Raw genomic sequence first — 576,716 nt, 5'->3', positions numbered from 1 at the left:
ACTTCATCATATTTTCTAACCTTACAGGTCATTTCCTGCACGGGTTATTAAAAAATTTCATGTCGATCCAGGCTGTAAAGTGCTCCAACTCTCAATCACTAAACAATAACTGTGTTCATCCACCTGTTTTTATGAAAAGTTTCAATTTCAATTTGTGAATAAAAAAAATGCCACTTGGCTGACGTAGCAGTGTTGGTTCACTGATAAAAACAAAATGTGACAAAGGTCACAGGAAGCTGATTGAATAAATGATGATGCTCATGAATCACTTCAGTTACTTCCAGTGAAGAGCTGAAAACATCGTCTCTGTGTGCAGCGATGAGGAGACTTCCTCACATTCATACAGGAAACGAACAGAAATGTTTGATCTGCATCATGTTGCATCTTGGATCTCTGACCGCAGCTCCTTTAATAACGTAATCTTGTCGCGTCCGTCTTGTTCTGCAGCGGTTTAATGACACTGACTGGAGAATGAGCTCCACCTGCTGTTTATCTTTTTGTTTTAATGATCGTGTGAAGCCAAAATATGTTTGGAGTGAGAATGTGAGAACCAGGCAACATCTCCCCCTGTTGGCCATTTAAAATCACCTAATGGAACAAAGTAAGGTTATCAATATTTATTTTATTGTCAATAAAAAAGCCAAAAACACACAATTTTTATGGCAGCCATATTGGTATGAAATATTAGTGTGAACACAGGTGTTACTAATGATACTAATTAAGGTCCCATTCCATTTAGTGTAGCAGTGAACCAACATGCACAACAGCAGCACCCTGACTCTGCTTGACCTGAGTGGAATGTGACCTTCATTAGTGTCACTGATAACACAAGTGATTACAGTATGAAATGTCAAAATGGCCGCTGGGAAAAAGATCTATGGATTGATCCAAGGATTGTGTGTGTTCCTCATGTGCCTGAGCTCTAAAATACATCAATGAGCCACACTGTTGCAGTGGGTGAAACATGTATTGCTCCGCCACTGAAAATAGTCCCCAACAGACGAACGGTTTTCTTCTGTTTTAGTAAAGTTTGTTAAAAACTGCAGTGACCAGCTGCTTTTGGAAATAACTGAGCCTTTTTTTTTTTAATAAAAATGAAACTATTTATTTTAGAGGTTTTTCATAATTTTTGAGCCATGAAGTCAGACAGACACATTCTTGGCTTTGGTCTTTTCATGAGATGTGTTGGTAATATAAAGAATGTGCCATAAACACAATAGATTGAGTTAAAGACTCGGCCTCGTCTTGTGGTTTTACTTTGATTTGCTTGTGATGAGAACCACAGCTTATTCTGTGAGTCTAATGTAATCACATCAGTGGAGAATTCCTGAATGTAAAATCACCGAATCAAGTGTCTGCATCACTAATGCTGCAGAGATGCTGCTTGATAAAGAGCCTCTTTCTGCCAGAGTTTCCTTCATGTCATCAGCTTTTCCCGAGAGAGACGTGAATATTTCAGCAGTGATGGAGAGGAAACACAGTTTGCTCATCTGCACTGTAAACCTCAGAGGAATCTATTTTCAGATCAGAGAGCAGAAGAGCGCGGTCATGTTGGTGTGTTTGAACAAGCGTGTGTGCGTTTGTAGACATCTCTGACATCAGACAGTACGGAGACATGAAGAGCAGGATCATAATCTGAGGCCCGGAGCATGTTGCTGCTGATCTGCCAAAACAAAAAATACACAAGGCAATCATGTCCATTCTCTGTTTGGAGCTAAATAATATATTTTAGACATCTAAAAAGCCAAATGTCTCTCCAAACCAACCAAACTCCATTCGCAAAAATGGTAATTTTACCTCACAGAACACAGGAGTAGCTGTTGTAACGCTGTCTCGATCAGTTAGTTTGTTCGTGTTACTGTGTTTTAAAAGGTTAGTTCAGAATCACTAAAGTGACACAGTAACCCAAATGAACAAACAGATCGAGGCAGTGGTAGACCAGCAGCTCCCATGTTCTCTGAGATTAAATTACTGTTTTTGCCAATGGAGTCTGGTTGAGCAAGAGAGAGCAATATTTGGCTTCTATTACAGTGTTTTTCTGTTGGAAAACCCTGTGTGACGGCAAAGTGACGCAGGCAAAATATTCTAAATATAGTGCACACTTGATTTAATAGTTGTCTAAAATAAACTGTCAACAGCAGTGCATCACTAAGCTTCCCACATCGGTTCTCCTGCTGCTTCTCCAAACTGAGGAGCGGCAACCACCACCTACTGTACGTGATACACTGATTATGGATAAATACCTCACACAACCCCACTTCAAAAAATCTGAACTGTCCCTTTAAGTAAAGTTCATAAGTATTAAAAGTTGTGTTTAAAATGTATGTTAGTATGCTGACAAATACATACAGTGGAGTTCGAGTATAAAGTAGCATAAAATGGAAGTATGCAAGTAAGATTTCAAGTGCCACAAATGTATTTAAGTGCAGTAATTGAGTAAATATTGAGTCCAAACGTCCAACCTGCCATCCAGCCATTAAAACTCAACAAATTAAGTAACTGTTGCTGCAACTTAAATTGATTTCTTAACCCTGATAACACAGTCTTAGTAATTTTCATTTTCAGGTTGTGTCTTAAAATTCAAGAAATCTCAGAAATTTCCCAGCAGAAGTGTGTGAAGTGAGTGGAGAGGGTGAAACTTTTATTTCCACAGTCAAGATCAAACTTTTTCAATCATTTCTGGTGCCTCCTGTGAATTTCATTCAGTCTTGACCATTGCCTAATCCAGACAACATTTATTAATTTCCTTTTTTTTTTTGCTATGATCTCTGTTTCTCTATTATTTGTAATCAGACTTAGTTGAGTGACTCACGTATGAACTGTGAGCGATCCTGAAAAATGTGTTTCATTCCACAAATAAGTGGTGCAACAGCAGCATAATAACTGAGAGTCTGACTGTACAAAGCCTCAGTGTTCCCAGACAGGATTTAGGTATTTTGAATGATTGTTTATTCCAACGTGTGCAGATCCAGATGGAGATTGAAAGTTCAGAACATTGTCTGTTTAACACATTCAGAGGATTGTCTAGTCTTGGCAGAGTCGCATTATCTCTGATTGTTTTCTAGTGTTTTTCATGTGCAGATTAATTTGTTCATCCTTTACCAGTTTGCGTATTTCGATCAGGACGTCCACAGCTCGTCCCTGACGGAGGGATGACCGTGACTGCTGTGTAATAGTCCTGTTGTCTCTTCTTCTGTGGTGCAGGAGGCGGTCTGGCGGAGATCACGCTGACCTTTGACAACGCCAGGGTGATGTATGGCTTCTGCAGCCTGAAGGAGCCCACCTCCGCTCTGCCACGATACATCCTCATCAACTGGGTGAGTCGCCGGGTCAGGGAGGAGACGAGAGGGGGAGGGGCGGTGCGTGACGCAACACCTAACACCCCGGGCAGTACGCGCACACACACATACACACACACACACACACACAGAACTGTCCTCAAAAGCATCACCAGGGAATATCAGAGTCATTAAGGGTCAGAGCACATTTTTAATCGAGCAGTTTGTTTAACGAGGACGCACCGTGTCGGGGACGTGCAGGACCTGAAACCAGGTTTTGTCATCCAATCACTAAGCCGCTGCATCAGCAAGAAAAGTAACATCAGCAGCAGTTTAGAGCTGCAGGTATACACTCAGTGGTCACTTTATTAGATACACCTGTACAATCTAATGCAATTCAAAGCACCTGTTCTGTTAAATTCAGGTTATATTGTAAGGTTTTAATTCAGTTACATGTTGTAGACATGTAGTACAGCACAAAACCTAAGGATCCCTCCTCTGTTTCTCTTCAACTCTTTTGGTCTTTATAAATTAAACTGACTTGATTTATGATGGGAAACTAGTTTAATATGAACTGTTGTTCTGGCAAAACAAAAGACAGAGTGTGACGGTTCATTTTGTGAGGGGACAAGTTTTCTGAAGCGTTATTTCCTGGGAGAGGTTTTGTTTTTATTAGTTTGACATGATCAATGAGAGAACATGTATGAGAACATTTAATTTAAAAAAAAAAAAAGAGCTTTAAACCGGACTTTTTTTTCCCCAAAGTGTGACTTGTATTATCTCTGTGCTCTGTTGAAAATGTTCCTCAATGTTCCTGCCAGAAAAGAAAAAGTCAGCTTCTTCTGACAGCCGGAAAACAAACTTTCAGATGAGGCATGCAGTCGTCCCTTTGCCTAAAACTGAAACCAGTTGGCTGCAACAACACAAACATTTAAGTGTCCACTTCAACCACTCCTTCTCTTTGTAACACACTTTAACAGCAGTTTATGAAATGTGATCGATCGATGTGTATCTGCATGTGACTAGGATGTGTGTCACATAATAATAATCCCTTTATTAATATAGTGTTACAAAGCGCTTTACATAAGATTATTTCGTGAAATAAAGGGGGCGATAGGAGCAGTTAATAGCATATAATTATAAATAATAAAACAATAAAACTTGACAGTAACATCAATAAAAATCAAGTCTAAAATTGTGAGTTTTTAAAAGTAAAAAAAAGACGACGTTTCTCTGATCTGCTCCAGCAGGTCGTACCACAAGTGAGGGGTCTGAACAGCAAAAGGCTCGGTCACCTTTAGTTTTAAGGTCTGAGAGAGAAATTTCCAGGAATGACCGACTGGAGGATCTCGGGTTGGGCTCGTAGGGGGTCAGGAGGTCAGATATATGTTCTGGAACTAACTAATCTGTTCTGAGGTGGACTGGGAGCTGATAAAGTGATTTTAAAATTGATGTAATGTGATCTGAACCACAAAAAGCGTGACTGAACAGCAGAGTTGAGGCTGATCGAAACTGAGGTGGAACTGAGATCTGTCCTAAAACCAGACGAGGTGGAATCAAACACTGTAAAGCAGAATAAGTTAGCAGTACTCAAAATAACTGAGGCAATCACTTTCCACAATCAGAAACTCAAGTTTACCAGAGTTTAAATATTTGGAGTTACGGTTACATGTCATCTTTGATTACAGCTGAGTTCAAATAATTAATTAAGACAACTCAGTATAGTAATAAATAAACTATTTTATAATTTATTAAAATATTTGTGTTTTAATGACCTTTTTAGGGACCTTATTCCATCAAAAGTTATGAGTTTAATAAACACTAAAGAAAGAAAATTCTTAAGTTATTTTCACTACCTACAAATAACTCATTGGAGCATTCAGTTTTAAATTTAAAAATTACGCTCTTTAAAACCTCCAAGTGACCTAAGCAAAAAGATAGTTAACTGTTATAAGAGTTATTAACAATTCATAAACTTCCAGAATTGAGTAGACACAACTAGCTGATCCCAAAGTCGAGTAAATTCAGATACTTTTATTTTTATATTTCTGTTCAGCTATTGTGATTTTACAGTCCACAGTTCCAGACTTGTAATTTTTAATGAAAGGCCTGGTTTTAGCCATCTTTTTACAGGAGGTATAGAAACAGGAAAGTTTGCAGACTGAACTGTTTACTACAAGACTGGGAATAACAATGAATATATTGCGGCTTAATGGGAATTATCAGTAATTTTGAAGTCGATCCAAGTGGTGCTTTTATGTCAAAAAGAACAGAGCAGCGCCGTCTGGCTCAGAAAGGCAGGGAGTCCAAAACGATGAATAAACAGCAACATTTTGGGTCAGAAAATCATTGTCAGCTGTTTCCGCGAAGACTGTGTCTTTGTAGTGTTTTATGTGGTGGTTTTTAAAAAGACAGCAGATGTACCCTGACGCTGTAATGACGGTTAAACTTGTGACCTTCCACTTACGGGCCAAACAGAGAGAAGAAGAGGAGTCGAGTCACCACACATGCAGCAGAGTCAGAGGAATTTGTCCACCATTTAACTCACGAGGAAAAAGGAAATGTAACAGGAAGAAATTAATAATTTGTGAGGCTGGAGCTCATTTTATCACAGCGAGAGTTGCTGTTAAGAGCATTTAAACACAGTCTGAGTACGTCTGAGAGCCTCAAGATGAATGTTTTACTTTCTGAACTTGACATCAGCAGCGAGTGCATCTACATAATGACAGAGTGCAGAGGAGAGAGGACAGCGAGGAGGAGAGGAGGTGAAAAGACGAGGAGGGAGGAAGAATTAAACAACCTCAGCGTCTACAGTTTAAGTTTTTGTGCTGATAATTTTGTTTTTACAAATTAGTTTTTAGGAAAATTTAATCTCTGCCGCGATAATGTTTTTAAAGTATCCTAGAAATTACATATGTGAAAGTTTAATTTGACAGGAATGTGAATTATTGTTTTTTCTGTCACATTTTATTTGACGGGATGTGCAGAAGACTGACATGACAGTGTCATAACCATGTCATGACATATGAAGGAGGCTCTCTGAACGTTTATGAAGTGTCTTTCAATCAGTGATGCCATTTTTAATGCAAAGTTGACGTTGTTTGAGATGTATTTGTTTTGGCAACTTGACCTTAACAAAGACAACAATGTCTCTGTTATGACAGCTTGACACTAACCAAGACAACATCATTTTGTTATGACAACTTGACATTAACCAAAGCTTTGTTATGGTTAATGTCAGGTTGTCATAACAAACACATCTTAAACAGTTTCAACTTTGCTTTAAAAAAGGCATAATTACCTCAATGACACTTGAAAACAACATTCATAATATTTAATGTTTATGACAGGGTTATGTCATAGTTATGACAGTGCTATGTAAGTCTTATGCACAGCCCTTCAATTAAAATGTTACCATGTCATCAACATAGTGAAAAAAAATGCTGTTAAAATACTGTAAATAAATATACTTGCTGATGTTGTTTTGTAATAAAATTTGAATTTGTCCTGACATTTAAAGCTCCATGCAGGTTGGATTAATTTTCTTAGGACAGGTGATTTTAACGTTACCTGCCTGGTCAGTGACCTTTTCAGTAAACCAAGACCTTTACGTTTCCTTTACCAAGTGTTGTGAGTTTCCTAAACCTAAAAACTAAAAACAGTAATCATGTTCAGCATCTATGAGCAGATATTATACACTGCAGCAGGACAGGTGAAGTGTGTGACTGAACTAATTGCAGATACATTCAGTTTGAACTTTTTGCAACTTGTCACATATGTTCATTAAAAATGTGTTTGCTGTTGCAAATTAGCTTTATATAAACTGAATTTCTGGGAGACAGAGTTGAATGAAAAAGGGGACATAAAGCGACAGAAAGACCCGGTAATTGCAGTGAATGGAGACTGAGAGAGAGAAAGGACGAGACATTTGGTGTTTAAATGAGACCGGGAGCAGAGCCAGAGGACTCCTTCATAATGTAACACAGCAACGCTAACAGCCAAACAGGCACCAGACCGAAGCAAACCGGGCCAAACCAGGCTGAACTGCGCCAGAACAGGGTCAAAGACGATCAGAGTGTGCAAAAATGTGTTAAAATAATACATTAGTACACCTAACTGTGACAAAATGTACCACAAACTCTTAAAAATCCCCAAAACATCCAAACTCTTTCTTCTCCTTCAGGCTGTCTGAGAGATAAAGTGGTTACATTTTGTCACTGAGGGATAAATTGCAGTGAATTCAGATGAGATGGAGCCGATTTCCTCTGTCTCTTTCTCTCTGTAATTGCTGCTTACTGCGTTTTTATTGTGCTGGTTTGAATGAGCTGTGATTACTGAATCACATGATACGACTGTTTCAATAACCGAACGTGACCACAGCGAAACAAAAGCACTAATGAGACCAAAATGAGGGGAAAACTCTCCTTGTGCATCTGAGCACTCAGAAGAAGAAAATTGGGAAAAAATTCTGGGTAAACTTTAACAGAAAACAGCAAAGAAACATCAGCGATGTTGCTACTTCTTTCTCTAACTTTCAGTTTGTACCTCTCGCTCTCTGCCTCAGGTCGGAGAAGACGTGCCGGATGCCAGGAAGTGTGCCTGTGCCAGCCACGTCGCCACCATCGCTGACTTCTTCCAGGTCAGACCCACCACAGCGCTTCTACATATCCCTAAATAAATGCTCTAACAGGCATACAAGTCATCTTTTTATTTATTTTATTTTTATTCTATTGCTAGTTTGTGCTGTAGCTTCTGAGGACCATATGGACTTTTGTAATTTGCTTGTAGAAATTAAAAAATATATATATTGGAAAACATATATATCTTTCATCTAAGCACCACTAGGTGTCATAATATCTGAGGTAGGGATGTTCCTGTCAATTCATTTCCCTGTCAGCTGAATGGAAATTTTAATTTAGACTAGTGAACAAGTCAGAAAAAAAAAGAAAACAATTAGAAAACAGTCAAAACTGAGCACAGCTTGCAAAGGTTAAACATCATCCCAAAACATATTGCATCCATTTAAGATCTAAGAAGGAGTTTCGTATTTTCTGGTTTTCTTTCTGACGTCCTGCAGCCGCTCAACTCTCTGTGATTTACAGAGTTTCTGATGTACAGGTAACTTTACCTGTTGCTAAAGTAGCTAACTGCTACAGCTAGTTAGCCGTGCACTCCCCAGGTGTCCAAGCATAGTCAGCTGCATGTAGGCTAACTGAGCTAGCCGTCAGTTAGCAGGTAAAGTAAAGCTTTGTCCAACAGGAAACACTGTAAATCACCAAAAATCGAGACAGAGCAGCCGGAGGACATCAGAGGGAAAATAGTCTCTCCATATAATATGATCCAGTTTTTACCAAAATCAGTGACTGCTGTTATAAAGTTCTGCACTTTTGTGCAGTAATCAGTCCCCAGAAACACGCTTCTGCCTTCATTGTTTTACAAAACTAAATTATTGTTTAATTTGTGGTTTGATGAACGATAAATTCATTAATTCAGTGCCCCATATTGCTATTTTCCATGCAAAGGCAGTGCTCAGTAGTAATGAGCGCTGAAGTCTTGCATAACTGGTCCTATCTCTGAGCTAACTAGCCAACTAATGGCTAAGGTAGCAAAGCAAAACAAGTAAAACTGTCTGTCCATCTCTGTAAATAGTCAAAAGTTGAGGCAGAACAGCCGGAGGAAGTCACAGGAAAGACCAGAAAATATTTTCTCTGTTCCAGTTTCACCAAAATCAGACGTTAATCTGACGTTAAAGGACATTAAGTTCAATCAAAGGACAGGTTTTTGTGTGTCATTTTCAACTTCTTATGGTTAAAATCATTTGTCTTGTGAGATTTTATGAGGACGACACCACTGTAAGTGTAAAACTCGTGTAAATGTGTTTTAGACTCCATAAAGAAGGAAATGACTGAAGTGTTTGTTTCATAATCTGCTTCAGTTTTGTGTCACATGCAGAATGTTTTCAACCAACTCTCTGTGGAACAAGAAGCTACAGCAAATTAAACCTGTAGGAGGATCAAAGAGGAGGAACAGGAGTGTGTGTGTGTGTGTGTGTGTGTGTGTGTGTGTGTGTGTGTGTGTGTGTGTGTGTGTGTGTGTGTGTGTGTGTGTGCTACAGTGCATGACTAATGCCATCTCTTTTTAAAGTAATCTCTCAGAGCTGAATGACAATCCTCTCACCCACCGAGCGTGTGTGTGTGTGTGTGTGTGTGTGTGTGTGTCGGTGTGTGTCACACACAGCAGTGTATTCATACCTGTATTCCTGGCTCAGTGTGAATTTTATTTTTGGATTGGTAGAGTAGATAAAAAGATCAAGATTAAAGCAGAGGTGACTTTTTATTTATATATATATATGTGTGTGTGTGTGTGTGTGTGTGTGTGTGTGTGTGTTGAAGTGTCATTATTCTAAGTGGCAGTTCTCTCTCCCACACAACCTCAACTTCATCACACTGACGGTGCATTCAATTACCATCTTTGGGATAGAACACACACACATAGACACACATGAATAATCTATTATACATGATACACAAGACATTAGATCATATTACAAACACTGATTCCAACGTTGGGATGTTGTGTAAAACAATAAAAACAGAATGCATTGATTTGCACAAACTCATTGACCTCTATTCAATTGAACACAACACAAGGACAAGATATTTAATGTTCAATGCTTGTGATTGATTGAACCTTTCAAGGTTGAACAATAACATTTATCAATCTGATCATTAAATATCCGTGTCTTTGTACTGTTTTCAGTTGAATACAGGTCAAAAATTATTTGCAAATCATTGCATTCAGTTTTTATTGGATCCCACCTTTTTGGGATTTGTGGTTGTAATAACTTTAATGTATTTGTAATAATATTGAGATGTGACTGCTGAGTGTTGGTTGGACAAAACAAACATGAAGGCGTCACTTTGGGGTCGAGGTCGTTGTGATCCATAATAATAATCCTCAGATGGAGTCACACAGATTATTTGAGCTCCATCTCAACCAGTTACAACAATAAAATCCTGTTTTTACATTAATGCATGAGTCATAATAATCTAATGAGATCATAGATAATAAAAATAGATAATTTAACTTTTATACTTTAAATACATTTTCCTGATTATACTTCTATAATTCTTTTACTTGAGTAACATTTTCAATGCAGGATTTTTACGACTTAACAGATACTCACTCTCATCACCGTCTTTCTCTCCAGGGGGTGGAGGTCATCGTCAACGCCAGCAGTCTGGAGGACATCGACCCCTCAGCCATTGGACAGCGGCTGACCAATGGGACGGCAGTGGTGGCGAGTCCGGTCCTGAGCCGCCTGAGAACCCGAGACGAAGAACACGGAGACGTGGTACGAAGAAAGAGTTCAAGTTCAAGTCCTTTAACTGTAAACTGACCTGTTCAATGAACGCCGCTCTTTTAGCGTGTTCGTGCACAACACTGGAAGTAACTGTATGTGACAGTGAGCGCCGCACTGATCTTTTCCACAAAGAATTAAATAAGTTAGTAATGTATGACATTTACTGAATTTAAAAGGAGGCTAAAATAATTATGAAGTTGTCATAGACAACAAAGTTTCACAAAGTTTTGTGAAGTTCCTCCTGGATCAGTAACTTTCTTAGGGAGTCTGTGGATATTACAGTTACTAGTTCAGTGGTCAGATCAGTTGAAACAGGCAGTGTGCTCACTAACATCTGCCCATGTTTTTTTTTATTATCTTAACAATCAATCATGTCATACGTTATTTCTCAGAATTGTGGTGTTACTCAGAAAATCATTCAGCTTTAACTCCCTTGTATTGTGTATCTTAATAAAGACAAACATGGACACATTATTGTCATTAACACACACTGTCCGCCCGGCTGTTCTCAGATGTCTCTCCCCTGTTTCTCTCCTGATGCAGGGCACAGTGTACGAGAAGACCAACGCAGAGGTGGAGATGAAGAAAATCAATAGAGAGGAGTTTTGGGAGCAGGCCAAGGTGGGTGTGGAACAGGAAAGAAGGAAGGAGGGAGGGAGTGGAGGAAAATTAAGACGGATGAAGGAAAGAAGCATTTTAATCCTGCGTTATAAGTCAGAAAATAAAAGTGAAAGAATAATCGTGATCTATCACCACTTTAAACGTAGCTATGTAGTTTTCAGTTGTGGTAACACTGTACTCACTACCACTTTATTTGGATGTATGAAATGTTGGTAATAATCCCTCATTGCAAAGGAAAACTTTTTGCAGACAACTACAGAAAGTGCAGCAGTACAGCAAAGTCGGTAAACTGGTGGATGTTTATACCAGAAAGTTTGAGTCAGGCTTATTTTTAGTGACGGCGTTGTGTTGCTGGAGCTCGGCCATAAACGTGTTGTTTTACCCAGGAAGTTAGATGAGAAGATCGATACCGCTCTCCTTTCTGTTGATTAAAGCCACAGCAAGCAGCTGGTTAGCTTAGCTTAGCACAATGACTGAAAACAAATGGAAACAGTTAGCCTGGCTCTGTCAAAAGACAACAAAAATGTACCTATCAGCACCTCTGAAGCTCACTGATGAACGTGTTATATCTTGTTTGTTGGCGGAGTATTTTTTGGCCTGAGCAGTTGCCAGGCAACCAGTGGAGAAGCTGGTTCAAACTCACATACTATGCACTACAAAATGTGTACAATTGGTCAACATACTTTACACACCACTCCGCGCGTATCACGTCACTTCCTGACAGCCTCCGTGCAGGTTGGTGTATAACCACGGTAACCTGTGCCACCAATTAAATTCATTTAAAAAGTATATTTCACCTAGCAAAGTGAAACTTTAATTACATTTAAATTTAGGCATTTGAAGTTGTCGTTGTCACTACTGCGTTGCATTGCATCGCAAACTGAGACAACACAAAATTTTTTGAGTTTTTAAGCCAACTCATACATAAGTTGTGAAATTAACTTTCTGTTTTTACTGTGTTGTGGGATATTTTTGCTGGTGTAGTATCACATGTATAATATTTTCACAGAAACAGTATGCACCTCACATACTATTGTATCCATACTATGGTTTAAGATTCTCATGTACTGTTTTTCCATAAATGCCAGAAATGCCAGACTCCAAAAGTTAGCTCACCTGGCTGAGAAATAGTCCTTCATATAAACCCCATCACAAAGCAACATGTCATTTTCACTAATCTTAATTCTCTGCCAGAAAGCAATAAACGTCTTTCCCAAAATGTTGGACTTTTCCTCTTAATCTGATTCTTGTTGAATAAATGCAATTAAAGTTGTGTTTGGAGTCGAGTGGAAGTGAAGAACAAAGTCAGACGTCGAAGTCCTGTGGCCTTGTTGCCCTCAGCTCTTTTAAACAAAATGCAAAATGACAGCAGAGCTTCATGGAGCTGCAGGGTGTCAACTGGGTCTGTCCTTCACAGCCTCAGACACTCTGAAACTGCAGATTTGAAGTTGAACAGTGAGGTTCAGCATCAGAACTGAACTGAGTAATCGACAGACAGATAATTCTTCAATTCAGTACTTTTAATAAACCAAAATGACAGTTATTCTGTGTTTCCAACTTCAAAATTTGCTTTTCTGTGTTTTGTAACATTGTAAACTGTAGATCTTTGAGATTCACCGTGGACATTTCAGATGACTTAAGTCTCGTTTTTCTATGTTTTTTTTTTCCTCTCTCCAGCGTGAGGAGGAGTTGAGGAAGGAGGAGGAGAAGAAGAAGGCGGCAGAAGAGCGGCAGCGCTATGAGGAGGAGCGAATGGAGCTGGAGAGGAAAGAGCAGGAGAACCGAGAGAAGAGGTACCGCGAGAGGGAGCAGCAGATCGAGGAGCACAGGTGAGGAACAGGAACACTTTAACATTTCTGCAAAACTTGGGGCAAAACTGGGCATGTTTCATCGGTAGGTTAGAACCCTATAAATTTTTGATATAGAATCCCCAGAAAGGGTTCTTGGTAGAGCCATTGAACCATAGAATAGTTCCCCTTTAGAACCTAAGTAAAATGTTTCACAGATATCTCTGAAAGGATGGAACCATTATTAACAGTTCTACCAGGAACCGAAAAGTTTTTTTTATGGCTGCAAGTCAAAATATGGTGTCACCTTGATTTCTAAGTGTGTACATATATCCGTAAATTTTGCATGTTTTGCAACACTGTGTACTCTGCTGTGTGTAAAGGTCTCCGGTGTGTTCAGTGTCATCCAGTGTGTGTGTTTATGTGTGTGAAAACAGGAAGAAATTGCAGGAGGAGGAGGAAGCCAGAGAGAGGTTGCGGAACCAGACAACCATCGTAAGTTTCTGTGTTTTGTGTGTTCTTCGTAATAAGATCGGAACAAGACAATGAGACATAGTTGGCCATCCAGAGTCCAAAATTAGCATCTGCCACTCACCAAATGCAGGTAAAAAATCTATGTTGGCAAATAAAATAAGTGAGGTCACTGTCCACCATCTTTACTTTTTGTTGCGAGCTACATAAAGTCTGCAAGTATGAGGTGAAACACTGCTGTACTTATTTGAAACACGTCACTCCTGGATACTCTCTGTGTCAGAAGGTTTCTTGAACGTGTTTTTTAGTTGATTTAGTTAGTTTCTGCTCCCTCTGCCCATCAACCACATCTCAAGTCACACCTCCTCCCAAACAAACATGAAGACGTCGCCTGCACGCCTCAGTCTGGTTTGTGTGCCAGAGTCTCGCTGCGTCACAGAAATAAAATCAATTTCTGTGTCAGTGGGATTTGTTTTTGAAGAGGCCGATTATATGCTGTGTGTGCTTTACACAAACTTCAAACCTGGCAGTGTGTGCGTGTGTGTGTGTGTGTGTGTGTGTGTGTGTGTGTGTGTGTGTGTATGTGAGAGAGTTTTATTTTCACAAGCAGACATAAAACTATTACAACATCTTGCAATCAGCTGCCCGCTGCGTTGTAGCACAGCTGTGATATTTCAGTTAATCTCCTAAACGTCTTAAACTCTGTCCTGCTGGTGCGTTCAGGCACAGCAGTTATATTGCATCACTCGACGCACTTCAGGCGTCGTTTGTTCCTGATGGAGGTGGAGAAGGAAGCAGCAGGTTGTCAAAGACTGGGTCGATCCACCAAATAGTAACACCCAGAGGAGCCGCAATCTTTTTCTATAGGCACTGTAACAAGAGCAGAGTGTCTGATATTATACACATTTATATACTTACTGTATATCTATTAAATACACATTTATACACCTTTACACACTTACTATACACCTTTATACAACTACTACAAACCTTTATAGTTAATACACCTTTATACACCTATTAGTCACCCTTTCGTATTATACATCCTTACACACCTATTATACACCTTTATCTATTTTACATTCTCATACACTGATTATACACCTTTGCACTCGTACTACATACATTTATATTGAATACACCTTTATACACCTATTATACATCTTCTCACACATATCTTACACTTTTATACACCTATTAGACACCTCAATGCAAAATACCTGCCAGAAAATGTTTTAGATACTGTCCAAACAAGCTTTGTTTTTATATTGTAATCTGTGGTGTTGATCTTTGCTCGTATACGTGATGCTTAGTGACTGAAACAGGTCTCTATCGCCCCCCGCTGGTGACATCGTGTTATAGTGCTGATTTTTTTTTTTTTTTTGGCATCATTTTTGTTCTTCTTCTCTGCAGGCGACAGAGCCGAGCATCGAGGACCTCAACCTGGACAAGAAGGAGTCTGAGGTTGAGGTGAGTTTGACACAGGAACAGCAATAAGAGAAACTTTATTATCCCTCCTTGTGCTGTTTCTTGTTCATCAATGTACTTCAGACTGCAGTATGGTCTATATTTATGTTTCTGTGTGTGTGTGTGTGTGTGTGTGTGTGGGTGTGTGTCCAGGAGGCGAAGGCCATCATTGCTCAGCGGTCAGGAAACCCACGAGAGTTTTTCAAGCAGAAGGAGAGAGCCATGACCATCAGTGTCGACACCTCACCCGTCTCCGTCCACAGGACCGGTAAACTCTTTCAGACTCACCTGACAGTTCATTACATCTGAATCATTGTTTGCCCACATGACATTAATCATGTTCAACATCTCCTCAGCTGCTGCTTCCTCAGAACCAGAACTTAAGTGTTTCATTTTCAGAGATTCATTCAAAAGGTTTTAGAAAAAGAATTAATTCCCAGGAGGAAGGAGTTCACATCTTTTCTCACTGGAATCACAACATGAAGGAGTCGACACTGTAAGACTGTTGGATGGTTGCTGTTGAGCCTCAGTGTTTTATGTGATTTTGATTTTAATTTTCATATTCTATTGCTGTACGTTGTTGATATTCTCAGTAACAAGGGCGTAATTTCCTCTGGGGACAGATGCAACATGTTCCCTTTATACATTTTGTCATTTTTTAAGTCAGTTATGATGATTTTCTCAGTAAAAGCAAACAATGTCCAACTGTCTAACTCCAGATATGCGTTCATTATGAGCAGGAGTAAGAACTATGCAGTCTTTGTTTTGACCTCTTCAGACTTTTTTCATTTCTTAATGCACCTTTGAAGTAAATTAAGTTGTGCCAAAACATAAACATATAAGCTTACAGTTATCAGTTAATATAAAAATAAGGATATTGAACTTAATTAAGTTTCCTGATTGACTGATAGCATTTCTTGTTGCTAAAGTAACCGCCAACTGCTGCTAACTGTAGCTACCATTTGCTAGTTAGTTCAGTTAGCCATGCAGTTAGCAGCCTTAGCTTAACTAAAGCTTTAGATAGATAGATAGATAGATAGATAGATAGATAGATAGATAGATAGATAGATAGATAGATAGATAGATAGATCAAAGCGCCTGTGCTAGCGGTGTAAACACCAGTGCTCCAAGCTCCCAGTCTGAGCAGAATTAGCTTGCAGTAATAGCTGCACAGCTAACTGAGCTAGCAAGCTAATGGCAGCTACAGTTATCAGTTGCTTCAGCAAAAATTAAAGCTAGCTTGTGTCTATTGTTGGTGTCTGTTGTTGCACCTTCCTCTTGTTGTTTCACACTTTAATATAATGCAGTTGGGGTGCTAATATGTTTTTTCTGCAAATGCAGAGGATGCCAATTGAGTTAGTGGTCCTTCAGTCTGGCCCAGGACACGTTCGTGTCTTGGGTACATTGACACCTGTCCTTAGAGCTGAACTTTTAGCCTAGAACTTTTGATTGGATCACCCAGGACAATTCTTAATATCAGGTGTAAACAGGGTCAATAAGATTTTTTTGTTGGACCACCTGTATTTTGTAAAACAACTTCATCATCATGTGTCATTTGCTAACAAGGATTCATGCCGTTCAAACACCACCATATTTATTTAATTTTAAAAGACTCAAAATAATGTTTTTCTTTTCTGGGATTCTTTCTTCAGAAACTGGTTCAAAGCAACAGAAATCTGAGGATTAGAAAAAAAAAAAAAATCAAACTCCGTCAGCATTTCATTTCTGCCTAACTGTCAGTCAGTCAGTGTGTTTCAAGCCACACTAACCACTTTTTCTTTCTTTCTCTCTTCTCTCTTCTCTTTTTTCTTTCTTTCTTTTTTCCTTTCCTTCTGTCACCTCTGCTCACTAATTTGACTCAACATTTTGTGTTCACCATCCTCATTCCTTCTTTCATTTATTTATTCACCCTCTCCTCCACTCTGCCATCTCTGATTTCTTCATTTTGTAATGTTTTGTGGAAACGACTTCTTTCATCACCTCCTCCAACTGTCTCTTTCTTCTTCATGGGTTTCCATGGGACTCTCTGCCCTTCCCACAATCCTCTCTGCTTCAAACTTTTTTCCTTTGGGGCTGAACTTCTTGTGTCTTGACTGTCTTCCTGACTGTCTTCCTTTTGCTCTCCCTCCCTCTCTTGCTTTTTGTCTGTCTTGTCTCCCCAACATCTCTCTTGTCCTGGTGCGTCGGCTCCTCGTGTCTTTTGTTACATGTTTGTGTTTTTGAATCTTCGTGCTCTGCTGTGTGTGGCTGTGTGTCGTCCCCGACCGCCAGGCCGTTTGGACAGCCCGTTCTTGAGGCAGCAGCACAGTCCCAGCAGTCCAACTCCCCCACACCGGGGCGCGTCGCCCCTCCGCACCCCACCACACGCACGGACGCAGCCCGCCGCTGCAGCCGGTAGGTACAGCACATAACCGATAAACAGCAGAAGAAGAAGAAGATCGATGGACACTAGCAGCTTGGTCGAACATCTCCCCCCAGCCACGAAACCTCTCCACAAATATGACAGTGACAGAGGATGAAACTGCATGTGAATTTAAAACATGACGATTAAATAGTCTCTGTGGACAAACCACACTAATATCCCAGTTTTGAGTTTTATTCTGGTTTTTATCATGTTCAGGACTTTACGGTGGCAAGAAACATAAGTTATCTTGTTGTTCATCTTCTTTTGTACAAGCAAAAAAGTATCCTACACAAACCAAGACACACATTTAACAGAATTTTGATGAACTGATGAACATGTATACGAGGAAATAAGGTCTAATCCAAGTTTACTAAACCATGATATAATGTTTGCACACACAAATGCAACCAGACAGCATTTTGCTAGCATTAGCTAACTTAAGATGTCACTGATACAGTCCTATAGGTAGCTTTTACAGGTTCCCATAGTAACATCTTTTAACCATCTTCAAAAATGTGTTTTCCTAGTCCATAGAATATAATTCAGGAAACAGGAAATGACAAAGTTGAGGTTACACTGGGTACCAAGCTTGGTCGACTGTTATTGGAGTAAACAGATTTATCTGTGTGAAGGTGTATTTGTACCTGGAAACGTAACAGCAAGACTTCTCCACATTTCAACCACTGAAGAAAACAGAAACAGATGTGAAATTTGATGCTGCTAGTTCAGATCAGATTATTCAGACTGAAATATTTTGTTTCCAGTATAAATTAACAGAATAAAACATGAAACATGAATTCAGTAATGGAGGTCGGTTTATTTGGAAATCGCTGAACCGTCTGTCTCAGGTGCCATGCCTTTGTTCCGATGGCCCGTTATTCCGAAACCCCACAAAAAGCCAATGGTTGAGAAGTAAAAAGCAAATGTTAGGCGATATAAGACCTAAATCACGGTCACATGACTTCATGTCATCACTAAGTGACTAGTGCTTGACGTTTAATGTCCTCAGAATCCTCTGTAGTCTCATTTAGCCACTTGAGCATCAAAATCCACAAGTAGAGTATTTCTTTCATCGAACAAAACATGAAAATCTCTTAAACTTGTGAACTGCTAACATGCTAACTCATTTCCAGGTTTTGGGTCCCGTACGGGTTCCCGTAGCCCTCTAAATTTCTTCGACAGCCCATTATCCTGAAAAAAAAGGCCCATTGCTCCAAAAATACAGACTCTCCCTGCTGTTCTAACAACTGGTGTAAAGAGGGCCCACACCAACTGTGGTTTGCCGCAGTGAAAACATTTGGTACAAAATCCCTGCCGACTCAGTAGAATGGGCATTTTGGTCCAGTGGGTCGTTTTTTGCACTGATTTTGGAAAATAATCGGCCATCGGAACAATGGGCAGTCCCACTGTTTCAAGAGACAGTAATCAATAAATCTGACGGTGTCAACCGATGAAACGACAGCAGTGATTAGATCACGCCTCTCAGCAGTTTTTCAGTACACATGCATTTTCATCCTCTCAGTTTCAGCACTTCATTTTCATAATCCACTGCACTTAGCACTTTCACAAACCGCACACCTGCGCACCAACCCTCTGTATCACCTCACCACCTCCTACCGAATTTACCCCACCCCCACTCACAACCCCGCCCTCCGTTCCCGACAACTTTCATCTCCCACTCAAATTTGGCAAATTTGAAATTCTCAAAGTCTGGTGATACTTTATAATTTCCTTCTTGTTGACAAATAAAATAATACCAGGATTAGCATTTTAGTGCAGAGATCAACTCAAAATTTCAACAGTTGAAGCTTTTAGCGGTAGCTTTCAACTTTATCTAATATTAAAAACTAAATAGCTGCAAGAACACTTAAATATCCACTCAGAAAAAAGGCCAAAATCTGGCCTTTGTTTTGTGTTTTTAACAAAAAGACCTTTGCATGTAGTTTTAGCACAGATGCTAGCTGTGTCTGAACTGTGTTCTTCCTACAGGACAATAAAAACACATTTTTGTTTTTAATCAAAGTACTTCAGATCAAACCTTTCTCACGTCTCACTTACCTTTTAGCTAGCGCACTGGCAGTCTTCCATGCTAATAAGCTAACTGGCTAACATGCACACAAGCACTTCACTAACTCATAGTAGATAACAGAACATCCTTTATGGCTGTAAACCATAAAGCTGTTTGTCGGTTTGTGTGATAGATGTCGAGTCTGTCGTCTCCTCAGTCTTCATCCTTTAGATGTCGTCCAGTCAGCTGCTGATGTTCAATTATTTTTCTAAATGTGTCTGGGGTTTCTTTTCTGATGTTTTTTTCTGATTTTGATTTAGCAACAAGCTAACTTTTTCTTCTCTTAAGGATAATCAAGATGTTACTTTTACTACACAATCTCACCGGTTCTTCTTTCACCTCCCTCCTCTGCCGATCCTCGACCTCTTTCCTCCGATCCTGGACTGCATCACGTCCCTGCACACAAACACTCAAATACACACTCCTCCTCTTCATCCTCCTCCCCCTCCTGCTGCTTTTAATCCTGACCGACTGGCCGACCTGTGAGTGTTTGTGTATGAAAGTGTGTGTATGTGACGTCGTCGAGCCGTCCGTCACTCGACCACTGCTGTTTGTTGGCCTTTGACTGAATATGGACATTTGCCTCTTATCTTGTGTGGAGTTGATTGAATTCTGTTTAAAGACCATAATGGTGATTTTGTATGTTTCAGTCAATTAAAAACAGTCAAACACCTGTCATCACTGCAGACCAACTTCCAGAGAACAACATGTTTTTAAGTTTGACTTACTTTCCATCAAAGGAGCTCAGCTAATCTTGACGATTGAGCCAAATGATGTCGTACCAAAAAAAAAAAAAAAACTAAATATATGTTCATAAGGATTCATAAAATGAGTTTACATCAACAAAAAAAGTGTGGTACACCTAATGTGTGTCCTTTGTGTTCTAAACAATATTTTATGTTGTTTATCACATAGACAAATTGTAACTGGGCAACATTAACATGGTATTTGTAGATTTTTTATCTTTTGTCCAAATATCAAAAGGAGAAAGTGCACAGGAGTCCAATATATCAATATTTCAATATGTCTATGACATCAAGGCCGTAGTTTGGATTGTTGTGCAAATAGTTTTGGTTGTATTATTTTTGTCACTACGCTAATACAATGGAAATTAATAATGTATTTTCTCCATTTTTCCCAACCTAAGCACAGCAGCTGGTTCAGGAGAAAGATGGTTGATCGTTGAGTCTCATTCTCAGGCTTTAAAATGCAGATGCTTTGGGTTGGTCATCCGAGTGACAATTGATGTTGCTGCTGTTGAATTTAATAACAGACCATTCTATCAATCATGTGAGCACCACAAACCACAATCCACTCACCTCCGTTGTTTGGCTGTGGGGACAGAAATCAAATATCTCAACAGATGAACAAAAGAACAAACTATCGGCATGGCTAGACACCACGTAAGTTAAGGAAGAAAATGAGCTGTTTTGAGGTAAATCAAGACTTTAAAAACATAACAAAATGCTTTGGAAAATGGTCAGCAATAATTTGATTACAGGACAAAACCATGCAAACCACCTTTATGATCTGCAGTGTGTGTTAATGCATGTCTGTAGATGCAGTAAAGGCAGATTTTATGCTGGGTGGGCAAACAACCAGTTCACCCCTGTCCCAAGTGACAGCTGACAACAAAGACAGTTTGCTCTAAATTCGATTCTTCTTTTACTATCAAAGTGTGTTGACAATTTTCTGAAATGGTTTCCATTATCAGAGGTTTTTGACCACCAGGTGAATTGGGGAACCCACCCACACAAGACCTCGCTGAGCTGGATGTGATTTGTCATCTAAAACAGCTCGGTCGCACATCTCAGTCGGCCGTTTCGTTCCCAGTCAAAGTGACTCTGTTGTTCTTCGTCTGTGGTTTATTGTGTTCGTGTCCCCCGGGGAAATCTTGTCCTGCTCTCTGAACAGGACGTCTGACTCCAACAAGCATGAAATCATCCAACATCTGAGAAACAGTGACGTTCTCATCGTGGAAGTGATCCTCTTGACACAGTGTTGATGTTTTCCTGGATGTGACTGTGACTCACCCACAGTGTGACCATATACATTGACGGCATCATGATGAATGTGCAGAGGAAATCTGATTTCATCCGTTTCATGATAGTGATTGTGTCCTGGTTTTGGTGACAAGTTGCCTGGGATCCTTGTTGGAATGCCGCTGTACCATAAACCAGAATTAATTTTCCTCAGCTCTCCTGGTTACTACTTCCTCTGTCTGTGCGATGTGTCCGATGTGTGCTACAGTGTCACATGTCAGAGGCAGGGTTGCCAAGTCTCACATGTTTGTGACGAGACATTTGCTTCCAGGCACTGTCTCATCATATTCAAACAAATTTCAGTCAAAACCAGATAAGACAAAGCAACAAAGCCGAGCCATGCTAGCAGCTTTGTGTCAAATGCTAACACGCTGAGGTATAATATCAGCATGTGTACACTTGGAATGTCTGTACCAAAATCTGTTATTATTCAGCTTTAGATATCAAAATACTTTACTGGATATTTAAAAAAAAATGTCCTGGTGGGACTAGATGATCACAAAAGTCACTGATCCTCTGGGCACCTAGCTTAGCATCACCAGGCAAATTCACAAACATGAATTAGTCTGGAACCTCTAAGTTCATTTTCAGTTTCCAGCAGGCGTTGTAAACATGCGCAGACAACGCTATTGAGTAGACCTGCAACCAGTCCAATGAAACGAACCAAGGAAACATGACCTGCAATCAATCAAAGCGACAAAACGTGAGGTAGCCGTCCTTGGTCTGTTTCCAAGTGGGGCACAAAAAGCTGGCCGCCTGCTTACAACTTTTCTCGTATTACAGCAAGACAGTACACAGAAATATATGAATCTGAAACATTTTTGGCAACAAATGATGCAGTAACAAAATCTTTCTGGAGTCTGAGATGTTGCACTCGAGGGACCTGCTGACTGGATGCAATTGGATAGACTTACAACCAATCAGAGCAGTGACACTGCTCCATATCGCATAAACGGTTGTGATTGGCTGTTAGAATTCTGGCTGAATAGCAGGAGGCCCAGACGTTCTGCCAGGGCAAATGCAAACGTGAACTCAGCAGATTCGTCTGGTTCTCAGGCTACTGGGGAGCATGAACGTCTGAACCGCATTTCATGGTAATCCATCTGATGGTTTCTGAGATATTTCAGACCAATCTGCTCTGCAGTCTGCTGCCTGACACGTTGTCATCCATATCGCCAAGCTGCTAGCATGGCTAATAATGAAGCTATAACATTGAATAGTCCACCTCTGCACACAGGACAACATCTGGACATCAAACCTCCATATTTTTGCGCCAAGATTGAGCGCCTCTTTCCCTTCACTGCTCTACACTTCCTCATCTACTACAGATTAAATGTCCATCAAAATAATACTTCCATGTGATTAAGGCGTCCGTCTGAAACAGCCTGGTTCTGTCACCAGCTTTAGTCCCATGGACAGGACCTTGGATCTGCTCGACGGTATTTGAGATGTGGAGGTTCAGAGGTCTGGAGACAGGCTCTGTGTGTTTGCTGGTTCGCTGACAGCAGAAGTGATGTGATTGCTGTGATTTTTTTGTGCTGTCGTGTTGAATTAACACGGGGTGTGACTGTGGAGGTTTGAAAATCAGACACTGAAGCTTCCCATCAGCATCGTCTGGGACACAACCACAGAAGGAAACCCAGTTCACTTCGAAAAACAGATTGATGCCCAGTATTCTCAATATTTTGACACATTTTAACAAAACAAATGGTGTGGCAAAAAAAAAAAAAACACCAGTTGTGACATTTCAGTTAAGCAGCAGTACTTTGTGTTAATTCAACACTTCTCATTTCTAAGTGTAATTTTGTTGCTTTAGGACGTTTTTGCTCTGTACCTTTTCGACGTTGTTGTCCCGTTCTGTCCCTGTAGGGGACGATGATGACGATGAAGGGAGGACAGAGCGCAACATGGCCGCCGTGTCACCCATTCCTAAAATAGTCACCACGCCCATCAAAGAGGACTTCAACAGGGAGGACGAGGACTGCAGAGACGAGTGGGGTGAGAGTCAAGGTGGGTTTTTTTTTTAGCTTTTTCAAAATGCACTAAATTGGAGATGGAGACACTTTTTCAGAGCTCACATGGCTGATCAGCTGTTTCAGTGTCTGTAAAAAAGTAAAGTTTAAAACACGCAGAACAAGCAGAAACTGAAATTTCAATCAATCATTGTAAGTTACACTGTTAAAGATGACATCTAGTGTTCAAACTAGGATGTGTAATGTACATGTATACAGTGTTATTTATTATTAATATGCTCAAACCACATTCTAGTTCATTTTTAAAAAAATCACCAACCTCAAACAGTGAAAAAATGTAGAAAACAGGATGGAAATCTGCCTCCACACACAATCATTCTACTACAGGGGAAAAAAACACTAGCATGTTGATGTCTTTGTGCCAATCTCAGTCCTCTAACACTGATTTTATTGCAGAATAACTGTTTAAAAAAACTATAAATTTACTATTGTTTGACCCGTAGCTCCTTATATTTTTCTGTATATGACCCACAATCAAAAAAGTTTGGCTGCTTCTGAAGAATTGCTGATGTTGATGAACCAACTCCTAATATCTGCGTAACAGTCGTGGGTGGAAACAAGCGTTCATTCAAATTTTCTGTTGCCGATTCACTCAAAGGTTTTGCTAAACACACTGAAGTGATGTTGACTTAAAGATTAGATGTAATCTTTAACCAGATTCAGTCCAGTTAACACAGATGTTTATGCAGCTTTTGAGCTACAAATCATCAACTCAGCTGCTGATAGCCTGAATTAAGACAAATTATTCTGAGTTTTTATTATTAAACTGGTGTTCTGCTTGTTCTCTATAAAAGATTCGGTGCCAAAGCAGCAGCAGAAACCGCCAGTCCAAGAGTCGACACCAACCAAGCCCGTGCAGAGCGTCGCCCCGCAGGCCCGCGACCCCTCCGGCTTCTCCGTGTGGGAGTCCGGGACAGACAGCCTGGTCGAGCTGTGGGACAGCAGCCCTGCCCCTCCCGGCGACCCCTCCCAGTCCTCCGATCTGGTAGACCTGATGGGCGACAACGGCCCCCCCAGCACCGCCACCGCCAGCGGCAAGCCTCAGCCCCTCCTCAGCTTCGACGAGATGATGGACGGGACCCTCTGCTCGGGCGCCGAGGACGACCCCACCAGTCTGGTGGACGTGACGGCCTCGGACCAGATGACCCTCAGCTACCAGCATGCACTGGAGCACGCGTCCGGCGAGAGGCAGGATCTGGATGACGGACAGCTGCTGATGACCAACGGGGAGACGCTGCTGAAAGAAGGAACTCAGGTCAGACAGGTTGATGATGCTGCAGCTGCAGATTCACAAACAGGTTTTATGTCTTTTTGTTGGTTAATAGTCGTCTTCTCTGTCTTCGTTCTTACAGGCGAGTGAGGGCTACTTCAGCCAATCACAGGAGGAAGAATTTGGCCAATCAGAGGAGTCCTCAGCTAAACCTGCACCGGTCTTTTATAACAAGCCACCAGGTGAGATACGTTTCTGAGAAATGAATAAAAATGAATGAATGAATGAATAAAAGAATTTTATTTGGAACATATTCATTCATTATTTTCCCCTGGTTTCCTAGTTTATGCAAAATCACCACTTCCTCCTTTACGTCGTGACGGCCGTTATTCCATAATTACAATAGTCTGAAATGTATCCCATTGGACCAAAAGCCTATTATCCTGGAAACAAACATCCCTTGGTGTGAAAATACACGCTCTCCCTGCAGCTGTTAGGATTGGGGATTTAGGTTAGTGTGTTACTGCACTGAAAGTGTGTAATTTCAGAGAAATGGGTCAGTTTTGGACTGCTGGGGTTTCAGAGTAATGGGCCATCAGAACAACGGCATGGCACCGGTCACCTAATTCCACCTGTCATGTCGGACTCACCTCTCTACTGTTCTTACTTTCTCTTCTCGAACATTCACTGATTAGTCACCCCTTTTTGCTTTTAAGCTACCATCAATTGTACTCAACACTTCCTGCACAAATGTTTCAAATTAAAAGTCTGAGCAGCTCAATGGCCGGGGCAGCCCTGTCTGGTAGGCTTTTATTGTGCAAAATATACAACAAGTATCTTGTTTTATTGGTAGTATCTTCTAGCTTTGGTAAAGTACTGTGGAAGTGTTTTTGTTTAATGCAAACAACAACATCTACCTACATATAAGTACTTACTTGCGTGCTTGTGCAATCATTGCTGGTATATAAATATAAATATATTTCCCTTTAAGCTATACTGAGCTACTGTATTGTAACTTAGAAGTATAGATTACATTGTATACTTTAGTAACTAATACTCATGGAAGTTACAAGTACCTTAACAAAGCACTTAATTACAGTAATTCAGTAAAGTAATCTGTGTGTTTATGTGTGTGTTCAGAGATTGACATCACGTGCTGGGACACGGACCCCGTGGTCGATGATGACGACGACTAACCGGCCAATCAGACACCACCACCGGACCAAGACGAAGTAGGAAGTGCGCTTCATGAAGAAACAAGATTTTTTTTTCTAAAAAACAAAACAAAAACACAAACAAACAAAAAAAAAGTAATAATAATAACAAACCTTGCATCAAAACTACTTCTGTATTATCTTTTAGAAGAAACGAAAACAGTAGCCACCGAATAAAGGGTTTGAGTTATCGTTAAAGATGGTTTGAAGGCTCAGTTATGGGTTTTTTTTCTGTGTGTTTGTTATTTTATTTATTTGTTTTTTTCTTCTTTTTTTTTTGCTATGCAGATGTAATAGCTGGGAGCGGGGGACTTTGTTTGTGTAAATGATTTATTACACATTAACGTAGCGCACTGCTGCATATTAGAGACAATGAAGCCCAGTGTGTGGCAGACACCTAGTCTGTAGTGCTTTAATAACACCCTATAAAACTAATACAGTGGATCATTACAGCTGCCATATATATCTTCACTCTCTGTTTCTTTTCTTACCTCTTTTTCACCTCCCTCCTTCCTTCTGCCTTCCTCCCAAAATATTCACCTCTGCAAGTCAGTTAATCTTGTATTTAGCCGTCACTTTACCGGGAAAAGGTGGAACATTTTATTTATTCTGGTGTATCTGAACTTCTTTCTGACGACATCCTGAAGAAATCAAATCTGCTCTCAACATGAAAGTCAAATTGTGGCTCCTTTTTGACCTTTTTCACTCCTTTTGTATGATTTTAAGACTGAATTCAAGATTAAATGGCTTGTAAATCTGGTTTGCTTTTCTTTTCGGTGCACTTTTATTTCTTCCTCTGCCTCCTTGTGGACGAGCTGCAGCCCTCCTCTCTGGTTCCATCAATTTCATCATTTCTACCCAACATATATATTTACACAAGCTAGATGAATATACTGTAGATATTTTTGCAAGTGTTAACAGTTTTTTAGAAGAGTTTGGCTTTATGCTAACAAACATGAAGTCTCCTTCAGCTTGTGCACACTAGAAAAAACAAAAAAAACAATCCTTTGTATGATTCTTATTCCTCTGAAATTTCTCCTGAGGCTAAAAATGGCAAGTTCCCACCAGGTCCTTCATTTTTTTTTGGGCAGTAGTTTTAATTTGCATAATAATTTGAATGTTTATTTCTGGCCGTTACCGTCCCGACAGAGGCTGTAGATGTTAGATCAGGGATGAGTGAAGGGATGAAACCTCTGGAAGTTGGGAGTTTTTTTTGTCTTTGTTTTAATCTGCACGGAGAACCAGATGTTTTATTTATCACATGACTGTGGATTTGATTCATTTTGTCAAATCATTGTAATCATTTAATGAATGATTCATTATAACTCCAGGGCAACAGGAACTAATTTTTTGCAGCAATGAACCACCTAACTATATTTAAAAATCAGAAGAAAAGGTTTTGTTTATCAGGCAAGAACAGTCCAACAAAATACACTACTGATTTGCATTATGGGAAGTGTAGGATCCAGTGTTTTTTGTAGCTTGACTGTTGGGACCAGTTGTTGAATATGTATTTCATTTAATTCATGAAAATAAATGTCTGTTTATGCCCCTGTAAGTAACTTTCATATTTTGGACGCCCCTGTGGACAAAAGCAGCAGCAATAACCACAAAATATGACGTCAAATGTAAAATTATCTAAATAAAAAACTCCTCCTGCTTCTTCTTAACTGGCTAACGTACAACTCACCGTAACTTTGCCTGGAAAAATGTAAACATGCTTGTTTCATCTGATCTGAGAGATGAGAATCCGACCCAAGGACAACTATACAAAAATATATGATTTAAAAATTAAAAATAAGCCAAATAGAGGCATTGATAATAATTTGAGGCTATTTTATAACCAGCTAAAACTCCTTGTAGTAGCTTTAAGTCACTATCTGTTGTAGATTGAGGACACACAATGGTATGAAGTATTGCAATAAAAAAAATATGCTGTGTAGCAGGTTGTAAAACAAATTAACACACAAATCCGTCACAATCTCTGGTCCTCTGAGATTTGAGACGTATCAAATATTCACTGTCAGTATGGTGATGATGACGGAGAGCTACAGGAACGCTACAGCGCAGCAGCGTCGGACCGTCTTCTCTGAATAAATCTCAGCCTAACTTAGATCAACAGTTGTCTTTTAACAGGTTGGTTATTTACAGACAACATGAAGCCTGGTGGTTCAATATTAACGAGGTCTGACCACTTTGATCCACTCGGACAGGAGAAGACTGAAGGAGAGTGACGGCTGACTGATTAACCTTAATTTATTAAGATACCGGTTCAGACGAGCTCACAAAATAATTGAACCATGTCTATAAAACAAAGGTTTGTTTAGCTCAACTTAAATTCATACAAACTTGTCAAAGTTTTCACCCAAAAACACGTCAAATTGCATCATCATCTGTAGAAATGATTGTTTTCTGTCTACTAAAAGGGGGCGTGGTCATGACGTTTTGGCGACATACCCGGTCTGATAGGGTCCAGTGGTGGAAAACAACAACAGTGACACAAACCCGGGCTGTGAAACTCACAAAAAAATGGGGAAAGTCTGTATCTAAAGCCAGTGTTTCTCCACTCTGGGTGACTGTAGATACAAGGTGGTGCATCATGATGGTATCAGAGGAAGAAGATCTGAACCCTCTGTAGATATAAATGCCTCATTCTAAGGTAATGAAAACACAACAAGTCTTATTCTGAGGTGATTATGCACAGATGAAAACATATTTGTGAGTCTTATATACCATTTCTGCCACATTGTGCCAATAATTCCCTGTAAATCTGTTTTAAATCTGTTTTAAAACTACCCTCACAAGTTCAGCTCAGTCTGAAATTCATCCTCAGACAAAATTACAAAATTTCTTGATGTGTTCATTTTCCTCAGCCATGCAAACACAGCATTTTTATTGTATTTATTTAAAAAAGTTTGAAATCAGTACGTAGAAGCACAAGCAGGGAACTTTCCTGACACACCTGTGCAGGATCCTGCTGTTTAATCAGTGTGTTGATGAGCGACACCTGTCAGGTGGATGTTATCTTGGCAAAGGAGAAATGCTCACTGACACAGATTGTGGACAAAATTTCAGAGAAATAAACCCGTTGTGTGCACACAGGAACGCTTAGATCTCATGAAAAGCAAAAGTGTTTCTTTATATTTTTACTGAGCCTGTTTGAAAGTTGCAAATCAAGCAGAAACTGAGGTCTGAGGTGGTTGAATCAGCCCTGTGGAGACAAAAGACTCAGAAACAAACATCTGTACATGCAGGACAGACAAGACGACGAAAACCAGAACATTAGAACATTTCCAGCATTCTGGTTCTCCACGCAGCTCAAAACAAAAACTGAACGTGATTCTTAAATCCTCTCTGACCCTCGTCTGCTGCCCCACTGCTTTTGTTCTGTGCCAATGCAAAAAAAAAAAAGCACCGTATGTATTTCTTTCTTTTTCTTTCTTTTCTTTACTTTTTTTTTTTGTTTGTTTTGTTTTATTTTTTACTGATGTGATATTTAGTTGCCCTGGATACTGGAGTGAGAGGTGGGGCGAGCTGAGACGGGAGGAGTGTGTGTGTGTTTTTAATACCTGTCAAAAAGTGTGCTAGAATTGATTTTCAGGACCTTTTTGAATATTAGCAACAACAGTGTTAGTCTTTTTTTGCTGTAAATTCCTGTAGAAAATAAAAACTCCTAGGCAATAACAACACTCGTGTGTGTGTGTGTGTGTGTGTGTGTGTGTGTGTGTGTGTGTGTGTGTGTGCGTGTGTGTGTGTGTGTGTGTGTGCGTGTGTGTGTGTGTGCATGTGTGCACGCGTGTTCACCTAACAGCAGCTTCTCTAAAGCTTTGTTCATTCACTGACTGACAGCTGGGAACCAGTTTGGTTCAGACCTCTTGATGGGACAAAAATAGGACGTACTCACGTCCAGCGTTCACCAAATTATATTAAAGTCTGTCAAATGAGGCTCAGTTAGTGAATAAATATGCAACTCTTCGTTTTATTTTGCCATTTTGTCTCATCATTCATGTCATTCATGTGTCGACCATCTGGTGATTTGCAGATTAAAAGAAATCTTGATTGTTTCCGAACAAGTTTGTCAGTTAGTTTCCTCGTAGTGTTGAGTCCATATGTTCATCTGACGGCAGGATGCCCACGTCTTTTCCAGATGTTTCCTCTGCAGTCGTTTGTTTGTTGAAGTGTTAAAGTTTTAGTAAACTCGCTGAACAAAACCAGCTGTTGATATGTCAGGCTAATGGAAAGTTATGCTAACATTAGCACTGATATTTAACTGCTACACTAAGGATACTATTAAAAACTACTTTCTCCTGAAACCTTAATTAATAGGTTGTCATGGAGCAGTTTTTTATTTTTGGGTAAAATAAATAGTTGAGTTGGAAAATTGGCAACAGCCTTAAAGGGATAGTTCACCCAAAAATGAAAATTCAGTCGTTATCTGCTCACCCTCATGCCAATTTAAGGTTGGGCTTAGTTCTTTACTCCGCAAAACAGTTCTGGAGTTTCACAGGAAAACAGTGTTGCAGAATCTCCCGAACAATGGAAGAGAATGGTGACCAGTTTTCAAATGTCTCCTAAGCCTTGTCAGTTAGTCAACTTGTCATGTTAGGACTTTAGGAGACTTGGATTACACCAGACGAGCAGCATGGAGGCATTTTATGTTTTTATTGTTGTTTTTTTACATTTGAAAACTGGTCACCATTCTCTTCCATTGTTCGGGAGATTCTGCAGCGCTCCAGCAGTTGCAGCATTGGGATGTTCACAGTTACAGTCGGTGTTATAAATAACTATATTTACAGTGCCTATATACTGAACTATAAGTACTCATTTCATGTTTTATTGATACAGACTGCATCAGCTTCTCCTCCAGGATTTCTCTGTTTTTAGCTGCATCAGTTTTACCCTCAGAAGTCCTCCAGACCTGCTGCAGAGAAGCAACATAATGTACGATGTCCAGGTAGAAAAAAGCTCCATTTTCATCTCATCTGATTATAGAAGCTTCTTCCAGCTGACTTCAGAGAATATCTGTCGATACTGGGGTTTGAAAATAAGAGATACTTTCACAGACTTGTGCCCTTTTCTGCAGATATCCTCTCAACTTCATCCATCATTGCATCCATGCACTTCTTCCTCTTCCTCTTGAACCTTCTTGATGTTAGAACGAGACGTAATGTTTAAAAGGGAGGACAGTGGGGGAGAAGGGAATCCTGAAAAAACGGGGGGTTGACAGGTTTGTTTCAGAGTCTGTAGCCCAGATGTCATGTGAGATTATTTTGGCTGAAATGCAGCAAAACAGGGGTCAGCTTCACTAAAGAAAAGTCAGCTGAGCAAGGACCCTGAAGGACCATCATGAACGCAGGAGCAGGTCAGGTGGTTTTCTTACAGAGCCACAAAATCCACAGAAGTAGTCAATTATTTCTGTTCATTTAAGCAACATGGGTTCTTTTAACCATGAAGACGAAGGTTTCTAAACCTACAGATGGTGCAGTTTGTCACTGAATTTGCAGGACTTCTTCTTTGGATGTTCTCAGCTGACAGACACTCATTTTCAAACATCATCATCATCATCTCCAAGAAGAAATCTGGCTGCACCGTCAGAGTAAAAATTGTAGTTAATATTCAAAACGTTTTATCATCGCTCAAAAAAGGAGATCTTTGTCAGTTAACACCCAGTGGAACGACGCTCATGACTCCAACATGTTCACTGCACGACCAAAATGAAGCCGTTTAGATCAGAGGTATAAATCAAACCTCAACATGAAATGATCAGACTCTCTCTTGTAGTTCACACTTCCACCACTAGGTGACCCCACAGCACTTCCTTTTCACTGCTGGACTTCCTCTGATCTCTGTCCTCCTACCAAAGATGTTTCACTTTATGTCACGTGTGATCATCTGTGCAGCATTTTTCCTTCTGCTGTCGTCAGTCTCCCAAGCAAGACTTCAGACTGTCTGTTGTTTTTCTGTCTTTACCTGCCAGAAAGGTCAAAGTCCAGTCAGACAGAGTGGAGGAAACCGTCTGCAGAATATTTTCATGCAGCTTGTAGCTGCAGCACTAATGTCTCACACCCGTTCGGACTGGGTTCCCCCTCCTCTCATTTGTTTATAACCAAGGTGACAGCAACCTTGTGGTCTATTAAATCTGATAAACCTAATTAATTTTAATCGCTTGTTCATCACCACATGATTGACGGTTTCAAGAGCCACTTGATTCAGAGCTTTAAAGGTCTCATAATAATGTTTTTGAACCTGCCACAGTTCAGATGTGATCATCTTTATTAAATTCAGTGTTTTAAGATGTTATCTGCAAACATCTTGGCCCTCATTGACTGGCAGGTGCTCTCATTTAAAGGTACAGAAACCATAAAGTACCAAAAAAGTATAATTTTTATTGCATAATATATAGATTTCATGTGTACATCTTCTGCACAGTGCACAGTTAAAACCAAGTTTCTCTGCACAGTGAAGCTCCTCCCACCCTTCATGCTGTTTAAGCAAAGAAATTCAAGGTACAAATATGAAAAATATAAAATACAGGAATACAAATGAAGTATCTGAAGAATTTTATGTACAATATACAGATATCAGATAAATAGATTTCATGTAAAGCAGCAAAGACACTTCATCACAGGAAAATGTTTCTGTTCTAACAAAATCCTTTTTATGATATAAGAGGATATTTTTTTTTCATGTTATTATGAGGTATTTTATATGTTATGATAAATCACTCCATTTTAACAAAAAACAAACAAAAAAAAATATTTGGTGACTTGTTTTCCAGGTCAGAACCTCCAAACTGTCCTGATTGGAAGATTTTTGGGAGCCAATCAGAATCAAGTCAAGCTGCGATGCACCTGAAACCACCTGCAGAAACAATCAGCACTCAGTTTTTCAACCCTAATTACCTCCATCAACAAGGTTATGTGTTTTTTTTCAGCAGCATTGTGGAAAAACTGCTGATCAGCTTTTCATGAAACTTGGTGGAAAAGTGGAGCGCTGGTCGAGGAAGAAGAGTTCCCTTTAAATCAGGTTTAAAGCTTTCTTATAATTTTATTATTTTTCTCTGGATATTTCACATTTTTCCTCGGAGTTCTCACCATAAAATATGTTTGATTTTAAACTGGGATGTGAATAATTGATAAACTTATGGATAAAATTAATACAATTATGTTTTTATTTTCCAGTGGTATTCTTTCATATTCATTAGCTTGTCTGTGTTAGCATAAGAATAATATCTTTTTCAGCAGAACCAACTACTTTTTACAGGCGGGTCGACACCTAAAGGTCCAGTTCCTGAATCAAAGCACTGCCAGGATGATGCATACATTTTCAGTTTTCCAGCTGGTCTGGTTTGCATTTATGAAGACGTAACATAACATAACATAACATAAGTCCCAGGTACCACGCACAGGCCGATCCAATGACTGCAAGTCTAGATTCACACCAGAAACAAACTGCTCCAAAGTTCCCTTGACAGCGGTTTGAGATCACCCCGTCGAGGCGAACCAGAGAACCAACTGAGAGGGTAAACGCTCCACGGTTCAGTTCACATGACATGTCAAAGGTGCCCTAAAAGTACACAGCAGATTTTGGCAAGAATTTCTAGGAATTTCTGGCCCTGTCATGTATGTCTCTGGAGAAATGCTTAATTCCTAGAATACTTTAATATTTCAGGCCTGAGTTGAGTTGAACTGATGCAGTTATTTCAAATTCTTGCATTTTTAAAAAGTTTGTTGAAGTTCAGATTTATCCATTTTTTCAGGTTTTTCGTCCCTTTGACACAACATGCAAAGTGATTTTCGAGAGGACAGAAGTGTTTTTCCGGGCTATTTTGTTGCAGGGATGTGCTGGTTGAGAGGAAAGGCGGGCGGGTTAACTGTAATTAGGCTGACAGATGGGAATACTCCAAAGGCTGTCCAATCAATTGGTTCGGTCACTTGGTGAGCAGCCTCCTCTAATCACTCATTAATCAGTGGAAATGAGCTCTGATTAAACTCTGTGACAGTGACTCTGAACCGAGGCCCGAGAGGCTGCAGGTTTTTTTCCACCTCATTTCACTCAGTTTGCCTTCAGAGAAACAAGCTGCTGCGGCGTCTGACAGGAAAAACATGATGGGATGCAACTTTCTTGTATGATCTGAATATTTCATGCTGAAAGTAGATTTTTCTGCAAACCTGCTGCTGTCCAGCATCTGAGACTCACCTGATAATCATCTTTAACAGTGACTGAGCACCTCTGAACCCTCCTTATGCCTTTAAACTGCATCTGATGATGTCCAATAATCTTTTTAATAAGTACTGCACTACAAGGAGGAATACAACTCTACTGTTACAGCTGCAACAAGTACAACTTCCACCCGTCGTACCACCAAACAAGGCCAACTTTCTCCTGTTCACCCCCTAAAACAAGAACAACTTCTCCCTGTCACTCCTCAAACATGGCTGACCTCTCCATCACCCCATTAAAAAAACAGTACAACTTTGTGTTGCCCCTAAAATACAGCCAACTATTTGATAAACAAGGGAAACTTTTCCCTTTAACCCCTGAAAACAAAAGCAATGTTTCCCCATCAGCCCCTAAAACATGGACAGCTCTTTGATGCCACACTAAAACAAATTAATTTCTCCCCAGGTCATCCTTTAAAATAATGTCAACTTTTCCTTGTCACCCCCTAAACTAAGGCAAACTTTGCCATTAACCCCTAAAAGATGGCAAATTTTTCTCTAACATCCTCCAAAAGAAGGGGATGAATCTATTTCAGAATCTCCTGAAATAAATTAATTTCTCAGGTCAATTTTAATCTCGTCCCTTTCTGATGAAAAACTTACATCTCGTGTTTTTGGTGGTTTGTTGGATTAGAGGAACTTTCCCCCAAACAGTAAACTGTAAAACTGTACAATGTACATTGGAAACAACTATTTATGTTATTAAGAGGTTTTAGTCTCAGAATAAAGGGCAGGACAGCCTTTATAATGGTAGAAGGTCACAGCAAAATCAATTCAAGTGGAGAAAAGAGAAGCAGACAAACACCAGAATAAGTTATTTCTCTTGTTTCCAAGGTTTCCTTCAGAGGCTTTGAGAGAAAATCAGCAGCTCCACTGACTTCAGTGTTGTCGAATCAAGAATGTGAAACTTTTAGACACTTCAGATCTCAGAGGCAACAAACATCTCGAAAGACAGACTCGACAGACTTTCCCTTTTCCCTCAACTTCATGAGCGTGAAAAGGTTAAAGGTATAATCTGCAAAATAAACAATGAATAGACTCATTTAAACAGGTGGTTTTTCTCATTGTTGTGCTGCAGGACGTTTAGTCGACCTAAAACGTTAGAATTTGATGTCCTGATGTATTTAAACACAGCGCAGACAAAAACTTCTGACTCTACCCTTAAAGAAAAAATTTAAAAATATGATTATATGATGATTAAAACTAATATTTGCATTAAGTCATTTTCAATTTGATTGACTTCATCAAAGGTTAAATTAAGTTTGAAATGATAGTTGCTTTTTTGTGCAAAAATAAGTAGCTAAAACAAGCCTGTGCATGAGCTAAGGAACAAATAAAGTTTGTAATGATCAAGATTCAAAATTTTATGAATTCTGGCGGTGATGTTCTTTCATAGGTCTGCAGGGTGGCATCGCTGACCCATCAGGAAACATCGTTATGAACCGGAAACTCTCAGAGTTCATGTTTCACTGTGACTGCAAATATTTTCACATTGTATTAAAAACACCACTTAATCAACTTTTCCAGAGATTATAAAACTTTGCTTTTATGTAGCAGGAGTTTAGCTGTAAAGAAACAAAACAAAAACTGTTTCTTCCTCACTGCTCACACTGACATGTTTGGAGCGAATAGTTGGACAACTTTGTTAAAACACTCAAATGCTGCATTTTGGTGAAAAAAGAGCCTGAGGTGTTTAGAGACTGACTTGTGAAATGAACCTCTCATCTGAAAAGAGGAATAATGTCAGAACAGAACGTGCACAGCGCTGAATGCATCGTGAGGAGTGCTGGATGTTATTATCTGTGGAAGAGACTGAACCTTCAGAGGTGTTTCTCTGCTGCTGAATGCAGGACACATGACCTGCTGCCAGATGCAACCAGCAGAGATCTGCAGAGCTCCTCCGACATTAACACGACCTCCACACACGACGTCCCGAGCCGCAGCAGCTGGAGAAGAGAAGTTTTGTTGCACCCAACTGACATGGACTTCTTATGACTGGTTTGTGGAATCAGTTGTGCAATTTTTGTAATAAATCTCCAAGCACAAACACTGTAAAAAATGTTTGCATAAATAAATACTTTTTTATATGTGTACTATAATGTGCATGAGACCCTAAATTACATAATTAGAAGACTAAAGTGGATTTGGGTTTACAGAGGTTTAAATTTGTCGTGTGTGTTGATCAGAGTTGTGATTACAGGTTCAGATGAGCTGCAGAACTTTCAGATTTCAAAAAATGGGCCATGGTTTTCTTTTGCGGTCGTCGTGACTGTGGGAAGATCACCTCCAGCTGTGACGCTGTGATGCAACAGTGGGCGGGGTCAGCCGGACAACGCGGTCGCCAGCAGAGTCCCTCATCAGAGGACAGCAGCAGGGGAGGCGGCCGATGCTCAGCCGTTGCCGTGGCGATGTGGCAGAGCGTTGGAAGGGTGGGCTGATGTTCTCTCTTTTACTACGTGTAAACAAGGCCGAGCAGGTTGCCAGGCAACACACACTCTCACAGATGCCATCCTGGACTCAGTGTTACGTGGTGAGTCAGGTTTCACGGAGGAGAAAAATCTCAGCGGTGTGTCGTCGTTTGTTTTATTCTGTTCTGTGTTTGGATGTAAAAAAAAAAAAATCTCATCCAGTGCCCGCAGGAGTCACGCTGGGTGTCAAACTGTCGGATTGTTGCCAAGGAGACTTTATAATTTTGCCATCAATGTCATGACCTTTTGAATAAACAAACACCCTCTGTCAGCTCCAAGACTTCACAACTCAATCTTTTGCCTCCCAGAGACGTGAAGAGAAATATTTAAAGAAATGCAAAACAATTAAAGTATATTCATGTCATGTACACTGTGAGCTCAGTACAGAAGGTAAATTATTCTATCACCCTGCTTCAAATCAGTATTCAGTTCACTCCTACTGCTGTCAGGACAAACTCTGCTGACAGAAATGACTGATTTAAAAGTAAAATGTGTTAAAAAAAAAAAAAAAAAAAAAAAAAAATGGAATGCAGATGCAGCAAATGTGAGCATCAGATGTGTTTTTTCCGTCCGACCGTGAACCATTTTACCTTCAGTCGGTCATGCAGACAATAACCTCTGTGAAAATATGAGCTGTATGCAAACAATTCTACATGCAATAAGCAAAACTGTAATATATAAGTTGTTTGTTCCAAGTTATGGGCAGATGGTAGACAGCAGACAGACGAAACCTTCTGGACCAAACAGTCTGACTGAACAGCAGAGCAGCAAAATGAAACACACTCGATGGAGACTGGAATAAAATCTATTAAATACAATTATTAGTATTACCTTCAGTAGATGATGATCAGCGTGGTCCCAGTAACACTGTAATAAGTTGCTTTAAAAATTTCAGCTAAATTCTAACAGTATTTGTACCTTTAGTCCTAAATACAGGGAAAACTTTTGATGAGTTTTGATTTTGGAGCCAGAAATTAGAAGACGCATTAACAGTCGGCTACTGTAAGATTTTACAGCACAGAAAGTGTCGTCACATCCCAGTGGGAAGTTCAAAACTATGCAGGGAGGAAAAAGTTAGCAAGAGCAGACGGAGCAGACTAAGACGTGGAACAACTAGAAATATTTAAAGTTGATGCACTTGCACCTGAAACCAAGAAGTCCTGAGGACAGCAGACAATAAAAGTGACTGGCTGATTCCTCTGGATGGCTGCAAGCTCCACCAGCAGCATTTCAGCAGCAGAGCATTTTGTTCTTCTACCATGGATAAGCAGGCTACTATGGTTAAAAAGTTTCTTTTCTGTCTGTCTTCATGATCGTGAGTCTGCAAGGAGTCTTTTATTTTGAAAATTAACCGGATTCTCCCTGCCTTTTCTGTGTCTTACTTACCTGCCCATTCAATCTGCTCTGTGCTAACTGACGCGACATCCGTCAAAAATAGACTCGGCTGGTGGAATCACAAGCATTAGTAGGATGGCTGCGATCAGCTCAGGCTGACATGGTGCAGCCGTAACGCAATGCAGCCGTGCCTGGTGGAATTTAGCCGTGACAGAGGCGATGCAAGGACCTGTGTGCTGTGACGCTTTTTACAAATTTTTAGTGAGTGCACTGTTAGCTAAGTTAAGCTAACATGTTGATCTTCTATGGTGCAATACTGTGAAAAGAATTACTGCAATACACTGTGAAAGTAAATTACAGTAGAGAGTGAAACTTTTGAAATAACAAAGTAATAATGGCAAACCTGCTCACTGTAATCTCACAGAGGAATTTCCCCGGACACTGGAGCTTAGCATTGTACTGTTGCAGATGGGGTCGGCAGAGAAACATTTTTTACCACATTAATGAAGGCCAACCTAAAAAAAAAATCAATATATGTTTAAGTGTGTGCTATGGCTGTGAAATCTGAATTATTTGTTGCTGCCCTTTTCAAAAATAACAAAATGCTCGACCAAGAAAAACCCACAACAAAATGAACACTGAAAACAAATGAATATGTCACTGTGGTTACTGAAGAACATCGAGGAATCTGTCTCTCTCTCTCTCCACAGATCTTTTATTACTTGAGAGCACATTTGCTGTTGTGGAAACAGTATTGAATGGCCTTTCTCTCCCTCTCTCTCCCTCTCTCTCTTTATGTAACCTCGCAGGCTGAATCATCATCAAGGTGTTTGCCTCCGTGCTGAAATGCACGTCTCAATGCTGCGATGCTCCTTTTCAGTTTTGCAGTCTGTCTCTCAGATTTCCAGGAAATATTTTTGAACATGTTTGATCATCAGTGAATCATTAGCCTGAAGCCGCTGCTGTAACCATCAGATACAAAACACAATGATGACTGACATGACGGACAGCGTCTTGTATTTTATATATATTAGAGCAGATGGTTCCTCCCCCTAAAGTCTGAGGACACAACTCAACCTGAACTCGGTCTCTGTAATCCCACATAAAAGTGTGATTAACCACAACAGGACACACAAACTGTCCAACATTGTGTCTGGTGTGTGTGTTGTGCTGCAGCTCAGAGGAGGCTGTGATGTGCATTTTGCAGCCAAAGGTCCAGTTGCACCGGCAGAACTTGCATCTGGTAATACGACCTGATAATAACATCATTTGCACCATCAGGCCTAAGTCTTCTTTTCACTAAGGGGCTGGTTGCGCCAATGGGACATACACCTGGTCTTAAGCTAAGCTGGTCTTAACTTGGCTTTCGAAGTCCAATCTAATAGTTATGACAGTTGCACCATCAGTCAGAAGCAGGTGTAAAGTCAGAGTCTAGCCTGATTAATATACAGCCTCTACTCACAGATACCTTCTATTCTGGGCTGTGAACGCTCAAAGAGACAAGTTACTCAACAGAACTGTGAAGAAAATAATAAAGGGAAGCAATACAAAAATTAATGATGATACAATCAGACATAACAGCAGATATAAGAATTAAATATAGTTTGCAGAATTTAAAAGAAGGCTCAAATAATTAAGAACTTATCACTGTAAGGTTATTAAATTTCTTTTCACTCAACAACTCTCAAAACTGCATGATTTTTAAGGGAGTCTGGGGATACTGTCATCACAGTCTGCATTCAGCTCCTCTGCTTCCCAGTAGTTTTCCACCCACCCTGCCTCTGCCTCACTCCACCTGCCAGCCACTCCCACCTGACACTCTCACCCGACCCCACTCACCTGGTCTCACAGCTGCAGCTCATCACCAATCAACCCGGTACATAAGTCTCTCCAGTTCACTCACTCGTTGCCAGATTGTTCTTTGTTTCCATGCAAGACTTTCCAGTGTCTGTTTCTGCCTTTTGACCTGCCTGCTTTGTCTGTCTCCCACTAAACACATGCCACATGTTCCTGTGTGAGCATCCTTCGGCCCATCGATCTCTCGCCTGGCCTCGACCTTCCTCCTGCTCGCCCATCATCAGCTTGTCTGCTTTGTCTGACTGCTTATCTGGTTCCGGACCTTCCACCTCATCGACCTCGTCCCCAGTCTGCTCCCTGCTGGTACCATCACTTGCTACTGAACAGAACTAATGGGGTCTGTGGGCTCACGCCATCGCTCATGGTCTCACTTCTCGATTTGGCTCGGTTTGTCCCTCATTAATCTAACAATCGCTTCTTGAACTATACTGTACCCTGTAATATGCACATTTAGGAAGTGAGAACTGTTCTAAAGTTGATGTAAAATTAGTTTTTGAACTTTCTTCCATTTTGCACAATCTTCTTTGCAGAATCAATCTAGTGTTGGAGTTTGTTTTAGTTTGTGTTTGCAGAAATTTCTCATTTGTGGTGTATTTTTCAGAGTTAACCAGCTCCAGGGAATCTCATTATACCAGTAATGAGTGTTAGCTCCAGGCGGTGGAGGACAGGGAACATTTGACATTACCATCATCGAGGAATTCAGTGCCATGCCATTGTTCTGACAGCTCTGGAGCCCCAATAATACAAAAGTGTCCCATTGGACCAAAATCTCATTTTTTCCAACAGCCTACTCTCACTCAGCCAGACCTTACCTGCCCATGGAGTGGTGCACTCTGGCACTGAAGTAGTTAAATCACCACAAAAGAACAGGTTGCAGGAAAGGGGGTGATGCAGTAAAGGGCTGCAGGTGGTAGTTGAACCGGCGACCGCTACAGAAGACCAACAGTCGCAGCTCACAGGGCGCATGCTCCGACTTTTCAACATGTTGGTTGCTAGCTTTGAGGTCGTTATTTCCCATAGCAGCAAGAAACTTTGAAAACGCATGTAGTGGATATGCTGAATGCCACCTGAAACAGATGTCAAATGGCAGACTGCAGTCAACGCCTGGTGAGTCAGACTGCAAACACGTTTTAAAACAAGAACCCTGTGAAAGTGTACATGTAAAGTTAGCTAACAGCTGTGTACATGTTATAACGTTAATGCTAACAGACTGAGACTAAAGCTAGCTTACATCTCAGCAAACATTGGTCGGATGGTGAAATACAGTAGGTATCTACATGATACGTGACAGAAATACACTCATTTATGTGGAAAAGGGAAGCGTAGGGACTCAATTAGTGCAGCCGACCTTGAGACGGGTCATCCAGCCAGACCAGCCGGACTGTGGTTGAGGATGCTAACCCGTCTGAAACCCGAGACAGCAAGTCAGAGAGATGCATCGTCATCGACTCACTTCGATTCTGCAACAGCCCTCATCCTCCTCCTCAAACCCCCAAAGAGCAAATGCAGATGGATGCAGATGGAGAAATGTAAAGCTTGACAGTTCCTAAACTATGATTGGACAGTTGCTGTTTGGAGGTGGGGCTTAGCAAAGGGTCAACTGCAGGGAGAGTGTGTATTTTCAGAGCAATGGGTATGTGTGTTGAAGATAACAGGCTGGTGGACAAATGGCCTTTTAGTCCAGTGGAACATTTTCCAAACTATTGGGAGTTTTCGGAATAATGGGTCGTTGAAACGATCGGCAGTCCCCAGAAATTCTCGGTTGCAAATGAAGCTACCAAGACCCCTTTTTGGAGAGTGGGAGATTCTCTCTGAGAGCTTTTGAGTCTCCACTTTAGGCACCATCTTTGAAAATGAATTCATAGTCGAAGAGATGGACCCAGGATCAAACCCTGTAGTTTTAAAACAAGAGTAGAACAAAAAGGTAGAGGGAAGTGTGCAAAACAACAAAAGCCTGAGAAACTGTCAGGTCTTTGTGCAACAGTAGATTATGCTTTTAACGAAGTGCCAATCTTGACCCTCCTCCCCTTCGACTTTATGATAATAATTGGCTGCAACATTATTATTAAGGCTTTCCACCTTGATGAAAGCCAGAGCTGGAAACGATTATAATAATTTAAGACCATTATTACCATCATATTGTGGCAGCAGGGAATGAGAAGGGCTGAGAAGATGTGACATTTAAACAAATTGCTGCAGTCGTCGCTCTCTGGCTGAGGCTGTGATGTCAAACATGACTTTGTAGTTAATGATGTGAAGCAGGTTATTTAACTTTTCACAGCTGGTTGTGACATTACTGATTGTTCTCTGAAACACTTCAAACCACTTAATCCTTATGCAAGGTCATAGTGAGAGTTCAGAGCTACACGAATATCCACAGTCTCCATGGATTCGACTGATGAAGCAGTCCTGGAACCGCTGAATCCCTCATACAGAACATGAAGCTACAGAAACCAAAGACAAAAACACAAAGTTAAATGAAAAACTTAAAAAAACTAATTATCGCATAAAATCTAGTCTGTGAAATATTGCACAGATGTAGTCAATGAAACTGTAGTAAGAGGTGTCCTGCTGCTGATATGATACTGATACGACCGTCAACATGTGTGTTCTTGTCGAGAACAAAAAAAAAATAGACAAGCCTTTGACTCTCTAAAAGAAGCGTGGCTGCAGCTGTGCCTGACACACACGCGGGCTGCGTGGACGCTCTGACCTGATAATGTGGGCGCCGAACATAAAAACCGGCAGGTGATGCCCCGCGCACACGCTGCTCAAGCGTGACCATGTTCTGGAGCAGGCCTAATGTCGGGGTTCGCTCAGTTGAGAATCTGCTAGTGTGAAAGCTTTCTCAACTTGGGGCACCATTATTATTAAAGAGTGAAAAGCCCTTACGAGTGCCTCGCATGGCGGTTCCCCCGCCATCGATGTGCGGATGTGAATGAGAAACAATATTGTAAAGTGTTATGTAAATGCAGCCAATTTATTAAACAATTTAGTCAAGTGCATCAACTGACAATGTGTAATTTTGTTTTCTGTGTTGGTGCTTTCATGTTCCTTTTTATTTCATGCCGACTATACAAAAGTCAAATTACCAATATGCCTACGAGCAGCAGGGACGTGTCAAGCATTTGATTTTTCACTAAACATTAACTGCAGGGTTGCTTTGTAAAGCACCGCTGCAAGAATCCCCCACCGTGACTCACTTTCATGAAATGTAATCAAATACTTAGCCGTGTTAGGAGGACAGAAAATCTCATATGTTTCAAATATTGTTTTGAAAACTGAAATCTTTTGAAGTGAAGGACACTTTTGTTTTCTTTTTCGTGTCGCAGTTTGTTTTGGCGCCTAATACTAACATACGCTGCCACCAGAGGCACCGACGCAATAATCCTCGCAGAATCTGAGGTCTTAAAAATATCTGGGCTCGATTCCTCTTCATTTCCATCACCTCGAGTGCTTCTGGTAATCCTGTCTCCTCTGCTGCAGAGTGACAGGCTCAGATGAAGGAGAATTAGCGACTCGTTTTGCGGCAGAGAAAAGCGTTTTAAAACCTCGACGATGGCGGGAGTGGCAGCTGTGATAGCTTTGCCCAAGTGGCAGATCCCATTTCCTCGTCACTCATCGCAGCATCTTACAGCAGTGAAGCACCAGAATAACAGCTTGTTATGGGCAAAGAGGTCGGGGCACATGGAGGAAGGAGAAAGTTCATGGATAGATGAAGAAGAGAGAATCAAACAAGACAGAAAAGAGACGGTGAGGATGCAGAGGACAGAATCAAGGGAGGAGGAACTAACAGAGGGTTGCAGTGACTCAGAGGCTGAACTGAGGGAGTCAGAGACAAACTGAAATCCACAACTTACATTAAAGATTTTTCTGATCGGCACATGCAGATGTGACGAATCAATTTATAGCTGAGAGAAGCAGAGAAACAGAGATAATCTGATGAATGTTTTATGTGAAAACATCAGGTTTGTGCAGGTCAGAAGAATAAGTTCACACGAGCAGGAGAACATCTCCTTCATCCTGATCATGAAGGTAGCAGCGCTGCATCATACAGATCATAAAGAAAACCAGAGATAGGATTCAGATGAAGATGCAGTGATTTTAAACTTAAATTTTTAAATCCCCAAACCAATCCAAGCCCTTATTTTTTATTTGTTTGTTTGAATAATCGGTGTGTCTGGTCCTTAGGGGCCGATCGAGCACATCCTGTGCAAACAAGCAAATGATTTTAATTCTCAAAAATTATACCTGCTAGAATTTATTTTCTACTGATACACATTCCTCCTAAACTTCATTTTAGTTTGTATTTACTGGTCCCTGAATAATGCTTCAGACTGAGTGAAAGTCTCTCTCGCAATGCAGTGTTTTAAGCGTAGATCTCTCAAAATTGTTGACGGCATTGTTTTATATTTCAGAGTTGATTGGCTGGCTGGCTGTTGGCGCCAAAACGTGGATTTAAAGTCAGTAAGAAAAGGGGAGACTTTCTTAACTAACACTGGATAACCTGAGAGGATGGGTGAAGAAGATTTTAGTACTCCAGCAAAGGTTTGAAACCTTTAATTTGAAGGAGAAATTGGAATTTAAGCACTTTGGTGTCCACCAGCCAGGGGATACTGCCACCACTCACCTCAAACTTAACCATAAAAACTAACAGTAGGTTTAACATGGAGTGGTTCTAGAAGGAACATTGATTGGCTGTTAAGATAAAACAGGAAAACATGCGTGCTTCATCAAATCATAACGTGTGCGGAAAATATGAAACACAAAACTGTGAGACCGTGACAAGAGAGCGGACTCTGAATCGGGATTGTTCTGATTGGTGCTTGAGACTGTGTGTGAGGACATTTCAAGGCATCAGCAGCTGCATGACTTCATCGAGAAGTTTGCCCAGAGGAAAACCGCCATGCCGCCTCTCTCTTCTCCCAAGTGAGCCCTCAGCTGTGGTGAGTCAAAGCATATTTTATCATCCTGCCTCGGTGGTGCTGGTCTGTGAATTGGCCGTATTGTTGTGCTTTAATCAGTTGGTACAGATGAGGACAAGTGTCAGCGTCCCTTACATGGGTGTCCATGCATGAGTCAAGGTTCTTTAAGACCTGCACTGTTACAAGAACCAATCCACACTGCCTGACCGAAAATGCAAAAATATGTGTTAACAAATGACCCGAACCCAACCCGCAAATCACAAACTTTATGTATTATAGTAGCACAATTGTCAGGATCGTGTTGGTGTGCACTCTAGACTGATCCTGTCGCTCAGAGCAGCTGTCAGAGAATCTTTAGTCGGGAGCTGCCCCGGTAAATATAGGTCAAAATAAGATGCTTGTACAGGCGACCTGTTCAGTCGTTCTTCTGGTGGGGACGGACTGTATTACACATATTACAATTTGGACCCAGTCTAGTCTGACTCACTGCATGCACACTGCAGGTATAAGGCCTGCTATTGGTTGCTTGCTTCAAGCAGCATCGCAGTGTCCACTGTCAAAGTTTTCAACGTCCCCAGGAGACAAAAACAACCTCCGAGCTGAAACCTACATGCTGAAAATGCCAAATTAGCACCTGGGACGCTAACAGTACGAACATGAATGGCTGTTTTGCAGTGATGTAGTCATTTTAATGCCAGAGCTCGCCTTCCAAAGTGCAAATCTTCCACCAAAACAAGCTCCCCCTCGACACTGTTCTGCAGCAGCGCCGTCGTTGCTTCTTAGGCTTAATGCCACGCAGGACGTTTGTGATTGGTTTAAAGAAATGAAAACAAGACAGGGCGTTTTTCCTCTATAGCAGAATGTGTATGCATGGAGACGTCTGGCTGTGCAAGACTAGAACCATTCTGACTCGGGTCCAGGGTCAAGTCTCAGTTCCTAGGAACCGAATGAACCCGTCTACTGCTCAGAACTATCTCTACTTCAATAATAATTAAAAACATTAAGTAGACAAGAAGAAACAAGCGAGAATAACACAAACAGGTAAAAGACAATTCTAAATATAAAATACTGTATAAATAATCTAAATATTAAATTAAAAAAAGGTTGAAGAAAAAAATGAAAGGTGATTGCAATTAAATCCTCACGACTTGTTGTCAAGTTTATGGCTTTATTTTTGACATTCAATGGTTTATTGCAGTGAGCATAAAAACACTCTGGTCCCATTTTGGCCTTTTTTTTTAAACTCCATAAATTATTGGAAGAAGCCCAGCGGGTGAAGATGTTTTTATTTCACAAGAAAAAAAGGCATTTGTCACAAAGCTTAAAAGAATGATAATAAATTTATACATTTAAAAAGAAAGGTTTTTCCACATAAATGACCCAGCTGAGCCGACAGTTTGTAGTAAAAACACTGAAAACAACAAAGCAGCGTGTTACAAAATGAAATCCATGTACACGTGGTTTTCTGGCTAGCTTGTTGCACTCTAACTTTGTTTTGCTTTCACAGGGAAAACTGGCCTCTGGGCTCTGATGTCACGCACACAGTGACGGCGAAGGTCACCACGTGTTCTTTTGTGAGCATTAATACTCACAGTCCTCGAGAGGAGACAAGCTGTGAACACAGTCTTGGAAAATCAGAGTGGATAAAAGAGGAGAGGTCGTCGTGGGCAACAGACAGTTCCCGGGAGCCATGGCAACGGCAGACTGGTACAATAGGTTGCTCAGTCACAGAGGAGAGGAGAGCAGAGGACGACACGAAAAGGGCAGGTATGGAGATAACGGCAGAGGGAGTCTGATCAAAGCTAGATGAACAGCTGTGCTTGTTGCTCTTGTCTTTACCTTGTTAGTGCTGAGTTTATCTCCGCCTCTGCTGTTCAAACGAACCTTGACTCAATTAGCTTCAATATGACACCAGGATGCCTCTGTGACTCAACAACGCCGGTTTGAAACAGCATGCAATTTCCTCCTTCATCCACACAGAGATCTGAAACGGTCCCAGCAGAGTAAGTGGCGGCCTTCGCCCACAGAGCTGCACAGGGAATTGAACTTCTGACGCCTCTGCAGCACTTTAACCCTCTTTTAGCTCTTTAGGGAATTATATCTCTACTACTGGCATTGTTAGTGTTGTAAACACTGAGCTGAAAAGGAGACATACAGACAGAAAGTCTGTCTTAGATCTCCTGCTCTTCAGCGATGGACCAACTAATCCTCCAGTTAACGTCCAGGTCTAGACAGCGGTGCTCCGACCCAGCAGTGGGAAGGCTGTTGGCAGGCCACAGTTTGGCTCCAGTCCCCTCAAGCCATGAACCCCCTGTAACCCTCCTTGGAACCCCTGTATCCCCCCTTGAAATCCTGGAATTCCTCCTCGAAGTCCTTGTATGCTTCCTTGGAGTCCCTCTATGCCTCCTTGAAGTCCTTGTATTCCACTTCGGAGTCCATCATGATGAGTCCTGGGCTCCCGGCGAGGCATGGTTGCCATAGCGGCGGCAGCCTGGATGGAGCGGGCCCCCGGCGGCGTGAGGTTGTTGTGGTTCAGGTCCATGTTGGAAAGGAGATGACCCAGCGAGTCCCAGCGCTGGGACGAAGGCAGGCGGATGAGGGAGGAGTAACCTCGCTCAGGGAACACAGTCGTCACGGGAGGCTTGCTGGTCTCAGATGTGAAGACCGGTGCAGGATTCTGGTATTCCCTGGCAGATGGAGGTGGCGGCGGTGCGGCTCGGAGCGGGGCGGGCTTCAGGTAGGTGCCCCCCCGTGGGTCGGCCAAGACCTCGCTGTAGGGCGGAGGAGGGTCCTCCATCAGAACTGCCTCCTCGTAGCAGGGCGGCTTCCCAAATATATCTGTGTCTGAAACAAAAGAGGAGACTGGGATTAACCACCACAAACACAGTAATATAACTGTGGACAGGTCAGTTATTACTCCTCTCATATTTTAGTATTTGCAAAACTTTCAGAGAGTTTCGAAAACCACACATTTTCTCCACTGGAATGGAATCCAAGGATGCACTTTACCATGTTTTGTCCAATGCATCCTATTCACTCCTATACACACTGCCTGTAGACACCTACATCCTGTCAGACTCGATGCTTCATGGCACATACTTGTGTTGTTCTCTCCTCACTAGATCCTTGCTTGTGTTGTCAGCTCTCAGATATACGTCGCTTTTGGATAAAAGCTTTTGCTAAATTAAACTGTAACTTCACTGAAATGGAACCCTAGAGCACACTTTTCCATGTTTTCATCTTTGGAAGGGTACCCCAGAGGGCACTTTACCACATTTTCTACATCTCATCATGAATTCCTCAACAAAGAGGGCAGTTTAATATGTTTTCTCTACTGGAAAGGCACCCTAGAGCACACTTTACTATCCTTTCTCCACTGAAAGAGAACCCTAGAGGGCAATTTACCACATTCTCTCCACTGGAACTGAACTCTAGCATCCACTTTGACATGCTTTGTTCACTGGAAGGGAACCTTAAACCACACATTAGCACATTTCATATTTCATTTCATTCAGGGGCAAAGTCTCCTGACTTTACTGCGTTTTTTCCTCCGGAAGAGGAGACCACCCTACCATGTTTTTCCACTGGCAAAGCACCCTACAGTGCACTTTATCATGTTTTGTCCATTGGACGGGAACCCTGGAGTGCACATTAGCACATTTTTTTCACTTAAAGGGCACCCTAGACTGCACTTTATTATGTTTTCTCCATTGAAAGGGCACCCTGGAGCACCCTGGAGAACCCTTTAGCACATTCTGCACGATGCATCATGTTGTACTTTCATTTTCAGGTTACAACTCAAACGATTGTAATAAACACAATCCTACTGTGATACATGTGACAGTGTGTTCAGCTGTTCAAACAAAAACAGTCACAGCACATTTGTTCTGAACTCTCTGTTTCTCTCTCTTTCATTAAATATCTCTCTCACACACTCACACTCGCTCCTATTTCAGGCACACTCGTTTTCCATCTTTCTGCCTCTGACGACTTCATCATTTAGGAGCTGCAATGCAGCACGTTGTGCAACACGATACACACTCACATTAAATACACTTTAATCATCTTTTATACATTCCTGTTTATTCAGATCAGTAAACGAAGAGAAACACCTCATTTTTTGTCAAGTAACTGAGTGAGTTTGTCATCGTGTCCATAGCGCGCTAAATACTTTTGGCAAACAAATCCATAATCAAATGCATTTTATATATGAGAAAATTAAAGTCATGCGAGTCAAAATGATGGTGACTCATGAGTGTCTTAAATGTCCTTTTACTTCTCACAGTAGAATAAACTCAGTAGCGTCTATTATGTAAGGATGAAGGAGTGATTACAGAGACAGTGCTGGTGTGGATTGTGGCCTTGTGGTTTGACATTATCAGGAAAATACTTTCCACTGAAATATACCCAGATTTATCTTTAACAGCTACACAATCTGTTTGCTATAGAAAAATGCTACTTCCACTTCCACGTTACCAACGCTGCTCCCCGTTTTGGTATTTCTCCGCTGTGGAACCTGTAGCAGTGGTACTTTGACTTCTAGCCATGTTTGTTGTTGCAACGGTCAAAAACTACAACTGAAACTGTTTCAGCTGCTCTCGTAATATCAAAAGGAATCCAAGTGGGAGAAAGAACTAAAAATCAGTGATACCACAATTTCCAGTTGACCAGAAGCTGTGTTTTACATGTTTTACAGAACGTGCAAAAGGAAATTCTTAACTTTTCGATATATAAGCGGGTGAAAATGTTGATGTAGATTTTTGTTGATTAGTGCCAATTTGTCACAAATATTTTGAAAGTAATATAAAAGTGCTATCTTTGGTGATATCTAAATAATTTTGCTTTAAATTTGGCAACATTTATACGAATAAGTGCCGACTTGCTGCCTCGAATACAAGTGTAATAATTTAGTGATGATTTAAATCATTATTTTAGGAAGCAAAAAAGTCGTACCAGGGAAACACCACTTTTACCTCTTTTGGCTTTATCAAGGAAACCTTTGTGGGTAATAAACATTTGTCAGACTTTCTGACAGCTCAGTGAGAATGTGAAAATCTCTCAAGTTTCTAACTAATACTTGTATTTTGTAGAATTTGTGTTGAACAGCCATCTTTCTGCACAGTGTGTTCTGTTTATATTTCACAAATCAGGAGAGAAATCTGATAAATAAGTCATTAAAAGCCTTGATGAGATTCTCTGTCTGCTTTGAATATTTTGTACACAAGTAGTTTGCAGATTTCTTGCTTGTTCTGCACTAATTGGAACATTCAAGCCTGTTGCTAATTAACTGAAAGCCTGGCCAGCAGAGCTCTGAGCAAAACTGAAGCTTATGCTGAAGTTTATATTTGCAACTAATTAAAAATCCGTTCAGTGAAACGTTCAGACTGATGCAGATGTTCGGCACAAACACCCGAACAGGTTTTTCAGCTGTTACGGGGCTTTTAGCGAACGCTGACACATCAATCATAGTCAGACTCCCCGTCTTAAGTAAAGGGATGTTTTCTTTCTACATTAATGCACAATTTACCATCTTTGTGACTGAACAAAGAACCAAAGCAATAAATTGTTAAACTTAGCGACACGTCTGTTGCATGAGACAAATTAGTTTGACATTTTCTTCTGGGTGACATTAAAGTAAAAAATGTTGGTTTTATACAAGAGAGCGAAAGTACAAAAATAAGATCTACCTTGCAAAACACAAGTTCACCCCTGCAACATTTCTAAAATACCTCTGAGCCAACAGGGAGCCTGTGGGCATGTTGTAAGACGCTGGAGTCTATATTCCAATGTATTGGCAGAAGAAAACAGCCCCGGGCAACAAACATCAAGCTTTCAGTTGTGTGTTGTTGTTTTTTTTGTTTGTTTGTTTGTTTGTTTGTTTTTGTGAACAACTGAAGACAGTTTCTATTTCCAGGCTGATAAATCTGCACAGATTCTGATCAATATCTGTCGAAATGTTCCACAAACTCTCCTCCTGCCTTCAAAGACCTTACTTGACCTGAAACACAAACCCAGTTCCAAAAAAGTTGGGAAGTTGTGTGAAACATAAATAAAATCAGAATATTTTATGACCTAGAATACAGTACAAAGACAAGATGAACTTTGTCTTTTTGTAAATATACACTTATTCTAAATTTGATGCCCCTTACATGCAGAGATTTTTCTGAATTCTCTGAATCTTTTAAAGATATTCTGGATTATTGGTGGTGAAATCCCTAAATTCCTTAAAGTTTTGTGTTGAGAAAGATTGTCCTTAAGAGAAAAGAAAAGTTTGCTGCCATATCCAAAGAATCCCACATACAAACATCAGAGTTCATTTAATAATAACAGGTTCTCTACAAAATAGTTTAAAGTTTTTGAAATGTTCTAATGTTCTTTGGTTGGTGGGCAAGTAGGACTTCAGTGTTTCTCAAACTTTCTCAGCCTGAAAACTCGGGCTGTGTAAATACAAAACTCTTTAAATTGCTCATTTGAGCAACAGGAGTTTGCACAGGTATTAATTAATCATATGTACAAGAAATGTGAGTTCATAGTGAATTTTAGAAGCGGCTCAATGACACAGAGTCAAAGAAGTGAACACATGCAGTAAGATGAATGCATAAAAGGGGACGTCCCTGATCTCAGTAATATTTGGTATCTGCCAACACTGAGTCTGAGCTGATATTTACCCAAAACTTAATCAAATATTACATCTATAATGCCTCGTTTTTAATGAGCTACTTGATCCAAATACTGAAGGTGCTGGTTCAAAACTATACAGTTGGAGGTTCAGGACTAGACTCCACTCTTGCAAACCCAGTCACCTGCATCTCGCTAATTCAACCACCTGTGCTTCTCACAAACCCTAAACCACCTGTGTCTTGTTAGTTAACCGTCTGTGCTTCTCTGTGTCAGTCACCTGTGAAGGCCTATATAAGCACATGTAACCCTCTCCTGTTTGTCTCAGTTCTCACACCCCTCGTCTCCAGAACCCCGTTCTTCTCCTCTCTCAGCGACCAAGTTCACCCTCAGCCGACCCGGGTTTCCTCTGTGGGGCGTTCACTTGTCCTCCCTGTGTTTGCATGGGTCTAATCCAGTTTCCTCCCATCAAAGACATGCATATTAGGATTAATACTTCTATAAGAAAGTCTCCTTTAGGAGACACGGGGGGTGAAGCACCAAAGCTAATGGAGACATGTCCTCACCCTGAGCCTTGACCGCCCCCTTCCAGGTTCATAGCCGCCCAACTAAACCACAAACCTGCCCCCCTTCATCTCTCTGTACACAACCCTCATCCCACCCCTCCTTTATCCTGTCGCCAATCTGAATAAACTAGCTTTTTAAACTAGACATATGACAGTCCCTCCAGGATTTCATGGGCCTTTTTTTGGAATCGTCGTGGCCTAAAATGCCTGATTTCACAGCAGCTTTTCTAAACAAAAAAAAAGAAAGAGAAAAAAAAATGCAATGAATGTTGCAATGCTTTTAGGCATTTTAGTGAAAATTGCAAAAGAAAGCTGTGATTTCTTTTTCTCTTTTTGTATAATACATTCCTAATAATTCCTAACCTTTCCAAAAAGGGGCAGAATTACAAAAAATATAAAAATCAGCCTTAATTAAATGAAGTGCACCAGCGGGGGACAAAATAAAAACACTAGTGAATAATAAAACAAAACGTTGAGTCGGTTCATACGTGTGTGTGTTGGATCCTGATGTCCCAGTTAAAATCATGTTTTCCTTGTTTCCAGTTTTCTGTCAGTTTTTCCTGTTTTATTTTGATACTCGCCTTTGTCTCTCGTGTCAGATACTTTACTTCCCGTCCTTGTGATTACCTGCCCCGCCCTAACTGGTTTCACCTGTCCCATGTTACCCCTCCCCTGTTGTGTATATGGTCCTTGTGCTGCCCTCAGTTGCTGGACTGTTGAGCTCTGGACGTCATTCCTCGTGTTTTCTTTTGGATTTGACTTGATTTTTGTGGACTTGACTCTGCTTCAGCCTGCTGCTTGTCGTAGTCATTTTATGATTCATTACAGTAAATATATTACAGTTTTCTCCTTTAAGTTTTGAAATAAACTAAACAAAGTTTTGTATAATCTTTTCTTGAGACACTTCATGTTTCTTTTTTAAATAAACTTGAACTGCATGAATGGAATAAATCTTTTAGTTTTAGAAACACCCAATGAACTGTCTCAAACAGCTGTGAAGCTGATTTGTCATTTACTTTTTTTGGGGGGGTTCTAAAACTCAGAGATTGAAGTTTATCCAAAGAAGAAAAACAAAACATGAGTTGGTGAGACTCGAAACTTAATCTGAGTTGGGCTCAAAGCTTAAGTTGCCATGAAATTTTGAATTTTCTAAACTTGTTAATTATAAAAGTGAATAAATTGTCTGCAAAAACACTGAAGAGGTATAAATAAGCTTCAGGACTTTGAGTCTGCTGTCTGTTGTAGCGTCTCCGACAATTAAAAACCCACATCTCATTCCTCTGCCTGAACCTGTTAACTGCCACAACAACAAATATCAGAGTGGTGTGAATCAACAGCTGTTTGTTGAACTGTTACCATGGAGCTTCATGTATTTATAGATGTAAATGTGTGTGTGTGTGTGTGTGTGTGTATACCTGGCTAAAATCCATCCCTCCTCCAGCATGCCTCACAGATACCTCCAGGATCAGACTCTCATTGTTTCTCAGCTCTGTCGATCTCTGCACTGTAAACCATCGTACCAGCTGCCACGACGGCTTTAAATAAACATCACACCGAAACAATGTCGGCAGCAGAGGCTCATGGGACTGATGTTTCCACTGGGAGGATCAGGAGGGCTTCGTTTGAAGCAGCAGCAGCAGCCACCTCTCTGAGGATAACGTGTGTGTGTGTGTGTGTGTGTGTGTGTGTGTGTGTGATACAGTGATTTCAGTACAAATGTGATGCTAACTGGGATCTGTGACAGCTACTGTATAAAACACAGTGATCATATTAGTCACGCTGAGTTACAGAATTACACAACACCATTAAAGGGAAACTGTATGTGTGGTTGGATCCTTTTTACTCATTCAGCTGACAACGAGGCGCACCAGTTTTATTTCAGTGATGTGTGTGGGTCAGGACTCGGGTACAAAAGCCTGTCAGAGCGAGACACGTCGGGGGTGTGGGATGATGGCTGAGCGATGCACGAAATCTGCATCTGTACGCTGTTTTTTTTGTTTTTAACGTCTCCTGTCACACTTTCAGATGTTTGAAAGCATATTTTCTTTGCAGTAAGTGTCCAGGAAAATACTGGACTGAATCACGTCTCTGGCGCTGCCCGCTAATTAATCAATCTGGGTATGAAAACAAGAAATGAAAGCAGCTGAAGCTGACTTCGAGCTTTAATTTGAGGCTGTCCACATCAGATGAACAATGCAGGAGTGGACCCACGCTGGCAGCTGGGCTGGAGGGAAGTGATGTCAGCTGGTTCAGACCAGGGAGCTCGGCTCCGCTGAGAAGGACATGAGCTCCTAACATGATGGTCCTAATAGTGAAAATATGCTAATATTGTGTGTTTATTCGCACATTATATTATAATTTCCGAACATGTATCTTCACTAATTAACACAATGTTGTGTGCGCCACCCTGACCACTGCGCTGTCTGTGGTTCTGACACGGAGCAGAGACAAACAGATCATGTTACTTACTTTGGTTCCTGTTTGCTTTCCGTTTTTGAAAATTGAACTTTCAGCCCTAATTCCACTTTCTCCCGGTTCTAACAGTCCACAGACAGAAGGGAAACAACGCAGCAAAACAGCTGGTTCTCCCTGCCTGTGACACAAATGTGAGTTCATTTTGATTTAAAAGAACATGCACTGAAATCATCTTTACCTGCGTCAAACTGCCGCTCCGAATTTGTTTCGATGTTGCAGCGTCAAATGAGGACCAGAGCTTTTTTTTCTGCACCCACACTACATGTTTGGGGGAGAGTTAAATCTAACTCTATCTGTAATATTAAGTGGAACCTGCTTTTCACAGACACCCTGAAATTGTCCATGCTGACACGCACTTCCATGCATGTGTGTGCACGTGGTGCGTTTTAGAAGCAGAAAATAGGGCTCCCCCGAAAGCCAGTGTGTAATTTGAACCCTGGTTCAGACTGAAATATCCTGACAAATTAAATTTCTATCAAACTCAGTCCTTTGATGTTTCCCTCAGGATAATAACTTTGGTGATCCCTTGGTCAGATTTTACGATTTGTCTGTTTACGACCAAATACCTGCAGAACAAATGACCTTCCCATGAGCCTCAGCTAGGCTTTACTATGATGACTGCCTTCAGTTGGCCAATTTACATCCAACTTCTTTTTTTTCTTTACAGTTGTTTGATTTCCACTAACGTCCGACTCTTTGGCTGCTAGATTTACAGTCCTATTAGCTGAGTGGTCTGATCTGCCCAAGACATGTGAACTGCAGACAGAGTATGAATCAAATCAGTCAACATCTCCACATCCCTCTCTCCGCTCTGGAATATACGACTGAAGCAGCTCCTGGCTCCTCTCTCTGCTCTCTGCTGTGCTCAGCTGGTCGGCACCTGCTTCTCTTTTCGCTCTGCTGCTGCCTGGATACTGAACCTCTTCATCAGTCTGCTTTGTGACCGAGGCTCCGGCAACCTTTTGTCTTATTCTTTACTGTCTGTCTGCGCTCATTAACCAGCTTTGACAGCAGCTGATGCTCTTTTTACTCGCTTCAGCTTTCACTCTTCAAAAATCCCTCTTTACCTCATCCTTCTTCTTTCCGAGCACAAATATGCAGATTTTTGAAGGTTTGTGCTGTTCCTCCTCCATTTTTGCTGTCTTCTCTTAGTTGATTTATGTTTTTTTTCTCTGTAGATAATTCAGGATTTCTTCTTTCTCTCCACTTTTTTTTATGTCCTCATGCAATCCTGTACAACATCTGCATAAACTGGAGACAGACTTGAGACACTTTTCAACAAAAAATGTACATTTTAAGCTTTTTAAAGTTGGATTTTGAGGAAATGCTGTTGCAAATAGCAAACCTGCTCTACGTGTTAATGCTCTCATGTCACTCAGACTTTGTAGGATTTTCTTTGGGTCTTTCACTGCTGTATGTGAGTCGCATGTGCTGCTACTTAATGCTAATGCTGCTCACTGCTGACAATAATTTTCACTGCAGTCAGACCTTTTTTTCATTTCAGGCGTCTTCACTATTCAACTGGCTTTTGAAAGACCTTCTCTATCTTTCTAGGCTGAAGCTTGAATTCCTGAAAAGTAAAGTTGCCTTGTGTTTATTCCTGCCAGGAGGGTGAAACAGAATGTGCACAAAATGAATTTCCATTAAAATTGTAGCACACACCGGCCCTGGGCTGAGCAGCAACAAGAAACAGCGAGTTTTGCGTGAGAAAAAGGAAAGCTGAGGGCTGCAAAGCCGTGCAATGCTGCACAGGAAAATCTTCATTATTTTGCAGAGTTAAGGCACCCTTGAGCAAGACACTTAACTGCCAGAGAGAGGAGGAGCTCAGCGACCTGAGGCGTCTGAATCATCACCCAAAAGCTGTTGAAGGATTCAGAGTTGTGGTGTTGCTCTAACTCACCAGATCAGTCAATAACTGAACCAATCAACGGCTTTACAGATGGTAAAGGTGACAGAATGTGTCGTCAAAGTGCACTGAAACAGTTTCTTTAAAAGAAACATGTTTGTCTGCTCTTTCGTGGGTTTTCATACAGTGCTTATGAAGGTTTTTAGCCAGATTAGCAGCATGGTTCTATGACCAGACTGAAATATTATGATAATTATGGGATGAATTTTTTAACAGACATTTATGGTCCTGAGATGATGAATCCCGCTAACTTTACTGAACCACCATCAGCTCAAAATGTCTCTACAACTCGTAATCACTTCGGTGATCCTCAGACTTTTTCATTTAGCGCCATCATCAGCAGTCCAGTACTTTGATTTAGGGATGTTAATGATTAATCATTACTTTAAAAACATACTGAACAATAATGTGTGTTTTGTGAATCACTTTTTCAGAGGTCACAGGTTTTTTCACTGTCCTGTTTGGTCTCTTTTTAGTCTAGACATGACTAATGTACCCATTTGACATTTGTTGAATAAGGACAGGCGGCCAGAAACCCTACTGTTTTATTAATCTACTCGTTTACATGGTTTGTGCCTCATAAATTTATGTTTCACATCAGTACTGTATTGCTAGAATTGTTTAAATTTATACTTTGGTTTATGATTTTGCTTGGGCTTCATACCTTCCTGACATTTTACCGAGGTACATGGCATTACGACAACTCGACTACACTTCGCTGTACTGCAGTACCACCTTAACGTGGGCAGAGCGGCTCATCATGGCGACGCCATTCACTCAGATGGGAAACACCACACATTAACTACAGCTTTTATTCACTGACAAACTCAAACCAACACTGTACATTTACTGCCAGACGGACAGCTTCACTGCTCATCCTTTCCTCTGCTCAGCACACATTCACCATCACTGCCACATTACTGTCAAAGTAAGCAGTGCCGATCAAATATGGCTCAAGATTGTGTTACTGCATCACTTGTCTCTCGCCTAAAATGTTTTCAGAAAAATATATTTGTCCTAATATGGCAAAGTTATTCACCAGGACACCATGTTGAAAACGGACGCAGGGAAGACTGAGCGGTACGTGCATGGTTGAACATGCACACTCAGCCGTCTGAGCTTCAAAGAGAGGCTTAGAGTACAACTTCATCCCCTGCTCAGGACGCCATTACTCCAGTATATCTTTACATACAACAACAGTTTACTGACATGTTGTATTTAGCACCTTTTAAAGTAAAATTTAAGTCAAAATAAACAATACTAGATAATAACTCTTATTGTGTACAAGTGGGACAAATCCAAACCTGCTCATTAAAATACAGATCTGAGGGGAAAAAAAGCCTCCCTCTGTCACCCAGTTGTGCTCCTGCTGACTCCACACTCCGACTGTCTCTTTCTTCTCACATTTCTGTTTCTTTTTCAATTTATCCCGGCCGCCGTGTTGCTCGCTCTGTCACCGCTCGGCCTCCACAGTCACCACCCACGCCTCAGCGGCAGCTGTCACCATGACGCCCCGCGGGGGAACGCTGCCCGGCAGGCAGGGAGGTGGAGGCTGGGAACCGAAGAGTCTATAAAAAAATCTGACAGTGCATAATGCATTCCTCCTCCTGTCCTCGACTTTTCTGTCTGCATCTGAATCACTTGTGTGAATGTTGTGAATTCATTTACTTTTCTTGTTTTTGTTGATATAACAAATGATGACTCTTATGAATAAAATATGCATTTGGCTCGTAAATAAAGAGCAAATAAGATATGACAGGTTTGGTATTTGTCAGTAATTTTACACTTTGCAGCAGAGCAGTGATTAATCCTCTGCTTGAGAGAAGAGTTTGGTGTTGAGAGAAGAGAAACACTTTGCTGTGTGGTGATTACTGATTGTTTCATCCACTATTCTTGAAGTCAAAGCTGGATTTGCTGGTGGGCGGTTTCAAACAATACATTTTTGGAAATAATTTAAAAGGAATGAGCATGTTATAGAGTCAATGACAAGTGTTTTTCTTCAGCTTAAAAGGGACCTATTATGCTTTTCCTTACTTTCTGACATGTATAGATAATGTTACAATACTGGATGTTTTTGTTAAATATGGCCAAAGTGTGAAATAACGGGGTAAACTTATGTAGAAATAATTCCTATGAGCAAAACACTCAGATTTTAGAGCAGACTGCTCTAAAAGCAACACTCCTACAGAGTTTCAGATGGACAGGTACCTTTATGTGTTGCTAATGTAGCTAACTGCTACTGCTAGTTAGCTGCACGCTCCCAGTCCAGGCAGAGTCAGTTGCATGGAGCTAACTAGCAGTTAGCAACTAAAGTAGCTAACCACCAGCGACAATTAAAGGAAAGTCCATAAGAAAGACAGACGAGGCAGAGCAACCGGAGGACATCAGATGGAAAATCAGTTTGACCCAAACCAGTAAATTTAGTTGTAAATTTGTGTGGATACGTACACTCCAGAGGCCTCTGTTCTTTTCCACCTAATTGTTTTTTTAATTTCTTGTCTGAAACAGTAAACAAATCATTTTCATTGCCCCACATCATTAATTTCCATGCTAAGATGGTGCTCAAAAAGCACACAGGGTGCCGTAGTCTCACCTAACCACCTGTATCTGTGAGCTATTAGCCAACTACCAGCTGAAGTAGCTACTAACAACATGTAAAACTTGTCTGGTAATCAGAAAACTCTGTGCCATAAATCACCAAAAGTTGAGACAGAGCAGCCGGAGGACATCACGAGGGAGACCAAAAATATTTTCTCCATAAAATATAATCCAGTTTCACCACACAGCTGCCAACACTGCTCCACGGTTTGTCTCTCCGGTGCTCACATGGCACACAAGAAGAGGGTTGTACCCCTCAGCAGTCTTTTTTGGGAAGCTGGCCAATCAGAAAAAGTGAGCGTCTTAGGGAGGGAGGCCTTAAAGAAACGAGCTAAAACAGCTTGTTTCAGTCAGAGGGTGAAGCAAGGGGCTGCGTAAAGGGAAAGTGTAGAATAAATAAGGATGTTTTTGAACTGTGCATCATGCAAAGCTACTCTAGTGAAGTCCCAGAATGAAAACAAACAACAAATTTCTCCCGAGACTTTGTTATGCACCAGTTCTGTACTGCTACAAACTGCTTCCAGGAATTAGCCACAGCCTCACACTCGGTGACAAAACTTCTCGCCTTCTACCGCCTACTCGGCTTTTACTGCCAGAGACTGAAACGGACACACTCCCGTTAAAAACTCACAGCCCTCGACACCGCTCATGCCAACATGCAGCTGGCATACTGAAGAGACTGACTGGGGAATCGGCGCTCGCCAGATTTGTTCATGTACCAAAGTCAGACAGTACTCCCAGTGCTGGCGAGTCTGCAGATCCTACTCCTGCAGAGTTTGCAGAGACCCGCTGCGGCAGTTTGTTTCATAGTTAGACTTTTCATAGTTGTTTAGATTTGTAGTTATAAAGTCTCTAACTTTTCACATTCTGACTTCTTGAATCTTCAATTAAATTCAAATTCTATGACGACAAAACGTGCAACCTCAACAGGTTTTCGATTCCAACTTGTCAAATACAGCAGCTTGGTCAGTGTTTCAAACTATGACTGTGTTGCAGTTTTGCAAGTGTAGGGCTCCCCGGTTAGAGATAATAAATATGCACCATGTGGGTACAGTTTCAAAATAAAAGCACAAAAAATACTGGTCTAGGTTTATGAAAAGATCATGGTTTGGGTTAAAATGAGTAACCTTTTTTTTAGTTCATAAGTTACGTTACATACTTGAATCTTAGTAGATTTTCGCTCTTTATACCATGTCACCTGACTTAAAACATAACACTGAGGGAGGACACCTTCAGAAATGATGCTGGAATGGTCATAGTTTAAAGCATAATGGCTGGTTCCCCACTACATGCTGGAGCAGCATTTGTGTGTGGCGTCGCCTGTTGGTTTTCATTTCGGTGCCCATATTAACCAGTTAGAGCATCAACACAGACCACTTGAGCAGCACGACTCGTGTGTGACAGGCGCTGCTCTCATCATGCTGCTAGAGACTTGGAGGATCACCTTTTTTTTCTGCATGATCAGATTAAAACTGATCACCTGACAGTCATATCGACATATGAGCAACAGGACGCCTCTCACTATAGTTTCAGTCTCTACATCTGTGCAGTATGTCACAGACATGAAAAAAAATCAGGTGCAGTGTAGTGTTTTTCTCTCTTTTTCTCTTCCCCCTCCATCCATTCATCACTCCCTCCCTCTCTCTCCGAACGATGGGGAAAATCGCTGATTGCATTCAGAAAACAGCAATTATCTTCTCTTCAAACTTTCTTGCAAACTCTGTGTAGAAAGACAGAACTTTCAGCAGCTGCCTCGCAGCAGAAATGCAGCCTGTGTGGACGCCACAGCGTGTGCACGCCACATCACTCCAGCGACGGTGCCGTCATGTACTGCTCCAGCGTGTAGTGTGAACCAGCCATAAGGGCTCTGACTGTTTTTCACATGTTGGGAGCGAGAACAACATACAAGTTGTTGAATGGAGGCAGAAAAATCTATAATAAGAAATGTAATACCCAGTTTTCAACATAATGATCACCTGTAACAATTAAGAGCTGTATGTTCCTTATAACTGAACCGACTGGATGGTGAAATGTAACGGATATAAACGTCTTATGATTATATTCTAAAAGAGGTTACTTCTTGAGTTTTGGTGAGGATGGCTGAGTGTGAGAAACAATAGACGAATACAATCTGCCCAGCAACCCCCGATTTAAAAACTAGTGTATGGAAGCATTTTGGCTTCTACAAAAAGGGACCTGGACAAGAATCACCCTGTATGCAAGTTGTCTGTAACTACACTAATTATGGATTATTACAAGTACCCTTTTTTAAAAAAGAGAAAAGAAAAGTGGCAAATACTCACACTGTGACAAAAAATAAATGATGAACTCAAAATTTTTGATGCATCAAGTCCTTTGAATCAAATCGAGATCCCCATCCCATTAAAAACTGTGGTGATCCACAAAGCTGAATCCAGAGAAACCATCTAAAACCTCACTGCAGCCTGCAGTCTTACCTCCTGTTGTTCTCTGGAAGAAGGAAAATCGAGAGAATGACGCACAGAACAAAACAACAAACAACCAAACAACAATGCCTTCACGTTACCTGGCATGCTGACCCAGTTTGCTTGCGGCAGGGGGTGAGGAACCGGCAGAGGAAGAGTCGGTGACAGTGTTTGAGGGGGGCAGAACTGCGGCGGCTCCCTGGGCAGCTGTGGAGGCGGCGGCGGTGGAGGTGGAGGAGGAGGAGGAAGAGTGGGGTATCCCGCCGGGTGACAGTTGAGGGGCTCCATCTCCACCGTGCGCAGACACTGCTCCCTCAACCTCTCCTCGTGGCGGCGCTTCAGCCGGCGCTGCAGGAAGCTGCAGAAGCAGCAGAGCATGACGATGATGGCCCAGACCAACCAGAAGCCGGCGAAACAGGCCAGGAAGGTGTAGGTGCCCTGCGACATCACCATGGCAGTGACGGGACGGACTGAGAGTTCCCCCCAGGGCAGGAAGAGGAGATTTCACGACGACGAGCAGACAGGAAGTATGTGTCCTCTGAACGTCGTCAAGCGTGGTGGGCAGGTGATTTGTTTCTCCAGGGTCAATAAGACAAAAAAAAAAAAAACTGCCAATCAAAGTGTTGACAGTGCTAAGCTGTACACTGTAATCCAACGTGGGAACAGTAAGTCATTTAAAGCAACAACATCCTTCAAAATTATCACAAAAATCTCAATCCGGAAAAACTGTGCTCAGTGGAAGGTGTGTTTCAAGATGGCAACATTATTTCACAATTTAATTTAAACAGACACAAAAATGGCTTCTGCTTTCTTTCTGAAAGTGAAAGAAAAAAGGTATCCAAGATGCTTATAATGTCCTGAAGAAGTTAGAAATGCCAATAATTTCAATTAAAACTGTCCACACAGGTAGTTGTTCAGGAAATCCAGTAAAATTCAGTAGAATGTGCATCTCTTCTGGGAGAATAACTGTCACATGTCAGATCTTTTTCTAGTCTGCAGTCACAGTCTTGATTGTCCTCATGAAGGTCTGTCCGTCACATCCTCAATAAAATGTGGAATCACGTATGTTAACATTCTTATGAATAAAGAAATGTAATTAAAATATTTTTCCTTGAAGAAGATGCACGATGGTCCTGAATACAATGATGAGGTTATCGCCTTGGAAACAGCAGCAGCGGCTCATTAGTCTCACCATAACAGATTCTGTCCACTTAGTTTAGAGATAATTGAATGTAAATCACATGATGTTGCACATTTAAGGCACAACAACAGAAACTCAGCAGGGGATTTTTGTCTAAATCGCATGTTTGGAAATATGAAACACCACTAAATTCACTAAAACATCAACAAAGTCTTGTGCTTTTTTGTAAAACTTTGAAGGTAAAATCATTTAAATAAAAAAAGAGAGTCTATATATACTTAAAATTTACTTAAAAAATATGTTAATTGGATCAGAAAACTCAAGTTAAGCTGCAGGGAATCTAATCTTATCTGTTCACAAATATCTGTCCAGATGTTTTAGAGATCAGCTTCTCTGCAGCGCTCCTCATTTACATGGAAATGTGTGTGAATCTCAGGATAAACACACACTGACAGACACACACTGCTACTCCACAAGACTACAGATGAACTCTGCACCTTCGCAGGTGTTTCAGCAGCAGAAAACATCGATTTAAATTCACCAAAAGGCTCCACCAGACTCCTTAAAATAATCCACCCACTCAGTTTTCTTGAAATGCTGTCACAGATGAAAAATTCTCCATCTTTTCTGATGGAAAATGAAGTTGCAAGAGCGTCTGTGCCATTTTTGAGGCAGAATCTCAAGTATAATTGGGAAGAGGGAAGAAAAAGGCATGCAAGTCAGAAAAACTGAGGAGACGTCCGATCATAAGCGTCAAAAACCACAGAGGTGGCTGTGTGAATCCCTGTCAGACGGTTTGTCCACGTGAAGTCAAGCTGGTCCCTTCAGGCCTGCGGGGGACAAGAGTCGGGGGGGCCGTCTGCACCGCCGGGACGCCGAATTCCTCCCTCTCAGATCCCTGCGGGACTCCTCGGCCTCACGCTGCTCTACAAAGACACACGGGAGGGGGAGGGACGAGACCGTCATCAGCGATTATCAGAGGACAAATTCAGACAATATTTTCAACACAGTGAGAACTCAGGGCAGTAAAAACAGAGCAGAGGCCGTGTGCTTCTAAATCTCAGCTGTTCAGGCAGGATTATGACGCCGACCTCGGGGGGTGAGTATCAGTTTCACACTTCAGAGAGCAGCTCACAGAGAAAATATTCACAGTGATGTAGTGAAAGAGACTGAAAATGTCCCTGGAAACATTAAAACAGGCCGCATGATTCCTCATTTTTGTTAAAACTAATGATTTACTTTAACATTGTGTACTACTCAAGTTAATGATGGGTCATAGTCCAGACAAACAGACGGCAGCACATCACCGGAGTAACCGCCAACTAAGGCTCCCAGTGAACACGGCTGGGATCGATGGGGAGGCCACTGGATTCAGGTGTAGAGAACGAAGCAGAGAGAAGAAAGACAAAAGGAAGTGTTTCTAAACTGCAGTATTACTCCTTTCAGTTAAGTAAATGAAGTGCAGACCTCGTCCACCGGTGCATTTTTGGCTCCAACTGTTCTTTAACACTAATACATCAAATAATGACTGATGCTGTTTCATTTCTACAGCGTCTGATAAATGTGTGTGTGTGTTTTCCTAAAAAGCTTTAACTGGATAAATGGAAACAGTATGTGGCCTCCAAATGGTGGAAAAACAGAATACATGAATAATACTGTGTTAAAACCCCAGCAGAATAATCACACAAAAACAGCCTTTTCCTTAATTTGCTCCAATCTGTGCAGGATCTCTGCATCTCAATTAGCAGCTGATGCCTGCAAAAATTTTAGCTCGACCAAAACTGAGTTTGCAAAAAAATGATTGTGTTAATTCTTCACTGCAGCGACAAGAACAAGGAAACATGTCATTTCATATGATGGTGCAGACACTCCTCTGGACATTAGGATGTTTTGTTGCTTTGAAGTTCCAGTAAAATCAGACCGGAACCAACGCTAGAGGACAAAAGGTCCTGCAGGTCCTCATGTCAACGACCCCAAACAGACGGGCATTAATTAGACTGAGACCTCCATCTGGTGATCTGACACCCAGAGTCTTCTGCTGGCAGATAATTACAGACTGAATTGTATAACTGTCTGTCTGATGGTGGAGATGTTAACAATAGAAAGACTCAGTGTAGAAATATTTACACTGATGCACCAAATTTCATGAAAAAGTTCAAATTTAGTTTGAACAAACCTGAAGAGCGGCTCTGTGAGGCTGTCCAGAGGTGCTTTCAGCTAAATTCTAATTAATGCTAATCTACTGATGTTAAAAGATATACGTTCATTAATGATGCTGGAAGACACTTTTTTGTTTTAAGGATCATATTTCTACAAAAGAACTGCTGAAGTTTAACTTACTGTAGTTAAATTAAATATAAAACATAAATTCACATTATAAATAAAATTATTATTATTTATATTTTTGTATTTAAATAAACTTTAAATGCTTGGGCGGCCGTTAATATATGCCCAAGTGAAATCTGTGCGTGGGAAATGCACAAACAATGCAATCGATTTACTTCACACACAGACAAGCAGCTCTGTCTCTCTCAAACACACACACATTATAAAGGTGATCATTTCAGTCATCACACAGCCCTGCTCCTTCCATAACGTAGCTCAGAACTGCACTGCACAAATTAAATTCTTTGCACGCTGTCGTGGGCCACATGAAATGAGATTCAGCCCGCGGGCCTCGAGTTTGACACATGTGGCTTAAATGAATAACTGAATTTATCATGAATACACTTGTACTGTATTCATACTTTTTTATTTTTAAGTCTGTAACTCTACTAGAGGTCGTTGCTGGCGTGGTGTTGGGCGTGCAGCACTTGAATTCTCACTCTTTATCCAGTTCATTTAAACCCTGTTAAGCCAATTATCTATTGCCAATTTGCACAGCTGGTCTAAGTTGACCACGTCGTTCGGCTCATGTCTTCGTCCACTTTCTGATGGACACACAGGCATGTTGAAAAGTTAGTCTGTTTGCACAGTTAAAGGTGTGTTCAAGTCTCTTTGGTTCCTTGAAAACTTTGTTCGTGTTACCATTCTAAAGGGATAGTTCACCCAAACATGAAAATTTGGTCATTATCTACTCACCCCCATGCTGATGATCGGGGTTATTTTGTTAGTCCACAAAACACTGCTGGAGTGTCACAGGAAAACAGTGTTGCAGAATCTCCCAAACACACTGTAAATATAGTGACTGAATTTTCATTTTTGGGTAAAATATCCCTTTAATAACCCCGTGTCTGTTGATCATGTGCTCACCCCTGCATCACCTTTGGGAATCATCCTCAGTAAGTCTTTGTAACCAGTCAAGGCTCTCTTTTCTTCAGCGCCAGCAAAATGACAATAGAAGGAATTGTGTTTTTTAGAAAACGGTGATGAGATTATGAATGTAATATATCTTCCCCTCCGTCTGAACAGCTCCTGAGGGAATCACTGTCACTTTGAAATGCTCTTAACAGTCGTGACTCATCCCATCGGCTGAAACATCTCGCGCTGTCACCACTGAAAACACTTCCAGTAGTTCTGAAATATCTGTCCGTTGAGAGAGGCGGCACCTGCTTTGTCTTAGGACCGAAACACACCAACAGACGACTTATGAGGACTGTGTTTTTCTTCTTAATTGGGTACAGTATCGTATTTATAGCACGAGCGGAGCCTCGGCTTTCACGTCATGCTTTTCATCCTCCACCTCCACGTCACCTTTGGGAATCTCAACCCCGTGTCTGTTGTAATTTGAAATTGTTCAGCAGAGGTGATTCATGAGCGTCGGTCCTTCAAGAGGTCGCGCGGCCGCTGATATTTCAATCTGTGAGCGCCGACGTGGAACGGAGCCTTTGTTTACCCCCCACGCTTCCTGCCTGTCCGATCCAGTCATCACAGAGGACCGTTCAGCGATACTCAGACCTCAACCTCAACACCCACACGTGTTCAGTACACACTCGCACTATTTATATCCCTGCTTTGTCTTTTATCTCTCGCTCATATGAGCCACAATCTCAAAATATAAAAGCAGTAATAGTGGAGAACGTTAACATGAGTAAACTGTTAAAGGGACAGTTCACCTCCAAATCAAGAATGCATATTCTCTTCATGTCCTCTGGCCTGCAGTGCTGTTTATCCATCTAGATTTTTTTGGTTTGAGTTGCAGAGTTTTGGAGATATCATCTGTGGTGATGACTGCTTTCTCTCCAATCATGTCCCGGTTCCTAGCAGAAAAGAAAGTAGTTCTGGTAGATTCAAAAGTAGTTCCAATAGATTATATTGCAGAAAGAAAGTAGATCCTACACGAGACGGCTCACAACAAAGTGTGTGGATGAGTGCGTTGTTCAGTTTTGGAGTTATAAAAGGCACTCGGCTTGTGGTGCTTCTTCTCCACTCTTTTAAGGGCAAAAAATAAATGAATGAAAGAAAACTGATAAATAGAAGCTTGTGCCAAAAGATTCATGCAAGTTCATGCCAGAGGCACAAATTATTCTGTATTTCCTGAGGATTAAAAGAAGTAAAATTACTAAAATATTAAGCACACTGCAACAGCATTTTTATGTTCAATACTTTTATTGAATTTTACCTATTTAGTGAATTCTTTGAGTCTCTGAAACTCAGATTGTTTGTTTGAGGTCTCAAGGTTTGCGAGTATGACCATGCATCCTGTATGTAAGCATGACAGGAGAGCAGGAGAGGATATGAGAGGAAAGGGGAAGAGGGAGTGGAAGTCATGCAGCAAAGGGCCGCAGGAGGGAGTCAAACCCCGGATTCTCCCCGCCTTTTCTGTGTCTGTCTTCCTGGCCGTTCGATCTGCTCTGTGCTATTTGACCCCTTATCCATCAAAAATAGACTCAGCACATATTTTAAGTGGAGCGGAGCAGAGAGCACGCTTCTGGGACACGGCAAGGCGCTGCTGGTGGAATCACAAGTATTGTGTAGAAAGGCTGCGATCAGCTCCGGCTGACGTGGCGCAGCTGTGACACGATGCAGCCGCGATTGTTGGAATTTGGCCTCAGGGCCTGGGGTGTACGCTCTGCCAAATGAGCTACCTGGCTGTCATTATGGTGCATTTTATCGATTGGACCCTTTGGCACTGGCATTTAGTATGTTTGACAGCCCAGGTCTAGACTTTTGGTGTGAGTTGCTGATTTTCTGAGATATCAGCTGTAGAGATGTCTGCCTTCTCTAAAATATAATAAACTGGATGGCACTCAGCTTGTGGTGCTAAAAGAGCCAAAAAACTACAATTGAAAAACTGAACAGCAGTGTCTCCTTCCAAAAATCATGACCCGGTTACTGAAGATAATCCACAGACCTCGCTGTGAGCAGTTTTCATGTAGGAACTACTTTCTCTCTACCAGACAACACCCGCCAACCTTTTTTTTTTATAAGTGCACCACCTTTTCCTCTTCAGCCAAGTGTAAAAAACACTTTTTTATGCACAAATTGAAAATCGAAAAGGCTGGAAACACTCCTACAGTCTTGCAAAACAGCACAAAAGACCATTATAAAAATGTTCCATTGAGTGTGTTTCCACCTCTAAGTTGGATTAAAGGGGCGGCTGTGAAGTTTTCTTGGAAACAAACAAAAGTTTTGTTTATATTTCACTTTAACCCACAGCTGGATGCAAGTCTCTCTATAAAGAGCACAGAGACCTGCTGTTCAAGCCACTAATGTTGCTTTCAAACCAAAGATGTTTGGTGCATTTAATCAATCAAGCTTTGGTGAGGACAACTGGATAGAGACCAGACAGAAGACCCCCTTCTAGGTGGTCTTCTGATTACCCTTTTTTGACCAAGGTGATTCCAGGGCTGGTTCAGAGCCAGAGCTTCATTTTGAACCAGGTCTTTGTGTTCTGACAGCCAACAAACCTGCTCTCGGCCCTGAAAACCGGTTCCAGAGTGGCACCAACCCTTTGCTAGGCCAACAGTAAAAAACACTACATCAGCGCTACATCAGTGCTCCAGCAAAAGAGTAGCCCACCCCATATTTTGTCAGTTTATTCAAATAATGTCTGCTTGGAAAGTTTGCTGCAACGTCTTGTGGAGATGCGAGGGGCTGCAGGTTGGTATTCCATTGTAAAGAGGAGGGGTAGTTAGCCACCAGATCCTGCAACCCGCAACGTTTGAGGAAGTAGATTATCGCAGCCCAATCTGAGTACATCATCCAGCACTGCTGGTCACATAATCTAATCGGTTACCAAACCGAACACCAGGTAATAACGCAGCAGTCAGTCATGATACAGTCATGTCTCGCTTGAGTACACTTCAGTGTGATCAATCTGCAGGTAATGTTCCTTTAGTTGGAAGTAGTTAGTGGTAGTTTAAAGTAGCTGTGCAGTTGTTGTGCTTCTTTTGCTTCCTTTTTAAAAAGAGAGTGACACAGTAGGTGGCAGCAATGTGCCGTAACGCTGATCGGCCAAGTGTGACGCACTTGAAGTTAGTGTTGTTAGGAAACCACAGGAGTGTACAGTTACGTAACGACTTGGCCATCTAGTGTGTGGAAAAGCAAGCCTGTTCTTAGATGGTTCACAAGTTGAACCAGCTGTGAACCGACACTAGCACCAAACTAGCACTAGGTTCTCCTTGGTAAAAAGAGGTATAAGTGAACTCTACTGCAGTTTGTTTAGGTTGGTGTGAAAGCAAAACAGACCAGCCAGAATTTCATGATTGTAGGTACTGGATTTTAACAGATACTTGAAAAAAAATAAGCTGCTTAAATCTCTCTGCTGATTGAGAAGTGTCGAGGAAGTTATCTGTATAAATCATCAGAATAAGCATCATATAGGGTGTGGGATCCCACAGGGCTCCATCTTTGGTCCTCTTTGGTTTAACCTGTATATGTTTCCCCTTAGTTACATTATCTATCACCAAAACTATGCCAGTGACACCCAGCTTCTTATCTCAGTATCCAATGACGACTTCTAACCCACACATTTCATAGACGGTTGCTTAGAAGACTTAAATGGCTGGATGGCAGTGAATTTCCAACATTTTAACAGGGAAAAAAACTGAGATTTTGCTTGTGGGTGCTAACGCCCAGAGACAGCTGGACTGTCTGGAATGATAGTACCTCAAGTCCAGATCACTAAAGACATGTGACCAGATTGAAAACACAGGAGCGACCACGGACAGCATCACCAAAGTCGCCTTTTTTCCAGCTGAGAAACGTTTCCAGAATCAGAGGCCTTCACTCTGTCTGACTCAGAGAAACTCAGTTTATAACCCTGGTAGATCTCTGCAGTCACAAGGTAGAAACCTCCTCCATGTGACTAGAGCACACTCAACGTCTTTTCTTTCTCTCCTTTTCACTAGAGCTTTGTCTGCCTGTATGTGTATTTGTATGGATGTCTCCATTTTCAAATGTTGCTGTTGGATGCTGTTTTTGGATGATATTGCGCTTTACAAATACATTTTGAACTGAATGTATTTATCAAAAAAAAAATCATTTGGTAGCCATGGTAACATATTTGGCTGTTCAATATGAACATTTTACTGTTTGTTCCTCTTTTCATACAGATCAAGCAATGCTGTATTGTCAAGCTATGTCTGTATGTATTGGAGACATTCAGAATAACAGCAACTTAATACAGCAAACATCAGCTGTATACCCTAACAACAACAGCTGTATACCCTAACAACAGAGGGGAAAAACGCAACAATTCTGTCTACGTATCCCTGGTGTCCGGTGCTGTCCGCATACGCATCTGTTTGGAGTATAATCCAAGCTTGGAGTACACTGGGTCTGGCCAGGTCACAAACCAGGTACCCATCACAAAGGTCAGATGGAAAGACATGACATAATGGAGAGCGGCAGAAAATGAGGAGCGCTCACTCTGCAGCTTTTTCTGGGAACCGAAATGTTCACAGCAGTATACTGCACTCTGTCTGACAAAAAAAAAAAAAGATTCTCCGGCCACTTCTTCTCCCAAGGGTGTTAACAAGAACCCACCAAAGCAGTTCTACTGAGAACTTTTTATATCCCAGGGGTTTTCTCAAGAACCCACCCAATGAGGACCCTAAAGGACCCTTTACATTATGAGGGTCTTATCTAGAACCTTCTACTAAGGTTCTACTGAGATCCCATTAACATTATGGGACAGACAACCTGCATGAGTTCTCCTTGAAGAGTTCTCCTCAATGGAACCCATAGTTTTACAAAAAAAAAATAAAATCTTAAAAAAAAGGTTCTTCAGAAGCAAATTTGTTTCTCTGCCCTTGAGGAAGAATCCTTCTGGACCCTTTATTTCTAAGAGTGTAGAACTTATACAAACTGTTCAGGACTCAATGTACCATTTCCAAAAAATATATTATGATTTGTAATCAAATCAATAAACTGCAACTTGAAATATCCAGTAAAAAATGAAGATTTTGTCCTCAAACATGCTTTGACAGGGATATAAAGACTGTCTAGCTTCAGGCTGATGTCTTTCTCCAGCAGATGATCATGTGAATATTCAGTGTTTTGCTTCAAGGACTCTCTGCAGGCCACAGCAGGTCACTGCATCTCCTCTGAGGTTTCAGAAAGCAGCACGTCTGTCACCACATTTCACTCAAAGCAAAAAAAAAAACACCCACATGATCACTGGACTCGCGTGAGCTCGGTGTCGGATGGAAATCTTTAGATCAAACTTTCAGGAAATGAGTTCTGACTTTTTCTACGTGTGTCCTTGAAACTCATGTTTCATAAAGTTCGCTGAGCTTTCACACAATGAAGGAGAAGAACTCAGTGATTATAAAGCTAAAGTTTTTGAAAACTTTTAAGCAACAGGATTTGACAGGATTTTTTTTACATAATACTTCACTTCCAGTTTTAGAACAATGCAGCAGCACATTTTGGCTTCATTAATGAAACATTTGTTTGCACAGATTTGAGCTTGATCACTCCTCAAAAACATTTTATAAAATGCTTTGGTAACACTTTATTTGATGCATAAGACTGCCATTACACTGTCATAACCATGAAGGAGAATTTATGAAAGTTTATGACAGTTATAGTGTTATTTGGTCAATTATGTCACTTTTATTGCAGGGTTAACATTTTGAAATGTCTTTGTTATGACACCTTGACATTATCATACTTAAAGAAACGCTTGTCTGTTGTCATATGTGGCTGGTTATGACACTGGCGGTGATGAAAACATTATAAGGTTGTCTTTAGGATTGCTGCAGCCTAAAATGTCTGATTTCACAGCAGCTTTGCAACATGCATTGCAATTTATTTCTTTTTAAGTTTTTAGGCTTTTTATGCAATTGAATTGCGGGAGCAAGTGAAAATTGCAAAAGAAAGTTTCAATTGTTTTTATCTTTTATACAATTCATTAAAAAAGTTCATTAAAAGTAACCACACCAAGAACCCTCATGATTACAAAAAATGCTAAATCTTTTTGGAGCTCAAACTTAAAACAACAAGCAAAGTTTACTAGTTGCTGCTGTTAGCTAGTTAGCTTTCTTAGCCATGGAGCTAGCCACCTAATTAGCTGACTGAGCCCCAGTGGTGCCAAGAGCCAAACCCAGCAAGAAAATCACCACGTCGTTTTACTAATGCTGCTCCATTTCAGTCTGTTCTCAATCCAAACACGTCGAATACAGCAGCTTGGTCAGTGCTCAAACACTGACGCTGTAAGTATTCTTGTAGTGTCATGTTTTCATGTGCTGTCAAAGTCACGTGACGTAGGCCTGGTTTAACAGCGACATAAGTTCACATATGGAGGAGGTGAGTGGATGGATAGATCAGACAAAACTCACCTGTTAGAGTAGAATTCATACAGCTTGAAACCAAAAGTCAATGATGACTTCTTTTAAAGCTACATAATGTCCATAAGTAAGTACGTGAACTGCAGGTTAGGCTAACAAGGCTAACACATGCTCAAGGGCTGAAGCATCACCTGGTCAGGTAAACTTCCTTCTGTAGCTTTTGAATCTGCAGCATGTTGTCCTGCAAACAACATGATCCAAACAAAGAACTGGTAAAAATATATGGTAAAACATTAATATCCTTTTGTGATAAAAGTATAAATAAATGACACGAATATTAAAATAATACTTAATTTAAAAAATATTATTTGAAAATACTAACAATGAAAATAAATGAATCAATTAAGAAATGAGCCGAAGCCTCAGTTGTTGGGAAAATACTAAATGCACCATTTTACATGTCAACTTTAATAATATTTTGGTGTATTTAAATCAATAAACGTATTAGTCTAAGACACAAAATAAAGTTAATTTATATCAGTGGTGGAAGAACTAGAAATACATAGTCTAAAAAATATTACTATTACAATGACAGCCCAGGTTTAACATATTACTTAAGTAAAAGTATGTAAGTATCACTACCAACAAAATACACTACTAAAACTTAAAGTACTATTTCCCACAGTGTTATGTCATAGAATATTTTTGCAGCTCATCGACGTCGACCAATTTTAGTTACTTTGCAGATTTCTGAACAGACTAATATTACAGTACTGCATCATATTTTAAATATATTTTTGAGATGTAATGGAGTAGACGCATAAAATGGAAATGCTCAAGTAACGTACGTACGTATGTCAAAATGATTAATTACTCGAGTAAATGTACTTAGTTACATTGCCTGTTAAGTATATTCATCCACCTCAGCAGTTCAGCTGTAAGTTATCTTCATGGGGGCTTCTTCAGGGACCCCTGGGTGTTTGGGGCCCCTGCATGTTCCCTGTATTTGTGGGTGATGCCACAGAGAGTTCAACTGTTCACAGCTGCCAACAAAACCGCAAAGTCTTTTTTAGATCTTCACTGTTACAAGTACAGCGTGTTTCTGCAGCTCAGTGTCTGTGAATCAAACTGAATCATGTCTGAAATCATCCAAAACATACTAATCGATTCCTACATTACGCAACCGCTCAGACGCACTGCTGTTTAAAAATAAATTATTTTAATTTCCTCCACGAGAGAGACAGGAGGGTTATTTTTTTTTTAAATCCTGACACTGACCAGAAAGACGCCAATAAACACACAAAAACAGCCAATAAAATGATGTCTGAAGTGTCACGGAGGAGGAGAGGATGAGATGAGGTGACAGCGCAGGTAATAAAAGACCTTCAACAACAACAACGTCGTTGTGAACTAAACGCACCACAGGTCCCTGTTTGAATGTCATATTTTGGAAAACTCACCTTTAATTCCTCTGCCGTCTCCGACCAGATGACGCACTCTGCTCGCTCCGTGCCTCAAGTTTTATGTCCACGATTTTAACACACGAGGAATAAAAACACACTTTTCCGTGTCCGTGTGTGTGTGTGTGTGTGTGTGCTGTCCACCGGCTCCTGTCAGACTATCACCGGTTAGAGGATGTGGCTCCTCCGCTCCCTCCTCTCCTCTCCTCTCTCCTCTCCTCTCTCCTCTCCTCCCTGCGCGGAGCTGTGCGTCGTGTTTTGGACGTCAGAGGTAATAAAAAGAGGTTTATCGGTTCACCTTGACAGGATGGCTCCTCCCTCCCTCCTTCTCCCGTCTCTCCTCTCTCCTCTCCTTCTTTCAGTCCCTCCCTTCTTCCTCTCTCATCGCTGGAGCAGCAGAAGGAGCGTTTCGTGACGCTGTCTGTCTGTCTTGTCCGTCCGTCCGTCTGTCTGGATGATGAGAATACAAATCAACCGGGGTTTTCCAAGGACGCACGACTTGGCAAAGGAAGACAGACTCCTAGGTGTGAAATATTAGGTTATATGAGGCCATCAACACTCGTATACAGACTATAAACATGACAGTTATCATAATTAAGCAACATCACAGGAGAGAAAGTGCTGTAATCTTTAAACAAACTGCAGTTTGTTGAGTTTGGTTTATCAGGTTTACTTAAACTGCATCTGGGGTATTTTATTTTTGAAAAAAATGTATTGTATCAAAATATTATTCTTTCATTTTTACATTTCTTGTTACCTGCAGCCAATGACCGAAGCAAAGCCGTGCTGATATTCAGTACAACAGAATGACCTTGAGTGTAAACCCTTACCAGGGTTGCCAGGTCTGTGTGACAAAAGCAGCAAAATAGCCACTCAAAAGTAGGGATGTGCACGATTAGTTGACTACACCCTAGATTCTCAAACTGTGGTTCGTGAGCTCCCTCTAGTGGTATGTTAAGGAATGTCAGAAATGTATATTTTTTAAAAAATTAAATAAATTAATTAAAAAGCTATGCAAATACCACAGCATTAATAACTGAAACACAAAGTATCAGATCACTGAAATGTTTCAATATTAGCCTGCTCCATTGTTATGAGCATGCACGTAGCGTGCACGTAAGCCATTCATCTGGAAATTACAAGCTAAACTGCATTGGCAAGATAGTAAGTGCAGGTAAAATGAAGAGAATAGTTCCCATCTGGAGGCACAATTGCAATGTTTTCAAAGAGAAGTGCACATTAGGAGGACAATATTTCAAGCAGCCATGTTGAAAATGAAATGGACGACAGTGAACAGAATACCAGCGCTGAAAGCTGCTTAAAAAATGCCAGTGAAGCAGTTTGGCAACGTTTTAATCTAGAAGGTGAAAATAAGGTTGAATGTAGGCTGTGACAGAATAAACTGATCTATAACCACTCGACTGGATCAATGATTAACCACATTCAGCACAGAGATGGACGTTAACCTGCTAACAGAGCAGCCGCTGCTGCTGCTAGCACTGACTGGTTTGTCACAGTGATTTCAGGATGTTCTAAAAGTCTGCATTTAAATTTTAAATTTATTTAGCCATTAGTTAAAAGGAACTGTTGGAAAAACCCATTTAAACTCAGTGACGGCCTTATCTTTCTGGTCGAGATGGTAAGTCAGCTTTATCAGGGAGGTCGACCGTCAGAGTGTCAGAGTCTGTACAGACACACAATCAGCTGTGTGAGGTTAAGATAAGATAAATTAATCCTTTATTGATCCTCAGAGGAGAAATTCAGGTTGCAGCTCAAGGACAGGGGCCAGTACAGAATCAGATAAAGGAAAAGTTAAAAAAATAAAAAAGTGATTAAAATGAGAATAGAAATAAAGATGCCAGCTGTATTCACTTAAACATTACTTAAACTAATAATCTACTGCAGTACTGTCTCAAGTGAAGTAAACTGTGTGAGCAAAGTACTGAGCATGTAAGAGTAATATGATCCCATCTACTATAACAGCAGAATGAATCAAATGATACTTTTTGTCTTTTTAAATATTTTAATATTTAAATGTGGTGCATCATGTAATAAAGTAGAAAAACATACTAACATAACAATAAAGTATGGAATTTATTTATTTATTTATTTATTTTTTACTTTTTCTTCCAAAAACAAACAAAGAAGCATGGAAGTGTCCTCACAATTGCCAGGTTTACACAGAGACCAACCACTAATGTTAGCTACACAGACCAACCGCTAACTCCAGCTACACAGGCAAACTGGTAACGTTATCCATGCAAACCAACCGGTAACGTTAGCTACACAGACCAGTGCTAATGTTAGCTAAATAGACCAACCAGTAACATGAGCTACACAGACAAGTGCTCATGTTAGCCACAGAGACCAACCAGTAACGTTAGCTACACAGAACAACCGCTAACATTAGCTACAGGGACCAACTGATCATTTTAGCTACACAGACTAAACAACCTAAACCATAAAAATAAAACATTATCATTCTAAAACTTTTTTAACAGGTAATTAGTAACTATGAAAATACATTTTCAAGGTAACCCTCCCGACCCTGATGCTAACATTAGCAATCAGCTCAACCTTTGTACAGCTAAATCTGATAAAGCCAATCTCAGAGCTAAGCCTGACAAGCTGACTCTAAAATGTCCTAAAATGGCCACCGTACGGAGACGGTGACAGAGGAGACGGAGACAGCACGACCTCTCCTCTGACACCACCCTCAAGACAAAGCATGGCTCGATTTTTAATTTCTTTAACAAACACATTAAAGAGGTTTTCGGAGGCGTCTCGCTGATCACTTCAGCTGATGAATACAAAGAACAGACGTGTGTCTGGTGGATTCTGTGCTCTGCTTCAGTCCTCAGGGCCCTGCAGCTTTTTCTGCTTTATCACCTGCTATAATCAGAGTTATTAGAATTCTCATGGAGTCAGATGTGTAAAATAATCCCTGAGTAGATGGAGAGAATGAGAACCAGCAGGGCTCAGAGTCCCGTTAAAACCAGCCGCTTCACGTGGACAAAACCTGGAGTAGGATTGTGGATCAGTCAGAGGTTATTACAGGATGTTTGAAAGCCTGGATTTCGGTATGTGATCACTGAAGTGGCGCCTGCTGTACAGGAAGAACTTGAAATGATGCACCAGAGCATGTTGATTCAATCACTACCGATCAAACATCAATATCACACTCAATCAGGTTTATTAACTGGAGAAGCTCAATCTACAGCGAATTAACAAATTCCTCAAATCTGTTTGCGTTTGCTCACTTTTATTAAATAAATTTACTCTGGGCCTTTAAAACTTTACTAAACTTTAGAACGATACACTGTAAAAACAAAAAAGTTGAGCAAACTCAAACATTTCAAGGCAACAGTTTTTGAGTTTTGAGCTCAACTCAAACTCTTAAGATCTGAACAAGTTTTATCAACTACCGATCTTTTGTTGAGATAATTTACTAACTTAAAACTTCGAATTTTAAAAACTCAAAACGTATTTAAAAAAACAAAGTCACTGAAGTGAAAGTAAAAGTAAAAATATTTCAGGCACAAATTAGGTTTGATTTTTTTTTTTAACTTCTAAAACTCACAGATTCAAGTTTATCTAAAGAACAAAGTAAATTATCTCAACTAAACATTATAGGTCAGTAAAACTTTTTAAAACTTATTTCAAAACTTTCCAAAGGGTTTGAGTCAGGCTCAGAACTCAAAAATCTGCAAATGAACAACAATATTGTTAAGGTGGTTAAAGGGTAATGTTTTAATTATTTTTAAACATTATTTTAGATTAAACTATAATACATTTTAATTTAATGTCATTTCATATATCATCAGCATTTATATTTGGTCCACGTCCCTCCATCCAGATTAATTTTTGGCCCTCCATACTCCAGAGAGGCGCTCGAATTTGAAAGTACTGAGTCTTTTTTTCTTTCATGAATACTAGTTTTAGTGCAATCAGTACCATAAAAATTAAAATTTTTCATGTTAAAGCATCTTTGGACATGTGTTCCCTTTGCATCTCTGCTGCGATTGTTTGCAGGGATCGTCTCAGATCATTCACACAATAAACATTTTATTTATGTCCCTTTAAAACGGTTATGTTTGGTAATGAAAATGTTTTTAGATGTAGAAATTTCAGCTGAAATCTGAGAATTTAGACTTTTTTCTTGAAAAAATTATTCAAACTGTTTAATCAATTATCAAAATCGTTGGCAATAGATTTCATAATCAATTGATAAGTTAATATTTGCAGCTCTAGAATTGACCTTCTATTGATAATAAAGCATCACCAGTATTACTGATCCTCTTCTTGGTGTTAACTTTGTAAACATAAATAGTCACACGGCCTTTTTTTTTAAAGCGTAGTACAACTATAAATATCCAGACTGCCTCTCAGTCAGAATAATTAAAAGTCAGTTTTTTTTTCTCCTGCAACAGTGAAGAACAGATGCAGCTTTTAATCAGCGACACCAGGTTACAAACAGGTGAGTTGATATCAGATGACCAGCAGTTTACAACACCTGCAGCTCGTGCTTATTAAATATTCATATCCCTGTAACAGCAATGGCACCACACACACACACACACACACACACACACACACACACACACACACCTTTTGAAATGTAAAGAACTGTTGCTAAACAAAGGTCGACATCTCAGTGTTCAAAACTTTACATACATGTGAGGCAGGTGTCATCGAGAGCCATGAAGATGAGGAGTCACATGAGATGAAACAGCTGATTCCAGGTTATAATCCGGTTTATCACCTTGAATTAGAGAAGAAAATGTTGAATGTTGTTCCAGCTGTGATTGAAGTTAACGTGCCTCTGCGTCAGTCATGAGAGAGCTGCTGGTTTCCTCAGAGATCAGGGGCCGAGCCTGCAGCTGATTTGACTGTCAAACAGACCGGATTCAAATCAGCGTGAGCAGCTGACGTCTGGAAACAGAACCGATGTCTCTGCTGTGTGTCCAGACAACATCACCATTATTATGTAGCCTAAGTGTAGCACAAACTTTAATTTATTTTCTGGCAAATTTGCAAAAGGAAATTCAAATTACTGTGGCACATCAGGATGAAAGACGTTTTAAAATGTACTTGGACAAGCTGCACTTATGTGAGATCCACACGCTGCAGCCAAAGAAATTAAAGTTTTATTTTTACAAGAGAAAAGATGAAGCCAATAGTCTCACAGCAGGACCAGTCTAATAAAGTGGTTCTTATCTACTTTCTCCTGGTGGTTGTGGCGCAGGAACAAACACCACAGTTATGAACTGGGATGAATGTTGTCATGTAAATCTATCTGGTGCAGTGATTTTGGGATTCAACTTTCTCCAGGCAGACTGAAGGGAATTTACTGAACAGCTGCAGAAATAATAAGTAAGTTATGGCACATGTCAACAGGTTCTCGCTCCCAACTCATCGAACACAGCAGCAAAGATGAGGCTTATTCAGTCCAACAGCAACTCCTCGCCTGGTACATAAACCAAAGTTAACATCCTTAATGTAGCCTAACTTATAAGTAAGCCTAATGTACGTTACGCAAGCTGAAAAGAACTTTGTGTCTTTGACGCTGCATCACAACATAAAGCTAGAGAAGCCGCCTGTGCTGTGAAGACGTAGGTTGAATAAAGTACATCAGTGCTCCATATGGTTTCTGCTGAGACGTCCATTATTAATTCAAAATGAAACTTAAGCCTGTTGCTCTGCTGTAAAACATAAAACCAGGTTTTTATTTACATCACACACTTCTACTGCTTCAAATGAAAAAATCAGCACAAAGCAAACAAAAGAAGCTGATTAATGTTCACTGCGAGTCATGTTCTGGTCCGGCGTGTGTCGAAAAGTGTCGCTGTGTGAAATCAGCCTATTGGCACTGACGTCATCCTCCTCCAATCAGTGATGAAACCTGCAGCGACGACGACGATGATGATGATGATGATGATGATGATGATGATGAAGCATCTTGTGACTGATGGAAAGTGAGTCTGTAGGTTTAGTTGTTTGACTTCAGACAGAAGAGTCTGTCCTCCAGCCGGTCGTTTCCACGTCCTGTTGAGATGAACACTGAGTCTGTTGTCTTCATCGACTCTTCGGTCATAAAGATCAGTCTGTTCGTCGCACACACATGCACACAAACACACACACACACACAAACACACACAAATGTGGCCTTTTGTCCCATTTCTTCCTCTCTAGAGGCAAAAAAAGTAAAATCTCCCGACTTCTCCAGGCCTGGGGGATTTCTGGAATTTGGACATGAAGTAAGTTGGTGTCAATAAGCTAAATAACTCAAAATAAATAAATTTGTCACTAGTTGCTTTTTAGAAGTTAAGTGACTAAGAGGGTCTTAAAATTGCTAAATGTGCACGAGCGCTGCTTGAATGAGTACACAGACAGTAAAGACAGGATAAAATGATAAAAAAATAAAATAAATAAATAAATAAATAAGAATAGTAATAGTAATAATTTCAGTACAGTCAGTGGAAATTTCTTCAGAGTACATCTAAGCAGGCTGGGTGTCACGACTTAGTCTGTGACCCCTGTTGTTTTCCTGTACTCTCTCTGTTTCCCCTGTGTGTGTATGTGTGTGTGTGTGTGTGTGTGTGTGTGTGTGTGTGTGTGTGTGTGTAGGTGTATTGTGGGCGCAGCATCATCATCATCATCATCAGGCACCTGGTGGACCTCGACAGCTGTGTGCAATTGCCTCATCTGCTCTCCCCTTAAGAAGCCGGCTCTCCAGCCACGCAGAACCAGATTGTTCAGCCAGCTCTGTGGTTCCTCGAGATTCCAGCGTTTTCCCCCCCTGTGCTTCCCAATCTATCAGCTCATTCCTCCACGCGTCCTCCCAGCTCATCTGCCTTATCCAGTGCCCCCCCACCCTTGGTTTTCCCCAATAAATCCCCTTACCTTGTGCAACTACCTGTGGTGTCTGTGTCCAAAACAACTGCCTTAACACTAAGTGGATGGTCAGAGATCCACAAGAGATTCCCCCCTTATTTTGTAAGTGTAAGTGTGTTGTTCCATTTGCTTTGATTGTTCAGTGTTTGTTTGAAGACATTAAATGCTGGGAGTCTTTGCTGGTTCCAGTTGAGCAAAACGCACTTCTTTGCTATATATATTATGCCAATCCCCTTTGCAGACATGGGGTCTAGCATCCTGTCCAGTTCTGTCCCTCTATTTTCAGGGTGGTAGGAAAGAAAACAGGAAAAAAAAAAAGACAGTTATACAAAATGCTTTTGAATCTGCACTAAACAAAAGTTTAATGTTTTATTGCACAGAATTTAAAAATGAATATTAAACACTGGAGCAGATATAAGAAGCAACAGTCTGAAGATTCACAGTGTGCATCAAAGCAACACAAGCTGTGCTGCTTTGGACTCATAAATCATTTTAATCGTAATTCCTGTGAGCCGTGAAGGAAGCAATAACACACTATTAGTATGTCACCGGTTGGGTGTCGGCATGCAACACGAACTCTGCTGCTGTGATACAGAGCTGTGATACCAGGTGGAACGTTAACATAGAACAGCATCAACATCAGTGCAGAAGTTTGAAATTCTGAAGAAATGTCAGATGCAAAAAACAGTGGAGACTTTTTTTTTTCATTGTGTGTGTCTGGTGTCTCGTTTCTTAAATGTTAACCACAATGAAGCGTCCGCGTGTGTGTACAGACACCTATTGTTACTGTGAGTGGGTATTGATTAGACAAAGGATCGGAGACGTTTTGGGTGTGATTTCGTTTTGTTTCTTCGTCCCGTCTCATTTTCGTCGCCGGCTCCGCGGTCCTCAGTGGGAGCTCAGAAGTTTGATGAGCCACTAACTGGCATCCTCCCGCAACATGACGGCAATAAAACAACACAGCGACGAGCCGCAGACAATCACATCGCTATGACAACAGCTCGCTGTGGGAGCGAGGGACGAACAAAAGCTATTACATAAAAAGCCGTGAACTCTGCTGGGGTTTTTTTTGCAGAGAACAGTTTAATACCCTCATATTAAAATCCTTTCTACAGTGTTATTAACTGACAATACCCTGTGAATGTGTGCATGTTGTGTGGCAAACTGCCACTTGAATAATTGTGCTAATGTTTAAAATTAAAGCCTCTGTATACACCTGTTTCTATAAATGCAGAACTATTACCATCCAGTCTGTGGTCCACATGCTCTTCTATTTAGCTCTAAAGAATAAAACCGCTCCTGCAAACTGACAATCCGGTACAAACCAGTTCTAAGAGAGATGCCGTGTGGTCAGAACCAGCAGCAGCTCAAGGACTCTCATTGAGGAAGAAGCTCTCTGTCGCTGTGCTCCAGCAACCTGCAGCGACAGAGACTGGAGCCTTAAAACAACACGCTACAACTCCTTGTCTTCACGGCTGCAGTGAAAGCAGAGACTATCCTCCTGTTTAGAACGACAGCATCGCTCATTTCAGCAACTCCAATAAAACTGTCACTCATAAATTAAAAATTAAAATGACAATTCAAAGAAATGTAGACTAATATCTACATTATGTGAACACCTAATGTAGAAAAGAGGAAATACAAAACTGAAAGAACTGGGTGTGAATATAGCTGAAGATGAATGGTCGCATGTTTGGAGAACAATCTACTACATCAGTCATTCCCAAACACTGGGTCGTGACCCACAGATGGGTCACAGGACCTTTGATTTGGGTCGCCAAATGAACAAAAGATTACAGAAGAAACTGTGCAAACTTAAAGATTTATATCTGCAGTTCACTTTTAATGAAGTGATTAAAGTGAGTATATGTATGTACTTATTTTGTCTCATTTATAAAGCATGCTAAAAAATATCCTATTGGATTCTTCCAATTATTAATCACCAACTATTTTGATGATCGATTAAGTGGTCTGAGTAAACTTTTAGGAAAAAAAAAATCTAAATTCTCTGATTTCAGCTTCTTAACTGTGAATATTTTCTGGTTTCTTTACTCCTCTCTGACAGTAATGAAACATTTGAAGACTTCCGTTAGACTTTGATCATCATATTTAAACATTTTACACACCAGAGAAACTAATTAGTGAAAACATTATTGCCAAATTGATCCTTAGTTGAAAAATAGGTCTTTGCGTTAGCGTGTTAAGCAGCTGTTGTGGCTCTGTGCTTCTGCTCTGTGATCTGAGTTGCCGCGGCGTGTGTTTGTGTTGTTGCTGTATGTAAATGATAGACATCCCCTGGAGATAACAAGATAGTTACATTTGAAAAAGAAATGGTCAAACTGCAGGAAATTAATTTGCAGCATTGTGCAACTGTGACCGCCACCCAGCAGTTAGCATGTACTGACCATCAAGTAGAGGAAATATGGGATCCACAGATGATGTCACACTCAGTGGTACTGCAGCAAATTACTTACATCTTTCATAATTTAAGTGTTAAGTGCATTTGGTTTACTCTCATCTCAAACGAGGGGATACAGATTACGCAGGCTACCTGAATCATCTGGCCCACTCTGCCCTCCTCCATCTCCAACTTTGCTCCTCTCAGGTTTGGATTCCCTGATCAGTCAGTTACTCATCAAAAGAGTGAGGTGTCTTTCTGCAACCCGTGGCACAAACACACACACTCACACGGCCCGTGACTCTGCACTTCCTGGCTTTTACTTTTCTGTCGGACCACTTCACTCAGTGAGTGTCCAGTTTGTGAGGCAGCAGCATTTATATCATCCGCCAAACGCTGCCACTCTGTAATGTCCACCAAACAACATATTTTCCTCGTCTCAAACTCTGCAACAAAGACATTGACTTCACTCTGTGTGACCTTTTTTTCTCTCTGTTTGCCATGATTGTCCTCATGCAGTTAGTGTGAATGAATATTAAATTTGGGGCGTTTCTCTGATCATTTATAGGCAATTACAGGCGGTGCATGATGTCCACAAAGGGTGCGCCACATTTCAAGTTGATTGTGATTTATAAAGGAAAAGCGACGTTGGACGCGCCTACGCCCTGTCATATAAATCTGAACATTTTATGTGTAAGCACTTTCTGTGTTTCGTCCATACGCCATCTTTAAAGGTGACTCCTACTCACAGTTTTATAAACGAGAACCCCGGGTCGGGTGTTTACAACTTCATAGCAATTTGTTGGCTGCAGTAAGGTCGGCAATTCTATTTTTTTTTTCTGATTCAGAGGACAAAGCAGCTGAAATAAAATGTTCATGAGTGATGAGAAAGGAAAAGTAAATTTATTGCACATTTCCAGAATAAAGTTGATATTTGGAGAATGAACTCTGTCGTCTATCGAGAAAAAACCTACAGGAGATCCACCAAGCTGTCTGACAGTAAGGTCGATTCTATGAGCGCAGTTCAGGTGGACTTCACAAAACCAAATCAAAATCAAAACCAGGTCCCAATTCTGGGACATCTTTTCTCCAGAGCTAATCTAAATGAAGGACTCGAGTAGAGAAGTATAAAAAGCAGAGATAAATCCCCTCGAAGTTCCCCTATCAGTGATGAATTTGTGAAATTCACCCCACAAGTCCTGACACTTGCAAATAAAAGAAGAAAGCAGTTCCTGTGAGGTCACGATGCTCCCTTTTTCTGATTTATTCCTGTTTCTAGAAAGTTGACATTTTACAGATAGGACAGGCTCATTGGCATGCTGATGAGATGCCAAAGTGCTGATTGCTTGTTTTTGCTGTTTCCTGCCCTCAGCGGGGAAACCTGACTGCTCCGCATTCAGACATTAAGTGGCTCGCAGGCAGCGCGTCTGGGAAAAGGAAGCATTTCAGGGTCACAAGTCTCCTTCAAGTTCTTCTTTCAACTCTCAAACAAAAACTTGATTCTTCTCTGTCTGCACAGCTTTTAGTAAAAAGGATAAGTGGGTGTATCAAAGCTGTAAAAAAGGCCTTTTGCTGGTACTGGGGTTTAAAGTCTTAAGAAGAGTGTGCTGATGTCAGTTTGAAATAAACCGTGTGGTTTTCTCTTCGGTGTGATGGATTAACACTATAACTAACATTATCACGAGTCATGACTGCAGAACAGAAGGCTTCAAATCAAAGTCATCAACAAGAAACGAACTGACAGAAATACAGGATCCTGAATGTACAAGAGTCTAAACAGGCAATATTAACCTTTCTCCAAATGACCAGTGTTAAAATTGTACAACTGCACATACCATCACACCTGCCAACATTTCTGTTTTCACAGGTTTCTCCCGTATTTCATGGCCGTCTCCCATCACCTTTTCATTTTGTTGTTTCTCCCGGAAAACTCTCAACAGATCCGTAAGTGCCGAGCGCAGGCTGTGCATCGTCATGCGCACCTCTGAAACGGTCAAACATGGCGAAGACAGCTCTGGAAAAGGAAAGGTTTGCCTCAGGAAATGTGCAACACGTCTGGACCCTAAAATACTATTAAGAATTCCTGGGAATACCTACAAAATGACTTTTTTTGTTGTTGTTACTGGCACATAGACAAATCCGGTGAAGTACTGGAAGCTAACAAGCTGCCATTGCTGCGGTGGAAGTCAGAAAGAACCTGCATAGTTCAGCTGCTCTAATTTCAACTTGAACACAAAATACACAAACTTTTACTTGATGAAAAGTGACTCGACGGCGAATCTCGGACTGAACTGTCCGTGAGATGCATTGTGGGTAAGGCAGGCAAGAGAAGGATGTATGGAGCAAAAGAAGAAGATATCTCTGGTTCTGCTGCATCAATGTTAGTGTTTGTGATAAAGATTTAATTTGACAACAGAAAATAAGAAAAAAAAAGCTGCAGCCACTTCCCTTACCAGTACAAAGTTAAATTAAGCTGAGTCATTGTATAAACACATTAAAAACAATTATAAACATTTCTGAAATATTAACTTTGGATGTGAGTTAGCAACAGTTTGCCCACGGTGTACTGAAAATAATTTTTAAGAATTCCCCGGAGATATTTTCATTAATCCTGCCTGTCAAAATAATGAGTCATGTTTCTCGGCTGGGTGATCAGGACCGACGGGCTTTTCCCAGTTCCCATGAGGCTTTGCTGCAGCTGCTGAGGAGGGTGGGGGCGGTGGGTCAATATTAGAGCTGGTACCAGGGGACTGCATGTATTAAACAAATATCTCTTTTAAAAAAACACAAACATATACAGTTCATCTCATCAGTAACATTTTTATATTCAGTACTTTTTTTGGACGTGACTCAACAGTTTTTAAACTTAATGTCTCTTTCTTGTCTCTCAAGTCGATTGGTGTTTATATGGTTTGTAATGAATAATGTAATGAATGAAAAAGTACAGATACTTGTGTAAAAACAGACTCTAGTAAAAGTAGAAGTTTTGTATTTAACTCGCTCACTTCAGCAAAAGTGAAAAAGTACAGGCTGTGAAACGTTGAGCCGACACACCAGATGGTTTGTTACTCAGAACCATCTCAGATGCCGTCCAGAGAAACTGTTTGGAAAAGGGCAGGCACTTTCGAGAAAAACTTCAACCAATCAGATCAACTCACCTTCAGTGTCGCTGCTGTTTGGTCGAGACGAGTCGTTTCCATGGATGCACCTGAACCCACGCCCTTAGCTTCCAGTAGTCCCTCCGAGGATGCTGATTGGCCGGCACCACCTCTGGTAGGGACACCAACGGATAGATCAGAGACAGCATTTTATATGGCTGTACGATGAATGAAGTGTGTGTGTGTGAGACATGGCACTTGTTTGTGTGTGAGGTGAATCAATGCGAGTTTCCAACACTTGGGCAGCCGTCCAGGAATTCACAGCCATCCTAGATATATGTGGGGACCAATTTTAGCATTTTTATTTCTTTTATCTCTCCGACAGAATGACGCCACCACGATCGATTAACCAGTGGGCAGTCTCCCCTCACTTCCTCTCCCTCAGCGCTCTGCTGCAAGAATTACAACAAGCCTCCTTCACACGCGGTTTATCTGCTGCTGTGATAACGGACTCACCAGTGGAGAAAAACGCGAGTTGCATTTTCTTTTTCTAAAACAACCTGCTGATGAAGAAAGTCAACGGATCAGATACAGACTGTAGAGATGGAGAGAGACGCAGAGAGAGGCAAGGCATCATGGTGTGTGTGCTGTTAAAGACCCGTCGAGATCTGTGCCCGAACCCGGCGGGACCTGCTGGGACCTGATGGGTTCGGGTCGGGTCGGGTCGGGTCAGGCCTTATTTCCCACATATTTCAAGGGCTCACATCGGGTTTGGGCTGAACTGTATTTATGTATTTGTTTTCCTGTATTTCCTTGTATTGTCCCTGTCACTGAAACCTCCCACTGTTTGCAGCATAGAGGGAAGCTTGTTAAGAAAAATGTCGAGCTGAAATCGGGTTCAGGCTGAAAAATGCTAATGAGGGTCGGGTTCGGGTCGGTTTCGGACAGAATTTTGTCAGCATCGGGCCTCGACAGGTTCAACTTTTCAGGCTTTCAGGTTTGAGACTGAACAGCATAATAAGGTGGAGAATGAAGCAGAATTAAGGTGTCAAAATAAGAAATAACCTATTAAAAACCAGGGTAGTGTATTCTGTCAAATAATGTATGAATGTGTTGCATCACACAACAAAAATCTTTTGAAATTTAGTTTTTAGATGTCACACCACTTCCCGTTTGTTTGTGTAAATCACTGATAAAAGAACAAAATTATGATTTAAATTGCATAATCAAATATTGTAAGTATTGTATGTAATACAAAAAATAGCCTGTTTTATTTATGATGAATTTGTGCAATGCTCATTAGAATCATAATATAGGTATTTTGCGTAACGAGAGATGTTCGTGCAATTTGCCATCGTGATCAAATAAAGACAATATTTGTAATGTCCTTTGTCACAGGTCTGTTAAAATGATGAGCTACTTTTGGTGGTTTTTAGAGATGCTGAGACACAAATTTATACTTGTGCTACATCTTTTATGGTCTTGCACAGCCCTGAGATTGGTATCCATAAACTACAAGTCCCAGAATGCTGATGCGGCCCTGGATGAAATTAAAATTTGACACCCCTGACTTAACGTAATTAGCTGATGATTTATTATTGCCAGTCCGAGTTTTGGCTCTTGATTTCTCGGCGGGTTGTTTCTCCTCCAACTGAGGTGAGAAACGACGTAGTAACAGTTCCCTTTCGGGCCGACGGCGGATCTAAAAATGGAGTCGTTACTGAGCTGTTTATGCGTCCCAGCAGGTGTAGAGAAGTGGAAACTCCCACAGCTGACGTGGTTTCCACCCACACCGAGCGCGAGAGTGTGTCTGAGTTGTGGATTGTGATGAGATGAGACTGCAGGTATCACATTGCAAACTCACTCCAATCATGTGCAAGTTTGTTTCTGCCTGAACAAATGAGTTTCACATCCTTCTTAGAGGGAAAATTGTTTTGTTATGATTAGTTTAGCTTTCCTTCGTCCAGCACTTTGGTCCAGACGTGGGCGAAGACTTGGGTTGAATGTTGGGAGGGCAAAAAATGTCAGCAAATGTAATGTTAGACGGTGTGATAAAAATAAATAAATAAGATGGTAGAGCCATAAGTTAGTGTAGTGACAGCAGTCACAGTCAGAAACATTCATGAATACAGCTAAAATGAAAGAATAATAACAAATAACTGGGTTTGTTTCCAGTTTGACCTCCACTTCTTCTCTGTTTTATTGAAGGTAGAGTGTGTGACTCTAATTCAGTATACTTTTTGTCAAATTTTACTAATTCTGATCAGCAACAGGTTGCATAGAAGGACAGTAAATCCTCTGGAGGGAGGATCTGTTTAGCTGTTGAGTTCAAATATCAACAATCTTTCTCCAGAATCGTACACGCTATTTTTAACGTAGCCTGCACCGCCAACTTCTGAGTTTTTTCACTCCAAACCAGCTGACGGGACTGCAGCTGGAAACAGGACCACACTGACTCCGCTCTGTCCTGTAGTAACCCGTCCCACCGCTCCCCGTCACTTGACCTCCACCCCGCCCACCTGCACACTTGTTTCCACTTTCCTCATCAGTGCTGCAGTGTGTATACTGCACCCTGTTCCCATTTACCCTCTGCCAGACAGTCTATTGTGTCCACGCCTTAGCTTTCAAACCTTCTGCCCCTCCGCCTGACCCCTTTGGATAAATTCTCCTCTTTTATCTGCCTGCCTGATCTTCGAGTATGAGTAAATGTCAACTTTTCACCTACCTGCCTGTCTCTGAGTCGTGGATCTGAGTTCTTATCTCCGCCAATCCATTACAGAAGTCTCCTGACAGCTCTTGTAAGGACTGCCATAACATTAGGTACAGATGTAAATGCTGCCTCGGGGAATTAATCTGCAGAGTCTACAAAGCCATGCCAGCGCTGATGTGAACCTGTGCCAGCAATGTTAACATGATCAAAGTATTTAATTAGCATTTTGCAGTAATGCATTAGAAAAGGCTGATGGTTCTACATAATGGTAGCAAATGGAAACAAGTATTCATTTATATTGTCATTAGCCACTTTTCTCAAAATTCTGTTAAAGTTTGCCATATACACTGCCTGGCTAAAAAAAAAAAGTCCCACCAGATTTAACTAATCACACAGGTCAGATCCTTTCATTGGATAATTACTGCAGTGATTAATAGTTTAGTTTCAGCTGGTAACAAATCATTGAACTCTAACTGATGCAGTGAGCAGCTTCTCATTTCTTAAACAACCATGTCAGAAGATATATCCTGTGGTCGAGGAAAAGATGTTACTGTTCCAGAAGAGTCAAATTTTTTACCTGCATCAAGCAAAGAAAACAACTAAGGAGATTGATGAACAAAAATAAAACTGGGTTAAGAACTGTCCAACACATTATTAAAAGCTGTGTAGCCTTAAGAAAACCACCTATCAGTGAGACTGATCAGAAAAAAAGGCTTCAGTTTGCTAGGAAGCATAAAGATTGGACTCGGATGGATGGATCAGTCTTCTGAAAAACTGTTTGTAATCACAGATGACGCATCATGCACTGGGGTCATTCACTAAATTTGTGTCCAATGAAATGCTTTCTCACTCATATATCAGTGTAAATAGACACTGGATTATGTTGTCAGTCAGCAGTGCACTGCAGAATAAATATGGAATAATTTAAGGGTGAATGATTTCCTGTGGTACATCATGGTGGGATGAGTCTCGCTGAAAGTACCCTTGTGCCTGAAAAGCACATCGTGGAGTGGGTGTGAGACATTGTCCAAGATAGGCTGTGGTTTAAACAGCATACGCCTCTCTGACACCAGCGTCAGAGAGTTAAACTCCACTGTCCTACATCACTATGGACTACTGTGACAAATTCCCCCCTGACTGACCCTGTCTGTTTTACAGGAAGCACGTAAACAGTGAGCACTCTGCTGGCCGTATCATTGGAACTTTAAACCATAAAAAAACTAAAATTCGCCCTGTGATGATTAGTCAGGATTTGAGCGTTTTTCGAGTCATCCAGTCAGATGTGAGTGACTCAGAGAAACATGAAGAAAATAAATGAACAATTCGACAACAACGATCAGCGAGAGTTGGAGCCGAGCGTGGGATCTGACCCAGAGGAAGAGATGGCGTAACAGAGAGAGAGAGAAAAAACAGTGAAATGAAAAGAGAAAACGACGATCTGAGTGGGTTCGGGGTGACGCCACAACTACAAGTCAACCTCTGAGTGTGTGCGTGTGTTTGATTCCAGTGACACACAACAGTGACAAATGTGTGAGCGTGGGCCAAAGAAAGTGTGACTGCATGACGTCTGATCCAGAAGTGACACAGCACCACACACACACACACACACACACACACACACACACACACACACACACACACACACAGACTGTACACACAGAAGAGGTCTTTGTCCAGTTAATGTCTCTCAGCCCAAGTTGTATAAAACAAATAATGGGCAGGAAAAATGGGTTTAAGAGAATTAAATAATCCATCTAAAGTCACCTGTCCACTCCAGGGAACCAAGGTTTGATCACCTGATCCACTCAGGACAGGATCTCTCCTGAGGGGTCTGGTGGTTGTTCACAGTAAGGGTTTTACATCTCGCTAACTTGTGATGAACGAGGCAAAGCTAATGCTAACACCACATCAACTGATAGATGAGTTTACATGTGTCAGAAATTAGCATTCACACTGGTTCTAGATGTCAGATGAAGAGGACATCAGCAGTGTCTCAGCAAGCCCAGATTCAAATCCTGTTGTTTTACCTGGTCAGACGGCCTCAACATCTGAGCTGTCCCCTGATCCTAAGGGTCCTACCAAAATTGTGTTGCATTCACTACACCTGTAATGTTAGCTACACAGACCAACTGCTAACATTAGTTACACAGACCAACTGCTAATGTTAGCTACACAGACCTACCGCTAACGTTGCCTACACAAACCATCTGCTAACGTTAGCAACACAGATCTCATGCTAATGTTTGCTACACAGACCAACTACTAATGTTAGCGACACAGACCTACCGCTAACCTTGCCTACACAAACCATCTGCTAATGTTAGCTGCACAGACCACATACTAATTTTAGCTGCACAAACCAACCGCTAATGCTAGTTACACAAACCATCTGCTAAGGTTAGTTACAGACCAACTGCTAACATTAGGTTCATAAAACCAACCACTAACAGTTGTTATGTAAACCAACTGCTAACATTAGCTACACAGACCAAATGCTAATGCTAGCTACACAGATCAACCGCTAGCGTTAGTTACACATTCCAACTGCTAACTGGGTGGGTCAGTTACACAGACCCACTGCTAATGTTAGGTCCACAGACCAAATGCTAACGTTAGCTACACAAAACAACCACTAACCATTAGTTCCACAGAAATTCGGTTATCTGGCTAACCTGTCAATACTACTGAGATGCACATTCACACATAACAAGGGAAGGGATGTCTAGACAAGTATGGAGGTAAACCAAAAATAGCGAAAAGTAATCAAGTTACATTACTTTAATATTGTAATATTTGGATTAGGTTACATTTTAACAGGTAGTTAGTGATTGTATCAGAATATATTTCCAAAATAACCGGCAAGTTTAGTTCAGTGTGTCCAAAGGGCTACACTGCTGTGGTAATGTTACAACCCATCTCTCTATGTAATAGTGTTAAAAATAAAAATAAAGTCATTACTATAAATCCTCTTTACTGTTTCAGTATATTTTAATGTCTGGACTGTTAAATGATGATGTTAGATGTGTTTCAGGACTCTTTGTACAGCTCCCGTCCTGATTGCTGAGAGGCCGCAGAGCCTCTTCAGCCAGTCTCCTTCTCTTCAGCTGTATCCGGATTTACTGGAAGAAGTGGATGTAATCAGGTAATCAGCGAGCGATTACCTGCATCCTCACCTGTTTTCTGCTGATGATTCGTCCTCTGAGCACAACAGCACAGCAAGGACTCATCACAATATCAATAAAAAGCACCGAATACAAGCCCTGGAATATGTAGACTACTTGTGAGTGTTTGCGTGGGTGAGAGGGGAGCACACGTGTGGGTGTTTCTCTACTTACAGTATAATCACCTCATTTAAATCTGGGTTGCCGTGGTAACGCAGGCGAAGATGGAGGATGGATGGGGACACTTGTTCCTGCAGTAATTGACCTTATTATTTCATTTTTTTTTTAAGCCTTTACTCTTTCCTGACTGACCTTAACCTCTCTGTTTTCAACCGTTGAAGCTAAAAGATAACTGATGAAATTCTCTCTCAAGTTGTGAATATTACTTTTCTCTAAAGACCAGAATTGAACATGTGTTAAACAATGATTGTCCCTTCATAGTTTAGCATCCGCCATACCAAAAGTTTACAGGATGATGGTTATTTATCCTCTTTAAAGCCAAAACCGTGAGCAAGAGTCTAAAGAAAATTGATTAAATATTATGTCAATGTACTCTAACATAATCTGCTAATGTAAGTAGGCCTATGCCCAGCTAACTAGCTTAATACCTACCGTAGCCTGGCATTAATTTAGTAGGCCTAGAGTTAGCATATCATCAAAAAAAATGTAACAAAAAAAGAGAATTACTATTATAATTGTGTTTGATTAAGTTTGATTTTCTTGTTAGCATAGTGTACTATATAGCTAACTAGGACTGCCTTTTATTTTCATTTCATCTCATAAACTGGGCTCAGTCTGCAGGAGTGTCGGGACGATTCACTTCAAATTAGCCCGTCCCGAGAATCAAAGAAGGAATTAGGTCTGTGACCTCGGTCGGTACTGATGTTCAGCCAAGATTATCTGGTAATGTGAGAGGTTTACAGATCCGATCTTAACCTTTCTGTCAACAAATCAGGGCTATCGTGTAATATTCACCAAAGTGATTAAGAAGCCTAACCGTAATCAGTAAATAAGTTGATGAATATAAAAAGGGCTTTTCACACTGCATTTAGCCCCAGGCTAAGGGAGCTGTTAGCCTCGCCTAAAAGAGCTTTCACAGTGGCATGTTCTAAAGTGAATTAACTGTGACTTTAGCCAGAGCAGGGTTAGCCCCGAGTTTGCAAAAGAAGACAAATGAGCAGAAAACAACAGACTCTGTTGAATGCATAGATGAGGTACAGGTACAGAAGCTAGAGAAATTTTTCAAAAAGCTATTAAGAGATCAGAGAGACGGACAAAGAAGGAGATTTTACACAAAAAAGATGTATCTATGAAAGCAGTATCTTGGACTCTTCATTTGAACTCACACTGAAATAAAAAACTTTAAGTTGAATTTTAATTCACACGTTCACACATCCTCAGTCAGTGCAGAGTAACCCATGCATGAGTCTTCCTTATTCTCTATCTTATCAACTAATTACTGATAATTTAATTCATCTGATGTGTCATGTCTCTGATCAGACACGCAGCAGGACTCCTTCCTGACTGGAAATCCACGGCTGCAGCTCTTCAACGTTTCACAGTCATTATTTCCAAAGGACAAGATGTTCATATTTGATCTAGTTCAAGGGCTGCTGGGCAGAGATCAGTATGTTTTGTAATGCAGTATGGACGTCATAGGAGCTAAATCACATGTATGAATCATGAGCTTAGGTGGCTGCTGGTTGATGCTGTCTTGTTATTGACTTCTGACACCAAGAAAATCAGCAGAAATTACACACTTTTGGTCCAAACTTTTAAGACTATAATAAAGGCATTTTTCCAGTTTTCTCCAATCCAACAAGTCTTCAAAGTTAAACTACAATGTTGGGAGGTATTGTTTGTTCATGTCTTTCTGATCTGTCTGATCTGTCTGCACTTTTCCAAACTGGCTAAAAATTATTTTCTGATCTTACACATCTGGTCAGGGAAACAAAATTAGCACCAGACACCAGTCAAATGTGGGCAAAATATGACTAAAGACTAAATGTCAGCATTCAATGTCATTACAACAAATATTAGTAAAGTTACTCGTTAGACCATGTTGATGGTTCATTCAATCAACTGCCAAAGCGCCTGCCCTTTTCCAAACAGTTTTTATGGACGGCTTCCCAGATGGTTCTGTGGTCACCCCCGCCATGACCTTTCGAGGATAAGTTGTTACGGACAACGTGGATGTGTGGCATACAGTCCATTTCCGAAAACTTGATGACATGAGCAAAACAAATTCACCAAAAATCAAGCTTTCTCAGGGAGATGATTATTACATTAAGCAAGAAACTTTGAGGAATATTGGGGATATGAAGAAAACGGCAAAGGATAAAAATATGTCTGGAACCACTTCACACCAGCAGTTAATATGAACATTACAGTCATGGCTGTTTTGACAAGCACAGTGATACCATGGAGGTTAGATAAAAGAGCTGGTTATTTTGGTGAAAAGAACATTTTTTGGATCAAACTGAACTATAAAAATATGGTTATGTCGCTCTCAACTTAAATTGAAGGCTGTCTGAAAAAATATCCAGCAGCAGAGGACAGAGGCCGTGTCACATCTGATGAAACCGACAATCCAAACTACATTTCAGACTGATGCGTTCAAGTACCAGTGCCATTAAAGTGCCATTTTGTTTTTGATTGGTGCTTCTCTGCCTGACCAGCCGCACAGGATGAACCTCTGTTGCATTTCTTTTTGTACAGCACGGCCCTGAACACATGAAAGAAATACTCAAAAAATACTTTAAGCTGCACCTGTAAATATTTTTTTAACAGCGGATCCAGTGACTAAAGTAAAAGATGTTTGTCACTGAGAAGGATTTCACGACTCTGAACAGAAATGCGAGCATGACTGCAGACTCTTCCTAACATACAGCATGCAAGCTAACTAGCATGGAGTGTGAATAATTGTCCAGATACACTATGAGGGATGTCAGTGCAAGAGAGGAAGACATTTCTTTTTTTTTTTAACCCTTTTTATGCACTTGTGTTTGCATGTGTTACCAAAATGTGTGCGCAGGTTTTTGATGACATCAGCCCTAAAAGGGTCCATCGGGGGAAACGGAAACATCGATGCGTCACTGTCAGTTTTGAACAAAGGTAATATGTTGTAAAACAAATGCGCAAAACTTCGCGAAAGTAGAACAAAGACGAGCGATTTCTTCAAACGAGCAACACATCAGTTCACCTGTTCGCTGATGCACAGGTCAGATCAGGGCACCGTCACTGGGATGAACTGACACAGTCTTCCTGTTACTAAGCAGCGTTGGACCTGTTGACCTTTTGTTTTCTGTTATCAAACTCCTCTGTAGCTGCAGAATATCTCAAAGTGACATAAATCCAATTAACATCTCCTTTCATAAAAGCATTGCAGGCTATCAGGGTGGATGTTTCCATGAAAACAGCTTTCATAAGCAATCTGAGAAAATAATAAATCTGTGAATGTCATGAAAGTGGCAGAAGCAGTTCACACTTTGAATTAAGTGGACTGGAAATGAATGAAAGCAGTCTGTTTATTAATAGAGGCTGTTTCCTCAGTGTAAGGCTCTCAGGATTAATGAATGGTCTATTAACAAGAGCGAATAAAAACAGAGTTAAACAAACACATTCAGAGCTGAACTCCCTGAACCTTTGAAACACATCATGAACAAATACAAGCAGACGTGAAAAAAGAAAAAAAACATTTTCAGTTCAACACAACACTAAAAGCATTTTCATCTGTTCATGTAGATCATTTAAACCCTTTAATTCAGAGTGATTCCAGCGACGGATGAACCAAAAACCAACAGATTACATTTGTTCTCGTTACATCGGTCACAGACAATATTTTCCTTAAGGTGTTATTTCACTTTGTTTGACAATGTTTTCATTCAGACACATCTGCAGAAAACCCAGTTTGAGTGAGATCGAATCAAATGTTTGAGCTTCTATAAACGATGAACTTCATTTTTCTGTATTTATGGGACCACAGAATTTATGAATCATCATTAAAATGTCGTGAAAAATGTTTTCATTTCGTTCTTCTCAGGTGTTTGAAACCATAAATCTCAACTTTTTGAAATATGAAGCATTTCTGCTGCAGGATCACTCAGACGGAAATCAATACGAGGCAGTGAAGCGGTGGTTATGTAACATACATGCACACACGTTTGTATGTCTATATTTATGAGGACCCTCCCCGTTATGACCCTGACCATAAAAAAGTCTCAGTATGGATCTTATTCTCTTATTTTTCACCATTATTAGTCATGCTAACTGGTTAGCAGAGCCCAACTGAAAAATGAGTTGGCTGATATACACCTGATATGGACCAACAGATATTTTTTTTTTTCCAGAACATATAAGGCAGAAAACATCAAATGTTTGAGGTGATTTAGAGTTTGTACTTTTTGGGGAACTTTTATGAGGACAAGACGAGGTATAAATGCTGAGAAGCTGCTTCCTGTTTTACAGTCTGCCTCTAATCGATACCGAACGGTACTGATGTGTTCCTGTCGGCGTTCCTTTCTACAGTTGGAAGGCGATTATTCAAAAATGCTTAAGAATATTTAGAATATTTAATAAAGTTATTTGAACACAACCTTCTGAGTGCTTTTTATAAAGGCAAATTGGCACGAAATGGATGGACAATCCACGTTGAAAAAAAACTTAAGTAACCTAAAACTTTAAATTCAGTTGTATGTTGATCGACATGATGCCACATGGCTTCACGCCACAACTGGATTGTTATAAAAGTGGAGCTCTTTTCCTGCCTGATTTTGTTGAGTTGGTTATTTTTCCTTAATGTTTCTTTTTTGTCTGTTTTCATGATGAGTCTGCATTGGGAGTCCTTTATTTTTGAAAACTGACCATATTCTCAACTCGATCTGCTCTGTGCAGATTGACGCGGCCATCGTCAAAAATAGACTTTGCGCATATTTTCTGTCGAGCAAACGTCAAGCCGCTTCTAGGACGCGCTGTGGCGTTTTGTTCCCATTTCTTAACATACAGCAAGTGACAAAACTCAAGCAGCTATAGGTCAAAAAATTGTCTTTGGCTCTTCGCTGACGCACAGATAAGGTGAGGACATCTTTACTGGGAAAACCCAAAACTGTCCGCTCATTCGAATCGCTTCCAGTTAGAAAGTGGAAACTGGAACGCAACACAGCCTGGTGGAATCAAGCCGCAAGATTATTTCCCTTATTGAAATTTTGTGAGTTTATTATGTTAACTAAGAAAGCAAAGCGAGCTCGCCGCTCACATACAGCTCCCAGCTGGAGCTCAGGGGCTTGAATTACTGAAACTAAACAGTCGTTCATGAGTCGGTTTGCTAGTAGCAGGTGAACGAAACAAACCGACTTACTTAAAAAAAAAGAGAAGAAAAAAAAAAGGAACAGTCTTCCAACCAAACAGAGAAACAACCAAACAGACCTTTGAAGGTGGGATTAAGGATGGAAACGTCCTCGCTGTCCAAACATGTCCTCTAAACCGGTCCTCACAAAGATAAAAGTACAAAATCACAAAGCTTCAAGAAGTTGGTTTATGGTACAAAACAGGAGTCTTTTCCCTCTGTTCTCACACACACACACACACACACACACAGCTCTAAGCTCTCAGCATCTATAAAACATTATTGCTAAACTAAAAAAAACAATTAATAAAAACAGTGTTTCTTTACATCATAAAGGAAACAGAGTGATGATTCACCAACACAACTTTTTCTCTTGGTTTCACTGATATTCAAGTGATCAGGTGACACTGAATCAGAACTTTACGATCAGTTTGGAACATTTCTCGCAAAAAAAACAAACAAACAAAAACATATTTCAGTGAACACGTCTGTTACAGACATTCAGAACAGAAACAAAAAGCCTGTTTGCTTCAATTTTAGCACATTTGTTTCTATTCTAATTTCTAACTTTTTATCTAAAGCAGTTTTCACTTTAAAGGATAATTCTGATTTGTTACAACTGATCATTTTTATCAGTAATAATAACACTGTACGCACCAAATTATGTGGCTGAGATCTGAACGTGGTGACATTAATAAAAGGAAACGAGAGCAGGCTAGAAACAAACTTTTTAACGAATGTTGGTGTTCCCATTGAAATGTCAAACTTCCAGCTTCTGTCACAACAACTTGTGCCCTGAACAGCCAATTTAATGAAAACAAGTGATAGAAATATGTTACTGGTTATTAATCATTGTGTATTTCATAATGTTTTCACATTTTTTGTAATTTTTCATGGTTTTGCAAATAACCTTTGCGCCCAGAGGTCGACATTCACAGATTGTTTACTGTAACTGATAACACTGTCGACATATTTTGACATCAAGACCAGGTTTTACTTCATTAGTTCATATTTACGAGTTGGGACTCTGACTTTGAGTGGCGTTTTATTTTATTTATTTTTCTAGTGAGAGTTTCCTGGAAAGCAGCGACTCTGCACACTACGCTCACTGATTTATTGTTCTTCCAACCAGGAAACTCAGATTTGATTTCTCTGAAACTTTATCACCGCAGCGTTTTGCCTTCAGGTCCAGTCTTCCTTTTCTCTCTGGTCTGAGTATCGAGTCTAAAACTCACTACATCAAAGTTGGAGCATGAAGTCGGTCGATATCTATAAATACAGCTCCTGAAAATGTGGTTTTAAATATTCCTCTATGACATTAAATATTAATACATAGAAAAAAGTATCCTTAGATCTGAATTATGAAAAGTTAAAAGGTACCCTGGGCTGCAGGAAGACTTTTTTTTTTAGTTTAGTTTTGTTTTGTTTTGTAAAACTTACGTTAACCTTAACACTTCCTTGTACCTGAACGATAGAACAGGTCATTTTCCAAACACCTATAATCAGCAGGTGTACTGGACATGCTCAGGTTTAGGCACCAATATGGAAAAGATCATGGTTTGGTTTGAAATAAGTATGTTAATTACTTATGTTCAGTGTGTTACATAAGTCAGTGAAGACAGACTTTTGGTTTTTCATGGGATACGAAAGTCTGGTAGGGTTTTTCCACTTTTGGCCGCACTGATTTGGGGTCATTGTGGACTATTTTTCTTCTCCTGCCATAATTACTGCAGCTACTAGAGGTCACCACCTCACAATAAACATAAATCTGGGTTTAAATATGTTTTTCTGGTGAGAGCAGGCTGGATTACATTGTATGAATGAATACTTGTGGCCTAAAAAAAAAAAAAAAAAACATGTTAAATAAACTTCCGTCCTCATAAAACATTTGCAGAGACAAACTTTTGGAAACTTTCATTGTTTACTTCCTGTTAAAGGCCTCCTGATGGTGAGAAACTCCACAGGTTCAAAAACTCAGGTCATCTCCTTCATGAAGAGCGTGTGGGCTTGTTTTGATCGGATTTGATTGACAGTGGCCAAACAAAGTGAGTAGTCATCCTCGTAAATGTCATCACATTTAGATTTTTTTCTTTTCTAATTTCCATTTTCGCCCTCTTTGCCATCAGAGGCACGTCGCCTTCACACCAGTGAGAAGAACAATGTTAAAAAACACAAAATATACAAAAATGTATCATGTGAAATAAGCAAAATTGATCTCACTTTGGACAAAAATGTTTTCATGGCCTTTAAAAACTGGTGTTTCTTGACCCGTTTGACTTCTTTTTGCCGAGAACGGCGGCTAACTCAAGATCACAAGTTAATTATCTCGTCATCTCCAGATAACAAAGCTTGTTTTCTTGTGAGAAGGGGGTTAATTTTTCTCTTTATTTCAAGAAAACAAATCAACCTGTTATCACAATCAAACAAGCTTTATTATCTCAAGATAACAATAATTAACTTGTGATCTCAAGAAAACAAGAGTTTTCTCAGGATAAATTATTATTTTGTTAACTTGAGATGACTACAGTTGTTCTTCTTGTGATAACAGGTTAATTTTTCTCCTTATCTTGAGAAAACAAAGCAGAGATTTCTTGAGATGATGAGATATTTTATAAGAAAAAAAATGACTCTTGTTTTCTTAAGATCACAAGTTTATTATTTCATCTTGAGAAAACAAAGCTTGTTTTCTCGTGATCACAGGTTGATTTCTTTCTTTATCTTGATAAAACAAAAGGCAGATTTCTTGAGATAACAAGATAATTTATCACAAGAAAACTACTCGTTTTCTCAATATTTCAATAAATGTTAATTATCCTGTTATCTCGAGAAAACAAAGCTTGTTGAGATCACGAGTTAATTATTTTGTAATGTGGAGATAATCTTGATTATGGGTTAATTTATTTCTTCATCTCAAGGAAACAAAAGACTGACTTCTTGAGATAATGAAATAATTTAACACAAGAAAATAAGTTTTGTTTTCTCAAGATCACAAGTTTTATTTTGTTATACTGAGATAACAACATTAGTTTTTCTCATGATAACATCTTCATTTATCTCTTCATCTCAAGAAAACAGGCTGATTTCTCAAGATAACTAAATAATTTATCTCAAGAAAAGAACCTTCACAAAAAACACAGAAATCTATCATGTGAAATAAGGACAACTGATCTCACTTTGGAAGGATGTTGCTGTGTTTCCAGATTTTAGTCATTAACTTGGTGAATACAATGTTAATATTGCTGATAAGAATGAAAAACGAGACCACAGTTGTAATAAACTGGAATTATCCTTTAAGGCTGAATAGAGTGTCGGTGTGTCCTTCACACAAACACAAACAGACAAGAGTTTATCTGACAGCAGAGAGACACGGCACAGCATTAAGTCCTGATTTTAACGTCAGTGGAGAAAGTTAGCGAGCTCCTCTGACTCGCCAGGTTCCCGTTTGACCTCACAGTCTTTATAAAAATCACTGCAGAGTTCAGAGTTCAGAGGTCGGCGGCGGGAGAGTCGACAGCAGTCTTTTTAAGTGCAGGGATTCTTTCAGTCTCTTCGTCCTCCGTTTTCACAAAGGGAGTCCAGAGCGACGGTTTTGACGACGAACACACAAAGGTACCACAGACAGGAAGTGGAGTGAAGCTGACGCAGCAGCAGGCTTCGCACGAGCACATGTACAGACACACACAGTATGTATAAAAAGAGGCGACTACAGGCTGGAGGAGTACCTTCAAACACCAAAAGGCACCTTGGATGGGGAGGACTTCATCATCTTTGATCCTCTGTAGATAACTGGTTTGGTTTAACTGGCTAAGTGCTTTGATTAAAACTAAAAAACAAGCCGAGAGTTCTGTCGTTGACAAAAAGCAGAGAACAGGAAGCAAAAAAGACAAAAGGCTTTTTTTCTGATTTATACAAAGGAACCTAAACAATGAATCCATCTGTGCACAATGCTCATCAAAAGGCCCTTTTTGACACCAGAATTCATATAAAAAAACAAAAAAACAAATCAGTTCTGATGTTTGGAAGTCAAGAACGTCACTGCTGACAATATTTTCCTCTAAATGCTCTAATCTCAAGATCACAAGATAATACGTTGTTTTCAGATAGAAAAAGCTTATTTTTCTTGTGATAACGGGTAAAATTATTTCTTTATCTTGAGAAAACAAAAGGCAGATATCTTGAGATAACAAGATAATTTATCACGAGAAAACTACTCTTGTTTTCTCGATATCACATGTTAATTGTTATCTCAAGATAACATTTTTTTTTCTTGAGATAACGTTCATTTGTCTCTTGATAGTAGGTTAATTTATCTCTTCATCTAAAGGAAACAAGTGGACAATTTTTTTTAAATAATGAGATAATTTATCACCAGCAAAGCTTTTGCTTTCTCAAGATCACAAGTTAATTATTTCATTATTTCAACATAACAAAGCTATTTTTCTCATAATAATGTGTTCACATTTGTCTTAATCTTAATTTCTTGGGATAACAAGATAATTATCACGGGAAAACAACTTCTTGTTTTTCTGAGACAACGGGATAGTGATGGAGAACCTGGTTCACTGGATTAGACCCCATTTTAAGGTCACTTTCACTTCATCAAATCTGTTCTTGGCTTCCGTCGTTTTCCAACAGACTGCAACTATTTTCATAGTCGATAAATTGTTTTCATAGTTCTGTAAGCAAACGTTTGTTGGTTCCATTCTCTCATAAATTAAGAATTTGATGGGCTTTTTTTCGTCATACATGGAAGAAAACTTAATATCTTTGGCTTTTGGACTCTTTCTGGGACAAAACAAGACATTTGTGGATTCTTTAGACAAAATAATTAAGAGCAGATTAATCGATAATGAAAATCGTTAGTCGCAGTCCAAATCTGTATTAAAGGGTAAATTCACTCAAATTACACCAAAACATACTTTTCTGTCTGCCTTTACACTTATCCAGCCATGCAGATAGTTTTGGTTAGATTTGGCAAGTTTGGGAACAATTTCAGTTGATAAAAATGAATACTGGGATACGAAACCAACCAATACTGACTGGAAATGCCTCCAATACAGCCTACAATGCTGGATCAGGCATCGGCACGATCTGCTGTTTCCCAGCAGGGTTAGAAATATGAGGTTGTTAAAAACAACAACAACAACAACAATAATAATAATAATAATAATAATAATAATAATAATAATAATACATTGTTAAAAATATGCATATATTTTTAATGCACTGCACTGTCAGATATACAAAGTTCAGGTATCAAGGAAGGAATAAATGCTCATATGGTGAGTCAATACGGTCAATAGTCAGCTCCAAAATCCTCCAGGATAAATCGACAGATCAAGAAGAATTGTCACACTTCAACCAACCTGAGCTATTAACAAAAAAACATCTGCATGGCTGTTAGATACCAGAGAGGCAAATAAGGAAATATGTTCCGTAAACTGTGTGAACTGACCCTTTAAAATGTTGTTAGACATCATTTATGATACACAGCACTCAGCTATAAAACATGTAGCTGGAGCAAAATTAAAACACTAAATGTCCAAACCTGACAGAGGGATGTTGACATTTGAACACTGTGGGACAGTTAAAGGGTGATTTCATAGTTGTTGTTTTTTTTTATGTCCAGGCGTGTTTCAGTATCGTTTAACAGCAGGAAAGAAACTTGGTTTCTGTTATCTGTCTTCTACAGAAATAACATGACAGCCGTTTGTACATTCAGAGGTATTTCATTTTAATAGCTTAAAATCAAGAGGCCATATTCTTTGAGGAAGCCACTGACTGCAACAGTACCAGCTGAGGCATTTCACCGCAGTGATGAACAGACCAGCTTCAGTCTGACGAACGATTTCACCCAAAAGCTTCAGTTACTCTTGTCGTCGCTTTAATGTGACTTTAACCGTCGGATCGGGACGCTGCGTGCGACAGATCTGGATGGACAAAACTTTGATATTTTTGTTTTTTGCGTTGCGGCTTTGCCACACATGACATGACGCGGTGTACTGGCAAATGTAAAAGCTGCACAGGTTGGAAATCATCATCCGACCATCATCTGCTCACAAGCAAAGTAAAAAAAACAGGGGAAGAGTCGGGAGTAAATTCTACAGAAACCCTGAGAGACAAACCTCTGTGATTCATCTGTAAAACTGTATTCAGATACTTAGTTATTTTCTGATCAGATATTGACACATTTAATTGAACCTTCACTGACTCATAGAGAGAAGGCTGGCAGGTCGATACCAGACCTTTGTATCAAAGCGGTTGCAGTTTGGTCAGGTTTTGGCAAAACATTTACATGGTCAAGTATCTGAAAAGATCTTGGTTTGGGTTCAAATAACCACATTACTTACATTTGTCATGTATGTTAGTAACCTACATGTTTAGTACGTTACACAAGTCATTGTTGACTTTTGGTTTCACATGGGACACAAACAGCAGTCTCCTGGGTTAAAATAAGTGCATTACGTTAAATTTACAACAACAAGTTTCCAATGAGGATTTTTTGTTAGTTGTTTTTAGGGTTGGGTACCTTTGATTTACATTTACATCAGTACTGCCGTGTACTGATTCACGTTAAATTACTTTGTAGAAAATGTTGGTACATGAGCGAGAGAGCGAGGACAACAAGCCGAAAGCAAAACTTGACAGACAGACAACACTCACTGCTATAGTTACACACCGTCTGTAACCAAGATTTAAGTTTAACCCTCCATGGACAACGAAACTTTAGGTTAGGCATCGACATATTCAAGTGAATATTTAGCTTGTCAGCTACATTTTTCACCATCTTGGTTAACTGAGTGAATAGCTTAGCATTTCACTCACATTAGCCGCTGGCTGCATCCTGAATTCCTTACCAACATGACATTTAGAGGGTTAAACAGTATATAGATTTTGTACATGATGTTTTTGTTTTTACTGCTTCAGTAAAGCGCCACTGGGCACCTCTACCAAACTCCAGGTAACACTACCAGTATCTGTTCAAATTTGAACGGTTCCCAACCCCAGTTATTTCAATAAAATTCATCTAAAAGCCAACAATTTGCCTACTGGTCAACTAAATAAACTAAACAAAAGAAACTGCCCTTGATGTTTGTTGAAATTATGGACCAGTTCCTGTAATTCTCGCTGAAGGTGTGTGCTTTGCAGGCTGCTGGTTCAGGGTACTGGCACTTATTTTTATTCCACAGCAGCATTAAAATGTTAATTAATATATGAGTTCTTATTTGCGGACCAAAGATTAAAAAAATAATAATGATTATAATAATCAGCATGATGAAAAAACAAAGGACAAACAGAAAGGCACGAGCATGTTAGTAGAAACAACTTGTATAATCACAGAATTCATTGAACTCTCAGAGTTTCTGTCAGATTTGTCACCAGTTTCATCTCAGATGACACAGTTTTAACAGTCACATCATTACAAGAGTAACTGGAGCCGCACTGACACGACGAGTCGATTGTCTCAAGAAATCCAGAACTGAAAAATTAAAAAAAAAAATAATACTATTGATATAAAAAAAATATCTGCAGATGTAGACAACTTCATGGCTCTGGCATCACCAGTTCAAAACCGTAAGATCCAAGCAAAAATCAACATCACACTTTTGACAGAATTATATGAAAAACAGAGGTTGGTCACAGCAGGATGGAGGGCAGAAGAAGAAGAAGAAGAAGAAGAAGAAGAGTGGTCACAGTTCATGAGCTGAAAGTCACTGGTTTGATTCCCTGGACAAAGTGTGTGTGTGGGGGGGGGGGGTGTAGAGAGATCAAGGAATGCTCAGTCCTCCCTTAGTGACCACTGTCACTGTGCCCTCCAGCAAGGCACTTTTACAGCAGGCTTTGATTGTTCCAGTGGAGCTGCTCAGCGGCCAGCAGCAGCTCACACAGCAGTAACATGGACATGATGACGTGTGAGAGGATGAACGTGAAAGCAAAGCCTTCCCTGGACATAAAATAAACAAACTAAAACAAACAAAAGCAAAAAAAAAAAAAAAAAAAGAACAAAATCAAACAAACAAAACATCTGTTCATGTCGTTCAGAAAGCGCCGACAGCCGATATTTCACACGTCGTTTTAAATAACATTAAACATTATGGCTATGCTGAAAATATACATTCTGACATTTAGAGATAGTACTATCTTAAAAATACAAATGTGCAAAAACTGTAAACAAATGAGATCCTGTGTGTGTGTGTGTGTGTGTGTGTGTGTGTGTGTGTGTGTGTGTGTGTGTGTGTGTGTGTGTGTCACAGCCTGGTGGGCTCCTCGTCACTGTCGCTGCAGTTACCACAGCAGTCCTGCAGAGGGAGAGAGAGAGCAGAGTCACTTATTTGAACTGAACAGCCTGATCTGTAGCCTAATATTTAGGGATGCGTGTCTGTGTCCGAAAACAGACGGCAGTGTTGCTATTTGCAGCGATTGCACAGCGTTGGTCGTGAGAGGAGGAGCCAAAATGCGTTCCTTCAACGCTACAAATTTAACTGACCATCTTAAAAGCTGTCATCCTGATCACAGAGCGGAATTTGTCTTGTCTTGCTGTTTTGACTGAGAAGCGGGAGGCGACGCTGTGACGCATCATCTGACAAAAAAATGTCACTTGAAGAAGAAGGGAACTGCTGGAATTGTATAGCAGAAGAAGAAGATGGTGTCATGTAGCATGAAAGAAGTAGAGGTTGCTAATTGGAAACAAAGCCAGCTGTGCGCCAACTGCCAAGAAACCTAGAAGAAGAAGAAGAAGAAGAAGAAGAAGAAGAAGAAGAAGAAGAAGAAGAACCAGTCATCATGGCCACCTACCAGAAAAAAATGGAGAGAGGTATTCAGGAAAATTTTCAAGTGATCCCTTGCAAAACCCCTCCATCAAACAACAACTGTCCGATCGTAGCTTAGCAACCGTAACTAAGCACCACAGAGCCTCCTGCACACATGTAGATAAATGCAAAGCTTGACAGGCCTAAGACCAGCGATACTCTGTGTTTCATGAGTTTGGAGGCTGGAGAAAACTTATCTTTTGTCTGCTCTAACGTAAGATGCGACCATTAGCATGTCTGGCTAACTAGCTTTCTACCTACATTAAAATTACAGTGTGAAGGCATGGCAACAGTAACTAAGGAGGGTGGGGTTTAGCAAAGGGTTAGTTTATTAAGTTTTTATTTTTCTGTCATGGGACAGTTGATGCCGACAGTGGAAACCGTTTCTTATTCATATTCGTTCAGTGTGTTAAATGTTTCTGAAGAAGGCAAAAATCACCTCGAGTGAGTGTAAAAACTTTCTTTCTTTCACCATTTCTAATGCAATACTACAAAATGCACATAAAAATCCGTTCATGAAAACCTGATTACTGTCCACTGTTACGCACACAGACGCTGGAACAAAAGGACAATGCTGTCCCTGAGTCGAGGTGAGTTCACTGACCTGTCGGCCAAACAGCCGCTGCAGGAGTCCCTGTTTGGGTGGAGGAGACGGCTGTCCTCTCCAGTCCAGGTCAGGAGGAACCGTCCCGTCCTGGTGGAACACATTCAGCTCCGCGAAACACTCCGTCTCGATCATCTGCAGGACAACAGACCAAGCATCATCCTCTGCGTCACAGGGCACAGACAGACATTCTGCAGAACGTCTTCGTATGTTTGTGCGTGTTGTTTATGTCTCTCACCTCATTCTGCCAAGGAATGGAGACAGATCCTGTGGACACTTTGCTGTAGAAAGACTCATCTTTGGGCTCCAGCTCCACTCCTTTGACCGTGGAGAACTGCTCGATGTCCAGCACGTCTTTACAGTAGATGGCCTGCGGCTGTGACACACAAACATCCACTTCAGCACATTTAGATTTCTGACTGTAACTGAATCGACGTCAAGTTTCCTGAGCTGCAGGATCCCCTCAAACTAACTGAGATCTCTTTGTTTCAACAGAGAATCCTTCTCGTTCTGTCAGACAGAGACTGTACAGGTTAATTAAACATCCTCCATATAATGAGCCTCAGTGTCATTCTTATTCATCACATTAAGTAACTCCATCGCTGCAGAGAAGATGAATTTCCACCGCTGTTTAAAGGAAATATGAAATATGCTTGTTTGCTTTCTCACTGGAAGATGAATGAAGAGTTTTAGTGCTATCACTGCTGTTATTAGTGACACCTACATTAAGATATCCTCAGTAATACCTGTGCTACCATGTTATCTGTCCCACCGGCACTGTCAGTGCTTTTAGGCGAACATTTGTCATTTTAATTGATACTATCGTCGTATTTAAAAAAAATCAGTTTAAAAGTTTAAAATCTAATAAAATCTAATTAAAAAAAAGTTTTTGCAAGATTGAGCCTAAGTTTTGGAGGCTTGCATGATGTTTCACACAGGATATATCAGCATGGTTCTCATGGTCGTCCCTGAGCAGTACCTGGATCAGACACAGGCCTGGGTACCACAGCTCCATACTCTGAAGTGCTTCAATACCAAGTATTAAAAAATGTCATTAATGTATAATGTAATTTTCAATTTGTTACAACAGATTTTATAAAATTAGTATTGAAAAAGTTCAGGAACTGGTACAGAAGTCAAGGTACAGGTGTAGAAAAATGCTTGAATGAAACCCAGACCAGTATTTGAAGTTAAAGTAACTTCAGATCGTTAATGATGTTAAATTTTAACCTACTGCAGATTTGATTCGATGTAAATGTCTGTCTGCCAATCATGTCATGTCAATCAAAGGTGAAGAAGTCGTGGTGTCATTCTTCCCTGATGTGTCTTCATGTCTTCACTTCACTGTCCTTGTTCGTTTCCACCTGGTCCTGATCACCTCCCGGTGTATTCAGCCTTGTGTTTGTTTCCGGTTTGTCTTCGTCTGTTCGTGTGCACCTTTTTGTTTGTAGCTTGTCACCTGATGACTTCTGGATTTGTACATTTTGGACTTTTTCTTCTGCTCTTTTCTTTCCTCTGTTCTTGCTGTATCTTGCTGTGACCTTTTGTTTTGACTTTTGTGTTTAATAAATACTGTTGAGCAGCTACAGCTACATTTTTTGGGTCTGCTGCGAACAGAGCTGCGAATCAACGCTGCCAGACATCACGTGACTCACAAGCTCGCAAATGTGTGGGCCGACCTCTGAAAGGTGGGGGTGAGTAGGTGAAAAAGTTTTCAGATCACCATTTACAAGGTTTCAAAAATGGACAACAAACTAATTCAGAGTGAGAGAAATTAAAAATTTGAAACTTTGCCAAACTATCCAAACATTACATCAAACATTACGACATCTTTTAAAACATGTTTCCAGTGAACTTCAAACCTTTAAAGCCTTTTTTTGAATTTCTAAATCTGACATGGTATTCATCCCGTCGGCGGGTTTCCTTTACTAATCACGGCTTCACTACCCTCTTTATCATGATGATGTCATAACGGAGTCTAACCGCCAAAGACTCTTTTTTTCTGTACCACTTTCTTGGCCGCTCTCGCTGAGATTCCAGTTTCTGCGGCAAAAAAGCCTCTGCGATGTTCTGTGAGCTTGATATCTGAGGTGACACCATATATTGTGACTTACATCTGGAATGAAGGGCGCCTGCAGCATGCCGGCCTCGAGGCGTTTGAAGTTGATGGAGCGGAAGATGGGATGGGCTTTAACCTCAGAGGCTCCGCCTCCCAGGCAGCCCAGCCTCTCTGTGGGATCTTTGGCCAGAAGCTGAGGGATTAAAGAAAAAAAAACGGTCTTAAAATTTATGGACCTTGTTGACTTTAAAATTTGCAAATAATGTATAGAGAAAAAGAGCAAAGGTTTTACACAAGAATTGTTTTAAATCAGAGAGAAAAGGTATCTATTAAAGGGAAATGATATATTTGAAAAAAAAAAAAAAAAATGAAGGTAAGGTAAATGTGAAAAACACTGAGGTGTACTGTTATGATACAGTCAAATATGGAGCAGATGGGAGCAAATGAAAGACGAGTGTATTCTGTCTCTCGAACATCCACCCACCATTTTACAGAGGGACTTGGCGTCCTCGGAGAACTTGCTGGAATATTCCTCCTCCACCTCCCTCACCAGCCGCTCCACTTCCTCCCTCTTGATCTTCTTCTTCCTCTGCTGGAACGGCGACTGGCCCTCGATCATCTCGTACAGCAGGCAGCCCAGCGCCCACCAGTCGGGGCCGAACGTGTAGCGCTCGTTTTTCACCACCTCCGGAGCTGCGGGAGGGACGGGAAGCGGCAGGGTGAACACGGGATCTAAATCCTTTCCGCTACGACGTTTCTCCTGCTGATCTAGATTTAAAATACGGTTTACTCCTGTTTTTCAGTTTGTATCGGTCACTGAAGGGTGAGAGGTGACTTACACATGTATCCCACTGTTCCCACCCGTCCCTTGATGGTCTGTCCCTCTGGTACATGAACCGCTAAACCCAGATCTGATATCCTGATGTGACCTGAAACACACAAACACATGCACACAAAAATCTATAAGAGTATTTCAGTTGAGTATCAGCTTGTTTTGATCACATCTGATTCTTGTTCTTTTCACCACCAGCTGTATTTTCAGTAGATTCAGGCTGTTTTAAATGAGACGATATTTTCTGATTCTCTCTGGTAAAAAAAAACAACCCAAAACTTTGAAAGCGGGTTTGAAATTTTTATTAGAGTTCAAATTAATGCTGAATGTTCACCAAATGAGTGTCTGTTTATGAGTGGTAAGAAATCTTTTAGAAGGAGAAAATGTTCATAACAGTTAAACTGAGAAATTGCTTACAGGATAACAGGCTTAACTTTACATCACAGACAATAAACAGTTAGGACTCATCCTCAGTTTACAGTGTTGTGCTTGTCTTGCGCTCCTGCAGCCTGCCTGAGCTTCCCCAAGTCTGTGGAGGAGAGGGCAGGGGAACACAACTTACTGTATTTAATATATGATCTATGGCTCCAACTCGCTATTTGGACTGCAGAACTCATTTTTCCTGCGCACTTGCGACATATTGCTCCCTTGAATAATACTATGTAGATTAATTTTACAGCCTGGTCTCACCAAATGCTGTACAAATAACACACTAACGTCTTAAGTCATTTTGCATGCTATCATAACACCTGTTTTGCTTACGGCGTGTCATTTCACACTATTCAGTCTGTACTGAATTACACAGAGAATGACATAAACGTCAGAGAGAAAAAACACATCAAGTGACATAGTTTAAAGAGCGACGAAGGATATCACGGTGGATGGACGGGTAAAACGACACAGGAGACTGCAGTTCATGTACACGAGAAACCAAAAGTCAACGCTGACTTATTTTAACTTCAGTATGCACATATTTTAACTCAAACTAAACAAGTACTTTTGGTGCCCAAACCTAACCAAGTTTCATAACGTTAACCACAACAGAGATCTCCACGATGACAAATGAGAGCACAAGACTAATGTTTCCACATCCAAAAACTCAAAATGCACTGGACTAAACTGCATTAAATCACATGAGAAAAGTTTAAAATGCATAGATACAACATGCAAAATGTCCATAAAACCAGCGTGCTGTTCATGCACCATCCTATGAGACAACATTAGAGTTGAAAGATAAGGTAAAGAGTAAAGTAAAGATGTTCTTTTTTGCATGACAAAATCAGAAAAAAAAAACTCAACAGAAATTATTCATAAAATTCCTTTTGTAGTTCTGACTTTTCAGTTTCTTTCAGGGAATAAAGCACAAACACAAACTATCACTGGGTTTCCCTGGAGCTCACTTATCAGTGAGTTTTTCATGCTGCTCTGTGTAAAGCTGCAGAGAAGTTATGTTGGATCTTTTATTTATGAAAAAAGTCACCGTGGCCTCGTCACAAGCTCTAGGTTTGTTTCCATGACACGTAAAAACAAAGAGCAGATCTGTCGGCCACATTATCTGAAGAAATGATCAGTTTTAAAGTTTGTTAGTCGCAGCTGCAGTGCCTCTACTTCCTGAATGTTTAATCTATCAAAAAATGCTGAAATCATTTTGATTCAAGCGCAGGTCTTTACTAAACAACCCAACGTTTTTTCTTTACCTTTTATCTTCTCACACCTGCTCTAAGGAGTCACTGCACTCCTGCATCTTTCTGGGGTTTTAATTGTTTTTTGGTTTGGTCCACCCGTCTTGTGTGACTGAACTCTTTTCTTTTGAAGCTTTTGGAGTCAGAGCGCCCTCTGGTGACTCACAGCAGGAAATGATTTTACAAACTGCTCCCACAGAAACACGGCCAAGAACAATCTCACAGTTCTGAATTAAACAGAGAAACAGCTTTAAAGGATTAATAATAGTCTTCCATTAAGGACATTAATATGTGCAGAATAATTTTCTTATCTTAAAATCCTAAATAATACAAAGTTTGAGCATCAAGATACACTCTAAAGTTCTGAAACAACAGAGAGGAAGTGAACACTGAGTTGAGATTGTGTCATAAAACTTTTAGTCTATATTTGTTAACGTTTATGGTGGTTTACACACAATGGAAATCAGAGATAATGGCATCCATAGAAAGCGTAAGTCACACTGAATCTAAAACGATGTGCGTCATGTTTGTGCGTTCAAATTTGACTGCAAAGTTGAGCGTTTTCCTCACCGTGGTCGTCTAGCAGGATGTTCTCTGGTTTAAGATCTCTGTGTGAGAAAGACAAGAAAGAGGACAGCCAATGAGACCAGGGGACGGAGGAAAAGACGCCGACACGACTGTCCGTGTGGTTTCGAGGACGCTGACCTGTAGACGATGCGTTCTCGGTGCAGGTCCTCCAGCCCGCAGCAGATCTCCGCAGAGTAGAAGACGGCTCTCGTCTCTTCGAAACCCGCCTCGCCCATGTGATAGATGTGAAACTTCAGGTCTCCTCCGTTCATGAGGGTCAACACAAGGCACAGAGCGTCCTTCGTCTCGTAGGCGTACGCTAAACTCACCTGGAGATAAGAAATAATAATAAGAAGAAAGCTGCATGTTTGTTTGCATGTTGTTAAGGTATATTAAGGGTTTAATTTTCCTTTAAAGTGAGACTTTAAAAGGATAGTTCACCGAAAAATGGCAATTTAGTCATTATCTACCCCAGACGAGCAGTATGACAGGATTTTATGTTTTTTTTCCATTTTTTTTTAAACTGGTCACCATTCACTTCCATTGTTTGGGAGATTCTGCAACACTGTTTTCCTGTGAAACTCCAGCAGTGTTTTGTGAACCAAAAAACCTAAACCTGACCTTTAATCGCTGTGAGGGTGACTAGATAATGACTGAATTTTCATTTTTAGGTGAACTATCCCTCACAGGAGGCTGATGACACCGCTGCCTTCACGTCCCTCACAACTAAAAACTCAGCCGCCTGCCAATATTTCTAGAAAACTAATTTCTGCTAAATAAAGCTTTCTGACAGTGTTTTGACCCTGGAGTCACACTGAACCCTGAGGGACTCCTCGGGCCTGATGGGAGTCCAGACGAGACGACTGACTGGAGTCCAAATCCAATAAGCTGAACGAAGGTCATCTGGCAGAGAATCAAACCAAACCAGAGACAGAACAAACCTCCGTGTTGTCTTTTAATTACTGCAGTTGTTAATGTTGCAGACATCACGTCTGATCGACGCGCAAACAGAGAGCAAAGTCAGGAGGAAGCATTTCCCTTTTGCTGAAGGCAGAGAAGGCCACCTGATGGTTACAGTTAAAACTAAAATGTTAATGTTAAAGGGCCAGTCTGGTGATATTCTGTAGTTTTCTGCTAAACGATTAAGGCCGAACACTGTCCTGTTGTCACAAAAACTCTTTTCCACAATTTACTTTTGTCTGAGTAATACTTGATCAAAACTACAGTGAGCCGCTGATTTGGGAAATTATTCAACCATTTTTAAACACAAAACTACATATCTGTGAGGTGTTTTTGAAGATTTTCTGTCGTACCAACCTGTGGACAAACACATTATTGGTTTTGGTCTTTTCAATGAGAATGAACGGTAAGAAAAATATAAAATAAAGCCAGTCTGATCCTTTAATCTGACCTTTACTCCTTTGTGACTTGAACTAACTCACAAACAAAATCTCTGTTTAGATATTAGAGAAACCAATCGATCTGATCATTATCAAACAATGCATAATAACCAATGTCACAATTTGTTATTTACTAGACTGAAATCTAACTGAAAAGAAAAGAGCCTCTGTCTGTCTGTTGCTCAGGACCCAAGGGAGAGTCGAATTTGGTGTAATTTGGCGAGACAGTGGCGCTTTGTTTTGGCCTTTTAAACTGCAAGTCTCAGAAACAAAAAAACAAAAATTCTTTTTTTCCTGGTTCAAGATAAATTTCAGCCATGACTTTTGCCCAAATCAATTTCTTCCTCTTTTACTTTTTCTTCCTTTCTTCCTCTACAGTTTTGCTGTAGCTGTAGTTTGAAATATGATGCTCATATGTTTGAAAAGGCAGCACTCAAAAGGCCATGAAAAATACTAGAAATGAAAAATTCTAGATTCTATATTTTTTGGGGAAAAAAGTGTCAGGAAGCACAAATATTTTCCATAACCTGTATCCCCTTTTCAAGACTTATATAGACCTAGATTACTCAAATCAAGCCTTTATTTTGTAAGTGGAGTGGAATCTATTTTCAGTGTGGAAATACAAAATATGTAAATATGTATAAAACAAGTGAATGTAAAACTGTAGTTAAGATGTGATTCTTACTACAAATCTGCTGTTGACTTTCTCCAGGATCTGTTTCTCATTGAGCGCCATGGACTCTCCTTTCCTCTTTTTTATCCTCTTCTTCTCCAGTTTCTTACAGGCGTACATTTTCCCTGTGGCCCGTACCTGACACGCACACACCTGCGGGCGTAAGGGAGGAAAAAATTAGGAAGGTTAACGCAGGACAGGACAGCAGCTCGGGAGGATGTGATGGAAACAAACATTTCTGCTTGACTTCGGCTGCATTCGGGTACGAAAGTTAGCTTGTTCAAAGTCCAGAGCAAATGGACTGACAGATATTTGTTTATTTTGCAGGATGCAACAAGTAATAAGTGTTCATTGTGCAGCAAAAGCATCGCTGTGATCAAAGAAAACAACATGAAGAGGCACTAAAACTCAAATCATCATGTTTTCCTGAGGCCTCAATGAAATTTTTATCTTCTATTTTATGTTTTTTTTTTATTTTTTATGACTCAGTCAATCAGTGGAGTGGACAGGTGTGCTGGAGTCAGAGCAGAGCCACACCAGCTGCATCTCATCTCAGTAATTCAGCCTCTTCAAATATTCAGCTCTGACACTTCCACTCTGCCACATCGTGACTCTGATATCAGGCAGTGTTCTCTGAGTTTGGAGGGATTATTTTCCAGGTTTTGCCATTTCTTTGCATTGAGTTCTTGTTGTTAGTTCTCCACCTCCCTTGCAGACCGGCCTGTTCTTCCTCCAGTCTCTGTCTCTTCAGCCTCCTCCTGCTGCTCCACTCTGGATCCCTGCTCAATTCCCCTAGACCTGCTTTCTTACCCCCCCAACTGCCTTTTCCCCCTCAAAACCAACAGTCACAAATAATAGCCTAAAATACATGTAACAGTTTGTACGTTCAGGCTTTTATCTCCTCATCTGATCAACTTCCTTCAACATCCTTTTATTAGTAAGGACTAAAAACTTCTTTCTGCCTGTTCTGTCTGTCTCTTATTTCTCTGTCCAGTGTGTGGTGCTATAAACTCAACAAACCACCAGGCTGTCCTCACACTTAAAGGTCAGGATTCAGTCTCTAAGTGGTCAAAATGAGTCTAATTTGGACTAAACTGCAGGATGATGCAACTGGTTACTAACAGGTCCAGAGGCGCCTGCATCATTAACCGAGGATGAAACCTTTACTGATTCCTCTTTTATACTTCAATCCTGTCGACGTGCCTCAAATAAAAGATTAAAGCACTTTCATTTGAACAGCATCCATTAAAAAAACTTCATTATCCTCAGAAACACAGAGTGAGAAAACATGTGAAGTGCCATGTGAACTAGAAAAACTATATATTCAAGATTTACAGTGTCCTGAAAATGAACCCTGTAACAACAGTTTGGATAAAATGTGTGAGGAAACATTTAAAACTGGACAGACTTTAACAGAAAGCTTTTTTGTTAAAAATAAAACTCAGAATTTCATTTAATAACTTGACGAAGTGGTCAAATAGAATTTAAATTGACTTTAGTGAGAACTTAGCACCTTTATTCTCCTGGCTAAAACATCTGATATTTTTTTCTATTCTTCAATAATTTATCAATAATTAATCTTTTTTTTATTACTGTTTAATTTTAACGTGCATAAATTGGTTTCCACTGTGTCTAAATCATAGATAAAAACATCAGAATGGTTTATTTGTTGAGTATTATTTATAATTCATGTTGGCCTGTTTTTATAAGTAAAGGTGTCTTGTGATCCTGCACATTATTTGTGCATGACACAATCATGAATATCAAATCCATTTTGTCAGTAAGATCATTTCCTGTGTTTCTGCTGTATGTTGAGTTGATGCATTTCAAAGTTTTTCAAACAGTTGGATGTACTCACCTCTCCAAAGCCTCCTTTCCCTAAAACTCTGTACTGTCGGAATGTGTTTTTCGTCACCGGCTGCCTGTCGGACACAAAATAAACACACACTAAACACATGAGAAGGTCCAACTAAGAACAAGTTGTTAAGTCGTTGTCTTAAGGTCTGAATATACTCCCAAACAGAAAGCTGCAGACACCACAAACACGTAACAGTTCTGTTTAAGACGAAATTATACTTTCTGCATCCATGAGTACGCAAAGAGGGGTTTCAATTATTTTCTGGAGTCTTTTTGTATCATAGTGGCCCCGAGGCGGAGCCGCAGACAAGCTGCTGACGAGTCTGAGCGGCCGTGACAAATGAAGGATACAGGGATGTCCACACAGACACGTGACATGAATCATCGCGTAACTGTGGACACGGAAAGTATAACTGCAGCTTTACCTTGGTACTGATATACCGGACAGATAGAAGAAAGATTGTCATGCGAGACAGCAGTTGAAAACTTTCAGCTCTTGACAGTTTTCAGCTGTTCGCTATTCATTTAGTTTTTGTTGACTTGTGTCCACACATCTGTCACGTCTGTGACTGACTGGAGTCACAGAGAGTAAACTTGTATTTGCAGTGCGATGGACAAGTATCCTGAGTAGGACGTCCACTTCACAACTGCGCTGGTTGGGCGATTGGTCCTGAGTTTTGTGTATGATTTGTCTGAAACTGTATTTAGGAAAATAAGGCTGATTTTGAACAGAGTTTAAGTCATTCACAAAGATGACTGAGATCTATGAGAGCCTATTTCTGCCAATGTTAATGTCATTTTAATGACAAACGTTCTCTAAATTGACTTTAAACCTTAAAATAATGTCAAGTACCTCAGTAGTTTCTTATTATTTTGAGACATGAAGTCATTTAAGTTGTCTTGTTTATCCCTGTAGGTCACACTCAGTGAGTCTGACTGAGATAAAATCAGCACAGAAATGAAGTTGCTAACGTAATCTTCCAACACATCCTGCTGTAATCCTGCTGCGTTGTCTTTTGGATCCTGTGTTTCCCTGCTCTGGCCTGCAGGGGGCTCTATCTCTGCCCGCACTGTCTGCCTTTTCATCAGCCATTACCCGCCCTGTTCAATCAGCCCATTAGTCTGTGGTTATATACAGTAAGTCCATTCAGCTGGTCAGTCGATGCTACCGAGCCTCCTGCCTCAGTATTTGTGTTTCAGTCACCGTCAGCTGAGTGTTTTTGCTGTTTTGTTTTGTTCCTGTCTGCTTGAAGCTCAGCAAAGTGTTTGTCTTCATCCTCCGCTCGCATCACCTGAAACTTAAAGGGTTTATTTTGGTCCACATGTATGATTAAAGGACACTCATGAACTTTGTTTTGTCTCCTCAGTCTCTCTACTCCACAATGTCTGACTTCCCAAAACGCAGCTACGGTTTCCTCATAACTGTATTCAAAATAATGACCTGGTATTTTGGAAACTACAGGTGTTCGTCATGAACAGCTTGCAGGCGTGGTGTGTCAAAAAGGCGCAGACGTCTATTAACTGGAATACAGCTTCTCTGTAAACCACCAGTTTGGCCTGAGACCAGGGGCAGGACAGGGCACAGTTCCTCTGTAAGCTGCTGTCATTCCCACTGTAATGTTCCAGGTAAGATCCTGATGATATTTAACATTCTTTATTTTACATTTAGCCACATATATCATCTCTGTCGGTTAATCACAAATCTGATTTCAGTACGTCTCAGGTTTCCAAGCTGTATGCGAATCAGGGTCAGTCCTAGGTTTCTGTGGTATTATGGTATACCGAGGTGTTGAGAAATCCCAGAGGCAGACGCTCCTCTCCTAATTAAACTGTTGTTTTGACATGATGTTTTGTAGTGCACCCAGTCAATGCCGTAACCCCCTCCACTTCTCCCGCAGTTGGGGAACAAAACACACACACACACACACACACACACACACACACACACACACACACACACACACACACACACACACAGACAGACAGGAGCTTTAGTTGAACCTGCAGTCTTCAGTCACTGACAAACTGAAACCTTCACTGTACATTTACTGCTAAACTGACAACCTTTTTTATCAGAATTGCTGCGGTTAGTGGAAGGAAGGGGCAGCTGTGGCTCAGGTGGTACAGCGGGTTGGGTCTCCACCTCCCCAGGGCCACATGTTGAAGTGTCTGTGCGCGAGGCTCTGTACCCCGGTTTGTTCTTCAGCCACCTGGGGATGCACAGGCTGGTGCATTCCCAAATGGCCACTCCCAAGCCTGGATAATTGGGGAAGGGTTACATCAGGAAGAGCATTCAACATAAAAAGCCAAATGTCAAATCAAGTATGCAGATCCATGTCAGGTTGGACAGTGTCTGGTCTGCTGCTGTAGTGACCCCTAATAGCTTTTGTTGTTGGCCCTGTCTGCAGCAGATCACTCTGCTGTGACTTTCTGGACTGTCCGCGAGGCTTGTGCACTTCAATTTATGCACAAATTAAGCAAACAAGATTTTACATTTAGCAAACTTTAGAGGAGCTGAGGGATTTAAGTTTTGTTTCTGCTTTCTGTCTTTACGCCAAGATGAGCTAAGCTAACCAAAAATCTATTAGCAGTGGTGTGAGTAAAAAAAAAAGTTAAATTTTTCTGGTGTGTGTGTGTGTGTGTGTGTGTGTGTGTGTGTGTGTGTGTGTGTGTGTGTGTGTGTGTGTGTGTGTGTGTGTGCTGAGCCCCGCCTCCAAACAGCAACTATCTAATCGTAACTTAGCATCTGTAACTAGTGCTGTCAAGTTTTCCATTTCTCTACATGTTGAAGGTGTACAGGAGGCTCTGAGAAGAGCGATACTTGGGTTTTCATGAGTCTGGATGGTGGCGTCTTTTTTGTCATCTCTCAAAAACATGAAACCCAGGAGCACACGTGTGATGAATGGATTGAACTCTGTCTTCACCTGCTCTAACATAAGCAGCAAACATTAGCATGTCTGGCTAACTAACACTAGCTTACTGGCTGCAGTAACTTTACCTCCAGACAAACTTGTTAGATCCTGCTGCATCTGCATTTGTTCTGCTGACATGTAAGCTAACGACACACGTTTTGGACTCTGAGCAACCAGAGACATATTGAAGGACAGCTGGAGAATCAGCTGTTATCGTGGCTTCTGTCCACTAAGGAAAAGAGACAATCTGACTTATTAATTTGTTGTTTTATTTATTTTATTTATGATATCATAAGCAGCTCCCTGCTCCACTCTGCAGTCATTTCCTCAGTGTCCCGACATAACTTGCTGCGGCAAGAAAACATTTTTACTCCAATTATGGAGTTGTTTTTTTTCTGTTTTCCCTGAAGTTTAAGGATTAGAAATTCTCCTGCTTGGAGGGAATTCAGTGACTCTGTGGTTCATGAAAACTGCTCTAAACCCCACTGGATGAACAGAAAAATCCAAGGTCATTGACCTTACATGGTTCCTGGAAGGCTGACACGGCAGACGTACTGGGTTTTTATCTGTTGAGCAGCTTGTGGGGCTGGAGGAGACAGGCCTCATTCTGCTGTAAATAATGAGGGGACGCTGTCAAAGGTTCCTGGTGGGCTCCCAGGCGCGCCATCTGTCTCCACCTTCTCTCATCCTTTTGTTTTGCCTCATCCATTTCTGTCTTCTTCCTCTCTCAATCTTCCACTCTCCTTCCATCGCTCCGTCCTGTGTTTCTCTGTCATCATCTGGAGGATTCAGGCCTGATCTTTTGTATCTACGTCACTAAACACGGACGGATTAGCAGAACACCAGTTTAACCATCAAACCTAAACAGCAGGATAGACCGTGTGTTTACAGCATCACTGAGGTTTTCACAGTGAAGTCTGGGAACCATCAGAGGTCCCTGATGGGACACGCAATCAGATAAACTTTTTTTTGTCTGTAAACAAACCTGATCAAACTCATAACAACTATTATTCTTATGATAGATGTATGTCTCCAGCAGGACATTAACACTTCTGTGACTCTGTGCTGAACTACTCACTCAGTCAGTGTGACTCCAGCTCAGTAGCAGGAAATGAGATCCCAGTTTTTTCCTGAGAATTCTACTCAACCTGGTCCCTTTTTCCAAGAACACTACTTTTTATTTTTAGCTTCTGTGTGTATGTTTGCTGGTGATATGACCGGATCATCTTCTGCTACTACAGCAGTTCATCAGTTGATTCTCATGTTACACTGGCAGTTGAACTGTGTGCAGTTTGTTTAAAGTCCATGATTGGTTGGTTAGGCGGCTTCCTCCATCGGTGGTGTGAGGGTGAGCACATCCAAGCAATCCTCTGACTTTCTCTTTGATTACCTCTTCGATTCCTCATTGATAGACTTGTTTCTGACTATGGACATTCCTTTAGGTTCACTGATAAACTACAATAACTATGATAAACTTTGGCTAGGCAACAGGCTGAGTGCTGTGCTAAATATTTTTCAACTTTTTGGATTTTGACTCTAATAACTAGGGATGTCACGGGAACCTATACTTACCAAGTCAATGCCAAAATTTGTGAATGTGTATGGAATAAATATGAAAAAACTTATTCTTATTTTTAAAAGTATGCAAGTTGATCAGCTGTTTATAACTGTCAATTGTCTGTTGATGTCTGAGTTTGGCACTGCCTGTCTCACTGCCTGCCAGACTCCATTAACATTTTACTCACTTTAACCGTTACAGACATCTACTCCTTCTAAAAGATTACTACTAAATTCTTATGACTCATATACAGACACTTACTCATTCCACGCAAACTTCTGCATTAATCTGAACACAAATTAACGTGAAATGTGAAACGCTTCACACCAGAAGAGAAATGCGGTAGCATTATTTTCGAAGAAGCCAGTATTTCAACCTAGCATGCTTCTTTAATCTGTGATGACACAGCATGGTCATTTTATGACTTCATACAGTAAATATATTACAAATTTCTCCTTTGTCTCATTACTGAAAAGGAGACTCACTGTGTTAAAGTTCATTCATTCATAAGAAGCGGCGGTCACTGTGAGGAGAAAACTGATCTTATGATGTGTGAAAGTAAGCACCAGGCTGAACAGCTCCTCTGTGTTCCCTGACGCCGCTTCTGTTACAAACGCGGCGTCTATGTAAATTTATTCAAAATATAAACAGCTTCGCTCTTTGTTCTCGGGACTGATTTTCATTGAGGAAAGTCTGCGCCAAAACGATAATAAAAGAGCTTTTATATGTGCCGTTCCCTCTGCCTGGAAACTTAAAAAAAGTAACTTCAAATCACTGTAAAAGCTGCTGTTTTTGAGATGATTTTAAAGTGAAAATAATTCTGATTTTGTGACGTTGTTTGTCTCTAACTCAGTTTTAAAATTTGTTTGATCTCAATGAGGATTTCAAGGTTAAACAAATAAAAAAAATGTACATAACTTAAGGAGTAAGTTTATACCTTAATGAGTGTTCTTTGCTGTGATTATGACACCTCGGCAGACACCAGAACTACCCTTAATTAGAACAAACAAAACCTCCTCAGGTTTTATCTGTAACACAGCAGGATCACTTGTGTCTAAACTTGTGTCTGAAATTCAACTGAAGAACTTTGTTGAGCAACTTCCAGCTTGTCTCTTGAAATATGTGACAGTGATATCAGAGTGAAGTTCATGGATTGCGTTGGTTCTCCGCCCCCCCATCACCCCGAGGAGATGAGGACACCGGGGAGAGGAAGGAATGAGGCAACTCTCCCTGAGCATGTTGTTACTGGTACTGTGGTGGAGTGTAAGGCTAATGCAGCCTCTAAATGAGCCTGAGTGAGCTTTTAAGTGCTGTGTGTGTTTGTGTGTAAAGACATTATGCTGATGCACATAAAAGAGAGAAAATAGAAGGAAGACAGAGAGAGAGATGAGACAAAACTTTTACCTCTCCAGCCACTTCCACTGGAGGAACCTGTTGTAGTACATGCTGTCGAGGTAGTCTGCGAAGGGCGCCACGCTCAGGTAGTCGTGGATCAGTCTGAAAAAGAAAAACACAACAGCTGTTGGTCAGTTTCAGTCTACACACCCCCGCTGCAGAAACTTAATGTCAGAGCAGTGTGGCCAAAAACACCTTACAAATCAGTTTTGTCAATTGATTCATCACTTCACAAAAGATTAACAACAATTTTGATAATTGATTAAACGATTAAAAGTTATAAATCAAGAAAGAATGCCAAATATTCTCTGGTTCCAGCTTCTCTGATATGAACAATTTCTGCTTTTCTGTTTCATGTCATTGTGCAATGTAGAAGTCAGCTCGGGCTCTGGGAAACAATCGATCTCTATCAGTTTGTCTTTGCAGCCGGTGATGACTCAACGTGCAGCCAACAGGCCAAATTTGGCCCCCGAAAGAGTGCCGAGCGGCCCGCTGACCGTTTTCTAATTCATACTGAAAATAAACTCACACACTGTTTCCCAGGAAGGAGGGACAGACGCCAGTTTTGTGTGACGTGGGGATGAATAAGGCTGGCAGGGACGGAGAAAAGGCTGACCTTTGTGCGACGGCATTTCAGCCTGCGCAAAGTGCAGGAGGATCAGAGGAAGACGACCGTTAGATGAAGAGGAACAAAAGTTAAGCAGAAATTATTATTATTATTATGTTGTTCAGTCTGTCCCCAGTATGAGCAGTTTGTGTATAAATCGCTCATTCTTACACAGAAAGATGAGATATGGGCCTTTCAATGTTTATTTAATCTGATAAATAAAGTTAACTATTAACAATTTGCAAAAGTGGCCCCAAGTTGAGTATTCCTGGTAAATCATTTAATCATCAAAGAAAACAATTACACGGGTTTCTTCACTTAACATTGTTACGTGGTCTATGTTAACCATTGGCAACCACTCAGAAAATGGCTGACAGGGTCATTAGAACAGAAATCTGCAAAGGCCCAATATCCAGACGCCAATATGATGCTGAATATGTGCCAAATCTGGGACTTTATCACAAAATGCATGTCAGGTCAGCTATACTGCCCCACTAATACATTTCAGTCAGAGAAATCATGTTTAAGAATGTTTACTGCAGTTTTTTGCTCGGCTCCGACCTCGTCACTCCTCGCAGATTATGTTTACGTAGAGATACTGAGGAGTGATGAACAGATATCTTGGACCTGCTGTCGGAGCCTGAAGGTGGATGCTGCGGTGGTGGTGGGGCTGAATGAGCAGGCAGTGACGCTAAGCAGCAACAGCACTGACAGGCACAGGGAGAGATGGGAGGTTTAAGCGGTTTAAAAGGACCACCAGACTGGAAGGGTGCGTTTGGTTTGTACTACGGACGTCACGTGGGATTGCGGTGCAGCTCGAATTCACTGCCTGAACTAGCTCGCAGGCGTCGGTACATTTACGGGTATGTTACCTATGTGTTTCTGTGCTTTTCTAAATGAAACTAGAATCACGCCTGGTTGAACGCCAACCAGTCAAGTTGCAGTTTACCTCCATCTTTGTCCAGACTCATATAATGAATGCAGTGAAGACTCTGAAGGAATTTAGTAAAAGGTATTAAATGTATTTTTGGCTAAAATGGAAGTTATGACTCCACTGACATAAATGATCCCAGTGAGAAACATGCTGTCTTCACACACTAATTTTTACAGAGGACTGATAAAGAGCTGAACAATATTATGTCACAGTGAAGTTGACCTTTGACCTTGTGGATATAAAAAGTCACCTCGTCTAAATTCTATCAACACATGTGTCCGATTGTTGTGACATGTTGAGCGATGCTGCCTCATTGGTTTTATCTGTCTTCTTGTTCCCCATCCCCCGTCCTCTCTCTGTCTCTCTGCTCACCTGACCGTCACACCTGTCTGCTATCAAACCATCATCTCTTCACTACAAATACTCTGCACCAACAGCCAGTCCCCTGGAGATCATTGTGCCAGACGCACGTTGTCTAGCGTCTCGCTCCTGGCTCAGATGAAGTCTAGTTTAACAGTCTGTTCAGATGAGATATTTTACACCTGTCTCCCTGTCTTAAGGATCACCTTTCTGCCAGGCACACTTGCCAACTCTGAGTCCTCAAAAACAGGGAAGATTTGTCGCTGTAGTGCCAGAAACATGTTGTGATAATGAAAAATTCAAAACTTTTCAGATTTCCGGAGAAATTCCAAGCCTGCCAGGTCGCTTTCCCAGAATACCCTCAGCCAAACCTTCAACCCTGGACTCACTTCCCCTCACCTCAGCCATAACTTTGCCAGCTTTCATGGATCAGAGCAACCCACCCGGGTACTTTGCCTCTGCGTTTATGATTCCACCCCTTTTTGAGTGAAAACAACAACTCTAATTTGACTGGTGATCAATACAAATCATGAGGTCTTTGCCAGTTGAAATGCATAAAATAAGAACTGTTGAGCTACTAGAAGCCCAAATTAGAAATGCACCGATTCCTATTTTCTTGGCCGATTGCAATTTTTTTTAAGGGTCTGACCTGCCGTTTCCAAAAGAGCAAGAGCTAATATGGCACAGAATAGCATATGTGATGCTACGGCCCTGACCGGTGACCGGCCGGTCACCCTGAAAACCAGCAGGTTCTGGTCTCTGGACGGCCGATCGGTGCATCCCTGGCCCTGATTCTCTGGTCAGTCAGACGAGCCATCATGCTATGTCTTTGCTGACCAACAATCTGCGTCTTAACATAGAAAAAATTAAAGAGATGGGGGCTGATGAGTGTCTGCCTCCATCAAAGTGGATCAGATATGATCAATCCTGACATATACACTATTTTGCTGTTTTAGTCGTCCGTCCACTGTGTTGTTATGATAAACTACTTACATTAACATGCATGAAAATGACTCTAGTCTTCTGTATTTGGTGTTGGCATTTTAACAGCTTTTGTTCTCACCCAAAATGCAACATGGTTGAGGGAAGTGACGTATGGCTGCTCTGATTCATCTCACCCACCTTGCAAATCTTTGGGTTCTGCCTGAACAGTTCAGTGAGGTGTTACGCAGAAAGGACAAGAAACCCAACATCCCAATTTCAAACGAATCTGAATGAATTTCACATTTAATCATCTTCTGACAAAAGGAGCTTAACTCAGGCAATATGCTGCATTTAGGACCTGCTGCAGTGAGTCAGTACAGGAAGGATTTACTCTGTTTTTAGTTCACTGATATATGAAACTGTCTTGATTAAGGTCACTGTCTGACTGAAACAGCTGCCAGAAGTGAGAAGGAATATGCAATGGATAGAAATCAAAGAAATGTAAAACAATTGCTGTTATTAGGAAAATAACTGCAACTGTCATTAATCTGTTTGATTATTTTCACAATTAATTGATCAATAATTTAGTCTAAGAAATTCAAAATTGTGAAAAATGCTCATCAAGTGATGTCTTCAAGTCACATGTCTTATCCAAAACCCAAAGATGTTTCATTTACCACCACAAATAACAAACAAAAGCAGCAAATTCTCACATTTAAGAAGTCAGAACCAGCAACTGTTTGACATTTTTGATTCAGTGGTTAACCACTTATGTAAATACTTAATTGAGCAATCATTGTGGCTTTAATCAGAAATATATTACTAACAGGAACAATGTGAAGAACCCTTAAATGAAAAGTCATATTTCTGCAGAATGTCACCAGGCTTATTTTTAACGCTCTCCACAGACAAATAAGGAAACAAGCTGCCAGAGTTTGCAGTTTGTAGCATTAATACTGTCTGCAGCAGTGTAGTAAATTTCTCATGTCTTGTACTTGATGTGGCTTGAAATATAAACTGGCCTCTGAGCTGCTGCACGCCTACGCAACAAGCATGAACAGAGCCGTTAGAGGATGTTGCTCAACGTGTGAGTGAGTGGAATGAACAATGAACTGTTCCTCACCAAACAACATGAAATTAAATAATACACTTCTTTCCATCCTTCATAGCCTTAGGTTTTATTTTCTTATTCTGTGTTCTTCTTAATCCCGACGAGTCGTTTAAATGTCTTCTTAATTATAAGTCACTGCAGTTCTGTTCTCACAAAAATATTTTCCCGCCACGATAAACGGCCGACATGGTCAGAGACTGCAAGCTGCTCTCAACGGCTGTAAACTGAACTTCCTCATTAACTGGAGAGCAGTTAATGTCACAGGCCTGAAGCTGCTATCTGAAACGATAAAAGAAACAAACATGGGTCTAAAAAGTGAAGGGGACACGCTGCCTCTAGTTGATAGACTAATGCATGCTGGGATATGTGTCTATGTTACGCTTTCCTTTATTTTCTGTCATGTAATCGTGACGGCTTTTCAACATTAAAAGATGTGAGCACTGAATGGGTGGTCGGCCTCAATGTCATTTTAAAAATCAGATTGGTTCATGCAATGCACTCAAAAATGCTAATGCAGTTATTTTTGTTGCAAAAGTAACTGCTAACTGTAACCTAGCTGCGTTAGCAGACTCTCCACACAGGGTCCCTCTGTCCTGGACCTGAAAACCTCCTCCTCCCAGAGGTCCAAAGCTCCTGCTGGACACCAACGTTGCTCCGTAAGCAGCTGATAGAATCGCTAAATGCATGGCTAACTCAACTAACTAGCTAACAGCAGCAACATTTAGCAGCAGTTAGCAACAAGTAAAGCTATCTGTCCATCGGGAAACTCCATAATTTTCTCCACAAAATATAATCCAGTTTCACCAAAATCAGTGACTAAAGATATAAAGTTGTGTTTTTGTCAGTGCTACCCCTCTGCAGGTCCTGTCAAGAAGGGAACCCTAGATTTATGTGATCTGTGAAATGAGATTCGTACGTGTTGTGTCTTCATTGTGTTCACCTTTCCTCAGGCTGAAGGTGCTGCCAAAGTCTCTTAATGCATTTATATAATTTGTGTTTTGTGAACTACATAAAAGGGCTACAACTAGCATCTTTTTATGAACCCTATGTTAAAAAATGATAAATGAACATTGAACCTGGTAAAACAGTAAAAAGTAGCTACAACGGGACGATTTGTCACGTTAGGATTTCCCTGCGAATCCTTTCAATGGTGGGGTGCGTTGATTTCTGATGTGTATTTAAATCTTTTAAGTCTTTTATTTAATTCTTTTATTTTGAAGATTTACAAGGTGGATTAGGTGAGGTGGATCAGACCTCGACCACATTGCATTCTGGGTGAAAACAAACAAGATAAATATGGGTTTTTGGGGGATTTTTTGTGAGTCACGCATAGCTGCTCCAGTGAAGTCCCAAAATAAAAATAAAGAAAATTGAATAATGGCTTCCCTTTAAAGTCTATGGAGAGGGAACATTTCCAGGCATTTGGACATTTCTTGGCTCGATGCAGACATCTGACTTGGGATAAGAGTTGGACTGAAACTGATGACAGTCAGAACACGAGTACAGACAAGAACTCAGACTGAACATGTTGCCTCCTCAGCTGATGCGCTCCGCCTCTGGACCAATCAGAATCCAGCACGTGGAGACTCGAGTCATTTACTGACATTAGACTCATCAATAAATAACAAAGAAGTGCAAGTTGGTTAACACCAATAACTCATCACATGAGGTCACAGCGACTCGTGACTCGACTTGAACTCGACTCTGGCAGGACGTGGAGCAGAGACAGAGCCGACATTCAAATCAGTGCGTTCGGGAGTCGTCTTTCTGCGGGGCATTTTGTTTTGATGTGGTTTTTCAATGCGTGTTTGTAGCATTAACCACAGGATGTGAGAGTCCAGAGAACAGAAAGCTCACAGAGAGAGAAATGACCGTGTGGAGGTTTAAGTGTGAGATCTAACACTGACACTGTACCTTTTAGTTCTCCTTTTATCTGATAGGAAATTGATTAAATCTGGTCTGTTTCCACATTTGTTGGTCAGGGTAATCTACAGTTCATTCGCAGCTAATCTCTGTGTTTACAGTTTGAGGTGTGAAAGTGGTCTTTATAAAGGCTGATCAGTAAAACCAATCATTTGGCGACGCAGCAGGGTCTGAAATTAACACACCAAGCCCCAAATGAGGGGAGATTTTCCGTTTGGTGAGTAAATATCAGAAGGCTATCCGTCACACGGGTACAGGGACTTCATGGTGCATTCAGGGGCACCTTGTAAACAGAAAAATCTGAAATTTATTCAAATGGTCACAAAGGCTGTTTAAAACTCTTATGTTAAATCAGAACAGTATCCCCCTTTTGATTCTACTTAAGCTGATTTGAAAATTCTATTAAAAAACTGAACTATATTCATGTACAGCAGGTCTTTAAGTACCTCTGTGATAATGTTCAGGTTGTTTAGACCCGGTGATTGATGTTTGTATCGACCAAAGCTGATTCGGCCCCAAGAATCCTGATCGAAGCATCCTTACTGCCAGACATGTAATTCCAGTGGGAAATACGAACGTTTTGCCAAAAAATATATTACTTCCAAAAAATGTTTGTTTGCAAGGATTTGCAAGAACCTGTCAACCTATATTCAATTGAAAATGGTACAATGACAAGATATTTAGTGTTCAAACCGATTAACTTTCTTGTTTCCTTTTGCCTGAAGCACGTTCCAAAACACTTGGGGCAGGAGGATGTTTACCTCTGTGATACACCAGCTTTTCTTTAAACAACACTCAGTCAGTGTTTGGGAACTGAGGACACTAACTGTTGAAATCTTGAAATTGAAATTCTCTCCCATTCTTGCTTGATATACAACTTCAGGTGCTTAACAGCTGTTGTCAAATTCTGTGCTTCATAATGCACCACACATTTTCAATGGGAGACAGGTCTGGACTGCAGGCAGGTCAGTCTAGTACTTGAACTCTTTTACTACGAAGACACGCTGTTGGAACACGTCCACAGTGTCCTTTTACACAATGTCCTGACTTTTTCAGAGTGGAGTTGTAAGTTATTCTAATGTTAAAATACCATAAATGAGCCCTAAAAATGTGTAATCATAGAATATAAATGCTATTTTGTTTTATTAAAACTGCCCAACTTAAGTGGGACCCCTGTGGTCTTACTTGGTACAGTCCTTGAAGAGCTCTTTGCAGGCCTCCTGCTGCAGCCTCTCGGTGCACTGAGCCATCATGGCCTCCTCCACCTCAGGCACGTGGTCCTCCGACTGCAGCGCCAAAAGAAAAGAGAAAAAAAAAAAAGCAAAACATGGAGTCCAGGTAAACACGGTGAGTCAACTCTGACAGTGGAGTCACAGAGGAAAGAGCCGGATGAACTGGGTTTAAGAAGACGATGCCGGAAGACGATTGTTCTCAATGCTCTGCGTGTTCAGACATGTATGTACATGTGAGACTGAAGAACACAGCGAGACACAGTTAACAGAAAGAACAGAGGGAACCGTCCTCCTCCTCCTGGTCTTGCATACATGTTGTCTGATGTGTGCCTACATGTCATTTTGACAATAAAGTTTACTGTTAAACTGTAAAATATCCTGCCTCGATTATATATCTTTGTCACAAGTGTTAATCTTTGGGGTCATTGCAAAAAATGTGAATTTATGTATATAGTCTGTATTTACTCTATTCTGTATAAAGAATATTGGCCGATCAGCGCCAAAAATGCAGCACCTGCAGCGTCCTAATCAGTAAAAATTAAGCTGGCACGCTGACATAGATTATCTATCTCATGCAAGAGTTCAAACTTATTTACTTTGCACATATTTATAAAGGGCAAAATCATTTTCTGTAGGCCTACAAGTCAAAGTGAGCAGATTTGTTCTGATTCTTGGATGGATGCCAGCAGCAGGCCAGGAGTTTCAACATCAATCTAAAAACTGATGTGTCAGCAGTGATTTCAAAAATCTATGATGTCAGCACAGGAGCCTGTTTACACCTGGTATTAACATGCGTCTTGGATGATCGGCTGTGTCACAACATCATTTTTCCAACCTAATTCTTGTCTCATTTGTAGTCTGATGAACAGTAAATTCACCACATCCAGGTTGAAAACAACGCCACATTTTATTTTTGCAAATAGAAATTATGCACATGATCATCTGCACATTGAGCTGAGAGGTGAGATTTCATCACAGGTGGTCACTGGACACTCATGTGGTGATGCTTTCAAATGCCAGTTGAGAACTTACGTACTAACCAGGTGTAAACAGGCTGAAATCAGCCATGTGAAATCATGTGAAATTAGTAAATGTCTTTAACTGAAGTAATTTTCTCTGCAGGGAAACATAGAAAGTAACAGAGGTCCATGAAGGCAGCGGCTACCTTTGGGTTGAAGTATTTCTCGATGAGTTCCTGACCGCAGTCCTTCCTCTTCTCATCTGGAGTCACCTCGTACTCCGCCTGCAAAGAAACACATCGAGACTAAAATGAGCTGGAGGCGACCATCAGTCACCCAAATGTCCCCGTTTCAGAATCACCTTTGGGTGCAGTTTACTGGGGTCCAAGTGCAGAACCAACATGAACCTACAAAAACCATCCATACGCCCCGGGCGCAGGAACTATAAATACTCAGGCCACATATCATTAAATTATTAAACAGTCATTGGGGAAAAATGTCATCGTGAGATAAAACAGACTTCGGACAAAGGCTGCACTTAAAACAAAACTGCTGGAATGGTTATATATTTTGTCTGAATTTATTCATTGAATGTCATATTTACTTTACAGTGAATACTTTGGTTCTACATACAGTAACATAACATAGAAGTATATATCAAAACGGTTTATTGAGACTGAACATAAATGTAAAAGCAAATTACAGGTAAAGCTTTTTTTGAGTCAAACCCTAATATATTTAACCCTTTCACACCTAAGTTTTGTGCCTTTTTTCCTCCTACCTAAGTAAAACAGTGTTCCACAAACATCCTAATTTTTTCACACCTTTTAGTTCAACATTCAACAAAAACAGTGAACAATAATCTTTGCTGTCTAGCTACCGGTATGTCGGGGCTTGCAGAAGAACCAGAAACACAAAACCACCTTTGTGTGCTTCTGAAAAAATGAAATGGCAACAAAGATTTAGGAAACAAGAGTTAAAGTAGCTCAAATATGACACATTTATGGTCAAACTCACTTGTCATCTGAAACAATAATGTCAGGAAAATCCATCACCGTTCATGGGAAACGTGGACAAGACAAGTCTAACAGTTAAGGAAGGCTGTGTTAAGTTGCCTTTTCTGAATGTTTTTACTTAATTTTACATTTGGGCCACCAAAAGTGTACTTTGGCCAGCAAGCGCTTCACTGGGCCACTTGCATCTGTTAAATAAACATCTGTTTATTTTTGTCAATCAAGACACAATAAGTTTACAACAGCAGAGGCATCAGTGCTAAAAAAAAAAAAAAAAGTTTAAATCAAAAAGTTGAATCAAATGGTGACCTGGAAATTGAAAGTGAAACGAATCGTGGACTTGGAGAATGATGACACCCCTCATAATGGCTGTACTGAAGGTCAGTGATCAATAACACCGAACGACTGCTCAGCTGCACCACCGGCTCTCTGCGTGTCCATTGAAACCTCTCAAGGCCCCGACTTCAGAAAACCCAATTTAAGACTTAATTGAGGAGTTCGGGGAGGCCTGCTCCACACCCTGCAGCACATGGACTGATTGTATCTACTCCCCCTCACATCAACCATCCCTCTGAATGACTTGCAGTAAACTGAGCCTGACTGGAAAACTCCAAAGTGCTTCCTCTGCCCTCTCACAGCGAGAGCCTGTAAACTAATGCTAAGTGACAGCGGAGACGGTTCAAATCTCATTTCGCTGCTCCATCTCGTCCTCTCGCAGAGTTCTCAGAGAAGAGACGGGAAGTGGTCGCGGGGTGAAAGAGTGCATAATTGCTTCGCATGCGAGTTGTATCCGCTGGATGACTGAAAGCTGTAAAGCTGAGCTGGTCAGTCAGACTGGAGCCAGACTGAGGTCCTCATCAGCCTCCGCCCAGCACACCTGACAAACTGATCACTGAACTTAACTGAACTGATCACTGATCCACTGAGTGACCGATGAACATATGTGACATCATTTCACACGTCAGAGACAGTAAGGCAAACGTAACGCTTGATACCAGAGGTGTGGACTCAAATTTCACAAATGTGATCACTTGAGGCTTGACAAAATCAAAAAAGACTTCGACTTGACTTGGACTTCAACACCAATGACTTGTGACTTCACTTGGACTTGAGCCTTTTGACTAGGGATGTGTGCGATTAAATTGACTACACAATTAAACGTCGCCGCCCTCATTAACTGGCACCAGAAATGCCAGTTGGTTAAACTATTTCTCAATATTTCATTCATGCACAATGTCATTTATCTGTTGCCTCTAAGATGTTATGCAGCCGCCCGCCACTAGCCGGGGCAGCAGCCCCATCAGACAGCAGCCCGTCTCGCCGTACGCCGTAAGGGCACGTGACCCGGTGGCCCAGGCAACCCCGGATGTTTATATCAGCCAAGTCAGACAGATGACAGCTCGTAAAACCAGCGCAGTTTGTCAGTGTTTTAATCTAGAAAGGAAGTTCTGGGTGAAATCTTTCACAGATGGTTCTACATATAACCCTTTATGTTGGGTTCTAGGTAGAACTTTTTATAAAAGTTCCCTTGGAGCCCTTTAAAAGAGTTCTAACAAGTACCAAAAATGGTTCTCCTACGGGGACAAGCTGAAGAACCCTATATAGTTCTAGTTAGCACCTTTATTTCTAAGGGTGTGTGTAACGCTGTCAGAGAACATGGAACATGTTGCTGCAGAAATAAAACTTTGATCGAGGCATTGTTTGGTAAATGCAACATTTTTAAGATTTGAATTGATCGTTAATTTTACCAATGATCAAGTAGCAAATAATTTGTGATCCTACTCACAAGTGATGATTGAGAGAGATGCTGTTTATAGTCTATGCATTATTTTTTAGGAAAATGTTGCATATTATGCCTCTAACCTTGATGTTTGTTGAGGTGTAGCTGAGCAATGTTTCACATCTGTGTGTATGTGTGTGTGTGTGTGTGTGTGTGTGTGTGTGTGTGTGTGTGTGTGTGTGTGTGTTTGTGTGTGAGTGTGAGAGAGAGAGAGAGCAAAGGAGGAAACCACAGTTTATCATTTATTAACTGTGCACCCAAAAGAAGCTAAACAAACACACACACACACACACACACACACACACACACACACTCTCTCTCTCTCTCTCTCTCTCTCTCTCTCTCTCTCTCTCTCTCTCTCTCTCTCTCTCTCTCTCTCTCTCTCTCTCTAGTACGAATAAAAAAAAGAGTGAGACTGAAACATTCCTCAAGTGAGCAGAGCGAGCAGCGAGCCGTTCACTGTGACAGATGAGGTGTGTGTGTCCCTGTGTGTATCTGTGTGCGCGTGTGTCTCCTGGATGCAACACGGGAGGTAGATGAGGGTGACACACTGACGCACTTTTCTCCCCTTTGCTCCCAAAAGTCAAGAGTTCCTGTATTTCATTAAATAGATATTAAACTCCACTTCCTCCTCCTCCTCCTCCTCGTCCTCCTCCTCCTCCTCCTCCCTTCAAGTGTTTGATGCAGGAAGTTTAATTATCCTGAAATGCCTCCAAGACCCTACATAAGAAGCTGCTCACCAACTTACTTCCACCAGCTAAAATAACTTTAAACACAGTTATTACACTTTTTAAATACTTGATTCTGATTGGTCAGTTACAGCATTCTCAGATCTGTTGTTTCTGTATAGCAGACCATCGTCATCAAGAACAGACTCCTGCTATGGGGAAATAAATCATTTTTAAATCAATATTTTGTGACAAATTATTAGGGTTCTTTGTATGTAACCATGCAATAAGGTTAAAATGTACAGCAGTGATGCTCAACCTGCAGCCCACGGGCCAAATCTGGACCACAATAAAGTGCCAGGTGGCTCACTGACCATTTTGTAATTCACACAGATGTATATTGGAAACAAGGGCCAGATATGACAGTGTTGTGTGATGGGTTGTGTAATGGCTGTGCAAAGTGCAGTAGGATCAGATGAGGAGATAAACAGGAGAAGACCACTATCAAGTGAAAAGAAGCAAAAGTTATGTAGAACTGAGGACAATTCAGATCCCAGTAATGTGCATTTTATTTTGAAAGAGTTTAAATATGCTGCTCATTTTGTCCCTGGTAGGAGCAGGTCAGTGTTGTGCATGATCGCACAAAAAGAACGTCATTCATTGAACTCATTTTTTTTGCGAAAGGTGAACTAATGAACGCGAGTGACTCCTTTGAGAGATAACAGCGCTCACACCGTCAGCTGATACACAATAGTGTGATTGCAGCAGAGAGAGAGACGGAGCGTGCGAGTATGGACAGAAACATCGGTGTGGTATAAAAACTTAAGTTGATCGTGCAGCATGAAGTATATGAACTGCAGTGCAGACTGGAGACAGCAAGAATAAATCAGCTCATCTCCCTCTTCATCTCCCTGCAGCTCTCATGTGTTATGGGGCGTTCACTTGCACTGGGAAGTCGGGATTTCGAGCTCCCAGTTGGAAATTTCAACAGTATGTTCAACTTTGCTACTAATAACTAAAGATATGAGTAAGTACACCACTTAGAACGACATTTTAAAGATACCAAAACAAAGAACGGAAGAACGTGAAGTTTGTTTTTGGAACTGTGAACTCTGAACGTGACCTAGTTAATTTTAATCTGTGTGAACTAAAGTCTGAGCTCCCTCTTTTTAAATGTGAACTTACACAACACTGGAGCAGTTTATGTCTATGAATCACTGCATCATCACATTGATTGCATGAGCTGCCGTTATTAAATGCAGTAAAATATCTGATTTGTCTGTCAGTCTTAACACCGAGATAATTTGGTTAATAAGTTAGTTATTTTGAGATGAATTATGGGCCTTTGTGTTTTCTGATTAATTATGTTATTATTAATGTTTGACTGTTAACTGGCCTCCTGTCATTTTGCAAAAGTGGCCTGCAGGCAAAGCAAGTTGAGTGTCTCTGATCTGCAGCCGACATGTCATCTGTCTGTCCACTGTTGTTTCTTTACATTTATAAAACTTGCAACCTGGAACACAGCAGCACAACATCTGGGCTTCCCACCCTGACTGTGACGTCACAGAATCATGTGACTATGTTGAATAAACTAAACCTGTTTTCTATCATGAAATGATCCTTTAAGCATTTAACTGTTTTAATTCTCTTTTTAACCCACTATAATACATTCTCTTCACGCTGACCTTTGTCTCTACCAAGTTTTTCTGTCTAGAAGTTTTCTGACTTTTTTCAGAATTATTCAGGAAACTCATCCTTCGCTGCATTTTCATTCATCGTCACCCTCCTCTTCATCAGACCTCTGTTTTTATTTTATCTCCTTCTTTCTCACCACAGCATGAGCTCAGGATGATTTTGAGGTGGGAACAAACACATTTCTCTCTTCTTACACACACACAAACACACACACACACACACACACACACACACACACACACACACACACACACACACACACACACACATCCCTCTCTCCCTTCTATAACAGGAACTAAGGAGCATTTCGAGGAAGAAAGAAACACAAGTCCTTGAGACCCCCACCTCCCCCCCTTTCCCACACACACACATTTTGTTCCTTTTGACTTTCCACACCAGTAGTCATGGAAAAGGGCATTCGGGACAAAACTCTCAAACTATCCAACCCAAACACACACACTTCCAGGAACAAGACAAACACACACACACTTCTCTCTCTCTTCCTCTCTCTCTTCTTACCACAGCGTCCAGGAACTTGACGCAGCGTCTCAGTTCAGGTCGAGTCTCACAGAACTGTCTGAACAGTAACCGTCCGATGGGCTGCCGCTCACAGAGGCTGCTGTAGTCCTGTTCTGTGAACACAAAGAGACAACGTTGTTTAATAAACTGTAACACTTAAAGGCAGAATCAGCGGGATTTGTCTGAGCTGTTCGTAAATGCATCAGAAAGACGCCAGAATGTCAAATACCAGTACTCTGATTTGGTCTTGAGTGTCCCGAGCCCAGCAAAATATTGAAAAAATAAGGAAATACTTGCAGAGGACAGGGTCTCTGCAGACAGAGACACCACCACATGCTTCTAGTGGGTGATGCTATATGAGTATGCATATTTTTTTTAGGAAACTGTTGCACATTATGCATGTAAATTTAGTTTAAATTAAAATGTGTCAGTTTCAGCAAAATAAAACATCTTTCTATCCATTACCTTAGTCTCTAAGGGGGCTTTCACACCTAACCTCTTTGGTTCGATGGACCCTGGTCTGTTTTCCCGCTCAGTGTGGTTCGTTTAGGCTGGAATGAAAGCTGTCAATCAAACCCTGGTGCAGACCAGGTCTCTGTCTGCTTCCAAGCAGACTGGTGCAGTTCATTTGTGGTGTGAGAGCAAACAAATCAACCACAGGGATTTTATGTCACAAGATCTGTGATTTTTAGCATGATTTCAAAAGCTAAACCTCTGATAAAACCACCTGCTGACTGTGAAATCTGTTCTGGAAGAGATATTATATTAAAAGTCATGTTTCCGCTATTTCTCTACCTGTTAGACATTATTCAGAGCTATCAGTCTATTTGCAATGTAATAATACTTCTAATTAATCACAGAGAACATAAATATACACATCAGAAGAATGAATGTGCTTTATAAACATCTGTCAGTAACCAGTTTAATTTCACCGCGTGGGTCCTGGTGATGCAGGGTGTCAAACAACAAAACTGTCCAATCAGCGAGTTACCTGTCAGTCACAACTTTTGGTTTGTTTGTAAAAACTCAGTGTGAACAGGAACTGGATCAGAACTAAAATGCAACAATGTATCATTTTTTCTTTTGGTTCTTTTGATGTGACAGCACCCTAAAATAAATAAAGAACAAGCAGTGTTACATATTTATGATGATGTAAAAGGTCACGAATTAGAGGTTGACTGATTAATTGAATTGGCCACTTCATGCTCTTTAAAAAAAACAATCATTATTATATTGACCTTTACAAATCCACTACTGGTCGACCTCTACATTCAACATCCTTTCAATGAATGAATAATAAAAAATAAATGAAAAAAATGATCAAAATAGTCACCAGTTAATTTCCTGTTGATCGGTTAAAAGATAAATCAACTAATAGTTTCAGCTTTTTAATTTTCTTAATATTTTCCTTCCTGTTTGTGTGACGAATTGTCTCTGACGTTCTCATGTCCTCCAGCTGATCCCAGTTCCCTCTGAACATTTTCTACCACATGCTGATCAGAGTGAACATGTTGGTAACACATTTGTTTGACTAATCAGGATCAACAGAAATAAATAAAATAACCTGGAACTGGACCTCAGCGTGACCTCCTCATATTTCTCCATAAAAAAATAAAAGAAGAACTTGTTACTATGGCTGGATGTTATGCTACAATAAGTTCAACCAAGTTCCTGTACTGGAAATGTGTCACCAGAAATGATCTGCCATTCATGTGTTTTTAACCTTTAAAGATCACTGAGGATGTCTGTAGTTCAGATTCTGTTTAATACCTGAACCTTTTAGCAACAAACGTACAAGTTTTCAACATTATGATGCAGCTGAAACCTGAGTGTTACAGAAAACAACAGTTAACGACGCATTCAATAATCAAATATCAGCACACACACAGCTGCTGCTGATAACACACACTTTATGATCACATTTGCATAGATCTGCAGTCTCATTCACTGGAAAACTGTCATTAACGCTGCAGACTTTGTTTAGGAGTTAAAAAAAAAAAAAAAGTCACGAGACTGAAAAAAGTAAGAACTGAAAGAGGTCAGAGGTCAGTAGAGTGCAGATCCTCGCCAGGCAACAGATGGTGAAGCACCTACTGCAATGCTACCACAACTACCAGACACAAGCAGCAGAAGTTCCCTCAAAGTTAACATGACCTTCACATACATTGTCCCGAGCTGAAACAAGATTTCAAGGAGTTATTGATCACTTCACAAGGAATTTAATATAGAACTTACCACTACAGTGACCCGCTACTTTGAAAGAATTTAATTAAAGGTGTCAAGTGTATTTTTTTGTTAAATCAAAGTTGGAACTATACATGTGTAATTTCCAGTGATTTCTACTTATAGACTACTTTTTCAGAGGAGGACAGAGGACTGATAGAGAGGTGAACATTATGATGTCCTAAAGCTGACCTTTGACCTTTTTGGACAAAAAATGTCATCAACTCATCATTTTCTATATATTTATATAATAAAACAGCCTTAATATTATCCTCAATATTTAGTAGATTTTAGTACATCCTTTAAATTTGGGATTTTTTTTCTCATCATCATCATCAGTTGCGACCATTTGTTGGAAACGTAGGAACAATGTGGAGCAGAGAGCACTGGCATTAATCATTCATCTCCCAACAATACTTCCTCAACACAAATACCCTACAAACAAATTCATTAATAAATAACTGGTAAGGTGCTTGAAGATATTCTGAATTTTACAAGCAGAGTCTGAATTCGGTGTAGGCCGCAATAAACACCAGACCAGAAAGTCAGAAATTATTGCTGCAGCTACAAATCCATTATTTATGTTGGAACTCTAATAATCATTAAAAACTGACATTTTATCTTAAAATGTTCACATTTGGGCACCTTGATAGAGTGTGCACCCATGTCCTGGGACTGAGGGCAGGTGTTGACAGACTGCATGTTGTCCCCTCTCTGTCCCTAACAAAAAAACGTAAAAGCTCCCCCTCCACAAAAAAACCCCTCTAAAAATTTAACTAAAACTCTAAAGTGTGAATATTTTCTGTTTTTCTTACTCTTTTGTGTTAGTTTATGGCGTTACCTTGGATGCACTAAACTTGTATTTGGCATTTTTAACTGTTGACTGACATTTTGCACAGAATTAATTGATTAATCGAGCATTATTTATTAAAAAATAACCCACAGTTGCAGTCTTTAAATATTTGTCATGATGCATATTGCTTAAAGAAATGCTGCAGTTGAAGTGCAAGAAAAGGAAAAAAGAAATCACTCTGAATTTGTTTGAACAGACTTCTAATACTGTTGAAACGATGGTTATTTGTAGCCCTGACATCCAAATCTCTAAACCACAAATGCTGCAGGTTTCACAGGTTTCAGATATACAGTATGTACATCTGAGGTTGTTTGAGCTCATCTTTCCAGCTGTGTGTCGGGACAAATAAAAAAAAAAAAAAACACGGAGGAAATGTTGATTTGCATCTGTGTCTCATGTGGATGCAAAGCAGCTCAGGAAGCTTCACACGCAAGCAAATGTGATTCATGGAGGAGCAGAGAGGTCGGCGTGATCAGAAGACAAGATCTGCAAAATCTTTAAATCAGGCCGGTCAGGCTCACCACAAGTCCAACAGTTTTAATCTGTAAAATTCAATATCACACAGAATCTCTGCAGGAGTCACAGGCAACGATTCAGGACAGGTTTGAACTCGAAGAAAACGAGAAAAACTCCCCAACGCGACAAAATAACAAACCCCTATGCTGCCGCTTTCTGTGCCTCCATCAACTGCTGATAGCACTGGAGCTAACTACATGTTAACAGACTGGTTTGGTCTGGTCTGTGCAGCAAGGGTCATTTCTATTTCAAAACCTCTCAGAACCATATTTAAGGTATCTGTGGAGGCTTCACACTGAAACACTGTATTTTAGTCTTCAGGCCTAACGAATGTGTTCATTCTGTTCCTCGGAAAACATTTGCAACATGCACATTTGCATTTGCATCGCAGTGTTTTGCATATTTTGGAACATGAAATGTTTTGGAGCCACTGACCAAACAGCAGCCTTCTTCCACACCAAGACATCACCGAGTGCTGGGTTTATGAAGGCAAAAGTTTTCTTCTTTCTTATGTGTTAAAATACTATCAACTGATCAAAGTGATGCTTTAGTTTTAAAGTTGGAGACTCGACTCGGTTCTGCTTTGGCGTTTTGGTTTTCCATTGTCAAAAGTTGCAGATTAAGGCGTAGATAAATTCCTATAACGGCCAATATTCATAGACATAAACACACACGATCCCTCAAATGTGGTTATCACACAATTGTGGTATTTTACAGATGATAAACTTGTCCAACATGGTATGAAAGCACTGAAACTCCTCCTGTATCATGAATATGTTCTGTTTTCTAATTGTGTATGTATACTACAGTGTTTTTTTTTAGATGTTATTCTCTGGTATTCTTTGGTACAGCTAAAAAGCTGTGAATTGTTCCTGTTGCAGAAAAAAACATGAAATGAAATAAAATAAAATAGGTGTGAAAGGGCAATATTGCCCAATATTGTTGTCTGGCTCTAAAACCCAAACATATTGCAGCCATTTCACAACTTTAACCGCGTCTTTAACGTCATGTGATTTACACAACATGACTTGCATCATGTAGGCTGTCCAGCACGCCTGTCACTGGTACTCTCCAGCAGTCATATGTGGCGATTGGTCTATTGTGTCATGTGGAAAGGAGAGGAAATCATCCACTGCTCCTGTGTGTTTGTGTCGTGTTGAAGATCGTGTCACGCCACTTTCACCCGGCGTCGCTACTCGCGCCTACGCCAAGTGGCTACCAGCTGCAGTGGAAAACAAAATTGAGAAAAGAGCCGAAAGTGCTGAGTCAAGTTAAGCCACTCTGTACCACTCAGTGGAAACACTGCTTCCTACATTTCCCATAATGCAACCAGCAGCATCTTTTCATCAGACCCTCCCTGCCTGCTGCAGTAAATGAGCACGACCCGGGTGGAGTGCCCCTTTAATTGTCTGAAGATGAATGTTTTCTCATCACTTTGCTGAGTCATTTCCTATTGATGACATAGTGACTGATGGTATCAGGTTCTGCTCTCTTTTATCGAACTTTATGAGTTTTTTTAATGCTCCACTTATCTCTCTTCTGTTCTGCTCTGCTACGCCCTCTTTGTTCTCCTCCGTTCTCCTCTAATGGTCCCTGTCCTCTGCTCCTGCACACGTCCAACATCCTGCTGCAGCGTGAACAGAGCGGGGCAAAGTGGAAACCAAACGAGAGCCGAAGGCAAAAAGAACAATGAAGGAAACTGAAGAGAGGACGGAAGCTGGACGGAGTGGGACATCTGGACGGCAACAATAAGAAAATCATCAGGTTGTTTCACGGCTTTAAGCCTAACGTGACTCTAATTAACGTCTGTTTACATTGAATCCAAGCCCATTATTCTCCTCTGAAAAACGCCCAGAATTAGCTTCATTACAGTTCATGGAGTGACTTGTTTGATCCCACAGTGGCTACTCGTGCACGAAATCTAACATCCTCCAGGTCTGGGAACTTTTTCATTATGTGGTTGTGGATCAGTGGACTCTCTCAATACATCACTGGAGGTGTGATGTACATGAAAGGAGCTCTGGGACTGTAGAGAACATGCTGTACATCATCACACAGAGGATCTACACAAAGAGGCCTCTGTCCGGCCTCCTGCTGGCTCCGCAGGCCTCAGGGTCCCTACAGTAAAATTATTATGCCACGGGTTTGAAGCCGATTCAAGGCCCCAGCACTTCTGACTGCCTCTGTCTCTTTATAGAATAATCAGGGGACATAAACAAGCCGGCATTATGTTGTGGGTTCTCACTTAAAGCGCTGTGCGGTAACACCAGCGTATGTAAAGGTTTTCTTTGTTTTGAGACATGCTGGCAGCGACGCCGCAGGGATGTACATGTAGGTCGTCCACTGCTTTGGTCCAGACGGAAATAGCTCAAAGACTATTGGATGAATTACCATGAAAATCTGTACAGACATGCATGATCCTTTGAGGATGAACCCTACTGACTTTTGTGATCTCTTAGCATTTCATCTTGTGCCGTCATCAGGTCAAAACTTCAACATATCAGGATTCAATGTTGATGTGTTTTTTCACTTGACCAAAGTCAAAAGTTTTGCTCCTGTACAAACTGTTTTATGTATTAGTGGTTGTCAAATAATAACAAAGACTAAAGTTAATGTTAAAGTTAATTATAAAGTTAATAAAGTTAATTTTGTGAGAGAACAACAAGAAATCTCTGCATTTGAGAAGCTGAAAACAGCATGTTCTGCCATTTTTGCATGAAAAATTAATTTAATCATTAATTCTTTTTTACCTGCCAGATCCACTCGCCCACCATTGCATTTTACTTGCCCCGGGCAAACTTTATTGTTCAGCCCTGCATGTAGAGAACTAATGACATTTTCATCGGGCTCAGCTCAAACATTTTGCACGCTAACAACCAAACTAATATGAAAAACATGGTCACCTTCTAACATCATACCATATGGACTAATAAACCTCCTAATTAACCCCTAAGAAGAACTGATGTGTCACCAGGAAGTGCAAAGGTGTCGCCAAATCTGCCCTACTGAACCTTTTGAGCTCACAGCTAAAACAACAGACAGATGAAAGTGGAGCTTTTAGCAGCTAAAGAGTAAGATATCATTTTCAGGAGTTGGTAGAGACCAAATCAGAGCTAAAAGGAGAATGAATATTGGTTGTACATTTGTCATTACATTATTATCAAACTCTTAGTCGATAAAATGTCATAAAATAGTGATGCATGCCTGTTACAGGTTCCTAAAGGCCACGCCAACATATTCAAGCAACTTGTTTTATTTAATTAACTGTATAAAAGCCAAAGGATAATGACATTTACTATTATTCAAGTATAACTATGTAGTTGTGTCAGCTCTAGTAGATGCAAACATGACTCTGATGCCATGACAATGCTGCTCTGTAATTACTGGATGTGTAAAAAGGCTGCTGTTTACCTCAAGTTCTTCATGAGGTGATAATATGTTCCTCTGCCACCAAGTGTCCAAAAAATCTATTGATTATTTTAGCATGAAAAATACTACACTTCTACACCACCCATTCATATCAATCCACCACAGGTCAGACTAAAAGTTGGGGTTTCATATACAAAAGATGTGTCTGTTTACATTTATAGACCACCTTTACCCTTCAGCAGGGATTATTGCTGACCAGGATAAATTTAAAATACTCAGGCTTCATTTTGACGCATCATTAAAGACTGCAGTGATCAGATTAGTCAGGTTTCCTTCATCACTAAGTTGCTCAATACTGTTGAGACATGCAGAAACAGATCTCTATGGAGATGCATGTAAACATTCTTGTCTTAACTGAACTTTAAGGCTGGTGTGGACCAGGTTTGCTTTAGGTCGAGTCTCTGTAACAGTCTATAGAGGAAGGCTCAGAGCATCGAGGAGGAGGAGGAGAGGAACCAGCATCTATCAAGACTCAAGATGCTTTCATTTGCCATTTGTTGAGAAAAGGAGCACATGTGCACTGAATTTCCTGCACGTGTTTGTGAGAAAGGACAGAGACGGCAGCAGCAAACCACGAGGGGAGAAAATTCAGAACAGCAACAGACACTAAAAGATGACAGATAACAGAAATAACAGCAACATGTTGGACAACATACACTTTCTCTCAGTCACCAAAACTCCGTTTCCACTTTTTTCACTATTTAAAAGATTTTTAATTGCAGCTGTGTTCTGAAAGATTTTTTTTAATAAGTATTAAGTATTTCTGGTGCTCTGTTTACTACATATCTGTGGTATCACATCCATCAGACCACATCACACCTTCTGTGTTATTCTTCCTGAACACACCTCAGATAAAATCACTTGTGTAACAAATGTAACCTCACCATAGGTCGAACTTTCACAGAGGACTGTTGACGTGGTCGGTTGGAAAGTTGTCTCTCCAAAGACTTCCTCATCTCCCATTCACACACACACCCCTCCTTCACATATGATTGTCCCGTTTGTTTCCATTTCAACTGGCAAACACCAGCTGACTGATCTGCTGTGTCCCTTTTCATGTGACTTCAATACTGAGTGTTGCACCTCTGCATGTTTTCACACAGAGAGTCAGAGAGTCGACACCACAGAAACACAAGACTGGTACAAACTCAATTTATGAATGGCCCGAAATATTATTTTCATTGTTGATTAATGTTTTGATGATTTTCTTGATTAATCATTTGTTGTTTGGTCCATAACACGTGAGAAAATGGTGAGAAATTACCCCCACAGCCCAAAGATATTCAGTTTACTGTCATAAAGGAGTACAGCTAAAATCAGATTAGTTTTTTCTTCAAAAATAACTTGTTAATCGTTGCATTTTACACAGGAGTTATGTGAAGTTAGTCTTTCAATAATCCTTTAATTACTCTGAAGTAGGGCTGCACAATTAATCCAAATTTTTATCAACATTGCAATATGGCTTTCTGCACTTTTTAAATTAGAGGAGGTGTAATATTTGTTAAAGGCAAAATATGTCCAAAAACTTTTAAATTAATGAACGTTCTGAGGCCGAGACGTCCTGTCCTACACATCAGATTCTACTTTAAAAAATCTTCATTTGGTTCAGATTCCTGCAAAAAAAATCACACCATAGTCATTTTAATCAAAATAAGAATAATGATGTAAAAATGATCATTGCCTCCAATATCGCAAATTATAACACAACTGCAACGTCAGTCAAAATAATTGCAATTAGATATTTTTTCAAAACTTGTTCAGCCCCACTTTGAAGCAATTTTGAAAATCCTGTTTGACTCTTTAGTTTATTTTTTGAAGCCATTTTCATTTTAAACCATTTCTTGTTGCAAAGATTGCAAACACCTCATCTCACTCTCGACTTCCAACCTGGCACAAAACTTACAAATAAATAAATAAATAAATTGCCCGCATGAACGTGATGTGCACAGGTGACGTTCACCATGTTTATGCGGGTATGTGAAGTTAAGTGAAGACTTGTGAATGGTGAATTTTTTTTCTTTTGGCTGGTGGGTGAAACAAATCTACCTGCCACTCACCTATTTTACCAGCATTTTGCTGATGGTGGCTTCTAATTCTGTGTCCTAAAGAGAAAGTTGAGATAAGAATTTGAAAATGTTCTTGCATGAAGCCCGATGTGAGCAGATGACTCAGGAAAATGTTTGTTTGCACTTGTTCTGCAAACTTTTATGCTAGAGTTACTGAAAAAATTACAAACAAAGGGTGAAAAACTGTCAGATCACAGTGGTGAGACAGCGTTGTGCATGATAGAAGTTACTGCATACTGTCTGCAAGGTATGTGCGATGTAAATGTGCAGAGAGAAGAGGAGAAAAGAAGGACATAATAGAAAAAGAAACAGAAAAGAAGAGAAGAGAAGAGAACAACCTGTTTCAAACGAGGAAGTTGACAGTTTCCTGAATGTGTTTCTCAAGACTCCCTCCCACTCACCTCTTTCTTCTGGTTTCATAAAAACTGTCAACAATCAAATTCACAAAGACGCTCAGAGCTGAATCATTACCCTGCTCCTCTCCTCTCCTTTTATATCTCATCAATTGTCTTATTTACATTTTTTTATTCTCAAACTTTATAATCCTCATGTTTCACTTCTCATCACATTTATCAGTTTTTTATCTTCCTACCCTCCCCGGGACGTCAGCTATTCAAACATACATGTGGTTTTGTGCAGCTACATGTTGAACTTCCTGCCTGCATGTGTCACAGCGTCTGTGAGACAGCATGTGCAACTGAACTCATTCAAATCAAAGCTTATTTGCATTGCACCTTTTCAGGAAAGAAGCAGCTCTATTGTGAAGGTTTCCTGATGAAAAAAAAAAAAAGAAAAAACATCTGCGCTGTTGATCACATAAGGACCCTCTGCTTCAACCAAACTTCATTTAACATACAGAATATTTTCTGACTGAAGAACCCAAGAGTTCAATCAGGAACTGAATCACAATGTAAAAGTCACTTTTCCATAATTTCCAAATTTACGGGAGCATAAAAATTAAATTTTATCTTAAGCTGTTGAAAAATTTTCAGCCTGGACCACAGATGTGGCGTGACTGACAGATAATAATAATGATAATTATAATCTTATTTAGCCTATATCGCCTTTTTTAAGCTTGAGCACGACATGCTTTCCAAGTTAAAGGATCTACAGAACAAAAATTAAAAATCAGAAACCCATGGAAGCTTCCCCAAAAATTTAGGAACATTAGAGAACATAATTAAGCAGCCCTGAGCCCACACATGGTCCAAGTGCAAAATCAAAGATATGAGTTTATATATCAGTAAGTAAAATTTAAATAAGTTCATTAAAGGAGATAACCACATACAGTATATACACAGAAAACTGTATGATGATCTCATTTAGGACAGACAATTAAAATATGTAATACTATAAAGTATGAAACAGAATAAAATCGTGATGTATGACATAATAATGGAAAGTCAGGTTATATAAGTGAGTCAAATCAGGAACTGAATCAGGATGTAAAAGTCACCTCTTCATGGTTTTATCTGCATTGTCGCCACATCTGAAAACTGCTGGAGATGAGATCCGCCAACGGAGAATGAAAACTTCACACCTGAGTATCTGCTGAGGGCATTTAGCTTTAGCACATTATCGCTGGCTCTCGTCCTCATTACACTCTCATTTTATCTCTTTTCTTAAGTTGGCTGCATAAATTTGTTGCTAATGACATTAGAAGGAGTTCCAGTGAGTGTCTGCCAGTTCTTACTTACAGTGTCAGTAATGCTGCACAAATAATGTATAATGTGGTGGTTTGTGTGGCAGCCGGGGTCAGGGCCAGGTCCGGCCTGCGACACTGTTAATTTGCTGCAAATTTACCTTTTCCCAATTTAACTTTTTCCCCATTTTAAGGCCACAGCGCACCAATCAAACATTCTCCACCAAGCACAGAACAACACAGCCTGAAAAGAAGATATACTGTATGTCAGGTACGATGTATATGTTTACCGCTTTGCACCGATATGAAAATTTTCAAAACAGAAGATATAATGCAGAAAACGACCAGGACAATTCATGACAGGGAGAAAAGGAGCTCCATGGTGGGTGTAAAATGCTGCAAAGCTGCTTCTTGTTTTTATAACCTGCCCCCAAATGACTGACAGTATTAAAATATTAAAATATTCTTAAATGAAGTAATTCGGGGTCCTTTTGCGTGGTCATATCACTGCAATATTGGTGCACAATCCACATTTCACTATATCGGCCACCATATCTGCAATCTGTGAATTTTTCCCACTAAATCTGGTGTTGGTATCAAAAATCCCATGTCAGTCAGACTCTTGCCATGGCCGTCTGTCCTCGTTTGCCCGTGTCTGATGTCATTTTCTCTGCTTTTACATGGACAATCCCCCCCGATGCTTCACATACGGTACGCACATTCAGCTCACACATGCCCACTGCCACTTTCAAACACAATAGTACAAGGAGTGTCTCTAAATCACAGTTGAGATCTTCACTCTCCAGTCTCAGGTAATTATTTAAGTCGATTGACCTGTTAGGTTAACTGGTTTGTTTGGATTTGTTCCAGGCTTTAGAGGATAATTTCTTTTTCTAGGAAGGCTGCGAAACTGGAGCATAAAAATTACTGTTTTATTTCACATTTAAAATTATGGATGCTGCGCCAACACAAACAATTTAGTGCTTTGATTTTTTGATTTAACTCTCAAATATTGACATTGGTAGCTGTTCTAAAAGGGTGAAGGAGTCACGCTGTACTCATTATTCACAAATAACCCTTTTCAGAGGGTTATATGACTCCACAGTGTTAATAGATAATTTTTAATGATGCATAAAAATGCAACCAGTGTTTTAGTGTTTCAGCTGGTTGAGTTCAGGCTAAAAACTTGCCATGTCGGGGTTTTAGGAGACTTGGATTAGACCAGACGAGCAGTGTGGAGGCAAATCTCTTGAGGGTGTAACAAATTTATTTAAACATATTTCATATGTTAAACTTATTTCTTTTAAGGAACTACAGACTATAAGACTGAGGAGATGGAATTTGACTCTAGAGAAGTGGTTTTTCACAATGAATCCCATGTTGGACCCATGCTGGAAGTCTGCTACAGACCGCAACAACAGACGTATTTTTGAAGTAGAATTATTGTCTATGGAGTCAACCTCTCTAAGAGTCTAAGATATGGGATAACAGCCTGCTGTGGTAATGTGTATGGTAACTCTAAATTAACTCTGTTCAGTTGAAATCACAGATGTGATATGAGTGTGTTACACGTTTTGATCTCTATGTGTAATTTGTTGTGAGAAGCTGTGCGTCATCGAGATGCTGACATCTTCATTATGCAGTGTGGATGATTTTATCTTCTGAACAGATTCAGATTCAAAATTTCGCCCCCAGGGACATTTAAGTCGATCTTATCTCATCTTATAACTGTCAAATAAATGTAATGGAGTAAAATACGCCTCAGAATCTACCGCCGTGCTCTGAGGCTGTACTTTGGCACTGCGCTGCTTTGAGCTAAATGCTAACATCAACATGTGCACAGAGACATGCTGATGTTTAGCAGATTTAATGTTTATCATTTTAGTTTAGTATTTCAGCGTTTGCATATGAGCATCAAATACAAAGTAGAGATGAGGTTGATGGAGATCTTGAGTTTTATTTGAAATCTGTATGTCTTATCTCTTTTGATATCACGATAAAAAGAAAAGAAAAAAGTTACAGGTGCACAAAATAAACAAAGTAATTTCTTCCTTTTTTTAAAATCAATAACCTGAACACGGTCTGGATTTATGCTACAAGCCAAATTTTAGGCAGGAATATAAAGACTGAACTGAACTGAGGTACTTTTACAGCTCAAGTACTTTCAACATTATAATTACACTATTATACTTTAATATAATCATGCTGTTTTAAACACATGGTACTGAAGTCTTATTTATAAAAATGAGATCAGGACACTGAAACATTTTTAATAATTGCACCCCTTCCCCATTAATAGAGCAAAATATATATTTACATTAAACCTCAATTAAGAAATTAAATTAGTACTTATCATACATACTGATACCAATACAGACCGACAGCCAATAGCTGTTCAGATATTTTCAGTCTGGACCAAAGATGTGCGTCCAGACAGATGAGTGAAGTAACAAAATAAATAAATGCATGTGTGCTTTCTACCTCCTCCACCTCTCCAGGCACAGAAAAAAAAACAGGAGAAAAAGTTCCTTTGTTCCTGCAGTGTAAAGGGGGATTTCTCGTCCCTGCTTTATGTCCTCTACTTATTTTCAGGGACTAATTAAAGCCCAAACAAACAGAAACTGCACAGACCGTGTCGCAGACAGACAGACCTCCTAGTTTTTTATCCTAACCAGGCCGCCTGTCGGCGCACCGGACCTCGAGGCAGTATAAGGTTTATCGCAGGTCGCGATCAGCTGGGCCTCGCGGCTTCTTCTTCTTTAATGGATGTCTTCCTAACAATGTGTCCTGTGTGTTTACTCTTGGCGGCCTGGTGCCATGTATGGACGTATAGCACGAACAGCGACAGTGCCTCCATACACAAACAGACCTCCAGCAGATGGGAACACTGGTGTAAACATCAGGAGAGTGGTACTATTTCACATCACACTGACATCACATGTTGCCACAGTTAACCTTCAACGGAGGTCAAACCACTTGATTGGTTCATAACAGAATACACACACACACACACACACACAAACAGGGCGCTGAAAGATATGAGAAAGTTGAAAGTTGAAAAATAGCAAAGTTTTCCGTTCAGAAATTGGGAACGTTTGCTCCCCTCAAATCTGCAGGTGCTCCTTTGCTCCACTGCTCAGACACCTGTGGCTGTTTAAACCCAAACCACCATCTTTTCCTGAACTTAACCAAGTAGTTTTGATGCCTAAACTAAACTCTGACCTTCGTGTAAACTGTTTCTCAGCCGTCTTTATTTTGAAAGTGTTAGCAGACGTTGCATTTTTATAATCTTGTTGAATCTAGGCCTGCTACTAACAATTTTCATAATCGATTAATCTGTTGATTATTCTCTCGATTAGAAGATTTGTTATTTTATCCATAACGTGTGAGAAAATGGTGAAAAATGTTAATCAATGTTTCCTAAAGTCCAAGACAACGTCCTTAAATGTCATTTTTTTTGTCCACAACACAAAGATACCCAGGTGCCCTGTCACAGAGGACTAAATTTTGACATTTTTTGTTAAAAAGTGACTCAAAACAATTAATCGATTATCAAAATAGTTGGCAATTAATTTAATAGTTGGTTATTAATAGCTATATTTGAATCATAACATTAATCAGTTGAATTATATTTATTTATTATAATGACAAACTGCTAGTGAGTCAACTCGAACAGTGTAACTTCATATCTGACTGAAGAGCCAGAACAATGTTGCAGTTAGCTGCATGAGCTAACGTTAGCATCACCGACTGACAGGACACACTGCTTCACACGCCTGAAAGTTTAACAAAAGGATATGATGTGGCAATATTCTACATTTTTCTTGTTGTAAAAAATCAAAGAAAAGACCAAAAGCAACAGCGAATGTATCTATGAGCAAATACTGTGTGTGGATCAGTGATACATCCTCTTTCTCTGCATCATAGACCTCCATTGTTGTCCAAAAATATAAGAAATCCATTAGAGCACCACATGTGGATTAATCCACCACTGAAAATAGTCCCCAACAAATGTATTATTTCCTCCTGTTTGTTTGATTAAAAAAACTACAGTGGAGCATTGAGATAGGAACTTACTGAGCCTTTGTGAACCGTTTATGTGGATATTTATTTCCTCAGGGGGAACCAGAAGACCTGGGGATATAAACATGGCTCATCGCTCACACACAAACCTACGGTTGACACATCCGCTAGATAATAAACATCTGACTGTAACCAAAAATGAGAAACAAAAGAGCTGTTGTGTGCAGTTCTCAGGGTCATCACCAGGGCTGCTCTCAGCGCTCTGAGCAAAGTAAGAGATTTTGGATAACTGTGAATCTTCCCGCAGCGAAGCAAACAGAAACAGTGTCTGCCTGCCTGTCCTTTGAGTTTCTCGACAACCGTTCTTGTTATTGACTTCGCACTGAGCGGAAAAATGGCTAAAAATGAAATTCGATTATTTTTAAATTTTACTAATTTTTCTGAGTGAGAATTCTGGGCTGTAACGGTATGGATTTTTTCTTACTGTGGTCACAAATCAACACACTCCTGCGGGACGGTAGCTCATCGCGACGGCCTTAATAGTTACGCTCGGAGTCGTGCGTGGGTTTGTGCAGCGTGCAGCAGATTGAGTGCTGCTCATCGTGGAATAGAAACAAACTCTGCAGTGAGCTGTCAGTCTGGCAGTAAATGTAAAATTCAGGTTACAATGTGTGCTGCAGCTCAAGACCAAGAAAAGTCTCATCTGTGGTTTCCATTTTGCTGTGTTGAAAACAGCTGCTGCTGTTGTTATTGTTAGCATGTTGTTAGTCACCCAGCGGCAATCCCAAAATGCCTTGGGTTGAGTCTGTTGACCAATCAGAGGCCGTGTTCCTGACTTGTATGTGACAGCGCAGATCCAGAGATTTATTAATAGATCCATGTGCTGATCTCAACATGAGATTGACCAATCAAAATAAAATGTGATGCCTGCAGTAGGCATCACATGACCGCACTGATGTAGCTATCGTCCCAGTCCTATGAGGAGACACTGTCTCTCTGAGCAAATGAATCATTTTTAATATTTGTAACGGACATACAACGATTATTTTCACTGTCGGTTAATCTGTCCATTATTTTCTCGTTTAATTAATTTGTTGTTTGATCTAAAAAATTTGACAAAATGGTGAAAAATGTTGATGAGTGTTTCTTAAAGCCCAAGACTTCGTCCTCAAATGTCTTGTTTTGCTAACAACCCAAAGATATTCTGGTTACTGTCAGAAAGGAGAAAAGAAAACAGAAAATGTTCACATTTAAGAACCTGAAAATTGAACTTAAAAAAATGACAGATAAATCGATTATCAAAATAGCTGGCGTTTAATTTGATAATCCATTCATAATCAATGAATCACTCAGAGTGTAAGTCATTATTACTACACAGCAGTTGTTGAATCATTTGCTCCTTCAGTTTGATCTAAAGCAACGTTACGTGACCTCTATCATGCAGCGTCCCAGCCAAGAATTCACGAGCCAACCACACTAGTGCTGCTTTTACTTTCACAATCAAATATTAATTTTCTCAATCAAACACCTATTTTTTTTTTTCTCTGCTCTGACCGAAATCTGACTCTGACTCAGGGAACGATGAAGACACTTTGTGTCCCTAAAATACTCATTCATTTAATTAATTATGAACAAACATGTTATTTTTCATGTCGTGCCTACTTATTGGAAATATGTGTAGACACTGAGGGGATGCTGAAACTCACAGACTGCCTCCAGAATACATTTATAACCTTGTTGTGTCTTTGAGTTCCTCCACCCAAAAGATAATAATATCATAAATAGGGCTGCAGCCTTCGATTATTTTTTATAGTTGATAATTTTCCCTGCAAATCGATTAATATTTGTTTGTTTTAAAATATCAGAAAAAGGTGAAAAATGCCACTTCGTGTTTCCAAAAGCCTCAGATGATATCCTCAAATGTCATGTTACTCACAACTCAAAAATATTCAGTTCACTGTTCAGTTTATTCACACTTCAGAAGCCAAAATCTGAGAGTTTTAATTTTTTTTCATAAAAAATTACTCAAAGTGATTAATCGCTTACCAAAATAGTTGGCAATTCATTTAATAATCAATTAGTATTCAATTAAACATTGCAGCTCTAATTATAAATGTGCGACGACTAGTCAACTAGTAAAATCTTTAGTTGGAGGCAGCCCTACCATGTGCAAAAAAGCTGAATGCAGCCCAAATTCAAACCCCCTCCAAGGACGTCTTGACGCTCACATCATTCATGCAGCTCTAAACTCCGCATCTCATTGACTCCGGTTGGACGTCGCTCTTGGAAAGTCCCAAACCGATTGGCACCTGTTTGGGGGTTGGGGGGTCGTCCACAAACATCTCCACAATCATTTCATCATGCTTGTTTCTCTGCCTCCGCTGCTCTGAAGCGTCTTATTCACTGCCTGGCTGTGGTGAGGCTAATCAGAAGTGGTGCAACCCACACTGCAGCGTTATCAGTGCTTGACATTATCACAGGCATATGTTGTAGTCTACAACACTGTGGCTGCACAAAGAAAACAACACAGAGCAAAGACGAAAGACAACTTGAGGTACATTGTGGGTGTACTCAATTTCAAAATCAACACATAAGACCTTCAAGACAGCAGAAATAGCTGAATAAAACCTGTGATAAATGTCATTTTTATCCAGTAAAAAACAAATCTGGACTCAGGAAACCCCAAACCAAAACCTGCACTTGTGTTGCCAAGTTCGTCAATTAATCTGATGATTTATTTTGTCATTTTTAAAGGCGGTTGGTTGTAGTTTTGATTTCAGGTGCAGTATTTACTCATAATGAGCTTCTTTTATCACTGATTAATCGAGGTGGATGATAAATGTTAAGAGTCTGTAGGATTTGTAACAGTGTCCACTGCTTCAAGCGTGGGTCAAACTTTTACTTTTCACTTTTTCTTTTTCTCTCCGTCTGACTCAAAGATATTCTCAGGACCCTCAGCTGCTTCATCATGTTACAAACTGCTGATCAGATAAAAACGGACACTTACACGCTACCTTCAAAGGCGAGCTGCAAAATCTGTCCTGACTTGACTCTGCTCATACCAAGCGGATCATTCATCCAGTTTAGTAAAGTCAAGCGCATGATAACTGAATGCATGCAGGCTGGATTAAAAAAAAACAAAACACTGATCTTGCTCAAGTGGTACCACAGAGGAAACTGTGGCCAGTGCAGAAAGAGGAAGCAGACCGGTGTTTTTGCTGTTTCAACCAGCAGTATGGTTAGTTTCATTTTGAGAGCTCAGAGTTTATGATACAGAAGAATTCAGACATACAGTCAGGAGAGGGCGGTGGAGTGAAAGTGTGGGGACAAGACGAGGAAAAAAAAAAGAGCGTTCGGAAGGGGAGGGTGAGGTGAAAGACAAAGAAGAGGAGTCAAAAGTTTGCATGGCAACTCTGGAGGAAGCTTTAATGCAAAAAGCGGAGGCAGCACTGTTTTTTTGTGCAGCCATTAAATACATCGTAACTTCTTTGTCATTTCCTGCGGTCGTGTCTGGCTTGGCCTACTGGCTACACTGCTCCCACGACTACCTGTCAGGGTGGGAGGAAAAAATGATCCTCCTAAGTACTGTGATTCTTTTTTTCATGATTCCTGAATCAATTTTTCTGCGTAGCGTTTAGTACGTTAGCGCAGCACAGTGGTTAGCACTGTCGCCTCACAACAAGAGGGTCCGGGGCGGGCTGGGGAGTTTGTGGCTGGGGCAGGGCCTTTCTGTGCAGAGTTTGCATGTTCTCCTCGTGTCCATGTGGGTTCTCTCCGGGTTCTCCGGCTCCCTCCCGCAGTCCAAAGACATGTAGCATAATAGGTTAATTGATAACTCTAAATTGCCCGTTGGTGTGAATGTGAGCGTGAGCAGTTATCTGTCTCTTTTTTTGCTAAATCAGGCCCTAACCCTAATTGCCATAGTTATCAAACAGTTAAGATAAGATCTGCAGGTTAGTAGATTTCTGTAATCTGGCCCCTAAGTCAATGCTGAGAGCATGGATGTGTAGCATATGGATGAATGGATGTCTATTTTTGTAGAGTATTATTAGACCACCACTGCTACACAGAGGAAATGAAAAATCAACATTGATCATATAAACTAAGTGAAAGATTATACATCTATAAATACTGCAATATTACATTACGATTCGATCATGTTTCAGTATATCCAAAAATAGCCAACTAATCTGCCTTGAGTGCTTAAGTACACGGTGTGTTGTGTACGTGTTTTGTTTTCTGAAGTGTTTTGAGCCTCAGGCCCCGCCGTACCAACATCCCACAGATCAAATCACGACCTTCACTGCTGATTTGCTCTTTAAATAAGAGCCACACAGAGTCGTCCTGTGTAGTAAACTATACACTCCTCCTACAGATAAGAAGATGAGTCAGCTGCTGCCACTTAAAGGGAAAATCCACCTTAAAATATAATTCACATGTCATTCCGATAACACTGCACAGCTCAGTTTACATTAGTGAATTCCACGCTGGTCTCTTCAAAAAGTGGGACGACACTTTACTGATGATCTGGTCACATTCGAGGGGAAAAGTGAAGACAGTAACAATATTGTTCTTGTATATTAAATCTATTCAACATATACGCTGAAGAGCACGGAGCGCAAAACACCTGTGTTCCAGTGAATTTTTGCTTTTACTCGGTGGTGGAAAGAGAACTGAACATCTGTACTCAAGCACAAGTACTGTTACGCTGCTAAAATATTACTCAATTACAAGTAAAAGTACTGGTGTTAGAAATATACTCAACAGTACAAAGTATTCATCCCAAAAAGTACTCACAGTATTAGTTATCCGTCAGACAAAACTAGTTCAGATGAGGCGCAAATTACTGCCATGACTATTAATTACATATTAAATAAATTGATTAAATTCTTGACGGCAATTAATTGATTAATCATTAATCATTAAACACCCTCACCGCAAAGCTGTGCTGCTGCAGCATTTCTTTTGTTTTACCTTTGTATGTCCTTGTTTTCATCGGTCCGTTTGTGATCAGATCACCTGATTGGCTACTAAAATGCAGACGAAAGGTTTGTATATCGATTCAAATTGTACTCAACACTCAACTATGATTTTAAAAATAGATTACGTCTTGTAATGCATACTTACGTATGAGTAAAAGCAACGACTTGGAAATCTACTCATCAAAGTACAAGTACCCCGAAAAAACGACTTAATTACAGTAATAGAGTATTTGTAATTAGTTTCTTCCACCTCTGCTTTTAATTTAGCCAAAGAAAAAATGTTAATCTGTGGTATGTGACAGCCAACAGTTATTTACACACACTACGCAGTGTGTTAGTCAGACTGAAATATCTCTTAGCATGACTGCAGACTCTTCAGCCTCTTTTATACAGCCTGTTCAAGGCAGGAATGTTGCGCTGTTATTCTGTCTCGCTGCTCACTGTAAAACAAATATGCAGCGGCAGAGCAGTGCTGTTCCGCTTTTATGAGGTAATAACAGAGCCGAATCGACGTCTGAGCAAAACGGGGGTGTAGCATTTTGATGAAATGCAGCTAGCAGAAGTTAGCAGCTAACTCAGAGGAGACCAAAACTTAGGAGACGAGGTCCAGCAGCTCTTTAGGATGAGTTGAACTGCTATATAACAGGGACGGTAAAGGCCAGTGCTGTCACTGACAACTGAGGAAGGGGAGTTTCTTATGAAAATACTGAGATTCTTTTCTTTTTACTGATTTACTACGGATAAATAAAAAAGCTGTGGAGGAATCTATCTCTTCCAACCACAAAACAGCCGGCATGCCATTTCCAGAGGGCCATTTTGCAACTCACAGCCAAAAAAGGACTGTCACAGGATTTCAGAGGGACCTGCTTTTTTCCTCCTGCGGACCTTAACATGAAGATCTTGATGATATGGAGGTCTGGTGATGGCCATAAGATTTACTTAGCTGTGGGTGTTTCAAAGGCCTCAGACTCACTCAACACATAACAGACTGTAAGCGAGCCCTCTCCTGCAGGACCGGGAAAAAGACGGCTGACGTTATCTTACCTGTGGTCTGTCGCAGCTCTTCACACAAACTTATGTGGGGGAACTGCAGCAGCTGCTTCCATTTCTTGCTTTTTCCTTTTCTGTTCCCGCCGCCTCCTGTAAAACAAACAGTTTGGGTTTAAAACTCAAGTCCAAGGAGGATGTTTGCTTTGGTGACAAAAACACAGCTCTCTGAAAAGATGTCTGGTGGTTCGAGCTGCAACTCCACAACACCACAGTTAAACTGATGGACAACAAGCTGGTCTTTAGTCCAGGAGGTGAAGCTTGCTGACCAACAACACAACCGTGGAAAGATCACAAAATCCTCTGTGTGGCTTTTGTTCTGTCACTTGGTTGGCATTCGTGTTATTAATTGATAAAATCACCTACTTTGATAATTGAATAATTGGGTTGGGTAACTTTTTAAGAGAATAATAAAAATCGCCCGACACAAGCTCATTAAATGGGAATATTTTCTGGTTTCTTTACTTCTCTGTGACAGTGAACTGAAAGTCTTTGGGTTGTGGGCAAAACAAGACATTTGCGGACATTGTCTTGGGCTTCGTGAAACACTAATCGCTGTTTATCAACATTTTCTGGCATTTTATAGACCAACAATTAATTGAGAAAATAAGCAACAGATTCACTGATGATGGAAATCATTTGTTAGATGCGTCCCTCGTAGAGATGCTGACCTCATGTGCTGACCTCAATACATCATGTCAATAAAGTATCAGTTAAATAGAAAGAGGAGCATCTATATTTGTATCTGTGTCCGTGGTGTACTGTAATACCTTTATATAAGCCTAATGTTGGCTAAAGTTATGATGGGAGTGTGCCTTTTTCACCAGCCGGTCTGTCAGACAATGTAGAGCCACCATAGTTTAGAAGTGGCAAGCAGCTAGTGCTAGTAGCCATGCTCTTTAGCTATTAACCATTTTAAAAAGCACCGAAATGAAACACCAAATAAGTGTAACTTAATACAAGGTCTCTGAGCGACACTGTATAAAGTGTTCAAATTAATAGTAATATATATAATATATATTAATATTTCGTGTCACATAAATGTGTGCCATATATATACATACATACATACATTGTGAAATAAACCCCTTCAGGATGATTCTGCATCATTAAGATTTATTTCACAATAACAACCTGCTCACTGTACATTTCCCTCACATATTTTCCTATGGATTATACAGGAGTAGAAGAATAAAACAGCATAAAATGGAAATACTCAAGTAAAGTACCTCAGACTTGTACTTCAGTACAGTACTTGAGTACTTAGTTACTTGGGGACAACAACCTGTTCACACACTCACACACATTAGGAGGACTCAGCAACAATCTGGGGACAATGAGGTCCCCACAAGGTTAAATATCAGCTTTAGGGCAAAGACTTAATTTAAAGTCGCGGTGTGCCTCCAGGCAATCAACAAAACGTCCTCACAAGTATAGCAGCATGTTCGTGTGTTTGGGTGCAGCCGTACACAGATTCTTGAGAAACTGAACACAAAGAGCGAACGTCACTCGAGCAATCAGAACAAAGCACAAAGAGAAATCAGAGGAAGTTCCTGTCCTCTCTGCGTTAGCACTTCAGCTGCTTTCAAAAGCTCGTACAGCCGGTGATACACTCCACAGTGATGCAGCCTCCTTCACCACACCGCAGCAACGAGAACAAGAGCCAACACGATGCTCACTCCTCTATCACACTAAAATCACATGCAAGTTACAAGTCCCTGCAAGTAGATCCTCACCTTGTGAAATAAAAAGACATCATTAGGTGCCTGAACATTTTTCATAACCCAGTAATTAGTTGCGTCATTCATTAAGCAGAAATGTTGAATATTTTCAGGTTTCAGCATCTCAAATGTGCTGATTTGCTGATTTTCTCTTGTTTTCTGATACTGTGAACTGAATATCTTTGGGTTTGGGGTTGTTGGTCTGACAAATCAAAACATTTGGAGACATCAGGAGGGACTTGGGTGACATCTTTTACCATCTTCTGACATTTTGTAGACACACGCCAACAAGAACACAAATAAATGGCGTGGAATAGCGTACGTTTGTTCACATCAAGCGTGACACGATTTTGCAAAAATAATTATTAAGCTTCTAAAAATAAAGCACACCGTGGGAAAAAAAGAGTGAAGGTGACCTGACACCCTGAAGCTCACTGTCTATTCGTCTTCACACGCTGTCTTTGAAATCTCTGCAGTTTTTCCTCCCTTGTTATCATATAAAAAGTTCAATGAAACGTGTAAAACAAGCAGCTCGCCATGTTGGATGTTTTGGATGCGAGGTTTTCAACTTCATGCAGTTTGATTGGTCAGACGTGCTCATTGTTGGAAGTTGAACTTCAAAACAATCCAAGAATTAAAGCTGCAATATCATTCAGCAAAATTCAGCCACGCATGAGAAAGCTTGCATTCGATACATACAGGTTCAAAAATATTAAAAATACAGTGCAGCCTATCACTGTCATTTAAGGGTGCAAACAGGCCTCAACTTCAAGTTTTAGTCTGCATTGGGCAACTCAACCCCCCCGATTGGGCAAGTGACAATAAAGCTAAGGAATGAACTGTTTCGTCTCAGTCGATCAGGCACTCAGCAGGTCAGGCCAAAGCACACCAAGTTCACGAAAAACGTGGCTGGAGTGCTGGCAACCCCTCCTCTGAGTCCTCGCCAGCACTTGTACAAAACATGAACTCTGAGGCAAGTCAGGTAATTGCAAAACTGATTACCACAGCGCTGTTTAAAAAAAAAAAACGTGCAGCCGTACACTGCAAGCTTCAGTGCAATTCCTCTTTGACCAAAGGGGATTACCAACACTGACATGGATTGTTGAAGCAGTTATTTGATAATCACTACGAAATTAAAAAAAAGTAAGAATTGGCATACCTATGCCTATACCTATGGCGACCTATTTGCTTGCGAAGCAGCAAGCGAAAAAATTGGTTTCAGATGTCGCGGGGACGCAATAAAGTAAGAAAATCTGAATTAATTTATAAAAAGCAACTACAAAATAATAAATTCTAACCACTTAGAAATTCTATCAGTTTTTGTACTTGAAATCTCAACATTCTATTTTTCTCTTCTCAATCAATCTTTAAAATGTGAGAAAATAGTGAAAACAGCTAATCACAATTTCCCTGACATCTGTAAATATCTTGTTTTTTCCAGCCTACAGTTCAAAACCCAAATATATTCAGTTTACAGTGACACAAAAGCAGCAAATCCTCACATTAGCAAATGTTTGGCCTCGATAAATGACTTCAGCGATTCATCAATTCAGCACCTACGCTCCGATCGGCCACTTGTTTCTCTGACTGGGGAAAACAGCCGTCAATGAGCTCGGCTCACTCAGAGTCACTGACCAGATCTGAGATGTGGGCTGCGATTCAGCGATCTGGAGTGAGACTGGATGTGGTTTTTGCTTCTCAGGCTTCAAAGAGCCATGTGCTTCTTGTAAAGGCTGATAGCTGAGAGCACACGCATTAATGACCTGGATGAGCATATCAACATTTTTATCAACTCAGAGCTTCTTTCATCTGGATCTGAGCAGACAGTCACAGTTAAGACAGGTTTCAGAAAGTGACAGGAGCGTCACAATTTCAATATTACATTGAAAGCCAATCAAAATGAGCTTTTAATTTCAACAATCAAAATCAAAGGCAAAGTCACGATTCTCACAGTATTTCACTCTTAAAAAGAAAGTTGAGAAAACAAGCTGTCTTCATTAAATTTTTAAGTTTTATGTCAAACAACTAAAACAAGTTTTGCTGATCTATAACCTTTCATTGAGACGGTTTACTTCTTCTCCTAAACCAAATCTTTTAATGTTAAAAACCCAAAAACATCTGTACTTCAATAATTGTTCACAGTGAGCTGTATAACTGAAACTGCAACTAAAAATAAATTATTAGCCGGTATTCACTTTCACTTTAAAGGGACAGTTCACCGCAAAATCAAAAAGGTTTGGAGAAGTTTTGGAGACGCTGGTCGTGGACATGTCTGCCGTCTCTCCAATATGCTGCACTCAGCCTGTGATGCTCAAAACACCAAAATACACAAACTTTGTTATGAGCAGTTTCATGCAGGAACTACTTTGTTTCTAGTAGAAAATAAAGTAGCTTCAGTAGATTCTAAAGTAGTTTTGGTAGATTTTGCTGCAGTAAGAAAGTATTTCTTACATGACAGAACAAGGTCTGTGGATTAACTACAGTAGTAAAAATGTGTATTTTGGATTTTGGGGTGAACTGTCCCTTCAACAACTTTTGAAATACATTTGATTTTGTTTCTAAAACTTTTGTAAGTTTATTTCAAAACTTAAGTTTGAATTTGACACAAAAATGACAGTGTTTTTTTCTCTCCACTCCTGCCTACTTGCGGCATCCTGTGCATTTTTACAAATCAAGACTCGATAGTCTAAAAGTACTGTCAGTGATAAAAGATTCCATTGAAAAATCAAATTGAATCAGAAAAGTCCATTTGAATCGTGGATTTGGAGGATAGTGACGCCCCCGGTGCGTAAATTAAACTAGAGGTGTTGTTGTTATCATTATTATTTTTATATTTTACCTTTTATCATTCAATACACACACACTATTGAAGACCCCCTCAAAAAATGACAGTGTCAATATCTTTTGCACATCATTATTTTTGATTTGTTTATTAATTTATACATGTTTTCACTAACGTTTTGTTTCTTTTTTGTTTTTGTCTGTCCTTGTGTATTTTGTCTCAGTCATTGTTGTATCTGTAAAATCACTGTTGTATTGTTTTTGTACCAATTTAAAAAAAATAAAGTGAAAAATAAACTGGAAGTCTAAAAGTTTTTAAAGTTGCTGTCTGTAAACATCTCACTGTGTGTCCATCAGATCTCATCCAGAGGCAGGACACTTCTCAAAGATTCAACGTGAACGTGCTTTATAGTTTCTGGTGTGTGATTGGCCTCAGTGATGCTCCAGGATCAAACTATGCGTCAGAGCAGAGCTGATGTATTTACTGATAACAGAGTTGTTGTGAATACAGCCGCAGACTGCGCCGGCTGACGGGGAGAAAGTCGATGCCACGCGTCAGGATTTGCTATTCAAATACGACCAGGCAGCTGCTACTCAGACAAGCCCGAGTAAAAAAAAAAATGGATTATTGTCCTGGATACAATGCAAACAAGATGTTTTGTTTGTGTCCGGGAAACAGATGATAACATCAGCCACAGAATTACCAATAAGCTGATTGATAACAGAGAAAACGAGATCCCTGATGTCCGTTCTGTGCATTAGTGGAAATGTGAATCAAGACAAACAGCATGAGAACAGTACGGGCTGTCAGTGAGGCAGGAAGGCACTGAAACACTGATTCTCCACAAAATGATAATAAACACATAATTAGACAGAAAGCAGCTCAATTAGCTTTTAGTCAAGGAGGAAGAAACCATCCCACATGTTTCATCGCAGGAGGAAAGCTTTGTTACAGTGACGCTGAGGATTTAACCAACAGTCTGTGACATGATCTCCGAGACACTGAAGTTCAGTCTGACATGAGATAACAGAACAACACCTTTTTTGTCTTTAACATGTCCTCTTTTATAAGTGTGTCTCTTCATGTCTATCAATACTTAAAGATGCCCTGTGGCGTTTTCTTGTAAACAAACAAAGTTATGTGTTCATTCAGTGTTACCCAATAAAGCACGTGGCGTGTTTCCTTGAGCCCCGTTGAACCAAAGCAAACAACTATTTCCATTATCAAGAAATCTGCCAATTATCTTCTAGGCCAAAGCTACTTGAGGAGCTTTAAAGTGGTTAAGGTCTCATCTTATTACTGATGAAGCTATAAGACCTTCATAAGTTAACAAGAAGATCTGTGAGACGACTGTTTCTGTACAGTTATTCTTAATGGTTGCCACCAGGCTGGATTCTCATTGAAAGGCAGAGTTCCAGTGAGTCGTATGTGGGCCAGTTAAAAAGAGGCAGGAGATTTGTATCTGGACTTATTTAGTTCTATTGCCCGCTTGCCCGGGGCAAGATAGCAAATCTAGCAACTCGCTTGCCCAACCCAGCAAGAACTGACCTATTAAACTACTTTGAAAAGAAAAAAAAAATGCTGCTTTCAGCCTATTAACTATGAAAGTTTCCTGCTTTTCTTAATTAATTTACATATTAAATTGAATATCTTCAGGTTTTGGACATTTAAAGATATAAACTTGGACTATGAGAAACTATTTAGAGGCATTTTATAGATGTTGCACCTCTAGATTAAACATCAGGGATGCAACGATTCACCAGCCAGAGTTTTTCTGCGTGTCCGTCCCTGAGAGGTGAACAGACAGTCAGCATCACATATCCGATTCTGTGCCGGTCATATTCGCACACATGCTCTGACCGTAACGTCACCAACCGTAAACGCCAAACAGCCGTAAACTTTCTAGCTCTTCAAGCTAATGTTAGCCAACAGCAGACTGACAGTTAAAATCTCACCTACTGTTCTGACCGATGGACAAACAACATTTTCTCATCCAGACTCTGCATCTGTTTTTCTTACAGCAAAGTTTTACTGCAGCGATCGGCTGCACAACATCAGTGTCTGGTTTGTTTACATCTGCTTCCACACGAGATCACGTGAAATCGCATCCTGCAAAATCCTGTGAGATCTCACAAAAACTCGCAAGATTGTCTTCTCTCTAGTGTATAATATTAATATGATATTATATTAATATTATAATATTATAATAAAGTAATACAGACTGGCTTGGAGCACTTTTGGAGAAAATATTTAAGTTATTTAATAGTCATAGTTCATAATAGTGTTATTATGAACATCCAATTTCATTTTACAGGAAAAGTTGCAGAAATATTTGTGAATGCTGTCAATTATAATTAATAGAAAGACTGAAAATCGGAATCGGCCATGATTGGATTCGGCAGATCAGACCATTAAAAAAATCAGATATCAAAATATTGGAATCGCTGCATCTCTATTAAACATGACAAATAACGTTGATATTTGTTGTGATTTTATAACCACTAATAAATGAAATTCGTTGTAAAGGACTGAGCAAAAATTGGCTTCAGGCAAGCAGATTTCTGACCCACCTCCCCAAGTGGAATATCATTTAGAAACAGGAGCTGCAGGATGTCCTGACCAGTGCCGCCAAATTAGCAACACTAATGAGCTGTGACTGTATACGTAACAACCAATCACTGATCACCATTGTTTGTTGAGATTTATCTTCACAATTTAAGTCGTATTTTATACACGGACGGTGATTTTGTTCCAGGGCCTGGATGATGACACAGATGTTACATGTGAATGAGATGAAAGCAACTTGAAAAATGATATTATCTGGTCAGTTGAACTTGACTTTTTAAAATCTTGCATGCGTGTTAAACGTTACGTAATCGTGTCCAGTTCTGCTCTAAAGCCTGTGACATGTAAATGTGACATGACTGCGGTTCAAACCCAGTCTGGATGATCTACAGGATCACATGTCCCCTTTTATTTTTTCCTGAAAACCTTCAGTAAGCAGAGACAGAAAAATTAAATGCTCTATAAATAGTATTTTCCTATCCTGAGGCTTAATAAAATGCATCAGCTGATATACAAATGTTAGAGCGTGAAAAACAGTCAGGCAGAAGCTTATGATCTTCACTATTTATGTTACATCGCGAAGTCATACGTTCCCACAGCCCAAAGCGACATCTTCAACAGCAGAGAAAATTGTTTACCTTTAAAATGATATGAAAAAGAGACAGAAAATCGTTAGACTGCAGCTATGATGATCAGTGTTTCCCAAAGCCGAAAGTTACGTCCCCAACCCAAAGATATTCACTTTACTGAAAGAAACCAGAAAATAATCACATCTGAGAAGCTGAAAATCAAATATTTTTTTTCAAAACACGTGAATAAACAATAAAGAAATTATAAATAGTTGGTGATTAATTTAATAGTCGACAACTAAGCAATTGATCAACTAATTGCTGCAGCTCTAGAAATAACTTTTTATTATTTAATTTTCTGTTTAACCAATTGTGACAAGCGCTACATCCCACCACAACAAAATATATAATAAACTAATATATTTCTTCACAACAAAATTTCATGTAACATCTGAACATTTGTCAAAGCATTTGATTTGATTTATTTAAAATTATTTTTAAGGTTTCTTTATTTCATTGCAGAGATATCTAGTGAAGTTAGCACGCTAACCAGCCAGCCCCAGCCCGTCCTGTCTCGGAAGACCACTTTGTACCTCCAAAGGCGAGTCGCTGCACCATCTGCTCTGCTCTCAGTCCAGCATGACATGATAAATTCAAAGTTGCATTTAATTAACAGCAAAATGAGTCACTAAGAACATCGCCAATCAAAAACTGTAAAGTGACAAAAGTCTGCATTGAGTGGCTGGTCAGATTTATTATCTTATTTACATTTTCTCTGATCAGAATGTAACTAAAATCACAGTTTCTCATTTTAAACTATTTAATTTAGGCCATGCTTTTGTACAGTTATGTGCGTTTGGACAAAAGCTTAAAGGATTAATAACACATTCTTCCTCTTACAAATTAAAGGTTTAATGCATGAATTTTAAGAGTTCAATTCAATATACTGGATCTTTGTGCAGCCAGTGACTAACATTATTCTGTCAGATGCAACCAACCCTCTCAACAAGACTACACTCACTAAAACTGACTAATCTGATCAGATCTAATAAAAACATACGAACTGCTTGACTGTTATCAGCTAGTTCACAATGCTGCTTGTCCTGAGCTTCCAAAGACCAGTGTTGCATCTACACGGGAGGGGAACCCTCATCAGGCCCCAAAGGATTTTTTTATCTTGTGTGGAAAAATAACGCTAAATATTCATTAATTCTGAAATCAATCATTTGCATTTGTCGGAGCTCGAGTAAAGTTAGCATGAACATCACAAATCTGTCTGAGACGCAGCTGAAGATGGTTGAAAAGATCAAGTTTGCAATTTCAAATCAACAGATATTAGTTTGTTTCCACAGAGCAGAGGAAATATGGAAATACATGTCTGGATGTATGAACACACATGTTCCTTTATGTTAAGCATGAGAAGTAAAATGGATCCCTAAGATAATATTACAGCAATAATTATGCTAATTTCCATTAGCGTGTCAAAGGGAATTGCCATTATGTGTTAGCATTGAGCTACTGGACTAAGAGTTAGAACTGTAAAAAAGATCAATTTTGTTATTTCAATACCAGCAAATTATATCAATATGTAATATCACACGTTTTTAAAACAAATGCACCATCTACACATCAACCACCCCATGCATCTTGTCTGTTTTTGCAGTATGCACCACCAGGCCTGACAAAAAACTTCTAGGAAAAACACTGAAGACTCTTGAAAACTCCGCCAAACAGTTTATGAATCTTTGGAGGGCCGTCGCCCTGCGAGAAATAAGAAACACTGCAAACCGAATCAGCTCTAACCGATTCAGCAGTTCCACATTCACTCACACAAACAGAATTGGTCAAGGTGAAAAGATCCAAGTAAAAGTGCAGGTGACCTGGGTTCAACTTCCACCGATCAGTTGGCCTGTTGTGTCACGCATGTTTAAAACAAACGGGCAAAAGAAATGCGTCAAGAGAAAATTACACACTGGTGGATTTAACGCTTGGTATATATAGCGTAGATCGTTATGAAACTGTTTATTTTCTGCCTGTGGTGACGTCAGCCACATTCCCTTAAATGTACCAAACCTAAAACAGCTCACAGTAATTGTATGAACCGACAGCTGGTATTTTAATACACAGATTATCATTTAAAGGGCACATGAAGTGTCCTGATGTCAGGCAAGGAGAAGAACCTTGAAAATGTTTGAACACTGTATTTAAAATCACATTTAGTTTTCATTAAATGTCCTTAAACTCTATGATAATCATTATACTTATATCTTTACTAAGGACTCTCATTTGCTGCCATCAATTTGACCATCTTGTCAGGAGAATACTGACAGTAAATAAAAATATATATTAATCTTTTGGGAGATTTTTTTCTTCTCATGCTGCACAAGTGCTTTATCCCAGCACCTTCACTGTGCTTTTTTCTACAACAGATGAATGATTTACTCATGTAATGTGATGAATCACTTTATTCAAATTGAAGTTTTTGTTTGAGAATTTTTTTTTACATCAATGCATAAACATTCAAATGTAAGAACTTATATATAAAATATATATACATTTAATTCTTTATATTCAGAATCTACATGGAGTAGAAAAAAATGTTTTGCTAAACGTTCCACTCTTGCACTGCATTTATGTAGTTTACAGTGATGATTTTGGCAGATTTAACATCGAAACTGGGGGTACTTGTTGAAACACAAGGTCTCTAAAATCCTTAGAGACGTAAACAAAAGCAGCTTCTCAGTTCTAGCGGATGAACGGTGGATTTCGTCGGCTAAAATAATGACCGACAAGCAGATTTTATAAGTGTAGCTGGATGAAGTACGCTAATGCTAACTCCTTGAGTTGGGCGAAAAATCCATCTCCAGCTGACATTTCAATGTTTCTGACACATTTTAAAACAAGAACTCTGTGAAAGTGTAAATGTAAAGTTAGCTAACAGCATGATGATATATAACATGATATAATATTAATGCTAACTGACTGAGGCTAAAGCTAGCTTACATCTCAGCAAACATTGGTCAGATGGTGAAACACAGCAGAGACAACAAAAAAAATAGGCGTTGCTGTCCAGACTCATGAAACGGAGAGCATCGCTCTTCTCAGTCTCCTGCTCACCTTCAGAAAGCTTGACAGCTGTAGTTACGATTGCTAAACTATGATTGGACAGTGGCTATAAGCGAAGGGTCAATTGCAAAGTCTGCCTTTCAATTCAATTCTTGAAACTGAAAGCTTGTTTCGATAAATTTTCTATTTAATTTTGAAATTGCGACAAACATATCAGTCTCTACGTGGCCTGACAGGCAAAAAACGGGGCAAAAATGTCCAAAATTCACAAGCAGCTGCTCATGCAGCTTAACTGCTGTGAGCAAACTGTAATAACTGAAAGACAAACATGTTGATCAGCTCAGTTTCAGTGTGATTTCTTTATTAAACTCCACAGAGAAAGATGGATTCTCCAAACTTAAACCTGCTGTCTCTCTGGTGTCACCCTACATGATTTTCTAAAGTTCAAACTGTTTCCTCTCCTCCTGCCATTTGCAGCCATCACCATGGGAAGTTGCTTAATGTTGCCTGATGTAAAGGAAAACTCCACCCAAAAACATCATTGAGTGTAAAGTTAATGTAAGTTTTTGGTGTCAGGACTTCAGTTTAAAAACAAATACTTTCACCAGAAAATTAACAATCAGAGGGTGAGATCCATCAAAGAAGAGACAGAGAGAGACCTCTGACTTGTGATGAATCATACTGTGACCTTTCTTCACCTTCTCACTGCACACTGAAGATGGCTTTTAAGCAACTTCTAGACTTCTGCAATTAGATTTCAATGAGCTGGAACGGAAATCAGCACTTTGGAAAACAGTCTGTGGTAATGTAAAATAAAGTACACGATTAAGAATTGAACCAGGCATTTAAAAATGTGATGATTTTCAACGCTGCTGTGTTTCAGTCGCTCTACTCTTTGCTAGCCTCTGTTCCACCAGCTCCTGTCTCTCTGTGATTTTTCTAATACGGGGCTTTTTAATGACTCCTTCTGAAAAGACAAAACTGTGAAGAGAGATGAATATCCATGACAGAGGTCAAATTAAATTTAAATAAAGTAACGGCTGATCAGTAGCAAAGGCAGATAAAACTTTTCTGTTAAAAACTTTTAAATATTTAAGCTAATATTGTTCCCATGGTGGATCGGCTGTGGGTCCATCTTGAAAGGCAGCCGTGCTTCTTGGTTTACTGGAGAACAAGAAGCCAGAATCTTCTTTTCTGTTATATAATATATAGAGAGAGCAGCCGGAACTAAAGTGCACATGTCAAAAAAGTTATATTCTGAGTCATGCTTTGGGGTATGTAAACACGTATGTTTTATGGGATCACTTTATTAAACAGTTTTGTTGGAATTTCTTATCAGAATTATTTTAATCTGACTGAAGAAATATTGACCGTTAGATCATTAATTAACTGAATTAGTTAATCACCAACTATTGTGATAATCAATTAAATCGGTTAGAGTAATTTTCTAAGAAAATTAAGTCAAAATTCTCTGTAGCTTTTTACACATGAATATTTACTGGTTTCTTTTCTCCTTTATAACAGTAAAATGAATATCTTTCAGTTGTGCGTGAAACAAGACATTTGAAATTTTTCATCTTGGGCATCTGGGCGCCGATCGACAAGTCTCCAGCTGATGTTTTAATGTTTTCATTTGACACGTTTTAAAACAAAAACCCTGGCAATGTGTTTGTGTAAAGCTAGCTATCAGCTGTATACATGATATAATGTTAAGACGTATAAGACTGAGGCTAAAGCTAGATTATATCTCAGCAAATATTGGACGGATGGTGAAATATGGAAGGTATATCTATATGATAGACAACAGAAATAAGATCATTAATGTGGGAAAAGGAAGCGCAGGGACATCATTAGTGCAGCGAACTTTGAGACGGGTCACCTGGCTAAAGAGCTAAGCTAACTCAGCTTAGACCTGAGACAACGAGCCAGAGAGAGAGATGCATCGTCATCGGCCCACTTTGTTTCTGCATCAGCCCACATCCTCCTCCTCAAACCCCCACAGAACAGTGGGATCTAACAAGTTTGTCTGGAGGTAAAGTAAGCTAGCTAGTAAGCTAGTCTTAGTTAGCCAGACATGCTAACGTTTGCAGCTTATGTTAGAGCAGGTGAAGATGTGCTCTTGTGTTTCACGTTTTTGAGAGACGACAGAAAAGACGCCACTGTCCAGACTCATGAAACGCAGAGTGTAGCTGTTCTTAGAGCCTCCTGCACACCTTCAACATGTAGGGAAACGGAAAGCTTGTCAGCGCTAATTATGGTTGCTAAGCTGTGATTGGCCAGTTGCTGTTTGGAGGTGGGGCTTAGTGAAGGGTCAGTAGTCTGTAGATTGTGGTGTGTTTACACCTGATGAACATTTCCTGGCATCATCAGGCTGCATGAACCTCTTTGCATTAACTTCCATCAAACTTACAAAAAAAAAAACACATTTACATATTCACAAATGTGTCTTTTTATAGAGTCAAACACGGTCTAGTCAGTCTGTCCAACAGGCTGAGGTTGAAATAATGATGACATAACACTTTGTTCCCAGATGATAAAAGAACATCTTGTCTTGTCTCCAGTGAGCTCAGAGGTCAAGGCCAGCCTGCCGCTGAGAGATCCGCTGCCTTGCTCAAGGGCTTTTGAGCTGGGCAGATGGGTGTCAACACTGAGGCTTGAGTCCTGGTCCTCTGTGAGCACAGCAGCAGCAGCAGATAAGCTGAATTGAGCAGATAAGCTCACAGTGAGGGATCATGACACTCATCTTCTCGTGTCCCTCTGCAGATGGCATTAGGATTATGTTGGCAACGAGTCGCCACAACCTTTGTCTCCTGTTTAGAATAACAATAACAGAAGGCTCTGGTGACATTTCCATTGTTCACGAGAAGATGTCTGTATACTGTATATACTGTAAGTAGGGCTTACTCTTATATTGATATTAGAGCTGCACAGTTATTATCAAAAACAAAATATAATTATATGTAATATCCAACTTCAGAAGCTGCATTTTTTGATAAAGATGTTAAAGGGAAAAATGTGTGACAAAACAGCATCATAATGAAGTACTGTAGTGATACAAATCTTGTTCTCCATATGTAAGTAAACATATTTGTTTCGTACAGACCACGGTTTTTCTGCTGTGAAATTGAAAACTGCAGTACAAAAATGAATGAATAACCATGTGTCAAAATAATCACAGCTGATTTTAAAAGAAGACTAGGTATCATTTTAGACTCTGGATATCAATTTTAATGCTTTTTTGACCAAAAACCAAAGATATTCAGTTTCATATTATAATAAACAAAGAAAAGCATGAAATCTCCATATTTGAGACACTGAAACATGCATTTTATACTATTTTGCATGAAAAACCTATGCAGTGTAACAATTAATCAATTGTCAAAGTCATTTAATTCTTCATCACTTGCTGATTGGGCGTGAGTTGCCTGATCCCGAAATGGCGTTTAACTGTCTCCAGCAAGCGGGCTATCCTTAAAGTTGAGCCCCGGATATGCCATAAGTGTTGTCTTTTCCTGGTTTTAAAGGCTGCATTTACAGTAAAGACGGAATTTTCTTAACTTACCAGACTATTTGTTGCTTTTACCCGCATAGTAATTATATCCTTACTACCACTGATTATTTACCAAATATCTCATTGTGTTAATATTTTGTGAAAGCACCAAAAGTCATCCCTTTCAACAGTGTTGTAATATCAACATTGAAGTGTTTGGTCCAAAATATTATGATATTTTATTCTGTCCATATCACCCAGATCACACTGTTTGGTAGTTTAATTTACAGCAATGCATCTATTCTTTAAGATCATCACTGTAGGTTGTTTTCCACCAAGTTAGCTCTGGTTCTCGAACCGGTTCCGTTTAAGATTCTTGGAACATTGGTGCTAGTTTTGTGAAGCACCCAACATTTCCACCAGTTTTGAATGGAACCATAGAAATGTATTAATATAAAATAGCAATGTAATGCCAAATATGTCACTTTGGTTTCCAAGTAGTCACAATACCAGAAATTTAAACTTTGATACAATACAATGGCTAAATAATAATTAAACGCTAACTCTTTCAATACAACAGCAAAATATTTTTTTAATCTTAGACACACAAAATAGAATAACTTTTCCTTTCATTTAAATTCACAGTAAAGTATGTAAGACGTCACTGAACACTGTTTGGTTTTGGTATGCTGCAAGCCAAATTTCAGGGAGGAAAATAAAGACTAAACTGAACTGAGGTCTTTAATGAGCATTTACGATTTTTCCTTTTAAGTCCTGGTACTTTCAACACCATCAAATCTTAGTATTGTACTGTTTAAAATATGTGGTATTGAAAAAGTATTGAAGTATCATCATTTTTGACAACTTTATTCCCATGGGGAACCTGGTGTTTCTTTTTTTTTGGTTCCAGTTAAGAACCACAGCCTAAAATTATTGATATTAATTATAAGTCACATGGCCCAGTCCTAATTGTAAGTATGTAATTAATCATGCACAGGAGGCATGGGTACAAGTGTTTGCATTATGCTCTGATTCATTTGTATTTTAAACATTTGGCTGACCTGGAGGGACTTATCTCGATCTTAGGAACCTACAGGTGGAGCTCACAGGTATCAAAACATAAGTTCCGGAGTCTAAACTGCCCTACATGTAACAGCCATTTTAACAAGAAGGCTAAAACACTAAAATCATGAATTAGAAGTCAACGCACACAAAGCCAAAACCCCGGCCAGTATGGCACAGCTGCTATGCCTCAACATCCTGTTTCGCAAACGTCAGGACGATGCTGCAACATCAGCAAGGGAAACCCGATGTGTCGCTGCAGTCACATTTCACAGTTGCAACCCCTTCCGGACCTCTCAACTCTGCGTGCTCAGAGCCATGCCAAACTTCTGTTAAGAATCTTACAATTTAAGGATCCCTTTTGTTACAACCGTGTGGGTTCATTTTAAACAATAAGAAACAATGTTTAACAAGTGTCTGGGACCCACTCTTCAATTCGGCGCACATTAATAAGCAGTGTTTCGATACATATTAAACTATATCTGCCTAGATTGTCATCCCCACTGTCTTCTTTTACCGAGCCTCACTGTGGAGGTGGTTATCGTGTCACGGCAGTGTTATTGACCATTTACAGCGAGCATCGTCAACAAGGAAGGCAGAGATTTCATCTGAATAAAACTCTTTACACAAACAGTTTCCACGCCGAATTGGCCACTATTTGCTAAAGAGTTGGCCACCATTTTCAAATAAGTCATACTGCGCATGTATGATCACAGATAAGCCAGAAAACTTTAAATTGCTAAAGTTAGAAATGGAGTTTGGTTCGTGGTTCTCGCCACTCGAGAGAACGGCGCGTATTTTAGGTAATATCCTGTTCGTATTGAACCGCATCATCAAACGATTTGATAAGCGGCCAAGAGGAAGTGCAGTAACAGTTTATATCGCCCATGTCTGGGGCATCCCTCCAACCGTTGGACCGCTGCTGTGCGGGTAAGGTACCGGGAGAGAGGAGCTGTCAAACCGCCATCTCCATCCTTACCTTCCCGTGCTTTGAGCAGCACCGTGTTGGCTACGATGTTCTCCAGCTCCATGTTGATGCTGTGTAGGGTTACAGCAGCAGCAGCAGTCGGAGCTCCTGGTCCCCCACGGCGGCTTCAATTACAGTTTATCCTCCTTAAACACCGTCCACCACCTCCTCCCACCGCCCAGCCAAGGAGGAAAAATTCAACCCTCCGTTTCTGCTTTCTGCTCACACAGTCCTGTCCGGTAACGAGTCCGCACCCCTTCCCTCCTCTTTCTCCTCCTCTTTCTCCTCCTCCTCCTCGTCCTCCTCCCCCCTCCTCCCTCCGTCTCTCCGCCCTGAAGCTGCTGTCAGAGAGGAGGAAGAAACACAGACTTCTCACTCTGTTTTAAAATTGTCGTTAAATAAAACGCAGAACATGAGACAGATATCATAGACAGACCTCTCACTCTGCTCATACATGGTTTTTAAGCTAGCTAGCTACACTAGCTAAAACATTAGGCTACATCTGTTTTTTTTCTGATGACTTTCTAAGTTAAATCTCATCTTCCAGGATAAACAATTTTAATGAAAAACAATAAATACTAAGATAATAATCACAAGGCAAGTTTCTCAAATGTAGTAACCAGTTAGCTTAGCATACCAACAGAAACCTCTGGTGTGGTTAATTGTGAAAGTTCATCTTTGAAATTGGAAATAGTAGTTGCATGAAATGGACACCTTTGTTTTAACTTATCATTATGAAGTAAATGAAAATGAATGAATAGTGAAAATCTGAGGGGACGTGTGGCCATATTACATATTTCATATTTAAAACAACATATTTGATAGCCCATTAGCTGCCGTGAGACACCAGCCAGCCCTCTCACTCTGCTCATCATATTAATAAAAGAAGAGAATCTGATAAATCATTATTATTTCATTAATTTCTGATTGATCAGCAAGTGAACAGACAATGTATAGTGGAAAATCTGAGGGGACATTGAGCCATGTTTCACATTTAAAACATATCTGATAACTATTAGCTACCGTGAGACAACGGCTAACATTATGATTCAACTACTTCCTAGTTAACGTTATCATTTGAAAGAACTTTATATGATAGGAAGGTGTAAATTAATTCTGAAATATCAACACATATGTAACATATTAGTTAGTTAACCAGAATGTTTCTGAGGTTGGGTGAAATGACAGCCAGACATTTAACTTTAACGTTAGCCTACATTGCCAACTCGATTACATCCACTGTTTTACTTCCAGGTTTAACATTAAATAAATGTGCTCAAGATGTGTGTTGATATTTCAGAATGAATTTGTGCCTTTCTTATCATATCATGTATCACTATCGAACTGTAATGTTAGCTAGGAAGTGGCCAAATGCTAACGTTAGCTGGAGTCTCACACTTAGTGGGTTATCAAATGTTGTTTTATCTTGAAATATGGGTCGATGTCCCTCCATATTTTCTCTATCCATCATGTGTCAGAATTTTTAAAGAGATTTCAAACATTACTAATATGATGGATTATGATTCCTGTGAATCTGTATATCCAGAAAACTAATTTAATATTTGTGTTTATCAATTAGCCTATATTATTTTATTTTATGTTTGAAGAATTCCCAAGGTGTTTCACAGTTTTGAGGTTAGCAGTAAACATCTAGCAGGGTTGAATCTACGTACTATGACTTCCATCTTTATTTGATTTACTACTTTTCTATACCTTATTGATCAGGTACTAATTATTTAGCCAATACAAACATTTCCAGCCACTTCATTTGTATTCATAATGACAGTCACAATACATGAATCAATGAAATCCGGTTTCTCCTCAGGACCAAAACTGCTTTGGTATCCCTGGATGTATCAATCAGAATTGATATACAAATCCAGAAATCAATACATTTCTGACTCCAGAGCTGCTGGTGCTGCTGCTCTTTGTGGCTCATCTCTCATTCTGCAGAGAGTGGATTTCCCTGCACCGATCAATGAAAGCACCACGGTGCATTAAAGGTGCATTAAGAAAGACCATGTCTATTGTGTTGCTGTGCAGAATGACGGCAGCGGCTCATATCAGGCACAGGGTTGATAGAGTTATTAATCAGCTTCTGTCATTCGGTGATAGCTTCTCCTGGAAACTCACTAACTCCCTGAACCAAACTTCCAGTTGGAGACAGTCCTCATCCTGTCTCAGAGTCTTCATTAATGAAGAGAACAGTGTGACCTGAACTGACCTAAAGTGAGTAATTAATCATTTATTTATTTATTTTATTGTTAAACTGTTTGTCTGTGGTTTTATCGTTTTGTAAATGCCATTTCCCAAAATGTACAATATGTTGGCTTAAATCCACTTTCAAACCCAAGACCAGGAGTAGTGTAAGTTTCATCAGGATAGAAATAGTTAGCAATAATGTTACAAACTTGATAACAACAATATATGTACTTAGCAGTCCCTCCAGGAAGTTGCGATGTTGCGATTGCAACAATTTGTGCAAATTCAACCAATCCCCATGAATTCAGAGACCTGTCCAAACGCCACGACTTTTCTGAAAATTTGACCAATCATCGTCACGGTCCCCTGTTCAAACATCATACATGTACACCTCAATGAACTGATTCAGTATTTTGTTTTATTATTCATCATTATTTTTTAGAGTTTAGAGTGCCTGGAGAATTTAAGTAAGTACTTTTACATTACAAAAATATTACTCAATCACAAGAAAAAGTACTGGTGTTAGAAAAATCTGTTTTCTTTTGTCATTTTTTAAGAGTTTAAGATTCCTTGTTCAACAAATGGCTCCACCAGAAAAAAGACAATGTTAACTGACATGCAATTTCTACTATTTTGAGACTCATTAAATATTGATCAGTACATTCTTAACTGGTTACATTTTTAATGGCTATCAATTGATTAATGATTGATCATTAAAATCCTTACTCCAGACAAGTGCTGCTGCAATGTTTTGTTTTTCATCTGGATTGAAAATGCAGATGAAAGGTTTTGATATAAATTCAAGCAGTACTCAGTACTCAACTATGATTTTAAAAGTAACTTGGTAGATTACATAGTGTAATGCATACTTAAGTACAAGTACAGACTTGAAAATCTCATAAAATTACTAGTACCCCACAAAAAACTACTTAATAACAATAATTTGTGTAATTGTAATGAGTTAATTCCACCCCTGGAAAATATGAATGATTTTAGTCGTAGTGGTGCACATGAGCCTCTTGTGGCCAAAATTAGTAATACAACAGCAAACAGTTTAAAAATACTGGTAAAACTTTTTTTTTTTCACCTGCCAAAACTTTTTTCTCATCTGCTTCACAGATGAAAATGTAATGATTGTTAAAAGAGTACACTGTGACGTTCTGTCAGCCTGATATCAGACTGCATTTTTGATCATTTCTATATTCCAGAGAAACAGCCAACTCAGTGGAGTGGGCAGGTTGGAAAGCTGTTATTCTGCAGTCAGTCAGTTAAATGTTCAAAATGTCAAATTCAGGTTTGTGAAAACTCCCAGTTTCTCATAAAACAAGACCCGTGATTTTCTACAAAGTTCAAGGAGAGGTTTTTGGTGTTCATTTTGCAGATGTTAATCATCATTATTACACCGCATTGTTAAAAACTCTATTTGGATTGTTCAGTTACCGAAATACAGACCTTAGAATGTCTGTTATTCCTGTATAACAGACTGTTGCTATGAAGAACAGACCATTGCTATAGATGCAGTTCTGATCATAGACTCTGGAGGACCAATAAAATCATTTTAAATCAACAAATTCATTTTTAAATTAATATTTCGTTTAAAATTATTGATTTTTGGCAGGTACATAACCATGTAATGAGCAGGATAATGTATTTTATTCCAAAATAAACTCCAACAGGGCGGTGCAGGAGGTGAATCATCATTGATCATTACACAGGAAGTTTTCTTTTAGTTCCGAGTTCATCACATTCTGTTCACGACTTCTGCGTCGTAATTACAAGTTCACAAGTTTGGATGCAGTAATCATTACACGCTTTGTTAAATACTTGGTCTGTTATTTCTGTATATCAGACCACAGATCAGGTCGTTGCTATGGAGCAATTCTGATCATAGACTCTGGAGGAGCAATATAATAATTTTTAGATCAACAAAATCCTTCTTAAAATTAATATTTTGTGTTGATTAATTGATTTATTTTGGTAAGTAACACTGCAATAAGTTTCTCTTCATTTCTAAAATGTGTGTTATATATATGTGTTATCTAGTTTGTAGTCCTATGATGCTGAGACCTGTAATAAATTATCATTTGTTTGAGTCTAAATTGAAAGCACTCATTTAGCTTAGTACATTTCTTATATATGTTTTTATTTGTTAAACCACTAACAGTGAACTCAAGTGAAGGGTTAAAGTACAAAATCTTCACTTGTACACATTTTTGTGTGATAAAGTCTCTGGTATTGATTTTAGGCATGTCTGACGTGACCAGCATGAATCTTTATATTTTGTCCCAGTCTGACCTCTAGAGGACAAAAGCAGAAGCTGCAGGTGTTTCCAACCGTTGGCTCAGCACCTCCTCAGGAGTCATCTGAACCACACGGAGGGTCAAAGTTCTCATTCAGACTCATATTGATGAAGCAATCCTTGGGATTTTTGCTGTTTCCTATGTTTCTGTGTTTTCATCATTGTTTTTAATTTGTTCAGCTGTAGCTTTCTTTAGCATTAGCATTTTACATCTTATCCTTGGCTTGTTTAAAACAAAAGTCGTTGCTAATTTAGTAATATGTTTTCAGCTGTTCAGACTTGAATGATAGTTACCTTTTCATTGCTTCTTTAACAGCTTATTAATTCATGATTAATTATATAATTATATGTATATATAATTAACTGTGAACATTGTTTTATTTTATTTTTACTTTATTTTATTCTATCCTGATTTACATATTTGTACACATGTTCCATGTGTCAGTTGTTGTTGTTGTTGTTGTTGAATTTATTATAAATTATTCTTAAAATTCTTTTTCCATATTGAATTAAGCATGTTGTTATTCTACAGAAGAGTACCTGCCTCTGTCTCTTTTAGTCAGTTGAAATGGTGATTCAACTTTATTCATCTTCTGATTTATTTTCTTCTTATATCTGACACTAACTCTGAAGGAAAATTCTAATTTTCTAACCCCATACTGTGCCCTAATAATCTTCTATATATGTATATATATTAAAATATTTGTATTTATGTATTTTGTCACCCATATAAAATGACTGCTGTAGCTTACATTTAGCATATTTGACACTCTGAAAAAAACAATTAAAAATAACAGCTTTAAAATAAAAAAAAACATTATTCTATTCTAATCTCTTCTATTTTTCTAAATAGATTTATCACCTCTAGTGTTAAAAATATATTTTGTGTCTTTTTTCCCTTCTTACTCGAAACTGAAAGGTCAAAGGTGAAATAGAAGGCGTGGTCTCTGGTCACATGACCGGAACAAAACAAACGCGTACTTCCTGTCGTTTCCACACGTGCCTCTTCCTCTGCAGCACGAACCCTCCTCTGTTCTGTGAAAACAGAGAGACAAACAAACCGCAAACATGCCGAAAGCCAAGAAGTCCGCGAGGAGACAGAAGTTCGACTACAACAAGAACCGAAAGAAGCTGAAGAAGAAGTTCATAAAGAAATACAACCCGAGGATAGAGAAGTAGGTGTGAGACAGGACGGTACGTTAGCATGTAAGCTAACGTTAGCTAACTGTGGACATGTTGATACCATGTGAGAAGATCTGTGGGTTTATCTCAGAGCTGTTTGATTGTAATTTATCTTCAGTATCAGCGATGAAAGAAGTACTCAGATACTCAAGTAAAAGCAGAAATACCATAGTCTGAAAATACTCTATTACAAGTAAAATCCCTGATTACATGTAAAGGTCCTCAACTTTAACAGCGTTATATTATTATACAATATTATGTTTATACACTAATTATTGCATATTAGGGCGTTTTAAGTATATCTACTTCTCCAATTTCAGAATTTAAAAGTAAGATGAGTTATGGACATTCTAATACGTATTCATTTTATCTGATGCTGATCATAATGTTGTGATTAATGTTTGTTATTAACTGGCCCCCAGCCTCCTGCTGCTTTGCAAAAGTGGTCCCAGGACAAAGCATGTTCAGTAAAACCCGCCGTTAAAGTTGTCAACATCATTGACTCGTCAATATTTTTTCAATACCGCATGTTTTAGAACAAAGGAACACTTCGTGCATCTATTAGATGAGAGAGGCGAGTAGAACAGAAAGTTGCAAAAGGACTCATTAAAGGTATATTGCAAGTTAGACGGTGTGAGAGTCCTTTTGTGACAATACCACGTTTAAAATAACAAAATACTAATACTTGATATTTTCAAAGTAATGAGAAAAAGAAAGATCCTGCCTGAAATTTGTCTTAATGCTGGAGCTGCAACAATTAGTTGTCAACTATTAAATTAATCACCAACTATTTTGATTTTCAGTTCATCGTTTTGGGTCATTTGTTAAAGAAGACATTTTTCAAAAGAATTTTCTGTTTTCAACTTTTGAATTGTGAATATTTTCTGGTTTACTGTCCTCCATGACGATAAACTGAATGTGTTTGAGGTGTGGACAAAAGACATTTGAGGACGTCAGCTTGGGGTTTGGGAAACAGAAAAACATTTTTCAATGTTTTCTTTTTTTCAATGGATCAAACATTAACAACATTTTACACCCTAAAAAGGAGGTTTAATTTTATTATATATGGATTTGTGTGGGACGTCATGATGATGATGATGATTTTAACTGTAAAAAAAAGTAATGACCTGAATATCGCTTAACCTTCTCAGTCTGCTCTCACATTAATGATGAAGGGCTTTAATAATGTAATTTAAGGCTTATTTTAGCAGCTCTCTGTCCCATAACTCATACGAACTTTAGCCATTATTAAATTTAGAGATTTAAAGGAGACTGAGTAACTGAGTGAAGAGTGTGTGTGTAGAATACATCGGGTCATAAAGACATTAAAGAAATATTTGTACTCCAGTGATTGTGACTGTTTTTTGCTCAGTTACCACCTTATACAACAGTCTCACCACTAATAGTTTTTATAGTAGATCTGTTTCATTATGTAACATATTCCCACAGTTTAAATACAGTTCTGAGAAAGTTTATTGTTCTTTATAACAAAGTCAAACTATATATATATATTTATATGCAATTATAAAAGTTATTTGAATGGTTTTCACTAGAAAAGATGAAGACAGTCAATACGTCGTATTTGCCCTGGTTAGGAGATGAACCAGAGAAAAATGTTGACACCAGTGGATTCAGATGAAAAACTACAGAATGTATGAAAGTTAATATTCCTGTAATATTCATATTTAGATGCATTGATTTTTTGATGGTTTTTTTCAACTGGTGGCAGACTTGTTTTACTGAATGAAAACAGCCTCCATCTTTCATACGTTTAACCACCTTCTTGAAGAGTTCAACATTGCGATGTTTGTGCATATCCAAGAATGTGTTTGTCAAATGTAAAAAATAATGTTTAAAAGTTGGTGTGTGCATCTCTACCCCAGCCCTGCAAACTGTTGGCTAGTTGGTTTGTTTACAGCACAGAGTAGTAGGAGGTTGTGTGCTGCAAAATGCTGCAAAAACCCCAACTGAGACACATATTCTGGATTTGTTGGTTACATGTCCAAAGAACGCCCCTAAAACCAGATTAATACCAGCGTATCCCACGTGTCTTAGGATATCCAACTCTGAAATATACTCTTTACATGACCTGTATCAAATACAGAATATTAGTGGAAAACTAATGTGCATGTAAACATAAGAACTGTGTGTCTCACCTGTCCTCCTCCTCAGTCCACAGATTCGAAATGCCTGGGACGACAAGAAGTCCATGGCCAGGAACCTGCAGGAGATGGGTCTGTCGTTTGATCCGAACCGCAGTCTGCCGATAAAGAAGCAGAGTGTAAGTAACTGCTGCGGTTCTGAGGTTTCCTGTAGATTAACTTATCTGTGAAGGTTTTCCTCTTCTTAGCACAGTCAGACCTGCTGACATTTTAACTTTAACCTCAATAACAGTTAATGAAATGACATTTTATAAAATACAGCTGTGCACAACATTATTTCTTCAGTCCTTACAGTGGGGGTCAAAAACAGCAGCAGTAACTGTAGACAATTTAACCACTCAGAGATAAAATATTTTAACTTTTTTCCATCCTCTGCAACAGATTTCAGTTATTCCTGTACCTTTCTTGATGTATGATTCACACTGCCATTCTTCTCGCTCTGGGTTAAAGCTTCTGTACACTAATCTTTTATCCCTGGGTATAGTCGATTTCCAGGGTATAACCTCGCAAACTCAGGACTGACTCCGCTCTGGAGCAGAGCCAGCTACCCCTGGACTAAAGTCGTGGTTAGTCCACTTTGGAATGTGCCAGTGTAAAAGCTCTTCTTGCCCTCGTCTTACCGCTCTCTTAGCCTGGGGCTAAATGCAGTGTGAAAAGCCCCGCAGAGGAATTTATTGTTTGAACTGATTACATCTGCCATCAACACTGACTGGACATGCGCATGAAAAGCGCTGAATTTCCCTTTAACTCTCTTGTCTAAAAGTAATTTTATTATAATCAGATTAAAGTAACACGTTCATAGTTTCAGATGTTTTAGTGAATAATGTGACATTATTTTACCATCACAGTCTGAAACGACCAGACGAGACTCCTTTACTTCATTTCTCTGTTTTGACAGTATTTACAATTAACTTTTAGTTATTCTTTGCAACCTGTCGGCTGAAACCAAAGTGTGAAAACACATCGACATGGCGTCTTCTTCTGTGCTTCTTCTCATCTGCAGCATTAATTACATCCCTTAAAGCTGTTCTGTGGAACAATGCCGGCCCCATTTACTCTGCAGGCAGCCTGTGTGAAGGAATTCATTCATCAAACACATTGACGTGACTGAAATGAGGTCAATTAGAGAGTCATAATGGAGGTTTCAGTAAATTTTGGATGAATTGCTCAGCCGCACTCCGCACACATCTAATATTTACTGTGAGCAGTGTAGTCACGCCTTTTTCTTCTACACACGTCCCGGACTGACATTTTTTCTTTTGTCGTTGTGTAAACTCTGAAATCTGAGAGTCAACAACAGCTCTGCTGCGTTCACAGATTAAATTCTTTATAGCGAAGTTGTTTTTTTTAATATGATTGTACATGAATACACCAGTTCAGAGGAGCGCTTTGATCCGTCTGCAACAGATAAAAGATCTTTATCATGTTCAGCTACCAAATGAATTATATATGTGAGAAGCACTGATGTTAGATAAGATCAGTTGGAACTTTGTTTATCCAGAGAGAAATCATTGTTGCAGGAAAAAGTAGAAAAGGGTGCAAATATAAAATATCAATAAAGGTGCATGTAGAAAAATAACAATAAACCAGAAGATCTCAGAATAGGGTTGTAAATCACAAGTTTCATAAAGATATGATATTATATCAATTCTTTGGACAACTACACTGTATGTCCTGTTATCATAAAGTCTCGACATGGTTTTGATTCGATTTGGGTCTGTGGTTGACATGAGACCATATTATATGCATATTTATCACAGTCAGTAACAGAAGTTAACCCTAACTAACAGAAGAAGCTGCTGACCCTTTCTTTTCTGCTTTTGGCGCTAATAGGAAAAAAACAACAGCACATAAATAATTGTTAATAACTGTAACCAGGTAGGGCTGAGTATCAGCATTCAATAGGTATCGAATGCAATAGTCCAGTATTAACTAGTATCAAAGACTTCTCCAGTCGAACAAGACCTGCAGTCAATTCTTTTTGTACCCAGACCTAGAAAAAAAACTATTTATACAGTTTTGCTCATCGCCACAAGAATTCTTCACAAAGCAGAGAAAGTATTCAATCAACTACTCACTAACCAGTTAAGTGCAGTAACATTTACTCCACTAACACAGATAAAACATGGATTAACAACAAGAACATTAAACAAAGTCTAAAATTCACCTTAAGTAATAACTGTTGAGGTTCATAGACAGATGTGCCATGAGGATTTCAAAATAAAAGCGCATCTTGATGATATGAATCAATGTTTTCACTTTGCATTTATGATATTGGATCACTGATCAATGAATCGTTATATTGGTCCAGATCGATGGATCGTGTCACCACTACCTCAGAATTTATTTGGTATGACTTCATATATTTATTTAGAAGGGTTTAAAAAATGTAGAAAGTGAAACATACAAAAATACAATAAATAAAGCACAGACATTGAATGAGGAATATAATATCCAAAACGTCAAGTCAAGTTTATTCATAAAGCCAAAGTGGTGTACAATAAAATAACGACGGTTAAGAAATAAAACATTGTAAACAGGAGGACAGCAGCAGAGAGAACATAAAAATACCATCTCATCCAACCAAGACAGAGCAGGAAGAAGCAACATGCTCGTCTGGTCCTACCCCACTGTTGACCATCAGTCAAATCCGTGTGGTTGTTTTCACCTAAAAAGGGGCGGAGCCATAATGCGAGGGCAAAGTACGCAGATGGGCTGCTCGTACAGCAAGATCTCATACAGTCCTGCTTCAAAAAATCCAAACTATTCCTTTAATGTTAACAGTTAATAGTGAAGTTGCTCATATCTCAAGTTGTTCATTTGTGTTTGGATCATCCTGAGGTGACTGTTCATGTCCTGTAGTTTTTATTTCTGCCAGAAGGGGGCAACAGAGTGTTGATTATGATGATGATGTGAAACCAGAAGAACCTTTGTACAACTTGTTCCCCAGTTGTATTTTCTAACCCATGACCCTTTGCATTGCAGATTTGAGAGTTTTCCACCGGCCTAAGACAAAGAGTTTGATTTTATTAACTTGAGACAGTGAGCGATCCATAATAAGTGATTCATTTGTTCCTCCTCTGAGCTCAGCAGCATGGTCACTTCAAACTAAATGTTATCTTGAAATGACATCACTCATGGAAAATGCCCCACATTTCATTCCTGTCACGCCACATTTTAGGAGAAGATGGACGATCTGGGGAAAAAAAATGTTTGTCATCCTCCGTCCTGATCACTTATCTCAGAATCCAAACACCACTGGCTCACATGACCTCCACTTGTTCTTCATGATATGTTTTTGTTCCCTTTAAAGCTCCTCGGTGACGACAGAGGGACTAAAGCTCCTGCCAACATCGTGACCAAGCCCTACGTCCTCAACCGTGAGTAGTTCCCTTTGAAAACCTCATCATGTAAAGTACTGTGGACTTTGACTTTGATCATTTGTTTTGTTGTGGAGGTCTGCAGCCAGGCCAGACCGGGCTGGAGCCTGATTGAATTGGGCAGAGTCGGGCTAAGTGCCTGATCGTTCTTGCTATGCTGCACAGTAGATGCTGCTGGAAGTAGGGCTGGGTACCATTCTCATTTTCAGATGCTAACACTAGTAGAAATGCTAAGCCAATGTCTGGCCCAGTTATCTCCAACAGCAATTTATCAATGCTTCATTTAAAATTTCGTCATCTTTTGAGGGTTGATTATGTTTGCCTTCGGCTGCTCCTGATGACTAATTTCCCTTTGGAATAAACGCAGATTTTAAAGTAAACTAGTCGACTATGCTAACAGCAACACAACACTCAAAGCAGTTAAAATTGACCACAATTTATTAATCGATAATGTCAAGCTTTGTGTGGAAAAAATGCTGCATGTATTAAGAGCTATTTGAAGCCGTTAGTCACATTCTACAGTCGCTAAATCTTGGCATCTTGCGCCGTGCATTATAGGCTTGAACAATTAATTGAAATACTATCAAAGTTGCAATGTGGCCCACTGCAACTTTCAAATCGCAGGAGGCACAGAATGTGTTCAATACCAAATGTGTGTCAGACTACCTTTCTAAATTCAATATTGTGCTGCAGAAATGTTCCACATTATACTTCAAAATATGACAGCAACTCATTTAATGCTTCAACTTTTCAGACCAAACAGGATCACAGCGTCCGCTGGTAAATTGGCCCTTTTCCTATTGCCAGAAGACAAGTTTGCGTTTCTGTTTTTTTGTTGTTGTTTTTTTTGTTTTGTTTGTTTGTTTGTTTTTCCTTAACAAAGTCTCACTGTGGACATCATCATATGCCAGTTTGGTAGACATTGCCCAATCAGGGCTGCAACTGGTTATTTTTGTTGTTAATTTATCTACACATCCATCTGTCTTAAACTGCATATCCAAAGTTGGGTAGTGGAGGTAGCGGTTCCAGCAGGGGACCCCAGACTCCCCTTCCCTTGGCCACGTTAACCAGCTCTGACTGGGGGATCCCGAGGTCTTCCCAGGCTAGCGTGGAGATGTATGGGGCTTTTATACTGGCAACTTTTATCAGGCCGAGCTGCACCCAAAGTAGACTTAGTCTGGAGCGGAGCCTAAGTGAGCCAGACCCGCCTTCAAGTGGGCTGCCAACCCGTGATGACCCTCCTTTCTCCCCCTTGAACAAGCGAGTGTTGTGACACTCAGCTTATGTATGTGACGTTTCTAAAAGTGTTCAGCTCTCAGCACTTTTGTAGCTTCTAACTGAATCTCTGAGTTTTGAAACTTAGTTTCTCTCCCATGTCACTGTTTGTACTTTCAGGTATCTGCATTATTTTACTGTTTCATATTCGCTTTCAGCTGTGTCGGAGTTGTGCTTATGAAGCCCCCTGAATGGAAACAGTTCCTGTTTGTGCTGCTTCATAATAAAAGCATTTAAATAATGAAACAACAAGGGACTTTTATTGTGAAGAATTTAAGGAAACAGGGTGACAGCCTCTTGGCAGCCACTCGACTCGAGCCTCCTCAAGCTCATCTTCGGTTAAAATACACACCTTCATGTGGGTATCCCTGTTATAATGGAAATGCAAAGCCCTGATGTGCAAACTGAGTGAAGCCAGGCCAGGTCTGTGCGTGGAAAAGGGCCAGTCCACCTAGTCCTTGGTCTGGCCTCCTCCTCCTCTCAGCTGGACACCTCCCAAGGGAGGCAGCGTCTTTACGAGATGCCTGAACCACCTCAACTTGCTCTTTTCTATGCAAAGGAGCAGCAGCTCTACTCGAGTGGAGTCTGTCACGGATGATTGAGCTTCTCACCTTATCCCTAAGGGAGATGCCATCCAACCTCCTGAGAAATCCCATTTCGGCCGCTTGTATCCGTGATCTCATTTTCTTGGTCATGACCCACCCTTCATGATAATAGGTGAGAGTTAGAACGAAGATTGACTGGTAGATCTGGAGCTTTGCCTTCTGGCTAAGCTCTCTTTTCGTCACAGTGGTGCGGTAAAGCTGCTGCGATCCTCCGGCCCATATCACGCTCCATTGTCCCCTCACTTGATCAGTTAATCAGTTTGGTCTATAAAATGTCAGAACAAGGTGAAAAATGTTGATCAGTGTTTCTCAAAGCCTAAGATGACGTCCCCACATGCTGTGTTTTTGTCCATAACCCAAAGATATTCAGTTTACTGTCATAAAAGAGTAAAGAACAGAAAACATTCATATCTAATAAGCTGGAATCAGAGAATTTAGGGTTTGTTTTCTTGAAAAATTACATGTCGTGAGCAGCTTCAGGCAACCCAAGAGGGTCGATTTGAGTAAACCATGTTTAGACACGTTTTCACCCAAAGTACCCAGAACTTTCAGTCCCAGGAACTACTTTTAGAGGAACTAAAAGCCCATTGTTGTCCAAGGACCCGTGACAATTAGACAAATCAGTTCACTGACAAGAGGTCATCAAGTTGAAGTCTGTAAAAAAAAAACTCTGTGACCTTTTGATGAATTGTTTTCAGTCGTTGTTGTAAATGCAGTTTTTTAATGATGTGCTTTCCTTTGTTTTCCCTCAGTGTCACAACTCTTTTTGTTGCGTTTTGGTGAAGGCTGTTTCCCACCACTCTTAAAGATGTTTTTGGTTTATTTTCTGAATGTGATTGCAGTCTAATTAAACCAGTTTGAATGAAAGCAGAGCTTCACTTTTATGCACATTTTCACAGAAGCTCAGAGGAGTCGGCCTTCAGCACTGAATGACTCTCATTCCTCCAGTAGTACCAGAAGTAGTTTTAATATTGTGTTGATTTTTTCATATTACAAAGACTGACTGTGATGGTTTGCATATTTTCTCTCGGTTCCCTTATCTTGATGCCCTTGCCTTCTCATGTAGCGAGATGAAAAAATAAAATGAATATTTGTCTCTTGTGGGAGCCTCTGAGATGTGTTTTTACATCCCGATTTGTTTTTGTGTGGTTTTGAACAGAGCTGGAGGAGGAGGCCAGCCGACCAGAGAAAGACTGCAAGACATTATCTTCCGACCTGATCGAGTACGTTCAGCACATGATCCGAGAACACAACGACAACTACAAGGTGAGAGCAGGAACCAAACTCTGAACAATGTTACCACGGTAACAGAGCTGGGAGATTAAAATACCATGCTGGTGGGTTTTTCGTGATTTCTCACAGCTTTGTAGCGAGCAAACCAAAGATTCTGTGTGGAACTTTTGACCCAGGTTGTGTCCCGAAGGGAACCATCTTGCAAGAGTGATCTGTTTCCTGAACACTTACTAGTTATTTTATGTCCCTAAATCTACCCAGCGTTTAACCACAGTGTTGTCACCATAGACAGTAGAAGTAGAAACTGACAGAGCTTCCAGGTTTGAAAAGAGGAGCCAATGTAGAAGTGTCTTAAACACGCAGTCTTTCTAATGTCCAGCAGGGGGCATCTCCGCTGGCTGCAAGAAAAAGTCTGTTCATATCGAATCAAATAAAATTCTCAATAATTCTCACTTGATTTACAGCCTTCACAACACTTTGCTAATGACTATATGGTCTCAATCTTTAGTTTAAAGTCCTCTTTACAGCATGATGTTCATTTTTTAAATTATGGTCCTATTTAGGATAAAATATAAGATAAAACGCGTGAAGCTGTCAAGTTGTTTTTTTTTTTTTTAATGAATCCATAACAATTATAGTAGAGGCAAATAATAAAAAGGATCCAATTTAATTAGCATGACAGCTAAGCTAGCTAGGAATTTGTCCCTGTTAGCAAGCAAGCTAACATTAGCTAATATTATCCAGTTAAGACCACAATATCGAAATGTATTTCAAATGCTTTGCAGCTATGTTGGCTTTAATGTTGGACTCTGTTATGTGGAAGGTGCTGGTCGTTTGTTGACATCACTGGACGCCATTTCTCAGCTAATGTAGCTAATTTTAGTCACTGATAGAGAGGCATAGCACTTGGAAGCATGCATAAACGTCACATCTTTAGGATTTTCCTGAGTCCTTTACTTAGAAATCAGTTCACAGACAACCAAGAAAGTAGGTAAATGTCTTATTTTTTTTAATTAAGTTGCAGTCTGTTCACACATCAGCAATTCAAAGCAATAAACACATGTAAATTGCCTCAGATTGTTAAATATTACACCTTTTAACCATCTGATATTTTCCAAAGTGTAAAGGAACTTTTATATTTTGTTGATTTTGGCGACCCCTGTGGACAAAAGCGGTAGTGTTTACACCATAATAACCACAAAAATGTAATGCCAGAAATAAAATTCTCAATAATGATCTCCTCCTTTTTCTTTTTAACTGTCTAACGTCAAACTCGCTGCAACTTTGGCTGGCTGGCGCCTCGTTTCATCTGACATGGTGGCTGCCATTAAGAATAACTATACAGAAATAGCCGATCTTCTCCCAGAAGGTCTTGTTGATTTATGTAAGTCATTTAGTGCTGTGCTTGCTTGTAGTAGTTCCTACATATATTCTGACACTCAACCTACAGAAACGTAAAGTTAAAAACAGTCTTCCTTCTGAACAAGATGCATAACTGAGCTTTTCTGTGCTGCAGTTTCTTATGTCTTATGGACATATAAAGAAACTGATACATTGTATCTGTAACAGCGTAAAATTGGGTGTTAATATGTAATGAATGAAGCTGTTGTTAAGGCCGTTATCTAGCAACTAAATTTATCACAGAGGACAAAAAGCTGTTCAGACTGTAAAGGCTGCATTATGCTTCAAATGAACTAATTTGCACGTTGCATTATCCAGCCACTGCTAAAGGTAACACCATTAAATCTGTCACAGCCTCCCGGCTGCATCCACCTGCCTCCCCAATCCGTCTGCAAGCATTCCTCGTCTCTTAGAGATAAGGGTACAAACGTTGGGACAGTTTCTCCTCAGACATTCATAATGTTGCAAAAGCTGTGTGAGGAATAAGAAAGAGAGCCTGACAGAGGAGCTCAAATCCTGTCAACCTTTCACACCTCCACACAGCTGAACTGAAACGGTCGGATGCAGTCAGCCTCAGTGTTCCACCTTCAAAGAGAGATTTTATGTGCTGTTAAATTATCTGAAAGACACTTTTTTCTGAAGCACACATGCCTTTAGAGGAATAATTCATCATTAGTTTATTCGCTCTATACCGAGAGTTAGATGAGCTCAATTTCACTTTCATGTCCATAGATTAAATATTAAATATAAGATATAGCCAGCAGCAGATGATCTTATCTTACATGTACAGAGAGAGTGAGCACTCTATGTATAGCTGGACCCTTGAGTATAAGCGCCATGACCAGACCGCACCTGTGATTTAAGATAGAGATCTGATTTGTGCAGTGCAACCTCAGTTTAAAAATTCATATCAAACTTCATGCGACTTTTGCGTCACTCACTCGCCTGAAGCATCTTATGACTCTTATGAAGACAGCTCTGACAGATGATGTTAGAATCCCTTGACATCCTGGAATTTTGGATGAAATCTGTTTCTGTGAAGCCGATTCACGTCACAGTCCCACCGCTCCGGGGTCTAACTCCACATCTGCTCACACTCCTGTGCAGAGGAAGCAGTCATTGCTCCACAAAAAGCCATAATTAAAAATTTGGCTCTCTTTCTTCTCCTCGTCCTGGTTATCATCTGCTCACAAATTCACTGGTTTCCACTGCACATCAGCGTAGAAATGAAACTGTAAACACTGTCTTCAGTGGCCTCCATGTTTACTTGAGTACGACAGGTGGTGTCCTTACGAGAAGCCCGAAACACCTCAACCAGCTCCTTTCTACGAAAAGGAGCAGCGGCTCTACTCTGAGTCCCTTATGAAGGACTGAGTTTCTCACCCTATATCCCTGAGGGAGATGCCCACCACCCTACTGAGAAAACCCATTTCGGCCCTGTGTATCCACAATCTTGTTCTTTTGGTCATAACCCACCGTTCATGACAGTAGATGAAAGTAGGAACAAAGATTGACTGGTAGATGGAGAGTTTTGCCTTCTGGCTAAGCTCTCTTTTTGTCACAACGGTGTGGTAAAGCCAACACAATATTGCTCCTGCTGCTCCGATTCTCCGGCCCATCTCACGCTCCATCAAGAACAAGACCCCGAAATACTTGCACTCAGTCACTTGGGGTACGGACTCATTCCCTACTTGGAATAGACAACACACCGGCTTCCTGCTGAGAACCATGGCCTCAGACGTAGAGGTGCTGATCCCAGCCACTTCACAACCGGTCCAGCAAGTGCTGGAGGTCACAGACCGATGATGCCATCAGAACCATATCATCTGCAAAAAGCAGCTTTGCAATCCTCGGGCCTACACCTTGAGATCCTGTCCAGGAATGTCACAAGCAGGATTGGTGATAAGGCGCTGCCCTGGTGGTGGCCAGCCCTCACCGGGAAAGAGTCTGACTTACTACAGAGAGCCGGGACACAGCTCCTGCTTTCGGCGTACAGAGATCGAATGGCTCTGAGCAGTGACTGCCTCACCCCGTAGTCCTGCAGCACCTCCCACAATGTTGCCCGAGGAACCTGGTCATCCACAAACACCTTCTACACACAGATGTACTCTGTGCAGGCGTGTACGTGTGGTCATGCAGGTGTCTGTAGAGGACCAATGTGTACAACCCTTGATGATGGACTTTACACATGGAAAATCAGAGAATCCTTTTATGGAGCCAGATGGGATCAGTGACTCACAATCAGCTGAGGACATACAGGAGTCACTACGAGGATAAAGTCTGAAGCTCAGTCAGACCTGTATGTCTTAAATGAGACATCAAGCTTTAATATTCACTGGCTTGACTTCAACTTTATGTCTGAGAGCTGTTTGGGAAACTTTCCCTGATGGTGCGTTCAAGGGCGCTCTGACGTCTGAGATATGAGGGCTGACTGCCAAGGTCTGAGTCTGTTTCTTTGTACCATCCTGGACGTGCTCAGTCGCTGCAGAAGAAAACTTAATTTGTCAGCTGAATATTTTTATCTTTTGTGCTCTCGATGATAACGGCGTCCTTCCTCTGTGTGGCTGAGAAAAGTTTCAAACGAAGCTGCACAGCTGAAGGACAAATAAGGCTTCAGCTCCATGATATTCTTCTTTCACAGCTGCTGTTTTTCTCCTGACTTCAGACTGAAGGGACACGCTGGTGCACATTACGGACGGCGCCGAGAGCTTAGTGTGTTTTTCAGTTTTTATTGCTCAGAGCGGCGAGTGGCAGAAGTTTAAATTACTTCAGCGTTTATCAGTAAAGTGCCTCATTCAAATGGATTTTCAACAGTTGCTTTAAATGGGACTGAGTCATCAGTGGGAGCACAGCCAGGTCTGAACCAGTCAATAACAGACGATATTGTGTGAGAGTTTCTGCAATAAAATATTTTTCAATAGAAAATATTCAGTCTTTTACTTTAAATTCCGAAAGGCTGAGTCAGTCACCTTTATGTGACCGCAGCAGTTAATTATACAGCCGCCCTCTAAAAATGTATTTTGGTGTGTTTCATGATCAATATTAAATCACACAGACAAAATCCATGAACCCTCCAGAAGTTTTTTTTAATACTGACGTTCAGACCTCAAAATGAACCTAACAGCAGAACGGGGACCTCAGGCTGTCTGGACACTTCGGTCCCGAGTGAAGTATCTCATCTTTTGGCAGATGTCATTAAATTTTTGCACAGACACAGACAGACAATCGTGATTTAAAGGAGATGAATCCTAAATCTCTGATGGGCGTCTGACTTTTAATCATCTACACCAAAGAGAAAAAACCTCTAAAACTAATGACCAAAGTCCAGCTGTACTTTGTTATTAACGCTAAATTGACAAGGTACTATGTCATGAATTTAACCCATTCAAAATTCATTAATCAATAATTAATCAGTAGTATAAAAATGGTTGTAATTGTGCCTCATTTGTCATTGCTTTTTTTTTGGGAGAGCTATTTGTTGAATTAAAAAAACTCAAACTTCTGGTTTCAAGACTTATTGCTACCAGCGGTTACGGTGGTTTGAGGAGGATATTGGCCGATGACAACACATCTCTCCCTGCCTCACTCTCTCGGGTTTAATCTGGGTTAGCTTTGCTTTTATCCCAACTCCTGGAGAGTTGCTGAAGTGAGTTGTGGTCATGTTCTGTAGGTTAATGTGTAATGTTCATAATGCACGGTGCAAAGTGCAACACATTTGAGCGGCATTTAAAACACAATTTGGTGATTGTAGACTCTGATTAATGGCTTCAAATGATTCCTAGTCTGTGCTGTTGAACTAAGGTTTTGCTGTTTGGTCCACGACAGGTTTCCCACCTACAAATCTGGGTTCAGATCAAACTGAAAAGTCTGAAAGTCCAGACCAAACCAGGCGTGAAACCGTCCAAAACAAAGGAATATTACTCTAGTTTTGACCAAACTCACCATCCTGTTCTTCGTTGTCCTTGCAGGCGATGGCCAGAGATGAGAAGAACTATTACCAGGACACACCCAAACAGATCAAGAGGAAAATCAACGAGTACAAGCGCTGCCACCCGCAGCACTACGACTCCTTCATCAAATCGCTGGCCGCTCCAGAGGCGATGGACCAGTAGAGGAGTCGCCGAGCCCGTTCTGGATTTTATGTCGTCCTCTGTATCAGGACGAGATGGACGTCGTTCAGACAGAGCTGTGAGGACAGCGGCTGTGACAGGAAGCAGAGCTGTCCCGGACCACTGAGGGACAAGCACTACTTCTGTGTCTCGTTAAGGACCTTTCAGGAGTTTCCTCCTGTGATTGTCCTCCCTCTGAAGACTGTTTATTTCTCCCATTTTCTTTCAGAAATAATGTCCTGATCTCAACTGTGTGTTCTGAGATGTATTTTTAAATATATGTATCATTTAAGCACCCAAAGCTGTGTTTTTCTTTCTCCACGATGAAAAGTATCCTCGCACACATACACTGGAGACTCCTCTGACGTGTTTTAGATCTTCATTTGAAGCATCAGATGTTGATGATGTTTACATCTGGGAGGAATCTCACTGCAGCATCATGTTTTGAACTTCAGTGTGAAAACATGTTTCCTGCTTCTTTAAAAGTCACAGAGAAGTCCATTCATAACACAGTTAATCAGTTGACTCGGTTTGTGTCAATGAATTCTTAACAGTCAGGTCAGAATAACAAGGTCTTATTTATTCTGCAAGCCAGAAACCTTAAAAATGATGGTTTTCAGTTTATTTTAACATGTCATTAAAGCATGGAATCATTGTGCTGACACTTTCTAAAGAGCAGCAATGTGAACGACACAAAACAACCACAGACAACAAACTCGATAAATAAAAGTTAAAAGGTACAAATAGTCAAAAGAAAAGGAACAGTGATTACTCCTGAGATAAATAAAGTAAAGGAACAGTGAAAGCTTTACTGAGAATATAAGCAAGATGAGAAAACAAAACAAGTTTAAATAAGGGAAGTGACACAGAATGAATGTTTGCAGGTAAATTATTCCACTCAGAAGGAGCCCAAAATATAAAAGCTTTTTAATCATCTTCCTTAGATACAAAGGGGACCATAAAAAGGATACAAGCGGAGCTTCTTAATGAATAATTTGATGTATGAGGAACATTAAACACGGACAATAACTCAGGACTTTGCAGGGAAACTCGTCGGTCCTCTCGCCGCAGCAAACAAACGAGCGTCTCTCCTCACCTTGGGTCCCACACCTGCTCCCCATCGTCTCATTTCATTACTCTGACAGGCCCCTTCCCGACTAACGCCCCCTCTGTGACCAGCTAAGACCACTGCGAGTCTGCCAGGACATGCAGCACACTACGAGACCGATCAGCAACAGGATGTCACATTATTACTTCTGTATTTTTTATACTTCTTTTTTTATGCCTCTGTGCCGGCGACAGCTGCGGCCAGAGGCGTGTTTTCAGGTTGTGCGTCCGTTCGTCCTGCCCATTCTTGTGAACTTGGTATCTTAAGAACACTTTGGTACAAATGTCCAGTTGGACTAGTGGTTGAACTGATTAGATTTTGGTGCACGGCTCCCTGTCCCGTCCCCGACACGGCTGGATATTAAACCTTCTTGATAACCTCTCAGGTGTCTGTGAGGCATCGGCGAGCTTTCAGATTGCATCACACAAAACAGTAATAAATAAATTGGCGCAAATTTAACCGCCAGTGTGGTGGACAGCCCTCTTTAGATTTACTCTGTGCTTATAGAGACCACCAATCATAAAGAGGCTGAGTCATAATGGCGTGTTTATGTAAAAATTTGCTCAGATGGGATATTTTTGAACAACAGTTTTCAGAGATAAAACAAACAGGTTCAGAGTCTCTCAGAGGATCAAAAAGAGTCATAATGAAGGTCAATTCAATCAGCGGAGACTGAAGTGAAGATAAGCAGGACGATCCTGGGAGAAAAAATTGACCCTGAACACGTCGTGAGAAACGCTGAAGAAAACATTGAGTCGACAGCTGAGTGTTTAAGAAAATAACAACTTGTCACCATAATCTCATCTGAAGTAAACACGAGATTCTCTGAAGGGATGATGTGGAGACAGATTTGTCTCTGCCTCCGGGAAAGGACGTGGAGGTTTACAGGATCAGTGTGGTGGGTTTTTTTTCAGTATTTTTCACAAATCCCACGAAAGCACCAAAGCCAGAGACTTGTTAGTCCATCTCTCAATACTTTCTGTGTTACTGTCTGTGGCTCTGAGACCATCAGTTCCTACTGAAAATGTATTTTAATTTTATCTAAGTCAAAACAAACATTTTCAGCAGCAGATTGATACACATTTGCTGCTCTAGTATAGTTGTTTTTTGGCTTAAGACTCATGTGAAGCTGGTGCCTTTCTGGTAAATAAAGTTATTATTAATGCTTGTTTATTAACTGGCCCCTAAAATATGAAAATAAAAGATTTACAAGTGAAAAAGAATAATAAATAATAAAGTAATACAACTGAATGATAAAGAAATAAAGGAGAATAAAATATTACTAAAATTCAAAAAATGTATAAGAAACTCACGTGATATCTGATGTTTCCTTTATTAAATTATTTTATTTATTTTCAGTTAATGAGTTCAAGAAATTTCTATGAATTATAAACATTTTCTTATCCAGTTGTCTTTTCTTGTCATTTCTTCATAATGTTTCTGTAAAGTTGCTGATATTGAGTTTGACATGTGAATCAAAGGTCTTTTTAATCAGCGTCCACATTTCAATGTGACCTGTCTCTGATTTCTTTCATTCATTTACTTCTTTCTTTATTTTCAGATTGATTTTAGGTTTCCAACTTTACATCTGTGCAATAAAATCTCGCCTTTTGGTTAATTCTGGTATATTTATAGTAATGTTTAATCATATGTTCTGTCCCAGGAAAATTAATTAATGTTAATAAATGAAGGCCACACCCCTCTGTCACCTGTCCATCCTGACAACCAATCACTGACCGTTTTTCGAGCAGTCGGCCGCGTCTCTTCCTTTGTAACGGAAGTCAAATGGAAGTGATGGTTTCTGAAAGACAGCGTGGGAAAAACGCCACGTGAGTCTCCGAAAAGATCGAATATCTCCGGAACCAGCCGATCAATAATCTCCCTTCTCTGCAGGTGAGTTGGTGAACTCCAGGTCTTCATTTCTCATTTTTTCCGTTTATTTTCTTCTTTCACAAACTTTTTCTGTTTGATTTTCTGTTTGATCATGAAGCAAACAGCTGACACCTGACCACTGATCTCTGATTAACTTTGTTGGCGAGTTGATTTAATCTTTTTACTCTTTAATAAACCGAACCGCTAAAACTTTCCCAAAGATCCTCGTTTGGTTTGTTTCGGTGAAGAGGGTTTACTCGGGCCAAATTTTGAGACCCTGAACTGAACAAACTGAGTTCTTTTTGCTGTTTATTGCTGCAGATCTGAAAAGTTGTGTTTTTATGTTTCAGGGAATATTTATTTTGGACTTGAATGAAAATGACTTTCTCTTCTGTCTCTCTGATTAAATGTTTTTTAATTTTTCTATCAATTCACTGATTTATACTGAACTGACTTGTTATTTGTGTGCTGTTGTTCTGATGGTTAATTCTGATGAAAAGTGTGTTCATGACAGAGTGTATTCATGCATCTGTGTGAAATATTTTGCTGACAATCGGTGCATCAAAGTGATTTTTGCAAATTGTTGAGCAGAGGGAAGAAATGAATGAACTCAAACTACCATCATCTAAACCTCTTTCATAGATTAGGCCTCATTCAACAGAGTTTCTCCCACAGTTTTAAATGTAGTTAAACCACATACATGTTTTCTTAACATTCCAGTTGACTGACTGACATTTTCTCATCTTTCAGATGATCTGTGGTGCAGACTGTCGTCTTGAACGGCTAAAAATATCTTCACCAAAAGCCTCTGGTTTACTTTATTTTTATTTGTACAGCGATCTGAAAACTGAAAAGGCTGTATCTAACTTTAAAAATGGCGGACCTCGCAGTGAGTGACAGGCACCTCGCATGTGAAAGAGGTCGGGTGACTCCAGTCACTGCAGAGTAAATTCAACAATAAAATGTTTGTTGCGTGGTTGTATGAAAGAAGATTAGCTGGGATTACATAAATACATATTGTTAAGGAAAGTAAGTATTGTGCACTCATAATAAACAGGTTTGTCCAAGACACACAAATTTGTATGAAAGCCGATTTTTATCCATGTTAAAATGAAAAAATAAAGACAAAATGTTAAGAAACTTTCCCTAATTACTTTCTATCTCAAAATAATGAGAAGATCACATTGTTTAGTTGGTATTTTCCAAATCATGAGGTCTTCAGGTAATACTAGTCTCGTGTGAATAGGATTTAACTCTTTAATTTTGAGTGTTTCTCATTAGATTGATTTATTACTATTATTATTATGACTTACAGGATCTTACAGGATTACCTAAAACTATAGTGGAAGAAACACAACATCCTTGAGCCTCTGCACAATTAAATATTTATGTATTTTAATGTCTCCTTGAAATTGTCATGCTCCATCACACTACAACATATCCCATGATCCCGAGGTAATGATATGAATGCAAATTAAGTCAAAAGGTCTTCTTTTTATTAAAGTAAAATATGTTCCAGCCCCAGATCAGGAACACATTATCCACGATTAATTCAGCGAAGCCTTGGAGAACTGGAAATTAATTTGACATTTGCAGCAACGCAAATGCATCGTCATCGTAATCTGGAAAAAATGTGGTTGCGTTGATGGCTCGGCGGGAGGGAAGAAAACGGCGGGGAAATAAACAACAGAGGCGAGTTTGACAGGTGGATAGAAACATACATCTCTACTAGAGGAGCGGCCAATTAAATGTGAGTAATAAAGCCTGAGAGTGATGGAAGCACTGCGTACAGTTTCTCTGTTATTCTGTACAGTTGGATCTTTAAAAATACATCAACACTGACGTCTATAGAACACGTCTGCAGCTCTGTAGGTTTAATCATGACTGTGACTCATATAAACTGTTCTTTTTACCCTGCTGAGTTTGTTCATGGCTGCAAAGGATCAATAAAGAAAAACAAAGCAGATAAAGGCCGAAATAACTGAGGTGAATAAAACTTTTATAAGTGTTTCTTCTCTATTCTTTCAGTAAAAGTGACATGTTTTCCTCGGGGATATTTTATTCTGATAGAATATTTTATTTCAGTTGAAATCACTGAAACGTAGAAGCACAGCTGGGACCAAAACACTGTGACTAATAAAAGCCCAACAGAGAAACTGACAGATTGGGACTCAAATGAGTCACAGAACCGTTTTCATTGGGTCACGAATATACAGAGTTAGGAGCATTACTTTAAAATGCATTCCAGTACAATAACAGTTACTTGTTGAAAATGTAGTCAGTCATTTCTTAAAGTAATGTAACTGGAATACTTTTGGATTACCTCAGTATAAAATGTGGTGACATTGTCAAACCTAATATAGTGTTTTTAAGGCTGCAACAAACCATTATTTTCATTAATCAATTAATAATCACAGGAAAACAGTGTTGCAGAATCTCACAAACAATGGAAGTGATGTTTTAGAGATTCTGTTTTCCTGCGAAATTCCAGCAGTGTTTTGCAGACTAACAAAATCAACCCGACCCTCATTCGGCATGAGGGTGACTAGATAACAACTGAATTTTCATTTTTGGGTGAACTATCCCTTTAACAGCCTTCTCAGTCCAGGGCATGATGGGAATGTTTAAGTCTGAAGCCTTGTTTTGATCCACTCCTGTCTGACCTGTTAAAATTTACTGCATTTTGCTGTTAGAATACAAATTTTGTAACACTTCCTGTATCCATTTCAAATTAAAAGCCCTCCAGTGTTTCAGGTGACAGTGTATATTTATTATGAGGTGGTGGGAAACTTAAAATTACACACAGCATATTTGATTACTGGTGATTATGACATTTAAGTAAAACTTTTATTATAAATTAAGCACATTTCATTTGCATTTTAAATGCATGTTTTGCTGTGTTAACCAGTTTATGAATGTAGATGTTAAGCTAATTTATGATGTGTTTTTGTAAGATGGGTAAGAGGGAGACACCAAATTATTTTTTGGGTCTCAAGCTACAAAAGTTTGGGAATCGCTGGTCCAGAATCAAACCAGCGGTCCTGTCATGTGTACCGGTTTACACAAAGTTTAAGAAATAGCTGGTTAAACACGTGCAGTATTTTCTCCCCCTACTCGTTTCATGTGAATCTGGAGCCCATCATCTTTACTATCTCCTGTTGTTGTTTTACAGATTATCTGCTGCAGGTTGACAGCGAAACAATAACTTGACCCACATCTGCTGCGTTGACCTTTGTTAGACTCGTCAATCATTTACCTCCCCATTCCACTGAAATGCTCCCACGTTCCTGCAGAGTCACGTGTTGGACGGTTGAGAAAACATCCTCGGCACGTTCAGGAGGGAGGAGGCGTCACCTGACTGCAGGTATGTCAGGTATGACCGGCACCGACTGGCACCTCCTGACCTGACTGGTCCAGTCTGGTCTGCTGTGTGCTGGCAGCTGCAGTCTCAAAAAATCTGATCACATTTCACCAACCTCAGCTTCACTTCTTTGGCTTTATCTTTGTGTCACATCAGACTTTAAGGAGCCTCTGATGATTTACAAAATTGTAACCGGGGAGTGGCTCCGTCCAATTTTTCTGATCTAATTAAAACTTATTAGAGCTGCACAATTAATTTACCTAAAATACAAAAACTTCTCATTAATATTTAAATATTTTATTCAATAATAATCCTGAAAAATACACATGAATTATATTAGAATAATGATAATAGTGGCATATTTTAAAACTTCTCTAATTTCCAACTTATCAGATGCCTGATCAGAAAAATACTACATCACAGGATGTGCAGGTAAGATGATCACTGGCAGTGTATTTTTGAGCCAAAGAAAATATTTTTAGTGACTTTCTGCTGACTGAAATGCATTACAGACGGTCTTTACGGTTAGTTTTGTCGCATGCGAGGATGAAAGTATTAAACGACAGAAGAAACATCTATCTTAATTGACTTCTTCTAACAGAAACATGTTCCACGTGTTGATAATCCTCATTTATCGTGTTTGGATGCTGACAGGAAGTAACTGGGGAAATGCTGCTGCAGGAGGAGGGGGAGGAGGGGGAGGAGGAGGACAGGTCGCTCGGTGCTTCACGTCCAGCACTCATTTGAAGCAGTTTTGCTGAGATAAGTCACGTCCAGTTTGTGGAGCTAAAAAACTGTTGTGTCTCCTACAGTTTAGATGATCACAGTGAAGCGAGGCTTTCTGCAGCTTTTTCTCCATGCTCTTACCAGGCGACACGTCAATGCACAATATGCAAATCAGCTTAATCAATGGCGCAATCAATGGTGACGAGCAGTCTGAACCCATCCTGTGCTCCTCTGTGTCACCCAGAGTCAAACAGACGTCAGGTGGCAGCAGGGCCTTTTCTTACCATGCCCCCTTCGAACGTCTTATCTTCATCACTTACAGGCTGTTTTTGTTCCACCAGTGAGAATAAAAGTCTATCTTCTCTAACAGCTGCTGCATCTTTCTAACCCTCTGTTTTGTCTCTGCTCCCACATGCCTCCAAGCTGTTTCTCTCTTTGCTCGTCTGTGTGGCCTGTCCTCCTCCGGGTCTCCGTGGTGGACAGGAGGTCATAAGGCTCAGGCCCCTCTGGTATCTTTTGTTGAAAGTTGAGCCAAGTCTGAGAGTGCAGAGAGTCTGACAAGCTGAGTCTGAAATGGCCACCACAACAATGTTTGTCTTTCCTCTGGTGCCAGGACAAACTTCACCCTGCTAGTGGTAATGATCCATCCAGCGATTTTTATTTTCTTATGTGTGTTGAGCGTTACAGGATTAGGAGGCTGCCAGCCTGGCAACAGACTTTTTGTTTTAGAAGTAATCCGTATTTCCATGTCCTTTTGTGTGGCAGTAATATCCATACACTCTATAATAAATATCAAAGTACAGAGCCAGACATCATGCTGTATCAAGAAAGACTTGAAACTAACGGTTGAGACCATAAACTCATTAGGAAATTGTTTACTGAGGTCATAAAACATGTGAAAAGAAGGTTCATTTCCTCATAGACTTCTCAAGAACCAATCACAATCTTTGTTTGCAATAACTGCTGGGCAGGGAATCCCTGCTGCAGTTTAATGGCAGAAACATGTTGAATGTTTGAACTGTTGAAGCTGTGAAAACGAAACTCTACCAACAGTCCGGGGTCTCTGTTGTCGTGTCTTGCGCTTCATAATGCACCACACATTTTCAGTGGGAGACGGGTCTGGACTGCTGGCCGGTCAGTCTAGAACCTGAACTCTTCTGTAACACGTGCAGAATGTGTCTTAGCATTGTCTTGCTGAAACAAGCAATGGTGTCCCTGAAAAAGACATCTAGATGGCAGCATGTGTTGCTCCAAACCTGTATATACCTTTCAGCGTTAATGGGGCCTTCACAGATGTGACAGTTACCCATGATGCCATGGGCACTAACACACCCCCATACCATCACAGATGCTGGTAACAATATGGATCCTGTTCCTCTTTAGCCCGGAGGACACGACGTCCATGATTTGTGAAAACAATCTGAAATGTGGACTCGTCAGACCACAGCAGACTTTTCCACTTTGCGTCAGTCCGTCTCAGATGAGCTCAGGTCCAGAGAAGTCTGCAGTGTTTCTGGATGTTGTTGATATATGTCTTTCTCTTTGCATGGTAGAGTCCTAACTTGCATTTGTAGACGCAGAGACAAACTGTGTTGCGTTTTCTGAAGTGTTCATGAGCCCATGTAGTATCCATTATACAGTGATGTGGATTTTGCCCCCTTTGTGCAGAGATTTCATGATATTATGGATTGTAGATGATGAAATCTCTCAATTCCTTCAGTTTTGTGTTGAAAAACTTTGTTCTTAAACTCTTGGACTGTTTGTCCATGTAGTTTTTCACACAGTGGTGAGCCTCACCTCATCCATGCTTGTGAACGATTGCGCCTTTCGAGGACGCCTCTTTAGTACCACATCATGATACTGTCTGTTACCAGTTCACCTGTTTACCTGTCGCATGTTCCAAACAGGTTCTTTTTGAGCGTTCCACAACTTTCCCAGTCTTTTGTTGCTCCTGTCCCAGGTTTTTTTGAAAGTTGTTGGTTTTTTTGAAAGTTGTTGCAGGCATCAAATTCAGAATGAGTGTATATTAACAAAAAACAAGGTTTATCAACATCATTTGAACATTAAATATTTGTCTTTTATTGTATTCAGTTGAATATTAATCAAAGTTTTTGCAAATCATTGCATTCTGTTTTTATTCACGTTTTACACAACTTCTCACCTTTTTTAGAATTTAGGTTGTAAAATGCGTGTCTGTGTGCAGGAATTAAAAAAATATAAAGCACGCTGACAGCAGGTTTTCCATCAGTGAAATGCTTCTCAGATCTTCAGTCTGAACACATACAGCACATAAAGGCTGCAGACGCCCTGGAGTGTTGCAGTTATGACCCTTAAAACACCACAATGTAAGATTAATATTGTTATTGTGGCACAAAGGCCTTGTATCGCCAAAATAAATTCAGGTCTGAGCAGTGGTATTATATTCTCAACCCACAGAAGAACATGTAACCCGTAACCTGGTAGAACATTATGATAAGACAAAAACTTTAATTGGTTTCACTTCACATCATGTACGTCACCACATCATGAATCATTTACTTAATTCTGGTTCTGATTGGACGTCCCACAGCTTTACAGCATGACAAGCCCTCAGCTACAAGCTGTGTGTGGTCATGCAGGCTGAGTCATGCTGCCTCGTGGTCATAGTAACCTGCAGAAGTGACAGCACGCCGTGTAAACGCTGAAACTCTGAGCCAGAGTGACGTCTCAGCGAAAACAGCCTCCTGTTCGACCGGTTGTGGAACTTTGCCTGACAAAATAAGCTCAGGCGGATTTGGAGGCCTTTAGGTTATCTGTGTTTATGTTTGTGTTTGCATCGACACGCTCCGTCAGCAGAGACGGAGGGAAACCTCCACGTCTGTGCTCCTTTATACATTTGTTTGCAGATGCCGTATAAACTGTAGATCTATCCATATTGTTTTTAACGCAGTGAGACAGTCCAACTTGTTTGAGAAGATTTTGTGCGCACAGGTTGTTTACTGGCATGTTTCTAGTTGTACTTCCAAGGTCTCCAGTCAAAACAGATCTGAATCTCAACAGGAATACTAGATAAAATACATTTTTTTTAAAATTAGTATTTAGTGCGCACTAATTTTCCACTGTTATTCCAAATATGACAATATTCACTATTTGTAAACAGCATATTCAGGTTAGTTATTCCTAATTAGACTTTAGACTGCATACAGCACATTCAGAGTATGCAGGTTTTTATCACAGCTGAGTGATATGAGTATCTGGTACGGATAATGTACATTTTATGAGTATGAGGAAAATGTCAGTGTGATGAGGCAACATCCTTGTTGGGTAGCTAATACTGCATGTGTTGCTTGTAAAGCCATATCATTTTCAGGTTTAAATGAACAACTTCTGGTTATTCCTTCCCACTTACGGTTTAGCACCACCCAAATCCAGTTTAAAGCCTGCCCGTTCCAAGTACAGATAGAAATAATTTATTTGGTCAAACAGGTAACAGGTAATGGTGTACTCGCTCATGCCTACAAACCAGCTAGCCAGCAGTTTTGCAAGGCTGTGTCAAAATGCATACACAAAGAAAAGTCCACATTTCCTTGTTGTAAGGAGAAACACTTTTAAACATTATGAAAGACTGTAATATCAACAGGTTTTTGCACGTGCTTTTGTCTGCTATGGATATAATATATAAGATGTAGGACGTACATCATTACTTTACAGGAATATTACTGGAATATTCATCTTCATTTGCCATGTAAACAGCTAAACTGTTAGCTTTGGTCTTTTTTTGGAAAATGGGCAAAACCCAGAAGAGACTTTACATATTAGGTTTTTTTGGCATTGTTTTAAAAGAAACATACTAAAGAGCACGCCATTGCTTTAGCATTTCACTCCTGCAACACTGTCAGTCTCACGATGAAAAGAAAAAAAAAAGACATCAAAAGTCAAAATTGATGCAGCGGAACCAGAGACATCATCATTTTTATTCCATGCATTCTTCTTCCTTGTCAAAACATGGTACCTACATTACCCACAATGCAGCGTGTGCTTTGCTTCATGTGGTAGCAGCTAATGTAGCCTCGAGCTGCTATCCTGCAGCAGACATGAGGAGCAGCTACAGAGGTCACTTCTTTCCACACCAACAGATTTTTTCATTTTGCCACAGCCGATGAGAGCCATGCCACTGTTACGATCGCCCATTATTCCAAAACCCCAAAAAAACAATTTCTCCAAAAGTCTGTTATCCTGAAAACAAACCCCCATTGCTCCCGAGGGCCCTTTGCTCTGAACCTACGCAACCTAACTGACTAACATACTTATTTTAACCCAATACTTGATCTTTTACCAAACCAACCAACTACTTTTGGTACCTAATAATATAAACTCCGGGGAGAGTGTGTATTTTTGAAGCAGCAGACCTTTTTGGGATAAACTTGCGCTCCAATGGGACATTTTCAGACTATTGGGGTTTTTGGAATAATGGGCTGTTAGAATAAAGGGCAGTCCCCTTTACAGAACTTTTTAATAATATGCAGTAGTACTCCCCAAGACCTGCAAACAGACTTTAATGTGTAAGATCGGTGGACCTCCCCTTTAAGACTCAATAACCCAATGGACACTTGGCGTTTCAGAAACTAGCTGACACATTAATGACGTCTTCAAAGAGAACAACAAAACAAACACATGCATGAATTCATCAGTTCCATTCACAGAACACATAAAGACAAGAATGACAGGCAGTCATTGCTTATAAAAACAGAACATTACATACAACGGACCACTAAACTCTCGGTTACTGTGAAAACAACATTTCTGCAGTATTACTGTACATCAGCGGGAATAAAACTTCACATTCATTAGAAAAAATTGTGCGTCATAAGCAAACATTGTTACACACCAGTCAGAATCTAGCTAATTCCAGTTTATCTGTACATGTAGTATCACAGTCAAATACTTCACATCTGCAGTTTATACATTCAAGGATGAGTGTTTTACCGGATTTTAGTCCTGGTCTAAGCGTCTTCTACACATCGATGTAACTGTGAAGCAAACTGGATTGGGAGTGTGTGGGCTTAAAAACACTGAAAGCATTGAGCTCCCAAACCTTAAATGAACCTTAAAGGAACAGAGATGGAGTGATGAGTGCAACTGAAATCAGATCCTATTTTCACAAAGTACTCCGTCTCCTTTCTTGGTTTCCCTGAGGGACGGTTTCTTGTTTATGAACATTCTGACCTTGTCTGATTTGTGTCTTTATATAAGTACAATTTGTACAATTTCATCTGATATAGAAATTCTAGATTTACTGTATTTGGCTGCTACTGGGAAAACACAAAAGCCCTTTTTGCACAGGACTAGTATTACCTGGGGACTTTTCGTAATTCATTGTTTTGTGTGTGTGTGTGTGTGTGTGTGTGTGTGTGTATGCACTTTTATCAGACTTGTGCTTTGTTTTGGCCGATATGCAAAGTTCAGGCATCAGAATCTGTATCGAGACAGAAAAACTGGCACTTAAACATCTCCAGTGGAGGTCTAATGTGTGGAGGCCATTAATATATTGTCAATCGAGAGGTAAAATATCTAATAAACTTACACGTCTCTACTGTCCAAATCTATGAACAGTATGTTAATACTCATATTTTCAGCAAAATATAGGCTATGCTTTCAGTTTTAGCTTGTGCAGCTACATTAGCTAGTCATGCTATATTAAACACAATATGTGTATTGAGCCACGCTTCAACAAATTTTGGTTAAAATATGTTTACGTAATGCTTCTGCTTGTCACTAGTGCCTTAGTCTCACATGACAAACACAGACAACTAACTAAGGTAGCAACAAATCAAATGTGGCAAAAATATGAATTTTCAGTGACCGTTGTTTGAGTGTTGAGTGTGTTTGAGTTGTTGCGCTAGCAATGAATGGAAGTTGTGCATATTGCCATAGTTTGCTGTATTTTGACCGAAGTATAGTTGGTTAGGATTATAGTTAGGATTCAAGCTGCCAACGGTGGAAACAAGCCACGACTTTGGGAGCCTTTAAAACAACGTACAAGCTGTGATTGTTAGATTGTCATATTCCTATCAGCTCTGTATCCGACTCAGAATCCAACTGAGTGTTCTAAAGTTGTTTTTTTCGCAGAGAAATTATTCTGTTTCCTGCACAGGGAATACAGATGAAAATTAGCTTATAGCTACAGTAACTCTGGTATGGCTAAATAGCTGTGCACTGTCCCTGCTAAATAAATAAACACATAAATAAAGTTTCAAAGGATTGTGAGATGCATGTGTGGCAGTCTGCAGTCAGGAGCATTTTTCTGTCTGTTAATAGACATACATATAAAAGACATTACATATAAAATGGTAGTAAGACGTCTGTAAATTCGGGTAAAATACAGGCTTTGCTTTTCCTGTGCGAATGTGCCTCTCGACAGATGTGGGGGTTATTTTCTAATCCAGGTGATACTAGTCCTGTGCGAATAGGAATAATAGTTGTGTGATATGGTAGTCAGCTGTAATTTGTATTGTATTGTCTGGACTGAAAACATAACCAAAGGGGAATTGGTTTCAAATGAAAAAACTTGAAATGCTCTCAAGCTGTTGTGAGGAAACTCACTGAAACGTGTGAAAAGTTTCTCGCACAACCTGACAGGAGTCGTGACAAGAACAATAACACGCCGCTTTCAAACTGTCAGGGGATCCCTTTAAAGTCCCTTGCAGGATCTCAGAAAAGCCTCGGTGTAGGAGTCGGCGCGTATCTTCCAAACGCCCGGTCGATGAATTCACAGAGCTGCTGCAGCTTCAGTCCCCGGGGGGCTCCAACCTGGCAACCCTGAATATTACCTGTGCTGCTCTGCTGACTTCTCCAGTCAAACGCGAGAGATTTTCAGAAAACAGCAAACCAGACGAAATCTGTATATGCATCTACAAACATGACATGTTTCATTTTATATACAATCTACATGCTTAAATAAACCTGTCACAGGTTGACATTAAGACTAGTCCAAAGTCTGAGTCACTGGCAGGAGGTGAATATTGTGGTTCTGAGTCACAAGTCCATGAACAAACCTTCATCCTTCTGTCCCACCTTCTGTCCTCATCCTCCTCGTTCTGCACCTCCTCTTCTCCGGTGAGCAAGATGAGAAAGAGCAGTGTGACACGAGATGAGCTGCACGCCTTCGAAAGCTTGCTCTTTCTAAAAACCAACTGTGAACTGACGCAGTTTGAAAAGGGGCGAGGAGGAAGATGAGAAGGTACCACATGGCTTTGTGCACCATATTGGCTTGCATTCTTCTCAGTCCCCTCTGATTCAGTCATGTCTCTGCCTCAGTTCCTGCAGTCTTCATCAACTCCTCCTCCTCTGCCTCAAATAACCCAGAGCTTTTAACGAGGAGGAGGAAGAGGAGGAGGAAGAAGATTGCTTTAAGCCGTCCCTTTGTTTTTCGTCCCACCGTCTTCAACTATTCTGCTCTGCAGGGACGAGCTGAGATCAGACGAGCTGGAGCAGGAGGTCCTGGAAGGTGTCCAGGCCCCGGCAGGAGTTCCTCAGGGCTCCATCAGAGCCCAGCTGGGCAGCCAAGAGGAACAGCTTTCTGTCCTCGGTCAGGGAGCCCAGAGACAAGGCTTCATGCAGCTCCGACACGCTCACAGCGTTGGGCTTATCCTGTGAGGACAGTAAAACCAGTTAAATTCACTTTGACAAGAAATGACTGTCTCCTTGTTTCAAGGACAATATACAATACACATAAACTATTACAGCATTAAGTTGTTTGTGTTGTTTGTTGTAGCTAGCTATTTCCTGTCTATCTCAGCTGTTCTTCCAAGTGAAGACTAAAAAGGCTCAAAAAGACAAAAGCAAACAGAATCTGTTGGTTAAAATACATCCATGTTATTCTTCTGTTTGTCACTAGTGCGTTAGTCTCATGTGGCAAATGCAAACAGCTAACTAAGCTAGCAACAAAACAAATGTGGAGAAAATATGAGTTTTTCCCCCACAACTCTTTGACATTAGCATAGTTGTTTGTGTTGCATTGCATGCCAAAATATGGTTACATATATTCATGCTTTCATTAGTCACTAGCACGGTTAGCTACGTACTTTGTGCTACAAATCCAAACAGTTAACTGAGCTAAATGAGTTTTTGTCAGCAGCTCTTTGTTGACTCTTTGCAGAGTTTGTTTGCTTTTGCTATTCAAGACTAATCTGAGTGAACTTAGTTATGAGACAAACACAAAAAGCTAACAATGCTAGCAACAAACAAGCTGCGCATTTTTTGGCTAAAATATGGTTACGCAGCATTCATTTGTCTTTAGCAGATTTAGCTACATACTTTTGTGCTACAAATGCCACCTCTTTAATTGTCAACTCTGTTGTTAGCATAGTTTGTTTGCTATTGCCATTTAAGACTAACCATGAGTAAACTTAGTTAGGGGACAAACGTGAAAAGCTAACAGTGATAGCAACAAACAGAAACTGTACATTTGCCATATTTTGGAAGCTTTCATTTCTTGTCAGCACGTTAGCTAGGTAATGTTGTGCAACAAATGCAAACTGTTAATTGAGCCAGCAATAAACCAAAATGAGTTTTTGCCAACAGCTCTCTGTTGTTAGCCGTTTGTTTGCATTAGCTAGTTACATTTTGTGCAACATACAAACTTCACTACCAGAAAACAGAAAATGTAGGCCTACGTTTAGACCTATCTTAGAAAAAAAAATAGCTGTACACAAATTGGGTTGCTGTTAGCACTTGCAACTGTTGTGAATTCCAGATGAGAGTCCACTGTGCACAGAAAGCTATGACTTTGAGAGCCTTTCAAGCCTAAAAGCAGTGAATGTTGGATATTTGTATTCCTATAACCGCTTGAACTTTAATTTTTACCTTTTCATGTAAATCCCAAAGAAAAAAACTGTACAGTCACTGTTTAATAAAAAGTCAATATGTATTCTACCTCAAAAAGCTGACTTGACTTCCCAAGAATGAATAAAATCACCATGAATGTACATAATATATCATTAGAAGTAACTACATGGCATTATTTAAAAATGTGTGCATGTGAAGACAGTGAATATAACGCCACCCTCCTACACAAACCACTCAGCCCAGGCTACAGTCTATAGATGTCCGCCTCGTTTCTTTGCACCACCACATCGTTTCCAGCAGGCAGGTTCTGCTGGAAACATCCTTTGTACTGTTTAAACGGAGCGAGTGTGCCGAGGCAGAGAACAATGCAATGGTGGGTGAGAGCCGGTATCACTGTCAAAAAGAGCTCCTCCTGCTGAAGACATGATTTCTGTTATTTCACCTGCGTCATGTGCGCAGCTTGACAAAGGTTGAGGCTGCAGTCGTGTTTAAAAAAAGGCTTGGAAGTACGTAGGCACTTTGATATTAGAATCCATTCCAAAGCAAACCACTGTATTATTTAAACTGGATGAAGATGTTTTCCTATTATGCACTTCCATCCATTTCAGTGTAGAAATAAGTCAAGAGAATTAAAAGTATATACACATACATGCCAGCAAACCCTGCTTTGAAAACTACCTGATTGTGTGTTGAAGTGGTTCATTAATACACAAACTCTGAGAAACAAAAATTACAATAAGGAAAGACCTCCAACTAAATTATTTTTTCATGCACAGACATTAGGAGCAGATGTCCAAATTGGAGTGCTGTCCTTTCCTTATTATCTTCTATTTGTGCTCGTGTGAATTCAGCTCCCATCGACACATAACAGACTTGAGTGCAGTGATTTTTTTATTATTATATGCTTAAAGTATCCCTGCAGAAAAATATCTTTCTCCACTGTCTACCTGCATGATCAGCGTGTTCTCAATACTCAATATACAGCTTCCATCTGTAGCTACAAATTGCTGTTACATCTTTCATGCAGCGACATTAGCTTAGTTAGTTAGTTAGTGTCTCCACAAGCAACCGGCCATGATATAAGAAATCTGAGACCTAAAAAATGTTGAACGAAAATGGTGTAATAGAGAAGTTTGAGGTTGTGTAGAACAGAAATTACATTTTTGTTTTTGCAGAGAGTAAAGTGCTAAAAAAAAAAAGGGTACTGTTGTGTACTGTTACTGAATTCCATGTACCATACTGATTCAATGTGAATGGTACCCAACCCAACCAAGGCGACAGTGGTGATAAACACAAAATTGCTCAAAGCCAACTACTGAGAGGTTACAGTCGAGTCAGAGGAAGTTTCAGGTGTGTGAAGTGTGCAGGCATTAGGACGGCCTGACAAGTTTCCACTGCTGGTGATTTTCAGCTTTCATGTAGGATTCAAAGACTTTCACCACCATAGTGTCTAACATTACGGTGTTTTGGCAACTTGCTTCAGCCACGGCTAACAATAACTTAAAGATGACATGCAGCCAGATGTTAACATCTGTAGCTAGCTAGCATAACTTAAAACTTGGTGGATTCTCTCATTGTCTAATGCTAAGTTGAGTTAATCAAATAAATACATGCCATTGGACGTTTTATAGTAGGCTACTGTGGCCTTGAATGCACCACCTGCAAATTTATTTTATTTAAAGGTTTTTTAAGACGTTAAGGAGCTGCAGGAGCCCTGCACAAAAAACTGCACAAAACCAAACTAAATTTGGTTGAGAAGTGAATTTTTTAGAAATGTCTGGTTTATAGAAGTTTTTCAACATTATTAAATTACTGTATTTTAATGGGAAGCACATTGAACAACATGTTAAAACATTCATTTAATCGCTGTCAAAACAATGGTTATGTAACACAGACGTGCATTGAACGAAAATTCAGCCCACTTTGAACCGAGACGCCTGCACGTCTTCTGAATTGCAAATCAGCAAAGATATGCTTAGTGGGAAATATTGCACTTCTGTTGAACATTTTGATGTGCAACATCAAAGCTTACCTGTGTAAACTGAAAGAGAGTCTTGATACTTTCACATCATTAGTCAAAAGGTTTAAAAAGGGCACAAGCCTCTCTCTCTCATTTAGTAGGTATTCTGTTTGATCTTACAAGTTTCCTTATTCATTTTGAAGATGAAAGAAGGGAAAGAGGCGTTGAAAATGCCTCCTGTTCGGGATGTTTTGACCATTATATGCTGCAGCTAACTGGACTGCACCTGATCTGTAAAGACCGTTTTGGAATTAAGCTTATCTGAAATGACTTAACAATGAGAGCACCGAGTTTGATCTCAGACTGCTCTCTTGGTAATATTGCGAGTGGCGCATAGCGCTGAGAGGATAAAAGCTGCAGCGCTCTGACATTAGATGTGACAAATATTCCTGCTCCCCTCGAAGGGTCATGTATAATTCCACAAGTGCCGTGCAGGGTGAAGAAATATGAGCTGAGGAGGAAATGTAGAAATGTTTATTTCAGGAGCGTGATGGATCATCAGTGCTGGATAAATGAAGAGGAAACGGCGTGTACCTGCTCCGCTCGCTCCAACACATCAGCTCTTTTTTGGGCACTTTTTAACCCTAGGTGATATTATTTTTTAAGTACTTAGCTTCAGTATAATTTTGACTGGAGGCTTTTTACCACAATCAGTCCACCAGAGTGTGACGGCTTTAAGGTGAATAATAAATTTGAAGAATAAGTGTCTAATAAGGTTTATTTTCACCAATATTTTGCTTCTAACACATTCACAGGACCATAACGGTATTTTTGGAAAGTTTTATGTCCTTAATGAGAATCTACTGTACAGATCTTTTTTTTTTTTCTTGATACGTGATGCACCATTTTAGATTTTTGGATATTTATTTTTACTGTTCCAGGCAGCCATTGGTTTCTATTAAAGGTCCAGTGTGTAAGATTTGGGGCAGAGGTTTGCAGTCTTTACCCTCAAAAGAGTCAATTTGGGCCCAAAAACCCCCCAAAAGAATCTGTCTGGAGACTTTTCTGTTTTCGGATTTGGCATCAATGCCAAGTCGAGGAACAATCCAAGACTAGCCAACAGCAAAATTTAGAGGAAAAGGCGCCAACCCACAGGCGTAGGCTAGGACGCACATTTTAGTTGGCAAAACTTTTTTTAAATTCAGGTTTGAAAAAAGACAAAAACAAATAGAAAAACATTATTATGCATTTACCACTGTCCCTTAAATATCTCTTCAATATAAATGTAAATTGGCAAACAAGTCTGCTGACTGTTTTATCATGGAGCAGTCTTTAAAATCAACCTGGTACTCATGATCTGACAAGAGTAAACAACCTTCCTAATAAAGCTCATTTTCTCAAGATAATGAAATAATTAAATTGATTATGAGATATTATAATCACAAGCATGACAATAACAGCAAAATGGTTAATCAGGGGTTCTATTTTGGGCTTGATGAGCTGATCCATGCAGAAAACACTGGTATGGTCCTTTAAGAAGAGACAGACAGGACGTCATGTTTACCTGCTTGTTTCCAAGGACGACCACGGGCAGCTGGGGCTCCACCCTCAGCAGGCGGTGCAGTTCAGCCTTGGCCAAAGGGAAGCGGCTCCTGTCGGACGAGTCCACCACATACACCAGAACGTGAGTCCTTCTCAGGTAGTCCGACCAGTACCGCCGAAGGTCCTCCCCCCCACCGACTGCAGCAGAGAAAACACACACACAGTCGTACTTTCAGGCTCTTCTACTTGGCTCTTCCCGCCAAGGTTTAGCTTTCAGTCAGAACATTTGTATGGAGAAAAATAAGCCTCAGTACTTGTGAAAAATGTGTGTCCCATCATACACACATTTTCAATTTTATGCGGAAATTTCGTCCAAAAATTGTCCCTTTCGACCAAAATTTGCTCGCCCATTGCTCCGAAGGCCCATTGCTTCAAAGTACCCACTGTCCTGGCACTAACCCTGACATCTGCAGTCAGAGTTTCTACTTTCTGAGAAATCTGTATTTGTTTTTGAGTTAACAGGCTGTCAGACAAATTTTGGTCTAATGGGACATTTTTGGGGTTTTGGAATAACGGACTGTTGGAACACTGGGCAGTCCCCTTATTCCACATATACTGTATATTTCTAACTTGGGAGTCCATTGATGCCTGATGCATCAATACAAATTAATGAAAACTTTTATTATGTTTGCTTATTTAATTTACAAATAGTGTGTGTACGTAGGTGTGTGTTTGTGTTCTGGGAGCGGTCTATTGCAAAAATGTGTGGAACTTCTGAGTGGATTACCAAATCATGGCCAAACTAATGAACCATTTATTGCAGACTCCTGTTGGAGGCATCATTGTACTTAGCAGAGCTTCTTTTTTATGCCCCACACCCTACACTTTAGCCACGCCCCCTTCCATAATTTATGAACCGTTTGTTGTAGAGCCTTGCAGCAGGTGTCATTGGGTTTGGCAGAGAGTTCCTTTTTTCAGTAGTGTCTGTTGGTTATGTGTGTCAATAAATGTACGTGTCGATGGATGTGGAAATAACTGGTCACAGCGATTGCAAATTTGTGCTTGATTTTATAACAAACGTATTCCATTGATCAAGAATGAATCTGTGCATAAGTTTGGATTGTAGTTTCACAGAAATGTTCCTGCATGAATATCTTCACTTTGTTTTTCCCCCAAAGATTTATGTTTAAATACAAATATATAAAATAATTTTTTAAAAAAGCAGCTCTTAAATCTGATTTCTACAGCTGTTGCTCTGTTGCTGCAAAATGTACAACTTGAATGATAATATGACAAGCCTTATTAGCCTGTTATGACGCATTTGAACAGCGGAGGATCCAGCCTCTCAACTGTGACACAGCTCTTCTCAGTTTGCATAATTAAATGAATAGTTACCCAAAATATGTAAGTGTGAACTTTGAGAAACACTGGTGCATTCAGAGGTAACCGGATTCTGACATGATGTTTCTTTGCTGATGTATAAAAAGAATCTAGTCAGTGAAAGAAAAGCAGCCACACGGCCCTGACTCGCCGCCTTGCTCAGGGGCATTTTGGTGTGGCAGATGTTTTCTGTCAGTTTCCTTTGTGCTACAGTAAAAAGGAGACGGCTTTCAAATAAATCCAACATTTAAATAAATAAATGGACAGATCAATTTGTAGAATTAGATAAGCTGTTGGGATTCCTCTTTTAAACAAATTGGCTACAGATTAATTTCAGATGTGCACCAGACCGAGCAAAATCACTAATCTAGTTTTCACTGAGGGATGAAATAGGCAAAGACGGCACTTAGCCATTATTTATGTCCACGTTTCCCTGCTGGGGAAATTGGTCTGATTCATTTTTTCCATCTTGTTGCCTCCAGACATGATATGTCAGTGAAGTTCTGAGAAAAATATATCTGTGCAATTTTTTTTCTTTGTGGGGATTTATTTTTTATATACTTTAGTCTGTTTTTTTCTTGCATCTTTAGAAGTTTTTTCCCGTTTTTATTTCCTCTTCTTTATTGTTTGCTCTTCTCTTTGCACTCTGAGGCATTATTCTTAGTTTTTTGAGGGAAATGTTTCAGTACTAAAGGTGTGTTTGACTCCCCTCCTTATAAGTGAAACATATCTCATTTCAGCCTTTATGAAAATGTGTCTTGCATGATTGCTGTGCAGCATCTCTCTCGTCATGCTTTAAAGCAAAATCAAAAATACATATTTTTCCCCTGGCAGGTAGTGCTGTTTATCCATCTAGATTTTTTTTTGGTGTGAGTTGCCGAGTTTTGGAGATATTGGCTGTAGAGATGTCTGTTTTCTGTTCACAGTAATCAGACTAAATTGTTAGTCTTACCTGCATTTTTATTTCAATATCAGCCTACTAGGTAGTCACGATCATGCAAGTAGCGTGCACAGGTCATCTGTGATTAGTTGCGAGCTAAACTGTGATGGCAAGATAGTCGGCAGAGGTAAAATAAAGAGTCAGAAAATGAACGGTTCAGAAACACTGCAACAGTGGCTCCAACTGGGAATGATCAGAGAGAGAGGAGCAGATCAGGAGGAGCGGAATTTGAGCAATTGTGTTTAAAAATGCATTGAAGAAAGCACAACTGCTAGTGGCTACTAAAGACGCGGCGCAGCTCCTGCTTTCCCCAGCACAACACAAAACAGTCAGGTGGTAGTTGGAGAGCTTCATATTTTCTGAGGTGGTACACGGTGTAAAAAAGTTTGAGAAAGACTGATCTAGACAGATAAATAGCTCTACAGGCTAGATATTGATTTTGGGTTGAACTGTTCCTTTAAACATGGAGAGGTCAGACCTGAGAGCTGGTGGGTGTTGGAGGACCTTGTGGCTTGTTTACACAGATTATTATCTGCACTGCTCTGTGGGATAATGGTTGACTGAGTCAATTGACTTACTGATTACTGAAAGTTTCAGTTTTACATGAGAGAATAACAACATACAGTCCAGTGTAACCCAGTCCAGCTAATCAAAGCTTTCTGCAACACTTCACTTCCAACACAGTTTGAACCCCACACAGTCACAGGACACATTTATTACCAGCTTCAGTGGTGAGGAAAGTTTCATCGTAACCGAAGGCTTTAATTTCCCACAATCCTGCTGTGCAGAGGAACTGACCTGCAGCTATAATGACCGACTGCACACGGCGACCAAACGAATCACTGCTCACACAGCAGTGGGCCATGACTTCAGGTCGTCGACGCTTCCCAATTCAGCCCAGCACAGCACAGCAAGAATTCATTAGTGCTGGACTTAATGGAGAATGTTGCTAGGAAACTGGGTAGTGATGTACCTTCAGCTGATGTGATGTGGCAGCAATAAATACCTGTTTACCTGATGTGGTACAGGCGGTGGACCTGACGCTTGGCGCGGCGGGCAGCTTGTGTTTTATAGTCCGAAGGAGCTCAGCGGGACGCTCGTCCTGCCGCTCCGCAGGCCAGCTTATTAGACACACACCCACATGTTCACACACAGCAGACGCTGAGTCATCTGGGTGTGAATGATGTGTGTATATATTGATCTGAGTTGTAGTCCTGAGGGCAAAAGTATCTCTGCAATATTTTCAATAGAGATAGTGGCTCTGAGCAGCTACACAAGCCATTTTACAACACGCTGGACTGTTATTACGACAAGTTTTGCGGCCAACTAAATTTAACTTTGACCCCTGTAGACTCACAAATCAGTCTTTAATTGCTTCACTCACAGAGCAGTAAGTAGTCCTGCAATACCAGACAATCAGATCTCTCACTGTCTGGGGATTTCTAAATGTAGCTGTGCTCGAACGGTCGCTAACAAACCTACACCCCTTTACATTTTTTCAAGAACACGCCTTACCTGAAAGGAAGCTTTCCTCTCATCCTCCTCATTAGTAAAGACATGATGTCACTCCCTAAATATGAACTACCGCCCTAAATACTTTGGATTGTTTCTGTTTTTTTTAACTCTCTAAATGTTTCCACCCAGTTTTAGGGCTGTTTATTGTTAAAAAACAAACAAACTAAGATATCAATACCAACACCAGTACCCTTAAAGTGATACAGATGAGGTATGTTATTAAATATCTTTTGTTTAAGGTCCTTCTTTATGAAGAATGCTTGCTGTGATTGGTTGCAAACAAATAGTATTTTTTTTCTACATCTGGATACAAAACTGATTGAATGCAGGTTTAATTTGACTGGAGAAGTTTCGATACTACTTGTTAGCCCTATGCCCTTGTATAAGGATGTAACAATATATTGAATGTCACGATATTGCAATTTAAAAAATGCCTAAATACACTATCAAACTGTAAAACTACTTGGTTAAGCTGAGGAAAAGATTGTGGCTTGTGTTTATAGACGTACATTAGTTAGGCTACAGTAGGTAAGGGGCTACCTGGCTACGAAAGTTCGGAGCAATGGGCATTTGTTTACAGGAAAACAAGCAAACAGTGGAGCATTCAACGAGGCCATGTTTGCTGTTTGTAAATGCACCAGAAAAATGATTAATTGCTGAGTCTCATTCTCAGTATGTCAAAATACAGACGTTTTGGGTTGGTTAAGTGTCCAGACCACAGGAAAATAATGAGAAAATGAGAGGGTTCGGGTGGAGGGTGGGGTCTCTGCAGATGGTGGGTAGCGGGTGATGATTGAGGGGGTTTATTTTTGTATTGATGTCTTGGAGAATCCTGCGTAGTTTGTCTTTAAAGGCGCCCGTGCTCTGTGTCAGTTTGCGAGCCTGAGATGAGGGAGTTCCTCAAATCAAAATGAAAGCAGACGAGTACATACTGTACTAACACGAGGATGTTTATTAAAGAGGGAAGCTGAGGAAACAGGCCCCCCTTCTTCCTGATGCTGTTTTTCACTTCCCTTTAGCACAAACTCAAATCTCAGCCGCTCAAAGCCTAAAACTACTTCTGATCTGCGTCTTTCCATTTAGAGTTTAAAGGCTTTTAGCTTGATTTCCCCAGCGGACCTCATAAAGAGAACTCGTCAGTGCCTGTGCACCGTACTGCTCCTGATGTGCACCAAGTGTGCTCTGAGCTGTCAACATGCCTCTGCATCAATGTCACCGAGACAAAGACTTCGACATTAACTGCACCGGGCCATTGAAGTATTCTGACTGAGTGGGCGGTGACATGTGTTCCTCTTACTTTCAGAGATGAGAAAAGGATTCAAGGCTCCCACCGATGTCTGTGTTCAGATCATGAATAAATCAGCCACTGTGCGTGACACATTCGTCCCAATACATCCACAGAAACTCATCCTGAGGCTGACTGCAGCTGAGCATCTCACACACAGACTAGTGTGAATGAAGAGTGAAGTCATTTAGTTTATTTTTAGTGCAGCGCAGCAGCTTTCAGTGAATGCTAATTAGCAGAATTTATTTATTTGTCTGTAAATACAATCTAACTGGAACCATCTGCCTCTCCCTTTTGGACCGGCATAATTTGATCTCCGCCATGTTCACTGGAGTGAAATGTCAGTTTCTACGGTTCTCTGTAGGTTTACGTGTTAACGTCAATGAATCCCAGATACTAAAAACAGAAGTATTCCTCAGCCACTGAACAAATAAGGACAATATAGCAAGTGCCAGAGATTGCCTCTGTGTTGGCAGTGATGGATGCAGCCAGCTTTTAGGGAAGAGATTGGAGGTAAACAACTGAAATTTGGATCAAGTCCTGAACAACAGCCAGGCTCGGATGCAAACTTACCACAGCTTATGTAAGTACCAACAGTTAGAGCTGCTATAATCAATATTTTGTTAATAATAATGTCTTTGTGTTTGGTGTCTAATATTTGAATCTGCAGCCAATCGGCTTTAAAGAGCTTTATAGCGACTTTCGGCTCATTGGTCATCCGTCTGGCCACAACCTTTTCTCTGATCTGCAGGGTAAGTATTTTTACTTACTACTTATTTCCTCACTGGAGTGATATGCAGTAAATATAATCACTAACAAATGTGTTTTTGCATCAGTGTGGGCCAAGGAAAATAATAACAACAGTCTGTAATGTTAGTTTAAGCCATTTACTCACTCATATGTGGTTATTAAAGCAGCAACTGCATTTGCAAAAATGAGTTCAGCAGTCTAAATAGTGAGGTGGAGCCATATGCTGTATATTAAATAGGTTGAAATCCTATTTATCATGCAGTCTATGGTTGAAGCGACCCGTTTCCCCACGCCTCCTCCTCCTCCTCCTCAGACTCGGGGAAGCTCAGGCAGGCTGAAGGAACACTTGCTTGAGCGCAAGATGAATGCAACATTGTAAATTGACAATAACAAATGAGGACGAGTCCCACACTGTAAGTTGATCAGCTGTTTATTACTGTCAGTTGTCTGTCAATGTAAAGTTAAGCCTGTTATCACGAAAACAAAAGCCCACTGCTCTGAAAATACACACTCTGAGTTCAGTGACTGTCTGTCTCACTGCCCACCAAACTCCATTAACATATTGCTCGATTTAACCGTTAAAATTCTAATTAATGTGAAACAGGCAAACAAAAACACTTATTCTAGCCTGGAATACAAATTTCAAAGGGCTCCGCGGCTGCAGCATTGTTGTCGGACAAGCAAGCATTTCAGCTTACGACATGTCATGGTCCTTTTATGATTTATCACAGTAAATATATTACACTTTTTTCCTTTTAAGTAAACAGAAAATATAAAAGGGCCAAGTAACATTGTGACACGGATGGCGTAACATTTTGTTACCATAACAGCAGTGGTGCAGAAATTACTTTTATCATGGGGGTGATGAAGAAACATGCTTTCACTTCAAGTGTTGGTGCACAGCAGTTGTACTGCTGTGATAAGCGATTTCCAATTTGCAAAGCTCACAGAGCACCAGATTGTTGGGTCTCTGTCTGACATACGTCAGATGACTGTGGGTGAGATTCTCGCTGCAGTTTGTTCTCTGGAGGAATCATGCTTTTACCAGCTGTTGCAATGTGGCGACAGAAATTATGCAAATTGATGCATTTCCGTAACTGATGACCGTGATGAGCCACGCCAGCCCTCGTAGTGACCTGAACTACTTCTTTCAAAACAATCAGTACAGGTTACTGCCATCAAAATGACACAACACTGAAAGATACGGGTCATGCCAGGACCTGGAGAGCAGCTCAAGGCCAGAGTATGATGGAACTTCAAACACCACATCATCTGATGGCAAAGTGTTGATACCTGTTCTGAAATGCTACGATTTGAAGGTGGGATGAAAAGCCTGTTGTCACAGAGAGAGGTGAGACGTGATCGTGGCTCAAAGGGGGATAACGGCGTACACTTTTTGGCAATCTTTCCTCAAAGACATGGTGTTGCACACTAAAAATGATAAGTCACTGTCTAAAGCAGATGTGATAATCAGATTATTTCAGTTTCTGAGAGTCATAATAGCCCTTTTTACACAGAGATTCCACAATATTGCTGCAACGAAGGCTCGTCATTTTGCTGGCTTTGTTTTTGAACACTGAACCAAACAATGCCGCTATAGATGCTGTCCCAGTGTCTGATTTTAGATTTTCAACACAATGCCTGAGTTAAACAGCAGATTCTGCTCTTTTTTTAATCACTCTTAAGAGCTGATAACCTTATGAATTTTTAACTTCAATATTTTTATGTGTTCCAGGATATACGGGGACTTGCTTCTTCTGCAACAGTGAATTTAAAATGACTGGCTTGTGAGATTATCTGTGGGGAAGGACAGGGATTTCTCTCCTTCCTGTGTGTGTGTGTGTGTGTGTGTGTGTGTGTGTGTGTCTGCTTAGTGCACAGCCAGCCCCATCCCCTCAGCGCTGTGTCAGCGCTGGAGAACGTGGCTGCTTGTCTTTCTCACTCTGTTTAGAGACACAACTGACAAATAGGCCTAGGTGGAATGAGAGAATAAAACACAATCACAGACAGCAGTGACGCAACAGCGTCGTGTCTCTGGCTAGGTGTTGGCACTCAGTACCTTTAGGTTATTGACCAAAATAACCCAAGCAGTATCGAAACTTCTTCCATCAAACGATGCCTGCATTCGATCCTTTTTGCACCCAGATCTAGAAAAGAAATGGCCATTTGTATGGTTTTGTCCATAGCCAATCACCACAAATGTTGATTGATTTAAGTGAGGGATTGGTCCACTACCACAGCTAGCAGCTACTGGCTACAGTCTGTGGTAGACGTCACCAAAGATGCCACCAAAACGAAAGCAAAGGCTTTGTCTTTAAGGGTACTGGCACTGGTATTGATATCGTAATTCACCTCCCTCGCTGGCTTGGAGGCGGAACAGCAACACCCCTATTTGCGAGGCAGAATAATGTTGCTTGTCCTGCCTTGAACAAGCTCTGCAAAAGCAGCTAATAATTATCGGATGCAGCTCACCCAGCCCACCCCACTCCTGAGAAGGTGTTGGAGGAGGCGAAGGTTTCAAATGCTGTTTGATAGTGACAATATAAGCTAATGTATGAGGAATATACATGTGACTGTAACCTTGAACACCAAAATACTGTTGAAATTCTCAACTGGCAAGCTGAAATTCTGACTTTTCAGTTCAAATTGAACATATAATGGCACCAGGTGTGGCTGCATCGTGTAACAGCAGCGCCACGTCAGCCGGAGCTGATCGCAGCCATTCTACACAATGCTTGTGATTCCACCATCAGCGCCTCGTGCGTCCGCTCCACTTCAAATACGCGCAGAGTCTATTTAGATAGATGAAATAGATGCTGCGTCAGTTAGCACAGGGCAGATCAAACGGGCAGGAAGTCAGACACAGAAAAGGCAGGGAGAATCCGGTTAATTTTCAAAATAAAGGACCCTGTGCAGATTCGTGATCATTGAGACAGACGGAAAAGAAACTATTTAACCACGTAGCCTGTTTATCCACGGTAAAAGCACAAAGAGCAAGGAAAGAGGATCTAATCAACAAAAGCTGAGCAAGTAAACATAATCAGGCAGGAAAAACATTTAACTGCAGAAATGCCTCTGAAACGCTGCTGGTGGGGTTTGCAGAAGACAGACCAGAACTGTGGCGTAGTCGTGTCGTGCTTGGTGGAATCAAATGGTGATAATGCACAAGAACTGCAGGGAGATGAAGAGACAAGTCAGAGGAAACGAGCGAATATGATGTGGATCTATCTGTTCTTTTCTCATTGTAACGGAAACTCCAGTCTGCAGTGTAGTTCACACACTTCACGTTACATGATAAACCAAAGTTCACCTCAAAGTCTCACGCTCTCTGCTGCAATCACGCTTCTGTTTTTATCAGCTGACGATGTGAGTGCACGTTCACTGATTGCAGACTGATCCATTCAGTTTACCATTAAAATAAAATGAAATACTGTACATGTAACGTCAATATGAACTGAAACACACTCATTCAAAGTTCAATGGCACCGTTTGTATCCTGGATATAACCAATGGTACAGTATAAACAGTGTTCACACTATTTAAGCAAATCACTCAAACACGATCAAATCACAATCAAACATTCACAACAACCTGCTCCTCATTTTTTCAGCCTTATCTTGAATAAGAATGAGGTTTTCCAAACTTTTCCAGGCGTCTTTGTGGAGATCTTTGGTGAAAAGCGAACAAATGGCCAACTGTACTGAACAGGGGGATCAAAGCTCTTTCCAATTCTCCACTTAATGCTATTTTGCGAAGCATGAAAGCCTTCCAGACTCCACACACACTCGGCCCTCTTCACTTAATTTTGAGGAATAAAAGGAGTCTTACTCTCCAGGAAGTCGAGCTGACAGGCGGGCGCATTGAGGCTCATGAAGTTGAAGCCGCGGGTGGGCCGGCAGCGGCCTCTCTTAGCCGCTGACTCCCCGGGGGTCAAACCCTGCAGCATGCTGCTCTTCCCGGCCCCATCCAGACCGAGGACCAGGACCTGACGTTTCCCACGCTCCTCTTCCTCCTGTGCACAGAGAACAAAGACGATCACAGTCCAGAAATGTTCAGAAATGTAGACTGGAGGCAAAAATTAAACACACTTGATTTATTCAACACTGTTGAATGAAGCTGTTTGAAGGGAGGCTATGGAAGAATATTAATAGTGTAAATAATTTGACACAAGGTGTTCACATCAGAACACAGCTGAATCTGAACACTGAACACACCCCAAAAGGGTTCTTCCTGAAGGGCTGAGGAACCATTTACATCTGAGGAATCGTTTTTTAAACAAAGGGTCCATCAAGTGTTCTTTGTAAGACTAAGGACTGTGTTAAGAACCTTTTTTCATCCAAAGAACCCTTTTTTGGAAGAAAGAGTTCCTCAAATACAGGAAAAAATTCAGTAAAGTTAATGTAAAAAACTAAAACAAAAATAGCCCTAACCCTTGGAATATAAAAGTTTTTTTCAGTAGAACCCACTGAGTGTGTTTTTGATAAAACTGTTGAAATAGCTTCTCAGACAGCTTCTCATTAGCACCTTTAGAAGGTGGCACAGTTCTGGACAGAACCTTTATACCATAAAGAGCTCTCTATAGAACCTCCCATAGGGGGTTCTGGGTGGAACCTTTCACAGATGATTCTAGGTATAACCCTTTATGATGGGTTCTTGTTAGGCGGTTTCAAGTGGAACCTTTATTAAATGTCCTACCAGCACCCAAAAAGGGTCCTTCTCTGGGGACAAGATGAAGAACCCTTTATGGTTCTAGTTTGCACTTGGATTTCTAAGTGTGTATTGGCTTTATAAAGACAGAGATCATCAAGGGTTCTTTGTAAGAGTAAGAGTCGCATTTAGACCCCTTTTTATCCATAGAACCTTTTTTGGAAGAAAGAGTTCTTCAGGCACAGGTAAGAATTTGTTCTTAGTGACTTACCTGGTTAAATAAAGGTGAAATAAAACACTAAAATAAAAATAAAATTCTTGGAATATGATCAGGTTCTCCGTAGAACCCACCGAGAGTGTGTGACAATCTTGGTTCTAGTTAGTGCTTGTGTTTCTAAGAGTGTACAGGCTCATACGATGCAGACCGTCCACAGACAGTTTTCAGGTCTTTGGCCTCCATAATGTGGGTCCTCAGAACCTCTAATACATTTGACATAACCTGAAACAACGTAGATCTACACGACAGAACATTTTCAGATCCACTTCACGGCCAAAAGAATGGAAAATTACAGCCATGCGTGTTTGCTGAATAAGTGATTATATGAGTTAGTATGGGAATTAATCTTCAGCTGTAACAGCCTCTGCTTTTCTGGTTTCAGGGTTTCCACCAGATGCTGGAATCATCATCATTCCCATCAGCCTCAGCTGCACTTAATTACTAATTAACAAATGTTAGCACACTAAACTAATAATGATGAATATGATAAACATTACAGCTACTAAACATTAGCATGCCACCATTGTCACTGTGAGCATGTTAGCATGCTAACCTCATAGCATCTTTACTCAGGATATTTTTTTAACCTAACTGTGGCCTCTGGAACATCGTGACGGCAAGTTGTGCTGTTCAACGTTTTATAGATAATGATCATTATTTGCAGCCCTGATTGTATAAAACCAAATGCTCGCACTTTTCACAGATTACCAAGCACCAATTATCTATAAGCTTCATGAATGGATCATAATGACGTTTATCCTGCCATTTTCTTCCACTTATCCAGGATCGGGTCACGGTGGCAGCAGGCAAAGCAAAGTTGGCCAGACGTCCCTCTCGTCTCGTGTTTTTCAGCTCCTCCTGGGGGATTCTGGGGTGTTTCCTGGCAAAATTGGACAGATAATCCCTCTGGTGAGGTCTGGGTCTACCTCTGGGTCTTCTACCGGTTGGATGTACCGGGAAAACCTCCAATGGGAAGCGCCCAAGCTACCTCAACTGGCTCATTTTCATGTGAATGAGCAGCAGCTCTACTCTGAGCTCCCACCGGATGTCTGAGCTCCTCACTCTACTTCAAAAGGCTTGCATACGCTCCCAAATGGACGCATACCCAGACAGCTGCAGACAGCACGAATACATAGCGCTTTTGTTTGTACTATTTTCTGGAGTCCGCTTGGAGGACGAGTTCTACTCATGTGCAGATGTTAGTCTACAGCTTGTTTTAGCGTGGTGGCCTCGCAGAATCCACACAATTGGGACAAATTGGACATATGCAGAGGTCCACAAAGAAACTAGAGATTAGTTCAGTGTTTCTCAAACTTTTTGCACTGTGTACCACGTCAGAAAAAATTAAGTCCAGTATCCCCTTAATGTTCTGCACTGTGTGGTGCCAGCAGTTGTTGTGGACACGTCACTGGTGCTTCTTAAGTTGCCGCCAGTAGTTGTGCTCAGTTTACTGTAATCCGCTTCATTTTTAAAATGATTTTTGGTGAGTTTTTGTTTTCCTGTTTAGTTTTACAAGGAGTTAACAAGCCTATTAAGCTTGTCTTAGCTTGGTAAAAGAGAGAAACTTGAATCGAGAAGGTGTATGGTTGTATTTCTCTCTCTTGAGTACTCGCACCACAATTTGAAAATCTTCCATCTTCTTGAATGTGTGGATTTAATGCTTTTGTTTCTCATTTATGACAGTAAGTGAAGAGTTTTTGGGTTTTGGACTGTTTGTTGGACAAAACAAGCAACTTGAAGATGTCACTTTGTGTTCTGGGTGATTGTGATGAACATTTTTTTTCCCAAACATTTTAAAGATTTGACGATTAATTGATCGGCACAGTCACACAAATGCAGTGGAGTGGCCATCGTCTGCTGAGGTGAGCAGCACTTTGCATGTGTGACCGCGGCATAATAATGAAAATAATCAGTAGTTGCAGCCCTACTCGTAAACAAGAGCCGAAGACACTTGAACTCCTTTGCTGGGCAGAAACTCATTCCCAACCCAGAGGGAGCAATCCACAGTTTTCTGGCAATCCACCATTTTCATTATCATCATCAAACTGAATGCTTTGGACAGTTGGGACTTTGGCCTTCAGCGTGCAAAAGACACTTAATAATGTTCAGGAAAATGAATCAGCTTCTGCAATCCTCCAGAGGTAAAACCCCGATATTATACTTTAATAAAAGACGGAGCGGCATCATGGTAACCCTGCTCTTTATTACGGCTTATTTGGGTCAGATTCAAGAGTGCACACAGAGACGGAGAGCACTCGTCTTCCACTGAGCCGCCCGTATCTGTGGAGAGACACTCGGTAAAGGTTAGCGGCCGGATTTAAACCTCTACGCTCGCTTTTCACCTGAGACACCGCAGTCCCTCAGAGATCCCGCGCACGTCAGTCATCTCTTTTTAAAAGTCACACAAGGTTAGTCTTTATTCATGCCGTGTGCTGATGTGCGACTGCCGTTCTGTGGAGGTCAATTAGCAATTCATATCAGCCCTTTTAGAGCTGAGATGCATCAGTTTTAGCTTTCTTATGAAAAATATCACACTCAGCGGTGATGATGATTGAGGCCTTAAGAGATTTTTAGATCATTTTCAAAAGTGTACCCTCAAAATCAGCTTTAATTAGATTCTTTAACACATACAACTGCACCACAACCGGACTTGTGAGGTTGGATGAAGAATTTAAGATGTTTTGGTGATTAATTAAATTTTGCCTCTGGCTGCAATCACTGACTGGTGTTGCCAGGCAAACGTAGCATCAGATAAACAGGGTTGCTTTGACAGGTCTGCCTCCTGTATTCTGACTTATGCTGCCCACTGGGAGACAAACCTCAAACCCTGACAGCGTCAAGCAGCTCTGAAGCTGCTGAGGCTGCAGAGCTTCTACCGCTTTTCTTCCTTTTGCCGCATGATCAGCACAGACTTTGTGCAAAGCGATCAATTCTTGCATACTTGCTCTCTTTAGTCATCTGATTGGATCTCCAAGATTATCCAGTAGATGTTTTTCTAAAGCTTCTGACCTAACAAAACATTGCTTTTTTTCTTTTTCATAAATTGTGGACATTTGTTTGGTTCTTAAATTGATCTGACATTTTCCGAATCAAGGAAGGGCAAGTTCCATTTATCTCCTGCTCCCTTTGTCAGTTCAAATACTTCTTCTTTTCAAACTCAGTCCTGCCTGTTTGGACATTTCTCATAAAAAGGCAGTGATACAGTATTGATTTCTATTGTTTTTCTGCTCCACGGAGAGGTAAAAAGGCCGGCTAAACTGCACATCAGCTGGATCTGACAGGGATTTAACGTCTTGCTCAAGAACACTCCAACAGAGCAGCAGACAGTCTGAAATACAGTGGCCTTCTACCAAGGAAGCACTAAAGCCAGCTTGCCTGCAGCACTGAATAGCAAAAGCAGAGCTGTATTTACAGAGGAGGGCAGTGATGGATACTATGATCCTCTGATGCTGTCACTTACCATCAGTCCAGGAGCTCCTCTGTGATTAAATGTTGGCATTTTTTTTCTACTTTGTTTCTACTCCAGCTAATGAATTACTACATCACCCTGAATAAATTTGGATTGTTGTTACCTTAAAATTAGCCTTTTATATTTACAGAGTGTGTGGGTCGTCTTCCGTGGAGGCTGACATGTTGCACTGCCATGTTTCTATAGTAGCCCAGAACTGACAAACCAAACACTGAGTTTCACAGCCACTGTGGGTTCTCCTTCATGCTTGGATGGGAGGGTGAGGCGAGGTGTTCGCAAGCTGAAAGCTCACCACTAGGGCCCGAACGATACTGGATTTTTGAGGCCAGTGCTGATATTAGTGAGTAAATAAAATCCAATATTGATAAATTAACTGATATTCTTTATACAGAATATAGAATATATTAGAGCTGCAACTAATGATTATTTTTATGGTAATTTAATCTGTTGATTACTTGCTCAATTAATCGATTAGTTGTATGGTCTATAAAATGTGTTTCCTGAAGCCCAAGATGACGTCCTCAAATGTCTTGTTTTGTCCAAAACCCAAAGATATTCATTTTACTGTTAGAGAGGAGTAAAAGAAACCAAAAAACTATTCACATTTAAGAAGCTGAAATCAGAGAATTTTGACTTTTTAATCTCATATAGGTGCATGTCGGACAACATATATGCTGATACTGATACAGACGAATATAGCTGTGATAACTATATCCTGCTCTAGTCGTTAAGATTCAGCGCCCTCACCATCGTGGCCCGAGGTCAGTTCCTGAAGCCCCAGATCGAGCCTGCTTTGTTCAATTAGTTTTAAGAATTTCCTTCAGGATTAATAAAGCTCTGTCTTATCTTATTGCTCAGTAGCAGGCTGATATATCAATCGAGCTCTACTCAACACTAAATGTCACTAAATCCTGCACACTGGTTCTTAAATAGATCACTGCCAAAACAACAGCCAGTCTATAATATATGTGCCTTTGGCTGAGTTAAGTATCACCTCTGCTCTCTTTCCCTGAATATTAATGTTTTATTTCATAAAAAGGTGTATTAATCTTTAATGATGTTAGTGGAGGGGGGCTTTGTTTCCTGCTATATGAAACGGTTATCCAAAGACACTGATTGCTAAAAAAAAAAAAAAAAAAAAAAAGAAAAACCCAAAATGTGGTTTGCAATTATGCAAATCTGAAGATAAGTTCAAAGTCTACTGAAGCTGCTCTTTAAGTCTCTGTATCAGGGGTCAGAACCGGCCCAGCAGTGGTTCCAATCTGACCCACTGGATGACTTTGCAGAGTATCCACTGCTATTCCTGATTTATATTGTTGATATGGCACTTATTTTTCTGAAGACATCTCAGACTGTTCGCCGTCTGTTTCGTAAACTGAGTGAATGCTTTAACTCGGAGGTGTTGTTATTTATAGGTTAATGATTTTACTGGTCTGGCCCACATGGGATAAACTTGTGCTGTGTGTGGTCCATGAACTAAAACCAGTTTGACACCTCTGCTGTTTGTGCCTGCAGAAATAACAAAGCGACACAAAACAATCTAAATGGATCCAGACATTGTAGATACATCCATACAGTTTGCCTGTGGCTGCTTGTACAGTTTAACCAGCAGCTGCGTCTTTTTCTGCTGTTTCAGTGTGTTTGTCACTGTGTAAATGAGTATGTGCAGCCCTCCCACCTGCCGAAACTCCCCGGGGTGAGAGACACGCTGTTAGTCAACTCCCCTGTTTTCTGAAAGCCAGAGACGTGATGACAATACAATCTTGGTAGACTTTGGCTCCGGGGATGGAAACATTTATGTGTCCCCTCTGCAGCGAGCCGCTGGCAGGCACTGACAACATTATTCTCTAAAGACGGGCTGAGCCAGATAACGCAGCCTAAGCCTATTACAAGCTGCCGCTGATTGAATCGAGGAAACAAGATTAGAGACATGCAAATAGATTTTATTAAGAGATTCGGGCTGCAGCTGTAGTCCTCCATTGAAGAATCATTCATCAAGAGTCCTCAGTCAGCCGGCTGCTTCGGTTCTGTCTGTTTCTGCCCGTCTCCCTCAAACACATGGCGTGAAACTAAAACACACATCTGTTGTATCACATCCACATAATTCTTCTTGTCCACATCTTTCACATCATCATCTTCATTTTCTCCTGGTCCAACATCATCCAACTGCTCACATCTTCATCGTCGTCAGTAATAGAAGCATCTTCATTTAGGCCACCGCCACACCATCTCCTTTGTCATTGTCATCCTCACTATTAATATCTTCGTCTTTATCGTGTAACAGTCCCCATAATCAAATCCGTCCTCTTCATCATTCGTGCCATCAGTACCATCATCATCATCTGATGATTATTCTCTTGATTAATCCATTAATAGTTGTTTGCTTTAAAATGTCATAAAACAGTGAAAAATGTTGATCATTGTTTCCCAGAGCCCAAAATGACGTCCTCAAATGTCATGTTTTACTCACAACCCACAGATATTCAGTTTAATCTCTCTCTCTCTATATATATATATATATATATACATATATATATATACAGTATATATATATATATATATATATATATATATATATATATTTATATCAGCACAGCCCGAACCCAAGCCCATAAAATACGTGAGAAATAAGACCCGACCCGAACCCGTCGACCCAACCGTCGGGTCAGGACCTGACAGTAAAATTTATCTCTTTTTTTAACTTAACAGAATGTTCTAGCTGTTCTACTGTTTGTCTTTACTGACTTAGTCACTATATCAACTTGACTTATGATTATTTATCAAAAAATCTCATTGGGTTAATATTTTGTAAAAGCACCAATCGTCATCCCTTCAATATTATCGCAATATCAGTATTGAGGTATTTAGTAAAAAATATTAGAGGGCGATTAATTGACTACATGATTATTTATCAATTATTAAATGAATTGCCAATTATTTTGATATTGGCTGAGAACATCTTAAATGTGATTTTTTTTTTCCTTTATGACAGTAAACTGAATATCTTTAAGTTGTGGGTAAAATAAGACGTGTGAGGACGTCGTGTTGGACTTTGGGAAACACTGATCAATATTTTCTGATATTTTATGGACTAAACAACTAATCAATTAGTGGAGAAAATGATCGATCACCAATGATCAGTCATCATCAGTATCATCTCTACTGTGGTTTTAAATCTTCCTTTCTGTCAGGTATCATCGTCATCCTCATTTCCACACAATCAAAGCCATGACCTTCATCATTGCCATCGACACGTCAAGCAGCTTCCTCCTCCTCCTCCTCCTCCTCTTCATCAGCATCATCGTCACGGTTCACATCCTCTTGTTTTAAATGTCAACACCATGACAATCTTCATCTTCACCACTGACATCAAAACCATCATCATCACCTGGACTACAGTCATTATCATCATCTTCATCATCATCATCATCTCCACAAAATAGAACCCATCATCTTCATCAACACCATTAACATGTCAATTAGTCATCAAGCAGCATCATCCTTTTCCTCGTCTTCATCATCATCATCATCATCCTCACCATTCACATCTTGTTTTTAAATGTCATGAAAATCTTCATCATCTTTACTACTGACATCAATACCATCTTCATCATCGCAATCATTCATCATCATCATCATCATCATCATCATCATCATCATCATCTCCACATACTAATATCCATCATCTTCATCATCACCATTAACATGTCAATTATTCATATAGCAGCAGCATCCTCCTCTTCATCATTCTCACCATTCACATCTTATTGTTTTTAAATATTAACATCATCATCATCTCCATTTGATCAAAGTCATCATCTTCATCATCACTGACATCTAAGCAATCTTCATCATGAGCTCCTACAGTCAATCATTCATTATTATCATCATTGTCTTCTTCATCATTATTCTCACTACTTACATCTTTTTGATCAGTGTTACCACCATCCTCTTCCTCCTCTTCCTCGTCTCATCATCATCATCATCATCATCATCATCTCCACATGATAAAATTCATCACCTTCATCACTACCATTAGCGTGTCTGTTATTCATTTAGAAGCATCCTCTTAAATATTAACGCCATCATCATCATCATCATCATCATCATTACTACATAATAAAACCCACCATCTTCATCATCACCATTAACACGTCAATTATTCATTAAGTTGCATTCTCCTCATCTTCATCTTCATCATTCTCACCTGTCACATCTTACTGCTCTCAAATATTAACACCATCATCATCTTCATCATCTCCACATAATCAAAGCCCTCATCTTCATCTTCGTCTCCACTACAACTATTGATTATCATCTCCATTTTCACTGATGATGCTGTTCACATCTTTTTGATCAGTGTTACCATCATCATCATCAGCAGCATCATCAGCATCGTCTCCACATAATAATCTTCATCATCAACATCACCTTCATCATCACCATTAAAGTGTCAGTCATTCATTAAGCAGCATCCTCCTCTTCACCATCATTCTCACCATTCACGCCTTATTATTTTTTAAAATTAATACCATAAAAAGAATGACCGTCATCTTCATCTTCATCTCTACCACTCTCATACATCAAGAAAGCATTATCACATCTTCATCATCATCATCTCAACTATATTCATCATTATTCTGCAGTGATTTCTTCAGTCAGTCAGATTTAATGTCAGTAAAATATGTAATGTGTGATTTCAGTCTCTTCCAGTCAAGTTAGATAGTTGAGAAAGAAATAAAATAACGTGTCTTTATGTATTTCTTGATATAAAATAATAATTAATCTTGAGTCTCACCTCTTTGATGGTGCAGTACTCCGCCTGTGGAGACCATATTCGCCTCTTGTAGAAGAAGTTCAAGGCGATGAAGAGCGCGGAGCCCAGGGCAGCCACGGCGGCGGTCAGGGCGATAGAGATGTGCCGGAGGAGAACCATAGGCGGTGTGGAGCGCACCGGCCGGAGAACCTGGAGGAAGAAGAGGAGGATGAGGAGGAGGAGGAGGAGGGTAACTGCTGCCTGGACACCGACACCGATCAGACTGACTGCCGCTTCCTTTTCTTCTCCTCCTTGTTGTCCTGCTGCTCGCTCAGCTCTACATGTGACCGAGCTGTCTCCGCTTGTTTTTGTTTCGAGACGCGCAAGAGGGAGGAAAAAAAAGTGCTGCGTTCAAGTCCTGGTTGTAAATTCCGCTTCTCGTCTGGAAATGCGACTTTCAGCACTTTCAAATTAAACTTTCCTCTGTACGTTTTTAAGCAGTCCCAGAAATGTGGAACTATCTTAAATTAAAATAACTAACTAAATAAACAAATAAATAGATTCCATCCAGACGAAAAAATTGTCAGGAGACGTCAGGAAGCTGCGGGCTTCTACAATGGACCTCAGACAAACAACAACAACAACAACAACAACAATAACTAAGCTAACATGATTTCAGGAAAGTACAACAAAAAAGACACTGAGCAGAAAAACGATCAACGATCCAATAAAAACAAATACATAAGTAACAATATGTGAAAAAGGGAAGAACAAAAATACAGTATGTACATATCAAAAAATAATTAGACACCGTGATTTAAATATGATGGATTTCCTTCAAAATGATGTTCAACAAACCTCAGCGATGATGTAAAGACAAATGCAAAACAAAATCTCTATCTATAAACACACATATCTGATGAATATTTATGTCACATACTAGAATATTCATTTTTCTAAACAGGGAGAATTTGAAAGAGTTTCCAGTCTTACAAGTCACTTTTGCAGGAAATAAAGATTCTGAAGATTGGAGGCTTTGTATTTTACCAAACCACAAATTACCACAAATCAGATAATTTATTATGGAATAATTGCCTGTAAAGTTACTAAACAAGAGACAACGTGAAATGAACAACGTGAAAAGTTTATTATTAGCCTCCAACAAGATATTGTCACGTTATTAAACACTTACTATACTATACTATTTATCTTTCTGTCACGTTTCATATTATAAAGTGAAAACATATCATAAAAGTTATAAAGTCAAGTCTAATAATCTAATCTAATCTAGTCTGGGCTGAATATAGATCCGTATTGTACTTCAATTATGTTACCCAACCTTGGTTATCACGTTATAACGGATAGTCTGCAACTTTTTGAGTTTATGCGCGCTGAAGGAGCTAATCACTGAAATTTTCAACAGGACTTGAAGGCATCACAGCACCCCGCCCAGCCGCACCGGTGTGCCGGTGAGTGCGGGACGCCAAAGACTCAACAGCTGGAATTTAACGTAAATATTCATTTATGTGAAACTCAGGAGCTGCATCAGTTTATCTTTCAGACAGAATAATAATCATCTGGTAGATAAAACAGTGTTGAACCGCGCTGAGATGTCAGATCACTGGGATGAAGGTGGTTTGTGTTCGGAGTCTCTCCAGGAGGATGAAGTGCTCCATCTACAGTCAACTCGCAGTTTTATAGGCTCTATTTCTCTTTCCCTAATTGGCTCTACAAGCTGTGTGTTTCTGACTCAGACCATTAAAACTCCACAAAGAGAAAAAAAAAACTTTCTGAAAAGGTTAGACTTTTCCCTAATGAGCTGATCTCTCACATATTTTTATAACAAAAATAAAACTTTTTTTATTCTCATACAGACATACCACACATCTGAAATAAGAATTATTCAGATTCAGTGAAAGTAGCAAAACCACGGTGTAAAAATACTCTTGTAATAAGTATAGTACTATCAGCAAAGTGCACTTTTTCAATATTATATTTTACTTATTATATTAAAATTAAGTTTATTTTTGTCTGTAAAATATTAACATACAAAGTAACTGTATGATATAAATATAGTCTAGTGGTTTGAAAGTATACAGTATAATCAAATGTAACTAAGTACTTTTACGTGTTTCCATTTTATATTGCTTTATTCTTCTACTCCACAATATTTGGATGTAAGTATTTTATTCCACCACACTCATTTGATAGCCTCGATTACTTTATATTAATCCAAAAAAATAAACTAATAAATGATAATGTGTTAATATAGATTTAACAGCACAGTACTAAGCTGCAGCATTAAAGTGATGAACACTAACGCATCACTAAATATTATATATTATACAACAGGTAGTGATTTGATTGGACAACAGGCATCCACTGAGTGCTGATATAGAGCACAGCATCACTGGGACTTTTAACTACATGTATCAATCCGCCAACAGGTGCTCTAATAACGGTTACATGAAGGTTAGTGACCAACGGGAAGCGACCGCACAGGATGAAAATAATGTGTCTTGTGGCTACGAAATTATTTGCATAAATATAGTCTATACATGGTTTAAACTGATAATATAAGATCGTTCCCTGAACAGTTTTTTTTTGCTTCTTAAATCAGTCATGTCATGTTTTTCTGAGGGAGCAGTTTGAGAACACAGAGAAGAAGAAAGGAGCCTCTGGTTACATTATTAACTCACAGGACATTTACATGAGTGAACTCTGGTCTTATAATCATGCAAAGTGTGGTTACATACCTGATAGCAACCAGAGCGTATAGAGCAATCGCTCATGTCCAGAAGGTTAGTGGACGATTACAGAGCTCCATCTTACTTTGTCCAAACCAGATCAACTGTGTCTGTAAATTACTCTGAGTTTAACATTCAAACTTTTTTCTGTGTCCTTCGAAGCCCAAGATGGCTCAAGAGACTCAATATGTCAATCAGTCCAATATATATCACTACAAAGAGACACAAAATGACCACAAGAGATGCAAAATGACCACAAAGAGACACAAAACAACTACACAGAGACACAAAATTACCACAAAACAACTACAGGGAGACAGAAAAGCATGACAAAGAGACACAACGCTGCTACAAACACAGCTGTCACAGTGTCTCTTTCAGTCCAGGTTTGCTCCTATAAACCAGGGGTGGGGTGTGTACATGCACAAGCCTCCACCTTGTACATGTCTGTCTAAAACTGGCCTGGGGTCAGTCTTCTTCATCTCTCAGCATGTAGCACTTCAGCGTGTTGACCACCAGAGGGCGCTGTGGGCTTAGAAAGTTTGTTAACACAGAAACATGTGAAGCAAAGTGGGCTGATGACTACAAAACTCAACATTTATATGAAAATAAATGTCTGGAACTACCACAGCCATAAAATAAATGTGATTAGAATAAATAATAAAAGAATAAAAAGTTAAATGAAAAATGAAAAATGGACAAAACTTACACATGTCTCGGGGCAGGCTGTGGGAGAGGGATGAAGATGATGACCTTTGACCTCAGTGGTCAACAGGCTCAAAAGTCAGTTTGTTGATAATGTAATTGTTAAAAAAAAGTTCAGCAGAATACTGATGCCACAGATAGTAAACAAAAGTATCACAAATAATGTAAACTTTAGTCTACTTTAATCTAATCTAAACTTTAACACATTAATTGGCTTAATATCAGCAGTAATCTAAGCAAAGAGCTCATCTGGGTGACTCTGTGTTTGTGTTGTTGTTATGAAAATGGTTACAGCCTGAACTGACTGTATTACAATACTTTACTTAAATGATGTAGAAATTGACCTTTTTCCTAAAGCTCAAAATAACTAGATTTCGGTCATAATGAGCCATATGGATACAATAATTTAGGTTATTTTATATTTTTTTCAGAGTGTAAATTCTGGACTAATTCCACTTTTAGACTGTTTGTTCCCAACATATCCTAATCTACTTTTTTCTCATTTTTCTTTCTATTATTATTATTTTTCTATTATTATTTTCTATTATGTGTTTGTTGTTTGTTTCTTTTTGCTTTGTACTTTTTCTTTTCATTTCTTCTTTTAACAGCAAAAATGGAGAGTAATTTTCCATCTTTGTTATTAATGTACTCATGCAAGGATTCTTTGCACACTAGTGTCAATCAACTAATAGACAAAACTTTAACCCCATTACACACTTTGAATGACAGTAACCTTATTTGTATAATGAGGCAGAAATTCAAAAAGAAATGTAAAAGAAAATAGAGAAATAAATACATTTGGGGAATTAAAGAGATGGAGAAATGCAAGGACAAATAATACCTAAATAAATAAATTTAAAACTGAATAACAATACATGAAGTGGAAAATTGCGAAAGCAAATCAACAGGGGGAATAAAATTAATGTAAATTAAGAGAGAAATATCAATTTATGTCTCATTTTATGAATTAATTAATCCCTGCATTTATTTTAATAATATTTTGGTGCATTTAATGGCATATTTATTTATTGAATTAAAAAAAAAAATATTTTGGCAGTTTTGGTCCTCGATAGTCATGATCAGGAAGGTCTATGTTGTAAAAACTGACTGATTTTTTTCAGTGAAACAACTCAGTGTAAAAAAAAAAAAAAGAACCTTATGATATTCTGAATTTGAAAACTGTAACCGGAAGTCTTATTTTGATGGCTGGATTTTGTCGGCAGATGTTTTATTTTGAAATCACAGCCGACCGGAAGCCGCGTTGATTTTTTTTGACTTGACAACGGTCGACCGGCCGAAGTCATCGGGACTGAAGAGAGACTTTACCGCCGCTGCTGCTGCCGCTTCCCTCTCGTCCAGTTTCTTTTCAAAAGGATAATTAAACAGAATAACACAGAAGTTTGTGTCGGATTCAGCGGGGTTTTAACGTCCGTGGATTCGGTCGTTACTTTCTTGTCTCTGCGGTGTTCAGACTGCTCGTTCCCCCCGCGGCTGGCGGCTAGCATCGGCGACTGCTGCTAAACATGGTGGCCTGTAGGCAAGAAGAAGAAGAAGAAACGAGCCCAGCAGTTTGGGGATTTTAGAGGATTTTTAACGCCGCTCGCACGGTTGAACCGGTGAAACACGGCTGCTGTGGACACATTACTACCCTCATCTTCGGTTTTATTCGGCGGTTTGTGGACTTGGACGTCGGGCTGTCTTTCTGTTTACGTTGAGGCAGCGGTGCTCTGTGGACCGTGGATAATTGTAGTTTACTTCAAAAGTTGTCACCAGGCCGCCTCAAAGTTACCCTCAAAGTTATAAAACATGCGCTCACGTGTGGAAAAACCCGTCAAATAGCAGCACGGGTTTGTTTTATGACATTCACATAGAAATGAATTGGTGCACAAGTGCAGCTAACTGGAACTATTTTATCCTCTGAGGTAGTTTCTGTCTCCCTTTGAGGTTTGATTCATTGTTAATCTCTGGATTATTATGGATTATTATTATTATGGCCTAATCCAAGCCGCGCCAGACCGGGACTTTTGGGAATAACTGCTGATACTATTGATGATGATGGTGATGGTGATGATGATGACAGAGAAAAGCGATGGTTTCCCTTCGTTATGATTTTGAGTAGAGAGGAGTTAATTACATGGAGACTCGTCTGACATGCCAAGGAAGGAGTTGCCACTACCTGAGGGTTGGGAGGAAGCCAGAGACTTTGATGGCAAAGTCTATTACATTGACCACATTAACCAGTGCACCAGCTGGATCGACCCCAGAGACAGGTAGGACTGTGTGTGTGTGAGATGTTCAGGTACTAATGGAGAGGATGGATGACCTTTGACCTTGTGCAAGTGATCAAAAAACTTAGTTATCCTCTTAAAATAATAGAAATGTGTCTAGATGGGACACTGATAGGCAGTTACTATGCATGTGGATTTGCAAATACGGAGAATATTTATTTCAGGTTACAAATAACACATCACAAATCAGCAATTCAGTGATAATTCATCATCATAACACACACATTGGTTGCTTTTTATATTATAAATCATAACATCAACAAACAGTGAATATATGTTGTGTTTATAACTTCACTAATCCCCGTTTTTTATCCAAAAAAACACAACTGAAATACTTTTAAAAGGGCTTGCTTTTTGCATGTGTACATTGAATGTGCATTACTTAATGCAAAAAATAAATATTGCAATTATTTTGACAGATATTGCGTTTTTGATATGCGTCTATGCATGCACAATAACTATCAGGGCTTATAGATTATTGACTGATAATGGGAAATTTGCAGTGTGGTATCTTTTTGTTCTGATAATAAAGTTACAAATACATACCAGTTATAATAATATCTGATTTGACAGATTATGTCGAAGCCTAATTTGAATTCTTATGGGGAAAAAAAACTTGATAAAAGCTGTGACATATTGTAACTTTATCCAAAAATTGCAGCTCCTGAGTTTTGGATATTGTGCTTGATTTTGATAATGTTTCGTTTGATTGTTCAGCTCAAATTTGGTCTAACTGAAGATGTTAAGTCATCAGCCCCTCATTGCAATTAGCAGCAGGTCCATAGATTACAATTAGAAAAGGCTGCATGAGAGCAAGGCAGAGTCAAACACTACTTAATGTCCAAAAGACATCAAATGATTTCTAAATGGCAGTAATTGGAACTTACTCTGTTTAATAATTCAGAATAATACAAAAATTGCACGGCAGGTATCAGCGGACAGATGTTTTTTTCTCTATTTCTATCAGTGTCGTCTTTACTCACAAACTTTTTTTCAGCAAATTTGAATCTACACAGACTCTGAGTGGTACTGCACATTTGGATAATTACTCTTTTTGTCATCAAACTCACCTCTGAGTGTCTGGAACCAACGACAAAAACTGGAACGATAACTAGATCGTAACAATAGCTGGTTCAAGTAGGTCAAAATCACTCCATCCTCTATCGTCAGGCCACTGGTTCAGACAAGGAAAAACCCCAAACACCAAGTGACGCAACATTGATGACAGATGAAGATATTTAACATACCGGTTTCGTGCCAGACCCACGTTCGGCTCGTGTATCTCACCACAAACACTGAAACCAGTATGACTGTCTGTCACCACCCCTGATGACCCATCACATCCCTGGGTTGACCTGTACACACAAGCTGGACGTCAGGCAGTAAATAAGTCACAAACATATTTGCACCATTCAAAGTATTTTAACGCATATAGTTTTTCAGTGTTATCTCTCTAATTTCTTAAAATCTTGTTTTATTTTTGTTTATTTCGTTCAAGTTTATCTGTTCTTAGTTGGCCTCTTTATGGCTGTATGTAAACATGCCATGGATCAGTGAAGTCTTATCGTAATGAGAGTCTTGTTTACATCACACCTTCATCTTCAGACCATGTCTCTTGTTCTTCTAATAGTTATTTTCTTTTTCAGAATATTGTCAATTTCTGTCTCTTTTTTGTCTGTATGACAGGTGATAGAAAAGAATCAAAGGATTAGTTGATGGACAGAATTAATCAGGAATAAAAAAAAGACTAAATGTTTAAGTCGGTTTTCAACCTAAAACGCCAGTTATTTGATGATTCCAGTTTCTCAAATTTGAAAATTTGCTGCCTAAATTTGTTTACATTACATCCCTGGTTTTTGGACCGTTGTTCCAACATGTTAATGTCAAGACTTATGGTCTTTTAGCCTATTAGACAGCAAAGTTGGGGATGCATGAAAAAAAATTGGGGCTGATTATTGTCTGATAATGGAAAAATTATATTGTTATTTATTATTCTGATAATTTCATTATAGTGGATAAATATTGGCTATAATAATAACCGATTAAGTCATTCATCTTTGTTCACTACACCTTAGCCTTTCTTGCCCTCAGGTGTGCCTAAGCTACAGATTATATAAACTTATTTTTGAAATACAAACAATGTGAAATTATCTGTTATCTTATCTGTATGGGCCATGAGAAGCAGGTGATTAAAACTAAGAGACTGAAACATAAACACGGAGTTCCTGGTGATGACAAGCAGTATGTACTGTCAGCTGGCTAATCACTTGACCCTTTTCCACTAAGCAGCCCATAAAACATGCAGGATTGACCCTGATCTTCAGGTGGGTCACTCACAGGGATCACTGCAACGGCCTTTGTACATGGACACTGGGATGGAGACTTCATCCCCATAATTAGGGCTGTTTCATTATCAGTTTATCTAAATATTATTTTAATTTTGTCTATAAAATATCCGTGGCTGTTATGATTTCTACAAGCCAATGTGACAAGCCAAAATATTCAGTTTACTATCATGTATAACAAAGCAAGGCTGGAATGAGCAAATGTTCAGCGTTTTTGTTAAAAAAAAAAAGCAAAACAAAACAAAAATGATCATTTGATCCACTCATTTTTTTTTGTCAATTAACTGATTGATTAATTATTGCAGCTCTACCCTCAGCTGAGGCAACCTGCAGACATTTTCAGTGAGAAATAAAGACGAGACATTTGCACAAGATTTTGTGTTATTTCAGGTACAATTTTGTTGAATGTGGGAATAGTAGCCTGGACTAGAAAGTGAGAGGGATGAACAGCAGAATGATGATGAGAGGAAATCTTAATGAGAACTTGACTCGCCTGCAGATATGATGTCTGTTTTCAGAACCACAGTCTCTTCTTGTTTGAAATAGAAATTCGACCTTGAAGCTGGGAGTTCTCCTCCCCGTGCAACCTTTAATGTAAACTGAATGCATCAAGAAGAAGAAGAACAAGGTGTTCCTCCCCGCTCACAGTGTGCTCTGTTCATAAGTGATGTCTCATTAGCCTGGGGAGGGCAGACAGGGAATAAACAGAGGGCAGGACCTCCTCGCTCCTGCTCAAATCATCAGAGACAGAACATGGAAGAATTCACAGGAATAATTCTCAAGAGTGACTGAGTACCCTTAAGAAATTTCAGATATTACACTCGCTTAGAAAAAATAGTAATGGATTCAGTGTGGTTGTGTTCTATATTTTGCATGATTTTATACTTTGATTTGTTTCTCTGCCAGCTGAATTTTGTATTTCCTGTAGAGCTGCACAGAGAAGTTGTCAACTATTAAATTAATCACAATCTAATCATCACATAAAAAGACAATTCTCTGATCCCAGCTCCTTAAATGTGAATATTTTGTGGTGTCTTTATTCCTGTATGACAGTTAACAGATTATCTTTGACTTTGGGAAGTATTTATTGACATTTTTTACAATTGTTTGACATGTTATAGACCAAACAAGTAATTGGTTAATTGAGAAAATAACTGGCAGGTTAATGGACAATGAATATAACAGCTAGTTTCAGCCCTAATGACCTGTATTAATTTTGAGAAGAAGACATTGAGACTACAAATGAACTACAAATCATGTTAACATCATCAGAGCATAGCATCAGTTTTTGGTTTCTTGCTTTCCACTTGTTTTAGTGCAGTGTGATATAAAAATTAACAGTGACTTCGAACTTGAAAAGGTTAATCTCATATAGTGAACATCTTATAGTTTTTTTTGTCAGTTTTACAATATAATATATAACACGTGAGCCAGGACCACTTTAATACTTGTTTTGTTTGTGCATTCACGGATGCTTTAAGGATGCTACATTTCTGAGCTATGTTGGAAATATAACCAAGAAACAAACAGTGTTGCTGGAAAATTTAAAATTTGTGGTTTTGGAACATGCTAGTTTTACTAAATGATCACAATGCAAGTTGAACAAAAATTAGAACAGTTACTTACAGCATCTCAAACAAGTTTCAAGTCTTTGTAAGTTGTTTTTCTTACCATAAATGCAATGGAAGCCAGCAGTTCTCAGAGATTTGAAGGTCCTTCGAAATGAATGTAAGACAATGGTTGTTTTATAGTCAAACACAATAATGCAATAGAGAGATGCTGTCTGTTTCCTGGAACCTTGAAAACCATAGTGAAATGAAAGCCAGTGGCTGCCTGGCAGGTCAACACCACAGTGAAATGGATTAGAGCCAATGGCCGCCTGTATGGTCAAACCTAATAGTAAAATGAATGGAAGCCAATTGCTGGTTGGAAGGTCAGACCACCATAGTGAGATGGATTGAAGCCAATGGCTGCCTGGAGGGTTGAACACCACAGTGAAATAAATGAGAGCCAGTGGCTTCTTGCATGGTCAAACCTCATAGTGAATTAAATGCAAGCCAATTGCTGCTGGAAGGGTTGAATGCCATAGTGAAATGAATAGAAGCCAGTGGCTGCCTGGAAGATTGAACACTATAGTGTAATAAATGGAAGGAAGTCATTGCCCCAGAAGGTCAAACATCATAGTGAAATGGATGGAAGCCAGTGACTTCCTGTAAGATTAAACACCACAGTGATATGGATTAAAGCCAATACCTGCCTGTATGCTCACACCTCACAGTAAAATGAATGGAAGCCAATGGCTGCCTGGAACATTGAACACTACAGTGAAATCAGTGAAAGCCAATGGCTGCCTGCATGGCCAAACCGCTAAGTAAAGTGAGTGGAAGTCAGTTGCTGCTGGAAAGCTGAACACTATAGTAAAATGGATGGAAGCAAATGGAAAGTCTAACCTCATTTAAAATGAATCGTGGTCGGGAAGTCCCATGGAGACCCCCCCCCCAAAAAAAAAATAAATAAAAAAAAATAAAAAATTCTGCCTGTAATGTTGAACACCATAATTAAATTGATGGAAGTCAATGGCTGGCTGGAAAGTTGAACTTCAGTGAAATAAATGGAAGCCAATGGTTATAAATTATACATAATTAGGAGACGGTGCAACTAAAATGCCATTGTTACATTCAGTTACAGCTTTAGTGACTTTTTGGTCATTTTATACATTGTTCATCCTTTCAGTCTGCTTTCAGACAGTCTGGAGGTGGACAGAAGAATCTCACCTGTCCTGTTTAGTAGCTTTTTTTGGAGCTTTTCATCATATCACATGATATTCACTCAAAAGACTTGAAGGAAATTTTGGATTTTGCTGTCTGGTTCCCTCAGCTTAGAAACAAGCTGGTTGAGGAGCTTAGGCTGACAAAATCCCTGGGATAAATGGATAAAGTTGGACACTGCATTGTGCTGTGAATAGATATCATATCACTTCGCAAGATGGTGGTTTTAATAGTTTTTTTTTTATTAAGTTAAAGAATTAGAAAACTCTTGGTTGGTAGCATAGTTTTTTTATTGAGCATAACAGCATTTCAGTTTGTTTTATTACAAAATGAGGTCTTGAATTTATAATTGCCACTAGGCAAGGTATTGTGTAGTACTGAATAATTGATTGATTGAGGTAAAGATTTCTTTAAAATGTTCCAGATATTTTAAAATATAGAATGCTTAATTTGTTAGACAAATTCATCGAAGTCCCAAACCAGAAAAAATTATTTGCCAGGGAAAAAAAAGAAAAAAGCTGACTACCAGAGTTATTTTCTTCTTTGCTGTTTTTCTCCGAGGGTACATCCTGCTCATTTACATTCCTGTAATTAGAAATCAGGTCTGGAGGTGTGAGTTACCTTTTTTTCTCCCTCTCTTATAGAAATCCATCAGTGTAATAGGCTTAGAGTGCCAAGCATGCAGCGCTACATGACACAGTCCTGCTTGTCCAAAACCACAGTGTGGAGGGGAGGGCAAGATTTTTCATGGGGGCTCGTTTTTCATCTTTACCAGTTACTTAAGACCCCTCGGACTTTGACACCAAATCCTTTTAATGGCTTATGTCTGGAATTCTGGAGGCTTAAAGGTTGTTTTTTTTCTTTCCTGTGTGACCATTTGGTGTGAGAGAACACAGATTATTTTCTTACTGCCTTCGGTCTACTTTGTGTTTTACATGTTTTATTTGTGCCGTTGATGCTGTTATCTAGATGGACATTGAATCAACTGTATATCACCACCACAAGCAAACAACCAATAGATGGGAAGAGCCACAGCCATTAGCTTACAAACAATCCCTCTGACCTTAGTTGCATTGTCATGTTAAATCATCTTTAGAGCCGTTAACTCTAGTTTTATATATGTGACAAAAATAAAATCCCATAAAAACTGATCTGCCATATTCTTCACTGACTATGAATTTATTGTTTTTCAAATTCGCCACCACACTGATTTAGTTAGTTTTGGGTTTAGTCTTTTGGCGTTGCAGACAGTGATTATTTTCATTTTGCCGTTGGATTTTACAATAGATTGCAAACTCTTTATTATCAATTAATCATTTAGTGTATAAAATGTCAAAACATTTTGAAGAATGTTACTTAGAGTTCCTGAGAGCCTGAAGTTATCTTCAGAGTCTTCAAATTGCCTCTTTTATCCAACCAGCAGTGCAAGACTCTTTGTTTACTATGATAAATGACAAAGAAAAGGAACAAATTGTAACATTTAGGAAGCTTGAACCAGCAAATCTTTAATATTTTTGCTTGAAGAATGAAACAATCAATCATCAAAATAGTTTTAGTCATTTTCTTTAAATCGACTTATCGCTCCAGCTCTAAATCTTAGGTGAGGTGTCACGATGCCAGAGTTTTCTAATGTCTGTTTGTTCCATCCTGCTACCATGATGTTGGACTGTCTTAGATGAATCCTGTTGCTCTGTCTGCAATGGGGTTGGCTTACATGACGATTAGAGATGAGCAATGTGGAGTTTTTCCAGCCGATAACTGATAATTACTTGTGTCCCATGGCTGATACCGATAAGAAAACTGATAATTTGCCGTTTTTTTGTACAGAGAATAAGAAAGGCTTAGATGCAATGAGCCAAGATGGATTATTTAATATTCTATAGATGAGACCTGACAAAGTATAACATTGCTAACAGATATTATTATAGCCGACAGTTATCGCCTAGAATTTCATTAGTGGAATAATAATACCGGCCGATAATTTATTGGGCTTGATATTTATGGTGATTTCCTAATGATGGTATGTAGACCCTGAGCAGTTTCAAATATTGTTGTAATGTAATGTACTGAAAACCTTTGGTTGCGTCAGGGTTTTGCAGGTAATGCTGCAAAAATGATGATCAGAACAGCTTTATGGCAGTGTTTAATTTATAGGATTTTTGTTCTGATTTTTATTCATAACTCTCTAAGTTGAATTTCCAGAAAATGTACTGTATAACACACAAAATTAACACCAGCCGCCAAAATATGGAAGCGGCTGGCAGATTTGCTTCGCTTAGCAGCCAAAAAACCAATGGTAATCTATTAAGTGGCTGGCAGAATTTGAACATTCAATGACCATTTGGCTGCTGGACAAAAAAGTTAATTTTGCACCCTGATCAGGAACTCGTATCGTCCATTCATAGTTTGCGCAGTGGATTACCTGATGTGGTAGGTAGACCCATGATTCTACTGACCTGATGTTTAGTCATTCTCATGTGCAGCTGTGATAATTGGCTCTTTTGTTATCCTTCAGTCGAGCCAGCGAGTGATGTTCAGGTGTCACCCACCTGTGCTGTCCACCAAAGGGACATCCAAGTCAGGTCACTGTGTTTTGGATGACAGCTACCCTAGTTTATATTTCAGGCTGTGTACGCCCTCGGTTATTGTGCCACAAATCATCACCAGTGGCACACAGAGCAGTGTTGCGTGAAGATATGACAGAACAACAGCAAGCAAGCAAAGTGAAGTTAATAAAAAAAAACAGATGACACAGTTGTCATTGCAGTTACAGTCTAAAAGGTGGCGGGTGGTATAAGACTTTTTTTCTTTTAAGGAATCTTGTCTGGTTGTTTTACATCTGGACACTTAGAGGCAGCGAGACCTTCCCAAACAAAGTCCTTAAAAAACACACACATTCCTGAAACACACGACGTGAAGGACCGAGCACTGCGCAGACTCGCCAACCAAAGGCCTGATTCATCTGAAATCCCTTTCACTGCCTGCCAAGGTGCACGGGGTCAAAGTGCAGCGTGAGGCCCCGCAAACTGTTAACCAGGATCTGAACAGAGGCTGGCTCGCTCACCGCTGCAGTGTAGTTTTTTTAATACATAACCGACCACCTTATAACTTATTTACGTGTGGCATCTAACAACAACAGCATTAATACAGAGGTGAAAGTGGTTTCCTGACTGCAGAGTTAGACAGTAGACATCTGCACAACAACAGCAGTTTATAGTATGTTTCTTTTCTTGTGGTCAAAAATAAAAATCTTTTCTGCAGATGCAAATTCTTCAACTTTTCTCTTATTCAGGGCCGCTCTGCAAGAGCTGCATCGCTAAAATTCGTTAATTAAATCCATTATTAAGTTGTCCTTGAGTTGTGGACAGAAGAAGATGTCTGAGAACATCATCTTGGGCTTTGGGAAACACTTATTGACATTTTCGACCATTTTCTGACGTTTTATAGACCAAACAACTAATTGAGTAAGCAAGAAAATAATTGACAATGGAAATAATCATTAGTTGCAGCTCTAGTCGCATTTTATTTTGAGAAATTTAAAATAGTGTGTAGTTATACATCAGCTTAATAATGAAAATGTGACACAAAAGGATATTTAAAAGCTTTATTCCAGTGACCGTGGTCCTGGAAGGAGCGCTACCTTAACTAGTGACCTTGATGAGTCACGTTGAGGTCTGTGATGCAGAGGCTCTGCAATCTGATTTTCTGTCCAGCTCAAAGGTGCCTGAATACTTTACCTCTCAAGACTTCATTTTTCTTTTTCATTCAGGTTCATCTGGTTCTTTGTCAGTTGAATCAATTTGCACGTTTGTTTGTGTTAAGGGGTGAGAACTTTTCAACGCCACGGTCAAACAAGTTAATAAGCGCCGCCATTGTCTCTAAAACAGAGGCTTGTGTGTACACGAGTAAATGCACCAAGGCACTGTCTGTTTTATTGAGCAATTAAATTTCACATACATTCCATTTGTGCATTCAAGGCTCATTTTGATGACCGTTACAATTGTACATATGACAATGAAGTCATCATGAAATTAAATAATTTAATAGGCACAAAGGTAATATTAACTAAGGTAATAAGAAACAAGTTGCAAAACATCTAATTCAAAAAAGGTTTAACGAATAAAATGAACAATAATAATTAAAATAAAAAATAAAACCAAAAATGAACAACAGAACAGAAACAATGAGTTGACCAGGACCCCCCTTACAGCAGTATTTAAGTATCACTAATGCCATTAATATTACATTGCACATTTTGCTGTTTATGTGTGTTAAAAAGTGGTTGCCAATCTGTCAAAACGGTTGTAGATGGTCGAGCTCTGATTTTATACACCCATTTTCCACTATTTCTTTTCTAAGAAATAGAAAATTAAAAGAAAATTAAATCTAATTTAATTTAATTTTGTTTTTTTTGCACCTCAAAAGTGTTTCAGCTTTGGAGAATTTTTCCCACCCGACTATGTTTACTCCCTCAGATTTTGTTAGCTTGGTACTTTTTCTTAAGGATAAGTAGGTCACATAGTTAAATAGTGTATTTTCTGTCTGTCGTCATGATTGTGTGTCTGTGTGAGGTCTTTTATTTTGAAAAAATTGGATTAGAAATTTAATAAAAAAAATAATACTGTAATAAAAATAATCATAACTGATAACCAGTTTCTGTACTAGATAAGTACAAACTTTTGTGCAACTTGTTTCAGGTTGCAAATCACATTAAACAATTTCCATGCAAATTGACAGTTACATGAAGCAATTAAAAAGTAATCAAAAATCTCACGCAACACAAATTAACAAGTAATTTAACTAAAATTAGCCAACTAGTTTTTAGAATTTTTGGAAAACAATGACTTTTTTCTCACTGGATTATATGAAGAGGGAAGTGTTACTGTAACTACATTGTAGTTAATACTGGTAGTTCTTAGTCAACAACTAAATAAGTGAGTAATTTATTAAATGTATCAAATAAAAATACCAAATATTTGTTGGTTCCAGCTTCTCTAATGTGGGACTTCTGTCTCTTTTGTCGTGATTATAATCTGACTTTTAACTTTTAATTGTTGTTCTAACATCAAGCTGTTAGCTGCCACCAAATGAACATAGCTGTTTTTTTTTCTGTCTCCTTTGCTGAGATTTTGTCAAATAGACATTTCAGTCCCTGCACAGGGAACATGAGGCAGGTAGTTAAGATTGCTCAAATATTTCCTGCCATCAAATCTTAGTTGCACTTATTTTGCCAACTCGTTTGACCAGTTATTATCCACGGGAGTATGAAAAATATTCCAAACAGAGATGTAAGGAATCTGTACTTGTTATCTTTCCCACTGCATTTTTCCTCTAAAATTGTTAGTTCTAGGTTGTTCATCAGAGTTTTCACTTTCTCTCTTGCTGGCATTTCAGGTGACTGATGAGTATTGACACCTCCTGTTTGCTTTACAGTGTCAGCAAAACCTTTTCTGCCTCTTCAGCCTCAGAGACATTTATAATTTTGGTATTTACATAAAGCGTTTAGAGACTGCATTACAAGGACTGCAAATAACCAGCTGAAATGAGTCTGAGAGACGTTATTCTCTAATGATATTTCTGTGAAGTTTGAAATGATCTTTGATGAGAAGAGAGAGAAAGAAACAGAACCACAGGAGCAGTTGGTATCAAATTTACTGCTGCAGCCAAGTGTAAATATTCCCATTATAGTTAAGGAATGAAGAAAGACAGCAAGCCTCATTTTGACACAGACAGCGTTGTGTGTGTCCTCCTGCCCTCAGAGGAAGAGTCACACATATCTGTTGCTCTATATTTGACTATCTAATGTCTGCAGGTGTATGCAACTCCCAGATTGTAGTGCTGATTCCATGTGTTACAGTCTTCTCTTCTGGTCTGTTTTCTTGCCACCTGTTAGTTTGTGTGTCAAACCCTTGCTGGTATGGTTTAAAGAAGTAAACAACCAGGTTCAATGCAAATAATGTAGCTATGTTTTAGAAACAAAAGGGAGAAAAGTGGGAAAAGACTCATTGATGCAGTATCTGTCCAAAAAGCACAGCTGCAGGTTACATATGAGGAGAAGTTTTTATAGTTTTAAGTGCTGTATGAAATCTCTTAACCATAAATTATAACTGTGGACAGGGATTTTCAAGTTCAGGAGAGTTTTCATACATGCTAATAACATTATAAAGGTTACAATCATGTTATTAGCTCCTCTAAAAAGACTATCCTCACTAGGGCTTGGTACTGAACAACAAAAAATGCCCTGTCATCCGGTACCAAATTTAGATTCCTATGGAGTAAATCTGATCAGTGTCAGTGAGTTGTTAAGCATGCAGTGTGCTCGTACCAAGATCTAATAATGCTTCTGATTGATACAATGTTAATCTAATGCTCACAGATTGTTTTGGGTTTTTTTTTTCTCAGCATAGTAACATTAAGTGAACTTTGTGCAGCTCGTTAGCTAGCCAGTGCAGCTAACCTGCTAGCTTGTCGGTGAATCCATTCACCACGTCGTCCACCGGGGTGGAAGCCCCGGCGCATCCTCTACCGTCTGCTGACATATGCTAACATGGTGTTGCTCACAGACAGTAGAAGTAGAAGTAGAGAAATGCACAAGGAGACGCGGTGGATGGTTGTCAGATCAGGGCTCAGTGAAAGTAAGAGGTCTCACTCTGCCACCGTTTTCCAGTACCACAAACATAATTTACATCGTTATTTCTATCTTCTTCTTTGGATTAGGTTAGGCTCGATAAACAGTTGTTTGTTTTAAAACGTCAGGAGGATGTCCTAAAATGTCTTGTTTTATTCAAAGATCAAAGATGTTTTATTGACAGAGAGGAGTAAAGAAACCAGAAATTATTCACATTTAAGACGCTGAAATCAGAGAATTTTGACTTTTTTCATAAAAAATTACTCAAATCAATTAATCGATTATAAAAATAGTTGCCACTCAAATGGATAAATCGTCTACCAGCATAGTTGCTGATTAATTTAATAATAAATTGATTAATCGATGCAGCTCGTGATTGGGCTACTGACTGCTGCTGATGGGAGGCAGCAGTTTGTTCTTAATGTTCCTTCCTTTTCCTTGTTCTAAAAAATGGATTTGATAAAATAGGTATAGTAAAAGGTATTATTCAGGAACTGGTAATGAAGTCAAGGTATCTGTACTGGTACCCAGCTCTTATCCTCTCCCAGGATGCCAAATATGGCAATGCAAGGCTCAAGTTCAATCATCTGTCCAAAAAACATCTGATAGAGTTCCGAAAATAGATCCCTAGTAGTTTGATAATTTAGGACTGAGCCCTTCTGAGCTCTTCAGATGTACACAGCATGTTAAAGTTTCTGCAGATCTGCAAGAGGACTCAAATCAAGAAAAAGTAAAACATAAAGGGGAACAAAAGAAGGAGGTGAAAAGAAAATCTTGGGAAAAAATGCATCAACCAAACTCCCTATGCAGCTCTCATAAAGTGCAGTAATCATCTATCCACCCTTGCAGTGACGCATTGAATGCATGTCGTCAGGTTAAAGGAATGTTATCGGTCAGATAACACACCGTTACTGGTATGAGCAGGGTAATGTGCAGAGGGACTGAGGCAGATCTCTGCTGTCATTTGTCATTTTTATGATGGGCTGTTATTTATCTTAAAAAGAAACATCAATTTATTTGTTTGCTTTGTCAGTCAAGCACACTAGATTCTCCTCTGTGGGTGACAGGAGAGAAGGGATGTGTGTGTGCGTGTGTGTGTGATTGTTTTACTATTGGACCTTGAGCGGCTGTGAAATGTAGTTGGAAGCCTCATAACTCGACTTGAGGAATTTATACGCCGCTCTGAATGAACATTTCTCTGACTCACCGCTCAGATATGCAGCCCGCCTCCCTGTGTGTTTGCACTCTGCCGCACGCTTTGTCAGTTTGCATTAGAGCACCGGGGCCCAGCCTGGCTGTTTACCTTGGTATGCGAAACCTGCGGGAGTGTGTGTGTACTCGGCTTTGGCTGATATCGGGTCATAAAGGCAGATGTAGAACCGGTATTGATATGCTGCAAATTAATTTTTGACAACTTTGATGCTGAAAACAGTAGAAGAATTCAGGGTTTTCCTCCCAGAGTTTTTGGTAAGCTTCTTAAAAAACATGCAGACCATCATGTGACGCTCTCCGCTGTTAATTGGTGGGTTTAGCTGTTGTATAACGCAGGGTTACTCACTCTGGACATAAGTGGGGGGATAAAGATCAACATGACGTCTGTTTAAAATCAGTAATTGCCTTGTAAATGTGGCTGTAAAAAAGAAAACAAAAATTAAAATGAGAGAGAAAGGAAAAAAAAACTTAACTCCGGGTGTTTTTATTTTATTTACCCTACTCCCCACAGGTGTAAATGTAGTGTGTGTGTTTAACATTGACTAACCTGCTATAAAAAACTAAAAAAATATGAGTGACGTTACAGCATGCAAGCAGCATGCTGTCAGTCCACATGGATGACTGGCAGCGCTACAAGTGATCTGTGAGACAAGAAGCTGTTTCATCTGATACCAATCTAGTGTCAAAGATACCAGCAGCTTCAAATGAGTCAGTGATTGAAGCCATCAGACAAACACATGCCATGTATTTTTATATTCAGCAGCATTTTGATGGAGTTAGGATCATTTTGTGAAGGTTTAATAACTTGAATAACTTTGTCCGATCAGCGGAGGATAAACAGTTGTCTGTTGTTGACTTCTCTGTTAAATTTGTCAGAGCAGCATGTGTCGACTCACCAGGGGCACAAACAAAATGTCAAGTGAAGAGAATTTATTGAAACTGGCCAAAATCACAAAGTATCTTAAAAGGCCTTTTCCATTGACAAACAATATTGGTAGTTGTTGGTTCTGACAGTTTGGGCAATGACAATATAATTTATGTGCAATGTCAAAGTATTTAGCCTAAAAGACTGGCTTTTACAGGGGGCCACAATTAGGAAACTTTCCCACCAGTTAATAAACTTGTGTTACAGATTATAACGTACATCTTACAAGAAAAGATGTTTGTCAGTGATATTAGACATTGGAATCTCTCCCTTACTTTGAACAAAGCAAATGCTTAGAGGGGTTCAAAGTTTAGAGTTGCCAGGTCCATCAAACATCCCCCACACTGATCCCAACAACTGTAGCAAACTTTATTGTCACATACGCAGTTATACAGAGTACATCATACAGTGAGATTCAGTCTCTGCATTTAACCAATCGTATTATCAGGAGCAGTGGGCAGCAGGTGTGCAGCTCCTGGGGACAAGCTGCAGTTTCAAACCAGCACCTTGGTCAGGGCTACTGACTGGAGAATCGACCTAGCATACATGTTTTTGTTGGTGAATAACTCACAGAAACCCACACAAGTATCTGGAGAACATACATCAACTCCATGCAACCTCATGTCAGGCTGACTCCTGCTAGTCTTAGCTGCGACTTTGCCACTGCTGCTGTACGAAGCGGAGCGCATGCTCTGTTTATGAGGCAACTGTCAAAGTAAATATTGCAAAAATTTAGAACATGCTTAGGATTTTGCAAATGAATCCCACTGATATGGGAAAATTAACTAAGTGGGTTTAATTTCTATTTTAAAAAAGCATGTGTGGGCGGTGGGCAAGTAGTGTAATCAGTGTATATCTGAACACTTGTGTAACACCGCAAACACCTGCTACTGCGCCAAGGCTCCACTCATCAACAAGTAACATATTTTCATCAAATATCTGGATTCAACTTAACATGGACGTGGATGAGACGGTGGAACAGGCTGTTGTTTGATCAGACAGGTCAACACCCTGCATGGCATCCAGGAACGTGTGTGTGAGTGAATGAGAAGCACAGCGTAAAGTGCTTTGGTATAAAAGTAATAATGCTTCATATGTAGGTCTAGAAGTGGTATTAGGTGATGAAGTGTGCTTGGCGCAGGTTCAGTGTTCCCACACTCTTGAATAAAAGTGCATCACGTTCACTGGACTGGATCATGGCTGCATGTTAGCTTCTTCTTGTTGTCTTCAGTGGTCTTGTAGCCGTCATATCGGACAACAGAAACTAACTGCTGAGGTATAAAAATACACAGATCACTCCTGTTTACAGGCCAATGATAATAAAGTTATTTCTTGGTGAATACTGCCATGCAGGGCACAAAATTAGCACCAGCCAAATGCTGGTGAAAAGTGCAAGTGGCTGGTAAAATTTGAACATTCACTTACCATTTCGGCAGTGGCCAAAAAAGTTGACTTAACTAAAAAGTTAACTTTGCACCCTATTGCCAAGATAGAAATTGAAATTGCACCTTTATAGGTGCTTGAAATGTGCTTGAATTTGACTTGAGAAAAGGTGTAGGAACCCTGATATTTGTGCTTTGGGTGAACAAAACAAATACTTTCACATTTTCATATTTCATATACTAAAAGATTACTTGAAAGATAATTAGCAAACAAAGTGCTTCCCTGTTGAAAACTAATAATATAAAAGTGCTAAAACAAACAGTATATGAGGCGTATTGTTGTGGAATTTTCAAGGTATTTGTTAATTATTACCATGACAGTAGTTTTTGTCCATATCACCACATCAGCCATGGCAGGCAGTGTGGGCACTAAAAGCAGTGAAGCATGTGAGAAGCACTACAAGTGGCTATTGAATGACTGACAGTGAAATGGAGGCTGGGCCGCTGCTGCCAGCTGGTCCTCCGCTCTGAGGGAAACTGTGACGGAGAGCGACGAGTTTAGGTCAGCGACTCCCCTCGGCCCGGCGATTAGAGGATAGGATTTAGTGGGTGAGAGGAGAGAGGAATCAAATAATGGGATGTGTATACCCAGCCAGCCAACCAGCCGGCTTTTTTCTGGGATCAGCGGTTGGCAGAAGCCTCCCTGTCTTCCTGAGCTAAATTTAGAGCGGAGCTGAGGGGGTCTTCTCCGGGCCCCTTTCATTATTCATCGGCTGAAAAAGGACCCAGTTCAGTTTCTCCCCTCAGCAGTGAGCCGCTGCTCTGTGTTTGTGTTTATCTGCAGTCACGTAACACAAGAGGCAGAGCAGGAGAAAAGCCAAAGACAAGAGTCTCGCTCTTTACTCTGCTGGTTGTTGTCTCTCATGGTCAAATCAATGAGAGGTGCTTTCCTTGCATTTGTCTGTTTGTTCATCCTGTCTGGTATTCCAGATACTGTTGATGTGGATTAGGACAACCCTTATGGAAAATTATTACTTTTAATTTGGGGGGGGCATGCAGCAAAGGGTTCTAAGTGGGAGTCAAACCCTTCGCCACTGCTGTGGACTGATAGCCTTGTAGATGGGGGCACATGCTCTACCAACTGAGTAGTCTGACTCACTGGATGCACTGCTGGTATCCTGCCGTCAGTTGCTTGCTCCAAGTGGCATCGTAGCATCTGTGTCCACCTTTTCAAATTCCTTGGGAACCAAGAAAAAACCTCTGAGCTGCAACCTACACGCCGAAAACAGTAGATTAGTATGAACATAAACAAATATATAGCTGTTTACCAGTGATGTAGTCATTTTAATGCCAGAGCTCGCCTCCCGTCATGCAAATGTTCCACCACAACAAGTTCCCTCTCGACACTTTTTTGTAGCGGCGCCGTTGTTGCATCCTGGTGTTGGCGCCACCCAAGACAAATGCAAACTTGGCAGGGCGTTTTTTCCCCTTATAGCAGAAGGTGTATGCCAGACCTTTCTCCAGCGCTAAATGCTGTGGAAAGAGGTCTGGCTATGCGAGACTACCAGCTGAGTTACTGAGGCACCCAGTTGACGCCCATTTAAAACATAAAGTGGCCCCTAACCACTGCAACCTCTTTGCGCCCAACTGACCCCTATGAAAACAAAGGCAGGATCAATGCTGTTAGCAGACTTCTCATTTTCAGATCATATAAATTGGCGGGGATAGTAAAACTGCAAAATTGAAGTCAAAGGTTCCTGCAGCCTGTTTACACCACAGTGTAAAGACCTGCAACAATTAGGCACATCTTCTGACATTTGAAAAAGAGATGGATGTTTTAAATGTCATTTTTGTGCACAACTATAGAACAACAATGACGCCAGATCATTGTTTCCTATTTGTGCTGGATTTCATCTTCAGCATAAATGCTCAGTGAGGCCTGGACTTTGTCATCTGTCCGTCTTGTGTGCTCTGTTTGTAACTCCATGTTGATGTCTTGAAGCACAATGAACAAAAACAGACTGGTTTGTGGCTACAGATGTTTAAAGATGGTAGCTAAAATCGAATCCAATGATTTCAGAAAAATGCCTCTCTGTATCTGTGCTGTTTTGATATTTCAGAAGTTAGTGAGAAAGCTAATGCTGTCTGGACATTTATAGCTGAGCAGCGGCTTGTCTTGTAGGTCTGTGAAATTATTATGCTAGCTAATGTAAAATTAGCTCAGCAGCTTAAGTGCGGCCAGGGAGTCATCAGGATTGGAGTATTCGTGGTTTTTAAAATAGGGTCCGTGGACCAACAGGGTTCCATAAGTTGGATTTTGGGGAGTCTTCAGCAAAAGGTGGAATATTTTAACTTTCATCACATATTTTGGAAGTTGGAACAACAAGAGAAGGAACAGAACAAATGAATAGGAAGAAATTTATCATCTTCAAATGTAGAAATATCAACATTACTCTTCCATAAGACAAAATCCTCTCAAACTGGGGGCATGTGGTACAATGTGCATCTACTGTAGGGCTCCTTGATGAAAGAGTAGGGGAACCCCGGCTGTCGATCATATCCGGTATCCACAACTTTAATTATCAGATGTGACTTAACAGCAGTTTGTCATGTTACCATAAATTGACAACTACACCACAGTCACCACCGAACATGATTTCACCTTTGAATGCAATGATTAAAATAATAAAAATGCAGCTATTATCACTACATGTGAGCTAAAATAAATTGGTTTAATTTTCTATGAACTTCAAGCAAAAATACTCCCCGTTTCACTTCAGCCTGGTGAAACAGAGGGATCATATGATGTTATAATTACCTAAAACTCTCCTACCACCCTTTCAAGAAGTACTAATAGACTCATCCATATTTGATATTTTGTTTTGAATAGTATAAATAAAACCAGCAGCTAAGCAGCACAGTATGAATGGAGTTTATAATAATCTAATCTGATCTGTGTGAGGAGAGAAACAAAGGATGTGATGGGGATCATATTTTTTGCAGCACACTGTTACAGTCCTCATGAATCTTAATTACCAATAAATGTGAAAACAGAACTTCAACAGAGTTTTGGGGTAAAATTGGGACATGTAAGGAATATTTTATCCAAGTTTTAGCGCTTTTTTCTTTCATTATATGGTGATTTTCACTGCTGTTGCAGTAGAAACTAAACAAAAACATCATTAACAGGTAGGATTAACATCTTTGTCTGATTGAAACACTCAGTTATGTCAAAACAAAATGTGGCTGCGGTGAAGTCGGCGTAAGGCCGCTGTAAGGCCGAGGGTTGCCCCAGAAACCTCCAGGCGATGTGTCAGCGCTGCTTGTGGAATGCCACGGGCCGGTTTCCTCCTATTGTGGCCGACTACAGGGACGTCCCCCCCTTTCTCCTTTTCCCCCATCAGAGGTGAATAGAGGACTCAGTGAAACACCAGACTACTCACCCCCACCCCCCTACACTCACACTCACACTCAGCCTGCCTCCTCCTCCTGAAACTGCTTTCAGACAAACTCAGTGAGCTGCTGGGATAAATCCATGTCTTAGATGTTATAGAAGGATGATCACAGGTTTCTGTAACAACTGTAGCATCACTTTAGGATCAGTACAGAATATATTATGTATTACCTTTAAAAACATAAAGTTTGCTATCACAGAAGACAAATAAAACCAGTAAATCTTCACATTTGAGAAAATGGATCCAGTTAATTTTTTTTGTTTAAATAAAAGTCTGAAATGAGCAATCACTTCTAAAGATTGTTGCGATTAATTTTCCGTTGGATGATTAATCCATTATTGAACTAATTGCTCTGCTCTGGAACAATTTCAGATATCATAACTCAGCAAGAGTCATTTCAGTGTAAACACTCCATTGATCAATTTTAATGAACTGAAAGTCAGTAAGATAAGATAAAACGGCTCAAGCTCAAGGAAAGAATCAGCAACAAAATCATGAATAAAAATGGAATAAACTATGAAATAGAAAAATTATATTCACAAACTGTATGCACAATATACACCTTTCACTTGTTTACTAAGAGAAAAAATATAGATAAAATTGCTTTGTAGATAAGCAGTTGCACAGAGATTTGGTTGCACAGAATACAATCAAGAACAATTTTACAGTGTGGTTTCACAGTACGAAAAGATATTACATGGAATGATTGCCCAGTATAAATATAAAGTATACTGCACAGTAGAGCTGCAACAGTTAATCGAGTAATTAATTATTAATGGATTAATAAATTAATCGGCAACTATTTTGATAATTGATTAATCGCATTGAGCCTTTTTTTTTTAAGGACAAGAAAAGTCAAAGTTCTTCTGATTTCAGCTTCTTAAATGTGAATATTTTCTGGTTTCCTTACTCCTTTTTGATTGTAAACTAAATATCTCAGGGTGGGTGACAAAAAAGACATTTGAGGACCTCAGTGTAAGTTTTGGAAAACAGTGATCAACATTTTTCACCATTCTCCAACATTTTATAGACTAAACAACTAAACAATCGATTAATTGAGAAAATAATTTCCAGCTTAATCGACACTGAAAATAAGTGTTAGCTGCAGCCCTGTTTGCACAGGATATGAGATATGAAGGTATATTTCACAGGATAATTGATATTTGCATTCTTGCATATTGATTTGTACAAGGTTTGGTTTATTTCTGTTCTTTGAAGGAGGGTGTCTGCCTGAAATATCTGTGCATTAATAACTCATATAATTGTTTTGCTGTCCTGATGATGACTGTTGTTGTGCATTTGTCACTCGGCCGTACACACTGGAGCCGAGTGTGTCGATTCATTATAATAATTCTATAGTTCAGCTGTGATGCCACAACCAGTCATTATAGTTTTTACTTTGTTCATCTGCTTAATCAATTTAATGGTTAGTAAAAAATGTGAAAATAGTGATACATACCATTCCTCTCAGAGATGAACGCATCTTAAACTGGTTGTGTAATCTGTAAAAGAAGTAAACGTAAAATTTTACACATTTGAGAAGCTGAACCCAGCTAATACTTGTTTAGATAACTATATAGACATGTATTGATTCTTCTCGCTGACTTAAAGCATTTATTTATCATCCACATTGCCAGTGACTGGTTGTTGTTTGAGTTTTGTGCAGTCAGAGATCAATCTGTGGCAGCAGTTTGGTATGAAGTGGTTTAACATGTTCATTAGTTATCACAGGTCATACTTTAGACATTACACACTCACTACTACATGCTCCCTGTGATGCCTCTTCTGTATGTTAAGTTAGGACAGCTACACTTCATTGCTGTAAGATTAGGTCTGATTATTATGACATGGTCTCTGGTGTCTCATGCTGTCACACACACACACACACACACACACACACACACACACACACACACACACACACACACACACACACACACACACACACACACACGCACACACCACAAATACTGTCAGCAGTTTGGACACATTTTAATATATCCATAGTTGGAAATATGCAAAACTTAAAACAGTTGTATTATTATAAACCGACCATTGGATGCTGTTAAAGTTTTATGTGTTCTTGTACATGTGCATCCGAGTTCTCAGTAAACATTATGTACACATACAGGGGACGTGGTCCACCAGAGAACTGACGTGAACTGAACTGGAAATATAATTTTGTTTGGGGGATTTATTAAAGTGGAAAACACTGACTGGATTTTGAGGTTTTCTGAGAGGAACTTTTTCTGTTGTTTTTTGTTGCCTGCGCTTGAACATTGATACCTAAATATTTTATTTGCTTTGTTTTCTTGTTTGTTGGCCTGAAGTATCTGTTTTGGTTTTGGATGTTCATGAGGGTGCAAGACACGGTTTTTGGGTTTTAGCGTCTTCGTTTCTTGAGTCATGTGTGTCGCTGACTAACTTAAAAATATTGACTGTATATAACTAACTGTAAATATTGACCTGTGGAGGATATTTTTAGGTGCTGACCTAACCAGTCATACGGTTACAGGACGTGCAACTAAGCATTGTGATTATAACCGAGATGATGTTTGTGTCTCTCAGACTGACGAGGTCTGTGACGTTTGTTGATCGCAGCAGAGACGATTCTGTTTCTGAATCTATTTTCTGATTCTGTTTCCTTCAGGCAGACGAAGCCTCTGACGTTCGCTGACTGTATTGGGGATGAGCTGCCGGTCGGCTGGGAGGAGGCGTACGACCCCGTCGTCGGAGCGTACTATGTCGACCACAACACCAGTGAGTTTATCGTCTCTTATTAATACTGCTTTTCTGTTTATCTGACTTTCTGTTTAACTCAGTTCCATCTTTATTCTCATCTTTTACTCCTTATCATGTTTTTTGTTTACTCTTAAGTGTTTCTCTGTTAACCTAACTACACCTAACTGTATTTCACCAGTTACTGTATGTCCTTCTTCTTTGTTTTTGTGTGCCAGACCCGTGAAGATAATATTACTTTCTAAAATTTTAGTAATTAATTGAGCAGACATGAAATTAACACCGGATGCTGTGTTATTCTTAGTATGCAGGGCTCAATAAAGATAAAGAACACAAACCAAAACCAAACCTGACCAGTTTTTGGCTAAATCCTCCTCCTCCACTCATCATCTCCTTCCTCTTCGCCTTCTTTCTGTCCAGAGAGCACCCAGCTGGAGGACCCGCGGGCCCAGTGGCAGCGGGAGCAGGAGTCCATGCTGCGGGACTACCTGGCCGTGGCCCGCGATGCGCTCAGCGCCCAGAAGGAGATCTACCAGGTGAAGGAGCAGAGGCTCCGCCTGGCGCAGCAGGAGTACCGGCAGCTCAACGACGCATGGAGGGACAAGTCCACGTCACAGACCAGCTGTGAGTAGCTCCACTTATTTTATTATTGAGGGATTATTTTAGAAGTGAGACTTGGAAGTGGAGTCAGGAAATAGAAAAACGCTGGAGGAAGTTTCACTTGGATCTGACGGTAACACGGTGAAGAAGTTGCTCCTCATGAATGGTTGGAGATGATTAAAAACTAGAGCAAACAATGTCAGCTGCACACCAGTTCACTTCAGACAACCAGACATACAGCCAAATTAAAGGGACAGTCCACCTCAGAAATCAGAAATACATATTTTTGCTGTGAGTTGCAGAGTTTTGGAGATATTGGCCGTAGAGATGTCTGCTTGCCTCCACTATAATGGGATGAAATTGTACTTGGCTCCTACCTTCTTTCAACTAAAAAAGAAAGTAGTTCCTACATGAAACTGTTTACAACAAGGTGTGTGGATTATCTTGAGTAACCAGGTCATGATTGACTGTGTTAATAATAATAGCAATGAAAATACTGCTACATACATATAGACTTAAAAAAATAGGTTTCAATGTTAGGAATATGCTCAAATTTGAACGCTTCATTTTCAACCTAATCTTGGTTCATCCGCACAATCCCTCATGTAAACCAAAAAATCTTAATATAATATCTTAAGTGATGATAAAGGCTTTGAGACTGAAGATTTTTGGTTTAGGTGTCTTAAAAATGCTTGACAGGTACTTGCATTTTACTGTTTAAAAGCTCTATAATAAAAGTAAATAAACTAACACAAACTGAAAATAAATTAATTAAATTAAATTGGAAAATAAAACTTAGATCGAATTAAATCTAATGAAGAATTAAAAAAGAACAAAAAGAAAAAGATAAAGGTTTTATTGACTCTAACAAAGCAGTGTGTCTTAGTTTTTCAAATCTAGCACAACTTTTGTGACCGTCCGATGTAATGCTGCACGAGGAGGAGGAAGCATCAGGGGCATTAGATGATTGGTAGCAGCAGTGTTGTGTCACTGTCAGTGGATTCACTCTGGGAGGCAAAGTGAAAACTGCGTTCAAGTTTGGTGGAATTTGAATCACAATTTTGTGCCGTTTACTGAATGGAAATGTGACAGTGCTGTTGACCTTTGAGGGAGTGGAAAGAGAGGAAGGTGAGGAGGGAGGAATTTTCTTTTCTGAGATACATCCAGCAGCAACTGAATTTCAAAAATGTACGAAAGAAGGTAAAAAATCTTGAGTGAGAGTTGAAAGTTGAGAAAGTTGAAAGTTTATTTGTGATGCTGTACTTTTTCTTTTAAGTCTTGACCTAAAAAAAACGAGTTGACTTTTCTCATGTCTTTAGTTTCACAGGCATATTCATATTTACCCACAGTGTATTTAGCTCTCAGAGGTCTCCCTCTCTGAGCTCCCCATGGTGTAACACAAAAACCAAAGGAGAAAAGGATATAAATTCTTTAACACCTTTTTTTTCTCCTCATATCTTTCCTGCAGTGAATTCCAGATCATCCTCGTCCAGCAAGTACGACCCAGACATCCTAAAAGCAGAAATAGCCACAGCCAAAAGTCGGGTAAGAGCCTCTGCTTCCTGTTTCAACAACATGACGTGATATCATGCTTGGATCACTTAACGTCGGGCGGATACCTGACAGACGAAACATAAACGTCTCTTATTAAAACCACAACTAACCAAAACTTTATGATTATTCACTGATTAATGCTTTATATAAACGCCCAACTATTCAAAGACTGGAGAGGCTGGAAGCTACGACTGCATATTAACATCTTTGTAGTTTAAAAAAAAGAGAATAAATAAATTACAGAGGATGGGGTGGGGGATATTATTCTAAGAAAAAACTTAAAGCTGGAAAATTATGAGGAAAAAACCCTGGATATTCTCTGATTTTAAAGGGTATGTTTACAAGGAAAAAAAACCTCACAAATTTACAAGAAAAATTTTTTATGGCATCATAAATTTGTGAGAAGAATCTCAGAAAAAATGTTATTTTCCCCCCCGTAAATTTACCACTTTAATTTTTTCTTGCCATTATACAAATTAAATCACCTTTTATTATTTATTTTTACCAACAATGACCCTAATGCGCAGCGATAGGAACCAGATGACGTTGATGATTTTGATAACGGTTAATTAACATTGATGCCGATTTTTTTCAGCATCATTTCATTTCATATATACGAATAAAGAACTGAATTATTCTCTGAGATTAATGAAGTCATACATTTGTGAGAAAAAAACTCACAATTTACCTGAGATTAAAGTCACATTTTTTTGTCTTGTGAACTTGCCACTTTAATTTTTTCTTGCCAATTTACAAATTAAAACTTTTTAGTTTTTTCTCATAATATTATCCCCTCCTCCAGACACAGTCAATAAATCAGCGACATTTCTGTTTTTTTCACAACTACAGCTGAAATAATTAGTTGATAAATGTATTTATTGATCATTATTATTGGACTCGTTGACATTTTTCACTATTTTCAGACATGTCATAGATCCAACTGATTAACCAAGAAAACAATTAGCAGATTAATTGTTACTGAAAATAATAGTTACAGTAGTTGAAGCCCTTATATTCCTGTTCTTCATCTTGAACCTAACAAAGGGCCTGTTGTGGTGAATTTACAGCATATCTGTAGTGAACATTAACATTTTAACATTTCATGAACAGCGCTGACAGAAATGTGAACAAACAGGAAACCAGTCTGTACGTTCACTCCTCCTGGCTGTGGATCAAATATGTAGTGGAGTCACCTGCACCCGACACCAGTCACACTCCCAAGTTCAGCAGTTTAATTGGTCGAGAAACACATGACTGCATACTACATTAATTCTCGCTGCACGTCACTTAACTAGTACTACTACTACTAACAAATACTGTTTGTGTATCAGAGCCTGATTTATCTTCTTCGTCTGTGGTACAGAGCTCTAAGAAGTAAATGATTTGAGATGTCTTTGTTATGATAACTTGACATTATCAGAAATAAAGAAGCTCTTTAGCTTTATATTTAAACGTTACATTATACCTATGGTTTCCCCCTTTCAGAGGCCAAAAAAGTTCATGTTCCCCCAACCCAACAATTATCATCAATCTTTTAAGGTATAATCTGCAACATTTTCCTACAGAAAACAGTGTATAGACTCATCACTTATGATCCACTAGTGGTGTGTGGCGGCGGCTGTATCTGCACCATCTGCTCATTGTTTTGTTGTGCTCGGGGCGTTTCACAAACCCAGAATGTTGGTGCTTGACATCCTGATGTGTTTATGAACATCTTGTCTGTAGCTGGCATTAGCTGGTTAGCTTGGTTAGCAGTGGAGCTAGCCACACAGTTAGCTGACTCAGCTCCACGGTCTCAGGAGCTGAAGTCAACAAGAAAACCACCTCGGTACGGTACTTCCTGTTGTCAAAGTGTCCGCTGTCGGTCTCTGAGGTTGTGTTTGGTCCCAATCTGGTCGGGATCTCCAGTCCAGTCCAGCCAGACTCAGTTAGACACTGACAACATTAGCATGGCGCAGGAACGTGTAGATCGCTACTGTGCATGAGGAACTCTGAACAGAGATGAGAAGGAAACAGGATTGTTCACTCCTTAGTTTCTTTCATCATCAGCTCCCAAAAAATGAGGAGTTTAATTCAGAATGTTGTTGATTAACACACCAACACAAAGACACTGACAAGCTATTTTGTCTTCATGAACATCAAATTGTCATAAGACAGATACGTCAAACAATGTCAACCTTGCACTTAATGACAACAATTATGACATAAAGATGTATTTGTGACTCATTTTTAAAGATTTATAAGAGCTGACATGCCACAGATATGGTACTTCAGTCAGAAAGTATAGAAAGACAGACTAACACGTTGTTGGCTTTGGGTTTTTCATCGGGTTTATCAGGAAACAATACTATGAATTCGTCCTTATTCTTTAGATACTTCAAATGTTTAGAGTTTTTCCCATCTCTGTGTCTCAGGTGAACAAGCTGAAGCGGGACCTGGCCTGTATGAAGCAGGAGCTGCAGTACAAAGAACAAGGCTTCGAGACCCTCAAAGAGTGAGTGTTGCATTCACAAACTGGCGTACTGTACCTTTAACCTCTCTTTGTCCAGGGGGTGGTTGTGCTTCATGAGTGCTCTCGAATTCACTTCTGGAAGCTTTCCCGTCTTCCCTCCTACACCTCGAATCCTTTCTAAAGGGCGCGCTGACAGGTAAATTTGTTGACAGCCGATTCTGGGATTTGATCCTCACGCTTTCCGCTGCCACCAGCCCTCCTAATTTAATTTGACGAGCAAAGCGAGACAGTTGGAATCTGACTTGAATAGCAAGTGTATGTGTGACCTTCGCTCAGTCTTTACCTTCTGCCTGCAAAACACTGTCGACTCACATTTACAGCTGAAACCCTGTGTTTAAGTATTTGATAAAGACGTAATATGTCAGGACAACCCACAGCCATCTTCTAAAGGTTAATGTAATATAAATTTCTTCGAAGGGAATCCGCTTTTTAAAGTCCTGGTAAAAGCATCCGGCTGAGAAGGTTACAACTAGTACAATTACAATCAGTACAATTAATTATTATTTAGATTCTTTCAGTTGTTTAGTTGAAAATAACCATTGGAACTTACAAGATTGCCAAGGTGAAATCTTCACCTGGTTTTGTCCGACCAAAAGTCCAAAGCTGAAGGTGATTCAGTTTACAATGATTTGAAAAAGAGAAAAGAAGCAAATATTCACATTTGCAAAGCTTGAACCAGAGACTGTGTGGTATTTTTAGACAATAATGTACAACCTTGTGTTAAAAAAAAAAGTTGGGGCATTTTGTAAAATGAATAAAAATAGCATGCATTAAGATATTTAATGTTCAAACTTTATTGTTTTTTGTAAATATTTACTCATTCTGTCTGATTTCTGCAACACATTTCAAACAAGTTGGGACAGGAGCAACAAAAGACCAGGGAAGTTATGTAATGCTCAAAAAAACAAAGCACCAACAGGTAAACAGGTTAATATCATGATGTGGTATTAAAGTGGCATCTCCTGAAGTCTCAGTCATTCTCAAGCATGGATGAGGTGAGGTTCACCACTTTGTGGAAAACTGCGATGGCAAATAGTCCAACAGTTTAAGACCAATGTTTCTCAACACAGAGCTGCAGGAGTTTAGGAATTTTATTTATTTCAAGAATGGGGGAAAAAAATCACTTTCAGAATGTCAACAATTGGTGTCCTCACCTCCCAAACACTGTTAAAAAAAAACCCGGATGTATCACAGAGGCAAACATGCTCCTGTCCCAAGTTTTTTGGAACATGTTGCAGGCGTCAGATTCAGTGTATATTTACCAAAAGTTTTTTGAAAAATTGCTGCCCCCATCAGCCCTTTCTAATGCAGCTCTTCAAAATGTGCATAAAATATGTCAATGGAAACGTGGATAGTGGACATTTACTGACTCATGTTTAATGTGCTGTTCTTCAAACACCTGAGCCACGTCTCTGCTGAGCTCTTATCTTTAATTTGTCTTATCTGTGACACAATCACTCAGGCATCGCAGGAATATAGTTGTACAGTGGAGATGAAGGAGTCAGTCCTTTCTTGAAATGTTGCACTTGTTGGAATTTGCCCCGTTAAACAGCTTGTCAACAGTAAATGTGAATGTGCGGCTCAAACTGATGCAGGTTAGTGAGAAACCTCAGCGTGGTGGACGTGCTTATCAGCCCAGTTATTGCCTCAGCAGCATTATCACACATTCCATCCGATCATTAAACACTAACACCTCTATAAATGCACCAGTGGAACAACAAAGGAAGACTGAGGATTTGAAAGGAAACAGCCCGTCTCTCTGACCTACTTCTCCACCTCAGAATATGAAGCGAGTCCTTTAGAAAGTGCAAGGTGTAGCAGCGAGGCCATTAGTCAGGAATGTTGATTTAAAAGGGATCCTTTCTTCCACTGGTTCTTTCATCTGTCTGTGATTTTGTTTTCTGAAAATTTCACCACGTTGGAGAGCCGACATGCCGATCCGCTGGCTGTTGCTCGATGCTGAATTGAGCAGGAATGTCCGGCCTGTTTGTCTTGCCTCACGCAGCACAGTGAGAGTGTCAGGAGGATTAAAGAGTAGCTGAGGCAGAGTGGTTGGACGGCATTCCTCCGTGACTTTCCTCTCCTGTTACAGTCATCAGACGCCGTTCAACAACCAATCGCTGTTTGCAGAAATACGAATAGGCTTAGACTGGAATGCTGCCCAACACTCAGCTCCTGATAAGATTTCACAAAATACTGCTGCAAGGGAGCGTTTTTATAGTGTTTTCTGATCTGTAGTGAGAAAAGTATGTGGACATCCTGTTCATTTAAGGTTTTCTTGGTTTGGGCTGTGTCCCTTAGTTCCAGTGAAGAGAAGTATTAATGTTACAGTATGTCAAGAGGTTGACAGATGTTTTCACAGTTGGGGTTAAAAGGATCACTCTCACAAGCTCCTCTGCATGTCTGGGGTTCCCTCCTAGACTCAACCTGTATTTTTGTCACAGATGCTATTTTATTGGTTGTGCTTTGAAAAGACGGCAGCAGCTGAGGTCAAAGTTGAAATAATTTAAACTTTGAGCGCATCACTCGATTGCAAAACTTGAATTATCCTGAAATGAATCACTGCACATTTTTCTGTACATAATCAGTCAGTATATCAATTCTCCAGTGCTGATACTGGTATTGGCCTCAAAAATCCTTTAGAAGTAGGGCTTTATTGTCCGTATACTTTTGGCCATATGTAATGCACGGTATGAGGCATCATTCAGCAGTGTCCTGCCTCTACATCCCAAGATTATTGCCAAAGGTGTGAGTTTTGGAGAGTGTTTGCATTTTGAGGTCAGAGATCACGCAGCACCCACACAGGGAGGAGTTCAGTGTTTTGGATAAAGACTCGTCTGGGAGCTCTGGTTGTCATGGTGAAGGACATCAAGACGGTACCTGTCAGTCCCACAGAGACACTGTTTTTACTCATTTAGAATGTAAAATCTACTGTGGAGACTTTAAATTGTGTGACAGAAGTTAGTTAAATGTTTGAGCTCAGTGAGCAGCTGCTGAATGTCTCTTTTCTCTCTGTGTTTTCGTTAAGTGGTCATTGTGATTTTAATTATAAAAAGGTTCATAACGACGTTTTCACTCCATGTTTGAGAAGGACTTAGAGAGGATTACTTGTTCTCTCTGCCTGTTACAGACAAGTGCCTCTCTCCCTCACTTCCTCATTCTCTCTGTACCTTGTTTTCTCCCTCTCTCTTTCTCTCTCTCTCTCTCCCTGTCTGAACGTCCCTCCCCCTCTCTTCCCTCTCTGAAGAATGTGGAAGGACCTGTTATTCAGATGCATGCATGACTTGCTGATGACAGGGTTTACATAGCTGCTGCTGCCTCTGATGGCTGTTTCCTGCAGCGTCTCCTCAGCAGCAGCAGCAGCAGCAGCAGCAGGGTCGTCCCAGTTTGCCCACGGCCCAAAACAGGATCTCATGTCTGTTACCTGGAACTTAGAAGTTAAGCAAACATTTGATTTAATCAGACTGTTCAGGGTGTCCTCACCTGCCCGGCTGTATGTGCAAACGTGTTACACCTGTGAGACGATCAACGTTTACCTTAGCTAGCTTTTTCAGGTTGTTTTTCCACACTGAAACCCACGCTTAAACAGTAACGTGTCGATTTCAGTTAAATGTGATTATTTTCTGGTTTCTTTACTACAATAAACTGAATATCTTTGGTTTGTGGCATAACAAGACACTTGAGGACACCAACTTGGGCTTTTCACAATTTTCTGACACTTAATAGACCAACTAATCCAGTAATTGAGAAAATAATCGACAGATTGATCGATAATGAAAACAGTTGTTAGTTGCAGCCCTAATCTGGTGTGTATAGTCTAGATCATCTCCTCTTGCTCTATGTGCTCTATGTATGCACTGTTTAACTAGCAGAAGTTTAATTGATCATGCCAAGAACTCTGGAAAAGTTTGGAAGTTTAAAATGGAAAATGTATTTGAACCCTGTAATATGTGTAAGGAAAATGACTGAGTTATTCTGCTCCACCATCTGCTGTTTGCTGTTTTTGATTGTTGAGTGACTGCTAGTTAAAAGGCTGTTGTTACACTGGGAAGCTTCCACTTAACATAATTGTATGAAAATGAGTCAGAGTGTTGCTGTAATGTGAGTACACTCAGCTGACCCCGTTCTCTGTGTAAACATTTAAAAAAAACAGCTAATTGAAAGTCATTAGACCTTTGAAACAGATGATTTTTCACAGGTTTGTCCGGAGCAGCTGACCGTGAAAGAGGTGATGCGGGGACATTTTTGACAGGATGATTGGCTGTTGTTTAAAGCCCTCCTGCTGCTAACATTTTTCTAAATCATCATCCAAACTGACCTTCATCTGTCTCTGTCTCTTCCCCCGCCCTGTCTACCCCACCCTCCTCCTCCCTGACCTCCAGGATTGACCAGAAGGTGTCCAACAGCCCGTATGGCTACAAGCTGCAGGAGGCGCAGGCCATCCTCAGCGAGGTCCGCTCCATCAGAGACGCCATCAGCTCTGGAGAGAAGGAGAAACAGGAACTCATGCAGGTAAAAGGACGTTTATAATCAAATCGCTTCAAAACAAAAAAAAGGATGACTCTGTTGGGACTCCTTGAGCTCAGTTTGGCAGCACAACTCTAGTTTGGTGAAATAAACAGAGTAACAGTCTACATTGATTGCTGTGGGTATAGTAAGTAGTAGAGTTTGTCATTGTGATGATAAGGGCTACAACGGTCTGGAAAGTTTTGGTTTAGGTGCCTTGAAAGTGCTTGAATTTTCCTCCTAAAAAGCTCTGCGAACCCTAAATTTAGACATAGTTACAATCAGTAAAATGTAGCACTGGTTGCATCGATGTTTTGAAAGATGTGCAGTCCAGTGCATCAAACTGTTACTGAAGAAGTACCTTCATTGACTGAAATTTAGCTAAAAAGCACCCCTCAGAAATGAACTCAAACACAATAGGACTAACGTTAAGTAAAATATCTGTAAAAGCTTAGCATTGTTTAAAGGCTACTGAAGACAGGACGGTGTTGTCTCGATCAGCTCCAGTATCGACTCTTTGACGAACAAAAGGAGGAGGAAAGATGAGACGGATAATTTAAATACGGACATCTGATACCGAGAGCCACGTGGATCATGTCAGAAATCACAGCAAGGGCATCTTATGATGTGCATCTTTCCACGCAAATAAAAGGATTTTAAGGGCTGGACCGTTATTTATTCTTTTTTCCCCAAAATCTTCTAAAGAATGTTTTTACACATGACCTGATGTAGGTTTCTGCAGGATGACTTTGCTTTGTATAAGCCTTGTAGGTTTAGGGAGGAAGAGGGTATCAGTGCTCTAACTTATGGCACCGCGGCATTTCCATTTGAAAAACCTGGAAAAGAATGTAGATGGAGGCGTCTTTTAATATGGCTATAGTTGGGACATTCACATTCAAGCGCAGTGAAGTTTTATTTTCTAAAGCACAAGCTGTAGTCTTTATTGTTCTTTTTTGGCAGGCACTGCTTTGTGCAGAAGCATTTCAGCCTGGTGTGCACTTGCAACCAGTTCTTGAACAACTTCCTTGAGCCACCGGGTCTCTTTTCTTTTCTGCTCTGTTTGGAGAGGGTTGCAGTTTGGGGTTGTGGGGTTAAATGAGTTGAGTTAGAAGGTCCACACATCACACCAGTTGACCCTGAAAAATGGTTTATTTTATTCTTTAGAGGAAAGCTTGTTCTGTTCCCGAGCTACTTTCATTTATTCCTGCGACTGGGCAAATGTGTGTATTTTTCCTTCTAAGAGGTGTTTAACTGCATTCAGCTCAGTATGAAACTGTCCCTAAATAGACAGAATAAAATGTGCCAAGGACAAGAATTGAAAAGCTCTGGCTTATTTCCCCCCAGATGGGCTCTGCAGCGAGCTTCAGTCTAAAACTCCCCTGTGATGGGAGGTGATTTGTGATGAAGAGACAGAATAGAAAATGAACAGTATAAGGAGATGAAGTCGGTCTATAAACGAGGGAATGAGGTGAGTAAAAGAAGGCAGACTGTGAGCGGAGGAGATGAGGGCATCAGATGACTCTCGGGAGAGTCTGTTCGCGTGTTAAAACACTTCATATTATATTGCTGCTGTGAGAAAGAGCCCAGATGTACTAAAAGAGATTTAGTGGCTCAGAGGAGCCGAGGCTGCAGGAGGCAGGTGGTGTTTTAGTGTCGTCGTGGTGACGCCTGTCGAGCTCAGTCAGGAGAAGATGAGGGCTGCGTCCGTGACGATCCGTTTGAGATGAGTTTTCTGGAATGTGAGAACATTTTTGCTGATGGCAGCATTTTTCTGCTGTGGGGGTTTTATTCCCTTTGTAGCTCCCATGGTTTCAACTCTGAGTGGGTGAGTTATGAGTGTCTGTTGTCTGTCTGTCTGTATCTCATGTCAGTGTTGATGTTTCAGTTGACAACACTAAATGTCTCACACAACTCTAGCTTGAGTTTAGAAAAGAACTGAGCTGCAGCTCAGTATTTTCTCAATATTTTTTGTTAGTATTTTGTTTATAAAATGACCATAAATAGTAAAAAATTCCTCCCCAACCAAGAGACCAAGGAGACATCTTCAGATGCTTTGTTTTGTTTGACCAACAATCCAAAATCTAAAGAAATTCAATTACCAATAGTACAATGGTGAGATAAATAGTAAATCCCTCTTTGCAAAACTGCTAAAGTCATTTCAGATTTCATGAGGTTCATGATAGGGCTGTTCCGTTTCTCCAAATTATTATTATCCTTCAAAATGGAAGCAATAAGGTTCCAAATGAGGTTCCAAATAATTTCAAGAGTTACAGGTTTAAAGGTTAATGGGTGCAAATAAATACCAGCCTGGTTGGGATGTAAATCAGCATTAACTGTCACTGTCACTTTATTTGAGAGCATTGTAAGCAGTCCTGCTGCCCAGAACATGTTACATTACATGGCAGCTGGATTTGTGAGATCACACAGTATCATGTGAGAATATCTCCCACGGTTGAAACAGTCTTGACAAATCTCTACCAGTGAAGACATTGTGACGTGGTATGTACTGTCATATTGTCCAACACTATGGACAGATGGTGTGATCATTGATTCACACATAAAGGAACCGATTTCTGCAATATTGATCCACTCCGGCCCACAGCGACGTTTAAACTGGCCGCTCCTGTGAGATTTGGGTCGGGTCTCGTAAGTGTGTTCACATTTCCCAACGCAGTCCTCTAATGTGTATCTTTGGCTTTATGCTCGGGCTCTTGGGTCTTGCTGGAAAACAAATCTTCTCCCCAGTTGCAGGTTTCTTGCAGACTGCGTTGGCTGTTCCTCCAGGGTTTGAGAAGCATCCCTACAGCAGGATGCTGCCGCCACTGCGCGTCACAAAAGAGATGTTTGTAATGATGTGCCGTGTTTGGTTCACATCAAACATGGCGTTTGTTTTGATGGACAAAAAGCTGCGTTTTGCTCTTATCAGACTTTAGAAGCTCCTTCCAGCTGACTTCAGAGTCTGTAGCCAAGATGTCATGTGGGGTGTTTTTTTTTTTATGAGTGGCTCTCTCTTTGTGCCTCTCCCAAATAGCTGTGACTGATGAAGCACCCGGCCAACTGTTGTAGTATGAACAGTTTAGAAGAACACTAGAGTTGTCACAAGTCTCTTGAAACCTGTTTGCACGTTTTAAAACATGTATTTGGTGATGCATATCTTCTCTCCCCCATTTCCCATCTGTCCAAAGCTGTCATAGCAAATAAATGGAAAAAAAAACCCAAAAATAAAACAAGTGCACAGAGCTAAATGCAAGTGTAAATGACCACCAAAACACATCATGATCTGATCACAAAAACCACTTGTCGAGGTGGTTTGAGACACATTTCACCACATAATTTTTGTAAATGAAGGTTAGTGCATCTGAATTAGGATGCAACAGGAAAATTCATCATCAGTGCAGGAAGTGGTGGTTGCATTTGGTGGTTACATGACTTTTTCCTACCAATCTCAACAGCTGGAACAGCCCGTAGCTGTATATTAGTTCTTCAGACATTTTTGTTTTCTTTGCTAGCTCATGCAAAACAAAACTGGCGCTGGTCTGGTGACAGACTGACATAACAAATGTGGCCCTTTCTCCCTCTAGCATAAGTGATGTACGAGTCTCGCACGAGTAGTCAGCTGGACACCTTGAAGACGCATGAATGACATGGTGATGTGTTGTGACTGCTCAACAAACAGCGCTTTTTTAAACTGTATTTGTCATTTTGAACACACATGATAACATACAGCACATACAAACATCTGCACCTATAAATGCACACTTATATACAGACAAAGTACAATTACAATAATAAGGTACACTGGATAAATAATAATAAAATGACATAATTTCCAGTGTCTTTGACCTCTATTATTTTGTTTGTAGTTGACTATTTCTTGTAGTAGCATGAGGTCTCTAAAGTGTACTTTCAAAATAGATTTTAGAAAAGGCATTACTAACTTTACAAGTGTGTAATATTTGAGATCACTCACTCACTCCCTTTTCTTTATTTCCAAAAAGCATTTTAAACCCAGTGTAAACATGGTCTTGGAATCCTCCCTCATGAATCTCCTTCTTGCACAATCATTCAGTGTTTGAGCACGACCTGCTCCAGGCACCTTAATGATTGATTTAACTGTTTTTTCCTCTCTTTCTCTCTCAAGTGCATGTTCTAATGTGCATCATTTGCACGAATGGCAATCTCTGTCTCCTCCTCAGCTTTCCCACCATCCTTCACAGTGTGTGACAGCATCGCAGTGTTAACTCATACATATTTCCTCCTTGGCTGCAGTGTGTATAAAAGTTGCATGACAGGACTTGGAGTTCACAGGCTGCAGTTGTACGAGTCTGTGGGGACGATGAACATGAAGTCTGTTTGATTTACATTTTTTGAACAACTGTCAAAAAATAATTTATTTCTAGTTTGCTGATGAACCATCGAGAAATCCCCTGGGCTCAATTTAGGAACCATTTTTATGTTCCTTTCCTAACAGTGCAGATGTTCTTTGATGCACATCAACAGGTCTGCATCGAATATAAAACAGCAGAAAATGTAGAACAGCTATTACCATCGTGAGCATTTTTAGCGTCCAGTTCTGAATAGAAACGCCTCCGTGTCGACAGTATTCCAGCATACATCCCCAGACCCACATATAGATTTAAAATATCAGGCCTTATCAGGAAAGTCTGGCTGTAGATTGGTTTGGAGGTAGAGGGAGGAGAGTGTGTTCAATAATACATAATCTACTCTGTGGACTCCCTTACTCTTCCATCTCTCCCCCTCCCTCCCCCTCACCATCTGCAGCTGACAGCTCAGTCTGTGAGGCTCTGCAGCTCTGTATGTTTATATGGCTGTGAGGGTGTGTACAGTATGCTCCTGTATGTCTGCATGTAAACACGTTATTTGCACTTCTTAATGCGTGAGAGGTGCAGCATATCCTTGCTGACAGACCTCACTGAGAGCACAGTTTATAGCTGAAACTATCAGGCAATTAACTGATCAGTTTATTTGATTATTTGCGGTTCCCAGCCTTTTTTACTTAAAGCTCCCCTACCAGCACACACACATACCATATGATTAATTACAAAGCTTCATTCAACCACAGCAACCCAACAATGTAGCTTATACACACTCATCCTTAGCAAAATAATCATAATAATTCATTATTGCAGAGCTTGAGAGCTCACAGAATCTTGTTTTTGAGTGAAGACAAAAGATGCATCTTTTTAAAAAGTTTTGTATACAGTTTTTTCTGTAAATTGTGGGACCTTGACCCCAGGTTAGGAAACAGTAGTCTAAGTCAGTTTCAAGCAAAAACACCAACGTTTCTTTGTCCTACGTGATAATAATCTGAATATATTTTAGGGTTGGGAGACATTTGAAGATGTCACCTTGGGCTCTGTGAAGGCATTTTCATATTTCTCAACATTTTATATAGTAAACATAGTAAATGATTTTTCCTTTGCATATTTTTATTGCAAGTTAATGTTCAAAACAGTCTCTGCTGGTGCATAAAAGCGGCCTTATTTTTCAGCTTTTCTTTCAATGAAAATATAATAGCAGTGTAAAAGAATGTATAATTATAGTTATTTGGCAGATTTTATCCACATCAGTGGGCGAGGAAGATAAAAAGCAAGACTCATGTTAGAAAATAAACATTCAAACCAGGAGAGTAAAATAAGGGGGAAAAGTCTAAAAAACAAAATAAAGCTGTATTTCCATGACATGGTTCAACTCAACTGTACTCGCCTCTGGTGCCTCTACTTTGTTCAGATATAGTTTCGTTATAGCAATGCTATTCCAGCAGTTGGGAGACATCACACATGTATGAGTGCTTTGGTCGTGACAAGCTGCAGCCTATATTCACTGACAAGCTGAAACCTAAACTGTACATTTACTGCCCGGTGGACAACTTCACTGCTAATTTTTTCCTCTGCTGCTCTCACACTCACTGCCGCTCTCTCCCTCAACCACACACTCACTAGGCGCACTAGGAGCTACACTACTGTTGTAACAGAGGATATGATGGGAAGGCGTTCTTTACTCGTCCACACTTAGTCAGTTGACCATGGTGTGGTTTTCCTGGCTGCCATTTTTGAGTGAATTAAAAGAAAAGCAGGACGTCCTGTGTCATGCAGCCAATCAGTGGTCTGCAGTTTCTTCACGTCACCTTACAGTATTGGCTTCACTCCCTTGGAACCTTGACTAAAATGATATAAAAAAAAATATCAGGTACGATGTTCAGATAATTATTTCCAGATAACTTCCATTTCATTAAGGACAAATCTGATGAAATATGTTCCTCAATGACCTTTCTTTCCATGGCCAAGATGAGATGATGATAAGACGACACCGACATCATTGAACACTAACTGTGACTGTATTATCATGCAATATTATTAATGACAAAAGTTGAGGCTAAAATGTAGTTTAAAAAAATATAAACCTTACCACTTACTTCAACTGTTTTATAGAAAGCAAGTTAAGGTTAACAGTGACTACAACAGGACTTGGGAGAAAGAAATGAGATGATATTTGGGCCCTTCTCCATTACTATGACCGTCACTCAAAACAAATGCATTTCTTTATCAGACAGAAAGCAATGTGGCAATGTTACCACACAAATATGTAACACTTGTCTAGATTACATAATGACATGCTGCAGCAAACAGGAGGACCGTCTCTTAAATTAGATTGCGTGGAGTCACCATGTTTGCTCAAATTAAATAAACTGTGAGTGCTGACTGGTGGGGAATCTTGTTGGCTTCTCATCTCCTCTTGCAGTGATAAATAAAGTGTGCAAAAGTGCAAAAACTCACTCAGCTGAACATGTGCTGCTATTTTTCTTCACCAGAGCCCCAAGAGGAAATGTAGGTGTGATGACTACACAGTACACAGCAACTGGATAATTTTTGGGTGATGAAATCTTTCACATACGAGTGGACGGTATGAATGGTAAAGAAAGTGCACCTGCGAAAATTTTCACTACGGTGTGAACTTTGTCTTTACTGTTATATGATGCTGACCAGTAAAACCCTCACTTTGCATGACCAAAAAAAATGCAAATTATGTCGGACAACAGTGGTTAAAAAGGGTGATAATACCTGATACACTTGAGAAAAGCTATTGTGTTTTTTTTCTATTTATTATTCCAGTTTTGCACAGTAAATGTTTTAAAATATCTCTGTACTGTGAAAGTATGTCCAAGTGATAAGAGTACAGATGTAGCAGCCCTGCAGTTTCCATACCAGTGTTTTACCACCTCAGAAGCACTTTTATTGAAATTTTAAGAAACATGAATATACGGTGATATATACCGTTACCAAATTTTAGGCCACACCGCGCAGCCCTACTTTCACATGCAGCCATGTGTAGCTCCATGTTGACATGTTGCTGAATTGAGGCTCAGACGGAGAGTCTGAAAGTGAGAATCAGTTGAGACGCTGCATTATCAAACTAAATCATATAAACACTGCCGTTATCATAGAGGTGGTATGTTATTTTTCCACTCCATCTGAAGAGCAAAGATAAAGTGCATTCCACAGCAGGCTTCAAAATGAACCGCACAGTCATATAAGATATTCATCACGACTGTAAAGATGAAAGGATCGCTTTCATCTTTACAGCCGCCACTGCTGCCGCGTCACTGTAACTCATGGGAAGCATGCAGCAAACGCAGAGGAGGTCGTCTTTTACATTTTACAGTTTTGTCTCCGCACAGATGCACGTTGATGACTTCGTGCAGTCAGACAAACTTCCCAGCTCCAGTTTCTAGGTGATGAAATAAAAGAGGACAAAATGTTTTGTTCAGGGACAATAAGTCATTTAAGGTGCTGTTAATAAAAGCTCCTGCTTCACTGTATTTAATCTCTTTCTTGTTAAAATGTAACAAAAGTATTTTCTAGGGAAATTATTTTCACATAGTGTTTTTAAGGTTTGAAAATGTGCTTGAAACTATAATTGCATTATTTTTACAATAAATTACTGCCTGACTGAATAGTTTGCTTTTTAATTAATTTATTTTTATTTTTAGTTTTTTTAAAATAGGATTTTGGCTAGCAGAAATCAATAAAATAAAATAAAAAATAAAATCAATAGAATTTCGATTAATTGTGCAGCCATAGTTTAGATATGTAATTTTCTATAGCTGTAATTTATTCGTGGTAATGATGCATTTCCTGCTCTTTCCTATAACTCTTGAGAAAATGCCAGAGGTGGAAGTAATTAATTACAAATACTCAAACTAAAGTAATTAAGTAGTTTTTTTGAGTACTTGTACTTTTATGAGTATATTTTATGGCATGATGTACTCAGTTACTTTTAAGATCATAATTGATTACTGAGTACAATTTCAATTAATATCCAAACCTTTCATCTTAAGTTTTCTAGCCTCTGAAAACCAGAACATTCGGATGAAAAACTTCCGAAAATACTGCAGCAGGGACGTGTTTTTTAACATGTTTATACTGACAGTTAGTCTCCGCCCCTCAGCGTCTGATATCGAAGCACAAGATTCCCTTAAGCGGCTGTAACTGACGCAGCCAGAAAACCTTTATAATACGTGAAATGGTCGCAGTTTGATTCAATTTAGGCACAAAAGGAAGGTATTCATCAGAAATAGTGGTTTATTAAGAATGAAGCCTGTGACTCTTATGATGCCACTCTACTTCACGATGACTTTTGATATTGATTAAATGGGAGAGAGACGCCTAGTGGCAGAATGTAATTCAAGAATAAACCAGACTTCTGCTCGTCTTTGCTGTTTTCAGGCTGTAAAAAATCTAGCCTGTGACAGGAGACTTTGGCCAATCACAGATCAGTAAGACAGTTGATTGTTGAGTCTCATTCTCAACCTGAGACTCAACAATCAACCATCTTAGAGCGACCAGTACAAAGCGTTGATAATTTGACGTCCTGGGAATGAGACTGAACAATCAACTATCTTTCTCCAGGACTTTAATACAGTGTTTTATTGTTGCTTTATCTAATGATTTTTCCTCTGTCCTTAATTACATCCTATTTTTATTCTCAGTGTAGTTTCCTGCTGCAGTGTCCCAGTTTTCTCCCCGCGGATCATGTTTTCATTCATATAATCTCTAACCACCCTGTCTGTCTCTTCTGTTTGTGCAGAAACTGGCCGTGTTGAAGGACGGCTTCCAGCTGGACTCGGGATCCCAGCAGGAGCTGTGGGGCAGCAGCCCCTCGCTCGCCAACTCCGAACTGTCCATCCCTCGGCTTTACTCCGACGCTGGCTCCCAGACTGACATCCCCGCTGAGGTGAGTCCACGGCAGGACCTCAGTTTCTCTTCGCCATGAAGAGAAGATCGGTTTAAAGACTGGCATCCGTCTGATGTCGGCGTGTTGTCACTTCATTTACCCTCTCCTTCATCCTCTTGGGGAAAAAAAGTTGACAAGTGCTGGAGTTTTCGTGAGTTTCTCCAGCTGACTCTTTATAAAATCGTTGAACTAAATGTCAGTTAAAGGTCTCCTCCTCTTCACATTGGCGACCTTGGCTCATTTTGTTTTGTTGTGTTGTTTTTGTGGTGCAAAACATCCAGAAAAATGTTTTCACACTAGGAACATATGCTGGAAAAAAGCCGACTTGTTCACCACTGTAGTCACCACAGCTTCCCGCTGTTGCTCTAACGGCAACGCTCAGCTGTCTCACTCAGCTGAGGAAACTCTGCCTCCCGTCATCAGCAAAGGGAGCAGGCAGATCAATTCTTCCATCCCTGCCAGGCGAGTGTCCAACATGCATCCCAGCGCCGCGTTTAGAAGGGTCTTTTAAAGACTTTTAAATCACAATGTTGTGATGGTAGACGGCTCAGTGGTTGAAGACAGATTGTCCATCTGCCCAAGTAGTTCAAACTGCCTCCACCTGGAGCAGCTTTAACAGTAAAATGCGGCTCTAATATTGATGCATCAGGAAGACAAATCCAATAATATCACAAAAAAACAGTCATTTTAATGCACAACCAGTATGTTCACTACTGATGCTTTGACTACGTGAAGATGGTAATACTTCTGTACTTTTACCTCTGCAGGATTTTAAATGTTTTTTTTTGTTTTCCATTGCTGTTGGTATTTTTACATGGTGTGAAGGATCTGACCGGTGGTCAATGAATTGATGTGTGTAAATGTGTCCAACATGTCATTGTGTTGATGTTCTGTTTGTCTTCAGTTCATGACGAGCACAAACAAACTGGCAGAGAAGGTTCGTCTGAGTCTGAAGTACGAGGAGGCCAAGAGAAGGTACACATGACTTTACGTGTGTTTTTGTGCTTACATGTGGAGTCATGCATTTTACTGTTTACTGTATATGAGCAAGTTTTATGTTTGCTGTTGTTTTGATAAGATTTTATTGCACCAGCTGACTAACCTGCTGCCACACATGAATGAAAACATCTGGAAATAGAATGATTAATACTCTGATGTTACTGAGGAAATCTCCATGATGCTCAAACATCAACCATAATTCTGTCATGCACCTGCACATTTATCAACTGAGCGTGCTGTTCTCAGGCTCGAGAACACTTTAAAGGGAGGAGGATATGTAGCACAGGGATGTTCGATTTTGGGAAGTCGTTTATTTGTCATGGTGGCATTTTTATTTGCAAAATTGTCATCATCTCTGTACAAAAGAAAGGTGTGTGCACAGGAGAGGAAAGATTGAAGTTTTCTTGGCCAGAGAGATAATTGATAGCTTGAAACTTGGCAGAGTTTATCAGGTCGATCGATTGTTGAGAGACGTGATGGAGTTACAGTCATTTTTCCTTCTTCTCTCTCTCTTTACTCCTCTTCATTCTTCATCTCTGTCCTGTGCATCCTCCTCCTCCTGCCCCTCTCAGGATCGCCACCATCGAGGTCCAGATCGCCAAACTGGACAGCGAGGCGTGGCCGGGGCTGCTGGACCCGGAGCGGGACCGCCTCATCCTCATCAACGAGAAGGAAGAGCTGCTGAAGGAGCTTCAGTACGTCAGTCCCCGCCAACGCCTGGAGCCCAACGACGCCGAGAAGCTGGAGTCTGAGAAGAAACGTTTGGAGAGAGACCTGCAGGCTGCCAGAGACAACCAGAGCAAGGCTCTCACTGAGAGGTGGGAATATCAGACAGAAAATACCTGAGATGATTTCACAGTTCAGAGAAATCCAAATCCCAGAGCGCTTTATTTCAATCTCAGAACAAAGCACATAATTCCTGACACATCATGACTCAAGTCTAAAACTTCTTTAATACTTGCAAGTGTGAATGTGGTTTGAAGACACTTTATCCTGTTCAAATCCAGCACTGAATCCTTTTTTTCAAATCTGGTGAAGTTTAACTTTCAGCATTTACAACTCAGATGACTTTAATCACAGAAACACGGCAGTTCTGCTGAATAAATGTTTACAATCTGTAGCTGCAACCTGAAAATGAGACGGGCAGCTGAATATATGATTAATAAATTATCTGATGCATTCAGGGAGCAGCTGTTATCTTTTTCAGCTACTTCCAATACTGAAGCTCCTCATTCAAAACTACAACGTTGATCAGATTAAATTACATCAGATTCTTCAGCTGATGTGAGGTGATCAAAGCTCTTAATTATTTCGCCCTTTGTCCTTCTTTGTCCCTTCTTAAGTTTATATAAATACTGTCCATAATGTCATAAATAGACAGTAGATTTGTTTCCAGTGAGTTTATATAGTGACTTTGCAGTTCTGCCGTTGCTGCTTTAATAACAACATTTAGTTAGTTAGTATTTGAAATAGTCAGTTCTAATCCTGTTCTGAATTTATTTTTATAAATATTGTATTATTTTAAAAAGCAGTTATTTAGTAATGAAAAAGAACATGCTGTTTTTTAAGTGGCAGCAGAATCCAAAGTGTGTTAAAGCCTTTTCCACGCCGTATGAATATAAGCATTGTAATAAAATAATCTCCTATATTCAAGTGGTAATAAAAAGTCCTAAATTAAACTTGAAGAACCCTGGAGGTACCCAACACGAACAGTCTTTGGCTTCAGAGAACAGACGAACTTTTCTTTCATGACAGATGATCTGACCTCAAAATGAGAAGCTGCCAACTGAATGTGTTCCAGTTGCACCAGCTGTTTGTAAATTCATCAAGTTTGTCAGTGAACTCCCTCCTCAGTTGTTGGTGATTGAGTAACTACATTCGATCTAGTGATTTATTAGATGAAATTGCACCACAGCGTCACATTATTTGGTAAGTTCGTCTAAATCCGGGATGCCCAAACTTTTTTTTTCCCCTTGGAGAGCCAAAACTGACCCTTCATTGTGCACCAAAAGCAAACATCTGTTTTATTGTATTATTAAGGAGCAAAATAGTGCTGATCTCAGATTAAGAAAAATAAATAATGACTAGGAATTCAGAATATTTAAAAAACTTTTTATCTCACAAAAAAACAACATAAACAGCAGTTTCTATTATTGTTATATATATATAAATATATCAATATACACTACTACTTATGGTGTTATTATCCACACAGCATTGAGTAATTGGAGAGGTACTTGATGACATGATTTAATGGTATTCAAAGAAATCTGGCCTTTATGCATATTTAGTTAAAATATGAGATGATATTGATTAATTGAGGTTCTCAATGTTGACACTTGTAGTCGTAGTTTAATGAGTTGATCCTGTTCTCCAGTTCACAAATGTTGTAGGAGCCACTTTTTTGTTTTTCTGAAGAACTACAAGGTGTCACAGTTTCCTTGTAAATGATGCAATCACAGTGGTTCAGGTGTGTCGCACCACGACAAAAATGTGTGACGAGAGGATGCCAAGAAGACGACGTTTCTCAACCGTTTGCTCGCTCTGAAGAATAACTTGTTTTTTGTGTGCTGATTTTTGATGTAGAGACAAAGTTGTTTTTGAGTACCGTGGATCCACATTAGCTGACAGTAAAAAGCAGCAGCAGCTGGATCAGTCCCTCTCTGTTCTTATTATGGTCTGACTTCATGATGTGTGAAGGAGAACTGAAGAACAGTGTCATGGAGAAGGTCAGAACAGGTGATGACAGCGGTGTTATGAGTGTAACTGAGCTCATTATTGCCTCATCTGCTGATCAAACCACTGACCTTCTACTTCTCTGGCCTTTAGAGACGTCAGAGCTCCCTGATAATTATTAAGAGTTTAAAGATGAACATGACAGTCCTCTCCTCTCCTCTCCTCTCCTCTCCTCTCCTCTCCTCTCCTCTCCTCTCCTCTCCTCTCCTCTCCTCTCCTCTCCTCTCCTCTCCTCTTTTGTAAAACTTTCTCCTTTCTTAAATGGCAGCAAACCAGAACCACCATGATCCTGTCCCCTCCTCCTCCTCCTCCTCCTCCTCTCTCCTCCTCTCCTCCTCCCTCCCTCTCCTCCTCTAACAGGACTCTTGTTGTTCGGCGTTCAGGTCAGACTCTACCTGAGCTCAGTCTCTCTTTGTGTCTCGTCTCCTGTTCCTGAAACCTGAGAGGCTGCAGAGCCTGCTCACAAAAGGAACCCCTTGTAGTCCACCTGCGCACCCGTACACACACTCACACCAGAAATATGCTCACGCTCATGTGTTCATTGTCTGAAGACGTTTAATTCATTCAATCAGGATCCTTGAGTGCAGCAGTCATTCAGAACGCCCACATACATGTTATCAGGTGGTTTAATCTCCACTCCATTAAAACTGTATATTGTGTTCATTATGTTCATTATGAACACGTCAAACGTGTAAATTGTCTTTCTCTAAAAAATGGAGCAGAAGTAAATTCAGGACATACAGTCCTGAAAAAACTCTGATCAGGTAAAATGAGCAAAAACCTTTCTGTGGTTGTGTAGAGCCTTTCTTGATGCATATTTTTCTTTTTCAAATTAACAGTTTTTTGTATTGTTTCTTAAACAAAATACAAAATAATATACATCACAAAATATACAAACAAAGCCCCCATCCTAAATCCCACAACTCAGTATCGCCATATATATAACTGGCTTTATATTAATGCTTAATGCTCCATCATATGCAGCAGACAGATTGTAATAAAATTATATAATATCTGTTCATTTTAATACCAAAAGTACCAAAGCTATAAAATAAAATGTTCATTCAAGACCTCAGTTCAGTCTTTATTGTCCTGACTAAAATTTTATCTTTGTGTAGCAGAATGGTGTGCAGGTTGTTAATTAAAAAAATATTGACTATTTATTACTATTTTGTGTGTCTGGGACAGTATAATCCATGTCAGACAGAGGTTTCCATTAAGAACCCTTTTTGTCCAAACAACCCTTTTTAGAGGAAAGAGTTCTTCAAGGATTATCAAGGGTTCCTTGTACCATAAAGTAAAATGGTTCTCAGTAGAATTTCAGATTCTGGATAGAGCCTCCAGAGAGGGTGTATGGGGAACTCATTGCACTGTAAAAGGGTTCTCTGTAGAACCTTTAAAATGGGTTTTTAGGTGAAACCTTTCACAGGTGGCTCTTGGTTTAACCCTTTATGTTGGACTCTAGGTAGAACTCTTTGAAAGGGTTCCAAGAGAACTTTTAGAAGAAGTTTTAATAAGAATCAAAAATGGTTCTCCTGTGGGGACAAGCTGAAGAACCCTATATGGTTCTAGTTAGCAACTTTATTTCTAAGGGTTTGTGTAACGCTGTCAGAGAACATGGAACATGTTGCTGTGGATATAAAATTTTGATTGAGGTGTTGTTTGGTAAATGCAACATTTTAAAGATTTTCTAAGTATGATTAATCGTTAATTTTACCAATGATCGATTAAAGGAAGAGTTTACAAAAGGCAACCTGGTCCAACTCAGGTCGGCTCTCAGTTAATATGAACACAGTGGACTCTGGGACGTCCTCCAGTCACCACCAGTGCTGCAAGTCATTTTATTTCTTTTGTTTTAAGTGCTAATATGAGTTTCAGTACCCCAAATTATACCTTTTCTTTTTATCAAACTTGGCAGATTTTTATTGTTTAATTTAACAAAAGAGATCAAAGTTCTCAAAACTAAATGTTGATTGATAAAAATACAACAAAATACAGTCTAAATCTGGTAAATTTTTATTCAAATCAGGAACTAGAACAGTTTAGTTGTAGTTGTTGTAGTTATACACTTAAGGCTGTAACTACGGATTATTTAAATTATTAATTAATCTGCCAAATATTTTCTTGATTAATCACTTCAGTGTTATAATGTAATAATAGTGTAAAAATAGTGAAAAATGGACATCCCAATTTCTCTGAGTCTAAAGTGATGCACTTAAATGTCTTTTTTCTGTCCCAGACACACAGATATTCAGCATTTTCTGCCATTTATGAATGAAAAATTACTTTCACGATTGAGTTTACAAAATAGTTGATTATTTTCCTGTCGACCAACTAATTGATAATAATTGATTAATCACTGTGGCTTTGCAAACACTTTTCTTTCTCCTGCACCTTATAGAAGAATTAAAAACCAGACAGGAAACACAGTTATGTTATCTTGAACACACACGCACACACACACACACACACACACACACACACACACACACACACACACACACACACACCAGCAGCTGTGTGTAACCTGATCAAAGGCCTCGTCTCTTTTGGCCTGTCTCCATTCAAACAAACGATGGATCACAGTAACAGCTGTTAATGGACTGGTTTCCTCCTCATACAAACAAATGACACCACTGTCACCTGAACACAAAGCAGCTGCTCACAATACACCGACACATCGCCGCTGTCATGTCATATTTGTTCCATTTTTTTCTTTCTCAAGTGCTCACACCTCCAGCATCAGCAGAGAGGGAGGATTATGTTCGGTGTTTGATTTTATTTCCTAAATGTGAAGCTGACTCACGTTCGGCCCTGAAGCAGAGTTGAAATTATTCGATTAAGAAATCACTTTACACCTGTGGGTCTGATTGCACTGACTGATAACAACTTTTGTTTATTTGTTTACCAAATAAAGTTGTTGTTTTTTTCAGGCTGCGACTTCACTGCAAGAGGAACAAGCTGGTCAGAGAGCTGGAGGAGATGGTCCGACTGGCCACATCACTACATACTCAACTCAAGAGGTTTGTTCATCTCATGTCCACTTTATTACGACCTGACCATTATGTTTGTTTCTGTGAGTAAAGATAATTTTATACTAACCATTAGCCTGTTTATACCTGGCATTAACACAAGTCCTTGATGACCTCATCACAAGTGGACGACCTCACTTCCTCGCTCTATGTGAAAATAAACACACTGCTACATCATTTCTGTTTGCAAAGACCAAATGTGCTGCTGTTTTTATCCAGCGGTCCAACAGTATTATCCAGCTCACTCAGGATGCAATGTTTTTTTTTACATAAAGAAAGAAATTACATAAAGGGATAGTTCACCCAAAAATGAAAATTCAGCCATTATCTACTCACACTCACGCCGATTGAAGGTCAGGTTTAGTTATTTAGTCCACAAAACACAGCTGGAGTTTCACAGGAAAACAGTGTTGCAGAATCTCCCAAACAATGGAAGTGGATGGTGACCAGTTTTCAACTGTAACTGTAAACAAAATATTAATTCCAGGCGTAAACAGGGTTAATTGCTAAGATCTTTGAACACACTGAGAACACTGCATTTTAATTATTAATAATGTTTATCATCCATTTGGTTAAATACACTGATGTGCGTTTAATATATTTTTAACACAGTCATTTGTTTCATCTATTATTTAGGTCAATAGATTTCTTAAAAGGTTGTTGACTGTCAGACGCTTCACTGAAAAAGGATCATGTCGTTTTTGGATTCAAAGCAGCGAGAAGTATTTAACCTTTAGTGACCAAACATTTGCGTGAGATGAAAGCCATTTTGTTCGTCCGCGTCTTCTTGATTTCGGTCATGATCTCACCACAAATCAAATTTTCCAGCCCGGCCCAGAACATCCCGGGGAATGAGATTTTTATGAGGTGACGCAAGGCTGCTGTAAGAGCCGCACATGTCTCAGAATCGTTTAATATTTAACAGTCCCGCTTTTTAAGTTCAACGCTGATAATCTGAGAGGTTGAAAGTGAAATGAACGGTGTCAGTCTCTGCCTCCTCCTCGGGCGATTTCCTCTCTCCGTTTCTGCTCTCGGCTCAGAGCTCGTTCATCCTGTCTGTCCTCCTGGTCTGATGGACATCAGAAGTGTCCCCGGCGGACAGGAACTCCTTTCTGTCTGCGCTAATGAGCCCTCCTGCTTTAATTAGAGAGTGGATCATATTCAGGAGTCAGGAGGGTGTGAGGAGGTAGCTACAGGAGGACTGAGAGTGGGGAAGAGGACAGACAGAGAGGAGGAAGAAAATGACTCCACTTCCCTCCTGAAAGTCGTCCCTCAGCTCTGATATTAAATGTGTGTTTTAGATTCTTAGTCTGGTTTGGAACTTTTAAATGGTGGTGAACGTCTCGCCTGCTGGGCTCTATCCCTCCCCCAATAACCAAAAAATCTTTTAAAGAGTGTGCAGCTACTGACGACAATTTTGCAATGCATGTTTATTTATAAAGCACATTTCATACATAGAGGCTGTTCAATAGGCTGCACAAAATATGTCAAATAAAAGAAATGTACTAATGAGGCTGCTGCAGGTGTTTGGTCTGGACAAATGAAAAAACTCAAACTCTTGGTGTTTCTGTCTCCTCCGTCGCTCCTACAGCCTGTCGGCCAGCACTCTGTCCTGTTCGTCCGGCAGCAGTCGAGGTTCTCTAACATCCAGTCGCGGATCGCTGGCCACCACCTCCAGCCTGGGCTCCACCTCCTCGCTCAGCTTCACCGACCTCTACCTGGAGCAGCCCGAGCTGGCCGACCCGGACTTCCAGAACAAGCTGGACAGCCTCCTGCAGGAGGGCGGCCAGGGAGGCTACCGGCCCTCCAGCTCCATCACCACCATCCACGAACACGAGGTGGTGACGGGCAGCGGGGGGAGGGACTCTGGGAGGCCTGAGGGCAAAGCAGGCGGGGTGGGAGGAGACACTGGGTGTTCTGCAGGAGGGGGCGCAGGAGGAGGCGTCGGAGTGGAGTCGGGGTCATCGAGGATCCAGGCGCTCAGACTGTCAGAAACCCCTCGCTCCATGAGCTCTTTGTCTCCGCGGTCGTCCCTTTCCTCGCTGTCTCCGCCGTGCTCGCCGCTGGTTACGGACACTAGTTTCCTGTCTGGAGAGACGTTTGCAGGCCAGACAGGGCCCAGCGGGCTGAGTCTGGACCTGGAGCTCCACAGCAGGCTGGCAGAACTGGAACTCAATCTGGACTCTCAGGAGCAGCTGCAGGAGGAGCACGGGGGTTCCAGGAGGCTGGAGGAGAAGCAGAACCACAAGAACACGCTGGGAGAGGAGGTCAAAGGTAAACTGAAACCTTTTGTTTCTTTATTCTTTTTCTTGCAAAATATTCACACACTACAACTCAGAATCTTCACACCAGAAACACAGTTCATTAAGTAGAAAAACAGTGAGGAGAGTCAGGAAAAGTGGAGAGAGAGGTTCCCTGGAACAAAGTTTATAAGTCAAGAATCCAGCAGGTAAAGTTGACGTTCCACAAAGAAGGCAAAAGATTCCCTAGCATCACAGTTTGTCATTTTAAAACCATGGATATGAATCTGCTGCTTCTGGTTTCCACCAGGATTTGGGACCTGGCTGCTGGGATTTCCTCTCAGTCAGCCAGAAGATTGAGTCGAGTTGAGAGTGGAGTTCAGGTTCACATTAAATGATTTGCATAAATAATTTATGGCTTATACAGATCAGTTATACGATTACTTCCTGAACAGACATCATGCTACTATCACATACCTGCTATCATCGGTCGTTTGCCCTCATACCACAAATGAACCAGACAGAGTCCCACCTTTTCAAGCGGTCTCGGTCCAGTTGTTTCATCTGGGGTTGGGCGTCTGAGGTAGGCAGGAGCTGTTTTAGTTGCTGTTTGTATGCAAGTGTCAGGGTTTTGCATTAACCAGCCAAAGACTCCAGACTCCATTTAAACTGATCCAGACAAGTTAGGTGTGACCGCAACCTAAATGAGGTTGAGGTCAGGACTCAGTGCAGGCCACTCAAGTTCTTCCACACCAAACTGAGAAAACTATTTCTTTATTGAGCTGAGTTTTTGCACAAGGGCCTGTATTTTGTAAGTTCCCTTCACTGGATCCAAATGGCCGAGCCCAGACCATCATAAAGTCCTAAACCACAAGTACACAAAAAATGTGCTGAGAGGCTGCAGAGTTTTTCAACCAAATCCAGAAATTCATAAGAGAATTTCAGTTTATGAAGTGTTTCAGCCCACAGTGTTGTGAAATGTATTTTACAGCAACAAAACGACGTATAAGAGCAGATGTACAAGTAATCTTAATGAAAAAAAATAGAGTGCTAGATAGTAAAACACAAGATCAGACAAGCATCCAGCATCTTTAAGTCCCAGTCAAAAGATTTATGATGCTCAGTACTGAACAAAATAAAACAACATGATCTGACTCCTCATTAAAGCTGTGAGTGACTCGCAGTCTCTTATCCTCACAGCAATCATGTTGCATCTCGACAGCAATAATAATAATGTTAATAATGTTTTCATAATCACTCAGCAGGGCTGCAGGTTAACGACTCAAATGATAATCCCAGGTAATAACATGACAACGTTAATCGTGATGAATTATCTGCAATTAAATGAGCAGCAATAAGAGAGAGAGACAGGGAGAGATGCTGGTGATGTAACACCTCTATCTCAGTTACACCAGACGTCACAGAAAACACACCGACCTTATTGGAAAGCAGGAATCCTCCTCCTGCTCGCTGTGTGTGTGATGGGAAATTTAATGCTGTGTGTGAAACCTGACTGCTGGTGGGAGCAGAGAGGAGAGGGGAGGTGAAGGTGAGGACGGTGTCGGATTACAGCTGCTGGGTCACGTGTGTGTGTGTGTGTGTGTGTGTGTGTGTGTGTGTGTGTGTGTGTGTGTTGATTGAAATGTAGGTCTGGGGGATTTTACTTTTATTTCAAATTTTATTTTTTAAAAAGCAACAGAAAGAAGAGGTCAAAGGATCATTGCTGTAAATGTGCCGTACATTAATCCTACATATTTTAATACTTGGCACATGAAGTAGTAGTAGTTGTCAACAGGACAAAAAAATAGAGGCATTCTGGGGGATTTTACATTATAATATTAGCTGAGTGAATGTTCAGTAAGTTCGACCAAACAGTCTCCATTTGGTTTGGTGAGTTCAAAGTTGTGAAAATTGGAAACTTTTGACTTCCTAACTTAAAGGTTTATAATGTTTTTGGAGTAAAATTTCCTGGAATATTATTTTTACTCATAATTGTTATTTCTAACACAATACAGCCTGTCACTCAAAAATACAATACAGTACAATACAGGCAACCAGATAAATAAATCGAGGCATTCTGGGGGATTTTACATTATAATATTAAATTGCTATGAATGAAATTAGTAGATTGATGGAAAATTAATTGTTTTTCAAATAATTGAGTCAGTTGCCAAGCATAAACATCTTCTGGTTCCACTTTTGTACAATAAGATAAGATAATTTGTTGTGGCAGCAAAGGGGGTAGCAAAATAGAAAGAAGCACCAATTAAAAACAATCAATAAATAGTAAAGTTTTTTTTAAAGCAAGGTATAAAGAAGAGGGAATGAAAACAGTAAAACCAACGTAAAAATATAAACAAGAAACACTCAACAGTTGAAATTTTATGTCACTGCACATAGAAAGATTTGGAATGGAACAGCTGAATGATGTTAAATCTTGATATTTCACAGTAAATAAAACAGAATATGTTTGAGGATTTTAATTGGACTAAGAAAGACATTAACAGTGTGCTAGATTAGCTGTTAGCAGCTCCTGTTTGCAGTGTATCCATGGATGTACAGACAACTCTCATTGTTTACTTTGACAGTGAAGAAAAACTAACAGCAAGGACGTTCTGCAGTTACAAGGAGAGGTTTTTTTCTAGAAGTGGTTTTACAGATATTTACTTGCATGAGGGATCTGAAATGATGTGTTTAACGATAAAGTGAGAAAATGTAAGCGCGCAATGAATCCCTAAAATCATATGTATCACATCTGTGTGTTCAGTCAGACTGACTGAGTTATGACTCCGAGAAAATAAATGTTCAGCATAATTACCTCCATGAGTCACTGCTGCTGCTGCTGCTAACCAAACTACAATAACTAACTTCCTGAAAGTGACATGATTATTTGTTGCAGCTCTAAAATGAATTGAAGCAGACTTAAAGTGACGGTCGTTTGAAGTTTGATCACGGCCCGCTGCAGCTGAACGTGACTCAGGTTCATGTTGCAGCATCAGGTGAAAGGTGGACGTGGTGTCTGGTTTCCTGTTCACTCTCCATCCCTGTTGCCAGGTTTAAAATGCTACTAGGCTCCATCTCTGTACAGGAGGGCGGCCTCCCTACAGTACAATAAAGCTGTTTAGAGATCAGCATTAACACTATATCAAAAAAAAGCCGCCTCCTTTTACTTGGTAGCCCTTTTTACAAAGAGATCCCTGTCATTATGTCGGCTTTACTTTGTCACACTGAACCAAACAACACCAGAAAATTCTAGATTGCATGCTCGCGTGAGAGGAGCAAAAGAAGCGTGATGTGTAACAGCGTTTGAGTCCAGTGTGACCTATACCATACGTGTCAGGCAGTGACATTGCCTTCTGTTATATATGTTGGTTGATCTCCTCCTTTGCTTGAGGGTAAGGAGCTCCCAGTCCTCACTCTCTCCCAGATTTGCAGACAGTTTCAGGTGCACTGTTGCCTCACAGCAATAAGGTTGCCAGTTTGGACAGGAACTTTCTGTGTGGAGTTTGCGTGTTCTCCCTGCACCTCTCCTTTGTTTTATACACATTGCACATTGCAAACAATACCAAATGCACTTTTTTCTCCCCAATCCAAGCTTTATTTCCACAGAAACATATTGCATATTCTCTGACAGCGTTACAGCCTTCGAAACATATAAAGATGTTAAGAAGTCCATTAATTGGGAACTATTTCCCGAGTTTTTGGGGCAGCAGGACTAATCAATTAAAAAAGAACATCAGCAGAAAAAATCCCTTGTAAATGAAGCCGTGTCTTCACCTCGTTCTCTTCCTCAGACTCAGCTCCGCAGCTGCGAGGGACGGGGGCGGGGCCAAAAAAGATGGGCGTGACCTCGGCTGTGTCGGACGAGTCGGTGGCTGGCGACAGCGGCGTGTACGAGCCTTCAGAGCGAAGGTAAGAAGCCTGATTACCTGCAATACACTTTGTAACATCCAGGATGGTGAACTTTCTAGACATTCAACACACTTTTCACAGCACAGTACATTAAATTTTATTTTTTTAATATACTTATAATTAATTACCTTGGATTCTTATCCTATGTATCTTTATTTTCTAAACCTTATTTTTCACCTAAGTCATTTCACTTTTAATCATTGCACTTGAATATTTTTCCCCATAAATTTGGTGATAGATATTTCCTTTTCTTTTCCTCTAGGCCGGGCCTCCCTGCGGACCTCCTCCTGGGCTCTTACGAGGAGCGGCTGGTGCTGGGCTGCTCTCAGGTGCAGCTCGGCTTCCGCTACGAGTCCAGAGACCAGCGCTTCACCATCTACGTCATGCAGCTGTCAAACTGCAGCGCTCTCTGTCTGCCGGCTGACCAGAAAATGTATGTCCTCTTACTTCTGGTTGATAACACTTGTTTAATGACTAATTCAGGTGTAAATGTATATTTTTTAGGGAAAAAAGACAAAATTCTATGATACCAGCTTCTGAAACACAAATATTTTCTGGTCTCTTAACTCCTGTATGACAGTTAGCTGAATATCTCAAGATCTGGGAAACATTAATCAACTTTCTTCACTCTTTTCTGACATTTTATAGACCAGACAACTAGTTGATTAGTTGAGGAAATAGTCAACAAGGAAAATAATCGTTACTTTCAGCCCTAAATGTTTCATTTAATTCATACAAAAACAAGAGAAAAAGAAGACAAAGCAGGTTAGGAGGAAGAAACAAAACACTTTTTATCAACAAGCACTTTATATATTCAAATTAAACACAAGACGAGACACAGTTACATCAAATATTTAGACTGTGTAGAGAGTCATCACTGTGTGCATGTGTGAGTAAGACGGAGACGGGTGGAGTAAAGAGTTTAAAGTGTTTACTTATGCAGATGTAGGTCTGAGAGGGCTTTATTGACTTTTTCTGTCCATGTTTACATTGGGAGAAGTGGTGCAGGTAACTAATAATTGGATCAGCAAATCATCACGACCAGTGTTTCACACAAAAATCAATTATTTAGTATCACTTCCGTCTCGTTAAAAATCAGATTTGATCCTTTTTGTGGCCAAACATCGTCTTAGTGACTCACCTGTGTGCGCTGCAGATACATGCGTTCGGCGGTGCTGCCCTGCGTGGAGGCCACCCGCTGCCTCTTCCGAACACGCGGCTCCCTGCCTCAGGACGTCGTGGAGGTCAACGAGGTGTTCGGCATGCAGATATCCCACAGTGCACTGCGGCAGAAGACTCTCAGGGTCGACGTCTGCAACACCAGCAAGTCGGGCCATGAGGAGTGTCTGGTTGGTAGAAGTCAAGATTTAATCATGTTCATGAATTTTTGTGTGTTGGTCTGTGAATGAAACACTATGCGGTCCTGACCAGTCTGATGACTTTATTACAAACACTCACATTTTAATGAGCTGCAGTGTCATTCCTTTAACATCCCTCTGTCTTGCCTCTCTTCCTCTCCTCCCCCTCCTCCTCCTCTCTCCAGGCGGGGGCCCAGATCAGCCTGGCTGACGTCAGCTGTTCGGAGGAGAGATGCACAAAGTGGTACAACCTGCTGAGCCGTGCCTACATGCCCGAAATCAACAACAAGGACAAAGAGAGCAGAGCAGCCGGCAGCTCTGACAGGGTACACACACACACACACACACACAGACACACACACACACACACACACACAAACACACACACAGTCACCCAGTGGATGTATGAGCTGACTTTCAGAGTGACATCCAGAAGCAGAAGTTGGCATTTCATACAGCTCAGAAACTTTCATTTTCTAACTGTGAAATAGTCAGGAAGGTGTACAGTAATCCTGCTGCTGTTTAGTGAGTCCTGTTACTCATTTATTAAACTGCAACTTTTATCTGCTTGTGCAAATATTTGTCTGACAGAAAATATTTAGTTAATTTAAACAAAAGTTGAGCCCCAAAAAAAGTAAAATCAGCAATAATTCACTTGCTCCGCTTTGTTTTAATACGCTAGAATACAAATATACTCCTTGAAAAATGCTTGTCTTCATCCACACGATCATGTGAACCAAATGAAATGAAGTGATCCTGTCATTATGTTTGTTTGTTGTCTCCGAATGTCTCACACCAGATGCAGGGTGTAGTGGAAGTAGATTGACTGACATGTGCGCTGAAATGAAAGGAGTCTTTTTCAGTTCATTTTGAATTTTTGTTGCTCTGTGTAGCATCACAATTTGGATGTGATGAAAAAGATTTCCAGAGTCAGAGAAAATGTTTGGTTTAGGTACCTTGACAGTGCTTGAGAAGTGCTCTTAGTGTAACACTACATGTAGTTATGCCTCCTTTAGTGAAGCTAGTGAAGTAAACTGCACTCTACAGTCGACAGAATCAACCAAAGTGTAACTAAAACAAAAGTTTTCTTCTTTGACTGTTAGATAAATGCATGATCAGTCAGATAACAACACATTTAAATGAGGTTAGTAAACAAGCAGAGCTCAGTCTGTTTGGTTCTAATGTGTGTTCTGTATTTCAGACTCCGGTGATTTCCAGTGTTTCCAGAGTCAGAGCTCCTGAGGACGATGAGTGGTGAGTGTTTTTCCTTTTCATCATCCATTTTTTTTCTTTCTTTTTTTAAAAAATAATTTTATGTTTAGTGATCCAATGTCCTCTCCCTTTAACTCTCTTTTTTTACTTTTACTCTCCCATTTTAGCAATGTTTTTTTAACCATCAGTTTGTAGATCTTCATTTTTTTGTGATTAATAGTTTTTTTTTTTATTATATGCAGGAGAGACAATGATGCATTCAGAGGTTTCATTGAAATATCGCCCCAAAAATGTTGAATTATGCAGTATTTCATTAGAAAACAAAGAAAAATAAAAACAAACAAAGCAGAAATCTTTTTCTTCTTTCTTCTTTGGTTCTCTCTATCTGGGCACCCTTAGGTTGAGAACCACAGCAGGACAAACATAATATAAAGTTGTTAAACTCGCTCCACCTCTACGAAGTAAAATGTGACTTACACACTGATGCATCAACATTAACAATCTAATAATGACTTATATAATAATATTTCAAGTACTTATGGTCAACTGATAATAAGTCTGTAGTTTTACTGAAGTAAGACTCTAAATGCAGGTTTTTTACTTGTAACAGAGCATTTACTTTGTTGTATTGGTAAAAATACTGAAGTAAAGTATCTCAGTACATCCTCAACACTTCCTGCACGTTCTTTTAAAGGACTTAAATATCCTTTCAGTAAACCTCATATTTTCACACTGATCTGTATTGTGTCACTATAGCAGTCAGCTGCTGTTATTGTGGAGACAAACACACTGTGAGAGAGACAGACAGAATGTTACCTGGCAGGTTCACACTGTAAATAAAGCTGCTTAAATTTCACATAACCTCCCCCCTCTCCACCTTTTCCTCCTCCCTCTGTTCCATGACAATCACCAGGTGTACTGCAGTCATGGTGCCCTCAAAAAACCCTCACAGGAGAGGACACCTGTCATTTTACTACTGAAAAAGTATAAAATGGCTGTGTATTATATTATTTTTAATGGGAATAATGTACTGTTCTTGCATAATTGAATGTCTTAAAACAAAGTGTGAAAAAAGAGGAAAAAGTATAAAATTCGCAGACATGGAACAAAGTTCATCTTCCTCTCTCTCATTTTCTAACTGCGTGTCTGTTCATCGTCAGGCATGGCGACCATTTGGAGGCAGATATGTCCGATGATGAAGAAGGAGCTGGCGTGGAGGGGGTGGGGCCTCTGGAGGAAGAGGATGAGTTTTATCCCGAAACTAGCCAATGGGAAGCGGAGGAGGAAGGAGAGGAGGAGGAGAAGGTGACCAAACCTCTTCCGACAGTAGCAGCAGCAGCAGCCATCACAGAAAAGGTGAGTGCCGGAAATGTCAAAAAAGTCTAAAAACTTTCTTTTTCACTTAAATTGAGGCATTAAATGTTAAAATGTTTACATCTAAATTTAGTTTTAGAAATTTTAAAATGTTCTGTCTTCTCATTGGTTGATAAAACTTTAGCTTTCAGATGGTTGAAGTTGATCATTTTTCATTCTAGACATTAAACAGGACATTTAAAACGTTGTTGTGTATCGTCTGTCCAGGTCAACAAGGAGACGAGCATGGACAGCTTGTTGCCGTCTCATCACGGTTCGGTGGTTCGACCGAAGGAGCGTCGTCCGGACGTCCACCAGCAGAACCCGTTCATGAGGGGGAACACCATCATCCGCTCCAAAACCTTCTCGCCCGGACCTCAGAGCCAGTACATCTGCAGGGTAACTGAACCTCACTGGAAGCTGCAGAAAAATCACAATACGATGAAACAAAAGAGACAAAAACAGAGTTGTAATTGCGATGATTTGACAGACAGACTCACAGTGAGGTTTTTGAATTGATGTTTCCTCTCTGCTCTCTTTGTGCTTCCAGATAAACCGCAGCGACAGCGACAGCTCCACCCTCTCCAAGAAGTCTCCGTTTGTCAGGAATGCCTCTGAGAGACGCAGCATGCGCATGAAGAAGGTAGAAACTTCACTCCTGCCTCCCGCAGGGTTCAGGGGCTGGTTACACCAACAAGGCTTAGTCCTGGTCTTAATCCAAGTCAGTGCTAACTTGCTAACTATCAAGGCTTAAGCCCTCTTCTCGCTGAGACTGGGTGTAAATCTTGTGCCCATGACGGAAACATTTTTCTTTGCCAGCGACTTTTTCTGCACATCATTTCCTGAATGAAGGCCTGTTGGCTTCTTGTGAGTGAGAACCGAATAGTCTAGCAATAGTATGGCTGTAAAAATTAATTAAATCAAATCATGACCTTATAATTGAAAGTCAAATCAAATGGACATTAGGAGAATTGTGCCGTCCCTCGTTAGCTGTTATTACTTTGGGCTGCTTGGCAGCTCTTTTAATTTTCTTATCTCAGCGTTTGTGGAATCGCCTTTTGTTTTTCTTCTGTCCTCCAGAACGTTGCTGCAAATTAGAAATGACATTCACATTGCTAACACTGGGTTTAGCTAAAACAAGGATTAGTTTGGTTGGTGCAGTCGACCTGTAGTCCATTCTAAAGACTGGTCTTAACAGAAACTGACTTGACTTACTGCAGTAACTGGTCTTAAGTTCAAGTCAGGTATAAAAAGTCTGGTCATTTTATTTGAGCACTTGTCTGTGTCTCTTTGAGTAGCATTTTATTTGTGTGTATTTATTTATTGTTTCAGTCTCAGATATTTTATTGCACTCAGTTTTTTTTTTCATGCTTTCTATTTTTAGCATGATGTTTCTACAGCAAACTGTATTTTTTAGTTGGAATGACAACAACAACAACAGGAACTTGAACTGTATTTGTGGCTGTTTGGTGGAGTGAAACATGAAGAGGAGTTGTGACACTAAAGCTTCAGCAGTGTTTCTCAGCGTGCTTCACTCCAGCAGGCTGACTGTCTTCCAGCCTCAGTGATTTGATGTCTCTCCCTCTGCTGTTTATCTGCTGTCACCTTCCTGCTGCTTGACACTTTAACGGTGAATTCAAACCTTTAGGTTTACCGACCACATTAACTGTCATCTCTGTTCTCCAGAGGGAGAGATGGAGAGCCTATTTGCATTTTTTGAGTCGACCACTCGCAGTGAAGTGACTCTTAATATTTAATTACTATCTGAATGTTTAATGCAGCTCTGACATTTGCCAGCTTCTATTAATTTAGACGCAGGCAGCGAAATTTCTCCAGTGTCCCTCCTGGGGCTCAACAGCAGCGGGAAATTCACATGTAAACATCACATGTTGGATTACAGTATTTGAGGATAATTGTTACCGTACACTCAGCTGACTTTTAGGCCTGGTTACACCTGGTATTAACATGTGTCCAATAAAATAATTGTTGCCGTCTTGTGTGTTCGTGTCTTTAGCAGCTAACAATGTCCTTCCCTGTCCTTTCTTTAGCCTCCCATGCAGGTTAAAGGTCTGGATGGTCTTCTGCGGACGTCCCTGGACCTGGAGTTGGACCTGCAGGTGTCTCGGACACGGCAGGCCCGGCTGGCACAGGAGCTTCGGGTGCTGCGGGAGCTGAAGACGCAGCTGGAGAAGGCGAGGCAGCAGGGCCAGAGGGAGCTGCCGGCCTGGGTCCAAGAAGACGAACGCTTCCGGCTGCTCCTCAAACAGGCCGAGAAACAGGTGAGGGACCGTTCTACCGTCAGAACCCAAGACCGCTGAGGCGCTCGGGTCTGTAAATGCATCCAGTTGTTCATCATAGTCCAGTCATAGTGCAGTTCAGTATCTGAACACCTCCGTGCGCCTCCCCGTTCAGACTCGAGAGGAGCAGCTGCAGGAGAAGCGGGTGGAGAAGATGATGAGGGCAGCAGCCAAGGACGTCCACAAGATCAGGGGCCAGAGCCGCAAAGAGGTCCCCGAGGTCCAGACCTTCAGGTGGGATCAGGTTTTATCTGAAATTTGAGACTCAACGTACTGTCAATACATTCTCAATTCTTTTCTTCTTCATTCTTTTCTTTTTCTTCACGCGATTCTCAAATGAAATTAGAGGTTCAGTATGAACAGAACTTCAGTTATTTGTTAGGAGGCTTTTTTCCTTTCAGAAATACAAATAATTGAAGATGATCGCTCCTCTACAAGCTATCAATGTAACAACAAAAATCAACTTTTTCACAATAACATGACTGAAAAATCTGAAGAGAAAGTGCGTTTTTCTTTTTTTTTGTTGGATTGCAGACGGCAGTGAGAATTGTTACTCAGAGAAGGGAAACAAAACATGGACCGGACATGGAAAAAAACAACAACACAGCAGTGAACATTTTGGATGTTTGTTTTTGACCTTTCACATCACGTTATCTCCTGTTTCCCGTGTGATTTCAGAGAGAAGATGGCCTTCTTCACACGAGCAAAGACGAGCATCCCCGACCTGCCGGCTGACGACGTGTAGAGAAGCATTTCAAAGTATTTCCCCTCCTGAGTCTTAACCTGCTGTTCCCGACACAAATGAAGCAAACGTTTGGCGGTGTTATGAAGAATTTTAAATAATAATGACAATAATAATAATAATATGTTTAGTAGAAAAACAAAAAAAGAAACACTCAAAACCGTGAAGAAACACATTTTAAAGAGCTCAGTTCTCATTTCTAATGTGGATAGTCTTTGTTTGTAAATTAGTGATAGCACTGCTAGAGCTTTTTTTTTTATTATTATTATTTCACTCTCTTCCATTCTGTTTATGGCGTTGTGTTTCTGTTACTAACCGGCTGTTTATAGGCTCTTAGGTGTTAAAAATCATTCCAGCACAAAGTCGCACAGTGTGAATACAAAGAGTTTTGTACTAAAAATGATACATTTGGACAGAAAATACATGTGTATACTGATAGCACAGAGAAGTACAGACAAAAGAAAGGTACTAAAGCGAAATAAGCAACAAAATAAATATCTAAATTTAAGAGATATTTAATATCAGCCTTCATGTGTTTTTTAGAGCATTTTGAAAACTTTATACGCAAACAAACGCGCCCATCTGAAGCTTGTCTGCTGTGTACAGTGTTGACAGCACAGATGGTTGTACATAAGTATCATCGGCATGCCTTCTGCTTCAGCTCCACGCGCAATACAAGATCACGAGAGGAAAACTGGAGCGTGTCTTTGCTTTACAAACATCGCTAAATGAACTGGATCCGATTATTCAAGAGCGGTTTTTAATCAGAGAGTCAGAGGTGAGATTCTTCTCGTTTTTAGGTCTGAAGTAAAAAGTCGTCTCTCACCGGTTACACACACACACACACGGACACTCAGAAAAGTGTAGAAAAAGCACTAACTCTCACTAACACTCAGGTAGTTGATCGGATAGTCTGCACTTTAAGAAACTTGAGGTAAAAGTTAAAAAAAAAAAAAAAAAAAGAAAGAAACTTGATGTGGGTTTTTGGAAAGTAAAAAAAAAAATCCATAAACCTTTGCCTCGCGCTGGAATGATTGTTGATTGTTGAGGCACACGAAGATTGTCGAAACACACACAGGACGTGAAGATCAAATGTATTTTTGATGACTGTGAACTTCTTATTGATTGTATGACTAAAAGGAAGTGACTAAACACCCCAATCCCCACCCTCCTACCAACTGATGAGAAAAACTGACCAGCAGCTGCCAGCCAATAGGAAGGCAGGAGTCCTACTCATCTTCTCAAGGCTCCTGATCTTCGCTCTTATTGGTTGGTTAAAATATTTTCTGCCCTGATGACATCAGAACACTAAGGAAGCAAAGAATGGACGTGTTTTGCAATCAGTTCCTTACTGCTGTAATCTCAGGAGCAGGAGTTACTTATTTCCTTATCTTGAAATGATCCCCGGTATCACAAGAAAGCAAAAGGTCATTTCCTCTTTGACCTTTTGTTTTCTTGAGATAAAAAGATAAATTAACCTGTTATCACAAGAAACTGAGCTTTGTTATGTCAATATAACAAAATAATTAAGCCATTTTCACAAAAAAAACAAAAGATCATTTCCTGTTTTCTTGAGATAATGAGATAAATTTATCTGTTACCCCAAGAAATAGAGCTTTGTTATCTCAAGATAACAAAATAATTAATCTGTTATCACAGGAAAGGAAAAGATCATTTCCTCTTTGTCCTTTGTTTTCTCGAGACAAGGACTCATTATCACGAGAAAACAAAATGTTCTTTCCTCGTCAGCCTTTTATTTTCCCAAGATAACAGGATGAATCAAACCATCATCACGAGAAATCGAGCTTTGTTGTCTAGAGATAATAAGATAATCGACCTGTTATCACAAGAAAACAAAAGGTTCTTACCTCTTATTACTGTTTCTGTGATAAATTGACCCCTTATCACAAGAAAACGGGGCTTTATTATAACAAACTTGTGATTTGGAGATTACAGCATTAAAAAAATAATTGCAAGCACAGATATTCCCGTCTTCGTACTACACTACATGTTGTCAGTCTTTATAGATTCTCTTCCGTCTGTTTCCACTGTGTAACTGGATATTTTGGATACATATCAGAGTCGCTCTCATGTCTGTCAGAACTGGATGTTAGCATGGTGCCCCAGCAACACTGAACATATCACCTTTGTTTGATCTTATCGAGTTCATTCTTATTATGCTGACTTTTATCTTAATGTGGAAGGGGTCTCTCATGGTGCTGAACCCACAGGCAGTTATCATGCAACTCTGCTCTAACCCTTTCAGCTTATTGTTTTGGTTTTGCAGCCTACAAAACATAGTGTCATCTTAGGCCAAAACAGGCAGCAGAACAGCTATGAAAGCCTGACTGTGAACTACCTGCTCAGCTCCAAACAGCAGACCGGTACCGGTCACAAGGACGTGAAGGAAAGAAAATGGCAACCTCATCTGGTTTTTGGCAGGACAACGAGAAAACTTAAAAAGAATAGGACCAGGGACGAGGAACGCACGTACGGTTAGTTAATACATTCATGCAAGGGAAGAGAAATATTGACAAGTAGAAGCGACCACAAAGGGATCCACACGGACCCTCGCGGACATGAACGGATGATGACATATACGTCATGCTAGTCTCGTGATACCAGACAATCAGAGATGTTGCTGCTTACTGATCCTCTGGGGATCTCAGGTGCAAGGTAGAACCGTGAACACAGAGGAGCATTTACCTGCTAAAGAGCCATATATTCCCTTCAGGAGTTGGTGGAGACCAAAAACACAGCTAAAATAGAGCAAATATTGGGCTTAAATTCACCAGGTGACACAAACAGGACTCCAAATGAATGATCCTGTTGCTCTGTAACTGCTGGATGTAGAAATAAACTGTTGGCAACAATAGCAAAAAGGAATATCCTCACTGAGGATAATTTGTTGTCCTTTGCAGGTGATTCTGTCTAAAGGACCAACAAAGTATTTTTGATCATTAGACCTTTGCAGTGAACGTGGAGAATGTGCAGACTGCTGTTAAATTATTTTTAAGCATATTCTGTCACGTTTTGCAACGTATGTTCAGTTTTAAAATCAGCACATTGGCCAAAAAGATGAGTGTAATCTATATACGTTAAATGTTAATGTTCATGTAGTTTTTCATGGTACATGCAGTCCTTGAAAATTCTGCAGAGCTCTGCTGTCCTCTGAGTGCAGTAAGGTTAAAGAAATGTTCTGAAATAAGTGGATTTAGAGACTCAATGTGAAGGGAAATCAAATTATTTGTTTAAAAAAATCTGAAAAGATCAAAAAGTCATTCCAATCATGTTCTCCAGATGTCATCAATTTATCAACTTTTGAATGTGTGGGTTTTTCTTTTTATTGCCGTGTATGTGCAGAGTCAGAAGTCAGTTAACCGTTTGTGCTCCTGTGGTGTGATTTACATTCAGCTCAGTGAGGACTTACTGACGTCTGATGTTGTTTCCACGGCAACAGGGCTTATGTCTCAGCAGCAGACCTCGACTCTGGCACATCTCTTGTTTACTGGGTCTTTTGTGTTTGTACCTGGATGTTGAGTAGCTGTTGGAGAAGTTGTCCTTGATGCTTTTTTTTTTTGAGCATTTCACCTGCGTTAAAGCAAAAACTTCTCCCCAAAAACTCTTTGCTGTTCAGGTTCACCCCTCGCAGCAGCAGGAACCACAATGCATTGCAACAACAGCCGAGGTTTAGCGCTCAATAATAGCTGGAAAAGCTTTCGCATCACTCTGCCTGCTACCTTTGACCAGTTTCTTATTGTACTCCTTCTATAGAAAGACTGGTAGTCGTGACTACAGTACAAAGAAGCTTTTATTCACAGAGGGGCCTTTGTCTGCATTTCGCCAAAAAAATAAATAAATCAGCTACAAAAATAATTAACTCACAATAATGAGCAGCATACAAGAGGGATCGTGACTTTAAACAGCAGTATTTTCTGCCTGAAGTCATTCTGAAAATTACCAAAAGAAGATACACAAATATAATAAATAAATAAATAAAATAAATAGGCCTATATTAGGGATGCTCATTAAATTGCCTTGTCCATGGTATCAGCTGATAAAAGCTTAAAAATGAAATATCTGATCAGCCTGTGTTTTTGAAGTGTCCAAAACAGACAGCAAAGTTTCTATTTGCAATTTTTGGTCAGCATCAGTCATGCGAGGAGGCACCAAATAGCATTTCTTCAATTCTGAAAAAAAAGGTCAATATCTACTATTGTGCATCGCTAAAATAAATAGATACGACTAAACCCTAAAAATGGAATATAAAGAAAACTTTGTGACTGAGTGCAACAAGTTGTTAAAAGGCATTCTGGGAAATATAGTGAAGGCAGGCTGCAGAAATTAAACTTACATCATTTCACTCACTGGACACAAAATAATTAAAAAGGAAGTGACTAAATGAGAACAACAAAACGACGATGACAAAATGAAGGAAGAACTCAAAAGTAAAAAGAAGGAGTGCAGTCAGAGAAGAGTAAACTCTTACAGAGTGAACAGTGAACAAAAAACAGGATTTTTACTTGTATGAAGTTCACAAAATCTTATGCTTTTCATGAATTAAAAAGCCAGCTTGAGATTAGTGACGCTCCTAATGACTAAATTCCACGTTGTTTAAACAGAAAGTAAAATTTAGAATAGTCGACTAGTCTTAATGTTAAAAATTATTGTCATGTTGATTTGCTGAGTGTTGATGATGTGATCAGTGGAGCGTCAGCAGCCTGCTCTCCTTGCAGGTTAACGTCCGCACCTCGCTGGTTGAAATCTGTGTAACATCTGAGACCCAGCAGTTAGCCACTGATGTACATTAATAAAATATTAATAACTAGTTTAACAGACTAGTATTTCTGGTGCCGTCAATTTTAATTGACTTAATTCCACAAGCCGGACAGAAAATAATTGAATGTTTTCGACATGACAGAATGTAAATGGGTCTGACACTGACACAGGAAATGAAACGAAGGAAAAGCTGCCTGACCAAAATACAAAAGGCAGGAAAAATTAGAAAGATCGGAGAAGAATGGAAGCAAAAAGGAAAGATAACGTGGCAGAGCAACAGATTAGAACATGAGAAATAAATTAAAAGGAACAAAAACAGATTTTAATTTGTGTAAAAGTAACAAAATCCCCAACCGTTCCTCTCTTATGGTATAGTTAAGCTTTTACAGAACGTCCCGCTGAGCTCGCTTTCATACTGATGAATAAACTTCACTCTGCTTTACTGGGAAATAAAAACTGAGACCGTCTGAGACGTCAAGAACTGGTCGTCTCTGTGGCGTCGCGCTGTCACCGTCAGCGGTTCCTCTTCTTGCTGGGTCACCATGCTAAGCATGTATTTTGGGTCTGTTAGGTGGATGAAAGCGTCCACCGCGTGGCACAAACCCTTCATATCATCATCTTTCCATTCCTGGAGTAAACACGAATGTAGCTGACACAAACCTAACTGCTGCTGTCATTCCAGATGCTTCTCTGTTTTACTGTTTGTAGATAAACAGCAGCTCATGAGAAATGCTTGAACTGTAGATCAGATCCAGCGGAGAGTCGACCTACAACCTGTTTTTGTAGTTTATGTGTTGCCTTTTATGTATAAGACCAACAGAGGAAGTTGATTTTGACCTATTTTCCTTTTTAGATCTCTTCAGTCCTTTAGCGATCTCCAAAAACTCCCCAAAACTTAAAATCAGCCTTGTTTTCTGATAATGAAATACTGTAAATGTTTTAAATCCACAGAAATAAAGAAAGATAGTCACAGCACATTCAGGTAGACGTAGGAATATTTTGCACAAGTGTCTATAAGAATAATAAATATCCCACAAATACATAATAATCAAACAACACTGCAGCTCTTCATCCTTTGTATGGAAAAAGAAAAAAGTGAAACTTGATAGAAACTGAATAAAACGCTGTGAGGACGTTCACACTGAGGCTGCGTTCACACTGCAGGAACTAAATGTTTGAATCTGGACCTTATATGAGATCCACGGAAGAGACCGGCCGTGGTTGCAATTATTTTTTTAATCACGAGGACTTCTTAGGATAATGAGATAATTTATCATAAAAAATTTGCAAGCACGGCTGCTCTCGCCTTCTGTGGCTAACCACCACAACAGTCACGTCTGAAGTAATGCTGCATTTCGTTTTACGGATGTTGGAAGTCAGAGCTGGGAACGACCTCACAAACAGGTCCACTGCGTTCCAGGACAAGAAACGAACGTCTCCGTGAAAACCTTGCGCTGCACTTGATAGCAACGCGGTATTTTGTGCGTGCAAACGCCACAGCAACATGTCCACAGATAGAAGTTGGACAGTAGTGTGTGCACGACTAAGAAGCAGCACATTACCACAGCTTTCATTACCGTTGATGCGTGAAGCAGCCATCTTGGATTTAGAGGTCAGGGTCGGTGAGGTTCCTCTGACTTTCCGACTTGGAAATGCAATTTAAGGGGGCGTTCCATTTGGGAACTAAGAAATTCAGTCTTCCTAGTTTAACTGGAACACACCACAAACAATGTAAATTACTACCAAAGATTTAACACCTGAAGTAAACAAACAGAAACAGTCCAAAAAATACTTCATTCTGTCGCGGTAGTCCTGGAACTTCTGTCAACTGTCTCCTGTCCTGTTTCCTGTAGATATCAGATTTTGAAGATGGTTAAAGACGTTGCTGGGGGACCTTTAAAAGAGACATAGTCACATTTTAAGTTATCTAATGCTAGCAAAACGCTAGCTAACTCGCCAGCTAATCAACATTAGTCGTTAGCAAGCTAGTTAGCTGGTGTTTTGTGAACTTTAGCGCACTTATGTTGCTTTTACAGGTCCCTTAGCAACATCTTTTAGCCATCTTACTACAGATTGTATATCACGTAAGGGTATATATCACGATACAGTAATTGTAACCATACTTCATCACATTTGAGTATTTTGTTCTTTTGTTTGGAACAAAAACAACCCTCTAACATGAGACAAAGGATCTGGAGAGAGTAGTTCACAGTGGAAACCATATTGCTGAATCTCTACCGGTTGACACATTTCTGCTGTTGCATGGAATATATCATCATATGGACCTGCAGTAGTTAGAAGTATACAGCTGTTAAATAATAATAATATATATTTTTAACGCACTGGTATCGGGTTGGTACTCTGTATCACCCGATACAGAAAGTTCAGGTGTTGGAATGAGTATTATTCTACTTGCACAAATCCATCTTTTTTCCTCAATTCGCATCTTCAAGCATCACTTCTTCCGCTCTAAATCGCTCTGTTGTCGTGATAAACTGGAGCAAATTCTGTTCAAACAGCTGCTCAGACTGAGCGGACCACGTGTCAAAGTCCCGATTGTCCGTCTTTATCATTTTAAACTACAGGACATAAAAATATCTTGTAGTCGTGTGACGGAAGCAGCCAGATGTGTCTTCCACGTCGTCGTCCTGCAGTGTGAACGCGGCGGTGTACTCTGACAGGGCTGAGGGTTTTACTGTAGCAGGAACACTGTGAAATTAATGAAAGCCTTTGGAGTTACGTGAGAGAGTGTGCCTTTGGAGAGCAACGTGTAAATTATTATTATTATACTTTGTTTTTCTTTCTTTTCTTTTCGTTGTCTTAAATGTCCAAACCTGCCCGCCATCGTCCGATCTGAGAGAAGCTGGAAACATAGAGAAACGTTCGCATTAATTTTCCTAATGCGAACAGTTTTCGTTCACCGTAGAGCGAGTAGTTCAGAGGAGTAGGACTCCGTGTAGTCTGAGGAACAGTACTGTCTGTTTTAAAGTCTTCGTCGTGATCGACCGAATGTTGTTTAACCTCTAAATCAAGAAGACTGGTTTATATATTACAACATCTGGATGAAGGAATGTAGGTTTTTACTACAATCAATCACGATCATTCAGAGAAAAAAACAAATGCTGTTAGTCACAAATAATTATTGTTTTTCATCATGTAGGTTGTGATGTAATTCTTGTTTGTTTTCTGAAGTTCAAGTGCATTTTTTTCTTCATTTGATTATTGTTTTTTTTTTTTCTTTTTCTAATGAATCTGTTTGTATTACGACTGGCGATGAACCTGGTAATGTGTACGGAGGCGGCTATGAGAAACATACAGCATGTATTTATTGCACTTTGTGATTTGGGTGTGCTTTTCCTGTTTTTTTTTTTTGTTTTGTTTTTTTCTTTTTATTGCGAAAGTCCCGAAAAGCTGTGAATTTTATTCTCAGACACTGTACTGTCGACCAGAGTTGTAAATATTTCACCAGCACAAAAAAACAAACAAAAAAAACAAACAAACAAATAATATGTTTTGTAGTTTCACAACAAATAAAAAAAGTTCTTCTCTTCTATTTTGGCGTGTTTTGTTGGACATTTGGTACAGTTGTGTCATGTCAGAAGGATTAAAATAGAATAATTTAACATAATATGTGATTGATATTATGAAGGTTACAGATTCTGATGATAATATGATGGTAAGAACAGTGTCCTGGCACATGTGACAGTCATTTTTGACATCTTTTCAGCAGCTAAGATTGTCATTAAACTGTGGGAGCTCACAAACACATTTTTTTTTAGATATTTTACACAAACATACAGGACATTTTTATTGACTGAAAGCAGAAATCATAGCCTGCATAATTGGTTTGAAGCCCTGAAACAGGAACCTTCCCAGCACCATCTCATATATCCTATATTTATCATGCATGCATTTATATCTGTATTTTTTAACGCCCTGGTATCCTCATGTACGGGAACATCTGTAGTTTCTGTTTCTGTTCCTGAAATTGCATTTTGCACATCTTAACTCAGCGGTTATGTTGCACGTTTCTGTTTTTAGAGTAACTGTTTGACAGTGATCAGACATTTTATATAAATAGCTGCAATCATGATTTTTAATGAATTATATGAATTGTATTGTACACATCATTTTTATGAAGGACTTTTTGGTGGTACAGGTGAGGGTCTTACTGTTTTCATCAAATTTAATTTAACCTTTGATTCTGAGGTTTATCATAAGCTAAGTTTTAATAATTGTATTAAAAAGATGGGTCACAAAAGTGTGATATCCTAATGCAGAAAACAGCAATAATTATAAGCATTTTCATTTAGATTTACTTTTATGTATACATTTATTTCTGTATATATATTTATTTTTAATGAATATTATTTATTGCATATAAATTAGTCTATTTTTACAGTATATATATGTTTTTTTTCTACAATAATATTTGTTTATTCTAATTTTTAATTCAATGAATAGCAAGAACAATAAGGGAATGAATAGGGAAACTTAAAAGGATAGCATTAAAAATAAATGACTTAAAAAACATAAAATACAATACTACATTATATTCAGAAATAAATTTAAAAAAATAAATGCTTTTATTCTTTTATATTTTCTTTGGCTTTATATTTCCAAATTTATTTTCTTCTTCTTTTTCTTTTCTTTTTTTTTATGGCACTGCCATGCCTCCATAACTGTAACCCCACTTGAATGTCATAGTTTTCTGTAGTTCAGTGTTCATCACGTTCATCTAACAATAAATGCTCAGACGATGTAAAGGCATGTTTCTACATACATACAGCAGGTGGCGGTATCCACCTTTTACGACGGTTTACGATCCGCTAGTAAACCAACGAAGAAGAAGATGATGACGTTTGCAATACTGGAAGTGTACTGTGTGAAAGTTGTGGACTCCTTCCTCCTCTCTCAGTTTGTTTCATCAGCCACGAGACTCCACATCCAGCTGACAGAAGAGTTTCTCTCCGGTGTTTCACAGAGATGGGAGACCCTGTATCCGAGTACACAGCCCGACTGCAGCAGCAGGTGAGCGGCCTGTCTGTGACGGATGTGGCGTTAGCTAGCAGGCTAAATGTGTGTGAGACCACCGGTGGTTCAGATAGCTGTACACCGGACTGCTGAAGCGGGCACGGCGCCAAACTTAATTTAACAAAGCTCTAATTTAAAGTGGTTTCGGTCGTTAGTACCAATCACAACGTAATCGAGTAAAATATACAGTATATTTCGAATACATAACTATCAATCTCAAATTCGGCTAACAACATGTACTCGAAACCCACTCATTTTTGCTAAAAATTTAACTTTGACATTTGGTTTTCCTGTCATTCATAGCTGCCTGACAAAGCTACACATCGGTCCTCAGAAGCAGACGCAGCACCAAACTTCAATTAAACAGTTTGGATTTCATGCCGCTGTGCTTGTCAGTACAAATAAATACAAGGCAGAACAAAAACAAAGAATGTCTGTCGAGTAGATGGTCACCAGTGTCAAATTCGGCCAACAACACTTAAACCATAACCTACTTATTTTAGTAAGGCTTTAAACTTTGACATTTGGTCATCCAGCTGTGATGTGAGCGGTCTTCAGCAGCAGACACAGCACCAAACTTCAATGAACAAACTTTCGATTTAATGCGGTTCTGCTTGTCAGTAGAAATAACTACATGACCGAACAAAATAAAGAATGACTGTTGATTAGGTGGCCACCAGTCTCATATTCGGCTACCAACACTTAACAAGATACCCACTTATTATCCTAAAAAAAACCGTCACCAAACTTCATTCAAAAGACTTAAAATTTTAAGTGGCTCTACTTGTTAGTACAAATAACTACATGAGAGAATAACTTAAATACTGTCTGCGGATAAGGTTGTCACAATATCAAATTCGGCTAACACTTATTGCACCAAACCCCATTTAATTTAGGAAAAGATTGAAGTTTGGACTTCAGTTTTTCCCGGGGGTAGCTGTCAAGAGGGTTTTTACTTTATTTTACCAAGCGTTGTGTTATTGGACGTCTGATTTCCGGTGGCGAATCGAATAGAAGAACCTAATGAATGTGTGGTTCAGAAAATAATCAAGCAAATATTAAATGAGCAGAAATTTAAATGAAGCGTTGTGCGAGTTCATTCATCTCCATAGACAACGGTTTGTACTACAGTTAAGTCACATATCAAATAGTACCAATCTCATTAATCAGGTTCAACAAGCTATCCTTTACATGATGTCAAGTTTAACTTTATTAAACTGTCGTTTAGGGCCCTCTAGTGGTCTTTAAGAGGATCCTGAGGCTGTTACTCTCATACACAAAAATAAGTTGATGAAATATATTTAAACCAACACAATCAAACAAAGTCTGGACATGAATGTCAGGGAGTCTTAGAAGTTAGTTTGTAGTTTATTAGGTTTTTTTTTTTTTTTTTTTGTGCAGATGAGAGATTCATCATTCCAGAGTTAAAATCAGTGATAAAGATCCAAAGAACATAAAAACAAAATACATGAAAACAAGTGTCATCATCGTCAAAAAATAGTCTAAAACTTTAAGAACTTCCAAGAATGTGAACTGAATGTTTGCTGCATCATGTGACAACAGTCAGGAAGCTTTTGGTTTCATTCTGACTCTGGAAACTTAACGGTATGATGAAACTCTTGGTGGCCTTATTTATTATCAGAGTTCCTCCTGACGGAAACACAGATCACCAGTTGTGGAGGATTAATGTTTGACTCACAGAAGTTATAGTCAGATCACAGAAAGTCACATGAAAATAAAGTCTGCTCAAAGACAAAAAATACAACATGATTATTTTCTCCTCCCTCAAAACTAAGGATGGATTTTTGTCAGTTTTTGTTATATAATACTTCTACAGTTAATAGTAATATTTAATAACTTGCTGATTCTGACATAAAACACTGATGTCACTGTCAAAATTTTCTTGAAATTTCTCTCCCACTGCAGTTTTCCAATCGCAGAAATCGCAGGCACAATATTTGAAGAAACGCTGACAAATAATGAGAAAATATCTTTGTCAGACCAGACAAAGCCATAAGAAAGCAAACAGTAATTGAATAATTTCAGCAAGAAAAACAGCAGTGCACAAGCAGACAGACAGACCACGGCTCAGTTCAGTGTTCAAAAAGGTGTTTTCACAAAAACAAATGAAGCTGCAAAACGGTATGAATGTTTGAGTTTCCCTCAGTCTCAGTTCAGTCCTTTCTTTTCCAAAACACAACTGAACATAGTCTTGGTTTAATACAAGAGTTTAGAGTTTATCTGGGATTCAGGGGCTCTAAATGTTTGCAATCTGAGTGTTTATTGCATCATTTACCAGCAGTGAGGCAGCTTTTAGTTTCATTTTGACTATCTGAACTCCTGATAGCCTCATTTGTGAAAAGTCAAAGTCACACCAGCTCTTTTCTCCTTCAGGAGACAGAGATCCAGAGTCTCTCTGCGGAGATCGAGAATCTCAAAAACCCACAGAACCTGAACGCATCGGCACGCCTGGAGCAGCTGCGGGAGGAAAACACCAAGTTGAAATATCGACTCAACATCCTGAAGAGGGTGAGTGACAGAGCAGCTGGCAGGGAACACAATGCCAGAAACAGTTTAGTTGTAATTGTAGGAGCCATAATATAAGTTACAGAATAATTATTTTAATGGATGGTCTCAGTTAACACTGTCTTCTGTAAATAGGAAGCAATTTTTGTGTGGTCAGGTGTTCTGCCTGGGAGGTAAACTGTTTTTTACCCCTGAGGCAGCGTGTTGCTGCAGTAGTAACTCGGGAAACCGGATGTTATGGTTTGTTATTACTGGAAATATGTTTGAGTTTATTAAACACTCAGAAAAATAAATGGACCGAGTGTTTTGATTCATCAGAAGTGCAGCACCTCACTGGTTTAAAGCTCTGGCTTCACCTCTACAAGCATACAGACATGTTTCCTGTTCTGGTTGGTGTTGTATTGTGCTGTACACTGGATTAGTGCAGTATTAGTGAATTTTGTTGAATGCATGAGCAACTTATATCCTCCTGAGAACCAAGGGAAAAAAGTGTCTTACAATTTCTGTTTTTTTGTGATTTCCTATATATTTGGGCCTAAAAAAACACCTTACAATTTTAATTTTTTTGAATATATTTTTTATTTTAATTTCACAGCATGTCCACTGTAGAGGACAACAGGACGATATCCGTGTGAAAATAGAACTGAATTTAGAAAATTAGAAAAAATGAGCAGATTATATCTTTAGAGTGATATTCACCCAAGAACACATTTCATTTGAACAAATACAATAAATTTCTGTATCACTCTTCTGTTACTGCTTGCAAGGACAAAATGTATGTAATAATTCATTACAATGTAATGTAAAACATGTATTCAGTTCAACAGTGTTGCTGACCCTGTCCACAGCAGTTCATTACTTAGTTCCCGCTGCTAACCAGTGGTGGACAGTAGTGAAGTACATTTACTTGAGTACTGTACTAAAGTACATTTTTTGAGTATCTGTACTTTACTTGAGTATTTGTTTTTTTGGAAACTTCTGACTTTCACTCCACTACATTTCAAAGACAAATATTGTACTTTTGACTCCACTACATTTGTAGGAAGGCTGTTGTTACTTTTCGCCTGAGCTTTGAAGTCAGCTGTTGCTGTTTTTTCTTTTTTAAAATGCAGTTGGTCACATGCTGTGTTCCTCACAGAAAGAAACCAATCACAGAGCTCCTCTCAAATGGGATTGATGTAAAAGTGGAAATACGTCCAGGTGCTCTCTGTAACAAGAACAAGCAAGCTCTCCCTCTTTCATTCAAACAAAAAGCGGTAATGGTGACGGCAGGAGAAAGACAAAATTAAATCTCAAGATGTTATTATAATTATTCATTATTCCAGGTAGCTTTTAAAGTTGGATTGTTTTTATCGGGGTGAAAAATACCACATAATTCATGTATATATACTGCCTCTGAAGACAGAAAGAAATCTCAGTTATTTAACAGACTTGGAGAACTCCTTATAGTTATCTTCAATCTGCTTTTATGATATGATTTTTAATACAGTTGCATCAGAAAATGACAATAGCTGTTCTTTTTGGTTTTGATTGTATTTCTATGCTGAAGTTTTTAGAGGTGTTTCTATAGGCTTTGTGTAGCAGAGTGGTTCTACAAGCATCAGTGCTTCATTAGATGGTTTCAGAGAGTTACAAGCTTCTGTAAATGCATCATGAAAACAATACAGCGTGTATTGATATTAGAAAATGTACTTTGTAATTTGTACTTTTGAATACTTAAGTATTATTAAAAAACATGTACTTCTGAATACTTAAGTATTTTTAAAACCGAGTACTCTTGTACTTTAACTCAAGTAAAATTTTGGCTGAGCAACTTTCACTTGTAGTTGAGTAATATTTGACCAGGAGTATCTATACTTTGACTCAAGTACTGGGGTTGAGTACTTTGTCCACCACTGCTGCTAACGGCTCAGATTTCTCAGGCTGTTTTTATTTCCAAAACATTTTGACTCTTGATTTCTTGGGCAGTAGTATTCAGTGACACTCCTGTAGTTTGGAGCTGTCTTTGATTTGTAAAAGCTGCCAGATCTTCAAAGATTTTGTCATCTATGTACTGTGAAAAGTACTGGATTGGATTCCAGTATTCACGGATTTTGGGGTCATCTTGATTGGCAGGAAGCCCAGGTAGCACAGGTGTGAATCTGTTATGATGGATGGAAAAAAACACAAATAAATAAAAGTTAATAAAAGGAGTAGCAGTTAATTTGTTTCACATCCATTTGGATTAATGCAGTAATTTCAGTGTCATGGATGTGATATGACTCCCTATTGACCATCTTTATAAGCATATTTTTAGATAACTTGCATATTTTAACAGCATTTACACATAGCACAATACAATAATCTAACATGATAGTAAAATTTAATACATTAGCCTGAAACTAAATAAAACATTAGTAGTTAAAGTTATTCCTGGTCCACAGAGCACGACGACTTTCCTGCTCCTTCTCTGCCTCTGACTCTGTCTCAGATTCTCCTGCATCTTCTTCCTCTCCTTCTCCATCATCATCTTCTCCTATCACAGGCTGATACTCATCCTCCTCATCCTTTTCCTCATCTGAAAGCTCCAAATCTGAATCTCCCTCTACTATCCAGTATAGAATCCTCTCTGCTTCACTTCTTTCTCCTACAACAATGTGCAGTCATTAAATACATTAAAATGGTCCTGGTGTCCACTACAGTTGACATTCATTAAATGACTGTTATTTCAAAACAGAAATAATGAAACTGTTTTCAGATGTAAAAATATTGTTATTAACATGTTTATGAACAAGAATATATATAATTATCATGGTAAAAATAGCAATAAATAAAGAATATTTGACTTACCTCTCCTCTTTCCATAAAATGTGCTTGTTGGTATGGCGGCCATCTTCATAGAGGAAGAAAGTAAAGTTCCCAGCATGCAATCCCACAACATGACACATCACTGGAAAGCCCAGGATGTCCTCTACAGAACACTATAGGGGTTGGTAGGGTAACTTCAAATAGTTAAGGAAGATGCAGGTGAACAGAATGTCCATTATAAAGGACATAAATGAATGGGCCGGGTCTCAGGAGGATATAACAGAGCCGGACTGCTATAAAACAATACCTCATTAAAATGTCAAATATTTACAAAACAACCCCAGAAGTTTAAAGAAAAACAAATCTAATTTTTTTTATAAAAATGCCGACCAGATATAGATGGTTTGGAGAAAAGTAGTTAAGATAAAACAATATCACAAAACGTGTTAAAATGCAGCCGTTTCCCCTCCCAGAAAAAAACAAAACAAGACCAGACAGACGGAGGCATCTAAACAAAGACATGTCCAGGTTATCCTGAAAACAAAAAGCCCACTGCTCTGAAAATACACACTCTGTACGATGAGTTCAATGACTGCCTGCCAAACTTTATTAACATTTAGCTCCATTTAACTGTTACAGACATCTAGTCCCTCTACAAGGTTATTAACTAATGGTTACAACTAACAGACACTTACTGATTCAGCCTCTGCAGCACTGCAGTACCTCATCATAATTTTTTTCCAAATTCAAAAAATTGCGATTTGGCTGTGGTTATGCAGTTTGGATATTGAAGTTGGCCTCATCACGATTTGTAGTCCAGATTTTAAAATGTCTATAATTTTAGATTTGTCATTACAATCAACGCCCACTTTAATCATTACTGAAATTCACACATCAACTGAGACATGATCTCTGATCGTGTAAACCAAATTTTATATAAAGCCATGTTGCTGATTCGGAGATTTAAACTTTTTGTATTTGTGGCGGTCCCGTAGTTGCAGGATATCCCAGAACTGCTGAGCAAAGCTCGGACTTGTCATCCAAACCCATGCATGATAGTCTGATTCAGATTTTGTTTTAGGGGGATTAATGTAAGTGAACTTAAAGACACACGTTTAAAAAGTTATAATTATCAGAATATCAGAAATCTGAAGTTAACTTTTTCCGTCTTGGTCCTGATGGATAACTGTGGGCGGAGCAGCTCAGATAGTCAGTTTAATTATAGCACCAACAGGAAAACAAGAGTTTAATTAAATGTGCTGTTTTCTCTTCAGAGTTTGTAAATGTCTTAATGCCGGAGCCAAACTGACCTTTAAATTCTTGCCTTTAAACACAAAATAACACACACACACACACACACACACACACACACACACACACACACACACACACACACACACACACACACACACACACACACACAGTGTTGCAAGGCATTAAATCACAGAAGTTCAGGCGTACAGATCACTGAATCATTGCAACATTTTTCTCTCCACTTTAACAGGGTTGCAACATAACTGCTAATTATTTCGTCACCAAAGGGAAAACAAATACATTTTCTTTCATTTTGATTACTGATAAAACATCGCGGTACTGAGAGCAGCATCTTCCTCCTTATGCATCATCATCATCATCATCATCATCATCATCATGTTGTTGTTGCTGTGTGTGTGTGTGTGTGTCCTCAGGGTCTGCAGGAGGAGCGGACTCACTGGAGCAAGTCCATGATGAACATCAACCAGCGGCTGCAGGAGATTTTCGGCGAGGCCATCCGGGCCGCCTGCCCCGAGCTGGACAACCCCCCGCTGGCCGTCGCGCCCAACCAGCAGGCCAAGTTTGGAGACTACCAGTGCAACAGTGCCATGGCCATGGCCCAGGTGAGGCTGCCAAGTCTGTCTGTGGATCAGAGAAAATGACTCTTTAACTGGTGTTAAATGAACCTTTTCTAAAGGAGTTTTTAACTGATTTTGTCTCTGCATGAGCTACACGAGCAAACAAAACAACTGGCTGTTTCTGTATATTTGTTCCTAATGGCTGCCACCGGGTCTGATTCTCCTTCAGATCAGATGAAACAAGCCTGTGTTTGCATTTTCCCAGACAAAGTTACAGTGAGCAGTCCAGTTAGGACACAAGAGGACATTTTTAATTCTGATGATATATTTTGTGGTTATGGCTCTGGAAAGACTACCACTTTTGTCCACAGGGGACTCCAAAATCCACAAAAGAGAAAAGTTCCTTGTAGTAACTTTAAATTACAAGCCTTGATTTTACTTGAACATCTTCAAGTACAGGAATACAAAAGGGTATGTAGGTACTATAAGAAGAGAGAAAATGATGGAACCTTTTCAAATTCCAAGATAGAAAAAAAACAAAACAAAAAAAGCCATAAGAGAATATCTTGTACCAAATATATCGTCTCTCATCTTTAGTTTGTTAGTATGAGTCGTAGTCATAGACTTATTTCCTTACAGTTTCAACGAACAAACACACATTTTATAAACATCCAGAGAGAAAAATAAATGGAAAATAAATAAATAAATGAATGAAAGTGCTTGTAGCAGTTTGGCTTCACATTGTTACAGAAATGTTACAGTCAGATATTTTGGCACCTGACAGAAATACAATAAATGATAAATCAATAAGAAATATAAGTTACTTCAGTTTATCGTCTATCACGAAATCTGGCCTCAGAGGTTTGACATATGACACGGCGAATCTAATATATGATGACACAAGCACCTTTCTGAAAAGTTTGGAGACTTTCAACATGAAGTGCTCACAGTGGCCCGGGTTTAGAAATACGGGAAGTACCCTTTAATATCCTGTTTTTAGTTTCAGGTTATTTAGAAGCTTTTCATTGTAACAGTTAAGAGTTTAATATTGTTCAGTGGTGACTAACTGCTGAAGCAGCACAACCACCGCAGCTTTCATCTGCTGTAAAAATCCAATACATCAAATTTTAAAATTGCATTTGTCATAAGAAGGGTTAACACACACACACACACACACACACACACACACACACACACACACACACACACAGCTCAGGAAAAAAAAGTTTCTTTCTGGGATGAAAAGAGGGGAATTTGGTGCTTTTTGTACCGACTTCATCATGTTAAGTTAAACTGTCTGGGACTTTGTGGTTCTGCAGATGCTGAAGGCGAAAGGAATGAAAATCAACCCGAGGGAAATCGCAGAGAAGATCATCCAGAACCTGCCAGACAACGAGCTCATCCTGAAAACTGAAATCGCAGGACCAGGTACAGTTCTCTTCTTTAACAGAACATCAGAACATTAATTTTTTTTTTTTTTTTAATTTTCCACAGAAGAACTAGTTTGTATTTACAAGTTTAGGTCTATAATAATGTGTCAGATTTCAGCTTTGAGAAACTTGTGAATGAATGATAAAAAAATTACGAGTAATTCAGTATATTTGTTTGGATTTTCATAGTAACTTGTCACAAATTGAAGATGCTAGTAAACTAAAAAGACCAAAAAAACCTATCAATTTCAAGAAGCTTTAACAGCAACATTCTTGCAAAAGATGAAAAACAATTTAGCACTTTTAAAAAAAATACTTAAATATCAGAAAAGTTGGTAAATTTTGTTAGAAATGGTTGAAATAAAAATGTCTGAGTGGAAACACAACACTTCATGAGATGTTTGACAGAGTTCATCTGTATTCCCACATCCGGATTTCCTTTGATTCTGTCTCACCGTCCTCTCTGATGTCTTTTCTGTCTTCAGGGTTCATCAACATCCACCTGAAGAGGGGCTTCGTGTCCAAACTGCTGAGCAACCTGCTGATCAACGGAGTGCAGCCGCCGCCGCTGGCCTCCAAGAAGAAGGTTCGTCACACTCCCACGCTGAGCGGGAAGCCAGCTGTGGATATATTTAACAGCTTTAGGTCTCACGGGTTTGTATTTATTGTTTGCTGATTAGTTGTGTGTGTGTTTATGTGTGTGTGTGTGTGTGTGTGTGTGTGTGTGTGTGTTGCTCAGGTGGTGGTGGATTTCTCCTCCCCCAACATCGCCAAAGAGATGCACGTGGGCCACCTGCGCTCCACCATCATCGGAGAGAGCACGTGTCGGCTGTTTGAGTTTCTCGGCTACGACGTTCTCAGGTCAGTTCAGCCGCTGTTCACTAAACCTGCCTCATCTGAAACGATCACGCGCCGCACACCTCATTTATTTGAGCGGACTGACGGGGGTCTCCATTCACTCGCCTTCTAGTGTTAAAGTTCACAACTACGTACGTATCGGTCTCAGATATACAACGTGAGATATGTCTGGTATTTTTGTCTGTATTTTACTCTGTTTGTGTCGTTCTCAGGTTGAACCACGTTGGAGACTGGGGGACCCAGTTTGGGATGCTGATCGCCCACCTGCAGGATAAATTCCCAGACTACCTGACCGTTTCCCCGCCCATCGGTGACCTGCAGGCCTTCTACAAAGTCAGTTACAACTCCATCTGTTTCTGTTTCTGTCTTTTACACTGCTGCTCCCCACAGAAACTGACTCATGCTAGGTTTAACAGTCAAATGTAATTTTAAACCTTAAAAACTCAAACGAAGTGAAGACGTGAGGTAAAAGAACCAATTTTAGGTGCTTTCTTAAGAAGAGTTATCTCACCTACGTTTGGTTTTCTAGTTTCTACAGTTCTGTCGATCTCTGAAGCATCACCTGTCAAAGTTTTTATTGCAGTGCCTGTTTAAAACGTGTCTGTTGGGCAGGGATTCAAGCAAAAATCACTTTTAACTTATTAGTGAATGTGAAATAATCAACTGATGCTGTCATTGCAAACAGCTAGTTATTTAGGAGCAGACTGTTTAGCTATATGGGATCTTCTATTGGGATCAGGCTATTTACCTATTTGGGACTGAGCTGTTTAGCTATTTTCTGGAACAAAAGTACTGATTCTGAAAGTAACAACACTTCTTTTAAACTCAAACGTTTTGAGTTTAGCAAAAACAAAACAGCAAACTTGCAAGACTCTGTTACAATGTAACATCTCTGGTCTGTCTTTTTTTTCATCTGTTCATCTTCAGTGGACTGTAGCAAGTGACTGAGAGCGAGCTGTACCCAGCATGCCTTTTGGCGTTATCACAGTTAATAGGGGACCCCTCTCGATACATTACACAGTGTGTACCTCTGGTGGGAGTATCGCACCGCTCATAAATTTGTCCCGTAGACCACCAGAGCGGACACTGCATTTCCCAGAGTCCTCTGCAAAATATCCACCAAGTATGAAGTCGATCAGAAGAAATCAAAGGAAAGATATAAACACATACAGACACATGTTCCATTTTAGTTGGATTACATGCAGAATCTTCTACAGGAGGGTAGATAGTTTGATAAATAAATAAATGACCAATGAAATACAGTTAATGTCACTTATATAAAAAGTAAATTTAAGGTCATTCAGCACTGTGTGCCTGCAGTATAGCACTCATACTTTGCATGTGTATATTGTGTGATGAATTCTGTATAAAGTCAGAACATTATCTGTTCTCTCTGCTGTCGTCTTCCCTCATTTCTCTCCACACCTCATTTACTTCTTACATCAACTTCTGTTCTCACATTTCTTTTCTTTTCTCTGTATCATTTCTCTTCCTCACCCTCCTCCTCCTCCTCCTCCTCCTCCTCCCTCTTCCTCCCACCTCCTCAACCAGGAGTCAAAGAAGCGTTTTGACGAGGAGGAGGACTTTAAGAAGCGAGCGTATCAGTGCGTCGTCAAACTGCAGAGCAAAGAGCCCGACTTCATTAAAGGCTGGAACCTCATCTGTGACGTTTCCCGCAAAGGTAGAACTGCTGCTGATCCCGTGATATTAAAGGAGCAGTCCGCCCTACAACATGCAAAGCTGATGACACTTTTTATTTGCAGCTCAGTTTTGTAGTTTAATAATTAATCACTGGTGGATATCTCAGGCAGATTCAGTGAAGTTAATTAGCACAAGAATAGACACTTTCTGTATCTTGCGCTGCAGCTGTTTTGACATTTTGAGTAAAGTGACTAGATTTACTCTTTAGGCTAAATGAGGCAGGATGATATTTACCTATTTATTTAAAACTCATGTATAAAATATAAAGCAGAGAACCGGTTGGACTGACGGTGGCTGAGAAATTTTAACATATCACCCAACCCTAACGCAGTCCATATTTAATGAAGTCAAAGGTAACAGGGCAGAGTGAGGTGCACAGAAAGCAGTTGGTGTTCGTCCAGTTGCTCTAGCTGTCGTTTTTCTGATGGAGTTTTATTTTAAATTGGGCTTAAAAACTAAAACTGATTAGATGTTGATTGTGTGCGTTTCTCAAAGAGTTTCAGAGGGTTTACGACTGTCTGGACATCACGATCATCGAGAGAGGAGAGTCGTACTACCAGGACATGATGACGAAGGTGGTGAAGGAGTTCGAGGACAAAGGTCAGTGTGCAGCAGGTCAAAGGTCACGGGGAGACACAGCTGGAGATTATCCTCTTATTTTAGTGGGGTTGTATGAGATATTTATCAATAGTAGGTGTATTACCTGCAGGCGATGGTGGTCGACACGCCGTTGATTTGGAGAAGCAGCAGGAGTATCGTGCAGGAAGCTAAGACAGTGCACTGCTGTGGACAGGGTCAGCAGTATTTTAGCAATCGACAAAAACCACTGTTATATAAGCCAAACATCACTCACTCCAAACTAACCAAACCCCTTTGGAAAAAATATGAACTTTACCTCACAAAACACGGGAGTTGCCTCAATTGGTTAGTTACTTTGTGCAACTGTGTGACTAACCTTTTAAAATACAGAAGCCACACAATGACACAAACCAACTGATCAGTCGAGGCAGCAGTTGTCCAGCAACTTAACTGATTTTGTTAAAGGAGTTTGGTTGGTTTGAAGACAGTGAAATTTGTTTGGTGCAACACCATTTTCCAAGGCTGTCTGATGAAAAGGTAAAGTGGTGAAAATATTGTAAATATAGTGTACAAGTAAGTGATAGTAATTCTTTTTTTTTAGTGGCTAAAATAGATTTTGCTGCTAACCCTGTTCATTTGCAGTACTACTTTGTATTTATATACTTTTTATTTAGATTAATGCATGTACTTTGTTGACCATGGTGCAAACTGATACCATTGTGTAATATCAAAATGTCAAGACAAAGATCTTAACATAATCTTTAAGTCAAAAAGAAAAATAAGAGGGGAAAAAAAGATGGTAGTAGTAGTAATAATAATACTACACAGTACTCCTGCTGCTTCTCCAAATTACGAGCATGTCCACCACCAGTGTTCAGGTTGTGTCTTCAGGTTTTGGGGTTATTAAAAGCTTTGTTGAAGTATTTAGACATTGAAGCTGTTTTCTGGTCTGACCACCAGGGGGCAGTATTGTCCCAAAAATGTCCCCCAGTCTTCGCCTGTTCTTTGTCTTTTTTTTGGTCTAATTTCTTCCTTTTTACCCTCAATTCCCTCTTTTTCTCCATTTCACTCATTATCTCCTCTTTCTCTTTTTTCCCTCCTCCAATCAAACCCACATTATTTCTCTCTCTTAAAACCATCATTTTTTATCATTTTCTTCTCCCTCCCCTGTGTACTCCTCCTCCACAACTACCCACCCATCTTTCATTCCTTTTTTTTTTTGTCTTTCTTTTCTCTCCTCAGGCTTCGTGCAGCTTGACGATGGTCGTAAGATCGTCTTTGCCCCGGGTCAGTCCATTCCCCTCACCGTCGTCAAGTCTGACGGCGGCTACACCTACGACACGTCGGACCTCGCGGCCCTGCACCACCGACTCTTTGAGGAGAATGCCGACATCATCATCTACATCACTGACAGTGGACAGGTGGGTGGAGAGAGTAGATGTCAAAGTGCACAAATATAAATGGGAACAAATTTGGAAGTAAAAATGTAAACAAAAGGGGAAACTTCCCATCTTAAATATAGATAAATATGAAACTGAGTGATACTTCGTGTTACTGCAGTTTCTGTCCTGTTAGTTCTGAACTGCAGTACTTAAAGAAGTAGAAAATCTCCTTTAAATTCAGATCTGTGGTGGTGGGGCATTGAGGATAAAGTGTTATTAAAGGGTAAGTTCAGTATTAATCTTAGTGTTACAACATTATGGAATAGATCACCACCGTGAGAGAAGTTATTTTAAAGAGTAAAACAGACCAGTTACTGCTCTCGTCAAACTAAACAGACTCCTTTGGTAAAACAAGATCATCATCAGCTTTATTTTAAAACTCAACCGAAATAAAAATAAAACTCACCAAAAACATTGGAACCATTGTTCCAGCGATCGCTAACTCTGGTTTGGTCGAAATAAACCTTTAATTCACTGCATGACGGTGTGCAGAGTGTGCAGGGTGGGGTGTGCTGCCTGCGAAGACTCCGCTGTGAGCTGGTTTTATAAATGAACCAAAGCAGGACACACTTACTTTATTTTACTGTTTGAAAATCATCAGACATGACAACAAAAAGCATCAAAAAGTGAGTCTTGCTGGTAAAACACTCATGTAGGCTTCTATAGGAATTTAGTGTGGTGCACTTTAAACAAACAAAGAACCAACTCTGATTTGGTTGAAATTAACCCTTAATTCACAGTTAGATTTAAAAATATTCTCTCTCCACGCTGCTTCTCTCATGTCCAGCCTCTGTTTCCCCTTCTGATATTTTCACATCTAATTTTGTGAACTAAGGGTTTATTTTGACAAAACCAGGGTTGGTGTTTGTCGGAACAGTGGAAAGATGAACCAAGATATTTTTGGTGAGTTTTATTGTCATTCTGTCAAGTTTGAATGAAAATGACGATGATAAAATTGTTGGGAAGGTCCCGCTGTTCACTAACGGGAAAAAACTCCACAGATCTCAACGTTACAATGTCTGTTTCCACTTCTGGTTATCGATGACAACTTATGCCTACCATACACAAGACTGCTGAATCTCACAACCATAAATCAAAATTTTCCATCATAAACTGTCATTTTTAATTTTTGAAAATTAGGTTAAAATATACATTAAACTGATTATTATTAAACTGACTATTCTTAAAACAAAGAAGCCATCAAAGCATTGAATTTATGTCCCAGTTACAACATTTATCTTCTGGTATTCTCAATTTTTTTTTTATAATTATTTTATTTTCTTAAATTATTATTATTAATATTGTTGGTTGCACTAAGAGATCAGCAGCCATGTAAAAGGTAGATGTAGAAATCTGTAGCCAAATAATCACAAAACATTTTTTATCTGGCTCTTCTTTGACTCTGTAAACGCTCAGATGAACTGTGTATTTACGACCGGCAGGATCCTGATACCGAGATACGGAGTGAGAGAAACTCACTCGCACTTTGAAAAGTTCGTACACAAAGAAAGTTTCAGAAAGTGTCATTACGAGCAGACTCCGTCTCCTGCAGGGAGCAGCTTCCTCCTGTCTCACACACACACCGACTGCCTGTTCCTCTGTGGGGGAGGAGGATGAACTTTAGGATAGTTTGAAATATGTTTGATTTTATTGGAACGTCCAGACGGGAAAAAAGATGGACTTAAGACGGCTCAGACTCAGTTTTAGGACCACTTTAAACCAAATGATCGGAAAGACTGGAGCTTGACTCCAGCTGGACTTGTGATTTTACTCCGACATTGATGATTTGTCTGCGACTCCAAAACCGGTTAGTGTGAGTCTGGCATTAAAATATCTACAGCACAAAGCTCATGACTTTTTTTCCCCCATGTTTTAACACACTGGGACTGATTTTAAAATGACCGTTGCTGCCGGCTGCTATAGTGAAATAAATAAAGGGCATTTTGGTGTCTAGAGGGTTACAGCTCTCTGTCTGCAGGGATCATCTCCATAATGTTGTCGGACACTTAGAATAACACTCTGAGCTTGTCAGTGGCAAAACAAACACTTTTAATGGACATACATTGACAGTGCACATGCCTGGAGGGATTATGTTCCAGCTCAGTTTGACTTCTGACGGCTGCAGCAGTCTCCCTTAATACTGGACCAATTTGAAAAATTGTTGCCTCCGTTAGTCACTGAGACACAACGTAAGAAAAAGAGTCCAGCCTGAAAAATACTGGTTTGCCTTTAAACACTTTAGTACAGTGTTAAAGTGAATAAATGCACCTTAAAGTATGTTTTTGCTGTAAAACATCTCCTTTGATCCAGTAAGAGTACAGATAAAGCATCGCCCGGTTTTTCTGCAGACACAAACCCGCCCCTCTGCAGATAATATTTGTGACATCTAGACTTAATCTCTAAAACTCATCGTTTTGTGCTTCTTACACAAGTTGGAGGCTGAAAACTTTAAGGAGTCACAGAAGACAGGTTTTAGCTTTAAAATGTTTGAGATGAAGACATCATCCTCATCCTCAGCAGAAGAAAGTGAAAGAGGAGTGAGGAAGAGAGGGAGGGGCTGTGTGTCTGCGGCGTGACTGAAACTAAAGCTGACAAAACTTAATTTACCAGGAGCAGAAAATACGAGGCGACCCGTGGGAAACGTTACCAAGGTGACAGCGTCTTAAATGTGTCTCAGAGGGACAAAAAAGGATGAATGATGGACAGGGCGTCTGTCTCTGACATCCATGTTTTCACTTATCCACAGAAATACAATTTCTCAACATCTACTTGATGGATTCATGCGAAACTTTTCCTTAACCGACAGTTCAACTAAGGAAAGGAAAGGAAAGGAAAATGCACAAAATTTGCAACCCTACTTTGGAGAGGTGACTGAGAACAGAGAGGAATTTAGACTGAAGATTTGGAGAAACAGAAACCTCTTTGACTGAGGCAAAGGCTTTTACTAAAGTACTTTTCTAACACCAGTACTTTTACTTGAGTAAAGATGTTAAGTACTCTTTCCATCACTGGCATTTATTTAGCTCGAAGTACAGCTGTGTGTAAATGCAACCAAAATAAAATCATTAAAGGTCTGAAAACTTGCTGAATTGGACTCCAAAGTCTCAAATGGACACAGACGTACTTGGCGAACGTTGTGTGTGTGTGAGTGTGAATGTGAGTGTGTGTGTATTGTCTGTGCAGCAGGTCAGGATCCAGTTTTGATCCAGACAGCAGTGACATATAGGAGGTCCTCTCTTCATCTGGAGGGTACAACATGACATTTATTCTATATGTCACTGGACGTCTGTGTGTGCGTTTTCTCTTTCAGGCCACGCACTTCCAGGTTGTGTTTGCCGCGGCTCAGATGATTGGCTGGTACAACCCTCAGGTGACCCGGGTGGAGCACGCTGGCTTTGGAGTGGTGCTCGGGGAAGACAAGTGAGTCTAGATTAGAATGGATTATTTGATGGTCCGGTATTAAAAAGTTTTAGTGCAGGAGCTAATTCTCATAAAGGTTTGGACGGAGTTAGGCTGTTTCTCCCTGCTGCTAGTCTTTATGTTAAGCTAAGCTAAATGCCTCCTGGCTTCTTCCTTCTTAAGAAATCCCAAAAAAGAAAGGTTGGTTAAGGTCAGGAGATGACGCCCTGCAGCTTGTACTTCATACTCTCTCTCAAATACTCTCTTCTTCTCAAGAAGCCAATCATATTTCCCCGAATGACCCCAAGTATATTCTGCACAATGGAATGTAAAGGCCGTAACACCACACACACTTTAACATTGATCCAGAGATCAGTCATTTAAGACAGGCGGATGTTAAAGGGTTAAATATGGAGGCTCTGCGGCTGCACACCACTGAGGGTGTTAAAGGACTGAGTGTTGTATCTGTATACAAAATAATAGCAGAATCCAAATCACCGCCATCAGAGCGGCAACAAAGACGAGCGGCTCCTCTCAAGTCCACCGCTCTATAATCATCTGGACGTCCTTCAGCGCGTATTTACCACCGCTGCCTCATGTTTTTATGACATTTATCATCGCGCATAAAAACTAGAAACTTTACTACACGACTGCATTGACAAATAAAAAGAGAAATATACAGCCGCTGCTCCACAAACGGAACGGCCGCCGTTTGAGCTACGAGGATGCAGAGCTGTTATTACTCCGAACACACGTGAGGAGCAGAAAAGTTCTGCAGCAGGTCGACAACAGTAATTAAAAGTTGCATTAGATTTTAGAGATGGTTAAAACAGGAGAGTTAAAAAAAAATATGATCATGATCATTTTTTCCTGTATTGATCATTCGGCCAGTTTGAAGAGCATCCTGATAATGATTTAAACTTTAGAATATAGTTTAATGACTTAAAAACTTAGAAACATGGCTTCATTTAGAATATATCTCAGAATAATAATAAGAATATACTGATAAACATGTAGTTTTTGAGGCTGTGGCAGTGCACTCGTTAGTTTCTGACCAAAATAATGTTTTGACACAAATTTCTGAAAAGCTGTCCAGAAATGTCTTTACAGGCCTTTTCCGCCAACATGGAACCAGCCCCGTTCCAGTTCAAGCACCTAATTTTGAACCGTTTGCAGCATTTCCACCAACAATAAATTAGTTCGGAACCCAGTAATGTTGGATCCGTTTTTTTCTCTCTCAGGAACCGTAGTTGTCATGTCAAATTCTGCAGGTTGTTGTGCGTTGTGCAGAGCCCTCTGACAACCTTGATGTAGAACGGTTCCACTCTAAACTGGTGGAAGTACTGATTTGTTCACGAAATAGCACCAATATTTCCACGGAATCTGTTCAAGAATCTGAGCTAATTTGGTGGAAAATGGTCTTTATTCTTGTGTTTGAATCAGCACCGACATACCAAGAGCACAGACAAAGACTGATGGCCAGTTTAAAGATGAGTACAAAGACGATGAAGAAGTCCTTGAGGCGAGGAAGAAGTCCTAGAAATTCTAAAATACAAAAACTTTCAAAAGAAAAAAACATTCCAAGTTTCTGCAGAGTTTTGTAAAAATTAAAAAAATTCCTCCTCCTCCTCCTCCTCCTCCTCCTACTTCGTCTTTATCCTCCTTTTCCTTCATCATCTTCACCCTCCTTCGTCTTCATCCTTCTCCTTCTTCCTCTTCATCCTCCTCCACTTACTACTTCTTCATCGTTTCCTCCTCCTTCTTTATCCATCTTCTTCTTCATCATCCTCCCTCCTCTTTATCATCATCATCATCCTTCTACATCTTCACCCTCTTTCTGCTCCTTCTTCTACATCTTCATCTTTTTCACCACCTTCCCTTCCTCTTCATCCCTCCCTTAACCTCACCTTCTTGCTCTTTTTCTTCTCCTCTTCATCATTCCCCTTTTTCTCCTGTTGTCTTCTCCTCCTCCTCCCCTCCATCTTCTTTCTTCTCCTTCTTCATTTCACAGTCTCAGTTTTATTGTCATCTCGTTTGATTCATTTGTACTTAGTGTGCATACAGGACATACAGTATCTCCCCGTGTGTGTTATTTATTTCCTTTAATAGTAAGCAGTGATTACAGGGTGGCTGATAGGTGAGCCGGCTCTATAATTTCAACACTCTCTGTCAGGCTGTTGTTCTGCTCTAATCAATCGTCCAGAGAAGAAGAGCCGAGCCGGGCAGGAGGTTGACGTTACGCTTCGCAGAGGCCGTAACGAACTGCTGCTAAACGCCCCACAGTAACCTGAGGGGGCGTAAATTGGCCTCACAATGTCTGCGCTACTCCAAACTCCATTAGAAATTTATCATGCTGTTTTCATAATCGCTCATCCAGACAATAAGGGCTTAACGCAGCCACGGGGGGAGCTGTTATAGCTGCAAGTAAACAGAGAAGTAAGGGGGGGTTATTAAATTTTTGGCTCATTTCTGCTTGTAAAGCTCATCTGATTTGCTTGATTGTACAAAATGTATCGCCCCAAGGCGTCGGCAAGCAGAAGTAATCTAATAGTTTGTTGCCATGATAATTATTGTCGACAGAAAGTCAAACCTCAGTACCTGCTGGAAAGTTCTGTTAGGGGATGCTGAGACACCAGAAGTTCACCAGTACTCGCCTCCCTGCTGAACTTTTGCTTTCTGTCATCAGGAAGAAGTTTAAGACTCGGTCTGGAGACACGGTTAGGCTGATGGACCTGCTGGAGGAGGGACTGAAGAGGTCCATGGACAAACTGAAGGAGAAGGAGAGAGACAAGGTGAGAAAGTCCCCCGGTGATGGAGGAAATCTCCCCAGCGTTTACTTTCATGTCCTAAAAAAGTTCCTCTCTGCTGTCTGTTGAAAATAAAGGCCAGATCACTGAGTACAGAGTAAAGCGGGTTCAAAGCGAAGTCAAGATCAGACCTGGGAGAAATTACTATTAAATAGTCAGTTAATTTACACATTCATGCAGATGTTAATTCATTTGTCATATTTGGAAAAATATAGAGTGATGGACTTCTGAATTGATCATAAGGTGCAATGAAGCAAACTTTTGCTACATGTCAGTGGATTTGCTGAAGAAAAATCAGCTCTGATGATTTGTTTGATTTATGACATGTTTATGAATTTAGATTTGTTGTTATGAGTCATGCTCAACTTTCATGTTGATCTTATTGCGTTTGTGACGTTATGCAAATTTTAAAAATGAGCTATTTTGCTAAAAAATTGCTTTGTTCATAAAAACCAAAACAGATTGATGCATTGGAAATTCCTACAATAAGTCCAGAGATCATCCTGATTCACTTGCAAGATAATTGGTCCAACGGTCAGTGATGAGTTCACAAAAATAAGGGGTTATTTTCATAGATTTAAAAAAAAAAAAAGTCCTAAACGTTGACATTTTTATAGCAGAAGACCAACTGAGTAAAGATGCAGATGAACTACTCGATTAAAATGGCAAAAGATTCTTGAATCTACACCCAGCTTTTTTTTTGTTAATTGCAAAAATGTAAATTTGATTGTTACGGCGGCACTTTGTGGTCGATAAGTGTCATTTCTTGTCGCCTGGTGGAATTTATGACCTACCTCCCAATTTTGGTGAGTTTTTTGCTGCACAAAATCAGTGGAGAAAAGTAAAGAGAGGTGAATAATTGGAACTAAAATTAAATTAAAACTAATTAATAATTTGATAATAATAATGATAATAATAATTGCAATAACATAATAAAACATAAGCCAGCTGGTGGAGTCACTTGTGCACGAAATGCTGTGCATTGGCTCATGTGTTCGACCAATCACAGTACACTTACTCAAGGTTCCTCTTGTTTTTTTTTTAGTCTCTACTCTGAAGTTGGAGCTAAAAAACCCTCAAACGTCACAGTAAGACCTTCGATTGCTCTCAGCTCTTGCAGCATGAACACAATAAAAATCGAGTCTTACCTGAGGACGCCAGACTGAGCTGGTGTCAGCTGAGTCGGGTCGGCTAACTTTGCACAAGCTTTTATGAGTAACTTCACCCGGTTGAACTTCCCCGAGAACCACCGCCGTGAAGTTCAGCACGGTCAGAGGGTCAAGACACAGCAGTGTTTTTCCACCTCCCAAACTGTATCGAGCGGTTACTCTTTAAAAATTAAAAATGCTGAGAGAGCTGTGTGCCTAAGTGAAAGAAAACAAGATTTCACTTTCTGCTGAGGGCAAACAAATCACCTGGAGAGAAAAAGGACAAAAGGGCACAGAGCTGGATGTTGAAATAAAGTCATGAATTTACCATAAAAATAATAGCAGAAATAAGAAGAATAAGCAGAAAAATCCAATAAAAAAAGAGTTATGTCTGATTTGTCTAGTTTAGTAATACAATTAAGTATGGATTTGGAGTCACTGGGTCGCATGACATTGAAATAATTTGCAATTATTTTCTGATGAAGGAGGTTAAATGATGTTCAGCCGACTCACGCAGACTGCAGGCCTGTCTGGTGCTTTCAAGGGAAAAAAGATAAAAAATGATCCAGAAGCAGTGAAGCAGACGGACTGAAGCAAAACAAAAAATATAAGAGACAAATATTTCGGAGCACACTGGACTCTGATGCCGATGCAGTGTGCATTTAAATGTTCGTCACTTAATATAAATAAAAAAAAAAGTCACCTCCATGTTCAAGTATTTTCTATTTAAATAATTGTAAATGTAAAACAAATTAATTCCACATTTGCAATCAAAATAGTTGTGCTTATGGGCAAGTCAGACAGAAGGTACAGAGAATGACATTGGTTTTGTGTCATTCAAACAGTAATTTATTGACGGTCCCTGAGGGAACCTACAGAAGTTAATGCAGCTCTTACTGCGTCTGATCAGATAGAGACAGGAAGAAAAGGAGGTGTCCTCAGTAATGTTTCAGGTCTTATTACTGTGGGATCACTGTCACAAACTTTTTAAAGGACTTAACAAACTAACAAAGTACTCAGAGCAGGATACAAGTGCAACTGCAAGGAGCCTTCGTATTTTGTTGATTTTGCTGCCCCCTGTGGACAAAAGCAGTTGTGTTTCTACCATAAGAACCACAAAATTTAACATGAAAAATTAAAATTATCTGAATAAAAATCTCCTGCTTATTTTTTTTTTTATCTGGCTAACATACGACTACAACTTTTAGGAAAATGTAAAAGCAGGTCAGTTTCATCTGATTTCAAGGAGAATCCAACCTTGTGGCAGCCATTATGAACAACTATATAAAAATATCTTCTCGCAGATGGTCTTGTTTGCTTATGTAGGACGTATAGAGGGATCAGTGTTAAAGTGACTGTTTCATAACCAGTCAAGAACTCATTGTGGTAGCTTTAGTCAGGGAAAATATGTGCACTGACATGCATATGTTTTTTTTAAATAATCCGTCATGCGCTCTAAGCATCTATCTTTTATTAAAATCACGCATTTGTTTGCCTCACGATCTTGCAGAAGCTGTGAATGCATCATTCCCTTGTTGCCTTTACATTTGAGTGCTGCGCGTAACGTGTGTGAGCTCGGTTTAAGTGCGCCAAAGCACTGAGGCTAAAGCAAGCTTATATCTCAGCAAACACTGGTTGGATGGTGAAATACAGCAGGTTTATCTACATGATCGATGACTCGATCTGAGGCAGTTAGCCAGAGAGAGATGCATCGTCTTCAGCCCACTTTGATTCTTCATCAGCCCACATCCTCCTCCTCAAACCCCCACAGAACAAATGCAGATGCAAACAAACTAACAAGTTTGTCTGGAGGTAAAGTTACTGCGGCTAGTAAGCTAGTGTTAGTTAGCCAGATGTACTTACATTTGCAGTTTATGTTAGAGCAGCCAGTTGGATAATAGGGTTGGGTGATGTCTACCAAATTGGCGTACGACAAAGGCCCATAGTGAACCATCACGATAGATGATTATAACACCGCTGGGTCTAAAACAGTCTCTGTCTCAGACCAGAGCTCTCTCTCTCTGAAAACAGTCACTCACATCCGTCAGTCCGACACTTTGGTTGTGAATAAAATATCCCAAAATACTGAACAAATTTCAGTGAAATCTAGTTTAGACATTTGTGTCCCTGTGAGGATGAATCCCGCCGACTTTTCTTCATTTGCTGCCAACAGGATGAACAAAAATTAAGAAAACAAAAAAGAGGGAAGACAAATATGGCTGCGGCACCTCAGGAGTTGTCTTGTTTTTAATTCTTTTACCTGCCTGTGGTGAATATCCAACTCTGAGGTGTTTTTATTTCTGACCGGCATCACCTGTAGGAAGCGCTGCTTTATTTTTAATCTAATTTCCCCTCAGAATAATCAGTAAAACTTCATGGCAGAAACCTCCCTCATTACAGTCTGTTTGAATCACTTGTGGCAGAATATTTCACTTTATATGAGCTTGTATTAGAATCATTTTGTATCAATATTTCGTGTCAAATGTTGAATCTATGATAAGCAGCCATTTAGTAAGAGTGAGACGGTCCAGTGAGCAGCTCATTATTTCCGCTTTGTGCTCGACTTTCGATTCTCTCTGAATGACGAGGCTTATTTTACAGTAATGATCGTCTCGCTCTACAGTAGCCATTAATTCTTCCCGCTCTCGTCCCGCGCGGAGCCGAACCTCAATCTTTCTGATCACATCCGGAGACCGTCGCGACTGAGATGTGAAACGACGTCACCGGAAATTTTCCTTCTCATCTGCTGAGCTCTGAGGACGGCCCGACTGCGAGCGGTCTCTCTTGAACGCTCGCTTTGATTCTCCTCTTCCTCCCCTCCATCTTTTCATCATGTTCGTCCCGTAGCTCGAACCTCCTCCTCATGCCTGCAGCCACGCAGATGCTTTTTCTGTTGTTTTTGATTGCTAAAAATCTAGAGCCTGGCTGCTGCTATGACTAAAAAATAGTTTACTTTTCATAAAAATAAAAAAAGAAGGCTCTAAAAATGTTCAGAACACAAGCAGAGATGCTCACAAGTCATTTTTGCAAGTCCAAGTTATGTCTCAAATCTTTGTTCACAGGTCCAAGTACTCCGTTATCTATTCACATACAGGATCAGCATTGATTAGTCGTCTGGTATATCTCCTTTTTTTCCTGAATATAGAGGTAGTGGTTAAAAATGGATATAGGCTAACATTACTCAGGGTAACAGGAAAATATTGCCTTTCATTACATGTGCATTATTAGGCATGCAACAATAACTAATCAAGTTTTAAATGACAGAGTACAACCATATTGTAAACACAGGGTATCCAACTAATGACAGCTTATAGTCTCCTTTAAATACACAGAAGGCTGCAACAGACTGTTTCTGAAGAGCAGTTGTGAAGTTTATATAGTGGTGGTTCTGGCTCTGTGTCTGCCTGACTCCCAGCTAGTCCAAAAATGGGCAAAGAGGTGGAGCATGGGTGGAGCTGAGGCGGCCAAATGAAGCTGCTGCCCCGTGGTTAGCGATCTGTGACGGTGCCCAGCCGTCTCTCGAAGCGAGACCACCCTTAATTGTGATGAGAGGGGAAATTAGCTGGAGGTTGACTTGCTTTTGGAGCCTCAAGTGACCTTTTGAGGAACTGCAGTTTTTGGTATTTCCGCTTTGATTTTATTTTACAGGCCTGGAGATTGCTACGTTCATGTTCACATGGACACTGTCTGAATTGTGTGTCGCATTGGTGTAAATAACATTTTTTAGTCAACCTGGTGTGTCAGGGCTTTAGGAGACTTGGATTACACCAGACAAGCAGTTTTTAGGCATTTTATTTATTTATTTATTTATTTTTCAGTTGTTTTTTCACTTTGAAAACTGATCACCGTTCACTTGTGCCGTTTTCCTGTGAAACTCTGCAGTGTTTGTGGACTAAAAAACTAAATCCAGCCTTCGGAGTGAGTAGACAATGACTGAATTTTCGTTTGTGGGTGAACTATCCCTTTAAGTCTCGATATAATTTTATTCCAATTTTAAACATTTTACAATATGCTGAGTATTATGATAAAATATATACCAGTTTCTTTTCTTTTTTTTTCAACTGCAGATTCTCCAAAGAAAACTTTCTGTTTCATCTAATAAGATAAAGTTTACAAAATGGGATTGTCAGCCAACAACAGACTGATGCTACTGAACTCACCAGAAAATGCTCAGCACCATCTAGTGGCCTAAAAAGCCTCTGATTTTATTATTCTAGTAGCAAAAGCTTTTATTCATATTTGCAGTATTAATTATGAAGTATCGATAAAGTTGTGCCACATTGATCAACTTGAGATCAAGTCTCAAGTCAAGTCCAGGTTGCAGCCTTGTTTGTTTTGTTGCCGAGGTGTTTCAGCTGCAATTCTTTTGAACCTGATGTCATTAGTTTTCCCTGACATTAAGCATATGAAATCATCCGTCACAACTAGTTTTAGTTTACTAGACACTTTTGCTAGTGTCAGAGATTTAACCACAATCACTTCAGCTGCTGCAACCCCCCCCCCCCACGACACAAGTTCTTCATCACCTGTGCAGCTCAACTGTACCTTGCTAAATGAAGCGTATGTTCGGGAATGTGAAGCGTTCTTTCTCTCCTCCTGACCTCCTACAGTTCCAGCTAGTCTCCACGTTCAACCCAGAAAACATCTGTTGACGGACGTTTTCCTTCATCCCAAGGCTTTCGTTAGCTCTTGTTCTCGCTCAGCAAACCCTGATGTTTCTGTTCATTTGATTGTCTGTGTTGCAGCCTCTGATGTTGAGGGGTTTGTATCTGAAATTAAACTTGCAGGGGGGGATAGAAATGAGGGGGTAAAAAAAAAACACAACAGAACCTGACCTGGTTAAGTATTATCTGGAGCACTCGGTGCAGTGTAAACAGTCAGTGACTTCCAGTTGAACTGCAATGATTTTAATGCTGAGAAGGTTGTGGGGGAACCGATGCCAACAGAGTTTCCCTTCAGGCCCTTCTGGCCTGGCACTCTTCTCTCAGTCTGGGTCGGTGCCCACGTCTACCATCTGCTAACCCTGCCTCATTAAAACAAACCCCGACCCTGGCCTCCATGAACCTCAGTCTGCATCTCTAACACTGCTGCTGCTCCTCAGATTTCTTTTCTCCAGTTGTCTTGCATTATATGCGGTTCTGTTCTTCTGTCTTCCATTATTTACTCCTGTCCTCTTTTCACTTTGTTTTTTTTTTTTGTCTCTTATACTTTTGTATCCTGTTATGATCTGTTCCTTCCTGTCTTGTCCTGTTATTCCCTGTCCTGTTGTGTCACACTGTACTCTGACCTCTGAGGTCCTGTCCTTCTGTCTGTTATGATCTGTCCCGTCTTGCCACGGCTCCTCATCTGGGCTTTAACTGGAGCTGCAACAATTAATCGCCTGCCACATGATTCAACAAGAATCAAATGGATTTTTCTTCATTAAACTGACTGACTGAATGACTGAACGTGCTCTTCATCTTTACTAGCTCATTGTAGAGGGGTTGGGAGGGTTTCTCCAGAATAGTGTCCTCATCCTCTGCTCTGTAACCACTTCCAGATTGTCCAGTTCAGCCCCATCCCTTGTGTTGTGTTACCCCACCAGCATACCACAGCAAACAAGAGGTATTAGATGCATAAGAAGAGGTACTACATGCATTATGCGAATCTCGACAGACATTAATGTGAAGTGTAATTTCACCAGTCGGTGGAGACGTACAACTGTGAGGCAGTAATTTTATTTTTTGACAGCTCAACTGTTGACTAGCTGACTTGTCACTCTTCTTAATCGGCCACCAGGGGCTGCTAGAGGTCGACTCCTGCTTCATTTTGAAATCCGGTTTCAGCTCAGGACAAAGTATATGGAGGTCATGGTAGTGTTGGCAGAACTTGGAAAAACTTGAAAAAACTGGCATTGCAGTAGGTGCTTCACCAGCTGTTGCCTGGCAGGGATCTGCACTTTAATGAGCGCACTCTTCTAGTTGTGGTTAGTTTGTGACACAGACGGGCAGCAGCAGTGCTGATGCAGCGGATCGTGAGCTGTAATTTCCGCAGTAAACACCCTGACCTCTTTGACTGTCACAGTCCCTCCTGCTCATTTAGCTGCTGCTAATGTCAGGATAACTCCCGCTCGTCCTGGTCTTCTCTGTTGTTTCATGCCATGATGTCGCCTCTTTCGTGTCATCTCCTGTCCTGTTTATTCCAGTTCTTTGAAATAATAAGAAATCATGTGACCCATCCTTTTATTTCTTGTCATTTTAGGTTCCGTTCCATCTGCTTTGTCTTGTCATTCACTGTCATTTCCTCAGTTTATTTTGCTCTGCTTGACTGGAAATTTTTGTTTTCCAATCGAATGATACCGTAAAATGTTCCTCCTCGCTCTGTTCACTCCCTGTGGCTTCAGACACGTCATACAGATTCAAGGGAAGGCTTTGACTTAATAAGTCAATTTAATCTTCGCCTAAGGATGGCGAATTAGATTCATTATTTGGATTAAATTCAACTCACTGGTTTTACTATTAGAAGCATAAGGTGAAGTACTGCCTGTAGTAATTACAAGCTGATAAAAGCTACAGAGTTATCAGAATATTTAATGCCTTAAAGGGTGTTTGGGGGAAATGGTGATTAGAGAGATAGTCAGCTCTATACCTGTCTTGTCTTTAATATGTCTGCCTCATTAAATGAAACTTTAATCGTCTTTCTGTAGGTCCTGACCCCAGAAGAGCTGACCAAAGCGCAGAGGTCAGTTGCCTTCGGCTGCATTAAATATGCCGACCTCTCCCACAACCGCATCAACGACTACGTCTTCTCGTTCGACAAGATGTTGGACGACCGAGGCAACACGGCGGCGTACCTCCTCTACGCCTTCACCCGCATCAGGTGAGGCTCCACCCTAATGTTTCAGTTTGTTATTGAAATGCTTCTGCACTCCTCAAAAGAGCTTCTGGCATGAACGCTTCGTCAGGTTTTTAAAAAAAAGCAAATACTTTGGCCTGAACTTCAGACATTTCTCATCTGTCCATCTTCTGTTTTAGATGGTTTTAACAAGTCACTCTTGACTGGAAGCCTTTGTTGCTCTTGCAGGCGAGTTTTCTTCCCTTCACCTGTCTCTCTCTGTTACACAACTGAAGGGGAAACACTCACCTGCACTTTTGACAAAGTACACTGGCAACTTAAAGCCCAACTCCAGACAGTGAAGTTTTCAAGTTAATGCTCTTTCTCAAATTAAAATTGAGAGTGTGGGTAATAATCAGATGGTAATCCATTACCATGGCAACCAGATTGATCTACATCATGAGCATAGAATGCCATAGCATGGATGTTAGCATGGATAGCAACAGTGGTCAACATGTGATGTAAGTTATGAGGTGGAGGATTTTTCTCCACCCCCTACACCTGAAAACAAGGACCCCAACCAAATGGGGATCTAGAGGCACCCCATCCCCATCATCACCCCATCATCACCCCATCATCACCCCATCATCACCCTAACACTCGCTTCGCTTGCAGTGTGCTCCGGCACGCCCATCGACAACCGTGTTGTTGCCAAAACGTAGCACTCGCGCTCCTGTTCATTCCACTAATGGTACCCTTCCGGACAGAAAGCAGCTTAAGGGTGAACTGTTATCTTCTTCTATTCTCACTGTTTGCTGCCACGCTGTACGCTCAGAGGTAGTGACTCATTGTCCCCCTCTGCAGTGATGAAGGCGAAAAGGCACCCAGTGTCCACTCTTCCCCAGTCTCACCCACATGTCCCTCAAGAGGGCCACCTTTGCTGAGCAAGCCAGGCCAAAAACAGCTGCCAAGCTGGACGCTCAGCTGCTAATAAGCTACATCCACAGCTACCTATGCAGATGCTACATCCCGGTGACGCACAATCAAGTCAGTAGAACTTTTATTTATGCAACATTAGTCCAAAATAACAACATTCAATTTGCCTCTCTGCACTTTTGCGGTTCATATCATGTCACTGACCCGCCAGAGAGGGAGCAGCTAAAGGTCAAATGTGACAAAGAGGCATGACAGTGCACCTGCACAAGCTTGGATGGTGACATATGACTTCACAATCCATAGTTCTGTCTTAGCACCAGTTAGCTTTTTTTTTTTAATTGAGCACAAAATATTATATTCTAATATTTCAAGGTTAAGCTGTAACTTCCTTAATAGCACTTAAGTGACATGGTCAGGGTCGAAGCGCCGTCAGGGACAGAAATATTATAGAAAAGCCAGAATACACCAGAGTGAGGATTTAAGTAGAGCTGAAGCTGGCGAGTTCAGTCTGAGGTGTCCTTAACATGCTCCTGCAGAGAGGATAAGCCTCAGTAATGATAATGATCTAAGAACAGCAAAGACTCCAGTGTGGTAATGTTAATTATACAACAGGTGGTTCTGACCAAACGATATGATTGGTGGGTCATTTAGAACGTGCTCAAATCAGCATGACTGCACCTCGTGCTCATCACTAAAAATATCACTCCACCTAGAGGGGGGGAGTTTTTTTTTTTTTTTAACATTCTTGTTCATGAAAATGTATCACAAACCAAAGTGGGGCTACACAGACTATGATGTGTTTGGTTAGTTCTGTTAAAGTGACGTGTATAAAATAATCAGTGTTCTTAAATGAATGTAATTAATTGTGCTGTTAGATGGCTGCTACTAGTTTTAGTTGGTTATTGAGAATGATCACAAACAGAAAGTCTGTCCTCCACCTCTGCTCTGCTGAGTCTGTGCTGTCAGACAGATTTGGCTACTTTGTCCACAAACTTCCTCAATATGAATACATTTTGATTATATCTTTGTTGACAACTGCTTTAAAATCACAATATTAGACTCGAAGAAGAACTTTAATGTCATTATTAGCATTGCTAATGATACAGTCAGCGCTGAGGTCAGTAAGCATCACTGAAGTGCACACCGTCTGGGTCATATTTCTTAATAAAGTCAAAACTTTGTACCCAACCAGAACCTCTGTTCACATCCTGTGATGCAAAAGCAAACATGAGCGTCTAGTCATCTATTAATGAAGGAACACGAGGCACTGAACTGTAACATGAACCGCTCGCCAAGTTTCAAATCCCAGACAGTCTCTTTGGGACGCCAAAAGTATCTTGGAAGTTAAATTGAGTTGCTCAGACACATTTGTCCCTTGTCTGCGTCCTCCTCTCCACCCTGTCCTGTTGGAGGACCTCTCCCCCAGTACCAGTACACTTTCATTACCCATATCTGATCAGCCCCGCTGGCCCTCGTGGGAGCTTGTGGCAAAGGGATTAGTCTTCTGGGTATTTCCAGTCAGCGAGACCCAATTTCTCCTCGCCCCTTATCCCCCGTATTGAGTGACCGTCTCCCCGGCTGCGGAGTGCCGCGTTGATCTCCTTCCTCTCCAGCTTCCCCGGAGGGGTTGGAGTCGGGGTGGCAGAGTGCCCGGCAAAGATTGATCGTCTCTCTTTTTTTTTTTCTTTAGCGTGGGGGGGTTCAGCAGTCTCGCCTGAGAGGATTCAATGTTCCTGCATTCAGTCAATAGAGCTCTCACTGGTGGCAGCTCCTCCACCCCCCCACCCCCCACTGTGGGTGTTCAAGTGTCAGAGAAGACAAGACAAAGACAGAAAAACAGACAGACCTCAGGGCTGTGATGGGAATGTTCAACTTGGAGCATCCTGATAGAAAAATAAAGAACAGAGCAACAGCCACAAGTAATGATTTCACTTATCAATAATCTAATGATTATTTTCAATAAAATATTTGGGGAAAAAGTTAAAAACACCTACGTAAGCTGCAACAACACAAGACACGGCAAGCAGCTAATATTACTGACTAGTCAAACAGCAACAAGGCGATCTCCTCCAGTCTACGCTCACGCTCACAGCCAATCAGAGCACAGTAGGAGTAGCCAATGACAGCACAGTTGGACGAGCTGTAGCGGAACAGATTTATTTTATAAGGTTATTATATTCAGTTCAGGTTTGAGATATTATTTCTTTTAATTCCAGTGAAATAATTTAGATAATAACTGCCAGTGTGCTGAATGTGTATTTGAACATCTGAATATATATTTAACTGGTTTGCTAAAGTAACAGAAGTTGAAGTTAATTACAGTTTGAAAATGTAACATTAACCAAAGCTCAAGATCCAGTTTGACTAAAATATTAATTTAACTGCTGTGTAGCTGGACATTCCTGCCCGAACATCTGAAAACTCTCCATTCAGCCCCGTCTCTGTGTCGAGGGCCTGGATCCTGAGGGTATATCCTTCCTTCTCCTCTTCCTCCTCCTCCTCCTCCCCCCCTCTTGTTCTCTTGCAGCTTTTGTGATGCGTCTGAACAAATTTGTAGCGAGCCTTCCCACAGTTTGTTGACAAGCGAGATGTTATGTGAGTGAGTGCACAGAACGAAATGGCGGCGGAGGAGCAGAGAGCAGCAGAGAGTACAGAGTACAGCGTAGAAGAGAGAAATTGATCAGAAGTATCAGTATCTTGGGATTGGTCCGAACACCGTTATGACTGATCAAATTGTATGTTGACATCACAGAAACAAATAAAAACAACATGGCTGTAAAAGGCTGGAGATCACATGAGGCATGTAGAGCCTGCTCAGAAGACAAACTCACAATTTGACAGACGAAAGTGTCTGTAGGGATTTAGATTTTCTTCCAAGATGGAACAAAGAAACACAAACACAGATTGTGACAAATGACCCTGTTTATTTCTGTGCAGGAATCAACATAAAAAACACTTACAGATTGATGAATTTTTCTGTGCACATTTTACTCCCCTGGCTCCATTTTTTATTTATTTATTTTTGCTAAAAGACAAGAATGATGACAGAAAGCAACTTTCCAGTGAGACCAGTAAACGGGTACCAACAGATGGGTCAGAAAATAGTCTCTTTTTTTTCTTTACTCCTTTATGACAATAAACAAAATATCTTCAGGCTGGTATCAAAACAAGACATTAGAGGGCTTTTAGAAACACTGATCAACATTTTTCACCATTTTCTGAACTTTTATAGACCAAACAACCAGTTAATGGATTCATAAAAAAAATAATCAACTGGTTAATTGACTGTGAAAGTAATCGTTAGTTGCAGCCCTGGTAATTTTTGAATCATAATTTTTGCTAATATGATGAAAGTGTGTTTTGGTGTTGCATTTTTGTTGGAATTTTCCACAATGGTTGGCCACTTTTTTAATTAGATAGACAGGGAAAAGCTGCAGAATCAGTCACCATCAGTCTCTAACTAGTTCCCTGAGGAAAAACCCTGAATACTAATGTTAAAGAGAGCTACACCAATAAATTACCCGGCCTGTTATATTTGTTGATGTTGCATATTGAAGATATATTAATATTAAGTCAGCAAATGAATACCAAAAAAAAAAATCAGTAGAAAAAGATGGCAAAGTTAAGAATGTGACGTCTGTAATAGCTTGTTTGACCAACAGTTCAAAACCCGAAGATATTTGAGACAAAACGATTTGTTTAATAAGTCCTTTAAACTCGACTAAAGGCGTTTAGTCTCTGTTTAATATGTTTTGCACAAAGCTGCTTTTAAGCCTTGAAATGCATTTTGTTGTCGGTTTGATCTGCAGCGGATCGACCTCGGTTTTGAACACAAACAAGTTTCTCTTGTTCTGAAAAACTTTTTGCCATCATCACAGAGATGGAGACATGAAAGGCAGCTGTGACACAGTCTGTCTTTTTTTTTTCTCTCTGGTACAAAGAGAACAGACTCGTTGTTGGTAAATACTGGAAGGATCCCACGCTGCAATGTACCTTGATCACATCTGCTGTTACACCAACGCTGTCTGATAACTTGAGCAAGAAAAGTGAACTTGCTTTTAGGATTTTTTTTTTCCTACTTTAACCTTAATCACACCGACTGCAGACCTCAGAGGTATACTTTTCTTCATATCTCACAGGTGCTTTATGTTATCCTTTAAAGTTTTCATCTCTAGCTTGTTCCTCATAACTTCGTATCATCGTTTTCTGTTTTAATTAGTGCTTTTTAAAAGTGGCAACGTCGTTTTAATAGATGGAACGATGCATTGATCAAGTTCAGTCAAACACACAGACGCCGTCTCTCCATCTTCATTTCCTCGGTGTGTGTCAGTTGCACAACTAATAATGTTATAAGAAGGAAATAAGTAAACATTTTGCGACGATGGTTGTTTTTATTAGTTGCCTCTCTCGTCACTGTCATTGTTACTGATCGATAATAATTGTGGGGTGGAGAGGTGTGAACTTTCTTTGACTTCTTTGGGGGATCATGCCTGAAAAAGTTTGAGAACCCCTGCTTCGATGATAAATAATAAAAATGTTTCTCGTGTGAATCCTCTGAAATAACAAGTTGACCGATTGCTGCCGACTGTCTTGGCCAAGATCCTTTAAAAGAAAAGAAAACAAAACAAAAACAACTGTCAAAAGATATGTAGGCCTCTTTTTTTAATGGTCTTCCTCACTTCCTGTAGGTCCATAGCTCGCCTTGCCAACATCGACGAGGCAACTCTGAGGAAAGCGGCAGAGACCACCGAGGTCCTCCTGGACCACGACAAGGAGTGGAAGCTGGGCAAGTGCATCCTGCGTTTCCCAGAGATCCTGCAGAAGATCCTGGATGACCTGCTGCTGCACACGCTCTGCGACTACCTGTACGAGCTCGCCACCACCTTCACCGAGTTCTACGACAGCTGCTACTGCGTGGAGAAGGACAGACAGACAGGTACGCTGTTCAGGGGAGGTAATATTTTCTTCACAGGCAGGTCAGAGAGCAAGTTTACTGATTCCTTGGGTTTTGGCCATGAGTCACGTGGGTAGGTTGTGCTGAGATGTGGTCATTATTTTTACTATAACTTTCAGATCTCGCGTTTATTTGAACAGCATCAAGCTCAAAAGTGCAAAAAGAAGAAAAATGAGAAATAATTCCTTCATGTTCTCTTTTAAAGTCAGCTATTAACTGTTCCGCTCTGAGAGGGTTTTCACTAAAAGCCGTCTGAACACTGTTAACCCTCCACTTGTCCCTGTTAGCATTTTATCCCTGCGGCGCTGAAGTGCTAGTACTTCAGGCTTAAAGCTGTTTAATTATGCTAATTCTTCGTTAGCGCTGTGGCAGTAACCCCAGCTGGAGGCTATTATTTTATGTCACTCTGCTTTGTTGACTGATGGAATGTGTGTGTCTGTGTGAGTGTGTGTCATGAGCCTGTTTCACAGTGACAGAATACATGTACTTCACTCAGTTTCAGTTGAGTTTATTGGAGTGAAAAACTGCAGCGATCCATCTTTTAAAGGGTGTGAACAAAACTACAAAGATGAGATACTTAATACCCAAACTGATCTGATAAACTTGAAAATACATGTTTGGAACACCGCTTTGTGAAAAACTGTGTGTGCAAGTAGTCCAACAGTTTTAAGAGGAAGGTTTCTCAACACAAAACTGCACAGAACTCAGGGATTTCAACATCTGCGGTCCATAATATCATCAAAGATTCAGAGAATCCAAAGAAATCTCATCGCCTTGCATTAAAAACTGCATTAGAAACACATAATTGTATAAAGGATATCACGTGGGCTTGGGAGGACTTTGGAAAACATCTACAAATGCAAGTTAAGACTCTGCCATGCAAAGAGCAAACCATGTATCACTGGTATGCAGAAACGCTGCTGACTTCTCCGGGGCCTGAACTCATGGATGCAAGCAGCCGTGCATCACGTCCGTGTCTTGGAAGTGACCAAACCCTTTTTGGGTGAAAACAGCCGCCGTTAAAGCGGTCAGTCGGTTTGTGCGTCTGTGTCAAACACGTCATCACAGGTTAGTTATAGATGTTACTGAGTAAATGACGTGTGTGCCGATTGTTCCTGTAGATCAAAGTGAATCAGAAAAGAGTCTTGGTGACGGCTGAACTGAAGTTTGTTCTGTGAAAAAATATGACTCTACCATAAAACACCTGCTTTTAAAATGGAGTTTGGTTCAACAGTCCAAAAACAGCAAAATGAAGTGTCTTAACTTTTTTCAGTGTATTTTATATTTATATTTATTTTAAAAAGTGGCTAACTGAGCCCGTTAGAAGCTCCTTTAAGATATGATGTGAATGTCTCCTGATTGAGAAAATAAAACTGAACAGTTGTAAATAGAATAAATATTCAGACTGCGCCTTTAATTAATTGCAGCTACCTGTAATTAACCTGTTTTAAAAGCTAAAAACAATGAAAATAGAAATGTCTGCTTGGCCTCATTTATCTCCTCATCAGCTTCGTCCTGTTTGTGAAAATTACAAATTCGTTTTGCTGTCTGTCGATGACCATCGACGTCGATGCCTGTTTTAACAGCTTGTCCAGTTAATACGGCCTCTGATGCTGATTACCGCTGTAAATTCTTTATTGGATTTCTGCTGAGTGTAGCGGTTTGGCCTGACGGGCCGGACGGTCATGGATGCAGATGTTCAGCTCATCGATGATTGTCGTTTGATGCTGCGTTGGTCGTCTGCTGCTGTGTGACGGCGGCATCATTAAACTTCCCCTCTGACCTTTCGTCATTTGTTGGTGTCATTCACCGCTTCACCTCTGACTGTTTATCTCTGTTTGTCAGCTCTCTGATCAGCCTCACGTCATCAACATCCTGCTCTTTTTTTTTTCCTTCCCGTCTGTCACTTACTTGTACAATCCCACTGGTATCTGATTATGATTCTTAAACTCTTTGTTTGTATAAAAGACTCGATGTTCACTTGAAATGATCCAACTTTCTGATGATTATATCTGTGTAAATTATACTTATTCATTTTGACTGTTTCACGCTGGATGTTAGAATACTAAAAGGTAAGTCATAAACCCGTCTGTCAAAGAAACACAGAGGAGTAAAAGATATAAGAATAAGAATAATAATGAACTGTGAAAAGTAGTGGAGTAGAAATATAAAGCTGCATAAAATGGACCTGGATCTGAATCTCAAATGTCACCTAACTTATTGAGGAAGCTGTAAAACTAGAGGAGGTCACTGAGTCGACTGTAGGTCTTCACCAGGCAACAGCAGGTGAAGCACCTACTGCAATACCACCACAACTGCCAGATCTTTAGATGTATGCAAAGTTTTCGTACAGTATAGTCTCAGTTTTCTTTAAGATGTATAAAATAGTGTAATAGTATCGTAGTCGATTGTCTTGGGTTCACGTCACTCTTGAAACTTCATCAGGGAACAATAAACAAAATGATGAGTCCAAACTTCTACATAGAATACTAAAACCATTTAAAACATTTTATTTATTTATATTTATTTCTAACATTTTTTTAAAATTCATTTAGATCATTTTCTTATTTATTTGGAAGATTTTATCTGTTGAATATGTGAAATATTTTCTTATTTATTTAGAACAATGTGATATTTAGAACATTTAATTTATGTAGAGCATTTTGTTAATTATGTAACAACTTTTTTTTTATTTAGGACATGTTGCTATGTATTTAGAATATTTTAATATTTATTTAGGATATTTTGTTATTTATTCAGCACTTTTTAGTATTTTAAATTTTGTAAATAATTTAAAACCTTTTGTTATTTATGTAGAACATTTTATTTATGTAGAACATTTTGTTATCTATTTAGAACTTTTTTATTTATTTCTTTAGAACATTAGCAGCATTTCAACCATATAATAGAAAGAAATTGATATTTTTGGAGAAACTTAAAAAATCTAAAATTCCAAACATTTACACTTGATGTTGCCTGTTCGGAGCGTGAATGTTGCAGTGAAGCTGTTCAGGCCAATCAGTGGGTTCATGTTTTGGCGTAGAGCTGATTAGATCGACCCCAGAAACTGAATTTAATTCCAACAAGTCAACCACAATCACATTAAATGTCTCAGGTTTATAACCGACCGAATTTCATGAAAATCAGTTCATAATCAATCGATATTTTTAGTGGAGTCTGCGGCTCTCATTTCTTTAGTAGAAGATCTTGAACGCTCTGATATGGCGACCACACAGGTGCCTATCACAAACATACAGCAGGGATTTATTAGTCTTGTTTCATGCCTGAACTCACTGGATTACAACATATCAGATATGGAATTTATCTGGAGATGCTCCGCTTTAAGATGATACAAAACTTTTCTATAAATGTCAGTTTTTGAGCCACAACAATGGGCAAAATGTGGCCTGCAACAGACTAGATAAACCTTGTTTTAAGTCTAGCAGTTGTTGGTTCAGAGGAGCGAGGCATCAGTCTTAAATGTGCACAAAAAAATATGAAGCTGATGGGTCCAGTAGCGTGTGAGATTAGCTGTGGACAGAACGGACACACACCGGGCAGAGAGAATGATGGCTGATAAAATAATGAACGTTTCTCCCGTCTGTTCCTCTCTCCAGGTGAGGTGGTGAAGGTCAACATGTGGAGGATGTTGCTCTGCGAGGCCACAGCAGCCATCATGGCCAAATGCTTTGACATCCTGGGCATCAACCCCGTCAACAGGATGTGACGTGACGGGGCGAGATGCCACAGCGATCCAGCCCGCCTCTGTCTTTGTCCTCTCCGAGTTCACCGGGATCTAGAACAGGATCAGGAGGAGAAGTGACGAGAGTCCCTTTACGCTCTGCCAAAAGTCCCTGGACTTTTTAAGAATTATTATTACCCAACACAAGAGGGAAAAAGTCCATGTATTAACATCTCATGTGCAGTTTCTTTTTTATTAAAGAACAAATATGAAACCAAAACATCATCCGGTCTGCTGTCAGTCATTTTCACTGTGGATAGAAGAGACAGATGTGTTGCATGCAGGTTAGATAAGTGAAATGGATAAACAAAAATCAGAGATCATTGGTCACAGGCTTGCTTTTGTGTTTCTCCTTTTCACTGAATGTTTTCAGATCAGTTTTTCCTGTCTTTTTTCTCCGTTGGTAGAGAATCCCAAAACTGTATTCCTTTCACTTAGAAGGACGACTGACCTGAAGTGTTTTTTTTCCGCTCAATCCCCTGGCGGCTGTTCTGTTTGAGTTGGTTTTTCTGACGTGTGGACAAAGTACAGCTGCGGCACGATCGCTCGCACATTTAAAAATCAATTGCATTTCATTTGTTTTTATATCCAGTCTTCAGCGCTTGTTAAATGATGAAACAGGTTTGACAGCTGCCTGCGAGGCCTGAAACCTGCGTAGTGCGTGTGTTTTTTGACTCAGACCGAGTGTGTGAAGAGCAGGGACACTGATGTGTAACTCTGCTCTTTTCGACCACAGCTCCTTATTAATTGATGGAACGTCACGCTGCTGCAGCTGGTGTTGGTGTTCTCTGTAGGACCTCGGGGGTCTCTCAGATCTGGGACCGTATCTCATCTTACCACTAGGGGTCCTCTTCAAATTCCCAGCCAAGAGAAGATCTTTAAAGAAGCTGCTGAGAGCAACTTTTAATGGGAAAGTGTGAGAACTCCCAACCCAAGAGAAGGAGTGCTGTTGAACTCTTGAACTCCTTGATTCTTAATGTTAATATGGAAACTTTTAAAGCCAGCGCTGTGATTGTGTCACGGTGTTAGCTGGAGGCAAAACAAAGGAAAAACCGGAGGGAAATGCGGATACGTCAGAATAGTAGGCCACATAACCAAGAGAAAATGTTGCCTTGCTGTATGTTGGTGTCAGAATACCAGCTGCCACTGCCAGTCAAAAAAACAAAAACAAAAAACAGACAATTATTGTTAAACAGTAAGATTCACCAACAGCTCTAAATACTGTAATACCCATGAGCTTTGGGAGTTGTTTCTGTAGAGCGTTTGCACCAGCGTCACGGTTCGGTCAGTAACCTGGATGTGCTGCCGTTTTGGACACACTGTGATGTAAAGAACAGAATGGATCACATGCTGAATATACAATTCAAGCCAATTCCAGGATGTCTAAATTACAGAAAAGTCCAGGAAAAGGTGTGGAAGCTGCTAGAACTTACAGAGAAGGACTTGGTCGGCAGGAAAGGGCGCAACATTTTGATAAACAGGTTGATAGGTGGTGAAGATCCACCTACTGTAAACAAACCACCCCAAGTGGAGGTGAGCTGAGACAATCTTGGCCTGCTTGCAGCGTCAATTTGTGTCATTGTTTGCCCATTTCACGTTAATTAGAATTCAAATTAATGCCGAATATTCACAGAATGAATAAGCGTCTGCCAGATGTTTGCAACTGTTAAATCAAGCAATTTGTAAATGGAGTCTGGTAGGCAGTCACTGAACTCCATCTCCAGAGTGTGTACTTCTGGAGCAGTGGGCTTTTGTTTTCAGGGCTTAACTTGACAGACAAGTGACGTTTCTAAACAGCTGACTCTCTTTTAAGGGTGCTGTACTCATTTTTGGACATGCAGCTTTTGCATATTGCTCCTTTAAGTCCTAAAGTTAGGGCTGACACATTTCTTAGTTTGAGGATTTTCACCCAACTTGACCCATAAAAAGCTTCTTTAATCCTGAGAATGTTTTCTGAAAACGCCCACAGCTCTCTCTTTTTTTAAATTTAAACATTGATTTATGCATGTTGGATTCTGGTAGGTTTCCATGGATCCATTTCAAATCAGGTGCAGAACCTCTCGTTTGTTTCTTTGCTAGTGCACTAGGAAACCCCCTGCTGTGCCAACAAATTGGTTTTATTGACATGAATGAGGAAGCTGCACGTTGTTTTTGTTGGCGATGCGGCTGTAATGTTGCTCCCAACGCGGCCTGAGACAACGCATCCTGCACCAGCGTTCACTGGGATCGTCCTGCTTTGTACCGTCATCAGAATAAGTTTGTGAGCTTTGATCACATTAAAAATTCCACACGTTCAAGCTGGAAGCATTAAGTCAGAGAAAATAGTTTTGCTTGCATTTCATCTCTAATTGCTTTTCGCAGCGTCCGCCCCCGTGCGTCCCCAGACTTTGACATATAGAAAGTCGCTTTTGACTCGAGCTGCTTTTTGCATAACGACAATTACAGCCTTTTTCCTCCATGACTTGCGTGAGTAAGTGGGCTTTGTTTGCAGAGACTCCAAGTGCAAAGCAAACAAACCCCACTTGATGAAGTTAATTATACATCACACACTCTCCGAGGCAGTCTGGAAGCCTGTAATTGTGAGGCCTGCCTTTACCCAGCAGACAGTTGTGCACTTCCATAGATATAAAAGTTGTATGACTGCAGGAATCAGCCGACAACAGTTGTTAGAAGAGTTCTTAAGCTGTGCTGAGGGGAAGACGTGTGCCTGTGACCTGTCTTTGAAACTTATGAAATATCTACACTCCTCCTCTCCTTTCTCGTAGTCTCTCATCATCAGCGTACGTCCCAGGACTTTCTAGCTCATCTCAGTACCTTCTCAGGCAATAATTCCCACAGCAGCTTCATGAAAGATTCATTAAGCTTTCACAGAGTCGGCTGCCTTCTTTCTTTTTTTTCTTTTTTTTGTTGGGAGCTGCTCCTGTTTGAAGGACAGTGTTAAAGGTGTTTTGACAGTCGCTCCAGGAGGAGAAAGCCTGCCACGCCGCTTCAATAACACCTGCGGAAGCAATAACGTTCCCCGCCTCAATGGGATAGACGGATCTCATCACCCGGTGGCCTCAGCTGATATTTATTCCCCCTCTCTTGTGCCTCGGGGTGGATTAGAGAGGCGGGATGGTGATGGTGGGGGGTGGGGGGTTGCCCGTTTGAAGGCCCGCGTGGTTTGCAGAAGCTGCCTGCGGAGACTGAAGAAGCGGCGTCCTCCCTGCTGAGGATGACGCCTCTGAATTAATATTCAGGACAGAAGTATACAGGCATCCTGGTGATGCAACTGGAAGTACGAACCAGCGGTGGAAGCTAAGTATTACCATGTTCTCCTGCTTAAAGCTGCATTAAATCAAAATTTCCAGATTAACAAAGGATCAAACGACTTTGTGCAATGTGAGGGACGTCACTCAAACTTATCATCAACTCTGCAGTTTCCCCGCTTTAGCCTCTTGTAGCTCATAGTTTTGTTTAATGGACCATGTACTGTCACTGATCTTAGCCAGCAGGCAACTGTTTTCAGTAAAAAAAGTGAAAAAGACAGACAATGGGCCGTGTCTGGTGGAATCTAACTGTTACCGCGCAAGGCCTCTCGTCCTCTGTACAGCCGAATCTGTGTTCGTCTGAACTACTACGCATCTGTTTGGGAGTATAATCTAGGCTCCAGCCAGGTTTGCACCTACCTGTACCCGCCGCAGGCAGCTTTACCGAGTGGATGGGGCAACTTGATGGGGTGGAATGAGGAGTTCTCACGCTGCAGCCATTTCTGGGGACTGAAATGTCCCCTGAAGTAAGCTGCACACTGGTTGACAAAAAAAAAACAAAACACAACATAACAGTGACTGCTCAACTTAAATGATCTCAGTCAGCTGAGGGGTCTCCAATAGATGATTCAAAAATTGATTCATGCAGCTTTAAGTAGAGGGATACAGTAAAAACCACTACAGAAAATTAATGTGTCTACTTGTGTTTTTCAATGATTTTTTGCTTTTCACTTTGATATACTTCAGCTGTGTTTACTGAGAATATTTTAGTTTTAAACTTTATTTTTCCTGGTTACTTTCCTTCCGTCTGTTTTCATTGTTCCTTGTTTTTCCTTCTTTCTATACTTTAATATTTTTTCTTTGTTCGTTCTCCTGTTCTTTGTCCTCGTAGCTTTTTCATCTGCCTCTTTCTCTCAGTCCTTATTTTCTCGATTTTAACATGACAGCATAAGTTTAGAAAAAAAGACTTATTTGTGATTGATTTGTGGCCACTAGGAGGCAGCAGACTGACTAACAGCTAACACATCGTCTCTGTTGTTGCAGTTACTGTGTTGGCAAACATTTGATGATTCCACATCTAGCAGACACAATGAAGCACGATCGTCCCACTGGAGTCGTGTTTGTTTCCACCTGATGAATGTGAGTCTGATATTTTCTTTTCTTTTAGCTCTGTTTGTGGTCTCTACCACCTCTTGAGAAAATTATCTGCCTCTTTAGCCGCTAAATGCTCCGCTGTGTTCACCAGCTAGTGTCTAACTGTGTCTGCTGTGTGGTGCGGGGCAGGTAGTGTACGGTGGATTTATGAGAGCGTTTTTCACCGCTGCTGGAAACAAGGTCGATGAAAGCTGTGAGACTGAACCACCCACCTTAAATGGGCTCTTGAGGTGAAACAAGCTACAAAGTTGTGCAGAGCTCCAGAGCTGATGGTGATGATTCTGTCATTTCAGCGCTGCAGGCGACTGGTTTCACATAAGTGTTCTCAGTGTCTGACAACCTTACGGAAAGCATCGCAACAGAGCTGGACTTTTTATTAAAGGGTAAGATGCTTTTTGATTAACCAGAAACAGTCAATTTATCGTTTTTGCCTGAGCCACCAGACTCCATTTACAAAAACACTAATTTTATTGTTGTAAATAGTAACTAAAACTGACCAGATCTTTGTTGGTCAGCAACAAAACGTATATTAGTCACATTAAAAAATATACTTCAGTGTAAGTGTACGTTATATTTGGAACATTTTTACTGCTTTATCTTGTGATGCACACCAATAATGTAACCATTATATAACCATGTTCCCTTAACGGGAGTTTTATCTGACTTAAAACTTAAACTGTTTACAACATTTATTTCATCACTGCAGTGATATGCAGGTAAGATAATCACTGTCAGCTCCTTTTTTCATCAGTGTAGAGCAAGTAGAGTAGATGGTCTGTAACATTAGTTGCAGCAGTTTTCAGACTCCATTGGCAAAAATGGTCATTTTAACTCACAGAACACAGGAGTTGCCGATACACTGCTGCCTCGATCTGTTAGTTTGTTTGTGTTACTGTGTGACTTTGGTGAATCCAGACTAACCTAAGTCCTAAGCCTAAAATAACATGCACAAGGTAACTGATCAAGACAGCGGCAGACCAACAACTCCTGTGTTCTGTGAGGTAAAATGACTGTTTGTGTCAATGGAGTCTGGTTGCTCTGGAGACAGCAATATTTGGCTTTTATAATGGCACTTTCCTGTTGGAAAAGTTTGTCTGACAGCATGTTAATATCCTGAATATAGTGTACACTTCAACTGATTCTGATTTTTTTTCTATTTTAGGTAGCTAAAATGCCTTTTGTTGCTGACCCTGTCCACAGCAGTTCGTTGCTCAGCTTCCTGCAGCGGTACTCCTGCTGCATCTCCAAAACTGGGGACGTTTCGACCGCCATCGCCATCTACTGCAGGTAACACACTGATGCATCACATCAAAAATTTCAAACTGTCCCTTTAAGGTTAATATCACAAAACTGTATTAAATGTAATCAAACCAGTGATCTCTGGGTTACAGATGTTATCAGTCACCTCTTTGTTTGCTTTTAACCTTTGACCTCGAGTTCATCCCAAGTTCACTTCATGGTATTTTAGCACCATATGGAAGGAACAGACTTGTACAGAAATTAAAGGTGCCTGCAGGCACTTCTGTGCTTCTGTTATTTGCAATTTGCATAAATTATTCCTCTTCCCTTAAAATCCTGTTTAGACCGGGGCGTGATGTCCTCGCCACAAGAAGTATTTTTACATCACATTTTGCCGCTCGGCATCTGTCTGTCGCTCCGAGTGCCTCCGCGCCGCCGAGTGTTTATCAGCGATTCGACTATCTGATCTCTGAGATGAATCAATAAGATATGTAAATAAGCTTTATGCAAATGAGATACACGTGGGTGTTGTGAGCACGGGAACAAGGAGGACGAGGTGAAGTCTGCGGCGCGATCACACTGCCAGGCTTATTAATCTCTTGCGCTTCAGTGGCGCAGTGTGGTACCTCATCTTCACTCTGCCTGCTGTTTTCACCACCTTCCTCTGAAATTACAGTCAGTAATCTGTTTGGCACTCAGACGAGTCACACAGGAGAGAGGGGGAAAGAAAACAACAGGAAACAGACTCGGAGAGAAATAAACATTTTAATTAGGTGTTTGGAACTGATAAATTTAGATTTCACACGCACACAAACAAGATAACATTTTTCCAAAAGCTTGAAAATTAAATAATATTTGTATTTAGATATAAGAGATTTGTATTTAGATATACATTAAGTTAAATCATCTGAAATATGGCGTTTGAATGACACACCTGCCCTCCTAAATCACACTCAAGTGCCACATGAAATAAGACTGTACATCACACTCTCAGACAAGAATAAATACAAATGTTAAAAAATTCAGGGAGTCGAGGGGAAACTTGTCCGATTGGATATCTGTCACAGTGCCGGGAAGCACACAAAGGGCTCATCCTCCCCCTGCCGCCTCGGTGTGGCGAGGCCTCCGTCAATTCACAACTTTGTCTCGCTTCAAAGCCACGCGACCGCGGCGTCGTCCTGTGGAGAGGTAGATATCGCCCGTCTTTGAACCGACACATGTGTGTGTCCTGTTAGAGAGACTGGGGGCGAAGTCACAGGGACCAATTAAAAGAGCGCGAACAGTCGCTCAAACGGGACAAAGAGACGTTCCGACGGCGCCGACAGTCTGTGGCGTTGCGCTAATTCCTCGTCACAGCTGGATCCAGCTGTGGTGTGCCACGTTGAAAAGAAAACGTCTCTGTGGGATTTTATTTCGCCTCCAAAGTTCACCTCAGTTGAGTTCATCCGGCTTTGGTATGTGGATAATTGTCTCGCATAAAATCAAAAAGTGTCTCTTTCTGCTTTCAGCAGTTACAGGTGAGGCAGCCTCTTCTGCTACGAACGTGATTTTTGTTTCTGAGCTTTTTTTTGTCTATAAACTGTCATCATGACATCATCTAGTGGCTCACTATTTTTCAGCCTTTAAGGTCAGCTGTATTTATTTTTTTCTGACCCTGTTACTAACATGCATTTTGGTTGATGTGATCACAATGGCCAGTTCCAAGTACAGCTGTGAGTTAGCCTTGAGATCTAATCACTCAGACCACATTCGGAGGTGGTCTGGGCTGCACGTGACCACATTCTTTCAGTGGCGTGAACTCGAATGTGTCCTGGGCCACATAGAAGGAGCGCCGTCATCTATCTAGATGCAAATTCACATGTTTGGGCTCCGTTACCTGCCAGCATAAGCAGCAGATGTTTGTGAACACACTGTTTCAACTGACTTTACCACTGAACGAGCAACCAGACACCCTTTAAAAATTGTGCAGATTCGAGAGTTGCTGAATGAGGATTGTGCCATCTTCTAAATCTGGCATCAAAGTTGTGCCCCTTGTTTGCTCTGTGTTCCAATAACAGTTGATCAAGTTTTGTACCTTGAACAAATTGTGAAGATTAAAACGTTAAGTTGTTTTTGGGGGACCTAGTGTCATCATATGTTGGCAAAACAAGAGCTAACTAGCTAGTGGCTAGATAGCTAATGTTTGGCTAACACTAACTAAGCTAAGATGTTACTTTATTTGTTTTTTTTACAGATCTCCTAGCAACATCTTTTAACTGTCTGCATATTCTGGTTTTCTTTTCAACATAGACAGAGCATAGGAGTAAAAGTAACCGGACAGGAACAAACAGGCCGATGCTCCGTGGAGTACAAGCTTGCTCAGCTGTTGGAGCACACAGCGAAAAGGGGCGGGGCTTATGAAGGTTCAACATTGGCTAATTCTTTGTTGCCTCTTTGCCTTCCTTAAAAAAATGAAAAATTTGCCAGTTTTGTGAGAAACATTATAAATTTGGTGAAAGATTGTCTACAAAAAATTCTTAATTATTTGGGCTTTTTTTTTTTTTTTTGGTAAATTTGGCAGATTTCTTCTTCTTTGCCTAAAAAAACATTGTGTCTGTTTGCCCCAGTGGTTGTCTTCTGCTGCTGGGCTGTAAGTTAAAAACAATGACACGTTTTGTCTTTGAAAACAGAAGTAGCTATGCGTTTATCTGCATACAGACCGGGCTAGTGGTTCACTTGATATACATGTGGAGATGCGTGATAATTCCAGGTGTGAATAGGCTTTTGTGACTTTATTTTGTTGCCTCTTCAGCAACAAAATCACTTCCTTCCATCCTCACTTTTTTCTCTTTTTCTAGTGAAACCAAATGTCTGCTGGCTAAAAGTCTGTTTCCGGATGTTTTCTGTCTTTTTTTTTTCCTGTTCATCCAGGCAGCCGCCATGTGTTTCCCCTGCCTCTGTCTCTAGAGTTGAATTTGACGGAGAACAATAACAGTTTAACCTGAAATTCGTGGTTCTGTGACACATTTCTGGTAAAAAAAAAAAAAAAAATGGCCGAGTAACAAAGTCACATCAGTTCTGCGTTGTCCACTTGTTCCATCTCGGCCTTTTTGCTCAGTTAAGAGTCAAATCAGGCGTCTGCTTTTTTTTTTCATCCTCCCTCCATCAAAACGCCCTTTCGTCAAAGCCTCGCCATGGTTTGCATTTTTTTGTGAACTTGAGTGTGAAGCGTAACAGACGCAGCAGGGAGTGCAGAGGTGCTGCTGGCAATCTGCAAGGTCACTGACGAGTAAAAAAAAAAAAAAAGTGAGCGCATACAGCAACTCGAAAAAAATCCAAAGAGACACGAACAGTTTAGGGGAAGCCATCAGAGGTCACCTTCCCTGCTCGCTGAGCTCCGGGCCACGAGTTTCACTTTTCAAACTTGGAGAAAGTCCCTGTGAAAATGATGCTGCAGTCAACTTTTTTTTTTTTCCAGCATTCTGCAGTGAGAAGTCCAGGGTGAGTCCTCCAGATTAGTGCAACATCTGTAAATCTTCCTCAGCGTCCGCCTCTGCAGTCAGTCAGTCATATCTTGGTGTCTTTGTGGTCTGTTCTGAAGGAATCCCGGATCGCCAGAAGACCGGAGGCCAGAAGATGTCCGCTCACTTTGCTGTACCACTCCTGGGACCGACCTCTGGAAGATAAACCAGACAAGAAAGAAAAAGGTCAGAGAAGGTCTTCTTCTTTTTTATATGCATAGATGCTCATGAAAAACTAGACTTGCACTTCTGAAAAGGGTCAAAACATGAACAGAAGAAAACACCCATTTTCATGGAGGATGTTGTTTCATTATATAGCTTGTAAAGGCATAAAGAGGACATCCACATGCCTACTGTCTTTAAGATTAAATATTATAACGTGGTTAAAGGCTTTTTAGGATAAACTTAAATGTGTCTTCATATTGTAGTCATGAATAAACATTTCCCATATACATATTTAAATCACTGCAGGGGAAGAAGTACAAACTGCGTTAAGTGCTACACAGGTCACATTTTCTGCACTGCAGCAGTCCAAAAAAAAAAAGGCAGTCAGACTGGATGTTTTCTGCTACTTGTTTACTCGATAACTCCTCTTAAGACCAGCGTCCATAAAGCATTTTTTCCTGTCTTTTTCCATTTGTTCCCACTGAGGGGGGATGCGACAGCTTGCGGCAGCTTCGAGAACAAGTGATGCGTCCAGCATCTTTTCTCAGAGCGCACTTTTTTGTGCAGCCGCTCTGTGCGCTTCTAGTTGAGAATATCTGAACTTTTCAGTTCATCACTTATGTCCAGCTCATGTATCAGACGGGTTCTCTCTTCGTAGTAACCGAGAACGAGCGACAGTTCTACAGCTGCGGTGTCCTCGTTTGAAATTCCTCTTCTGAGCTGGAATAACTTGTTTTCAGTTTGCACGTTTCACCATAGTTACAGTTTAAATTAATGCCAAATGTGTGCTGAATGAGTTAAGTAAGTACGAAATTATCATTAGCAAGTCTTTCAGGCAGAAGGCAGGCAGTCATTGAGCTCAAAGTCCAGACTGTGTATTTTCAGAGCAGTGGACTTTTGTTTTTTTGAGGAGAACGGGCTGAGCTAAACAGCTGATCAACAGTGTTGAAGTCAATTTACAATGTTGCGCTTGTGATTTAATCTGTGTAAAACACCGTTCATGGCTCCACCTCACTATTTGGACTGCTGTACTCATTTTTGGAAGTGCAGTTGCCACATATTGCTCCTTTAACAAGTCGCCTCTTGGTTATGTCTCAGTTTGTTTGTGGTTACAACTGCAGTATTGTAATATCAGCAGGTGCATTTGTGTTATTTGTACTGTTTGGAGCTACACACCTGTCGTCGTTTGTGCATCGGTCTGTTTGTTTGATCGGTGCTTTTCCTGTTATCAGTCTGTCTGCAGTGGAAAAGGTGTGTAATGGCTGCCTTCCTGCTGTTTTACTTCTTCTGTCTCAGTTGCAGATTTGTAGAAAACGGTCCTGCAGTGTGAACAAGTTGTAGTATTGCAGCACTTGTAAAACAGAACCCAAGTTGTGTTTGCTTGCATCTTTAATACTTTTGTTTTCCGTGGCGTTCCAGGCGGACTCCAGTCCAAACAAAACATCACTGATGTTCCTCACTCACTGAAGCCATAATGTCTTTAATTTCCTCTGGAGGCGATATGATCGCTCTCGCAGGCCCGTACTGTAAAAAGCCCCGCTGACCTTGATGCTGTGGATCTGTTGTCTTGCCTTGAAAGCTAACAAGCACTTAAAATTAATGTCATAGCGAATAAGTCCAAGACAGGCTGGCGCGGCGCAGTCGTTTAGGCTGAGCTCTGTCATGAGAGGAAATTAAAGGCGAGAGGAAGTGACAGACAAAGGAAAAGAGTGAAGGCATTCATCCCTCTGGGTGTTTTCACTCCTTTCTTACATGATCACTCTTGCATAACAGGAGCATTGGCAGGCCGACGTGGCTCAGACGCCTGCTGGTTGCTTGTAAATGATCATGAAATTGGAGCTTATTTTCACTCCTGCGCTCGCTCCTCGTCGCTCCGGATAACAGTTTCAGCTAAACGTCGAAAATGTGACTGTGTGTACGCTTGATAACGGCGGCAGCTCGACTCCTGGCCGGTCGCTATCACTCCGCACGCTCAGCTCAGCACTCATCAGAAAATTAGAAAGAGACACAAGGCTGTGAATGTGTGTCGACTGGATCCTCTCAGTTCAGTTGTAATGGGTTGACTAAAAGCCTGCTGAGATAATCACACAGTTATAGATCACATCCATCCTCGCCCTTCCTCTTTTTAATGTCAGGAGTCGCGACTTTCACTCTTAAACACTTCGACTGCAGTTTAGTTTTTGCTTCCATTAGAAACACACTGCTCACAAAAAGTTAGTAAATCAAAATTATGACTGACCTTGAGGATTTATGCTCTCTAAATCTAAATGATGACTCAGATTTGGGTCAGAAAGTGTCAGTTTAGGAAGCCTTCGCCCCTTTTTGCATTGTTATTTACGTAAGTTTACGTTTGAGCTGCCAAAAATGTACTTTGGCCACCATTTTTAAGACCTTGGTGGGTTGTGGGTGAACATTCACTTTTTTCACAGCTTACAAAGATTTGTGTGATGTTTTGTCCCACTCATTATCTATATAAGCCAATATAACAGGCGCAAATGTGATTTGAAGCATTTATTTAGATCTTAAGTCCCAGTAAAAAGGCACAGAATATTTATTTTATTTGCATTTTGTAACCAAGGCTTAACAGAGCCAGATAGCAGCATATTCTGCTCAGGCTTAAAGGGATAATTCGCCCTAAAATAAAAATTCAGTCATTATCTACTCACCCTCATTCCAATTAAGGGTCTATTGTTGATGATTAAGAGATTATATTGTTAGTCCATAAAACACTGCTGGAGTTTGACAGGAAAACAGTGTTGCGGAATCTCCAAAACAATGGAAGTGAATGGTGACCAGTTTCAAACCTAAAAAAAAAAAAAATAAATAAATAAATAAATAAATAAATTGCCTCCATATTGTTCGCTGGCGTAATCGAAGTCTGCTAAAGTCCCAACATGCTGTTTGTCACACTGTGACATCACAAACACTCAGTTCAGACAGTGTGTATGTGAATGTGGCTCCAAGCTAAAGATCTGTAGTGACGATTCAGGATAAAAATATGGCGTTAATGACATTTCCTTTTGTCTAGTTGGCATGTTGGGGCTTTAGGAGACTTTCATTACACGAGACGAGCAGCATGGAGGTGTTTGATGCTAATAATCTGTTGCAGTTAAAAACTGGTCACCATTCAGTTCCATTGTTTGTGAGATTCTGCAACACTGTTTTCCTGTGAACCTGTTTTGTGGACTAAAAAACTAAACCTGAGCTTCAATCAGCACGAGGGTGAAGAGATAATGATCGAATTTTCATTTATGGGTGAACTATCCCTTTAATCCCATAGATTTGACATGAGAATGACATGCAGTGTATATTTTTTGGCAAACTATAACCTCTACTGTACATTTACTGCCACTGGACAACCTCACAGCTCAACTTGAATCTCTCTGCTCTGAGCGGAGCGACCGCCTCTCTCTTTGGGAAGGAATGAGCCTTCAGTTGTGTGTTAACAGCGTTTCATCACTTCTTCCACCCCTCTGCCTCCCCTCTGCGCTCTGTTATATTGAATCTGTGCAGAGGAATCACTGTGCGTGCTCATAACTGAATTGACCAAATCTGCAGTTGCTTTCTCCGGCAGCCTGGGCTGTCGAAAAACAAAAAAAACCACCCCACAAACCACAGTGCAGTTAAATGAGATGCTATGAGCCTGGCCCTTTGTGAGAGAGCTGCTGCCACCTGTTTTCCGTCGCACTGAGGTTCATTTCATTTAATCAACTGAGACAAATAGAGCTGCAGGGCTCCGCCGAGAGTCAAATTGATCATGTAAGCAGCAGAAAATCTGCAGCAACTGAGTTTCAAAGGGCATGAATCATGAGAAGGAGGGCTGGTCCTCCTCCTCGACTTCCCCTCGCTCATGTGTTCACCTACAGGGAGGTTCTGATTGTGCTGCAGATAGATGCTGGCAGAGGTCAAACACACAGAACAGGCTCAATTAAGACGGATGAGACGGACTAAGAGCTCTCTCCAGATATTTCTTTTAATAGGCTTCTCACGGCCTTAAATCCTCTCTGCCTCTGTGTGCTGCAGCTCACTTTGTCCTTGGTTTCACTTCTGTCTTGTCTTTATTTTTAAAGGGACATTTTGCCATTTTAATGAGAACAGATTAAAGAAAATGATCAACACGTTGAAATCTGCCATATTGATTGATTGGTGTTTTAGTGCAGGACGTCAAACCTGTGTTTTTTTTTGGTAAGTTTTTGAGAACATGACCACTTAAACAATCAAAATGCTTCCTTTTAATTGTGAAACTCATATTTTGCCAGTATCGGAAATGTGTCCAATACAGCCTAAAATGCTGGATGTGATGTTGGTCAGTGTAATCAAAAATCATGTTAATTCATTAGCCCTGAAACTGGACGTTGCTCCTTCCCAGCAGTGTCCTGTATGCTGCGTTTGTTAAAACTGAGCCAGGCTATTCAACAACGAGAGCCATCATATCACATTTAAGCTTTGTCCAGAGTGTTTGTTTCAAATTCAACTGTACTCACTTTGGTGGGATACAGACAGTACTTTCTCAACATGGGTGGAGCTGATCATTATAGCTCAGCTGGGAAGCAACAAAACTATCAAACCTTAACTGTACATTTACTGTCAGACCATTAATGTCACTGCTCACCTCTTCCCTCTCACAGTAGCATTCACCCTTGCTCTTTTGCTTATCTAAAGCTATGCGGTCACTACTCTACACTACTTTGACTGGTTGGTGGTTTGCAGTGTTTGCTGGCTTACCTTTATGACTCTGAGTTACCCCTAAATACTTTGTAACAGGAGTCATAGAGGTCCTGTAATTGTCCATGCATCTCAAATGTCATATGCTGTAGTTTTAGTACTGGTAGAGCCACTGGCCTCTCAGAGGAAGGTACGGGAAAGGGCTTTGAAAGAGTGGCTGCAGTGTAGGTGTCTGTGTTTTTGCTTAGACAAGTCTTGTGGTGGATTACCAGCCCACCTGAGAACCATCAGTGGGTGGAACGACCTTAATTGCTGGCCGGCCAATCAGAATGATCGGAGACACTAAGGAGTGGTACTGGCAATCCCATTCCCTTTGTTTGTCTCTTGGTGGGCGGTCTGACCTGGGCGTGACGAGCAAACGCAGAACGGCTGTGTTCAATCGTGGTTGCAGTTTATCAACAGGCATTGTAGCTGGAGCGTCAGCGGAAGCGTCAGCCCTTGCGTTCAGCCCTTCTTGTGTGAAGACATTCTTGGGTAAAGACATACGTGTCTACCTCACCGTGTCCACCGAGCCGGGACGCCGAGCCGGGTAAGAAATTCCGCTAGATGCAAACAAACAGTCTTGCTAACCTCCAGTCATTAAGCCTCGCAGACTCAACCCTCTCTGTAGGACTGTGGAACTGCCAGTCTACAGTGAACAAAGGCACATGGCCGTCCCAGCACCTGGCAAAAGACAATCCAGACTCTTTCCATGCATTGTGCCGCACTGGTAGAATGACCTACCAAGCGCTACTAAAGCAGGGGCGTCCCTCTCTGCCTTCAAAAAGCTCCTGAAGACCCAACTCTTCAGAGAAGATCTCCTGTCCTGAGCTAGCAATACTGTTCTGAGGCCTCTTCTATGTAACTTGACTGCTAATCCTCTTTTGTAAGTCACTTTGGATAACAACATCTTCTAAATGCATGAATGTAAATGTAAACACGATACAGCCTGTCCATACCAGTTTAATAGAAAGAGAAACATCTGAAAATCATCAGATTTCTTAATACAATGGTATACTCTAATTTTAAACACTACAGAGTGAAACAAAGTTAGATGGATATGACTTATCTAGGGGGAACAGACCAACTAGAGTTTGCTGATGCTATCACACTGACCTTTATCTCACTAAAATTCAACTTATATCCTTTTTCATTTGTTGCTTCACCAATTATTGCTAAATATTGATAATAATTGTGTGATGTGTTTTGAAGGACACCTGCCTTAATCTCTGACACATTATAGTCTTTTATGATAAATGACAGTGACATATTGCAGATTTCTCCTCTAACTGTGTAAACTTGACATATATCACTCAACTGACCTTGATTAATTCCACCTTTGTGAGATCTGATCATAAGCTGAATCCCCGGCCCTACGCTGCCTCACAAGTAGAGATGTTCTGATACCAAATCTATTCTGCAGTAACTTCTACTACAGCCTCATCCCGCCACTGCTCCTCATCTTTCCTCACAGATAATTAAGTAACTCTGCTTTCTCTACATCCTGGCAGTTCTTCAATATGAGCAGCTGAGTAATTCGCCCTTACCATCGCAGTCTCTCACTAATTTGTAAAATGAGCAGGAAGTCACTCTTTGTTCTGCTCTTCCCTCCTCAGTCTGAATCCGTCCCTACCTGGTGTCCGTCCGACAGAGGTGCGTCAGTCGGGTCCTCCTGGCTCCGTTGGGCTCCAGCAGGTAGAGGCAGGAGTGGATGTGGGCCCTGACCCCCTCCGACAGCACATCGGGGTGCTCTGTGGACGCAGAGGACAGGTACAGCGGGCCGGAGGATGGGTCTGCCTGCCAGGTCCTGAGGAGAAGGAAGAAAAGATTATCGGGAAGGAGAAACAAAACGTGATAGAAACGTCACGCTGGTTTAGCTCTTCAACAGCCTGTTAGGACCTGTTCACACCCACGTCCACCACCCACCCGACACACATTGAGATCTGATCACACAGACCACCTTCTAAGGTCATCTAGGCAGCGTGTACGCATCACTGAAGGACCACCTTCTTAACATCTGTTCGATTTCCATTTTGTTTACTGTAGTGCAGACCGCATGTCTGGGCTCTCTTACCTGCCGAGATAAGCAACAGATGTTTGTGATCACACTGTCACTTTCAATTGATTTTACCGTTCAACTGCAATATCTCCAGTCACCCTTAAAAAAAATGTGTTTGAGAGCTGTTGAGTGAGGAGAGACTCTGTGAAACAGCTACAGCAAATTCTGAATAATTTCTGCCTTATTGTAAAAAAGTCAGCATTAAATGCAAAACATGAAGTTGTTGCTCTCCTTTAAAATAAAAACATTGTGTTCGTTTGAAACTTTATAAACTTTACAAAACACTGTCTGCAACAAGTTCTTAATTATTTGGGCCCTCCTGTTGATTCGGCAAATGTTACATATTACGTTACGTCTTTCTTTGTGTCTGTCGCTGGTTAAAAACAACAATGCATTTGGTCTTTGCAAGCAGAAATGATACAGCTCCATGTTTATTTATAGGAGCAGGGAATTGAGATCTGATTACAAGTGGTCACTCAATCACCCAAGACACATGTTAATACCAGGTGTAAACAGGACCTACCCCCACTCTCTCTGCCCCTTTCCTGTTCTCACCTTAGCTGTCTCACGAATTAAGAGCCCCCAGACGCCAAGACAAAACAGGAGAAACAAAGATAAGAAGCTGACGTGCAACAGAGATCCCCGGGGTGAAGTGAATTTGTGATATTGCAGTTAAACCACACAGACGCCTCCAAAGCTGTTCATAAGGATAAGGTGACATTCCAACACGTGTTTGCAAATACCATGAAAATATTGTCTCGGTTTCAAACTGTGATATATCTCACGGCCACAGAGCTCCAATGTTCTCCAAAATCTATTAAAAACACGTCTCACATCAGTCCCTCATACGCCGTCCTGCTGCTACAAATACTAGAGCAACAAATGAGGATTATTCCGCCAATGAAAATAGTCCCTAATAAATGCACAAGTTGAAAACTTAATTGAGAAACTGTTTTAGGAAACAAATGAACCGTTTTTCTTTAAATGAAACTACATATTTATGAGGTGTTTTTTTAAGTTTTACATCTTCAGTAGGAACCAATGGGCTTGGAGCTGAGAGGATGCATTAAGAGTTAGACTAACAAGTTGTTTTTGTTCTTTTTTCTGGGATTTGATAACAATAAGAACATTTCTGAGCGATTAGCTTGTTTGACTGCCAACGTGTTGATTTAAATGTCTTACTCAAAGTTCATGTTCGCTGTCATAAAGAGAGGAGATATGACAGAGCTACACAGTGCGATGTGATCCAGCTGCAAACAGAGATACTGTCATCTCTCATATGACTTCAGGGTTGGATTAAAATTTCATCAACCCTATTCGAACCACACACACACACACAGAAAACACACTGCTGTCTCTGACTTTAAATCACACAGACACTTTAAGAGTATTTTTGGCTTTGACTCGTCCGTCCTCGCCGCTCCGTAGAGCTCAGCGGGTTAAGAAGGCCCAGAGGCCCGTGGAGCCCGGGGCTCGCCTTGCCTCATTACCTGAGCAGCAGGTGCTCCTGTAGGGGCCGGGAGCCCAGGCCGTGGCCCTGGCCCTGGAGGAGGCAGCGGTAGACTTCGGCGTCCTTGGACAAGGTCTGCATGACTGCGGCCTGGCGCAGGCTGCTGTCCCACAGCTCCTGCTCCCTCAGCAGCCGGTGGAGCAGCTCCTTCTGGGGGGCCTCCACCTCCACGGAGCCACGCCACGTCCACAGAGGACAACCATCATCCATCTGAGGACAAGTGGAGAATTAGTGGAGCCATCAGGACACTCCTGTATGTGCTCTATGAAAGATCACTGCCTGCTTTATTTCCTTGAAAGACTGATTTGGATTTTTTCAAATACATCTTAAAGGAACAGTTCACCCAAAATAAAGAATACATATTGTTCCCTTGTCCCATCTATACCGTTTTGGTGTGAGCTGCAGAGTTTTGCAGTTATCGGCCACAGAGATTTCTGCCTTCTCTCTAATATTATGTAACTGGATCCATCCACTAGAACCCCTGTGGTGCTCAAAACACCAAAAGATGCATTTGAATTTCCAGAAATCATGACCCAGTTGCTCAAAATAACCCACACACCTTGTTGTGAGCAGCTTCATGTAGGCACTACTATCTTTCTGCAGTAGAATCTACAGAAATTACTTTAAAATCTACCAGAACTACTCTCCTTCTAACAGAAAGCGAGAAAGAAAGTAGGGGTGAGCTGTCACTTTAACATGATACTCACATGTCAGGTACATTGTAGGCCAGCTGAAGGCCAACGATCATGGTGCCAAACCATCATGCAAGTAATGTGAGGGAGCTTTTTTCTTCATGGTGTCTAGATTAGTGAAGCTCTTGCACATGTGCATTTGATTCAGCACAGGCTTAACAATGTCAGGTGACGTAGTATAAAGAGCGAGAAAGACTTCTTGTATGCGGGAGATCATATTGGGTCAAACACAGGACACTCACCCGGGAATTTGGGAAACGTGTTCCGTGTAAATCCAAAATTTTTAAATTTAGACTTTGTCGACTTTCAGTTTTTGGTTGCACTTTGGTTAGGTAGAGGCAACAAACTACTACTTGGGTAGGTTAAGGGAAAGATCATGGTTTGGGTTAAAAAAATAAGTCAAGGCTGACTGATGAACTAAACGGCGACTTTCTGCCAGAAAGATCCAAAAACAAAATTATCTCAAGTGTGAGCCACTTTAAAATATGAAGAAAGAAGCACTCTCATCTGACTCTGAACTCTTCCGATGTAGATTTCTCATTGAAAGGACCAGTATGTTGGATTTAGTGGCATTTAGTGGCATCTAGTGGCGGTGAGCTTGCAGATAATAAACACCTTGTCTCACTCTCAACTTTATTTAATTTCTGCCATATTCTGCCAATAACCCCCCCTAAAATTTACTTCATTATAGTTAGTATATTTGCTCAAACTGTGATTTTCTAACACTGCAGCAGATTAAACTTGTTTCCAAAGATTTTAAACTTATCTCTTTTCTGAGATTTTCCTGAACCTGTCCTACAACTTATTTCTGTGTTTTGTGGCTGTGAGGAGCTCCTTCACCTCCCTTGTGCATTGTGACCATTGACAGTACACTCAAACCTCCAGATAATCAGATTTAATCTGCATACTGACAGCCTGGTTTAAATTAGTATGTAGAAGTTAAACTCTACCTTCTTGAAGGACAGCTCCACGTGCTCCGGAGCCGGGTGGCTCTCCCAGCCTCGGCTCTTCTCTCTGGCCTCCTTCAGGAGGTGCTGGGTGCTCAGCTGGAGCTTGCTCCTCCTGTCCTCCTGCTCCTCCTCACCTCCGCTCTGGCCGGGGGACATCGGGCTTCCTCCCTCCTCACAGGGGGAGTCGTCTCTGAGACACTGACCGGGCCAAAACTCTGGAAGCTACAGCGACAGGATTTTATTTGTTAACATCATTCTGTCTCTTCAGATTAAAAAAAAAAATGTTTTCAGGTTGGTTTTTGTACCTGGAAAAGCCTCTGAGCCTCTGTGATCATGTTGGCCAGGCCCTGCGTGGCAGCCAGGTTCTCGCTCAGGTCCCGCTGGTCTGGGCGGCCCAAGCTGTACTTCCTGTGACCCGACCTGCAGCAGCAATAACACAGGAAAAAAAAAAAAGTCAAGGTCAGTTTATTGAAGGCAGACGTCTGCTGTGTTTTTGTGTTTTGTATGACAGTTCAAAAACTCTGAAAAAAGTGGTTCTGTGCATTTTCTAGAGAATAAGTGACTGTTGTCAGAACTACGACAAAAACCACCATCACTTATCTACGACAGAAAGTAAAGACCAGCCTGATGACGGATGAGGAGGACAGATGCTGTACTTCTATCTTCAGTGAGATCTTTACAGGAATGGTGTGCGAAACGTGACACGTCTACTTTATGTCTGCGATGGCAGCTTCATGATGCACTGAGTGTTTGTGCCCATCAGCTGATGCCGTTTCACCAGCGGCTGACAGGAATCAGCAGCATCGCGTCACAATTACAGCCGCTGACAGATTCAGGTTATTCTGGAAAGCTTTCATGTTGCTGGAAACTAGCAGATTCACAGGAAGCTGTTTTATTTGATTTTATTTGATATGAAGTTTTTACTTTTTGGTTGTTTTAGTTTTTGATGACTAAGAAAAAGTTGGAAGGAAGAGCGTTTTGTCTTTTCAGCGCTGCAAAATTGGGAAATTAGACTCCCCACTCACTTAGAACGAGGCGGTCCGGCAGGCGGTTAGACCATTAAAAAGTATATATCACAGAATGATGACGAGTTCTGTCAAAGCAGAAACATGAGCAAAAAAACGCCTAGATGAGATTTCATAGATCTGTGGGAGAACAGCTGCGAGCAGCAGTCAATTTTCTGAGTTATTGTTCCCAGCACAAAGTGTGACATGATTTCTGACAGGCCGGGATGTTGGCTTCCAGGAGCAGGGAGGCACAAAGTGCTGATTGTGTCGTTATGTCATTTCCATCTACTGTCCCGTCAGCCTGAAGGGAGGAAAAAGGAAGAGGTGGAGATGAGAGGAAGGGAGGAAAACTACAGGAGGAAGAGGAGTTAGTGAAAGGAAAGTCTGATTATAAGCATGAGAAGGGGAAAATGAGGAGAAACAGAAGAGAAGATGCGGATCAGAGAGACGATGTGAGGGTGGATAAGAGAAAAGAGGGAACGACGGAAGATGAGGGTAGAAGGAAACAAAATAGATGACAAAATGTGTAGAGAGAAACAAGTCAGAAAGTTAAAGAGGGAGGGAAGTTTGAAACCCCAAAATCTGTGTGCCGTTGAGCTCCACTGTTGTCCAAAAACACCTCAATGAGCTTCACTGTTGGACTGGCTGACATGCTCCTTCATTACCGCGAACACACACGCTGTAGTTTATTCTGACTCAGTCACACACACACACACACACACACACACACACACACACACACACACACACACACACACACACACACACACACACACCCCATCATCCTGCTGCCCCAAATACTCACTAGTGCATCAAATATGGATGAATCCACCACTGAAAATAGTCCCCAACAAATTCAATGTCTTCTCCCCGCTTGAGCGATGTTTGCTACAAACTACTGAGGGCGGATATTTCGTGCGACAGTTCATGGGGACGCCAGACATCTCTCAGTTTGTCCTGGTGTTCATGAGATGGGCTGTTCTCTCCTACACTACCTTGTTCTCCTTCTGTGTTGTCTGCCTGTTCTCCTGCTGCCTGTTTTTGCAAAGTTTCAGAGTGACACAAACACAGTGAGTCCCCATAAGCATAGTAAAAGCTGTCAGTCTCCTGCCTGAAGCGCACCGTGAGAGAGGAGACAGAGAGATGCTGTGCTGCTGCCACAGGAGTGCTGACTAAGATTACAGCATGCATGGGAATAAATTGCAAAAAAATGATTTGTATATATTTCTTTCTCTCCCCCTAATGGTCTGAATAACTCTCTAGATTTGTCACTAGTCACTGAATTCATATTTAAAATATTTTGGCTGTAGGTAAGTAGGTAAGGCAGTGGAACAAAGCAATGAGAGACATAATGAGTGGGAGCATGCACTCTTTTGAAACTTGAAAACACAATGTTTTCCTACCCAAGTTTATGACCTTCGAAACTACCGTGAGCAGCTCTTTCAGGAAAACACTGAACCTCCAGTGTGTAAGATTTAGAAGGATTTATTTGAAGAATATGGCAGAAAGTCATGAGTATGTTTTCATTAGTATATAATCACCTGGAAATAAGAATTGTTTTTGTCGCCTTAGAACGAGCCCTTTATAATCTACAGACGGAGCAGGTCCTCTTCCATGGAGGTCGGCACCGCCATTTTTCTAGCAAACCAATCTCTGACTCTAGATGCGGCCTTTTGTGTTTTGCACAAGCTTCACAGCCAGTTTTACTACACTACAGTCCTCAAAAGTTGTAACCAATCGAGACGTTTTCAGTACCATGCATGCAAGGCCTCAGTTCAGTTCAGTCTTTATTATCCTGCATGAAATTTGGCTTGCAGCATATCAAACCAGACAGTTTTCAGTGGCTTTTTCAGATTTTTCTCCCCCAAAAAATGGTTTTGAGTATTGTCTTTTTAACAGTAGTATTGTATCTATGGTTAAAATTCTGGTATTGTTTTTTTTCTCCTTTTTTGTTTTCCTTTTGTCTGGTTTTGATTCTTTTACGTACTTATCTTGATTTTGAACGCTGTTCTTTGTCTTGTACTTGTCTTTCTTTATAGTTGATTATATAAAAAAAATTGAGACTGTAAAAGGCCTATGTTGTTAGTCAGAGTGACGAATGATTTATGATATTCTCTCAAGAAAAAAAAAAACAAATTGCAAAAAATTCTGCCATCGTGACATCTATCTGCAGGCTCACTGATAAATGCCCCTTAATCCTACATAGCGCTACTTTAAGGTATGAATCCTGTCTGCAACTGGCTTGACACCGACTTCTCCCCTCAACCCTTAGACGTTACATTAATGTAAACTTTATTTATTGAAAAAACTTTATTTTGAAAATTGTAATATCCTCCTATACTGTGAACTTGCACATTTCATGTCAAATTCCTACATAAAACTGTACAGTTTCTTCATCTATTTACATAACAGAATCACCGTCACACTTGTAAATATTGTTTCTACTGTTTTTACATTTTTTGCGTGTTTATTGTCTATTCTTTACTTTTCTATTTATGCTGTTTTATCCGACAGCACTAGCCTTAATCTTTATTTATATTTTAGTACTATGTTTTTTGTTATGCACCAACATGACACATCAAATTCCTCGTAAGTGAAAACCTTCTTGGCAATAAAATAGTTTTTGATTCAGATTCTGAATAAATAACTTAGACACTTATCTTACGCATATACAGAGGGAGAAAACAAAAGCGGTGCCACTTCCAACGTCACTTGTATTGTTCTGTATTTGGACAGTTTTTTGTGCTTGCGTCTGCTCGCTGCATGTTAGGAGGAGGCGTAACAGTGTGTAACAGTGTACAAGTGTGTTTGCTTCCACTGATGCTAAGGAATGCATTCATGCATGAATAGAGTGAATACACTTGTGCAGCACAAATTGTGAGTCTGCACACGCTGATGGGACTGACTGTCTTCTAATAATTAGGTTCATATCCTACTAATACAAATCACCACAGCTGCACAGCCATTATCATTCTCGGCAGTCTCGCTCTGTCCCCTCGCTTTATCTTCCCTCTCTGTCACCTCTCTCTATCTGCTCCCTCCCCTTTATAACTTCCTGCCCAGCAGGACTCTGCGCTGAACAGCAGATAGAAAATATCTTTCATATCAGGGAGTGAAGCTGCGGCCAGATGGAAATTGGTGGAGGTTATGTAACGTGCTCTCTGTGTAAACTGTGCTGACAGCTTTTCATTACAGAGAGAAAATGTGTGTGTTTGGGTGGGCGTGTGTGTGTGTGTGTGTGTGTGTGTGTGTGTGTGGGTAACAGCTGGTTCTGATCCAGAGGTGATGTCATCTGTGAGAACAGAGAAGTTTGGAAACATGACATCTGATGTTTCCATGGCACCTAAATATCAGCCTGCTGTGGGTGACAGCCAACACACATGTCACACACACACACACACACACGCACACACACACACACACATTAACTGAAAGTGAAGTCAGGATCTGAAGCTGAATCAGAGGCTCAGATTTAAGTGAAACAGGATAAAGTAAGCAGACTGTAGTTGTTTGAATTCAGTCATATCCTGCATAAATACAAAACTACAGAACTACAAAAAATAGACCCAGGTTGTTAAAAACAAATGTTTTTGCATAATTTCACTTTACACAAAGATCAGTATTCACCCCTCTAGGTCACAATTGGTTTGCATTCATTTGAGTTTACTGTAAAAACTTATAGAGATCTGAAACTTCCTTGTGTTCTTTAAAGTGGAGTTGTACACTGTTAAAATGAAAAAGTTGAGAAAACATAAACTTTTAAGGCAACTTACTACAATTACTTACGATTTTTCAGTTTTGAAAAAACTTTTATCTTTTACCTTTTCTTCTTTAGATAAACTTGAATCTTTAAGTTTTAGAAACTCCCAAAATGCATTTAAAAATTATTGAGCAATCTCACTGAAATGAAAGTGAATAATAGTTCATGTTTTGTACAATTAAAACCATTTAATTTGCAGGCACTTACATAATGAGAAATTCAATGGTTCACAGCTAACCGTGGGCAATTTGGTTTCCAGACCTCAAAGATTCAAGTTTATCTAAAAAGAAAAGGTAAATTATCTGAACTAGAGATAATAGGTCAGCAAAACGTTTTTACTTATTTCAAAAGTTAAGAATTTGAATTGGGTTCAAAACTCAAAAAGTTGCCTTAAATTTTTTTTTTTTTTTTTTATATACAGTGTATGAGGCTCTTATCCAGTCAGTGTCTCATCTACAGTAGATGGTGGTCGGTACAAACCCCACAGGGTCAAGCGGCAGAACATATTTCATATTTTTTAGAATATTTTCCCAGCTTTACCCTGTTGTCAAAGAGCCTTTCCTGACTGACAACTAAAGTTATAGTGCTTGTTAAATGGTTCGCTCTCTCTGCCACCAGACTCCATCCACAAAAGCAGTAATTTTACACTTCAAAACACAAGAGTTAATGGTTTACCACAGCCTCAATCTGTTGGATTTCTTTGTGTTATTTTGTGATTTTGTTGTTGCAAAGGCTTAGTTTGGATTCACCAAAGTCACACAATAACACAAACAAACTAACAAATAGAGGCAGCAGTAGACTAGGAACTCCTGTGCTCTGAGAGGTAAAATTAATGTTTTTGCCAAAGGGGTTTGGTGGCTTTGCAGAGAGGGATATTTGGCTCTTATAACGGTGGCTTCCCACCAGAAAAGGCTCTCTGACGGCAAGGTTAAGTGTTGAAAGACTTCTAAACATAGCGTACCATTAAACTGATAGATTTTTTCATGTGGCAAAAATATATATTGCTGCTGACCCTGTTGCCAGTAGTTCATTACTTATTGCCTGTGCTGGTTCTGTCCTTTCTCCAAACTGGGGCCATGCCAACCATCATCTACTGCAGGTAATACACTGACTATGGGTAAGAACCTCATACAACCCTACCTCTAATTATTCAAACTATCCCTTTAATATGAAGCAGTATACTAGAACTAGCTTAGTTTTATTTGTTGGCGGAGAACAATTATCAAAACCGCCCTTAGTGATGTGTTCAAGGACACTGATAAAAGCAGGGAAATGACGAGCTACGTTTGTCACGAAATAAACTCCAGATGAAATGTCATATAAACAATTTGCAGTTAATGAGCTCAGAACTATTTGAATTGTTATGAGCTTTTATATTAGGCCAACAAAACCAAAATTTAAATTAAAGCAAGACACACGAAGTGGACCTAACATCATTGGTCTTATGTAACTGCTGTTAAAAGTTACGTAACTCTGACAATGTGGGTCGGACACCAAACTCCCTCCATCCATTTCCATCTTTTACTGAGATGGTGTGTGACAAAATAAAATTTCCATCGTTTGAAAAAGACGTGACCTCCTCCAAGATGTTTAACAGAATAAAAAAAAATAGACAGCGTCTGTGGTCTCAGCTCACCTGGCTGCGTTGGCGTCCCTCTTCAGGGTGTTGAGGTGGAAAAGCGACGGCGCCAGGCAAACCGCAATGTTGGTTGGCGTCATTTGGTTCTCCTCCACGCAGGCAACCACATCCCGCAGGAAGAACAGCAGCGTTCTCAGCGCCTCCCTGTTCTCATCAGGAAGCAGCAAAATGGCCGCCTGAGCCGCAACCAGTTGCTGATCCTTTGGAAAATCTGCAAGAGGAAAGCTAACCAGTTATTTTTTTTTTAAATCCTGCAGTGTAGAGACAAGAAAATAAAGCCAACTCAATGTTTACAGCAATAGATTATCTTTCTCCTGCAAGCTTAAAATTTCTGCAGGTTCATCTTCATGATATACTGTAGGGCTACTGAAATTAAATCACAAAAACTGATTTAAAAACTAAAGTTTTGAAAAATGGCGAGCATGATGAGCAATTAAAATGAGTAAAACCTCTGGTGTGGGCCACAATCTAACAGTTTAAGTTCAAAAATTCCCTGCATAAACATTAGTTTATCCAGGCTGGACATGAATTGAGCATGCTAATGCTAGCATGTCTAGGTGTCACAGCTACTGTGATTAAAATGTATGCTAATTCTTGCCTAATTTGTTGTGCTTACTGTGTTCATGAGCACCCCTGAGCGACAGTTTTAGCGTCCATGCTGCCATAGCCTCGTGGCGGTGTTCATATGACTTAACCACTTAAATGTCAAGCATTTCATGTACATAACTACTTATGTCATAACCACGAGTCCACGAGTTTCATTTGCAGTCAGCAAATGTAAACATAGTGATGTTTAGCATGCTACCAAGCATGCTAAATGTCAGTGGATTATCATTGTCACCATTAGCATTTTAATTTTCTAATGCCTAGTATGTTATATTGTAAAGCTGTGATCAAACTGAATATAAAGTGAATTCTGGAGGTAATGCAATTACATGTTCAGTCTATAATATTGTGTGCTGTTAGAGGTGTTTTACTCAAACTTCTTTCTTATTTTACAAAATGAGCAATCAAATTCACGCTATCTTCTCAATATAAGTCACGCAATAACAGTAGTGACTGCTCACATTGGTAAATGTGGAGGAAGGACTCGCAGAGTTTGCTCGTGAAGATGGGTTCAGGCAGATCTCTGAAGTACTGCTTCACCATGTCCGCCACGTCGAAAGCGGACTGACTGTCATACGAAACGCCGTCTGGGTCGGACTCCACCAGCTCACGGAGGTACTGGATGCGAGACTTCACCCCCGACTTCCGGAAAAGACCCACCTGAGAGAGAGAGCACAATACAAATGAATTAAAAACCTTGATATTTTCTGTTATTTTTCTCTTTCCATTTTTCTTTCTTTCCTTTTTTCGATGGGTGTATTGAAATATATATCATATTACAGGATGAGGAAAACTTGATTTCTGCCTTCAAGATCACTGTCAATATTGAGGATTGATCTGAATGTTATCTTGTACCATTACCTGGTCCAAACACTCGGTCCTCAGGTAGAGCAGTGCTCTGAGGATGCTGGGAGGAAGTGGCTCCCCCGTCTGCTGGACGCTGAGCAGCAGAGGAACCCCAAAGACCCGCCGGCCCTTCATCTCCGTCACCTTGGTCTTCCTCAGCGGTTTAGGAACAGTCCTGCAGGAGGCAGAGACGTCCATTAAATCCTGCAGTGCTTCGATTTTTAGGAAGCAATGAAACAGCATCGACTTGTGCTGGGGGAAAAGTTATGGAAATTAAAGTATGCTCAAAAATTGTTTTGCAAATGTCTTGGGAATTTGTAATCTCAACCAGTCAAGCGTTAAAAAAAATGCTCAACTTGGCTGCTTTTGAATGCGTTTCCTTTTGAAGGAAGAGCCAAATAAACATTTTTTGATTACATAAGTCCCCAGCGATCGCTAAAATGTGCGTGCCATTCAAATCAGCTCTGCAGGAAAAACATGCAGGCATGGAGAAACCATGGAAGTCGATCAAAGAGATTATACTTTTGGAGAGACTGTGCTGAAGTTTGCTCATGTTTCTGAACTGATATTGGCGACCTTTAACCATTAATACCAGTGACTGACTTTTTTGTTTTCTTTTCTATGTTGTTCCAGATGCAGGGGACCCAAAAAGTCAATCTTTTGGAAAACGTTAGCGGCGATGCTTTTTAGCTTTTAACTCTGAAAACTGAGGGGCAGAGTGCACTCTGGATAAAAATGCAGTCCTGTTTAAAAAGAGAGGAAAGAGACATCCAAAGCACTCCAACAATCAGTAATGAAACCTCTTTCCTACTCAGCTCATCATCCTAAAAGTTATAAAAACACATGTCAACCCCGCAGCTTTCACCAAAGTGCACAGTCACAAAGAGAAAATGGTATCACACATGCACTCCAAATGCTTTTTGACTCTCTTTCAGTGTTTTTTTCTTCCATATCTAACAACGGCTCTAGGGAACAAAATGGCTATTTTGGGGAAAGAGCCTCCGAGTATCACCCGTCCCAATCAGAAGTTAATTGCTGTATTTTTAATCATGCACTCATTTGGCATCAGTGATTAAATCATTGAAATGACAAGACATGAGCTAATCGTTGAAGCCTGAAGAGATTTTTTTTACTGCGCTGTAGTGATGGAGCGTTCAGGTTTTTACTCACTGTGTGTGCATTTGTGTGGCTCACATTACTGTCAGTTTTAGTCCATCTGATGCAGAATCCAACAATGTACTAATAGAAGTAATGATTTTCCAACACAAATTTTGTTAACCAGGTGTCTCTTACATTTTACCCGCCTGGTGACCCACAGAAATGTTGTGTAACAGGTAAAAAATATATTTACATATATTCACGTGTGCAGGCACAGGTAAAAATGAAGTAATTAAAGGTGGGCAGCAGGCGAGAACAATAATTTTCCCTGGAGAAATCAGAAATCAAAATGATTGTGCAGTATTTTTAACATTTATATTCGATAGTAATATCAAGCCTAATCAGGATTTTATTGTGAAAGCCGTTTTTGACCTTTAACTCCACATCACACCAAATGCTGGGACGTCCTGTTGTTATACTTGAGGTTAATTCTCCATTTTTTTTTTACTGTTATTCCCTGTATTTGGTTAATTATGAGTGTCTGAGCAGTCTTGTAGTGGGAACGTTTGCCTTCTACTGCAGTTGAGAAGTCAGACACACAAAAAAAAAAAAAGCTGATTAGTCAGCAGTAGTGAAGGAAGGACGCTGCCTACAGCTAGTTTTTTGACCATTATTTTGTATTTTTGGATGACCTTTTTTTGTAGAATATTGTTTTTTGGACACTTCTGTGGATCCTAGATTTGTTCTGCAAAAGGATTTTCCTCATGAAGGTTTTTATTTTGCCGTGTACAAGGAGGATTATTTGTCTGCTTGGATAAAAAAGTAAAAAGGCAACTATTCAAAGGAAAAAGACAAACTAGATGTGTCTCAAGTTGAACTGAAAGAATCTGCCATCACAATAACAAGCAAATGAACGCAACAAACGGAAGAGAAACCACGTACTTGTCTCGTGGAGCTGTCTGAAAATAGAGCCATTCTTGGCAAGAATGAAGTTGGTATTGAGTGAGGTAGTGTTCTGTTTTATAGATAATTATCTGGTCAAGGTTCTACTTAGAACAGGCAGGAAGGCCATCACAAGACATAGACAGTGGTTAGATAAAGTGCAGGAAAGAATGACCTATTTTCTCAGAGTGAAAGAAGATGTGTTTAACAGAAAATGGGGCAAATGGATGAGGATGAGGAATAAAGACATCAGCACTGTGTAATTTTTATTGATAATGGTGTAAATTTTATGTTTTACACAGCAAACTTTCTTATTAGTCGTAAACTGAAGCACACTCTTTGCAAATGCAAAATGTGCATAAAATTATGTTGATGGAGTTATTCTTCTTACACTATGAATGATGCCTTTCCCAAACCAGCCTAAAAATTAACTCTGCTAACTCTAAACAAATCTACAGGTGTGTGATTTGCCTGATCTTACCACAGAGCGACATGTCTAAGTTGTGTTATTGTCACACACTGCAGTCTGAGTTGAAAGAACATGGTGTGCACATGATTTGAGTACAAAGTGAGCGATTTGCACTTCAGAGATTGTGCTTGTTTAAAACTCCTGCTTCGTTCAGCAGATGTTAACTAGACGCTTTCCGCCTTTATCCGTCAGAGGTCAGGTCTGACATGGTTTCTGTTCATTTTCCCTTCCTTTCATGTGATTTATTAACTTTTTAAAAAATGTGCTGCGTCGAAGCAGTTGGAAATGCTAAAACACAGCACACCTGAACTACAGGAAGCCTCGCCGGTGCTTTTCAACCTGCTGCCACAGAGCGTCTCTCCCCCCTGAACACGTGTTTGATCCTTAAAATTAAAGACGAATATCTGTGAGGAGTAATTTCAGGAGGGTTTTCTGTTCAGTGCTCAGTTCCCACATTCAGCCTTATCTCATTGAGCATAACAACCTCGGCAAAAATCTAATTGGTTTTCTACCAAAGCATAAAACAAGCAGGTCATGTGTTTACTCAGAACTCATTAGAAAACACAAATGTTAAGCAGAGCAAACAAGCAGAATATCTGAATGTTTTATTACTCTTAAAAATGAATTTGTCTCAATTTTGCATGAGGGCTTATTCCAAAAACAGCGTAGGAGGCAAAACACTGATCTCATTAGATCCATTTATGTCAATAAAAAGTGCAGTGAAAACATCCTACAGTATGTTTTCAAACAAGCTACAGATTGATTTCAACACTCTGGAAACACAATTTGTGTCCAAAATCTTATTGTTCCTTCCTGCTACACTGTCTGTAAGGCTTGCCGTACTCTCATTAACTGGATGCAAATGGAAGGAACCTTTTGCACTTTTACTTTCATGCAACCAAAGCCCACACAAACATTATAACTTCAACTACTGGTTCTCAACCTAGGGTACGGGCCCCCCTCAGGGGTGGCACCACAAAGCACAGGGGGTCTCCAAGACTTTGTCCACTCTGAGGTCCTCACATGTGAAATGATAAATTTATTTCACCTGTTCATTATGCTAAATCAGATGTTATTGTGCTATTATAAACCAAAATTATGTTTTTTGTTAAATACTTGATTCTGATTGGTCAGTTAGGGCTTTCTAAGGTCTCTTATTTCTGTCTAACACAGTGTTGATCATAGACTCTAGTCTAGTCTTTTGTAAATAATGGTGAAATAAGTGAGATAATCTACAGTGAGCATGTCGTTATTGTCAAATAAACCCCTTCAGGATGATGTGCAGCAGGTTCCTGCTTCAGCCTGTTGGTAATAATGACCCACTCACTGTACATTATCCCTCACCAACTATATGTTAAGTCAATATAAGGGCATTACACACGATGACGGGGACCTAAACTACTGCCAACCTATTAAGCATTAAAGTTAAATTTAACCTATAAAAATAATCTAACTTTGCATATAACTGTCTGTCAATCTGAAGCAAACTTTCTGAAAGTTTGCACAAAAGAAAAGAAAATGGAAATATCAGCTAAGTGCATTCCCATCAACTTGTTTGTCTACATAAATAAAATGAGTAGAAGAAGAAGAGCTTGCAAACTGGAAATAAAACCAGTTGTCTGCCAACTGCCAATAACCCTCAGAGAAGAGGAAAAAGACACAAAACCAGTAACCTTTGACCTCTACAAGAGAAAAATGGAGAGGGGTCTTTAGGATTTTTTTCAGTTGGAAGAGTTGCAATTCTTTCATGGCTTTTTTCTTCTTCCTCTCTTTTTTTCTTCTTCTTCTAATTCCATCAATCTTTTCTAATGCAATACTTGCAAATACATTGATGGAAACAGTGGACAGAGACACTGTGTGACATTTCTATAGAAAAGGAATGTAATAATGTAAAAACCCACAATGCCTCAGCAGTTAACCAGCGAGCAGGTTTTTCCAGGAATACAGACCCAAGGTGAGGCGCCTGCAGTCCTTCTTGGTGTTTTTTTGGAAGGGAGTTTATAACTCTTGAAACATGCTGTTGTTTTTTTTTTTCCCAAGCTGAGGCAAGGTTGCACCTGAGCCATGAATAATGAATGAATTTTCTAAACAGGCTGCCTAAAATATTTACCCTCCGCCCGCCCACCTGCCCTCCTTTCCACAGTTGTTTCCTTGAAGAAGTTTCTCCGTGCAGCTGTGCAGGAGCGAACGCTCTAGGAATACAGTTGTTCTGACAGAGTTTTGCTTCTGCTTAGTCTGCCCTCAACCTCAGCTGAACCCTCACATTTCCTTTCAACCATGAAATCACCCAACTCCGTCCTTTCACATTTCTTACCAGTTCCAGCCCTGCTTGCTGGACGGCGAGTATTTGTCCATCAGAGCGGTGAGTTTGAGCAGGGCGAGTTTCTGCAGCAGGAGGAACTGGGAGACGGACTGGTTCTCCACTCCTGGACTGGTGGGCAGAGAGGGCAGGCTCTGCTCGCTGGACCAGTGCAGCTGCTGGCTCACTCTGCTGGACACACAGCAAACACACATTTATAAGTGCCAGTTTTTAACAGAAAAAATGGGAAGTAATTATATTATATTTATAGTCAAATTATTGAATTAAAATGATGGCTATTTTCTCATCAGTCCTGGCAACAGAGCCTTTGGATTTGGTGAAATAGATAACTGGAAAAAAATATATTCAACCATGTGTTACGATAACTTAAACCATGTGCACAAGATCCAAAAACATAGCAATATGCAGGTGCAAATGTTGGATCAATGATCAAACTAAATTCTTAACATGTAGTACGATCTCATGTACGTACGTTCTCAGCAACAGGTGTACTTTCAAAATTTAGCATGCAGCCCCACTGTATGTACTGGATGCTAATATTCTGACACTTAGCACACATCATTTAACATGTCAGTATCACAGATAGTTAACATGCTAATGTTTGTGCCGCTCATTTCTACATCGCCTTAGCATATTAGCATGATATGCTAGCCTTAATATCAGTGTACCATATGGCTGAATGGATTTCGGAATTAGTCCAAGTAGCCATGAATCCATTAACATACAAGAATGCTAACGTTGGTATTAATTTACAAGCACAAATAAATTTAGCATGCCTTAATGTTGGCATGTCAGATGACAGATGGTATGCTAATGTTTTTTTGTTTGTGCTTGTTCATTTCTACATTGTCAGATTTGGTTCAACATCATACGCTGATGTATAGCAGCAACGGGCCAACCCGCTTAATGAGGCATCTATGTTTGTATGTCTATGATTAGTCTGATATTAGCATGCTATCAGTGTGCATGATGGTAGATGGAGAATTAGATCATTAATTAATCAGTAAGATGAAAAGTCAGTAAGTCAGCAAAATAGGTTATTACTTATTTTTAATTTATCAAATAGTTTAGTTTAATCAAAGTGCTGGACTAACAGGCATTCCTGCCTCTTGAGCTACGATTATAGTGTGGTTTAAAAAACCTAAAAACAACATCAGTGTGTACAGCACAGCCACAGACACACAATGTAATTGGCCAACTGTATTAAAACTACGCCAGTAAAACATACACGGAGCTGAAAATGAGAAACAAGCGGCGTCCATTAGCACACAGTGGTGATGATGTGGCTGACTTTACATTACAGGAGAGGCTTCATAACTTTTTATTGCTCTATATCTGAGAACAAATGCAACAACTAAGAGATATAAAAGCAGCTCTATAAAGAGGCGATCAAAGTTGTTCACCATGAGGTTACTGCTTTTATCTTGAGTGCCTCACAGTAATAACGCCACCTTCACTTTGGTTGATGCCTGAGGGAATAAATCCCTATAACTGTCGTTATTAGTGCTCCGCTGGACACAAAGGCTCACATTTACAAACGCCCAGAGCAACTTGAAGTGTCCAATAATTAGTTTGTATTTCCCAGTACTGAATTTTGATGACCCTGATCTGTTTTGTGAAACATTTTAAGTTAGACTGCTTGTGAAATATGACATGCTCTATAAATAAAATTAATTTAAGTGCAGTTTTCATCACTGTTTCTTCACCTGCTCCTGGGTTGTGGCGATCTCTCCTTTGCCTCCTCTTCATTGTCCGGTACCTTCTCGCTGCTCTCCGTCTCCTCCTCTTCCTCCTCCGTCTCCTCTGGATGCTGCACCTCCAGGTGGATGTGGCTGGGGGACGACGGGCAGGGGGAGGCGGCCGAGGAGCCGTGGGCTGGTGAGTCCTGGGATGAAGAAGAGGAGGAGGAGGAGGAAGAGGAGGAGGTGGAAGAAGTAGAGGAGGAGGAACCTCTCTGACTGTCGTCCTCGGACAGATTTTGGGACCAGGTGGAGACCAGTTGCTGGAGGTCGCTGATCCGCTCCAAAACGCTGTCCAGAGCTGAGAAAACGTCTTCACCTGCCAATAGCCGACTCACCTGAGAGAAGACAAGAAAAAGAATTCCCTCATAAGAGACTTTTCTCATCATTTATCACCAAAACCAGCTGATACACCCAGTGTGAAGGACACACTAGTTTTAATAAGGAACGTCACTGTAACAAAATAAAACTACAAATATTCCATTTTTCGATTACCACAGACACAGTTTTATGTATCTTGCTTTCCCTTGTTTTCACATAGATGTCAGATGCTCATATTAATGTGGCCAAAGTTTCAAATAATGAGATTAAACATATAAAAATGTAATCCTTGAGAGCAAAAAGTTCATATGTCGAACTTCTCTGAGTGGTTTCCCCTTCCTGATGTTGGCTTTCCGGGGATGTCTTTCTCGGTCATCAACTACAGGTACAGAACATCCCGATGTACAGGGATGCGACCATCCACCTGCTCAGCCTGACGAAGTGATTTACAGCAGCTCTGACCACGACTTTGATCTGGATCATATTTTAGGGAGAAAATATTTTCTGGTTTTCCCTCTAATGTCCTCCAGCTGCTCTGGTGATTTATAAAGTTTCTTGACGGACAGACAGTTGTTGTGAAAGTGACCTCTAACTACTGCTAACTGTAACTTAGCTGCGATTAGCTAGTTAGTTGTGGAGTTACTTTTGACTCCATAGATATATAGTAGAACCTAGACAGGACAGTGCTGCTCAGCCTTGCGAGATACTGCAGTGAATAATCCCCCCCAAGTCTGTAAAACCCCTTGAACTGCAAACAAGGTCAGTTATGACTTGTTCTATTATGAGTTTTGCATCCATGGAGTTTTTTATTTGTAAAAGTTTTCTAGACACGAGAAAAGACTATTTACAATTTATCACAATGTAAAGTCTATGGGTCATGTGAGAACTCATGGGCGGGGCCAGCAGGAGAATTGCTACTGTGCATATTTAGTGGGCTACATACCTGGAAGTAAAACTGGAAGACTGAAAACTTTTTTGGTGTATGCGCAAGGTGAGCAACTGTCATTGGTGCCATCTTTGTGTCCGTTGTCTAGCTTGTATTATATGTCAATGGCTCGATCCCCAGGCCTGAAAAACCCCTCATCCTGGCTTCCGGCAGTGCTCCAAGCTCTCGTCAGAGGCAGCTGAGAGGCGTGCTAGCTGCACGGCTAACTGCAGCTACACTCATCAGCAGTTAGAAGTTACTTTAGCAGCAAGTAAAGCTATCTGTCCAAGGAAACTCGGTAAGTCACCAAGTTATTTTCCCTGTAAAATATAATCTAGTTTCACTAAATTCAGTGAACAAAGTTATAGGGTTGTGTTTTTGTACAGAAATCAGTGGCCAATCACAATAAAGTGGGCTTTTAGGGAGGGGGGCCTAGAGACAGGCTTGGTGAAACGGCTTGTTTCAGACAGAGGATGAAACCTTTGTTTACAGGCTTTTAAAAATCAAGAAAACTCAAAGCAGCATCTTTAAAATTACAGTTTTTACAGTTTTTCTTTTACAACACTGCACTCTTTTTATGTCCTTTTCATTTCACTGATTCAGCAGATTCTAAGTTAGGATTTCATGGCCGTACATCACTTCTGGATGAAAGGCATAACTAACTTTCTCCAAGGATCAGAAGTAAAAAATAACAGGTTCCTTAAGATCCATTACCTAATGACTTCTATAATATTTTATGTCAGTTTTTACTTCCATTGGCTGCCATCTTTTTGTCAAAGAGGGTTCCAGCTTAATTCCAAATGGCTCCTCTTCTTCTTTAGACAGAGACACATCTGAAGCAAGATGATTAATGTAAGCAGTCAGAGATTATTGTATAGTTTCAATCTAAAATGGAATTTGATATGAGCACTCACAAAATTATTCCCAGCTTTATGGGGAAACTCCATATGAAGCTTAGTTTAGCAGAATCTTGATTGAATAACGTGTGTTTTTATAGACTTTTATAGGTGATTTTTATCCTTTCTTTAGAGGAAAGGCAGCAAAACCAAAGAAAGACAGAGACTTTTGATATGTATGGATCTGCAGTCAGTAAAATCTTTACTGAAGGGCACAGATGGCAGAATTTAACAGCTCTGTTACACAAAATAACCATAATATATTGTGCATGTTGATCTCTAACAGTGACTCATCAATTACTTCACCAAGTAATCATTTTCTGTTTGTCACTCTCTGACCTGTTCTGCTGTTCTGGAACAAATTTGTCTCTCCATCCACAAAGTCTCTTGGTCACAGCCAGGTGGAACAAAAGATATAACTGCAGTTTATCTTTGAACACACTCATCCAACATGGTGACAGTCGGAGGTTCGGCACCATAGACAGGCGCCCTTAAACAGGGTTCACCTGTTAAGCACCTGGACAACTCCAGTCTGCTGCACTGCTGTTCGTAAAGCTGGAAGACGGAGCTTTGTTGCCCTCTTCTATTAAATATCACACATAGACGGGGATTACTCTGCTCAGTGTCCTTTTATACTTTGATTTTTTTTGCTTCAGACCACAGATGATGGAACTACAAGTAAACTAGTGGCATTACAAGACAATTTTGGTAACATTATAACAATATGGTACACAAAAATCTGAGTAATTATAGGTGAAATAATAGCCTCCAATCAGGGACACTGGAGTCTGAAGTGGTCTATAATGGCATCTTACTAAATGTTGTGCAGCAATTTGAGAATATTTTGCACTTCATCAGACATACTGTTGACATTTTCTAGTAGCAACTCAAAATTCTGAATTTCCAGTTCAAATTGAATGCACCATAATGCATGAGAACTGCAAGGAGATTAAGAGGGAGACGAGACAGAGGAGACGAGCGACTATAATGAGGATCTATCTGTCCTTTTCTCACTGTAAACACAAACTCCGGCCTGCGGTGTCACTGATACACTTCATGCTACACGATCAACCAAAGCTTTTATATCACCTCGACATTTCTGTCCATGTTCGCACCGTCTGTCTCTCTTTCTCTGCTGCGATCGCACTTCTGTCTTGATCAGCTGACGGTGTGAGCACACGCAGAGGTGCTCGTCGCTCACATTTACCTTCATTGATTGCAAACTGATCTGTTCAGTTCACCAGATAAATGAACGTGTTCCATGAACGCACCTCTTTTAGTGCATTCATGCACAACACTGGGAATGATCCAATGATTCATGAAGTGTTAATGAGTAATTTCTGAATAACTGTGATTCTGTAACTATATAGTAGATAATGACAAGTTACTAGAGAGCATAAATTAATCAATGCGTAGTAATTAGTAAATACAAGGCTGTGGATTGATGTTCCTGACCGGTCATTCCTGATAAATTCTGAGCCAGAATTATCATGCCTTTTATTTATTTAGCTATCTACACTAATACTTTTAGAAAATGTAACTTTGGGGTAGCTTAGTTGGTAGAGCTTGCACCCCATGTACTGAGCATACTGAGGCCTTAGGGTGTTATTAGATAAAGCAGTCACTTTGTTTGCAAAATATCATAAAATGTTTGTCAGTCATCCTCATTCAGAACTGAAAACTAAAACTAAAAATGAGTACAAGTACCAGTGGAGAACGAGTCTTTTGACTCACCTCTGACTCCTCAGAGGTCCGTTCTGCATCGCTGACACTCCCACCACTGCTGCCATCACTTCCAGACAGCTGCTGGTCGTCCGGCACGTTGTCGTAGATGCTCAACCGATGTTCCAGCGCAGGGAGCGAGCTGGGCACGTCACGGGACGAGGAAGACGAGGGGTCTTGGTCACCGGTGGCCAGCGATGAAGTGCCACGGCGGCAACTGTGGCGCCCACGGTACCCGTGGAAGCTCCCAGTCCTCCAGTTGACCGAGGTGTTATCGATGATGGGGGACAGGATGGTGTGTTTGTGCGCGAGGGAGGTGGGGAAGGTCCCCGGTTTGTGTCCGTCCGGGATCTGGAAGACGAGACTCTCATGGATGCTGTTGTTGTTGTTGTTGATCTGGTTCCTGTAGTCCTGAGAGGGTGAAGAGAAGGATGAGTGAAGGTTTAAGGGAAAGTAAAAGGTATGGACATCACCATCAAGCTGAAGACATGAAACTTATCACTTATCATTACAGACCTCTGTTCCTGTGTGGTTCTGGTTGTTCCTGGTCGTTCCACCGCCGACCCCGACACTGCTATTGGAACGTTTGCAGTTGCTCCTGACCCGGGTGACCGGGCTGGGCGTGCTGACGGTGCTGCTACTCTCTGAGTGGCTGTTACTGCTGCTGCTGCTGATGGTGTGGGGAGACGAGGGCGAGGAGGACGCACGGCTGCTGGATCGAACCTGCAGACTGGAGACATTCAGGAAGGAAGGCAGAGTTAGAGCTGCACTGGAAACAATATGTAGTTAAAATTCTGGAGCAAACAAATATTCCATCAATGAAAGAAAAAGATCTTTATTTCTTAAATCAAATAAAGGATGTAGCATTTTTGGATTAAGATGCAACTTGGGGATGTGGTTGAAAATCTATTTTATGTTGCAGCAGAGAGAATATTTTATAACTCAGATGGACAGTAGAGTCTTTGATCCTTCTGGAAATAGTTGTAAATGTTGTTGTTGTCTGGGAAATGAAAATCAGAGTGCTATTTGCTTCCACATATTAACACAGGTTTCCTGTGAGACAACTAGGGAGGGACTTTTCAGGGATATTGGTCAGTGTTTACAGTAGCCAGTAGCTATAAATATGCATCAAAGCAACGCCCTTCCCCAGACTTGCAGCTACAGAAGTCCACTAACCTAGCTGACTCTTCGTGGACCAGGAACTCCCAGTGAACACAGCCAATAAAAGACCGTGGATACAATACACAGGTGTTTTTTGTTGTTTTTTTTTTTGCCAGGGTTTGGTGCCTGGCACCCTGGGGCTGACTCAGCTAACTTAGCTGCACGGCTAACCAAAGTAAGTAGCTAACGGCACCAGAGTTTGCGGTTAAGTACTTTAGCAACAAGTGAAGCTAACTTCCCATAAGGAAACTCTGTGAATCACCTTCACACTGTATTTCCTGTTAATCTCAGAGGCTGTGTTCAGTCCCAGTCCACCTGTATTCACTGGGAAGCTGCTGGGCCCAGTTCAGTTTCCTGCTAACAGCAGCTACATGCAAGTTAGCAGAGACTCACCAAGAATTGAAGCTGAGCAGCTGGAGGACATCATAGAGTAAACCAGAAAGCATTTTCTCCATAATATAAAAATATTTGTACAGTAACATTAATTGGTGAGACCCAGTCACCAGCCCATTGTATGCCCCATATAGCTAAAGTTAGCTAGCTGCTGAAGTGGTCCACTGTAAAATACCTTGTGCATAATCTGCAGTCACAGATGGATGAATGGATTCTAGCCACGATATTTTGGGATTTTTGGATATTTCGTAGCTCTGTGCTGCTAAAAGTTAAAGATTTATTGATGGGTGGGTGCCATGACAGTATTGGTTGAAAATGGTCAGTTCAAGCTTACATAAAGAAGTCATATTTTGTTTTACAGGGGAAAAGCTTGATTGGATTGTTATATAAAAATACAAAGAAATGGATTTTGTGCACAACGTGACAGGGGATGTGATCTGAAATGGTTAAAAAGCATTTTTAACATAATCTCCACTTGAGGAGGGCCATCCACAATCCTAACCTTGAGGGACAGTGCAGCCTCTCCTCCTCCTGGACCAGAACCGGCCCACTGATAACGTGCCGGGCTCGACTCCTGCTCTCATCGCCAACACTGTGGGCAGACGGGAGGAGGCCAGTCGTGCCCCTCAGCCTCAGTTTCTCCATCTTTTTCAGCAAACTGGTGCACTTCCTCCTGGGCGGTTTGTCTGGGAAACAGCCTTCAGCCTCCAGGATCGCTGCGGACGATCCTCCACCGGTTTCGCCAGGGGAGGGGGGTCCACTGAACGAGGTGTCCAGGGACGGGGTCTTGTTTGTGGAGGAACAGCGGGAGGAGCTCCTGCTGGTCTCCTGGTCGTCTGTTGTGCAGGCGGTAGCAGTTGTGGAGGTGGTCGCGCCAGTGCCGGCGTCTCTGTGGCTCTTGTGGTGTCCGTCGTGGCCTTCGCTCTCGGTGCTGCTGGAGCTGTGGATGGAGCAGATATCGTGGTGGTCGCTGACGTCACACGAAGACGCGTCCTGGGGTCCGGTGGGGCTTTCAGACAGGGGAAGGAAGTCCGCTGTGGAGTCAAGGCGTCGCCATCTTCGTGTCCGCCTGTCATAGGTCCAGTTGGGGCTGATGGCACAGAAGTCTTCTTCGTCACAGTCGTCTCCCTGGAAGACGAAAGACGGTTCAGACACAGAGAAGAGCTCACAGAAATCTGAATATGGCACAATCATTTCAACAAAATACACACTGACAGTAATGTATGCAGAAGAGAGACATGTAGGCATGAATAACAATCTGCAAACAGAATAAACGCACTCAAACAAACAGAGACCTGAAATGCACACAAACACAAAGATGCTGTGAATAATTTAAACATGCATGAACATCATTATACATTCCTACAAACAAAATCATACACACTGCAAAAACTTCACTGTGTGGGTGTCTTTGTATTTAGAATTTTTAATGTGGTTGGATTGTTTTGGGTATAAAATAATTATTTATTGTGGATTGAGCAAAACTGTATTATTATAAATGTGATTACCAGGTAGGGAAGGTATGGGAAATGTAAGATATTCTGTCCTCTGCTGCTTCAGTTTGATCTCCTGAGAATCCTCCAACTTTACAGAGGTACAACACTAAATAATTGGAGAATTCTTTAAATTTAAAGGTAATTTTTGATATTTTTCAACCTAGACTCTATTTATTGCATCCAAGGGACTAATGGGGACAACATTTTTTGACACTGATCTAGTCTTGAGCCATGAAATGGGCTGCAGTGTAATTCTTGGGGGCAACTGTCACAGTCAAAATTCTTGTTCTGTGTCTGACACCATCATGGAAAGACCTTTCTCATTCATAATTTTTTAACGACAAGCAGCCGATACGTCACTGTTCAGAGCCACCAAACTCCATTGGCAAAAACAGTAATTCTATCTCACATAAAACGCGCTTATTTCAAACTCAAAAGAAAGAAAATAAAATTCACCCAAACCATTTTTGGTTCTTCTTTACACTGTTCCAAGGAGCGGTCCTCATTCATCACTTAGACTAAGTGAAGTTAGACGTTATGTTACTATAAATTGGATTCATTTCAACTCTAGGCTGTAGACTACAAAAAACATTCACCTTAAGACATCATTTTATCTTCAAAAGGAAGAAGAAAAAAAATGTTTTAAGACAAACAAACTTATAAAAGATGTTTCCAGAAGTCAGTTAGATTTAAGAGATTTGGAAAACAAGACAGAATAATGAAGAATTGCATTGCTTATGAAGATTTAATACCTAAATTCCTATTTAAGTCAGAAAATGTGCTGCACCTGTTTTCAAGAAATCTTATTTTGCTTACCTGGTTGGCAAAGCTAACGAAATGCCCTTATCTTGAGAGATTACAAGTTTATTATTTTGTTGTCTTGAAATAACGAGATAATCAACCTTTTATCAATAAAAAAAAAACCCAAAAGGTCTTTTCATTTTATTACCTATAATGTTCATCAGAAAGTTTTTTTCTCATGGTAAATTATGTAAAAAAAATTGGCCTTTGAGATAATCAAGATAATTAGATAAATGACTCTCTAATCACAACAAAACAAGCTTTATTATCTCCAGATAATGAATAATTATCTTGTGATCCTGAGATAACGGCATAAAAATAATAATTGCAACAGCCGCTCTCTTCTTCTGTGGTTTTGCAGATTGTGCACATGAGGGAAATCTTTTGTAAAACAGGACCTTCACAGTTGAAAGATTAATATGCAGCTCACGTGATTAAAATAAAGGTGTAAAACTGAGGGTACTGAAGATCCAGGTGTCTCAAACAAAAAAAATGCATTCATTCTATATAACTTTTCGGTCTCTTTTTCTGAACCTCCCTTCCGTTTCTCCTAGAAAGGGACACTGTTGAGGAGGAGAAATGATCAGTTGATATGAGTCATAATCGAGTGATGCTTAATGTGGTGATTTCACGGTGCGACGCCCCCCACGGCTCCGGCTGCTTTCATATGAGAGTCCTGCTGCGTTTGAGTTTCTCGGTGTTTGCTCTCGACACTCACCCGCCGTTTTGATCTCCGCGGCTCCAGCCTCATTTCCACGCATTTGTTTAAAGTGCTTAATCTCCTGAAAGAAGAAGAAGAGAGGAAAGTGGATTAGACTTCAAGTGTCATTTAATAATAATCTCACTGCCACACTATACATCATACTTTCATCATTTATCATCATAACGCAGCTTTGTCAAGACTTATTACATAGAGGCAAACATGTGAACAAGGAGTTAAGTTCTAAAAAGAAACTATATTTTCACGAAGAAATATGAAAAGGAAAAGTTGCATGTGATGGTACTGTATGTGCAACACCAGAGGCCTTTTTGTAACCATCAGGCAGCCAGTTCAATCCCTGGACCAGCAGGATGAGTGATCATGGAGCAAAAGAGTGACCCAAGCCGATGAAACCGCCATGTTCAGGTAAAGTGACACTCAGCAGAAACGCATTGTGTCACTGTTGCAACCACACACACCTCTGCCTCTGTTACACGCCCCCCAACCACCTCGCTGGTTATGATGTGCACATGCTTTTGACTCGTGATGTCTTATGTTCTTCCCTGAGGTCAGAGCTATTGAACTGGCGGCCCGCAGACCACATGTGGCCCCCCTAAAGCTACCGATGAAAGCACAGCGATATTTATATATCTGCAGTACTATGAACAGGCAAAATTCCCTGAAAAAACATTGTATTCAAGTACCGCTAATGCAAACGAAATGCTTCCTACTGCTGCATTTAGCTGGTGAAATTATTTTATTTGAAGTAATCAAAGGAAATGCAATGCACTCTTTTGCCTATTTTAGTTGAAACTCTGTTGTTGTAAATGCAGAAACTTAAAAACATTCTTTATTCTTTAGTTCCTGAAATTAAACTACTGAGTTAGTGATCGTTTCTGAACTCCAGCATTTATCCTCATCTCTCAGTGTAGTTGGGAGTTTTTTCATTTTCGTTCAAGTCTATAACTTACTTGTATTAGATAACATTAAATTGTAAAAACTGCCAACAATGTTATGTCCACTCTTCCTGTTGGTGCACCTCTACACGCAGTTATCTGCATGATCGTGTTACCTGCACAGTGAATCGAGGGCATCATTATCCAGGAAGTGGTGATCACGCTTCGCCCGCTCGATGTCGACGGGGAACCTGCAGTCTGACACACAAACAAGACAAATGAAACAATAAAGACGCTGCCCGAGATCCTCATTTGTGTCATCCTGGAGTCGACTCTGTTGCTTGTGTGGCGTAGGATTAAACTGACAACCTCATATTTACCTTTGAAAAATTGCACATACTGAGGGAAGCCAGCCGCTCGCAGCCAATCACAGGCCTCCTTGGCTTCAATCTCTGCAAACAGCGAGAAGGAAAACAGTATTTGATTCAATTATAATCATTTCATGCTCTGCCCGCTTTAAGAGGGCAAATATTTGCACTTAATCAGTCGTCTGTTTATGAAGTTTAATTACATTTGCATTTGGGTGAGAAAAAAAACATTGGAGGGAGAAAAACTGGGAGCACATACAGGCTATTAATTATCTGTGACTCTTGGAAGAGGCCATTTTAATTACTGCTAATTGGCTGAGTGTGTGGGGATGGGAGCTTCTGAGAGAAAAGAAAAAGAGATTTTTTTCATGTTTCCCTCCTCTTCTTCTATCCATCTGCCTTGTTTCACCCTCTGAGGTGGTTGTTGTCACATGCGGCTCTTTAACTGGTGATACCCATGAAACAGGATTGATTTCAAAGGTGCGTGTTGTGTTGAAAATGGTCGCGCACTTCTTATGAACACGAAATAAACATTACGAACTTTGGGGAAAATTTTGATTGAGATTTCATCATAAGGTTGGGAATCTAGATGCCAGTGTGGCCACAGTCACCCATTTCAACAAAAGCGGAGCTAAATTTGGCTCTTTTTCTCACTCTGGCTGTGATATTTGAAAGACTTTTTTGCCACAGTGGCATTTCTTTAAACCAGTACTGACTGACAGAAAGAACAAACAGACATGCAACAAAAAAGAAAGACATAAGCCTAAATTTCACTGATGGATGCTATTCAGAAAGGAATCACTATTATTCAAAGTAGATCATGAGAAATTGATCAGTCAGACACAAATGATATAAAGTCCTAATAATGGCCAAATCTCTACTAATGGAGTGGTCAGAAGGGTTCTATATAGAGTTCTTCTGCTGTTGGTCACCCTTTCTGAATTGCCATGTGATAAATTGTGAGTTAATATTTTGTTTTGTGTCCAAAACCTGATGTTTTACAGTGTACCACGCATGACACACACAGGCTGCAATGACAGTAGCAGCAAAAGTAAAAGAAGAAGAACAAAAACAACATGGATGTGCAGCACTAAGTAAAGTTACAGTTTAATATCAAAGTTACAGTCACAGCACTGACACCTTTCAAAATAAAGGTCTGATAACAGTTTAATGGTAAACAAAATGCTATGAACTGTCTCTGCTAGTTTTTTAATTTCTGTTGTTTCCATGTACAACACATGAAACCTTTCAGTGGGCCTCATCCGGTCCCCCTGCACCATTTTGCCCAGGTCCGGTCTGGATGGAAAGCCCATTTGTCCACTGGCCTGTTATCCTCAATACAAAAGTCAAAGACCAAATTGTTCCAAAAAATACAGCACCGTACTGCAGTCGTTAGAGCGGGGACTGTTGGTCCAGTCCATGACTCTGCACGTTAGTTACTCTGCTTCATGATTCAAAGTTTTTGAATCATGGAGTATTATACTTCATGCTACGTAGGTCGCCTACGTTCGTCCTTATTACTTTGAAAGTTGTTGCGAACTGTCTATCATGATAACTTTCATGAAAAAAAAGTCAAGAAAAAATGGACAATTTCTAGACTATTTCAACTGTTGTGATTCTGGCTGTCACCTGAAATATTATGCACAACATACAAATACCTTTTTAATTTTTCAACTAACTCATAAATACATGAACTGACCTGTGATTATAAGTGTGTTCACTTTAAAATAAAATCTTATCTCCTCCATAAAAGTACAATCTTTATTTTTGAGAATTGTAAGACCTTTGGTAATACCTGCTCGGGCCCATTACTAGTTGTTCCAGGTGTACAGAGTCAGGGAAACATTGCAAGATTAACAGACGAGTAGAGGAGCATTAATTTAAAGTGGCAGCCGTTTTATCAAACTCATTAAAAAGCACAAACATATTCTTGGGATAATAAAGCTCCTGCACACACACAAATAGAAAGAGGCACATGCTTGAATCAACACTTCCTCACTTCAGATCGTTATTAAAGATACCGGTGCATATACACAACTAATAAACCTCTACTGCACTCAGGTATTTTTGTGGGGACTCAGAGTATTAGAAAAGGCTGAGCAGAAAAAGAAAAACTCAATGAAATATTCTCACTTGAAGCATAAAAATGTTTTCTTGATCCGGGATGTTTACAATGACGAGGCACAGAAATCATTTTCTCAGTCGGGCTGCACAGCTCAGAAGAGGATTTGGCTTTTCTGAGAGGTCTCAAAATATTTGTCCAACACACCCCTCCCTGAAATGTTAAACCTGCTCCCTCTTCATGCATAAGAGGCCCGTCGCGGTTATAATACTGCCAAGGGCATTTCTTGTTTTCATATTCAGACAGCATGAAATATGGCCGACATTAGTCTTCACTAAAGAACAACAACAGCAGTTTGCCCATGACTGAGCGGTTCTTCAAACACTCCTTGTCTGGTGTTTTTTTTACTGCCTGAGATGAAGGAAAGGCACCTCATTCACATCTTATTTTTTGTGACTTTTCAAAACTTTGCTTAAAATTCACTTGACAGCAGGATGGAAACTTTGGCCTATGATGTGGTCTCGCTGCTTCCCCAGACGCCCCCGGGGGTCAGGAGAGCAGCACGACACAAAGCACATGGCCCCAGTATGTAAACACTAGTGGGAAATATAGAATATGGCAACGATTAAAATGACAAATGACGTAAAGGGACAGTTCACCCCCAAATCAAAAATAGATATTTTTCCTCTAACCTGTACTGCTATTTATCCATCTAGATGGTTAGTTGCAGAGTTTTTGAGATATCTGGAATATTATGCAACTAGATCAGATTCAGCTCGTGGTTCTTATATGAAACTGTTCACAATAAGGTCTGTTGCTTTGACAGAATTTCCACTAGTTATCTATGTGGTATTAGCACAATTATTATATTTGTTTTTTTGAAAATTACTTCATTAATGGTAAGTTGGTGCAGTACTGATGATAACCATGATATTGTCACTGTCGGGCTTAGAATAAACCTTGTTGGAGTCAGTCAGACTTAAAGGGTGACCAAATGAAAAAAAACAAAACAAAACCTGGAGATACAAGGTTTGTGCCACATTAGTAGTGCAGCAAAATGGCAAGTTTAACTGGTTAACATATGAAATAAACACTAACACAAGCTTCCAAGTGTGCAGTTGGGTCACAGACTAACCCTCATATTGCTTAACTTTCAGTTTCTCTTCACTGTTCCTCAATATTACAACATTAATCCAACATTGTCCCAGCCTGCTGTAGTAGCCAGTTGTGTAACACACTGAGTTTTACAGCTTAACCTACAAATTGTGACAGCCCTACTCTGTGGATTATCTTGAGTGACCAGGTTATGATTTTAGAAAGAGACATTACTTTTCAATTTTACTTTTATTTGCGCTTTGAGGACAACAAGAAGCATGACATCTAGTTCCATCATAGTCAAGAGAAGGCAGACATCTCTACAGCTTATAACTCCAAAACTCAGCAACTCACTCCAAAACAACCTTGATGGATAAATAGCACTCAATGTAAGAGAAAAAGCATTCATCTTTTGGATTTTGGGTGAACTATCTCTTTAAGTGAGAAACATGCAAAGAAATTGCATGAATGGTAAAACAGAAATTTCAAATGTCGCGCTGGTTAAACATCTCAGTGCAAAGCCCATTTTCTGTCGTCACAACAGAGATGTGACATTTGAGATAGAATTTAGGGATCAAGTGTGCTTGCCAAGCGGCACTCTCACACGTCTGCAAGAGGATCTGTAAATCCAAGGGATATGATCTACCAGAGTTAGAGCCCTGAACTTAGCAAGGCACCCACGCCACTTCTTCACTGCTGACATCACTCTAAGCATGGTTGCGATCCTTCACTAAAACTGTAAAATACAGCCTGGAATCTTGCAACCTCGAGGGTCACAAGTTAAAAGCTCTTTTAAACCACTTTAAATAGGTCTAATATTCTGCTTTAAGGCAACCGTGTGGCTCAGAGCTTAGAGAGGGAGCTTCTGTTGAAAATGTTTGAGGTTACACTCGTCAAGGCTGCAGGCAAAATCTCAGCGTGGAAAGTGAATGATTATTATTATTTGAATTATCTTGGAGTCCTTGAGTACAGCATTTAAACCTAAATCACTCTGAGGCGGTTGTGGATAGAAATGGATTGGAACTGCACTCTAGGTAGAACTGTGATATGAGTGTGCGGAAATCAAAGAACAGTCAGCCGAACCTGGATCAGAGGAGAATACTCCGACACAAAAGGTTGTTTTCTTTGATTTCTTACATGCTACAAGGTGTTTGGATGCCAAAGTTGCACTAGACCTCTTTGCAACAACAAATCTTCAAAAGGCAGCGAGACGTAAATGAAAAGTTCAAACATAAAAATGCAGAAATCCTGGAAGCCAAGACAGGTAAACTGCTCACAACGTCATATATCAAACAAGTGAGAGGAGTTGGAAAAGATCTGATGCCTTGAGTTTTTTTTTTTCTACATGGAGCGCTAATTCACTTCTGGGCAGGAGAGCGTTCGGATGTCCAACTTAAAGGTACCACATGGAAAGTCCCATTAGTATGAACAAACGAAATGTGATATAAGACTGAACATGATTGACCAGCATCATGTTGGTAGTTAAGGTAAGGTCAGGCTGATTGTTTTGCTCAATGCTGATTGACATTAGCAGACTCCTTTTCTAAGCTAACATTAGCTTGTCTTGCGGACTGTGGGGGAGCTGAAGAGAGGCAAGGGACTCTGGGGTGCACATAAACATCACATCCTTTGGATTTTCACAGAAAAAGTGCTATGCTCTGTTGCAAAATGCAAAATACAGCAATATCATACTAAGATTGTATTCTAACAAATATACACACAGAAACAACGCAGGAAGGGGCAGGGATACTACATCGACAAAAACTCTGATGTGTGCACCTCCAACATCTGAACAAGACAGCAGCCGTTTATCACTTAACACAAAATCAATCGCAGCTGATCACACCATCCCTCCTTCTGTTCTTACCTGTCAAAATAAAAGCCCCAGACTGTGTCACTGCACCATAAGCTACTTGATCGTGCAATGCTAATGCGAGTGGTTGCTCTCAAACAAGGTTTTTTTTTTTTTTTTGCAGGTTTATAGAAATGTCAAAATTATTGTACATTTGTTCTTTTTTGGAACTACTGCACAGCTGTTAAAATTATGGTACAAATATAATAATTAGCATACATCTGGCAACACTGGATTAAGTGAGCACTTTTTTTTTTTCTTATAGCGGCAACATCATGAATAATTGATGAGCACAAAACATTGTTCATCCAATCATAGCAAACAAATGTTCTTGATGTCAGAACCAAGGAACGGTAGGGTTAGCACAGAGGGTAACAGCATTTTTTTCAAAAGGATTTAATGTTAAAAAGGTTGATTGGACGAACAACATAACTTGACTTTTCCATCCAAAGGGGGGGGGGGGAGTACAGTAGAGTGACGTACTGGGATTGAGATCCTGCGGGAACCAACGCAAATCTCGTGGAGCGGGTGGTTTTAATTTTGCTGCAGGCAGGAGCGGACGGCCAAAAAAAAAAAAAATGCTATGGGTCCTTTAGCTAACAGGGTGACTTACTTGCTAGATTTAGGAACTTTTCAGACCCTTTTCAGAATAATCAGTCTAATTAGTCAGCTCCTCTGCCAAAAGAACGTGTACTTTTGCTGGGAGTCGGTGTGACGTGTCTCTGAATCAATAGATTAGCTCGTAAAATAGTTTATTTGATCCTCTCCTTTGTTGTTAACTTCAAATATACAAAGTCCCTGTAGTGAGGAGATGTGAACATGTTTATTTTGTTGTATTGTTTTTAATTGAAAAAACGTAATTAGTATGAATGTAATTATGCACTAGAATGTCATTTGTCTCACATCAACAGATACACATTTCTTTATCAATACCACAGAAAAATAACATGATTTTCCTGCAGGACCGGAGAAGACACCGAATCACTGGAAGTTTTTTATTGCGCAGGGGTGAATGGTCAGAAATCCACACAGGGCTCTAGTGTACAGTTCTTGCTCAACTGTGTGCTGGTTAATGCAGCCTCAGGGCCCTTTTTCCACCATATTAGCTCTGGTTCTGTTCAAGATTCTTGTAACTTTGGTGCTATCTGACAAACCCGCCGGTGTTCCAATTTTGAGTGGAACCATTGTTATCAAGGATGTCATCAGAGGACCTCACACAATGCACAAGGACTTAATATGCTGAATGTGGCACCCCTACACTGGTTCCCAAAGGAGAACCTGTTATTTCTTGGTTCCTGGGAACCAACTATTCAGGTTTGAAACGGCTTGAAATTAGAACTGGAACAGGACTGGTTCCACGTCAGTTAAAAAAGGACTATTAGCGACTTTGATGAATGACATCAGAGCATTGATAGAAAACACTGAAAATGAGCCAACAACACAGAAAGGCTGATACACACCAAAAATGATGTCAGTAAGACGTGGACAAACAAAGCTCCAATGACCAAATTATACTGTTCTCAGAGAAACAAGATGAAAGTAACATGACCCTAACATGTTTGACCTAATTACCACATGACTTATGAGTCCAGTGAGAAACAAAACACTCCACACCTGTCAGAAACAACAATAAACTTCATACTTTGCCCCTGTTTGGTCACCAGCGTCGACCGCCACATTCAGGGGCGTTTACGTAAGCGATTGTATCTGCCAGGCTCCCGTTCCAGCATGACCACAGCGGGCAATGGCTTCTTCCCTTTCCACATGGTTCTGTCTCTGAGGAAGTCGTGATTTGGCCCCTCTGGGCTCTGATAAGAGATTTGAGATGTGTGATTAGAGCAGCTCCGCCCTGCTCCGCGCCAGGAAGCCGGGCAGCGTGTGTCTGGATGCTGAGGACGGTGGGGTTACGTGCTTGGCGGACCGTTTGTGTTCGAGTGTTTATGCTCGTCTGGACAACAAAGCTTTGACCTGAAGTAACAGAACTTCTGCTCACCGGGAAGTAATGTAATTAAGGGTTTAAAATCTCGCTGTCAGGGCAATCACTGCAGATTACCTCAGGAGAAATATACAGCTAAATTTTTAACAGCAACTGTGATTTTTCTGCCTCCTTTTCACCATAATTTTTTCATGTGTTCATGACCTCGATGAGCTTCACAGACCAAAAGCTGTCAGTTTCATAATAAAATACTCACAAAGCAATAATTCTGGGAAATACACATTCGTCTTTATGTTGAGAGAAAGATGAAAAGATTGATACAGGAGTAACGTAACTTAACATTCTATTAGTCGTCCTATATGTTCATCCTTATCACTTGCAATGTCGTGCCAACTGTCACAAAAATACTACAATCTGTGGGTAACAAAAGACAGTGAAAGTGGTGGATGAGGTGAGGTTCACCACTTTGTTAAAAAAAAACACCAGTCCAACAGTTTAAGAAGTTAAGGGGATTCAGGGATTTCACCATCCACAGTCCATAATATCATTAAAACATTCAGAGAATACACCTCCAAGCAATTAGATATTCTAGCTTTAACTTCCTTACTGGCAAAACACTGTCTTCTTCTCCACTGGTAGTCCACTAAAGCTCCTTCAAGCGCTCAGTGGCTCAGAGATGTCATGTCCTTTCTAAAGCTAGAGAAGATTAAATATTCACTGAGAGGCAATTCGGAAAAGTTCTACAAGTTCTCAGTCTGTCTCTTGTCTCCTTTTTATTTCTTTTTTTTTCTCTCTTCCTATTTATTTTTATTCCTATTATTTTGTTTGTTTGCTTTGTTCTTGTGCGTTTGGCCCTTTAGTAAAATGGGAAATGTGGCTTGTTTTTCTTTGATGTGCTTTGATGATACTATTGTGGTTTGTGCTTTAACTGTGGTTCTCAGTGTGCAACTGAAATTGCTTTCTCTCATGTGCTGTATTTCTTAATAAAAAAAGATTCAGAGAAATCTCTGGATGTGAGGGGCCTGCGACCTTTCACCCCTCAGGCAGAGCTGCATTAAAAACCGTCATGATTGTATAAAAGATGTTACTACATCGGCTCCAGATCACTTTGGAAAACTTTTGTCTGTCAACACAGGTTGTTGCTGCATCTACAGATGCAACAACATACAGAAACGCTGCAGATTCCTCTGGAACTCTGAGACACAATAGTAGATGTTGTGTGCTCTGGGCTAAAGAGGACCATCCAGATTGTTACCAACACTAACTTTAAAAGCCAGCATTTGAGATGTTAAGAGGTGTGTTAGTGCCCATGGCATGGCCAACTATCTCATCTGTAAAAGCCACATTAATGCTGAAAGGCACAAACAGGATTTGGGGCAACATATGCTGCCATCTAGATGTCTTTTTCAGAGACGTCACTGCTTACTTTCACATTCTGCACATGTCACAACAGCATGACGTTGTAGTGAAAGACTGACCTGCCTGCAGTCCAGACCTGTCTCCCACTGAAAATATGTGATGCACTATGAAGCACAAAATACGACAAGACACTCAAAACTTCAACAACCGGTGTCCTCAGTTTCCAAACACTGACTGTGTGTTGTTGAACTGAACAGGTGATGCTGACGATGTTGCAAACTCTGCATGAGCATCCCAACTTATATTGAATTGGGGTTGTACACAAATCTGTCGGTTACATCTCATGACTACTTCACAAACTGCCATGATAAATCAAAGTGTAAAAACACCAATTTTCCATTTTACAGGGGTTATGTGCAGGACTATTTCTCAGATGGTTTCAGCTGATCCCTTTACCGCCTCTCACCTTCACACGCTAATGCTTGACATGCAGACAAGAGAGTGGTATCGATTCTCTCATCTGAGTCTTTGTAAGAAGCGGAATGAGCGTATTTCCCAAAAAATGTAACTATTCCTTCAAGTGGAAGTGAACGAGAGGCAAGTCAACTTGTTGCACGCTATATGATGCAGTCTAATCCTGCATTACATAACGTGCCTGCAATCAGAGTTGTCTTGGAGGTCCCCGTGGATAGCTGGATGACTTTTACTCCTTTAATGGAAGGAGAAATTCCCTCTAAACTTTAAGATGTGGATTAAAGCTCTTATGCATCATTTGGCATTGGAATCTATTGTTTTTTGCAGTTTACCCCCCTTTCTCTTCTTGTTTTTGTTTGTGTCTCATCTATGATTTCTGTCACATTGAACACATGTATGTATGATTATTAAATGGCACACTAATACTTTTACAGGGATGGGGCTCTGTTGGAGGAGAAACATGGGGGAGTATATTGTGTCTGTCTCACTATGTCTGTGATTTATTGCATTTTGTATGGTTTTAAATATCAATAAAAGGTCTGTCTGCAGTCTGACCATCTGCATCGCATCAGATCTGCAAAAGACCAAAGCCAAACAAGCTTAGTTCTCCTCTCATGTAACACGCTCACATATTTCGGAGCAGCTCTTTTCCTTCAAAGTCCAACATTTAACTGATGTTTGAGGACTCTGACACCACTTTTACGCCTCAGTAAACACCTGCGTAGCTGGTGGGGGGATAAAGTTCAAGTCGTTGCTCTGCTTGCAGTTCGGGGAGACGCTTCAGAGCGTCTCTCAGGACTTCAGCAGCGTGGTTGAAGATCAGAAGTATGTTAGCTGTCAAAACGGGCGAACGATGTTTCTACTCTTTCTATTCGCCGCTTCTCTGATGGTATTCCCCTGTCAGTCCAGTCGGCTCAGAGAAGAGAAGTTTAAGATGTCTGCGGTCACAGAGGGCCGGAGGGGCAAATACTTAAAACTCTATTCTGTGACTCACTGTGTGTGTGTGTGTGTGTGTGTGTGTGTGTGTGTGTGTGTGTGTGTTTGTTCACAACACGTCAATATGTTGTTCCAGGACACACACTGTTCTGAGGAACCAGGGCTTAAGCCTCCAACATAAAAAAAAGCTGCACACAAACTTTTAGAAATAAGTTAATAAAAATGCTGCTGTCTGTGTCCTGCAGATGTGTTATGAGCTCATAAAAAGACAAAGATCAATCTTGATGATGGATCCATGAGCGATATCCTGTAATAATCCTGCTGGAATGACAGAATTTATTTTGATTATACAGAGGAAATGTAGTTTGGAGTTTTGGTTAAAGTAAATAAAAAAAAAAAAAATCAGCCTTTATGTAAATGATCTCACAGTATAACCAGCTCAAACTAAAGTACAGGCAGTCAATTACTGTTGTGTAGGAAGGTTTAAATAATTGATGAAGGAAACGGTGAGCTGGAGACTGCAGACACCAGCTTGGTCTCACCAAGTGGTGCAACTCATCAGTGTCTTCAGGCATTTCATGTGTTCTCTCAAAGCTTTTTTTTCTTTTTGTGTGTCATTCAACAACATTTATTCCGTACTGACTGATGCAGAGACAGGTGATGTCATTTAAAGAGCAAGAAAGTCCACATGTAGAAGAGTGTGGGTGGATGGATGAATCAAAAGCAAACACAGGACTTTAACCCAGGAGACCAACAGTCAGTGCTGACGTAATTTTAAAGGACCAGTGTGTAGGATTTAGTAGCAAGTTACAAATTGTTGATAATTGGCCAACTTATGGAGTTTATTAGTGAACCACAACCCTGACAGCCCGGAGCTGAGACCAGGAGGCAGAGTTGCAGTCCTGCATGCTCCTCTGCACTTCCATCAGAGCAGTTCCCAACCCGACAGAGCCCACAGAGACTGCGTCTGCCCCCACGACCACTTTAAATAATTAAATCAAAAGCAAAGAAAAGAGGAGTTACACATGAGGAGCTAATAAAAATCAACACTTCATTAGATCTCTATCATCTAAAGCTATAGTAGTAAATTATTTTAATGTCAGATCGTTATTTTGCACACATTAATATTATATGACATTTTTCCACATTCTGACAATAGAGCCTAAAACCTTTTATGTCAACCATTGATTGTTTCTTGTTTATATTTTATATATTGCTATTTTTTTATTTCCTCTTCTTTGTGTTGTTAATATTTTTTTATATTTCCTCTCATTTATGTTTCTACTACTAGCTTATTATCGTATTGCATTGTATCGTATCGTATCATATCGTATATTTTATCTTACACACTGGTCCTTCAACTCATGTATGTTATACAAGTTAACTTACATAATTTAATTAACTTACATCACATCATCTTTTCGTAAACCTCACCAAACCGCGCCCGTTGCACAATGTTAACCACGACTGACACTCAGCTCTGCTTCACCCTTGTGGCCTGTCGCAGCGCTGTAGCTAAAAGAATCCCCTCCGGCTCAGAAAGCATTTTCAATATAAAAGCATCATCTGTGAAACTTTTGACAAGACACCTCCGACTGCAAATAAGGTCAATTATTACCATCTGTATTATTAATTTATAAATATTATTTAATTTGTAAAACTTGCAGGATGAGCAACTTTCACTGGAATGAATTTGACCTTTGAGTCAAGTTCTTCCGAGGCATGAATATTTGATGAGAAGTGGATACGGGACAAGCCCGGAGAATCTGTTGGACAAATTCAGATGTGACCTATTATTGAACTCAGTCAGCGCGCACATCGAGGACCACAACCCCTGATTAATTATCCAAGAGGAAAAGTAATCACATTATGAATTACAACAAGTGTAAAGAAGCAAAGATAAAACGTCTCACACTTGTCAAAAGGGAACAAAAACTTATTAACCTCCTGGCTGCATGTTTCTCAACCATTATAATAGGCTGCATTAATTTCAGGCATTTAGCTGACCCATCCAATCCACGGCAACCTGCAGTGATTACAGCAGCAGCATATAGATTAAATTTATAAAGTGAAAAACTGTACAGACGAGCAGTGGAAGCAGGAAAAACAAAGCCATTATTATAAATAATTTATAAAGGTTTGAACTGATCTTTTTACAGGCAGGTAGATTTTTAAATACAACCTCAATTCCTCATCGTATAAAAGGTAAATTAAAACAGGATGCAATGATTTGCAAAAACTTTTCGACCTATATTCAATCAAATACAGTCAGCAGTGGACAAGGTTCTCATTATAGATGAAGTACAGATACTCCTGGTCAAATATTACTCAAGTACAAGTGAAAGTTGCTAAGTCAAAATTTTACTTCAGTTAAAGTACTTGAGTATTTGCTTTTAAAAATACTTATCCAAAAGTACAAATGACAAAGTACATTTTGCTTGTAGATAAAAATCATGTCATTTTCTGATGTAAATGTACTAAAATCACCACATAAAATTAGACTGAAGTCGACTGTAAGGAGTTCTCCAAGTCTGTTAAATAACTGAGATTTCTTTCTGTCTTCAGGGACAGTATATACATTAATTATATGGTATTTTCACCCTGATAAAAGCAATCCAACATTAAAAGCCTACCTGGAATTATTTCTCCTTTTCTAATTATGGTAACATCTTGAGATTTAATTTAGTCTTTCTCCTGATTATTGAGTTACTGAGTTTTGTTTGAATGAAAGAGAAGGAGAGAGGAGAAGAGAGGGAGAACTCGCTTGTTCTTGTTACAGAACGCACCTGGATGATGTATTTCTGCTTTTACATCAATCCCAGTTGAGAGCGGGTGCTGTGACTGGTTTCCTTCTGAGAGGAACACGGCGTGTGGCCAATTGCATTTTAGAAAAGAAAAAAGAGCAACAGCTGATTTCAAAGCTGTGCTTCACCTAAAAGTAACAACAACCTTCCTAGAAGTGTCAGAAGTACAATATTTCTGAAAGTTGAGTGAAAGTTTCCAAAAAACAAATACTAAAGTAAAGTATAGTACTCAAGTAAATGTACTTCATTACTGTCCTCCACTGAACACAGTGCATAGACAAGATAAATAATGCTTAAACACAATATCCCAACTTTTGTAGAATTAAGTTTATACATCTTGTAAGAAGTTGAACAAATAATAAAGCAGGTTGTAGATGTGATTCCTGTCCACATGAGAGATTTGTGATGATGGACCAAACGATGAGCAGTGGGGTTGAAGAGGTTAAAGTCCTTGATGCTGATTGGCAATTACTGCACTATTAGAGGTAATTTACTCCCACACATTGTCGTGACTTATACCTGTTTAGGGGAACAAATCTCAGGAAAAGCAACAACTTCTCTCTTTATTTTTCTTAACATAATAAAGCACTTCAGCTGTAACCAATTGGAACTTTTCCATCATTTTCAGTTATTTTTCCTCAAAATGTGTAAAAAAAAAAAAAAAAGGTATCTACTGTTGTGTGTTGAAGGGAGAGCTGACTGAACGTACATGTATGTTTTGACTTAAACCCAGTTGGGATTTAAAGACCTTTTCGGGGGCACATTTTGAACCGGCGGCATTGAAGTTCTGTTTTCTGAAGATCTGAAGACTTTTGGGCCGCGTTCTCTCTGTAAACAATAAAATGCCAGCAGCTAATGCTGCCATTTCATCTTTAAATACAAACAGAAGTGAGCAGGACTCTGTTTAAAGCCTGCAGTCACCCGGGGAAAAGCCATGCAAACAGAAATACAATTAATGACACAACAACAATAACAAAAAAAAAAAAAAAGTCCTTCAGAGTTTAGCTTCAGGCCAGAATGCGGCTGCGAAGAAGCAGGTGACCTGAACTGACCCCGACAGACCAGGACGAACCAGGAGCGGCCACTCCACAGTTAAAATGGAAAGAGTATGACGGTGATCCCGATGTCTGCCTATTGTCACCGTGAAGTGAAAGGGGAACGAAATAAGTCACTTAACACAGGCGATGACCTCAGAGAGCCACAGCTGCTGTGAAACGTCAGCGTCCGCGTCAGATTACATTCCTCATCCGACGCTGAGAGATGAAGTGATAACAGAACGGACTGGAGGCACCGCTTTCACCTGACTGCCATGTCAGTCGCAAACTTTAACTTTGTGGAAAGACTGTCATGATCAAATTCTAATAAAACAAGTCAGAAAAATCAAAGTTTGGTTGAACTGGTCATAAATAAGCGGTCGACATATTCGGTCAGTGATGAAACTGTATTAAGTTCCTCCTGGCCTTTTGTGAGGAGGTGTTATAAGTTCAGACAAGTTCTTCTTCAGTGTCCATGACCTGCTCATAGGTCTCTCTGTCATCCTTATGCTCGTCATTCTTGACATTTGAGAACATTCTCCCTCACGACTGCTGACAGACGGTGTCAAATAGTGTTAGTGTGCTTTCAGAGGCTCAGTCAGGTCTGATGACAGATCTGAAGTGTATCACTTAATCAGAAGCTCGACCAAATCAGAGGGATGCTGAGTGTGTTTTCAACCCAGTATCACAGCAGTTTGTGAGATAGTCGTGGAGTTGAATCTGTAGATTTGTGAAATGGACACAAATTACCCATTTTCTCATGAAAATCAGCATAATCTTCAAACAAATAAGGAGAGAGAAATTCACAAGGAAGGAGGCTGAGGTATAATAATAATAATAATATTGATTGTTTTAAGCCAAATCACAACCTTTTCCTAAACTTATCCAAGCAGTTTTGGTGCCTAAACCCAACCAAACTGCAACCGTCACCTGAGATGTTTCCCAGAAGCTTTATTTTGAAAGCATAACTGGATGTTGCATAGTTATCATTGCTATGCATGAGAACAACTGGAAAAAAATTAAAAATTCACATCCATCTAAACAAATCTCAAGTCAAGTTTTATTTATATCACCCAAATCTCAATTTGTCTATCTGTTAAACTTCTTAAACATTTCACAAACTGCTGTAAGACTGTCTTTTTTTATTTACAACAGTCTGATTCTGGATCTCGCTTGCATCTCTAGCAAGGCAAGACAGTTTTATTTTATTTATGTATCACATTTCACAACTTATAAGGGATAATGTACAGTCAGCAGGTCATTATTGTGAAATAAACCCAGAGAGGATGATGCAGGACCCCGACATGAGTCTATTATCAGAACTGTATCCATAGCAACAGTCTGTTCTACATAACAACGGTCTGCTATACAGAAATAACCTTAGAATGCTGTAACTGACCAATCAGAATCGATCAATAGCTTTACCTGCACCTGCAACACTAAACAACGTGCAGAACAATTTAAAACTTTACCCTTTTATCTTTAGCTGTGTCACATTTTTCATCTGGACATTTTTGTTTTAGTTGATTCATTTGCTTTAAGTTTTAAACAGTTTTTATTTATTATTAAGGTTTTTATTTTTTCTCATGGTTTTATCGTGGCTTTTGATTTTTATTGCCCCTTGTATGTACGTTTTTTTTCTTTGTGTCTAGGAGCTTTTATTTTAATTTTTACAGCACTACATCGTAAATGAGGTCTCTGCCTCAACATACGTCTGAGTAAAAATAAAGTTTGGATGAAAGAATAAAGAAAAAAAAAATCCCCATTGAGCCAACTGATGCTAGCCAGTTACATATAATAACATATTAATGGTCTGCTTTGAAATCAGCCATACATCAAAAAAATTATATAACATTTTTATCCTTACAAATAGGTTTCCCAAATATAAACTGGTTCCTTTTACACATATGGGGTACATGCTCACTTTGCATGTGTGGTAATCAGTCTGTGGTTATGTTTATAAAATTTGGGGTTAGGTTCAGCCAGTTTAGGGTATTAAACATGAAACCACTTTTAATCTTTATTCCCCTCTTGAAAAGGCTGGTTTCTGACTTTTGTGGTTATTAATTGTTTTTGTCTTTATTCATGTTCTACTTTGGTCCTTTTATTCAAATGAAACCCTTTGGGCTGCATCTTTGCAATATTACTTTTCAGAATTATTTTGTTATTGGTTGTCTAATATGCTGTAATATGATTTCAGTCTCCTTATGAAATTTCATGAGACCAGGCTGCACACACACACACACACACACACACACACACACACACACACACACACACACACACACACACACAAGCGCGCTGAGTATGACTTGGCTCATCTTCAGCTGGCAGGTATAGCTGCATTAGCTCATACGTAGGTACAGTATAATCATTCCTGCATGCTGTTGCCCTCCGTTGCTAACAACACTGTCTGTCCTGAGCCCTCGTGCCAGCGGAAAGATGGCTTTACTAAGGTCGGATAAACACTCTCGGGTTACCGTGAAGCAAACTGGAGGAACTACAGGGGTATTTCGTAGAACCAGATATGACAACACAGCCCAGCAGCGTGCCGCCGGGCAGAAAACCAGCTGTCACCGAGCCAAACTAAACCACATGGAGAGGAGTCTTTTTTTTCCCAACTTTTATTTCTTTATTTCCTTTAATCTTGGAGCACTTCACCTGTCGTGTTCTCCATCCAAAATTTACTTCTCAGTTCACCTGCCAGTGGCTACTACGAATTTAACCTGCCAGAAAGTTGCCATATTAAATGATATCGAGTTTCTCTCCCTGTAATCAGTTCTGCTTTGTGCGCTGAATCATTCTGGCCACCCACAGTTCTGTGAAACAAGATGTCTTACAAAGCAAATACAGTATGTGTCCTGTAGTGAGGAAGTGAGAGAAATATCTGAACTCCTCAGGAGAGGATTACATAGTGTGGGCTGCAGGCTCAATGAGTCATTTTGTTTGAATTTAGGTGTTGTCAGTACGAAATGACCAAAACTGCTCTGCTGGCAATTCCACTGGCCTTTCACCATCATTTTATTCAGGCGTTTATTCAGTAAAGCAGATGACTGAAAAGTTATATAATTGCCGTGACATCAAAACGTTCCTAATCTGGGGTGGTCAATTTGTTTGACTCTCAGTGGTGTATTACATCCAGCTATGGCAGCTATGGTGGAAGAAATCTGAGAATGTCAAGTTTCCAGTAGCTTATCCAACTAAACTGACTTCCGAATTCATGCGAGCAATAAAAAAGGCCGTGCAGAATCAGGTTCCTCTCTACATAACGTCCTTCCATTAGGAGTTAACATTATCTGAATTGTTTTGTTCCTATCTATCAAACAAATTATAGTATTGTAGTTAACAGTAGTTTTAATGCCGAACCAAACTGCAACCATTGAACAACGTTAACTCCGCGAAAAGTCACCATGACCACGAAGGTTACCTAACTATTGTTAAAAAAAAAAAAAAAAAAAAAAAAAAAAAAAGGTGCTCCACTGCTACAATTTACGGATTTAGTCTGTTACAACCCTGCTGGAAAAACCAGCATCATTCCCAGGCTGGTCTCTGCTGTTTGTTTCAGTGATTTAGTATAATCAGATTAATTTTCCTTTGACCATCTTAATGGGACTAAAGTTACCTTAGCTAAACATAAGCCTGCTACCAGAATGTTTGCACATTTCTTTTGGTTAATTGCAGACAATGGAGAATAAATTTACCACATAGGCAACAACTTAATTTTCTTCTGGCCATCATACAGAACTTAAGTTGTGTTAGCTAACATTAGCTAAACATGTGTAGCCTGCTACCTGAATGTTTTGTACTTTTCTCTTGGTTAATTGGAAACACAGGTCAGGAAATTTACTAAATAACCAAGAGTTTAATTGTCTTTTGACCAACTTATGGAAATAAAGTTATGTTGACTAACTTTAGCTACATTAGCTAAACTCAAGAAGCCTGCTGCCTGAATGTTTTACACCTTTCTCGTGGCTAATTGCACACATTGAGCAGTACATTCCTATCAAATAGGCAAGAGTTTTATTTTCTTCTGACTACCTTGCAGAACTAAAGTTTTGTTAGCAAACATAAGGTACAGTAGCTAAACACAAGAAGTCTTGGTCAGAATCAAGGAGCAAAGGTTTCTTTCTATAAAACAACAGGAGCAGGAAATGGACGAGAATTCACTGCAGTTAAGAACAGAGACAAACTCTTTGTCTTGACTGGGGAAACTTCCAGTCTCTTGTTCTTGCTGTGCAATGCAACAAGGTCAAGTGCCAGTTCTGTGGAGGAATTTGAAAGGCCTTCTGGGAAGTGAAGGAAATCACAAAATGCAGATTGCAAGGCGAGCTATAACACAGCATCCCAAAAGAACTCAACCAGGAAACCCAGGATGTCATTTAACAACATCTAACATACAAAATAATATTGGTATTGTGTTGCACAAAAAGATCAAGGATGTTTAATTTCTGCTACATGGATTTGGAAATGTGAAATATTTTTCTTAGAAAAGTCTTTGAGGGTTTTGGAAGTGTTGTTAAATGACCTTGTGGCTTTTTCTCCAGGTCAAAGAAACAGCTACTCACCTCTGTGTTCATACACGAGAGGCAGAAACTGGGTTTGTGTCAGTGCAGAAAGCAGCATGATGTGTAAAATGTAGTGAACTATCAATACTACTCGTTATTGTTATGATTTTAATCTTTCATATTAAAAACGTCCCTGTTTATGTAACTTTACTGCAGCATCTTCAGCAGAGTTGGTCCAGACTGTGAACAGCTAGTGTCGGCTAGCTCACTGCTACAAGTCTGGCTAAAAAAGTTGTGTTGTGTTTCAGAGCTGCAGAGCTGGAAGACAAAACAAATTTGATCAGATAATCGGTTGCGTTTTCTCTTGAGATTTTTTTCTGCCACAGTGAAAAAAAATCACAAGGACTTGTTGCTGCTAACAAGCTTGAGTTCAGTCAAGTGAATGCCTCAACTACAGCAATAAATGTGACGTTATAAAACTGAAACGCTGGTTACTTTTAGGTGGCTGGAGGAACATTGTAAATGCAGTTTTTTTTGGGATCAGAGCTGCCACAGAGTCAGAAACACAGGAAAATAGATAAAGACATGTAATTCATTTTCCACTAGCTCAACTGGACGACTGCATGAAGCCAAAGTTCCAGAGTTTATGTGACCTGGAGAACCGTTAATGTCAAGTCCTGGTCTGTACACGCAGCTTATAACAACCTGTTTATTAGGCAGCGACCTCTAATGGCCATAGTAATCATTACAGGAGCAACAGTTCCAGTTACGGCACGTGAGTTACATCACTCCTGACATGTGACATAACATAACATTCTTACAGCACAAACCACAAACTTTTCCTGAACCTGACCAAGTAAGTTTAGCTCGCCAAGCTCCAACCAAACCGCTGCCATTTCACAACAATAACATCAAGTGATTCCATGTGACTTACGTAACATACTTAAGGTCTGTTATGTGGCCTGTTTGGGGTACTCTCCACCAGTCATATATGTAGTTTTTGCCATCATTGGCAATCGATCTGTTCCGCCATTTAGGTACGAGGACCGTCCAAAAACTCAAGGATATTGACGATAAAAACAAAACAAACAAGCAAAAAAAAAGTGTTGACATGACAATGACAGATCACTGAATCAACTAATTGTTTAATTGCTAAAATAAAACTTAAAATTTTTACCTTAACCTAAATATATTTTACTGAAACCTGTTGAAAAAAATGTGATTTGGACGGCATGTATCCCTCAGAATAGACAAACATTGATGAGTTGAACTCCATAGTTCACTCAGCTCATTATGAGCTGTTCAGTCAGTTGATAATAAATATGAAAAATGAAGCCAAAACATTCTTATTGCAGCGCAATTAAACCATGATGACAGCCTTGCTCGTCATGACCGCCTTCGCACATTCACTGACTGACAAAAACACAACATGGTGAGGAGGTTATAAATGACTTCTATACATGTTATATAACAGGAGAGCAAATGTGAGGTCCACAGATGTTAATGCTGAAAGCAAAATGACAAAAATAAAACACAGCTATCAGGGCACAGATTTCAGAATAAAGGCATCCATTTTTGAATAATTTACATATGATTTTCATACAGGAGTGCATTACCGCTCAGACAGGTACACATTTTAAAGTTTTCGGACCCAAACTCACACTGCAAAGTTAATATTTACTAAAGTTTCTTCAGCAGGTGATCTGTTCCCTCCAACAGATAACATTTTAAAAGTAACCCACACACATTCAGAGTGATTCCTACGCTCATCCTGCCTGAGAAAAAAGCTTTTATTCCACCAGGGTTCAAAAACTGTGCTCGTGATGTTTTCAGGCCCACGGCCTTCAAGCAACAAAGGACCCTCTCAGCGGATACACGAGTGCTTCAGATTCCTTTTCTGCCTTTTACGCTTTGATTAAAACCGCTGCTACATATTTACACCAAAATCTGTTGAAAACTAGCATCACTGTGGCATCTTATGCACCTTATAATGTGAAGTCTTTGTGCAGTTAATTCAGCAACTACCAGAAGAGACTTTTATAAAGCAGCCCAGGAGCCATATTCCATCTAATCAAGGCTCAATCAGGTCTTAATTAAATACCACTCGTTAAGCTAATTAACCAATCATCTCCTTAATGAATGTCATCAAGCACCAATTGTCAATTGTCATCAGAAAGAAAACAGGCTAAGATTCTCATTATCTCCCCGTCTGTCATATAACACAACATATGAGCCGTGATACTCACTTGTGATCAACATGCTGCTGAGCTCTGAAGTCTTGGATGAAGGAAACTTTAACAAACTTCCATGTTAACGGATGCAGAATCAGACACAAAGACAGAGATTTAAAGAATTAAATCCAAATGGGAAAAGTCATATATCCAGTGTTGAAATGGAGGAGTAAAGTCCAGTTGTACTGGTCATGTTGGGCATCATGTTAATGAAGTCATTGTTGAAGATTTCCCCTTTCCCCTACCACTCCCCTTCCTCTGGCCCGGACCGGACCATCTGAACGCCACAGGGAGGGGGGGGGGGGGGGGGCATCCTAAAAATAACCCACTTGAGACACATGAGCGCCTGCCTGAGGAGTGACTTTGAGTCTGGATGAGACGTGGGAGAAGTCATGGACAGGACAGGCAAATTTGGGAGATAAAATCTGTAAAAAGTGGAACGTTGTTGAATCTCTCTGGGAGGAAATGACGGATTCCAGAGTGAGCCGGTTTGCCACTTGGTGCAGGAGTGACTGCAGATTTCCGTAGGGCAGGAGCTGGCTTTGAGGCTGGCATTTTTTATTTTTTACATTTTCTTCTTTAAAAATCATAATTTAAAGGGATTGTACAGATTATTTGAAGTGAGGCAGCAGGAGCACAAACACTGGAGATAAGCAATGAACTGCTGGGAACAGGGTCAGCATTGAACTTAGTTGCATTGTTAACCCAAATTCAGCCAATGCCTGTGAATTCTGCACCACCTTGCAATTTTGTCTTAACGCCACAAAATCCACCAGTGATTGAAGTTTCCAGCAAATTCTAGCAATCATAGCAGTCCCTCCCACGTTAAAATCATCATGTTTACTATTTTCTTGTATTTCTTTCTTTTTATTTTGTCATGGGTGCTTATCAACACTCTGTGCACTTATACTTTTTAGATTGTTGTGCTGGTTTCAAGCTTGTGCTCCAGAAAGATTTTGCTTCTTTGTGGATGTGGATTCTGTGTATATTTTGTCTCATACATAATTTGGTTTCATTCACCCTTTGCCTTTGATTTTTAGGTTGCATCAATCCCCCCCAAAAGTCTGCGAAATTGCAGAAGGACTCGCTAGTGAGTCTGAACTAACTGTTTAAAACACTAAACTCACACAATCAAACTAAAAGACTAAGACACTGGTAGACCAACAACCCAACAACTGTGAGATAAAATTACTGATTTTCCTCAAAAAAGTGTGGTTGCTTCTTTGAAGTAGGGTTGGGTATCGTTTTTTATTTTTTACTTTTGTTGCTAAAACAACTTTTCAAACAGCACCGCGCCTAAATGGTGCCTATAAACTGATACTTTTTTCAAAAAGAGGCACAAAATGAGGACAGACAACATTAAAAAACATCTTTTTTTTTTATTGCTCTGGCAAATTTGAACTTGAAGTTGAACAATATGTTAGTAATATTTTGTTGTACGTCTTGCCTGGAATTCTTTTGAGAGAAATAAAGACACATTTTAAATGTTGAAAATAGCAACTTGCTAACGGTAAGGTGCCTGCTGCCACAGCCATGTAGAGCAGTGGGTCTCAACGTTTTTTGGGCCACTGCCTGCCTATCCATTAGTTCCAGGTCTCATACCGGCTCACATCAAATACATTATAGGATTATGTTGATTATTATTCTGTGTTATGATTAAAAGTAACCAAACAACAGATTTTATGTGACTGGACAGTTGGAATATCATTATCATTAGTTTCACGGGAACAAAAAGGTCATGTGATTAGAAATTACATTTCTGAGTGCTCCTAAGAACACCTCAATGCCCTCCTTTCAAACATATTGCTTCCAGCGCTCTGATCTCTGAACGCCCCACTGGTGGTGGCACCATCTCAGTTCTTTTGGGTGGACTTTTTATTAATAGTTAAATACAGTTTGCTGCTGACCCTGTTCATTGCTTAGCCTTTGCGCTGGTACTCCTCTCTGCTAATCCAAACCACCTCTTTAAAATAAGTCATTCAGGGAGCCACGGGTTCCACGTTTGCCTTGAATAAGGTCTGTGGTGAAACTCAAATACCAGTCAACACTCGAGTGCTGCATCACAGCCCTCAGATGATGAAGAGAGTCAGGAAATTAATAAGATTTTCTCCTTTTTTTCCCCCAGACTGAATAGTTTTCACCAGCCCTGATCTCTGACCTTCTCATAGCTGTTTGGTGGCAGGTGGGGCCTTTGAAAAAGAGTCACTTCAGATGAAATGAAATAAAACCCCGCCTGGGCGAATGACTCAACACGAGGAGGATAAAGTCCTTGCCGTGCCCTAATAGTCTGTAGTTCTTCAAGGTTTCATCTTGGCTCAGTCCAAGGTATACCATTAGCGTTAATGGCCTTCCATTTAAAGCGTAGGTGTTTGATTATGGGATTTTAAATGTGAATAACTCCCTCAGAGGAGAGGAGAGGAGACCGGTCGGTGCGATGCGCTACATTAATTCACAAGTGGAGGAGGAGAAAGTGGGAGTATGTAAACAACTAATGGACTTTTTCACAGTCTGTCGAGAGTCGCAGGGCAAGAGGAAGAAGAGCAGAGAGAGAGAAAAGAGGTCGAAACTTGTTCTTTTATTCTTTGCCAACACTTCGGTGAATATTTCAGAGGTCTGACGAGTTCATTTATGGGTAAAATAAAAAGCTTTGAAAATGTGGAAATATACAATATACAGCACAATGTCCACAGTCCACAGCCATTAACGCAAGGATGTTGAGGTTTGATCGAGTCAACGGTGAAATTTTTCTTTTTCTGACTGATTAATTCTAACATGCGTTGGTGTATGAGTGTGAGTGAACAGCCTCACGTCACCCCAGCAGCTGCAGCAGCTGTTCTGAACAGATCGAGCGGCAGGTTCGCCCCTCAATCACTTCTATCGCCTGCTTTATATTTGACTGTGATATTTTACAACGTCTTTGATTTATAGAAGCATTTGGGACATTTGGGATGCAGACCTCCGCCGCAGATCCCACTCTGAAAGTCTTACAGGAAAGTTCAGAGCTGAAGTCAAGACAGAAAAACTTCCAATTAGAAACATTAGATGCATTAGTTATTTTGTTCTAGCAGCTTACATAACTATGTTTAAGTCCGTATTCAGTCAAAATCAATGTTTAAAGTGCTTTTATCACATATTTCCTATACTATATGTAATCTATATGCCCGTATCTGGTCCAAAAAAGTTTTGTGTACTCTTTTAGGTATGTTTGTAGCTCATCATTTCCTGCATTAAATGTTCCTTACTCATTCTGCACTTGGAGGAGTGTACTAATTTTGGGCGGCCAGGCCTCTCTGACTCTCAGAGACGTTTTAGTTTGGGTGGAACGCACATTCAGCGCTATTGGCTACTGAAACGGCAAACAGTATTGTGACAAGGCCCTCCGTGGCTGCCTGTTTTACAGGAATGACGTAAACATGTGGAAGGAAATCGCACTCCGTTTGCCGTTTCATGAGAACTTGAACGTTCAGTGCAGTGATGTTTTCAGAGAGGGTCTTTTCTCAAACGTAACAAAATACATCTAAAGACAACACGTTCTTACAGTTTTGCTCGTGCAGGGCTAAGTGGTCAAGTCCAGGTAAACCTTCTAAATAAAGGCACAAAAATCCCTCGCTTAAATTTGGAAAAGATCATGGTTTAGGTTTAAATAATTGTGTTAGTTATGTAAGTCCTTGTGCGTAACATTCATAACTTACAAACATTGCAGAGAAATCAACCTTGACTTTTGGTTTCACACGGGACACGGACCCATGAATGTACAAACCCCGATTTCCTGGGTGTAAGTCCTGTGTTTATATGGCTCATCCATCCACCTTCCCAAAGAAAACTTTGTCACTCTTTACATACTTCACATAGATACTATGTACCTGACTTTGATGGCATAATAGAACATGACATTTGAGGGCTTCATAGTTTGAAGCACAAGGCCACTGATCAAGCTGCTGTATTTGATGCGTTGGGAGTGAGAATAGGCTTCCAAAGCTCACTAATTAACTATTAAAATGTTTGGCTAATCAATACAAAAAGCAAATTGTGAAAAGAAAACTAGGGGAGTAAATCTGATAAAGTGCCGTCCCAGTGGAGAATAAATATTCCAGAGCCTGCTAAACTGCCCTGTATGCTAAAACAATTGCTAAATGGTTAAATTTTTAATAGTTCCCTGTGAGTATTTATTACAGAGGTGAAGTATACTAAATCTGAGAAACAGTTTTAATTTTAAACCAAGGTTTCGCCATAAATCTATCATGACTTTAAGCGTGCTGGTGCCGGTGCCCTTTTTATTTCATTCTCCCCTGTGCCTCAGGTGCTGCCAACTGTGTTTTTCAGGTAAAAAAACCCAACAACTATAATTTAACACTGGTGTGTCAAACTTATTTTGGTTCATGGGTCATGTAGACGCCAACTTGATCTCCAGTGGGCTAGACCAGTAAAACCACTGCATAAAAACCATAGGTTTGGGATTTTTTAGTGTAAAAAAGTATACTGTGAAAACCCAGACAGATGATGAAAAGCCTGAGATGTCTTAAGAAAAATAAGTGCAGTTTCAAGAGTGTCTCAGTTTTCCCACATTCAGTAACACGTAACAAAAAATACGAACTTACCAAAGTTTGCCACTTTGTCCACTTTTATCCTTTCTGACAGACATTTTCTACTGTGTGAACAGCAGTCATGATAATAACATCTTTTATCAGCACAAATCCCTGTGGACTTCTCTACAATTTTGCAAAATTTATTATTATTATTATTTTATTTGAGGTTTGGAAAGTGCTTGAATTTTGGATAAAGTTTGTGAACCTGCTGGAAATAGTAATCAAATTACTTTCATAATGGGTTGTTGCCTGACTGAATGAGTTAGTAAACTTTTTAGATAAAGAAATAAAATAAGTCAGATAATTGCTGAGTCAGGGTCTTGGGACCCCCTGTGGTTTCTGGCGACCCCCTAAGGGGGGCCTGTATCCCAGGTTGGGAACCACTGGTCTAACAGACCGTTGCTATGAAGAACAGGCTGTTGCTATGGACACAGTTTTGAACATAGGACATGGAGAAGCAATACATTCATTTTTAAATCAATTAAATCTTTTTTAAATAAATATTTTGTGTGAAATTCCATTTCCTCTCTGAAGTAACAGACTACAGGAAGCAGAAGACATTACAAAAGTTCTCGTTAAAGAAATCATTGACATTTGTTTTCTGACATATTTCATTGCTCTTTGATTTGTTCATGTATTTATTCACACTATGCGCTCAGTTAAAGCCTCATCTCAGAGTCACAGAGGGGACAAGCCTCCAGTCTCTGACTGAGCTGACATGTTTGACTGTGGAGATCAGGATTAAAGCAGAGCTCAGGGCCTGACCTCTGGCTCTGCTAACAAAGACACTCTCTCTCACTGCATGTGTGTGTGTGTGTGTGTGTGTGTGTGTGTGTCTTTGCTGTGTATAAAGGTTACACAAGACTGTGTTTCCTTTTCCCAAGCAAGAGCCTCACGGGCGTCAGAGGAGGAAGAATCCAACAATGCTCCCAGCGGATGGGAGTTTCTGTGTGTGTTTGTGTGTGTGCTACATGTGTACGAGTGTGTGGATGTGTGTGTGTCCTTTGCATGTATGTGTTCAGTTGTTTAAGGGCGGCAGCCTCGGTACATAAGGATGAGATGTGTTGTGTTGTGTTTACTCTCACCAGCATAGCCTCGCTGCACATTGGCTGCTGCTTGCGTGTGTGCTCTGGGGTGTGTGCGTGTTTCAGTTTACTTTGTGTTCTTGTAAATGTGTGTGTGTGTGTGTGTGTGTGTTTGTATTCTAATCTGAATCCAGCCTCGGAGGCTTCAGGCTGGTATTTCCGATGCAGCAGGACAGGAAGCGGCCCGCTCTCTTGAACCGTGTCCCTCCCTCTGAACGCAGCAAGCACACGCTCTGTGAGACCAATCACTTCATCTGTGTTTGTGCGACAGAGAGAGGCGCTGCCTTTCTGTGTGTATCTGCTGTATGTACAGTACAGCATGAGCCTGAAAGTTAATCCCAAAGTCAATATTTAAAAAAAGAAACAAATAATTCCAATAATCAATTCATCATTTAAGACAAAATAACAAATATCCTCTGGTCCCAGCTTCACAAATGTGAGGATTTGCCACTTTCCTCTGTTTTATATGAGTGGAAACTAAACATTTTTGGCTTTTGGATGTTTGGTTACACAAAACAAACAACCTGAAGTCATCAATTTCGGCACTGACGAACAGCATAGACTAAACCGTGGCCACCATGTTGACTGATTCTCTAGTCTGGCATCAAGACATGTAACAGAGGTTTCCTGAGTAAAAAATAAATGACCAATCAGTGCCATGAGGCGGGATTAAGGTTGTTGTCAAGCTCGCGTGGTAAACAAGAGGAGCAACAACAATGGCAACCGCTATATGCAGCTGTTAAAGGGACAGCTCACCCAAAAATAAAAATCAGTCATTATCTTCTCACCCAGGTTTAGTTTTTTTAGTCTGCAAAATGCTGCTGGAGTTTCACAGAATGTCCTAAACAGTGTAAGTGAATGGTGACCAGTTTTCAAACAAAAAAAGTAAGTGGAAAAAAAAACATAAAATGCCTTCATACTGCTTGCCTGGTGTAATCCAAGTCTCCTAAAACCCCAACATGCTGTTTGCACACTGTCACACCACACACACATACAGTTCAGACAGTGTGGACGTGAATGTTGTGCCAAGCTAAGGATCTACAGTGAAGAGTCAGGTTAAAAACATGGTGTAAATAATTTTTTTTTTTAAGTTAACTTGGCATGTCGGGGCTTTAGGGGACTTGGATTACAACGGACAAGCAGCATGGAGGCATTTTATGTTTTTGTCCAGTCGCTTTTACGTTTGAAAATTGGTCACCATTCACTTTCATTGTATGGGCAACTCCGCTGTTTTCCTGTGAAACTCCAGCAGACTTACAAAATAAACCCGTCCTTCAGTCGACATGAGCGTGAGTAGATAATGACCGAATTGTCATTTTTTGGGTGAACTATGCCTTTAAGGCTGGTTTAACCTTACTAACACAAAGCTGACACACTGGCAGTCAAGTGAACTTCCAGAGTGTCATCGCCAGCACGTCATTTTATCCGTTTAACCATGTATGTTGTCTTAATGTTGCCACCACTTTTTGGAGACATTGTGTGTTTTAGCAATGTTGTAATGCTGAGATATAGCCGACCATATGGACAGATCTACGTCATGAGATTTACAGAAATAAAAGCCTGGGTTAAGCGACCTCCCGCAGCTCCTGCTCTCAAGTTAAAGTCTGTGAAACAGAGCTCATTTTCACTGCTGATCAAGACTCATTATTCACAAGAGTTAACACTGTTTTTGCCAACCTAGTATTTTGTAATTTAGGCGCATTTGGCAGCTGTAGAAGCTCCACTTATTTAAAATTATGCAGCGGGTGGAGGCTCAGACCCGGGGGTGCAGTTACACTTTAAACAAGTTCTGTGGTATTTGTTGCCTAAACTCAGCCAAAATTTTACAATAGCAGATCAGAAGACAGTCATAATAATCATGAGTGGTCATAAAAAGTTATGTAGGAAGGCACTGACCAACAGTCTATTTGTTGTTTAGATATGAGGACAAGTAAGGGGAACACAGTGGGTGTGGATTGAGTACAAGAGGGATATTTCACTGTTTTTCTCAGCAATTCCACCCAAGTGTATTATTGTTATATAAGACAGTCAGCACCAGATTTCTTTAAAACAGGGTGGTGAAAATAGCACTAAGTGTTTTTGTTTCTTGAGCCGGTACTTTCAGCTAAGCAGGTTGGTATAAATATATAAATCTCGACTCTCTGAGTCATGAATTCTGTGGCTGACACACATCTGTGCTGCTGTTTTGAATCAGAACGATGGCATTTCCTTCCCATAAACAAGTATATATGGCTTAATTTACACATCATAGCAAATCCCCTTCTGTCTCTGTGTGTAATTCAAGTCGCAGCATGAATGTTACACCCATCATTCCCGCTAAATACAACACAACAACCGCAGCTTCTTCAAAGGAATGAATGTCTTCATTAAGTGCTTAAATCCTGGGTTCCTTTTCCGTGGAAGTAAACATTCATCGCCGCTCCTGTTTGGCCGTGCTGAGGCAGATCCCGACTCAAGCAAGCAGCCTCCCACTGTCGCAATCAATTAATTGGGAATCTGATTAGAGCGGCTCTTTATTAGCACTTAGGAATGATCTAAGAGTGTGAAGTAATGGGCCGTCCACACACACTTCATTTGGAAAGTGTCTTTATGAGGGATGCACCTCCTAAAACCAATGGCTGGACGCTCTGGCAGCTAACACAGCGGAGTGTTTGGGCATCGTTGTTTCAGTGCCAGTATGCCTCTGTCATTTCAAATCTGCTGGTTGTTTTTGCCAAATGATCATTATCTAAATTCAGAGGAGTCTGTGGATTTGAGAGAATAAGATTTATGTCTCCTTTTTGTCCCTCCAATTTTATTTTGGCTGTTTGTCACAGCAAGAAAAGATATCTGTTTCGGTAAGTATTACAAGACAGTGCCATGTCTTCCTGTGATACGAAACCCAATGGGCTGCTTATTTAAATTCACAATTGCCAAAAATGGCGAAGGATAAACTCCCTTCATTGCTCTACGGCTGTAAAACAACACAGCAAAGAGGTCTGGAGTTCAGATACTCAGTTTTTAAGTATGGAGCGGGAGTCATCTGAAATGTAAAAAACACAAAGCTGTTTTAAAGGGTTAGTTTGCAGTTTTTGAAAGTAGGGTATGTGAGGTATTTAGTTTAGAGGAGCAGCAGGAGCACCAGTGTAGGAAGCTAAGCAATGCGCTGCAGCAACAAAACATATTTTTGATACCACAATCAGTATCCGTTTAAGTGTACTATATATTTAGGATATTTTCACTGCTTTGCAGTCAGAGAGACGTTTTTTAAATGGAAAAAGTGCCGTTATAAAAACCAAATATCAGTCTCTTCAAACCAGCCAGACTGCTTTGGCAAAATCAGTAATTTCACCTCGCAGAATGCAGGAGTTGCTGCAGCCTCATTTATTAAACAGACTTAAGACTTAAGTATGACTTAACACAGAGCATCACATATAAGTGGTTATTTATAAAGCCTTAATTTTGATTTTCCTGCTCGTTATGTAGGGACAGTACATATTCCTTAAGGGGCCTAAACATGATAAGAAATTTGTCCACTATGTCCTGTCTGCTGGGTGAACAAATGGCTGAGCTGCCTTTAGCACTGGATTTAGGTAAATTACCCTGCATTATGTTAACTGGCGAGATCTTAGTCTGTTTTCAATGCAGCATTATAGAGTTTAAGGAACCCTGAAAAACCTTGTCTGGGAGGGAACCTGATTTACAAAACTCTCACAAGCTTTGTATATGTTGTTCCGATGTTGCACAAATGTTAAAATGGTCACTTTCATGAGATCTTCTGCAGATCTGGAGTTCCCGTCAGTCTCTCCTTCCTCTGCTTGTGTTTGAAAAACAAGGTCAAAGTTCAAATAATTTCTGAACAACGTGATACGAATTATGTGTTTGTCTTTTTTTTTATGAGCCCAATATTTAGTCCACTGAATAAAACATGTGCACTCAGTCTCCTCTCTCATCGCCATGATCTTCAAATCCAAAGTCTGTGCTGCTTTATATGAAAGGATTTCTGACTGATTGATTTTCATTTATTTAAATTCCTGCACCATATGGTTCTCTGCCTGTATGAGCTTATAAGACACTCAGCAACAACACCAACAGCAAGTCTACAAATTCTAAAATAAGAAAATTTTAAAACATAAACCAAAAATCATGCTTTTATAATGATATATTGACCATTTTCCTAGTCAATATATCATACAGTGAGGGATTAATTGACTACATTTATCATCGACGCTGAATGCACATGAAAAGTCCCAAACTTTCCCTTTAACTATTAAGCAGTTCAGAGGCATGTAAAACCAAATTCATTATTTAACATGTACAGCAGCCTATATGGTACTGCATTGTGTTTTCTCCACTGGAAGGACACCCAAGAGGGCCCTTTATCACGTTTTATCTACCACAGGGGCATCCAAAAAACCACTTTAACAGCTTACCCCCCTCTCGAGTCCACCAGTAGTTAGTTAGTTTGTTTGCATAAAAAAGAATAAATCTGTAGGTCTGTAAGAATCTGTAAGAATATGAAAATAAATGTGGAGATATAAGAGAAATAAATAAAAGAATAAACAAGAAAATAATGTGTAGGGAAATAAAGAGAAGTACAAAGTAAATCTTTATATTTCCACAATTATTTTCGTATTCTTTTACAGGCTGATTCTTTTTTTATACCCTGGTGACTCCACAATAAGTACCTCACACAAGCCCATGTCAAAGAATACGAACTATCCCTTTAAACACAGTAAAAAATGTACAAAGCCACTTTTAGGTATAGACATGCATCTGTAAGGACTAAGCAAAGAAGGAGAAAGAAAGAAGGAAGTTCTTTTACTGGTGTCAGAAAACTTTATAATGGTGTCAAGGACAAGGCCACGCAAGTGAATTAATTTTATTTTGTCCTCTAAAAAAGGACGTACAAACTACTTTAAAAATAGTTAAATGGAGAGGTCATGTTCTCCTCTCCATCAACTGATATGAAGCCATTTTATTAACAGTCCAGGCTGCTGGTTCAGCTTCTAGTCTCTTTGTTTCTTGATACCATCAGCGAGCAAAGGTGCCACTTTAACCAAAACACAGCAGACATGATTTCATCTTTATTTTCTTTTTGTAAATAGAAGACATTTTATAAGAGACCTATGATGCACTTTATCTCAGAGCTCTTTTGAATGATGTTTTTGATATCTACTCTGAATTAAATGACTCCCTGCATTGTGAAAAGGTTGTGCTCTGAGTGGCAGTGCGGAGCTCTTTGCAGCTTTTATCCACTTTCATCAAAGAAACCAGCAGCTGAGGAGTAAAAGGGCTGTTTTCTTCTGGGGTAGTTGGGTAAACCCAGCTGTCAAATGCCAGGATATATTGGACTTGCAGTATATTCAACTGGTAGCGGAGATGATGAGGGATGATCTGTTCGTACTTCACTGTTCACGTCTCTGCTGGGTAATTCAATTCATTTGCAGCATCAGTTGTAGGTCATTTGCCAGTGACCCCCCCAAAACACCATAACCGTCTACGGGACCCGTGACATGTAAACACATGGTTAACACTGTGAAACACTGCGCTTTGTTTAGATTTAGGCAACTACCTGATTGCCTTAAGTTGGGATGTACTGATCGACCATCCAGAGACCGGAACTGAACGGTTTTTAGTCACATATCCATATCTGAACTGCCATCTTCTATCCCCTCCTTTCCCTGCAACCCATTTCCCACCTTCATCCATCCAACAACGTCTAGAATTAATGGGATACACTTGTAGTTTATATTAAGAAATTAGGAAAAAAAAGAAGAAAAGGAAGAGCAGAAGTAATTAGTACAAAAAAGAGGGGGAAAAAGAAACTAAAAAAGTGAACAAGGAACAAAAACAAAAAAACAAAGGCACGAGACAACAGGACATTTCTCTCAGCCACTGACCTACCCGAGATCTGGTAGAGGTTTTCCAAGAAAGGACAATCAGACGTCTTGCTTGTAATGGAGACAATGCAGCTGGCAGTTACAAATTAGTTTTTAAGATTATCTAGCTTTTGTATCGTGACGTATTTCCAAATTTAACAGGATAGGAAGGAGGACATAACGTAGGGAGGAATATGAAAATCAAAAACTATCTGTGTCATAACCAGATGTCTGGTCAGGTTTCCCTGACAAACACAATTAGCAGTGTTCACTGATGGGGGAGGCTTGTGAAGGATCTTTACCTCGCTGCTAAACTAAACATTTATATTGTGTCTGTTTGTCTGCAACACTGCAGTTGACAGAGACAATTACTGTAGTGCATACTGAAATGGGAATTTAAAAAATGGGAGGAAGAAAAGTGGTAAAAATCCCCAAACAGACAAAAAAAGGAGAAAGTTTGAGGCACCAACTGTTTCACTTAACTGATAGATGAGAGCTGTTTGTTACAAAATGCCCATTCAGCTCCAGCGTTGTTAATATAACAAGCAGAAATGGCTGTTGGGGGATTTACTTGATGGATGGCTTTCTTCTTGCCATCTTGTTATCTTCTTCTAGAGTTCATCCTCATTTCCACACTAAAACACAAACATTACCATATTGTCAGCCATGTTTTTCTTTTTGATGAATAGCCAGTTGCAGGGGAGTGTATTTGGACTGCGCAGATGTGAATGTCTGCATCTGTTTCTGAGTGAAACTGGGACTGAAACCGCCCTGCGTGCTCTGGAAATTTCCTCAGTTAATTTAAGATTAAAAGAGGGGCACTGATCGTGGGTTTGGCGGCTCGATCCTCATGTCCACATATCGAAGTGTCCTTGGGTAAGACACTGAACCCTGTGTTGATCTCCAGCCACAGGAGGATCCACAAGCCGGTGCCTTCTGAATCACTAGTCCCAAGCCCTCAGAACAAAGCCTGTGCCAAATCAAATATGTGGATCAGAAAAGAAATTAGGGTTGCCACAATACTGGACTTTAGAATTTCTATCAGCGGTGGAAAGACAAAATCTGTGCTTAAGTACAAGTCCTATTATATTACTAAAATATTTCTCAATTGCACGTAAAAGTACTGCTGCTAGAAAAATACTTAGGTAAAAGTACAAAGTATTCTTTCATAAAACTACTCAGAGTATTAGTTTTTAACTATTTATGTTTAATGCGTTATCAAAGTCTGTTTCCCAAAATCTTCAGTCTAAATTCCTCCCAGCTAAAGTTGTGAATTTTGTTAATTTTCCTTAAATGTAGAGTGTGTAGGATTTATCTTAGCTGTTTGTAAACGCAGAACGACGTCAAACACCAGCGTTTTGGGTTGGTAAAACGTCCTGAACTCAGCAAAACAATGAAAAGAAAAATAAGGAATTACAAGCATACAGTCATAAGTGATGATTGATGATGTTACGTGAGTTAATACATTGTTTTTCAAGGAAAATGTTGCAGATAACACCTTTAACCAACAGCCGAAAACACTAACAATCGCTTAATACTTATTTTCAGGGGATTATATGCTAAACATACTTATGAAGATTGTATTTCTGACATGTTCTGCTAACAGATCCCTGTAAATCTTACACACAGGACCTTTAAGTTATTATTATTATTATTATTATTATTATTATTTATTATTCTTATTCTTATTCTTATTCTTATTCTTTTTCTTCTTCTTCTTCTTATTATTCATTCATCCAGGAAATTAGGTTAATGAGACATAAGAGAGAAAGATGAGGGGTGATCATAATAACAAAGAAGAAGAATAATGGAGAAGCAGATTGAAATAAATAAAACTGATCTCTGTGACACAAATTCAAAAAACACAAACTGAATAAGCAAACAAACAAACATTTACATGCAGCCTTGCAGCGTCTCGCGTGCAGTTTCGACAGGCGCCTCATCCCACTGAGTCACGGGGACGCCCCGCAGCTGACCCTTCCAACTGTACTGGTTGACACACACTATAAATAAAGCGCTCTCCGTTGTTTTGTTCTGGGCAGTGGATGGAAACCCGGGGACACTGCCAAGGGTCAGCAGAGCCCCTGGCACCATGTTCAGAGATGTTATTACCAGGCTTTCAGCATGATTATTGTTCCAAAATTCCTCCAAACGCCAAGTGTGACAGTTGGGCTGAATCTGTGCAATGTTTGACATCCTCCTCTGACAGAAGTCCAAGTGTGGACACTGGTGAGGGACAGAAGCTAACCCCAGAGCTGCTGCATGGATACGAACAGTCTGAGACTAAAATAGTTTATTAAAATGTCATTTCATTTTGAAAAATCCTAATTCAAGTTTGTCATTTATTAAGATTTTTGTATTCAGCATTAATGAGAATTTATTCTTTACTACAGTGGATCTATTAAAGGAGCAATCTGCAGCCATTGCACCTGCAAAAATGAGGGACTTAAAGGGATAGTTCATCCAAAAATGAAATTTCAGTCGTTATCTTAGTCGTTATGCCAAATGAAGGTCGGGTTTAGTTTTTTAGTCCACAAAACACTGCTGGAGTTTCACAGGAAAACAGCGTTAAAGAATCTCCCAAACAATGGAAGTGAATGGTGACCAGTTTTCAGCAGAGTAAAAACATAAAATGCCTCCATCCTCTACCTGTCTGGTATAATCCAAGTCTCCTAAAACCCCGACATGATATAATGTTATTTCCACCATGTTTTTTATCCTGAATCTTTACTGTAGATCTTTAGCTTGAAGCCACGTTCACGTGCACACTGTCTGAACTGGGTGTGTGTGTTGTGACGGTGTGCAAACGGCATGCTGGGACTTTAGGAGACTTGGGTTACACCAGACGAGCAGTATGGAGGCATTTTATGTTTTTTTTCCCAGTTGTTTTGGTCATGTTTGAAAACTGGTCAGGTGCCTCCCACCTGCTTTGAAACTCCCTGTAGTATGAGTGGTGGGAGCGCTATTCATAATAGACACATGAAATTGTCTCGTGGGCCGTATCTAATTGTATCGCGGGCCATATCCGGCCCGCAGGCCTTGAGTTTGACGTGTGATCTACATGAATCCATGAATCCATGAATGCAACATTAGTTACACCTGCTCCATCATCTGTGTTATTTGTGACACGAGTTCTTTCATAATTACATCTGTTCCATCAACAGTATTATTAGCCACACCTGGGCTCTCATCAGTGTAATAGTTAAGCCTGACGTTAAAGGGGCACTCCACCAATTTTATTCGTCAGTCCAGTTTGTTCTTCATCAGCAGCACGACTTATGAAAACAGTTGCATGTGTCTTCTGTGGCTCTGGGGGGAGCTTTCTAAATACTGACAAATAATCCTGGTGTTTTCATCTGGGGTTTCTTAGGTTTCATAGATTATAAACTGGGGGTGTGGGGTCAAGGCATGGACAATAACATGCAGCTATGTTTGTGTGAGGAGTATCCATACTGAAGGACATATGATCTACCAAAGGCTAAAGATAGAGTCTGTTAACTTTTGAGTGTGTTGTTGTTCTAAAAATAAACTGCGGTTTGTTGTTCAGTTCAGAGCTGGGAATGGAAACTCGTGTCCAGCGCCTAAGGTCACACTGGGTCGCTGTCAGAGGTCTCAGTGTTCCCGTCAGGAAATCCTACTCCCACACCAGCTTCGCCACCTTCACTGCCCAGAATCCATCAACGCCCCCGACTGGAACACCGTGTCCAACAACAAACCCGACCTTTGATGCCACTGACTGACATGTTCATCTGACAGGAGTCACAACACGGGCAGAATTTGACATACGATGCTGTGATTTCATCATCTGTATCGCCGCAGCTAAACCTCAGAACACACAAAACGCTGTATTTCTCCTTTCTTTATTACCGCCTTTGATACCAGTACAGTCAGGCCAGATCTCTGCAGGACAGCTGCAGAATTTCTGTCACTTACATTTCAAAACTCATTCACTCATGTGGTGCAAGAAGTTACCAACATTTAGCAACTGCATGGACAATTTTTAACCTCAAATATTTGTTTCTGACCAAGCTGCTAGTTTAAAACCAGATACAGGCTCAGCTCTGGCCACAGAGATTTCACTGAGTCCAGGGAGGGGGAGACAAGGTGAAACAACTCGCTTCAACCATAGATCGTAAATTAAATTTTAACCTATTTAATACACAGTCTATGGCTGTACTGATATACTGATGTACTCTTAATTGCTACATATTGCTCCTATAATGGTTTTCTAGAGTTAATCATTCCCTGGAAAATTATATATATATATAAAAAAGATGACTCATCCTTCACTTGGGAATACTAATTTTGCATACAATACCAGGCCTCAGCACAAATGATAGCACAACAATTTCACTGATTTTGATGAAATCTTCAACTTTACTTGTTGCTAAAGTAGCTTTCTACTGACTGCTATAACTGTTAGCTGCCGTTAGCGGGCAATGGAACAGGCTTCAGCAGCCTCCCAGTGAACGCGGCCGGACCAGACTCAGAGACCAACAGGGAATACAGCACCATGGTCATTTATGGAGTTTCCTGATGGAAAGAGAGCTTTACTCGTTGCTAGAGTAGCTTGGTTAGCTGTGCAGCAGGCTGACTAAACACACTAAGAAAACCAGCTCAGTAGTGTGTGCCCTGTGGTCTTTGTTGGTCTTGGAGGTGGTGTTCAGTCCCAGTCAGGCTGTGTTCACGGCGAGCTAATAGATCGGCCGATATCGCTGCAAGGCCAGGGGGTGTAAGGCTCATTTAGCACTAGTGGCTACTGTAAATGCCAATAAATGTCTGTGAAAAGTCCTTCCCTTGCTGCCTAATTTACAGGAAACACGTAAATATGCATTAGCAATAAGCCATGGTGTTTTGTAGGAACTTTAATTGAAATTCTGGGTGTAGCATCCTGTGAGACATTTTAAGGTATTCATGACATATTTTAACCTACACATTCTGACTGACAGTAGGACGGAGAGAAACAGCTCGACTGAGTGAAACTAAAGTCCAGGGTCACTTTAAAATGGCAGAAATGCACTTGATGGCGTAGCCAACTGTAAGCCGCCAGACATCCCCGAACGGAGCAGGTTTTCATCACACAATTACGCTCTCACATAAACTGCTGTGTCAATAAAAAAACAAAACTATTAAAAATTCAAGAGTCGAGGGGAAGACACTGAACAGGAGACAAAATAGAGGAAATGGTGCTGTCATATTTTGTAAATGCCTGCCGCCAGCCTCCAGCAGGGGAGAACTGTGGGATTATGAGTTAAAAGAGCAATATGTAACAATTGTGTGTCAAAACATAAGTATAGCAGTCCACACAGCGAGCTGGAGACACAGACTATATTAAATAAGTTGAGATTCTATTTAATATATGGTTGAAGCGAGTTGTTTCCCCCCCAACATCCCCCAGCTTCCTAAACTCAAGGCAGGCTGTTTATAGCTGTCAGTTGTTTATCAATGTAAAGTTAAGCCTGTCATCCTGAAAACAAAAGCACACTGCTCTGAAAATACACACTGGAGCTGGAGTTCAGTGACTGTGTGCCTCCTGCCTGCCAAACTCCATTAACAATTTTCTCAATTTAAGACTTGGAAACATCTACTCCTTCTATAAAATTATTAATGATTTCTTATGACTCATAAATAGACACTAATGCATTTGGCAAACATTCGGCATTAATTTGAACTCTTATTAATGTGAAACAGGAAAACAGTAATACAAATCATGGACTTGGGACAGAACTTTAAAAGGACACCACGGCTGTAGTGTTGTTGTCAGAGAAACGAGTATTTCAATTTTTTTCACTCTCAATGGCAAAAACTTTGCATTATTTTTTTGAATATTTACTGCAAGCGTGCTCCTGAAAAGGTCAAAGTTTCTCTTAAAAATTTCTTCAGATGATGTGGATGTCACACAGTCACACATCCACTGACAATCAGGTGGTAACATTCAGTCTGTGTGTGTGTGTGTGTGTGTGTGTGTGTGAATTCCTTTCTCTCAACCATCATTGCCTTCTTAATGAGGCTTCACATGTCCTCAGTCCTCTCTGGTTCAGAACGTTTAGTGCTGCATTGTAGTCAAACAGTAGTCATATCAGACAGAGGGGGCACAAACACACACACACACGCACACACACACACACACACACACACACACACACACACACACACACACACACACACACACACACACGCACACACATAAACAACTTGCATACAGAGACACATGAACTAAAAAAATAAAAGGATTATTAACATAACATATTCAGCCTTTATTTAAGCAAAGAAAAACAAAGAAACCGTGGGTGGACGACTCAGATTGAAAGAACTGCAAAGGAACAAAAAGGCCAAGCCTGCTTATTTTCAACTCGAGGTGTATTTTCTTACTTTTTTACCACATTTGATGAAAGACTGATGACTTTTGAGCTACTTTACATATCGCAGAATTGCAGAAAATTGTTTGTTTTATCATTATCGTTAGCTTAGAGCTAATTTTCATCAGCAAACAAAGTTGGGGACCACTACTATAATTATTATGGTTTAATGCACTGTTTAAGTCAGGTGACGCGGCATGAAGAGCGAGAAAGTCGGCGTATGGAGGAGGTGGGGTGGATGGATGGCTCAAACAAACACAGGACTTAGAGACCGGGATTTGTGTCCCGTGAGAAACCAGGTTTATTTAAAGTTTTAATTTTAAAATCATAGCCTACCAGACTTCTGTCACTGACTATCATGTGACCCATGTTACACACTTATTTTAACCCAAACCCCAATTGTCTCTTAAACCTAACTAAGCTTTTGTGGCACTCAATTCCAAACTTTTTAATGGAAATGTATCAAGCTACATGAATGTGGAAATTGAATCCAATTTTAGACTTACTGGCATTTAGCTGGTTACTGTAGTTGCAAAGAAAGGAAAACCCCGCCATCGTGGTGGCTGACCTCTGGGATTTCCTCGCTCTCTGTCTGAGTGTGTGTGGACAGTGTGCACTTTTATTTTTGCAGATGTGTGTGTGGCTGTGTTATCCCGTGCTGTGCCGTCGTGCAGGTGTGTATGCATGCATTGTGTTCGTGGGTGTGTGTCAGACCAACACTCACTTCTCTGGAAGTCGTTATCTGAAAAGAAAATTGCCATTAAATTGACAGCAAAGGCCCGTCTGGAAGTCTCATTTCCATTTATGGTAGCGGGATGTTTAAAATGTGATGACGGAACAACAAACATATCCTGAATTAGTGTGTGAGTAAACACAGGGGCTCAGTATCAGGCTCAACATCAAGACTAGGCCAGGAACCTCCTCCATGAGGGTCTGTTTTTGCCACAAGGCCACATCAGGGTGGCACCGACTAGAGGGGTATGTAGGCCAAACAGAAGGGCAGTTGGGTACCGTTTGGGTTCCTCAAGTACCCCAAACATAATTTTGCACTGAATTTTATCAGAACTGCTTAGTTTGACAGTTTGATCTGAGTTTCAGGAGTCTCTATTGGAAACATGTTACAGTTAAACAGTACACTGAAATATGTTCCTGAAAACATTTCAGGCGAGAGATAATGTAATCTTAATCTATATTTGATCAGCACTGTCTTGTTTCACATCTTATCTGCATTTAGGAAGTCTGTGGTGATGCCAAAATGGTGGGCACTTGTTACAATATTTCTTGTATTACAGCTAAACAGTGCACCAAAATACATTTCTGAAAACATTTTAGGTGAGAAATAGGCAATGTAATCTGATCAGCACTGCCTAGTTTCAGTTTCCTCAGAATTTTGAAAAAATGGTGGACACCTGTTCAAATATTACAGCCAAACAATGCACTAAAATACGTTTCTGAAAGCATTTTAGGCGAGAAGTAGGCACCGTAGTGACATAATCTTGGCCAGCACTGCCTAGTGTGACAGTCTGATCTGAGTTTTGAGATTTCAGTTCAGATGACACTGTTTTCTCCAACTTTATTGAGTAAATTAAGTGTGCATTTGTTTTGGTCTGAGCTGCTGGTCGTCTTCTGCAACCTCTAGCGGAAGTGAAAGTTGTATAGTTTGAAAAATATATAATCATTATTAGGTTTTGCACAATATTCACTGTCTAGTGGGGAGATTGGAATGGAAATCTGACATTTTGCAGCGTGAAATATATAAATATTTTACTCCACCGAATTTACACATGAAGATTAGTGTACTGGTGGTTGTATAATATTCTCCTGGGGCTCCTGAGGAAGTCGAGTCTGACAAAGTGACTCAAGAGAATAGAAATTTATAGCAGAAACTGTGCATTGCAAGGTGAGGATGTCAAAACATGGCAGTTCACCAGGCAGGGAGAGACTAATGAAAGACGCAGTTAAATTGGATTATGAGAAATGTAGGATCGAGTGTTTTTTGAGTTTGACTTTATGGGAGTGCAGTAATAAATCTCTGCAATAAGCCTTGAGGAAACATATGTGTAAATTAGCTGCTGTAAATCAGTTTATGTTGGCTAACTCACAGCTATAAGAAGCTGAATAATATAACACTGTCTTTGCGCTGGCTAACGGTTCACACAAGGCCTGATTTTACTCTGAGGCTTTAAATTGACAGACCCCAGGCTGAATTTTTTTCCCCTTTCCATTGTGATCTTTCACCAGCTTGGAACCAAAATCACTGACTGTTTTTCCTCCGTGACAAGCAGCTACTCCAACCCTGCTACGGTAACATGATCTCTGTTTTTAAAATGACTGACCTCAACCTTGTTGTTGTTGTTGTTATCTGTAATTAACTGGGCCAAACTCACACGCATAACCAAAACCTCTGCCAGAATAATCGGTCTCCCCACACCCAGCCTCACAGAGCTAAACAATAAGGCCATAGTGCACATTATAACCACAATAGCACAGGACATCCCACACCCACTCCACCACCATCTGACCCTACTGCCCTCTGGGTGCAGGTACAGAACTCTGAGGTGCAGCACGGCTCGCTTTAAGGCCTGGTTGAGTGTAACCTGTGGTTTACACGTGTCGTCTGTTTACTGATCGATGTTTACAACCCTGTGGAAATGAATTTCCTAAGTGTTGTCGTAACATTATTAGTTGTGTAAAGTATATGAGTGCATGTGTTTGTGTATGTGTGTTCTTTTACTGTGCATAAAATATTGTGCACAGAGACTCTGGGTGATGTGAAGTCAAACTATTCAACTGAAGCTCAACAAGTGTAAAAGGCGCCGACTTTAGTTAATATACTGTTCTTTTGTCATTGTGATAATTTTGCTAAGTGAAGTAGTCAGTTCATGTTTTATTATAAACCAGTCCCTCCAGGAAGTTTTGATCACAACAGTTCGTGCAAATTCAACCAATCCCTGTGAATTCAATGCAACCTCGCAATTTTGTCCAATCATCATAGCTTTACACAGGTTCCACCAATCACAGCAGTCCCCCTACACAAAAATCATACATATACGTCTCAGTGAACCGACTCAGTGTTTTGTTTTATTATTTACTATTTTTTTGCATTTATTTATTTTGTCATGGGTGCTGAAAAGAACGCACCTGTTGTTGTAATTGTCATTTATTAATTCTCTGTGCACTTTGATTTTATAATTTTGTGCTGTTTTTGAGTTTGAGCTCCAAAAAAGATTTTACTTTTCTGTAATTATGAGCATTTTTGGTAAGGTTAGTAAGAACAGTCAGAGCAGAGTGCGGTTTTGTTCTCCCTGGAACAAGTTGCCTTTGATTTTTAATGAATTATTTTAAAAAAATCTCTTAGTCCTGCATTTAAATTGCAAAAAATGCCAAAAAAGCATTCCAACATGAATCACAATTTTTTTTTTTAGAAAAGCTGCCATGAAATAAGGCATTTTATCAAAACACTGACATATTATCACCTTGGAAAGTTACTATGGCAAGAAAGCAATTTTACTTCCAGCAGTTATGGAGCTACATTATCATTCATATACATCCCATATTCATTTGCCTGTTAGCTCTGATTGGGTCTCCAACAAAACTTGAGAAAAAGCTTAAGCTGTTTAAAGCTCCACTGTGTTCACCAGCCAGTCACTACCTTTGCCAACCTGCCATTTGGTGCTAAGCTGGAGTAGGGTTGATGAGAGCTGTGAGACTGACCCGAGGTCTATCCTTCGCCAAGAACACAGTACTAAGAACATGCTAAGAATGGAGGATAGGTTATGCAGTTTACATAGGAAATGGTCACAGTTTGCCAAGGGCTAGATACTAAAACTACTTGGTTAGGGTTAGGAAAAGATGATGACTTGGGTTGTGTAACTTAAGGCACATGATTACCAGTAAGCAAAGGATGCTTGTAGTGTAAAAAGTGACACAGGCCATATAGTGAGGAGGCCAGGGTGGAGGGATGAGTCAAACACCAGACTTTAAGTTCGATTTCCACATGAGACATTTTAACCAAGACAAGGATTTTTCTTTTCTGCCATTCTTAAATAGCCCCCAATAGTCAAAGGAAATGGAAATTTATTTCATCAAATTGTGATCTTTTCTATACTAATAAGGTAGAGTTCTTGATGTTATTGGTGAGATGTTCTTGCCCTGGAACATGGCCACAACTATAGCTTGTAACATACCCCCCCCCCCAAAAAAGAGTAAAAAGCGGCTACAAAGCCTCTTAGACTTCAGAGTTCAGAGATAATTCTCTCTGCATTTCTTATATAAAGTATTGATTAGAGCAACTTTTAATCCTCACCAACTCTTGTATTTGTTTTGCTATGTTCCGACTCAGCCCCCCCATCTTACTCTAAGAGCATTTAGGCATTTAAAAAGGTGTATTGGTTGGGGCTGCATTTTTTTAATTATTGATTAATCTTAGGATTATTTTCACTCTTAATCAGTCAATTGTTTACTCTATAAAATGTCAAAAGAATTGTGAGAAATACTCCATCAAACCATCACGACCCACAGTCCAAAATCATCCAGATTGTTGCTAACTTCCATGGCATCGTGGGTAACTGTCACATCTATGAAGGCCCCATTAATGCTGAAAGACACAACATGTTATCAGAACTGATCGTTAGATGTTAGATTAAAATAGAAACCTGGTCGAGGTTGCTGTGTTAACCTTTGTGGCCATAAATAAAATGTAAAGCACTCTTGCTACATCTTTCTTAGCCTACATTCTTCGAGGCCTCCTGTGACGGCACTAGCATCCACACCTCTGAGTCATTGTCATCGAAGCGTGACCGCAGGAAGTCCCCGCCCCGCTCGCTGCAGTCCCCAGGACGACAGCCTTTTAGAGACACGGCGTTCTGATCACTCCGTCCTGTTCGCCTGCTCAGGAAATCCCTCCGTGATTAACTGACCCTTCCTGAATGGCTGCATGATTGCCTGTCTGTCTGCCCATTACTCTGTCCGACTGTTTGTCTCTCCAGTAATGCGACTGTCTGCTCGGCTGTCCGAACCGTGCCATGCATCCGATTACCTGTCTGTTTGCGTCTCCCTGACTTCCTGCCTGTTGACTTTATTAATTCAAACTCATTCTGCTTTGCTTTAAAGGAACAATAAGTAAGATTTTTTACTGCCCTGCAGCACAAAATCCCCATCTGCAGAGGGTTGATAGGGTTTGCAGATCAATACCAGAGACTAAACAACTACTTCTTCAACTGCTGAGAGTTCTGGCAGCAAAAACTCACTCTGTATCAGAAAGACACACTCCCCGTCTCGACATTAAATTACTTAATACCTCTTTAACTTTAGAAAAGCTAGTGGACTCTGGGGGCCAAGAAGTCTTCAACGGGAGCCGTAAATACAATTGTTTTCTTGGGGTTGTTAACTTGTTTGTGTACATATAATAATGTTGTATAATTATTGACAAATTGTAGGTGAGTGTGGGGAACGCTCTGAGACAAATCTAGATCGACATGTTGGGATTTTAATTTGTCTGACTTAATTAAACAGATTTAATTGAACAATTCACTGAACAAATAAGATAGAAAATAATAAGTAATAACAGCCCCACTTGAGTCCAAGGCTCAATTCTCATCTCTCCACTTGAACAGTCTGAGGATGAACACAGTTTGGTTGCTGTAATAATGCAGCTACAAACAGCAAATTTTATTTTGAAGGGTATCTATTAATACACCTGTCACACAACAAGTCACAGCCTTGTCAGCCTTTGTTGTCTCCCTTAGGCGAAATTTGTCTTGGACATTTGAGAGAACACAGCCACACACATGTACAATCAAACTACAATTAACATATAGCATCACCCCCAGATCCATGCACCCAAAAAAACATAAACCCAATATAGTATTGCACCATGCCCTATACTGTAAATCCAAATGTTGCATGCATGCCTTACCCTAAGTAACAGCACAAAAATCCATGCACCCCTCAGACCCACACACACACATTCAGTAGTTTGACTGATTGGCCAACAGACTCAAGCAAAGGCATCAGAAAAAAAGTCAGTGTTGGATTTATCATTATGGATTTATTTGACCACATCTCCAAAATAAAACACTACAATTAAAGCCTGGATTGCAAAGCTCCTGAAAGGGACACAATCGCACTGGAGCTAAACATTGTAAAGGAATAATACCAGCATTAGCCTTTCCTGCTCAGCTTATTTTTCCAAGCAGCTGAGAAACAACAGATGAGACTTTTCTTGGTCTTGAGAAGGTGCAGAGATTATTAACTGACACACTGTAACCTGAACTGTACATTTACTGCCACACTGACAGCTGTCTTCTCTGCTATGGACAGCATCATTAGACTGTCACTCTGCTGCTCAGTGGCACTGCCCTATTCCTTAAAGGAGCTATGTTACGCCTATAACAAAATGCTTCAATAAAGTCTAGTAAAACTTAATAATTAAACCAGCCGTGGTAAATCACCATCCACTGGGAATATGTCGCTTTGTCACTGTAATAAGGAAGAATCCATACAGTCACAGCCCTAGTTTTCTTGCCAGAGTATCACTGACTCTACATTAAGATGGATGACATGACAACGCTTCACAACTGAAGCCAGAACATCTTGATCGCCACCTGGTGGCCAGCTGCAGTATAGAACATAAACCCCGACCCCCTCCATGTTAGTGCATACAACATGGACCAAACTAAAGAATCAAAGTACATGTCAAACAAATATAATTCAAAGAAGTAAGCAGGCTTACTGTCATATCTTAAAAGTACAACAAGACAAGGCAGTAGTGCAGGGGTGTCAAACAGACCAGTAAAACCATTGCATACTAACCCATAAGTAACATGTTAAAGTTGTACCTTTTATTTTAGTCTAAAGAAGTACAAGTACATCCTGAAAAGATCAATTTATCAGCATCTTAACAAACTCACCCTTTTGATACTGATGCTATTTCATTAGCAATAAGGTAGCTAGCTGTCACAGCTTCATGACTGATCGCTTGGCTATGACCAAAAACAGATTCCCGTTTCCTCAAACCTGCCAACAATTCATTTATATTCCCTGTTCTCAGTTGGTGTCTCAGCTGACCTTTCAAGTCCTTGAACTTTTTGCTGTGGTGAATCTGATAATGGGCTGATTAGGGGATTGGAGAGGAGAGGGTTGGTTGCCAAAATGACCACTAAAGGGCTCCTGTTTCTGCTCTGAACTGCTTATCTGTGACTTCTTACTGAAAGCCAGCATTAACTGAAGGCGTCCCAGAACTGTAACATAAAATCAACATACCAGCTGTTACAGGGACCATGTTAACTGTCTGTTCTCAAGCTAGTTTAGTTAGCTAGATACCTTAACAGTTGGAAAAGCTAATTTCAGTACAGGCTAATTACTGGAAGAAGTCATGGCAGAAGCATAGCAGAGAATAAGTAGAATTAGGTGTGTAATTACAAAAACATTTTAAATATTTAAAAGTTTTAGTTTCTAAATTTAAAACCGCTTTATCATTATCAGATTTACTATAAGTACAGAGACGCAAACAGGGAAAACTTTAATAAGACATGGAGAACTTTTTTCTAAACCATCCAACATTTTTTACTTATACTATATATAATTAAAATCCACTAGTTAAGATTCTTTTGCTCCCAGAGATCTTTCAGACAGAAGTCGGTTGTAAAATGTCCAATAACAAAAGATTAATTTATGCTTCGCACATTAAATATAAATGATTCAACAAATTAAATGTCAAAATCTCCAACTTGTAGCGACGGGATGTCGTCCTGCTCCTGTGATTGAAACGACAACATAAAAGTCTCACATGCAGACCAATATTTCTGGAACGGTGCCTCTCTCCTTTGTTTCTTTCTTTCCTCTTACTATCTTAGTCACTGTTTCTAAAACTTAATTCCACTTCACATTCAACTCTCAGCTTCCAATTACTGTGGTGGAGCCGACTTCTCCGACGCTGTCCCCTCCTGGGGCCTATAAACCTTTGATGGGAACAATGACTGATAACTCGTGAACAAGGAAAAATTAGGCCTCTTCGTTATTGGTGATTCATAATGCACTCCTGAGGTGTTAATGGGAAGTCATATTTAAGCTGCCAATGTTTAATATACACTTTCTGCAGTCGCACTAAATCTCCTGCAGTTTTTTGGGGTTTGGGGAGCTTGTTAATGGAGGGAGTGGAGGGGCAGGTCGGACTTGGCCGTCAGCCCAGGACGAGAGTTTGCTTTTGGGTTTTTCTTTGCACTTTGAAGTGACCTGGATATACAGAGTGTGGATAACTCTTTCACTCTCAATCTCTCTTTTCATCTCTCTCCGTTAGACTCTGCTTGGGTTTTATTTTTTTTCTGTTTTTCAATCTTTCTGCTTTACTCAGGATCACTATCTGTCTGCGTCTGATTCGCCTGTTTCTTTTTTCAGTTTCTCTCTTTTCATCTCTTTTACTCTTCCTGTCCTTCCCGGACTGTTAAAGGAATACTCCACCAATATCCTGTCTTTGAATAATAGACAGCGGAGCAGAAAAGTTGGCTCTTGATGCTTCCTACTTTGTGGCGGCCGGCAGCTGTGTGGTCAGCTGGATTTACTGTACGGTTTACAATAGTGGCCCAGTTTCACGGCCAAAAAAAAGTATCAAAACATTCACAGGAACTTATCAAACCACTCCTGCAGCATAATCCTCTTCTCCTCTGTTCATTACGCTCAGTCGGCTCCACACATTTCCACCAAAATATGGCTAAACACACAGCTTTAGTTGGCATAGCTGTTTATGTCTGCTACCAACACTCCCAACTTGTCAAATACATCAGCTTTGTCGCTGGCCCTAAAGCGAGCCTGACCCGCCTCCAAGCAGGCTGCGGCCAACCTGTGACATCCCCACTTTTCTCCCCATAAAATAAGCGAATCTTGTGAAACTCAGTTCAGGAGAACAGAAAGGATGACTGTGTTCAGCTCTCAGTTCTTCAGAAGCTCATCTCTGTGGTTTGAAATTTAGTTTCTCTCCTGTGTTGCTGTTTTTACATTCAGGTATCCGCTGTATTTTCAGCCATCCATGAGTTGTATCTATAAAAACTTGCTGGTGTTGTGTCTTCATAATAAAAGCTTTTGAATAACACAATAACACAAGACTTTTATTGTGAAGAATTTCTGGGAAGTTAAGTGTTTATTTGCCATTTTATAGCTGCTTGTTTTCACTTTTTTTTTTACACTTTTTCACCTATTCTTTGCAACTGTCGTTACACCTGCCCCTGGAGTACAGTTTAAAATTTGCAGATTTGCAAAAATTTATGAACTTTGAAGTGTTCACAGATTTCATTACCTTAGGCAAAGCCTGGCTAGCTGTTTCCCCATTTGCAGTTTTAATGCTAAGCTAATTCAGCCAACTGCTGGCTGCAGCTCTATATTTGGTGCACATACATCGGAGCATTATCAATCTTCTAAATTAACTCTTGGCAAGAAATAAGCATCACAACACCTTATTAGGTTGTTAATAAAATCTATGTTCAGGAGTTTTTTAATGATCCACCTCAGAGCAAACAAATAGAAACTCACAGTGGAGAAGCTGCAGGAGTTTGAGCCAGTTTGAGGAGTTTCAGGACATTCTGATTACTTTTGTTTTTGTTTGTGGCGACACTGGTTTGCCGTTGGAGTCCACTGAATCTGCAGAGAAAACATGCTGACTAATGCTGCCATTCTCTGTGTAGCCAAAAACCTTTCAGAGCCACCTCAAGATTTCCAGTGGTGATACTAAAAAGTTTTTGGTGGAGGACGGTTCCTCTCTCTCTCACACACCAGATACTTGACCGTGAAGCATCTTTCATGCTGTAGTCGATCTCAGCGAATCACAGTGAACATAATGAGGTGCAGTGAGACTGATGAGACCTGACAAACCAGGCAACAGCTCGGAGGAACAGTAAAAACACATTCATTTTTATCTTAATTGCCATGGTGAGTCAGTACCTGAGCTTTGGGGCTCTAATCCCTCTGACATTTGCCTTTAATGCCAGATTTAATATTATGGATCCTCACCCACTGCTAATGGATCAACGCAGTTTGCAAAAATCAGAGTTTTAAAAAGTTCAAAACTCTTGAAGTGACTTGATAAAAATAAACAGCACTTAATAGTGGAGTATCACTTGATTTACAATCCTGTCTTCACACAGAACTAAACATGTGACTGCACTGCTAATAACTGGACAGAACACCTGCCTTTTGTTATAAGACTGACACAGGATGGTGCTCGTTGTTGGTGCAAAAACATTTTTTTGTGTTGTCATAAATTCTTGCCATGTCTTGGCTGAGAGTCATGACAGACCAGTCGCTTGCCGACCAATCACCGCTTGTGATATTTCACAACGTGTGTGATGTCACCAGGAAGAAGCTGCTAGGGATCACCCTCTGGTGACAACAATGGCAGTGTGTTGACAGGACGTTATGAGGGGTCCGGCATCAGTTGTCATGCACTAATAATATTACTGATTGGTGCACCCGACTTCCAGTGTCGTTCCAGAAGAGACCCAATGTCGAGCGTCTGCTGGACTATGATTGGGCTCATATCGTGTAGTCTAAAAATGGCAAAAGGCTACCAGTTCTGCTCCAAATGTTGGTAAAGTTTCCTTCACCAAAATGTCACCAAAAAGTCTAAAAAGACCAAAAAAGGTGTTCTGGATACTTTCTAATCAACATGAAAGTATGAATCGTACAGCTGCCAATGAAGTGTCAGGATAGAGATGCACTGCGACAGCAATAAAGAGGGAATAGTTTGACATGAAGATAGATGAAGATAGAAACATCGTTATAAAGTAGAGCAGTCCTTAATATGAGAAATAGTCGTATGACCTTCACTGATATACTGGCGAGAATATTAGAATATTCTACTGTAGGTGATGTTACACTGTCAGGTTTGTAACAGTGGATGATACGAGAAGGGGAGATTTTTTCCAACAACTACTGAAATTTGAAAATGATCAAACTGATAAAACCTAAAATGGCAAGCCATGATGAGGATAATATGGTGAACAGATTGTTAATTATGCATTAAGTTTGGTTTATTTACATATATATATATGTTTTATTAAACTAATTTCCATGCAACGTTTAAACTTAAAAGTTAGATGAGGTCAAGCAATTCTAGGTATACCGTCATCTACCTCCACAATAAACTGAATGCCATTGAGTGCCACAAATTATCTTAAATTTCTTGTACGTTCCACTGAAGAACAAATCTGTCTGCACGACTTGAGGTCCACATTTTAAACCACTGCATTGTTCATCAGCTTCTTATGATCTTCTTCTCTTTTATTTGCACTGCACCACTTTGCTGCATTACCAACTCTCACTGCACTCAGCAGAATGTGTACCACATCATCCCTGTAATTGTGTGTGTGTGTGTGTGTGTGTGTGTGTGTGTGTGTGTGTGTGTGTGTGTGTGCTGGTATAAAACAAGATATAAACAATTTAGGGACATGCTCATCAGCACATTAAATTCAACAGGGTTCATTTGATTTCATTACCACGCACAGACGAAAGGTTTACTCACTGCAGATTGACAGACCAGCTTTGTTGACAACTGCAGCAGCAGCAGAGATTTTTGAAGGATGTGGGTAATTTTCTTGCTTTTAACTTTCGCCACTACTGTGTAATTCGCGTTTGAAATACCACGGAGCCAAAGTCTGACATTTAGTGTCAATAGGGAAGTCTGGGAAAGATTTTTCCCCTTTTTTACCTAATGAACAGCTGAATCTGACATGAACAAGCTGCCATTACTGCAGTGGTACCTCGTGTTTAACACTGTACTGTATGTGATGTTTTCTCCTCTAAAGTGGTTTTTGACATGAGATCCTGTAGAAACTCTGACTTGTTGAAGATGTAATCATCTAATACCAGTTTGATCTCTTCAATCTCTGATAAATAACACAACTTTACACTTTCAAATTGAGTGCAGTGAATATGAAAGTCCAATTTTATGTGCAGGTGATAAGACGGTCTGTTCCATGAACTTCTGTGGAGTCAGGTGACCTTTGTTGTCATGGTGACCTGTTGTGAAACTGTCAACTTTGGTTCAGTTTAGGCACTGAAACTACTTGGTTAGTTTTAGAAAAAGACCGAAAGTATGCATAGCATGCCTTTAATTACTTTATGGAAGTTAACCTGGCAAATTATGAAACGTACATAACGCCAGTTAATTTACGTAACTTAACATGGATTTTTGGTTTCATACGGGACATGAACCCTGGTTTACTGAGTTAAAGTCCTGTGTTTGTTTGACCCATCAATCCACTCCACCTCCAGCATATGTGGACTTTCTGTGATGTAGTACAACACGTAGGCTGGTATGTTTTACACCAGTCATTCCCAAAGACTGGGCGGTAACCCAGGTGGTGGGTAGCAGGAGATTTTGTTTGGGTTATTTATTTTTTGGGCCTTTGCACTGTAGTCTTCGCATCTTCATGCTGCAGTAACTTAACATTTTATCTAAGTGGATGACTCAACTAATTTGAAGCTATAATTTAGTAATTTAAGGGCATTAATTAGTAAATCCAGGTGATGAATAACAAATATGTGAAAACTAATTATTACAAAAAGTTTTCACCCTTGATACCTGCTGGGCTCTGTTTAATTGTGATATATTTAAAAATTGTTTCTGACCTCCACAGTGGCAGTGGATGAAGTTAATTATAGTGGAAATTATGACTCAACAGCCATTTGTATGCCGTGTCATCGACAGAGAAGAGAAAAATGATAAAAAACTCAATGAAACAGAAAAAGGTCAGAGAGAATTTACTGATTAGTCATCAGTGTTTATGTCTGCTGCGCTCCGGCTGAACTGGTTACCAGTAATAGACCTGTGGTTAGTCATGTCAGATTTACCATTACAGTATCAGAATTAGCACCATCTGCATCCAATAAGGCGATTAAATAAGTCTAATGAAGATGTTACTGGTTAAATAAAGAAAAGCACCAAACACATCAGTGCAGCTGATTTATGTCTTATGATCTCAAGTGCTGCTGGTGGCAGGGGTGAACTGAATTCCACCAAAAACTGAGGTGTATATTACACCCCCCCCCTGCAGCTAAAGTAGTCCATGTCATGTTAGGAGAAAGAGTGGTCCTATTAGCTGACTCTTCCTGGATTTCCTGGCCAGACCAGAACCAAAACGGTAATAAGGCTACAGTACTGAGGTGGTTTTCTTGCTGCATTTGGCTCCCAACCGAGCTGAGGTGAGTTAGCTAAATGCTAACTGTCATCTCTAGCTCTGTTAATACCAGGGTGTTGGGAGTGAAACGCAGCAAGAACACCACCTGTACTCTTTGTCGGTCTCAAAGGTTGTGTTGGTCTCTGTAACCATACACTGAGAGGCTGGTTCTGCTGCCGACTAATGGCAGCTATTAGCTAACAGTTAGCCAGCAGTTAGCTAAGTTGCTTTAGCAGCAGGTAAAGCTATCTTTCCATCAGGAAACTCTATAAATGTCCTCAGTACTGCTGGTCTCTGAGTCTGTGTTTGGTCCTGGTCTGTCTGTGTTCACTGGGAAGCTGCTGAGCCAAGTTCTGTTGCCCACTAACAACAGCTAACAGTTGCGGTTAGCTGCTTTAGCAACAAGAAAGCTAAAGCCATTTATCCACCAGGAAAGCTCTGTAATTGTGAAAACAGTTGAACAGAGTTGAAGCTGAACAGCCAGAGGAAATCAGAGGGCAACAAAAAAAATATTTTCTGCATAAAATATGATCCAGTTTCATCCAAATCAACAAATAAAGTTATGCTTTTGCACAGTGAAGCTTGGCAAAACACTCCAGTACACTCTGGTAAACAGATTTATTTGTTTTTCATGCTGTGGTGGCGCCATTAACAAGAAAGCGTTTCACTGGATGCACATTTGCTGCCCCTGAGTGCAAGATGCTTCATCAACCATTTCAAATTGTTTTTCAGAAAAAGACAAACTATGAAAAAAACATTAAAAATACCAGAGAATATTTACAAAATTACTTTTTTTTTGCTTTGCCAGATTTTAAAATGACAGTTCACAAAATAATACAAAATAGATATTTTTCCTCTGGCCTGTAGTGCTGTTTATTCATCTGGATTGTTTTGATGTGAGTTGCAGAGATTTGGAGATATTGGCCGCAGAGATGTCTTTTCTCTGTCCAATATAATGGGACTAAATGGCAACAGCAATGCCTTTTTCCAGAAATCATGACCTGGTTACTCAAGTTTCCTCCACAAAACTTCTCACAACAAGGTTTATGGATTGTCTTGACTAACTCATGATTTCTGTAAAAAGACACTAGTGTTGAGTTTTTCAATTTACTTTTTGGTGCTTTGGACACGAAAACTGAGTGCCATTTACTTCCATTCTATTGGAGGGAAGGCAGACATCTCATCACTGATATCTCGATGAATAAATAGCTCTACAGGCCAGGGGGAATATATTTAATTGGATTTTAGGAGCGATTTTAGCTGAAAACAGCTGCTTGTGTGCTACAGCTGCAAACAGTGGTTTTTGAAAAAAAATTCTAAATTTAACTGCCCCTGCTGACTGATCTGGACTCGCAAGATTAAAAATCGATTAAGGATCTGTACTTTCGCCTCATTTTTCCCCATCGCAAAGTCTGCTGCATAATATGAGCCATTTCCCCAAACATTTTGTATACAGTTCACATCCTGCCATCACTGGAGACCAAAGTCAGGAGACCGATTCTCACAACAACCTGCCGCCCTGTATTAGGAGGGTCCGGAAAGAAGGCTTTGACGAAAAGGTCAGGCCACCTTTTGCTATTGAAAATCATTGGCTGCTAAAGATCATGACATTAAAGGTATGAGCACAGAGGCCATAAGAGAGCGGCAGCGAGGAAGAACAGATGAGGCTGTGGTGGCAAAGACGGACGGATGGAGGGATGGGAATAGAAAGAACAAATAAGTGTGAGAGGACCGAAGAGGACAACGAGGAAGACAGAAGGGCAGGTGGTTGACATTAAGAATAGACAGAATATTACAATCATTGAGAAGTATTCAGATATTTTATTACCAGTAAAGGTCCTGTGTTCAAAATTCTTATTTCTTGCAGAATCAGAATTTAAAATAAGGAGTGAGTGTGTCCAAACAAACTGCTACACCTTCAGTAAGACTTTAGTATTTTGCAGTCAAAAATAATGGTGCTGTGTGTTCCAGCAGGGGAACCAGAGACAAAGCACACAAGCCTGTGCTGTGGTCTACATGACATGGGCAGACAACATGTGTAAGAACCACACCAGCAACTGTACCACACCATGGTAACATCTGCAGATACGTGTACCTGCTGTTTAATGCGCTGCAGCTAAGCAGCTTATCAGCCATCCATCCTGCAAACTCATGTGCACTTTTCCCTGAATGTTCATTTGGTGGCCGATTCAACAACCTGGGGCTGCATTCACATCCACTACAACGTTTCTGTTTCAACCCAACTCCATCTAGGGGCCTGTCACATGACCTTTCATGTACACTAGGCACGCACAAGGGGTGGAAACAGGAATCAGTCAGATAGCAGAACGATGAACCAGGGAACTGTGACTGCCCTTCACATGATCCTCATGGATAATGCTATTTTTATTAAAAGATTGTCAACGCCATTGTGTTCTCTTTCTTTCCTATTTACAATGTCCATTTGTGTCTAAAGATGGTGGCCGAACACATGAACAGCTGGCTAACCAAAGCTAACGGCAAACAGCTGCAGGTTTTCAAACATACGTACATCAAAGTGACTCCGTTATTTACACACATGCATGCACATTTATGACTGAAACAACTTATCAGTATAGTCCAGAGGCATTAGTGGTTTTCCCTCGCACTCAGGTGATATAACAAGCATGCTAACTTTGTGAGTAGCTGTTAGCTCCATTAGCTGTGCTGCTGGGTCCACATGATGGCTGTCAGAGGCTCAAAACTGCCACGGTGAAGTCGAGATGGCTTTATACTCATTAGAGAGGCTCTTGAAGCCGAGGACACATTCAGGACACTCCACTTCTGTGAGTAAGATCTAACTTTCAGGAGCAGAGCAGCTTTGCGTCAGGGGCCAGTCTGGGTCACTGACATATATATAGAAATGGAAAACATGAGCGAAACCCAAAACTGATACCAGACCATCTTGATCTGGTGGCTGGTTGCAGTACAGGTCATAAATCCTGCCTCCTCTATGTTAATAGATAAGAGCCAAACTAAAACATAGTACACGTCAGATTTTCTCAGAAAAGTTTTCTGTCATTTTAGGTAGCTATTATCATGATTAGGTATGTTCAAGTGTTCATTTTTCTGTTCAGTTTGTTTAATTAGTTATTTGATGCTATAAATAGTGGGTTTCATGTCATGATTGACAGCTGCTGTTGAACGAGTCAGCCGGCTGTGTGGTCAAGAACTCAAAAGTGGGCACCAACACTGATCTCTTCTGCACACACTGTCTGGGATATTGTGGTTTCGTTTTTGACCAGTGGGAGAAAGTGGAGCTGCTGTGTCCATTTTTATTTATGTCAGTGGTCCAGGTCAGCAGATACAGCATGACATGATAAATGATGTTTTCACTGGCAGGCAATTAGACAGATGAGGATGGACAATAAGATTTTGATATGTTATATATAATTATAAATTAGATTTTGTAATAATTTACATAATACTAATTCAATTTTACTTTTTTAAAATTATTTCTTAGCAGGTTCCCCTGGCAACCCCTGGGTTGAAACTGTTTTAACAACTAAACCTTGGAGATTGTCCTTGTCTCTAATGAGATGAGAAAATGTGCAGGTATCTGTACCTGCATTAGCAATGAGCCAAAATGAGGTGGTAAAAATCATCATGCATTTCTAATAGGAAGGGAACTTCAGCATTGAGGCTAATGTGGTCTGTGGCTCTTGTGTAGCAGGCAGCTGTTTAGCTAACAATAATGTTTTATGCAAAGACGTGATTAGCTATCATTCTACGTGGCCAGACAAATTAAGTTAAGTTAAATATCTCTGTTTTGGTCTCTGACAAGTGATTTACAGAGCAGATATGTTTACATGCAGTGTCACCATCCAGTGAAGAAGTTGGTACATCAGAGTCACTCGTTTCAATAAAAAAAAGCCCTAAAAGCAAGTGGAACAGCAGTTTACTGGGGTGGAGTGAAGTTGAGACTACAACATCTGTTTTATTGCAGTGTTTACTGTCCTACTTCATGTGTTAAAAAACTGGTTTGAAAGCACAAACTGTTGAGCAACATTCTGCCATAAAATCAATTGTCAACCCACAGTGAAATGAGGCCAATGTGCTAACGGCTGAAGAATTAGACATACTGTATGTAGGCTAACGCTGCGCTAACAGAGACTCAGTGGAACCAAATGATTAGAGCAGCAGACAAACCCTGCAGAGCCAAGAGTGAAGAAGAAGCTCCTAGATCTGCTCTGCAATGTGTGTGTGTGTGTGTGTGTGTGTGTGTGTGTGTGTGTGTGTGTAAAAGTGGGTTGCTTTCAGCACAAACCAGATAAAGGCGCTCAGATGTGGTCTGAGACCTAGTTTTCGTGTGTGTGGTTTTCCTACAGTATCTGTGTGTCAGTGGTGTATATACGGTCCTGTGGATGTACAAACTGAATAAAAGAAAGAAAACCACCAGCAGATTATTTTCCCACAGATAACATGGAACTGGGTCAGTGTATATTATAATGCAGCTTATTTTTTATGGAAAGACACAGTAAAGTTCAAGTAGATGTCAGGAAATCTCTCTGCCTGCTCATCAGATCATTACATTTGATAAAAGTTCCTAACAAGAGGCAGTTTAACGGATCTTGTTTTAACAATTTGACACAGCTTCACTGTCTTATTGTATTATTAATGTTATTATATTTTCATTTTGTTGCTGTTCGATGAAAACCACGTACTGTGTCTCTAAAGTTCAATAAAAACTTTTTGGTTTCAGTAATCTCTGAGGGAACAGAGAGCCGGGGAGTCAAAAGTTGAGGAAGCGATTGTATCTTATTTGTGGCTCGTTAGCCCTGAGAGCATTTTCCCCATCTTAAATTAAACTTTTTATTCAATGAAATTATGAACAGTCCCGAGAACAAAAGGCCAGGGGATTGAAAATTAATACAAAGAAAAAGCAAAGAAGCCTGGGGAGGTATTGTGGCCCACTAGCGTGATCCCAGTTGAGTAGCGTATTAGCGGTTAGCTCACCAGCTACAGTGTGTCACCGCTGACCCCCTGTGAGCCGTCAGTAAGTTTCTAGAACCAAATATCTGGTAAAGACCTGCAAGTTAATCTTGTGCGCACTTAGTGTTGTGTCGAGGCCTTTATAGGGAAAGATAACAGCCATGGTTTAAAGAAAGCTTGTTGATGCTGCAGGGTAGCCTGATGGGAAATGAACAGCGGTCAACCATGTGAGAGTCACAGGACTGGGTTTGGTACCTTTCTTTTTCTCCTATTAATAATTTTTAATCCTCCAGAGGGATAAGATGAGGACAAAATAAACTATAATCAGTTGATTCCACCAAGCACGGCACATCTGCACCACGGTTCTGATCCCTCCTCAGCATGGCTGCAAACCCCACAAGCAGCGTTTCAGAAGCATTTCAGCAGCAGAGCGTTTTGCCCACCTGATTATGCTTAGGTCCTCATTCCTTGCTCCTTGTGCTTCTACCATGGATGTGGAGCCTACGTGGTTAAATAGTTTCCTTTCTGTACATCTTTATGATCGTCAGTCTTTTATTTTGAAACTAGACTGGATTCTCCCTGCCTTTTCTGTGTCTGACTTCCTGCCGGTTCGATCAGGTCTGTGCTAATTGATGTGGCAAAACAGACTCGGCACATATCTGAAGTGAAGAGCTGCTTCTGGGACGTGCTCAGGCGCTGCCGGTGGAACCACAAGCATTGTGTAGAATGGCTGCGGTCAGCTCCGGCTGATGTGGCGCAGCCGTGACACGACACAGCCGCGACTGGTAAGACACTTTGAAAAACATACATAACATAGAAGGCCTGTCTCCTGTGGGAGCACATAGTATACCAGTGCCCCCAGGGAGAGCTACCCCCCCTAGAGGTGGAGGAGGTACAGGTGTACAGATTAACTTCCACAATCATCCATACATACTTCATCTTCAGGTTATTATTATTCAATTCAAATATTCTCTAATGAGGATCCAAGGTGCACCTTGTCCATTATCATAGTCATTAAGAACTGAGGCAGCACTTTTCAATGATAATATGTCCAAAAGTCCTTCAGCTTGATATGTGTATTATAGCAGTCCTGTTTGTGGCTTCTCATTTTTTTTTAAAACATCATTTGTTGGGTTTTTTAACAGATCATAGCTAAACAAAGGAACACACTGTACACATGTATACACAGTTCAAATAGTTCTAGTTATTATATTATGACATTTAAAAAGGAGTCAAATAATGAGGCAATAACAGAACTTGAAATACCCTGAATACACTCTCTAGAAAAAAAAAAGCAACACCAAGTGTCCTTAAATTTATTAATAGAGCCATATTTTTTTTTAGTTTAATAAAATAAAGGATGTCCATTATCCAGCAAGTTATGCAGGCGGAACATATACTCAATTTCCAGGTGATCAATATTAGCCATCTGGCCAATAAGGTTATGTTTATGGCTTTTCCAATCAATGTGTTGTCCTCTTTGCAAAGAGAAAAACTAATGTGACAATACATTGTGTAGTTCTGTTGTTTATATTTTTTCTTCTCCATCAGTCCAGATATTTTTCTACCATTGGGGCGTTGGTACCTTTTAAGGTAATGATGGAAATAATCCAGTGCCAAGCAGTATAAAAACTTGTCTAGTCAAACAATACCTGCGTTTGATGGTTTTGCATGCTGTTGCTCTCAGCCAGGGGTCACAAGCATTCTTCAGTTTAATGTAAGATAAATGGTTAGTCGGCTAAATCACTCTTCAGTCTTTGGTGTGTTAAAACTTAGTTTGCATTTTTGTTGAAATAAAATCTTGTTTGAAAGCTTTGGGCGGGCTCTTGTAGGCAGGTTTGTTTGCCTCCAATTACATGATGGTATCAAATGAAGCAACAAAACAAAAAAACAAAACCAAAAAGACACTGAAAGACTACATTAGTATCGCATTAACGGTACTGGTATTTGTAGTGCTATCCTAATTTTCTAACTGATACCTGGCCCGAGAGAGTTACATGCTCTGTTTGTCCATCCGTTCATCCCTGTCTCCTCCCCAAGAGGCTTTGCAGCTGCAATATGATCTAGTAAGTCCAGTTTGAGTAATAGATCCATGAGTTTGAAGGCTTTTCAGGTGCCAAAACACTCAAGCAGCTTATTATGAAGGACTTTAAAGTTATCAGTCAGTTCAACAATGTTGGCTGTAGGAATCAGGAGTCTTTACCATTTGGAGCAAATGAGGAAATTGTCATAGCTGTTGTTACAGCGTGTCCACAGAGACAAATTAACCCCTCTGACTCTGCAGATCTCCCTCTAATGAGCCTTACAGGAACAAATGTGCTCTCAGAGGCAGTCCAGAACATGTAAAAATCAATGTAAACTGTCACCAAGGTAAACTCTTGCTACATCTGCATGCATGGAGTCACCCAGTGATTGAACATGCTGTGGTTCAGGTCTTGAGTGTTAGGCTGTTTACATGAACCTTTGATTTTCCTGAGAACTGACTCCCCCTGTTTCCGTCAATAAACCAGATGCAAAAGGTTCAGATTGGAAGGATAGAGCAATGTGCTGCCCCTGTTACAGATATGATAATCTGAGAGACACCAGAAAAATGACTGTTTGGTTGTTAGATACAGATGTTAGCTTCTTTTGACCACATCTGTAATCTCTTCCTGACCATAACCAGGTAGTTTTTGTTGCTAATCAAGGCATATCAGTAGCACATGATTACTCTGCTAAAGCCTGCTAAAGTCAGAGCAACAGCTTGGAAAGTGAAAATTTGGTCCATGACTTGCACAACAAGCACAACAACAAGTCTGCACGACCTTTTTGTAGCCTCCATGTTGTTTCTGTATTACGGCTTAAAGGCTTACAAACACACCAAAGTCGAAAGAAAGACTTTCCAAATCAAGAAACGGGGCCATCCAAGAAGCACCTGAATGCATCATCAACTCAGTGGCACCAGCAATACAGCCTCACAGAGCTGCTCGCATGGCTGTAGAGTCTGATTTTATCTAGAAAGCTCTAAATCAGAGGAGGGAGTCGGGCTTTCCCAGGGCTGCTACAAACAGTTTCAGGGAGGCTCAGTGAATGGAAGTGAAAAACTATTAGATTAGTAATGAAAAAGAGATCACATAATAGCCTAAATAGGTGTGATTTGGTTAAAGAGAAAGTCCCGAAACATAGTAGTTTTGGGGAAATTCACTTTCCAAGACTCAGAAATTATTAACTACCTTTTGACAGACCTTTCTATGTATTTGATGTAGTCTGAACTTCAACCAAACAGCAATACTAGATTATCTTGACTCAACTAAGGGATCAAATTAATCCTCAGGCATCCAGGAATTGAGTGAAACTAAGTGAGTAAATAAAAAGTAATGTAAGTTTGTGGGGTTAGAAAGGGGGTTTGAAACCCCTACTCTAAATGATTTTTGGCCATTTATAATCATTTTTTGTCCACTGAATTATCCCCTTAACAATTTATGAATAGAACCTTTTAGCTTCGCTATATAGGAAGTAGGTGACCACAAAGTAAAAGGTTCGCTAAAACAGCTGAATCTGCATTTTTAGTTACTAATTTGAAACTATGGCAGCTTTAGCTGCACCGTCATAAAATGGTGGTGAAAATAACAGCACATCAGCTGTACAGAGGTGTAAATCATGGTATCATTATAGTGATGAGTAATTGTTTACTGATTGGTATTTGACCACGTCCTTTCACCTCATTTAAATACACGTTAACTACCGGTAAACATAAATATGATGTGTTGTCATAATGAACCTCCTTTGAAAAACTTTGAACTTTGCCTTTAATCTCTCGTGGACTCTGTGAAAGCGTTTTGCAGGCAGCGTTTTGATGATTGCACAAACGTGTCGTTAGGAAGCTAATTATGCTTTCTGGGAGAATATAGGATCACGGTGGTGTATAATTACCGTAAACATTTCTGAGCCTAATTACAGTAAACATCCACTGGTATACATCACTGTTTCAGGGAGCTTGTTAGGAGTTTTTCATACATTTTGCAAACACTGATGTACATTCTTTTGATCATTTTGTGTCGGAAAGAGAAAGGTTTGGGGGAGTTGTCAGTCTGTAGGTTTTCAGAGCATAAAAAGTGCTTTGATTTGTGCAGGAAAAGTGCAGATCGGGTTAAGCATTGATAGAAATGAGACCTTTAAGGACAAGAAAATAATGAAACTTTTTCGTTTACGTTTTCACCCTTCTCATGTTACTCGCTGTTGCCTTTTCCTTGTGTGAATGCAGCTACTGTCCCCCTCTGGCCCCTGTAGCCGATTTGTTGGACTTTTCTGATTTGGTGAAGTCTTTGCAGAGAAAAAAATGTTGCAGAAAAGACCCGCGTGTGCAGCCTGAAGCAGGTGGAAATAACTGGCAGCACACCGTCAGCAGCTGGTGAAAATGCTGACCAACACAAAGCACTCCATCAACTAAACATTAAAGAATCAATATTGTGAAAAACAAAACTCAACTGTATGAAGGGCTGGGAAGATGGAGAGAGGGAGAGGCGGGGGGGTGGACACCGCCTTCCTCTGCTGTGAGACCTGCTGCTGTGATGGAGGTAAAACTAATCATATTGGTGTAGTGGGAGCCTTTCATCATTTATCAAAGCTACACCTGAAAAGCATCAAACCGCTGCTGAACGAAATCAAAGTGACTGCAATCGATATTTTTTAAATAATGTATCAAATGACGACGTGACAATTTGACAGGTGTCTCTGGTAGTGATGGAGCTCCAGAGAAATGTCACCTGAGTACGCAGCTCCACTCAGCTTCACAGAGGTTTATAGCGAGTTTCACAGCATTGTTGATCTATCTGGTCACAATCTCAGAATCAATCCGCTATTATCTGATGATGATTTAGCCTCCGAGGGCAACAGCCAATATTCTGGGGTTTCCAGTGTCCAGTGGATATCAAGGCAACGGATATCCGGTCAAAGGCATCCTCTTCCATGCACCATTCATTGTTTACAGTCCAATCAGCAACTTGAGATACAAGACTGATGTAACAGATATCTGCAAATGAATGCAATTTATTTTTTCAAGAAACTTAGAAAAAAACGCAAATGCCATCAGACAACAGCCAACAGGGTATGAGACTGCTTTCAGCCAATGTGAAGATGCACTAGTATCTATGATGCAGGCCAGCAACAGTAATGAAAAATAGAAAGTATTACAGGTCAGAGACGGTCCTCTGATGTACAGATTATGTTGGAACACAACTGGAAAACAGTAGTGAGTGAACAGGGTGCCAATTCTTTTCTGCAACAGTTTGCTTTATGAGTCAGAAGTGCTATGCGTGAACACAGTGTTGTTATGCAAGGCTACTCACTGTCTTTACCTTCATTAAATCACCTGAAAACAACACCAGGCTGCTACAGTATAACCATACAGACTTCTAGACTGGTTGGTTATTGTGCATTTATATGAAGAAGACGTCTAGTTTGCAGGGCTCATCATAACCTCTCCAACTTTCTGTTCAGCAAAAGCATGTTTTATCCTTGAAACAAATTGCTGTTGTGGAATATTAATTACTAAACTATGTGACCATATATAAGTAAGATATATTGAATTATTGTTACTGATGTGATCATCCTCAGCGCAGGCTGGTCTGACTGCTGGGCATTTCTGCTTGACGCACCTCCAGGGGCTGCAGGTAATCAGCCAGCACCCACCACGTGACTTCAGTTTCTTAACTTTTGATTTCTATCGTTATTTCAGCCGCCTGATACTCCATCTGTCTGTCTTTGGGTGCAGCTTTGTGGTGATGTGTTCATGACTTGTCTTGACGCTATGAACCGTCCAGACGTTTCCTGACATAAAGATTTGCTGAGCTGTTGTGGCGCAGCTGTTTCAGAGCTACGAGACCAGTGATCTGACTGGCTAAAAGTGTATTTAATAATCACCACACCTGCTAATGTATATTCACTTGCACCCAGCCATTTGCACGTTGCTCTGCTGCATGTATAAGAACCGAAATAGAAGATGCACATGGAGACAGGTTGTGTGCCCTGAATACATTCCCAAACAGAGGCGTTCACGGACAGCTGTGAACACCACGGATGCATAACTTGCCACCTTGCACTTGGCATTTATTATTAAAATTTCCAATGAGGGTACAATGCGTGCTTCTGCACATTCGTAGAATCGGGCCTGGCATTCTGCCTCTTTTGCTCTCCACAATGTCTGTTTCCTGCCTGCAACCAAAGTCTGCTTAATACTACTTGGACTACAACTAGATACCAGAACACTTCTGATAACAAAATATTGTCCCTCGCATACAGATTCTGCAATCATATGCAAATATCAGTTGATAGACATTAGTCCAGCCACAACTTTACTGTTTTGGTTCACTCTCATGGCTCTCAAAGCATCGTTTTCAGCTGCAGCTGCCAGTTGTTTTAAGAAAAAAGCTCAAAAAACAGCAGACAGACAGTTAGAGACTTGCTGGTGAATTTAGTAGAGGATTTAGCAGCCAGATATTTCCCAGAGGAGCTGGTGGAGACCAAAAACAGAGCTTAAAAGAGAGTGAATATTGGTCTGACATTCAGTAGGCAGATCACATTGGTCGGTAACGGCTGGATGTGTAAGTAAGCACATAACCTCAACATAAAGTTGTTATATAAATGTTATTTTCACAAATTATTCCTTCTGACTGTAAAGAAATCTGTTTGCGTTTTAATGCAAGATTAAAGTGCTTAGAGTAAAGAAACAACCTGTAACCACAAGTAAAAGCTAATCCTATCTATAGGAACTTCCTGCATTGGCCCAACTTAACTAACTAACTAACTAACTACTAACTAACTTAACTCAACTTAACTTTAACTATCTGATCAAGGCACCAGTTTTCCAGCAGCTCCTGTGCTCTGCAAGGTTTTAAGTGGCTTTAAGAGAGAGTGATAATTAGCTTATATAACACTGGTTTCTCATCAGAAGAGGCTGTCTGTCTGCAAAGTAGTGTGGTGAAAATATTCTAAATATAATGTACACTGATACTCATTTTTTAGATGGCCAAAATACATTTTGCTGCTGACTCGGTCCACAGCAGCACATCACTTAGCTTCCTACACCGATACTCATTCATCCACCATTACCATTGTATTACTGTAGGTAACACACTGACTATGGATAAGTACCTCATAAAACCCCACTTCAAACAATCCAAATGATCCCTTTAAAATATCCATTAAAGTACAAAATAAATTCTGTTTTGCCAGCTGGATAATTATGGGGAGTTTAAAGGTTAAGTGTGTAGCATTTGGAGGATCTGTTGGTCGAAATGGGAACTAATATTCATGTAAATGTTTTCATTAGTGTATAATCACCTGAAAATAAGAATTGTTGTCTTTTATTCTCCTAAAAAAAGAAAAAAAAAAAGAAAAAAACATTTCCCCAGATGTGAATTTGATATTATTGTCTCTAATTCAGGTTGTTGCCACAAGCAGAACCAGCACTGGTTATTGTCTCCTTTGTGGAAACTTAACTAAGTACTTCAGATTAATGAGCTGTATGATTATTGCCTGGAAACTGCCATGTTACCCTGGGGTCTGTACTGTACATAAAGCACACAGCAGTTTGTACACTTTATCTGTATTTGTGTGTCTGTATCAGTGAGTCCACTCTCTCTGTCTCTGCACTCCTACAATGTTTCTTTCTACTCCTCTCCCCGATTCACAGTTTGACTCTAACGCGACACCTGGTGGCAGAAGGCCGCCACTGCAAGATGACACTGATCCTGAGCCTGTGGGTTTGAGTGTGTGTTGCTTGTTTGTGCATGTGTGTTCTGCATTAATGCCCTCAGTTCATAAAGGTTTCTGTTGGGAGCTGACGTCTGAGATTGTCTCTATTAGTCTGCTGTGCAGAGAGAGGAGAGAGAGGTGGGCACACTCTAATAGATCATACTTAAAAATATATACAAGTTGCTGCACAAATGTGCTGATATTTAAGGATTTTCTTTTTGCAACTTCTAGGATAAATTTATGTGCACTTCCCCTCATTTGTCTTCACTTTCTACGGCATGCACATCATCTTTCTGTCGTGAACACAACAAATTTTGGGACATAAAATCCTCGTTTTAATCAGCTCCTTTAAAAAAAATCAATCTGGAAATTATTCCTATCAGAGAGCTGCAAACAATGAGCCTCATCTTTATGTGGAGAGATGAAGGTGCGCCATCTCTGCAGGGGGAAGTGAAGTGACAGTTTATCCTCCTGGATAAATTGTAAAGCATCACATCATGATGTCTTCTGCAGCTACAGTGGCGTTGCTCGTGTCAGTCATCTAAATAATAATTACAAAAATGTCAGTTTTGGTGTCCAGAGGGATTCCTTCTAGAGTGCAAACCGATCTTAAGCAATCGCACAGGAAGAAATCCATAACAGAAAAAGCTCGGAGACCACATTATACACCCAGATGAGACTCAATGGACCAGAATGCAATGCAATCATGAGACAAGTTGGGCTTCTTAACTCTTAACTTTGCTCTCCCACACATATGGCTATTGCCCATTTTTCCGATGGCCCATCATGCCGAAAAATGTCAGACTGCACCAAAAGCCCATGTGTCTGACAGCCTGAAAACAAAACCCACTGTCCCAAAGTCCTGCTGCTCCAAAAACACACCCTCTGCCTGGAGTCTTTCGACTTTAATATCTTACTATATTTTTTTACAAGGGCTAGTACGGTTTTGGAGGGTAATTTTGAATTAAATATAGGCCTAAAAAATGTAGGCTGTTATCAAAAAGCATAATATCTAATTACTGTGACAAACAAATAGTGGACAGGGTGCTGTGGTTTCTCTTCATCAAACATGAATTTAATTAACTATACAATCACTGCAGGCTGCCACTGAATATTTATTTATTTTCAAAAGACATTTAATTATTAATTTGGCTGAATCTACCTTAGTATTTACACCTGCACACATATTAGCAGATGAAGAGATGGCTATACCACAAAAAAAAACAAAAAAAAACAACAACATTTTTTTGGAGCATCCACTCAGATGGACACTGCACCAGGACGTCTACAACCTCAGCTGAATCTTTATGTTCCAGAAGAGACTGAAAGTAAATGAAGTCATCCGTCAATTCAGCCAAGACTTGGAGCTGGAACACCAGTTTCACCGATGATTCAGCTGTTTTTTTTGTTTTTTTGTTTTTTTGCCCTGAGACCTTTACTTGTGTCCCAGTGTGCCCAATGAGCACCCATTCGAAACAAATAGGTCAACTCAAGTGGGATGCCTCCAGAGAATAATACTGACATTTGACAAAGGACCCCCTCCCCCCCCCCCCCCCACACACACACAAAGAAAAGAAAGAAAGAAAGAAAGAAAGAAAGAAAGAAAGAAAGAAAAGGAAATAAAAATGTGAGAACTGTGCTCACACTCTGAAATAACTGCTGGACATTTTTCTCTAAAAGCCTGAGTCAACAAGATGATTGACATGTGTCCTGCTCTCCCTGTAATGGACAAAAGAGGTCTGCTGTGTCTGAGGAGAAGTGATGGAGAGTGACAAAATGACAGAAAATTACAGTGTACAGGAAGAAAGAAGTGAGAGAGTCAAATTAAGGCAGAAGCTGAGTGTCCATCGAAGTTTTTTGATGTGAATTTAGTTTTGATTAAATTAAGTACTCACCAGGAAAACTAAAGAACCACCTAAGAAGGCACCTTTTCTATTAAAACCTATGAGAGATGCATTGAGAAGCAAATTAGAATGCAACACACCTACGTCATATGACTTGTGATGAAGAAATGCCTCTGTTAAATGAATGAACACACAGGAACACAGAGAATACAGGCTGATTTTTTCAAATGCACACATTCATTTCTTTGCTGTTGCTCTCCAAACAGTATCTAAAGATGAATATGGGCATACTTTACAAGCTGTCCTTGAAAATACTGAGTTCAGGATGAATAAATATTGTAAGCAAAATAGTGAAAATACCACATATTTACTTTGGTAGGCTGTAAAAAGCCATGGCCTACATTTCATGGCTGTCAGAAACTTTTAGCGATGAACTTCATCATCAGAAAATAATGCACCCTAATTATGAATGCCGTGATAAAAATCAACGCCTTGGCTGTAATCACATCTGTCTGGTGCCCTGCTGCGGCTTGCATGCAAATAAATTATTGAATTAACATACAAATCACAACTAAATGCACCTTGAAAACACATGAAACATTAGCTCAGTAACAACACACCACAATACAGACGACTTCATCATCCAGACTGATAACCTGTGAAACTGAGAGGGAGGAAATGAAGAGGTGGTCTGCCCATTTAGCACAATGCTACCTGCACTGTGTGGCATCCATGCTACACAGTAACATAACGCCCTTCCTCCTCATTTTATAGTTCCCCTGTAAGAACAGGTCCCCCCAAATGTTATAAATGCAGCATACATTCAAAGCTAATACTTCTCTGTGGTTAATTACACACAGCTGGATGGAGGCAGGATTCGTTGCGTTCATTTGAGCGCACACAGACCATTCAGTTGACATAATAAGTAGATATATCCACAGCTTCTGAGAAGTGATGTGACAGAATGCAGCGCTGTTACGCACAACCACTCACTGTGTTTATTGTCATTAAATCACCTGAAAACACCAGGCTGCAACAGTATAACTATACAGACCTGTACACACATCAAACTGTCAACTAAAAATTCTGCTTTTTCATGGAGGAGGAATAATGACTGAAGACTTTTGATTACACACTAATCAAAAAAATACTCCGCTTCAAATATACGCCGAGTCTATTTTTGCCAGACGCCGCGTCAGTTAGCACAGAGCAGATCAAATGGGCAGGAAGTCAGTCAGGAATATTCTTGTCTTCTTTTGCATCTGACTGACCTTGTCAAGTGGAATCTGTTGTTTTGTTTCAACCCAAAATGTCTTTCCCGCAACGTTTCTTTATCCAGAACATTCCTTCTGCTCCATGTGAAGCATTCAAAGTATTTATTGTGATAATGTAAAAATGTTATCCCATCTGCTGTCAGATATTTTCTGCTCTAACATCATTTGTAAAAAAAAAAAAAACCTTGGACTCAAACTGAGCAGTTGGTGAAAGTCCGAGAGCGGCGCAGAGCTTTGACCCCGATGCTCTGTTAAACAGCTAATGCTTCACATCCCAGGTGGGAAACACTTTTGCTGGCTTTCTTTCTGAACTACACACACACACACACACACACACACACACACATAGACAGACAGAAAGCGGCAGGAGCTCAGTGTTTCGCTGTGCTGCAGCTCGTCTGTATCATCACACTCGGCTGACTCTGAAATCTGATCAGGGCTGCTGGGACCTTAAATGACTGTGAGAGAGGAGAGGCAGGAATCCATTCTCTCTGTGTGTTTGTCTGCATGTGTGTGTGTGCATCAAAATGTGCGTGTGTGTGCGTGCATCAGAAAAATGAGTGAGACAGACGGACAGAGAGGAGTGCAGTCAAGCATACAGCGTAACTATTTTTTGGGTTGTGTGTTTGAGCATGTGCTATCAGTGCATGGCCATCAATGTGTCCATGCTCCGTGTGTGTGTGTGTGCGTCTACTTCTCTCTTTGTGAGGACTGACTTTGAGTTTTAGACCCTTTGAGTAATAACATTTTCAGAAGGTTTATTTGTCATCTAAACCATACAAATACAGGTGGATGAAAATAATTTCTCCCAGGCTTTACAACAACAAAACATCAGACAAAACATAAGGATATTACGGAAAGTGAGGGCTTTTTTAAAACAGAGAAAAGTTTGAAAAAGTGACGACTTCTTGTATAGTTCCCATTACAACACACCTGCGCACACCTCTGCACACATCACTGTTATATCTTGGTATTCTGACAGCCTTCTTTAAAGAAATATATGTTTAAAGAATGTTTTCAGAATATGTTTTCATTAGTGTACAATCGCCTGAAAAGAAGAGCAGTTGTGTTTTTGTTACCTTAGAATGAGCTGTTTGTACCTACAGAGGAGGTGGGTCATCTTCCACTGAGGCCGCTATGTTGAACTGCCATGTTTCTACAGTAGCCCACAATGGACAAACCAAATCGCAAATCGCAAATTTCATGACCACCATAGGTTCGTCTACACACCTGAAAGAGGAGAGCGAGACAAAGTGTAGGTGTTCGTAATTGGTATGCTCACTGCTATGCTACTAACTGCCCGACTCCTCTGGGAATGGCTGCATCGTGTAGCCTCGCAATCATAAAAACAGACAAAAAAAGGACACTTTTAAATTACGAAGCCCACTGGAGGACAGATCAAAACCCAAATTAAAAACAAGACAAGCCCAGAGGAATCAAAGTGTAAATCCTACACACTGGTCCTTTAAAACTGGCCCAACACCACAGGAGTTTTAAAACAGATTTCGAAGTCTGGTTGCATCACACACATCAGGAGAAACTCTGTGGATTCTCTTCTCTCTACTCTCGAACACACCACACACCGCAGAATATTATAATTATACTGTGCCAAAGGAGAGAGCATGATCTCACGTTATCTTGTGAGATTTCACGTGATCTCGTTTAATCTCATGTAGCAGAACAACTTGCTGAAATAACGTAATGCTTTGCAGAAGTTAAATGAGTCTGGATGGGGAAATGTGTGCATTGACACTGTCTATAGAACTGGAGGTGAGCTTTTAAAGTCTGTATAAGGGAAAAAAAGCCTTTTTTTCTCAACATATTATACATGTTAGGACATAGTTGCTGAATAGTTGGAGGAATTTTTTGGGCAGACCTGAAACATTGCTCGGTCACGTGCTGGAGCCATGGTCCTCCAATACTTTATAAGCCCCACAAACCGACACACCAACGACACTGCCCATCCAACGGTCAGCTCCGAACGTACCTTCAGCAGTTTACTTCAGCTCACTTCAGTTCCAACAACCCCCCACAGAAAAAAAAAACAAAAAAACATCCTGTCACTGGCTCCGGTGGCTGAAACATGCCTGGACATGTCCAATAAAACTGCTACGTTGAACCTCCGGATTTTCAGGTCACAGCGTGTTTGACACTGAGACAGCAGAGCATTTCAGAGCAGAGAAAACTGCAACTTTTTTCACGATTTTGAAAAAAATACTTACTTTTACACACTTAGCTATTTTTTTTAATCATTCAAATGTGGCTGGGTGGTTAATAGCATGTTTCTGTGGCATGACAAACTCAGAACACACGTATCGCTGTTTCACAAGATCTGGATCTGTAAACAAATATTATTACTGGGACCTTCAAGACCCATGGAGGTCTGCTGAGATTCCTCCGCCGATTCTCGAGAGGATTGAATCCGAGGAAAATCATCCTGAAACTCCTGTGTGAAGCCAGCACACAGTGATGCATTATGTCAATGAGTGTCCTCACAAATAGGTCTATAAGTGTGTGCGTGTAGCTGGCAAAAATCTCATGTCGTGCTGTGTGTGATTTATGAGCCCAGTCTTGCAAAGAGAGGAACACAGCAATCCTACTGCCCACACACACACACACACACACACACACACACACACACACACACACACACACACTCTCTGCATGTAGACACACAACCACAGAAGCAGTCATGCTTTTATATCAGCATTACAATATGTGTTTAAAACATATGTGACAGTGACTGTGTGAAAAAAAGTGTGTTTACAGAGCAGATATATAAATACATACACCGTTTTTTTTATTTTGACACCTGTATTAACATATTTACAGTGTTTGTGTACATGTGTGTGTTTGTCTTGTCACTGTGGCCTGTAGTTGCAGTGACATCTCAGCACTAACAAGGTGCCTGACAGGAGACAGAGACAGAAAGAGGGAGAGAGAGAGAGAGAGCAGGTGTGGAGGGCTGAAGCTCATTTAGTTTCTCCACCTGCAGCCTCTCGCTCTCTGGCTCTCACACGCACACAAACAATGAAACTCTCAGGTGGATGTTATTAAACAAACACATCTAAAAAAAGAGTCAATGTGCAGAAGTTTAAACACACATACATCTGTTATTTACTCATTTTAAATGGAGCGAGTCGTTGAGCTACTGCAGCATCTAACATGCTAACCAGCTACGACATGCTAGCACTGTCCGAAGTGAAGCCAATGCAGAAGTGCATTAAAGCTGCAGCAGCAGGGGGTGACTACACTGGTTGCACAAAAAAGTAAGAGTATGTAATCTTATGAGAAATTGAGGCTACTTTTTGCTTGATTTATGACCTCAGTAAACAGTTTCCTAATAAGTTTATGCTCTCAATCGCTAGTTTCAAGTCTTCTTTTATACAGCATGATATTCATTTTGTAATTTATTGTCCAATTTAGAGTAAAATAGAGGATATAGCAGAGTATGCTTTAGGGCATGGCTACCTTGTGATTGGCAAGTTGTACCACAGCAAACGTTCAATCTGGATAGAGGTGTTGCAATAAATATACTCCATTTACATTTAAATAGCCATGAATTTGTTCGTGTGTGTCCATGTTTCTGTCTAACTTTGATCCTTTCAATTAATGAAAGTTAACTGTAACATTTTGGTCGCCTAAAAATATCTTTTTATTTTTCTTTTTTATCTTTTAAACCTGTTTTTCACAAGCCAAAATTAGCATCCCACTTAATTTCACAGTTAATGTGAATTATGGATGCACCTCACAAACCAAACTTGCCCTCACTCCTCCCCAGCTCAACCCTCATGGCCAAAATGCCGAACTCAAGGCTTCAAAACCGTTGTGCATCCGTGTCTTGAATGGAAGCCCAGAGCCACAAAAGATGGCCCATGGCCTAATGGGTGACATCAATTGGCTACGTCCAATTCTTTTATACAGTTTATGGCATGGGTCCTTAACAGGTGGTCTGCAACTCCTAGGGGGTCCTCAGAGATACTGCAGGGGGGACTTTCAAAAAAACTAAATAACTCTGAACCTCTGTATATGACAATGACAAAAGGCTGCCCATGAATCCTTGTGCAGTCATGTGAGCTAACTAACCTACTAAATCACTGTGCGGCACCTACCCATAAGTAGTTAGCTGCATATTATTAAAATATATTAGCCAGTTAGCTTAATTATTATTCCAAGTGTGCAGAAGGTGAGACTAGCACACCTAACATTAGCCATGCTACAGCTGCTGCTCACTTAGCAGCTATAGGTAAGTGCAAACAAGAGAAGACTCAATGAAATGTAATAGGGGGTCCCTGCTCCATCACTCTGTTGGCCAAGGGCTCCATGTCTGGAAAATCCTTTAAGACCCCTAGTCTATGGTCACAGTACAGTTCTTCAGTCTCTGTATTTTCTCTCTGGCCTTTTGTTCTCAGATTGTTCACTAGTTCATTCAATAGAGAGTTATCGAAGAGGGCGAAAACCTCTCTGAGCTAATGACAGTGCAGCTCGCATTGAGAGTATGGCAACAACTACAACTCCCAATTTTTTTTGGCAATGGTAATCAGCTCCAGGCAGCGTTTCATTTCAGTGAAGTCAGCTCAGCCTCCCTACAAATAACTGTTACTTTGAACGACTCCAGTCAAAACTTGTAGACTTCCGACTCAACATGGGGGTCATGTTGAGATTGTCCTCCCGAGAAAACCATCCATTGTTTCATTAAGTGCCCTAACATGACTTTGTGATCAGTTTCATGTAGGAACTATTTTACTTCCAGTAGAAAGAAAGTGGTTCCAGCAGATTCTGCTGCAGGGAAAAAATAGTTTAGTTAAATTATCTTGAGTAACCAGGTCATGATTTCTGGGAGGAGACATCGCCATGGAGTTTTTCAACTGTATCTGTAACTTTTTTGGTGCTTTGAGCGCCACAAGCTGATGGCTATTTAGTTCCATTATATTCAACAGAAGGCAGATCTCTGATGTCTCTAAAACTTGGCAGAACACACCAAAACAAACTAGATGGATAAAATAGTACGACAGGTAAGAGGAATCCCAATTTTCTTTCTCTTTTCCATGACTCTAATGCCACGCATCATTCTCAATCTGCCTGCTCGTCTCTGTGCTCCATAAGAGGAATTAATGTTATGAAAGACAAATAAAGATAATAATGCTAAACAGAACATGATGCTGTGATACTGTTGCACTGAGCACAGACACACACACTTTGACTTTATGCTCTCACTCCAGTCTATGCAGCTGTCTGTAGCTCCTGCAGCCTCGTGCTTCAGCTGTGTCTCTGTCTCACAGGCGTAACCCGAGACCTGAAGTGTTTTTTTTTTGTTTTTTCAACAATGCACACATAAAAATGAGTCTGATTCCCCATAAAAAGAAACTGAATAAATATATTTATCTACAATTTGCAACGTAAGTGGACTGTGCTGCTCTCTCTGGACAGTGAGAGACCGAGTCAGTTCCGCTATAATCTCAGCAGCTTTGGTTATAGACAAGAGTGTCGGTCCTCTTGACTCATAATGATTCATCTTGCCTTTTCTCCTCTCTCAAACTTTATCAGAGCCGATAGAAGTGAGGCGGCCCACATTTTCCATAATGCCTCGGCCTCAAGTTGGACTGAGCTGAATAATTTAAGATTGCTGTTTTATGTTCCAGATCGCAAAAAGTGGGACTGAGCAGGAAAGTATGGGCTAATTTCATTTCTAAAGCTTGAAAAATTAGTCAAACTAGACTGAATTATACACACATACAATATAAGATAAGTTTACTTGATGTTCGTAAGCCTGTCTGGGTAAGATATTACCTAATATCAGAATACAGACCCCACATCTGAGTATATTTTTGTCACTGGACATAATTTAGTCCATATATTTTCACACTCTGTAGTTCGGGGGCGAAGTGGGGGGTGAACCCAAGTAAATTTTCCACCTTTTTGAAATGAGGCTGAGAGTTTACTCACCTATTTTAAAATCAACTGTATCAAACAATGAGAAAAGGGCTGCCACCCAGAGATAAATGCAATTCAAGGGCTCTGTGGTTTCTCTCTTGCGTCACTGTTCGTACTTTCAGGTATCTCTTTTTTTTTCCTACTGTTTGTTGCCTTGCCGACTCTTTCAGTTGATAGGAGTTGTGTTAAGTTGCTGCTAATGAAAACCCAACATTTCCTGATTTTTCTGCTCCACAATAAAAGCTTTTAGATAAGAAAACTTTTATTTTGAAGAATTTATAGGAAATGAAGAATTCTCCTCTTAAGCTAAGCTCACCCTTAGTTGACAAACACATACAACCATGTAGCCCTTTTATAATGGAGATGTAAATTCCTGCCAAGTTGGGGTGACGTGCTGAGTCAAACCAAGCCAGTACATGTGTGTGGAAAAGGGGCACAGGTGGGAATGGAAACAGTTTTCCTGGAATGTGATTTGCAGGAGGTTCAAACACATTTCCTCTGAGTGCCGCATCTCTGTGTGAACATGCTATAAAAGCATGGAAATGCTCAGAAGACAGCGAAACTGCAGGAAGTCTCAGGAGAACATGAGCAGAGAAATCCAAACCATAACAAAGTTCATAATCAAGAAAGAGTTTTTTTGATCTGTGGACCAACATAACTAAACCTCCCTCCTTCCTACTAATTGAGAGGTTTTCCAGACACCTTCCTCCCTTTTCATCTCTGTCTGACTCTCACACCTGTTTTTGCCATTTTAGCTCTCTTTCAGCCCAGTCTGCTGCTGTTTATTCACCCTGTGCAGCTCGAAGCTTATCGTCCATCTTATCTGCGTCACGTCTTCCCAGACTGTCGCATCTCTGCCTTATCCGACCCGTCACAGCTCCTAAGCTGCTTCTCAGACTCCATCTCTCCCTTCTGCCCTCCCCAGCTCCCCTAAACCCTCCCCTACTTTTTTACTGTTTGTCTGTTTCATATCTCTTTCCCCCCTTTTCCTCTTATCTCCTCCTCTCCACCTTCTGCCTCCTCTATGATCTTTCTCTCCCCTATTCTCTCTTTATCTTCCCGCCCCACCATCCCTGTGTTAGGACCACCCGTGTTTCTTTTCTATCCTCCCCTCCACGTGATAAGGAGCCCAGGTGGCGTGATGGATTTCAGTCGGGCCAGGAACAGTTTGCTCCCGGGCTACAGCGGCTCTGGATAGTGCTGGATAAGCAGGTCAGACGGAGCTGGCGTGTACGCAGAGAAAACAGCTGACAAGAAGCAATAAGGGGAGCAAAAGCTTGGCCACCCAGAGATAAATGCATCTCTCTTTTTTCTTCTACAGAGTAGACGGGGTGGGGCAGAGGAGAATAAGCCATTTCCATGTGAAAAGCTCAGAGGAAGAAAGAGGGAAGTGGGGGAGATCTAAATCAGAGTCACTTTATCCGACAAGTATGATAAATGTGCAGGAATATGCCTTGGAGGCACTGGTGCAGAGAGGTTGGCACCTCACAGAGTTTCCCTGCACATACTTATGAAGGAGAAAGAATCAGATCCATAAAGAGCAACAGACTGGCTTACAGGTTTACAGCAGGGTTAGGGAGTGTGGGGAGGCGCATGAAATCCATAAAATGTCAGGAAAGACACAGAGGACGCAAGAAATTAGAAGTTAGAAAGGAAAGACCTTTGCCTCATTATACTGATTCTGCTTGACTTTCACTCCCATTAGTTACAGCCTCATAGTAGAGTCACGACATGTCTGAGCTGCCACTTTATCTGCAGAATAACTTCCATTGTCTGTTATATTTCTTATGATGACCATGTTTGCACTTTTTCCACTACCTTTTTCTATTCTGAAGTCATTTACATCTTGCAGTTTGCACCATGCCGTGTCAGCTACTAGCATTTCCTGTTTGCACTGTCCTGTAACCCTCGATGTACAGACAGCAGAGGTTTTCAAATAATGGCACCTACACATTTAGTCTCAGCCAGACCTCTCTGCACAGCATTCAGAGAATGGTCTGGCTCCACATGATAATTCTGCTTCAGGGGAGAAAAACTCCCTGGCTGGTTTTTATTCCTTGAAACCAATCACAATAGTCTTGGGCGTCACTAAGCCCAGGATGCAGTTCTACTGCAAAGTAGTGTCGGGGTTGGGGGGAGCGGGTGGTATTGGTTTTGGTGGAACATTCTCACAATAGGAGATGAGCCCTGGCATCAAAATGGCAAATCAACACAAAAGAAAAGGAAACACCTGCTAGCTTGTTTGTGTTTGTACCAGTAAGGACCCAGGTGCTAGTTAGTGGATGCCGCAATGCCGACTGAGACTATGGTAGACTTATACATGTAGTGTACATCCAGTGGGTCAGCCTACAACACACTATACAACTCTCAAAGTTGGCAGATTGTTGTACTGATCACATAATGCAAGTGATCTTTGCAACAGGTCACACATTACAAGTCTCCAACACATGTTGGAGTGTTGCAGGAAATGCTTGATGACCTTCTGTCGCAGGTTATTGACACAGCAGCATAACAAGTTGGCCCCAATGCAAGATTATCAAGGTATTATATAGTGTAATATAACGTAATGTCAGTAGTGGATGAAAGAAGTGAAGGCAGGTAGCTTTAAAACAACCAGCAGCAGTGAACTGCACCACATTTAATGCCGAAATGCAATGATTGTAAGGATTACAGACCACTGTGCAGAAGAGGAATCAGTAAGCCCAAGATAGTGACAGACTAGCCAACTTGACAAAATCCAGTGATAGCATACCTTGACACAAAAACAAACTGATGACAGTGCACCATAACACAGATAGAAGTTAGTTTTCAGTTGGTAAAGCGTCCTGAATGCAGCAAAAATAATAAGAAAATAAGGAAATATTGCATTATTGCAGTATTTGCAGATAACACCAAACACTTCTAGTGATGATTAAAATAGATTATGTGAGTATGAGAAAATATTGCATCTTATACTTTTAAAGATGGACTCACACATTCCCAGATTTTCTTTTAAATAATAACTAAAATAACACGGCAGCTGCCTCATCATATTGAAGACCCCCCCCCAAACACACACACACACACACACACACACACACACACACACACACACCACTGTGCTGGCTGTGGATCACAGAATCCACCCACTGATACCTCCTCTCCTCTCTTTTGTCTTTTCTGCTCTCCATTTCTGTTTTCATCACAATCACACAGACAAAAACAACTGCAGGCAGAGAAGTGTCTGCTCACATCTGAAATAATGTGTTTCGCTGTTAGGTGGTGGATTTCTTTTTTTTTTTAATGTCTTTTTGTTTTTTTTTTAGGGCACAAAAAGAATTCCAGACGCTCTGAACCGCTGCCAAAAAACACTGATGCTGCACAGGTGGCACAAAGTGGACTCTTGAATTTATTAGGACGGAGAGAACAAATGATTCACCTCCTAGAATAACATTCAGTCTAGCAGCCAAATTAACCAAATAACCACAAGTCTATGAAACATTTTTACAATTTGTGTAAACCAATTAAGACTCCAGACTGTAGAATTACACCACACCAGAATCTGGATGCAAAAATAAGGAAACAGTTTACAATTTTATAACAATTTAAGGGCTTTTCATAGCCTTTGTACACAAACATCAAAATATGTGTTTTCAGGCCCTGTTGTCCACAATGCAAACAGTGGTTACCGTGGCAACTGCATGTCTGGTGTTCAGCCTGACAAAATGTCAAGAAATACAAATCCTACAAGCCCACAAAAAGTTAGGGAGAGCAGGAAATACAAAGCACAACAAGGACATTTGACAAGCGGCAGATGAAGATTGCGATGCAAACACGTCACATAAGAGCTACCAATATTCCACTGTATGCAAGAATCTTAGTTTCAAACTTTTAAAAACTGACTAAAATTATCAACAGAATGTGAAGAACAGCACCAACCAGAACCAGAAGAGTACTGCCCTATATGTCTGTGACATATTCTACAGATACAGACATTGAAAGGTGTTGTGTTGCTGGTAAGATGTCAATATGACTGTCAGCTGATCAATTTCAATGTGTATTTTTGCAGTGATTCATGCAGGGCTCAGAATCGGAATGCAGGTTGCACCAACTGGTCTTACCCCTGGTTTTAAGCTAAGATGGTCATGACTTTGCATTCTAAGACCTCATAGCAACACCTGTAGCACCAACTAGGTTTAAGCCATCCTCTCGCTAAGACCAGGCGTAAATCTTCCGCCTAGTCAGGAGCAGGCATAAAGTCAAAATCTATGCTGCTTCTATGGTAACGACTCCTAGTAACTGTGATTTCTACCACAATGGTACGCCTCATTTATCATGTACAACGAGCTGGCTTTTAGACATGAGAGAGTGATTAGGAACAGAAGCAATCCATTGGTTTCGATTTGGTTTCAGCAGTATTTTGTGGACTAAAAAAACAACCTGACTCTCCATCGTCAGACCGTGTCAGTAGATAATGACTGAATTTTCATTTTTGGATGAATTATCCCCTTTGTGATTAATAACTAGCTCTGAAAGCACAAGTCAAGTTTTTTTTTTTCTTTAAATGTATATTTGCTCAAAAATGAAATGACCGCATTTTGCTCAAATGCTACTATTAACATTACTCGCTACAGTCATTTGGCTAGAGCCAATGCCAATATGATATTGAGATGCTATCTGTTGTATACTAGACACGTTCCTTGTATGACCAGCAAAATCAGGATGCATTCTGGGACATGTAGTTTATAGGCAGAGTATTTCTGTAACACAGGATAGAACTGTGTTGCACAAAATCTATACTTTGAGCTTGACATGTGTGCTCTGGATGAAGAACGGCAAATGACACAAACTGACTTGGACAAGTGGCCAGTTCTCACATACAGCACCTTTAAAGTTGTTTTAATTGTCAGGTGATTGCCTGTGATGTAATCTGATGAACAAATGGTTTCACAAAGAAGGTTTTCCTTTGACTGATAATATCTGACCTCACCCTGTTACAAGGATGGATGGAACTTCAAGTGAAAGGCCTTTTCTTTGGTCTGAGGTTACAATAAGGTTAGGGTTGATAGGAGATATCTGAAGAGGATCAAGAGCCGCGTTTCAAAGCAGATAGTACAATCAGCGTAAAGATAAATATTAAATTGCTGATTTGATTAAAAAAATTGTGTATATCATTAATCTTTCCTCGAGCCGTGCGTCTGTGTTTTTTGGAGAGCAGCCCTTGTTTTTCCGCGCTGTTATTGTAGCAATAGCTCAAGATAAGATCCGTTTTCTTGGGCCTTTATCATAAATCTCCATGTTGAGTTTTTTTGGTTCAGAGAGAGCGACTGAACAGCACACACTCCTCTGAAACAAAAAAAAAATATACAGCTGATTCATTTAAGGCTGGGAGGCATGCGCTGTCAGATCCACAGAGCTCTTAATTTTGTCCGACTGACACATAAACTCCTGCAGCAGACTTTGACTCAACTTTTTCCGCTCGGGACCCCCAGCAAAAAAAAAAAAAGCTTGCCTTATCCTGGAAGCCAAATCCCACAAATGTTTTTAACCAGAAATATGAGAGTTGTTGTGTTACTCCAGGATGAGACAGAATTAAAGCATATTTTTACTTTAACCCTCTGGGTTTCCTGACTGAGCCATGCAACAGTCAATCCAACAATCATAACCGGCTTCATGCATGTGATTTATTCAATACAACTCTCTCACAGAGTGTTGGATCAATTACATTTCATAGCTCCATTCATCAAAAGATTTTACATTAACAATAAATCAGATGACTGTTAAATGTGGATGATTGGTTGTAGTGATGAACCTGCAGAGGACTATGACTCGTTCTGCAGCTCTGCAGAGTTCTTAGGCTTCTTTTAGCTCATTGCTTTGCTTTTTACGGCACATTCGCTGTACGCGTCAGTCTCAGTAAAAGACGCATCGCCTTCAAAATATCAAGACTGACTTCGACCTAAGTGGAGGGGACAACAACACGTAGAAAAGACGACCACTTGGTGTATCTGTCATTCAATATCGCACACAAGCACAGCAGATGTAACAAGACAGAAACAATGCAAAAGACTTAACAAGATAAAACAGAAAACAGAGGGAGTCTGTCCATGCAGAAAAGGCTGGTCTCATCAATCTGTCAGCTGTCTGTGAGAGGCCTTTTAGCACTGCAGGACGGATTTTTAGACCCCAAGGACATGCCTTTATCCAAAGAAGTTTGAGGACCAGCTTCTGCTGTGGTTGCACACAAGATTTTGGTAGAGATGAACTTTAACTGTTAATTAGATCTGAAGTTTGTTCTTGTGTTGATCATAATGTGTCATGTTCTGAAATCAGATTTGTACATTGGAGCAAAGTTAATGGTCTTTTTACGCAGTATTTTGTTTCTTGTTTATTTTATGTGAAGTCAGAATGGTTTAGGTTTAATAGTCTTCAATTTATATTAATTTGGTGTGAGATTCTTTGCACAGAAACAGCCCGTGGTAATTTTACTGAACAACCCATAACTGAAACATTTAACTGCACAATAAGTAAATTCTGTTGCTGAGGTTCTCTTTCATAGGAAAACAATAACAAGAGATGCTGAAGTGGCGTGGGAACCATTGGGAATTTCACTATGGTTAACGATTAAACTGGTAATCGTTACAGACCTGGTCACAGCTTTTTGCCACCATTGTTTTTAGTGTTGACCATCAGTCATGGTTAATCAACACTGTCAGAAAATGACATATAAATGAATAATAGAAAATATAAATAAACAAATGAGAGATATATGAAATGTTCAGTGATGAACCGTGACTATTCGAGCTGGGACTTGAGTTCGGCCAAAACTTAGCCAGACGCCAAAAAAAAAAAAAAAAAAAAGCAGTAAAGGGCAAAAGAATTTGCTGGAATGAACAGCAGGTGTCTGTAGTGTGTGGTTGTTACATGTCAAACCCAGTAGAGGGCAGCAAATATAACACAATAACAGCAGAATAAGTAATGTTTTTCTAGAGTTTCTGTACTTGTAGTGAACAGTAGATAATACAAGTTTGTGTTTGATATTAAGAGCTGTAATAATCTATAAGAATCCTTTTTATTATTCTTATTTCTCATTACCACACACACATAAATCTTTTGGTGTTCCACAAGGGAGCTGTTTGGCGCCACTCTTATTTTCAGTTTGTTATAAATGATTTGGCATATGCTGTTAAGAAGGCTGATGTTGTAATGTATGCTGATGACGCCACTTTGTTCTCTGCATCACCAACATTAGCAGAGCTGAGTGAGAATGTGCAGCATGAGTTGCATACCAGTACAAAATATGTGAAAATGAATAAATTAGCGCTGAACATCACCAAAACTAAAAGCCTTATATTTGGCAGTATTGTATTTTTGACTTAATTTTGGGTAGAAAAAAAAAGAAAAGTGAAAAAGTGAAAAGAAAAGAAAATTCAAGCATCTCAAGTGTTTTCAATGCTGCTGAAGCCTTGAAAAAGGCAGCGCTATTGAGTTAGCCGCCTAGCAACAGCGTCGGTCTCGACTGCTGCATCTTGAGCAAGATATCGCAGGATGATTTTTGGTCCCACCCACTGTAAATCAAACTGTGATATTGGTTAATTCACCTGTCACTTTCTAAACAAACACACAGACTGTGGCCTTCTGTTACAGAGTTGAAGTCCTAACCAATGAGTGAGGCAGCTCTAGCCTTTCTCTGCCAAGAGACAACAACATCATCTGATTGGATAACTCTACTTTGCTGTTTTCAGGACGGTATCATTTCTGAAGCAAAGTTGATAGAAAATTAGATTTTAATTAGAATCAGAAGAAAACAGCCTAATAATTACCTGAAATAAATCAAATATAATATATTTAAAAATATCATTTAAAATGCTAATATGAAGGCCTTCAGGGTTCCCCTCTGGAAATGTCATAAAAATGCCAAAATACGCTGGAGTGGGGCTGTAAATGCTTTAGGCTATACGTTATATATGCTTGAAAGACTGATACCACCAGTTGTCCTTGAAAAACAAGGCTGTGACCAAAAGGCTAACATTGTATTTCTGCTCTCCTGTAGTGTACCATGAATTATTAAACCAGGTGTTTACTCTGATTTATTGTGAACACTCCTGTGTGAAAGTATTCAACACTGAGTCAGAACATCATTTGAACACTGTTGAGCCCTTTCACACCAGTCTAAAGTGGCGCGGTGGTCCAGTGGAGTGGTACTGGTTGTAATGAGTGTGTTGTGAAGTTGCAATAGATGCGTGGAACAGTATTTGGATATTTCCTGGATAAGTCAAAGATAGAAAAACCATCCACTGTATTCCTAACAGGTTTCCGACAGCAAACACAAACAGCGTCTCCGAGGTAAGAAAATCCTCATACATATGTTTTACTTTACAAACCAGCATGACTCTAAATCTGATCCTCTGACAGTGATCTCCCTCTGAGCGGCGACTCAGACACAAACAGATTGTTTTTCAGCCTCCTGCCTCGTCTCGACTGTACCCGGCTCATCTCGCCCGTCCCTGCAGCTATGGATGAGGTTTTAAGGGTCCGCATCGCAGCGTAATGAGAACCAGGACGGCGACGGGCTTCCATGAACCCACACTCACCTCGAAGATACCCATCTGCTTCACGTATAGAAAAATGCAGCTCAATATAACAATTCATATATGTTATTTATCAGGTCCAGAGGAGTGAGGCAGTGTTCTCCCTGAGTCAGAAAACAGGGACCTCGGGATCAAATTCCCATTGGAAATGAGTCTGCCACGGCACTACAGAGACCGGAGTCACGTATCATCTTTGCTTGATGCTTTTATGCATTCAAAAGCTGCGCAGGAGATAAAAAACCATCTGAGAGCAACTTTCACAGAGCTGAATGTTTAAGTAGTGGGACTCTCTCTGTCCTGTTTTAACCATGGCGGGATGAGCCATTTGCTCGATGATTTTAAAGCGCTGTTTCTGGACCATAAGTGCAATCAGTTTGGAAATGGAACCGAGTTGACCCTGGCTGAGTCAGTGCCACTGCTGCAGTCAGTGTCACCTGAGGCCGTTACCTACACCACAGGAATGTGAGTCATAATGCAGGACAGAATATTTGGAGTGCCTGTTTGTCCTCCATAACAGTGGTTGTTATGTAAGAGTAAAAACACAGCCGGGTGTCCTGATGTACAAAAATATATGACGAGGTGAAGACAAAGAGCCACAATGTGATGCAGGGTGCCACTTACCTCACAGGGTATCTTATTTTCTGTGTCTGGACAGTGCAGTGTAATGCAAACACCACAGCACTTGCACTACAAGGCAGAAAAATTTTGGACACCCAAACAAAGTAGTGAGAGCCAGATGTGATAGTTGCATATGCCAATCTAAAAGCATGGGCTGCTAATGTGCTGCTATAATCAGTGACTAGGGCTGCCTGCAACTAAAGATTTTACTAGACATCTATCAGTCGTCAGTTCAGGCCAACAGTTGACTAGTCGTCTCACATTTATGATATTAATTCAATTATTTAAACACAGCCACCTGTTTAAAACTAATGGCAAAGGTAGTTATGACGAGATATATACCTACAAATTAAGTCAATAAATTACAAACTCGTTCCTCAACTGTTTCAAACTTAACCGCTGTCCCCGCCTGAACCCACCGTGTCTTCATCATCTTTGGAGTCAGAAACCGGGTCGGAGCCGCTGTAACGTTAAATCACTTTGGTATAATTGTCAAACGAGCCTCGGTCTGGGAGGTTGTGTCCCAATCTATTAGCGCCACAGACTGAGCCGAATACTAGAGCATGACAGGGGAGAGGATTTTCACTCTTATCCCATCCCACTCCCACAAAAATACTCCTGTCCCGTCCCAGTAAAAAAAACAAATCCTGTCCTGTCCCAGTCCTGGAAGAATGGCTCCCATATCATCGCATTCCCATCAATCTACAGTCAAGAACCTGCAAAAAACTGACCTATTGTTATTATGATTCTTGCTCCTGCCCGCTCCTATTGCCTGTTTTTCCTGTGGCTTTTCCAGTCCTGTGATCAGTATTGAAATCGACTCCCATCCTGTGGAAATCCCATGTCAGCAGTGATCCAGTGACTTGTGTTGCAAGAGAAGAGGTCCGTGTTGCAACAACACCGCTGGCCTAATGGCAAAGTGCAGCTCCTAAATGGAGTTTGAGATGTTTTTTTTTCCTTCGACTAATGAAAAAAAAAAAAAAACTGTGGTCATTTAAGACTTTTCTGACTGACTGACCAACTATTAGGGAACAGCCCCAATGGTCACATAAAGATAGTAATAGAAAAGAAAAGTACTGCAAGTTAAGATTCTTAAATAAAAGTTTAGGAAGAAAATCCCATAAAGTCACTGCTGCCGCGACCCCCATGCAGAACCCAACTGAATACAACATTAAATCTGTATTAATAGTGTAATATTGTTCAATCTGACACAACATTTTACTCAGTTCATCTCATACAGTGCAACATGCAATGAACTTATAGGACTGTTATTATCATACAACCTGCAGGCATCTTTAAGGAGGTGGGCCACTGATAAGGGACTATAAGGTCTGGCTCACAGTCTGCGTTCCACTTCATCTCAAAGGTTATGGACTGCACCAAACCGGTAAAACCATTTTTTTTAATGGACCTGGCTTTGTGCATTGTTGAAAAAAGGGAAAGGATGAAAACAAAGGAGCAGATCCTGGCCCAGATCCTTGTCCTTGGCCATTTTTCCTGCTACAAACACATCAACTTGTAGAACTGACTATTCTTTTGCTGCCTACATTTTTTTTTGTATAATTAGTTAAATAAATGCAAATCAGAGTCTTCCTCAAAGATAAATAAGTCTTCAAATCTTGCAATGACAAAGTTGTTCTGGTGCATCACTGAGACTGATCTAAGAGCCTGAAGTCATTCATTAGGCCAAATGACTGAACTGAAGCAACCAGATCAAATCATTTACATAGTTAAGTTCTCCAACAATATGTCTGGCGCTGGCGGTGGGAAGGGCGCCGGTGTCAGCTGGCAGAGTCATCGACTGGAGCTGCGACAGCTCAGAGACACAATTCCAGCTCCAAAACTCAACCAGCAAGAACAGCACTACTGCTTCAATCAGGAACATCTCTTTCAACTAATCAATGAGGGCGAGGAAAGAGTCGTCTCACTGCACAATCGACGTATTGTTTTGGGTCTTTATTTTTTTGGGGGGGGGGGTTCTGCAGTGTTTGGACAGGCTATGAAAAAGGAAGAAAGTTTGATAAAGTGTGTTTCTGAACAAAATTGGAGACAAACAGGGAAGAAATTACTTTAAGTAGCGGATATCTGCTAAAAAAAAAAACTACATTTAATGGTTTGTACTGGAGAAATAGAGAGAACCAGAGAGAAAAATGGACACCAGAAGGACTCTTAATGACCAAAAAATGTGTTAGATGAAGAAAAATAGTGAGAGAAATACTCTGTAGTAGGCGGGAGGGAAAGACAAACCGAACAAATATGAGATATTTAAAGAGAGAGAGAGAATTTTTTTTTTTTTACTCCAAATGGGCTCTGGAGACGCTTTATTTCCCCTCACTCACTCTGCCCTGCAGGCTGTGTCTCTGCTTTAAAAAATAACAAACACACTACCCATCATGCCATATGTTTGTCGTCTGCCTCAGCACAAACACATGTTGTGTTTTCTGTCGGTGGAGGGTTTGACCAGTCAGCGTTTGCCATGGTGACAGACAGTCAGCCAAATGGTAACGGTTTAAAACGGGAGCAGACAGGCCTAAAGCAAGGAGAGACACATCTTCAAATCCTGTACAGTAACTGTTTTCAATATTGTACATTTTCACAGTACACTACCTGAGCAAAAACTGTCACCACCTGGATTTAACTAATCAAACAGGTAAGATCCTTCCACTGGATAATTACTGCAGTGATTTATGTGATTCAGCAGGAAACAAGTTATTGAACTCTAACTGATGCAGTGAACAGCTTCTCATTTCTTAAACAACAACCTTTGTATCAAGCAAAGAAAACAACTAAGGAGATTGATGAAACTACTAAAACCAGGTTGCAACACATTGTTAAAACCTGGAAGGATCATGGTGAACCATCATCTTCAAAGAAGAAATGTGGTGAGAAAAAACATCTTGAATGATGGTGATCAGAGATCACTTAAATGTTTGGTGAAATCAAATCATAAAAAATCAACAGTAGAACTCACTGCTGTGTTTAATAGTGAAAGTAAGAACATTTCCAGACACAATGTGAAGAGAACTGAAGGGATTGGGACTAAACAGCTGTGTGGCCTTAAGGAAACCACTTATCAGTGAGAATAATCAGGAAAAAGGCTTCAGTTTGTTAGAGAGCATAAAGATTGGACTCTGGAGCGATGGAAAAAGGTCATGTGGTCTGATGAGTCCAGATTTACCCTGTTCCAGAGTGATGGGGGCATCAGGGTAAGAAGAGAGGCGGATGAAGTGATGCTCCAATCATGCCTAGTACCTACAGTACAAGCCTGTGGGGGGAGTGTTATGATCTGGGGTTGCATCAGTTGCTCAGATCGAGGTTTTTTTTTTTTTGGTGCGGGCATATTCCAAGATGACACTGTCAGGATTCATCGGGCTCAGATTGTGAAAGAGAGGTTCAGGGAGCATGAGACATCATTTTCACACATGGATTGTCCACCACAGAGTCCAGACCTGAACCCCACTGAGAATCTTTGGGATGTGCTGGAGAAGACTTTACGCAGCAGTCCGACTCTCTCATCATCAATACAAGATCTTCGTGAAAAATTAATGCAACTCTGGACAGAAATAAATGTTGTGACAATGCATAAGCTTATTGAAATGATGCCGTGGCGAATGTGTGCTGTACTCAAAGCTAAAGGCGGTCCAAGGAAATATTAGAGTGTGTGATATTTTTGTTGGCCAGACAGTGAATCTCTGAACTCTCTTTATAATATTCTTGCATCCTTAACCCCTATCTTCTGCATTATTGTTTCACTCCACTTATGTGTATCACTGTTGTATTTATTGTTGTATATTTTGTTTTTGCCATATTTTTAGATACTTATGATTTCCATTTCTATTCTTATATTTTCTATGTGCTTATATAAATTTCTATTCTTGAATGGGGCAACTGTAACACAATCAATTTCCCCTCGGGATCAATAAAGTATTTCTGATTCAGATTTTCTAACTCTGTGTTTAGATACTCATGTTGTTCTGCTACGGTATAATAAAGTTCTTTTTGCCGTTTTAACTCTGGCTGGATGTAGAGTAAGTGCATTAAGACCGCTGGGCAGTGGCCAACTCTGTTTGGTAGCTTTCCATTACTCACTGATGATGACGATGGTGATGATGATGATGACAATAAGGATTTGGCTGTAACAGATGGTGGGCGGCATTATGGGTGATTTTTTTTTTATTGAATTTCTCCATCCATTACAGGAGAAGCTGCGCACATCTGAGACAATGATGAGACCGACGATTATGACAGCGATTATGAAAATGGTCACATCCTTTCAAAAGCAGCGTACGTATTTCCACAAATGTCTAAAGATGGAAATGTTAATAGCTGCTCAATAATGAGCTTTAGATTTTCATGCCAGCATTCAATTTGTCAGAAGAGCTGTCACACTGTTACCATTGTGGACGTCTCAATTGAAATAAAATTACAAAGCAATTTTACCACAGTGAGCTAATGAGTCATTGAACACAATCCAAGGCAAACTTTCAGCTCTGACCTCAAAGTTTTTTATAATTATAAAAACTGAGACCCTCACATCTGAATATTGTTTGTTGAATATTGTAAGCATTAACATGACACAGACTCTCACAAGTATAGTTGTTTAGGGTGTGATAGACACAGAAAAATAGATACTCAGCACAGATGCAAACACACAGTCTCCCCTACACACACACACACACGTGTGTGTATGGGATCACTTGCTGAAGGGCTCCTGGCCAGGTGTTGATGGAGCAGCTGGGTGGAGTTTGTGCAATGCTTTTAAAAGCTGCCAGCTCTGAATCAGAGGCGGAAACACCAGCCAACAACAAAAACAGACACCCAAAATGTGAGAACTGCAGTTTTAACAAAACACAACACAACACAAGGCCATGTTTGTTTCCTTTAGTTTGTTTCATCCAAAGAAGTGCAGTGGTCATGTGACTGATATTAAATAGTCTTACTTACTAGTGGACCAGCTTTTTACCCTTGCAGGATTGTTGTGGGGCCATAGGACTTTGACCTTCCAGTCTGCATGGGTTTTGTGGACAGGGAATCCTATGGGGGACGCTGTGGGAGTATGGGGTACCAGGGCCATTGCTACAAACCAAATGGCCTTTGTATAAAAGTGAGAGCTGTGTGTATTTTTGGCACAAAGTCAAACACATTTTCAGCAGGTGTTGGACTTCGCCAAGGTTGGCCCCTTGTCCTCGATCTTGTTTGTGATAAGAAAAGATTCCAAGCAGTCGAGAAGGGGATGTCTGGAATAACCTGCTTAGACTGTGGCTTGTGACTTGACTGCTTTGGCCATCGATTGTTGACGGTGGTGGGATCGATACTTGGTCAAATTCTTTACTTCTGGCACGCTTCCCCTTGGTTTCTCAGTTGATTCAAGTGGATTTCTTATCACTGTTATGCAGATGACATACAGCTGTATTTTTAAACCAAATAACCACAGTAATCTCTAAAACTTTCAAGACTGACAGACAGCTATTAAGGACTAGAAGTCAGGCAACGTTTTTAACTTTAACAAAAGAGAAATCCTCATCATAAGCCAGAGAGCGTTTCTGACAAAAATACAGCAGTACACTGACCCTTTAGCAGCAAATGTTAAGAAAGCCACCAACAACCTATGAATTCTCTTTGACCAACACATGAACTTTGGGGGCCACATAAAGAAACTAGTCTAAATGTGTTTCTAAATGTGCCAAAAAGGATAAGTTTTAAAGAATAATCAGTTTATCTACTCTGAAGAGATTGTAGTTAAAACTGGCCCCAGTATGACGGTGTCTTCTAACAATCTGATCCCATCACACGGCTGTAAAACACAGCACAGAGGCAGGTACGAGCCGACAGTCCTCTTAATGATTGCCTTCATGGTAATTATATTACTTAGTGAAGATTAATGTGGTAATGACACGATGGATTTGTTGGATGGACCTTTTAACTATGCTCAGCAGCTCTAACAGTGTCATTAGCCCGAAGCGAGTTTGTTCATTAAAAGGCAGCAGCGCAGAGAAAGCACACCATCCCACTTGTGTCAAAGTCCTTTTACTGTGTTGAACAGACCTCAGGTTTCTGCTCTTGGTTTTCAAATTCAGCGAAGACTTTGTGAGCTGATGCTTGTTAGTTGTTCCTCAAACTGTGATGGATGAGAGATATTGCTTTTAATGCATCTTGCATCGAGGCACTTGAGAGCATCAACATCAACATTTAAATCTGACCATGTTTATGTAAGTTGTTTCTTATAGACGGTTTAAAAATAATGTCATTTTTAGTTTTTTTCTGTGACTGGTGAAGGTGTATCAGAGGTGTGCATGGAGACACAAAGTCTGAGTGCCAGACCTACCAACCGCATTTATTATTAAGTTTCAACTGAAGGTTCAAAATATTAAACTGATGGTGCAGTGCAAGCTTTTCCCCACTGAACCAAACCTGTGTCAGACAAACATGAAAGAAAAACCCTTATGAATCCCTTTATGAGGATTATTCATATTAAAGTTTGCAAATTTTGGAAGCTTCCTGGGAGAAACAGCGAAACTGGAGGGCGAGAAACCCTTGAAAAATGGGAGTGTTGCGAAGCATGGCAATGTGAAGCATTTACACACAAGAACAGGTATTTTGAGAAAACATATGGGAAGTTGTCCTTGGAAAAGGGCAGGTACTTTTGAGTTCTGATAGCTTTGACCTGCCGCTCATCAGCGTGTTTAGTCCCGTGTCTGTCGCCTGTTTAGTTCCCTGTTCGTCCACGTCTGGTCATGATGTCTCCTCGTGCTTTCTTCTGGCTTTTAATCTTGTGTTTGTTCCTGTCTGTGTTTATGGATTTATGCATGTTTGAACTTCTATTGTGGATTTATTGTTTGTTTTTGACTTTGCTCTGGCTGATGACTCTGCCCACCTAACATTCATGTAAGCCTTTTGTATTGTATTTTTTATTCAATATCATTGAACTGCACCAGACTGCCTCCATCGTCTGTCATTTTGGGTCCAAACCTGAATTTCACAACCTCTGACAAACAGATCATGTGTTTTACACCCTGACAAATAACATTTACATTTCACATTTACCTTTAAAAAGATACTCTAAATGGTATCAATGGTATATGGCACCAGTAAGCTATACTGTGTCATCTTTGAAGTGTTTTTCTCTTCAGGACACGCACTGAACACTCCAAGTAGCTGGAGCTGGAAAGAAAAACAAATACTTTGAGAATTGCTTATTCTGCCTTTTGATTTGATTCTTGAAACTGTTTACTCATTTTGATCTATTTTTCTATTTAATTTCGAAATTGTGACACCCCTAGTCCACAGACAAACAGACAGACACATAAACACTCTTCTTCTGTGGTGGTTACTGCTTATGTCTCCAGGGTCACATTTTGCCAGCTTGACAGATGCACTCGCACACACAGACTGATGAGGCGAAAACAACACCAGCCACACACGGTAATAAAGAGATCCCTTTCCTCCATATTATATTTGTTACAGTGTTTTTCCATCATTCCACAGACTTCCACCTCATTTTGGATAAATTATGATGTCAATAACAATCAATGGTGGTTCACTTAAAAGGGGACACAGTTCCTAGTTTCATATTTTAGTCTCTGAGTGAAAATTGAATCTGAAGACAACTGGGAGACTCCTTGACTATGAAACACTGATATTAGCAAGCTGAACGAGACCTTTGCAGCAGCAGCTGTGTAATAACACTGCATGCCTTCACACCTACCTGTCAAATTTCCACTGCCACATTTAAAAACTCACAAAACTCCCACCAAATTTGGGGGGGAAAAGTTAAGTAATGAAGCACCTCAGCAATAGCTCAACTTCACTCTGCTTCTCAGATCCCTGGAGTCTCGCATTCAGCCAACTAACTGCAAATGGAAAACGGGCTAACTGCAAATTGAATGTCGCCTAACAGAGGGGTCTGGTGTGAGAGACGGTAAGAGTAGCGGGTTGACTTCCTCCAAAAAAAAAAGAGAAAAAGTTGCTGGGGCAGCATTTTTTTTTTTAAGAGTTCACGAATTGAGGAGAATCTTCTTCAGAGGAGGCGTGTGTGACAGTGTGTGTGTGTGTGTCTGTGTGTGTGTGTGTCTGTGTGTGTCCTTCAGATTTTCAATAAGAAAAGAGTCACAGATTCTGATTTTTCTTTTTTGTCCTGGCTCAGAGGGTTCAGCAGAGGTGAGTCTGCAACAAACCACTGCAACACTATGTGTGTGTGTGTGTGTGTTTGGCTGCTGTGTGTTTTGTGTTTCCATCCCCTGCCTGGCAGATATGGAGCCTCTTGGCTGGGATTTCTCTCTTTTTTTTTTCTCCTTTCCCCACATCTCAATCCCTGCAGGCCTGTTGTTGCTAGCCACAACTGCACACACACTGCAAAACAAACCCATAAAACAATATCAGATCATTACCGAACACAGAATCACAAACACCCACACACACACACACACACACACACACACACGTCTCGGCTGAACATCTTGTTTTGTTTTTAATAAAGCTGTCATGAAGTTAGCCCTCACTCCGCTGTCAGCAGACTGAGAGAAAGTAACAAATTAGAGATCAACGGACCCCCCCCGGGGGTCTTCAAGGGGGCCCCCCAGGGTGTCCACTTCATAATGAGGAACAATTTAAGGGTGGTTGTCAGTTTCTGCTATGCTGCACTGCCTGTGTTTCAAGCCCTGAAAAGGCTCCAGAATCGTGGCTGCACAATTTTGTTCCATTGCTAACAGACATCCTCCTGCAGACGAAACGATTTAGAAATACTATCTTTCATTTCTTCACCGCTCGTGGTAATCTTGGCAGTCTGCACATAGGTAAAAAAAAAACGGAGAATGAAAGAGGCAGAGCACTTTGACCAACATGCAGTCTTGGAACACATCGGCTATCATCTGATGAAGATTTGCTGGTTGATTCCTCTAAGCACGGCACATCTGCGCCACAGTTCTGGTCTGTCCTCTGCGTGGCTGCAAGCTTCCCCAGCAGCGTTTCAGAAGCATTTCAGCAGCATTTTGCCCACCTGATTATATTTACTTGCTCAGATTTTGTTAATTAGGCCCTCTGTCCTTGCTTCTACCATGGATAAGCAGGCTACATGGTTAAATAGTTTATTTTCTGTCTGTCTTTATGATTGTGAGTCTGCACGGAGTCTGTTCTTCTAGCTGGTCCCTGGACTGGACTGGACTTTTCGTTGTCACCAACATGTTGCTTCTTACAACTTTCTCGCTGTCTCTAACCATGGAGGCAATGGGGCAGAGTGACTCATAGTTGCTGCTAAAGCTTCAAAGCACAAAAAGAGCTATTTGGGACAGCCCTAGTTTAGCAAACACTGCGTCAGGACAAAGCCAGCAGTCTGTGTGTGTGTGTGTGTGTGTGTGTGTGTGTGTGTGTGTGTGTGTGTGTGTGTAAAACTTACTTTAAAGATTAATAAAACTTACATATCGCATAATTTTTCATTCAAATCTTGAATTTGTGGGTCTGTCACTGAGCAAAACACGTCTAACAGCTCAGTTCAGAACGTCAAATATCATTTTCAACAATCAATGATAATGAAATGTGTGTTTTTTAATATTTTTAAAAAAATAAAAGCTCATACAACACATCCACAACAGTTAATAATAATGTAATGGCTTGTGCAAAAAATGGTGGTTAGCTGGTAGTCGCTAGCAGATAAGTTACTAACAGTAGTGCTAGCTTAGCTCCCATCATGTGCAGGTCATGGAAACGAGTGCATTAATCTACACAAGTAAACTTGACATCGACAGGAAGCAAAAAGATCTGTCCACATGATGCACAAAGTCACTTTCTCCTTACACAGTTACTGAAAGAAGACAGTGTCTGTGTCAGGTGTGTCTACAGAGGCTGAAGCAGTCATTGCCCTTTAGTGACGAATAAAATGAGTAAAAGAAAATTAATCAACCACAATTTCATTCTCTGCTAACAGCTTCTCAAATACATTAAGATTTTCTGCTTTTCTTTTTAAAATCATTATAAATTGAATATCTAGTTTGTTTGATGTTACCTTGGGCTCTGGGACACTTTATATATTTTATAGATTAAAATTAATTGATAATATGAGTTGCAACCTTACATGGGATTTTATTCTGGTGAGGAAACAGAGTTAGATACAAATGCAGGTATCAGTTCAGTTGTACAGTTCTCTATTTGACCACACAATGTTTGCTGTGTGTTTATCTGTTTGTGAGCCACAGGGGAGACGGCGGGTGAGGAAAAGAAAAGAAGGCGATGACCAATGATGAAGAGAAGCTGACAGAGGGGAAAATGGAAGAGGCAATAAACAAGAGGAAAGAGAGGGCCAAACAGGTGGAGACGCGAAGTAACAGGAGGGACAGTAGAAGACAGACGGAGAGGGAAAAAAAGGGGATCGAGAGACGAGCGTGTGACAAAACCGAGGTGGGTGATGAAAGCGAGATGGTGTCAGAGACACTGCAGGATCACTGGACCTCGAACCCCCCTCCCCCTCACCTTTTTGTCTGAACCTCCTCCTCTCCCGCCCAAAGGGGAACAACGCCACGCTGCATCTCCGCTTTATCAGCAGCGACCACATTCACGCTGCACGAAGATGAATCGGCGGAGAGGTTCGCAGCCACCCCGACGAGAGGCGGGAGCCAACGACGCAGTGGGAGGCGGGTAATCCTCAGCCTCCACATATCACAGGACTCAGAGCAACTGGATCGGGATTAATGTGGAAGCCACACTGCCCAGTTTACAGACACGACCATAAAAGAAATCAACGCTCGTTTTTTTTTACTGGCTGCTTTCTGTTTGACTGATGTAATCCTGTCCTGTTCTCAAGAGAGAGACGAGACAAATACAACTACCACCTTATCGTCTTTTCATTTGTCAGAATTTACAAGAGATTATCTGGTTGTTTGAGAGACAACATGCTTCTTAATTGCACAACCACAATGAGAGTGGAAGTACAGAGGTGGTGAAAGTACACACAGTCTGTACTCAAGTAGAAGTACAGACGTGTGTACAAAGAATCAGAAGTACTGATTCAACCTCTTTTCAACTTAACTCTACAAGTGAAGAAGTACAGACTGTGAAATGTACTTAAAGTACAAAATTAGTTCTCTTTTACCTAATTTTTCTTGTTACATTTCTTTTTTCTTGATGTATCTTGTATGTCTTGTTATGTCTCTTTTGTTCTGTCACATCTTTCCTTTTCTTTTATATTGTTATATTGTTTTTCATCCTGTTACATCTTTTTTGTCTTGTTACATCTTTTACGTAATTTTTCAGTCTTTTTACATCTTTTTTGTCTTGTCATGTCTTTTATATTCTGTTACATCTTTCTTGACGTATGTCTTATTTTGCTTTTTTCATTGCTTTTTGTGCTGTTATGTCTTTTATGTTATTATCTTTAGTCTTGTTATGTTTCTGTTGTCTCGTTAGGCCTTTTTCATCTTGTTGTGCCTCTTGTCTTGTTACATCTTTTACAATTTTGTCTTGTTTTTCCCTTTTTGTCTTGTTATGTATCTTTTCTCTTGTTACATTTTTTGAATTGTTTGTCATCCTGTTGCATCTTTTTTGTCTTGTTATGTGTTTTTCTTTTGTTAAATCTTTGTCTTACGCTAGTTTATGTCTTGTTATGTCTCTTTTGACTTGTTACGTCTTTTTAGGTCCTTTACGTCGTTTATGTGATTTACATTGTTTTGTCTTGTTATATCGTTTGTCTTTTGGGGGTTTTTTTTGTCCAGTTAATTCTTTCTGGCAATACGTCTTTTATGTTCCTTTTTTGTCTTGTTATGTCTCTTTTGTCTCACAATGTCTTTTTCATCTTGCTCCACCTCTTGTCTTGTTGGATCTTTTATGAAGTTTTTTGTCTTGTTATGTCTTTTATGTTGTTTTTATTCTTATTGTTGCATCTCTTGTCATTTTATCTTATATATAGTTATGTAATTGGTGCTTTGACATGTCTGTCCTGCTTGAAATGCATTGATGGATACACCACAGAAATGTCTTTTCTATGTTTTACTGTTCCATCCATTTAGGTTGAAATCCATCTTGATGTTGGGAAGATGGCACACAATAACACAAAATTAAAATAATCAATAATTGCACTCAAATGCATTCAAACTAAAGTCACAAGCCTGTTTTGAAAATGTGAGTAGAAGAAAGTACAGAGGTTTGTGTTAAAATGTAGGAAGTAAAAGTAAAATGTCATTAGAAAAGTACAACTACTAGAAGATTCTACTTCAGTACAATGATGAAGTATTTGTACTTAGTTACTTCCCACCTCTGATGAAGTGTTAAAGAATGTCAAGAGCGAGTTGTAAAATCTCTCCAGAGAAGCTTCTGGAGATGAGCTTTTCTGAACGAGTAACTATGCAGTGTTACACAGCTGAATTACTGCCTCACTGTTTGCAGAATGCTCTGGGCCACGGCCGAGGTCTTTACCCAAAACTGTGAGCTGTTGTTTGCTGTCTCAAGGAATCAGTCTGGCACAGCTGGGTTCAGACAGGTAGACAGTGTCCTCCAGGTAAATGAGGACCTTATAACCTCGCGCAGCAACTCTGACAAATCGACTGTCGGCATCAAAACAAACTCATTATTGAGGATTGATGAGTTTGCCGACCCAGAGATTTAAAACAGCAGGTTTGGGATTGAGAACGTAACGTAATGTAATAGAGAAAATGATCATCTGTCTTGTGTAACATTAAGAAATGAACATGTGCAGTGAAACAAAGTCTAATCAGGACACAGTGGGACAGCTACAGAGCTGTTAGTAAGACTAATGAAATCTGAGCGATGCGGTTTTAAAAATGTAGCTGGCTTTGCATTTTTAGGAAACAAACTTTGCATCATTGCAGACCATTTTAAAGGGACAGTTCACAAAATTTTACAAAAGCACATATATTCCCTATCACTTGTTGTCCTATTTATCCATCTAGATGTAAGTTGCTGAGTTTTTCAAGATGTCTACCGGCACTTGGCTTGTGGTGGTCAGAGCACCAAAAAATAAAAATAGAATAAAATAAAATGAGCTGTAACCTCTTGTCCAGGAGTAGATGCATGCTAAACTCTGCATCAATTTACAACAGGGGCAGCCCTGATGGTTCGAAGGGACGGGCCACAGAGCAAGCTGCCATATTTGACAAGGTGGGAATGAGAACATGGCTGGGGTTGTAGTCACTAGATGCATTTCCAAGTGTGAACCGATGTGCTTACAGTTGTCCTCTTGTGATTGGATCACCCAAGACGCATGTTAATTCCAGGTGTAAACAGGGTCTTAGTCTGCTTTGATGAGGCCTTATTATATGTGACTAATTTCAAAGGTCACAAGAACAGCCAGTCAGACCAAACACACCTGAAAAACGACTGCGTACGGAGCCAGTCGCCCTCCTGCTGAGGAATGACGGTGAATAAAGCTTTTGTTTTGAAGATGCCAGGTTCAGGAGGAGCTTTCAGCCAGACACAAACCCGACCACGGACGTTCGTCTTTGCCCGACAGGCCGACTCCTTTTAGGGCCATAAGGCTCCTGGCTCTTTGACGCAGGAGCCTGTACTCGACCCCAGAAGTTCCTTAACCACAGAGCTGCTTGTCACACAGCCAATCCTGTCGCAGTCATTCAAATACACACACACACACACACACACAAAATCAGACACAGAGTGAATATAGACGCTCACTTACTGTTTCTGAGAACAATTTAGCATCTGCTCATCAGTTAGCGATTTCAGAATGAAGCCATAAAACCAGAGAAAGAATTTCGTCCTGTGATGATGTGAATGACAGTGATACGGGCAGGTAGAAGACACAAAACCTCCAAAGCACCCATCAAATCTTCCTCAAGGGGACTGCAGCTTTAATAAAACATCTAAATGTGCATGTGAACTGTCTGCGCAAATGACTCTACATGCATGAGAGAAAAAACCCACAGAACAATGGAGGATTGTTGACTAGAGCCCTGGGACTTCATTACAGAAACTTCCTATGTCTGAAATTCTATTTTATCTCAGTTTAGGGTAACATTTAGGATTTTTGCTATTACAGAAACATGTTTCCTAACTGCACTTAGGAAAAAATCCTATTTAATCTTTGGATAGGAAGGAATTTAGCTGTTACAGAACTATTCTAACTGAAGAATCTGCAGTTAGGAATCCAAAATTAGGACCATGCTGCCAAAAAAAGGCAGCACTACTGTTATTACGTCTGTATGGCAGTGACAATGAAGGTGAGAAACAACATGAACAATGAAATATTACAACTGAAAGGCTAATCGAACAATATGATGATGTTTAAATTTACGTGGCCACGTATTAAAGGGTATTTCAGGGCAGGGATTAAACCACAGTCAAACAGCCAAGGCAGTGGATACCCCAAAGTGTGGCCAAAATGCCCCTTTTAAATGAACCTCCCACATGGTCAGGCACATCGGCATATGCTGTTTTGAACGGTTGTGCCCTTAAAAAAAGTTGCAGATTTCTTCATATAAAACTAAGTGCAATGCAACAATAAACACATTCACATTCTCCAGTGTATCCATCATCACACTTGACATCAATAATGACACAGTATCTCCCATTCCTATGTGTGACGTGAAGATTAACAGCTAACCTGCTAGCTAACATTAGCAATGAGCATTATGTGACAAGCACAAGCAGCTTAATGTTGTACAGCGTAAGTATTAATATACATGTGTTTTAACAGTTACGGGATATTGCTGCATAGTGTTAGCTAACTTTCTAACTTGCTGTGAGATCTGACAGGTTGCTAACTGAGTACCTAGTTTGATAAAAGAGAGACAAACACGTCAAATACCATCACGCACTCACATAATAAACACTGAATTAACAGAGTTACGAGTTGGTGTTTCATTCGGTGTGTATCTGATCCACCAGCCACCCTAAGTACATATTTTAGTATTATTTAGTGTATTTTTTAGTGCCTCTCATTCCCACAGCAAACAGCAAAGCTAACCAAAGTAAGATGATGACAAGGTGAGAAACACCAAAACGTAATGTTTTTTAAGGAACAGTTTTTCTTCATGGATTATATTGATCCTGAATTGACAAGCCTGTTTATTTTTCTAGAACTATGTGTGTGTTGCTGACATGTAAGGAACTGCTAATACATCATATTTCTTAAAAGGGAGTGTGGCGTAATATTTTCCCCAGAGAACACAGGGAACTTCAGTTTCATTCAAACTGCTGATATTGTATATGTTTTGTCACCACCACAAAGACAGTAGGGAACTGCTAGCATATGATAAGGTTGTTTGACATTGACTGCTGCCATTAATTGGTTTGATTAACGATTTATAGGCTAATAATGTGTGTTTGGATTGATTACAGACAGTGGCTGATCAGGCTAATTAATCAGGTAATTGTTTTGTCTTCATACAGTATAATTGACACTAAGTGTTATTGCACATTTTAGCTTTTCCCTAAGACTTACTTTATTCCAGGAGTGATATACACTGACTGCCAAGATGATGATATGAATTTGATCAACATGGAATGTTGAAGCATGCTGTCATAAGTGCAGTGTAGCTCCTGTAAGGAATATGGCGGTATGTAATGTGTGTGCGTTGTGAAAGTGAAGCAGAGCAGGCAGCAGGCTGCCAGTGCTGATCAGAGCTGAGTAGAAACTTGACAGCTGGCAGTAAATGTACAGTACAGGTTACACAGCGTGTCACTTAATAAATGTGGCAGCTTCTCAACACTAAGAAAAATTTTCAGTTGTTGCTGTTGTTAGCCGCCCACTGGCAATCCTAAAATGTCTTGGGTTGAGTCTGTCGACCAATCAGAGGCTATGTTCCTGATTCATCAACCAATCAAAGGCTATGTTACTAGCTTCTGTTTGGCAGCACCGATCCTTAGGTGTATAAATACATCAATGAGCTGATCTCAACATGATTGACCCTGTAAAATAAAATTTTCAGTGATGATGGTAATGAGCTCAACCTCAATGTAGACATCACAAGATCGCGGTAATGCGGTTATCATCACAGCCCTGCTCAGGGGTTACCTACAGTGTGAGGTGTTCTAGAAAATATAAAGAAATCATGATTTTTTTTTTACCTTTCCTGCCTCATCTGTCTCTGTTGCCAATAAGAACATTCAAAAACAGACAATACACTCCATCTCAAAATCACTTCTGAGAAACTTCTTATATCAGAGATGATATCTTATGAAAAATGTGTGAATACAGACATTTATTTATGAGTACTGATTGGAGGGAGAATTTGTGGAGCACAGATGGCATCTCTTATTAAAACCATCATGTCTGAATGGTCACTCAAGCTGTGCAATTAATAACCGTGGTGCAAGTTTTGATGTTACAAACAAACTGACTATTTAACCAACTTTACTGGGCTGAATATTCTACATTATTGATGTTTAATATGATACATTATTGATGTTCTGGCTGTGTACATGTGCACACACGTAAGTAAACTGATTAAATAATAACACAGACTTGTGAAGTGTAAACATGTAAATGCTGCAGTACCAGAGAGATGCGCATCAGTTGGCAGGAAGAACCACGGAGTTTAACATTCTCACTTCGTCACACATTTACAACACATGAATACATGTATGACCTGTGAGCCTCCAGTTGCCACATTTAAAATGTCGAATGACTGACAGTCTTATCACACAGAAAATGATTTCCTGATGCACATAATGAGCAGCAGTAATCCCACAACGACCAAAACCCATTTAAGCCTGAACCGAAACGTATGAGAAAAACATTATTTACATTTTTATGTTTTTGGTATGATGCTCATGCTTTTATCCAAAGACACAAACTCTAGCAGCAAAATGCAGTCAGGTGCCGCCCTAAAATACAATACTGTTGAACCGGTGAACCATTAACCCCCAAAACCCATGATTTATATTTAATTTTATCACATTGAAGTTCACACTGTAATGAAATGCTTTCATTTGCACTTTATCTACATGATTAGACCATTTAGTTTTCTTCTTTCCTGACCAAACAGGCCAAACTGACCTAATAAAGGTGGTCAAGCTGATGTGAATATGTTTAAGACTAGATAACTAACACCCTCAGAATTACGGACTCAAACGCTTACAGTGGTGAGTGGCATTATGTTGACTGTCAGTGAGCAGCAAGAGCTATAAAAGACGTCTGGCAGTTTTCAAACGACACCCAAGAGAGGCCACATCCTCATCAGAAGAACGACTGTAGTGGCTGTTAGTGGAAACTCTTCAGGCTGCATTATATCAAATGACTATCTGCAATGTGAAGGTCGGTGCTCGTAGAGTTGAACCCACAGAGAATGAAGTGTTTTAGCGACTTTTCAGCTCATCGTTTCGGCAGCCCACAGCGAGGTGCGCTCTCACCACTCATCAGCCTCATTTCAGGTGGCAGCAGGCACCAGTTTTCAGTGAGGTGATGATCATTATCAGTGAATATTTAACAACAATATGCATTTGGGAGATCAGGATTAATGCTTTCTGGTCAGAAAACCATTAAGGCAAACTTGTGCAACAATGCACAAGTGTATGTATTGGTCGATATGGCTTACCAATGATTATCAGTCATGTCGGTGGCAAAAAAATATGATTGGGGGCTTCAACAAACATGACACACAGATGGATGAAGTTAGCAACAAGTTGCTGGAGCATTTAAAACTCAAGAGACATATTTTGTAAGAACTGATGAACATCAAAGTAGAGCTAAAAGGAGAGAGAATATTGGACATACATTTTCTTTGGCAGCAAGCTCTAGTGATGCAGCGTAAAGAAGGACAAAGTCTGCACAGCGGGGAGGCTGGGGTGGACGGATGGGACAAACCCAACTAGACCTTCACCCAAGAGACTACCGTTCATGTCAATCATCAAACTAAACGTCGACATTGACTAATTTTATCTAATGTACATAACTTAAAGGAAATCTATGCCAAATTTTACCAAAAAACAAAGTGTAGACAAAAATAGTATATAATAATACCACCAACCTGCTCAGGAGGCTTTACCAACCTAAAACATCTATATCTTTCTGGTGTGTTTACTGACCACAACATACAAATTCTACAGATTCTACCTTTAACTTAGGTTACCAGCACTCTTTAATCCAAACCATGATCATTTCCTAAACCTAATAAAGGAGTTCTGATGCCTAAACTACAACAAAATGCAACGGTTTCACAACAATAATGTGACAACAAAGGTCGGGTACAACCAAGGTCTCGTACTCCTGTCACTGGTCCTCTCCAACTGTCATATGCATTATTTTGGAAGCTTGTTCTGTCATTTAGGTATGAGGATGTGTTGCAATATTAGTTTTATAGCTAAACTTTTAAGCTAAACCTAATAAGGCAACAAGGAAAAACTGCATAAATGTATAGATATATTCACAAACTGAAAATTACCAGCAGCGATAAAAGAATATGATGGATGTACATTGTGATCCAGGTTGTAGCAGCATTTGGAGTAGTGATTTTGTGGTGAAGTTTAAGTACTTCTCTGTGAACTGCTGAAGTTTTTGAACGTCAGGAGAAAGTTTTTTAATCAGCATGTTTCATTGAAGGCTGAGCAGATAGTGAGTTGAAATGGACATTTTGTGTTGACTTTTGGGATGTGATTATGTTGCGGGGAGGCTGTGCACTCGGATAAGAGAGATGTGAGTATCTGTACTGTGAACTGTTGATGAGGTTTTGGTCAGAATCAACTGTCAGAATGATAAGAAAGAGATGAAGGGCAAAAAAATCACACTTTGAACTTTTCAGTTTTTTTTCAATGAATTTCTTCCAGAGGACACGTATGATCTGATCGTTGAGTTCATTTTACATAAAATCTTTCCTGAATGTAGGAGTTTTGATTATGTGCCAGTTTCGCGACAAAAACAGACCGGAAATTGATTCACTGAAGATGAACCATGAACAAAAGGTCACAGCCTCATTTTAAAGGATAAATCCTGGACTCAGACCTGATCTTTGTGGTTGACTCTGTGCTTCAACACATTCTGTTTATATTTTCACACAGTGAAGCTTGTGTGTCGTTGGTTGATGTTCTTCATTTTCACTTATTTCATCATTATCTAATATTTATTTTGTTCAGTTACACATGTGCACATGTATTTTTTCTTTTTTTTTTAAAAAAAGAAACTTGTTGATTAGGGTAGGGTAGGGTAATTTTGATTAAAGTTATATCAGAGAATCACTAATATCAACACAAATATTGATGCTTTTCATTGTTAAAAGCAGTCAATATATTATTCATGAGCCCAAGATGTGATCTTACATGCGATGGATCAAATCTATTGATGCCACTGATGACTGTTACCAGCGCTAACTTCAAAAGACAGCATGACAGCACCATGGCATCATGGGTAACTGTCACATCTGTGAAGGCCCAATTTATGTTGAAAGTTACATACAGGTTTTGGAGAAACATTTGCTACCATCCAGACAAAGTCTTTTTCAGAGACGTCCCTGGTTATTTCAGTAAAACAATGCAAAGACACTCTGCACGTTACAGCTTCGTAGTAAAAGAGTTGAGGCACTAGACTGACCTGCCTGTGGTCCACACCAGTCTCCCATTGAAAACATGTGGTGCATTATGTTACACAAAACTCAAGAAAGAGGAACTCATTGAGCGTTGAGTTCTCCAGACTCTGGGAAGGCTCTACAGGCTGCAGGAGCTCCACAGGACGATGTGCATCACACTACATCATAGGCTGACACTAACAATGTCAAGGCCTCCACTGAAAGCTGATCAGCTGTTTATAACTGTCAATTGTCTGTCAATGTAAAGCTGAGCCTGTTATCCTGTGAACCACAGCAAAACTGCCAGACTCCATTAACATTTTGCTCATTTTAACCATTCTAAACGTCTGCAGCTTCTACAAGATGATCTTTTACGACTCATAAACAGACACTTATTTGATGAAAATTCTGCGTTAATTTGAACTCTAATTAATGTGAAATGGAAAAACAATAAGGAGAATACATTGCATTGATGTGAGTATTTCAACTTAAAGTTTACCTCTGATGACATATCATAGTCTTTTTATGATTTATTACATTAAAAATATTGCAGATTTCTCCTTTAAAGGTCTAGTGCGTAGGATTTACAGTAGTGATATCTAGCGGTGTGCTTTCAGGTTGCAAACACCTCATCTCACTCTTCCTTTCCAACTGTAAAGGAGAACCTACGGTGGTTATAGAACTTGTGAAAGGCGTCATCTCGAGCCTGTGTTCGGTTTTGTCCATTCTGGGTTACTGTAACACCACAGTGGAACATGATGTGGAAGAAGACATGTTGATGTAAACTGCTCATTCTAAGGTAACAAAAATACAATGATTCTCATTTTCACGTGGTTGTACACAAGATAAAACATACTTATGGATATCATATGATGCGTACTTATTTATGTCATATTCTGTTAATAAATCCCTGCAAATTTTACACACTGGACCTCTCAACAAAGTTGCTATAACAGTATATAATGTTGTATAATTCTACTGCTTTGGACTCAATATGTATAAAGGGGAAGTGAGCTAATCCACCCAGCTATCTAGTAATTTTAGAAAGGTATTTTTAAAAAAAAGTTGGAAAAGGAAGTTTTTTTCCAGACATTGCATCTCCTCACGGAGTGTGCACGTTAACTCAAACAGAAAGGAAATGAGGTCTGTTTGGGGGCAACATGGTACGAGATGACTCGCTGCCGTCCGCTTCCCAAACACAATGCTGCAGTCCTGCATTGTCCCAACCAATTTGTCGCCCACGGCGTTATCGTGTGTCCGCCTACAAGATTGGAAAAGTAGCAAGAAAGAAGTAAACAGCCATTACTTTTTTTTTCTCCCCCGGGTAGCCGTATGGAAAGTTATTCATCCACAGACACATAAATAATGACTGAATCCAGGGAGTTTTCATAGATATGGAAATGAATATAACCTCCATTCAGGTAGGCACACACGCTGGAGGAAGCTCCCATTGTGAAACAACAGCAGCAATAAAACACTGCACCAACTGAAGAGGGAGGTGCGGAGCTGCTTCTCAGTTTTTGTCCGTTTTACACCAAATGTGAACAACAGCTCACCAGCCAAACATTCAGTGGACATGAAAACGAGAACACAAATCATGCTGGGGCTTTAGTTTAAACTAGGCCTGCAGCAGGAAGTAGAACAATGACGCGGGAGGTTCATGAGGGATTAATTAAAACAACAAGACGAGCTAATCAGCTTATGAGCGCCGAAAGGCAAAAGGATGATTTGGTTTGACGGGTAAACCTAAAAGTTGGTGAATTTTCATTTCCCAGCAGCTGAAACAGACATGAGCTGAAGAGTGCCTGGATTCGACTGTTGTCAAGTATTGTTTGAGAGGACGAAGCTGATGCTGCTAAGTCTCAACTCACAAAGGCTCTGAGGTTCAAGAAACTAATGAAAAACTGCAGAGGAGTGAACACAATACCACGGACACCTGTACAATCTAATACAACCCAACACGCCGGGCTGAGAGTAATTATCATCCCTGCCAGGCCTGGACCAATCAGCCTGATTTTTTTTTTTTTTTGTGCACATTCATGACTGTATGCTGAAGGACTTCTGTGATTCACAATTTTTGTAAAAACCTTTAAAAACCCTTTTTTATGGCTTTACACCAGCAAGAGCTGTGGCCAGAGGCAGTTTTATTTTAGCCATCCCATATCTCAACAACACGTATGTCAAGAACTTAGGTGTCCTCACTAACAGGGGTGGAAGTAACTAATTACAAATTTACAAAGTTACTGTAATTAAGTAGTTTTTTTGGGGGGAAGTAGATTTTTAAGTCTGTGCCTTTTACTTGTAGTTCAGTACACATTACAAGCTGTAATCTACTTAGTTACTTTTATTATTGAGTACTGAGTACATTTTGAATTAATACCTAAACGTTTTATCTGCATTTTTGTAACCAATAAGGTGAAAACAATTAGTCGTTAATTGATTAACTGCCGTTAGGAATTTGACCAGTCAATGTTTAATCAACAGTCTGAAAATTGTGGCTGAATAAGGAAAATCAGAATGACAAAGAAAACTGAAAAAAAAGGAAATGAGAAACATGTTTTGCATCCTCTAAATGATTAATGACTAATTGATTAATTGATTGTTAACATTTACAACGATCAGCGAAGGAAAAAGCACAAAATGTAAAACCCTAGTTTGGACCCCAGTTAGGTGAATACTGCTGTTGATAATTCATCAGATATCAACAATTAAAAAGTAACTAATACTCTGAGTAGTTTTGAATTATAATTGAATTTGAGAACACTTAATACTTTTACTTAAGTAGTTTGAGTAATATTTTAGTCATGTAAGAGTAAGTGTATTATTCACTGCTCACTAAACACAATTTTGGCCAAAACTCAAGAATTCATACACTAATTATGAGAAGAATTACACATAAATATGAGATGATGACAGTTTATACCCAAATCTATCAGTCCTCTGTACTCCTCTGTAAAAATAATCTCTAAGTGAAGACAGCAGAGTTTTTTTTTTTTTTTTTTTTGCCAAAAAACACACTACACACTACACTTAAATTCCTTCAGAGTTACAGGTCAGCTCTCTTACATGTAATCTGAAATTCTCCCCAAGCCTGCAGAAACTTCGAAGTATTGTTCAGAGGTTGCTAAATCGATCACAAATCATAAAGAAAAATAACACGGTGTTTCAGGTAGAATGAGAATGAGGAGGACTCCACGCATGAAGTGAGTTAAACCACATCGAAACCGGTACAACTGTCGCTGCCTCCGGTTGAAAAGTTGTCTGATGTGCCTTTAATAAAGAGACTCTCTAAGCCGCAGGACACCCCGCTGCTCCGAGAGAGCAGAATCATTTCAGATAAGCGCTTTTCCTCTGCTGCGCCCTGGTTTACGGCCACACCCTGCCTCTCTGAAAACCTACATCGAGGTGATGAGAAAAGCAGCCGTTTTGGGTCTTTCTGTTGCTCTCAGGTGGCCTCCTCCTCCCCTCTCTGCTGTCTTTGGGAGCCGCTAAAGCACATTTCCTCCAAGATAATAAAACCAACACAATAAATACTGTGGAATATGGGACTCTGGCTTCTGCCGACAGCATATTTTTCCTCTTTTCATATTGCCTCCCTTTCAAAGTCCTGTCCCCACGCTGCTTTAATACAACCTCAGGTGCTTTTCATTGTACTGCATTGTGGAGACACAAGCAGCTGTTTTCTAACTTTGTCAGTCTCACCGACCTGCCGCTAGGTCAGTTCTAACAAATCAATGTTGTGTGGACAAACTTAAGATGTTCAAAACTTTAAATTAAATTCTAGATACCAAGACACCAAATACAGTATGTTGGGAATTGGGTGAAATGTGTAAAACAGGATAAAGAAGACATTTAGAATATTTCAGTTTCAGGTGGAAATTTTCACTTCTGTCTGACTGAAAGACAAAAGTGAACAACAGGGACTCAATATCAAAATGACTGACATGTCTGTTTGTACAGCATCACAAAAACTACACGTTTATGTTTTCTGATGAACACAGTCGGACTGGCTGGTCAGTTTGAAAGGAAATACAGTAATAATGCTGTTTTCTTGCCAGGTTTGGATCCTGGCACCCCGGGGCTCATTCAGACATTGAGAAGACTGGCTGCACAGCTAAATGAGCTAACGTCAGCTACAGTTAACAGCAGTTAGCTCACTTTAGCAGTAAAGCTAACTATCTGTCGCCTCAGTATTGCACTCTGTTCTCCAAAAAAGTTTAGGAAATAACTTAATTTGTGCTCCATGTTAAATGATTTTAAACTGTGGCTAACGGCTAAATTTCACCAGGTGTGGCTGCGTCACATTACGTCTGGAAATTCTTCCAGAGGAAGTCATAGATGAATGGAGACATCCCACTGATGAAGCAAACGAAGGGAGAAGACCAAGAAACAGTCAACATTCATGTGCAATCTGGGGAAAATTTAATTGTTTTGCAGTCATTGCAAAGCAGCACGTGTGCCAGACAAACACTCGCTTATCTTTGCAAAAAATTCAGCGAACTCCAGTCTAATCAAGCAACCAAGCTAATGTTACATAGCTGATGCTTAGCTTAACATGTTTGCTAACCATCTACTAACATCAACTTTCACATTTCAAAGCCAACAAAGTGATTCACCTATCTGGGTGCCTTTTCAGGTGCCTCATAAAGTTTGATGTAGTCGGTCCAGCATCCTTTATTCCTGCAGATGTTCTCAAATGAAGTCCACGTCAATTCTGAGGCTTTTTGAGGACGAATCCAAGTCAAGTCACAAGTCTCTGTGTAGTGAGACCTATTCTGATGTGCATGCAACACGGGAGTGTATACAACAAAAGATGGTTCTTTTAAGCAGACTTCCACCACTGATGGCAGGTTGTGTGTTATTGTGATCGGAGCAATGGATTGTTATTGTTTAAGAGACAGAAAATGTCCAACAAACACTTAAAGGTTGAGTGCAGCCGGAGCAGAACACTCAGATCCATCTCAGATTTTTACACTGTCACCAGTGCTGGCAAGAAAATGGTCACAATATCATTTACACTGGCAGCCTGAATATTGGTGCTGCTTGACAAAAACATGCAGGTTCAACTGTAAAATGTGTTGGAGGCACCTAGAAACACAGTAAAAGTAAAACAAAGCGATTTAAGTGCCTGTCTTGCTCTTACATTCTATCAGTCAAGTAGAGTTTTTCAGTTCAGCGCTGCGCTGCCCGGTCAGAGCCGGGAACAAAGCAAACAGCTCATTAGGCCGCAGGATTTACACTCAGCCTCGTCCATTAAGAGTCCTGGGGTCAGTGCTGTGTTTTGATGAAGGCAGTCACAGCTAGCGAACCATTAAACCAAACACTGGGCTCGCTGAGTTTAACAACTGGTGGTTCAGCCAGAAGGTCACATGATCTGCATAAGCAGGGACACAATGCAGCAACAAATGTACAACAACCTGGAGCTGATGAAACACGGGCTTTCAAACCTAAAAAAAAACTGCATTATGGCTTTAAGACTGAGTAAAGAACTGGCGACATAGATTTTTGATCGCAAAAATACAGAGATTTATATTTATTTCTAAATACTGATTAAGTTCTTATCATTACAGGTCAACTGTGGTCATGTTCATTTTCTTTACATTCAAATATTTGTTGTTAAAGGTTAATTAAAACACTTTATGTGCATAATTGAAACTGATTCTAAAGAATGAAGCAAGAAGCAACTATTATTAACTATTAAACTACAGTATACAGTTTTCAGCTGACAAAGATTCCCTGCTTTTTTGAGTTTATTATTATATTAAACTGAATATCTTTGACAAAACAAGACATTTAAAGACATCGCCTGACCTTTGAGAAACTAGGATGAACATTTTTCACTATTTTCTGACCTTTTATACTCTGCCCTAAATTAAACATAATGATACCTTTAGTCTTTGTTTTATTTATTAGTGGTTATAAAATAACAAGAATTTGCACAAGGGCAAGTAAAAACTGACTTTAGGCAAGCAGATTTCGGAACCACTTGGCAAGTAAAAAAAACATCAGTGTTGAATCCTGATTTGGAGAACTTGTTGGCCAGTTTCATGTAGGAACTGCTTTCTTTCTGTGGTGGAATCAACAGGAACGACTTTTGTTTTTTGATAACAAACATGACACTTTATGAAACTGCTCACTCTCTGTGGATTATCTTGAGTAAATGGGTTATGATTTCTGGAAAGAGACACCGCTGTTGAATTTTACGAATGCGTTTTTTTTGTGCTCTGAGCACCACAGGCCGAATGCCATCCAGTCCCATTATACTGGAGAGAAGGCAGACATCACAAACTCAGCAACTCACACAAAAACTATGTAGATGGATAAATAGCACTACAGCGAAGAGGAAAAAGATCTGTTTCTGAGCATGCTTGTATTGATAGAAATAAATCATGAAATTGTGATGTTTATTGAAACTTTACAGTCATCTGCTGCCTTCCCTTCAACACACAGCTGAGTTCACTCAGCAGCCTTCGGTACTGATAGTGTGATGGCACACTGTCTCCCTATTGGCTGTCCTGCTTGGCTGTAAGACCAGGGGGTCACATAGCTGGTGTTAGTTTGAAAGGGTCGTGGCAAAGAAATTAAGTGACACGATGTGGAGCTGCTGGGAGACACCCAGGTAAATGGACATGTTTGTGTGAGAACTGTGTTGAAAGGACCATCAGGTTTCCCCCTTTTTCATGCAAAGTTTTGTTTTGAGTTCTGGAGCACCGATGAAAAGCAGCGATGGACCGAGGACAGTGAGTTGACAGAGTGGTAAAATCACTTTAACCTGACCCCTTTTTCTTTATTAATCCAAAAATTGATCTGATCTCGGACTAAAAACTTTCAGAACCATCAGTTTAGCGATCCGCTGCAGCCCAGACAAACCCAAAGTTTTTCTGTGGCAACCCTTGTTGACACTGGGAAATAACACCGAAAAAAACTAGGCACAGATTTTTGGACAGCTTGAATTATCTGGAAAGGTTGTAGTCTGGGACAAGAAGGATGTCAGGGCTACCCTGCTCAGCCTGCCTCCACCATGATGTGGACAGATGGATAAGTGGAGGAAAATGGATGGGTAAATGGACGGCAGGATGACAAACTTTGCTGTTTCTGCGTGGACCACAAATCGAAGGTAAACTGCCAGCTGCTTGTTGACTTGCCTATGTGATCATTAGAATTTGCAAGGATATACGTAAAGGTTGAAAACACAAAGCCCTGAAACGATTACACTCACTCACATCCCCTTGCAGAGGACGACGTGGTCGATGCCGGAGTTAACAGGCTCTTGAATGGCACAGCAAACCAGGCCACTTTCAGACTCAAATGCACTGTAGCAATAGAGACACATTTTCTTTTCAGATTCAAGCAGGAAGTGAGTTATTCGCATTCTGCAGAGAAAAACTCACTCTCGTCTGCTCCTACTCACAGATTGCATCTCCAGCAATCAAACAGTTTTTGATAAAATGATTTGGAGGGTAAAAATATTAACGAATTCTGGAATAATATATGCAGAGGGGGAACCTTTTAGTAAAAAGGGCAAATTTCAAATATTCTCGCTGATGTTGGAGTCAAGAAACCTGAAATCTGAATCCTTTTGCTCTTTTATTCCAGCTGGATTTTTTTTTCACTTCCCATCTGGAAAGTTTTTTTTTTTTTTTTTAACTGTAACATAGCTTCGATCAGAATAGAAAAAAAGGCCTCACACACACTCAGCACTCCCCTGAGCCTGTCATATGAATACAGTCTGTGACAGCAAACAGAGAAGAAAGAGGAGAAGGGCAGAGGAGGCGAGCACAGAGAAAAACAGCAAAGCAGAGAGAGGGAAAGTTAAAAAAGAAGAGTGGAGAAGAAAGGAGGAGAGGGTACGTAAAAAGGAAGGGAGGCATGTGGTCCCGGTGCTCAGGATGAGGTAATACTACTGATGAAATCCAGGCAGCTATGATGAGAGACACACACAGTGTGAATATGAAGCGAGGCAAAGAGTGACAGAGAGGAAAAAAGGGAAGGAGAAGAGAAGAACCAGCGGGGAAATAATCAAATTTACATGCTCAAGTATTATTAGTATTAGTATTATTATTAGTAGTATTATGTGACGAATTAGGTCAGCACATACTCACATACTCTATCTCTTACTATGTGTGCCGACTTGATCAATGTCAGGTGAATGCCAGTGTGCACAAAGACTTTGACTTGAAAACTCAAAAACTGAAACCAAAACAGAAAAACCTCATCATGTCCTGATTGACTCAGACTCAAGAAGAAACTCAATGAAAGAATCCTGCTGCTGCTGCTGCTGCTGCTGCTGCACACCAGTGGACTCAGGAGTGGCAATCTCAGCAAAAGTACCCTCTTGGACGCCTCTTACGATACATAAAACATGATAAAGTGTCATCTGCAGTGACCCAGTGTGCAAGAAAATGTGATAACGTGTCCGCTAGGGTGCCCTTCCAATGGAGAAAATGTGATGGAGGACCATCTAGGGTGCCCTTCTAGTCCCAAAAAAATAGATGGAATTACCTCTAGGTGGAGGTAGAAAAAATGTTTTAGTGAACTCTAGGGTGCCCTTGCAATAAGGAAAAATGTGACGCAGGACCTCTATGGTGCCCGTCTAGTGGAGGAAACGTGATGAAAAGATAAAATGTGATTAAGTGCCCTCTAGGATGCCCTTGTGTGGAAAAATTATGGTGCAGGGCCTCCCTGGTGCTCTTCCAGTGGAGAAAATGAGGTGAAGTGCTACCTAGGGTGCTTTCCAGTGGAGAAAACCTGATGCAAGATCAATGGGGTGGCTTTGTAGTCGAGAAAAAACATAAAGTGCCCTCCAGGATGCTCTAATGGGTGTCCTTAAAATGGAAAAATTTGATACAGGCCCTCAGTTTAAAAAAAAAAAAAACATGATTCAAGGTGTCTGGGTGGGACTGCAGTGGAGAAAACGTGATGGAGAAAATGTGATGTGCCCTCTAAGTGCTCTTCTAGTGGAAAATTAAGATGCATTTCCTCGAGGTAGTCTTGCAGTGGAGAAAACATGATGCAGTGCTCTAATGGGTGTCTGAACATCACCATAAATGCATCAAAACTTTTTGCACACTGTTCCCCGACTGCATGCAGCTGGTCTGGCGTTCTTTTTATTTTTCTCCACCACTGGTGCAACAGTTCTGCTACCAAACATGAAATGAACTCATCTCCTGTGTCATGTTTTAGTCCAGTATGTGCTCTTTCTGCATGGATAAACGCTGCTTCCAGGACTCACCGTGTCGCACTGGGACACTGACAACAGCGCTCACCTTCTCCTGCCTACTCTGCTCTTGTGCAGAACCAAACTCACAGCCAGCAATCGACATGGAAGCACTACAATCCCAAACAGTGTTATGAAATCACTCAGTGATGTGACAAAATTTAGTTTACTGTTGCTAGAGAAGCCCATGATGCACTTGTTTCTGGTATCTGGGATCTAGTCAACTCTACACCGAAACATTAATCCTCTGAATAGACACAACTTTCACTGGGAGATGCAGGCTCTGATAAATAAGCAACATCAAGTGTAAATTATTTAGAATTTGTATTTTAAATTTGATTATCTTGTTATGAAGCCACCTGGTTGCTTATTATTGTATTAAATCAATTCATTAATAAAATAAACAAGATTATCCAGACCGTCCAGTCAGGTCATCTAAACACCCCAAGACACAAGATAACTCCACCGCTGCAGGCTGGACAGGTCCATCACACAAACAATGTCACAAATATTGTAAATATTTTATTTTCATCTTCATTCACTTTATACAGACAGAATACACTATAATGTTTGAAAACTAACAATCAGCATTCACTCCCAAGTCAAATGACTCTGCAGTAGTCACAGGTATTTGTTGACTCCTGCTCTGATTGGATGTAAACATGACACCCGAGTGGACTTTATTTCTCTTTTGCTCCTTTTTCATACACATGCTGCTTGACTCTGTTTGACTCAGTGTCTCAGCTCAGCAAAGCTGAGTTTGCACCCATTTCACAGTGTTTATTTAACTGATCACTGCTTGTCTTTAATCGAGCATCTGAACAGTGGACACCACCAGCTGAAACACGGGAGAGAAACTAAACCTTAAACCACAGAGATTCAGTCAGAAGCTACAAAATTACTGTGAGCTGAACACACAGACAATTAAAAACTCCTTTCGCTCTCTCTCCTGCACAAACACGAGCTGGGTCTCAGCTCACATCACAAAAAAGGGGCAAACTCACGGTCAGTTGCTTATTTTAGCAGATTTAGCCGCTCACAAAAAGTCACACATACATACTAATTTTTGGTGTCAATTTCTCAGGTTTATAATAAAGCAAATTTCTTGAAAATCGGTTTGAAATTAAGTAAGATTCAGTTGATTTTGTGGGCAAATCTGCATGTCTCAGTGCACACTGCAATCTTTATTTGCTGATCTAGATGGCTCCAATATTGCAGACGGGCCATGCCACAGACCCTGTCACTCAATGCAGTCAATGCATTTCCTCTACAGAACAAACTGTTACCTGTATGCTGAAGAGTACAGAAGATTTGAGGTTAGCCAGAGTTGTTCCTGTACCAGTGTGAGTACAGAGGGTACTGTGGACACTGTCCCTGCTGTCTGCAGTTTGGAGAGACTCACTGTGGCAGTTTGAAAGTTGAACAATGGCTAAAAGTTAATGTTACAACCCAGCTTGCTTGGGGAAGGGGAAGTAACACAAAACCAGACGGATTTGGTAAAATAAAGTTATTTATTTGTGAGGAAACCCCAAAACCCTAAAAACTTGACAAGGTCACTGTGGTTTCACTTCACCTTAGCAAGGGAATGCACCAAAAGACTGTTTATTTTCTTTTTGTTTCCAGTGTTTAAACCCTGTGGGTCATCCTCTGTCATATGAGCTCTTCCTCACGTCCTACAGCTCGGACACACACACACACACACACACACACACACACACACACACACACACACACACACACACACACACACAAAACAGAATAATTTACCACACAAGTTGCAAGACCAAACACAAAACTGTGTGTGTGTGTGTGTGTTTGTTTGACAGCTGATGATAAAGAATCTGTGTCTGAGTGTGTGTGACTATGTGTGTGTTCCCCTCTGTCTGTCAAAGCTGCAAAGACATAAGGAGGAACTGTGTGTTTTCTGTGTGTGTGTTTGTGATTTGTGTGTGTGTTTCTCAGGTTCCCACCCCAGTTTCCCCACTTGGCTGTTTAGTTTGGCCCGTCTCTGATCGCAGCAGAATAAACACCAGCCTTCACATTGATTCCTTCTATCACATTTGGCTCAGAGCCCCAGTGTCTCTCCGCTCTCCCGTTTTCAGTTTTAATCATCTTTATCCTCAAGAACCACTTCATTATGTAAGGCTGTTAAACTGTAAAATTATTGTATAATTAGTTGTCTGTTTGTGTACATAAACAGTGGTAGCTTCTGGGTCTCCCTCCGAAACAAACATGGTCTGATGAATTTTGTGTTTTCAGCTTGAGAAGTCTGTGCCCCGTCCCAGCTTTCCTCTTTGGATGATTTTTTTTTGTCTGTTGTTGAAGGATTAACTCATTTTTAAAATAATTTATTTTTCCTCCAGTATCACAAACCCAAAGTATGTTTACAAATTAAAACACCAAACAACATTAAAACTAAATGATGGCAAATAAAAAGTCATACTAATTGTGTTAATCCATTGAAGTGAAAGTTACTTTTTTGGGAACACATTGTTGGAAGGGATGTTCATAAGACTGTCATTACACTGTCATGATCATGTCATGACACCTATCATGAACATGGAGGAGTCTATGAATGTTTATGACTGTTGTCATGACATTTTTTGGTAACGCATTATGTTAAGGGGTGTGCATAAGACTGTTATTAAACTGTCAGAACAACGTCATGCAGCTATCATGTACATGAAAGAGTCTTAATGAGGGTTTACGACTGTTGTCGTTCAATGCATTATTCAAAGGGGCATGCGTGGGACTGTCATTACACTGTCATAATCATGTCATGACACCTATCATAAGCATGGAGGGGTTTATGAATGTTTATGACTGTTGTCACTGAGTTTTTTGGTAATGCATTATATAAACAGTGTACATAAGACTGTTATTAAACTGTCAAAACTGTCATGGAGGAATCTATGAATGTTTTTGACTGTTGGCTGTTTTTGAAGCATGTTATGGAAATCTCAAAATGACAACTTCATGCTCATCGTCTTCCTGACAAAACCGAGAACTCAACAAAAACACAGGACAGGATTCATTTTGCTTATTCAAAGTCCAAATTGTTCTTTGTGGACATGTGCACACGTAGTTCAGGCTGCCCAGACGTCTTTGTCTCTGGATTAAATTCCAATTTGCATCAGACGGTGACGTTTGGGTTTCTGTCATATTGGTGATGAGTTGGTCCAGGTGCGAGGAAAATGTTACGGCAAAGTTTACAGAGTGCATCTGGCAGAGGTTGTGTTTGGACGAGCGTCGCCTTCGAGGTTTGAATGGAAGACCATATTTGGGCTGTGAGTTATGACAACTTTTTAGCGGAGGTGTAAATATTAGGATGGGCTGATGAGGGAGAACGGACAGGAGATGCTCCCGTGTAGGAGGGACTCAGAGACAGCGAGCGATGAAAGGAGCGCCGAGGACAGACAAGCGAGAGGCAGGAACGAGGATTAGAGCGGCGATCCTCACGGGTCGTGTTCACACTGCAGCTAAACGCGGTCGTCACTCCTCAGGAGAGACGCAAATCCGGTTCAGTTCACATACAGTTCGGTTATGAAAAGAAGAAAATAACAACCATGCTCTGCCTCCACAGTGGCAGCTTCACAGAGTACAGGCTGGATTTATTTCTCTCTTGTATATTCACTTCCATTCTAAGGTGTGTGTTGGATTTATTCAGATGGGATTTATGAATTTTGAGATTTGCGGCTATTTTGCTTTGATTTTGATGCCTTCTTTCAGACTAGTGGGAAAAAAAGAGCCAAAACACACATCTAAGTTTTTACTTTAGTTCTCTTTATGTATTTGAGCCTGTAGATTTCTCCTAAAGTCACTGAAAGTTAGCATTAGGTAATGCCTCATTTGCATACTTACATAAACGTGTAATACAAAAAATAATTGTATTACTGTAAGTTATCAATTGGGGAAGTTGCACGCTGATTATCTATTTTCAAAAATGAAAACTGTATATATTCTAGACATCATTACAAGTAGACTAAAATGTTTCAAGCATTTTTTGATTTTAACTGTGATAATTACAGCCTACAGCTCAAAATAGAAAAAAAATTAATCTCAAAATATTAGAATATTTCATGTTAAGTTTGAGCAAATCACTATTTATGCAGTATAAATACCACATATCTCTCAGTCAGGTTCAGTACACACTAGGAGGGTAAACTACAGAAGGTCATTGCTGAAATGGCTGGCTGCTCACCGAGTGCTGTATCAAAGCATATTCATAGAAAGTCGACTGGAAGGGCAAAGTGTGGTAGGAAAAGGTGCACAAGCAACAGGGATGACCGCAGCCTTGAGAAGACTGTCGAGCAAAGGCGATTTAAGAACTTGGGGGAGCTTCACAAGGAGTGGACTGAGGCTGGAGTCAGCGCATCGAGAGCCACCACACACAGACGTGTCCCAGAAATGGGCCACAAGTGTCGCATTCCTGACGTCAAGCCACTCCAGAACCAGAGGCGACGTCGGAAGCGTCTTACCTGGGCTAAGGAGAAGAAGAACTGGACCATTGCTCAGCGGTCCAAAGTCCTCTTTTCAGATGAAAGTAAATTTTGCATTTCATTTGGAAATCAAGGTCCCAGAGTGTGGAGGCAGAGCGGAGAGGCACAGAATCCAAGCTGCCTGAAGTCCAGTGTCCACAGTCGGGGATGATTTGGGTGCCATGTCATCTGCTGGTGTTGGTGTTGGTGTTTTATCAAGCAGCCGTCTTACAGGAGGTTTTAGAGCACACCATGCTTCCGTCTGCTGACAGGCTTTTTGGAGATGCTGATTTCCTTTTCCAGCAGGACTTGGCACCTGTTCACACTGCCAAAACAACCCAGAACCGGTTTGCTGACCGTGATATTGCTGTGCTCGATTGGCCGGCCAACTCAACGGACCTGAACCCCGCAGAGAATCCATGGGGTATCGTCAAGAGGAAGATGAGAGACGCCAGAACCCACAATACAGAAGAGCTGAAGCTATCAAAGCAACCTGGGCTTCCATAACACCTCAGCAGCGCCACGGGCTGATCGCCTCCACGCCACGCCGCACTGATGCAGTAATTAGTGCAAAAGGAGGCCCGACCAAGTATCAAGTGCATAAATGAACATACTTTTCAGAAGTTTGACTTTTCTGTATCATAAATCCTTTTTGATTTTTCATGAGCTGTAAGCCATAATTACCAAACTAAAACAAAAAAAAAGGCTTGAAACGTTTCAGTTTATGTGTAGTAAATCTAAAATATATTAAAGTTTCACTGTTTGAATTAAATTACGGGGAAAAATGAACTTTTCTGTGATATTCTAATTTTTGGAGATGCACCTGCATGTCCACATCAGTATTTCAGCAATCATATCTGCATTCTTGTCAGTAATTTGATAAATTCATGTTGTCCAACTCAATGTTTCAGCTTGTTTTTGCTTGATTTAACAGGTGTTTCATCACACAATCTGCCTCTCTTTATGCACGTTTTAATTCTTAAGAAGTTGATTTTCATAGTTCATAGAAATATGAAATGACTGGAAATCAGTGGCTGTTTTGAAGGTATTTAAAATTGTATAAATGTATGTATAAGTACACACAGTTTAGTGCAAAATCATCAGTGAGAGTCTTTAAAAAAGCGCTGTCTCTCCATTTCTCTCTCTGCTGTGTGTAAATGTGTGAGTGTGCTGCAGGATTATGAAGCACAGGATTACGTAATCCATCCTCAGCCAATCAGAGAGCACGGCTGCTCTAACGTCATGTGTTGACTTAATCCAAACACACACAGATGTAAGTGTACACACAGCTGGAGCGAAGGTATCAGCTCTCACACTGAGAAAGCAGAACCAGCTGTCTGAATTAAACACACACACTCTCTGTTCCCACACACAAACACTCATTCACACACTCACAGACCTGCACGCACACACACATGCACACACAGAAATACACACAGGTAGTCAAAGAATCAGAGGTGTTCCTCGAGGTTTAAGAAGTGCTCAGCGAGAGTCTGGACGTTAACACGCAGCAGACGGATTATTCATCTCTGAACTTCTCAGTTTATGACATAAGTTTGTTTAAATCCTGAAGGGAGCTGTTTTGAATTTTGCAGCATCGTGACTAAACGCTTCTCAGCTCAGAAACCTGCCTCACTGGTCCATAACATATTAAACTGCGTTCTCTGTGTGGGTGTGTGTTCATGGGAAAGTGTGACTTTGGGGGATTTTTAGAGACACAAACATGATTTCACTCGGTCGATTAGATGGACCGTTGAGCTGTCAGTTTGGCAGTTGGTGAAGTTCTCTGTTAGCAGAAACAAAAAATATTTTTGTTTGTTTGTTTGTTTTTGCTGGCTGTTTTTTCACTTCCAGGTATGTAATTTCTTCAAACAACAGAATCTTCTCATTTTTGTCACTTCCATTGTTTGGGAGATTATGCAACACTGTTTTCCTGTCAAACTCCAGCAGTGTTTTGTGGACTAAAAAATTAGCTTCAATCAGCATGAGGGTGAGTAGATAACGACTGGATTTTCATTTTCAGGTGAACTATCCCTTAAAATAAGAGGGTAGACACAAATTATGACATGGGTTCATTTGTTTAGGGTTATGTTAAGAAACCAGTATACTCTGTCAGAGCTGCCTGTTGGACAATCAGAAACCCTCTGAGGTGGGTGGGGGGTTTTGCAGTGTGATATGATCGGCGAGAAAATAGTTCCCACATAAAACTGCTTGTAACAAGTGGATTATTTTGAGTATTTCTGGAAAGAGATGTTACTGCTGAGTTTGTCAAATGTTTTTTTTTCCCTGGCTGTTCAAGCACCATAAGCCAAGTGCCGTCTAGTTTCATCAGAATTGAGAGAAAGCAGATATCTCCACACAACAAAACCATCTACAGGAAAATGTCTTTTTGATTTTGGGGTGAACTGTCCCTTTTCTGTCTCAATTTCCACCAAAAAATCAAGATTTTCAGCTATATTACACTGTTTCCATGCAAACAAAGGTTCCACTTTCACAGCTGCAAGAAGCACTGTTTTACACTTATGAAAGTTTACAACTTTTAAATAATTGAAAGTAATAATCAAAAAGACAAATAGAGGGAATGTAATGAGCTGCTGAATCATCCACTGGAGGGCCTCAAAGCAATTAATAATAAAAAAAGACAGAAATAATAAATGGCTTAATTGCAACATAATGTATGATCTAATTTTCACACAGAACTTTTAAAATTAAATTTTAGTTTAAAACTCAAAATAAAAGATTTGTCATGAGCCAAAGCCATCCTGAAACAGCCAGCATTAGATCACAGTCACACCATAAAGCAACACGATAGTATCAAAATATTAGGCTAGCTATCATTGGCTAACTTGCTAGCAAGCTTGTGAGGTCAAAAGAAAACACAGTAAAGAACTGCAGGGACAACATATATGAAGCTAAATGTTACAAATAAAGCTGACATTAGCTGCCAGCCTGCTACACAGTGTGGCTAACATTAGCAGTGCTAGCTATTAGTGTGGTCACATGTTGTTCCATTTCCAGATTAAAACACTGACAAAGTGCTCTGGTTTTATGAGCTGTCATCTGTCCGACTTTGTTGATAAAAACATCCAAGGTTGCCTGCGTCATTGCAGCATACACGCTTACAGCGTACGGTGAGAGGGGCTGCCATCTGACGGCGCCGCAGCCCTGACTAATGGCAGCCAGCTGCGTAAAACCTTAGAAGCAACAGTTAACTGGCATTGTTAACTGGCAAATAGTTTAACTGACTAGTATTTCTGGTGCCGACTAGCAAGTTTGGCAACGTTTAAATAAAATTTAAATGATTCCATCCAAGTGAACTGAATAAAATTTGAAAAACATACAACAAGAACATAATTCAGCTCTAAATCATTCAGATTAACAATGGAGTCCATTTAAACTTTGACAGGTTTCTGTTGTTGAGTCTTTTTCAGTGACAACATGTTTCACAGCTGCCTGTTTTACATTCATGCGCTCGTTCATGTTCACACCTGAGACTCACTCAGCACAAGGCTGCAGCAGGTGGAGGCCAAGCGTCGCCCTCAGGGTCGCCTTAACATTTTCTCAGCCAGTTCAGTGAATTAACCTTGCAGTCACAAGTTCACCTAACAAGAACACACAGACACACACACACCCACACCCACACCCACCCACACACACACACACACACACACACACACACACACACACACACACACACACACACACACACACACACACACACACACACACACACACACACACGCTCCAGGAAAATAAAACAACAGCTTCAGTGAAACCACAAACCATTTTTTCACCACACACACACACCACAGCTCTGCGTGGCTGCATGAAAACTTCTGCGTCGCGTTAATAGTGATTAAACGCTGCCACAGGCCTGCTGAGGAGGTCCAGAGCTCCGAGACCTTCTGACCTCTCAGGATCTGCCAGACGGAGGAAGTTCACAGCGTGGAGGGTCATGCTGAGTTTGAGCTTAAAAACTCTGTTTAGCGCCCCGAGTATCAACATGTGAGTCACCCTCACGGTGAGCAACAAACACTGGAAAACACTCCGCTTCAGTGAGACGTGAAACCACAATCGGTCACAGCTACAGCTCGCATGCCGCAACTGTGTGATGGACAGAAATGAACAGGATACTGAGCAGGATATTACGGCAGCTTTTGAAAATGGTTTGAGGGATACTTACAGATAAGACTGGTGTTATTTTATCTTTTTATTATGATCAACAAGCCCCTGAGGAGATGAACCAACAATGATTTTATCCTCCTAACAACTATTGCAGCTTGTAGAAATTTAATGTTTGTAGAATAGATGAGAAACAAGAGCCATACTCTGACATCAGACAACATGTCTTCGTCGCAGTCAACAAAGCTGGAACACTGACAACTGTATTTCTAATCTATGACAGCTGCCTAATGTTAAAGGAATAGTTTGGATTAGTTTTGAAGTGGGGTTTTATAAGAGTCTTATCAATAGTTAGTGTACTATCTACAGTAGATGTAGATTGGAGAAGCAGCAGGAGTACCGGTGTAGGAAGCTAAGCAATGTACTTCTGTGGACAGGGTCAGCAGGCAAATGTATTTAAAAAATCTGTGTATTAGTGTACAGTGTATTTAGTATAATTTTAACTTCTTTACCTTGCCATCAGACAGCCTTTTCTGATGGGAAATGGCCATTATGTGAGTAGAATATCACCCTCTGCAAAGTAACCAGACTCCATTGACAAAAACAGTTATTTTAGCCAGCGGTACACCAGCAACTCCTGCATTCTGTGAGGTAAAATGACTGTTTTTGCCAAAGGACTTTGGTGACTTTGGACAGAGTGAGAGTGATTGGATATACAACTTCAAGTGTTCAACAGGCTGGGGTCTCTGTTGTCGTATTTTGTGCTTCTTGATGCACATTTTCAATGGCAGACAGGTCTGGACTGCAGGCAGGACAGTTTAGCACCTGAAGTCTTTTACTATGAAGACATGCTGTTTTAACACACGCAGAAAGTATCTTGGCATTGTCTTGCTTAAATAAGCAGGGACGTCTCTGAATGGCAGTATGTGTTGCTCCAAAATATCAATGTAATTTTCAGCATTAATAGTGACTTCAGAGATGTGACAGTTACCCATGATGCCATGGGCGCTTATGGGCTTCCATACCGTCACAGATGCTGGTTTTTTAAGTTAGTGCTGGTTACAATCTGGATGATTCTTTTATTCTTTAGCCTGAAATCCATGAAAAAAAATCTGAACTGAGGACTCGTCTCGTCTCATCTAACCCTAACCCTAACCACAGCACACTTTTCCACTTTGCATCAGTCCATCTCAGATGAGCTCAGACCCAGAGATGTCTGCAGCATTTCTGGATGTTATTGATATGACTTTCACTTTGCATGGTAGAGTCTAAAAATGCATTTATAGATGCACTGACGAGTCTATCAGTTTTGGTTTTTGTCCTTGCCCCCCACGTTCTCTGGATTCTCTGAATCTTTTAATGATTAAATTCCTGCAGTTGTGTGTTGAGACACTTTCTCAAACTGCTGGACTATTTGTTCACACAGTTTTCCAGAAAGTGGAAACGATCCATATTTGTGAACGTCTGAGCTTTTAGACGATGCCCCTTTCATACTCAATCATGTTACAAATCAACCTCGTAGTAACCTCAAACAACCCCTCTTCAGGCAGCCCAAACTATTCTCGACTCCATAGCGTACCACAGTAAGTGACATATTCTGCCATTTCAATCAACAACTGTATTAAATCTCTGACAGGACATCACTGGTTCCACCAAGTCTTCCACAAAATGTCTTTTTTGAAATTGCCTTGACCTTTTCCACAAGCACCAAAAGCATCAAAAGAGTTGAATTCTGTCTTAACGAATGAACTTTAGCTGCAGCAGAGATGTGAACTTTTTAAAATATTTCCCCAAGGCCACGTGAAGCACGGCCATGTGCGCCTACTGTGCAGGATCAACTGGACCACGAACGTTGAGGTGAGTCTTCAGCTCCGGAATCAGTTTGTAAAACTCTACTAGGGCTGCAACAATTATCTGACAGTGACCTGGAGCATGTTTGGAGGAAAGTTATTTAATAGCCAATGTGTGATTAGAAACATACAATTCAATTTTATTTAAAGAAAAGTTACAAAAATGTTTGTGTAGGTTTATGCTGTCAATTATAGTTCTTTGAAAGAAAGAAAATCAGAATTGGTTGTTGATACTAACAATGTATCACTACACTCCTAGAAATAAGAGTTCCAAAAGGTTCTTCCTGAGGTTCTACCCAGAACCAGTTGCTTCTGAGGAGCCTTTCTTTTTGAAGAAAGTGTTTATGAAGTGCTCTTTCCAAGACTTAAGGTTCCATTAAGAACCCCTCTCACCCAAAAAAAAAACCTTTCTGACAGAAACTATTCTTCAGGGATTGTTGAAATCCTTGAAGAACTTTTTTTGTCAAGGGTATCTGGTAGAACCCCCCAGGTGGGTTCCAAATGACTCAGTAATATGTATTTACTCTCTGACAGGACATCACTGGTTCCACAAAGTCTGTGGAACATTAATAGATTCTCAGTAAAACCCAGTGGGTGGATTCTAGAAAAAACCTTTCGAATGTAAAGGGATTCTGAGTAGAACCCCGTGGGTGGGTTCAAGGTAAATTCTTAGATCATAAAAGGGTTCTCAGTAGAACCACCTGGTGGGTTCTAGTAAAGCCTGTGGAATATAAAAGCATTTCTCAGTAGAAGCCTCTGGATGGATTCTAGATAAATCTTTGGATTATAAAAAGGCTCTTGGTAGAACCCCCAGGTGGGTTCTTGATAAAACCTCTGCAATATTATTGGGTTCTCTGCAAGTAGAAACTATAAAAAGTTCTACTAGGAACCAAATTTGGATGTTTAAGGACCTGGTTGGACAAACTGATGCAGGCAGCAGCTGAATATGACTCAGCTTTCAGGTTTGTGCAGAAAAACTCAACATAAGATCAGAGGCAGCAAGTGAAACTTAACAAGCTTAGTGCTTAATTCACTAGAGAAGCCAAAGACTTTCCATCTGCTTATTTCAACTTGAAACGATGCGTCAAGTATATTTCCAGATAATATGCTATATCACAAAATATAGTTACACCCACCGTAACAGAAAATTTTAACCTTATCTCACATCCCAGATCACATTCTTGGCATTGGGTTGCAGAAAACGAGACTTTGCTGCAACCGAGATGCTGCTGCAGCCTGCGCAAACTCTTCTTTCCAAGCTGCCTACCGGCTGAACAATCTGCATTCACATCATATCTCAAACTCACCCCACAGCCGCCGCTCCCTCACACCCCTCCAGAAGACATCCCAAGCCTTGTTGGTGGAGTCTTTCACGTGCTCGCTGAAGGATCTCCGCAGTGGAGTTTTTACCGCTGGGGTCTGAGCCATATTCCATACGTTCGAGGGTTAGATATTCCCACTGACAAAACCTGCGTTTCTGGAGCCCATGTGGGCAGCGTTCACTCCGTCATGGCTCATGCAGAGGGTGTGTTTGACTTAAGAGTTCAGCAAAGTGAGGACAGAGGAGGAGGAGGAGGAGGAAGAGGAGGCAGGGGGGGCTGACACTTGATGCAAAAAGTCTGCATGTAATTTGTGAAACACCCCTGTTCTCTCCCTCCCTACACCTCCCTCCTCAGAAAGTTGTGTGTGTGTAGAGAAAAAACTGTGTGAAGAACTGTTTATGTGGATGAACAAACATTATGGTGTGTGAGTGTGTATCTGTGTGATTTCAAGAGGATGAATGTGAAGCAGAGCGGGAGTGAGAAGTGTTTTTCTTTTGTGTGCGTGTGTGTGTGCGTTTGTGTGGGAAGTTAAAGGATTTGGCTGGCCTGAAGAGAGGAAATGACATCTAACCTAGGTTAAAGACATCAGCCACGCACGCACACACACACACACACACACACACACATACACACACACACATATGCATGCACACACACATACAAATATGGAAAGAGACACACACTTGCATTATAAACACATGCTCAAATTCTTTTCTCCTCCTTTACACACGAACACACACACAGCTGTTGACATGAGACTTGCTGAGGATGAATGAAAGGCTTGAAACATGACTTGAGACCCCAGTCCAAAGAAAAACCCAAGAGACCCAAACAAAAACTTTCATGTCTTGGAGGGTGGAGGGACTTGCATTGCCTCACACCTTGAATATTTGATTATGAGGCCTCTGTTTTGAAAGAACCTGGTCTTGGTTGTGTAATTTTAATGCCCATTATTTATTCTAGCATTTTGACTTGGGCCTGGTTTTGAGGACTTGTGATTTGATATGAAACTTGTCTTTCTTAGAGAGACCTATGACCTTCTCTGACTTTCATGAATGGCTTGAGACTTCACTAGGACTTGTATTGTGACTTGAATTGGACTTGTAATGATTGAAAATGAACTTGTAACTGTTTTGCAAAAGACTTCAGACTTGACTGGACTTGAGGAACATGCAACTTTCTCTGACTGTCTTGAATGACTTGACTTGGACTTTGTCTTGTGACTTGACTTGGACTTGAGACTAAACGTTTTACACTAGAACTAACATGGATTTGTAATGACTTGACTTTCTCTTTGTGACTTGACTTAGAATTATATTTTGACTTAATTTGTTCATGTTTAAAGTCACTTGGGACAAGACTTGGACTTGTCTTGAGTGACTTCAGACCTAACTTGGACTTGTAATGACTTGACACTATACTTGAAATGGTCTTGTAATGACTTGAGACTTGGATTGGACTATCTTGTGACTTGATTTGGACTTATTTTAAGATACTTGAGACAGGGCTTGAACTGGTATAGACTCACTTGAAACCTGACCTTGGACTTGACAAGGACTTGTCTCATCTGACTTGAGAACTGACTTGAGATGTGTCCCAAAAGATTTAAAAACAAGCTTTGATTGCTGGAATATACTGATCAAAGTTCCAGTTACAAGTCATGGAGGATGCAGTAGTCAAAGTGTGAACGGTTTATGAAACGAGTGTAAGATTCAAAACCGATGTCATCTTAATACTGGTGGAAGCTGAGGCAGGAAAATCTGGGAAAGTCTTATTAAGTCTCAGCACCTCCCACCTTATCATTATCATCGTCAACATCATCATCGTCAACACTTGTTTAAACTCACTTCCTCTCTTGGGAGAGAATAAATAAACAGTCCAGGTCAGGACTGCTGGGAAGGAGGACGAGGATAGTAACTGAAGGAAATGATGAATGAAGAGGGAAAGAGGGAGGATAGAGACTCGATGGGTGACGTCCCAGAAGCTGGGGCAATAAATAAATGTCTTATCAGTCCTATCTAGGGATTGAACCTCAGTACTTGTACTGTAATTGTTAAGCTCCAAGTAGGGGTTGGTGATACAGGAAAAATCTTCTATCATGGAATATGTTATTTTATACCACAGTGATTGTTCTACAAACTAAATTAAGGAATGGGTTAAAATAACCATAACATACCGAATTTCCTGACGTTTGATTATTTTCTAATGACACTAAAGAGAAGTTCTTCTATAGCTGTCCAGTTGCCCTAAATTCAGTGTCTCTTGATTAACCAAGACCTGGATGAATGAGAATCTTCACAGACCTTGGCTTAGATGTGCATTACCGCCACCAACTGTCGTGCCTGTGTGACATGAGAACTTGGTAAGCGTTCTTGCTGCCCAAATCATGTGACCTTGCAACGCAGCTTGATTCACATGAGAAACCAGCCCTGAAAATATAGAAGAGAAATTGAGGGATAGCACCTGCGATAGAAACGGTATTGCCAAATCTCTACCAGTGGCGACACCTATACTGTCGCACAATATATACCCAACCCTAGTGCCACTTACCAAGGACCAAGTATGTTCTTCAAAGCTGAGTCCTGCACGAGTCCAGTTTTACAAACCTGTCCCTACTCAATCCCGCAAAGCTGAGGACCAAAACCAACCCGTTCACCACAATTATCTCTGAGTGAAATCTGCACCCCGCGACCTGACCCCCACCTGTGATCAAACACACATACACGGTTACTCACTTCTGTTCTGTCGATGCATTTCCACAGTGACAATGAGCCTAGCTTGCCACTATCAAAAGCTAATACTTTAGAAGTAGTTTTTAAAACTTTTTAAAAGCAGGAAATGTCTGACAACGTTATTCTCATGGACTTTGAGTGCCCCAGAATCCTCCCAAATGTCTGACATGGTCTTTGACGATGTATGTCCACAATTTGATGTCCTCCGCCAGCTATTTTTGCCTTTATGTCATCCAGTTTAGCCAGCCGCTGTCCTACAATGCTGTCAAATCAAACAGTAACGTCCCATTGTTTGGCAGGATGTGGGGCCAAAGATTGTTTCGTAGGCTTTCACAATAAAGTTCTGCCGCCTGATTTGGCTCGATATCACTGTATTAGCGGTTGTAAATGTTAAAAAATACTGCACAATCATTTTCATTTCTGTCTCTGTCAAGTACCCACATGTATCCGACCTGGTGCAGGACTCTACTTCAAACTAAGATATTCAAAAAATATGGTGTCCTCAGAAATAACAGGTCTGGTGCGCATGGAAGTTCAAATGTGACGTGTGATGAAGCCACTCTTTATAGGGAACACAAGTTCAACAAAAAGGAAGGTTCATGGTAAAATTCTATGTTTTTAGAATTTTACCACATCTTTCTCTCTGGACTCTACCAGGGTGACAAGTGGGTGGCAAGTCCCCATCTTATGCATGATTGGATGCTTGAAAAAGTAATGTTTGGCGCAGCGCCTTTTGGTGGCCACATGCTGCTGCAGATGCTCCTCATTGGGAACAATTGCAAAAAGATGCTGGGGCTCAGAAAAAAAAAAAAAAAACGCCTCACGGACACAGGCCCTTTGGTTGCCAAAATGATCACGTTGTCTGTCATGATTGTTTACGCAGCACTCAGCATGCAAAATGTGTGTAATAACGAACCCAGCAGAGTCAGAGGAATTAAAGATATTAACATACAGAGTACAGCTCTGTCCACACACACTCAACACGGCAAACACACCAGCTGTCAAATCACCAGCAGAAATGAACAGAAACCATTAATTTTACTTTTTTGATAAGAAAGTTTTACATTTTACTTTAATTAAACTATTTAGGGAAGTATTCAGTGAAAAATGGCATTTACTCTCTGTGTTGATGGAAAACAGAATGTTTGGCAGCAACATGAACAGTGTCATTTAGCTAACTGGCAAAATAAATCAAGAAAACTCTTGAGATATGATCATTTCCTTTTACTAATTTCATCTGTCGGCAGATTACTTTCACACTGAGAAAAACTCAGCATTTCTTTTAGGCTTAAGATGGATATTTCTGTTGCTCTGTAGGGGACTAAAATGCAATTATTGTTAGTTTATGTCAGACTGTTTCAAATTTAAGATTTCTTTCTGAAACTAGAATGTGTTTTTGATCAACTTTCAACACAGCTTTAGTCCCCTGCTCCTCCACCACCCACTGGTCTCTGCATCATTTAACTCATTCACTTCAATGATAATGCGGCATCTTATCAGTTTCATCGACTTGTACATACAGTAACTGTGCAGTTTGAATACATTTACAGCCCTCCGATGGTCACCTGAGAGCTAATTTTGGCCAATTTTCATCAACAGCAAACTTCCTGTTGACTCGGGTGCCATTATGGGACATTACTGTATGTTATCAGCTCACAATCTAAGAACAGTAAAGGAAATGGAACTGCATATGTGTGGTCAGCGGAGTCGTTCAGTAAATTCACTTCAACAAATATATGTAGAGTGTTGATTTAGCAGGTCATTGGAAAAGTGACAAAATAAATCACAGGTTGAGGAAAGCTTGTGGGATGAAGTGCTACCTGATGAGGAGAATGATCCAGTACTTTGAAAGAAAAAGAAACTGTTCGAATAACCACAAAACACAGACAAACTATGAAGGACAAAATCAAAATCTTACTGCAGATTAATCAATAAAATCGAGGTTTGTGTTAAAGCACAAGACAGCTGAATATCTGTCTTTCAGGTTTATGACCAACAACAACTGGGAGGCTTTCCTCCATGTTTGTAGCTCTGCAGACTCATCTCAGGATTTTCCAACAGGGTACAGAAAAAAGCCCCAGTGACGCAGACCGTTCATCTACGCTGAAAGTTTTTTCAGCACAGGGCGCTCAGAGTTCACCGAGCTTCCTGACACCAAAACCTGCAGGCAAAATACACGGAACCAACTGTGATCTTTGAGAAAAAGATGCCAATGTGTCAGCTTGGATTGGGCACTGATCAACATTTAAAACAATAACAGCAATGATACCTGGAATTCAGTATCAGCAGGCAATGGGACCCTTTTTCAGTGCTCTGTAATAGGGCTGGGAGTTGTGGCTGACAAATACTATCTCAATGTTTTTAGGCTATTCTGCAATATACAATATATATCTTGATATACATATTTTCTCTAAAATAGCATACTTAAATTTCTCAAACATATGATGTTCTCACAGAATATGATGCATTGCTGTAAATTAACTATCCAATAGTAGGTAAAGTTCTTAAAATGAGCACAACTTTAATCATCTACAACAGGAAAATGCAACATACTCATTAATGCATCAGCATTATTAATATAAAAAAATCAGAAATTATAGTAAAGCTCTAACAGGGAACATTTTACTGCACAATGAGTAATGCTACATTTACTTTAGACACCTTTAGTAAATGTTGCTATAATACTTACATGCTTTTACGTTAGTGAAGTTTAGAATGCAGAACTTCAACTTGTAGTGGAGCATTTTGAATTTGGCATATTGGCATTTTTTGCTTTGTGATGGACTTGAATTACACAACCACTGCATCAGTTTGTTTCCAAGGAAGGTGGGCTTGTGGGTAAAATGTGTGACAGAGGTCTAGAGGGGTCTGTTGTAATTGTGAGCTAGCTAGTTAGCCGCTACAAGTCAGGCCATTAAAATTAAATAAATCCAAACTTCTGAGTTTCAGCACTGTTATTATTTAAATGCTAAGCTAATGTCAACCCAGACAATGAAAAAACTCCAGTTATACCCAACAACAACTTATCCAACAGGCTGATTAATCACCTGAAGATGTAAATGCAGCGAGTGTTGTCTGTGTAGAGTTTTTGAAAGTGTAACCACACTTGCGACAGCTTTCGCCTTGCCATTGCCCTGACTCTCTGTGACTTAAACAAACTACAGGGATGACGTCGCTCTAAATCTTTCTCTCAAAACTGCAAGTTACGCTCTGACCCAGATACACTATAATTTGGCACAAATTTATCAGTATGGCACTGAATCATTTGTGCCGTATCAGTATCTCACTCAAGTGTATTATCATTTTGACTGTGCAATATGTGCAGTACCTGTGCTCTATTTTCCTATCCACTTTGCATCTTTGCAACACTACAGATTTTCCTGTCTTGTCCTGAGTTAATGTGATTTGCTACTCAGTAGTACTGATGTAATTTGGTTGGTGACCTACCCTTTAAATTTTTGGTATGTTTGAGGGCTGTACAGGAACACCCGTGAACTAGTCAAGGATTTGTGATGGTCTCATGATGCCCTTTACTTTAACATTAAATTAACTGAAATAGATTGGGGAATTTACCTGTTTGCAGACGAGGCAAATCACTTTATTAAACCTCCTTTTCTCCTCAACAATGCAGCATTTTTTCCATGGTTGTGGTTTCCACCTCACTTCCACATTAAACTGCAGAGTTGTCCACAGACCGTTAACTCTCGGGACACTTGTAAGGTGTCACTAGTTGCCATGCAACCACCAGCTTTCTACAAATTGCCACTTTTACCCTGACAGATGCTTGTTGAGGGGCGCAGTTTGATGCAGTAGCCGAGCAGTGCATTAAATGTAGACTTCTGAAAATTTAAGTATTGAAATGGAACACAGATGTTTTAAATAGAAAATGCATGCATTTCATTTCATGCTCAGGAGCTGCTGTGGCCCCTGAGCCACACTTTGAGAACCCTGACAGCGTATCAATTGGAAAATGTTGAAAACGTGACATGTTAAGTAAATTGTTCAACTCGCTTCAGACAAAAGAACAGATGTCACAGTTATGGTGCAAAGATCACATCTGATATCAAGTTTCTGCAGCTTTGAAACACTCGATTTGACAACAATTAAGACTTTTTGATGTTTTATCTGCTTCTACCTTATCCACAGTAAAACTGGTGCAAAATTTCCACATTTAAGCGGAAAGAACTTCCTCAAGCTCCAAAATTAGACATCCACCACCTGAAGTCTCAAACCTGCTCGGCATATCTGTCAGCATGAAAGTCAACATTTCAGCTCGCTGCTACACCTGCAGGTTTCAAACACGGTGCTCGAGTATCAAAGCAAACTTCTTTTCCGTTTTATTCTCCCGCTTTTTGTTTCCAAAGCCTTTAAACTCAAGTGTTTCAGAACAAAGCTCGCCATTTGAATATCAGCACAACCCAAAGCTCAATCAATTCACTGCGGTGTTATGTAAAGTTAAAACCATTCAATGTCACTATTACTGCGTGCCTTCAATCCCCTCCAAGAGCTTCTCAGACGGCTATTATAATATTTGTGATAGGAAGCAGCTTCTGCCTCCCCCGCCCCCTCCTCTTCCTCTGCTGGGAGAGTGATGGGAGACATCTTCTGGCACATTTGTTTACCCTTCAAACAAGACCTAAATTAGTTGCATTCCCAGTGGTTTTCCAAAAGCAGGTAATTAAATAGCACTCAGCCGCATGCTGCGCCACTACAATCTGAACTCCCCTCACAGTGGATTGGAGGGAAATGCCAAGCAGCCAAACAAAAAGAGCCACAGTCTTACTTGAGACAGAGCACATCACTTTGCATTTGCATGCGTCTAACTAATGCACATATCCAGAGTGACTCACCGCTCCGAGGAAGCAGGTGGGAGTTCAGCTCCTCGCTCGGCGACACTTTGATGGGCTGGTAGAGGCAGGAGTCAACAGTGCAGCCTTTGGTTTCCAACATGATCTGTCAAACCAAAGTGACACCATAAAAATGACATAAAAGATGCAGGTTTGGGGCATTTCTGTGGATATCTGTCTTTTCTTTACAGTTGGTAAAGTAACATACTGATGACAAATTAAATATACTTTAAGTTTCAGTTTTTCCTTCTGACACAAATGAAGGAACGTCCCTCATTTCAACTCTTGCCTCTCTTGTGTCAAGACTATTTATATCAGTGTCAATTCAGCTGCCAAATGTTGTAAATGTTGCTGCTGTTGACTGTCTCTGCTTAAAATCAGGAGGAAAAATTACACACTTAGGACATATAATATTAGCATTCAGAGAAAAAGAGCAGAGACCGTGACACACTCAAACCAAATATTTGTTGTGTTCCCTGCAGTAAAAGGACAGATCACTGAAATACAATGCAAATTACTACACACTGCAACAAGGGCCTTTCTGGTCAGAGTTTGTATGTTCTCCCATGTCCATGTCGGTTCCCTCTGGGTTCTCCAGCTTCCTCCTGCAGCTCAATAGGTTAATCTGTGACTCTATCTTCTGAACAGGAGTGTGAGTGGTTGCTTGTCTCTGTGTGTCAGTCCTGTGACAAACTAGCAACCTATCCAGGGTTTACCCTCCTTCTCACCCAGCTGGAATAGGCTGTAGTAGGCTGACTATCTGTGGTTGCAGCACCGCTCAAAGTTAAAAAGCAAAGCTCTAGAAGAACTCATTTGGTGTGAGAGTCCAGATGGATTCTTCAGGAGGTCTTGGCCATCTTTCTTCAGGCACATTTTACCACTGCCAACTGTTAAAGGTACAACCCTGATTCAAAAAGACTTGGAATGTTGTATAAAACATAAATAAAAACAAAACGCAATGATTTACAAATCATTTTGACCTCTTATCAATCATGTTCAAATTAATTCACTTTGTTTTTTTAATAAGCATACACTAACTCTGAATTTGACACCTGCAACATGTTCAAAAAAAGTTGGGAAAGGAGCAACAGAAGAGAGTTTAAGGGGCTCAGTTGTCTACATGCATGAATGGATGGGGTGATGGGTCACCACTTTGTGAAAACCTGGGTGGGCAAATAGTCCAACAGTTTATATTTCACCATCTACAATCCATAATATCATTAAAAGATTCAGAGAATCCAGAGAAATCTGGCAAGGCTGGAAATGAAGAGTGAATGAATGTCTGTGACCTCTGACCCCTCAGTCAGCACTGCATTCAATACCCACATAATTATATAACAGATATTACATGGACTTGGGAACACCTGGGAAAACAAAGACAGTTTGTTGCTAAATCTACAAATATAAGTTAAGACTCCACCATGCAGAATGAATGACATAACATCCAGAAACGCTACAGACTCATCTGAGATGGACTTAAAGTGGAAAAGCGTGGCGTGGTCTGGTCCACATTTCAGAATGTTTTTTTTTTTTTTAGAAATCATGGACATCGTGACCTCCGGGCCAAAGCAGAGAAGGACCATCCAGATTGTTAACAGCACTAACTTGAAAAGCCAACATCTGTGATGGTTAGTGCCCATGGCATCGTGGGTAAGAGAAAGAATTTCACTTTCAAAACTTCAACAATTAGTGCCCTCAGTTCCCAAACACTTACTGACCAACTTTTTGAACATTAAATATCTTGTCTTTTTGTTGTATTCAGTTGAATTGAGGTCAAAAGGTTTTTGCAAATCATTCCATTCTGTTTTTATTTACATTTTATGGGGTTGTAAATCTGTCACGCGCTGCCATTTCAACCAGAAGTGTTTTGGAGTACGAGTTTGAATCCAGGGTTCTTGCACGCTTTGGGCTTTCACTTGGAATTCTGTCTGAGATTCTAAATGTACCAGTAAACCACTCAATGAACCTCAGTCCAGTGCATTTGATCACAGAACACCAGCACGTCATCGCTTAGTCTTTAGATGTATTGTCAGAAAAAGCTGGTGGGAAAAATTTTGGTGCTTGTTAATTATTTAATTAAAGCGCTCAGTGTGCTCCACAGGTGCACGTGCACGGTTGTTGAATATGTTTTAAGGAAGTAAACTTAGCCCACATATTTTCTAAAAAAATTCCCACATGTTCTGAAAATGTTAAAACATGTTTTTCCTGGTTTCCCATTTTATATTTCCCAGGAAATGGGAAATGGCTTTGATCGGCTTTACCTGGAATCCCGTCTCTTGGGATTAAACCCTATTTTACAGGTTAAAAAAAATGTTCTGAAGGCATCTAATAAAAGCTGAGATACTGAACCGGATAAATGGAAATTGCACTAGATGAAAAGTCAGTCCATAAATGTCTGTACTAAATTTAGTGGAAATTTATCCTGTAGTTAAGTTTACTTCAGTCTTGACCAAAATGGTGGACTGCCACTAGGATGGCTAAAAATTATATACTGAGATATGACTATATCCACACATATTATCTAGGATTTCTTTTGTTTATTTACTCACAATGTTGAAAACCTGAACAGAAGTTTTGTGTGAGTTGAGTTGATGCATTTGGAGTCTGAGCCACAGTAAAGTCCAACAATCTGGATTTGAAAGACCTGCTGTTTGCTCAGCATTCATGGCTCCAGCACAACAAACCTCCTTCAATTGTACACAGGAGGTAAAACACACAGCCAGAAATACACACTCAAGTGTCCAAAATATCATGAACTCCCTCCTCCTGTCGAGCTGCTCCCCACTGCTCACAACCCACAATATCTTTGATTGTCAAGAGGACTAAAAGCTTTCTTTAACCCGTCTCCTCCACTCACCTCTCCTCCAGTTTTCGCCTGCAGGCACAGACTCTATTGTTAGTCTGGTCCTCTTCTCCTCTGCTGCTGTTGTTGCTGCCCAGAAGCTTGTCACTCATGTTGATGAGCTGTCTACCTTACAGCGGCTTTCAGGCCTCTGGCTGCAGCAAACAGCATCAGTAAACTCTCCTCGGGCGCCGGAGGAGTGAGCAAAATTCTTCAGCACAGATCTTCAGCTGGCTTTTGAACTTTTCTTGTCAGTTACACGTTTAGCTTTGCTGTTTTTTTCCTTCTCTTTGTGCTGCCTGCCATTGTTGTTGCCCTGTGACCTCACCTTGATCACTGCAACCTGGCTCAGTGCTGCCCCCTGCTGGCCAGGAGACACATGAAGGTCTCATGGGAACTGGAGTCAATTTCAATCAGAAAAATCATCTTTGATATTTATGATTTCATAGAAACCTTCAACTTTGACTTAAATATAGCTTAGGAAGGTTTAGCTGAATGTCATTCCCTCTCTCTCCCCCACAATTTCACGTCACTTCTCCAATCTCCACTATAAGATCAAGGCAAATACTAGAAATAACATATTTGGAAAATATACAAAAGATGTATTTCAGTTGTATCTTAAAAATCTTTTGGATTTATTTATTATTTAAAGGGTCAACTCACCCCAAAACCAAGAATACATATTTATCCCTCTGCATGTAGTGCTGTTTATCCACCTCGATTCAGTCTAGTCTAGTTTAGATGTGTGTTGCTGAGTTTTCTGGACAGATATCTGCATTAATAAATAAATTACAAAAACAACATTTGGAAAAAGTCAACAGGAGTCTCTCTTTCCAGAAATCATGACCTGGTTACTCAAGGTAATCTGTAGATCGTGAGCAGATTCATGTAGGAACTATTTTCTCTCTGTCGAACTACGCCTGCCTACCGTATCACTGCGCTTGCCAGCTCAGTGGTGCAGGGATTTTGGAACTATTTGTATATCAAAAGTATTTTTTGGCACTTCGAGCACCACAAGCTGAATGCCATCTAGTTCCATTATATTCAAGAGAGGTAATCCAATATTGATCTCCTTTTTGCTCTATTTTGGTCTCCACACATAATTATTTGACCCACTGTTCATAAAATACTGATTAGTGCAGTTTTAAATGTGACTCGTTTTATCTATTTTATTTATTTATTTTTTTATTCAGTAGAGTAACTACTTTCACTCTACATGTGACCTGATCTTCAACTCTACCTTACTACCTCCAGCTCCACAGGATCCTCTGCGGACATTCTGCGAGCTCCACACTTTCTTTTGAGGTTACATTAATGCTGTACTGATTAAGTGTGACTGCAGCTAAGAATAAACACTCCGGTTCTGAGTGTTTATGGCAGCAGCGCTGTTGTGTAAGAAGCCCCGGCATGAACAGAGTCATTTTTCTTGGTTTGGCCTAGTTTGGCCCCGCAGACCAGGACCTGAATCCTCCGCTGCCTGGATCACATTAAAAGGATTTCACTTTATTTTTACAACACCTCCCTATCACTGACTCGTACTCCGAGAAGAATGATTTAGCTGTGAGCTTATCTGTTTTTAGCATCAACAGGTTACAGTTCAGTACTGCAAAGGTCCTTCTCTCTTCTAAATCATAAAACTTAACACTGAAACTTTCAATATCCCTTGTTTTCATCTGTATATATGTATGTGCATTATAAGATATCACATCAGACATTGTTGATGATGATGTGGGTGAGCTTGTGACACCCATTTTGCCCTGTTATACCCCCCTAAGGACTCAGAGGCAGAGATTCAAATTTCATGCTGAGATCATCTGCAGTTCTTCGTTACGTCCAGTTATGTAAGAAGAACAACAAATTTTGCAGTAGAAGGACTCGGCCTTATACTTGAAGATTGTAATACCACATTTTGACAACAGCAACAGCATATAGAGGGATGACAGAGAAGTGGATTATGGGACAGGAGCACACTTTGCACATACAGCATCCCAGATTTAATTGTTGCCTTTTAGCTATTTTATTCAAAGCACCAAATCTAAGGAACCATTAAATCCCCATTTACATATACTGTATTATTTCAGTCATGTGTTCTCAGCCCTATTGTGGTGACATGATATTGCTTTTTAAAGTATCCTGATCATACAGGCAGACAGTGGAGAAGTGTATCTTGCAGCTGAAGTGGTTCAAGAGTCTTTCTAAGCTTTGCTTTGTTTCTCTGCACCGGCATGCATTGTCACTGACATGAATTAAAACTGATCCTAACCTCTGTCACTGAATATTCGGCTGGCAGGCGAGTGAAGTGGAAACACAAACTGGCGACGACAGACTAACACCAAAATCCACTCTGAGAAATGAACATAATCTACCTGGAAAGTGTCTGCAAGGGTAGGAACAGGGAAGGTGACCTGGTTTTGTTCGCAAATACACACTTTTCCTCCTCTGCTGTTATCCAGCAACAAAATCTTTACAGCCATCGGTAAGAGGGCTTTTTTGACACTGAAAGGACAGATTTCAAGTGAAAATTTATCTTCTACAAAAGGATATTACTTGAGAATATTCCAATTTGCACTTCTGGATGTTGTGGCCATGGGCTTCATCAGGGTGCAAAGATAACATGTTTGAGTTTCTAATTTTAACACCCAGAGGGGAGGTGTCAGCCGCACAATACTAAAAGCTTTGAGGTCATCACCACTAAGTGCTCTTTTGAAAGATACGTGAAGTATTTCTCCTTCACATATGGAAAGCTGTGTCAGGGAGGAATGCAACAACAAAGGGCATTAGAAATAAACTGAAAAGCATGAAGACTTTGGGGAAGGAAAATAATGACGCCACGCTGCGAATTTGACCTTAAACTCATGATTCAATAAGATTGGAGCCGCTCGCTCAGATGTGCTTCTTCAGGCAAACTGAGATCTGACGCTGCATAATGCAAAACACCCTCAGCGATTGTTTTTTTTTTTTTTTTTATCAGAGAGAGATTTGCTGTGCTCTTTCTCCTGCAAGGCCCTGCTTCACATTAATATGGTTAATACGGTTTGATACATCAGAGCCGCTCAGTTCAAACTCAGTCCTCTACTGGAGCTGGTGAGGACTTACTGTAGTCCGTTGTCGGTCCTCAGACATCCTCTACCTGGACTGGCCAGTGTACCTCGACTACTACTTCTGTCTGCATGATGAGTCCAGTGTGAGCTACAGGTGTCAAATGCAATGTGTCAAATTTGGCATCATATATTTTTATTTATTTTTATTTTCTATTTACATGCTCCTGCTTGGCCGAATTATCCAGCGCCACGTGTCTTTCCATTGTCATGCGGACGACACACAGACATATCAGATGAACCAAGAAGCCTAGCTGCTGTGACAGACTGCTTCTACGAAATGCCCAGAACTTTCTCCAGCTTAACAACTCTATATCAGACTGTCATACTGTTCAGTCCACCAAATTCCATCATACCCATCAAAAATAGCGTTGGTCTCCTGTCCATAACTGTCACTTCCACTGCCAGATGTCTAGGAGTAATATTTGATTCAGAGCTCAGCTTCCAGACAAACATCAAAAAAGTTGTCCAGTCCTGTTTTCTCCATCTACGTACCATTTCAAGAATCAAACCACTGCTGCCACACTCTGACCTGGAAAAAGTCATCCACTCATTCATATTCTCCAGACTCAGTTACTGTAATTCACTCCTGTCTGGAATTAACCAGAAATCCCTCTCCCGCCTCCAACTGGTCCGAAACGTAGCAGGTAGGCTTCTTACTGGTTTTAACAGACAACATGACATCACTCCAGTCCTGGCTTCCCTCCATTGGTTTCCTGTGTATTTTAGAATTGATTTTAAGATTTTACTGATCAGTTTTAAAGCCCCTCTGGGTCTGGCCTGTAGCTACATAGCTGAAATGTTAACCCCTTATGAGCCAGTATGCAGCCTCAGATCCTCGGGTGGGGCTCTCCTGGCTGCTCCAAAGTTGAAGCTTAAATCTAAAGATGACCGCGCTTTCTCCACCAGGGTTCCCCAACTTTGGAATGACCTGCCGAGGAGATAAGGATCAGAATCAGTGACATCTTTTAAATCACTCCTTTATTATTTATATTGACTTGACTTATTCTTAGCATTATGTTTTTCTAGTTTTACTGTTTTTATCTCATTTACTGTGTTATTTTGTTTTTCTTTGTTTTAGTGTCTTTGCTTGTGTCTTGTTTTACTTCAATTTTGTCTTGCTCCTGTTTGGCCCTTTGTTGTTATTTTGCCTCCTGGGTATCCTGCTCTTGTGCTCTTTTGCTTTGTCTGTCAAAGCACTTTCTAAACTCAGTTTTTAAAAGTACTATACAAATAAAGTTGTTATTATTATTATTATTATTATTACTATAACCTCAAACACTGCTTTCTAACTGTCTGTGATGCAAATGAGCAAACGAACATCTGATTGTCTCAGTTATTTTCAGTGAGGATGTCCTAATCTGCTCTGTGGATCAGCAAAGAGGCAAATGACTTGTACCTTATTTGAACAAAAAAGCTCATCCTGGTTCTATTTTCATAAAGTTTGGCACGCTAGCTTCACCTCCAACTTATTTTCTTTGGTCAAAATCGCTGATGACATCGTTCGCGTTTCAGTTTCCCCTCATCAAAGCCGTCAATGAGGAGAATGAGAAACTAATTTATGATGTTGAGCGGCAGGACATCTTACGTGATCCACAGCCCCCTTTTCTTGAAGGTTTGGAAGGAAAACAGGGAGCTGTTGGGAGTTACGAATAAATTGCCCCTGAATTATATAGAAACAAGTCTGACTCAAGAAAATTACATTAGTTATAATAACTTAGACACTTAAGTTACTTCTGCAGAGTCAGAAATAAAAAGCAGTGCCAGTGCAACATCGCTCGTAATATATCTGGACATTTTTTTCGCCCTCCATCCGCTTGATTCAATAGTAAAAATGGTGCTCTGGAGTCTGTTGAGGGCTTTAATACTGTGCTGTATTTCTCTTATGATAGTACAGGCCAACAGGCGCCCCCGCCAGGCCAAAAAAGTCATGGTCTGGGTCAGATATGGAGTGGAGAACGGTGAAGTAGAAAGCAGCAGAGTTGTGAAGAGAAAAAAGACGGTTGCAGGGTTTCTCCCTCCTGTTCAGAAAGAAAGAGGGAGGGAGGGAGAAAGAAAAAGTGCACTAAAATACTGTGACATTCTACAGATATAGACATTGAAACTGCAGTGAAAGTTGTCCTGTTGCTGGTATGATGTCAATATGAATATCAACAGATTGCCCAACTTAGCCCAACTGCCAGCCATCAGGCTAAAGCAGTAAACTTAGGGGAAACACTGTTGTGCATTTTTGTTTGGGGACTCACAAGTTCCTAAATTGGACTGCTTTTATACTGAGGTAATGTCAGTTTGTTTGTTAGTAAGCTTCAGGAAAAAAAATAAGGCTCCCAAGCAGGCACATAAAGTCCAATAATGAAGCAGATTGGGAGCCACTTGCTGACAAAGGGACGGTTTATTTGCTTGATATCATGCAAAGCATTTAGCTCAGTTTTGCACCTGAATGAGCCACTACCTTGCCACCAAATGGCTTAAAATGTGTTTTATTGGACTCTCTGCAAACCAGCCAGACTCCATTAGCAATATCAGCCATTTTACCTCACAGAACATGAGGGCTGCTGTTAGTTAGTTTGTTTGTGTTCTTGAATGACTCCTATGGATCTGAACTCACCTTTTAAAACACCGAACTTACCACAAACAAACTAGCCAATAAAGGCAGCAGTAGACCAAAAACTCCCATGGAGTTTGGTTGGTTTGGAGAGAGCAATATTTGGTTTAAAGAACAGTGGTTTCCTGTCAGAAAAGCCGGTCTGATTGCAAGTTAAAGTGACCTCAAAGCTGTTTTTTCTCAGTGGCTGTTTGTGCTGCTGACCCTGTCCACAGCAGCTCGTCGCTGGTACCCTTCTTGGCTTCTCTAAACTGGGGGACCTTGCTGATATAATCTGATTACTCCACCTTAGTGAATTAAAAAGTTTTTATATAATTAGGCCCATATTAAAATGTATTTCTCAGGTTTCTATCATAATTTATTATTATTATTAAAATGTCACTTGATTGTGGGGAACACCTGCTGATGCTGAAATATGATGCTGGTTGTTAAAAGTTGTCAGAGCTTGATGAGAGAGAGAGATCCAAGTATACTGGCTCAAACCGTGACAGGCAGGCCTTAGTGGAGGATGTAAATGGTCTTGCCATCCTGTAAAGAGAAGTGTGTGATGGGGAACACCTGTAGCATCTGTAAATTGAGCCCCACTGGCTCTTAAGATATTGGCTTGAGATAAAGATGACTCATGGGAGGCCGCACCTCAGCTTGGCTCGGCTCAGTGTTTGATCTGCGGCTTTGAGGTCATGTGATGAAAGAGATTTATATTGGTGCAGGGCTCCGTGAGGATCAAAGGTACCTGCAGCTGAGTGTAACAACCAATCATCGCCTCTGTTGATCAGATATCTGAGCGTGCATAGTCGCCATTGAGCACCTGTACAATCTTTCACGTGCGTTTAAACATGGCAAATGTCGACAAAACTCTGATGACCCCAAATAGCCTCGGGTGATCTGAGACACATGGACGTCCTGGTGTGTGCCGCTGCGCTCTACAGAACGTTTCACACACTTCTCAACATGTATACAATACACAGCACCGTCGGCTGTGAATGCTCAGCTGTGATCAAAGCCAGTTAATCGATCCGATCAGGATTTTCTGCTGCTGTCACTACTTCATGGTATCAGTATCAGTTCAGACGGTGACACTTTCGGGACTGGAACAGATGGAATTAAGCTAAAAATGCTCCATTTTTAGATACCAGAATCTAAACCAAACATGTTTTGCAAATGCATTTGCAAGATTTTACAGCGGAAAAAAAAAGTACCAAAATGTCCATTGAAACTTCTTAAAGTAGTCCTGTATTACACAGAGCTGCAGTAAAATCAATAAAAATCTCTTTGCTTGCTTAAGTTTTAAAGCTCTTTTATGCAAAGATACAACCACAGGACACAACTAAGAGGTTTATAAAGAAGTATTGGAAATTATGTTTGTCATAAATTAGTTAGTGAAAAGAATTCTCCGTCTACATGTTGCAGTGTATTTAATATCTGCACAGAACACTGTTGTCTACAGTGCTACCTCTACTTTTGCATCTTTTTCAAGAGGTACATTATTACAACCTCATCCATGCTCATCATGTTTGTTGGTGTTAGAAACTTTTGACTACTTTTCTTCTTCTTTGGGGTAACTTTTTCCTCTGAGTGGCGCCCTCTAGCAGTTGTATTACTTAAAATTAATGCCACTGTAAAGGACGCAATGAAGGTTACATAGTTTGAAACAAGCGCATCTATTTTCGTACAGAAGACCTGCATAGATGAGCCTTTAAGGTACATAATGTTATGTACCTCACGTCACTTTCATCATGTGATTTTTGCGTATTTGTGTTCCAACTTTTGACGTCACACTACGTACTTACTGTAACCTGAAACATGATACTTTACTAGTATGTTTTGGTGCCTAAACCTACTCAAACTCAGCCTCAGTATGACACATTAAGGGGTGTCACAAAGATGCCTGTTTTTGATGAACTGGAATAAGACCTTCTCGCACTTTATACAATGTCAACTAACTTTTTTTCCCTGTAAAATTCATGTGTAAAATAACAGACAGTCTCTTCACATGTCAGCACAGACTAAATGGCATGAAATGACACGTGAAAAGACTTTAAAAAATGCTGCCACAATTGCATCATGTGTCTAAGGATGGCAATGTAAGTAGGATGAAATATCTCAACAACTACTGGATATCATCAGCCTGTGGGCTTTTGCTTATGGAGAAAGAAAGAAAAAAAGAAAGAAAAAGTTTGGATACAGTTTAGAGATATACACCAACACAACAAGCTGAATCAACCAAACGACCACTGATGAGAGCCGACGACAGCCAATGAACAAACCACAAAATCTACAGCCAGCTATCGTCCAAGTGTGTCAAGGTCATTAACCAGCTGAGGCAGAAATCTGAATGTGGAGTGTTTTGCCTGAAAATGTAACTGTGTGTGTGTGTGTGTGTGTGTGTGTGTGTGTGTGTGTGTGTGTGTGTGTGTGTGTGTGTGTGTGTGTGTGGCACTGTAAGTGCATTGTGTTTACTCATGCATGTGCTGTAGATTGGAAGGTGGTGACATTATTGAACTAAGCTTGTACAATCCATTGGGCTGCTTAGTGAAACATGTTTCCCAAATGAGTTCAGAATTAACAGATGCTGGCATTAACTAGTTATATTAGCATATGGTCATGCATCTGTCCAATGGGAAAGCTTGTGACCGTTTATATATAAACTGCAGAGGAGTCCTGCTAGAGCTGCTTTAGTGACAGACACAACAAGTTGTGTTTTAATGTTTCATAAATACCATTTTATATCTGTCTATCCTATGTGGCTGCATGTTTAGTTTTCAATTCTTTTCCTTCTCATTCTCCATTAGTGAATTGTGTTGGTCCTTGGAACAAAACTGTATTGCCATTTTGGTTAAATAAAGGTAAAATAATAGTAGACCTTTGAGCCTGTTTACACCTGATTTTAACATGTATCTTGGGTGAAGTGAACAGCTCTGAGTGCAGGTGTGAATACACTTAGACCACATTCATTGGTGGTCTGGGCCTCATGTGACCACATTATCTCAGCAGCCTGTATGCAATGTGTCCTGGGCCCAAACTGAAGGACCTCCTACACACAAAAGAGCTGTCAAATTTCTATTTGGGTCACACTAGTGTTGTCACAATATTAAAATTCTGACTTTGAGACCAATTCCAAGTTCTGTATTACAATACTCGATACCAAAACTATACTTGATTCGGAAAAAATACAGGTTTGATACTTAATAGATCAGAAACCACAAAGGACATTAATCCAGTGTGCTGTTTCAAAACCACGAAACAAAACCATACACAAGCAGCTGCTGAGCTCCGGGGAGCTCTGGGACAGAGAGTCGGGGGAGGAGCCGGAGCTTCTCGAAGAATAAACTCTGCGAGTCCCATCAGATTCTGTTCTGTTTCGAAGTGCTTTACTTTGTGAAAGAGAGACAAAGAGAGGAGAGATTAAAAAGAAGACAGACTAGAGTAAAATACCACAAAGAATCTCTTGAGTGTGCAGTTCAGTCAGAGGCTTGTTCACCTGATCACAATCATACAGCCTTGGTGTCTGCACGGGGCAAAAAATAAAGGTCACTTTTTGTGCAAATACATCAATACTGAACACTGGGAAATTCTTAGACTGCAACATTTTTGACAAAAAAGTATCAACAACATACCTAAATTTCTGTATGCCATGCAACATGAGTTCACATTAATGCAAATGACTTGTCTGGGCTCCTGTAACCTGCCAAAATAAGCAGCAGATGTTTGTGTCTACACCGTCTCTTTCGACTGATTTCACCAGTGAAACAAGTGACCGCAACCTCCGCTGACTCTTCAAATATGACGCGACTTTGAGTAAGGAGAAACTTTGTGAGAACGCTGTTTACGACAAGTTGTTATGACAAATGTTACACATTCAGTTATTTCTTTCTTTGTGTCAAAAGCATTGTCAGTTTGTCTGCCAGCATGTTGGGCCACTATTTTATTGATAGGAAATGTCAAATTTTATAAATATACTTGACTGCTGTGAAGTGAATGTTTTACATATAGTTATTTACTAAAACTCAGGAAGCATGTGGACACTCATTTTAATGCCAGGTGTGGACTGACTGGTTAATTCCACCAAGCATGGCATGTCTGCGCCACGGTTCTGATCTGTCCTGCGCACGGCTGCAGCGCCCACCAGCAGCGTTTCAGTAGCGTAGCGTTTTGCCTGCCTGATTATGTTTACTTGCTCAGATTTTGTTGATTAGGTCTTCTTCCCCTGCTCTTTCCAGGCTACGTGGTTAAATAGTTTATTTCTTTCTCATTGTTTTCATGATTATGAGTCTGCACGGGGGTCTTTTATTTTGAAAATTATCTGGATTATCCCTGCCTTTTCTGTGTCTGACTTCCTGCCTGTTTGATCTGCTCTGTGCTCACTGATGCGGCATCTGTCAAAAATAGGCTCTGCATGTATTTGAAGCAGAGCGGAGTTGGGAGCCGCTTCTCGGACGCACCGAGGCGTGGAATCAGAAGCGTTGTGTAGAATGGCTGCGATCTGCTCTGGCTGACAAGGCGCAGCCATAATGTAACGCAGCTGCGCCTGGTGGAATTTAGCCGTGGGACACTCAGAACTGTCCAGAAGTTATCAGACAACCAAAGACGCATGTTCATGACAGGTGTAAACACGCTCTTTGTGACTGAATGTCAGAGAAAAAATTTGATTTTTGTACCCAGGAACTCAAAAACGCTTTTTCCTTAATTTTAAGAGCAAATAAATGTCAGTGACATGTTGTTACAAAGAACTCCAGTCCAATCTGTCTCTTACTCAAGGTGAGAGACAAAGTATCTGGAAGATGGAATGTAAAATTAATGTTTCTTCAAAACAAAAGTACTAAGGTCAAACTTTGTTCAAAGGAAAAAGCTTTGAGAACAGTGGTGAAAGCAGCAGAGGTGCGCTGATGATCAGTGTTCTTGAGAACAAAGCTGTGAGTTGATTCTCTCAGCAAACATCTCGCACAGAGCCAAGGTAAACTGTCAAGCTTAACTCCCAACAAGCCGCTTCCTCACCTCACTTCTCTTCTGAAGAGACTGGCTGACAGGCCGATTGATAGTCTTGACACATCTGCACGCTGGGGAAGTGGTCTCTGGATCAATGCTAAAAACATCCTCTCATCACACTGCAGATCAGAAACAGAGCAGAGGTACACTGAGCACTTAACCATGAAAAACAATGACATTATTGGTAAACACAAATTGCAAATTTCACCAATCATCATAGTCTCCTGAGAGTTCCACCAATCACAACGTATCCGATGTGTAAACATGAGACAAGTATGTTTCAGTGAACTATGAAATAACTTCGTAGACTTTGGTATATGCTAAAACACAGTGTAAAAGTAGCACGAGCAGAGAAGATTCAGTCAGCTGAGTCAGTATTGTCAGTTATAAAGCGATATCTATGTAAAAATTTGCGAACATTAGCAAGCAATATCCACCAGGCCTGGAATTTTATCATTTTAGGGCTGACTTGACCTTTGGTCATAAATGACAGTTTAAATCATGTCAATGCTTCTGTCCACGTTCACATGCTCCCTTTCTCGCGCCCGTCTAGAGTGACGTGAATCTGCAACCTGGTTTTCCAGCGGGTCGTACGAGCTCCATATCTGACCCGCCACACATGTGCGCAGACATGAAGACATCTGGGTTTACAAATATGTATGTGTTCACGTCAAGAAGAAGGATTATTCCCATGCTTGCACCATTAAAGCCTTCACATGATCAACCAACCCAACATGTTAGTACGACAGGAGAGGTGGTCATGTAAGAGTTAAAATAGACTCTGTAGCATGATATTCATTAAATGTGGGCTGATTAACATTGAACAACAGACTCTGACTGGAATGAGGCGCCCATGTCTGTTTCCCATTTTAAGCACGTCTGTATCATTAAACATTTAGTCTGAGAGTTTGGAGGCTTCAGACAAATGTGGCCTAAACACTGGCCATGTCAACATCTGAGTTATAATCATCATCAACATGATATGACATAAACATAGCATAAATGATTGAGTACAGACTGACAGTCTGACTTTGGTCTGACTGGTTAACTGACTGTTCTGACACTCTCCAGCTCAGGCAGCGTCGGGGGACTAATGCTCTTAGGATCGATACTAAATACATTTTGTCCTCCCAAAATCACATCAGGGAGACGTGAAGTGCTGAAAAGGAAGGACATGCAACTTTGTTTCGCCTTTGTCCACAGACCAGTTCGCAGGCAGTCCTAATTTTGAACGAGGGCATCTTATATTTTTGTTCGTGTTTGCAGAATAAAAACCAAACCGCATGTGTGCACTATGTTTTTTTTTAGCTTTATTTGCTCCAGTAATGATTCTGTAAATATGACAAAAACACTTGCCTGCTTTTTAAAAATCCTTGTAATGTTTCAGTTTTGATAAGTAAAGGCCACAGTTTGTCATTAAATTTGCACAAATCTGTCAGCTATTCAGTGTGTATGCGTATAAAAATTATAATAGAGTGAACTTTAGAAAAATTGGCAGCGTGTTGAACTCAGAGGAACATTGCTGTCAGACAAGACCAGATGCTGAATTGGTGCTTATCAGAGGTAATAAAAGACTTGATGAAAAGTGACATTAAGCTTTACACTCCATCACCATGGTTAGACCCGGCTTCATGCTAATCAATTAATTAGTCGTTCAGTAACATTTAAACAAAAGGAAATATTAGAAAGCAGTCTGACAGAAAATACTTTCTTGACCTACTCAGGGTTCATTCAATGTCTGACAATACTGTAATGACTTCAGTTATCTTAAATACATGTATAGAACAAAAACACCCACTTGGTTTGACACTGCTGGTTCAAGGAAATGCATGAATGCACAAGAACTGTGAAGGAACATGAAGTAAAACAGTGTTTATCTTATATAAATTACACAAAGTTCGACATTTAAAAAGGTAAATGGTGAGGGCACAAGTCGACACGTTTAATGCTGCATGCCACAGAGGAAGCATTTCTAGACAAATTAAGTATCTTTCCTCCATCTTGCAGGAGTGTTTCTTCTTTAAAGGGACAGTTCACCCCCAAATAAAGACTGCATATCTCTCCTCTTATCTGGCTCTGTCCATCTAGATAGTTTGGGTCTGAGTTGCTTTTTTTTGGTGATATCTGCCTTCTCTCGACTACAATGGAATTAGATGACACTTAACTTGTTGAACAACCCAACAGCAGTGTCTCTTTATTTGATCTGATTACTCAAGATAATCCACAGACCTTGTTGTGAGCATTTAGGAGTGGTGTTCTTTCTGCCAAACTACAACCACATCACCACTCAGAAGGAGGTGTGCATCTACTCATGGATGAAAGGTTACAGCTCAGGTGAGAAAGACGTCATTAATGTTTACATCCTTTGCTGTCACGAGCACGAACCTCTTGACCGATATGCACTCAAAATGTAGAGTTATGAAGTAAGAGCGTCCCATTGTCATGACAAAGAAATAATTCTTGTCCCTTTTAAGACCAAACTCAGCTAGCTTTCTGCAGTTGACAACAAGTAACACCACTTCCTAACTAGACACGATGCATCCACATATATGAGCGACAACAGTTTGTTTACTTCTGGCACTTCCCTGGGTTTGTCTATATGATCGCAAGCCTGCACGGGGTATTTTATTTTGAAACTGACCAGATTCCTGATGACATTCCTGTGTCTGACTTCCTGCCTGGCTGGATCCACTCTGTGCAGCTTTGCATAGCATATGCAAAAAACAGACTCAGTGCGGAGCAGAGCAGAGAGCTTCTGGTGGAATCACAAGCATCGAGTAGAATACCAGCAACCAGCTCCGGGGGCCACGGCGCAAGCATAATGCGATGCAGCTGTGCCAAGTGGATTCAAGCTGTAAAGGATATAATGTGTTTGATGTATCCCCAAAGACATAGTCAAACCAGTTTTATTTGTATAGAACAAAAACACAAATTTGCTTCACAGTCGGTACTGTACACAGCGTCCTCTGTCCTTAGACCCTCGGTTGATTTAAGGAAAATCCAGGGAGAAATATGAAAGAAATGCAAAGAAATATTAAAAATACATTTCAAAATCACTTTGACATGATTTTTAATTTTGAAACATGATTTTTGACTTCAAAAAGCAAAGATTTATTATAATTTTAGTGCAGCAATTCAGATTTCAGATCTCTGATTCTTTGAGTTGGATAAAAACTGAGCTGTTTTGCTTTCATTTCATCTCTAATTTGTCGGTCCTGCTCATCGAGTTTTCTTCTGTCTCTTTCGTTTTCTCTCTTTTCCTCCATTTCTCTCACGTTCGACCCCTGTTCCTCCTTTCCATTAGGTCCTTTATTCATTCTCTGCATCTCCCACATACCTTTCAGGGACGATCTACAGGTAAAGATGTGTTTGCAGCAGCAGCGATACTGACAGGACCTGGCTCTATCCTGAGACTCAACACAACTTTACTCTGAAATCCATCATGTCTCTTCCTGTGGGCTCAGCAAGGGGAGGGATATTGCGGGCTGAAAGCTGTGTCAGGGGGGTGGGGTGGTGCTTCGGTTTGGGAATGATGTCATCATGTCTACCTTAATACCTGTGGAGTCAGGCATCCATGTCAGACAGACTTCAACACAAATAAGCCCTCCATCTCATCCCTCTAACTGCTGAGATTATGTCTGACAATGGAGGGGGGCAAGAGGGCATGTTCCAATGCTTCAACACACACAAACACACACACACACACACACACACACACACACACACACACACACACACACACACACACACACACACACACACACAAACACACACACACGCACAGCTCTTTCTTCAGTTCAGGAAAAGCTGAGCCGTGCAGCTTTGGGATTCAGGATGGGATGAGGATGGATTGAACACAGCCTGCAGACGTGTGCTCCACGAAACGTCAAGGAAAGAAATCATGTGAGACAAGATTTGAAAGGTCAGTTGACCAGCAGAACCAAGTCATCTGTGGGAAATATTATAAAGAAAAGTGCATCTAGAAGTGGAATCCCTCCACGTCTCTTCCATGATGTACAACAGAGCCACAAACTATTTCATGTACATGTTGATATCGACTACTGTGTGGCTGAATATTTTCAAACAGGGGAGAAAACCCCGTCTTTGCATTTGGGGCCTGATTCACAAAGATCTCAAATAAAGAGCACTAAGAGTGTGTGTGCATTGTAATATATTGCATGTTTGGTTGGTGTGCATTTTGCAGGTGACCTCTGCGCTCGGGGCAGAGAAGCATAACCTGTCCAAAAAACCCAGTTAAAAATGTGATGTTGGTGAAAAGAAGGAAAGAGGAAGACATAATCAAGGTCAGTGTTAATTTTCTTGACCACAGTGGCTAGGAATGTTCAGTTTTGTTTGGCTGCAATAAATTTGTTTAATCGTGGAGTTTTTTTTTGAATGAAAATAAAAACAAATTCACCAAACAGGTCATGAGAAATGACTTTAAATCAGACGGTCTTCTCTTTGCAGCAGCCATCTGTGTGCAACACTTAGCCAATTAGCACCTTCCTTTCAAACGTATTAAATACAGACGCAGTCACAGTCACCGCAAATTATTTTCAGGTTTGGTCAAATGCAGTGTGTGTGCTAAATTAACCTATTTGCATTTTCTCCACCAAGCATTTTGCACACTGGGGTAGAAACACCCCATATTGCATGTTCATTAAGGCAAACATGCGAAATGGACAGTGCGTGTTGTTTTGCACGCAGTCCTCAGTGCTCACTGTTAGTAGATCACTTTGCACTGTGCATCTGTTTACAGGTGATGTAAAGTTTGCACAAATTTTTATGCACGCAAAGCTTAAGTAAATCAGGCCCTTTATTTTGATCAGTCTGTTCTGATATCATGTATCATTATTCAGCCTAAAAATACAAAAGATATAAAAAGATAAAGATATAAAAGATATGGTTTTTGGTCCATATCGCCCAGCCTAAAACTTCTGATCCCCACTGCAAGACGCAACCAAAAAGTGATGAGGGATCTTGTGAAATCCATCTGTATTCCAAACTACTTTTACATTATGTCAGTTTCATTGTTTTTCTCTCTCCCTCTTGAGAGATTCTTGGCGAAACATATATGTTTGTATCTCTTTTCTGTCTTCTTCAACCGATTCTACCTTTCTCTGTCACAGTAAGAAGGATCTGGGGATGAATTTTCCCATGAGGAGGTAATTCATGGTGCCCTGTTTGGGATAAAACCACTTTGCACTCACTTTCCAGTTCCCTGTGGTGCACCAGCAGGCCGCCCCTCTGCAGGGTCTGCTGGGTCTGCAGGTACAGTACTTACATGGAGGGAAACAGCTCAAATGCATGAAGCTGAGCACACAGCAGGAGCAGCTGAATGCCATGAAAGAAGTTTTTGTATGATTTGGCATATGCGTGGGCACCAAAAAGAGAAACTGAATGTAGTCAGAGGTAATTGTTCAAATGAAAAGGCTTGAATACTCATTGATCTTAACTAACCAACAAATTTGATGTTCAAAGAAAAAAAAACGAGGGAGTAAAAAGCTCTGATGTTTAGTCCTGCCTCCTCTGAAGAAAGTGTTTGTAAAACTATTCGGGTTTCTCCAATTTCCTCCATCAGTTTTGACAAAAGTGGCAAAATCTGGAGCTCTGTTTTTAGTTTAGGCTGACAAGACGTGCGTCCCTGGGTGCAGCTTTGATAAAAGAACTTCCCAACTGTAGCGACGATTCCCCTGAAGCACAACACCGCGTTCATCAAAAATGCAAATAGTTGCTGTGACAAACTTTGTGGTAATCAGGGAGTAGCTTTGGAAACCTTTCTTCTATTTTCATTGTTTCTCTGTTTAGGAAGTCATGTGGATGTTAAATCTTGTGAATAGTGTTAAGCCCATATAGCTCGAGTGTTAGCTCTCTGACAGCTAACAACAAGGCTGCACAATTTGGTTAAAAATAATATTTTGCAATTATTCAGATGCTCCAAATGATCATTTTTGCATCTAGTTCTTACATCTGGAGAACATGATTTGCAGGCCATGGCATCTCTGCAGCACTGCAGTACTTCAATAGAATGCAGTTTGTCACACATTTTTCCTTTGTCAAAAAATTGCAGCTTCAGCAGTTTGGATATTGCATTTGCTATATAGAGTCCCTCCCTTTCCCTTCCAGTGGACCACAGTGTGACCTCACTTTGGGAAAAATATGAGTCAGTGGGAAGAAACAAACCATTTTTGATCCTATTTGAACTGTGCCAAAAATCACACATTTGATGTTTGTCAATTTAAAAGTTAATTTTATAAGTCAAGAAAGTTGTTGTTATTCATAAAGACTGCACACCCAGAACTGGCATGAGTGACCTAATAAATTTCTTCCTCTCAAGGCGAACATTAGCCACTGAAGCTACAATGGCTGTGTGTTTTTGTACTGGCATGTAGTCACACAAGTGTCGGGTCTAAACGTTCTTTCTCTTCCCTGCTCATAAAGGGACCAGGAACCACTGAATAAAGGAAAGATAACATCACAAGGGACAGGGATGATGATGTGGGATGAGAGGTGAAGTTCACTGAGTGGTTTGACACAAAACTAAACTGAACTACAACAAACCTACATCAAATTGCAACAATCTTGACTTGTAAAACTAGCTGTTAAATGAACAAACGTGCATGTGACACTCATCATGGACAACCGTTTATATTTTTTCCTAAGTAAGGTCCCATGGGGCACAAAGGAAAATTATGTGATTTCAATAATATTTCAATGTTGCCTCTCAGCATTTTTTAGCATTTCCTTTGCTTGTGATGCAGTATCAAAGTTTCTTTGGGTTTCTCCCAAAGTACAGCAAAAGTACATACACAACACATTGCACAACACACCATTAAAAACATACAAAATGCAATAGTGGTAGGTAGCAGGGAAAAAGTTAAACAAATAATACCAGAGAGTGAATGTATGAGATAGAAAGCGTTGCTTGATGCAGTCGTTCTGTGTTTAACGCCTGTATAAGAAATAAAAGACTTCTCATATGTTCTGACTGGCCCTTGGGACCCTGAATCGACTGCCAGATGGGAGCAGGTCAAACTCTGTACAGCACTGCACTGCAAAGGTGTTTTTGTGACTTGCCAATCACTTTTCCTGCAATGTTCCTGCAACAAAAAGAAGGCAGAAGAAGTCCTTGCTTTGCTCCTGACAGATGGGGCCGACTCACATATTACAGGCTGATAAACACAACACGTACAGTACAGGATGTCACAGGAAGGTTAAGACAGTCTGACGAGCTTCACTGTACAGACAGATAACATCTCGCTCAACATGGAGTCAGCTGTAAACAGGTTAAATCAGATAACACTAAATGCTAATGAGTCACACTCTGCACATTCACTTCGCTGGTGTCTCATTCTCTCTCGTTCATTATGTAACCACATCAGCTGTCTCCGTCACCACTTCATCTGAGCAGTGCTGACATAACCTCACCTCATTAAAGGGAGAGTTCGGGTAATTTTAACTGAGGTTGTATGAAGTTCTTATCAAAGTCAGTGCACGCTGTATTTAGAATATTTTCACTGCTTTACCTTGCCGTCACACAGCTTTTTCCAACAAGAAACTGCGTAGATGCTTAGGTTCCCTAAGCTGTGATTGGACGGTTGCTGTTCGCAGGAGGGGCTTAGCGAAGAGTCAGTTGTGTAGCAGGATAATCTGTGCTCCTTCCAGCAGTTTATCAGTGTTTATGGTAGAAAGACAGTTCTGTAAAAGTACATTTATCAGTTCATGAAAACTTCACCAAAAGTTTCTGACCCCATTTTCTGCCCATTATTGAAATGAAGTTTGGCCACCTCTGGGCGCTTTCACTCCTCCCACAACCATGCCAGTGTAGGTTGGGGTTAATGTCTGAAACTTACAAGCAAACTCCTTGTTTAGTGAGTCCAGCTCCTTATTATCTGCTTACACCATCACTTCGGTGTATACAGGATGACCTCAGGACAGGAGACGGAGTGAGTGCATTAGTGTGAGGGGAGCCAGAGACCAGACTCACTCCAGCTCTCAGAGTCTGCTGCAGCGATTCCTCAGCTGAGGGGTCAGGACCCAGGATGGCTCTGAGGATGGACACCAACGGGTCTTCTTTATAACAAAAGCAGTTTTTGTAATGAGCTCCGATCCCAGGGACCCACCATGGGCTGAAAAATCCCTTCTCTCCTGTGAAACTGGATTCAAAATGCAAAGGTTTCAGGAGCTAATTACCAGCTCACAAAAAGGAGTTCAGGGACGTCCAGGGGTCCATAAGGGGTTTCCACGGGTGCTTAGCTAATGGTAGAGCAGTTTAATTTCATTATTATTTCATCTGCTAAAACCAAGAGTGAAAGAAAGAGTTATTGTCCTCAGCGCTGCTGGCAAGTTGTGTCTTGTTCAAGGGCACTTGAACAAAATGGATGCTTTAGTTACACAACCTCTCTAAAATAGTCAAACACAAGTCAAGCAACATAGATTCATCATTTCTGTGAGTTCAGGGAAATGTGAAATCATTTTCAAAAGACATATCAAGAAGAGGTATTATTTTATTTACTGCAGTTTTTCCCTATACAACATTTAAAAAGACTATGCAAATGTAAAGATGGAACTTAAATTTGATGATTTATTCTACTATACTTTCAGACCCCAATTCTAACAGCTAACACGTACTATTCAGAATGGTGTGATTAATCTATAACATGTGTCATGTCAGCATAATGCTTGCATGATGACAATATTCGCGCCACACTGAAGCATCAATATCGGTTACGTGTTGTCGGAGCATTTCAAAGTGTCAGCAGCAAATGACTGACCAAGCTTTCTGTGAAGTGTGCAGTTTTATGTTTAGCAGTGAAGTGGTCTAGTGGCAGTAAATGTACAGTGAAGAATACAGTTTCACCATGAATAAACATTGCAGAAGATGTTCTAGGAGTTCTTACGTTATGTTTTCTAACTGCTGGATAAAGTGAACTCAGTGCCATTTTATCGGGCATCAACCTCTTATTTATGAGCATATTGTCAAAAAAAGAAAGACTTAAAGCCTAAAGTAAGTAAACACTTCAGGTCAGAGTTACACTTAAAATAAGCAACTGAGATACAAGCCTTCATGGAGCTGATGCAGACATGCATAGATTAAAATTAAAACTCAAACTTCAAAATAAGAATTTCTGTTGCATGAGATGTGTGAGGGAAAAACACGTGACTTGCTTGTGGTCAAGACGGGGTTACTGTTTTGCTGCTTTGTCTTTAAGGTAGTATACAAAATTGTACATATATAACTATAAAGCCCCTTATGCAGCATTAAATTATATATAATAAAGTATTATATATAATAAACTCATAGTTTTGAGTCTGCAGGCAAAAACCCATTGTGTAACTGGATCATGGTTTCCTCAGGTTGGTATCCACTGACCCATTTTATCTGCCTGTGACTCGTGTCTGGATGCCACAGCAGTCACTGAGGCACTTGGCTCCAGCCCCTTTCTTCCCTCCATCCTCTGATTCCACCCCCCTCATTTCCCACATTCCTCCGAGGTGACGTCTCCTGCTGTTGTGTAACATCCATCGCCCTGTGGAGAGGCCAGCGCACTGCGGGGTCCTGACAGGTAACTCCCTGGACGACCATTTGCCTCTGCTGGCAAACATTAATCCCACGCTCTGCTCATAAAAAAAAAAAAAAAAAGCTCCTTGGTATGGAAGCCATTACATGTAGAGGGGCCTGAAAGAGAGACTGAGTCAGGAGGGAAAAAAAGAGCGGAAAACAATGAGAGAAGACCATGTTAGATGGAAAATAAGAGGCTTTAGGTGACCAAAAACATCTCTTTTAATTATTAAAAACCACCTTCTGAAGACTTAAAAATGTTTTAAAAGGTTTGTAGTTGACTCTGTTGTGGTAGTTATACATGCATCCATGTACACTGCAGCCTGCTGGCAATGTGATGCACATTCATTCATTTCATTCTATACCATTGATTGACAAAAATTCATCAAAAGTTTTACGCAGAAACAACAGCCATGATCAATTAAATACACAGCAATGAATCTTAAACTTTAAGTTCCATTGTGTATGATTTAGGGAGATGTATTTTGTTACCTTACGTACAGAAGATGCAGGTTTTCTTCCATGGCATCAAGGAATGGCTCTAGAGAGGACCTTCAGCATTTTTCACAAGTTTCAAGGGCCGCCATGGGTTCTCCTACATGCTTGGAAGGGGAGGGTAAGGCAGGGGTATTCAATTATTTGCAGACTTCATCACTAATTGCCACTAAATCCAACACATTGACCCTTTAAGATCCATCAAATCAAAGAACTCTCAAAAAGATAAAAGTTTTGTATCACCATGATTTTTGTTAGTACAACTATTTTCAACTTAGACAAAACATGAGGCAACCAGAATGCAGTGTGCAAAACCCTTCAAATCATCAGAATCTCAGTGAGAAATAACTGGTAATGAGACGTCTTGAATGTTTACCGTCTCTGAATATGACATGTCCTGTAACATGGACGTAAACTGGTGCAAACCGCAAGAAATAAAAGAAAGCGATGTTTCATTGGCTCACAGTCCACAGCTCTATTTCCAGAGCGCTCGTCATTGCCGTGTGCACTTGTGCCCCTGTTGCCTTAAGGCATGTTGAGTATCTGAATGTTTTCTGAGCCACAAGGTCAGACAGACAGTGGCAGCGTTAAGACAGCTCACACACACAACAGGGATGAGAGAGTCTTACATTATTCAAGAGTAGACAAAACCCAGACCTGGTAACTTTTCAAAGTGTAAAAAAAAAGGCTTCTCTGTCAGTGGAGTCCCCCGGGTCCACCGACGCCAACCTCTTCACATTCTGACCATTCAGGCTGAGTTTCCTGTTGGAAAGAACAACACTGGTCCTGTGTGAGAAGACAGACAACAAACAAAAACACTTCTGGACAGAACGGGCAAGGACAGACACACAGTGTGGAAGGCTGGGGTTTTACTACGACGCCAGCCGGCAGGATTTGAGTTTAGCATCAAATCTAATTTAGCCACAGTTTATATTCTGATGGAATCTGCTCTCTCAGAATCAGGAAAATTACATGATTACAGCTGTTTGGTCCCTTACCAACCTATCAAATAAAATGTGTTATATCATCAAGAAAGCCTCTCCTTGAATGGAAATAGGAAATGGAAAATAACATATATTTAATTAGACAGGTGGAATATCATCATTATTAGTTTCACCAGAGAATATTTATGAGTATTAAACAAATGCAGCAGTCAGAAATACGACCTTTAAACTTGAATTAGGTCTTGGTATTGATCAGAAACAGCAGCCAAACACAAAATGCCAAAAATGAAGCATTCTTATTAATTGCTGGTTGCAGAGGTTAAAGGTTGCAGAGAATTTGATTTCATTCGTAGTGCGCATGAGGCCATCAAATCTTGGACTGTGGACGGACCAGGCTGAATCCCTATTTAACTACATTTGTTGTTAGGAAAAAGAAAAGGAATCGGCCTGGTCTTTGGTCCCTAGCAGAAATGATCAGTCTCGCAAGATCTTTCACGGGTCTGGGGTCTGAATCTTTGGTGTGAACTCGTCTTAAATGCACGTCGCTCAAGAACACCTTAGTGCCTCCCGCCCCCGTGGTAAGAAACACTAGCATACAGTGATAGTGTCATGGTTTGGGATTCTGGTTGGTTGTTTCCTGTTTTATTTTGATAGTTTCTGTTCCTCCCTCATGTGTTTTGGTTTTACTTCCTGTCTTTGTCTGTGTTCCCTCCCCTTGTGATCTCTGATTGTTTTCACCTGTTCCTGATTGCCCTCACCTGTGTCTTGTTTTCCTTCCCCTTCCTAGTGTATTTAATCCTGTGTCTTGTCCTCTTCCTTTGTCGGTTCATTGTTTCTGTCACTCTCGCGTCTCGTCTCCGTCTTGGTCAGTGTTTCCCAGTGTTTTCGGATTTATGGATTTTTGGTTTTGTTCCTCCCTACCTGTTTTTGGATTCACCCTCGTCATTCATGTAAGCTTATGTTTGGTTTTTTGTTCATTAAATACCTTTTGAAGTCTACCCCCTGCCTCCTGTGTCTGCATTTGGGTCCTCCACTTTGTCAGACATAACAGATAGATCTGAATTTCATCTGTAACAGCTTGAATGTTAGTTTATTTCCTATGTTGAAGTTCTATGTTGAATAAAATAAAATGTCAGTTATACCGTACATTTTGTCTGCTGCTGAGGAGCAGGTTACGTCGGGTCATTTTGCCTCAAGGAGCCCAAAATAGACCCAGTGTCCCTTGATGGTATAACTGCTGCTTCAGAGGTTTTTTTTTTTTTTTTCAGAATACAGGATATCATTCTGGGTCAGTCTCTGAATTATAAACTAGTTCTGGCAGGACACACTGCTGCATTTACAAACATTCATCATTATGAGCGGTTCACTGAGCCTCGATTTCAGTCAAGTATCTGAGTGTACTTTGGCATGATGTGCATTGCAATGCTGATGCAGGTTGTCTCCTCAAATTAAAACTGCAGCATCCCTATTGCTTTGCAAAGGTTGAACAATAAGCTCAGTGCTGCTCGTTGTCAGGAAAGATTTGCTCTGGGAGCTTATTGCCCTGAAGGGAGGAGAAGTGGAAGTTCTTCATTTGGTATTTTGGAGCTGAGGAATGACATTGCAACTTCGGATACTCTGAACTTGACGTCCAGTTCAAGGCCCTGAGGCGTTAACTCTACCACTAGGCTGAAACAACAGTCTGACAGAAAAGATTGGAGTGAGGAGGCGGGATCATATACTGCAGGGTTGAATAGCTGATGGGTGTCAGGTGTGCAGCAGGGAGCAGGTGAGTTGAATAAAGGAGCCAATCAGGAAAGTGGGAGGATGAGGCAGGCACCACGCCCACAACACAGATCCAGGTTCAATCCCAAACACTCCCCCTACCCAACCACACTCCGTTTGCATGTTCATGTGGAGGGTTCACTACACTGAGGGTACATCCCAGTCCTCTTAAATTGCATCCATCACTTGCCTCCTTTTCTTGCATCTCATTCTCTCCCACCATGGCTTTATGGAGAGATGCAAGGGAACCATGCAACGAGAGAGGACATGTGGAAATCTGTTTTAAGAGACATAAGATGTCCTTTCCTCTGAAGCTTCGCGTGAAGCTACATCAGTTTGTAATGACGGTGCAGCTGATCACAGCTGGATCAGCTGTCGGTCGGATTTGCAAGCTGTACAGACTTCTGATGGAGTTTGTGTCTGCATATATCTGCTCTGTGTTAATACTAATAAAGTCTCACAGTTACCATCAGTGGCAGAGCAGCAGCCTATATATTGATATATATCCTCTATTTTGAGTTCCCTCAAAGGCGACCACATTCAAGACAGTTTGTAATTGAGCAACATGCACATTTGTTCACAAAGTGCAGCACTGTGTACTTTGCCTCTGTGAGTGAATCCTCTAACTGTTGATGTGACAGAGCTCTAACTGGGCACGTGGCCATGGGAGCAAAGCTACAAGAGCGCTGCAAGAAAAGACGTCCTCAGAAGCAATGTTAGGCCAAAATTAGAGGTCATGCGCGTGGTATTTCTGAACGTGAAAGTGTAATTGTTGCCCTTCATGCTACACACCAACATTACCAGGACATTTGACGGAAACAGATTGATGCCAGAGGTTAATGTCAGCAGCACCCGCAGTGCCGCGGGAGCACAGCGACTAATAAACATCGCTCCAACGCTGTCTGTTTTCTCAGCACCTCCACTTCGAGGTTCTTCATTAGCTCTTGGCAGTGCTGTAGCAGTCTGAGCCTCACATACACCACTTTTTTTCTATTTACATGCCAGTTTCAATGAATAGTAATGAGCATTGTTGTTGTTGCTCTGTTTGCTGATGACCTTCTCAGTCTCTCCTGGCACAGATATTATTCTGTCTTGCAGAAATAAATTGCGTTGGTACACACAGGCCATCAGCAGTTTTAATGCATGCTTAATAGGCCTTCCCTGTGTTTGACATCCACTGCTGCCTTCCGTCATCTCCCCGTTACAACATGGCGGTGATGACTGATATACATTATATATACATTAAGGAGATAAGTGCCGTTTGCTGAGTGCGCAATGTGAGACACTCTAAACAAACGCTCAAGGTGACCCTGTTCATATGCTCGTCAATAACAGCATATGGGCCACACATCTCCACCGTCTCCAGTCCAGCTTGAGAATGAGCTTATGGTTTGCAGAGGACACTTATTGTCCCTCTCAGCCGACGAGGATCAGGAAATATGTGAATGTGAAAATGTGTATCACTGTTTGAGTTTCCACCACATCTAAACTGTGGATATTAAGTAATTTAGTTTGAGAAAATTTTGCACATGAGGAATCTTTTGTTTTGTTCTTTAAAATTTACTGAGTGTTTTCCAGTTATTTTCCTTCGGTTTTGTGACTTTTGTTCAACTAAGATGGTGGAAGCAACTGCTTGCAGAGCAGGGACATCCAGAGGGCAGGAACTACAGCCCAAGAACCGGATTCACTGAGATTTTCGTTGGCATATCATGTTGATACAGGTAATTTTTTCAAACAGTACACGTCTTTAAAAGCTTGTATGTGTCTGTTTGCATATCCAGTACTAGCCAATCAGAGACAAAGATTAGATTAGTGCAGGTGGGGGTAAAAAACAAGGTGTCAAATAGCAAAAAGGAATTAAAGGAATATTTTGCATAAAAAATTTGCCTCTGTATTGAGAAATAAGTGTACACAAAGTACTGATATAGTAAATTAAAAGATCATTCATATCTTTTTGTATAGTTGTAAAATGCACTAATAATGAGCAAAATCATTCATGATACATCTGGACTTGCTCTTTTTTGAACCACTGTCCTACATCATGAGACTGTGCCTGGACAGGATGTGGCTCCCTCTGTTGAGATGTACTTGACGTCATGGTTGCAGTGACCAATAATTAACCCCACCTGTGATTATTATTGATCATGAAATTGATAAAATATACGCTGAAGAGGGGCATCTTGTTCAAAACATCTGTGTGGCAATATTAAAAAGGCAAACCGGAGTGATGCCCTAGTCTTTAATTTTACATTTTGCAGAGTGAATTGAAGGTGCCACTAATGCTCAGATTACATTTTAAATGTCTCAGTGAGATGTGAAATTTGTTATCTGCTTTTATGGATTTTGACATGCAGTCCAAACTTTACAGCTGGGTGACTGTAGATGTGGACACATCTACCTGGATCCAAGAACGCTGCATGCATTTTATTCTGGATTATATCAGAGCCTTAACACAGTCAGCCTCAGTCCTTATGAGCTACTGGCAATTTAATAATTTTATTTACCATTGACTTATATGAGGAGTAAATTATTGCGGCAGGTACAGTAAAGTTTGTCACAGATCCTGGCTTTAACTGACTGTTTAAGATGTTTTAGACTAATCCAGTGCCTCTCAAACACGACAGAAAACAGAACACTTATATCATCTGATCATCTGAAAACTGATCACTCAAGACAAACAAATTATTTTAGCTATAAGATTGAAGAAAAGATACTGAAGCATAATAATGTCAACACTTCTCTGTGACAGGCACCAAGCTGACTAAAGAGAAAGTCACTTGCAATCCAGTCAATGTGACTAAACACACAGTCGCTGTCGGCGTCTAATAACAAGCAACAAAAGATGTGTTGCTGTTTTTATTTTGTTATGTCTCACTGTAAGAGATCACTTAATGTCATACTGAATTTGTTAGAATTTTCACTTACAGAAGTGACTGCAAATAACCAGCACATTTTTCTTTTTGTTTTTTCAACACACAATTCAAAAATGACTGGAGCCCTGCTGGTGTTAGATCCAATTTGTTCGGCTGCTTGCCACTTAGCAAAATTATCCCTGTAATCAGTCAGTTCACACGTAGTTTGGGTTATTAACAGCGCCGTCCTGCTGACCTTCAAATGAACATTTACAGATATTGTTTGGGGCGGTGTTCAAATTGGAGAAATTAATTTTTTTTTTACACAGTATTGACTTTTAACAGGTTCAGTCCAAAACCATTCTGTATAGGAAGCTGCATTCTTCTAATTGGCCAGCAGGGGGCGACTACATTTGTTTCGAAAAAGATGTTAGATTTTATGTGCACTTAAGCCAAAAAATGACCCTACTCCTGCCTCATTACCTCAATAAAAAGCTTTCAAATGAGTTTATGGTCTCAGTCCAGTCTAGTACATGTGTGGAAACATGTAGTACCTCTGATTTGAGTTTCATGTGGGCTTCAAGGCAGGGCTGTGAGTCTGTCAACTTTTTGAGTTCATCTGTCCACAAGTGGCCAAAACAAATGAACAATTAATACAACCATAGTAAAAGTCTTAACTGGAAATTGAAAATTATATTAGTAAATCTCTGTAAATCCCCAGTTTTCTCTACAAGTCATTTATCTCTGTAGTGTTTCATGGTGTGTGTGTTGGTGGGGTGAAGGTTGGGAGGGTGGTGTGTTGCATGTTTATCATAAACAGAAAACACTGTGAAAGAAAAAAAAAACGTCCTCTGGGAATTCAGCAGGTAAATGTCAGAACCATGCAGCAGCACAGGAGTAATTTTCTGGGAATCTGGAGGGAAACTCCAGCGCTGTGGCCCAGTTGTGTTCTACTGCACTAATTATAGCCATATTTTGTTTATGTTGTATGTACACACTTGTGGAAAATTTAAATATACTTTACTCTGCAGTCACTCACTTTTTGTGATTGATGATGTGGTCTTAGAATACAACAATTTCCTCGTTTATTCTTGTGGGTATACTGTGATGATTGTTTAAACCTATGACAGGACTGGCTTTATTTTATCTCTACTGGAAGTTTGTTCCACTCTACCACTTACAGTGACCAGAGGAGTCTGGGTGAAATTTGGAATGGGGGAGTTGAGGAAGGATTGATTTATTTAAATCTGAATAATTTAGAGTAACAAAGACCATAAGCCTGATAATTTGTGATTAATATTATGAAGGTCAGCAGTTTCTGTAGTTAATATGAAGCACAGTGACTGTATTTACAAAATGTATTATCCACTATGCACAGATGACAAGTATGTTACAGTCATCTTAAGGATATTTTCAGTAGATAAGACTGTCAATAAGCTGTAAGAGCCTACAAACACGTTTTAGATATTTTTATTACACATTCTTTCTACAGTGGCAGCTGCACTCGGGTTTAATTAAAAAAAGATCGATTGACTTCAACAATCCATTAATAATGATAGACTAATCAGTGCAATACACAAGTGAAAACACATCAATAATACATTTTATATCAGGAAATATAGGCTATGTTACTTGATGAGAATGTTGTAATGAATTCATATGTTGTTCATCTATTACTATAAAGGTTAATTTTCAGGACAGTCAGGACAGTATTCAGAATGTTTGATCACCCTACATGACATCAATGAGGCGACTCGCAACATGAAAGTCACATGATGAAAGTCATGTGATGGTCTGTCTTCTGGGTCAATGTTCAACCCCACCTCCTGTCCGGTCTTTATACTACAGAAGGGTTTGCATTCGAGTCACTTGAAAGCGTGGTGCATCTCTTTCAGCTGCTAACAGATACTGAGTTGCCCAGCACTGCTAACAAATTGTTGTTATCTGGCGAGTTGGGAATGAGATCGGGCTGCAGAAAGCCCTCACCCACATCACTAAAGGTAAAGGTTCCTCAGCAACATAGCAAATGTAGAAATCACTGCAGATAGACCTATATGAGCAGTTATAACGCCCAGGCCACACAGCCTGCTCGTACCTCTGAGTTACCGGCTACTTCACTGAACTGCTGTGGCTTGCACACCTTGGTGTGGTGTCAGACTGCTGCAGGGCTGCTGCTGCCGGCCTTACCTTTCTACAATGAGTCTGCAGAAGAGTTTTAAAGTGAGTTGTAACAAAGATTGTTGAGATTTCTTCCTCTTCAGTCAGAGACAGACGGAGAGGAAGGAAGAGAAAGAAAGAAAGTACTGCCCTTCAACAGATTTTTTCATGTATGTGACATATTCTACAGATATAGACATTGAAACTGAAGTGAGAGGTGTCATGTTGCCAATATGATGTTGATATGACTGGCAACATATTATTTCCTCTTTGTCTTATTCTATGAACTGTACATGAGTTGAATATGTGACTGAGTACGGTAGATGCAGCCTTTTTTTTTTAACTATACCGAAGCACAGTTGTTTGCTGAGTTTCTGACACAAAATTAAAATAATAGTTGTGTATCCTTGTGCATTTCTAAGTGGGTATATGAATCCCAGGAGCTGTCTTGGTATACAGATGCACATCCCGTAGACTACACCACTGAAATAAAGTTATATTATGAGCACACAATCACGACAGAGGATGAACTGAGGGGCTGCAAAAAGCTGGAGTCCCGGAATGAAAATGTAGAGCTGAAAATGAGCATGATAGGCCCTCTTTAATGTGATAGCAGCTGTAAATCAGTTCCTGCGGATCTATAATTCAATATGTGTGATTCTTACAGTTTCTGTTTCTCACAGCTGCAAAATAAAAGGCTTTGGTTCATTAAAATCTCTGCAGCCATCTGAAAGCAGCAGGACACAAATGAAGATAAGTCTGCAGTCTCAAAATTTGAGAAGTGCCGCGCCAGAGTGTGGCGTCAGTATCCACAGAGGTCTATGTCTGCCTCACTTAAACCAGTTTTACACTATCAGCTCCTTTCATAATAAAACACTTTGTAAACATGAGCAGAAGAGTCCTGTACACAGTTTATTATGTTCTTTTGTGTAACATGTAGACATTAGTTTCGGCCAATGTTGCATAATGTGTGTGTAGCTGTGTATGCATGTTTATGTATAACTGGCATTAATGACAGGGTTTGTTTGCAAGGTTTTCTTGGCTTTGCATATGGACCCAATCTGAGCAGAGACATTTTATGGCTGGCATAGTTTGTTTAGCATTCTCTTTGGACACCCGCTGCGCTGACGGTTGCTTGTTTGTCAAACAGCGAGCGCTAATTGCAACCTGACAAATACAAAAACAAACCACAGACAGACACGCAGAAAAAGTTCAAACAGTCCACGGAGAGCCGCATATTTCATCAGCTGCTGGTAACAAACGGTGGGTGGTCGGGGAAGGAGCATCCTGCACAGATAGGTTGTGTTGTTACAGCAGTGACGGATGGAGCGCACAAATCACCAGAACAAAACTGAATCGATGAATAATAACTAAAAGTAGATCCTGTGGTTCACTGCGTGCCCCGAGGGCTGCAGTTTAAACATTATTAGCTTGAATAAATAGCTGCTGAATTTTAACCAAAGCCTTTAGTTTAGTCAGAACCACAGTGCATAAACACTGAACTGTAATCATTTCCCTCCAGTGAGATCGTTTAACCTAAAGCCTCTAGAAACTCAAATCCACAGTAGGCTTGTAACCATGCTTTTTAGGGAAATAGCATGCATTAGGGTTGGGTATCGTTCGGGGTTTTCTCGATACCGGTGCTAAAACGACACTTTTAAAATGGTACCAATGCCTGAACAGTGCCTGAGGTGACACTTTTGTAAAAAAAGCAGCACAAAATGACAGTCAGCGACATTAAAGAACTGCTAAGAAAAATCTGAGTCAAAATTTTAACATTTAAAAGTTTACTAAATATGAAGTAATGCACCATTTAAACACTTCAGTAACAGTGACATTACTAGGGGTGGGTGATATAGCCTCAAAATTACATCTCGATATCCATGCATCCGTCCATCTTCAACCACTTATCCAAAATCTGGTCACGGGGGTAACAGTTCCAGCAGAGGACGGTCTTTCCCATGGCCTCCTCCCAGCTGGATGTGCCTCAAACACTTCCCCAGGGAGGCGACCATGTGGCGTCCTTACAAGCTGCCCGAACCACCTCAACCGGTTCCTTTCATGATATTTTAAGGACATTTGCAATAACAATATTTATATATGATATAGTGATTGCAGCTTGCAGGCAGCAGCATTCATTAGTGCAAACAAAATGAAGGGCATTTTTCATCCTTCTTTTCCAATGAGCTGCTGTCATCGATGACAGTAACTTAACCTTGTAACTCTTCAGGAGCCTGCACGATATCGTCACCTGATAAAAATCGACCTCAAATTTTACAGCAGCAATAAAAAAAAAACCTTCACTCAAAACGCAAACAGTCACTGAAAGAAAAAAAAAAAAAGCAAGGCAACAGTTATTTAAGTTTTGGCAGCATTTTTATCAGATTTTTAGTTTTTTTGATTACTATCACATGAGGTAGAAGATCAGTGTTAAAACAGTTGCATTGCCTCTAATTTCTTGTGTAAACATAAAATGGAGAAACCATGAAATGAGGTAAGTTAGAATGTCAGTCAACACCACAGAACCAGCAGTATTTTAGGAAAAGCTTGTTATTTATATGCATATTTTTATTTCTTTAGTATTATTATTGTTAATAATAGTTTCTTTCTTTAATAAAGGATTTTCCTCTGAGGGTGAAAATCCTCACATTTGTTTCAGCTCAGTGTATATAATGACTAAACGGTGCACGATAATGATGTTTTGTATTAAGGCAGCAGGATCATTTACATCAGTGTCACTCAGTGTTCAGTTTGCTGTCTGCTGTGGTCTAAAACTGATGTAAACTAACACACATAATGCAGTGAAGTGACAGACGTTTCATGAAGGAGACGAGCATCTGTCTGTTACTGAGACAGATATTTTAGTCACAGAACTGTGCATTAACAAAAGTTTTGATATCAGTCGCACTGTTAACGTTAGCTTCAGGTAAACGATATTGTTTGATAATGTTAAATCTTGTCCGAAAAAATACTGTGTGTATTAAAAGTCAGTTAGTAAACTGTACTAAATCTAACTGCTTTCTGAGTGTTTTCTTACTGTTAGAGTGGTTGATTAGTCTAAACTAAAATCTTTTTAATCGTGAGGGAAAGTAGCTGCCACATACATCTCTGAGGGTTATAGTGTGTCAGGTAATAATCGCTGCAGCTTCTCAAGACTAAGACTAAAAGTTTGTCTGTTACTTCCAAACTGCTCAAAAAGTGAAAGAGGTTAGTCTTTCCTGCTCAACTGACTTCAGAGCTAACAATAACATTACATTTTGTGGTCCATCTCTGAACTGCCTCTGCAACTGCATCCATCTTTTTTGGTGACTTGGTCAAATAAATCCATAATGATAAATCCAACACTGAATGTCCTCTGTGATTTTTTATCCATTTTTCCGCCTTGAAAAGTTAATGTTGTTAGCCTTTAATGTTGGTAGGCAAGACGTGAGTACAGGATTGCATTGATGCGGTTATTATCACAGCCCTGCTGTTCACATTAAAAAGTAATCTACCAAGAATGTGTGCTCGCACTTACTCTTTGGATTTGGACAAAAGTTGAACCAGATCAAACTTTTCTGGATGATGGTGTCTTTTCAGCCTGCATCATGATCCCTGCTGTGCAACCACAGTGAGCTGATTGCTCTCACTGAAATGAATAAGGAGGCTGTGTGTTTTTAGGCAGCGCTGATGTTAGTCTCAGCTGAACCTTACATATAACCTAGCTGTCTAGACATCTTTCGACCCACAAATCACCAAATCAATACTTTGTGGGGTCATTACATCAATGTACTTTCTTCGCTTTCAACATCTTGCTGCAGATGTTTCACAATAAAAATCTATTCCAATGAAAAATAGATGAAGAGAGTTGAGTTCGCACTAAAACACGGGTTCCTCACTAGAATATTATAAGTGAACATTGAACCAAAGGCTCATCTAAAAGGAAAGGCCTGGTTGCCTCTTCTGCTAACACATTAGGAAACTTTCTCATGACTCTGCTTAGAAAACTACATTTTTTTCAAACAAATGATTCATTGCATCCTAAACAGACCAGGAGTGTTTATCTGAGGGTGTGTTCACGTGTTTGGAGTGCATTCAAGTCTTTGAGTGTTTACTACTTGAGTTTGTTGTGGAAAGTGGGCACCAAGTTGTTCCAGCTCAACTGGCTCCAAATCACAGCGGCTCAGAAGATTTGGGTGTCAATCCTCCTCCAAATGCTGTTTCTCACAATCCAGGATGAGATTCAAACAAACAACAGGAAATAAACACAAAACACAGAGAGTTTATTGGTGTAATAATGCGACGGATGTTTACATCTGATCGCCAGCACTTGGGGAGCGGGGACAAATCCATTAAAGATCGGGTTTCTAAAAATTCTAATAAACAAACTGCTTGTGAATTAGCTCATGTTTTCTCTGTTTGTTTGAGTCTAAACAAAGCACAAATCCTGGAAAGTTAACTTTTCCATTTCAGTTCAGGCTGAGTTAAAAAATCTGTGAGATGGAAATCATAGAAACTGTTCAAAACATGTTAAAGACTGGTGTAAAGTCACTTAACTCAAGTATTAAGCATAACAGGCTTACGTAACTCAGATTAAACATTCAAACTATGCAGCGCTGATGAAATATGGATATATGTTACTGCTTTGCCAACAGTTTAGCTGTAGTTTGAGATAGTTTGCAGCCAGGCCACCGTTTTTATTCCCCCTGTAAGTGGACCAATATTGTAAAACATCCTACAGGCATTTACTGGAATCAACTAATTTTCTTCTTAATTTAACATAAATATAATAATCTCAAGTTAAATATATTCACAATTTCCAGTTTTTATTTTCAGAACTTAAAAAAACACGAGTTATTCTGACTTGAAGCCTTTTGAGTCAAACTAACATACCTTTGTGAGTTCAGTCAGCTCATTAAATCTGCATATAAGCAGATATCCCAGCATTTAATTGGCCCTTTGCTAAGCCCCACCCTCCTTATTTACTGTTGCTAAGTCTACCAAGCTTTCCATTCTCACACTGCATTTATGCAGTTTATGGTGACGACAGTGGTAGACTAACGTCGAAATTGGCAGTAATTGTTGAAACACGAGGTCTGTGGTTCCTTCGAGAAGTAAACAAAAGCAGCTTCTCATTTCTAGCTGATGACCTTGGTCTTTGTCGGCTAAAATAAGGAAATGGAAGAGAAATGGAAAGCCTGACAGCACTAGTTATAGTTGCTGACCTATGATTGGACAGGTCCTGTCTGAGGCAGGGGTTAGTGAAAGGTAAGTTGTCCGAGAGTTTCAGGAGAGTGTGCTGATTTGACCAACATTTTGTCTCACCTTCATTCGATTACTCACACGCATACATGGACACACAGCCTGCTCTGCACGCCATCATCTACACCCACACGCCCCCATACACACCTGGCAGAGATCTGACTCCACCCACTGCACATTTCTGCAAATCAGGCAAAAGTGTGGCTGCTGAGAATATCTGGATATTAAAATCAGATCATCTACAGTTGTTGAGTTATGTGTGAAAACAAGTTCAGAACCACCAACCTTTCCACTCACAAAGTCACTGCTCTGAACTTTAAACATCTGCCTCCTCCTCACACTTTATTTGTTTGAAATGTTTCAAACTCTCACACAGTACAGTGAAGGAAAAGATCAATGCAGCTTAATAACGGATGAAAACACTGCGGCAGGAAATAGGAAATTGCTCTTCCTCTTGTGTCCTTGGCCGCTGGCTGTTCCTCGCTTATTTAAGACAATGAGATTTCTCAATTAGGCCATCCAGAGCTGATTATTAATCCGGCAGCCTGATGTGAGTCAGCAGCAGCTTATTAGAACACGTTTCACCACTTCTCTCCTCTCTTCACCTCTACTTTGTTTCTTCTTCCTCCCATCGTCCTTCTATTTTTTATCTTTCCAGCACTCTTGTTTGTTTAATCCTGTCCACTCCTCTGTCCTCCTGCTCTAATTCATCCAACCACTGGTAATTAAAGTCAAAACTGTCTGCATGGCTAGACACAGCGGTGGAAAAAAATAGGGGGACAAGCTGTATGCAGTTTGGCACCAGTGCACATAAAAGTTGTGATGCTCTGTATCACATTTTGTCCATTGGAAGGAGACTGTAGAAGAAACCTTGTCACATTTTGTCCACTGGGAGGAGACTCTATGGGGCAAATTATCACAAGTATTACAGTTGCAAAAGTTGTGCTTTTTCATTAACTCATCATTTAAAAATTAAGACGATACAATTTTTCCCCCTTTCTTCCTCATTTTATTTTTTCTTGTTTTTCTCCTTTTATTTCTCATGTTAAATTTAAGTTTCCCTAGTAATCTATTGGCTCCAAAACAATTACTAACATTTTTTAATCAATTAACACATTTTAAATCAGTTAAATTCTGGTCACTCCAGAGGGCACTTAATCATCTTTTGTCCACTACAAGGAAACTGTAGAGGGAACTGTAGAGTTCCCTTGCAGGGACAAAAGGTGATAGAGTACTTTATCACATATTGTCCACTCCAAGGGAACTCTAGAGGGCACTTTGAATAAAACAAAACAAGAAAAAATCGAAACAGGCTCCTCTTGTGGTTAGGATATACTGAGAATCAGGAGAAGTATCGGAAAAAAATGCAGAAGTATCACAAGTGCAAAGCGTCATACTAGGGGGCCGCAAGCTGCTTAAATAATTCCTTTTTCATCCAAACTTCGTCATTATTGTTTCTTTTCACATCTGATCCTGACATGTTTAAATATTCAAATTAAATACAGATGAATTTCATTTTGAAAAACAAAAGCTAAAATAATGAGCTTTCAGTTTAACATAAACAAGCTTGAGGGGCTGAACGTCCTGAGCTGAGAGAGCAGGAGTGAAATTTCAGAACTGTGTGTCACTTTAAGAAAAGCAGAGCCATAAATCAACCCGAGTCAAGGATATTGGAGAAGCTGACAGCCGCTCATGTAACGGAGAGGAAGTCGGTCCTGCAGGCTGCTCCACAGACAGGGGGAGGGGGCGGAGGAGGAGGAGGCGGTGGTGGTGGAGGTGGGGGGCATTAACAGGGTTCCCACTTAATTGGCAGTTTAAGACGTGTTAACAAATTAGAGCAAAGCCTATCACATTAACAACGAGTGTGGATGACAAAACTCAGTCAATCAGCATAATGAGCTCTGAGGATGTATTGATACTCTGCTGGATCTTTCGTACTGTATGCCTGCCAGATTCTGTTCTATTCATATACATTTCACTAATGAAGAACCAGGGCTGACACCTCATTTTGAGCCATTCTAAGATTTTACACCAAAAATACGTTAGTTCAGAACCTGAAAAGTTGGTGACCATGCAGCTAGAACCAAAAAATAGTAATAATTAAAGCTGCAAGCAGCGTTTTACGGGCCCTCGCACCCCCGCGCCACTCGGGGGGGCCGGCGGCCGCGGCCTCGTGGCAGGATTCGCCCCGGGCGAAGAGGCTCTGTGATTGTCACGGCCTTTTGACGTCCCCTTAAGGAATTCGACGTCGCTTCCTGACGCCGCTAGGTGGCGCTGTGAGTATGTCTCCTGCTTGTCACGTGGATGTGTTCAGACCAGGACTTCTATGACACTTGTGAAGTTTGGTGGGGATCGGACCATGTCCGCCCAAGTTATGGCAATTTCGTGTTTCATGGCGAGACATCAAACTTCGCCGCCACCTGACGGCCACACCCTTCAATGAGGGCGTAAATCTTTAATACCTTTTGATCACAATGTTGTCTAGATGGTACACAGTGATTTTGAACCCGTTCTGATCAATCCTGTAGGAGGAGTTCGTTAAAATACGACACGTGAGAAACGCCAAAAATGGACGCAAAATTCAAAATGGCTGACTTCCTGTTGGGTTTGGGCAATGGGTCCAAGAGGCTTTTTTGTGCGTCTGGGTGTGATACATATGTGTACCAAGTTTCGTGCATGTCGGTGAAACGTGCCGCAGGGGCTGATGTTTAAGGGGCGTGGCCAAACTATTTGGCCACGCCCATTAACGAAACTCGTATCACATGTTCAGGCCTGGACCGTTAACGCACATGTCAAGTTTCAGGCAGATTCGACTAAGTATAGTGAAGTTAATGCTAATTTTTCATTTTTGGCGAAACATCAACTTCGCCGCTCCGTCACGGAAAGACAGTGTGACATCATGGCACGATTTTCATAATACACGATTATCAACATGTTAAAGACGGTTTGACCAGATTTGAGTTGGATATGGTCAACGTGCTTGGAGCAGGACCTCAAAGAGTAAAACATGTCATTTCCTGTCGCCACCAGGGGGCGCTATGACAATCACAGAATATTGTGACATAGATGTGTTCAGGGCGGGACTATTATCCATCACAGCAAGTTTGGTGCAGATCGAACCATTTATGCTAAAGTTATAGCAATTTCGTGGTTTTTGATGTGGGTGTTGCGAGATATCAAAATTCGCCCTTCCGCAGCGACCGCGCCCTTCAACGATACGAAGATCTTTTAATAACTTTTGATCACACAGTTGTGGAGCTCACACAAACCGATTTTGAAGTCATTTCGATGAAATCTGTAGGAGGAGTTCGTTAAAGTATGACGTGTGAAAATGGCCAAAAATGACCTTATTTTGAAAATACAATTCAAAATGGCCGACTTCCTGTTGGGTTTAGGGGGTTGCTCCAAGAGGCTTTTTTGTCTGTCCCGGCATGATACATATGTGTACCAAATTTCGTACGCCTAGGTCAAAGTTAAAGCAGGGGGCTTCAATTTTGAAAACTGTTAGGGGGCGCCATTGAGCCATTTTGCCACGCCCCTTTGTAACGACCATAAAATATCGAATTTTTCGCAAGACCTGATGAGTGTGCAAAAATCTGGGACTTTTTGAGCCTGTTTAGGCCCTCAAAAATGCGATCTTAGGGGAAAAAGATAAATAATAAGAAGAAGAATAATTCCTTCAGTTTCAATAGGGCCTCGCACCGCCTTCGGTGCTCGGGCCCTAATAAATAAATAACAGCAGATTTTCTTTGGGAACCAATGTGTGCGGGTCATGTTCTACAGATTGTTGAGGATTGTGCAACTCCCTTTATCCTTGATTACAATAGTGGTTCCAAGAATCTTGAACGTGGCAGGTTCAACAACCAGAGCTAATTTGGTGGAAAAGGGCCCTGAGATGGATTCTGAGATCTCAAATTCCTACTCAAGTGTGCTTGAGTAGGATGCTGAATTTGCCCACCTGTTAAGACAGGTTTTGTTCAACAAAGACCTTAAAGAGTTTGGATCCAGTCCCTCTGATGCATCCCTGACACACTGCACACACCAAGAACTTTTATCGTAAATAATTAACAATTTGAGCATCCGCATTCACGAACAATAAAGTTCTGTAAACAGGGGCATCGAGCACATGCTTTGCGTTTCAGTTGTGTTAGCAAAACTGAATATTAATGACCTGTTACTGCTGTGTGTTATGCAGAGAAACAAAAAGAATGATATGGGCTCATGAAATTCTTCAAAGATGACAGGAGACAACACTCTGTTATGAGACCTGATGTCTTTTGAAGACAAATATTTTTGACACTTGATATCATATATGAATTCAGTACCTCAAAACCGACTGAGCTAAGACATCTTCAGCCTATTATTTTATATGTTGCATGCTATACCCTGTACATCCAGGATTTTGATGTCAGTTGGCTGTCAGTGTTTCTACCAATCATCATCACGATACAGCTGGTAAATGATTAGAAAGATTCTTGTGTTTCCACTGATGCTAATGATTTTAGGATAGGATCATAACAGCAGGTACAATCGCAAACAGACAGACATTACAAAACTGAGGCAACTCAGTACTGAAGTAAACCACTGAACAACAATGTCCAGTTGATCCGGTCTTGTAACACATTTAGTCCAAAACACACAATTTCCATTGATAAATACTCACAAACTGCATGAATGAGGTTGCAGAAGTAATTTTTGTCCACTTATGTCCCCATGTGTCCAGAGTTTGTTTGACACCTCACATGAGCCGGTAGGAGCCTCGATGTCATGTCCACCACCCAAAATAGCCAATGAGAGTCCACGTTGAAAGCCCGCCTCTCTCTTTTCTCGTGTAAATAAAGACAGAGCCAATAAAAAAAGAGTGTGAGGATGACTGGTGCTTTGTATAACCAGTTAAATTCTGAAAATGACAATATGTAGTTTTTATATGTAAAATGAAGCTAGAAAAGGGAAATTGCTGTGGGTTGCTTTTTATATGAACTGCTTTTCCACCATAACACTTTATTTATGCTGTTGCATTCATAAAGTATAGTTTAGTTTTAGTTTTAGTACAGAAAGGTACTGTACTGTATATATACACATCAGTTACTGTGAAGTCACTGGCCTTCCTTAAGAAAATGGCTAGATATACCCTTATAAGACATGTAAACATTCATTTTCTGTGATATTGTTACCACATGTGAATTTGGGACTGGGTAAAATGTTCTTCTAAAATGTTTGAGGAAGGCATGTGAAGGTTAACACCTCTGATCTTCCAGCAGGTCCTTAACAACAGCTCCAACCCGTCTTATTTTAATTTCAAATGAGCAACATGATACTTACATATGTGGAGCATTAAGCATTTTAGTGCGATCATAAAAAGCAAAGAAGTCAGATGCTATTATCAATTATTAATTTATGCATGAGTCTCTGGAAAAAAAAAACAACCAAACAAAGACAAAACAATCTTTTTTAGGACCTCATAAACAAAGAAAAAAATAGAGGAAGAAATAAAACAGAAGCAACAATAACAAATCAAGATGATAAAAACTCCACTGAGTTGGACAACAGACTATAAATATGATGAGAAAAGTCATAAAGCAACAAGAAGATACAGTAAAAAGTGACAAGAAAAATAAAAATGTTTTTCTCAGTGTCTGTTTGTGCTGGTTCTCCCTCAGCGCTGAAGACTCTTGATTAGATTTATTGTCGTTACAAGCCGATGACAGCAGTGTGGGACGGGACAAGCTGTAAAGGATTATTACGCTGTAATGAAATCACATCACAGGTTCTGGTGACTTATCCACCCACCTCCGACTGAAGGAAACCACAGAGGTTCGCTGTGAGGATCAAAGGAGCCTAAGGCAAAATTCATTTGCTAAATGCTCTGCTGCTTACGGCTCTGCACGGAATTAAGAAAATGAAAAATTGTTTGAGAAAGCGAGTCTTAGTAGCACAGCTGAATAACAAGTCTGTTAGATGTGATCTTGGGAGAGACAATACATTATCTCACATATTTCTGAATCTGTGCACCAGAGTAGTAATCTGTAGATATTATAATGTTGTAATGGATCATTATGAAAAGATCATAAGTGCAACTCACAGTCAAGGCAGGTAGGTTAAAGACAAACTATACTGTGTCAAAAAGGCCAACACATCTTCTAAACAACAGCACAAGTAACTTGCCAGTGATATACAGAATATGACCACTACCAAAGCATTGGAGAGTACCAGTGACAGACATACATGTTTGATTAGGCGTAGACAAATCTGGCGACCACATTTTGTCTTCCGCCATCTTGCTGCACTGCCATTACTGTGGTGGCTCGTCGTGTTCGTTACTCGTGGTGGTTGGATCTAGAAGGGAACCCCAAATTTGTGAGACTCTTGTGGGATTTTTCATGGTTTTGGTCAAAATGTTCACTCTCATGAGATCTTTTGGATCTGGTGTTTCCCTCTAGACACGTCTGCTGTTGCTTGCTAATAGTGACAACATGGATGATTGGATTGACGACATTAAACAGCAGCCCTCAGTAACCGAGGAAGGTTCCTTTTAGGATGGTGATAATAATGTTATTAAGATTTTACATAGTAGTTAAATGTTGGTTGAGACAACAGCCAGAAATGGATAATGGAGAAGAGAAAAAAAGGACCACCTCCGCCATATTTAAGTGATGGAGAACTAGGTAATATATATTAAAAAATATATATGAATTAATATTTTCATCAGATATGGGAATGGGAGGAATGGGAGCCATTCTTCTGGGATTTGGACGGGACAGGATTTTTTTTAATTCTGTCATGGAATTAGGATGTGTCAGGAGTATTTTCGTGGGCGTGAGGTGGAACAGGAGTGAAAATCCACTCCTGTGTCATACTCTACCCTCAACCAAGGGGCTTTATGCACAGCATTGTTGCCATGCAGAAAACCTACACCATCACATCGGAAAACATTTTAGAAGTGCTTGGCATTTAGACATTTTGTTTGGATTTGCATATGTGAGGAAGCCACAGAATGAAACCCAAAAAGTAATGGACCCACCCCCAGATTGCAAACACGTCATCTCACTCTCCCTTTCCAAGTGTGTAGGAACTGCAGTGGCTGTGAAACTCATGAAAGGCCGTCTCTAGAGTCGGTGTTTGGTTTGTCTGTTCCAGGTTACTGTAGAAAAATGGTGGTGCAACATGGTGGCCCTGGTGGAAGTGGACCTGCACCCTCTGCAGATAAAAATGTCTCATTCTAAGGTTACAAAACACAACAATCTTATTTTCAGGGGTTTATATACTAATGAAAACATATTACACTCCACGTCAGACATACTTTGCAGATAAACCTCTCGTGGCAACTCTCACACATTGACTTGTAGGTAGATCTTTAACTGTAGAGCCAAAATATAAAGTAGAATGTTTAAGATGTGATTGGTTGTGGTGCTTGTATGGTGTTGCAATTCATCATGGCTGCAGGCTCACTTTCAGGTTATTACACTACACTGTTTGGGGGTTTTAATATAAAGCCTGAGAATGGACACAATAACCACAGAAACCTGTTTCATCTTCTATCTAGAACACAAGATGTTCCCAGAGAACATTAAAAACACCACTGAGGAAGAAACAGCCCTATAATACACTATCATGTCGCTGTAAGCAGCTATAAGGACATTTTAACCTTTTTCTTTATTAATGTAGGGCGCAACTTAAAACTTTTCAAGATAATAAAGCATAAATTATGCAGAAATTATAGCAGAAATTCACTTAACAAAAGTAGTTTTAAGGTTAGCTCTGTGAGAGGTACTTACAGAGAAGAGCATTGTTTTTACTTATTGATTTATTTATTTTTTTAATCTTATTTTGACTTCTCTTTTTTATTGGAAGCGACACCAGAGTTTCAGGAGGTTCACACCAGCACTTGAACACACTGCTTCAACAACAACAATGAGCTCAGGGTAAACTTTTATTACACTTTAATGACTCCTCGGTGGTTCAACTCACCGTAACCTTCCACTCACTGCCTCCGTCTCCTTCACACTGATATAAAACATGTGTTTCAGCTCTCTGTGAGCACTGACGACAGGAAATATTCTCACGGCAGCAGCAGCAGTATATGAGCTCATGTCGTGAGGTTTGTTGGTGGTGCTGATTAATAATTACATGCATGAGTAGCTTTTCCCTGGTTACAGTCATTACTGGATACATGGAACAGCTTCATTTTCTCAGTGTGTGTGCAGAAATAATGTCGGTACATTATATCTGCTGTTGTGTACGAGCCCCTGTGTGCAGCGTTTTAATTTTTCTCAGTGTGTGCACTGTATGAGTGTGTGTGTGAGAGAGGAAGACAGAGATCCATGCTATCTGTCTTTGAGCGAGTGTTTTAATTACGGCTGCTAATTGAGCTGTTAAGCCAACCTCTGTCTTGATTACACATCTTCTAACTGCTCTCTGGGCAGCCCGGCTGCAGCAGCTTTCACGCTGCATGCGTTTTAAATGCTCAGGTGATGCTGATTTGTCCAGACTGCATCAATGTGACCAGGGCGAAGCTCCTCTAGTTTATGTAATATTTAATATTAAGAAAGTAATTAATATTAAGTGTCAGCCAGGATTGCCTACCAACTCCACAGTGGTTTATTCTGCAGCTAAGGTTATGAGGTGAGGCAGGGTTCGACCTGGTCTCACCAAATGGTGTAGTGTGCCATTTCATGCCATTTAGTCTGTTTTGATTTATGCAGAGATGGTGTGTCATTTTGGACAAGAATCCCACAGAGACAAAAATGTCAAGTGATGCAGCATAAAGAATGACAAAGTCCCTGTGAAGGAAGTGGGGTGGATGGACCAACATAAGACGTCCACCCAGGAGACCATAAACCAAAATGTTGCCCAAAATGCAAGTTAACTTAAGTAAAGTACTTACGCCATTTACGTAACTTAAGTTAACTCACATAAGTGATGTGCTTATTTTAAGCCAAACCACAATTTTTTCCTAAATCTAACCAAATAATGACCATTTCATATATCACCATGATGACAAAGGTCACCTGACTCTGATGGTCACCCGACTGTGGTAACCACATGCAAAACTAATAAACATTGCCGGATTAAATAGCGTTAAATGACACATGAAAAGTTTAAAATGTGTAGCCATCACTGGTGATATGTCCTATTTATACATCATCACATTATTATTGTTCTTTAAAGACATTTAAGATCTTGCAAAAAATTATACTACATTATGAATTTACAAAAGAAATTATTAACAAAAAGACCCAAACAAAATGCAAATATTAAAAATAATAATAAAAAAATAGTAGAAGCACTTCTGTGTCCTGCTTTGGAGTTTAATCTGCTGCTGTAGGAGCATTGGCTGCTGGGAGAAAATGATGTTATGTATCCATTTGTAATTATTGTGAGCAGCAGGGAAGGTGTAAGAAGGGAATGAATGTAGAAGGTAGAAAGTCTACAGAGGCTGGAGTGGGATCACCCTGAGAGATGGAATAAATTATATTTTGTTGTGTCTGTGTGACAAACTCAAAGACACTTCAGTCAGCTTGTAACTCACAGTGTAACTGTGAATTTCTTTTACTGCAAATCCTACAGGGAACAAATAATACACCCACCAATGCCTTTCTGTCAGACAGAAGGTCAGATCTGTGAATCTACTGTGATCCACACGTCTCTGAAGGCTGAGAGGGAACAACACACTTGAAAAAGTCTTTAACCCAAGGAAAACAATACTTTTTTCAAGGTCATCAAGTTTGCAAAAGTCAAAATACTATACACGATCATGAAATCTCATATTCCATGTTGTTTAATTAAACCAAAGTTTCAGCACAAAAACTGGCTTCGTCAGGATTTCTGTTCACACAAAATCTATATGCACAATACAGGCTCAGTGTTCAAGCAACCATTCATTCTCTCTCTTCTGCAAAATAGACATGTTACCGTTTGATTCCGCAGAACACTGCACATCTGCGCCACAGTTCTGATCCGTCCTCCGCAAGGCTGCAAGCTCCACCAGCAGCATTTCAGAAGCATTTAAGTAGCGGAGCGTTTTGCGCACCTGGTTATGTTTACTTGCTTTTGTTGATTAGGTCTCTTTCCTTGCTCTTTACGCTCCTACCATGGATAAGCAGAGTATGTGGTTAAATAGTTTCTTTTCTGTCTGTCTTTATGATCATCCATCAAAAATAGACCTGGTGTGCTGAAAGATGCCATTACATAAGTTACATTACACAAACTAAACAAGCTTTCCACATAAGGGAAAACTGGTATTGCATCAACAACAACTCACACTACTACTACTACTACTATTACTACTACTACTACTGGGTTTGTACATTTTATGCACAATGGCGAAGGGGACTAAAAGTGCAACATTACTACCTTGAACAGGCAGTGCAAAACTCACTCAGGGCAGGTTCACATCAGCCTTGTTTAGTCCGCTTGAACTGAACCTTGGAGTATTTACCACCTTGATGCAGTTTGTTTTGGTTGGTGTGACTGCCAGACTCCAACTCTGGTGCGAATCAAACAACCACTCTCTGGTCCACCTCAAAGGGGTGGTCTCGGACTGCTGTCAAGTGAATTTCCACAAATACCCCCCTTACACTAATCCACCCCCACTCTTTACCTGCCCCTCACTCATTCACTCACTCATTCCCGCCTTCGCTATCACCCCATACCCCTCGCTTATTTACTCATTCATTCCCTCTGTCTTCTCCAACCTTCTTCAACCTTGAAACCTCAAAAATGGGGAGGGGAAAACGTGTGAAAAATTGTCAGAAACTGGGAGAAATAATGGAGAATGGTGATCCTGGGAGGAACTGGGGAGATGTCAGTGGAAAACAGGAGTCTCCTGGGAGTGTCAGGAGAGTTGGCAAGTATGCTCACCCCATCGTCACTCTCTGTCTAACTCACTAATTAATACATCATCCCTTGATTCATCCTCCATGTGTCTGATTTCAGCAGCAGATTGCCTCTTTTTGTCCCGCCTCAGCCTCTGTCCACTCCGTTCCAGAAGATTCTTCTCTCCAACACAAACATGGCCGTCTGCATCAGAGCCCCTCTGGAGCTTCAGCTGATAAACACTCAAACAGCTCGTCCTCGTCTGTCAGTCCGAGCGCTCGACGTTTGCAAAACAACTTTTCTAAATTCGACATAATCTCTCGCTAATATTCTGCCTCAATTTTCACGGTGTCACGAGGCGACACAGGGAAACAAATTATGGTGTGAAGGGTGTTTTCTTTCTGTTTCTGTTCTGTTTTTTTTTTTCCTTCCCCAGAGCAACCTAATGTGTGTGTGAACTCAATTAATGCTGGGTGGATAGTTCAGCTGTCAGTTTGAGGCGCTGACAACACACTCGGGCATTCTGCAACACCCTTGTAGCCACACACACATACTGATGCGCACGCATACACAGACACACAAGGATACACAGAGGTGTGAATGCACACACATGTTCACACAAACATCATCAGGAACAAAGTAGCAAGGCACAGAGAGCCCATGTGTGAAAAGCAAAAATATTACATTTATTTACAGGAATTAATAGCATATAATTCAAAGCTAGTGAAGACAGTACTGCTCTTCAAAGCCAAAATACAGTAACTACATGTTCAGTCATTATTTAGTTACCAAAATTTGACTTGTTGACATTTATTTTGCTATATAACATGTTTTTATGCCACAGTAATGCATAATTTAAAAGAAAACACCATGATAATTTAGCAAACCATGGCCAAAAACCAACCAGGGTCAACTCCACAGCTAGCTAAAGCAATTCAGCCAAATCCTTCTCAAACTAACTAGGGATAGGCACAACTAGCCTTGTCTTAAGCCCCCTAACTGTTAAATAAAATAATATATGAATTTCAGTCAACTTATATCTTGGTCAGTTAGTTTGTGAGCCCATAACAATAAGACAGAACCTAAATCAAGACATGGGGAATGAAAACAGCAAAAATGCCACTGCTAAAAAGCTAACTAGCCTAATGTTAGCTTAGGTAGCTGCCAGATCAGTTACAGGAATTTGATGTCGTCAAGCTACTTTTAAATCATGTATTTAAACATATTAAGGTGTAAATTAATTTATTATATTAATTTTCAAAGTCATTGCCATCATCACCTTCACAGGTGTCTTCAGTTCTTCTGGTTAATAAGACCTCTGCTCACATCGAAGGTGGACTCAGACCTCCTGGGAATTATGGGAGGTCACTGAACATCATATGCTGATATTAATGATGAAAGTGTCATATGTTCTATGGTAACAAAGCTAACAGGAGAGCAAGGGAGCTATCATTCAAAAAATGTTTTATTCTTTTTTTAGATTATTTTTGCTTCTTTAAACTTTTTAATTCTTCCTCCTTGCATGTTCATGTGGTACTATTGTTTGTGCTACTGTCACAAAGACAACACCTGTACACAACACCTGATCACATTTGTTTCCTTGGTGCCAAGCTCTGTGGAGAGATGATCACCACTTTGGAAATAACAGGGGAGAAGGAAGAACGTTCACTCGGGAGATACTTTAAAAGCTCTTGTAATTATGTACATTGCATAGTAACAACTATGCAATGCAACACAACTGGGACTGGCATTGAGGTGGAGGTGGGAGGAAAACATCGGGAGAAAAAGAAAGTATTCATCAATTTAGTTTATAATGGAGACATCATTTTCCCACAAAAAGTCATGCCATGTGGGAGACGGATTCAAGCGAGGCTTGTGGGGATATATATAGTGTTATTCTATAGCCATTACACTGCACAAACAACAATCACTTTATAATGATAATTCAAAGAAAATTGGAGGTTGTTGTATCTCTGTAACTTTCATCCCAATGTCTTACATACTGCAATTCATGTTTTGTTGACTACTGTGTAGTTTTTGTATGTGAATGAAGTGATCACTGGATCCACAAGGACACTTTTTAATCTTAAACTTATTGGAAAGTATCCAGCATTTTCAAGTCCAAAGGCTCCAGTCCGAGTGAAGTCGCCGTACCTGAAGCACGCATTGCCAACTGAGCTACTGGAGCACACCTTAAGATCAGGGAAAGACTTTCGCTTCAGATCGCAAATTGAACCGACCTCTTCACATCATGCAGAGTTTAATCTGGTCTTACACTTTGATAAGCTGTTTGGCTGCAGTGACCGAGATCAGTGACAGTAAAGTGAAGGCTGTTGAGTCTATAGCTTTGTGGACTGTTATTGTTGGCCTACTAGCTCCCACAGTTCAGGCTTACAATCCTGTCAATGCCAGTTGGGGATGAAATTAGACAGGTGAAAACTATAGACTTTGAATTTTTAGTTACTAGTCAGACTTCAGATAGACTTATAAATTTATTTGCTGCACAAGACTGTCCAGTTCTTGACCTTTAAACCGGACACACACTGCAATGAGTCACTTCGATTTTAGCTCAGAGGTCCCTGCTTCTGACAGCTGCGTCTCCCTAAACTTATTAGACGGAAGCACATCTGATGTTGACGTGTTTCAGTTCATCTTCTGATCTTTCCTCTCTCCGTGGTCCAGGGTAAATTTCACACCTGTAGCTCTGGTTCAGATCAAAGTGAGAAGACTGAAAGTCCGGACCAAACAAGGCAGGTGTGAAAGAGCCCTCAGTCTGCCCTGCTGAGTGACTGACTCACTCCCACCTCCAGATGACATTGATTGGAACAGAATCATCCTGCAGGAGCCAAAAAAAAGTTTAGTCAGTTTTATTCCTGTAATGTAAAGTGCGCCCCATCTTCAGCTGAACAGATTTAATAAATGCTGGTGAAAAACTACAAAATGTGATGAGCTTCATGTTCCTGTCAGTGCAGCATGACACACTAATTTTGTTACTGTGTTTTGATTTAAAGAACATTGAAGTAGGAGTCAGTTCAATAAATAAAAAGTGAAAAGTTTTCTACACTGTGACAAAACATTATGAGCTTTAACATGAAGAAGAAACGTCTATAATAAAGATGCTCCTCTCACTTAACATTGAAGAACTGGCAATTTGAACCAACACAAAGTACATTTTATATCAATAATCCAAGATGGAGATGTCACATTAATAGCTCTGTCAGCTTTTTTCTAAAGAAAGAAAAGAATTGCCGGTCTGATGAGAAAAGGGTTCTTGTCAATGATGTCTGACAAAGACGACAGTGAGATCTTCTCTTTTTTAGTGAAAATTGCTCCATTAAACCTGTTCTGAGCTCCATTAGCAGCATGTCTGTGACTTTTTGCATCATTTTGAAGGAATCAGGTGACCACAGGGGTACTCACTGTTAGAATGAATGAACCTAATGTGAATGGCTGCGTAAAAAAAAAACTATGAACACCACTTGGTTGTTTGTCTTTGTTCACTTTCAAGACATAGTGTGACCAGAAAAAACATCCAAATATCTATATATACTGTATATATACCTAGTGAACAACATTACAGGTCAAAAAAGTGACAGAAAACAGTCTTAGAAAATGTGTTTGTCTAAATAATTTTGTCAATCTGTGGTGGCAACATAATGAAGTCTGCATCAAGTGAATAGAAGTGAAGCGATCCATTTTTATTGTTGCTGAGCTGAGTGTTCACAGACAGTTTGAAAGCTTTGTTTCGACCTTGTTGAAAACTTGATGATGAATGTTTCACTTTCCTGATGGTTTACTGGCTGACAGTCTAATAGCACAGTGAACGAAGGCTTTTAAAAGCACATTAGAGTTTTTTTTTTTTTTTTTTTTTTCTTCCCACAACTCTCAGGACTGATACGGCTCGTGTTGGCAAAGCTTAAACACACTGGTGATGGATTTGATCTGCGAGCTTTACTTTGTGTCTTTGTCCATCACTGGTGCTGGAAACGGCCTGGTTTGTCATTGATCAGAAATGATTTATATTCCGGCACCAAATGATTTGAGACCGTCCTGTCTGGAAAAATGAGTCAAAGCAGGGAAACTTTTAGAAGTCAAGGCAACAGCTGAAGGAGACACTGTCCATCGTGTTGTGTGGTGAATGAGGCACGAACCGGCACTTTTGGTCCCAGCCAGCCATTTTGTCTGGTATATCAAAATGAACACAACAAGCTCCATATAAAACCTAAACAAAAAAATAATTTAGCTAACTGCTGGTTTGTTAACGACACGACAGATTTCTTATGACGTTATGTGAGCCATGAAACCAATTAATATTGTGGTTGGCTAGTTTTAGAGGTGCTGGTATTCAGATTATTTACCTGTGGAGAGAATAGCTGCTTCCACTCTGTGTCAACTCCTTATGCTAAGCTAAGCTATGCTAACCGGCTGTTGCTTGCAGTACAGACAAGAAAACTGGTATCAATCCAACTCTTGGCAAGTTAATAAGGTTATTTCCCAAAATGTGGAACCAACATCTGCCCCTGGCACATAATTTAAAGCCAAAATACACAGCTGCCAAATGGCAAGCATCAGCTAGCTGTATATAAAGGTAGATAATGAGACTCCACTTAATCCCAGTTTTAAAAAACTGAAGCCAAACTCTTTCAGACATGTGTGCCGCAATCTTGATCTGGTGACATTATTTGGAGCCAAAGTCCATGAGGTAGTGTTTGGGGTTGGAGCCACAGTATTAAGGTCCCACCTACACAGCCAGCCGACTCGGTTGCGAGTGGGATTTATGAGCTATCCTGCAGCCAGCCACCAGGGGTCAATTGAGAATTTTGCTTCCACTTTTTGGGCGTTCTCATGTGGTTCTTTATAGAGAAGTGAAGTTACACTCCTTCAGTGAGCCTCATGGGACCTAACTTTGGAGACAACATGAATGGTATGTTGATGGCAAAATACAAATATTTTTTTGTTCCCATTTGAATTGTGTCACGAATTTCATGTTTTTCCATTTAAAAGATAATAATATATATATGTCAATGATGTTGCCATTTGTCATAGGTTTACTGAAGTTTAGTTTAGTGTGAAACCACTCAGTGAATACAATATACACCATCAACCCCAATATCATTGTCTTTGTAACACTATCTTAACCGGAAGTGTTTTGACAGCAATTGTTGGTCCTTTTATCAGGGAAGCAAAAGAATAAGCAACAACCATTGCTTGTGTGACCACATCCTTAGCTTCAGCAGCTAACGTCAGCTTTTGGAGGGAGAAAGCCATGGCGCATTTTACGCATTTAAATACATATTTTACATATTTTACAGGGTATTACATAGCCTCACAGTCTTATACTTCAACAGTTTTACTACAAACTGTGACTTTCTTCACATCTTTTCAATTGACAAACATCTTATACGTGTAATTTATGGCAGAATTTTAAGTTGAATTAAAAGATTTGTAACCCACCATTGAATACTATTCATATGAAGTACAGTCCCATGGTGGCCCTCTGGAAAGAAGAAAAAAGGCTGTCTTATACTTCAATACAATATTCACCCAATTACAGATATTATTTACTTGCTTGCTTTTCACTTTTGATATTTCACTTGTTCCTGCATCTACAAGGCTTCCGAAGCAGCTCATCCTCTCTGCTCCTGTGGCAGCTGGACTTCATGGGAGTGTAGAAAAAAATCTGAGGTCAAGAAATATCTTCAGCTATGCAAGGTGTGTGTGGCCTATGTGTTGCAGTGAGACGCCTCCTTTTGGTGCGAGGGGCAGCACTTGACATGCGGTGCTACGGCTACACTGTATTTTGCAATTTATTCCATTGCTGAGGTGTTAGCATGACCACATACTGTATAACCACCCGTAATCCTCAATACAGATTTGATTCAAACAGGATGAATGATTAAATGTGTTGGAAGACAAACAGACGTGTTACAAGCTGCATTTTTACAAGGGAACGAGGAATCAGATTTCATTGTTTCCTGGAATCATATTTTAAAGCCAGACATAAATGTATGCCCTCTAAATCATATCTGTACACAGTGTTGATATGAGACGCATGTTAATGTCAGTTGATATTAAAGGGCTCCTTTGTCTCTCTCTGTTTACATCCCAACAAGGCAGGAAGCCTCAGTGGATATCATCAGTCTCACGGCTCCCGGCGGTCTCACATTCTCACCCTCACACTCTCACCCACTCGTTTTCTCTCCCTTTATATCTTTTTCCCCCCTCTTTACAGCCCAACAGAGCAGCAGAGCATCCTGAATATCAGCCTGTAATTAAAAAGTTTACAGTCCTCATTCAGTCTGGATTCTTCTCCCTCTGAGGAACAGCCATGGTTACATTTCAAAAGGATAATTAGTTTTAGGGTGACATAAATATTTACTTGTTTAAATTTGTGTTGCATTATATTTATGGTTGCATACTTGCCATTATATAAAGGCCCTGCAATTCACAGTATAAATAATATTTGAGGGAAAGAGAAAGCAGAGAGGTCACTATGTATTTGAGGAAAAGAAATAAGCAGATAATTTCCACATATAGACCCTTAAATTCACCTATTATTTTGTTTTAGTATAACACAAGGCAAATATAAGGATGTGAGAATAAGAGAAGATAATTCTTTATTAGTACCACAACAGAGATATTTTCAGTGTGGCAGCAGAAAAATGGATAACAAAAATAGAAAGCAGAATCAATAAAGAATATTAAATAAATAAACAATTCATATAAACAAAAGGAAATATAAAAATAGGAACAATATATAATATAACTAAATAAACAGGGTCAACAGTTGTATTTACACCATTGTGCAGAGGGAACAAGAGAAAAGGAGAAAGTGGCCGAGCAAGAAGCTGCCGGACAAGAGCAGTCATTTATTTTGCAAAGCAGTCATCAAGGACGAAAAGCCAGTCACAGAGCTGACCTTCTTACTGTTGGACTAGTCAATAATACTTGCTATGTTATTGTACGTGTTTGACGTTTGGCTGTTAGCAAAGTTGTTGACTTGCTAGTTGTTGTTTTTTTTAATGATAAGTAATGTAGTCATAACAAACAGCATGGCTACATCTGTCCATATTTACAATAGAGTGTATAAATTAATTGTACTCTGAAACTGTAGAGGCACCAAATCGCAAAAAATACCAAATCTTACATAATTTTGCTTTAATTACCAACCAAACACAAATGTCCTGCAGAGGTGTATTGATTCTTTTCTTCCAAAATACCACATCCCGGTTGTTTAAAAGGTCATAAAATGATCATTAAAATAGTTTGCACAGCCAAATCCACTATTTTGTTGCCAAACAGCTACAGAGTAATTCCAAAATGTCAGCCTTCTCTCTTATAGAGGTGGAGATGAAGGTTTTAACACGGAGACTCACTCCTGCACACCAGCTTTCAGCCACTGAATGGCTAATTAGTCCACAGCTTGAACTGCACACCTCCTGCTGTTTACAGCCTCTTTTCATTAAAGGCTCTTCGTCATGTCAACAAAGTCAAGGCCTGGATGTGCTCAGGTGCTTCCTCCAACTTAAGGTGTTAAAATGAACAGTTTGCTTTGACACGGGGGTCAAACTGTGACACATGTACAGGCGTGGGAGAAAAAAATGATACTCAAGTATCGCAATATATTTTTTTATGATTCCTAAATTGATTATTTATTCCTGAATCTATTTTTTTTTACATATATAAAATAACTAGCACTTGGTCCATTAGTACAATGCTAACACATAATTGGAATTCCCATTGACAGGCTAACAGAAATTAATGGATTGATTTTACTTCACATACTTAACATGAAGACATCTGTGCTCAGACTTTAAGGCATCTATTTCCGAGTTCACTTTGTTGACTCCATATATGACTCCACACTGACCAGCTACAGCAACCTCAAAGGGTCAAAACTGAAACTCAAAATACAGCTACTCCATACTGCTTGGAAGAAACACTGTGTGCAAGGAGAGGGCAGCAATTATATTATAGAATATATATTATTAATTGTTCACTACTTCATTTAATTCTATACTTTACTTCAAAAAGTATAGAGTTCATTCCTTTTGCACATCTTATTCACCACTTTTATATTCAGTCAAGTTCAGGGTTTTGAATGGAAAGTATTCAAGTTCAGTTTTATATATGAAGCTGTTAATTTAAAAGCTCTCATTGTGCAGTGTGCAGGTTTCAACTCAATTCTATTAATTTATTATTAAAGTCACTAAAACTAAAATTGATGAATCACATGTAAATTTTATTATGGCAGTTCTAGAATTTTTTTTTATTTGGTGCAGTATGTTGGTGACAGTTTTGTTCTTTTTTTCACTCATATTTTTGTCTTAATTTTGGGCTGATATTGGCCATTATTGTCTCACTGATACTCTGAATTGATGTATTTTTATTGTTGTTTTGTGTGTAGATCCGAGGAACACTAGCAAATGCATGATGGAAGCTAATAGAGATCTGAATAAAGAATAAAGAATATTTCCTTATGGCCATGGTGAGCAGGACAAGCTAAAGTTTACTTTAAAAACTAATTTTCTACTTTTATCAGCAGTATCGCAGTACTGCTGCTGAAATATAACTTAAAGACTGACTGACGACTGGGTGATGTACAATGTTTTTGAAAATATGAATCTGATATACAGTCTGTCAAAGTGTATTGCTCCCACGAGTTTTTAACAAAAATCGCAATAAATCTTAATATTAAATCACAATATATGTAGAATCACAATTGGCACCCAAGTATCATGATAGTATCGGAGTGTATCATCCCTACTCTAATGTTCAATATAACCAAAATTAGGAGCTAAGAGAAAAAAAAAGAATGAATGCCGCTCCACAGGGATGTTGAGCCTCTTTTAGCTCCCAGTCAGAGTTGGTGAGAATGTCTGATTTTACTTCAGAGTTTAGTTATTGTCCTTGGCCAAGTCCCTCGAGCAAACTGCCCAGGATCAGTAGACTTTGACCTTTCTGAAACAATGTATGCATGCAAGCACCATTATCTGAAATTCACACAGATTCAGGACAAAGATGTCCTTTACAGTTCATAAAGTGACTGTGAATGAAACATTAGCTGCAACAATGCCCCTTTTTAATAGATGTTCGCCCTCTTCACATCGTTTAGTTGTTATTTAGTCATGCATGAATGTGACTATTGTTCCCCCGTGAGAATACAGCCACTGTGTTACCACTGTAGGTTATTCATGGGATTTAAAAGAAAAAAAACTTTTTTTTTTTTGATCAGAAGCAGCAAGCACGCAGCCTGAAGCAGAAGAAAGGAAATGTTGGCACCTCGGAGCCTGTCGAGGGAGAAAATACCGACATCACACAAAGCTGTGTAAGCACAAACTAAAATGACTGACCACAAATGGAGTTAAAAAAGAAACATTGGCTTGGCTCTTCAGTGAGGCCTGCTGCCAATTTGAGCAGGGACGGAGTGTGGGATATAGTTTTCTCACAAAGTATTAATCGTTTATATCCTTGTTTATGGTGAAATAATAGAAAGAGAAAAAGCTGGAGGAATGCTGCTTGGCTGCAGTGGGAGCAACAATGACGGTAATGAGGTAATGGCAACACAAAGTTTGAAGAGGCTTTGGCATCGCCAGCTAGTGGCTAGAAGTGTCATGTTAGCCTGCTAACCTTGTTAGCTTCTGCTGTTCACTGCTACAATCCTACCACACTATTTGCTGTCTTGATAGCTTATTGCCACAGCGATTTGTTCTGACTGCACCGACAGGGTATGAATGCCATGTGCAGTCCTCGGAGGAGTAGAGAAAACTAAAACTTCAGTCAACCTAAAAGAAGTAGGAACCACACATACTGGTTGTAAAGGGTGCCAGTAGGAGACAGAGAGCCTTTTATACCCTCAGCCACTCCCATCTCTCAGGTGCAGCCAGTTGCCTTGATGATCCACAGGCTCTCTCAAAGAGCAACAACAATGTAGAGGCATGAGACATCAGTTCAGAGTCAATTATTTTAAAAAAGTATTGGACAGTTTGCAGTGAAATTTAAGAAAAACATCACTAGAAGAGGATGAATCATATATGTTAACTACATGTCAGTATTTTGACAGAAAACTGTATTAAAAAGAATAAAATGTATCTTGTGTTGTCTTTTGTCATGATTTCTTCAAAGAGACATTGCTGTTGAGCTTTTCAAAAGTGTTGTATTGGCACTTTGAGCACCACAAGCTGAGTATAATCTAGTCCCATTATATGAAGTTTTATAACAACATTCAGGAACAAAGACCACGCCTCAGACAGGTTCATTTCTGTAATACGAGTACTTAAGCACACCTCATCCGTTTCCTCACCCTTTGACTCCGCTTCCCCATCCCTCCCTCCCTGACCCCCTCTTTTTCTTCTTCTCTCTTTGCCTGAATACAGGAACTGAGTGGGAGCTCCGTACGCCAGGAGACTGCGAGAGACAGTACCCCCACCCACCAAACCAATCTGCCCATCCACACCTAAACCCCACATCCTCTCCACCACTTCCTGCCATCTCATACATCCTTCATCCAACAACCCCTCATCTCACCCCCTTACCTCCCACCTGCATCCCCCTTCCAGACCGCTACTTCATCATCCAAACTCTCCCTAATCCATCATAACCAATAAACTGTTAATATGCAAATCTACATTGGCGTGGTCTTTGTTAGTGAAATTCCAAATAAAGCAGTCATCCTGATGGTGGACATCTACAAAACTCTGCACCACATGCACAAAAAACAGTATAGATGGATAAATAACACTATGGGTTAGAGGAAAAGTCAGTGATGTATATTGGAATACACAGGGGGTCATCACTGACTGGTGTGAACTTAACCACCTCCACATTAATCCCAATAAGACAAAGGAGATGGTGATAGACTTCTGCAGGAAGGCACCCCAGACTACACCGGTGAACTGGGGTTTGGACATTAAGATCGTGGGTGCTCCTGTACAAGAAGGGCCAAAGTCGTCTCCACCTGCTGAGGAGACCAAGGTCCTCTAGAGTGTGCAGGACACAGGAGAAGGACTGAATAATCTGGTCAAGAGGGCCAGCTCTGTCCTGGACTGTCCTCTGGATTCCATTGAGGAGGTGGGTGAGAAGAGGATGTTAGCCAAGCTGACATCAATCGTGGACAACCTCCATCCTCTCACCCCCCTGCAGAGACTGCAGGGGGTGAGAGGATGTAGGTGCATTAAGCAGCATTAAGCATTACCATACGGCATAACATAAATTCATATACTCTTTTTATACATACAGTTAATCCTTCACATCTCGTGCAATATATTGTATATTTACATTTTTTATGCTGAATTATTTTCTGTGCAATATACTGTATATTTTTCAAACTGTAACTCATCACTGTAAAATTTTTGCTGCTAGTATTCTGTGCATTTCAGTCTGCCTGTCTGTGAAATCTGCCTTTACAAGGCAACAGTTTACATTATTTTTTCTACTAATCATAATGCTACAAAACATGTGTGCTACAACTTGTGTGCAATTATCCTGCACAGTTATCCATATATACTACCTACCAAACAATGTAACGCCTTGTTAACTCGCAGCATAAACATTTACATTTATTTACACTCTGTTTAATTTTGGTTTGCACCAATACATTTAGATTTACTAAACAGAGATAGATTTTAATCTTGTGAACCATGTCTTGCTCTGTGTGTCGTAGTAGAAAATGCAAGAGAAGTGGAGCAAAAAGTCTGCAGGTGGAGATTTGCAGGGCCTGATTTCAGGACCATAATGTGACCTTTGCCCCCAGTGTTTATTTTCATGGTGATCACATCTGGCTCTGCAGATTAGTGCCAGTCACTCAGTAATTGCTCATCTGTGTACTGAAATCTCTGGCTCTCAAAAGTGAAACAGGTCCAATATCTAATTTTTACAATGCTGGCCAACAGTACCAGCTGTCATCTGTGCGTAAATGTACCTGAGTTTTTCTCTGAATCCAGTAAATGGAAGATTATCGAAGTTTGCTCTGTGTGTTTGAGAGGGAGGCAGTAAGGTCTGTTAAGTGCAAACACTTTTTCACTGTGCCAGGTGGAAGTGATCTTTTTAAAAATAAGTTTATTGGTACAGTTTAGTCTGAGTTGCAAACTTAGTTCATAAATACAAACTGTATACAGAAAGTAAAAAAAAATTAGAATAGTTTACTGACAGAATTAATTGCAATAATTCAGTGAGCTCTACTGTTTATCCAGTTGTTTGCATAGAATGTGTGAGGATCCCTCATGTGTACATCACAAAAAACTAGAACATCCTGTACATCTGATAAATTACATACTCAATCTCACAAATCTCAAGAAAACAGTGAGTTCTTCCAAGCTTTTGAAACCGGTTATGGTGCCAAGGACGTACAGCTGGTACCTTTACGTTTACTAAGTGACAGAGTACAAAAACATTTCCTCATATTTACATGAAAATATAACAGAATGACATAAGAAGTGATTGTTTCAGAGTCCTTGCTCTGCCTTTTGTGCTCAACTGATATGACACCATTGCATTTTCTTAAGGTAACATGACACATTTCTGTGAAGCCAAAAAGAGGATTCAACAACAATATATTTGTTACCATTGCTGCCGTCGATGGTTTCAGACATGGCAACAATAGTCAGGTGACCGCTGTCATTATAATGATCTTTGTAGTGGTTAACATTGTGTAGTTTGCTTAGGTTAAGTCTGTTACGTAAGTCACGTGACGTTACAGTACTTAAAGTAGAAAGACAGTTGATTGCTGAGTCATTTCCAATCTGTGAAAAATGTCTCCCAAAGTCTCCCATCAGAGGATTTTCTAAAGCCTGAAACAGAGGCAAGCGGAGGAGCAGATGTGTAGTTTTCTTTCAGACCACCTGAATTGAAATATGCTTAAAACTTATTATTA

The 576,716-nt window shown here is 40.2% G+C and overlaps 8 protein-coding genes across 11 annotated transcripts in view; 4 read left to right on the top strand and 4 right to left on the bottom strand.

The window, feature by feature from the left end:
• dbn1 (drebrin 1) overlaps positions 1-26,717 on the top strand; it is a 144,900-nt gene extending 118,183 nt beyond the window's left edge. Inside the window, exons 3-15 of one of the 4 annotated variants that reach the window (XM_084730056.1) lie at positions 3,205-3,317; positions 7,843-7,917; positions 10,489-10,632; positions 11,185-11,262; positions 12,940-13,091; positions 13,487-13,544; positions 14,934-14,990; positions 15,141-15,255; positions 17,259-17,381; positions 23,392-23,511; positions 24,329-24,789; positions 24,887-24,986; positions 25,885-26,717. In XM_084730056.1, the coding sequence (XP_084586182.1) occupies positions 3,205-3,317; positions 7,843-7,917; positions 10,489-10,632; positions 11,185-11,262; positions 12,940-13,091; positions 13,487-13,544; positions 14,934-14,990; positions 15,141-15,255; positions 17,259-17,381; positions 23,392-23,511; positions 24,329-24,789; positions 24,887-24,986; positions 25,885-25,940 (1,652 nt within the window). In that variant the 3' untranslated portion in view covers positions 25,941-26,717. Of the gene's footprint in view, positions 1-3,204; positions 3,318-7,842; positions 7,918-10,488; positions 10,633-11,184; positions 11,263-12,939; positions 13,092-13,486; positions 13,545-14,933; positions 14,991-15,140; positions 15,256-17,258; positions 17,382-23,370; positions 23,512-24,328; positions 24,790-24,886; positions 24,987-25,884 lie in introns of all 4 variants that reach the window. The other 3 variants (XM_084730055.1, XM_084730058.1, XM_084730057.1) reach the window with 3 other exon arrangements.
• Positions 26,718-46,573: 19,856 nt separating this feature from the next.
• Positions 46,574-62,033, bottom strand: prr7 (proline rich 7 (synaptic)). The gene is made up of 2 exons (XM_084730439.1): positions 61,474-62,033; positions 46,574-47,609 (listed from the first exon to the last, which is right to left on the bottom strand). Exons 1-2 carry the CDS (start codon positions 61,823-61,825, stop codon positions 46,993-46,995), a joined length of 969 nt encoding a protein of 322 aa, XP_084586565.1. The 5' UTR covers positions 61,826-62,033; the 3' UTR covers positions 46,574-46,992.
• A 42,193-nt stretch (positions 62,034-104,226) lies between these two features.
• Positions 104,227-172,561, bottom strand: grk6 (G protein-coupled receptor kinase 6). Its single transcript, XM_084730054.1, has 16 exons — positions 172,342-172,561; positions 156,105-156,200; positions 135,327-135,439; positions 129,858-129,935; positions 128,646-128,746; positions 121,611-121,703; positions 115,738-115,801; positions 113,892-114,032; positions 111,945-112,135; positions 111,810-111,847; positions 109,565-109,654; positions 109,210-109,418; positions 108,781-108,918; positions 106,905-107,042; positions 106,667-106,801; positions 104,227-105,552 (listed from the first exon to the last, which is right to left on the bottom strand). Exons 1-16 carry the CDS (start codon positions 172,391-172,393, stop codon positions 105,502-105,504), a joined length of 1,728 nt encoding a protein of 575 aa, XP_084586180.1. The 5' UTR covers positions 172,394-172,561; the 3' UTR covers positions 104,227-105,501.
• A 5,253-nt stretch (positions 172,562-177,814) lies between these two features.
• On the top strand, positions 177,815-192,478 carry nop16 (NOP16 nucleolar protein homolog (yeast)). The gene is made up of 5 exons (XM_084730053.1): positions 177,815-178,005; positions 180,185-180,293; positions 183,488-183,554; positions 186,594-186,700; positions 192,037-192,478. The coding sequence occupies exons 1-5, from the start codon at positions 177,899-177,901 to the stop codon at positions 192,178-192,180; spliced, it is 534 nt and encodes a 177-aa protein (XP_084586179.1). The 5' UTR covers positions 177,815-177,898; the 3' UTR covers positions 192,181-192,478.
• A 13,078-nt stretch (positions 192,479-205,556) lies between these two features.
• On the bottom strand, positions 205,557-230,979 carry arl10 (ADP-ribosylation factor-like 10). Its single transcript, XM_084730437.1, has 4 exons — positions 230,634-230,979; positions 221,271-221,454; positions 211,595-211,770; positions 205,557-206,873 (listed from the first exon to the last, which is right to left on the bottom strand). The coding sequence occupies exons 1-4, from the start codon at positions 230,769-230,771 to the stop codon at positions 206,700-206,702; spliced, it is 672 nt and encodes a 223-aa protein (XP_084586563.1). The 5' UTR covers positions 230,772-230,979; the 3' UTR covers positions 205,557-206,699.
• A 4,354-nt stretch (positions 230,980-235,333) lies between these two features.
• On the top strand, positions 235,334-296,896 carry wwc1 (WW and C2 domain containing 1). The gene is made up of 22 exons (XM_084730052.1): positions 235,334-236,313; positions 257,697-257,806; positions 258,206-258,409; positions 259,854-259,930; positions 262,354-262,433; positions 266,834-266,963; positions 276,066-276,212; positions 277,117-277,187; positions 277,784-278,029; positions 282,881-282,970; positions 284,571-285,253; positions 289,014-289,131; positions 289,394-289,564; positions 290,288-290,480; positions 290,675-290,815; positions 291,691-291,743; positions 292,862-293,057; positions 293,283-293,453; positions 293,605-293,697; positions 295,103-295,333; positions 295,467-295,585; positions 296,030-296,896. The coding sequence occupies exons 1-22, from the start codon at positions 236,195-236,197 to the stop codon at positions 296,094-296,096; spliced, it is 3,510 nt and encodes a 1,169-aa protein (XP_084586178.1). The 5' UTR covers positions 235,334-236,194; the 3' UTR covers positions 296,097-296,896.
• Positions 296,897-305,858: 8,962 nt separating this feature from the next.
• Positions 305,859-343,085, top strand: rars1 (arginyl-tRNA synthetase 1). Its single transcript, XM_084730667.1, has 15 exons — positions 305,859-305,982; positions 308,254-308,435; positions 312,908-313,096; positions 314,371-314,479; positions 314,967-315,067; positions 315,221-315,342; positions 315,552-315,672; positions 316,891-317,020; positions 317,536-317,640; positions 318,862-319,040; positions 322,372-322,481; positions 325,147-325,252; positions 333,101-333,273; positions 338,853-339,100; positions 342,736-343,085. The coding sequence occupies exons 1-15, from the start codon at positions 305,859-305,861 to the stop codon at positions 342,843-342,845; spliced, it is 2,109 nt and encodes a 702-aa protein (XP_084586793.1). The 3' UTR covers positions 342,846-343,085.
• Positions 343,086-352,048: 8,963 nt separating this feature from the next.
• On the bottom strand, positions 352,049-509,105 carry LOC146319455 (rho GTPase-activating protein 7). The gene is made up of 17 exons (XM_084730051.1): positions 508,891-509,105; positions 386,200-386,271; positions 385,996-386,077; positions 384,942-385,005; positions 382,429-383,054; positions 380,889-381,102; positions 380,385-380,783; positions 376,476-376,846; positions 374,764-374,940; positions 369,956-370,115; positions 369,556-369,754; positions 368,486-368,699; positions 362,388-362,502; positions 362,083-362,304; positions 360,421-360,650; positions 358,505-358,678; positions 352,049-352,157 (listed from the first exon to the last, which is right to left on the bottom strand). Exons 1-17 carry the CDS (start codon positions 509,009-509,011, stop codon positions 352,049-352,051), a joined length of 3,549 nt encoding a protein of 1,182 aa, XP_084586177.1. The 5' UTR covers positions 509,012-509,105.
• Between the last annotated feature and the right edge of the window lie 67,611 nt (positions 509,106-576,716).

The sequence above is a fragment of the Lutjanus erythropterus genome, chromosome 11 (assembly GCF_056507025.1).
Source record: "Lutjanus erythropterus isolate fLutEry1 chromosome 11, fLutEry1.hap2, whole genome shotgun sequence".
NCBI classification, from domain to species: Eukaryota; Metazoa; Chordata; class Actinopteri; order Lutjaniformes; family Lutjanidae; genus Lutjanus; species Lutjanus erythropterus.
This window is presented reverse-complemented; position numbering and strand designations above follow the sequence as displayed.

Excerpts from the sequence above, each read along its gene's own strand:
- rars1 (XM_084730667.1), top strand. The coding sequence starts at position 305,859 with ATGGGAGACCCTGTATCCGAGTACACAGCCCGACTGCAGCAGCAGGTG. Across the intron at positions 305,983-308,253 it reads CACCGGTGGTTCAGATAGCT|CCTCATTTGTGAAAAGTCAA; the intron begins GTACACCGGACT and ends AACTCCTGATAG. Across the intron at positions 308,436-312,907 it reads GACTCAACATCCTGAAGAGG|GGTCTGCAGGAGGAGCGGAC; the intron begins GTGAGTGACAGA and ends GTGTGTCCTCAG.
- nop16 (XM_084730053.1), top strand. The coding sequence starts at position 177,899 with ATGCCGAAAGCCAAGAAGTCCGCGAGGAGACAGAAGTTCGACTACAAC. Across the intron at positions 178,006-180,184 it reads TACAACCCGAGGATAGAGAA|TCCACAGATTCGAAATGCCT; the intron begins GTAGGTGTGAGA and ends CCTCCTCCTCAG. Across the intron at positions 180,294-183,487 it reads TGCCGATAAAGAAGCAGAGT|CTCCTCGGTGACGACAGAGG; the intron begins GTAAGTAACTGC and ends TTCCCTTTAAAG.
- wwc1 (XM_084730052.1), top strand. The coding sequence starts at position 236,195 with ATGCCAAGGAAGGAGTTGCCACTACCTGAGGGTTGGGAGGAAGCCAGA. Across the intron at positions 259,931-262,353 it reads TAGCCACAGCCAAAAGTCGG|GTGAACAAGCTGAAGCGGGA; the intron begins GTAAGAGCCTCT and ends TCTGTGTCTCAG. Across the intron at positions 276,213-277,116 it reads AGACTGACATCCCCGCTGAG|TTCATGACGAGCACAAACAA; the intron begins GTGAGTCCACGG and ends GTTTGTCTTCAG.
- LOC146319455 (XM_084730051.1), bottom strand. The coding sequence starts at position 509,011 with ATGGCTCAGACCCCAGCGGTAAAAACTCCACTGCGGAGATCCTTCAGC. Across the intron at positions 383,055-384,941 it reads CGCGGAGATCAAAACGGCGG|GGAGACGACTGTGACGAAGA; the intron begins GTGAGTGTCGAG and ends TTCGTCTTCCAG. Across the intron at positions 358,679-360,420 it reads CAGGAGCACCTGCTGCTCAG|GACCTGGCAGGCAGACCCAT; the intron begins GTAATGAGGCAA and ends CCTTCTCCTCAG.
- arl10 (XM_084730437.1), bottom strand. The coding sequence starts at position 230,771 with ATGGTTCTCCTCCGGCACATCTCTATCGCCCTGACCGCCGCCGTGGCT. Across the intron at positions 221,455-230,633 it reads AGTACTGCACCATCAAAGAG|GAGGAAGAGGAGCGTGGGAA; the intron begins GTGAGACTCAAG and ends CTCTGTGCACAG. Across the intron at positions 211,771-221,270 it reads TCAGCTCGACTTCCTGGAGA|TCGGTGGGGGGGAGGACCTT; the intron begins GTAAGACTCCTT and ends TCTCTGCTGCAG.
- grk6 (XM_084730054.1), bottom strand. The coding sequence starts at position 172,393 with ATGGAGCTGGAGAACATCGTAGCCAACACGGTGCTGCTCAAAGCACGG. Across the intron at positions 156,201-172,341 it reads GCTGCTCAAAGCACGGGAAG|GAGGCGGCGGGAACAGAAAA; the intron begins GTAAGGATGGAG and ends TTTGTTTTACAG. Across the intron at positions 115,802-121,610 it reads CAGTGGAAGTGGCTGGAGAG|GCAGCCGGTGACGAAAAACA; the intron begins GTAAAAGTTTTG and ends TGTGTCCGACAG.
- prr7 (XM_084730439.1), bottom strand. The coding sequence starts at position 61,825 with ATGGTGATGTCGCAGGGCACCTACACCTTCCTGGCCTGTTTCGCCGGC. Across the intron at positions 47,610-61,473 it reads AAACTGGGTCAGCATGCCAG|ACACAGATATATTTGGGAAG; the intron begins GTAACGTGAAGG and ends CTTTTGTTTCAG.